The sequence below is a fragment of the Pinus tabuliformis genome, chromosome Q (genome assembly GCF_031772625.1).
Source record: "Pinus tabuliformis cultivar Carrire ecotype Pingquan chromosome Q, CPIR1, whole genome shotgun sequence".
In the NCBI taxonomy this organism is placed as follows: domain Eukaryota; kingdom Viridiplantae; phylum Streptophyta; class Pinopsida; order Pinales; family Pinaceae; genus Pinus; species Pinus tabuliformis.
In genome coordinates this window covers 1,349,923,868-1,350,500,583 of record NC_142296.1, presented here as the reverse complement: position 1 = coordinate 1,350,500,583, position 576,716 = coordinate 1,349,923,868, and the positions used below count along the sequence as shown (strand labels likewise).

The 576,716-nt window shown below is 37.1% G+C and overlaps 4 protein-coding genes across 6 annotated transcripts; 2 read left to right on the top strand and 2 right to left on the bottom strand.

The window, feature by feature from the left end:
* The first annotated feature begins 68,745 nt into the window (after positions 1 to 68,745).
* On the top strand, positions 68,746 to 82,057 carry LOC149224894 (serine/threonine-protein kinase STY13-like). The gene is made up of 6 exons (XM_089386329.1): positions 68,746 to 69,036; positions 70,780 to 70,912; positions 71,300 to 71,495; positions 80,751 to 80,875; positions 80,974 to 81,132; positions 81,330 to 82,057. Exons 1-6 carry the CDS (start codon positions 68,774 to 68,776, stop codon positions 81,639 to 81,641), a joined length of 1,188 nt encoding a protein of 395 aa, XP_089242455.1. The 5' UTR covers positions 68,746 to 68,773; the 3' UTR covers positions 81,642 to 82,057.
* Positions 82,058 to 180,008: 97,951 nt separating this feature from the next.
* Positions 180,009 to 186,256, bottom strand: PAP16 (purple acid phosphatase 16). 3 transcript variants are annotated; one of them, XM_089386327.1, is made up of 5 exons: positions 185,908 to 186,254; positions 182,957 to 183,178; positions 182,035 to 182,317; positions 181,267 to 181,408; positions 180,009 to 180,373 (listed from the first exon to the last, which is right to left on the bottom strand). In XM_089386327.1, the coding sequence occupies exons 1-5, from the start codon at positions 186,170 to 186,172 to the stop codon at positions 180,155 to 180,157; spliced, it is 1,131 nt and encodes a 376-aa protein (XP_089242453.1). In that variant the 5' UTR covers positions 186,173 to 186,254; the 3' UTR covers positions 180,009 to 180,154. The 3 variants fall into 3 exon arrangements, with proteins under 3 accessions (XP_089242453.1, XP_089242452.1, XP_089242454.1); XM_089386326.1 differs by having other exon boundaries at positions 181,267 to 181,441; positions 185,908 to 186,252; XM_089386328.1 differs by lacking the exon at positions 182,957 to 183,178 and having other exon boundaries at positions 181,267 to 181,441; positions 185,908 to 186,256.
* Positions 186,257 to 316,468: 130,212 nt separating this feature from the next.
* Positions 316,469 to 568,117, top strand: LOC149224891 (protein MOR1-like). The gene is made up of 54 exons (XM_089386325.1): positions 316,469 to 317,136; positions 338,814 to 338,919; positions 377,038 to 377,161; positions 378,006 to 378,085; positions 378,283 to 378,460; positions 378,566 to 378,630; positions 400,042 to 400,124; positions 400,342 to 400,424; positions 400,665 to 400,778; positions 400,875 to 400,994; positions 405,824 to 405,926; positions 425,715 to 425,851; positions 426,088 to 426,153; positions 426,253 to 426,370; positions 426,460 to 426,503; positions 466,614 to 466,688; positions 467,294 to 467,401; positions 467,530 to 467,635; positions 507,415 to 507,527; positions 507,639 to 507,726; positions 508,031 to 508,131; positions 508,332 to 508,439; positions 508,608 to 508,713; positions 508,857 to 508,936; positions 509,068 to 509,217; positions 509,336 to 509,408; positions 509,540 to 509,664; positions 509,780 to 509,890; positions 509,984 to 510,133; positions 512,091 to 512,165; positions 512,262 to 512,343; positions 512,450 to 512,580; positions 512,765 to 512,866; positions 512,950 to 513,024; positions 513,120 to 513,215; positions 513,370 to 513,471; positions 513,559 to 513,660; positions 513,908 to 514,090; positions 514,193 to 514,304; positions 537,131 to 537,207; positions 537,307 to 537,386; positions 563,153 to 563,218; positions 563,462 to 563,591; positions 563,927 to 564,049; positions 564,193 to 564,270; positions 564,380 to 564,538; positions 564,674 to 564,832; positions 564,945 to 565,042; positions 565,140 to 565,296; positions 565,588 to 565,707; positions 565,947 to 566,042; positions 566,544 to 566,615; positions 566,717 to 567,014; positions 567,104 to 568,117. Exons 1-54 carry the CDS (start codon positions 316,977 to 316,979, stop codon positions 567,388 to 567,390), a joined length of 6,135 nt encoding a protein of 2,044 aa, XP_089242451.1. The 5' UTR covers positions 316,469 to 316,976; the 3' UTR covers positions 567,391 to 568,117.
* Positions 319,981 to 324,220, bottom strand: LOC149224892 (uncharacterized). The gene is made up of 4 exons (XM_089383689.1): positions 324,095 to 324,220; positions 323,912 to 323,924; positions 320,938 to 321,079; positions 319,981 to 320,809 (listed from the first exon to the last, which is right to left on the bottom strand). The coding sequence occupies exons 1-4, from the start codon at positions 324,218 to 324,220 to the stop codon at positions 320,347 to 320,349; spliced, it is 744 nt and encodes a 247-aa protein (XP_089239815.1). The 3' UTR covers positions 319,981 to 320,346.
* Positions 568,118 to 576,716: the final 8,599 nt, after the last annotated feature.

Below are 576,716 nucleotides of genomic sequence, written 5' to 3'. Positions count from 1 at the left end.
TTATCACCAAAGTATTATGGTCCGTACAAGGTGTTGGAAAAGATTGGTACTATGGCATACAAATTGGAGCTTCCTGCAGCTTCTCGATTGCACCCAGTTTTCCATGTTTCATGTTTAAAGAAGGTTATAGGCGACAAGCTCCCAGTTCAAACAATATTGCCAGAACTTGACGAGGAAGGAAAAATTATATTGGAACCGGAAGCAGTCACAGAAACAAGAACTCGACAGCTACGAAATCGATCAATTTCAGAGTATCTTATCAAGTGGAAGAACTTATCCGCTGAAGATTCCACATGGGAGGATGAGAATTTTATGCAGAAGTATCCAGAACTACTCAAGCGTTGAGGACAACACTTTTTTGAAGGAGAGGGGCATGTTGGGTCCCTATAATACTAGTGATTACCCCATTACTATTGTAGTTATACCCCTTATTTATATTGTTGTGCCCTTATTACCCCCATATTGTTATTTTTGTGCCCCATAGAATCCCTCTATTGTTATTTTTGTGGCTTTATATTATTATTGTTAGGTCGGCTGGATTATATTGTGACTCCTTAGACTCCTATATATAGAAAGGAGGTTTTGTCATTTGTATCATCCAAGAATTGTTCATTTATGTAATGTAAAGGAGGTTGCCCCCTCGAAGAGGCTGAATTCTAAGGCGTTGATCTATCTTTTCTATCTTTTCTTGAGCTGGTTTCATAACACATGCATTACAGTTCATAAACAATCAACCAAAATTGAACCAGAAACATGCCAAGTGGGTAGAGTTTTTGCAGAGCTTTACTTTTGTGATAAAGCACACAAGTGGTAAGTTGAACAAAGTCGTTGATGCTTTAAGCAGGGTAAATTTCATTGTGCAAGAATTAAAATTTGGTGTTGTAGGATTTGAAGAAATGGTTGAAATGTATAAAGATGATGCAGATTTCAAAGATATTTACACAGCAGTACAAAACAAATATTTTATACTGCTGTGTGTTATATTTCATAACTATTATATAAACATATAATAGTTTATACTGCTGTGTAAAGGCAACAAGTTGTGCATTCCCAAATGTTCTATGAGGGAAAACATAATAAAGGAGAAACATAGTGGAGGATTATCTGGTCACTTTGGACAAGACAAAACCTTTTCTCAAGTAAATACTTTTTATTATTGGCCAAAGATGCAGACTGATGTTAAGAGATTTGTTGAGAAGTGTAGGATATGTCAACATGCTAAAGGGAGAAGCCAGAATACAGGATTGTACCAACCATTGCCAATACTAGACCGACCATGGGATGCAGTTAGCATGGATTTTGTTTTGGGGTTACCTAAAACTCAAAGGGGGAATGATTCTATTTATGTTGTGGTAGATAGATTTTCCAAGATGGCACATTTCATTGCATGTAAAAAGACTAGTGATGCAACACATATTGCTAATCTATTTTTTTCAGAAATTGTAAGATTACATGGATTGTCTGTAAGTATTGTGTCTGATAGAGATACAAAGTTTGTAGGGCATTTCTGGAGAACACTTTGGAAGAAACTAGGATCTAACCTCAATTTTAGTTCAACATGCCATCCTCAAACCGATGGACAGACCGAAGTGGTAAATAGAAGCTTGGGAAACATATTGAGAAGTTTGGTGTATCAAAATCCTAAGTAGTGGGATTTAGCACTAGCTCGGGCTAAGTTTGCCTATAATGACACTCCAAACCAAAGTACTAGAATTAGTCCATTTCAAATTGTTTTTGGGATGAATCCAAGATGTGTATATGAGCTCAGAAATTTAGGTAAACATGAGACAAGAAGCACAAAAGATGAAGAGTTTGCAGAGCATATGCAGAGACTACAAGAAGATGTCAAAGGAAGATTGTAGGAAAGCAGTGGCAAATACAAACAGAGAGTAGATATGAAAATAAGAGAGAAATAATTCCAAGTGGGAGATTTAGTGATGGTGTATTTGAGAAAAGAAAGATTTCTTGCTAAGACTTAAAATAAACTAAAAATGAAAAAGATGGGACCATGTAGAATTGTAAGAAAGTTTTCAACTAATGCTTATGAAATTGAATTGCCATAAGGGATTGGAATATCACATATCTTCAATTTTGCGAATTTGTATCCATACAAAGAGATAGAGACAGAGCTACAGGAGGAAACTACAGAAGATGAAGTTCAAACTTTAAACTGGGAAGAACAAATGCCAAAGATAGTTAAGGGAGAGGTGGAAGTTGTTTTGGAGAAAAGAGTATCCAAAAGAACCAAAGGACAGGTTTATTATCAATATCTAGTCAAATGGAAATAACAGCCAGTGGAGGATGCTAGTTGGTTGACAACAACAGAGTTGCAAAAGTATGGAGTAAACCCTGAAATCCTGAGGGATGATTCTTTTCTTCCCCAGGAGTCTGATGCAGGAGCATCTGGACTTAGCCAGCAATGTGATGGTTTGTTCACATGTTGTGGCTAAATGAGAGAATTTCACTGACCTAAGTGGTCAAAAGTCAGTTTTAGTCGAGAGGGTTGTATCTCTCGAAAATGATTTGTACTTCATTATTGTAATAGTTAGGAAAATCTCTTATTTTAGATTAACGGATAAGTTGTTAGCATAGGTGTGTAATAGAGCTTGAAAATAGAGATTTGATTGTTAGATTGATTAAAATAGAGATCGAGTTGTTCTTACAGTTAGAATAGGATTTGATTCATAAAAAGAAGAAAATGTAATGAAGAAGGATTAGCTGAGATGATTGAGGATTCAGTGAGAGGCGAGAGTTGAGTGATAGTTAGGTTTTGAGGTTGGAACAAAGGTTTGTAAAATTGTTGTAATTGAGCGAGAGGGCCAAGACTCTGTAATTATCATTAAATTGAAGAAATTGATTCAGTGTGTGATTGCGTGTCAATTCTAGCGAAGACTCTCATTTATTTCCGTGAATCTGTATTCTGAAACTAGATCAGGTATTTTCCCTGTTTTCACAATTTAATTGTTAATCTCAGTATTTGTGTGTTAATCACGGTCATTAGTATTAAGGACGAGGGTAGAAGAGCACAAAAAGGCTTGATTGTGGTTGAAGGCCTGTACTGCATCCTAACCATCGATCTAAGTTTCAACTACTTACGTCATAGTCAACTACGAGGGTTGAGCTATTTGATCATCTGTGTGTTGGTTGTAGACCCGTGGGCCATAGGATTGGATGGCTTCCGTTATCCAATGGACATCGGGTTTTAAAGTGATTGGAGTTTGTCTAAACCCGGACCCAAATTTTTATAGATCAAGGTTTATAAACCATATCAGCTCTGTGAGGTGGGTAAATGTCGTGCAAGTTCCTTGTGCAATATCACTGTCAACTGTTGGATCACTGTTGAATTGCTGACTGTTGGATTATATCGCATCGCATCATTCATGAGTGAATGAACCTTGGCCAGGAGAAATTTTGATTTTCGATGTCACTGCTGACCGTTAGATCTGGAGAGAAGAGATCAATGGCGTAGAGTGAAGTGTTGTCTTCTAAAAGGGAAGTCAACGCAGGACTGGTTGTTGTTCAATTGTTGTTCAGTTGTTATTCAATTGTTGTTCAGTTTCTCTTTAATTTTGATTCAATTTTTGTTCAGTTGTTGTTCAATTGTTCTTCAGTTGTTGTTCAATTGACCTCCTGCATCAGGATGGAAAATAGAGAAGGAGAGAGGGAGGAAGAGAGAGATGGATATGAATGGGGGCGGAGAGGGGAATAAGAACAAAGACATAGAGAGATAGATGTGGAGAGAGAGAGAGTGGGGGAGAGAGTAGAGGAGGGAGGAGAGAGAGAAGGAGAGGAGAGAGAGAGAGAGAGAGAGAGAGAGAGAGCGAGGGGGGTAAATGGAGATAGATTGGGGGAAGAGAAGGAGGGATGGAGGGAGATAGTGACAGAGTTGGAGGGTGAAGAGAGAGGGGGGGGAGGGGGAGAGAAAAGGGGGAGAGAGGAAGGAAGAGAGAGAGGACCTTAGAGAGAGAAGGAGAGAGGGAGATAGAGAGATGGAGTGGGAGGGGGAGGGGGAGGGAGGAAAGAAGAAAGACATAGAGAGAGAAATGTGGAGAGAGAGAGGGAGTGACAAGGGAGAGATGTAGAGAGAGTGAGGGAGAGAGGAGAGTGGGATGGAAGAGGATAGCGGGAGAGAAGGAGAAGAGAGATATAAAGAAAGGAAGAGAGAGGCGGAGACATAGAGTGATGGGGGAGAGAGGGAGGGATGGAAGAGAGAGAGAGAGACGTGGGAGAGAGGGGAGAGGAGAGAGAGGGGGGGGGAGAGAGAGATGGGGAGAGAGGGAAGGGGGGGAGAGTAGGAGATAGGGAGGGAGATAGATAAAAAGTGTTAAGAAATTTACCACAGAGAGATAAATTATTACTGATATTTACCGATATTTACAGAGAGGAATAATAAAATAACCTGAAAAAATACACATAAATATTATACACATAATATTTATCTAGGAAAACACCAAATCTGGGGAAAACCCCAACCCATTGAGATCTCATTAGCATTGGTCAAAACCCTGGTCAATCTGGCCAAGTGAGCCTTCACCACTCACCTCCAGGCCTACATTACAATGTACTTAAGCGGGTATCAAAAACTAATATAAAATCATATTAAAAGATGTGTGTATCAATATAACTTAACCTCCGACTAATGTTAGACTTTGGATCAAATATATGGATTCAAAGATAGATAGATGGTGTTGTACAATTTATGTGGTCTTGAAAATATGCTTAATCACTTCATGTACTTCCTCCTTGTAGTCATAAGTTGAAATACAAAGTACAACCATGTAGACTAAGTGCTAAGATAGTTGTGTTTTCTTTTACAATATATGTTATTTAAATTATTAGGTATAAATATGCAAGTGATGTTAGTTGAATTTGTAGACTAAGTGCTAAGATAGTTGAGAAATAATATATTTTTCAACTATGGTTTGTATAAAATGTTAATGAGTATGGTGTTATACACAATGGTCAACATATTCATGTATATGCAAAAATGAATTTAACATTAACGAAAAATTTAAGGATGGAAATTTATCTTAAAATATAGAAACTTTAAAATATTTTAATAGTCTTTAGTATGCAAATTGTCAAATGTTTGGTGATGTTTTTTCAAAAATAAACAATTTTCTAAAGATTTTATATAATTATGTAAAATTTTAGCAATTTTAAGTTAAAATAAATTTAACTTATCATATTTGAAGGAAATTGGTGAGTCGTTTTTCGGAAAAAAGTATGGAAAATTATCCCATAGACAAATTTCAACCCTTAAAATTTTCCCATGAATCAACTTTAAAAAGTTGTAATTAACATGAAAAATCATGCTAAAATCACTACACTACTAGAACTCAACTCAATTGCATGTAAATAATAAATAAGTGCAATTTTAATTCACATAGTTTTTGACTAGTTGTACAAGTTAATCGACCATGACTTATATTAGTAGTTTGTGTTAGTAATTTATAGTTATATCGCTTAGAATACATAAAAAAAAAATCTCAAATTTATTAGTATTTAACTTATAAAAAATTGTCATGAATAACTTTTTGATTATATATTAGCCATTTTGTACTATGTATGATATTCTCTAGTTGAAATTTATACTCTATCTCCTCCTAGGTTTGATACAAATTTTCAAACTAATTTAACAATCTAAAAGCAACATCATTTTTTAATACCTTATTTCATATATGCAATGAATTTGCAACTCTAACTATTTAGCATTTCACATGAATAAATCCCATACAAAACCAAAACACTGATATAACATCCAAATGATGAAATTTTCAAACAATGACATGGACTAGAATGTAATGCAAAATACAATATTTACCCCTAAAAGATGGCTCTACTATACTTTTTCATCAATTACTTAACATATGCAAGTTTCTTCCCCACAATTAGAATACTCCTAACGCAAATGAATTGGATATGCAATAAGAAACCTATACTAAATATTATCACTATGAATGTGTATTCCATATGAACTTAGAAGCATCTTAGAAATGAAGGAATTTTTCTTAGTTGAAGGAATATAGGTTAGCCTAATAATCCTAAAGTCATAGAAATCTAAACAAATATCTTTAGGAACTATTTTATGCTAGTTTATTTATCAAGAGAACATTTTACTTAATATGTGAAGGATGCCTATCATATTCACATGATTATTTTATTGATAGAACATTTTATGATAGTTTATTTGTCAAGAGAACATTTAGCTTAATATGTGAAGGATACCTATCATATTCACATGATTATTTTATTGATAGTTCCCCTCAAATTTATCTTAGAGTTGAGCTATATAAACTAGCTCTTTTTCATGTGAGATATGTAGGATTTTAGCCTTCACATCTCTTTGTAGCTCATTTTTCCTTATTTAATGAAATTTTCTGATGGAACTTCTTTAACATAACATTAGAATTATGCTACATGGTGTTGGAAGTATTAGTGATGGATTGAGGAAGCAAGGAAGTCTCCACAACCTCAACAGTGATCTCTTCAAATTCAAGGGAAGCAATATTGAGGTAATCATGTTGTTATTTCAATATGGAAATGGTTATTTTGATTGCAACAAATTATTTTTTGAAAGTTTTGACAACAAATATTATAAATTTCAATAGTTAAAAATAGTGTATCAAATATATTCTCATCTCGTTCTTGATAGAGATCAATTTTTTATCAAATCTATCTTCTTTGACAAGTAGATCAGTGACAATCCAAATTTATTATGAAAATCTGCAATTTTATGTTGAAGATTTGATTTTAAAAAGGTAGTTTTTTCATTGGATTTCATAAGATCAACTTTTTCTAGTTTTATCAGAGGGCTCATCTTGTATAAATTTCTTTAGATAAGCTTATAAATATGGTAATTAAAATGATAGATTTATATATTTTGATTCTTTTATTTAAACTATAGTAAACTGTTGGACAAAATGCCTTAACAACCTCATTATTATCACAATCCTTCGATGGCTTGTATATTCAATACATCTAAAATATGGTATATATCTTAGTATCTCAGTGTTGTTGCTTAGAAAAGCAATGTCATGCTCTTTGATTTATTTGATTTTTTTTGTGAACAAAATCATAGTCTAGTGTACATGGGTTGCACTTTGAACCACTCCACCATCAATTGGTCACCAAACATGTTTCCGATGAAGGGAAGTTGCATCTATTTTCATATTAGATGCAAGGAAGCAAGAAGTATTATTCAACCATATCAATGGAAATATTTCAAAATGTTTTGGTTATAAAAGCCCCACATATTCAATGTAAGGACTTACCTACACATGTTATCCTCAGTTTTTGGCATGAGAGACCTCCAAATGGTGAACTCGACATAAATTGAACATGCACCTCTCCTAAATGATTAGTAAGTACTTGCATATTAGTGAATTCAACCTTCCTTTCTCTACATTCAACACAAAATAAATTTCCAAGGATCAAAGTAGCTATGGCTATCAATGTCCAAACCATTGTTTGAAATGTGCACTAATCATTCCCCTCCCCATAGTCTCTCTCCAAATTGGGCACTAACCATTGTTGCATAAGCCAAGAATATTTGCGTTGTGCAAAAGGGAAACTTGTACAATGAGAACATTGATTTCTCAATGTTTCCATGCCCTCGAAGCTTCCCAAAACCCTTGGAGAGGAATCGTCTATAGCGCCTATAGAGAAAGGCCATGATTTCAGTGATTTTTTACTTTTCTCTATGGTCAGATTACCTCAAGAATTTTATCATCCATCAACTCAATGATTTGCCTCAATCAACTACTTAATAAACACCTCACAAGACTAAATATTTCCTCTGCAAGCTTGGGTAGTTTCCATCCTTCATTAAAGCATGAAAAATATTTATTATTAAATATTTTATATAGATGTAAAATGTTTAATAAAAAAATTTAATCATTAAATTTGAACAAGAAAAGGAAGTGATAATAGGATTTAATAGAAGATCAAAATAGTGTTTTCACTTCAAGGTGGGGCAGCATTATATAAAATAAGATTAATTGTCGATTTTTGACAAGTTCCAATTATATTTTTGAAGCCAAGAGATTCGAAAGAGTCTAGTACAAAACTCTCTCCCTTTGATGAGACTTATAGTGCATTCAAGACAAGCCCATAAAAAATAATTTGTTTGTGTGGAGTGTGTGATCTTTTATTATTGCCTTCTATATTACTTTCATGGTGTGATCCTTCTTTAAATCGCTTGCAAATCTTAAAATAATCTATTATCACCAAATATGTATAAGTTATTCAACTTATTCACTTATTCAAATAAGTTGGATGGCCCTAAGAATTACAAATCTTGGAAATGCCAAATGCAAAACACATTGATATGTAATTATTTTTTGCCTGATATTTAGGATGGTGATACTCCTTCAACTAAGCCCATTGATGTTGCTCAATTAGATAACTCAGAATTAGAAGATGAGAAATCTCTTTACTTTGCATCTATCTTCTATAACTAGGCATTTAATTGTTTGTATTCAAAATTCTATTATTACTTGGTTTACTTGGAATCAATTTCATAAGCTTTATGATGCTCTTGTTGCATCTTAAAGAGTTGATTTACAAATGAAGTTGCTCAAACAAAAATACAAAAGATAGTTAATTGTGATGGTGTATTAGAATATATTTCAACGATAAAAAAACATACAATGATAAATTATTAAGGGTGGCTTTCCTAAACTCGAAGACAAATGTTTTAATCTATATTTTGGTAAATGGCTTTCCTCCATCTTAGAAGCATTTTATCAAAACTTTGTAAATAACTAATAGATCAACAATTACAACTTTTTATAAGTCATTTGGAAAATAAAGACAATTAGGAGAGTATTATCTTTTCACTAGTTCAAATAGTGTTGAAAGCTCTAGAGAAAGAAGTACCATAAATTTTGGATATCATAATTTGTCTTATAATTGAGGCCACGACAAAGGTCGTACGTAAAAAGACGATGTAATTATAAATAAAAAAAATCAAAATAATCAAAATCCTCACAATTATAATGCAAATGTATAAGAGACAAAAATCCAAGTTAAGTGCAAAAGATCTTCGAGGAATGGTCATTATGCATCAGATTGCTTGACAAGTAATAATCAATTGCTAAATTTTAGCACACTAAATGTTAGCATTTGTTTCCATCACAGCTAGCCTGGTGGACATCAATGTTATCCTACCTAAGATCACTCTAGCACATGCATCCATGCTAGTCTGGTTGACATCAATGCCAACACTCTTGCTAACTGTCAGGAAATGCCAACTGCCCAAGTTGTGATCCCCCAGCATGACTATTGACATCAATTCCAACACACTTACTACCACTAGACAAATAGACAATGCCAACTGTCCAACAATCTCCCCCTTTGGCATTGATGGCAACACCTCTTCACTTCTCCAAATTGATGGCCAATCCTCATGCTGCTTCCACACATCTCCTTCCATGAACCACCAATGGATTTATTTCCTCTACTCGGGCCATCACAAATTGATCTAAAATAAGATTCTCTCCCCCTTTGACATCAATGGCAAAGGGCTACAAGTTGCTTCTTCTCCCCCATGCAATCATTGATTGTCAATGACCGAGGGTCTAGCTGTTGTTGTGCATTTTTCTCTACAAACTTCTCTTCAAGGGTTAATAACTACTTCTTCTCTATAAACTGGACTTGTGTGATAAGCTCCCCTTGAACATATGCCTCCTCCTTTTTAATAAACCTCCAATTTTGGACACCTTATGGTTTCCGACTGAATATTTTCTCTGCCAGTGCATCTTTTGTACCAATTAAAATTTATCATGGTATTGTTGTTGAATGTAAATACCACCCATTATTGATGCATTGAGCTTGCTCTTCACTACTTCTATTGTTGTTGAGAATGTTCTCACTTTTCTTGAGCATCTTAACCACTTCTTCTCCCCCTGAGATCATACTACTCCAAATATGGATTGTTGCTTAAATAATACCAATTGCACCAAAAAGGATGATACAAATTGGATATTGTACCAGGAAAAATATAATACTTCCTTTCATAAAGAAATGCCCATTTGCACAAAAAGTTGCTCCATACGAACGCAGACAACCAATTGACATAGTGATACCAATTGAAAACTAAGGGGCAGTAAAAGCTTGTACCTATTATGTTTCAAGAACACAAGACTGCTATGAAAAATCAAATTCACACCTTAAATTAAATAAGTGTATTTCACCCAAGATGCAAACCATTCATTTCCTATGCAATCTTTCTTCCTGAGGCTGACAACTTTTGTCTGCTACTACTTCACAAAGTAGCTACCCTGAGCCAATGCTATATGATCTCCTACATATGCTTCCTTGCATTTGCGTGGGGATAGATCTTGTGGACCTAACTTTTCTGAGAGCTTATTTCCATTCCACACTTCTGCTTTAGCTTATCCTCTTCTTCCACAACATAGAGTATTTTTGTGTACTCCCCCTAAAATCATGTTGGTTGCACTCCTCCTCTCCTTTTCAAAGTTGATAAAAATAAACCAATCTATTCTTGTAATAATCAAGAGAGCACAACCATACCTTCAACAATCAGATGCACATCTCTGTGTATTCCTTCTACCTTCTTGCATATGACTTATTCGACCTCCCTTTAGGTCATTATATCCCTTCACAGAAGAGAAATAGGGGATCTAATCCCCCTGAGAAGATCATCTTCCTTCTTCTTCCAAACCTTCAATGGTCGAGTCATGATAGTATCTTTACTTTCCATATTCTTCTTTTCCCATGTATGGGCTTTCTCTTAGCTACACATGGCTAGAGGAATCTTCTCCTTAAAATCCTCTTTCTTCACCCAAGTCCTATTGCTATTGTTTTTCCTTACATATGGGTCTGCTACAAGAGCAGGAGGATCATTCTCAGGAATAAAAAAAATAAAAAAATTGGGCTTTCTCTTAGCTACGCATGGCTAGAGGAATCTTCTCCTTCAAATCCTATTTCTTCACCCAAGTCCTATTGCTATTGTTTTTCCTTACATATGGGTCTACTACAAGAGCAGGAGGATTTTTTTTTTTTTTTCCTCCCCCTCCTCTTTTCATATTTCTATTTTGATATAGAGCACAGAAGAAAAACTTATATCCCTCTTCTCCACTATTTCTTCTTGTCTTCAAATCCCAAGATGATACATTTGCATGCATATGTTGAGAATCATATTTTTTCTTCCCATATATGTAGCATGTTGCCTCATGCCCAAAGTTACCACAATTGTAGCATTCGATTTGGCTTAAGAATGGGTCATAGGAGTTACTATTCTTGATAGCACTCTTGTCAAGCCTTCTATTACTACCAACATGCCTTCTCCTAGCCTCTTTATGCATTCTTAGGTTGCTACTACCCAACGCATCTTGTTTTCTTCCATGCCATCTACAGTCTATGGCCTTATGCCAAAAATTATTGCAAGAGAAACAATAACCATGAAAATGATTTTGATAGTTGACAATACCTTTTCTTTGAAGGTGTTGTCCTTGAGAGGGAAAGGACCTTTATTGGTTCTTCGTGTGCCTTCCATGGCAAATTGTGCTACTGCCTTACATTATTTCCTATTGTTGCTTGGCTATTTTCTATTGCTCTTCTTGCTTTCGCTTCTTAGCATGTTATTGTTGTCTTTTCTTCACCCACTGTTGATGCTTTCCTTTTAGTTGTTGAAGTTAAACAACTTATTTTCCTTTGTTGTTGTTGGAACCTCAAACTTCCTTTACCTAGGAAGTTGACCCTTCATCCTTCGCAATCTTGGAGCTTACCTTGTCTTTGAAACCCAAACTAGATTTGATGAGAGGGGACCATGCTTAACAAGTGTCTCATTCAAAGACTTTTTTCTCTCCTCAAGCTTCTGATATTGAGACAACTCTCTATTTTCCCTTTCTATGTCATGTCTTACTAGACTACTTCATTTTGCAATCTCTCACAGTAAGCTTCTCCATCATTTAGTTGAATGGTTAAACTCCCATTCAATCTGCTAGCCTCTTCTTGTTGAGCATTTAGATCAACTAATGTTATGCTCATCTTTTCATTCTCAAGCTCGTAAATTTTCAATTTCTCCCTTTGCTTGAGATTTTCCTCTAATAGGAGCTTGACTTCCTTTAAAGTAGAGATCAAATTCTTTCTAAAGTAGATCCTTTCATTCATATACTTCTCTTCGCTATCATAGGTGCTAACTAATTTACCACAAAGATATAAATTCCTCTATGTGTCCATGGAGTCTTCCACAGGTTTGAGGTGTATCCCTTCTTCATTGCTACTAGGGGTACTCATATTTTCTCCTATGGATGAGCACACTTGGGATCCCTATTCTTCTTCAGAGGATCCCTCTTTTTCTATTTCTACTAAAGTAGGTCTATCTTCATTACTACTACTAGATGCATAACTATCTCTATTCTCAAGTGATTCACTTGAACACCTAGATAATGAGTGAACTATTTCTTTACATTTATCACAAAGAAATAGCTTACCTTCTGAGTCACATGGCCTCTCATCTAGGTCTTCTTCTTCACCATCCTTGGAGTGAAGATCAACAGTTTTCTCATAGGAAGAAATATCTTCAATCTTTTGAGCATCTTTCCTTTTTAGATGTCTTCTCCTTTTTCTTCATTTTCTTCTTATCGCCAGTAGCTACATGGTTTGGTTCACTACTTGAGTAGCAAGGTTCTTCGGCCTTCTCTTTAGCCACATTGCAATCTTCCCCATACAAAAATTGTAATCTATCTAGAATTTCCTTTCTTGTCTCATAGTACCTTACTTCCTCAACATCTAGTTTAGACATCCCTTTCATGATGATTTCCTTTACTTCTTCATTCTTCTCACTCTTTTCTCCATTCAATAAGGAGCACCATAAATCAACATCCAAATCCATTAAGTAGGCTTCCATTCTAACCTTCTAGAGTACATTCTCTGATTCATTTAAAAATGGAACTCCTTATTTTGTTAGCCAACCTTGATTAGCCATTATTTCCCTTTGATCCACCTTCAAGCAGTTAAGTTGTTCCTGAAGGAACCTTGCTCTGATACCTATTGTTGGAAACAATGTTAACACTGAGAGGGGGGTTGAATCAGTATTAAGGCTAATTTAAACTTTTATGAAAAAATTCCTTTACTCATTCAAACTTGGCATCCATTAAATGAGAGCAGCCATTAACAAACCATAACAGGAACCATATGAATCAACACAAGCATACACATCATGAGCAGCACACATATAACATAGAGGTTTAACGTGGAAACCCTTCCAGGAGAAAAACCACCAAATCTTGTTTATTTATTAGATGCAATAATAACACCTACTCTATTACATCAATGTTTGTGAGTCACCACTCACGGGAAGCACCAAATCCATTTGATTGTTTGCTAGCATCCACTAGCAAGAAGCACCAACTCCCTCCGTTTGCAAAAACTTGATTAGCTTACCAGAAGCACCAACTTCATGGATTTGTTGCAAGCACCAACTTATAGCTCCTTTGATTTATGCAAGCACTAGCTTGCAAGAGGAACCAACCCCTAAGCGTTCTCAGACACGTAGTAGAGATGGAAGCACCAACTTCTTGCATGTAGGGTCCAACCCACACTCAAAATAAAACTTACTACTCACTATAATTGGAATCCTCTTTTCTTATTTTCAACTCTGCCTTCATTCAACTGGCTCTTTATTCCCTTTAGTATTCAACCCTCTGTTATGCTCAACAACAATCACTCATACACAGAAACATATACTCATATTTGGTCCTCTTCTCTCAGCACCATATACCCTCTCATAGAGCTTTCTACTCTCAGCCCTCTTCTTCAACATAGACACACTTGGCATCTTTTTAGCAGTGCACACCACCACAAATCTCTCCACTTAGCTCACTCTGCATCATATAGTATGCTCTCAACCCTCTTCTATTCCAAAGGCTCCCTTGGCCTCTCATAGTAGCGATGTCACATTCTGGACCTCTTTCATCTACACGGGCACTCTCGACTTCACTCTCTGCAGCACATGCACCCTTGGCCTTCTCTTGGCAGCACTCACACACAAAGCTCTCCACACAACTCTCTCAATAGTACTTCTCTCTCCCACATTTCTCAACTGCAATCTTGGGTTTTGTTTCACTAAAACATAGTGATTGATGTTGTCTCTTCCAACCATCACTCTATCATTCACACTATCAGAGTGTACCTTTGCATGGCTTCTCCATCCTGCTATTGCATCTCATTGCTTGAATTTTGTTGTTGCAGCATTAAATCAAATAATGGGCTTCATTCACTTACCAACTGCGACTATAGTACAATGAATGCAAGGAATGTAAACCTAAGTGTCTTTCAACCTACTGAGAAATAAATCTCAATCACACTATAGACTCAAGGAGCTATTCCATTAAATTCAACTTATACCAACATTATGGCTCTTTAACGCTCAAGACATACTTCTGAATTTCCTCTCAAAGACTAACACGTACCTCAAGCATGGCTCTCCTTCATGTAATCAAATATTTTGTTTTGAGGCTCTATTCTTCATTTAATCCCTTGTAGTGTGCATGAGAGATCAGAGGTGGCTTACTTATGCTTAAGATAGGCCCTTTAAATCATCATATGCAATCATGGTCCATGTTGCCTTGACTCAACAATCTTTGTGGTCGTCATTACTCCAGCGACACCAACCTTACTATGAACATTTACTTAGCTGCTCCAGCCTTTCTTATTCGAACTACGACCATGACCAATTTGGCACACAATGCCCAAGAGTTGTTGACCCATACATTCTTTGAGTGTTTTCCTGACTATGTTATGGAAAATATCCAATTTGGCATAACCACCAAATATGGAAGACTTCTCTCCAAGGTTGTCAACTCATCTATGTCTTTAAACATAATCTCGAGGTGACATTTTCTTTGTCTTTGACCCAGTGGCCTATGGTCACCAAAGCATGCAAAACTTTTGCAAATCCAAGTCCTAGGCACACCTTCCATGGTAGGTCGGGAGGTCGAGAGTCTGCCCACTTTGTTCTCTTATGCACTTGCATTTGTGTCAACCCCAACTTTCCTGTAGGCTCAAATAAAGGAATTTTTCAGGATGTTCCCCTTCCAATTCTACCACATATCCCTCACCTCTGACTAGGATCGACTTCTGACTAAGCCCGACCTTGGTTCAAAATTTGCCTAAGTCCCGAGGAATGAACTTTTCTATCTGCAAACTTCAACTGCTTGTAACTTCTAATCCAGTAGGAATTTTCCAAACTTTAGCATACCATTAGAAAGCTCTTCCATAAAATTATCCATCTATGTCATCTCCATGAGTATCTGAGGTGAGATTTTGAGGCAGAATATCCTCCAAAGCATGGGACTCCCAACAACCATAGTCATTGTTTTATGGATTATCCAATATGCCTACTACTGTGATGATTCTCTATAGAGCACTTCAGAAACCATGGAAATCCCCCTGAGCTTCATAAACCAAACACATCAATGTTAGCATTCGTTTCCATCACAACTAGTCTAGTGGACATCAATGTTTTCCTGCCTAACATCATGCTAGAACATACATCCATTCTAGTCTGGTTGACATCAATGCCAACACTCTTGCTAACTGTCAGATAATTCCAACTGCCCAAGTTATGATCTCCCATCATGATTGTTGATATCAATTCCAACACACTTACTTCCATTAGCTAAATAGACAATGCAAACCATCCAGCACAATTGTGACATGTTCCATGTAGTCTAGATTTAGCTCTGTTGGTGTTAACTGTTCTGCGATGTTTGATGTGTCTAACTATGGTGGAAAGTATGGTTGAAGGTGATCCACATTGAACACTGGGTGCGGGCGAAGGAATGGGGGAATGATGAGCTCAAAAGAAACTTTCCCATAGCCTTGGTAAGGCATGTATCAAAGTGGTTCGAGCTTCGGATGGCATTCTGCAAGGCGTTATTTATGCAAATGAAACCAAACTTTGTCGCCCACCTAAAAATTGTGTGGCACCTAATGTTGATCATGTCGTTGCTCGTACTTGACATTAGAATTATCTAAAATTTCATGCACCTGCTGGTGGATGTGTTGGATGCGTTCCATAAACTAGGTTCCTTTATCGACCTCAGATTGTACATGTGTATATTTTCTCTATGAAGTCGTATAAGGCATGGCAACATCAATCAGAAAAAATGGTTTAAATCCTAAACCCACTTGAAAAGGACTACGACCAGTCGATCTGTGGAGAGCTTTGTTATAATTGTGTTGCACATAAGGAAGGCTCTCATCCCAAGTTCATGGATACTCGGAGTTGTACATGTTTAGTATGTGCACTATTTCCTGTTAATGAACTATGTATGTCCATTAGTCTAGGGATGGAATGTAGTCAACTTACTGAACTTGGTGTCAAATAATGTCCATTGTCTCTGTTAGAAAATTATATATTACAAAGTAATGGAACGCATAAAATATTGCAAAAATATAAACACAGAAGATGTATAAAACAAGAGAGACATAGATATACATGGTTCACCCAATTTGGGCTACATCCACGGAGAAATAACCAGTCCTTCCTTTTATATTATCTAGCAAAATGAATAGATACAACCTACAACATATATGTTGTAATTTGCTCTTTTCTCTCACACAGTCTCCTCTCTCTTTCTCGCTCAGAATACACATATGCATAGATGCAATACAATTCCCTCATATATAGTAAGGGGTTGCCTTCTAGGGAAAATTACCTAAATTAAACATAACTTCTATCATCAGATCATCTGCCTAATGAACGTCTCAGATTAACTATGGAATTACAATATTTTACAAGGAAATTTTACATCTATTTTTAGCTTTGGGGCTCATAAAAATCGTCGTCGCCCCCCCTGGCGGCGTTGCCACCCCATTATGTACTGGGGTCCAATGTGGTGATACCTTTGAATAAAGAAGATAATCAGGCTCCACACCCAAAAATATCGACCAGAATGTACTCAAGAACTTGCTATCCCAATCAGATATAATGTCTGTGGGATCCCAAAATGTACCCATACTCATTTAAGAAGACCTTGGTATTGTCCTCTGTAGTGATACTCTTCTTGTAATCTGCCAATATTGATCGGAATCTGGATTAGGGGCAAGAAATAGCTCAAAAATCAAAGTGTTCAAAATTGATCGATTTGTGAATGACCATGTACGCCTCAGCAATATGATCCCAATGCAACTCCTTTCACTCAAAACAGAGTTCGTATGAGGAAGTTAGAGCTCGCTGACCATTTCACCAAGCAGCAAAAAAAAATGTTAGATCTGAGACTTTTGTGATCCGTATTGTAGATGAAAGTCTTTCGGATTAATCATGGAGAGGGTTCCTCGAACTTTTTCTCACAGTAAGTTTCCCACTAATACTTGACATGGGGACAGCCTTAAGTAGTGCAAAAGTATTCTTCTCCCTATCAGAGAAACTACGGAACAAAAGATAACCTTCCAACAAATTCAACCATTTATCTACAACATTAGCATCTATTTGACCTTTGAATATAGGGATATCGAAGTTCACTTGTACCTTGAAGGGGGTGGCACCTCTGAAGTGACTGTTGGATGAAGATGTGTCACTTATGGGCATCCATCGAAGGATATGAGAAAAGTTGTCCATCATCTCTTGCTCCCTCATCTTTCTTTTCTACTTCCATGGGAGGCCATCGGTGTTAGCAAGGATGGTCTTACAAAGGCTCAATAAGTTAAGGTCCCAACTCCTTATACCCCAACCTCATTGGGGACATGCATAGAAAAACAGAGAAAGAGAAGACCGCTTTGATACCACTAATCCAGAATTATGAAGGAACAAAATGAAATACAGATATAAAGAGAAACGCAGAGATATAGTGAAAACGGAACTTCAATTCATTAATAACAAAGTACTGAAAATTGTTTACATGCATAATGGAAATAGACTAGCTTAGGTGATGGTAGCTTATCTCTAAGAAGCGATGTGGCAGCTACATGCCTTCTAAACTTTGTTACAATGACAGTCAGAGACCTATTTATTATTTAGAAAACCCTAAGCAAACAAAAACCTAACCCTAGGAGATGAAGAGCCAAATGTTTGTCGTCCCCGTTTGGGTAGATTGGTACATCAAATTCTCGAGGGCGTAACTTTGGCATATGATCTTAGTTTGATGTGTATGATACCTCATTAGAAATATATATCTAAGGACTACAAATTTCAACTACAAACCCTTTCCAAAGGATATTGGTTTTTCGTTTTCCAAAAAAACATCATTTAGGGCCTCAAAATGGCTTTGAAAGTTCAGGACCCGAAAAACTGCCAAAAACAGTAGAATCTGAAAGAAACAATGGTGGAGGTCCAAGTGGAATAGGTGGGTGGCCACCAATATCCACTTGGATTATTATCTCAAATTAAATATCAACTACAAGAGCTAAGAGAAACAATGACAGATCCAGAGATGACCACTTGTGTACTCATTGCACTACCGAAAGAATGGGGCAACTTTGTATCAAGCATTTATGCAAATAGGGAAGTTAAACTATTTAGTGACCTATGGGATCTATGCAAAATTGAAGAAATAATATCAAAAGCAAAGGATGATGTTGAATTGAATGAGCCAACACAAGCATTTGTAGCTATGTCGGGAAAGAAAGGAAGGTTTGGAAAATTTGAGCCTCGAAAGAAATTTCAAAAGAAAGTTGACATGTTTAAGATTCAGCGTTATGAATGTAATGAATATGGGCACTACAAGAGGAATTTTCATAAAATAAAGAAGGGAAACAAGCAAATGAAAGAAATGAATGAAACCCATCTAACCGAAGAAGTGGAAGAACCAGATGAAAAGAAAGCAAAGAAAGAAGAAGTGAAATACCTCTACTATTAAATGTCTCTCACATATTGAAGTTCATTTTTAGTTTATAGAAGATAGTAGCCATGGTAAAAAACATTGCAGTTAAAATAGGATGCGTTGTAGCAGTATTGAGATGGCATCATATTATAAGCATAAAAGGATAGTTGAAGTAGCAGTTTGCATGGTTGAAGCAAGTCATCTAGAAATATTGGAAGATAAGAGCTCATCACACCTCATCATCATTAGAATGAAGTATTTGTAGAAAAGGATCATCAAGATCCTCCACAAGAATCTTTGTTGAAAAGGTTCATCACTACTTGAAGAAGCAAATGTTACATAGACAATCTACATTCCACTTAATGTGGGATCCACAGTTTAGAAGGATGAAGGTATGATGATAGGAAGTGCAACATAATGGTTTGATTGAAGTATTTCCCATCTTCAAACAAGGGAAAAGGAAGTTGCTAAAGGAAGTCTAGATGACCATACAAAGAAAGAGGTATGCATACATTTGATAACTTTTTGATAGATAGACAAAGTCATGTCTTCATTTTGTTTCAGAAAAGGATGATTGAAATGCTCTATCTCATGAGCATGTTTGAAGAAAAAGACTCCCTTATGATTGATGCATGAAGGCATAGATATAATATGCCTTGAACTCTTCTACATATTGATAGAATCAACATTATATGACCTCATGAAGAATATGAGGTAGTGGGCAAGAATTGTTCCTTTAAAAAAGGAGCTATGTATAAAAATCCTAAGGAAGCAGTATGTGAAGAAGTTGAAAAGAGAGTCTGTAAGATGCATCTAGATGGATAATCAACATCAGATGTAAAAAATTATTGGTTATGACATATCCATGAAGAACTTACAAAGACCTTGATAAGTATGATCAAGAAGGATAACCTTGGTAATGGAAGCTTTGGAGATGGATTCAGATGATTTGACCAAAGTGTTGAAAATTGCAACAAGAAATGTTGAAAATGGCATCAAGAAAGATTCTAATTTAATTTTTTCCTTGAATTAAATTAGCAATAAAATTGTAATTCCACATCACATGACAACTTGTATTAGTTAACTAAGTTAATTTGACTTAGTTGTCTCAGTTAATTCAATTTGAGGGTCTAATTTGAGTCATGTAGAGTGTCTCCTACATTATAGGATCCCTAGTTAAGTTTATTTTGAGTTGTAATTAACTAATTCAGTTTAACTGAGTTAAAGTCAGTTAAACTAGTTCCAACTATTTGAGGAACTAGTGGGAGGTCTAGAACTATGGTGTTTTCTATAGTGATCAACGAATTAAATGATGATTCACTCATAAATAAATCATGCATGTCAGATCTGAGAGTTACCCAGTTGATATTAGAGTTTAGGGACAGTGTACTATCAGTTGTATAATCATCTAAATTATACATGTGGTGGATGTAGTCAGAGGAACGCCTATGATGGATTGCACAATTCCTTTGAGTAATTTCCCTAATTAATGGGTGTCTAATTCCCAAGGAAACAGTGTAGGGAAATCGGAGCTTGGGCAAGAAGAAAATTGGCTAAGTATTGAACTTGGATTGTCTAGGAAGTTGTGAGATAGATAGAGATAATGCAAAGGTTGCTCGGGCTTGATCAAAGAATTGTAATCTTCTCATATTTTATGAATAATTCATTATACAGATAGCAGGGGTTTTTAGCAGTGGCTTTCCTTAGGAAATAATTGTGTAATGTGTTGATTGAATTATTTCTCTTGTATGCTTCATGATTTCACGATCTTTTAATTGTTTCTGTTAATGAGTAGAGTAGATTCAATTCTATTGTTTTAGTAAATTACAATTATCAGTTTGAATCTATAAGGAATTTCTACATGGTATCAAAGCATAAATCACTCTAGAAGAGGAGAATATGAGTTTGTCTTTTGCAGGTGAAATCAAATTTGCAGTATGATACTTAGAGCTAACAGGATGTCATTTTACAAATTGAGACTCAAATATTCCCTTGAGGGTATTTCAAACTATATTTCTTGGAAGGACAGGATGGAGGCAGTGCTGGAATACAATGAGATTAAGGAATTCATAGACAAATATATTCCTAAGCCTCCAACAACTGATGCTCAAGATCTAGCAGAGTGCAGAAAATGTGTTGCAAAGGTGAGAAGGATTATCCTAGAAGGATTTTGAGATCATATTGTCTCGAACCTCCACGGTAAAGAGACTCCATATGCAATGTGGAAGGCCTTGGACTTGTTTCAAAACAACAATGACCATAGGTAGTTGGCACTAAAGCACAAGCTGAGGAAAATCAAGATGGAAAGGGGCAACACAATACCAAAGTACTTGACCAAGTTCACCCAATGTCGGGATGAGCTTGGAGGTGTTGGTGTTATAGTCATTGAATATGCTATGATCATCTTAGCACTTATAGGACTTCCCAAGAGCTAGCATAGTGTTGTAGCAGCTACAACCACCCTCCAAAATTTTTCCTTGGCCTGTTTTAGAGCCTCCCTACCAACCTTACACAACACTTTGTCTTGCTTCATCAAATACTCAAGCTTCAGTGTTTTCCTTGCACAAAGGCAGCCTGTCGATCATAGTTGATCCATTCTCCTCACATGAAGCTCACCCAGACTTGGTCCAGCTACAGGTTGAGCAGCTTCCCCTTGAAAATTGTGCATTTATGGGGGGAAACCATCCTTCCCTCCAAGAATTGCGCAATCCTCTCTAACAGCTTGTTGGGCTCCAGGATTGGGCAATCCTGCCAGCCAACCCTCCCAGCAGGATTTGCGCAAATTTTCCTAGCAGCAAGCTTTTCAACCCAGGATTTGTGCAAATCTGGGCAGTAGTCAGCTGCTCTTCCCAGAAATTGCACAAATCTTCTGGGCAGCGAGCCCAGCTCCCAGCCATAAATGCGCATTTTTCTCCAGCAGTCGAGTAGTGTCTTGCATGTGCAGCTGAGTTGAATGGTTTCCTCTAGGACTGAGAAAAACAGACTTGCATGCATGGGTTGCTTCTCCTAGGGCATCATGCAAAGGCATCCCTTGTTTCAAGGATCTATGTTTAGCAATTGGAGGTTACATGCAAGGAGAAATTACGAAACCTCCCACCAAGTGTCACTTCCCCTAGATTTGTGGCATGCGCGTCACAACCTCGATGTTATCAAAACTCATCAACCGGATACTGCAGAGCTCATTCCTCACATCAACCTTGTAGCTCTGACATCCCACATCACATCTAGGAGCAGTCGTCACTTTCAACTCAGTTGTTTTTGGGTAAGCCCACTTCCCATGTCTTGTGCTACATTTCTGTCACTTTTTGTGTTTTCACTTGTGGGAGTATTGTTTGCTTGATTTCTTTGAACACTTGCTGTCATTTACATATATAATAGATTTTCATAGCTCTGTTTTAGTTTTCGTTGCTATCTCACTACTATCGCATGAATGAAACTGTTTTGCACAGACGTCCACCCAACTAGCAAACTACCTCACCCACATGCACGTTGATCTGTTTGTTGAATCTTTCATTCATGTTTTTCACACACTATTAATCACGTCTACTATCACTTAGTGTCACCATGTATTCACTGACTTACTTGCTTTCAGTTTCCTATCGGCCAGTCGGGCCAACCTTGGCCTAGGCTCTGCCTTCACCAAGGTTGCATTGCGTAATATGGGAAAGGAAGGCTCGCCTTCCTCTCCAGATTTGTGCATTCCTGCATAGCACTAGCCTCCAGGACTATTTTACGCATTTCTGGAGGACAGTGGCTTCTTGGCCCAAGAAATTGCGCAAATCTGTCCCTAAGACAATAGTCCTTCCGAACTGGAATTGCGCATTACGTAATCCCAACAGTCAGCAGCCAGACTGGACTGTGCATTGTGTAGTTCCAGCAGTCAGTCAGTCTCCCAGCAGCCCATATTGTGCCTTGTGTAGTCTTGGTAGTCGATCTCCCGACCTCCCAGCCGAAATTGCGCAACCTTCATGATCATGCACCCAAGTATGTTACAAGTCAGTTCTCATGTTCATTTTGGTTTTCAACTAACAGATTGCTTGCCATGAGTGTTGCCATGTCTTTAGGTATCCCAGGTGTTCATTTGCCTCTCATCAGTACAAGTACAATGGTTTCCAGGAGAGCATAGACAAAGACACTATTCAGAGCACACTTGGGGATGTAGTCGATCAAGTGTCCATGGACTTGCCTACCCATGAAGACATCAAGTTGTTTGTAGACAAGGACATCAAGATATGACAGCAGCAGCATCACAGCGAGCAACATCATGAACAACAGCTGAAGACAGCATACCAAATGCAATGAATGCAAGAGGAGGGTTGTTGACAACACGGAGACGGAACAAGGTTGCAAGCTCAAGCAGGTCCATTGATGATGAAAGAAACTTTGGAGACCCCGGTTATGAAGTGACGACGTGACATGAAGATTGCGCGAAGGCAAAAGATGGAACAAAGAAGGAGTTTCATGTGTTGAAGTAGCAACTTAGGAAGAACATGAAGTTGCACAGACATACGAATGAGTTGCAACAGGAACAGGAATAGCAGTGGGTGCAACATGCACTCACGGATAAAACTGCACCCGTACAAGTTAAGGATCCATCCCAGTAGCTGACACAGAGTAGACATGGTGAGAAGTTTTGTTGATCACATGCAAAGGATTCAGTAGCATGCATGTCGTTGAGCGCATGCATGCAATCCAACCCATTCAACACACTCACTAAAGCGAAGACAAGAAGCAAGTCCAACTAGGGTTGAACATGTACTTTGGCAAGTTGATGCACATGGCCACCAGCACACACTTGAAGATCAGCACGGACACTATGCATCAGTGTGTTTCCGATTCAACCATACCCAAGAAGACCATGCTCATGTTAGCAAAGAGTTGGATGAAGGGTTTGAACCAATGCACCAGTTGCAACGGAGGCAAGAGTTCGCTTCAACAAGATGTCACTATGAGGTGCATGCACACCATCACGGATGACCAAGCTTGGCATCAGCTCACCACCTTCACCATCACAATTATGTCAAAGAGTTGGTCAAACCACAGCGGATCGAGTGTCAGTGATGTCTTCCTTGGCTTTCTCAAGCCATTTTGTCTCACATGAATACATGTGCATTGTAACGTCGAGTCATGTCAAGTGTAACTCAAGTTTCAATAGTTAGACATAACAGTCATAGAGTAGGTGAAGAGTCATGAGGGTAGTTGAACTGCCACAAAGGCGAATGTCAAGGGTCACCCCACCCTTTGATATAAATAGTCCCTCATAACTCATTGTATACGCTTTTGGTCAGCCAAGATTCTACTAAGATTATTTTCAAGAAGGCTTGGACAGTATTGTAACGTGCCTTGGCTTCTCCACTGCATGGAGCTAGTACATCTCTTTGGAGGAGCAGGCAGATGTGGTAGTAACGTTCCACTATTGGGGCTAGCAGATTTACATGGATGTATTGTATGATTGTGACTTACACTTCTTTATATAATAAGAGCCAGCACATTTTTATGCATATGTTGTTATTGTAGTTGGACTACTATGGTTGCTTTAATGATATGTGTTATTTAACTTACATACTTGTGTCTGAAATGATTCACATGAAATTATATGAACCTTTTTGTTAATGTGTTGCATATGTTGTTAATGTTGTCACCGTCCATGTCGACTACTCTGTTGGACATCAGACAGACCTTTCACTTGAACCTTTCTATAACAACCATCACACTCATCTTAGACTGATCCGTGAGTGTTGTATGTGTTATCTTACCTTGTATGATGTGAATGTCGCATCCGAGTGGACTGCTCCACCGGAAGCTATGCATGTCCTTTGTGTTGTGTGTTCCTATCTGAGTTGGGACTACTCCCTTTCAACCGAGAACTCAACTTCACCTTCTTCCCCTTTTGAAGTGTTGGAACCTCTCATACACCTTCCTTGCCTCACTACATCAGTCACACCCTTACTGCTGACAGATTTATTCTACTTGTCTCTATGTGACACCGCAGTCAAGGCATTACCTTATGACCCACTACTGGGACTCCTACACCAAATGGTCTGAGGTCTAATTGGGACTTCTTACCAAGGATATCCCCTTGACATGTTGGCGGGTCCAGCACCGTCAACATTTCTAGCACTAGAAGGAGGGCCTGATGACAAGTTGTGTCCTCTCATCTAGTTTTGAAGCTTTGCATATCTTTCATGGAGTCTTGCACTCTTCTTCCCCCGAGGTGTTTTTTGAATCGTGAATATGTCTCCATATCGGGGAAGCTTTTCGATCTCTTGTCCACTCACACATATGATGTTGAATGCGAAGTGGCCTAGCCTGAGCACTTATATAAATTTCTTTTCATGATTTATGAGGAAGATGTGTTTTCTTACGAACAAGCAGGTTTGCTGATTTCATACACACTTCGTGAATCTCCATTTCATTGGGTGCTCAGCCTACTAGCTGACACCGTGCACTCATTTGAGCACTTATGTGATCTCATTGAAGACATGTTCTATCATTTTGATCTAGACTATCTTGACCGAAAACTGTTACAGCAATAGAGGGCTCCGCATGAATCCGTTATTGATTTTTGGCAGCGCTTCCGTGACTTGTAGTTTCAAGCTCTGAAGAGCCAGATGAAATTTTCTTATCTTTGGGACCGGTTCGAGTATTGCCTTAAGAAATCTGCCCATCCCAAGAGGAAGCTTGATATCAAGCCTCGCTCAACATTCTTCATTGATGGAACTATGCAATCTCATGTGGGAGCAAGCACTGTCTCAACTGATTGTCCGCCTCCCTCTCATTCAGCAGCTCCACCACTGCCTAGTGATGTTGAGGATCATGCTCACACACCTATTCATCCTTCACACTCTCCCAACATCACTCCACTCGATTTCACGCAGATTTGGTTGTGAGTCCTTTGAGTTCCCATATGCATTCTTTTCTTCCACCTCCGCCTTCACACTCAGGTGTTCCTCTGGATGATGTTGTCTTGTGTCCGTCCATTCCAGACTCTTCACTTGTTGTGAACAAGGAACAACCCACTGATGGAGTTGGTGTTGCACAACCAACAAGCGTTGGCATTCATGAAGAGTATGAGTGGGAGCTTGAACATCAACACTCGGCAAAGGATGACTCCCTTTCGTTCGAGCCCCCTCCGTTCTTTCATAACCTCTTTGGTGAACCTGCCATCCATGATTTTGCATGTGTATCTTCATCCATAGATGCACCCATTGTTGATCACTCGCAAGACTCACCAAATGTTAGTCCAACATTCGAAAACAAAGAGGATAAGTTATTCATTGCAGATCCACTTGATCCTTCATCTATCTATTCCGGAAAAACAAAGGATGAGTTTGTTCACTTTTCAACTACCCCTCTGTGTGATTCATCCAACCATGAGGATGCTGACCAACATCCTGAATTTTCTGATCTTGGTTGTCGTGATCCCTTCAATTCATCATCCAATCACGTTGTTGATTCACTCATTGTTAATCTGTCTAAGCCACTGGTCTACGAAGATCCATCTATCAATGAAGTCGAAACCCCACAGACCGTCGAGGCACTTCAGCACAAGTTGATGGTTATGTCAGGCCCTCGCTGTCTTGAGGTTGGTTTCGCTTCTGATCAGGAAATTTTTCAAACACTCAAGGCTCCTCATCACTCATTTGTATGCACTCAAGATCAATCCAACACTTAGATTTTACTTCCTCCACTCGAACTACACGATCCCATTGCTCATGCATTGGAGGAGTCTTACATTGCAAGCACTCGTGCGCGACGCAAGTTATCTTTGTTTCTTTTGTTTGCTTGCATGTCACAGTCAAGAGTGTGCTTATGCTTCAAAGTTGCACGTAGTGTCACACAGCACCATGATAAGTCTGTGGACTTCCCATCATGCACATGCACTCACTTATGTCCCGTGGGCACTTTGAATCACGAAGTGTGGTTTTCTTCATTGTTATATCTTTCTTGCTTGTTGGTTTGTACAACTGGGTTGCTCACAGACCAAGCCTTCACCAACATGGGTCTACTAATGTGCCAGTGGCTGCATTGGAAGTATCACTTCACGTGATCAGGCCCATGTACCGTTAGTGTAGGAGTAGGAGTAGTGTTTGCTTTCAGTTGTTTGCTTGCATGCTTGTTTTCTTACGTGCTTTGTTTGCTTGCTTGTTTGTTTACTTGCTTCACTTTCAATTTTGCTTATGCTCTTTCTTTTCTTTATTTATTGTTAGTTCGTTCGCTTGTTTTGTTCATAGGCTAGTTTTGCATGAAACCATGTATGACTCTTGAAGCGAGCGGGGTAAAGTACAAGAGGGCTTGTACAACTATCACTACTTGGTTATCTGACATCTTACCTCTGTATGATGAGCTTGTTACTTTTAGTCCATGATACATCGAAGGAAAATACGTACTGTTCGAAGTGAACCTTGGTGTAAACACAACATTTGCATGCTAACTAGTGTCACCTTCTCTAGTCGATTTTTTTTGGGTTAACCCTTGTGAGCTCCGTCAAGTAGAGTAAGGTAAGGGGGAAAATATTAACAGGCACGTCTGAGATACAATTAACTACTTCTCTTCTGGAACAACCTATTATTCTCTCAATAAGTCGGGATCCCTCTTCTGCCTCTGAAATGAATAAGTGCTATGCACAGTGAAAAATGAAAAATGAAAAGTCAAAAATTCAAAATGAAAAATGAATAAGGTAAAAGAAGAGAAAGGCTTCCTGTGTAGGGAGGTGATGCAAGTAACTCCCTCGGGGTACTGACCAGGCTCGCTGGCAATGGAGCCATGCTTTTGTTCCTATGTGACTCCACCGGGGTACTGTCTAGGCCTGCTCACATTGAAGCAACACCAAAGATGAAACTAAGACTCTGATGACTATTCTACTTGTGCACCTATATGCCCCTCAACCCCAATCGAAACAACTGTGTTGCCTTGGCTTGGAATGTGTGTCAATCAACCAAGGGCTTGGTAGATACTACATTTTACAATCAAGTTAGTGTGAAACCAAGATGAGCTGAAAACTAAACAATACTTCCAGAGGTGTTAGACTTGCTTTTGATGAACAAGGTTCATTCAGAGAGCTGTGGTTCTACTAGTGTGTCGACAAGTGTTGTAGCGGCTACAACCACCCTCCAAAAATTTTCTTTAGCCTGTTTTAGAACCTCCCTACCAACCTTACACAGCACTTTGTCTTGCTTCGTCAAGTACTCAAGCTTCAGTGTTTTCCTCACATAAAGGCAACCTGTTGATCACAGTTGATCCATTCTCCTCACAGGTTGCTCACCCAGACTTGGTCCGATTATAGGTTGAGCAGCTTCCCCTTGAAAATTCCACATTTCTAGAGGGAAACCAGCCTTCCCTCTAGGAATTGTGCAATCCTCTCTGACAGCCTGTTGGGCTCCAAGATTGCGCAATCCTGCCAGCCAACCCTCCCAGCAGGATTTGCACAAATTTTCCCAGAAGCACGCTGTTCAACCTAGGATTTGCGCAAATCTAGGAAGCAGTCATCTGCTCTGCCTAGAAATTGCACAAATCTCCTGGGAAGATAGCCCATCTCCCAGCCAAAAATGCACATTTTTCTCCAGCATTCGAGTAGTCTCTTGCATGTGCAGCTGAGTTGAACGGTTTCCTCTGGGACTGAGCAAAACAGACTTACATGCATGGGTTGCTTCTCCCAGGGCATCATGCAAAGGCATCCCTTGTTTTAGGGATATATGTTTAGTAGTTGTAGGCTACATGCAAGGAGAAATTCTGAAACCTCCCACCAAGTGTCGCTTCCCCTAGATTCGTGGTATGCGCGTCACAACCTCGATGTTATCAAAACTCATCAACCAGATGCTACAGATCTCATTCCTCACATCAACCTTGTAGCTTTGATATCCCACATCACATCTAGGAGCAGTCGACACTTTTAACTCAGTTGTTTTGGGGTAAGCCCACTTTCCATGCCTTGTGTTGCATTTCTGATGCAACCTTAGCTGCAAATATCCATAATAGGCATACAAATGCATGTCATATTCATGTCCCAGGAATTTCCATCTCATACTTAGGAAAAAATCTCTTAAATCAAGGTTTAATGTTCTTAATTAAATGCTTAAGCAGAAATGTTTAATTTAGCTATCCAAGTTCTAAACCTTAATAAACCTTTGAGCAGAAACTATACGAACCTTCAATATCTTTGGTTAACTCTTATTACCCGCACATATTAACCATAATATATTTATTTCGCTTTATTTCTATTATAACTCTTGTATATAGAAATTACACATAAACCATTTAACCCTTCATTAATTTACCATTCTACCGATTCACACGAATTTGTACATTTACCAATGCTCAACCTGTGCTTCAAATCTGCACCGTTGATTTCTTCCTTCAGATCCAACGACTATCGCATTGTCTGCTCATCAACTAACCTGGACGATCTCTACCGTTGATCTGCTCCATCTAATCCAACGGCTGTCGCGTCACCTGCTTAACTTTTGTGTGGCCAAATCTCCACCGTAGATCAATCATGCTTGATCCAACGGATATCACGCAATCTCGCGCTCCAACTAGCACAATCGATAAAACTTCGGAAGCACGCGAGAAAAGTTTTTTTGATGTGCTACGTGGAACCTCCACATTTTATCGTGTAGAATTTTGAAATACCACTTACAGCCTTTAGGCCACGCGAGATACCACTTCCACCTTTGGAAAACTACCCACGTGCTCAAATCAAAACCTTTAAGGAAGACACTTAACTAAAGGTTTAGCACTTAATCTCAGTATTAACCCTTAATGCTAACACGTAGTTTACTCTCCACCATTCCTCTTTTTTCGTTGTTATCTGTCGATCTGGTCGATCCTACGGTTTCCATGCTTTGTTGTTTGATACTTTCTATGTCGTTGATCTTCCGTTTGACTCCTTCCTGAGCTTAATTACAGTCCATCATTGGAACTGTTTAACCTCCAATTTTCTATGTACACTATCTCAGTGCTCTGTCCTTCTCGATTTCATTTGCACACACATATCTTATGCAAAAACACTTCGTTTATAAATAATTACAATTTAATCACATATGTACTCTACACAAGTTTGAAATCGAATTTCTATATTCGTAAACAAGTATTTACACAGTTTCTTCTCTCAGGCCTGATTTCCAATATCAGTGGCCTCTATTTCCCTATCTGTCCATAGGCTTACAATCAAACTCTATCTAATCTCTGACTCTCTAACTAACTAACTCTCTTGATGCCTTTTAGGATTACATTTATACAAAAGGTTTTGTAACCCATTTCGGTTCAGATCCTTAATAATTTCAACTAAACCCTAAGAATCCTCTCAATCCCATAAATCATGAACTAATTCCTAATTTAAGATCTACAATTAATTTCCAAATCTATCAATCCCTATGAACTCTCAACTATCCTGATTCTCTCATGTTCCCCTTCATTCGAGAACATTTACAATATGCCTCTCAATACTTAATTAGATCCTACTCTCATAAAATCACTCAAAAACATTAGAATTACATTAATTTGATGCATAGGAAACCAACTTCCTTGAAACACAAGACCCCCTATGTCTACTAAAATATAATGATATTTCTGAGCCGAATGCTCCTGCATCAGACTCCCAAGGTTGAAAACATTCATGATCTCCAGATCATGTGTTCTCATATGTTGATAGAAAAACATCCAGGGTCCCAAACTTTAGTTTGTAGTTGTCTGAATGCTCTGTTCCTTTGTTGTTGTTGTATATTTGTTGTCTTCTGGTTCATCTTCCTCTCTTCAATCAGTTTCAAATTCTGATTGATCACTCTTCCTGTTTTCATTTTCCTCAACCTGGACTATTTCATCATCAACTGCCATAATTCTTCAATCTCCATCTCCAGCACATCCTTGGTCCGATACATACTCTGCCATTGCATCTCACTGCACGTTGTCCATTCATATTTAAATTGTTAATTACTTTCTTCATCTTTTTCTACTTCAGCTTCTGTTATTACTCTTGAGATTGCTCCAAATACTACTGTAGATATTGCTTCCATCCAAACTTCTTGAATATCCTTGAAGATATCTCTCTCTGCAGCATCTAATTTATGCTCCTTGTTTGCAAATTTACTTTCCAATGATTTAATGTTTTCGTTCCATGGGCTAAGTACTATCATGGAATTTTCCTTTTCCTCCTTCATTTGATTTTTCTCCTATGCCAAATATTTTTTTGTCTTTGCAGCAGTATCTTCATCACAACCTGCAATAATACACCAATTATCAGAATTAAAAATATAAGGCCTCACTTCCTTTTCCTTCTCTGGAAACATCTCAATTTGATGTTCTGAGTTTTTCTCTAACTCCTTTATCAGCACATCAGTATGTTGATTTAAATTCTCAAAATAATTCACGAGACTGTCAGCTAGTCTCTCTTCCACACCATCTGCTTCAATGATGTCTTCCTACTCTTGTCCACTGTAGTGAACTTCTTCATTCTCATTCAGCTCTGATTTTACAACTTGAACACTTACTCTTTGGTTTTCTAGCCTTTTCTCTAAAAGACTTATCTCATGCCATAAATTTGCCATCTCACTTGGGATTTCTCCTAAAAGCTCTGTACAATCCTCACTATCTTCTTCTTTGTCACAAGTATAATTTCTTGGTGACACTACTTCTTCATTCTCGATCAGAATAAAATTTTGATCCTCCATCTTTGTGATAGTTTTAGATGTTTGTCCATCACTCTTCCTTTGGCCATTTAAGAAAATCAATTTCTCTTTGTCCTTACCAATAACAAATTTCTTATCATAAGATATAATTGTCTCATCTCTACTGAAGATATTTCCTTCACTAAGCAAGGAATTTATGAACTCCTTCTACTATAATAACTCAACTTGATCTTCATTTGAAAGACAGTCATCATCATACTTTGCTTGGCAACTTTCAGCTTCACTCAAGACAGTTCCATAGGATGGTTTGTCTTCTGCAATACCTGCATTCACACACAACTTATCAATTTTAAAACCACAAGACCTCATGATCTCACTTGATGATTCAATCATCAAGTCCTCCTACTGTTCCAAGTCCTCTACATGACTTAGAAATATTTTGATGGTCTTCTCTTCAATCTCCTCAAGTCCTTCACTTGGTTGCTTGATATCCTTCCCTACTTCTTCTTGCTTTTGGCCATCATCATGAGTCAAACTTCCTCTGCTTTCAGTCCTTGCAATATGCTGAAAAGTAAAACTTTTCCCCAACTGTGTATGGGCATTTACATGAGACCTATCTATCTCATCTTCTTTTAGAACAGAATTTAGATTATGCCTATCTTCTTCCTCCTTTACGACAATATCAACAAATTGTCCTTTTTCACATGTTTCACCTACAAACATACACAAATTATCAGATTTAAAATCATGTGACCTTTTGGCCTCACTTGAAGCTTCAGTCTTCAAGTCTTCCTCCAAATACTCATTTATTCTAAGTAATTCTTCCTTCAGTCGAGCATTCATCATTTGCTCTTTCCTCTTCTGTAGTTTATGCCACCTTATCTTTCTTCTCATAAGAAAACCACACCTCTAGTCTTTCTCATTCCTCTATAACAATTCCATCAGTACTTCAAGATGGACTATTATCTCAGCCTTCTCCCTCTCATATTCTTCATCATTCATCTGTCTCCATATGCCATTTTCTTTGGCATCTTCTTTCTTCACTTTGTGGCTTTTCTCTGAACCTCTACAATGACTATCAGTAGTCATCTTATTCTCCATATCTATGATTTCTTCACCCACTCACTATGAGTTGCACAAGTCTCTGCAATAGCAAGTCCTCCCTGTTGCATGATACCTCACTAAGCTTCTCTCCTCTGAGCTCAGTCTTTTGGCATCTCTCTGGTTCTCTCCTCTGGAACCATATGAGCACTCCATGCTCTAGACTTCAACTCATCTGCACTTTTGAGAACACAACTGTCCTCTTGCATTTCAAACACAAATGAAATACTAGGTTCTGGCCACTCTCTCTCAAAAACCCTTACTAGCTTCCTTCATCACTGCTCTTCAGGCTGTGATCTTCTTGCTGAGATGCTTCACTAATGACTGTTACCTGCAAATCAATGATATTTAAAACAAAGATCATTCCAAACTTTCAAAAGCTTGTTGCTGCCAAATTTATATGGTCACTTTAAAATTCTTTTTCTCAGCTTCCTTCTAAGAACTCTTGTCCTCTCTGTCCAACCTTCAGTCGGATTCTTCAAGTTCACTGCCACTTTTTTCCCATCTTTCATTCACTTTTTTCTTTAGAACACATACAACTTTCCTTGTCTTTCTACTTCTATCAATCTTTACTATGTCTTTAACTTGCAAAACTCAAACCAAAGTTAAATAAAACAATACCTGTATGATTTCACAAGCAGTCTCCATCCACTCTTCATATTTGAGTGAATCTCCATTTTCCTCAAGAAAAAAAACATCGTTGTGATTTCTTTATGCTTCTGCAATCTCTTCTTAGGAGTATCACTTACTCTCATATTATGTCATGCCTTCTACTTATCAGATTCAAATAACCTGATCTCCTCTTTCTTTCACAATCACACTTGCATTCTGCACAATTCTGCTTTAGTTAAAAAGAGCTTTAACCAGCTCTGATACCAAATGATGCAGCCTTAGCCACAAATATCCATAGTATGCATACAAATTCATGTCATATTCATGTCCCAGGAATTTCCATCTCATACTTAGGAAAAACTCTCTTAAATCAAGGTTTAATGTTCTTAATTAAATGCTTAAGTGGAAACATTTGATTTAACTATCCAAGGTCTAAACCTTAATAAACCTTTGAGCGGAAACTATACGACCCTTCAATATCTTTGGTTAACTCTTATTACCCACGCATATTAACCATAATATATTTATTCCGCTTTATTTCTATTATAACTCTTGTATAATAGAAATTACACATAAACCATTTAACCCTTCATTAATTTACCATTCTGTCGATTCACATGACTTTGTACATCTACCAATGCTCAACCTATGCTTCAAATTTGCACCGTTGATTTCTTCCTTCAGATCGAATGGCTATCGCGTCAGCCACTCATAAACTAACCCGGACGATCTCTATCGTTGATATGTTCCATCTGATCCAACGGTTGTCACGTCACTCACTCAACTTTTGTGCGACCAAATCTCCACCATAGATCAATCCTGCTTGATCCAAAAGATATCGCACAATCTCGTGCTCCAACTAGCATGACCGATAAAATTTCAAAAGCACGCGAGCAAAGTTGTTTTGATGTGCTAGGTGGCGCCTCCACGTTTTATAGCATAGAATTTTGAAATACCACTTATAGCCTTTAGGCCGCGCGAGATACCACTTCTGCCTTTGGAAAACTACCCACGTGCTCAAATCAAAACCTTTAAGGAAGACGCTTAACCAAAGATTTAGCGCTTAATCTCAGTATTAACCCTTAATGCTAACACGTAGTTTACTCTCTGCCATTCCTCTTCCATTATTGTTATCCGTCGATCTGGCCGATCTGACGGTTTCCGTGCTTTGTTGTTTGATACTTTCTACATCGTTGATCTTCCGTTTGACTCCTTCCTAAGCTTAATTACAGTCCATCATTGGAACTATTTAACCTCCAATTTTCTATGTACGTTGTCTCGGTGCTCTATCCTTCTTGATTTCATTTGCACACACATCTTATGCAAAAACACTTCATTTATAAATAATTACAATTTAATCACATATGTACTCTACACAGGTTTGAAATCGAATTTCTATATTCATAAACAAGTATTTACACAGTTTCTTCTCTTAGGCCTGATTTCCAATATCAGTGGCCTCTGTTTCCCTATCTGCCTGTAGGCTTACAATCAAACTCTATCTAATCTCTGACTCTCTAACTAACTAACTCTCTCTATGTCGTTTAGGCTTACATTTATACAAAAGGCTCTGTAACCCATTTCGGTTTAGATCCTTAAAAATTTCAATTAAACCCTAAGAATCCTCTCAATCCCATAAATCATGAACTAATTCCTAATTTAAGATCTACAATTAATTTCCAAATCTATCAATCCCTATGAACTCTCAACTATCATGATTCTCTCATGTTACCCTTCATTCGAGAACATTTACAATATGCCTCTCGATACTTAATTAGATCCTACTCTCATAAAATCACTCAAAGACATTAGAATTACATTAATTTAATGCATAGGAAACCAACTTCCTTGAAACACAAGACCCCCTATGTCTACTAAAATGCAATGATATTTCTGAGCCAAATGCTCCTGCATCAATTTCTGTCGCTTTTTGTGTTTTCACTTGTGGGAGTATTGTTTGCTTGATTTCTTTGAATGCTTGCTATCGTTTACATATATACTAGCTTGTCCTAGCTCTGTTTCAATTTTCGTTGCTATATCACTATCGTCGCACGCATGAAATTGTTTTGCACGACATTCGCCTAACCAGCGAACTGCCTCACCCACGTGCATGTTTATCTATTTGTTGAATCTATCATTCATGTTTTGCATGCACTGTTAATCACTTCTATTATCACTTAGTGTCGCCATGTATTCACTAACTTACTTTCTTTCAGTTTCCCGTTGGTGAGTTGGGCCAACCTTGGCCCAGGCTCTGCCTTCACCAAGGCTGCATTGCGCAATCTGGGAAAGAAAGGCTCATCTTCCTCTCCAGATTTGTGCATTCTTACCAATCATTGGGCTCCATGACTATCTTGCGTATTTCTGGAAGACAGTGGCTTCTTGGCCTAAGAAATTGTGCAAATTTGTCCCTAGGCCAGCAGTCCTTCCCAGCTGGAATTGCGCATTGCACAATCCTAGCAGTCAGTAGCAAGATTGGGCTATGCATTGCACAGTTCCAATAGTCAGCCAATATCCCAACAGCCTAGATTGTGCCTTGTGCAGTCTTGGCAGTCGGTCTCCCGACCTCCCGGCCGAAATTGCGCAACCTTCATGATCATGCACCCAGGTATGTTGCAAGTCAGTTCTCATGTTCATTTTGGTTTTTGACTAACAGATTGCTTGCCATGAGTGTTGCCATGTCTTCAGGTATCCCAGGTGTTCATCTACCTCTCAGCAGTATAGGTACAATGGTTTCCAAGAGAGCAGAGACGAAGACACCGTTCAGAGCACACTTAGGGATGCAGTTGATCAAGTGTCCATGGACTTGCCTACCCATGAAGACATCAGGTTGTTCGTAGAAAAGGACATCAAGATATGACAACAGTAGCATCACAACAAGAAACATCATGAACAACAGCTGAAGACAACATACCAAATGCAACGAATGCAAGAGGATGGTTGTTGACAACATGAAGGAGGAACAAGGTTGCAAGCTCAAGCAGGTCCATTGATGATGAAAGCAACTTTGGAGACCCTAGCTATGAAGTGACGGTGCGACATGAAGATCATGTGAAGGTAGAAGATGGGGCAAAGAAGGAGTTTCATGTGTTTAAGCACCAACTCAGGAAGAACATGAAGCTACATAGACAAACGATTGAGTTGTAACGGGAACAGGAACAACAATGGGCGCAACATGCACTCACGAACGAAACTGCGCCCCTACAAGTTAAGGATCCATCCCAGCAACTGACACGAAGTAGACATGGTGAGCAGTGTTGTTGATCGCATGCAAAGGATTCAGCAGCATGCATGTCGTTGAGCACACACATGAAATCCAACCCATTCAACACACTCACCAAGGTGAAGACAAGAAGCAAGTCCAACTAGGGCTGAACATGTACTTCAGCAAGTTGATGCGCATGACCACCAGCACACACTTGAATATCAGCACAAACACCATGCACCAGTGTGTTATCGGTTCAACTGTACCCAAGAAGACCATGCGCATGTTAGCAGACGAGTTGGATGAAAGGGCCGAACCAATGCACCGGTTGCAACAGAGTCAAGAGTTCGCTTAAGCAAGATGTCACCGTGAGGTGCATGCACACCATCGCAGACGACCAAGCTTGGCATTAGCTCACCACCTTCACCATCACAAGCATGTCAAAGAGTTGGTCTCACCACAGTGGACCGAGTGCCAATGATGTCTTGCTTGGTTTGCTCAAGCCATGTTGTCTCACATGAGTAAATACGCATTCTAATGTCGAGTAATGTCAAGTGTAAGTCAAGCGTCAATAGTTGGATGTAACAATCATAGAGTAGGTGAAGAGTCATGAGGGTAGTTAAACTGTCACAAAGGGGAATGTCAAGTTTCACCCCACCCTTTGCTATAAATAGTCCCTCATAACTCATTGTATAGGCTTTTGGTCAACCAAGCTTCTACTATGACTATTTTGAAGAAGCATTGGACAGTATTGTAACGCACCTTAGCTTCTCCACTGCATAGAGCTAATACATCTCTTTGGAGGAGCAGACGGATGTGGTTGTAACATTCCATTGATGGGGCTAGCAGGTTTACATGGATGTATTGTATGATTGTGACTTACACTTCTTTATATAATAAGAGCCAACACATTTTCATGCATATGTTGTTATTGTAGTTGGACTGCTCCGGTTGCTTTAATGATATGTGTTGTTTAACTTACGTACTTGTGTATGAACTGATTCACATGCAATTATATGAATCTTGTTGTTAATGTGTTGCATATGTTTTTAATGTTGTCACTGTCCATGTCAACTGCTTTGTTGGACATCAGACAAACCTTTCACTTGAACCTTTCTATAACAACCGTCACACTCGTCTCAGACTGATCCGTGAGTGTTGTACGTGTTATCTTACCTTGTATGATGTGACTACCGCATCCGAGTGGACTGCTCCACCGAAAGTTGTGCATGTCCTTTGTGTTGTGTGTTCCTAGCCGAGTTGGGATTGCTCCCTTTCAACCTGGAACTCACCTTCACCTTCTTCCCCTTTCAAAGTGTTGGAACCTCTCATACACCTTCCTTGCCTCACTGCATCAGTCACACCCTTGCTGCTAACAGAGTTATTATACTTGTCTCTGTGCGACACCGCGGTCAACGCATTACCTTATGACCCATTGCCGAGACTCCTACACCAAACGGTCTTAGGTATAACTGGCACTTCTTACTGGCGATATCCCCTTGACATGTTGGCAGGTCTAGCACCGTTAACACACAGCTACTAGGATTTATTAAATGGGAGGGAGAAGCCACCAAAGTGGGAGATTTTGTGGTCTGACTTAGTGCAAGAAGAGATTCAGTGGAACACCGGAGATGTGACCTCATCCAAAGAAGTGGAAGAGGATTTTGCATCAGTCAACAAAGAAATGAAATCCAAGGGAAAGAAGTCCCAAGGTGAAGAGGGAAAAAAGAAATACTAGTCCAACATCAAGTGTTTTCACTGTCACGAGTTCAGGCACTATGCCATGAAATGTCCATAGAAGAAAGCAAGCAAGAAGGATCCTATAGTAGCAGCAATGAGTGAAGCTATATCTTCACAATTCAAACCTAATTTTACTCTCATTACATGCATGGCAAGCACAGTAATGGGAAGCATGTGGTATCTCAACAATAGTGCCTCATTCCATATGAATGGGAATAGAGATCTCTTCAATGACTTGGAGTAGAAAGACCTTAAGTGAAACATAGAGTTTGGAGATGATGGGAGGTATAACATGACCAGTATCAGTACAGTTACTTTTTAGAGGAAGTCTAGCTCCCCTCTCAGACTCGTAGATGTGATTTATGTTCTAGGACTAAAGAAGAATCTTGTTTCCATCGAAGTATTGGAAGATCGTGGCTACGATGTGATATTTAGAAAAGGAGAGGTTTTCCTTAGACACATCGCCACGGGATAGGTGAAATAGATCAGTGTGTGATTCAAGAAAATGTATACACTTGAGGTAAAATATGCATGCAAATCTTTGAGAAGCAAGGAAAAGGTTAGAGACTTGTTGGTTGACAGGGAGCATGAATTACCTCTCAACATGCAGCCTCGAAAGCATCCTCAACAAGTTTTGGAGTAACCATAACTGGAGAAGTAGAGAGGAGGCCGAGTGGAGACATCCACTCAAGCAGATACCTCCAATAAGGGGAAATTTCGAGCCAAGTGGGTAGAGGGAGCACATGTAGCCATACCTCCAGGTGAGAGATGGGGCAATGTGAAGTAATAGTCCCAAGAGTGTAGAAATTTTGGCAAAATCCATTGAGGTGTTTTTTTGTCTCATGGATCATTACCTTGTTATAGGGGCCCACATTATTTAGTAGTAGGGGGATCAATGTTAGTCAGATACTGGGGATTTCAAAGCAGTGTTGATAGTAGAGCAGGAGGCTTAGTAGCAGAGTCAGTAGCAACATAGTTTTCCGAGTAGACAGTTGTAGACACAATTGATTCAGTTTATTTTGTTTTTTTTGGATGATTTCCAGTTGTATATGTTACAGTAGCAACAACAACAATGACAATCGTTGCATGAAAAACATTCCAAAGGTACTGGATCAGGATAGATGTGAATCCATTTCTTGTTGAGAGAGAGTGTTGAAATTTGCAACAAGAAATGTTGAAAATGGCATCAAGAATGATTCTAATTTAATTTTTTCCTTGAATTTAATTAGGAATAAAATTGTAACTCCACATCACATGACAACTTGTATTGGTTAACTAAGTTTATTTGACATAGTTGGCTTAGTTAATTCGAGTTGAGGGTCTAAATTGAGTCATGTAGAGTGTCTCCTACATTATAGGAGCCCTGGTTGAGTTTATTTTGTGTTGTAATTAATTTAGTTTAACTGAGCTAAAGTCAGTTAAAATAGTTCCAACTGTTGGAGGAACTAGTGGGAGTTCTATTAGTGTGGTGTTGCCTATTGTGATCAACCATTCAATTGATGATTCACTCATAAATAACTCATGTGCATGTTAGATCTAAGAGTTACCCAGTTGATATTGGAGTTCAGGGATAGTGTACTATCAATTGTATAATCATCTGAATTCTACAGGTGGTGCATGTAGTCAAAGGAAGGCCTATGATAGATTGCACAAATCCTTTGAGGAGTTTCCCTAATTAATAGGGATATAATTCCCAAGCAAATAGATACTTGGGAAAACATAAAATTGGTTAAGTATTGGACTAAGATTTTCTAGGAAGTTGTGAGACAGATAGAGATAGTGCAGACATTGCTCGGACTTGAGCAAAGCAATGTAATCTTCTCATATTTTCTTACTAATGCAATATACATATAGCAGGGATTTTTAGTAGTGGCTTTCCCCGGGAAATCATTGTGTAATGTGTTGATTGAATTTATTCTCTTGTATGCTTCATGATATCATGATCGTTTAATTGTTTCCATTGATGAGTAGAGTAGATTCAAGTTTATTTCTTTAGTAAATTATAATTAACAGTTTGAATCTACAAGGAACTTATACACAAATTCCATCATAAGTTTAATGTTCACTTTAGATTTTTGAAAGAAATCATTTGGTTGGATTGGAACAGGGCTACAAGCAGAAGGTTGTATAAATTCACCTACAACTAGTACACATATATTTGGATGGATGATTCTGAAAGAAAGATAACTTGGAAGAGGTAGCAGTATGAATGATAACCAGATAATGAAAAATAAGGTCACATTCCAATGATAAGAAGGATGACATGACTATTTCTACACTCTTTTGTTTCATTGACGGAAAGTGTTGAGAAAGATGGTGGAAGCCCTACAAAGAAGTTATGGAAGAATATGGAACCATGATGTAGAAGTTGAATTTTTTTCATGACATGATGATGCAGGAAAAGGAGCCCTACAATTAGTTCATAGTACCATGATCTCCACAGAAGAATAGATAGATGTTGTTGGAAACAAGTCCCTATTTAAGATGGATATTGATTGTATTCATTTCATGTAAAGGAATGAGTATATCCTCCCTAGTTGAGAGGGAGATATAGACACATCATTCTTGTCTTCACATCATGAAGAAAGAATGGAGGATTGGGTAAGCATCTGAGATCGATAATTCTTGGGATAGAAGTAGTCTTAGGAACTGATACTCTTTGACGATGAGCTAGGGCATCCAAGACAAGAGTAGTTGAAGAGGATATTCCTTTAGGATGTGTAAATCTAAGAGGGGAGTGATCCTAAAAAGACATACCTTGTGAACATCCAGATGGGGTATGTTCCTTGAGAGATAATGATGAAGGTATCTATAAATTATTGTATCCCCAACATTGTGCTCCAATCTAGTGGAGAGATATAGTTGTTAGTCAAGGCCTTGCTATATGACAATGTTGGTTGATATAATGAGATGCACTGATATAAGCTGAAAGTTTATCTTATGAGATTTCTTTCCATTCTGACTCTTCATACGAGAACCCTTCAGTGTAAGAATTTCCTTGTACCATTTATATTATGAATACCTCCCTGGTTAAGAGGAAGTGTTGAAATATGTAACTGGGTTTGGTCTTCATAATATGTCATGTACTCCTGTATTTTTGTATATTTTGTAAAAAGAAAAGAAAATATTATTATTGTTATTTTATAGCACAGGCTTCACGCTCAAGGTAATTTTTATTTTAGGTCAAAGCACCCATTTTGTGCTTCTATGGTTTGTCATGATTGTCAAGAGTCAAAGAATTCATTATCATATGTATTAGACCCTATTTGCCATTTTGTATCTATTCAAAGAATTTATTTTGAGTCAAAAAGTGTCAAAGTACCCCTCCAAGATCAAGTCGGCCTAACTATGAAAAGTCAACCTTGTTTAGGGCTATTCAAGCTCCTATAAAGAGTATATATGAAGAGTTGTAAAGCCCCTATGGTTTTATTTTTAAACATTGACTATTTTATGCATTGAATTATTATTGGATTGAATGGCTATGGAAGTCATGATGAGACTAATGTGATGATTGTCATATTTTATTTTATTATTAAATTAATAAATACATTGTTTGGGATATTCAGGAAAGGGCACTAGAATTTTAAAATGTTTTATTTCCATCTTGGAAACAGTTTTTGGTAGTTAAATTCAATATGGACCTTCCCTAAAAAACTCCTAAAAAACCCTAGGAGAACATAATTAGAAAAAAAAATGGATTTAGTATTATGGGAGAGAAAGATCATATTAAATCACTTAGTTGGAAAAAGATACTAAGTTAGGGTGGAATAAAGTGTTGCAGGAGAAAAAGGTAGGCTTTAAAGAAAAAGGAAAGAACCTTTTTCGAAAAAGTAAAACAAAAGGCCTAGGCAAAAGGGTTGGCGGGCCCAAAAGCAGAACGTTGCTAAAAAAAAATTGCTAGGAAGAAAGCCTATAAAATAAACCACCAAGGAATCAATTAGGTTGTTGATTCTTGAAGGCAAGAAGATCTTATCTTGGAGGGAGGATGAGAATTTTATACAGAAGCATCTTGGAGGGAAGGATGAAATTGATCGATTTCGTAGTTGCCGAGTTCTTGTTTTTTTTCCTTCCTCATCAAGTTCTGGCAATATTGTTTGAACTGGGAGCTTGTCACCTATAACATTTGTTTAAGCATGAAACATGGAAAACTGGGTGCACTCGGGAAGCTGCAGGAAGCTCCAATTTGTATGCCATAGTACCTATCTTTTGCAACACCTTGTACGAACCATAATAATTTGGTGATAATTTATTATCCTTCTTAGCTTGCTTGAGGGACATTTGTTTATATGGTTGTAGCCATAGGAATACCCAAAAACCTACATCAAAACTTATTTTGCTGCGATGTTGATCTGCCTGTTGTTTCATTCTATTCTGTGCCAACATGAGGTTATCCTTTAAGAGTTGGAGAACTTGTTGTTGATGTTCGATGTGATCTTCCACAGCTTGAACCTTAGAATTTTCTCTTAATTTTGAGTAGTTTTGATGCTTCTGTATAAAATTCTCATCCTCTCAAGCGTTGAGGACAACACTTTTTTGAAGGAGAGGGGCATGTTATGTCCCTATGATACTAGTTATTCCCCCATTACTATTTTCATTGTATCCCTTATTGTTATTGTTGTGCCCCTATTGTTCCCATATTGTTATTATTGTGCCCCATAGAAGCCCACTATTGTTATTTTTATGCCCTTATATTATTATTGTTAGGTCGGCTTTGATTATATTGTGACCCCTTAGACTCCTATATATAGAAAGGAGGTTTTGTCATTTGTATCATCCAAGAATTGTTCATTTGTGTAATGTAAAGGAGGTTGCCCCCTCGAAGAGGCTGATTTCTAAGTCGTTGATCTATCTTTTCTATCTTTTGTGAGCTGGTTTCATAACATTCCTATGGACCTTCTTTTTTTGCTACTCTAGATGGAGCTTCCAACACGTATCTCTTTGATGTCCTCTCTCGTTGCAATGGCTGCAAAAGTTCTTACTTTCCCATGCTTTCCTAACTTTTCTTCTCCATTGATGTGGAGAAGGGTCTTCATGTCTTAGCCTCTTCCTCGTTTTCATTCTTCTCCAACACTTGGCAACAACATGATTATTCAAACCACAAAAGATACATGGTTTTTTATGACATAAGTTTTGCTCATCATTATCAATTTGCTTGTAATCAAAATGAACATTAGAATACCAAGACTTTTTATACCTTGCTTGGTTGTCTCTGGTGTAAGCCTAGTGAGAAGTACTTTCCTTATCTCTTCTTATGCAATTCTCACTATCACGAGAATATTGTGATGTGCTCTCAGCATCCTCTTTCCTCGATGGTTTTGGAAATGGATTGGATTCTTTGTTTGAGGAATCCCTTGCTTCTGCTACCTTTGAACACTCTCCTTCAATGTACCCCAATCCTGCAAATTGAGGTCTTCTTACAACCTCTAATGGTTGAGTAATTCCTTGGCCATTAATACCAAGTCCTCCTCCTTTATACCCCATCTTGGTGAGGAGTTTCATGTTGGTTCTTGAAATAGGTATCTCAATGCTTCCAATAGAAATAGCATCATAAGAAGGAGAAGTTTTGTTTACCTTCATCTTGTCAGTGATGCGTGGTCATCCTCTTTGGCTAGCTCTCCTTTTTTAGTGGAACATTCTCCCATTTGTTCCTCCATATCTTGCTCTAACATGAGCCTCAATTTCCGCTTCTCTTCCTCTGCATCTTGTAGAAGCCTTCTAAGCTCTGCATTCTTTGCTTGAATGCAATGGTTAATCTCTTCCAACTCTTAAAGTCTTGCTCGCTTCAATATTTTACCCATGACGACATTCACAATCCCTGGCAAAATGGTCAAACTTCTCTGATACCACTTGATTCAGAAAGTTTTTGTGAAGACTTTCAAACAAAAATCTTCATTTATAGGACGTTTTACTGACACTTATATTTGCATGTGAAACATGAGCAATACATTCAAAAAAACTTCATAAACCTATCAACAAAAAAAGGAAGAAAATAATCTTGAAGCAATCATAACACAACATGTGATAATAGATTTCATCCAATGTGGACTATGTCTCTGGGCCCTAGGTTAAGAGTGGGGAGGTCGCTTCATTAGTCTCAGCAAAATATAATGGGTATAAAAAATATATTCATCATCACAAGGATAGACCTCTCTTCTTCAGTGGCAATGTCTCTCCTACAAAAAGACATTCTAGTACAAAGAAATCTCACCCATAGAGACTTATCCTTCAACAAGACAAAGAAATTATCTATCATAAAAGTGGCATAAATGGAAACTCTCACATAAGTGGCAATGGGTCCCTTTGAATCCACCAATTAGATTCAAAACATACTCATCATCATCATAGTTGTCACGAAATTATGAGACCAATGGACGTAAGCATGACTACTCTCTAGAAAAGTGTCAACATGACCCTCTTTCATTACTTCACCATCTCGGTTTCCATGCAACAGCTAAAATGATGAATTTCCTACATAGATTTAGATATCGTTGTCCTACTACAACATACAGATATCACTAGAACCTGCAATATACATTCATCCTTTTGCCAAAACAAAAACAAGTAAAGTGGTCAAATGCATCATTATACCTCCCAATTTGACAATGGCCCAAAAATAGGCTCCTCAAATGCCAAAAAAAACTACACCATCACAATCCTTGTGAAAAATCGTGAAATTTGAGTATAAAGTTGACCCCATTCTAAAACTATCAATTTTGGGCCTCCAAGGAATCTAAAAGATTCCTCACAGATTCTTGCATCAAGTTTCCACCTTCAAGGTTCAACACTCAAAGTTGTGCTTCTGTAAAATTGGCTGCTCGTATAAAAAAGCGGACTGTGCCATCACAATCCTTGTGAAATTTTGAGCAATTTGAGTATAAACTTGACCTCATTTCGTCACTGTCAATTATGGGCCTCTAAGGAATCTAAAAGATTCCTCGCATATTCCTTGCGTCACGGTTCAACAAGGATATGGTTACATCATTCATGGTTCCCCCCTTCTTCATGGTTCGACGCGCTCTTCATTATTGTGTGGTTTCTCTTCTCATGTCTCTACCTTCCTCCCCCTATTGAATGACAAAATTCCATTTTAAATGGGTCGTGGAGGGTAGACTAAACAAAGCTTCGCCCAGGTAAGTTGGTTGGCATGGTAAATTTTGGATTGTTGGTTATGGACCAGTCAGCAGTTCCAACCCCTCCTACACCCATTTCATAACAATGTTTCAATTTTTTTTTGTGATTTTGTTTTAAATGGAGTTTCGTTTGGTTTTGGGGTTTTCGGTTCGCAGTTCAAATCTCGCTGACCCTTGTTATATATGTGACCATTGGGTTGGCGGGTCCACCAATGCAATCTCAGGCACAACAAGCTTCTTTAACCAATATAGACACCCCATGCCACGATAACATACCATGGGATTGTTCACATCTTTCAATTCATGGCTTCATCCAATCAATATTGTTTGTAATGTATAAATGTAGTGCATCCTACTCTCAACCAACTGTATCAAAAACATCATAATTTACCAATAAATATTAGTTACAATGGTCAAAATTAATAATTGATGAAAGAATAAAAAGTAGATAAGTATGATATACAAAAAAATTAAAATTTATATATATATATACCTTTCACTTTCATCATTTTACCTTTCCCCAACAAGTGCTCCCCTTTAAATTTTTTGATGGAGTTCACATCCCAAATGCAATCCACACACATATTTTTTGCTAATATAGGAAGATATTGAGTAATGTACACCATGGATTGATATGCCATATATCCCTCCACCATAGAACCCTCAGGACGTTATCTTTGTCTAACCAAAACCTTCAATGATTTCAAGTGCCTCTCCACCATCCACATTTATGTTGTGTCTACAGGTCCACACAATTCAATCTCCTCACTTTGGTGTATGAGGTAGTGTTCTTATGCATTGAAAAATTTCGGAGGTACATACTTTTGCATTTCATACATTAGCTGAGGAATTTCTCCCTTTCAATTCTTTATATCGTCTTTATGTATTTCTTTCAATGACAACCATTTACAAATGATGCAAGAAAATAAGTACATGTTTCAACAAAACTTAATATATTACATTACAAGTAAAACACATGTTATTAAGTTGATTAACAACTAATTGAAAAAACACTCAGCATATAAATCACTACTTACCTCATGTGTTTGCCAATATCATATATAACTTGTTTGACATTGTTGTTGAAGTTACCTAACAGAGATAGAGTTAGAACATACTATATCAATAAAAATGAATCGTTATTTGTTTAATCCAAAGATGTATATATACCAATATAGAAATATATGTACCAAAATAATTACTTTAATGAAGGTATGCCAATCGTGTGTTTTTACCCCACGAAATTCACCTTTCTTTGTTAAGATATTATGCATGTTTAAAGAAAATCTTGTGGGAAATTTAATTCTTCAGATGACCTATTTTATATCATCACTTTTCTTCTTTGTTGATAACCATGGAAGGTTGTTTCTATCTCCATCGCTATTTGATCATATCCCACTCTTCATTGCATGATTAGCTTCCATAATGTCATTACAATTTTTCTGGATATTTTCTTTACCCCTAACATCTATTATCTGCCATAAAGTTTCTACCACATTATTCCCGATATGCATTGTATCAAACAAATAAGTTATTATTAGGTGCTCATACTAGGGAAACCTAATGAATTAAGTAAGATAACTTTCCATTCCTCGTGGAAGTCCATGTCCTTCACGTCGATGATTCCTGTTATATTCCAACTTCCATAAGTGAGGTGTCATTCTTTGTGGTTTTAATCTAATCTCTTCTTTCCCATTGAAAATATGTTTTTCAGTAGCATGATACTTATGGTTCTTAGAGAGGAAGTGCCTATACTCATCAAACACCTCATTTCCTAAACTTGTTGAATGATGAGATTTCATCCTAGGGCTGCACACTGGACATGCAAATTTACCCTTAGTTTGAAGGCCTACAAGAGATGGATTAATGTCAATTATAAATGAAGGGATTATTTAAAATACATGCATGATATGATCTAATTGAAATAATTATATACTATTAAAGTGCAATGGAACATTACATACCACAAAAATGTGTTAGTCTTGGGGCATCATGAATTGTCCATACAAGTATGCCATGGAATTGAAATTGTCTCTTCCTTATTGGTTTACAAATGTCATACATAGTGATTTTAGCCCATAACTTTATTAACTCATCGATAAGAGGCTAAATATATGTATTCATATATTTAACTTAGTACTTACCTAATTGTTTGAAATTACACATAATTGCTACTATGATATAACATATAAGTAAATAAATAAATATAACATATTATAATGCAACAAACAAGACAAATGAAAATGTTACAATATTCAAAAAATTAATGTAAACAAATACCTCGAACAACATTGTCAACATAATGTTCTCCCTCCTTATTGACATCCAAAAAGGAAGGTTATTGTTGATAACAAAAATTAGCCACACTGAGTAGATAGACCTAAGCTTTCCAAATGGATGAACACTGTCGGCTGCCAATGAAAGCCTAACATTACAAGGTTCGTGTTTAAAATGCGACAATTTTTCCTCAATTTCCCTAAATGCATAACCATTTGTAGGCATTTGAAGAAAATCATCTTCACTTCTCATTCACACATGGAAATCCATAAACTTTGTTATGCTTTCACACATGAAAAATCGTTGCAAACGTGGAATTAAGGGACTATGATGAAGAACCTTTTGAGGCACCTTTTTTGTTATTTGATCAATTCTACTACTGTTACATTTTGGGAAATTTGTTTTTGATGCATGTTTTCCATAATATATAATATTATCATTAGGACATGCATCTATAGGTTGATACTCCATTCCATATTCTTTCCTAAAAACACATAAATCTCAATATGCACAAGGTAACTCAACTGGTAATGGTAATAGAAATTCACCTAACAATCTAGTACAACATAAAAAAATCACTTGTTAGTGTAAAAAATATTAATTATAAATATTGCATTCTTATTTTACACATTAATTAACACTTAAAAAAAACAAAAAACAAAAAAAAATCAACCTCTCATGTGATGAAACATATTACATTATACCTTAGGATTTGTGTCATACAAGAGTTTGACAAAGCATTAAAACCTTAAGTTCACCAACAATAATGTAGAAAAGAGAGTATTTTCCCTTGAGCCTTCATAAAGTCATGTTGTTGCTTTCTCTAGCACAGGTATATCATCACAAAAAACATCTTCGTTCTCATCAACACTAAGCACGTCTTGGATCTATTGATTTGTCCCATCATCTAGAACTATCTTGTCATCTTCTTGCATAGGATCATTATATTGAGCTTAAATATTCGCTCCATCTTCCTCAACTTTTAGAACATCATTTCTAACACTAATACTTGGTGAAATATTCAAATCACAGTATCTAGAGGGCCACCTTGACTTTATAATAATTTCAAACAATCATGTGAAATAATTAGTCTGCAGAACAAATATTATAACAATAATTTTTTTTACAAATGTGATTAATATAAAGAAAATATATATAATGATTCATAAATAGCATGAGCTTACCACCGAACAATATCGTTCCCGCCTTCAATGTTCCCTTTCTTCCTACAATGTTTATCAATTGTTTCATATGAAATTCTCCACGGACATCTGCACCTGCAAAAATTGCAAGGGAAATAACATTTCCCATCATCAACCCCTTGCATATTAATTAATCCCCATCTAATGTTTTTTGACATTCTTTTAGCAACCACAAAAAATATTATATAGAACAAAATATTTTTTTTTCGCTCGCAAAAAAGACCTAATTATAATCTTTCATAATTATTCTATTTATAGCAAATATTTTGCAACATCTCTTACATGTGGGATATTTATATATTTATTTATTGTCGCAATTGCGAAGTTAGGTGACTAGTCAAAGTCAAAGATGACGAGTCAAACAAATGGTTAAATTAACCTCGGGGTGCAAAAAACCATCTTTCGCTGCAATTGCGACAACAGATGCATTTCATTGCAAACATGACCCCAAACATAATATGTATAACTTACAACGAACTGCTTTTTCGTCTCAATTGTGAAGCATTAGAAACCATATGTCAAAATTACGATTCACGACAAACATTTCGTCATAATTGTTACAAACACAGGCACCAAAACTTTTTAAAAAACGACATTTTTCTTGACCTTTGCGATAGTATGGGCCATATCGTCGGACTATGTTGTCACAATTTAATCCTATATGTAGTTGTGTTTTCTTTTTCTAATTCATGTTCCCTCTTATCTTTTCCAACTCCTTTAAGTATGTGCCCATGATAATCCACTTTTAAATTAGATTAAAACATCTAAAATAGAATATGAATAGTTTTGATTACTACACATATCTAGTGCTTAGTTTCCATTTCAAATTTTGCACAATGAAATCAAATCTATTTTACCCATAGATGTCCTAATTAGCTAAACAAGTGCAAATGAACTATATGAATAATAATTTCATGTGTACATTTCTATTGTTCAAAATGTATTATTTCCATATGTCGTGCATGTAAATGATACTCTTTTGGTATCAAGGGTGCGAGCATGATCAATTCAACTTTTCTCAACCTATACCAAGAGTGAGTTCATGTTCACTCTGACCCTCCAAGTACATATATTTTCATGGTAGGAAAATTGGTGTAACATGGGAAGGACCTCATTAAATGTGACATTTTTACTCATGGAAGGATGTTTATGGTCACTTAGGAATAAGGATTTTGCATCATTATTATGCAACCTTAGCTATACCTCACGAGTGACCAAATTTGCAACCTATCATCACGACAATATGTAGCCTTTTACGTGAGAAGATGAATTTTCCATCATGTTACATGGAAGGAGATGTTAGTTGGCATGAATTTTCTCTTGATAGTGCATATGTCGCACTCCCTTCTTACAACATTTACCCATATGTAATCTTAATTAAAAATATTTTTCCATGCACGCATTTAGAGACACATATCAAATAACATTTTTCAAAGGAATTATAAATCATATTAACATGTTTACAACATCATATTCAAATTGAAACTAGGTCCCTTAACCCTAACTTGGGTCCATATAAATCAACTTGACTTAGGGTCCATTTCTTATTAATTTTATATTTTTTTGCTAATGGTTTTCACCCATTATATAATAATTTTGATTAAAAAATTATGGTTGTAATCTAATCTAAGTTAACAAAATGATAAAAATAAGAAAAATGTGACTTACAACTAGAATGACTTTAAAAAGTTTCTAGAATAAATCTTGTGTATACTCTGTAAATATGCCATTGTTATTTTTATTTTTACAATTTTGTTAATATTTTTTTTCTCGCATAAATTTATCAAAATTTTCATTTGTCACACTTAATAGACTATCAATTATTTTAAAAAACATATTAATTCAATAATTCAAATGATATATATTTATTATCGAATCAAATTTTAAATCTATACACCCAAACATAATATCTAATAATATCAAATAAATTTCAACATACATAATTAGCATCACATATTAATAAAAAATCATATTAAACATGAAAAAGAAAATATAACTTGAGTAAAAGTATATCCATCACTAAAATCAACCAGCCACATATTTAAAAACACCCTCAAATAATAATAAATATAATAAAATAATCATTATAAATAATATGCACACAAATATTTACATGGCAAGATCCACACCATTATATACCTCAATTATGTCTATGTAACACGATATATCTCTACACCAAATTATTTAACAACAAATATGATCACCCTTAAATTTGTCATTATCCTATCCAACATTGAAATGGATTAAAAAACTTACTAAAATATAGAAATTTGATGTCAGTGAATTTAAACTATAAACGTTTATGTCGATTATTCATTCTTTTAAAAAGTAAGGGCATTTACTTTATGTCTACTCATTCCAAACATCAATCACTTAAAAGTGAGAGGTATATTAATTATGATTTCAAGTTGCATGCATAGTTATCTTTTTATTAGCACAACAAAAGGGTGAGAGAATTGGCATCTCTTGTATTGGGGAAATGCCATGTCATCATGCAAGGTTCTACTCGCATCAAGACTTGCACATGAATAGAGGGTTTTGTTTAGTGGGCTCATAAGAAAAACAAGAAGATGGAGGGGAATTATAATTGATATGAAATCAACAATGTGATTGATCTAATTTTACTAATTTTGTTATAAGATATTTTATTAAAAAATAATTAAAATTTAAAAGATTTATTTTTATATAAAATATAAATTTATTATAGAAATAAAATATTTAAATTAGGTTCAAGGAATAATTTAATTGGTCAATTTCTTGTGTTATGTACTTCGTTAATTGGGAGGTCTTGAAGTCAAATCTCTTCAACGTCCTTGGGGTTAGGCCCGACCAAATAAGCTGGCGGGTAGATCCCTTCAGGTGGATCTGTCTGGATTATTACCCGTGGATGTAGTGACCACTCAGTGACTATGAACCACAGTTGAAAAAAAAACATTCAAATTATTAAGATTTATTTAAAAGTTTATAAACAAAATATGAGATGAATTGGCTTAAAGGAATTCTCTTTGAAATATTAAAGATTTAATTAAAGTTAGCTAAGGGATTATTCCATTTTAAAAACAAGTTTTGCATTTGAAATTATCAGTTTTTCAGTTTTTTTTAATAATTTTTAGAATTTTTTTATTAGAAAATGATAAAAATAATAAAAAAATTATTATCATTTTATTTTATAAAAAAGACATTAGTAATATTATTTTTTTATAATTTTTAAAATAAATGAATTAACATGCTAATGTAGATTTTCAAAACAATAAAAATGCATTTCTTAAAGAAAGATATTAGTAGAGAGCTCCCTACACATAGTACATAGAGCATTACCTAGATAATGGATCAAATCATACATATGTTCCTTTTTTATTTGAACTTTTTGAAATTGAATAAAAAATTGCAAAACAACTTGGTAAATCAAGTGAATTATTTTGCCATGCTTAGCACCTTTAATTCAGGATTTGTTTCCAAATAAAAGTAAACTTTAAAATGAAGAAGTTGTCAAAATGTATGAATGAATAGATGATTTTGTCACATATTATGAATAAAAAGTCACCTAAAATGCACTTTCTGACACATTCTACTAATTCTCGTGCATTGCCTAAAAATCTTTATTCAACACATTCCACAAATTCTCGAGTGCCACCTTTTTTTTTCAAAAGAAAAAAACATTGGTTCTATTAATATATAAAACCAATGCATATGCAGAAATATTCCTTATAGTAGATCAGTAAATGAGCCAGTGTATACAAGAGGCTCGGTATACAAGTCAATTAACCAACAATATTTATATAAGAATAAATCCTTCTTATCTCAAGCATCAAAAATAAAGTTTGTAAATGTAAATACTAAGCATGCATAAAACAAAATTTGTGTTGACTGGAAATAGAAACGGAAATATCACAATAATAGCTAATGAAAAAAGTGTACTAAATGTATCACGGTAGGCATAGCAGGCCCTCATCCTGTGCAATGTTGTTGACCATGAACCTGTAGTGCATGTATCCATAGGGCTCTCGTAAGCTAACCTTTGATAATCTGTCTGCCACAGTGTTAGCTTCTCTGTATATATGAGAGATGGTATATGCAGTGAACGATCCCAATATGTGTATTATCCTCCTTATCCAACCCGATAGCAAGGGAGGTTGAAACTCAGATTGTCCCCTGATTCCATCAACAAGAGATTTGGAATCCCCATAGATATGTAGGCAATGTAAATTCTTATGTTGTGTAAACCACATCATCCCCCATAATTAAATTACCTCCGATCTAGTGTTGGATCCAGTGCCTCCGTTCCAATGCAGATGAAATTGTTTACTTACATCAAGTCGAAGTACTACCCCACATCCACATCTATCCAGTTATGTCGTGCCATCAACAAAGCTAGTTGGGAGGCAGATCAATGAAGGCCTCAGTCTATGGGAAAAATCAACCACGTGAGAAAATTTCTAAGTGATGGCACTCATCCATGTAAATACCTTGTGAACAATCCAGTTGTTGTTGTATTGCTTCCCTTCAAACAATTGATGATTGTGAGCCTTCCAAATTTCCCAGATGATGTAGAGGGGAAGCTCCTTATACTTTTTTGTGACATTAAGCCAATCTTTTATGAAGTCTTCAAAGTTGTTTATCTTCCTATATGGGATTTGGAGTGTAGTAGCAATGTAGTCCCAGATCATAATGGTAATGGGGCAAGTAAAGAAAATGTGAGAGGCAAATTCAGACTCTGCCCTGCAAAAAATGCAAAGACCCGGACCCGAATGTCCTCTTTTCATCAGATTATCCCATGTTAAAATCTTGTTTCTCCATACTAACCATGCAAATAGTATGATTTTGATGGGAACCTGCCATTTCCAGATCTTGGCGAACCATGACACTTCCATTGGGGTGTTAGTTTGTGCCAACATAAATTTGTATGTGTCTGCCACAATAGGCGTGTTTCTTGCAACTCTGCCAGCCCAGTTAATGTTGTCACCGCCTCTGCTATAACACAGACCTACACAGCTCAGTTTCGAAACATATGCCTTCCATTCAAGAGCATAAGAGCCCCCCATATTCAACTCCTTCGCTTCTTTCCAAATCGGGCATCCAGCTTCCCAATGTTTAATTATCTGGTATAAAAAGAAATAACCTCTGTGTTGTATCATTGCCAAAGTGTGTCCACTCAACTGTGCATCAACATTAACTCCCTTAATTGAATCCGAAAAAATAAGAATTTTTTGCCCATTGCCAAATTCCCAAGTCATACCCAAATGCCACCAGTCCATGATTTTAACAAAAGATCTCTAGATCATTGATCCTTTGGTCCTATGCATACCTATGTTCCTATATAAGAATTCCATATCCAGATCCTTCATGTACTTACCCTTGAAGATGTCCTACCAAATCTCACTCCCATTTATTTCCCTCCAAAAATATTTGATTAACAGAGAATATCCAAAGATCCTTTGATCTAGCAAGGCTCAACCACGTTAATTGGGAATAGTTAGTGCACTCCACTTACACAGGTGGTATTTCATAGCAGTTTCATTTCTAGCCCAAAGGAAACGTGAAGTGATTGCCCAAATCCTATTAATAATGGTGGATGGGATGGAATAGAGATGTGCCCATTACACGCTCAATCGTTGTAAGGTAGCTTGCATGAGAATATATCTACCCCCTAAAGAGAGGAAGTGGTTTGTCCAAGTATTCAACTTCCTCTTATATTTGTCGACCAACCACATCCAGTCACTTATACCATATCTGTTGGGTTTGAGCCTAAAACCCAAATAAGAAAAACCAGCCTGCATAGGTGCTATCTGAACACCAAAAATGTTAGCAATATAATCAATATCCAGCTTGTTCCCAACAGAGTAGTATAGGAATGATTTAATGTTGTTGGATATCAGCCCCGAAGCGACACCATACCTGCTAAGTATTTGATGTAGAACGAACCACTGGGTTTTGGAAATAATACCAAAAGTTAAAATGTCATCAACGAAAAACAGATGTGTGATGTTTACCTGTCTTGAGATGTTGAAACCCTGAAAAAGTCCAAGTGATCGTGCCTCCTTGATTCTCAAGCTGAGACCATCCATAACAAGAATAAAGATAAGGGGAGACAATGAACAACCTTGTCTGAGTCCTCTTCCAGCCTAAAAGAAAGGAGTGGGAAAGCTATTAATCAGTACAACATAACAAACTGACGTGATGCAAGCCATGATCCATTCCACATTATGTGTCTGTAGTCCAATATTATGAAGTATAAGACGGGTATAAGACCAATCCACACTATCATATGCCTTATGAAGGTCTACTTTCATCACCACTACCTCCTTTTTCTTCATGTGAATGGCTTCCTGTGCCGAGGCAATTGCATCATGTATCATTCGATCACTTAAAAAGCCAAATTGCTCTCTAGAAATGTGCAGGGACAATATCCTTTTTATACGACCAGCAATCAATTTGGAGATTGTCTTGTAAATAATGTTGCAAAGAGAGATAGGTCGGAAATCCACGAAGTTTGTAGGAGCAGAAGATTTGGGAATTAGGGCTAGAAAAGTGGAATTGATGGCACCAATAATTCTTCCCTATGTCTTGGATTCTTCCACAATGTCCAATATGCTCTGTCCCATGAGATCAAAAAAATGAAGAAAGAAATCCACCGTCCAACCGTTCGGGCCCAAGCATTTATCTTTGGAAAATGATTTTAAGACGATTAAGATTTCCTTCAGAGTGGCGGGTTGGAGAAGTTCCTTGTTTGTACAATCCATGAACATTTGAGGGTATAATTCCAATGCCCATAACTGGTCCTCAAAGTTCACTTCCTCCCTGGCTTTATATAAATTTTCAAAGTAATGAACTGCCTCAACTTGAATATCAATCGTCGAATGTTTAACCTCCCCATTAGCATCTTCAATCTGCCAGATTGTGTTAATTTGTTTCTTGTGGTTGGCATACTTGTGGAAGTATTTGGTGTTGCGGTCTCCATCTCGTAGCCAAATTGCCCTACTTTTAAGCTTCCATGTGACCTCTTGAATATGAAGAATCCTATTTTTCCTGTCATTAAGTATCCTGAGTTGTTCCCAATCAGCCTATGTCGAGGTCTTCTATTCCAAGGATCTTCCAAATGCAGCAATATCCTCAATAGTCTTCCGTAGTTCCCATAACAATTGTTTTTTCTTCGCTTTCTCCCAAGATTTGGTCTTGTTTTTTATTATGTTGAGTTTCTCGACCAGGGCGGGCATCACTGATTCCATCTATGTGCCTTATGTCTTAGCCCATGTAGTTCTCACTAAATCATTATAATCCTTGTCCTCCAACCAAACTCTATTGAACTTAAAAGGAATGCCCCACCTGATGTCCTCTAGCCTCCATTGTAAAATAATAGGTAAGTGATCAGAAATATAAGTCCTATGCACCCAGGATATTATATTCCCTAGATGTTCCGCTACATTCTCATGTACAAGAAATCGATCCAAATGCTTCCCAATATACTCTTCATTCGATCTATGGTTACTCCAGGTGGGCGAAATTGGATAAGGGCAAATATCAATCAAGTGATGATCAACAAAGAGTCCATACAGTCGATCCACAAGAGGGTCATGTCGGCAATCGAGCCTCCATGATTCCTGAGCCAACAAAGTGGCGTTAAGATCCCCTGCCAATATTAGTCCACTAATATTGAGTAGATTGTTGTTTTGAATCCAGTCCCAAAACATAGCGTGATTTCTACAAGGAGCATAAATGTTGAGAAGATGAAAATGATACTGAGAACCTCTAAAAAAACCAAATAACAAAATGCTAGAAATGAGACTGTATGTGTGGAAATCTGCTCTTCATGGATCCCACATGGCAAGAAGTCCCCTGGAAAGTCCAGTGGAATCCACTTCGACAAAGTGCCAAGAAGGGAAAATCTCCAAAAAATAAGAAATAACACGTGATGCAGAGGAGAGAGTTTCCTAAATGAAAATGGTAGAAGGTCTAATATGAAGAATCGTGTGCTAGAGATCTAATTGTTTGGAGCGATCCCCCAACCCCCTCATGTTCAGGGAAAATATTTTCATCATGGGGCATTCTGAGCGGGCATCTATGCTCTAAGGGACCGAGGATAAAAAAATGATAGAATAGGAATGTCAAGTAATCCAACAGAATCATAAAAAAGGTGAGCCTGAGAAGTATATCTTCCTTGGAAGTGCCTATTGCCCTTTTTCTTAGTCTTCCTGACCATGATATTTCTAGCAGAATCAAGACTGATAAAAGGAGACAAGGGTGGGGCTTTCCCTTTATGTATGGTCAAAGCCTTAAGGTTCAGAGTTGGATCAAGGAGAAGGAAATCAATGTCACTATCAACAAAATTGTGCGGGCAAGAGACAAGCTCCTGCTCATCAAGGGGGCATGAAGGAGGAGGAGAGGCTGATTCCAGGGGGCATAGAGGGCAAGATCACCAATGCCGAAGATATATTGGGGCCATCATTAAGGGAAGGAGGACCTAAATGAGACAGAGGGGACACATCCTGGTGGGTTGATTTAGTGTGAGGGTCAACGGAAGCAACAACAAGCACAAAGGGGGTCGAGTGATAATGGGATTCCATAGGTTTCTGAGAAGCTGCTTGTAGCGGAGAATGTGCAGATGAGAGGGGGGGAGATGAAGAAATATGGTGATGTGGAGGAGAAATACGAGGAGGAGAAGTACCTGTAAGAGAATCCCTCGATGAGCAATTATCCCGATTGTGGACCTCCTTGAAGAATGCCATGTGTGACTTCAACCCAGAATAGCGAGGTCTCCTCCTTTCTAGGCACCAGTTCAATAAGTGGCCTGTGCGATGGCGGAAGAGGCATCAGAACTTTATACCCCAGTAGTCAATCCGTTGGTGGAATCGTATCGACCCCCATTCCAAATCAATATTCTCTAGAAGGCCTCCTAAAAATCTTATCTCAACAAGAATCTAGGCAACACGTTTGTCTCGGGCACCCACAACTCCAGGATCTAGATAAATGAAGCACCCGATCGAGTTTCCAATCGCCATCAGAGTATTTTTGGTCCAGAATTCCAGAGGGAGTCTCGAGAGTTTGACCCACACGATATCATTTCTTGGCGTGTCTAATAAGGGGTTGAAGCCAATATACCACCTGTGTAGCTGAAGGAAACTTCTTCCTCTCACCCAGGGAGCCTTTAGAACTTTCTCTGCATCATCCATATGCAGAAAATGGAAACTAAACCAAGCGTTCATCAAAATGCTAACCTTAGGTGTGTACCCCAACATGGTCGACTAGGTCTTTTGCACCCAATATTGGATATCTTTCTCAGAGGGATCTGCAAAAATCCAATGTCCCACAAGCGCTCGCTTCTGCAAGCTTGCCACCCAATCCCATAGTATGTCATACCCGAAGCTCAACAATTTTGTTTCAGCGCTAGACTTAATGGGATAAGCCTCTTTCCTCCTAGTTCTCTTGTTGCGAGGAGAAATGAAAAGATGGGCATGTTGAATAGGGGCGGTATATTGAAAATTGTCTGGAAGGATAACATGAGTGTCACCATTAACATGTAACACGTTGTCCACCACCTTCTGTTGAGAGCCCAACCCCCGAGACTTTTCCGTATCCACCGTGGCTTGAATGAATGCCTCTTGTGCAACCACGTCAGAGTCAAGAAGGGAAAGTACCCCATCCATCTGTACCCCACCAACCACCATACCTACTCCGATAAATCAATAAATGACCAACCAGGTGCACTATGTAAGGAAGATCCAACAGATCTCAATTTGGAGTCAGAGAGAATGTCTCGGGGATGTGGAAAGGAATAAATAAAGAAACATAAAAGGCATACCTGGTCAGAAAAATAAATGAATCAAAAAAAACCTGGATAGAGTGGCGGCATAGAAACTCGGGATCCCAGAGCTTACAACACCATTACAACTCCCCGAAGCAACAAATGTGGCTTCCCATAAACCAAATACCATGATCTAGAGAAGGCATTAAAGCACCTGCGAAAGGTTCATAATTAGCGCAATCCCACTAGAAAAGGGTTGATCAAGGATCTAGGAATATGGGCAATCCCGAAATGGAAATTTTTAGAAGATGTTAGATAATCCTTGAATGATCATAGAGAAAATAGTTAAAACCCCCTCCCTAAAAAAAAAAAGGAGCAGTTAAGTTCAAGAAAAACTGCAGATGACTGAGCACATAGGTCCAACCACACCATGCCCCAACCTTCCACCACAGAAATACGGATACCTTCACTTCAATGGAGAAATGCACTAAAACCAAGTCAGTATAAACATGTATATAATCGCACCAGCTAGCCAATACCAATAAACACCCATGTAATAAGTTTCAACCCCACAATAGTCCCACCATAACCAAGTAGGAAAAATCCGCTTCTTAGAGAACATTAGGTGCAATGAGCACATATTCCACAGATTCTGAACCAACACAAACTACATCACCACCAACAACACCCGCACGACCACCCAACACTACTCCCACCGCCACACCATGGACCACAGATACAGTGGAAACAGGAGCAAGCATCACATACATTCCACTCATGGAAAAAAGGATGTGAACCCATCGGGGGAGCCAAAGAGGGTCCAACCGTAATGAGAGACTGATCTGGGGGAGCAGTAGTCACTGTATGCTCCAGAGATGAGGATGACGACTAGCAAGAGCAAACACACATGGCCACCTCGAAAAAATCAGATAGAAATTAGAAGAGGGCCACCATAATCATCCTAATCGTAAGAACAATCGCGATAAGGATAATGACGAGAATATGCATAATAAACATAAAGTCATCTCCATCAAGCCATGGGAAAGCCATGTGAGAACCCCACGAAGCCAAAAATAGAGAAACTGTTTATAACAAGTATATAAAAAAACCCACACAGAATCAACTTTTCCTTGCAGACCAAAAACAAAAACGGTGTCACTACCCACCAAACCAGGGCAGGAGGCACACCCTAAAAAATACTCTTTGACACACTCTACAAACACTCTAGCTTTAATCTGTCATAGGCATTAACACACAACAATTTGAACCATAAGTGTTTGTTGATAGAGGCAAAGGAGTTGGCCCCTAATGAAAGCTCTAGAGGTCCCTTAGTTCGACAAATTTCATATTGTTAGTCTAGCCATCTCATAACCAAACTAACTTGAAAGTCCACAATCCACACAAAATAACAATGAATGGAAAATGGATGATCATGAGTTTGTAGCTAAAAAATGGAAGCCTCGAAGGAAAAATACCCCTCCTAATGGAAGTTTGATTTCTGCATCATATTAATATGTTGTTTATTCTTTTTTTTTCAAGGAATAACAAAAAAACGTTATAAGTTATATTAGTAAAAGGAGGAAATTACAATTTTTGAGAGCAAATAATCCAAGTGACCCTTAAGATTCAGGTAAGAACAAGTAGGAATGAGCCAAAATCTTGCAAGATTTTCACAAACTATATACCAGTTGAAATTGTTCCACTTAAAGACCTTCCAAGAAACCCCTAGAATACATATGAATTTGCAAAACATTTCTAATTATAATTTTTTTGGGCTACATTTTCACCTTTTCTGGAGAATTCTTCATCTTTCTTTTGACTTGGGTCCAGGCCCCATTTCCTGTTGGTTCCAAAGTACCACCATTCTTGATAGAAACTTGACTTTTGGGTGAAAGAATGGAGTTGGGTTACACTTTTTTGCGAGAGAGGCACATTTGGGTGGAAAAAAAGATGGCTTGATCGAGCCATTTAAGCGCTCAATCAAGCCCTTTTTAAGTGCTCGATCGAAGTGTTTGAGGGCTTAAACAATGTAACCTGAGGTTAGCCAGGAGCTCGATCAAGTCATGTTTTTGAAATTTCCTGCCAATACAACCTAGGTATGGAATTAAAAAAAGTGGCTCGATCGAGCCTTAAAGCTAGATCTAACTATAGGCTAGATCCAACCTTAAAGCTAGATGCAACCTTAAAGCTAAATCGAGATTTAAAGCTAGATCGAGTTATAGGCTAGATCGAGATTTAAAGCTAGATTGAGCCTTTATTTAACCATGGTAAGGGCTCGATCGAGCTATTTGAATTTCAAAATCAAGCGTTCAATCGAATGTTTTAAGTGCTCGATCGAGCCTCTTAAGTCCTAAAATCCATAATTTTAGCACCCCTTCTGCAAAATTTCTTGCAACACCATTTTGTACCCTAGTGGACTTAGGGCTAAATTTGTCCTTAGGTGGCAGAGTTGATCACGTTGGATTCATGAAAGAATCCTCTATCCAATGGCATATGAGTTTGACATTTTTGAATTCATATGATATATATATATATATATATATATTATTATTACAGTGGAATCGGCAACAGGGGAAGCCTCGCAACTCGCGTTACACGGGGTCGATTCTGATCGCTACCTCTATAACCACTAGGAGCTGCGCCCGCCCCTCTATACAACTCCAAGGTAAGTCCGGGGGATTTGAACTCGTGACCTTTAGTATGGAGCCTGCCTTTCTAACGAACTTCACTGCATTGTGATTACCAACTCGCCTACCCCCGTGGGGCTATATTTAATCTAATTTCTCTTAAACATAATTCTTGAAACTTTTTTGAATTGTTTTAAATAGGTTGAATAAAAAATCAATATCATAAAATATACACAACGATTTTTTTTCAAAAAATACCACTATCTTCGTTTATGAGTCCTCTTCAAAAGGGTACTTTTGGTTTTTCAATTTATTTAAATAGTTGAAAAAAACCTTACATGAACACGTGTCTACAAAACACAATCGAAATATTACTTCACCAACTTCGAAATATATATATATATATATATATATATATATATATATATAAATAATAAAATAAAATTTTAATATGAAAAACTTAGCTCTCTCCATGTAGATCATGCTCATATATATATATTTTTTTAAAATACACATTTTAGACTAAGTTATGCTACATGAACACATGTATACCTCTTAAGATGTGTGAAAATTTGCAAGGACAAGCATTTCATTTAATGGAACTTTGACATATTATACTACACTAAATGTTTTTGCAAAAAATATCATTAGGACAACAACATAATTCTTCACAATTTGTCTTTTTACTCCGAATCAAAATTCAGAGTGCTTATATTAATTTTGAGGGCTTCAATTCGATAAAAGAAGAAAAACTTGAAATCCATCGCCACATTTAGCCTAAAAATGTAACCCATTTTCATGCTTTCACATTTTTGTAGTTCACCTTACATTTGAGAGGAGGAAAACACCTCCACTTGATGGGTCGATGAAACCCCTTTCCCTTTAATGTCAAAAATGGGCTCACGCTCTTAAGAGTCCACAACAATATTACTTTTATCCAAAAAAAAATATTTTGTTTATTGTAATCTAATGACCTAATCATTTATATATTTATCATTTTACTTTGAAAATTACATTATTATAAGATATTTTAACTTTTGTGATCTAGGATAGCTTAAATTATTTTACATCAGTCAATCAAACATTTTATTTAAAAATTAATTATAAAAATAAATCTTATTTATGATAAAGATTTATCAAATCTTGAAAAACGAATAGAAAATTATTAATTTATTTGGTATTTTATTTTATATTTAAAAAATGACATTGTTTTTCAATTTTTTTTTATAAATTCATGAATTAAAAAATGAATAATATTACACACCATATAATTTAAAAGAAATTAATTACATTTTTTCATTTTTTTTTTAATATCATAAAGATAACAATTTCTTATAACACTTTAATAGTTTAAAAATTATCCAACTCTATATTAACCCATTAACATATTCAATAACACAAAAACTCTCATAACGCTGCACTGTGGAACCACAAACCAAGCAATAAACTCTTTATCAAAGTGAAATTAACTCACCAACCACAAAATGCTATGTGTTCCTGAATGCAATGATGCCTTAACAGAATCCAAATCTGGAGAAGGGGCCATCAGAGGTTATGGGACACTCTCATGTCAACATCTTTGACAATAGCAAAAGCATTAATACTTCATGAGATTTGATAGGTAGCACTCACCAAACTATGACAACAATGACATGTGGCAATGATGTGTGAACCCACTTACAACACAATCACCTACTTTCTTTGGTGATAGAATGTGTTCATAATTTCACGAGGTTCACTCTAGGAAATAAAATAAAGGTTCGCACACATTTTTATTCACATTATTGCGGGTCCACTTTACCTTATCTTCTCGAATCTCTTACTCGCAATGATTTGAAGGTTGATGGTATGCTCCTCGGTATTGATTTGAAAGTTAATGGCATCTAAGCATTTTTCTTTTAAGTTAGAGTCTATTCATATATTAATATAATATTTTATATCAAATATAATTTTAAATTTTAAATTTTAAATATTATTATTATTTTTTTAATTTATTTATTTATATTTATATATATATATGATTTTTTTTATAAATTTAATTCTTAGAATTCATCATTTAAAGTTATTATTATTTCAATGTTAACTATTTTATTGAAAAGTGATTTTAAAAGTATAAAATATCATTCAAATCACTTCCGGAAAACAATTAATAAAATAATTCAAAATTAAGGTTAACCAGTAAAAATTTCTTTATTTATATTTACATGTTTCTTAATAATTTCTAACATTATCCAAATCAACCTCATGAAAAGTGATGGTAGTGGTTTGAGCCGTTCTCCAAATCACCTTCATGAAAGAAATCCAAAAATTTAGTCAAAACTAAGACTAAATAGTAAAAATCCATTGATTTGTGTTTACATTCGATGTTCGTATAAAGAAATGGCTAACCTGGTTCATTGAATTATCTAATGATAAATAAGGAATTTTATAGTTATAGGTGTATTGCCAAGATGTTTTTTTATTTCCAATTTGAATATTAGTAGATGTTTCCCCACATTCATGCATGATATCTTTATTAAATTTGTTGGTATGGACTTGCATGCTTCACTTAGGCAAATTCAAATTGGGCACCTTCTTGACATGAAATTAGTCAAATACCTTGCAACATTAGTGATAGCCAATTGAGCTAACCTCTTGGACTAAGCAATTACATATAATGGACATGGCATATAGAGATGAGATGGGAAGCTCAAGCAAGTAATCAAATCAATGTTGTTTCGTCAACTGTTATGTTAGCAAGAGGGTCATTATCACTATGGACACCCCCATTAACATAATGATCGTGGCATATTGACGCCTTTTCGTCATCACAATCCAATTCTCATAGCTAACATGAGAAATCGAACAAGGAGGGATGGGGGGATTTTATAGTCTTATAAATGCTTTCAAAACAAGATGTCATTCATGACATATTGATGCTTTTTTGTTGTTGCTAACTAGTGCTTGCAACTATTATGAAATAAATATAGGAAGAGAGATGTGTTTTTATAGTTATAAAGATATTTACAAGGTATGATGTCATTATGGAAGAAGAAACAAGTATCAATATTACAACCAATCAACAATTATGTTAGTATGGGGTTGACTATCATTATATATGTTTCCATTAACATAAAGATTATGAGATATTAGAGTCTTTATGTTATTGCAAACATGTACTCACTACTAATATGGAATAACAAACAGAGAAGGATAAATGATTTATAATCATAAAAGTGATTCCAAAACAACATTCTTAACATATCTTTGTAAACAATTTATTGACATAAAAATCATGAGATATTAAAACCTTAAAGTTGTCACAAACTAATCCTCACCATGAATATGGAATAATAAGTAAAAAAAGATAAATGACTTATAATAATAAAAACATATCCAAAACAACATTCATAACATATCAATGTTAATGTTCCATTCACTTAACAACCATAATTAAATAAAATATTGAATTTTTTTTTTCAAAAACAACATTCATAACATATCACTACAAATATTTTTATTAAAATAAAAATCACGAGATCTTAAAACCTTTATATTATCACAAAAGAATCCTATAACTAATATTTTTTTTTTTTATTTACCAAAAAACAAAAATTCATAATAATAAAAGATTCATAATATATCATTATAAACACTTCCACTAATATAAAGATTATCAAATTATAAGGTGTTCATGATTTTTAAAACATCATTGTAGCCCTCTTATTACATGCATATCATGCTATTAAAGGTTTATATTTTCACAAACCATTTTTCATTTCCCATATGAAATAACAAACATAGAAGGATAGAACATAAAGTGTTTCTAAAATAATATATCATCTCATTACAGAAACACATACTCATTGACATAAAGATCAATATATATTTAGGGTTTTTGTCTTAGTGTGAAGTACAACAATATAAAATAACAAAAAGAATACAATAAAAAAAATATTTCCAAAATAACGTTCATGATATATTATTACGTACACTTATCATAAAATCCTTATATTATGATATATCATTTTTCACTTTTTTATTAACCTTGAATATCCTAAAATCGTTATATTAGGATGGACCAATTTTCACTAATTATTAATGTTATTAAAACTAACATTCATCACACAAGAATAAAAAAATATTTATTATATTAAAAGATATTGAATTAAAATTTAGTTTAAATATATGATTTACATGAAACTAATAAAGAAGTCATTGGAATATGTATTAATGATTATTTACAGCATTTTGATTTTAAAGTTTAAAAAAATGTTAAAATATTTATAATATTTTGCTAACACATTTACTAATATAAACTTAATAAAAAATAAAATTTACAAAACATTAAATGTTTCATTAAAGTACGAAGAATTATTTCTTTTTTTTGGTTTATGAGTTTTTTGACAAACCATTAAGGAAGAGAGATATATCTCTTTTTTGCCTTACCATGAAAGTTTGCCTTCATTTAGCCTTGACGCCAAATTAACCATGGGATCAACCTTGGAGTTGTTTTATCCAAGAATATAGAGACATTTCTTTCGAGGGATAGACTGATACAGCTGATAAATCTGCTCGAAAATTTGTCTTAACTTTGTATTTGAGGGGAAAGATCATGAATATCAATGGTGAATCATATTCAAGGAACCACAAAAAAATCACCTTCTGAATTTCCAGATTCACAATTTGCCTTAAACCTTGATACAAGGCATAGGCTTCAGCAATGTCGTTGGAAATGTGACCTAAACCCCAAGCATACCTATGTTCTTCTTGATTCTTAGGGAAAAAATTACCCCACCCCCCGCCCTCGCCCCCGTCCCTGCCCCATAAGACTCTCAAACTTTATTATTAACAAATATAAAATGATAATCTCCTTGTGGGACGATGGGGTGATTGTCTTACTGGGATGTTATCCCCTCCACGTGGATTCAAATCCTATAGGGGACACCATGAGCCGTCATAGTAAGGTTGGAATGATATACATCCTATTGGAGTCTAGGATCCTGACCCCAATTTCTGGTGGTCTCCAGACATCTCAGTCTTAGGTTGAACTATGAATTTTTGATATATGTAGCTTGTGAATTGTTACATATATATAGGGAAGTTGCTAGTTCCCCATCAACCATTTTATAGCTAAAAAAACAAATATAAATTATCTTAACTCCATATTATTAAATATTTATAAGAATAAAATCCTTAATCACAAATCTTTTCTCAAGTTTTATATTCTAGAAAAAGTTTTATATACGAAAAAAATTATATATCTCAACATTTGATAAATTCATAATTAAAATAAAATGATATTATTTTTTTATAGATATATATATTATATATATAAATAATGTACTTTTAATTAAAAAAATACAATTTTCGTAATCTATGAAACGTTTTTCAGAGTGTGAAACTATGGATAACTCATTAAATTAGTTATAGTTTTTTTATGATTAAGTAGTTGATCCTTTCAATAGTTATATACTTGTCTTAAAAATTAAGTCATATATATCTAAGTATTAATTTTATAAATAAATATGTCTAATTATTATTTTTTCTATTTTATATTTTTTATATATATAAATATATATATATATATTATATATTCTTATCTAATTTAAAACATACTTATATGAAAAGCATAGACTATATTGATGTTAATCATCATCATTATATTTATTTTTTATATAATTTAATTTATCTTTAATCAAAACATTTTAAACAAATTTGTATCCACTTTAACCACAAAACTAAACATAAATAATAATATATCCCTTCAAACTCAATAAAAATAGGAGTCGTTATATATGCATTCAAATTTCATACCTTTGTTTATCAATTAATTGCCTACTTACTTTTTAATAATTTTATAAAAAATGATTACTTTGTCTGATTAGGATTAAAATAGCATATCGCTATTATTCACAACCAAATTTTATAAAAATGATTACTCTGTCTGATTAGGATTAAAATAGCATATCGCTATTATTCACAACCAAACTAACACATTTGACAAATATAAATAATACTAAGCACATTATCAAATAAATATACAATTTATCAGAAGTTTTCAACATACTAAAATACTATTTTAATTTATTTTTTTATTTAATAAAATTTATATATATATAAAAGTTGATCTTGTACTCACTTGATAAAAAAAATGATTTTATTAATAAAATTTATTATTATATTTTAATTTATATTTATTTATATATAAGTTGATTTTGTGCTCGTTTGATATGGAAACGAATTGGCTATTAACAATACATCTACGGTTGACCAGATTATTTCAGAAATTTGAACTTTGAATTTCCTTAATTATTTAAGCCATACCTCAGGTTATACCGACTAAACTGCATCCCAACAACTTTATTTTTATTCTCACTTAATATCATATTTATATTTTAAAAGCAAAGTCAATATTATAAATATGAAACATTTATTCACCTGAATTAAAAAAACACAGGCTCTCAACACAAACATATACAGACTGACAGATGAAAAAAAGTCCAAACAAACCGGCATAGGACCTCTTTGGAAAATGCACATTAACCATTTCTCAAACCGTAAAGCTTAGCACACTGTAGCGTAGGTCGGTGCATGAAATTGAGCATGAGGGAACTTACAACCTACTTTTGACATTGTTGTCGGTGATAGCCACGATCGGTAAAGTTTGAATCGTTAAAGGAGACTTCCTTCTGCTTTCCTAGATGCTTCTTGGGGCTGCTCTAAATTCCATGGCCAGGACTCCATAATCAGAAAATGGAAAGCACATGGCGTTTTGGGAGCTGCCTAGCCTGGGATTTTGAACCGATGTTTTCTATTTTCTACCATTTGCTATTTAGTGGTTCAATCAAAACTTGATGCTGATGACAGGGAAGAATGAAGGACACTCTCAGAGGGATAAAGGACAGTATAAGGATCTCATTGTCTCCCACCAGTCTGTTGTATGTTCCGTGTCAGTTCGTTCTTCTTTAAAAGCCCATTGCATTTCTATGGTGAAATTGGTTCAATGGTCTTTGGTTTTGACTCGGATACTGTTTTTCTTCGGTACTCATCTGCCCAATTTACTTGAATTATTTTTCTGTGGAACCCTTTAAGCCCTTCTTGTTATCTTTCTTCTCAAACATTCACCATATCGCCATATCTTCCTTCTGTAGACCAGCTCTTATGACCTGCTGTCGGTAATTGGTGGAAATACCCATATTCATTTCTCAAAATTGCTTGAGAAACATTCTCTTGGCCATTTACCTCCGTTCTTAACTGTGAAAATATGCTTAAAACGATTGACCCGCATTCAATTATGTTATTGTTCCACATCCATTTCTAAAATTTGCTCAAAACCATTAACTCACATCCCTTTGCTGAAAACTATTGACCGACATCAATTTCGGTCAAAATATGCTTCGCAGCAAGCTTCAGTAAGCCTCTGTATCCAGTTCCAACCTCCCCAACACTGTTTGCAGGCGTTGACCCACATTCATTTTTTGTATTTGTGTAAAAAATGAGTTTGCAACAATATTCTATAAGCCGTTTTCCTACTTTTGTATCGCTAAAATTTGCTGAAAGTAGAAACCATTTGTAAAACACATTCTCGAAGCCAAAAAATGTCTGAAAACATCATCTGAATCTCTTTTTAATATGTCTATATCCACGCAGTAGTAACTAATTGTCAATTTTGAAGAACCAAAACCATTTGAGGCTCGAAAAAACTTCATTTCATTGACGAAATGCATTGCAGTTGGACATGATGCCATATTCAGAAATGGGTTCAGGGGAGGAGAAGAAAATCCCATGGGCAGAGTCACTAAAAGCTACTAGATTTCTTCCAGAGGGCATCAAGGATGGTGACATGTATACTGAGCAGGAAGCTGACCGGAGCCCAACATCGATGACGAGGAGCCCTTCTTATGATTTTGAGTTTGATGACAAATGGTTGATTGATCCAAAGCTTCTCTTTGTAGGGCCAAAGATTGGAGAGGGTGCTCACGCAAAAGTATATGAGGGCAAGTATGTTTTTCTTGTCCCCGAAACCTTTTTTTAAGTCTTCAAAGCCAGAGTCCCTCCTGCTGCTACTAACATAACGGTTATGTTAAATAATGGATTGGTTGCAGGCCGATTAACTTTACCTGTTTGGTCGTTCCTTTTCCCTTCTGTATGGTGTATGCTGTATAGCCTATGTATGTGAGAATATTGAATAGTAACAAGAATAATATCAGTGAGATATGCATTTTGGAATAGTTAGGATGGCTATCAAATATCTATATATGGGGATGGATGCCAACTCCGAATGTTGTGAATTATCCTTTGAGTTACCTTGGTTGGAAAAAAATCTATGTATTTCTTGTTGAATGGCCCGACTTCTTGGATATTGGAATTAACCCTTATATCTGGATTAACGACAGGTCGGATAACCAGCCAGTAACTCCAAAGAACCTAATTCTGGGAGTAGATCCCGCGACCTTCCTTGGTACCATTACCTTTTACAGGGTGTATCAGGTGATTGATTGAGCTAATCCCGACCACCGACCACCCCCTACTCCCCACACACACATATATATATATATATATAATTTCAGCTGATTGAGCTAACCCTGCCTCCTCACACACACACATATTCATATAATTATCCAGACAATCGATGCATACAGGTGTTAGTTGATTTTAGGTTTGCGTATATGAAATTTACTTAAAGTACAGATGAGCTTATATGCCCCTATCCATGTGTGTGTGTATATATACCACGTAGGTCTCCCTGAATCTGAATTTAGTATTTACCCAGTCAGTCGTCTATACGGTTGTTTTAAGTCTGTATTCATGCTTTGTAGCATGCATCAGGCTGAGTATTAGGCTGAGATTTATTTCTCCAAGTACAGATGAGCTCATATATCCTTAGAAATACTAAATGGAAGTGGAGTTTGGATTTAACAACATCCAAAGGTATCTGTTGTTGTCTAGTGTAAAGTGCAGGCCTTGTTATTATGATGACTTAACTTCAAAAATCCGGCAGGTGTGCTTTTCATGATAATGCAGTTGACCAAGTCTTCCCAAGACGAGGGGTGGTGTTAATGAGATAAACACCAGTACTATGCTAACTGTTAATGGTAGTCCCCTTGCTAGGGCTAATGCGGTCTTTGCTGACGAGGCCAAGGGTAACTTTGACAGAGTAGAAACTCCTTAGTTGTGGTTTTGTAGCCAAAGGTCATTGTCTTGTAAAGTTGATGCTATAAGGAGTTCCACTCTCTCTCGTTAAAAGGTCTTGACCAACCCAAAAGAAAGAAAAGAAAAACATACATTCCCACCCACCTTGCAGATTTCCCCTTCAAACCTATCTGTTGAAACGAAGCTACTCCAAATTTCAGAGCCATTGACAAATGTCAGATGATTGGAAGTCTGCACGGTGGATAGGATTACCTGTTATTTTTTGTGTTTTGGCCATAGCTTCAATAACTGTGGAGTCCAGAAATTCAGCCCTTGTAGTGAAGAGATCGTTAGCCAAGATAGCTGAGAGCTCAGTGACTGAGGGAGCTTGCTTTTTATGTTCCACTTTGTATTCAATGTTTTTGGTATTGTATTCTCATTTATATTTCATCATCTTGTGCGAGTGTTGTTTATGAACAAACATCAACTTGTACTCGTTAGGAGAAACAGCTGAAAAATAGGAAGAGCCCACCTGTTTGGTTGCCAATTGAACTCAGTCTACTTGCAATATCGACAGTTCACATTCTTCTAACTTTTACCAAACTTCTGCAGGTACAAAGAAAAGAATGTTGCAATAAAAATCATCCAACTAGGGGATACCCCTGAGGAAAGAGCTAAACAGGAGGGACGGTTTGCAAGAGAGATTACTTTGTTATCACGTGTGCAACATAAGAATTTAGTGAAGGTTGGTTCATTATGTCATTCTTCCAGGGAGTAACTTTTTGAAGTAATTACAAAACAACTTATGAAAAATTGATCTTATCTCATGTTGAGTTATGCTTTTTGTTTCCAAGATATTATATTTGTTGATGGGACATGTGACCATGCAACAGCCTTAGAGTGACTTTAACCCCATCTTTTGGATGTTGACTTCTTATGTGGCATTTTATAGAATGAACCTTTAATTAAAATGTCTTTTGTTATCTAGGATTATTGATGGCCAGGTTCCAAGTTTGGCCTATCTGACATCTCAGTATTGCCTATGTTTTCCCTCTTTCCATTTGTGTTTCTAACTTCAGCAATTCTTTAAGGGAAAGATTTCTGAATAGGTTGGGTACTTCTGGAAAAACAGTTTATTGGAGCCTGCAAAGAGTCAATGATGGTGGTGGTCACTGAACTTCTAGTAGGTGGATCACTGCGGAAATACATGATGAGTTTACGGCCAAAGCGGATAGACATGCGTGTTGCTCTGGCTTTTGCACTGGACATAGCTCAAGTTATGGAGTGCTTACATGGAAATGGAATTATTCACCGTGACCTTAAGCCTGGTATGCTTTTTATAGAGCCTACAAATTTTATTTGTTGAGTATTCTTTTATTGAAGTTGTTAATCATGTAAATACACTAGTCAATGAGTGTTTTTATTGTATTTTGTATGCATTGGGGATCATTTGTCATTTAGAGTTGGACATGCTGAATAAGCTTTCTTTTTGGAGAAATGTATATACTAGAAATGTGAAAGCACATGCAAAAATAAAAAAGTAGAAGATAAGTTGGAAATTGGAGGAATGAAGACAATACCAGAATTTTTGACAAACTGTAGGGTTCAAGGGTGCAACAAGCTTTTTCTTGTAACGAATCAACCTGTTTGTTATGTTAGAAGATATATGAATGGAAAAGTAGAGATTGTGAACCTCTATCGTTAAAGGGGGGCAAAAACTCATACATTGGAGGTGTCCAAATTCAAAGATGGAAGAATACATGATTGATAGTAGGTAGATAACCATGTTACAATTTTGAGTTGTATTTCTAGAGCTCTCACAACCTTTCACCAATATTAATTAATTATTAATAACCCTATTGATATTATTCTTGTGATTATGACTCTATTATTGTTAAGGCATGTGTCAGCGTCCACCAAGGAATCCTGCTATAAGTTTTCAGATCCCAAGCTTGATTTGTCGATGCTACTACCTTATATGATACATGTTTTTGTTTTTGGTGACTAGCGGAATAGGCAACGGCGGTGGTATCATACTCGCGTTACACGGGGTCGAATCCCACCGGCTGCCACTATAACCTCTAGGAGCAACCGCCCAGCCCGCAAGGACGGCGCTTGGTTAAGACGAGACTCGAACTCGTGACCTGCATAGTGGCACGGACGACTTAGCAGATCGTCCGCTGGCCACGAGACCAAACCTCTGCAGGCAATATGATACATATCTTCATCTACCTATCAAGATCTATAATATTTGCATATCTTTCCACATATTGGTATCAAACATGGTAAGTTGGGTAACCTATAAACAAAATCTTAGCATAGATAAAAACCACACTTTCAACAGGATATACAATCTCTTGAGTAGTCATTTTTTTGAGATAATTGTAAGCTATAAGTTTCCAGCAAGATGTTCAGGAGAGATCTGTAAAATCTCAGACCCTAGACCCCATTTTACCCCAGATACAACATTGAGGACACTTTTTATTTGTCATTTTAATTTCATAGACTAGAGGGATATATGTGACAATTGCCAGGCATCTAATTTTGATTAGGCTTAGTCTCTGGATTTTTTCTAGCCACATGAACAACAATTGCATTTAATGGGAAGGGCATTGACCAGGACTGCACTTTACAGGGAGTGCAGAGAAACATAAATAATTTTGTCAATGTCAAACGAGTTTTTCTTCTATCCCCAGCCATGTGCATATTTTGAAAAGAGAAGTATCAGGGAGAGCACCCATAGAGTATGAATGGTTCCTATATGGTGCATCAATATGAACTCTTTTATTTTCACGTTATGTCATTCTGGTATTGTTCCCTTCCTCCACCTTGGCGAGGCTACAGAGGCAGTTTTTTTGTTTCATTTGTTGTGATATTTTATTGCAGGTGAAACTGAAGAGAACTAATGGCATGCCCTTCAACACGTCTTGTAATGAGACATTATGACAATTCTCCACTTTCCTAGGTCAATCAGTGGAGGACATCTAGTCATCGAACTATCCACATCTATAATTCATTGGCCCTATTGATCTTGTAGTCAATGATCTCATTTTGACTCAATAGGACACAAGGTTCTTCTTCATATCTGAAGAGAGCATTTCTGACTAAATTACAAAACATCCACCCTGAATTCTTAATAAAATATTGTCTAGCCCATTAAACTCTATGGGTTACAATTTTGGTTAATGGTAGAAAGAGTCTAGATGCTCTTGCTTGCAAGGATCAATTATCGTAGACAGCATGTATTTACTCCAGACTGTTGTACAGGCAGAGATTGAACTGTATACCAGACAACCCGAAACATATTTTGGCATTCTTCACATCTAGAACAAGTTAACAAACAAGGAGATGTACATGAATCCTATGCACATAGCTATGGTATTGTGGGAGACGAATTGAGAGGACCCAAAACGCATCTCCCCTATTTGAAAAAGAATAAAGGGAAATACTTTAACAACTTTAAACTTTAAATATGCATTGAGACAATTGTGCTCATTAAATATTTAACCTGATCAGAGGGAGTCAATTTGTTTTAAATAAGAAAAAGGTTTATAAAAATATTTCAAATGATAGATCCAATACATTCAGAATGGCGGCATGCATTCTGCCATGTGTAGAGCAGTTCTTTTAATTGAAATGTGCAAATAGTTCCGAATCTCAGATACTTTTAGACTATGCTTTGCATCAAATACAAACTGCTCAGAAGTCAAAGGTATCAACTTAACTGTCATAACCTGTGCATGAATTTCAAAACAAAAAAAATGGGAAAAAAAAAAAATCTCACAAGACATGTAACAGGTTATCCTTGTTCTCTGAGACCTGTGAAGTTGTTATTTCCTAGTGGTAGGTTGGTCCGTTTGAATTGGACCTGTTTCGTCCTAGATGTCCATAGGTGGCTGGTGGCTCAAAACATCTTCCACCAAAGATTCCAGATCATGGATGATCCACCTCTTGATTGCATCACCAGCCTATCAGGACTAAATTTGTGTCCAAGCTTTTAAATGCAGAAGATAGATGATCTAGAGACACTTTCCTCTTTGAGTGTTATCTGTCACTGGGCTAGCATCTCATCTGTTTCCCATAAATCTCAAACTGCCTTAAGGAGTCCAGAATTCTTTCATTTGAAACTGTGGGCGCCTTTCAGTACTGCTGCTGTGAGTTGCATGGCCCCGTTGTTTCATGAAGTTCTAGGGACCCATACTATTCCTGAGTATTAAAACGATTCACAGATTTCCCTCCCACTGGGGAATGGGAAGGGAAGCTACTATTACTTGGACCCTGGTCCTAGATCGTCCTATCCATGTGGATAGAAGCGTCTGCCATTATGTATTGCAGGAAGAAAACCAAGTCAACAATGAAGTTTGAGACAGAAGGGTGGCAAGCAACGTTGATTTCATGGTTATGAGGAACCCCCTTTTAATCTGAGTGGTTGTAATGGAGAAATTCTAACTTGATTGTACTGCTAGTCTTCCAAGGAATGCCTGTCCAAATCTTGTCAGCATGTTTGGGAAGAAATCTGGTGAGGGGCAGAATCTATGAAGGTGTAAAGAGGGTGGATACACATTAAGTCCTCAAATCTATGGGTTTTCAACTTTCCAGTATTCACACATGGAAGAGGAGTTGCCACGGGGTCCCTAGTGGTTAAAAGTTTGTCCAAGGTGAATTTCCAGTTGTTCTCATTCATGAGGTAGGAAGTGTTAGAAAACACGAGTTTATCATCTCTTCTATAAATGACCCTAATGTGTTAGCCAATCTGCTAGCATAAAGGTTCTTCTTTGAAAGACAAACTTACAATCATCAACATCTCTGGAGCTGACATTTTTTTCTGAGGAACGGGTTAAATTTGGTCAGTCTAGACTCTAAAGCTTAGTAATAGTAATGTTTCCTCACAGAGCATTCCCCTTCACCAGAATTTCCAGATGGAAGTCAGATCAACCACCAGCTTTGTGGCTGGTAACCACATGGGATTTGACTGGATTGGAATATATGACCTCTCCATTGACAACACGTCTTTGGTGGATGGTTCAACTGATTGAGACAACCCTTGGCACTAGACTCTAAAGCTGACTTAATCATGTGATGTGGCTGTCAATTTCCCAATAGGGATTTTGAATTTTTCCATTGAGGTTGTCTATGATAAATTTGGAATCACCTTAAAGGATGACTCTCTCAAATCCTTGTTTCAACTTGCCTTCGTTGTTGCAGTTTGGAGCAGCCAATTCTGTTTGATTATTTGTTTTATGACCCAAATTCATTGGTAATTTCCCATTATTTTCCCTTCATGGTCCCTGGAGACATCACCTGCCCTTGCTTCTCAAGATTACCCCTAGAAGAATGACTGTTGGGTAAACTAAGATTGCCTAAATTCTTTTTCATTTAATGGCATTTAATAAATAATTAATTGAATGATGACCTTTTACTCCATTTAAAATTTGATACCTTGTCTTATTTTGCCCATCTCAAATATATATTTTGCACCAAAGTCTCATTCTATAAAAGGAAGTGGTGATTTGAGAACAGGCTTGTAATATTGAAGAATAAATGTATGATTATAAGTAGTTGAAAGTAAACAAAAGTGACTAGTTCTATTTCTGAAATCATGGCAAATGTCCAGTAAAAACAAGTAATGACTCCTGAGTTCTTTCATGTACAGATGGTGCCCACCCTTTGGTCAGGGCCTGTAAAGGTGAACTAATGGCTTTTACTATTTACCTGTTTTCAAGAGAAGACTGTAGCATAGCCAGACCACCTCCCTTGGTTGTCAGGGCACTCCATTTAAAATCTCCTCCTCATTTCATCGCAGTTTTCCCAGCTATGAGTCCAGATGGGCTTCCCACATCCTCATGACAGATATCCTATGCAATACCAACAGAATCAGAAATGCATCTTACATAAATCTTAAAAGGAAATCACAACAAAGTTCATAACAGTTTTACTAATAGAATTTCCATTCGCATAAACTCAATATTTGATCATGTAATTAACTTTTGCAGTGGGATTTATTTGCATGCACAACAATCTCTACAATTGCTCATTATGAATTAATTTCCATGCATGACTAACACAAAAATTCATTCCAATTAGTTTCCATATTGAGATTATTACACTAAAAATTGTCTATGTTGGCCTTCTTTATAAATTGTTCAAGACCAATGGTATTTCTCACATGAAGTAGATGCCATTTTCAGCTTTAGACAAGAATAACAATTTCTATCATTCTTCTGGCATCATTAATGATATCCACAATTCCAATTCCGTAAAATTGTTGTGGCTGTATCTTAATTTACACAAGAGAGGCTGACTTTTGTATTTTTCAGCAAGAACTGTTGGCTGTATCAGGTTTAGCATCTGCATATCTTTATTTAACAGAGAGCCTATTACAACCCCCTGGGACATTACCATAACCACACTGACCTTCACCGATTCAGACACATAATCTTCACACATAACAACAACCATTAAAATTAATTATTGACATATAAAGATTAATTATACATTACTTATCTGCTGAAAAAGTTAAAACACTTGGAGAAAATAGCTCAACAGGAGTGATTTTCTTCCCAGCCACAGGTAACAGTGTGTGTAGGTGCCACCCCCAAGCTAGGCAATGAAGCAACAAAGCCAAATTGACAGTTAGAGCGATCACTCACATTCCCAACCCAGCACATACCATGATTGGGCTCTGCTATCTCAGAAATAGGATATTGACTCCAGGCACCTCAATCAGTGCTGAAACATTTCAGGAACCTCTTCCTTCCAGCTCCTACAAGCCCAGACATGTCCTTCATTTGTGCACAGTCCCTTGGGAATCCAGTGTAGCCAACCATCTCAGTGTGAAAAGGGTTCTAACTCAAATTCTCTTGCTAGGAATCCTGGTAATGGTTTGGCAACAAGTGCAATACTGTCTTCAACTACATGTCTCTCAGTGATACCATGTCCCTCATGGCAGCATGGTATTTCCCCATACATCTCATCTCATAAGTGTACTAGCTAAAGAAATGGAGAAACAATGAGCTCAGTCTCCCCCAATTTACAGGAATGGCTCCCCAATCTAGGAATGGTGAAGAATTGTTCCAAAAATTAGATTCCAACATTTTGTTTGATGACTCTTGCATGCATATGTAAAGTCACCGCAAGCATGCCCAAACAAGGGCAAAAATCTTGTTAATTTTAGATAACAAAGGTATGTTCTATGCTTTAGCACAATTTACTTCAATGTTCCTTCAGCAGCCTAATGACAATTTCCAATTATTTCCAGTACCAATCACATTAATTTAATTACGTTGATAGTAAATGCACATAGAACATAAAAACATGTATAGAAGACAAACCAAGACAAGAGGACACAAGATTTGGTGGATACCAGTGAAAAACCTCAATGTGAGGAAAACCCTTTGATCAAATCTTCTTATTATTATTCAATAGTTCAGCAGAGAGAGAGAGAGTACATAGATCAAATTCACTTGCACAATACACAGTGAAAATAGCCCTTGTCAAAATCAACAGTCAACTGCAGCCCTAACCAGAAAGTCAACGCTGGTAAAATCAGCTACAAAACTTCCTCCAAGCAGCTTGGTCAACAGCGGTCTAATTCGGCCTCCAAGAAGGGTCAAAGTTAACCCAAAACAGTCCACAAAAACTGGGTCAACCTCATTCAAACTTCAGTCAGCCCTGTGGTCAAACAACCCTGTGGTCAATGCAGGTCAAACAGCCTTCATTGCCTCGGTTTTTGTGCCAGAGAATGTGGCCTCAAGAGATTGGAATTCTGTCCAGAATAAAGTAGTCAAAGACAATCAAACAACCCCTTGGTCAACGCAGGTCTGCACTCTGAAATTTTGGCCTGTACTTGTCTCTGAAATTTTCGGCCTCCTGCCACATGTGCAAGAGAGAGAGAGAGAGAGAGAAAAGAACCCACATTGTACGAACCAATCTGATGTGAGGAGAGAGAAGGATGTGTGAGTGAGTGATGTCCAAATGATGAGAAAGGTCATTCCTATTTATACAATTTGTTGAGGGTGAGGACTCAGGAGACATCCATTGGGCTCCTTGAGCCTACATTTGACTGAGGCCGACCTCGACAATTTGTGCATGAGAGAATAAATTCAAAATTCCACTTCTGCTTGTCAGAATGAGATGATATTTATATCAAAATTGGACCTCTTGAAAAGAGGAATCCAATGCAGTAATCATGTCCATCATATGAGCTGTCCCACGGTGGAATTTGGCCTTAGTTGCCAATTTTAACAAATATCTGTCTGAGAAAACAAGTATCAAAAGACAAGGGACTAATCAAGGGATGTTTGAACTTCCACTTGTCAACAAGGTGGAGCATGGGTTAAGTCACTTAACCCCCTTATTTCCCTCTCATTTCCTCATTGCCTTGAGGGGGCTCCTTGGATGTTGTTGACCTTAAGTGCACATCACCTTATTAACATTATTTTATAATTTCAACTTAATTCGAATGGTAATGTACTTAACACACACTTACGATGTTTGCATCACTAGACTGTAACATCTCACATGTTTGTTGTCTTACCATTTCATGACAGACCTTGGCCTTTTCTTGTTTTGCTTCACAAGACTGTGACATCTCACATGTTTGTTGTCTTACCATTCCATGACAGACCTTGGCCTTTTCTTGTGCACTTGAAGTATCAACATTGACATATTTTCAACGTGTGCATATTGAGGGTATTGCAAAGTCAATCTAGAGCATGCCCTGGATCATCAGGTCCACATATTATTACAAACAATTAGTGTGGACCTCTCAAACCATGGTGAGAAAATGGACACCTAAAAAGTATAGAGTTATTTTTAACCCCCAAGTCTAACCAGATCGCGATCAAAATCAATCTAACAATGAGAGATGAAGAGGACAAGGAAATGAATGTGACCAAAGGAGTACTCAAGTTGAACATGGAAATCAATAATTTTGTCATATTTGTAGAGAAAGTGCAATCAACCCTCGACACAACGATGCAAAACCCAACAACTACCAAACAACTAGAAAGTACAATATGTCTAGCAAGGCACAACAAGTCAAAACATGGTTCTATTTGATTTACAGACAAACTAAACATGCTGAATTCTAATGTAGAAATGTAAAGATACAAAAATGTCAGTAAGTTTATTCAAGATGTAGTGTGAATTAAATTATATTGGTGCCAACGAAATTTTTAATTCTATATATGTGTTTGTGTGTGTGTGGAAGGATTTTTTCTTCAAACAGTAGTAAAAAACTTGGATGAGATATGCTATCACATACCCAAGACAGAAATGACAGGGTTTGGCAAAGAGTTAGAACTTCAGTTTATAGGTGCTCTGTGGTGTAAGATTTGTACATGTATCTGCAAAAATGCTCCTAAGTTTTTGAAGCGATTATTAAAGATATGTCGGTTGTTTTTATAATTTTGCATTGAAATAGATATCCCTTAGATGTGTGGGTGGTTCAAAAATTTTGAAAGATAAGATATTAGTTCATTTTTCACTTTCTGAGTCTCATAATGATTAAAGATAAATTTTCCTACTTCCTTATTTTGAGCTCTACTAGTAGCCAGTCTTTAGTTTACATGTTTATTTTTATTAAGTGGCAATCGAGAAATGTATTGATTATGTTGCATTGTAGCTAACATTAAAGCATAATTTAGAGATAGTCCCGACTCTTATATATATATATATATAATCGAATCTGATGATGAGTAACTAGGAGTTGGCGAGAAGGAAAGTAATGTTAACTTTCAACAAGAGTGGGTGGCACTGGAAATGCATTTCATCAAGTATTTTGCCTGATTAGTTCTTCCCTTCCAATAATCTAATTCGTTTTTGTCATGGACATACTTGAAAAGACCTAAATGCTGCAGCCGCCCTTTACAACCACAGGAGTGTTTCCAGGAATTGGACAGATTTTTTCAGGACTTCAAACATATATTTACATGACGCTGCTACACAGACTAGAGATGCACATTTTAGTGATGTTAGAGGCTTTCCCACTTTTCCTATATTGAACCCCTCTGTGTAGCTTTTGCTTCTCTAATGAGAAGATGCTAACCGAAGAATGTGACGTAAACGTCACATTGGGTCTGAGATACCTGCTTGCATCTATGTCTATTGAGAAAGGACGACATTCCAGATTATTCGTATTTGTTTCTATCATATGATGCCTCTGCTTTTGAACTGAGTATTGGACAAAGCTTTTATATCCATTTCGAATATGGAACTTTATTTCTAGTCCCATTGGTTGTTTTATGTTTTCTCAGCTATTTATACTGTTCTCTTTCTATTCTTTCAAATATTTATCCTGGACTTGGACCTGGCCTCATCTGTTGATATACGCTGCATCTATGGGTGGTTAATTCCCAGATAAGGCAGTTAATTCTCTTTGCCACCATTACTGGGCTAGTATGTCTTCTGGGGGGTTTGAACCTGGGTCTGAGCACTGAAAGTGCTTTGATTTAATTGCTTGATCACAATTTGATTGACCTGTTCACTTCGCTATCTTATTTTCTGTATTACAGACATTCTTTTCATATATCCTTTGATATCGTTATTCACATGAAATAGTTGAATGTGTTAAACTTTTCCAGATAACCTTCTCTTGACTGCTGATCAAAAGAAAGTTAAGCTAGCAGATTTTGGATTGGCGAGAGAGGAGACCTTAACTGAAATGATGACTGCAGAAACTGGCACTTACCGTTGGATGGCTCCTGAGGTGCATTGCTATTTCTTGGATTTGTTTTTTGGTTGTAACAAGTTTTTTTTTGCTTTGTGTGTTTTAAACATCCTGAGCATTATTAATTCTCTCTGCAGTTGTACAGTACTGTAACACTAAGACGGGGAGAGAAAAAACATTATGATAACAAGGTAGATGTATACAGTTTTTCAATAGTTTTGTGGGAGCTACTGACCAACCGTATGCCATTTGAAGGCATGTCCAATCTGCAAGCAGCATATGCTGCTGCTTTCAAGGTATTTAATGTTATATATGCATATGATAGGTGCAAAGAAGTTTTTGTCATTACTGAGAGAAGAGTGAGAGGAAGGCCTGGTTCTCTGAGTAGTGCCCTGTCTTCTAGACTATATAATATCCAATGAAAGCTACAGATAATAAGCAATATTAAAGGCAGTTAAAGCAAGCTGACATGAATATTGTTTTCTTTGTCCAGAATGTAAGGCCAAGTGTAGAGAATCTTCCAGAAGAATTGGTTTTCATTTTACAGTGCTGCTGGGCTGAGGATCCAAATCTTCGCCCTAACTTTACTCAGATAGTACGAATGCTTAGCGCATTTCTTATATCTCTTCCAACTCCTCAAACTACACCACCACCACTAATTGTTGCCTCCAAAACTAGCAGCCCTCCAATGGAATCTTCAGGTACAAGTTCTTTGGAGGAGACGAGTCAACAAAATATAAATGCAAAGTTAGAGAACTCATCCCGAGGACTGCTACTATGTTTTGGCAATTGCTTAGGAGCTTGAAATGGCTTTATCTGGAGAAGATACTCTGCATCAAATTTATTAGCAAACCTATGTAACATAAGCACTGCACAGCTCTAGGTGAATCTACATTGTGAGAGCAGCCAATTTCAGAAGTCGTCTGTACATTCAACAGTTCTCCAACACTAGCTTTAGTTGATAATATAAATGTCACTTCTGGTTTAGCTAATGCAAACCATTGTATACTAGAAAGGCATCATGGATTACTACCAAGTCCTTTGTTCAATTAGTGAATTCCTTCGGATAGAGGGGGAATAGATATCAAGAAAAATACAGAGAAATGTAAACATATTGATAGAAATTACTATTGTGGACATGTGATGTATGGCTAATTATTTGTGAGCTTTGCTGTAAATCTAAAAGCATCCGATTTGCCTTGAAGGGGTCTTTCTAACCAATTTTTGAGGGAGTTATTTTCGAGGAGCAACATAACAAGGAGATTAGATGCTGTTTTTTCGGTTCAATTTTAATGGCACATTGTTCAGTTATTAGAGACCAGAAAGATGGTTCTTTTGTCATCTCACTTAGTTGTTACTGTGGTGCACTAGCTGCGATATTTTAGCTGTTGGTGCATCAATAATTGTCTTATACTGGCCCATAAATTACATCAAAGCTTGAATATTCAAACCAGTGTCATAGGGACATTTCTTGCAAAGTTGGTGTGTACCCCTTATGGTTCCTATGTCTTCAGGATGGGGCACTTGGTGAAATGTTTCACTAGGCTTCTCATTTTGCGAAACTAGGCAAAATACACAGCGAAATGTTTTGCCAATGTGTGGACACCTGGGTGACCCTTGTCGCTGAAAATCAAGATGCTTGGGTGTTTCCTACAATTTTTGTCCAGAAAATCCAAAATAAAAAATAAAAAACGATTAAAAAAATGAAAAAACTATGCAAGGAATCCATTGCATGATTAATGAATTTACATGGAATGATTGCTATATATATGTGTGTATTTTTTCTAAATAATAATTTTATATAGAGGAGGCTCTTAAACTAGGGATCCCAAAGCTCCTCCATTGCTTGTGAATTTCTCTGAAGTTTAGTAGGTGTATTCACATGTCCCCCATATGTGTTTCCCCACATGTGCACTCCCATGTCCTGCCAACTTGGTATATCACTGCTATAAACTAATGAAGCTATTTGGATCCCTGTTACCATGTAACCCTACCTATTAGATAATATGCAATGCAGTGTCATAAAATCTATGTAAGTTTCTGGCCCCACCCTCATAAAATCCGTTCAAGTTTGTTTGTGGCCCAACAATTGTTGTTGTTGATATATTTTAATGCCGATATAACGGGTCATGTAAATGTGATATTTTAAAGGCAGGAATTGTACAAATCAGGATTGCTCATTACAACACTCTTGTAATCTACATACAACATAAGCATAAGTTGGCTCAAAATGGTACAACAAGTTGTCCAATTGCATCCTAATTGAAGAGACTTGATAGAATTAATGAGAAAAATGTTAGTATTCCAATGCATTCATCTAAAAAGATAGACATTGCTTTCTTTTCCAATGTAAATAGTGTGAGTTGTAAACTCGTATAGGCATATTTATCCTCCCGGTTGTAATAGTTATTCGTTGTACTTCTTCCATATATATATGTATGAAAGATAGATACTCTTATGCATTTGTAATAGTTATTCGTTGTACTTCTTCCACATATATATGTGTATGAAAGAGAGAGATACTCTTATGCATTTGACGCATTTGCAAATCTAATGAAATCTCTCCCTTGTAGAGAGTTTTTAATTTGCAGTGTTCTTCATTTGTTTGCTTTGGTACTAGAGCATGAGGATATGAGTTTCAACAAATCATTGCCTAGGAGTCATCATTTGGTCTCGAAAGAAAGCCATAACTCATGCAATAGCTGCCTTGAAAGGAAGTTGTTCATACCTCCATGTGAGGAAGTGCCACTACTCATTTCCCATACAAAGAGAACCATACGTTGCAGTTGGAGGAGCTCAAGTGCAAGATGACTAGTAATGTTGTAAAACTCTTAAGATTTTGAGCCAATTTTGGCCTATGATTCACTTCACTCTCTATGATTTCTTTCTCACCCTTTCTGTGGCTAGTGCCATTTATTTCTCTCTCTCTCTTGTTGGTTAGGGCTTTTGGGTCTAAGATTGACTCTGAAAACTATTGAATCCTTGAGACCCAATAAAGACAGTGCTTTGATATTTGAAAGACATTGTAGATTTTGGTATTGAATAAGCTAATGATTTGAAATGTTGAGTTGATAGGTTATTTAGATTTTGATTTTCCAGGAGATTCAATTGACAAAAAGTCCATGACTAAATATACATTCGGTATAGGATCCATAATTGTTTCTTGGGGTAGTAAGAAGCAACCAACTATTTCTTTGTCTTCCATTAAATCCAAATACAAAGCATTATGTAGTGCCTCCTATAAGGAAATTGGCTAAAAGATGTGTTTTTGAAGGCATGGGAGAAAAGAAAAAAGTACCAACAACCATCAAATGTGATAACCAAAGCTCTATCAAAATACAACCTAGTTTATCATACCAAAACCATGCATATTGAAACCCATCATCATTATGTAAGAGAAGACACAGTAAGGAAATTGCATTGATATATTGTAATACAAATGATAATGTGGTAAATATATTTACCAAACCTTTGGAAGAAAAATTGGGTAATTAGAGAATTATTTTTCCCTTAAGGGAGAATGATAGAATTAACAAGAGAAATGTTATTGTTCCAGTGCATTCATTCATCTAGAGAGCCAAATATTGCATTCTTTTCCATTGTAGATAGCTAGTGTGAGTTGTAAACTTGTGTAGGCATCTTTATCCTCCTAGTTGTAATAGTTATCCGATGCACCTCTAGCATTGCTACGTGCGTGTGTGTGCAAGGGTACTCTTATATATTTGATGCAATATGAAGATCTAATAAATTATCTCTCTTAATAGATGGTTTTTAATATGCAATGTTCTTCATTTTTCTATTTACATGTAGATTATTTTGTTGTAGTTTGTACTATTGAATGAAAATCTATGTCCTCAATATGGTGGAGAGTGGCCATTGTTTGATGTGCATCAAATGCATGCAGCTCTACGAAACAAAGTGGAATATCAATTCTAAAACATGTAAGGGGTTGTAGTTTAATTTGGATCAAACCATTATATTATTTTTCATTTAGCTTAATGTTTTCAAAGTGGAAAAATTGGAGGAATCGACTCACATGATAATTTTTATTGGCGAGTCCATGTTTGGCAAATCAGGGTCTAAAATCTTTCTGAAGCACTGTGAGGTATCCAAATATGTTTTTTTGGGGTAAAACTTTGCCACATAAATGCAGCACCCCTTAGTGCTATTCTATGCATAGATACCTTTCCAATGGTGCAGTAATTGCCTCAATCCATATGCAAAAGTTATACCACCCGAAAGTTGACCTTTCTATTTTGATGACCATGATTCGAGATGATGCCATGTCAACCCCCATTATTCATGAAAAAGGGGCTAGCCATGTGATCATGATGAAGATTCTAGAATAATCAATATTGTAACTTTAGTTAAGAGTTGGAGTCATCAAATTTGACTACTAGTAGGCTATTGGGTTGTGTTACAACCAAATCACTAGAAGGAAAAGGGGTTCCAAGCTATTCGAGTGGATTTTGTTCCATGGACGAGTAGAATAGTTGAGAGTGGATAGAGATAGAGCAAACAGATAGTGTTTGTATATTGTAGTAGTCCACGAGCCACATGTCTCTCTTCTTTGTACTTGCATCCATTTCCATTCAGAGAAAGAGAGAGCGAAGTATCCCCACCTTCCAATTGGGTTTTCTTTCATAAGGGTTTCCTAAGTCATATCTTGTGTTATTATGGTTGTAAGTGATTTTGTTTGTGTGTGTACCCTATTTTCAATATTTCATATATTGCATGCACAACACAGTGATTAACAAACTTAGAAATCTAAGGATAAATTAACCTTCATAGTGTATATTTCAATCTTTCATTGTATATTAGTAGATTTGTTGTGACGAATTGTCTAGTGGAATATCTGTGGAAATTTATGGATCATATTAGTATTAGAGCAAGTGTTTAAAGTTGTAGGGAATCTATGCTAGTTTATGCAGAAAGTTGTAAAATTCCAACCACGGCCAACAAATCTATCAATAATTCGTGAGATGCAACAAAGGAGAGGTTCTCAAGGATCGAATAATAGGTCATAGATATCGACTGTAACATGAATCTCTTTATGGCGACCCTAGCAAATAAATTTGGAATCATGGAAGATGGAGGTTCTATCTTAGAAGCCAAGTCAAATTACAGGGAAAATCGAGAGATCATTAAGAATCAAAGTTAGAGGCTTATTTTAGTGTTCACCACATAGAGGAAGAATAGAAAATTTTGTTTGCTCAACTAAAATTAGAGGGCCATTGCTTTGACCTAGTGGGAAAGCCATACATAAATCTTGAGGTTGGAGGGAGAACCTCTAGTGATTGAGTGGGAGGATTTTAGTTCTTATAAAGTCACAGTTTTACCCTAATGGGTATGTAGATGACCAGTGGATTTGAAGGCATTACTTCACGCAAAAATAGGGGCAGAGTGTATAAGAGTACACCACATAATTTAGAAAGATGGCCATAATGTTGTGCATCTCCCTAAAGAACACAAACGTACTCAAGCATATGAGAGGTCTACACATCCATCTATGGAAGCAAGTGATGTTATTCAAACTCAAAACAATGGATGAGACTTATGGACATGCACAATACTTGAAGAGCATATGCCATAAGAAAATGTGATCAAGTGGGTTAAAGCACAGGGAGCACTAGGAAGCTTCCAAGGAGGGGGGAGATGAAAAGACAACAACCACAACACAAAATGCAAAGATACCAACAACTATTGTAACATCGATGGTCATACAAAGGAGAAGTGTTGGAAGTTGCATCTAAATATCAACCCGAAGCACTGTAAGAAAAATGGTAAGAAGGAAAAATTCATGTCCATAAAATTGGGTAATCAGGTGGAAAGTAGCTCAGACGTGGATGAGAACGTTGTCTATACATTTATGTGAAAGAAGTTGAATTTAAGTAACTTTCAACAACAGGGAGACAACGAAATGATCAAACTATTCCATATAAAGATACAAGTCAAGAAGACAAAAGTTGATGCTCTATTCGACTTAGGATCACAAACAAATCTCATAACAATAGATTTGGTCAAGAAACCAAGACAAAAGGTTGATGACCATCCTAGCCCATGTCCATTGGGATGGGTCAACGAGGTAGAGATAAAGAAACAAAATAGTGTATAATCAAATTCATTGTCAGTGTTGAGTTCATTGATGAAGTAGAATTGGTGGTAATCCCACTAGATGTGTATGTTGTGTTTGTGAGTCCCTATATGTATATGCCAAATGTGATCTTCATGGAGAGAGCCAACTAGTGTCGCCTCATCAGTGACGATAAATTTTTCATCATTAACACACACTAGTGCAAGTCAAAGATCTCATTGTGAAGTTCCAACTAGGCCAAAAAGTTGATAAGTTCAAGCAAGAAATATATTATGTAATTTTTAAGAGAAAAACAATCTGTAGAAAAGTCCATGAGAGCTAAGTCATCCTTGGAGTGGTGTACTAAGGAACATAAACAACAATTGGAAGAGTCATTATAGGTGTACAAGGGAAGTGGAGCATGAGATCCAACTATTGCTAGACTCTCTATTGCTAAACATTGGACTATATAGGAAATTCATTATAAAGCCAAGCATGGTGAAGAAGTAGTTGCAACAACCTCTAGAACATGGTGTCATTCAACCAAGTACCTCACCATGTGGTTCACCCATTAAAATTGTGCCTAAGAAGGATGAGACTCGACAAATGTGTATTAATTACAAGGAATTAAATAAAATTACGCGTAAGAATAGGTATCCACTTCCCATGATAGATCATATGTTGGATCAATGGCAACAAGCCAAATACGTCACCTAGTTGGACTTAAAGTCAAGATATTACTAGGTTTGGGTCAAAGAAGAAGATACTTGGAATACCGCATTCAAAACTAGACAAGGTTTGTATGAGTGGTTAGTTATGCCCTTTGGCCTATGTAATGCACCAAATACATTTGTGAGATTAATGAATGGTATGTTGTGCACTTTTATGGATTCATTTGTTATTATTTATTTGGATGATACACTAGTATATAGTGCTACTTGGAAGGAGTGCGTTTGACATTTGATGCAAGTGCTTGACATATTAAAGAATCACTAGCTGTTGGAAAATCTGAAGTGTGAGTTTGCATAATAGCTTTTAGCGCATATGCAATATGTGATAAGTGAATGAGTGCTGAAGATAGATCTTACCAATATAGAGGCCATCATGACGTGGTCTATTTTTAATAATGTTTTTGAGGTTAGCAGCTTCGTTGGGGAAGCACAATATATGAGGAAATTCATATCAATGGAAACACCACTCCATGCCATAAAAATGAGTGGCAAGGTTTTTCAGTGGGGAAAGGGTTAGTAGACGACCTTTGTAGATTTAAATAAGAAAAGTAATCACGCACCGCTTTTGGCATTATTGAACTTGTAGCAACCATTCAAAGTGAAGACAAATGCAAGTGGGTATGTTATGTGAATGGTCTTGATGTAGGGAGGATGATCTGTATGCTACCATTATGAAGTATCTAATGGGGTGGTTTTCAACTACCCTACTTACAACACGGATTTCTATGCCTTGGTGCAAGTTGTGAATAAGTGGAAACACTATTTGATGGGAAGGAGACAGTGATCCACATAGATTATCAACCATTACAACACTGATAGGTCCAAAGTAAGCTACAATAAACCAGACATTACAAGTGGATTGGGTTTTTATAGCAATTTCATCTAGTGATCAAGTACAAGAAAGACAACATAAACAAGTTTGTTGACATGCTTTCAAGACCACCCACATCAAGGATCAGAACTTTGGAAACTCTTACGCACATGGAGCCTTCATCCATGATTCACATAAAGAGGCATATACGAAGGATGATGACTTTAAGGAGGTGTTTTAGTAGTTGCAAAGCTAGAGGCATGTGCATGATGGTGACAACACAATTGACTATCATCTCTATAATGAGTTACTTTACATGTTAGATAAGTTATATGTTATGAAGGTGAGCGTCTGTTGTTGATTAGAGAGGCTTGCACCTCCAAGGTTGCATGGCACTTTGGTGTAGGGGAGAAAATGACCAACTTGCAGAGGTATGTGTTCTAACCCACCATGTAAGAAGAGATAACTAAGTTCATGAGAGGATGCATGCTTTGTTGTACTAGCAATCCTAGTAATAGGAAATAGGGTCTAGACTATCTCTTACTTGTACTTCTCGTTCTTGGGAAAGCATTTCCATGGATCTTGTAGAAGGTTTGTCAACACCCAGAAAGGGACATGACTACCTATTCATGATACTAAGTTGACAGGTTCAACAATATGTGTTCTAATGCCCTATTGAAAGACCATTGATAAATAAGAAACACCACACTTGTTCTTTGGACAAGTCTGGGTGCACTTTGGGATACTAAGGAGCATTGTTTTGGATAGGGACACTATTTCTTAGTGCATTTTGGACTACGTTGCGAGCGAATATAGACTCTTCAGTTGAAGAGGTCTACAACATTTTGTCCATAGATAGATGGGAAAACATAAGTAGTCAACTAGACATTGGTACATATTTTGAGGGGTTATAATGAGAAGTATCTAAAGACTTGGGATGAAAATTTTGGTAGATATGTAACACTCGTATAATAGAGTAGTCCAATCTTCCACCTGGTAAGTTCCCATTTGAAACTTGTTTTGGATATTTGCAACCTTTACCTTTGGAGATTTCCTATGGACAGTAAGAAGGGGTGATGGGTGATCTCGCCGTCGATGCTTTAAGGGAATTTTTTTTTATTGAGAATATTAAGCACCTGGGGAAACCATATAAGTTGAATAGAAAAAATACAGGCATGATCAACACAAAAAAAAGAAGTCATTCAATGTGGGAGATAGAGTATGGTTATAGTTGAACAAGGAGAGGCTACATGGTCTTGGTGATAAAATAAAGGCTCTATGATATGGTTCCATTTGAAATATTAGAGAAGGTGGGAAAACATCTATATAATTAGTATACCCCAATACATGTGCATTTACTTAGTGGTGAATGTAGAAAATTGGAAACTCTATGAGCCTTCCATTTTGGATTGGAGAGATAAATAGGTCCTACATTTTGTAGAGGATTTGGCGCCAGAAGCTCAAGTAGAATTAACACATGAAACAATTTTGTAGAAGAGGTCGAAAACTACAAGACCAGAACATGACCCTTGATAGATTGGGTTGAAATGACAACCCCAAAGCAAAGGCTAAATGGCACTCTAGGGATAAAGTAGAGGAAAAATTTCATCACTTCATTTAGTAAAAAAAAAAGAATTTGGAACCAAAAGTCTCACAAAATAGGGAGGGATATTCCAAATTGGATCATTATATTATTTGTCATCCATCTTGATGCATTTAGAGTGAAAAATTGGAGGAATCAACACACATGATCATTTCTATTGGCGGGTCTTAGTTTGGTGAATTGCTCTGAAACCTTTTGGAAGCAATTTGAGAAATCAAACAAATTTTTTGGCGGTAAAATTTTGTTGCCTAAGTGTAACATTCCTTAGCACTATTCTACACACAGATGCCTTTCTAGGACACAAGAATCACTTCAATTGGAGTTCGTATGCAAAAGTTATGCTACTCAGATGTTGACTTTCATGTTTTGACCACCATGATTCGAAACGATGCCACACTAGTCCTTATTACTCATTAAAAAAGAGTAAACCATGTGATCATGATGATGAAGAATCTAGAAGAATTGATATTGTAACTTTAGTTAAGAGTTGAAGGAGTCAAACTTAACCACTAGTAAGCTATGACATTGTGTTATAACCATGCCATTAATAAGAAAAGAAGTTCCATGTTTTTCGAGTGCATTTTGTTCTATAAATTAACAAAATAACTAAGAGTGGATAGAAAGAAAACAAACATAAAATTTTTGTTAATTTTTACTTATTTGGAAGCCATTTAAACTAACATGACCAACAACTCTAGTACAAACACTTGTTCTTATGTGGGGAGGAAGACCCAGGTAACACCAACACTTGTTCTTATGTGGGGAGGAAGACCCAGGTAACACCAACCCTTATTCGAAGGAGGTGAGGATGAAGCCCAGAGTATGTGTTATATACCAGTCCAAAATTGATCCAACTCTCCACGATTGTGACTATTACGTTAGACATTTATGAGTAAGCAAAAAAACATTTTGTTTTAATGTCGCTTGAGGTAGCGTAAGGTGAGCTACAATATATCAAGGTATTATTAGGTGGGGTGCAATACATCAAATTATTATTCATTCTACGAGGTGGCGTATGTTACTCACCTACGGTTGCGTGGTACCATATATCAAGCTATTATTTTAATATATTATTAGTTGTAGTGCAAACAAATCACGGTATTATTCATTCTACACTTAACAATGTAGAATCAACAAAGAATCCATGCACAAAATCCAAATGATAGATAGTTCGGAAAGTCAGGGATATTTTCATGAATTACTATCACTTTATAATTAGCATATTTATCTATTTATTAATTATTTAGAGAAGGAATTTGCAAAATAAAGCTTAATATATTCATAAATATATTTGGTTGTAATACTAATATAAATCCAGTTTAATCACATATTTACCAAGAGTAAGATTGGAGAGGGATCAAATCTCATTATATGCACACTATTTTTTTTAGAATTCAAAACTAGAAAAAAGATTCACACCAAAAGATTTAATTTCTTTTAGTACTTGACAAAATGTGATTAAGATGAATCTATAATGGTTTTTTTTGTCTCTCTTTAGACCATGTGTAATTTTTCATTATTTAAATTGTATTTTTAAATAATTTATTATCATTATTATTATTATTATGATTATTTTATATAAAAAATGAAATGAATTACACGTTTTTTCTAAAAATTAAATTATTTTATCTTTAATTGCTTTGTCTTTTTGAGCATTGAAATATTTTATTTGTAACTTTAAGAGTGAAAGTGAAATATTTTTACCACATATTTTTCATAATGTATTGTAATATTAATAAGAAATCAAGTGAACACAATGAGAATGTGATCATTGGTTTTTTATAATGCTTTTAATTAAAACTAACTAAATATGTATAATCATTTATGTTTTTATTATAGTTGTCTATAATTTTTTTTTTTAAAGTATTTTTTGTAAGGGGCACATGTCAACTCCAAGTTGAGCACAAATGGAATTACACATCACCTTTATACTGGGTTGTTAAAAGAGCTTCTCGCTCAATACTTTTTTCATTAAAATTTTAAGAATTCAATTAATGTTTAATTTCTTATGAATTGGTTATAAGGTGATTGAGTTTGTTTGGTCATATTTCTCCATTTTTATTATATAATCTTTATATATGTTCAATAACAAATAATATTAATAAACTCAGTTATTATATGGTTTTTTGAGATAGTGTTTATGACTAGCTTAGCCATATAAATCAAATGATTGGTAAATGATGATAGATATCAATCCATGATAAACATCAACATATTTAATTTAGATTTCATTTCACATTGCCCAAATTTAATTAAAAAAAATCACAAAAATTAACTAAATTATAATTTATTTGCAAAAGATTTTTGAAATAAATTGTATAATGGATTTACAATCCATCTCATATTTCAGGTGGACACTCCACCCATCATCAAGACTAGAAAACATAATGATATCAAACAAGTGCTGAGGAGCCTTTAACATAAAATAATTCAAAGTAGCCGTTAAGGATCTAATATTAAATCAATCAAAGTAGTTGTTAAAGAATTAAAATAATAAATTTAAGAAGCCAAAGAATTAAATAAGAACTAGGGTATATATATAAGGAGAATATATATAAGAGGTAATTAAAACAAGAAAAACGGGGAGGAAGGGAAAGTGTACATGGATGAAAGGGACACAGGTGGAGCTAGAAATTTAGGTATGTTAATTTTATATATATATATATATGTGGGATTCCGTATAAATAAAAATGAAGCATAAGGGATTGATAAAAACATTTGGATTGAAATAAAATAAGATAGGATTGAGAGATAAAAAAATAGATAAAAATTAAGGATAAAAATGGATAAAATAGGAAAGAGCCAAAACGAGGAACGAGGGGTGTTTTTTGATCTCAAGAGCTCCCCTAATGATTCAAGAGTTATAAAAAGGGACAAAGGCTAGGACTTTGGATTGATCGAAGAAAATGAGGTGCTTATAATTAAAAGAGTGCTCAACAATGGTAGAATTTGATAACTGGAGATGGTTGGTATAAGCTATATACTCTTTATGGTGAGCTTTGAAGGGACGACCTGTTTGTATGATGTAAGTCTTCCTGCAAGAACAAGGAATTTGGTAAACCCTTGACCTTAGAACGGGGTCAAACTTATCTTTCGCTGATTGGAATATCTACTTTAGAGTTTTATGGGGTTTGAAAACGAATTTTATGTTCCTGTTTAATAAGATCTTAGCAATGAGATTGATGGTTCCTTTTAAGGGAGAGAGACCTAACTCTGAGGAGCAGAGGAAATGGAGTGTTTAGATTTGGAATTAGAGGGAGCCTGAAACACTTTATTGATTTGAGATGATGTATAACCATTGGATTTGAAATCTTGGAACATGTGGGCTTTCTTAGAGGAAAATAATTGGGGAGTAGAGGTTTTGAGGGCTTAAGTGATAAGAGTATTTAGAACAACTGAATTTTGGGGTGGGCGGTGGTGAGAATGGGTGTGAAGATAATGTTCAATATGGGTCTTCTTTCTATAGATTTGATGGGGTAGAGGCCATCAAGGTTTCGAGTAATAAGGACATCTAAGAATGAGAGAGATTTATCATATTCAATTTCCATGGTGAATTGAATGTGAGAGAAAATATTGTTAAGATGGGAGAGAAGGAAATTAAGTGCACACAAATCATGTTGCCAAAAGTGTCATCTACAAATTGGAATCGACACTTTGACTTCTGAATATTAATTATAAAAATAATTAATATATGAGTTAAATAATATTCTTAACCATTGAGATTGACCCCATTTTACCATAGAAATTCTTAACTTGTAAATAACTTCTGTTACACTACCATGGCCCCATACGATGACTCATCAATACCACATTCCCAATATGACACACATTGACATGCCATTTTCTTTAATCAATTAATTTGAGATAAATTCATTAAAAGAGCTTAACTAACTTAGAATAAATATTAATCCTTGATTCGTGATACTACTATGAATATTCCAACAATATTCCATGGAGGTTAAATCTTTACCATCCACCTAATAATTATTGATAATTAAATTAAAATTATGGAAGACTTATTTTGAAATAAACATGCCTATCAACATAATTATATTAATTTCTCATTTCTTTCAACATAATTATATAATTCTCTCATTTCTTTAATCTTATTATCATTTATTTTTATCATTTGGTGAAAGTTAATATAACTATTTTTATTTTTTTCTCATATATCATATTGGTTGTGAAAATTGATTTGTGGTATCATTTGAGTTTTAATACATTATGATCTTTATATTAATGGAAAATTTAAAGATGATGATTTCTTACTAACATTATGGTTGATTGGCTACAAGTACTTGTGTTTAGAAATTTCTCTCTCTTAAATCCTTTTCTAGTCATATAAAAAAAAATCTCTTTTTCCTCTTTTTATAATATTTTATATATAAATATTTTATATTCTTATTCATATAAGATAAGTTCTTCTTTAATATATAAGCAAAATATTAAAAACAAACTAAAATATTCATTAATGGTTTAAAGATAGAAAACAATATATCTTTGAAATTTACAAAAAATGAATTAAAAATTTATGACAAAATCATGTTAACTCGATCTTAGTTATATGTTGAAGCAATACTTCATCGATCATGGCACAAAGTTGACACAAGGTCAAAAGACATTTGAATATTGCAGGTGGTATAGGGAGGTACATGATAACTCAACATGAGAGTTCTATCAAATTTGAGAAGCCGGAGGAAAAAATTGACAGTGTAGCTACAACTTTACCATTTTAGCTTGGAGATTAGCCAACATCTCCTTCTTTTCGGATGCGAGTAGTGACCAGCCAACACATATGCCTAGAGATTCTACCCAATAGTTGTTATGACTAATTGATTTTTTGTTTGCAACACTAGTAGTCTTTTTATTCTTTTCATGTTGATGTATGTCAAGGTCTGGCATAGGAAGTCTAATTTTAATAGTGTATATTTACAAGATTCTCTAGTTAGATGAGGTCTTAACAACCTCAAGACTTTGAATTGTTGAGAAATCAATGCTAGTAGAGTTAGGTTAAATTTCTCTTTCTTGATAATTATTTGTGAATTGTATTGGCTTCTTTTATATCTTTGTTATATTATCTTTCATCAAGCAATTACCAAATTATATCTGTATGAAGATCACAAAAACAAGAGACACAAGATGTAGGCACTCTGCCAGGGAAAAGCCCATATCTAGGAGAAAACCTAGTCAAACTTCTTCCTTCAGTAGTTAAAATGAGATAATCCAAGACTCTTCAACCTAGACACAACCCTCATCCAACCCCCAAGTCAGACCCTCCTTCTAGCAACTTCGACCTTGCAACAACAATACTTTGACCCAAGAAATCCGTAATTTTGACTTTCTAGCAGCGAAATCTTCGATCCAACACTTTCAAAACTTTGACGTTGCCAGCAGTAGAACTTCGATCCAAAAACTAGCTGAGTAACTTTGCATAAGAGAGAGAGAGAGAGAGAGAGCCCAAAACCTTCAACTTGTATTTCTTCCTTCTTCACCTTGAACTTTGCATTTTCTGCACTTCCTTGATGTAGATTGAACTTCTTGATTTGATGTCTCCAAATGAATTTGAACTGCTTGTATATATAGGCTTTAGGTGAGGTCGAATTACCCAAGAAAGGTCTCTTTAAATGGACAATGACTCTAATGACTTTGAATAAATATTAGAAGTTCTCAATGGTTACTTTGACTGAAAACATGATGACCCAAGCTTTAATAAGTCATAATAATAAATATAATAATATATTTTTTTTCAGTCTTTGACTCAAATATAAATATGAAGACCAAACCTAGTTACATTCTTCAACACTCCCTCTTAACTAGGGAGGTATTCATAAATCACACATGTATATACAAGTACAAGGAAGATATCAAAACACAAGAACTACGAAGAAATTCGGCACACAAGGTGCCACGAACTAGATTCCTGACCAGGACAATCTATTCGGGTGGGACTAAGATGGACTAAAGCTTTCAACCTTTCTAGGTACCATTATGCTTACTTTCTAACCATCAACCTAGGGATCTAAGTGCGTAATACAAGGTCAAAGCTCTATGATCAATGCCACCCTCCCTACTTTGGGATCTAGACATCAACACATATGCCAACTAGATGTCCTCCCAAGAACTTTGCATCAAACAAGATGCTTTCTCAAGTCTCTTCCAAACATCTTTCGTTAACGAAATAATTAATATCAACCAAACCAAGCATGCTTCTCAAATACTCACAATTCTTATTAGGAAGAGACTTTGTCAACACATCAACTACCTGTTTGTCAGTCAGAACATATTGTAGCTTCACGATCCCATATTATACCACACTTCTATTATAGTGGTACTTATTGTTGATATTTTTCTTCCTTGCATGGAACACATGATATTCATACATCTTAATGCTGCTTTGATTACTGCAATTTATCATTGTAGGACTTATATTTTTTCAAACAAGTATCACAAACACTTCCTTAACCATACAACCTCCTTTCTCACTTCACAAGAAACCATATACCCAGTTTCAATGCTACTTAAAGCAACATAATCTTGTTTTCTACACACCCATGAAATCACCACAAACCCCAAACTAAAACATCCACCAATAGTGCCTCTTCCATCGATCTCACTCGTGGATATCTCAATATATGCTTAGAAACTATCCAATGGTCATGATGAGGCACCAAATGAAATTGAATAAGAATATTCAAAACAAAACATATATTCGGTCTAGTGTTTACCAAATACATCAGAGAACCCACCAACTTTTGATAGGAGGTAGGATCTATGATACTTGAGTCAGTGATTATTATCTTATTGAGATTAGTGATCATGGGAGTAGTCATGGGCTTGGAGTCCATCATACTGAATTTATGCAACAACTTGATTATATACTTTCCTTTCCCCAAATAAATTTCCCTAGGTTTTTTCCATACTTCCCATCCTAGGTAATAATGCATTAGACCTAGATCCTTCATCTCAAATTCGACTGCCAACACATTCTTGCATTCTTGTATCCTTCGCTTTACACCTATAATAAATTTATCATCCACATATAGTAGAATAATAACTGGCTCATTATCCACAACCTTGATATAGAGATGTGGATCAAAAAAACTTTTGATGAACTCAATTCTTAGAAGGTATGCATTCATTCTTTCATACCATGCCCTATGAGTTTGATTGAAACCATACAGGGCCTTCTTGAGTCTACAAATGTGAGTGTCTTTGCCATCTATTTCAAATCCTTCAGGTTGTTCAATACATACTTCTTCATCGATGGTACCATTCAGAAATGTTGTTTTTACATCCATTTGATGAATATTCCATCCCATTGTGTTAGCCAATGAAACCAAAGATCTTATAGTAGTATATCTCGCAGTAGGTGCAGAGGTTTCTTCATAGTCTGTCTTCCTTTTGAGAGAAATCCATAGCAACGAATCTAGCTTTGTACTTATTTATGCTTCCATCAACAACGTGTTTGATCTTGTAGATCCATTTAGAAGTGACAACCAATTTGTCACTAGGTCTAGGAACAATTTCCCAAACAACATTCTTCATGATGGATTGATATTATTTTTGCATAGCTTTCTTCCATACTTCTTGATGAGCAACTTCCTCAAATGTAGTTGGTTCAACTTCGTTTAGTTTTGTCATGTATGCAGCATATCCAAAATATCTTTTTCGTCTTTTGCTTTTTCTAAAGGTTCCTTTCGCATCTCCATGTCCTTCGGCATCTTCAAGAGTAGCTTTTAACCAATTTGGACTATTCCTTGTGTCCAATATGCTCATAGGTTGAATAGGCTCACTTGGTCCTTTTTCTTTTTCTTCTTGATTTGTATTAAGATTGTCATGGTGCTCTTCTTTTTCAAATAGTGGTATGTCTTCATCATCAAAATCAATAGGAATAGCTTTGGATCTTTTGTAGGCATGATTTTCCTCAAATATAACGTCCCTGCTTACTTCAATGTGTCTTCTTTCTTTGTTGTAGATTCTATATGCCTTTGAAGAAATACTGTAGCCAACAAAAGTCCCTTTAATGCTTGTAGAATCCAACTTCTTTCATTTGTCCTTTGGAACATGGATATAGGCGGGATATCCAAAGATTCAGAGACGATCCACACAAGGCTTCCTTCCTGTGAATGCTTCTTCAGGTGTCATAATATCGAGGATTCTATGAGGACTTCTATTTTGAATATATACAACAGTCATTGCAGTGTCTCCCCATAGAAATTTTGGAATGTCTTGTTCAAAGATCAATGTTCACATACATTCGTCAAGTGTTCTATTCTTCCTTTTTGCAACTCCATTTTGTTCGGGATTGTAGGGAACAATGATCTCCCTCTTAATTCCTACTTCTTTGCCATATGAAATTTTTTTTTTTGAAGTGTATTCTCCACCATTATTAGATATTAAAGTCTTTATTCTTCTTTTGGTTAAGGTCTCTACTTCAAGCCTAAATTCCTTGAACTTTTCAAATACTTCATTCTTTGTTTTGAGTAGATAGAGCCATGTATTTCTGGAGTGATTTTCAATGAAGGTTACATAATAGAGATGAACTCCAAGTGATTTGTCAAACATAGGCCCACATACCTCTTAATGGATAAGGTCCAATATTTCTTTAAACCTTGTTTCACTGCTCGTAAATGGTTTCCTTGTATTCTTTCCTAAGGCACATCCCTTACATATTCCTTCACGATCTTATTTAATATTGGGAATGCCATTTACCATTTACCAGTAGAAGAATTTTTTTTGATCTATGTAATTCTCATTTGACATAATGTAAAATGCCTATATATATAATGAAATTAATAACATTTTCATTATTTTAAAATTTTATAGCATTTTCATAAATGACCTTTTTTAAATATTTAAAAGATAACAAATTTAAATATAATAACATTTTGTTTAAAAAAATAATAATATGAATCTTTTGATTTATATAAATATATCACTTACCAAATAACTTAAATACAAGCCTAAGAAATAATCAACTTATAATTTCACTATATATCTCCTCTAATACAAAAATCATGGTTTGAAAATAGTTACCATGGTAATAACTTATTTAATTATACATGTATATGAATTAAATAAACCTTGTTACATATGACTTAAATAAAATGTTTTAGTGTTGGACCATGCATCATAACCCAAAACACAAAATATTGTAAGATTGTGAAAGAAAATTTGGTCTATTGGAAAGACTAACCACAAATTGTATGGATTTCTGGAAAGCAACTTTGATTTGTACTAATGTAAGTAAAATTGAAACGGTAGCTAGAGAAATGATGGATACAAGAATAGAGAGTCAATTGGTTTGGATGCAAGCAAAGATTTGCCACTAAAATTTAGATGGTTGCTTCCATTTTTTTTGGGGTTTTATTAGCCAAGTTGAAATGCATAATTTCTAAATGCATGGAATTTGGTTGCTTCAGGGATAAGTAGTATCATCCAATAAGGGAGATGTCACAACGATTTGGCAATTGGTGTTTAGTGGATTAGATCATCGAACTCTAAAATTAAAAAGCATGTAATTATGAAAACTTCTCCTCACCTCAACTTAAGATGTTCTTAGCATACCTACAAGATTTGAAGTATCAAGTGGCATTTGAAGATTGATAAAAAAGGTGAAGCAATAAGAACATTTTGGTGAAGCATAACAATAGACCCATAATTCAATGTTCTCTCTTTTACCCATATAATGAACATGAATCATTAACCTACTTTTAGCTCAATTTCTTTTATTTTTTCAAATTCAATTTGAATTAAGGTAAAGATCTCTTATTTAAGAACCATAATTTTTTATTGAACTAAAATCAAATAATAGATATTGGCTATAAGAAATCATGCCATAGAAATAGGTTATAGTGGTAGATATTTTATAGACATCACATGGATAATAATTACCAACTAGAGAGTGCTAACAAGATATCACATTGATACATTGAACTATAGTAATATCCGAGTGAGGAAATTTACTCCCTAGTTTCACAATTGTTTTTATCCATGACACACATTGAACATATGTGCAACAAAAGTCATTCTTGCAAGAGACACCTAGTACGTAGTGATGATGTCATCCTGCCTTCCAAACCAGGTACGAGTAGGACTTAGTGCTCATTGCATTGAGAGTGTAAACGATAGATTCAAAAAAAATTGAAAATATTGTGTTTAAATATTATTTTATTTTAATGTATATTGAACATTAAATTTAAAAATTTCTCAAAAAATTATACATTTATATTTTACTTACCATGAAAAATATATACATTCCCAATATTCTATATTAATGCAATGTCAAATAAGACATTTTTATTTAAAAATTAGAAAATAAGAAAAGAAAAACAATAACATTTTTTTACATGTTTTTATAAATTTCAGGTATAAAATGTAGCTATATTTAATGTTATTTTATATTTGAAATAATGATTCACATAAACAATAAAACCAAAAAGTAACCCAATGATACAGTAAATAACATATTGGAAAGATTGATTATTCATTAATAATATATAGTTATTAAATGATATGGTAAATAACATATTGGAAAGATTGATTATTCATTAATAATATATAGTTATTAGTTAATGGAAACATAATCCATTAACAATAATCCATTAGGGTTATGCGAAGAGGAAGGAAAAAAAAACAGGAAATTTCATGATTACTTCGTAATTAGGGTTATGTCTGTGGATGTAATCGAGCTTGTTTTGGGTTTGTCAAGATACCATACCTGTTCATATGTCGTAGTAGGGATTCTCCTTCGAATATTTGACGAGGGTTTTTCTCCAGAAACACACACTGCATTTTATATGCGGCTCAGTGTATATTGAACCCTCCAGAGATCTCTCTCGTTTCGAATATGGTGGGATTACGTTTCTTTTTGATGGGCATTACATCATCTCGGCCATATTTAAGTTGATTGCAGATTCTCAGAATATTCAGAAATCTGAAGCGCCGTTAATTTTTTGACTGCACCCATGTCCATCGGATTCCCAAATATTCTGAAAATCTGCAATCCACTTAAGCTCACAGTACCATCCCAAGGTGCATATTATTACTTTTATCAAATCTTTTAGGAAAGCAGAGAACATTGCACTCAATCAGAAGAAAAAGGGTGTGGGAGATGGGGTAGTTGGAATGCTTTCTTCTCTTCTTGTTGCAACATTATCTGGCTGTTTAAATGTATTGTTGACCAATTGAATATGGGTTGTAATGACACGTGTGTAGACTCATACAACACGTTACTTAGATTACACCCATTGTTGAGAATGATATAATTGTGCCATGGTTCACAAAAGTTCACTATTATGGAACATGACATGCGATGCAACAATTTTATGATGAATGTGAAATTTTGGGATACTTGGTTGGTGTTATGGGACACTTACCTTGGTGAGCAATCCTTCTATCCCGTTTATGATCTATGAAAGTTTATTAAAGTGCTATTAGAACCAAGCGTGCCTTGAACGAGCAAAGCCTTGAAAGCATGAGCTGCATTTGATAATTTTAGTTTCATTTATGGTTTTACGTAGAAAGTTTATTAAAGTGCTATTAGAACCAAGCGTGCCTTGAACGAGCAAAGCCTTGAAAGCATGAAATGCATTTGATAATTCTAGTTTTATTTATGGTTTTCTGTAGATTCAATAGCATATGGTATTGACTGCAATCTGTTTTCATTTGTGATTTGGATAACAATAGCATTATATATTTCATATTATCAATATAATCAAGTAGATCAAATCATATCATTAAAAGAAATAAATCCAATCCTTAAAGGAAGGTGGCCATGACATGCGAGTTGCATAGAGTTATCTTTGTGCTATACTAGAAGAAGAAAAAATAGTGAAACTTATGAAACTTTGTGTTATATTTCTTGAATATTATAAACTTCAAGAGAGATATAATGGCTTGGACATCACTCATTCGATATAGTGGTGCATTTCAGTTGAAACTAACATCCTTTATTTTCCAGCTTGAGAAAGGCCAAACTTGATGGATTATTAAAGTTATTGAATACTCTAATATTCTTTATTGTTCATAACAGCGTCAAAACGAGGAATGCCACTCTCGTTGTTTACAAGATTCATTAGATAAGATTGAATTTCTTCAACTTGAGTCATAGCTCTAGTGAGATGAATTACAACAAATAAATCAACATTTTGAATTGGTTTTTGTTAAGGAAAAAACATTATTTGAGGTTGATTCCCATTAGTAGCCAACTCTTGAAAAGACTAGTGAAACCACTTTAGGAGTAGATTCACATGAAGATGAAAAACTTACACCTATACTTTCCAAGTCCATCATTAGACCTTTGGAAGAGGTTATTAACAACAATTATAGAACTAGTCTTGAATATGATAAGGATGTGACCATTATATCTCATAATACTCTAACCCAATACAATTTTAGAGTGTTGGGTTCCTTCAGGATGGTTCATCTTCACCTAATCGATAGCCACTTCACATTATCAAATGCCAACACTATGATCGAGTTGGCCACATGAAGGATCAATGTTTTGATCTTCACCCTTGTGAGAATTGTGGAAAACATACTCATCATTCAAACAATTGTTCCAAACATAAGACTCCTGCATGAGCAAAGATTCACCTTATATGGATCACTTCTTGGCAATGGCCTTTAACAGACAAGAACGTATATCAATCGTATCTTGGAATTCATTCTTGAATATTAACATGTCTTCTAATGGACATATCTTCATCTTCTCACCTTGTATCTGTCAAGGGGGGAATTGATGGTCAACCATTGGATTCAAAGTTATATCAAGCAAGCTTGAGCCACTGTCTGAACCAAAGCAAGCTGCCAATGTCAGCTAGAGCCAAAGTCAGAGTTGTAGCCATAGATAAATTCATGTTCCATGAGACTACTTTGGTTGGTGGTATGCCTTAAACCATCGCCAATAGAAGACTTCAACTTTTGCTACCCATATCATTAGTTTGTGGTCATATTTAAACCATCATGAGTGAGCACTCCTATTTCGTAGAAGACATAAACTTCTAGCCAAATTCAAAATTGTTCTAAGAACTACTTCGAGCCAAGTTCTATAGTTGATGGTCAATATTAAACCACCATTGATGAAATACTTCTACTTGAATCACTACCTCATTTGGTTTATGATATTCCTTAAACAGCCATTTTAGTGAGCACATCTAGTCATTCTTTGCCATACACTTTTGTATTTTAGCTCTTTTCTTGGACGAACATACAACCCTTCAGATTAAGAGGGGTGATGTTGGAAATATAATCCTTTGGCGTCATATGAATTTGGCACATTCACTTGAGAGGAAGATGAAAAGCCTCAAGTGAAGACCAACAATCATGAGAAGTCCAAGAGACCTTTTGGAAGATGAAAATGAAGAGTCAGCTAAATTGTAGTAATGTGTATCACATGAATGAGTAAGGTATTCCATGCTTATCTAATTGGTTGTTTATTAGTGTGTGTGCTAGCAATTATTAATATAAAATCTCAATGTCTAAAACATTACAAATATAATTCATTAGTATTATGTCAAAATTGAACATGTTCTTCGAAGACATCTTAAAGCTCACCAATAATATTTAATATGTCAAATTCATTATTTTTAACAAGTACATATTCAATTTAATATCCTTAACTTTCTTCTTAGGCATAATTACACATTTCCATTTAATCTTCCATGTCTATAAACTATTCAAAGTGGTCATTTCTAGATAACCATTTCAATGGTATTCCAAGCTCCTTTTGTCACCCCCCCAGGCCTACGGTAGTCTTTCAACCGTACTTAGTTTGTGTTTCTCAACCAAGTAATTATTATGTTTCCTTTATACCAATGAACACCCATACACATTCATTATCATCAGCAATTATACATGAAGAACACAATTGCATAGTATAAAGGGAGGGGCAACTCCTGAACAATAAGTCTGCCCGAATATATTATATTAATCAACTTTCCAATATTACAAAGCTTTACAAGTATACTTTGGAAACACCAAGTTTCATACTTAGCCAAATTTACAACTTGCCACACCTTCGTGTGCCAACCAAAGTTCCTTGATCGAGCTGGGCGGGCGCGCCCTCGCACGAGTTGCCAACCGACTCCTCAACCGAACCTTGTTTCTTCATGCACGACGAGCGGGCGACCTACTCGAGTCACTCGAGACACCCTCGTTTACTCCTTCCCACAGTGGGCTCACCAAAGTTTCCACCGTTTTGTTTTACATGCCGGGCGGGCGACTCACCCGAGTCTCCACCCGTGCTCCTCGTCCGAACGACAGGCGCTCCTCGCCCACGCCTTCCACCTGATACAACTTCGTGCGATGTTCTTGTGCGGCCTTGCCCAAGGTTGGGTGCATAGAGCCGTGCCACTTCTTTGCTGCGGCTTCACTTCCAACTTCGCACTTTCCCTTGTATCCATGAAGAATTTGTTCGAATGTTCGATTGATGTCCAAATGCCTCCACGCACGGTTGTGCCACCTCTCGGCCGACCTTCGTTTCATGCCAAACCGACGCCCTTCATCACCAATTCGCTTGGTCGGCCCATCGACTAACGCCCAAACAACAATCTTTCCAATGTTGGCTTGTCAACGGTGAACGCCCTCGTCCATCCTTATAAACATATGTAACCGCTCTCCTCATTTTCGCACACACTCATGAGTCTTGCTCGGTTACCTTTGTTAGCTCATGCGCTCTTTTGCGTAGCCAAACCTTCGCACATCGCATCGGTGGAAGAGTTAGAACCGCAGGTCCTTACATCCTCCTCCACCTGAAGTCGTTGTCGTCCTCGACAACATCCACCATCTAGGCAACCATCTTGTTCACCAAGATTTCCATATCCGAATAGTCTTATCCATGATATCAACTCCTCCACATACTGCAAACATCCCTGCAACATATGTAGAACCACATCTCCATCATGTGTCGTCCCTCCTCCGTAGTCTCCATCACGTCATCCCGATTCTGACACACATCTGCACACTGGTACCCCTCATGACTCAAGCTAGATGGGTAGCTAATCCAACCATACGCCCAAACCACAAGAATGCACATCCTTATGCCATCATCAGTCTTTCCCTGACTTCTATTACATCTTGGACTCATAAAGTCTGCTCAAAATCCCATGCTCAGGTCCATGGAAACTCCATCCCATCTGCAACATGTTCGGTCCATGGTCTTGTTGTACAAGGAGTGTACAACCTCCCCATCGGATCAGACAAACATCTCCATGTCACATCAACATCTGCACAACATCTCTGCCTCGACACTCCCATAGAATGTCCATGAGTGACACTTCTATCCATGCTCCTGCATCATGTCCCTGCATAACTCATGCTCCATGTCTCCAACATGATGTCCATGACTCTAGTTGTCCATGATGCCCAACAAAGTGGTCGCATCCCAACATTTGATCATCCGCATCCAAGTCTGCAAATCTGTTATAAAGAAGCCTCATCCAAGGCCCCTTGTTAAGTTGGTGTAGCCCCTCCCAAACAAGGTCCCTACACGAACCCTTCTCTAAGGTTGTCTATAGAGAAAGGAGGGACAGGAAGTTTCCTCCCCGACTCTCATCCACCCATGTATTAGATTGATACCGTGTCCTCAAATATCTATGCACAGCCTCAACCTCCTCACATGTGCACCCAAGCTCACCTAGCTTGTTCTTCATCAACTGAAAGTCATATATACCCATAGCATACCTACAAAAGTCCACTATACCAGCTGGATCTCTATAATCTTCTCCAACCACTGCTTCTGAAGTAGTACTTGGACTCCCTTCATCTGCAACTCCATTGTGAAGATAATCAATAGAAGATGTCTCTGTCAAGTGCTCCATGATTCGTGAGATTGTCCTCTCACTTCCTTCCTTCTTCCTTGCTCTTGCAACGAAGTCAATCAACTTCCCTTCCTTCGTTGTTTGAGTCATACTCCCAAGTCCTCTTTGCTCCACATCCTCATGCTTCACATTCGGATCTTTGGGATACAAAGTCATAGAATTCATCCTTGATCTATACCCCAAGCAACTCCTTCTATTCATCGGAACTAACATAGTTCTTCCTCCAGTTGTGATCAAGAGAATGTCCCAGTCCACCATTGGTATGGCTTGTGCAAGCTTCATGAAATCTTGCCCCAACACCATAGAATGATCATCCATGTCCACGATCCTCAAGTCCAACCTTCCAAACCACGAGCCCACTCTCACCTGAGTGTTCTCCATCACACCAGTAACAACTTTCCTGGTAGAGTTGACTGCTTTGAAAGCACTCCGCTCCCTCTCCATTTCAACTTTCTTCCCAAAATACTTTGTTGCCTTCTTACTCAAGAAGCTATGTGTAGCTCCCGTATCCACCAAAGTTGTAAATCTCTTGCCCTTCACAGTCACCTGCACAAAACTCAACTTCAAGGCATCACCTCCTTCTGTCGGCTTTATCTTGTGTCTCACATTAGCAACCTTCTTCAAAAACTCGGCCTCATAAGTGTCCATTGGCTTGTGCTCCAATTTGACATTCCTCCTAAGGTACTTCACTTCCTTGCTTGGCTCCTCTAAGCAATTCGATCCTGGCTTAGCTTGACTTCCTTCAAGCTTGTCCTCTATCGCATCCTGCTTAAGTGCACCCTAATATTTTCTTATCATTTTATTCTAATAAAAAAATCTGTGGATTGATTTGATCTTTTTACTTCATATGTGGTCAGCTTTGCATCATCTTCTTCCATGAAATGGAAGATGATTAATGCTATTTCAATTGCAGATGTAAATGAATACATTATTGAAATGTCTTATTTGATGGTGAATGTTATTTGAGAATTGTGGATGTAAATGAATACATTATTGAAATGTCTTATTTGATTATTAATGTTATTTGAATTGTAAATGTAAATAAATGAATACAGTATGGAAATGTCTTATTTGTTGTTTATAGGATGACCTTAGTTTAACGTTTTGCATCTGCCGACAGTGATAATAATCTACTCTTGTATTTGTTGTTCGAAGGTTTGGGACTATTTCAGTATTTTTCATAGCTAACATTGGGAATGGGAATGTCATTTACCATTTACCAGTAGAAGAAATTTTTTGATCTATATAATCCTCATTTGACATAATGTAAAATGCATATCTCTCTCTCTCTCTCTATATATATATATAATGAAATTAATAACATTTTCATTATTTTAAAATTTTATAGCATTTTCATAAATGACATTTTTTAAATATTTAAAAGATAACAAATTTAAATATAATAACATTTTGTTTAAAAAAATAATATTTCAAAAAATATAATAATATGAATCTTTTGATTTATATAAATATATCACTTACCAAATAACTTAAATACAAGCCTAAGAAATAATCAACTTATAATTTCACTATATATCTCCTCTAATACAAAAATCATGGTTTGAAAATAGTTACCATGGTAATAACTTATTTAATTATACATGTATATGAATTAAATAAACCTTGTTACATATGACTTAAATAAAATGTTTTAGTGTTGGACCATGCATCATAAACCAAAACACAAAATATTGTAAGATTGCGAAAGAAAATTTGGTCTATTGGAAAGACTAACCACAAATTGTATGGATTTCTGGAAAGCAACTTTGATTTGTACTAATGTAAGTAAAATTAAAAGGGTAGCTAGAGAAATGATGGATACAAGAATAGAGAGTCAATTGGTTTGGATGCAAGCAAAGATTTGCCACTAAAATTTAGATGGTTGCTTCCATTTTTTTTTGGGTTTTATTAGCCAAGTTGAAATGCATAATTTCTAAATGCATGGAATTTGGTTGCTTCAGGGATAAGTAGTATCATCCAATAAGGGAGATGTCACAACGATTTGGCAATTGGTGTTTAGTGGATTAGATCATCGAACTCTAAAATTAAAAAGCATGTAATTATGAAAACTTCTCCTCACCTCAACTTAAGATGTAATATCAAGTGACATTTGAAGATTGATAAAGAAGGTGAAGCAATAAAAACATTTTGGTGAAGCATAATAACAAACCCATAATTCAATGTTCTCTCTTTTACCCATATAATGAATATGAATCATTAACCTACTTTTAGCTCAATTTCTTTTATTTTTTCAAATTCAATTTGAATTAAGGTAAAGATCTCTTATTTACGAACCATAATTTTTGGTTGAACTAAAATCAAATAATAGATATTGGCTATAAGAAATCATGCCATAGAAATAGGTTATAGTGGTAGATATTTTAAATCAAATAATAGATATTGGCTATAAGAAATCATGCCATAGAAATAGGTTATAGTGGTAGATATTTTATAGACATCACATGTATAATAATCACCAACTAGAGAGTGCTAACAAGATATCACATTGATACATTGAACTATGGTAATATTAGAGTGAGGAAGTTTACTCCCTAGTTTCACAATTGTTTTTATGCATGACACACATTGAACATATGTGCAACAAAAGTCATTCTTGCAAGAGACACCTAGTACGTAGTGATGATGTCATCATGCTTTCCAAACCAGGTACGAGTAGGACTTAGTGCTCATTGCATTGAGAGTTTAAATCATAGATTAAAAAAATTGAAAATATTGTGTTTAAATATTATTTTATTTTAATGTATATTGAACATTAAATTTAAAAATTTCCCAAAAAATTATACATTTATATCTTACTTACCATGAGAAATATATACATTCCAATATTAATAAATATATACATTCCAATATTCTATATTAATGCAATGTTAAATAAGACATTTTTATCTGTTAAATAAGACATTTTTATTTAAAAATTAGAAAATAAGAAAAGAAAAACAAATAACATTTTTTTTTACGTGTTTTTATAAATTTCAGGTATAAAATGTAGTTATATTTAATGTTATTTTATATTTGAAATAATGATTCACATAAACAATAAAACCAAAAAGTAACCCAATGATATAGTAAATAACAGATTGATTATTCATTAATAATATATAGTTATTAAATGATATGGTAAATAACATATTGGAAAGATTGATTATTCATTAATAATCTATAGTTATTACTCTGGTTGGAAACATAATCCATTAACAATAATCCATTAGGTTTATGCGAAGAGGAAGGAAAAAAAAAAACAGGAAATTTCATGATTACTTCAGTGTGTGGGATAATAATAATAAAGCAGACGGAGTTGGAAATTTCAAAACAGACTCACTCCACCTTTGTACACAGTTTCACAGAGAGATCTTGACGACTTTATAATTTTTTAAATCATATTTGACAGAAAAATCACCCAGCAAGTCATTTCTTAGTCTGTATGTGAGAAAACTCTCGCTGTTTTTTAAGCTACGGTTCTGGATTGTTTTGAATTCACTTTATGTGCCAAGGCTGCTAATGCCATGGTGCTACAGTGGAATTGCGAGGACATGACTTAGTTATTTAAGCATTTACCAGAGGTAGGTGTGCGTGATGGATTCACCAAGGAATTTGTATGGTCATGATAATATTTTCCCAACAGTAAGTGTGCGTGAGGGATTCAGCAAGGAATTTGTATGGTCATGATAATATTTTCCCATCAAGCCTATGGAGTGAAATACAACATCACTAGAGCTGAAGTATTTGGCTTCAAATTTTTAATCGTCTCGTGTCTGTGGATGTAATCGAGCTTGTTTTGGGTTTGTCAAGATACCATACCTGTTCATATGTCGTAGTAGGGATTCTCCTTCGAATATTCGACGAGGGTTTTTCTCCAGAAACACACACACTGCATTTTATATGCGGCTCCGTGTATATTGAACCCTGCAGAGCTCTCTCGCGTTTCGAATATGGTGGGATTACGCTTTTTTAATGGGCATTACACCATCGATTGCAGATTTTATTTAGGTTGATTGCACCCATTTTTCCCAAATATTCAGAAATCTACAATCGCACCATCAAAAAAAACTCATATCCATCGAATTTCCAACATTTCAATAGATGTCCATCGAATTCCCAAATATTCTAGAAATCTACAATCGACTTAAGCTCACGGCACCATCCCAAGGTTCATATTATTACTTCTATCAAATCTTTTAGAAAAGCAGACAACATTGCACTCAATCAGATGTCCATCGAATTCCCAAATATTCTAGAAATCTACAATCGACTTAAGCTTCTCTTCATCTTGCAACATTATCTGGCTGTTTAAATGTATTTTGACCAATCAGATGTGGGTTGTATTGACAGGGGTGTAGAAATCTACAATCGTTACTTAGGCACCACCCAAGGTTCATATTATTACTTCTATCAACTCTTTTAGAAAAGCAGACAACATTGCACTCAATCAGAAGAAAAAAAGTGTGGGAGATGGGCTAGTTGGAATGTTTTCTTCGCTTCTTGTTGCACCATTATCTGGCTGTTTAAATGTATTGTTGACCAATTGAATATGGGTTGTAATGACACTTGGTGAGCAACAACGTTACTCAGATTACACCCATTTTGAGAATGATATATTGTGCCATGGTTCATAAAAGTTCACTATTATGGAGCATGACATGCGATGCAACAAATTTATGATGAATGTGAAATTTTGGGATACTTGGGAGGTGTTATGGGGACACTTACCTTGGTGAGAAATCCTTCTATCTCGTTTATGATCTCTGAAAGTTTATTAAAGTGCATTAGAACCAAGCGTGCCTTGAACCAGTAAAGCCTTGAAAGCATGAAATGCATTTGATAATTCTAGTTTCATTTATGGTTTTCCGTAGATTTAATAGCATATGGTATTGATTGCAATCTGTTTTCATTTGTGATTTGGAGAACAATAGCATTATATATTTCATATCATCAATATAATCAAGTAGATCAAATCATATCATTAAAAGAAATATATCCAATCCTTAAAAGAAGGTGGCCATGACATGCGAGTTGCATAGAGCTATCTTTGTGCTATACTAGAAGAAGAAAATAGTGAAACTTATGAAACTTTGTGTTATATTTCTTGAATATTATAAACTTCAAGAGAGATATAATGGCTTGGACATCACTCATTCAATATACTAGTGCATTTAAGTTGAAACTAACATCCTTTATTTTCCAGCCTGAGAAAGGCCAAACTTGATGGATTATTAAAGTTATTGAATACTCTAATATTCTTTATTGTTCATAACACTGTCAAAACGAGGAATGCCACTCTCGTTGTTTACAAGATGCATTAGATAAGATTGAATTTCTTCAACTTGAGTCATAGCTCTAGTGAGATGAATTACAACAAATAAATCAACATTTTGAATTGGTTTTTGTTAAGAAAACAACATTATTTGAGGTTGATTCCCATTAGTAGCCAAAACTTGAAAAGACTAGTGAAACCACTTTAGGAGTAGATTGACATGAAGATGAAAAACTTACACCTATACTTTCCAAGTCCATCATTAGACCTTTGGAAGAGGTTATTAACAACAACTATAGAACTAGTCTTGAATATGATAAGGATGTGGCCATTATATCTCATAATACTCTAACCCAATACAATTTCAGAGTGTTGGGTTCATCCAGGATGGTTCATCTTCACCTAATCCATAGCCACTTCACATTATCAAATGCCAACACTATGATCAAGTTTGCCACATGAAGGATCAATGTTTTGATCTTCACCCTTGTGATAATTGTGGAAAACATACTCATCATTCAAACAATTGTTCCAAACATAAGACTCCTGCATGAGCAAAGATTCACTTATATGGATCACTTCTTGGCAATGGCCTTTAACAGACAAGAACATATATCAATCATATCTTGGAATTCATTATTGAATATTAACACGTCTTCTAATGGACATATCTTCATCTTCTCAACTTGTATTTGTCAAGGGGGGAATTGATGGTCAACCACTGGATTCAAAGTTATATCAAGCAAGCTTGAGCCACTGTCTGAACCAAAGCAAGCTGCCAATGTCAGCTAGAGCCAAAGTCAAAGTTGTAGCCAGAGATAAATTCATGTTCCATGAGACTAATTTGGTTGGTGGTATGCCTTAAACCATCGCCAATAGAAGACTTCAACTTTTGCTACCCATATCATTAGTTTGTGGTCATATTTAAACCATCATGAGTGAGCACTCCCATTTCGTAGAAGACATAAACTTCTAGCCAAATTCAAAATTGTTCTAAGAACTACTTCGAGCCAAGTTCTATAGGTGATGGTAAATATTAAACCACCATTGATGAAATACTTCTACTTGAATCACTACCTCATTTGGTTTATGATATTCCTTAAACAACCATTTTAGTGAGCACATCTAGTCATTCTTTGCCATACACTTTTGTATTTTAGCTTTCTTCTTGGACGAACATACAACCCTTCGGATTAAGAGGGGTGATGTTGGAAATATAATCCTTTGGCGTCATATGAATTTGGCACATTCACTTGAGAGGAAGATGAAAAGCCTCAAGTGAAGACCAACAATCATGAGAAGTCCATGATACCTTTTGGAAGATGAAAACAAAGAGTCAGCTAAATTGTAATAATGTGTATCACATGAATGGGTAAGGTATTCCATGCTTATCTAATTGGTTGTTTATTAGTGTGTGTGCTAACAATTATTAATATAAAATCTCAATGTCCAAAACATTACAAATATAATTCATTAGTATTATGTCAAAATTGAACATTTTCTTCGAAGACATCTTAAAGCTCACCAATAATATTTAATATGTCAAATTCATTATTTTTAACAAGTACATATTCAATTTAATATCCTTAACTTTAGGCATAATTACACATTTCCATTTAATCTTCCATGTCTATAAATTATTCAAAGTGGTCATTTCTAGATAACTATTTCAATGGTATTCCAAGCTCCTTTTGTCACGCCCCCAGGCCTACGGTAGTCTTTCAACCGTACTTGGTGAGGTGCGGCACCACCGAACACTTTCTTTTCACCAATACTTATGTTCATGGACTACGCCTAACCATTTGTCCTACTTAGTTTTTGTTTCTCAACCAAGTAATTATTATGTTTCCTTTATACCAATGAACACCCATACACATTCATTATCATCAGCAATTATACATGAAGAACACAATTGCACAGTATAAAGGGAGGGGCAACTCCCTGAACAATGAGTCTGCCCGAATATATTATATTAATCAACTTTCCAATATTACAAAGCTTTACAAGTATACTTTGGAAACACCAAGTTTCATACTTAGCCAAATTTACAACTTGCCACACCTTCGTGTGCCAACCAAAGTTCCTTGCCCGAGCTGGGCGGGCGCGCCCTCACACAAGCTACCAACCGACTCCTCAACCGAACCTTGTTTCTTCATGCACGACGGGCGAGCGACCTACCCGAGTCACCTGAGACACCCTCGTTTATTCCTTCGCACGGCGGGCTCACCAAAGTTTCCACCGTTTTGTTTTACATGCCGGGCGGGCGACTCACCCGAGTCTCCACCCGTGCTCCTCGTCCGAACGACGGGCGCTCCTCGCCCACACCTTCCACTTGATACAATTTCGTGCGATGTTCTTGTGCGGCCTCACCCAAGGTTGGGTGCATAGAGCCGCACCACTTCTTTGTTGCGGCTTCACTTCTAACTTCACACTTTCCCTTGTATCTGTGATGAATGTGTTCGAATGTTTGATTGATGTCCAAATGCCTCCACGCACGGTTGTGCCACCTCTCGGCCGACCTTTGTTTCATGCAAAACCGACGCCCTTCATCACCAATTCGCTTGGTCGGCCCATCGACCAACGCCCAAACAACAATCTTTCCAATGTTGGCTTGTCAACGGTGAACGCCCTCGTCCATCCTTATAAACATATGCAACCGCTCTCCTCATTTTCGGACGCGCTCATGAGTCTTGCTTGGTTAACTTTGTTAGCTCGTGCGCTCTTTTGTGTAGCCAAACCTTCGCACATCGCATCGGTGGACGAGTTAGAACCGCAGGTCCTTACATCCTCCTCCACCTGAAGTCGTTGTCGTCCTCGACAACATCCACCATCCAGGCAACCATCTTGTTCACCAAGATTTCCATATCTGAATAGTCTTATCCATGATATCAACTCCTCCACATACTGCAAACATCCCTGCAACATATGCAGAACCACATCTCCATCATGTGTCATCCCTCCTCCGTAGTCTCCATCACGTCATCCTGATTCTGACACACGTCTGCACACTAGTACCCCTCATGACTCAAGCTAGTTGGGTAGCTAATCCAACCATACACCCAAACCACAAGAATGCACATCCTTATGCCATCATCAGTCTTTCCCTGACTTCTGCTACATCTTGGACTCATTAAGTCTGCTCAAAATCCCATGCTCAGGTCGATGGAACTCCATCCCATCTGCAACATGTTCAGTCCATGGTCTTGTTGTACAAGGAGTGTACAACCTCCCCATTGGATCAAAAAAACATCTCAATGTCACACCAACATCTGCACAACATCTCTGCCTCAACACTCCCATAGAATGTCCATGAGTGACACTTCTATACATGATCCTGCATCATGTCCCTGCATAACTCATGCTCCATGTCTCCAACCTGATGTCCATGAATCTAGTTGTCCATGATGCCCAACCAAGTGGTCTCATCCCAACATCTGATCATCCGCATCCAAGTCTGCAAATCTGTTATAAAGAAGCCTCATCCAAGGCCCCTTGTTAAGTTGGTGTAGCCCCTCCCAAACAAGGTCCCTACACGAACCCTTCTCTAAGGTTGTCTATAGAGAAAGGAGGGCCAGGAAGTTTCCTCCCTAACTCTCATCCACCCATGTATTAGATTGATACTGTGTCCTCAAATATCTATACACAGCCTCAACCTCCTCACATGTGCACCCAAGCTCACCTAGCTTGTTCTTCGTCAACTGAAAGTCATATATAACCATAGCATACCTACAAAAGTCCACTATACCATCCGAATCTCTATAATCTTCTCCAACCACTGCTTCTGAAGTAGTACTTGGACTCCCTTCATCTGCAACTCCATTGTGAAGATCATCAGTAGAAGATGTCTCTGTCAAGTGCTCCATGATTCGTGAGATTGTCCTCTCACTTCCTTCCTTCTTCCTCGCTCTTGCAACGAAGTCAATCAACTTCCCTTCCTTCGTTGTTTGAGTCATACTCCCAAGTCCTCTTTGCTCCACATCCTCATGCTTCACATTCGGATCTTTGGGATACAAAGTCATAGAATTCATCCTCGGTCTATACCCCAAGCAACTCCTTCTATTCATCGGAACCAACATAGTTCTTCCTCCAGTTGTGATCAAGAGAATGTCCCGGTCCACCATTGGTATGGCTTGTGCAAGCTTCATGAAATCTTGCCCCAACACCATAGAATGATCATCCATGTCCACGATCCTCAAGTCCAACCTTCCAAACCACGAGCCCACTCTCACCTGAGTGTTCTCCATCACACCAGTAACAGCTTTCATGGTAGAGTTGACTGCTTTGAAAGCACTCCACTCCCTCTCCATTTCAGCTTTCTTCCCAAAAGACTTTGCTGCCTTCTTACTCAAGAAGCTATGAGTAGCTCCCGTATCCACCAAAGCTGCAAATCTCTTGCCCTTCACGGTCACCTGCACAAAACTCAGCTTCAAGGCATCACCTCCTTCTGTCGGCTTTATCTTGTGTCTCACATCAACAACCTTCTTCAAAAACTCGGCCTCAGAAGTGTCCATTGGCTTGTGCTCCAATTTGACATTCCTCCTAAGGTACTTCACTTCCTTGCTTGGCTCCTCTAAGCAATTCGATCCTGGCTCAGCTTGACTTCCTTCAAGCTTGTCCTCCATCGCATCCTGCTTAAGTGCACCAACCAAGTTCCCATTGACTACCTTCACGGAACTAAGCTTCCAAACATCTTCTGGATTATCTCGGTAGTGAGTTCCCAACCTGTCAATGTAGTCGAGCTCATCCTACTCAATTACAACCTTCTTACCAAGAAGCTTCTTCTTCACCTCATCCTCAAGTTACTTGATTTCGGTCTCCACCATGGCACTTTCCTTCCTCAGCTGGGCTCTTCCATCCAAGAGCTCTTGAAGATCAAGTCCATTCTGTCGGATCTCCTTGTCAAGTTCCCTGAGTTCACCATCCATCGTACTTCCGTATTGGGAATTGAGTTCTTCAAGTTCCTTCCTCAACTTCGAACAACTTTCCCGAATCTTCATATTCTCAGCCTTCATCGAAACCCAGTCAGAACTCCATCTCCTCATCTGTTCCAACACTTTGTACCAGAAGACTTCACCAAGTTCCTGCAAACTGAACCAGTTCTTGTTCCACTTGTACGTGAAACCAACTTCCTTCACCTGCAATTACTTGTCACCAACTTCCAAGTGTATGCACATTTGCACTTCGTCCCGAGCAACCCTGCTCCCGGTCACCAACTCCAACCATGAGCTCTGATACCAACTATCACGCCCCCAGGCCTACGGTAGTCTTTCAACCGTACTTGGAGAGGTGCGGCACCACCGAACACTTTCTTTTCACCAATACTTATGTTCATGGACTACGCCTAACCACTTGTCCTACTTAGTTTGTGTTTCTCAACCAAGTAATTATTATGTTTCCTTTATACCAATAAACACCCATACACATTCATTATCATCGGCAAGTATACATGAAGAACACAATTGCACATTATAAAGGGAGGGGAAACTCCCTAAACAATGAGTCTGCCCAAATATATTATATTAATCAACTTTCCAATATTACAAAGCTTTACAAGTATACTTGGGAAACACCAAGTTTCATACTTAGCCAAATTTACAACTTGCCACACCTTCGTGTGCCAACCAAAGTTCCTTGCCCGAGCTGGGTGGGCGCGCCCTCACACGAGCTGCCAAATGACTCCTCAACCGAATCTTGTTTCTTCGTGCATGATGGGCAGGCGACCTACCCGAGTCACCCGAGACACCCGAGACACCCTCGTTTACTCCTTCGCACGGCGGGCTCACCAAAGTTTCCACCGTTTTGTTTTACACGCTGGGCGGGCGACTCACCCGAGTCTTCACCCGCGCTCCTTGTCCAAACGACGGGCACTCCTCGCCCACGCCTTCCACCTGATACAACTTCGTGCGATGTTCTTGTGCGGCCTCGCCCAAGGTTGGGCGCATAGAGCTGCGCCACTTCTTTGTTGCGGCTTCACTTCCAACTTCGTACTTTCCCTTGTATCCGTGATGAATGCGTTCGAATGTTCGATTGATGTCCAAATGCCTCCACGCACGGTTGTGCCACCTCTTGGCCGAATGCCAAACCGATGCCCTTCATCACCAATTCGCTTGATCGGCCCATCGACCAACACCCGAACAACAATCTTTCCAACGTCGGCTTGTCAAGGGTGAACGCCCTCGTCCATCCTTATAAACATATGCAACCTCTCTCCTCATTTTCGCATGCGCTCATGAGTCTTGCTCGGTTACCTTTGTTAGCTCGTGCGCTCTTTTGCGTAGCCAAACCTTCGCACATCGCATCGGTGGATGAGTTAGAACCGTAGGTCCTTACACCTTTGAAATTGTTTCCACATGTGTTACACTAAAATTTCATCACTTCAAACCTATTTATTGTGTCCCATGTAGAAAAACTTAATAATATTAATTATCTTCTTAATAAAATCACAAACTAATATGTCATTTTCAATTTATATATAATTATGTCTTTTTTTAAGAGACATGCTAATAATACTTAATGACCAAATAGATTAATAATAATAAAAATAATAATAAAACATTGCGCTAAACTTTCATATTTATTATATCATTGAACACATATATCTTCACTTGAAAATGTATCTAAAAAAAATTAATTAGTCAATGGTTGTGCCTTTTGATAAATGTTTACAATCTTTTCATTATAATTATTTTTTGATATGTTAGTTTTCATACAAGTGTTATAAGTCAACGATTGATACTTGGCTCCATCTATTTTATTGATAAGAATATAATAATAACAAATTTCTTGTATTAGACATGCAAGATATATGTTTTCAATATCACTCATAAACAGGTCACTATGGAAGATATGAATATCAGGTTTGCATCTATAGTATAAATAAATTGAGTTCAACTTAACATAAATAATTAAAATTGATTTCTAACTTTAAAACTAAGAATTCGCTAGTTGTGGCTGTTTTGTGGAAAATGTTAGAAAATTATATATTACGGAGCAATGGAACACATAAAATATTGCAGAAATATAAACACAGAAAACGCATAAAACAAGAGAGACACAGATATACGTGGTTCACCCAGTTTGGGCTACATCCACCCCGAACAACCAGTCCTTCCTTTCTATTATCCAGCAAAATGAAGAGACACAACCTATAACAGATTCGCTGTAATATCCTCTGTTTTCTCTCATAGTCTCACCTCTTTGCTTCTCGCTCAGAGAATACACATATATTACACAGACTTAATACAATGCCCTCATACAAAGAGAGGGTTTTCCTTATAAGGCAAAAAACCCTAAACTAAACATAAGTTCTACCGTCGGATCATCCGCCTAATGAACGGCACAGATTGACTAGAAATTACTATACTTTTACAAGGCAATTTACGTCTATTTTTAGCTTCAAGGGCGCTACCCTCGAAACCCCCCGCCAGGGGGGGCTCCCAAAAGGTCGCAGCCGCCCCCCCCCCCCTTGGACCCCCCCTGCAGCGAATATTTTACAGGCGGTGTTGCCGCCCCATTTCGAACTGGGGTCCAATGTGGCAATACCTTTGAATACAGAAGATAATCAGGCTCCACACCCAATAGAAAATTGAGGACTGAGCCCCTCTTGCGAGCCATGCCTCCCAGGCAACACACACATTGTAGGAGGGGTAGTGGCGAAAACAACTCACAGGGCCAACACTGGGCCCGCACATTTACCTGAGACTCAACTAAGTCTTATTTCAATGTTGTTCCTCCAAAGACTTGACAAGTAATTAGGAATATGGAAACCAAGGTGGGTGATGAGAGACAATTTTATTCTAACTCAAAGATATTGGAAGAGATTCCTTGATGGTTTCCTGACCCTAGTCATACCAGGGGATGAAGAAAGCAGTACCTCAACGCAATTTCATGATTGATAGATGAAGACCCTGCTTGGCATGGTGCTAAAGGATAAGTAAGTAGAGAGATACAATGCATTTTCTTCTTTTGAGGATATCAAAAGAATGCTAAGGAATCAATTTATTTTCATGGATAGGCTCGATGAAAGGCTAGCCCATGTTGAAGGGAATCTTCAATGTGACTTTTCTAATCTTACTCCTCCCGGTTCGAGTTCAAAGGACCCATCTCTTGTTTCTTCTTCTGAGTGTTAGTGGTCTACAAGTATGCTAGCATATGTGGTCTCTTCTTATGTTTGTATTGTCTGTTTTTTTTTTTAAGGAACAAGTAGCTTTATATTTATCAAAACTGGAATTAGGCCAGGTCCTTTACATTCAAATATTGCTCTATTTCAAGCCTTTCCCAAAAATGTTCAGAATAGTTCCTATAACTACCCTGTCTGGTCACTACTATTCTTCTTACTACATCCAAGCTATAAATTCACCAAAATACTCCACAAAATTTGACAAAATAATAATACATTACATAAATAATTTAAAAACAACTACATGCTACCCGCCAATTCCTCGGGAGGAATATCTTCCTGGGTCATCTGTTCACCAATTTCCACCATAGTAGTCATTGCTTCCCCACTGTGTTTCCCTTCCTCTTCCCCAAAAATCCGAGCACTTAATGGAGATGCCTCTACGAGCCCGAAAAATTCCTTCAACATGCCGATTGTTGTTGCCTCCACCTTGACTTCCACAATATCTACTTTGAAATTAAAATTAAACAATGTGGTGGTTAGATGGTCCACAGACCTCTACAGAATCTCAACATCCTTCCCTATTCTAGTGAGCTGATTTATCACCACTGATAATTTATTACGGGTTTCCTGAATAATATGGTCCCTGGCTTTCGCAACCAACACCATGATTTCCTCCTTGAGAAAAGCCATATGTTCCTTCGTGAGAGCATCACTCCCGTTTGTCCTAGAGGATGTTATTTTGAGAGCTATATGTCCCTATATGAGAATTACTTTCAAATTCAATTACTACATCATGTTCCTTATATTCTAAACCTAATCCTTATCAACTGCTGTGAATATCCTTTCACATTGAATTCAATCCCCTTGCCTCTGATCATTCTCGGCACAAGCTTCCATCCCTGGTACCGTTGTTCCGTCCGCAATTCAACTTGGAATTGAATGTTGCAGATTGAGTGAGATGTTGACTCTTTGATTGATGTTGTTGTTAATTATTTTAATTCCCATCCCTTCCACGTGTCCCTTATCATGGCTTTAATTCCACATTGTTTCCATTTGGACGTGTTTCGATCCTTATGCTTATCTCGCCACCCAAAAAGGTCCTATCGTGCATCGATTTGAATGAGAAGTGATAGTGGGGTGTCAGTACTTAAACCCCATTTATTCGACTCCTTGGATGTATTCATTCTTTGTATTATCTCGATCATGGAATATGACATAATATAGTTTATGCTTGATCTAACACCAATGTCCCTTGTTCTAATGCAACTCGCCTATTTTCCTGTTTGTCTGTTGATGGATTATTCTCCTTTTTAACATGGTAAAAATCATAGCATTCAAAATTATTGAGAAGCATCCTTATAGCTTAATTATGGTGGAGAGGTTTTCCTCCTTTTGTTGTTTGAGATTGACACACCTTTGGATGATGATCATTGAATCTCTAATTATACATATTTGATGTAGACACTTTGCATGAGCGATCTTTAACTGTTGCCAAAGGACTAAAGCCTAAACTTGATTATTTGAAGCATTTCCCAACCCCCAAGCATACTTTGTCTCCATTTCTCCATCGGGGTTATACAACATCTCTCCCACTCCTGCCTCCCCTGGATTTCCTTTCGAGGCCCCATGAAAGAAGAGTTGGTATCTGTCCAGGGACCGTCGCCAATCTTCAAACTTTTCCCTTGGTATCCTTATAGGAATAAGAGGTTACTAATTTAGGGGACATGAAGTTGATAACATAATCTAAAGGTTTATCTATATTGAGCCACTCTTTTTCCTCACACCTAAGAGTGTTCATATCTGATGCATCATACCCCCTAGATGATATTGATTCGAAGAGAAATTGTGTTTCTTTCATTGCCGTTGATTTTGGGGATCGTCCGATTTTGACATAATCATACAGAACAACATAAATACTTCAGGACTGCCATCCAACATCTCATGATTACTAAATCATCACTACGATTATATGGGTATTGAGATCTCCAATGAACAAACATTTTAGACCAATCAGGGGGGATTCTTTGAATTTGTACAAGCGACTTGTTGTTACTTACTACAAAATGTGTTTTCAATTGTCCAAAGTGTAAATGAGAAGAGAATATTGAAGTCATATTCCAAGCCGCATGAGGACTTGAAATCTAAATCAAACCCTCTCCATTGAAAAGTTCTCTAAACAAGCTTTCCAATGATATGTGGAAGTCCAAAAATGGACTCCTAGATCAAAATATCTGGTCTTATGAAGTTTCAAGGATTGAAGTCTTGGGAAGGCATATTAGAATATCGGAGGTCCAGAGATATCGAAGATTGCATATCGGAGGTCACAGATATCGGCATCGCATTATCGGCGCATCGCAATATCGGAGGTCAGGATGTTGGAGGTCACATTATCGATGGTCGCAACGTCGGAGGTCCAATACATCAGAGAAGGTAGTGTCAGAGCTTGGAGGAGATTGGAACATCCGAAATCAGAGGATCGAAACTTCTGAAAGTGAAAACCTTTAAAAAGTTGCAATATTGATAAAATTTCCGATAGCGTTAAAAACTGTGGGGAGCACCGATAAGGATTAACAAAGGATTTCATCACAAAACTAAAGGTGTATGAGCCCTTTTCTCTCTCCTCTAGCAAAACACGTGGCAACATATGATTGGTTTCGATAAGATATACGTGGCAACATATGATTGGCTTTGATAAAGACACGTGGCAAGATATGATTGGTTCTGATAAAGCTACAATGGCATCTGACATCAACATGATGTGGTGGTACGACAGGACACGTGGCAAACAATTTTGGTGTTTTGAGGGGCATAAGGGGGAAAATTTTGTAACACGTGTCACCACTCAGGAATTTCCACATGGCATGATGACATTATATCGAAGGTCAACATATCGGAGGTTGAGGATGTCGGCACTTTATAATAGTTGGAAATTGAAAAAGTGCTGATAAGGGCGCTATGATATTAGGGCTGACACATGGTCGAGAAGAACTTATAGAACCAAGGGCACTAAGCTCTTAACAAAGAAAAAACAACCCCCGAGCAGGAACAAAAGTCCCTAGCGCCTTAAGGCTAAGCCTCTAGTCGCTGCACCCAATCCCATAAAGGAAAATAGAAAGGGGCTAAACAAAACGGGCCAAGGACATTAGAACTTTGTTTTCGTATTGTATTTATAATAAAAGTCTCGATGAGTAAAAGCTCTGATATAACACTATTTCAATAATACAGGGCACATTGGGTTTTGATAGTGTAATATAGAGAGTTATGAGATGGATGAGTTGGCTACTATGATTCCGCTACACGACTAAGGCCACCACAAGTGACTGCTCCCAACTCTAGAAAGTGGGAAACTCAAGTGGTTAAGGGGAAAGCGATAGATGAACCAACCGAATAACTAAAGAGGAACATTGTGGCAGAGACGTGGCCTGATCAGAGGCCATCACAGGAATGGCCGGGAGATATTTTCCTCAACCATCATTATGTTTTCCTTATTTCTTTTATTCAGTAATTTCTACATTTTAAAGAAAGGAATCAAATCATTTGTAATTATTTGGGAAGCAGACCTTCGCACGTTGAGATAGCTAGTCAATCAGACAGTTGGAGCTCGACAGAGATATTTTGTAACTACTTTCAAAGCTCCCCCTCTCCTTATAAAAAGAGGGAAGAAACACTTAACAGGGGTTCCAGAATTCTGCACCCAAGAGGCCCGAATTCTATGGTTCCACTTTGGTTTAATTTTCTTGTTCATGAGGTCCTTGGGCTAATACAATTGCTAAATGTAATGGATTGGTGATTTGGACTCCATCTTCAAGGATTAATGAAATTGTTTTGTTGATTCCAATCAGAGCAATGCACAATATGTTTCCCCTTTGTTTATCACTTCATGTATGTCTTTCCTCCTCTGAAATAGTGTAATGAAGTTGTTGGTATCACTCTCCTTATGGTTGTATGTTTGCTGCTAAGTAGTAAAAAGTACATGTGTTAACTATAAATTTACTTGTGTTATTTAATAGCCTACAATACCTTTATGTGCACATATTTACTTATTGTTGTTTGGTGAAAAATGTATTCATGAGGCATAGAGTTTGAGACCTTAATTCACGCTCCACTCTTTCTGCATTTTCATCTCCTCACTCTTCCATATTTCTACTGGATATTGTTGCTTAGGATTATGTGTTCTATCCAACCCTCTGCATCAATTCCCCTCCTTTCCTTCCTCTTGTTCATCTATACTACAACAACAATGTTAAGTTGCCTATTGTTGTGTGTCGGCCACCAGAACCAAGACATTTCTCTTTGAGATTAACCATATTTATGCCCTGAGTATTTAGATTTATGTGTTTTCATGAGTTTACATTGATGAAGGATTATTAAAACAAGCCCCTGAATTATCTCTTTTCAAACTACATGACATTTGGAGTGCAACAGAAAGCCCTCCTGATAATATTCAAAAGCACTCCTCTTGGATGCCCTAGGCACTAGTATCCTATCAACCTAGAGGTTGTCTCTAGGAGGCTTCTATATCTTCTGAAGCACTTGTGTGATAGCAGATAGAAAAATCTACAACATCTTTGTGGCACCGTTGTCCCTTGGGTATGACAATTTTTACATTCCCTCTGTTGGGTGAGCAAGGGAAGTGTGGGTTGAAGATTTCTCACCCTGGCAACTCCACTATTTTGTTGATCAGTGGTTGCCATTGATGTCAACCCAAGCAGCACCAAGGGCTACCCCGATCTTGCATGGAAATTTTGACTTGACAACTTACTCTATTATAAGTCAAGGATCTTCTAGATGGATTCTACTCGTCGATATGATTCCATTAATATATGGAACACTATGTAATTCTTCAAGGTTTGAGAGATATTCGTGTTTGAAATTAGTAACCCTAGTTAGTGGGCTAAAACCCTATGGGTTTGTGGCATGGCACTCATAGTTGGTTGTGGCCATTGAATAGTCAATAATTAATAATGTTTTTTTTCTCCTATAATCCCTCCAACGTTCACTTGTTGAGGACTCTCTCAACTCAAGACATTCATATAAATTGTGACCAAATTTCAAATCTTGGTTCGCTATATTTTCGGATATATGATATGAGAAAGTTAGGGTTTTTGCAGGGTCCCGAATTCCATGTCAAACAGGTGATGTTGGAAAAATCATCATAACTTTCTCTCTGAGGATTGGATTCAAATTTCGTAAATAGTGATAGAAAGAGGATGAATTGTAGTTTGTTGGGTATCGTTTTCAGGGCCGAAAGTCACAACAATGACACGTGGCACTTCGTACAAGTTCACTCTACTGAACCAGTCTATAATCAGGTCATCGTGGGAGATTGGGAATAATGTTTTCTTGAAGAATCCAATCTTGATCGAACTTGTGGGGTTGTAAATAGGACTCAGAAGGCTACCACAATACTAAATTTCAGACCCATGAGATCTTAAATTACATAGATACAATAGATTCAATATTGAGCTCCTAGAAGGAAAGAAAACACATGCATTTAAGGATCACTGCAGTAAGGACCACACATCAACAATCAAGGGTAAGTCTCCTACAACAAGGTATGTATGATTAATGTTTACTTTTGAATTTTTAGGATCATCTCTAACATATTTTTTTTCAAGACAACGTAAGTATATACAGGGTCTCGGTTATATATCTATGTCTCTATATGCCACAATTAGTTTTGATACCACATTTAGATGTCCTATTCTTGATACACCAAGTCTACTAAATCTATATGACATTGTAAGTTCATGTTACTTGTCTTGTCATATTTGATAGAATGGTATCTATGTTGTACTTAGAACTTGGTTCATCACAAGTCTAGGGTCTGTCATCAGTTTTTATTGTATATATCTTTAGGTTAGTTTTGGATATAGTCTTGCATAGAGTTCAGGCCTATATCAAGAGTGGAAGTATTTTTCTACTGCTGCAACAAGTCAACAACAAAAGTGACAAGCACACATCAGGCACGCATTGTAATTTTAATTTGTATTTATTCATTATTATGCACTTACATGTGTTTTACAAGCAGAGGTAAGTTGAAGGGTAGTTTGTTTTGTTTTGGGATTCGTTTCCCTTGACAAATTTTTCATTCAGGTAGAAGAAGATTCAAGTACAACATCAGGCAATAATTCAAGAGAAGAAGTATCAAATCAAAGGAAGAATTGCAGCGGGACATCCTTGAAGACATGACAACCATCCAAATATTGTGAAGTATTGTTAAGGCCAAGAGTCATCATTGTAAAAGAGTCATCATTGTAAAGTTGTAAAAGAGTCATTTCAAAAAGAGTCATCATTGTAAATATTGTAAAAGAGCCATTTGTGAAAGAGTCATTTTGCCTAGAGTCAAAGAGGCAGTGTTGGGAGGTATAGGAGTCAATGATGGGGTGATTTCATGGTTGGGTTGCAAGTCATAGAGTGATTGGGTATTTTGTCAAGTACACGAAAATCATTGTACATATTATTGTATCGTGGATTATTTTCCCTTGTTTGGGAATCCACAGTCTTTTCTTATTTCAGTCATTATAGGGTGGTAGGGAGGTGCTAGGTAGGTGTATGAAGTTGCCTACAAGTTGGGGCCTGTGAACACTTCAGGGTGGTAGGGTGGTGCTAGGGCGAGTTGTGGCTCACTAGGGTGTTGGGGCATCCATTTAGTTGATTAGTGAAGAAACTAGGGCGTTGGGGCGTCCTACCAGTTGGATCTGGAAAAGAATTCTTTTCTATAATTCTAGGAAGTTGTTTCTTTGGTTTCAGTTGGGACTGAAGATTAAAGAATTTATTAGAAAAAATTTCGGTGGTTTTTGAGCCGGAGGGGTTTTTCCACATAAAATTCTTGTGGCTGCTGTGTTATTTTATTTACTATTATTACTAAATAAACATTTTGAAGATTAACTAATGCTCTGAAAAGATTTAAAAGTGATAATCGCTAAGGAATATTGATTCAACCCCCTCTCAGTATTTCCAACAATTGGTATCAGAGCTTGGTTCCATCAATAGAAGTGTAACAACTGGAAGGAGATGATGGAGTATACTAAGAATAGAGTTCATTTGTTCAATGTAAATAACTATGCACTTTGGAGTGGAGGAATGTAGGTTCATTTGTTGGCGCAAAGATATGAATTATGGGAAATTGTTGACAAAGGCTTCACACCAACCCAGGATGAACAAGGTAAGAAAAACATGGTATATGTGCAAAGGCTAAAGATCTTATTATCAATGGGCTTATCAAATCTATTTATCTTAAGGTATTGAGTTGAAAAACTGCTAAAGAGGTATGGGACAAGCTTGAAAATATATATGCAGGTGACTCAAAGGTGAATGAAGCAAAGCTTCAAATTTTCAGGGCAAAATTTGAGCAACTCAAAATGAGGGAAGATGAAGATATTCTTGCATACTTTCAACTTGTTGATGAAACAACAAATACATTGGAAGGTTTGGGAGAACCTATTGAAACGCAAATTATTGTCTGAAAGATCCTCAAAACCTTGCCAGCAAGATTTAACCCTAAGGTATCTGTCTTGGAAGATAGATCGAATCTGATCAATCTCAGCATAGATGAATTGCATGGAATTCTTACGGAATATGAAATGAGGATTGAAGAAGAGGATGACACATTTCACTTAGAAACAACATTTTCCGCATCCAAGAAGAATAGTAAGGACAAGCAAACTACAAAAGCAAAAAATTGTAATTGTAAGGATGAGGAAAAGGAAGAAGATGAATAAGAACTCTCAGATAAAGAATTTTCCTACTTCATGTGGAAAATGAGAACATGTACGGGAAAATTCAAAGGTAAAATTCAATTAATATGTTTTGATTATGGTGAGGTTTGGCATTTTGCAGCCAAATGTCCTCACAAAAATGAGGGTGTTACAAAATGGAAGAAAAGTCCTAAGAAGTTCAACAAGAAAGGAAAGAATAAATGGTTTAAGAAAAATTTCTTCTCCAAAGAAGATAGTTCCTCAGCCGAAGAAGATAGTGATAATGAAGAAGAATTTAATGGAAGAGTATTATTTATGGCCAAGCACAATAAAAAAGAGGCACTTGACGAAGAAGAAGAAATGACTGAAGTCGAATCTCAAAACGAAGTAATCAGGGTTATCAAAGAGATCAAGGCTGAAAAGAAGCATGTTAACACTCTTGAAGACGAATTGAAGAGAGAAAGAGAACATGTCCTCAATCTTAAAATCAAGCTTGAAGAATTCAAACAAATTGAAGAATCACTTAGGAAAGAAGTAAAGGAAAGCAACAAGGAGAGAGAAGCATTAGAAGCTGAAATAGTTTCTCTACGAAAGGAAGTAAAAAATGGAAAAACTTTTCAAAACTACGCCAACAGTTCAAAGACTTTGGACGAACTCATCAGCAACCAACGATCATACAACAACAAGACTAGTCTTGGTTACAAAGAAAAATTTGAAAAGAAGTCGAGTCCTTCTATGACAATTAAAGAAGATGGATATGCAAAATCTACCAAGAAGATAGATCTCTCAGCTAAATCAAGAGATCAAGACTTGCAGGAAGAACCTTGGAAGACAATTCCTCGAAGAAGATTTCCTCCTGGGTACCAACCTATCTTTTATGGTCATTGTTATTCATGTGGAAGGTTTGGACATAGATATGCAGAATGTCGCATGTATGTTTGGAATGAATATAATTCCAAGAGATCCTTCAGAAATGGATATTCCAGAACTCAACATAATATCAACAAATTTGATCATTTGAGATATGATGTTGAATGTTACAAATGTAACAATTTTGGACATATGGCTAGGGATTGTGAAGTTCCAAATAGGTACAACTATTATTGGAAAAACCCTAGAAGCAAATTTGCAGGTTCACGGGATAGACACCAAACAAAATCTTCTATGAATAACATCAAATGCTACAAATGTCATAACTACGGACACATAGCTCATAACTGTAGGTAAAATATGGAATCAACCATGAATGAAAATCTTGACGACGAGAATAAGAAGGTTTGGAAAGGAAAACAGGTACAAGTTGAATAAGTACAAGATGAGAAAACAAAGCAAGAAGGCAATAAGGTCCCAATAATTTTCTTTCATGATTTGTAATGGATTGTGAGGAATCAACGACTTCTTTAGTTAATGACTCGAGTCAAGACGGTCCATTTAATGACACACTATTATGAAAAATTCAGTTTATCGACTCCTAGAAATTTGAAGACGAGGAGTCTATGCAATAGTATAAAGTCTAGAATTGACAGACATGTAGTTTGAACAATATGGTAGTTTCATTACATGTTTAGGGGAGAATAATATTTGAAGTATTACACATTTAAGAAAGGAAGCGCTGACAAGAAATCTCTATGTGAAAGTGGATCAAGACAATCTAACGATTATCGAGATATCTCAGTATGATAAAGGAATATTCATATATCAAATCAAGTACATCAAGGAAATGCTCAAGAAATTCCAAATGGAAGATTGCAACCCAGTCCTTACCCCCATGGTAACAAGTTGCAAGTTAAGCTTAGAAGACTCATCAAAGAATGTGGACCAAAGGTTGTATAAATCCACGATTGGTAGTCTCCTATATGTGACAGCCTCCTGACTAGATGTGATGCAGGCAGTTGGACAAGTAGCATGATTCCAAGTAGCACCAAAACAATCTCATATCATTGCAGTCAAAAGAATTCTTTGATATCTTAAGGGCACAACAAAATATGGTCTCTAGTATCCCAAAGGAAATGATTTGGTCATCCAAGCTTATACAGATGCAGATTCGGCAGGAAGTGTTGATGATCGTAAGAGTACTAGTGGAGCAGCATTCTACCTAGGTGGTTGCCTTGTCTCATGGTTAATTAAAAAGCATTCTTCAATCTCATTATCCACAACGGAAGGATAATACATCACGGCAACAACTTGTTGTACTCAAGTTCTCTAGATGAAGCAAACTTGCAAGATCTTCAAGTTAAGTTTGATGAGCTTATTCCCATATTCTGTGATAACACCAGTGCCATTAGTATCTCCAAAAATCATGTGATTCATTCCAAAATAAATCACATTTCGATCAAATATCATTTTGTTAGAGAGAAGATCGTTGAAAAGAATATCAAGCTTGAATATGTTGGCACAAATGAAAAAGTTTTTGACATCTTTACCAAACCATTACCTCATGAAGAATTTGAGTATCTTCGCCAAAATTGTGGGATTCTCCCAAGTTCTCATTAGAATCTCGCTTATCTAACTAAGTAGAAAGGGGGAGTGGAGGTGTGTAGAGGTCTGCAGGATGAAAGTTTGTCATGGGGAGTTACCCTTTGCCATTGATGACAAAGGGGGAGAGAAGGCAGTAGGAAGAGGTGTCATGATCACAGGGGGAGTACTTGTGTTGCCATCAATACCAAAGGGGGATATTGTTGATCAGTGGTTGTCATTGATGTCAACCCAAGCAGGACCAGGGGCTACCATGATCTTGCATGGGAATTTTTACTTGAGAAATTACTCTATTATGATTCAAGGATATTCTAGATGGATTATACATGTTGATATGTTTCTGTTGATATATGGCATGCCACACAATTATTTGTGGTTTGAGAGATATTCATGTTTGAAGTTAATAACCTAAGTCAGTGGGCTAAAACCCTATGGGGTTATGACATGGCAATCATAATTTGTCGTAATCATTGAATAGTCAATAATTAATAATGATTTTTTTTCCCTAAAATCCCTCCAACATTCACTTGTTGAGGACACTCTCAACTCAAGACATTCATATAAATAGTGACCCTCATATCCTCCTCTAGTAGGGATTTTGTGGCTTCAAACAGGTCATCATGGAATTTTCACTATAACTTTTCTTCTGCAAAGCTTCTGAAGATAAAAATAAAACCCATTTGATCCAAAATAATGATGAAACTTGTGACAGAATTTCAGATCACAGTTCGCTATATTTTCGGAGATATGATCTAAGGACGTTAGGGTTTGGCAGGCTCCCGAATTCCACGTCAAACAGGCGACGTTGGGAAAATCGTCATAACTTTCTCTCTGAGAATTGGATTCAAATTTAGTAAATAGTGGTAGAAAGAGGAATAATTGTAGTTTGTTTGGGTATCATTTTTAGGGCCGAAGGTCGCAACAGTGACACATGGAACTTCATACAAGTTCACTCTACGGAACCAATCTATAATCAGGTCATCGTGGGAGATTGGGCATAACTCTGATAATAAATATTTATGAATAAAAAATTCAATGATAAACATAAAAAATTGAATACATTTAACAAGAAGATCAACATTAGGGATTTTGATAATATGGATAATGACAATAATAAATATATTATTCCAATATGTAGCAATAATATTATTGGAAATTATAATAGTGATAATGATGAAATTATTAATATCAATATTAAAGATATTGAAAAATATAGTATTAATAGTCATAATTTTAATAATAATAAGAATTGTGTTGATAATAATCATAATAATAATAATAATAATAATAATAATCTTTCTCTTAAAAATAAGGTAGTCAATCTTTCTAGATTTTCCTTTCCCTCTTCCGTCTATAGTCTTCTTGAAAAGGGATTAAATTTTTCCCTCACGCCTAGAAAAATCCCTGTGGAAGACATTATGTGTGACGTGGAGTTTGGCATTAGGGGCTTACCTAATAATATCAAGGACACAATTAGGCAATATTGCACTGTCGTCCTCAGGAAGGAAAAGTCCCCTAAGCTCAATATTAGCAAGGATGAATTTGAGGCCCTCAAATCCTTGAACCTGAACAAGGACATCATCGTTCTTAAAGCCGACAAAGGTGGAGCTGCTATTATCCTTGACAAAGAGGATTATTGTAGAAAGATGTTGGATCACCTTTGTAATAGTGGCATAAAAATCTTAGTAATAATCCCCTGAAAAAGGATCTCCAGAATAGTCGCTCTAGCTATTAAGTCTAGTAACACTATGGGTTCCTTCTTCCACAAACTTATTGAGAGCAGCCCCATCACTCTGAGGATCTATGGGCTTCCAAAGAACCAAAAGGACGGGCCCCCCATGAGACCCATTGTGAACACCATAGCAGGGCCAACTTACCTCCTAGCTAAGTACTTGGCCTTGAAGCTTAAACCCCTTGTTGGCCTTACAGAGTCTTTCGTCAAAGACTCTTCTTCATTTGTCAATGAGTTAAAGGGCATAAAGTTTGACCCAGGGGAAATTCTTGTTAGTTTCAATGTGGTTTCCCTTTACACTTGCATCCCTATTAAGGAAGCCATCTGAGGTCATAAATCGCCTCACTGACCCTGACACCGTGTGTTTTGTAGAGATTTGTCTTATGTCTACTTTTTTTTGCTTTGAAGGGGATTTCTATGAGCAGACCTACAGGGTTTCCATGGGCTCCCCCTTGTCCCCGGTTGTCGCTAATATTTTTATGGAAGACTTTGAATCCAAAGCTTTGGCTTCAAACCCGTCTCTTGCCCAAGCTATGGAAAATATTTGTGGATGACACTGGTGTCATATGGTCCCATGGCCAAGATGAGTTAAATCATTTTTTCCAGCATCTCAACAATCAATCTTCTTCCATAAAGTTTACTATGGAGCAAGAAGTTGATGGGTGCCTGCCTTTCCTTGATGTTCTCATTTCAAAGAATGATCACATTTCTTTCTCCCACCATGTGTTTCGAAAGAAAACTCATACTGAGCAGTATCTTCATGCCAACTCTCACCATTTCCCTGCTTAGAAGTTGAGTGTTCTCAACACGCTAGCTACTCGTGCACTGAGAATTTTTGACAAAAAGAACCTTGATAAAGAGAAAGCCCATTTTATTAATGTTTTTTCTAATAATGGATATAGTAGGCACTAGGGTCTAAGAGCTTTCCTTAAAGCTAGCAGAGGTCCTAACGTTAAGAAAGACCCTAAAGATCGAATCTCAGGGGTGCATCTCCCTTTCATCCAGGGGACCACTGTTAGGTCCCTATAATACTAGTGATTACCCCATTACTATTGTAGTTGTATCCCTTATTAATATTGTTGTGCCCCTATTGTCCCCATATTGTTATTATTGTGCCCCATAGAATCCCTCTATTGTTATTTTTGTGCCTTTATATTATTATTGTTAGGTCGGCTGGGTTATATTGTGACTCCTTAGACTCCTGTATATAGAAAGGAGGTTTTGTCATTTGAATCATCAAAGAATCATTCACTTGTGTAATGTAAAGGAGGTTTCCCCCTTGAAGAAGATGAATTCTAAGGCGTTGATATATCTTTTCTATCTTTTTGTGAGCTAGTTTCATAACATTTGGTATAAGAGGTTTTGGATTCTAGGGTTTCGCTGCTCCAAATAGGTCATCGTGGAATTTTTACTATAACTTCACACTATATTTGCGGAGATATTATCTGAGGAAGTTGGTCTTTTTGCAAACTCCTGAATTACATTTCTAACAGGTGACCTGGGGAAAATCGTCATAACTTTCTCTTTTAGCATCAGATTGAAATTTCGTAAGAAGGCATAGAAAGAGGACAAATTTTAGTTTCTTTTATATATTTTTCAGAGCCAAAGGTCGAAACAAGGACACGTGGCACGTCGTACAAGTTCGCTCTACTGAACTAGTCTATAATCAAGTCACTGTGGGAGATTTGGCATAACTCTTCCTTGGAGAATCCAATTTGGATCATACTAGTGGCATTGGAAAGAGAAAATAGAGCACTACTGTAGGTCAATATTTTAGAACTGGATGATTCGAAATTACAGAGATACATCAGAGGCAATATCGAGCTCCTACAAAGTGAAAAAAGGTGTATAGATTTTTTTAAATTTTTGCTTAAGCTTGGTTTGAAAAATTATTTTGAAGGAATTCAAAGGGCATAGTAGAGCAATATTATCGGTAACTGATGCCCCGAGGAAAGAAAATGCAAACACCTAATAAGCAACCTGAAAGCTCTAGCATGACTCATGAAGAAGAGGAAGAAATGCTACATGATATATCAAAATTACAAGACCAAGTGCAACAAATGTCACTCTCACAAAAGCTAACAGAAGCTAAGATAAATGGTGTGGAAGCTATGATGAATGGCATGGAATCTAAGATGGATAATTTGAAGATAGATTTGAACACAAATTTGAAGACAGGAATGGTCGATTTGACAAATTTTCTACAAGAAATACTTACTAATGGTGAAAGGGTAGTAAAGGAAACTCATGATGCGAACAAAAGAAATGTTAATCATAATTTCATAGACTCTAATGTTGGATTGAAGACCCACCATATTCCAAAAATCGATATGAGGAAGTTTGATGGCAAGGATCCCGCAACATGGATATTACAGATGGAGCAATTTTTCAATTTCAATAATGTGCAAAACACACAAAATGTACGTATTGCAACTTTATATTTTGAACCAAATCAGTTTGTATGGTATCAATAGCTTTGCTTTCGTAAACAAATTATCACTTGGGCAATTTTTATGGAAGAATTGACAACACATTATGAGGATACAAAAATCAACACTTTTTTTAGCCAATTGATAAGTCTCAAACAAAAGGGTTCAATAATGGAGCACATCGAGGAGTTCCAAAAATTGAACATAAGGGTAAAAAATATTCTAGAGGAGCATAGGATTGATGTTTTCATAGGGACTTTAAAGATAAAATCCAACATGATGTTTGCCTTTGGGAACCTGATTCATTAGAGAAGGCATTCAGGTTAGCAAGAAAAATGGAAAGCAAAATTATGGAAACCAGGAAGCATACCACTCACAACTATAAAGATGGAAGTGTTGTTGCCCCTAGTCTTCCACAACCTATAAGGTTGACACCACAACAATTGGAAGAAAAAAGAGCAAAAGGGATTTGTTACAGTTGTGATCAAAAATACACTAAAGGTCATAAGTGTGCTAAGAAGAAATTATTCTACATAGATTGTGAAGAGGAAGAAGAAAAGGAGCAAGAAAGGTCAAAAGAAGAGGATATGCTCTAGGAACAAAGCCTAGATAAAGAAGAAATGAATCCGACCATATATTGTAATGCATTGGCTGGAATTACCACTCCCCAAAGCATCAAGATAGAAGGACAAATCAAGAAGAAAAAGGTAATAGTGTTGATTGATTCAGGAAGTACCCACAATTTTATTCATTGTAAGGTAGCAAAAGAATTGAATTGCTTCCTATATCCAACACCAGAGTGTCAAGTGATGGTTGCAAATGGAGGAACAATAAATTGCTCTGGAAAGTGCCATACTATCAAGCTATCCATTGGAGAATATGTATTGACTAGCCCAATGCTTTCCATTCCAATGGGAGGTGCTGATGTTGTACTAGGAGTCCAATGGCTACAATCCTTGGGACAATAGCTTTTAATTTTCAAGAACTTTTCATGAAATTTTCTGCGGAAGGAAAGAAAGTTGAATTAAGGGGTATTGCAGGGAAACCGGGAAAATAATCAACACTAACAGTATGACCAAGCTTCTAAAAAAGGAACAAAGAGGTGTAATTGCACAATTATGTTCGCTAGATGTTTCTACATCAAAATCATCTATTTATCCAGATCTACAAAAAGTCTTGGAAAAGCATTCCAAGGTATTTGAGACTCCCAAAGGTCTCCCACCTATTCGTGATCATGATCATGCTATTCATCCGATTCCAGGAAGTGTTCCTTCAAACATCAGGCCATATAGATATCCCTATGCCCAAAAGAGTGAAATTGAACGTATGGTTGCAGAAATGCTAGAGGCTGGTATAATGCAACCTAGTCAAAGTTCTTTCTCTGCTCCAGTAGTATTGGTGCACAAGAAGGATGGATCATGGTGCATGTGTCCGGATTATAGGGAGCTCAACAAGCTCACTATTAAGGATAAGTTTCCCATTCTTGTCATTGATGAATTATTGGATGAATTGCATGGATCAATTTACTTCACCAAGTTGGATCTTTGTTCAGGATATCATCAAATTAGAATGAAGACTGAAGACATTCCGAAAACAGCATTTAGAACTCATGAGGGTCATTATGAATTTTTGGTCATGCCTTTTGGCCTTACTAATGCACCTTCTACATTTCAAGGTTTGATGAATTCCATTTTCAAACCCTTCCTTAGAAAATTTCTGTTAGTATTTTTTGATGTTATACTAATCTATAGCAAGTCTTGGAAGGATCATGTTGAACATGTTGACAAGGTGCTACAACTATTGGAGGAGAAACAATTATATGCAAAAAGATCCAAATGTTTCTTTGGAGTACAAGAGGTGGAATATCTGGGTCATATTGTATCTCATGAAGGAGTTAATGTAGACCCTAGCAAAATTGAAGCGATTAAGGAATGGGAAATCCCCACATCCATAAAGCATCTGCGAGGATTTCTCGGGTTGACAAGGTATTATCGCAAAATTGTTAAGAATTATGGGAGAATAGCAGAACCTCTAACAACATTATTGAAGAAAGATGCATTTTCATGGACTCCAGAAGCAACAAAAGCCTTTGAACATCTTAAAGAGGCAATGTGCCAAGCACCAGTCTTAGCTACACCAGACTTCACAAAAACCTTTATTGTGGAATGTGATGCTTCAAGAAATGGAATTGGTGCCGTTTTAATGCAAGATGAAAGACCCATTGCTTTTGAAAGTCGTCCAATGAAGGGAAAGTTTTTACACAAAGCTATTTATGAGAAGGAAATGGTGGCAATACTACATGCCCTTAAGAAATGGCGACCTTACCTAATGGGAAGACACTTCAAGGTAAAAACGGATCATGATAGCCTTAAATACTTTGTAGAACAAAGATTATCCTCTGAAGAGCAACAAAAGTGGGTTACGAAGATGTTGGGTTATGACTTTGAAATCATCTACAAAAAATGGAAGCAAAATGTGGTGGCTGATGCACTCACAAGAAAGGATGAGGATGTGGAAGCATTGTTGTGCGCCATTTCTATTATCCAACCAGATTGGATAAACGAAGCAAGGGAGGAATGGAAGAATGATGAAGAAGTGTGGGCACTTATTCGAAAGTTACAACAAGATTCCAATACATCTGATACATTTAGCTGGCAAAATGATTTGTTATGGTAGAAAGATCGTTTATACATTTGTAAGAATTCCCAACTCAAGCAAAATATTCTTATGGAATTGCACACTTCTCCCTTAGGAGGGCACTCAGGATTTTTAAAAACTTACCTTAGGGTTAAGAAGGACTTTTTTTTGGGATGGCCTTAAATTGGATATTCAAAAGTTTGTGGCAGAATGTTTGGTTTTCTAAGAAAATAAAGTTGAAACAATTAAGACCCCGGGTCTATTACAACCTTTATCCATTCCAAGCCAACGTTGGGAGGAGGTTCAATGGATTTTATCATAGGTTTACCCAAGTCTGAGGGAAATAGTGTCATCATGGTGGTAGTTGACAGACTTACCAAGTATGCACACTTTTGTGCATTATTACATCCATTTAAAGCCAGTGCAGTTTCTACTGCATTTATGGAAACAATTCAAAAGCTACACAGAAACCCAAAGATTATTGTAAGTGACGGAGATCACATTTTCAATGGAAATTTTTGGACAAAATTATTTTCTTGTCTCGGTACTCAGTTAGCTCATAGCTCATCTTATCATCCTCAATCTGGTGGGCAAACTGAGATAGTAAACAAATGTTTGGAAGGATATCTTCGTTGATTTGTATATGATAAACAGGAACAATGGGTCAAATGGTTGCCTCTGGCTGAATGGTGGTATAACAATTCCTTCCATACATCAACAAAAATGACCCCATTTATGGCACTTTATGGATATCAATCACCATCCATCACATCATATTTAAGAGAAAATTCTAAGGTTCAAGCAGTGGAACATCACATCGAGCATCAACAACAAGTCCTCCAACTCTTAAAGGATAACCTCGTGTTGGCGCAGAATAGAATGAAACAACAGGTAGATCAACATTGCAGCGAAAAAAGTTTTGATGTAGGTGATTGGGTATTCCTACGGCTACCACCATATAAACAAATGTCCCTCAAGCAAGCTAAGAAGGATAATAAATTATCACCAAAGTATTATGGTTCGTACAAGGTGTTGCAAAATATTGGTACTATGGCATACAAATTGGAGCTTCCTACAGCTTCTCGAGTGCACCCAGTTTTCCATGTTTCATGTTTAAAGAAGGTTACAGGAAACAAGCTCCGAGTTCAAACAATATTTCCAGAACTTGACGAGGAAGGAAAAATTATATTGGAACTAGAAGTAGTCATAGAAACAAGAACTCGACAGCTACGAAATTGATCAATTTCGGAGTATCTCATCAAGTGGAAGAACTTATCCGTTGAAGATTCCACATGGGAGGACGAGAATTTTATACAGAAGCATCCAGAACTACTCAAGCTTTGAGGACAACACTTTTTTGAAGGAGAGGGGCATGTTAGGTCCCTATAATACTAGTTATTACCCCATTACTATTGTATTTGTATCCCTTATTAATAATGTTGTACCCCTATTGTCCCCATATTGTTATTATTGTGCCCCATAGAATCCCTCTATTGTTATTTTTGTGCCTTTATATTATTATTGTTAGGTCGGTTGGGTTATATTGTGACTCCTTAGACTCCTATATATAGAAAGGAGGTTTTGTCATTTGAATCATCAAAGAATCATTCATTTGTGTAATGTAAAGGAGGTTGCCCCCTCGAAGAGGCTGAATTCTAAGGCGTTGATCTATCTTTTCTATCTTTTTGTGAGCTGGTTTCATAACAACCACTGACAAGATTGCAAGAATCCTTAAGAAGCATAATGTTCCCTCAACCTTTAGACCCCTTAATACCATTCGTAGCTCCCTAAGATAAGTAAAAGACCCTGTCAACCCCAAGGACATGAAAGGTGTTTATGTCATTCCATGTTCTTGTGTAACCCCATATGTTGGTGAAACTAGGTGCTCTATTTATCAAAGGATTCATGAGCACACAACTGACGTAGAAACACCCAACTAGCTAGCGTGTTGAGAACACCCAACTTCTAGCGTGTTGAGAACACCCAACTTCAGGACATCAGAAGGTTAGAATTTGACTAAGTGTGGGATCAGTGGAATTGATGTGAACACTGATAGAACTTGACTGTGACCACACACTTGGACACTTGGCGACACAATTCGGATCATCCAGAACATATGAAAACATACTTCCCTTAATGCAACAACCTTTGTGACAACTTACGACAAGTGTGGCTCCTACGATAGAGCTTGTGAGGATAATGACAAAACTTGTGTAATAGTGCGTGGAACTTTGGAAATGAGTGTGAAACATATCTATATGATGAGAAAAATGCATTTTCACAAATATTGCCCCTTGAAGCAAACCAAAACTCCCCTTTGCATGACAAGCGATAACTCCCATGCCCGAAGACGACACTTGCTATATAAAGATAAAAACATGAATGACACTTGATATTTGAAAAGGGCGCTTGAAATCATTAAATGAACAATAAGTGACCAAGGAAAAATTGATCACAGGATCCACAATTGGCTCCAAAATTCGAGTGTAGGCCAAAATTTTGGACGACGTTTCCGAGTCTATCCTTTAGCCCTTCTTACTTCGTCTCTTATTGTTTTTCCACCATACGACTGGGTGTTGTGATAGACAACATAACGATTAGGTGCTAAGCCCTTCAAGATCCTACTGGGGGTCTATCGCCTTGTGTTATTTCTTTATGCCCTTGGTTCCTTGGGCTCCATGAACAAACACCAACAATCATTGGAAGCTCCCTAGTATCTGGACTTTCTCAAAATGCAATTATAGAGGAGTTATGAAATATTCGACCTCTGAAATGTACTTCCAGGATGGCATCATGCTCTTTTCATCATCTCCACATGGTGTCTCCATAGCTCTTAGGTGTTAATCCCTTCAGGATCCTTCCGAGGGTTTGTATGCTTGTGTTCTTGCTCTATGCCCTTGGCTCTTTGGGCTCCACGACCAAACACCAACAACGTCAGAATCTCCTTGGTATCGAAACTTTCTCAAAATGAAATTATAGAAGAGTTACGAAATATACGACCTCTAAAATGTACTTCCAGGGTAACAAAATTCTCATGTCATCAACCCCATGTGGCGTCTCCTTAGTGGTGACACATGTTGCCAAGATTTTCCCCATTAGGTCACTCAACAATGATGAATCTAACTTCCATGTGTTGTTCATACATCCATGTCATGCTAATGTCATCTTCCACCTCAACGTCTAAGGGCCAATCAAATGCTACCATGTGTCTTGTACGAGGAGAGAGAAAGGGTCTCTTGATCCTATTTTTGTCAAACGATTTCCTTTGTCAATACATGCTCACTGCAACCCTTGGTGATTTTAAGGGAATTCAATTTGTAAGAAGTTATAACGTTCTGAAACTTCGACACTACTAAGTTCCAAAGTTCTGAAATTCAAGGTTCTGATATTCGTCTTGCTTTTGATATTCTAACCTTCCGACATCCCAAGACTCTGACCCTCTGAAGCTCTGAAATTCAGAGTTCCAATATTTTAACTGCTTCCGATATTCTAACCTTCCGACATCCCGATATTTCGATCCTCCGAAGTTCTGAAGTTCCAAAATTCGATGTTTCAATATTTGGCATACTTCCGATATTCTAACCTTCTTATGTCCTGATATTTCAACCCTCCGAAGATCCAAAGTTCCAAAATTTGAGGTTCCTATATTTGACCTGCTTCCTTGTTTCTAAGATTATGAAATTCAACCTACTCCTAAGGATTTCAAGGTCCTTACTTTGGTTATCAAAAAAATTTGATCCCAAGATCCATTTAGGAACTTCCACATACTGTTGGAAACATTTTTCAAAGCACTTTCCAATGGAGAAGGTACGATGCAGTCCTTGAGTCCATTTGCTACCTGAAACATGGTTGCAAACTCTCTATCTTTATTTTTACCTTGACTCTTCTTCTTGTGCCTAGAATCTGCTACTTCTGACCTCAATGCTAGTCCGTTTGACATAAATGCAAACATACCAACTGCCACCAATCAATCAGACATTGTCAATTGTCCAACAATATCCCCCTTTTGCATTGATGGAAACAACATAAGCTCCCCCTGAAACCAGGAATGGTATTCTTCATTGTTGTTCTTCTCCAATGCACCAGTAATCTTCTCCCCCTTTGGCATCAATGGAAAATTATGCTCTTGAAAACTCCCCCTAAACCACTGTAACCTACTCTTCAATTGATCCCACATGCTGAGTAGCTGCCAACACACATTATAATTGAGTCATTTGGGAGGAGGAGTCACAACCCCTATCTACTGCCTAAGATATTCAAAGGGTTCTCTTGCTAGTGGCTTAGTAAATATGTCTACAAGTTGGTCTTTAGTGGCCACATATTCAAGTCGAACAATGCTAGCTGCAACCTACTCTCTTAAGAAATGGAACTTGATAGGGATGTGCTTGGTCTTTGAGTGCATGATAGGATTCTTAGAGATACTGATGGCACTAGTATTATCACACATGATTGGAATGGGATCAGTCAAATCTACCTTAATGTCCTTCAAGGTCTGCTTCATCCATAGAATTTGTGAGCAACAAGTGGTAGCTGCAATATACTCTGCTTCAACAGTTGATAAATAAATGGAGTCTTGTTTCTTGCTGACCCAGGACACTAAGTAGTTTACAAAAAACAATGTTACACTAGAGGTACTCTTCTTATCATTAATATTTCCTGATCAATCAACATCAGTATAGGCCTTCAACTTAAACTCTCTACTTTTAGCATGCCACAATCCATAATAAGTTGTTCCTTGAAGATACATGAGTGAAAGATTGAAATATGGCCACAAGACCCACTGCTTGCATGATGGCTGGTCTCAAAGATGTGAGATACAAAAAAAATCCTATCATTGATATGTACTTAGTCTGATTTACCAGTGGTGTCTCATATTATTTTCACAATTTGAACCTTGCACGCATAGGAGTGCAATCTTCCAGCTGAAACTTCTTCAGACTTTCTCGTAGGTACTTGGATTGGGATATAAATACCTAATTTTTTGACTAAGAAATTTGAAATCCCAATAAGAATGAAAATTCTCTGATCATGGACATCTCTAACTTTGTTTGCATATAGTTTGATAGTTTATGTCCCAATTGTTCCAAGTCGCTACCAAAGATTATGTCATCCACATACACTACTACAATTAGTAGATGATCATCTTCAGAATTTATGTATAGATTTTTGTCTACAATACCTTTCTTAAAGCCTTGTTGCTGAAGGTATCAATCCACTCTTGCATACCGGGCTTTGGGAGGCTATTTGAGTCCATATAAGGCATTTTCTAGTTTTCACTCAAACCCTTCATTTTCAGGGAGCGTGAATCCTTATGGATGCTCAATATAAACTTCTTGTTCCATATCTCCACTGAGAAATGCCAAATTCACATACATCTGATATACCTTGATTTTTTTATGACTGGAAAAGGAAAGAAACATTCTGATAGCTTCTAGTCTAGCTACTGATGCAAAGGTTTCCTCAAAATCTATCCCCTATATCTGGGCATACCCTTTTCAAACTATCGAGCCTTGTTTCTAATTACTTGACCCTGCTCATTTAGCTTATATTTGAAGGCACATTGTGTACCTATGCCATTTTTCTCTTTGGGTCTTGGAACAAGCTCCCAAGTGTCATTCTTCTCAATTTGGTCAAGTTCTTCATTCATATCTCTCACCCAAAACTTTTCCTCACTTACCTGGCTGATATTTTTAGGCTCAACCTGAGATAATAGAGAAATATTTGCACAACTTGAAATGCCAAAAAATTTCCTCCTACTCTTAACACCAAGTGTTTGATCTCTAAGAATTTGACTCTTATGATGTTCTTTTTGTACATACCTGGAAGGTGTTTTGGGCCTTGGAGTTGTGCTCATTTCCACATCTTCATTATTTGAATCTATTTCATCTTGATTTGAGGGCCTGATGACTGAAGTCTCTTATCCATATGAGTTCATGTTTCCTTTAGAGGAATAAGGTTGTGAAGCTATTTCATCTACTACTACATCAATGCAATCCTCAACCCTCTTTTTCTGTTTGTTGTAACACTTGTATCCTTTACTTCGAGTAGAGTACTCGAGTAATATACCCTCATTAATGTGTGAATCAAAATTTATGAGATTTTTATCATTCCTTTTGATAAATCATTTTCTCCCAAACACCTTGTAGTGTTTAATTGATGCAGGTCTTCCCTTCCACAACTCATAGGTAGTTTTATCACTATTAGGCCTGAGTTGTGTTCTGTTTAATAGGTACATTACTACTTGTGTTGCTTCTCCCCGGAATATGTGAGGTACATCTACTTCATCCATCATAGAACAGTTCATTTCCTGTATTGTTCTGTTCTTTCTCTCAACTACTCCATTTTGTTGTGGAGTTCTAGCCACAAAATACTGCCTCCTCATGCCATGCTATTCAAACTCTCTTGAAGTGTATTCTTCTCCTTTGTTTGATCTTAAGAATTTTATCTTTAGATCTTTCACATTTTCTACTTAAGCTTTAGAATTTTTAAAATGTTTAAATGCTTTTGATTTTTCCTTTAAGAGCATGATCCAAGTGGCCCTAGTAAAATCATCAATAAGCAACATAAAATACCTTTCTCCTCTTGGTATTTTTGCTCTAGTTGGGACACAGATATCTATGTGAATTAGCTCTAGTAGTCTAGATGAAGAGAACTCTTTTGTCTTGAAATGAGTCCTAGTCTGCTTTCCAATTTGACATGACTTGCAGATTCAATTATCAAGCCTTGATAGTATTGGAAAACCTCTCACAACTCCCAGCTTGCTGACTTTTATCAGACTGTTAGAATTAATATGACCAAGTTTCCTATTCCATAACCAGGTTTCACTTGAATTTATCAAATAACAACTTACTCTGGAGTCATCAAACACATACATTATTGTGAGTTCTGATTTCTTTTCCCACCAGCTTTCCATTTTCTTCATTTTGGATCTCACAGTCCTTGGATCAAAAGGTCACATTATTTCTTTTATCCCACATTTGACTTACACTAAGCAAGTTGTGCTTGAGACCTTCTAAATACATCACATTTTGAGCTTTAGTATTTTCATCAAGACTGACTATGCCCTTACCCTTAATTCTTGTTGGGGCATTGTTGCCAAAAGTGACATTGTTCCCTCTGTCCTTTTCTTTTAGCAACAAAAATTTGCTCTTATCCCCAGTCATATGCTTGGAACAACCATTATCCACATACCATCTGTTTTCTTGATTATGTGCTGATAGAGCAAGTCCACATTCCATGCTCTTTCCAAATTTTCATTTCCAATTCTCCTTATCTTTTTGAAAAGTTGGTTGCCAAGTGTTTTGAGACTTAGATGGGTACTCAAACCTGCTTCTGCACTCACTTGCCTTGTGCCCAAAATTATTACATTTGAAACATTCAACATCACTCATTAGGGGAGAGAAGGCATTTTGATTTTTGAGAGGAGAGTTTTGAGATCTAAAATTCTGATACTTATTATATCTGAAATTTTCATCTCTTTCAACTTTGATCCTTCTACAATCAACAACCTTATGTCCAAAGATGTGACATTTATGACAATGACCATAAAATAAATGAGAGTACCTGAAGTTGGAAAGTTCATGAGTTTGTGCATGAAGGTACCTCTGTTGTTTGGCTGATTGATTCATTCTCCACTAGTGTGGTTCCTTGGGGTAGATGGAGTTATTATTCCAGTGATGGGCTCCTCTCTGGCTTGCTACCTTTTTGTCTTCATTGATTCTTTCTTGATACATCTTTGCATAGATCTGAGGTTCCTCAAATCCTGCGGACCTAAAGTTCATCTTTCCCATAGAAGATTCATGTGGTCTAGAGTATCCCAGACCTGTTTTGTTTCCTGAAGACCTTTGACTGTTTAGAATTTGATCTAGATTTCTTTTTCCTTCTGAAAATTTTTCATTTATACCTTTCTTGGTCTTCATTTTCTCAAGATCCGTTCTAAGAGAGACGATCTTTGCCTCGAGACTCTGACAATTCTCTTCCCATTAATGGATCAAATCTTGAAAAAAATCTTCCTTTCGTTTAACTTCTTCTAATTTGACTTTCAAGGACATAATTTCATCTTTGCATGTTTTTGAGATTATTTCCTTCTTTACCTTGAAAAACTCCTGTTTTAAATGCTTGTTCTCTTCTTCTAGTTTCTCACATGTTCCTTGTTTTTCTTCTAGTAGAAAGGCTAAACTATATTTTCTTTTAATGGATTCTTCAAGTTTTTCTTTTTGATAAACAAACTCCTCATTTTCAGAGTTGTACATACCTTCTTCAGCACATTGTAGCTATTCTTTTAGCTAGTTGTTCTTTATCCTTTCCTTCTTTAACTCATCAAGGGAACCACTGAGTTCCCCTTCAAATTCCACTACTCCTACTTCTTCTTCTTCTTCTTCAAAGTTAGTAATATTTTGTTTCTTGGAGTCTCCTCTAAATGCCATGAGTAAATACTTATCTGAATCATACTCTAAAGAGTTTTCACTATCTGACTCTGGTGCTGAGATATCCTCTTTGGAGTAGAACCCCTTTTTCTTATAAAAAATATTCTTCTGATGCTTTTGAGATTTGTTTCTAAATTTTTTATCATCTTGCTTTTATTTCCTTTCTTTGTAAGGAACTTGGATGAAAAATGTCCAACTCTTCCACAATAAAAGAATTTAAATGGAAACTTCCCTTTATATTTTTTTGAGCCACGCTTTAAGTTTCTGGAAAATTGAGTCAACTCCTGATTAGATTCATAGATGGAGAAATATAGATGATCTTTGTGCTCCTTGGCCTTCTTGGACACTTTGAACGCCACCTACTTGGGTTCAAACTTCTCTATTCCTACTCTCATCTCATAGGCTGTGAAAGTACCAAGCAAATGATCCATCTTAAGGTTTTTTAAATTATCCATTTCTTCAATAGCAGAGACTTTGGCCTTAAATATCATGGATCGAGATCTGAAGACCTTTTGAACAATCATATCTTCGTTGACTTCTTCACCAAGTCCTCTAATCATCTTGGTTACTTCATCAACTATGAGGAAGTATTGTGCTATGATTTCTTCTTCACTAATTCTTAAGCTTTCAAACCTCATTCTGAAGGGTTGAAGTTTGGTCTGCTTGACATTGTCATCTCCTTCAGGAATCTAATTGAGCTTCAACCACACATCCTCGACAGACTTACAGTGCATAACCTTTACGAGTTCAGATTGACTAAGGACAAAGAGAATGGAATTCTTGGATTTAGCATTATTTCCATACAATTTTTTACCATCTAGATCAGTGGAGGGGACATCAGGGACATCATAATCTACTAGTACAAAGATCCAAACATCTACTCCTAGAGACATATGATAGGATTCCATCCTAACTTTCCAAAAGGCATAGTTTATCCCATCGAATACTGGTATCTTGCTTAAGTAAGCATATTGACTCTCTTGCCTAGACATAATTCCTTATGGATCTACCTTCTAGTGGTTAGACTGTTCTTGAAGGAACTTGGGTCTGATACCAATTGTTGGAATAAGGAGTTACTGAGAGGGGGGTGAATCAATAATAGTGAGGTTCTTACAAATTTTAAGTATAAGTCTTTGACTCTTTTCACTACGATCAGTTACATGTGAGAGCTTTCATACACAATACAAATGATTAGAAAGATAAGGCATTCACATGTACATATAATCCATCACATGACCAACATACACATATTGACACATGTATTTTTACGTGGAAACCCAAAGGGATAAAACCACCAATATGTTTGTTGTTATGATGTAAATTAAGCACCTACTTAATTACATCAATTTTTTGGTGAATACCCACTCATAGGAGGCACCAACCCCCTTAAGATAGCAATTCAATACTTCCCAGGAGGCACCCACCTCTTATTAATGCAAGCCACCACCTACTCTAGCCACTGTTCTACCTTTCATACAATTTTCAAACTGAAAACAGGGGAATATATATATATATATATATATATATATATATATATATACAAAGAAATATAAATATGATTCACAAAAATATCATACTTCTGCTCTTGGCCCTTTACTATTCCATAGGCTCTCTCGGCCTTATCTAGTAGCACCAGCCCGCTCAGCCCCTTTTTTCTGCAACATAGGCACACACAGTCTCTTTCTGTAGCACAAGCACACTTGACCTCTCCTCAGCAGTGCACTCATGCACAAAGATCTCCACATAACTCACTGGAAGTAATGCTGCTTCCTACACATTTCTCGGCTGCAATCCTAGGTTTTATTTCACTAAAACACAATGATAGATGTTGTCTCTGTTAGCCATCACTCTGCCATTCACACTGCCCGAGTGTACTCCTACACTTGGCACTCCTTCCTGTTGTTGCATCTAATACATAGGCACTACAGCTTCGTTAACCACTGAGAACGGGCTCTGTTCTCTCACCCATTGTTGTTGCATTAAACATGAGGATGGGCACCTAAGTTTTCCCATGTTGAGACATAAATCCTTAGTCAACCTGCACACTCCAACAAGGTTCTTGTTCTTTCTATGAATAAATCTCATGTCCCTAAGGCTTTGATCTCCATTCAATTCAATGAAGTGTGCACGGGAGATCATAGGTAGCTTATTTCAACTCAAGACATACCCAACACTCTTCTCTAAAAATCATGGTCGTTGTCACCCTTGACTCAACGGTCTTGATAATCGCTATTTATTCTAGTGACCAACTCTTCTATGTGCATTTACTCTTAACTTTCGACTAATTCATCCTTCATACACCTCTATGCTGCAATCTCGAAACCCCACATCTGGTAACTTTATTAAGGTGATGTTACAGGATATTACAATATCCCGAGATTCTAAACCAAGCCTTTATCCCCTTTTGTTTCACTTCTTATTGTTTTTCCACCACAAGACTAGGTGTTGTGACTGGTGGCATAACACTAAGGTGCTAAGGCCTTCAGGATCCTGTTGGGGGCCTATATCATTGTGTTCTTCTCTACGCCTTTAGTTCCTTGGGCTCCACCATCAAGCACAAACAATCATTGAAAGCTCCCTCATATCGTAACTTTCTCAAAATGCAATTATAGATGAGTTACAAAATCTTCGACCTCCAAAATGTACTTATAGGATGACATCATGCTCTTGTCATCATCCCCATGTGGCATCTCCATAGCTCTTAGGTGCTAAGCCCTTCAGGATCCTTCCACGGTCTATCTCCTTGTGTTCTTGCTTTACGCCCTTGGTTCTTTGCACTCCACGACCAAACACCAACAACATCGAAAGCTCCCTGGTATCGAAACTTTCTCAAAATGAAATTATAGAAGAGTTACGAAATCTTCGACCTCTGAAATGTACTTCCATGGTGACAAAATTCTCATGTCATCAACCCCACATGGAATCTCCTTAGTGGTGACATGTGTCACTAGGATTTTCCCCATTAGGCCACTCAATAATGTTGAATCTGACTGCCATGTGTCCTCTGTACAACCATGTCATGTTGATATCATCTGCCACCATCAGCTCCTGAGGGCCAATCAACTGTTGCCATGTGTCATGTCCGAGGAGAGAGAAGGGTCCCTCGATCCTTGGTTTTGTAAATGATTTCCTTTGTAAATCCATGCTCCTTGCAACCCTTGAAACTTTTAAAGGAATTCAATTTGTAAGAAGCTACGAGAATCCGAGGTTTCGAAACTCCGATCGTACGAAGTTCTAAAGTTCTGAAATTCGGGGTTCCGATATTTAGCCTGCTTCCGATATTCTAACCTTCTGAAATCCCAAGAATCTGACCCTCCGAAGTTCTCAAGTTTCGAAATTTTGGGTTTTGATATTTGGCCTTCTTCTGATATTCTAGCCTTCCAAAGTCCTGAGATTTTGACCCTCCGAAGTTCCGAAGTTCCGAAATTTGGGTTTCTGATAATTGGCCTACTTTTGATATTCTAACCTTCCGATGTCCCAAGATTATGACCCTCTGAAGTTTCAAAGTTATGTAATTCAGGGTTCTGATATTCAACCTGCTTCCTTCGTTCTGAGGTTCCGAAATTCGACCTACTCCTAAGGAATTCAAGATCCTTACTTCGGATATCAATAAATTTTGATCTTGAGATTAGGAAAAGAGCTCTTAATAACATATGCAAAAGCCAACCAAGTCAGGGACTTCCACATACCACCTGACCATAGATTGGGTTGAACCAAATCTTTCTTTCAGCCAATCACCCCCATGCCATATTCCAAGCATGAATGTGGGACTCAAGACATAAACAACCAGGGCTTCCCAGAGATTAAACCACCTCCACCCTCATTCTCTTGCAATCTCACAAAAATAAGTTAAGATATCACATAAGCAAACTGATACATAAAAAACCAAGGCTTACCGAAGATTAAATCACCTCCTCCCTCAGGCTACCCGATCCCGCTAAAACCTGTCAAGAGATCACTAAGTCCAAAACAATTTTGGATGCCTCAGAATTTCTTCACCATTACCTTGAGGAATTTTCCTATCTATACCCACCTGTTGACAACTTATCATTGATTAAACCAGCTCCACCCCCAACCCTTGGGAATTTTCTTGAGACCACCTCACCCAGTTCCAAAATATTCTGGCAATCCAAAGTTCAACCAAATAACATAACCCCATCACACCATGGATATCCTTAAATAGCAAGGCAAGGCCGAAACCACTGTCACGCCCAGAAAAACCCATGCCAATGATAGCAAGAGAACCAAATACACAAATGCATGTACCATGTATTCACAAACTAGTTAGGAAATCACATGTGCAACCTGTTACCTGGAAGTCTTCCTATTGAAGCTACTTGATCCAACTTTTCCTTGCTTGTCCCTTACTTTCCTTGTCCTCCCTTTTCTTTTGTTTTCTTTCTTGCTTGCTTTCTCCTCTTGGTGCTCTTCTCTCTCTGAAACTAATTCCAAAGCCAAACTAACAAAAATCTAAACGAAAAAAAGATGTGAATTGATCCTCAAAAGCCTTTTTATCATCGAGGCCTCTTTTCTCTTCAATTTCCTCTATTTTTCCTTCAATTTTCCTCATGCAAATTTGCGACCTTTCATATCCCTGTCTCATATTTCCTTTATTTTCATAAATAAATGTGAATTAATGTCTCTTTTCCTTTACCAATTCCTTTGCAAATTTCCTTAGCCATAATAAACCGAAAGTGACACCCACTAGGATGTTTTTTCGAACATTCAACTTGGAATACATGTCCCATGACCTTGGTCTTTATTTTTCCTTTATTAACTTTATTAAATGAACTTTTAACTTGGGGATGTTACAAACCCCTACCCCTAAGGGGAACACCATCCTCGATGTTCTATGAAACCTATGCCCAACAAAACCACTAAAAACGGAAACATAATGCCTATGGAACTTTATAACTTAGCTCAATGCAATATTTACAATGAACAACCTGCTGAAAAGAAAAACCAACATCAAAAACATGATAACATGACAACCATACTGCTTATTTGAGCTTTATAACACAACTCATTGTGGTATTTACAGTAACAACCATACATAAATATGTACATATATTAAAACTCCTTTTCCTGAATCGGAAAATAATGAAGGATACAAAGGCCACATCTGATTAACCATATCTCATGTAGCTCCATCGGGCCCAAAGTGCTTCTACTGCACTTTAACTTGCTCAATTGCTTGGTTCCGAAGCATGAGTTGTTTCTGCAGGAATATGCACTAACGTTCCGGCTATAATTCTCCTTTTGGATCCACCTGCAATATAGACCAATCAATCACATGATCAACATCCTTCACATATCTGTTAAGCAATGAAACATGGAAAACATCACGGACTTTCACTATCAGAGACAATGCAAGTTTGTAGGCCACTGGTCCAATCCTCTCAAGGATCTCGAAAGGTTCGCAATACCAAGGTGTCAAATTATTACATAACCCAATCCTCAAGGAGCTCTTCTTGGGCTTGATGCGCAAGTACACATGCTCCCCAACCTGAAACTCCTTAAACACCCTGTGCTGATCTACATAACTATTTTTCATGTCCTATGATGCCTTTAGATTCTTCTTGATAACCTGCATTTCTTGTTCCATCTTTGCCAACATATTTGGTCCAGTCAACACCCTATTCACTTGATCACTCTACCTGATGGGAGTATTACAACTCCACCCATAAAGTGCCTCAAATAGACTCATCCTCAAGGACTCTTGATACCCATTATTGTAAGAAAACTCTATCAATGGAAGATAATCCTCCCACCTCCCATGTTGGTGCATAACATATATTCTCAACATGTCCTCTAGAATCTTGTTGACCCTCTCTGTTTCTCCATCTATTTGCGGATGATAAGTTGTATTGAAGGCTAACTTTGTACCCAAACTTGCAAATAACTCCTTCCAAAACCTTGAAGTGAACTTGGCATCTTTGTATGACACAATATTCTTAGGAATACCATGCAACCTCAATATCTCCCTGATGAAGACCTAATCTACCTCACTAGCTGAATTAGTAGACTTAACTTGAATTAAGTGAGCCACCTTGGTCAACATGTCAACCACAAACATGATAGAATCATGCTATTTAGATTTCTTCGAAAAACCTTTGATAAAATCCATAGAAATGACCTCTCATTTCCATTCTAGAATTGGAATTGACTGTTGTAAACCACCTGGATGCTTGCACTATGTTTTTAACTATTAACAATCCAAACACCTTTGCGAAAAACTCAACTACATGTTTCTTCATATTCATCCAATAGTAGAAATTATTCACAATTTTTATAGTCTTCTGATATCCATGGTGACCTGAATACGACTTAACATGAAATTTTTGCAAGATAAGCTTCTTGCGCTCACTGTTGTCCGGCACATAGATCATATCCCTAAAATTCAACCAAACCATTTTTCGTGAGATGATAATCCACATCCTAATTAGTTTTACCCTACTGCTCTAACCTATGCTTAAGCTCTTGGTACCTATCATCCTGTTGTCCTGCTTGTAAGATATGATCCTGTAAGTATGTCCCATATGAACTCATAGTTGCTATGTGATTCACTTGCACTCTTCTGCTAAGAGCATCTGCAACGTTGTTCTCCTTACCCTTGATGTACCTGATCTTGAAGTTAAACTCACTAAGCGTGGCCAACCATCTATCTTTCCAAACATTCAGATTATGTTGGTAAAATAAGTATCTCAACCCACTGTGATCACTCATCAACACAAATGTCCTGTCAATAAGATAGTGCCTCCACATCTTCAATGCATGAATGATCACTGCCAACTCAAGATCATGCGTCACATATTTATGTTCATGCTCATTTAGTTTCATTGACTCATAACATACCACCTGTCCCTCCTACCTCATGACTCCACCAAGACCTATCTTGCAAGCATCAGTACACACCATGAACTCTTTATCTGGATCTGTAATCTTTAGAACTAGAGCATTTGTAAGCAACTACTTCAACTGCTCAAAACTAGCTACACATTCCTCTTTCCATTCAAATTTCTTTCATTTTCCCTGCAATGATGTAGTATGATAGACAATCTGTGAGAAGTTCATGTTGAACCTCTTGTAATAACCTGATAACCCCATGAATGATTTGACCTCATCCACATTCCTAGGAGTTTCCCATTCCATGATAGCTCTAATCATTTCCGGGTTCACTGCTACACCTTCTTTGGAAACAACATGCCTCAAGTAATGAACTTTTGTCTCAAAGAAATTGCACTTATTAAGCTTGGCATACAATTGATGCTATCTCAACAAACTTAACACTGATACTAGGTGTTTTTCATGTTCTTCCTCACTCTTAGAATATATCAATATATCATCAATGAATACTATCACAAACTTTTCTAGATAAGGACACAACACAATATTAATCAAACACATGAAAGTAGCTGGAGCATTAGTCAAATGAAAAGGAACCACAATAAACTCATAATTCCCATACCTAGTCCAGAAATTAGTCTTGTAGATGTCATCTTCTTGAATGCGTACCTGATGATATCCTGATCTCAAATCAATCTTCGAGAACACTGCTACTCCCTTCAACTGATCAAACAAATCATCAATCCTCGACAATGGTTACCTATTCTTGATAGTTACCTTGTTCAATTGCATGTAATCAATACATAACCTGAGGGTACCATCCTTCTTCTTCACAAACAACACTGGTGCACCCCAAGGTGACACACTTGACCATATTTATCCCTTGTTAATAATTTCCTTCAACTACAACTTCAGTTCAACTAAATCTGGAGTGCTCATACAGTAAGGTTCCTTTAATGTTGGTGCTACTCTTGGTACCAACTCGATAAAAAATTCCACTTCCTTGTGAGGAGGAAACTTTGAAATCTCTGCTGGAAACACGTCTTAAAACGGTTGCACAACTGGATTCCTCTTCAATACTTCTGCATCCTCAACATCCTTACCTTTATCACTGGAAATATGCACTATAAACAATACACACCCTTTCTTGCAACTGTGTTTTGCCTGCATAGTTGTAACCATTCTTATTGATGTAGGCTTCTTCTTACCCTGCAAGATCCTCTTTTTTCCATCATCATTGAATCACTCAATAGCCTTCTCATAACAATCTACCTTGGTCCTGTGAAGGTACAACCAATCCATACCCAGAAGCATATTATATGATGTCAATGGAAGTATATTTAGATGTGCTAATGTAGGAATACCATTCAATTCAAATGCACAAGCTCTTACCCAGTTATGAACTCTTTTCTTATTACATTTAGCCAACTGCACCAACCAAGACTCTGCATGCACTTCTTTTCTCAAACCACACTTATCCACTAGGTTAGAATTAACATAACTATAATTAGATCCAAGGTCAATCAAAATAGAAAGAACTCGATCACAGAGCTTACCTTCCATCTCAATAATAGATGTCTGGTGATGTGCTTGTTTGTCATCAAATGTTGCATAGATCTGAGGAATGCTTTGTCTAACATCCCCAACTTTCTACACCTCCTCAACATTGTAGATATGAGGCCTACCACCCTGATACAACAGACAATCCCTCCTGCAGTGATTCTTGCCACATATCCAATGCTGCAAAGGCCCATTACCTTTGTTCTACTGCTTTCTAGGCCGAGACCCATGTCCCTTCTCAATTGCATTCAACTTCTTGTAAGGAGCAACATTTTCCTTCTCACCTGCATCTTGAGGTTTTCCCCACTTTGGTGGCCACTTACCTTTAGTATTGTCATTCCCTTTCCAACCCTACTTAGACTTGGTCTTACACGTTGATTTCTCATAATAGTGTTTCAACTTCCCAATGACTTCCTCCAACAACCGAGGCTCATCATACTCAATTCGATCCTTAAATGATAATGGTAGTCCACTGATGAATCTTTGAAATTGTTTATTCTCATCCTTAAGATAAGGCACATACCTCAACAACTCCAGGAACTTAGTCGTGTACTCCTCATCTATCATAGATCCTATCAACTCATAGAACTCCTTGGCCTTTTGGGCATAGTACCTCTAGGACAAGTATTTCTTCCTAAAGAATCTCTTGAATTCATACCAACTCAACTCCTATGCCCTGATGTCTCTGACATGCTTCACATCTTCCCACCAGATGTCTACTTTCCTTTTGAGGATGAAAATAACTAGCATGGCCTTCATGTTCTCTGTATAGTCATGTAGCTTGAAGAACTTCTTCATTCCAAGCAACCATGCCTCTCATCCTTCGGCTTCTTTAAATCTCCATCGAATATAGGTGGCTTGGCTTTCTTGAACTCATCCAGCAAGTATCCCATCTCACTCCTCTTGTAAGGATAATAGCAATGATGACCATGATACCTGTCTGAACTAGAATTAGAATAGAAATTGTAGCCACTACCTCTCCTATCAGGTGTATCCAAGAACCTGCCATATCTGACTTTTTCATCCCTGTCCGAACTGTGCCCACCATGAGACCTGCTACCGTATGCCCCATTAGTCTTGTCCTCCTATCCATAATTGATATGTGGCTATCCTTGTCTCTACAAGTTTGGCAAAATATGAAGGATAACTACATTGACCTCTGCTTGTTTTTCCTGTGCCATTGAAATCCTTTCCTGTGACTGAATTATCATGTCATTATCTCCTTTGAAACTTTTTATTTCTACCTTTAGACTTCCAAAGTTGTATCTTATGTCAAGAGAGTACTCATCTCTATGTTTCTCATCTAATCTATAAGGAGAGTCTCGTGCACTGTAATCCACCATTTTTCTAGTCATCTCTAATTATCTTCTTCCTACAAACATACCATGTCAGATAAACCAAATATAAACTTAATCAACATACCTTAGGGAATTTTAGGGGAGGCTACCTTGTCTACAAAATCAAATAGATTAGCATGATACATGTATATATACATAATCATATCAATATATCTACATCATGCATGATAAAATTAAATACACACAATGACCTCATGCACGAAAACCATAACCATGACATTGCATGCGTAACGACATGCATCTAGTCCATCCAGTCCATTATCTGAACCATGCTCTGATACCAATCTGTAACCACCCATCCTTACTTTACACACTTTAACTGGCCTATCGGGGTAAACATAAGGTAATGGATAATGTAACATGACCCAACCTCCTAAGTATAGTTAAGGAAGCAGTGTCAACAAACTGAAACTTTACTAATCTTCCTCAGGAGCTATAGGACACCGAGAAGCTAAAAAACCACTCTAAGTGCCCAAACCCTGAGATGGATTTATTTTTTAGTGACTTAGACCCACAACCGCATGCATGATAAGGCCTCCATGTGGTTATATGCCTCCAACCTCATGCATAAGCCTACCATGCTATGTTATAGCCCAAAACTACCAGTTCAGAGGGTGTGGTCCCAACTTTTCAGCCACCATTTCAAGCTAGCCTGCGAACCACTGCCAAAAACTCAATGATACTTTCCAAAATGATAAATAACATCAGGACAAAGCCATTCATACAAAACTTGATCAAGTACTTGAACTTACCAAGCCTAACCATGACAGCCATTTTGTCAAACATATGGTGAACATGTAATCTATAGGTCATGAATGCATATCTGAACACAGGTGTCTGAAACTAATCTAAGAATCACCAGGAAGGTCTAATGCCCTCTCATAATAGTTGCAATAACATTTTTTATCTCATGCATTCATTAACCATTCATCAACTAATCAAAACATATCAAGAGTCATAACTAGAATCTGTTATGGAACCATTCTTATAACCAAAATAATAACCATGGTAGAAAAACCATCAAAGACACATAATAACAAGTACAAGTACTCATAAATTACAACAGGAAAAGAGAAATTAACTACATATACAAAAGCCAACCAAGTCAGGGACTCCCATGTACCACCTGACCATAGATTAGGTTAAACCAAATCCTTCTTTTAGCCAATCACCCTCGTGCCATATTCTAAGCATGAATGTGGGACTCAAGACATATACAACCAGGGATTACCGAATATTAAACCACCTCCACCCTCATGCTCTTGTGATCTCGCCCAAACTAGTCAAGAGATCACATAAGTAAACCAATACATAAACAACTAGGTCTTCCAAGAGATTAAACCTCCTCCACCCTGAGGCTACCACAATATCACCAAAAATGGACAAGAGATTACTAAGCCCAAAACAAGCTTGGATGCCCCAGAATTTATTCACCATTACCTTGAGGAATTTTCCTATCTCCACCCACTTGTCAAGGGCTTCTCAAAGACTAAACCACCTCCACCCCCAACCCTTGGGAATTTTCCTGAGACGAACTCACCCGGTTCCAAAATATTTCGGAAATCCAAAGCTCAACCAAATAATAGAATCCCATCACACCATGGTTATCTGAAAATGGCAAGGCAAGATTGAAACTACTATCGCACCCTACAAAACCCATGCCAATGATAATAAGAGAACCAAATACACAAATGCATGTAACACGCATTCACAAACCAAATAGGAAATCACACATGCAACCTGTTAATTGTAATTCTTCCTGTTGAAGCTACTTGATCCAAAATTTCCTTTCTTTTCCATTTCTTTCCTTGTCCTTCCTTTTCTTTCCTTTGCTTTCTTGTTTGATTTCTCCTCTTGGTGCCCTTCTCTCTTTAAAACTAATTCCAAAGCCAAAATGACAAAAATCTAAACCAACAAAAGCTATGAACTGATCCTTAGAAGCCTTTTTATCATTGAGGCCTCTATTTTCTTCAATTTCTCTATTTTTCCTTCGATTTTCTTCTCATGCAAATTTATGACCTTTCATCTCCCTTTCTCCTATTTTCCTTTATTTTCTTTTTCCCAAGGAAAAATAAATTTCCATTAATTTAAAAAATTACATGTAGTAGATGCTCGTGGCATATGCATATCTATTGGCTGAAGCCTTCAAGTAGTAATCAAAATAAGGTATGGCCGAGACCATTCAAAAATAGATAGTGTTGTACATATATTACCATGCAGGGTATACTAATATATCTTGTAACAGAAATAAAATATATACATAAACATCGGCGATAACGTAGCTATAAACTGCTGATAATAAACAAAAATAAATTAGGGCTTGTCCGGCCTAGGATATGCCCTATCAATGTAGGGCCAGTGAAAGTATTGATATAGCTCTTCACCAATCTATTCCTGTATCAACCACAGGCCTCTGGGATGTGTCGTAGCCTCCTTGGATAATTTTTCATCAGGCGAGTTACATTCCCTGTAAATATGTTGATAGGTAACAAAGTTAAATTGTGATTTGTATATATGTATTTCATCCAATATGTTTCTGAGTGAATGTGCATGGCATGTATTAATGTTGTTGAACAAATTTATGATGATATTGGAATCACCGAAAATCTATAATTTATTGCATGAATGAGCGAGTGCAAAATGCAAAAGATTCCTGAGGGTGATTAGTTCATCATAATTGCTGGTTCTCACTCCCAACCCCATTTGTATTTTGCAGTGATGGTGTTTAGTTAGATGGAGATATTTTCCTTTATTTTCGTAAATAAATGCCAAATAATGCCTCTTTTCCTTTGTCAATGCCTTTGCTAATTTCCTTAGCCATAATAAACTGAAACTGACACCCACTAGGATGTTTTTCCCAACAATAAGCTTGGAATACATGTGCCATGACCTTGGTCTTATTTTTCATTTATTAACTTTATTACATGAACTTTTAACCCGACTCCGTTACAATTATCACAAATTTTCCTTCAAGTATTGGAACAATCTCCTAGACATCGTTATTGACAATATACCAACATTCTTCCATCATTGTATCCTTCCATACTTGTTGGGTGGTTTCTTCCTTGAATTTGGAATATTTGGAGTCAATCATCTTAGTCATTAAGGTTGCATAACCATAATACCTCTCAAGTATCTTAGATTCCCTGGAGGTTCCCCGTGGAGTTGCATGTCCTTTTGTATCTTGCAAAGTAGATTTGAGCCCAGTTGGTCTTTTTCTATTTTTTTGGAACAACCATAGGATCCAACAACTCACAATGTCCTTTAGAATTTCTTCATGATCTTCAGGATGACTTGAGGTTGTGGGAGGGCTCGTAACCTCTATTTTGGAACCACTTGCTTATTTTCTTCATCTTCAATGTCCAAGTATTCTTCTCTAGATTTCCAGTAACAGACATCTTCATCAAAAGTCATGTCCTTAATTAATTCAACCTATTTTTCCCTACATTATAGACATAATAGGATTTTGTTGACTCACTATACCCAAAAAATATCCCCTTCCTTTCAGAGTACATGTATGAACATTGCACAAAAAAACATTCTCATATGTTCAATCTGTGGTTTTTCACTGATGAATGATTCTTCAATAGTCTTATCTTCTAGAAGTCAACGATGACTTCTATTAGAATGTAGATGACTATCCCAACTACTTCTCCCCACAAGAACATTGGTACATCTTAATCTTGTATCATTTCCTTCACAGATTGTTCATCAGATCTATTTTTTCTCGCAGCAACTCCATTCTATTGAGGATTATAGGGAACTATTATCTCCCTCTTAATCTCGGCTTCCTTACACAAGACAATGAGTTCTTTGGAGGTGTATTCTCCTCCATTATCTAATCTTAAGTATTGATCTTCTTCTTTGTCATGTTCTCCACTTCAACTTTGAATTCTTAGAACATTTTGAAAACTTCATCTTTTGACCTCATAAGATACATCCATGTCTTATGAAATAACTCATCGATAAAGGATACATAGTATAGAGTGTCTCCAAGAGTTTTCATCGACATAGGACCACACACATTAGAGTGGACTAGGTCCAAGATCTCTTTGGACCTATGTTCACTACTTGGAAAGGGTTTCTTGACATTCTTTCCAAGAGAACATCCCTTACACTCACCTTTATGATTTATTTGCAAATATGGTACACCTAAAACAATTTGCATCAAAGTTGGCAAGCCTCTAAAATGAATATGTGCATATCTTCTATGACATAGCTCACAAGGATTGATATTATTATGCACTAAAGCTTGGGAAGGTTGCCCCAGGAGTTTATACAACCTTCCTTCATGAATTCTAATAACCTTAGAAAAGATTATACTAGAGCCCCTATCCCACTCAAGGAAATTCCCATCAATGAAGGCTACTCTATCTCCTCTATCTTCTAAACATGAAATCAAAAACAAAATATTTTGCAAACCAGGAACATAGAGTATGTTCCTCAAGTGACATTTTCACTTGATTCCAGCTCAATCAATGTTGTCCCAATTCATTTGACTGCATAGTTGTTGTTGTCTCCAATCTCTACCTTTTGAGTCAATATCATTTCCATCAAACATGTAAGATGATCATGATCTCCCGTCATATGTCTTAAAGTTCCATTGTCAATAAATCATATGTTTTTATCATTTGCAAGAGATCCTGCAAGTGTGGAATAACAAAAGTGGTTTTTATCTCCTTCAAATTTGGGTCTCTTGGAATTTTCATCAAATTTTGTCGTGGTAGCATGTTGCTTCCCTCATTTCTTCCTGTCATTGAATCTTTTGGGACAATGTGATTTGTAGTGCCCAAATCTATTTCAATGGAAACATTAAATTTGTGACATACCTTTATTACTTTGAGGCTTAGGTGTTCTATCAAAATCCCTCCATCTTTCTTAGAACGAGTTGCATATTCTTGGGAAAAATCTTCTTCCTTTGATTTTATTTTTCTAGACAAAAGTCTTGATTTTTCTTGAGAACAAGTTGCCCATAATTCTTCCAAACTTGGAGGTTCCTTTTGGCTGCTTATACATGCTACAAACGAATCCCATGAAAATGATAGTCCATTGAGTGTTGAGGTCACAAGTTCTTTGTGAGAAACAAATACATCAATAACTTTTATTTTATCTCTTAATTGAGAAATACTCACAAAGTATGAATGCACTATATCATTCTTTGTCATTTTGATATCACAAAGCTCATTTCTCGAACTCATGATTTGACCAATATTGTTGATGGTATACAAATCATTTAGGGCATCATACATCTTCTTTGAAGTATCAAAATTTGAGATATGTGGAATTAGATGATCCTTGATGGAGTCCACAATGATTCTCATGGAAGTGATGTCATATTTATTTTACTTCTTCTTTCCTGCTTCATCTATAGGTTCAATCACCTTGCTTTGAACAATTTCCAAAAGATATTCCCTTGCGAGAATTAGGTCAATTCTTGTCTTCCAAGCTCTAAAGTTAGTAGCGCCTTCTAACTTGTTCTAGGATCTCATAGTAGAAGCCATGGATGTAAATTTATTGTAGATCTCAAGTTTCTTCAAGGTGAACTCAAAATAGGACTTTTTCAAGAGTGATCTTTGTGCTTTTTCCTTCACCAAAGTTCTGATACCATGTTGATTTTTCTAGTACAATAGATGCAAGTACTTTATTTATGAACTATGATAATTACTTCCAATGATGTAGATGTTATTTAGCGCAACAAGATGATGATTAAATAATTATACTTTATAAATTCAACCATATCGACAATAGAACAATAGAGATCATAATGCACAAAGAGATAACAAGATTTTACCATGGGAAAACTCATTAGGGGGGGGGAACCCAACCAACCTTTTCCTTAAAGAATCAGTGCAATAAGAGATACATCAAATTCAAACTAACCAGCAAGATGAAAATCACAAGATGCCCAACGTTCCAAACCAAACTTCCTAAATCACTTCAAGGATCCTTTCAATGAACTTGTTTTAGGTATGTACTAGGGCCAGATTCCAGCCTCTCTTTTGCCTCATATTTTTGGACCTTCACCATAGAAATTTTAGACCTTAAATCACACGTGTGAGGGAAACAAAAGGATTCACACATGTGAGTAGACTCTCTCTTAAATTCAGCTTTCTCTTCTTCTCCAAATTAGGCTTCTTCTTCTTTGACTTCCTTCGCTATGTTAGATCGAAAATGCACTTGGAGATGTGATGCAAATTATGCTTGGAGTGGAGACAAGTGATCTCTATATCTACAAACTAGAAGGTGGTTGAATAGATGTCTCTTTGGCAAGGTCGACTTCATCACTGGGAGGCTGACTTGGGCATCTTGTGGTGTCTACAATACAAATTTAAATTTTCATTTTCTCGCTCTTGATAAGATCATGAAGAACATGCCTTATAAAAATTTCTTTTGAATATAAAAACAATAAATATTTTATTTTCTTGCATGCATGAAGAACATGCTTCAAATAATTTTTATTTGAAAATATAATTTTTATTTTGTTATTACAAATACAAATGAATATTATGAAGATCAACCATAGATACAAAATTCAACAAAGGTATCACCAAGAAATCATTCTCATACTTGGCAGACAATATGTTCACAAGAGTTTTTGTAGAAATTATTTCCTACTTCTATTGTTTCTTTCCTTTACCCTTATTTTTAATGGATATTGTGATGCATGATGAACGTGCTTAGACAAATGAAGAACTTGATTTCACTCAAGTCCTTTCTTGGCTGTGAATTTGTTCCCTCACTCTTTCCCTTACCTTTGTGGATCCTTTACATTTGGCCTTATTAGATTGTCTTAATACATTTAAGTTATCATCACCACCCTTCTTGTTATCCTTTGACTCCATCCTAGTATCATCTTGGATATATTCATCCCAAAGCATCTCAAATTTAGAAAGGTTCTCGCAAACAAAAATAACTTTCACAAATGGTTCCCGTGAAGCTAGGAATCCATTCAGTGCCATGTTCACTAGCTTTGCACTTGAAACCTTCTTCCCAATTACTACAAGTTGACCATGAATCTATGTGACCTTCATAAGATAACTAACAATTGTGTCCGATTTGGCCATCTATGTGAATCCTAGTTTTTTCTGTAATATCATTTTCTTGTTTATCTATCACTCTAATTGAGACTGACTAGGGCATCGAACATCTCCTTAGTTTTCTTCTTCTCAAAGATATGAGGGATCAAATGATCCCTTATAGCATCCAAGATCATCTACTTGGCCTTCACTTCCTTCTTATTTTGGAATACCAACTTTTGCAGATATATAAGTAGAGTAACAAAATCCTTTGAAATATCCCAAGTATAATTATTTTCTACTCTAAATGTAACCCTCACCTACCATGATATGAAATTTGAGGTACCATCCAATCTGTCATCAAACCTTAGGCTAATTGATGTGCTTTATGAAATCTAATGCACAAAATCGCAAATATGAAAATTAATATGAAATTCTCCAACTACTAATTCTTCTTCATTGTAATTGATTTACTGTTGAAAATCCTTGACAATCTCAATTATAGAAATAAATCTAATCACATACAAAATTTCCAAGCCTAAGTGATTATTGAATATAATCAACACAGAAATAAATTTTAGACCATGACATTAATCACACAATAGATAGAAATTAAATAATAGAAGCATGAAATCAATTTCACGCATACAAAAGTAATAAACCCTTCAAAATCGACATTTAGTTCCTCTGAAAAACTTACAAGGAAACCTCTATGAGTTGCTAGAGAAAACAACATTGCACAATGAACAAAATCACCCTGAATTGAGTAGAACAACATGTTGAGAGAATATGTTGTATTGTATGGCTATACAAACTATACTTATTACTATACATCCTATTGTATGCCTATGCAAATTGTACTTCTAACTGTACGACATTCTTGAAACTGCAAAGAAAATATAGCCTGCTTGTTGCCCAAAAACACTTCTCCTCTCTCTCTCTCTCTCAACTTGTTAAATTGCTCGTACTCAAATGCATGTCAAACTTGTGTCATGACCTATTATTATACTTTTAGCTAAGACTAAAACCCTTATCAATTTTTTAATTTACTCCTAGTCTACACCATGCATGTATGAGATACACCTTTTAGACTCAACGACTAAATATAATATTTTCACTCTTCTCCTAAAGTGAATTACAAAACCGAATAAATTTTTAAAAATATCTTAGAACTACTTCTTACATGTTCACACTAAACTTATACAAATGCTCATGTTTGAGTTATAATTCTCAACAGGGATCACATGAGGTAGAAAAGTGCATTGAATAGTTTAACGACATGAGATTTTAGTGTCAAACATCAATAATATTGAAAGGAAAACACTTATATGGGGCAAGTAACGTTGACTAATTCAAAACAAGGGCATTTATCAAGTTTCTACATATTTGAAGTTCATTGCAAATCATCAAATGCATGCATTAAAATTATTTTTATCATAATCAATTATTGAAATCCAAAATGTACAAAAACATAACAAAGATGCGCATTGTTAATTATGCTTAGAAAAAAAAACTACTAAAAGTAAATGAGTACTTCAATGTTGCTAATTTTCCTTTTACATAATGGGAAAACCTATCATAAATCAATGTTTCTAATTATATTTGTTGGGAGTCTCTTTTTAATAATGGAAATGAAATTATTTCAAATTCAATAAATAGATATATATTTTTGAAAATTCCATTTAGTTGGCCACATAGTACACCAGATGAGCATGAGGAAATTAATGTTGTTGAACAACATGAATCTCAAGATTTTTTTTACTTTTGATGACCAAATACAAGAGATGCATATTGGGTCTAGAAGGTCATATGCATATGTGAAGCCATGGAAATTGCTAGAGGTGCTCGATATAAACTATTAAGGTGCATGATTGTTGTTTTAGTCACTAAAGATCCATATCGTTAGCTATTATAGATTGCAAAAGCTATGAAAGCCAGTAAAGAAAGCAAAGAGGTGATAACAATTGAAGTCCATTGTTATGAAACAAATACATGTCCATTTAATGGTGTACAAGAAAGAGATAAACAAATAAACATAAATAAAGGGTTGAAATATAATTGCCACCACATTGACATATTAAAATAAGAAGATGTAGGCATACTTGTTTATGACTTGCATTGAAAAATGGAGTCCATTCTTCATTCTAGGCTACAAAAATTATCAAGGGGTCATTGTACAAGAGACAATTGAAATATGGGAGTTTCGTCGACATTATCCTAGATCCAAAAGGTTTATGAGATCTAAAATGTTGAGGATATGTCATGAAGACTCAAATGGTTCTCTTATTAATAATAGAGAGGAATATGAGTCATCCACAACTTCATTCAATCATTCATTTAAAGATAATGTATATTTTGATGGTGTCTCTAAATCCATAAATAAGTTTTAATAATTGTCTCAAATCGTGTTGAAGAAGTCAAATATATTCTTAACTCTATCACAAAGGAAATCTCCCAATTCCTCTAGCAAGTCAAATCCAAAGAGCCTACACTCCAATTTAAGAAAAATATAAAGAGGTGTTACAAAATAGGAAAACAAGACCATTAAAATAATGTTTTAAGTCATCATTATAAATATCAGTTCAAAATTCATAACCCCAAAAAATTGATGACACAAGGGGAAAATACTATAAGTTCCTTTATATGTTATCCATAAATAATGATAATCACAACTTCAAGTCCCATTTAATTGTTTAATTTTATTGGATAAATAGTTGACAACCTCTCTCCTTTAGAAATGCATAATTTTGATGGAATTTATGGTCTTACAATTCCACCATGCCTCAATGGGTATTGGAGGTCTCTAGATTGACCCAAAACCTCAAAAAAAGTGAAATTCTTTAGATCAATTAAAACCATGAATTTTGTTTTTCTAGATTCCAACAATAATTTTTAGGAAGAAGATATTTTATTAATCGCCAAAGAAACACCATTCAAGAATCAATCAATCAAAATCATGGTCATTAATAACACATGCATCAACTTATTTCCATGTTTAGAAGGCAACCATGGAATAAGTTCTAAATTTTTTAAAGCCATATATTCTTAACTCTTCTAAAAGAAGGATATAAACATCAAGATATAAAATTTGTTAAATGCAAGCCTCTCATAAGATTTGTGACAAGGTACTAAGATTAATATGTTCCAAATAGTGAAACCACACCCCACCTCAAAAAAATCACACCAAAGGAGATGAAAGAAAGGAGCCCTAAGAGATTATGCTTTGGGTGTAATAATAAATTATTTAAGGGACATAAGTGTCAAAAAACAAGATTTCTTTCCATGGGAAACATTGAGGATGTTGACAAGGATCTTAAACAAGAGTTTGAAAAAAACTTTGAGCCCCCTTCAAATCTTGAAGAAAAAGGTATCCCTATATTGATGCATACCTTCGTAGGTATCAACACCCATAACCTCATAAAAGGATACATTAATAAGAAAATAATCACCCTCATCATCTTAAATGGAACCTATGGACTTCATTAACAAAAAAATGACACACTGATGCAACTACTTTCACTTCTTGGTTACAAACTTCCAAGTAATGCTTGCAAATAAAGGCACTGTAACTTGTGGTTGAAAATGCCACAACATCAAACTTGGAATGGATTTTTTATTGGTGATATAGATGTGGTTTTAATCGTGCATGGCTGAAAAAATTTAAGTGCATTTTCCATGACGTTTGAGGAATTATTTAGGCTCTCTATCATTTAAGGCCTCGAGTATTTTCTCATTCAAGTAATTAATTCATATAAAATGGAGAAGTTTCAAGGAAGATGTTAAATTGAGATATTATCGATATCTATTCCTTGGAAGCTAAACAAGACCTAAGTAGAGTTCCGCCAAAACTAGTAGAGTTTATTCGATAAACATATTATTTGCTAGGAAATTCTTGATGCATTACCCCCAACATAGGGCCATGATCATGCGATTGAGCTTATACAAGGTAGTAACCCTCCCAAAATCACATCTTATTTGCAAATATATTCCAAGGTCCAAGAATTTGATTCTCATCTTCAACATAATATAAACATGGCACAAAGTACTTAAGGAAAATATGTAATGTACTCTATGAAACAATAAAGTGATTAGAACAACTTGATACACAATGAACTTCCACAATTGGACAAGGAGAGAAACCTGATTCTAGTACCTATAGCAATTCTTGACAACTACACTAGTCATCTAAGGAACAAATCTATAGCATACTATGTCACCAAGTGGAAGAAAATACTCCAAAAGAAGCCAAATATGAAGGAAAACACTTCATGCAACAACATCTTTAATTGCAAAGCTTTAAGTAAAATGTGCTACAATGGAAACATTATGATATGTACTTAACCCTTATACATATATTAGAGAAATTTTCAAAGTCGAATTTTGGGTCGGTAAAAAAAAAAAAAAAAATTAATAATAATAATAAATAAATAAATATAAATATAAATAAAAAATGTGCTATCAACATCAACTTTGAAAGAATGAATGAGATTCAAATTGATGATGTCAACCATAAGGGTAAATTATGTTTTGGAAATAAAGAATTAGAGCTTTAATCATATTTTTTATTTATCTACTTATAGATTTACCAAATTTCAGGAGTAGACACTTATTGGATGTGGAATTCAACATCTAACAAGTACCCACTTTACATATTTTTGATAGGCCTATAGTGAGATAAATTGGAAAATATATGAAAAATGTTTTTCTTGCCACCCTGCATACTTGTGATAGATCCATAGTGAGATAAATTCAAAGCACATGAAAGAAACATATTTCTAGAACCACAATAAGATAAATTGGAAATACATGAAAAAATGAGTTTCTTAAACACATATTTTCTTGTATTTACAATTTATCACACTACAAGTCTATCAAAAGTATACATATTAGCAAAAAAACATGTTTTTTCATGTGTTTCCAATTCATCTCACTATGGGTCTATTAAAAGTATGCAAAGTAGATACTCATTGGATGTTGGATTTAATTCTGCATCCAACAAAATCCTACCTTTAAAATTTGAGTAAAAATGTAAAGAGATAAGTAAAAAATGCAAAAAATTTAAAATAGTTTACTTTGTTTCCCTTTGAAAAATTGACATTTTTGCTTTATTATTTTCCTTACAAATTCCATTTGAGACCTCAAAGTTTCTTTAATTTTCTCTTCTCTATATCCTAGCAAGCCCATTTTAGACCTCAAAATTTCTCTAATATTCTCTTCCTCGTTGTCCTAGCATTATGTTGTATTTCCTCTTTTCATTCTTCTCCTTAGAATTACATATTTAAGATTAATAGACCCACTTAAAATTCCCTCTTTAGAATCAAAGAGAACACTGAACATTAACCTAAAAAGATATTATAAGGCTATATAACCCTAATCTTTCTCATATACATAAAGTAGTGAGACATATGGAATTGTCTTATCTCGAGTTGTGTATTTCTTTATTTTATTATAAATTACCCTTAGAAGTTGCATATTAATATTTTCATTCATTATTTTGTGTATCTTTAATGTGCCATTATATTCATGTTTATTATGTTGTGTAATTTTGATATAACATTCCATCTATTAGTTATTATGTTGATAATAATTTGAAATAAATACTGTAAGATTATTTTAATCTTCCTAATGATAATTAAGGTTAAAACAAAAAAATATATATATATTTTTTTACATCCTCAACTGTTTCCCAAACTACTCGATGAAAGTTTTTCCAAAAGCTCATGTCGCTCAAGGGATTTAACCCTTTTTAACTCTTCATAGTTTAATCCATTCACGAGGTCACCTTTATTGAGGTTTTCAATATACAAAATATTGGGATTTCTTTTTACTCTTTTCTATTACATGTTATTTTTTCCAAAAGGTTTTAATGATTTCCCAATATGGTTGATTTTTCATCATTTTCTGGAACAAGTACATTCTTATAGGAAAGTAGTAAGTGGAATTGATGTATCTCCGTATTATTGTAGTTTTTTTTTTTTTTTTTTGTAAGCTTAGGTGGGACCTTTTCATTTTTCGAGATTTTACATGTCCGTTATTCACCCCATTTCCAGGGAGGGTAGCACAAGAATCGAACCCAAGATCTCCGATTCGGTGAGACTTCATTTCCACGGCCATTGCCACTTGAGCTACCCCATGCGGACGCATTATTGTAGTTTTTTGAAAAAACTTAATTTTTTCTTAATCTTTCAAGTTGACATTCACCAATTTTAAACGGTTGATTGATAATATTGGGTTGGTATTGATTTGAAATTTAGTTTTTTTAATTAGAATATTTGTATTCAATACGAGTAAATTATATCATTTAATTTAAGATATTTAATGATATAGAAATATATCAATAATTTATAAAATCACTTTTCAACAAAGAAATAATAAGTGGATGGTATCTATTTTACCAAAATTTTAGTTTTTTAATTAGAATATTTTTATTTAATACTAGTAAATTATATCATCTAATTTAAGATATTTAATGATATAAAAATATATCAATAATTTATGAAATCACTTTTCAACAAAGAAGTCATAAGTGGATGGTATCTATTTTACCAAAATCACTTAAAACGCATACCTAAACCCAACCACAATTACAAGTACTAGTGCACTCACAAGCACATGCATGTGCACAACATGTCACTAGAGAGACTTGAATCTTGGAAGGGGATATACAATGTCTCACTTTAACCAAGAAGTCACCTTACCTTAAATGATATTATCTATCAAGCCACTTTCTAAAATTTATGTGTGATAGTGTTTATCATTTTCTAGTGTTTATTTATTTTTCAATTTCAAGCTACTTCTAATTAGCTTTGATCTAGCTTATTAAATATGTTGACACTTAATCTTTGGGATTACAAAAATCTTATAAATAAAATAATAAAGAAGGTGAAAATACATTGGAATACAAGTTCCAATAGTCTCCTTCTTTTTTATAGATTCATGGTTTTTTAATCTTCTTTTCTTTTTATATATTCATGGTTTACCTAAATGTAAAACATAATTGTTGAAATTAATCAAACTTGACCTAACATGAGATCATAGTTACAAGTCTATTGGCCTAACATGGTATCATAGTTACAAGTGTATTGACCAGTCTAGCTTTTTCCTGCTTTGTAACTCCTCTCCCTGTCTAATGATTGTCCCTCTGCCCACCAACTCCGCGAATTATCTGCCTTAGTAGTCACACACACTTCCTAGTCTATTTTGTTCGCCTAGGTGTGGACTCAAATAAATCTGTGTTGTTGGCATGGTTGAACGTTGTATTGTCTATGCCTTGTAATTCTTTGTAACTCCTCTCCGTGTCAAATGGATGTAAAAATTTCTTTCTTGAATGGAGATTTGAAACAGAATGCTTTTATGTCACAACGAGAAGGATTTTTTGTGAAGGGACATGAACACAAAGTATGCAAGCTTGTCAAATCCTTGCATGGCCTCAAAGAAGCACCTTGAGCCTGGTACGAGAAATTGATTAAGCATCTTCTGAAACTAAATTTCAAACACTATGATCTTAATGATGCAACCTTGTTTATCAAGAAAGTTGGAAAAACAATTGTATATCTTATGTTGTATGTAAATGATATTCTGGTGGCAGGGAACAATGAAAATTACAATGCATCCATAAAGAAAGAATTGAAGAAAGGTTTTGAAATGACAAATTTGGGATATGTTCACTACTGTCTTGGTATTGAAGTAACCCAACATCCGAAGTTTATATTCCTCTCTCGAAAGTACATTGGAGATCTATTGAACAAATTTGGCATGGTTGAGTGCAATCCTTTGACGAGTCCAATGGAATAGAATTTACAGCTTACATCCAAAGAAGGAAATTAATTTGATGCGAAAGTATAGACAATGGGTAGGAAGACTCCACTACCAAACCAAACATTTCATTTGTTGTTGGAATCTTCTCCATGTTTATGCAAAAGCCTTGTGAGGGTCATTGGTCTGTTGCAAAAAGAGTTCTAAGGTACTTGAAGGGAACTCGAGACTTTGGACTCAAGTATACACAGGTGGATGACTTCAACTTGATTGGATACTTTGATTTAGACTTTGATGGAGATAAATAAAATGGAGTATCTACTTCAGATTATGTTGTGAGTCTTGAATCAAGAGTTGTCTTCTGGAGGTCACACAAACATTCAGTTCTAGCAAATTCCATAACTGAGGCTCAATATGTGATAGTTGCAAAAGCAACAATGGAAATTGTGTGGCTCAGGAAAATTATGGAAGATTTGTAGGAGAAACAAGTTTATTCTACTCCTTTTGATTGACAACACTTCTGCAATAAAGTTGGCCAAGAACCCAAAGCTCCATGGTCGAACCAAGCATATCAATACAAAGTATCATCTAATTCGACATCATGTTGAGGCCAAGGCTATTCACCTATGCCATTGTTCCACAAATGAGCAAATTGCAGACATCTTCACCAAAGCACTTCGAAAAGAAAAGTTCGAAAGATTCTGAATGATACTTGGACTCACCAACATCCCTTCATATTAAGGGGGCGAAATGTTGACACCTGATCTTTGGGATTATGAAACTCTTGTAGATATTGTAAATAGAAAAATAGAGAAGACGAAGAGACAATGGAATACGAATTCGAATAGTCTCCCTTCCTTGTATATGTTCATGATTTTCCTTAATGCAAAACATAATTCGAGTTACTCAAACCTGGTCTGACAAAATATGATATATTCTTTTGAAAATTTCTTTTAGATTTATAAATGGTTTGATCGTATAAGATATTCTTCTTCTCACCAACTCTTTATTTAATTGAATGCTTTTCTTCCCATCCAAGAGAGTGATTAAATGTTTTCATTTCCACCAAGTCTTGTTTATTAAATGCAGTACTTCTCTTCCCATTTGAGCCAACTAATCAAACCTAAAATAAATAAGAATTCTTACTAAATCCTTTTATTTCTTCTTTGATTTAACTTATTAAATATGAGACATCATTTCTAATTTTTCTTTTAGATTTATACACGGTTAATCCTACATGATATTCTTCTTCCCACCAAGTCTTTATTAAATTGAATGCTTTGCTTCCCATCCAAGTCAACTAATTAAACCTAAAATGAATAAAAATTATTGCTACTTCCTTTTATTTCTATTTAGATTCACCATTTTTTTATTAAATGAAGCGCTTATCTTTCCATCCACTCCATCAAATTAAATTTTAAAAAGATAAGAATTCATATTGATTCCTTTTACTTTTATTTAGATTAATCAATAATAAAATATAGTTAACACAAAAATTATTAATCCTATGATTCATTTAAAAATACAAGTCACCTTATGAATTATTATAACAAAATATATTACTTTCCCAAGCCCCTCACTTCTTTTTTCTCATAACTTCGACGACCATGTTGAAGTCCCAAAATTAAACCAATTTATGAGTCATGTCATTGCTTGTCCTTCTCTAAGACTTCCCAGGTTACTTACTTTTGCAAGAGGGAGTTTCAAAAGAAAATATTCGTGATGTTGTTCTTCCATCAATAAATAAAAGTAAAAGCTATTTTTATCCCAGAAGTATTTTTGGGGGTGTTACATCTCCCCCCCTTGTGCAGAACACCGTCCCTGGTGTTCTCTTCCTCTTCAAGAAATAATGTGGGATAGGCCTTTCGCATGAATTCCTCCTCTTCCCAAGTAGCCTCTTCTGGGCTAAAGTGCTTCCATTTCACTTTAACCTAGGTGATGGCTCGCTTCCGCAAGTTGGTTTCCCACCGATCGAGAATACGAAGAGGTTCGGCCAGGAACTCTCCTTCCGGTTCGACCTGCGCCATAAAACAATTCTCAGTTATATCTATCAAAAAAAAATGTATACATATATATATATCCAGTCTTTACCCCTTAACCACTTTACCTGAATATTTCCCCAATCAATAATTTGTTGAGGGTTATACACATATTTCTTTAGTAAGGATACATGAAATACAGTGTGGACCCGAATGTGACTAGGTAGCACAAGTTTATAGGCCATCAGTCCAATTCTTTCTAAGACCTGAAAGGGTCCGCAATACCGGGGCGATAATTTGGCACAACCCTGCCACTGCAAAGAACTTTTCCGAGACTTCACCCTCAGGGAGACATGATCCCCTGGTTGAAATTCCCTGTAAGTCCTTTTTTTATCCGCATACATCTTCTGTCTATCTTGAGCTACTCTTAAATTTTGTCGGACTTTCTTAACAGCCTCCTCCATTTCTGCTAGCATGTCAGGACCTAGTGCTAGCTTATTTACTGGGTTATTCCAGTCTATGGGTACTCGACACTTTCTTCCATACAACACCTCGAAAGGGCTCATGCCTAGTGATTTGTGATGTCCGTTGTTATATGCAAATTCCACTAGATGGAGGTAGTCCTCCCACTTGTGTGGCTGTTGCATCACAAACATGCGTAGCATGTCTTCTAACACCTGATTTACTCATTCAGTTTGTCCATCCATTTGAGGATGGTAGGCAGTACTAAACTGGACTTGAGTACCTAGTCCTGCAAAAAGAGTCTTCCAGAAGGTGGATGTGAATTTTACGTCTCTATCCGAAATCACTACCTTGGGTATCCCATGCAAGCGAAATATCTCCTTCATAAATATTTATGTGATTTCCACTATTTTAAAAGTGGATTTCACAGGTATGAAGTGGCCTGTTTTACTCAACTTGTCTACCACAACCATAATAGAATCATGTTGCTTCCTTGTTCGGGGTAAACCACTAATGAAATCCAAGGATATAGTCTCCCATTTCGATTCCGGAATGGGTAATGGTTGTAACAATCCAGCGGGATGTTGATGTTCCATTTTAACTAGTTGAGACTCCAAACATTTGGACAAGTATTCTACAATATCCTTCCTCAATCCGGGCCAAAAATACCCCCTCTTAATGGCTGAAAACATTTTCTGATAGCCTGGGTGACCAACACAAGGTTTCTTATGAAACTCATCCAAAATTAACAGTTTAATCAAGGTCTGATTTGGAATATAAATTATGTTTTTAAAAGTGAGAAGATCATCGGAATTTATTCCAAATTCTGATTTTTCTTCTTTCCTAGGGCTTCTTTTGTTTGTTTCCAAAGGAAAGTATATTCCGGATCCTTATTAGCTGCCTCCTTTATGATTTCAGGAATATTTGATGTTGCTTGGCTCATTCGGATCTTATAGATACAATTCAATTTTCTGCTTAATGTGTCAACCACACAGTTTTCTTTCCCCTTTAAATGTTTCATTTCAAAGTCGAATTTGCAAGAAAGCCGTCCATCTAGCTTGTCTGGCATTTAGGCTAGATTGATTGAAGAAATTGGTAAGGCTGCTATGATCGATTAGCAACAAAAATTTCTTCCCCAAAAGGTAATGCCTTCACATTTTGAGTGCATGTACTACCGCTGTCAATTCAAGGTCATACGCTGAATATTGTTGCTTGTACTCCTTCAACTTTCAAGATTCATAAGCAATCACTTTTCCGGGCCTCCTGTGTCAACACCCCACCAACACCTTCCTTGCTTGCATCCATGCAAACTACGAAGGACTTTTCTAGATCTACTACTTTTAATACTGGTGCGGTAGTAAGCAGATGTTTTAACTTTTCAAATCTTTGCTGACAAGTTGTTGTCCATTGGTAAGCACGTCCCTTTTTCTGCAAATATGTCATTGGAAAAGCGATCTTTGAAAACCCCTCGATGAATCTACGATAATATCTAGTTAATCCAAAGAATGATCTAATATCATCGACATTCTTAAGGGTTGTCCATTCCATGATTGTTTTGATCTTTTATGGGTCTACTGCAATGCCTTCTGCGGATATGACGTGACCCAAACACTAAATTTGATCTTTGAAGAAGTCACACTTGTTGAACTTGGTGTACAACTGGTTTTCCCTTAATGTCTGTAACACTATTCTCAAGTGTTCTTTGTGTTCCCCCTGGTTCTTCGAATATATTAAGATATCATCCATGAAAATCAACACAAACTTATTCAGGTAGGGCTGGAAAATACCATGCATTAGACTCATAAAGGTAGCTAGAGCGTTTGTGAGGCCAAACGGCAATACCACAAACTCATAACGACCATAACGAGTACGAAAAGTCGTTTTGTAAATGTCTTCATCTTTTATTCTTATCTGGTGGTAACGAGATCTTAGATCGATTTTCGAGAATACCTTAGCTCCTTGTCCCTGATCAAATAGATCATCAATACGTGGTAAAGCATACTTATTTTTTATGGTTAGCTTGTTCAATTGTCGATAATCGATGCACAATCTGAGGGTCCCATCCTTTTTCCGTACAAATAATACAGGAGCTCCCCAAGGGGACACACTGGGGCAAATATATTTTTTTATCTAGAAGCTCTTGTAATTTCATTTTGAACTCTGTCAATTCAGGGATGCTTATGTGATAAGGAGCTCTGGATATGGGGGTTGCACCTAGAATTAACTCAATGGTGAAGTCAATATCTCGCTTGGGTGGTAAGCTAGGAATATTTTCCAGAAAGACATCTACAAAATCCTGAATTACAGGAATATTTTCTAGCGAGGTCATTTTATTTTTAGAGTTTGTAAACCCCACCTGCACGATGTAAATTTGACACCCTTTCCTAATGCATTTTTCTAATTGATTGGCAGTAATAGGACGGAGCTTGGTGCAGGTTTTTATTCCTTGTAATTCCCTCTGTTGACCTGATTCTAAAACAAAATTTACAGTGTTCTGTTTACAGTCTACTAGAGACCAACATTTTTCCAACCAGTCCATCTCGATTAGTATGTCATTAGAGCCCAAAGGTAATATATTAACATCAACATAAATAGGCTGCCCATAAATGGTTATGGGACAACGTTCTGTCTTGGCATTAACTTTCCTCTTTGTTCCAGTGGCTAGTTGTACTAGCCAAGGTTTTGAAAATTTTATGCTTACTAATTGACATTTTTCAACCACTTTAGGACTGACATAGCTTAAGCTAGCACATGGGTAAAATAAAACAGAAACAGGTTGCTTAGCAATCATACCTTCACATTCAATCATTGTGGGCTGGAATTCGGCCTGATGATCATCCAAAGCAGCATTAATTCTAGGTATGCTCCTCGCCACTTTGCCAAATGAGAATGCTTCTTGCATGTTTGATAACTGTTCTATTCTAGCTCTTTGTGGACAATTTTTGTAATAATGGGGTTCTCCGCAACGCAGCACTGTAGTGGCAGTTATGATTGCTGATCGTTGGCAGATTTTGTGACCCCTTCAGCTGGCCTATTCTCAGAATATGCAGTTCTAGGTGGATTTCTGGCTAGAAACCTGTTGAAAACCTTTCGCTGTGTATTCTTATGATTAACAAATTTCGGGTGTCTGCTTGGGATTGGGCTTCTACAATTCTTACTTGATCCTCCTTTTGGCCCTTAATTCCTTTGTTTCATTTGCTGATAGCAAATGCAGGCCTTCCTCACAGCATCATCCATTGTCTTAGGGTAGTGAAATTCCAGTTTCTCCTTCATAAAGTTTGGTAAGCTGCGAATAAAACGTTGAATTTTGGCCTTTTCCTCTTGCATGTAAGGCACGTAGCAGAGTAAGGATATGAATCTGGTCACGTATTCATCCATGGTTAAGGTTCCCAATCTTAGCTCATGGAATTATTTCGCTTTCTCATCATAATAGCGTTCAGTTAGATATTTATCCTTGAAATGTTTTTGAAATTCATTCAATGTGACCTGTTCTTCATCAATTTTCCTTATTGTTTTGATTTCTTCCCACCAGAGTCGCTTTCCCTCTCAGTTGATAAACTGCCAATCGTGCCTTCAGTTTTTCAGGATATTCATAAATCTTGAAGTATTTGCCCATATCGATTAACTAGGCTTCCACAGCTTCTTCAGATTCTCCCTCAAAAAGGGAAGGCTTAATTTTCTTAAACTCTCCTTGTAATTCTGTCTATGGTTCTGACTTTTGCTTCTTATTTAGCTGTTGGTCAGATACATTCACTGAGCACCCCTCATCTTCCTCTCTATTTCTTTCGGTAGATTCATTGTTTTCTTCCCTACGCTGAGTGGTCGAGGTCTTTTCTCGATCCTCTACGCTGGGATCTGGATGGCGCTGATTTTGTCAGTTGGACAAACTTCTTAAGATTTTTTCCTGTTCTAAACGCTAGCGTTCATTCTCTGTTCTCAAACTAGTCATTTCCACACGCAACTGCTGCACCATTTCGAGTAATACTACATTGGCTTGCCGGGATTCCTCGCCCAGATGAATCCAAATATCTAGGTTAGCATTCACATGGGTTGACCCGGGTGATTCAAGTGGTCCTGAGTTCTTCTACATGTTGAACTTATTGTCCTTTTTGTTGGTGTGATATTTTTTTTTTGTTATCTGTATTCACACATAAGTATTTTAATTAAAATTCAAGCACACAATTCCTGTACATAGCTACTCCCAAAGGGCCTCAGTGTACGAACTTGACTCTGATACCATTTGTAACATCAAAACTTTACAAAACCGAAATAAACATAGTAAAAAAAAAAAAAAAAAATTATATGCCTCGAATTGTTCCCCATCTAATCACTAATCATTCTGCATACATACAAATATTTCACATGTTTAATGGCATTTAACGCCGAGGGATATGCCACCTGCTTGTTGTACCTATCATTGAATGTGATTAATGGCTATTACCACGGCAGGTCTATGTGCGCATGGCTTTACATGCAGTCGTGTTGTGTTGGCCATTATCCGTGCCTCCACGCAGTGCTTGTACATGCCAAGGGACAGGACTTAGGTGTGCGTCCGCCAGCTATTGTGGATCTCCACCCTCGATCCAATGGCAGGGATGGGTTTGAGATTGCCCTAACCAACTGCCCGCATCGGCGCTGGCCCTCCTCATTGTTTCTGGCATACTCCAACTTCGCACTGTTCTGCAAGGTTTTTGGTTGTGGCGTTTAGCGAAGCTCTGCCAATGGCGCTTCGCGAGGATTAAGGGCAGGAGGGTTTGTCGATCGAACCAAGCAAGGTAACCCTCTCTCAGCTGTCTCAAAAGACTTTACTTGTTCAAAGGTTCACTGCTTGAAAAGAATTGTTTATAATTAGGAAAGAAATTAGGGTTTTGTCTTACTGCTGTACAGAGGTGACTGGAACAATTCCAAGGATGAAGGAAGTCAACAGACCCCCCCGTCTCATCTGCCTTTGGTAAGTTGTTAAACATCAGGTGAATGTTTGAATGGTTGACCTCTATTCATGCTTTTTTTCTAAGGTTTACACTCCTCTGGAATGGCTTTCCGGTTGCTAACACAGAGTTCTCATTTTCCTTTGTAGGGGGTGACTTACCGAAGGCGTGCTTCTATCTCAGGTAAACCCATATCTATATCTTTTGTTATCTAAGTTTCTAGAGATGAACCGCCAATTTTAACCCTACATGCCAGCCTAACCTTACCTTCTGTTGGCTTGCAGGTATGCTATACTCAGGAGGTTTTAGAGTTTGGTCTTTCGGCTTTTAAGTACCCAAACTCTCACATTGTTACCTTTGCATTTCGAGTTGGGGCTAGACTCTGGTCATAGGATTTACGAGATCGTTTTCTTTTTATTTGTAAATGAAGGACTTGCATATCCAGTCACGGTCTCTCGTGACACCTTGTGTTTGTGGGTTATTTTACTGGTCCGGTCCTCATGAACTGTAATCGTAATGAACTTAAACAGACTTTCGAGTGGTTATTTTATGTTAGAGTTAGTATGTAATAGTAATTTTCAAACCCTAAGGGCGATGCCGTTGCTCGGCTAGTTGAGGCTTATCTCAATACCTATTTATTGCATTTCCATTCACAGAAATGATTTATTTATGTTTGTATGAAGGGTGTAAGCAGTTTAAGCGACAAACACCTGTTCTGGCGCGTAATCTTTAAATATGAACAATAGGGTTAGGTTGTAGCAGCTCTACAATGGGGTTTCGTATCTTGCTGCCGGTTTCAGTTTTTTTTTATATACATATATGTTTAGAGATTTCTTGAGGCTATGAATTTCGGTTGACTTGTGGTAGCTATGTTATTTTCTTTCTTTGGGTTTCAATGGCTAAAACATAGAATCTACATATTGCATCACGATTTTCACTTTCGGGTTTCTTCTGAAATTACAATTATGTATGTTTAGCATGTTCAGAGATTTTGTCACAATCCAAGCTTTTCCTAACTCTGCTCCAAGTGATAGTTTATGTTTCATGTTAATTTAATCATGTAATCGCTATCAAAGGGTCTGTCTTCTGTGGACTTTTCAGAAGCGTTCAAAACTGTTACGAAAATAGTTTATGATCGTAATCACTTTCTTGTGCATTCAATGTTAATAGCTACAGTCTAAAATAATGAATTTATTGCACATACATGAATAGTTACTATGAAAAGTTGTAATTACAGTTCAACAATGATACTTTTGATGGCTTCTTCTTCAGTATTCTAATTAACCTGGTAAACAGATAATAATGACTACTATATATAATACTATTTATGATTTGACATTAAGTCTATTATGAAACTTGCTACCTCAGTTTGACCGTTAACCTGTAAAAACAATATTTCTGAAAGGTCTCTCCTCCCAGCCACAAGTTTGGCAATCACGTCCAGACTCTCCCCCGAGCACCTTCAATCTTTTCCATGCTGGATCTAATCCAGTTACAGTCTGTACCAAGGCCTTAGGACTACGATCCAGCCTCCAATTGTACTCTTTGCTGACTGCACTGAGCAAGTTTCTCCCATTGGTTTATTCCACCCAGCTCTAGGAGCCTTTTCTGCTCCTTGCCCCTCTCTATATTACCTCTCTCAGGCAGAGGGTAACTACTTCTTGGCCACTATTCTTTTAAATGAACAAACAGTTTTATTTAAAATATTACCACCTATAATTTAGGTAATTACCACATATGTTTTTTGGCTCTTTCCAATAATATCTTTATCAAATTAAATAACATTTAAAATATCCTTTTAGTAAAAACAAACATAATAATCTTCATGGAACTTTATGCAACTTAGGAGTGTTACACTTTAAATGTCCATGCTTCGCATCTAAAACAAACATAATAATCTTCATGGAACTTTATGCAACTTGGGAGTGTTACACTTTGAATGTCCATGCTTCGCATCTATGATTTAAGATGACAAACAAACATTTAATAAATCATTGCAGGTGGAATTCAACCATCAAATATTGTGGCTATGTAGTTTTCATATTATATTGCGCAATTTGTTTCCAGAATTATACACCTCCTTCCTCTTGTTGGAACCATCTAATACCATGGCTATGCAGTGTTTAGTGTAGGTGGCACAAATTGTTTCCAGCTTTAGATGTATTCTACTTTTTTCTAGAGAGTATGTCCCAGAAATGTTGAAGTGGCTGCTAATGATGCTATATGCTTCATTATTTCATAAATAAGTTCCTAGACGAATATCAACCTGGCTTATGTGAGAATGAGTAATTTTGACATATAAACATCCATTAGCTGATATTTAGACGGAAAAAATGTCAAATTTATTTTTTTTAATTTCATCATTAATATAGAATAGGTGGGTTAGAGTATGTTTTTATAAATTATAAAGTAGAAACTCTTTTTTTAGCATTGTTTTTTTTAGAGTTTGAGTGGGTTTAATGGTTAAGAACATATGTCTTTTATTAAAAGGTCACAGATTAAATCCAAAGGGAATAGAGTATGTATGCCTTCTACTCAAAATCAAAGATGAGTCCATTGTCCCACAAACAAAGGGGTCTTAAACACCAATTTGATGTATGCTAGCCATGACCTTAAAGTTGAAAGGAATTTATTTTTTAATTTACATTCAAAGTGCATATACCAGCATAGATCCATCTTAAATCCTGATCTAACATGAGCCAAGAGTGATCCAATTTCTTCACGTGCAAATTTAAATGTTTTATATAGTTATTCATTTATTTTTATTTTTAGATTTTTTAAAATTTTTATTTTGGCAGACATGAGTAAAATTTCAACTTTGATGACGGACCCAAAAGCGTTACACATAGATCCATTTTAAATACGGATCTAACATGAGCCCAGAGGGATCCAATTTTTTCAAGTGCAAATTTTTTTATGAGCCTACATTATCTAAATGTTTTGCATAGTTTTTAATTTTTTTAATTTTAGATTTTTTATTTTGGTTGAGCAAAATTTCAACTTTGATGACAGACGGACAGCTTACACATCATAATGGGCTGTAGAATCTGTAGAATAAGCCTCTCAGCTCAATAATTGCAATCTGATATAATAAATCCCAAGTTATTACTAGTAATTTCAGTCACAGAAAATGGAGATAACTTTAGCAAGCTTAAATCAGGGATTAAAAAATGCCATTGAGTTTTGGTTGAGTTTATTTTTTTTAATTTGATCATTCATATTCAATTTTCCATTCGAAGTCCTTAGGATTCAACTTTTTTTATAATCAATCAAGTTCCAATACTAATATATTAAAATACTACATAGTTGCAAGCTAATACACTAAACGCCAGATTATTACTAGTAATTTTGGCCACAGAAAATGGAGATAATTTTGTCAAGCAATCCTAAATCAGCAATTAAAAAGAGCCATTGAAATTTTGTTAAGCAAAGCGGGTGAGGTCAAGATCATACTATTAAATTTTCCTCTGCAGATAAAACTTCCTTTATTATTGGAATGACGTGTAAAGCCAACCTTACACAGCTCAGATTCTAACAGAACTACGGATTAACAGCAATAGTTAATCAGTAGTAAACGAACAATTAAACTTTGGAAGCTAATGTAATCTTACTATGTGTTGTCCCATCCTCCATTCTAATCCATGAATTCACTGCAAAAGGTTCTTCAACAAGCTCCAGAATCCTGGCTCCTCTTGGCCAGCTGCCATAACCTCCATAACCAGTATGTCGAGCAAAACAAAGCCACAGACTCTTGTATGGGCAGCACCAGTCCAAACCATGATTATGGCCAACTATAACAGCCTGCAAATACCAGTAGGAATGAGTCACAGTAGAAATGGGTTCTTGACTCAACTGGAAAAAATGGCTATGGAATAAACTCCTTTCGAGCTTCCATTGCCTCATGTTCTTAACAGGTTAGATTTTTTATAACAGAAGTTTAATGTGCAAGAGAGATGCAACCCTCGGAATCCAGCAGAACAGATATTTTGTACTATCCAGTAAGCTAGAATAAGTTTAGTCAAAATATGTTCTAGGAATATTTAAGTGTAGATCTATTCTAAATTCAGATCTATTAAGCACCAAGAACAATCTAAAAAACAATTGAGATGTAAATCTCTTCATACTTAAAATATTTTGAGTTACGATGGATCTACATTGATATATATCAGGCAACTCACCATTAATACTGTGGGTTGATGATTTTAAACAGCCATGCATAGTGTCAACAGAATTGTCTCAGATTCTTCCTCTTCTTATAGTTAATATGATTTCCTATTGATATGATTAATATTATTATGTTTTTAGATTATCTTGAGAGGATGTATGTTGACATCAGCATTATGGACATGGAACAGATGTTATAATCTCTTCAATACTGAGCTGTAGAATGCACCTCACTTCTCTAAATGCAATCATAGTAAAGCAAAGTACAATTTCTTAACAAAAATCACAATGTACTAAGAAGGCACTGCAAAAGCACTACAACGCTAGTGAAAATCATCTAATATTAGCCATGATCGATGTTTTATCAGGGAGAGAGAAAAAAAAAATAAGAGTCCCAAATTACTGAAATTTTTCTTCCTATGCAAAGCAGCCCTACATCAAATTTCTCACATAGCAAAACAAATGACAAAAATAAAATTCCTCAGTATGGAAAGGATGAAACTGACTAGTTTGGATATGTAGATGCATACCTTCACTGAAGTTCTATTTGTCAAGATATCCATAATCCCATATTCAGCTGCTTGCGGAGCAACTGCTTCTAGATTTATGGAGCCCACACAAGGCTGCTTTATTGGGCTGCCAGGAGAAGGGGCAATTTTTCCGTAGGCTTGGCTAGGTATATGCCAAAAAACAATTTCAGGAATCCTGCAATCAATAAAAGTAGCCTTCGACATAATCATGTTGTACATTTCAGCTGAGAATGCAAGCAATTACTCATCAAATTTTGGCAATGCATTTACATGATAATCTATAGTTTTAAGTTGTCAAAGACTATTCAACAGCCAATTAAATCAACTAATTTAATGAGAAATTGGCCGATACAAATGCTGGGCATCCTATCCCTAGAAAATAATTAGAAAGTATTTTGCACAAGCATCAATCATGGGACAGAAAGCATATCATCGTCGCCAAACCAAAGAAGAACCCCCTTAGAAAATGGTTAATCCTACCTCAGCATACCTTTGTCAGCAGAAAATCATTTTATTCATATCTACTGTCAGTCATGCTTGTATTAAGACAACAAACAACACACTTGAAAGCTAAAGAGCTAAATGTGAATTATATACAAGAAAAGCGAACTGATCCACTACTAGTTCTGCAAATACCTCATCATGTTTGAGTTGAGTGAAAGCTAATGTCCTAATTGAGTTGAATAAATCCAAGAGAACACACAAGGTTAAATGGTTTTCTGCCCTTGCAATCAGTAACTAAGCCTACTTATGCATATCTGTTATTACCTTGCACCTGGATTCCTTTGGGCCGATGTTTGTTGAAACCATCTTGCTTGAGTGGCTGAAATTACTTCAGGGTAAGACCCACCACCAGAATCTAAGAAGTAAAGAATGGCTGCCGGCAACTCGGGATGCTTATAAGAGGTAATTTCAAGCACGTAATTTGAGACACTGGGCCAGAGACTTTTAGGCCCATATGACGAGTGAGACAAATTGTGTTGCACATCCATCTGAATTAACTCAGCACGGGTTGTCCCTTGGAAATAGCAATCAGACACTTGCTCACATCCTGAGCAAAAACAATGGAAATTGAAGTCAAAACGCTTTAATTTCTTTCAAACTTCAGGGAACATGTGAATCCCTCCAAAGTCTAGCTAATTCAAAAAGTACACATTAACACCAAAATGAAAGTATAATGCTTTTGGAGGACTCATATCAGAGCCTCATGTTTTGTGCCTCGGAGAAAATTGGGCCAAAACACACTGGATGAAGCTTCAGAATTCAACGGCCAAAAGATTCAGCTGCCTACTTCCAAAATTTGTCATGTGAAAAACAAAACAACGCTAAAAGAGAGTTTGCATGAAACTCCCACGCAGTGTATCAGAGTATGAGGAATATGCATGGCCGTTGTTATAAATCTCTGCTTTATAGCCTATAGTGAAACACGTCTAAAAAATGTTGGTGGGAAAAATGTAGAAGATGAAAGGCAAATCTGATTCAAGAGCTCTAAAGTTCAGATTCTCATTCTAACAAAAGCAGCAAATATTTTCTAAGGCCCTAAAACCTAAGAAAGAGGAACCCGGAAGCTATTTAATGGATCACAAGGGTAACGATTTGATTGCAGATGGATTACCCGAAAATGTAAAAATTATGGAGCGTTTCTATCATTGGAAGCCCAGATGGGAGTAGTCACAAAAACACATATTACCTGTTGCTGTTTGAGAACTCGAGCACTGAACGCTAGGAACTCCCAAGCTTCCAAACCATTCCTCAGGCCATTCAAATGCCATATCATCATGGTTACCAAACAAAGAAGCCCAGGGTATGTTCTTATTCCTAGTGGGTGAAATGGCCATCTTCCAATAATTGCTTGCATTCGGCATCGCCAAATTGTTTGCCGTAATGACATCTCCAAGATAAACCACAAAATCTGCAATAGCCACTTACAGCTAGTATGTCTTTATTCTTTTTCAAAATTAAATCAAATCATATGACTGCCATGAACTCTGATAAACAACCAAAGCTGTTTACATAGATTCAAACATGCTTAAACACTAGATTTTCCTCCTTCGTTAACTAAATAATGTTATATTTAAATACGTCTTAAAAAGTTTGGATTATAGTATCATAGATTCAACCCATAATCTATATAAAAAAGAATCACCCATTTGGAGGAAGGAACCACCAGCAAGTAAAATGACCAGGCTAATTTTTATCAAGATATTTATTCTTGATAGCAATACCACACATGAATTTTATGCAACTCTAAGAGTTATAGAACTTGGTATAAATAGAGATTCATAATTTCATATTTTCAGCCCCTCTCAGGCAAAGAACTAATCACATTAAAAAACAAGAAAGCAATTTTAAAGCAGCGTTTCACAGCTAAACGGTCAAATGATAGTGTTGGCGTTAACAATACAGAGTTTTAGATCAAACCAGTAAGGCTGCCCGTCATGAAAGGATGTGTAATTCAATGGTTGAGCAGCTCACCAGCCGAGGGCAGGTCCTGTAATTGACTCCTAGCTTGTCCAATTTTCAACATGTCAACAAAGCCAAAAAGGTTGGTGATGGTTAAGAGGCATGAGCCAAAGTGTGGCTTAAGGGGGAGTGTTGGAAACATCGATCAACACCTCTAAAATAAATCAATAATGCTGTTCATCATGAAAGGGTATGTAGCTTAGTGGTAGAGCAGCCAACCAGCTAGTGGTAGGTCATGTGTTCAATTACTAACCTGTCCAATTTTTAACATGGTATCGCAGTGGCTAGGGACGAACTGACAGGACGACTGAGCCAAAGTGTGACTTGAGGAACGACATTAGAGATAGAAATCCACACCTTTAGATAGTGCCGGTATAGATGCATGGTATGAAAGGGAAAGTATCTCAGTAAATCAGCACACCAGTTGCAGCTGGGGGCATGTCTTGCGTTCCATTCCCGTTGTTTCATATTTTCAGCATGGCATCAGATCTAAGTAGATTGGTGGTAGCTAAGAGGCTTGAAGTGTGGTTGGAGTGAAGTGTTGGACGCTGCAATCCACACTTTTAGAACCCAGCAAGGATGCGTCATGAAAGGGCATGAAGCTCAGTCGTAGAGCAACCCATCAGGTAATGGCTAGGAAGCTTGAGCTGCAAAGTGCCTAGATTGGTGGTACTGGTAGCTAAGAGGCTCGAGAGGCTTGAGCTAAAGTGTGGTTGGAGTGAAGTTTTGGACGTTGCAATCCACACCTTTAGCACCCAGTAAGGATGCGTCATGAAAGGGTATGAAGATGAACCATATAGCAACCCACCTGGTAATAGCTAGGAAGATTGAGCCCTGAAGTGTGGCTAGACTCTGGAGGGCATTGTTAGAGGTAGCAATTCACACCTTTAGATCAAATCACTGAAACCAGTAAGGATGGCCATGATTGAAGGGCTTGTGACTTAGTGGTAGAGAAGGTCACCTAGCAGGGCTGGGTCTTAGGTTCCATTTCTAAGTTCCTAACAAGTTCAATTCTGATCATAGTGTCAGAGGCAGGTAGGATGGTTATGATGATGGCTACGAGACATGTTACAGGTGTGATCCACATACTTAGATCAAACAGACAAGGATGTACACTATGCAAGGGCATGTACCCAGTACCATTGAGCAGCGCACCAGCTTGTGGCAGGTCCTAGGTTTAATTTCTAGCCTATCTGATTTTCAACATAGGTTGGTAGTGTCTAAGAGGCCTGATCTAGAGTGTAACTGAAGGGATGTGTTGTAGGTAGCAAATTAACAATCCACACCTTTGGATTGAACCAGGAAGGATGCTCGTCATGAAAGGGGATAAAGCTCGATGACAGAGCGTGGGTAGGTGCTATGTTGGATTATGACCAATTTTCAACCTGGTATCAGAGCCTGGTAGATTGGCAGCAGCTAGAAGACCTAACCCAGGGTGTGGTTTTAGGGGGCGGGGAGCTGTTGGAGACAGAATACCCATAGACATATCCGTTGAGGATGCACATCATGAAAGGGCATGTAGTTCAGTGGTTGAGCACCCTACCTGCTATGGGTAGATCCTGGGTTTGATTCCTAGCCTGTCAAATTTTCAGGATATTATGAAAGGGCATGTAGTTCAGTGGTTGAGCACCCTACCTGCTATGGTAGATCCTGGGTTTGATTCCTAGCCTGTCAAATTTTCAGGATATTATGAGAGACCCGAAGGTTGGCAGTGGCTAGGAGACATGAGCCAAAGTGTGGTTTCAGGGGATGTCAAGGTAGAAATCCAGACATTTACATCGAACTGGTAAGGGTGCCCAGTAGGACTGGACTATGAAAATTGAACGCAGTATCCAGTCCATGTATTTTACACCAAGAAATCAATAAATTCATACCTGTTCAAGGTAGAAATTCACACCTTTACGTCGAACTGGTAAGGGTGCCCATTAGGACTGGACTATGAGAGTAGAATGCGGTATCCAGTCCTTGTATTTTACACTATATGGTGGTGCCAAAAATCATTAAATTCGTATTTTTATCGTATCTTCTGATAGAATTGTATTTTTAGAAATGATTTGTCAAGCGTAGAATGTGCTTCATTAAATTTTCTCAGTTACTGATTAATTTGCACAGCTTCCAGAAACCATAAACAAATTTGGAATTTCATCTAAAATTAAAGGGAAACAATATATGAAGCACCTGGATTTTCCGTGTCGAGTACAGTGGAGATTACACGATCAGAGTTCTGGTCTTGCAGGGGACCCCAGTCTGTCCAGGCATTTTCGCCATAGTGCAAGTCTGCAAACACTGCTATTCTGAAGGTGGAATTGGCAGAAGAGAAACTCAAGTATTTGGGAAGCAATCGAGTGGCGTTTCCTGGAATAATTATCAGGCGAAAACTCAGGAAACAAATCAGGAAACCCACGACACCGACACCGACACCCATCCTGACAGCCCAATGCATTCTCCAGAAGGCAATCAACAACAAAATTGCTGGGAGGAAAAGGAGAATATGTACGTCGATTGAAGGTCAAGTCAAGAGTAATCAATTTACCTTAACAGTACGCCTAATTTGCGTGTAAAAGAATTGCCCAGCCAGTAACTGTATTGAATGTATTTACATACGGCACACTCATGTTAGTAGGTCAGGTAAGCTAAGCAACCAGGGTCGTTGAAGCAATTTCGACAGCGTTGGTCTGCAACATTAGTTGTACCAATGATGGCAGAAGGTATCTTTACCAAGAGTGGAATATTCGGATATGTCTGGAGGAGAAGAAAGAAAGAGACTAAAGAGAGCCTATGTGATAGATACGAGGTTAAAGAGAGTCTATGGGACAGATACGAGATTAAAGAAAGAGGTTAAAGAGAGTCTATGGGACAGATACGAGATTAAAGAAAAAGAGTTTATAGGATAGATATTTTTGAAATATGATAGATAAAAGAGATAGTCTGTAATTTTCATGATATGTTTAATATATTTTTTTATTTTTTATTTTTTTAATGAGATTATAATTTTTTAATGGAGTAATTTAACCATGAAATGTCTTTTGGGTTGGAATTTTGGGATGGAAATTTTTAAATGAATTTGTTTTTTTTTTTTTTTTTAAATGAGATTATAAGTTTTTAATGGAGTAATTTAAATATGAAATGTTTTTTGGATGGGAATTTTTAAGTGAATTTGATTTTTTATTTTTTTAAATGAGATTAGAATTTTTTAATGGAGTAATTTATGTATGAAATGTGTTTTGGGTTGGAATTTTGGGATGGAAATTTTTAAAAGATAGTCAATGTCATTTTTTAATTGAGTAGTTTAATTATGAAATGTTTTTTTGGGTTGGAATTTTGGAATGGAAAGTTTTAAAAGATAGTTATTTTTTATTATTTAAAATGTGATTTTTTATATAAATAGAATTAATATTTAAAAAAAATTAGTAGAAATTATATAAGAGAAATTTTCGGCCAACATGTTTGGAATCAATAAGTCTTTTTGGCCAACGGTTTCGAACCAATAAGTCTGGTCAAAAAAATTTGTTATGTGATTTCTATCGAAAGACTTTTCTTAATTCATTATGGATCACAAACCCTGAATTTAGAATTAATATTTTTAATATTTCTATTAATAGAAATATTTATGTTTATGTTGATATGATTTATTTTGAAATAGACTTTGAACTAGGATTTTAATTTCATTGTTAATAATTATTAAGTGGATGGTAGAGATTTAATGTTAATTGAATATTCTAGAGTATTTTTAGTATTAGTCACAAATTAAAGGTTAAGATTTATCTTAAAAGTAGTTAGGTTCTTTCTACCATTTTAATTAATTTGACTAATTAAAAAAATGTCATATCAAAGTTTTTGTTTCTTAGGTGTGTGGTATTGATAAGCCATAGTATTGGCCCATGGTATTGTAACAAAGGGTATTTACAGGTTAAAAATATCCATGGTAAAGTGGAGCTCAATCTCCATGGCCAAGATTTTAATTTTTATTTTAATTTTGATAATAAGAGATGTATCATGAAGTAATTATTCTAATTTTTATTATGGATTGATGCCTATGGGTATTTGTATTCATATAATTTATATGGTTCCCCTAGTGAAATAGAGTTTCCAAACTTTAAATTTACTTATCAATAATTAATAGGTGGGTGGTATGGTTTTAACGTCAACTTGAAATGGTATTTGTTGATTTAACAGATATTTATGTCTATATCTACTATGTTCTAGCCACATTCATCATGCTCTAATGTCCTTTGCCTATACTTATGTACCTCGCGCATGTCTCTCTTATGCCTCTATACCTACTATGCTCTAGTCACCTCTGCCTCTATTACTGCTTAGCTTTGGTGTTGATTCATTGAAACTCAATCTCAATATGTCACTAGTAAAATATTCTTAATAGTAATCACAAATAAAAAGTTGAAGTTCCTCTATGTTTGTCCTTTTAATTAAATTGATTAATTGAAACAATGTCACATGAACTTGTGTCATATGAACGCCAGGGATTTTTGGATATGTGGTATTAGTAAGCCAAAGTATTCGTCCATGATATTATAACAAAGCTTTTGGATATGTGGTATTAGTAAGCCCAAGTATTCATCCATGACATTGTAACAAAGCCAATTTATGGGTTAAGATTATCTATAATAAAGTGGGAGTAAATTTCCAAGGTTAAAAATATTGTTACATGTTTTTTAAAATATACATATATTTAATTCATACATTAATTCTAGCTCTGAAATTGATCAAGTCCCCATTGATAAAGCAACTTTACTATTGAAAAATCATGAATTCAATTCTCTAACCACCCTCGAAATTAAACTATATAATTGAGCCAACGAAAAATATATTCCATGAACACTAATCTAAAAAAAACCACCCAAACCTAAAAATAAACACTTATACATTAATTATGTTTATAATTAATAATAAAAACATTAATAATTTAATTATTTTTTAGGTTTATTTTCAAGTTTCACAATATAACATATATCACCAAATAAATTTTTTGATATCAATTATCTAATTTATATGATTTTTTATATATAAATTAAAAATAAAACATAAAACAATTAAGCCAACAATTAAATAATAAATAAATAAACTTCAATTAAATTTATATTTTATAAATTTCGATTACGACAATCCCTCAATTGACCATAATTCTAATATGGTATAACCAATAAAAATGTTACTATTTGTATTATTAATGCAGAGAATCCATAAAATACCATAGAGAATAATAATGACATGGGTACCCAATAAAAACGTCATTAATAACATAAGTGAATCCATGAGACATCCAACATCATCATTCTTTTGATAATATTAAGATGATGATTATATGACAACGTTAATCGCTTGTAATTATCAAGCGATTAATGAAATTTAAAAATACCTTCTAAACTCACCGAGAAAACCTGTTTTGCCTTCATCCTATGGATTTTTTTTAAAGGTGATTCTAACATCATACCTTAGAACTGCATTTTTTAAATCTTTATTTTATTTTAAATTATATGATTTTATACATTTGAAAAAATATCAATAAAGCAAAACACATAAAAAGTTTAACCTCGTGTTATTTTGGTTATAATATAAATTAATTTTTAATTTATCATAGGGAAGTAATATAAATTAATTTTTAATTGATTAGACAAGCATATTAGATCATTATTGCATTTTTATTATAATATTAGAATTTCTTTTTTAAGGTTTCAATTATATAATTATTTATATATATATATATATATGTGGGATAAAATTTATGGTAATTTAAGAGGTAGTAAAAATAATTATCATGGTTATTCAGGAAAAATTAAGTCATTTAAAATGATTAGTTGGTTGTTTGTAAGGAGGTAATTTTTCTCTTTTAGTGAATATTTATAGGTCTTTTTCTCTTAACTTGTTTCCTTACATCCTATGTATGAAGCACTTTTAAATACTATTCATCATCCACACTACCTCCACTTAAATGATATACCTTTCTAATAACTTGTAACCTTAATCTCCCAATTAAAAAATAAAAATAAGATATCCATATCCATAAGGTCTCTTTGAGTTGGAAACTTGATCTATTGGAACAAGTATCTTCCCATATTCCAGGTATCTCATCCCTTATTCTTTTGCACATTCAATGAGTAGGGTAAAAAATTGTTGAGCTTCTTTCAAACTATGGATGTCTTGAGTCTTCTCCTATAATAGCATCATCCTAGAGCCTCTTGTGTGAATCTCCCTTGAAAGAAGCATGTTGGTAGATAGCACTAAAGGAGTGACCACCGCCAAATGGGGTGACTTTCGAGAGTGAGGAGGGGGCAATTTTCCACTACCCTACCTAGTGAATACGCCAAGGGGCATGGAAACACACCCCTGAGGAGTTTAATGCACACATGCATGATTGAATGCTTCATTTACTTGCTATTATGGAGAGGGGACATCAAATAGTGGAATTCAAGTCAATTTGGTATATGTGGAGTGCGAGCGAGCGAAATATGTATAAGCCATGTAGGCACTCCAATGGGAATTTGCAGAGGTGTTGGATGTGAGCGATGCCAATCAATTCTTGACAGTGCAGGGGAATGTCAAAGAGGATCCATGGAAGGAATGTTTGAAGGTGGGGAGTAGTATTGAATGTATGGGTGGAGTTACGAGATCCAATCTCCAGTTGAATCTCTAGTTGTGGGATAGATAAGGCGATATTCCAGTATGCATGGCCTCTTTTTGGAAAAGGTAATATTATTTGCAGCTCTAGTTTGGGCATTTGATAATTATTTCAGTTTTATTATAGTAGTATCGGCAGGGAATTTGTTCGGGACTTGAGTAAGGTGATTTTTCCATTTTGTGTCTAGTTCTTCCATCTAGATTATCCCTATTCTTGTCTTAGTAGCTCAAAGGAGCAGTCTTGGCTCTGGATTTTTTCAATAGTGGTGATATTGACAAGGAATTAGAGTTGGATTGGCAGTTGGTGTTTTTTTTAGGTCTTAACTTTTTTTATAAGAATCACTCCTATTCTTAGTTTGGTGGCAATTGGTTTCATTTTTTGACCCTATTATCTATCATTGGTCGTTTTTGTTCTTACCAACTTATAGGTTTGAGTACTCCAAGTTCGCCTAGATGTGATATCGAGTAGGTTGGGTAATCAAATTGGGTGAAAGTTTTCCTTTTGTATGGTGGAAAGCGTGACTCTAGGTGCAGAGGGAGTTTAGTCCTGGTAATTCGTGCATCTCCTCCATGAAGTCCTAGACACTAGGTTGGTATTATTTCAAGTATTATGGTTCAGTGACTGGCCGAGAGCAATTCCAAAGATATGGGACTAGGAGGAGTAATGTTATTCGTCAGGAAGGGAAATTTCACCTTGTGCTAGGTAATGTATCTATTTGTCTCTTTGTTGTTTTGGTTCTTGGTCTCCATTTTGGATTGCTAGTATTGAAATCCTGGAGTGTGGAGTGGATCATTTCTAAGGCTATGGGTTGGTGGAAGAAAAGTGTATGGAAGCTGGGTGGACCTGAGACCCCCTTGTCATGATGGTTAGATATTTTATTTATGTTATTGTTTGGTCTCCAAGCTTGTCATCCAGGGGCTTAAATATCCACTAACTTCTAGAAACCCTATGTTTACAATCCCCTTCTCAATTAGACTAGGTTGAGGTTTCAATTTTGAAATTTGATGATTGGGTTAGTCATGTCGTGTTAGCAGGGTGTCGCTTATTATCAAGAGTAGGCCCAATAGGGGCAAACTCACATACACCACTAGATAGAGGATTTTTCCTCTCATTATTGAGAACTCACAACTGGTCACATTCATGAAGATATTTCTCTAGTAGAGGGGGAAGCTTCTACCCATAGGAACCACCTATCTGATACCGAGGTTTTGACAAGAGTGGGTGGACTAGATTCCTAATATTGGGCATACAATGGACAAATTTAATCAATATATGAAAATGGTGGATCTATACCAGCAGTTGAATTTTTTATTGGGGTGGACTATTTCAGATAGATATGAATCGCGTATGGACATTTTGCATCCCCTTAAACACCAACATAAGCACCTTTGGGACCTAGATCGGAGAATGGAGAGGATTGAGAAGCATATTGCCATTCCCCTAACTACATGTGGAGCATCAGAGGATCCAAATGTTGCCATTCTAGTGGAAAGCTTGGATTGAAATCCACTAACTTGATAGTGTTTTGATCATCATTTATTTTATCTTATTTCGAGTTTTCTTTGTATTAGGCCATTTTGGTCAGCATATTAGTTATAGTCTAATTATTGTTGTGTCATTTAGTTCTCAGTGGTCACTCTCCTCCATAAGGAGAGTCCATTTTTGGAGATGATCTAGTCTGCGCAGTGAGAGAATGACTTACTTTTTGTACTTCTTGATGTAAATCCCAATTTTTTAAAATAATATAATTCACCCCATAAAAAATTATTAATTGTATGAAATATTTATATTTTATTTATTATAGATTAGTTTTTATGATTAATTTTTCATAAGTTTGAATAGTTTACTTAACACTCATTATAAGTGATATTTACAATGGTTAACAAGTGGGATTGAAACTAAAAAAAATAATCATATAATATATAATGTTTCTTTTAGGACTTACATCTGGAAATTAGAACTTCTCAAGAAGGTCACATGACTATAGCTCAAGCATGTTATATGAAAAGAATTAAGTTTTAAAGAGAGCTTCATTGAATGAATGGCTGACAAGGCACATATTTACTAATATTTTACAAATAAGTTAGTAAGGTATTGACTACAAGAAAAAATTTCATGGTTACGTAAGCTTTGAAGGGAACTCTAAATGATTAGCCCATAAGGCACAACATTTACCAAGATTTCATAAAATAGAGTAGAAATTTTGTATACATATAACTCTAGAGGAAGTCATGAATGAATGGTTAACAAGGCACATTATTTGGCAAGGGTTTGAAAATGTGGTAGCAAGCTAGATGGCATTCATTATGGTGGGACATTATATGGTTAAGCGAGCCTTTGAGGGAACTTTAAATAAATGATTCATTAGGTATAATAAGTGTTGAAGTTCTCAAAATGAAGTAGGCTCAAGCTAAGTGGGCTTCATTATAGGGAGAAATTCCATGGTTAAGTTCTTGAGCAAGAGTTATACTAGGATCATGGGTGACCTTACCAAAAATTATTATTTATTGAGTACAAATATCAGAGGTGACAATTGGCATTACATAATTTATTTTTCTAGTTTCAATCACTCTTCTCCATCTTTGTGAGCATCACTTGATGTAATGAGTGCTAAGTGGACTATTAAACCTCATGAGAAATCATTAGTAAATTGTGCTCATGAGAGACAAGTGATGGTGAATGACTAGATCTTTAGATTAATTTTGAAATAGTGATTTTTGTTATAATTTGTTGTAATTTGGAGTTTTGGCCATGTAAGAAGAATCATTATCATAAACTTAAACTAGGATTTCTTAGTCTATTTAAATATCCTAGTCTTTTTCATAATTAATCATATGTGACAGGGAATGAGGAGTAGGAAGATGTAGTTATTGGTGACTCTTTAGAAGCATTGAGGAGACTTGATGAGCATGTTCTAAAGAAAAACTTGTATGATATTTGTTGATACTCACATGATATTACAGACTAAAATGTTGCCTTCAATATTTTTTGGATGAGTCCAAGATGGAACTTTGAAAAGCACAACACTATAATGGTGCCTTAAAAAACTTGAAGATGATATTGCCATATTCAGAGAAAAAATGAGATTGAAATAAAAGGGAACTACCTAATATGGATGAAATGTGCATGTGGAAAGAATAATTTAGCATAGAGGGACAAGATCCTTACATAGTAGTGGACTAGATCACTAAATTTTGAAAGAAATGAATCTATTTTTATCCCTTCCAAACAACCAAATGTTCAACCAACATAAAATAAGTGATTTTAAGAAGAAAAAAAATAGAACACATTTTTGAAGCATTCCTTAGAGAGTCTAAAGGTTGAACTGGAGTAGGAGGAGCATGATTTGTTTATCACTGTGATCTCCAAAACCTACATAATCCACAACAAACAACTATTGAAACTTAGGTTCTTCCTAACAATGGTTATACTTCAAGTGATTTCCACTTGAAACAATCACTTCAAAGAAAAATGATTCCCAATTGTGGGGGGGGGACATTAAAGTGAAAAAGCAAGTTAAGTGACAAATAAGAAAAAAATAATGGGCACTTGAATGTGTTTTTCCTTTAAAATGTTGATGGTTTTCATTCATTTAGAGATTTTGAACCTTGTAGAAGTAACCATGATAGATTTGAGAAATTATAAAGTGTGGTACTAAATATAAGAATACATAGGTAAGAGAACGAAAAGTATATTAGGGATCCTTATACTATTGAATGAACTCGATATGAGTATCAAAATGCAAGGAGGAACTATAGTAACATAGACCATCATGAGAAGGCTCTACAGTGGGATGAGTGTGAAATAAAGAGGAAATAAAATGGGGGCTAAAAGCACTAGTGTACTAGGATGGGTGAGCTTCTAGGAAATGCTTAGTTATTGAGTGTAAATCCAAAATATGACAATTGTCATTATGTAATTTATTTTGCTAGTTTCAATCCCACTTCTTTGTCTTTTTGTAAATCACTTAATGCAAGGAGAGATAAGTTAACTATTCAAGATCATGAGAAATTCATCATTTGTAAATGGAGGATATGGGTTTTAGTACATGACTTGAGTATTAGGTTAAGCTTGAAATAGTGACTTAATTTATATTTGGTGGTAATAAATACTTTTAACCATGGAAGAGGAAGTGTCGCCATTTACTTAAGTAGACATGCATAACCTAATTAAATCTCCTATTTACTTTTATATTTGATTATATTGTGAGGAGATTTATTTTTTAGGTTGTGGGTAAATGGTTTCATATGCCTCGTTTTCATAAGAATGACTCAAATTGAAAATTTAGTAAGCACAAAGCTTCTACCACATCCTTTATCATTAAATAGTACCCTTAATCCACTTCTCCTCTAATGATCCTTACAAATAACGCATAACTAGTTTTGCACTTAAATCTCAAACCCATACCAAAAAATTTGCATTATATCCTACTACCCTAATATATCCATGTACTTTAGAGCCTCATCACATTACTACCTTCTAAGAACTATAGTCACATTCTCCAATTGGAATCCCTACAGGCTTCACTCTAAACCAGCCCATCTCTAGCATCATCTTCCTTTGCCTCCTTTTCTTTTACCCAAATATGAATTGACACCACCCTTTTGCCTACTACTTTGCAACACTAACATCTAGTCCCAAATATAATCCCAATGTTCCACTACCACAATAGCTTAATATTCTGTCTCCAAAATTAGTGCTAAACAACGTTAACTAAGGCAATCAAACACAAATAATGAGGTTCCTTCTTTGCTTGCCCACGTATGTATATTATGTCTTCTATAATTGAATATTTACATGATGAAAAACCTACATTTATAATTGTAATTCTGTTCAAAAGAAATGAGGAGTACGAAGATGTAATTATTGATTATTCTTTAGAAGCATTGATGAGACTTTTTTCTAATGAAAAAAATCATATTTTATACTCAAAGTGAGAACAAAAGTTACATTTCAAAGGTGTCAAGAACCATAAAAATATAAAATAGTTCATGAACAAAACATACTCTTGTTGGGGATCCTTACAATATAATTCATTTTACAAATCCATGTATGTGCATGCTAATCACAGTATAAAATATCATAAATAAAATGGAGGATTGTAGTCTTCAACTAACCACTAGTGTAAAAGGAAAATACACCATTTCTTAAAACCAAGCATAAAATATTATGACCATAGTGGCATTAACAAGACTTGAGGAGTCTATGTTAGAGAACACATTATTGAGCTTGTTAATAACTATGTGAGATTGGAGGAAGGAAATACAAATTTCAAAAATAGTTGGATGAGTCCTAGAGAACACTTTGAGAATCACATCATTACGATTGTGCCCTAAAAAATTTCTTGATTTGGATTGGATCATTATATTATTTTGCAATCATATTTATTATTTTAGAGTGGATAAAGTGGAGGAATCATCTCACGGGACCATTTTCACTGGTGGGTCCCAATTTGGCGAATTAGGGTTTGAAACCTTATGGAATCAATTTGAGGCATGAAATGGAATTTTTTAGGAGTATTTTTTTTCTTAAATTCTACACCCCCTATTGTTATTCTACACATATATATCTTTCCAACAATGCAAGAATAAATTCAATAGGATTTTTTATGCAAAATTTATGCCACCTGGAAGTTTTCCTCTTTGTTTTGACCACCATGAGTCGAGACAATGCTACATCGGCCCTCATTATTCATGAAAAAGGGGCTAGCCACCTTATCATGATGAATAATACTCTATAAGAGTACATATTGTAAATCTAGGTAAGAGTTGAAGGAGTTAAACCTAACCACTAGTAGGCTATTGATTGTGTTATAATCGACCCACTAGGAGGAAAAGGGGTTCCATTCTATTCGAGTGCATTTTGTTCCATATATGAGTAGAGTAGTTGAGAGTGGATAGAGAGAGTAAATAGAGAGGGTTTGCATATTAGAACAACCCATGAGCCACATGTTTCACTCCTTTGTACTTGCATCCATTTCTATTTCGAGAAAGAGAGAGCAAAGCAACCTCACCTTTCAGATGGGTTTTCTCACAAAAGGGTTTCTCATGTCATATCTTGTGTTATTTCAGTTTGCGGGTGGTTATTCTATTTGTTCTCTATTTTGTGCATAATTATAATTTTATGCATACATAATAAACAATAGTTAACAAATCTAAAAATTTGAGAAATTAACTCTCACAGTGTAAAGTTCATATTTTCTAATATAATTTAGTAGATTTGTTGTGAGTAAATGCCCAATAGAATATCCATAGTAGTTTACGGATTAGTTCTAGATTATTGTGATGAATTGAGAGAAAGAGTTAGCTAGAAACAAGAAGGATGTAAGCCAATATGGTGACATGTGCCTATGGTAAGAGGAATCCAACACATATGAGATGAGATTCATTCTTAGTGCTAAATTAGATCAATAAAGTTACATGGAAGAAATGAAAATATACTCCTATCCCCCACTCCCCCCAACATATTAAAAAAAAGGAAGCTTAATTAGCATAAATGAAATTCTCTATGGAATGAAAAGGATCATACCTTGGAAGTGCTCCATATAGAGTCTTTAGTATTTGAGGTTGAACTAGAGGAGGACTTGTTTCTCTATATGGGTTCTAAACTCTACATAATGCAACAAACAACAATAAAAGTGTATTTTGTTATTACAATGGTTAGCCTTCAAATTTTCCTGCATAATATAGTTAGTTCCAAAACAATTCAAAAGTATACAAGTACATGCAATAAACTAAATCCAAAATCTAGTTTCAGGGGGAGGGCGGGGGGTAAATGAGATCTTGTAGTACTTAAAAAAAACAAGATTACATCGATTAACTTAGCATGCATTGTGGCAATCTCAAATCCTTCTCGTTTAAGAATTTCTTGGTTAGGTTCTCTTTAGTCTTGCAACATCTCCTTCTTTTCTTATTTATTCTAAAGCATAACAACATTGGTAGTATAGCAGTGTGTAAAAAAGTGCAAAGTGGAAATAACAAGAGAAGAAAATCAATAGCATAAGTCAAATACCACTAATTAAATTTGGTAGAAGGCTAACAAGTAGGCCCTATTATAATAGATTTGGAAACCTAAAATAGTTATTCTCATGCAATGTAGACTAGGCATATGATAGATTTTTGTGTAATGTCTAAAAAATGTGCATTAATGGAAGCATTGTTTGTGTACATGCGCATTACCTAACCTTACCTACACTACATTTCATACTCTTCACGCGATCATTCTATTTTTAGTAGTTATTATTTATAGTATGTCTACTTTTACTAGTTGTTGCCATGTAGTAGTAACTAGGCATTAAATGGGTAGTGGCATGGCTATCTCTTATCCATTAATACACACTTCCTTGTCCCTAGACACCTTATCCAAAAGTGTGCAAGTCCTTCCTCTTTCTATGAATAAACCTTATCCAGAACCCTATCCACATATCCCTTTAGCCTAGGAAACCTTATCCTTTGACTTTGAGTCCTATTCTTGGACTTTTTCTTGAGTTGGGAGTTACATGTATGATTTCTTTCTTCATTTCGCACTTATTGATGACTCATCATATCCTTATTCAACCCTATTATTGTTTGTAGCTCTATTTTAGACCCTACAACTCCATTGTTGACCTAGTTAACTAGAAGTAGGGGAGAGTTGCTTTTCTAATGGTTGTGCATGATAAATGAACCACACTTAGTGCACATTGATCCTCTCTATGAGAGTGTCATTAATTGTACTCAACTTAATCAACTTAACACAAGTGAATTTGAAATATTCTTTTGACTACTTATTCTATTTAAGCATTCTTTCAGTCTCTTATTCTATTTAAGCATTCTTTCATTCTCTTTTCTCTCTTTTTCTTTTATAATTGCTAATATCATTTTTTGTCACAAATAAGTCTTGTAATTTTACTTAAAATGTAACAAACATGTCTTCTCCATTTTTTTATTATTTAACTTTCACATAATCATGAGTGTTATATTTTCCTTACACAATCATGATTATTATGTTTTCCCTGCCCAATACGCAGAGAGAGTTGTACATTCTTTTTTTTAAGACATGCACACTTATTTATATCTGCCCACACAATTTCACTAGAACTTATTACATTAAAACTTATGTTGGAAAAGTCACATGAGTTGACATTTTGGAAAATGTGGAAGAAACCTTTGATAACCTTCAATGTCATTCACAATTTAACATATGTCCCCTAATATATGATGCAGGAGAGTGACATATGGTAAAATACGTCACATCTTTTATTTTAAGAGTGGATGTAAGAGAAGTTCATAAGGAAGCCACCCATTGAAACAAGAAATGAATTACTTGAGACTAAAGTAAAAATTAACACTCATAATGTGTCTTACAAAGAAAGCATGCCCATGCTCATGTGTAAATTAAGTTAAAGTACGTCAGAGTAAGTTAAACGACGACTTAACAATATAGTCCAGCGTTATACATCAATCTGTCTAAATATAGTCCAGCGTTATACATCAATCTGTCTAAATAAATAATGAAGCATTGTTTTCTATGACAAGGACGTGATTGGAATAAATGAGGTCTATATCTATGCGGGGATGTTGCATGGAACTAAAAGCGATGGGACCTAGAGCTGTGGGGGATTTTACCTGTATTATGAGCGTCGATCCCAAGCGTGATGATTCTTCATTAAAGTATTAGAGTTAATGAGTTGACGTCAACCATCAATAAAGATTTAAAGGGGGGAAATCATGGTTAGACATGAGATAATCCATTAGTGATCAAATAGGGACCAAGGTACTAATAAGATCATCTACGGTATGGAAAAAATTATGCAGTTTAACATGGAGGAACTATCTAGTTAGGGATAAATGATAAAATCATTATCTCATATAAGGTAAATTTGTGAATAAGGAAAATGGTCAGCAAGGTATTAAAATTCTTCCAGATCACACTTTTAGAACAAATGTATCATAGTCAATAGGGGTAAACTTGTTGAATAAAAGTTCAGAATATTCACAGTAGTAATCATAATTTGTCAATGTTTCAAATCCTAAAGGGAATCCATCATCAGGCCTATGAATGAATGATAGAAGAGCCAAAGCAAAAGATGAATAAATAGATAATAAATGAACAAATTAAAAGGTCGGCTAAAACTGACAATAAAACTTATTGAAAGGATAAAAAATATGAATTCCCTCTAACCAATATGAGGTGATGTGAGTAATGATGAAGAACTGAGATTTAGGCATGATAAGGGGAAGGTTGATATGGAGAGGTTACACAAGTCTTACCTTTCTGCAATGAAAATACATGTTAACTTGGGAAACAACCTCCACTTATAGGAGCATGGAAGGATAACTTAATTGATCTCAAAGCGATGACAACCAGATGCAAGAGTTTTGATAGGCAAGTGAGTGTACAAAACTCCGTGGCCATGGCAATGGATCAAATGGATTGTAGAAGCTTCCATAAAAGGTAACTTTAATTACTTTCATTTTTCACATTTTTTTAATTTTATTCTTTTGGTGTTGTCACTTTAGAAAGAGAGTGAAATAATGTGACGTGATACAAAGAGGAGGTGTAGTATACCTAGGGGGGATAATATGGGGTACAGAGGGAGGTACCCAAGAGAATAACATAATAATGGGATGGGCCATAGTAATAAATAAGGTGGTTAACCGGTATCATGTAAGGGACCACAAGTAGTTAGCAATAATGTAATAAACCCATGGTATTAGATAGATGGTATTGAGGGAACCATGGTAATGACCCATGGTACTGTATGTATGAGGCCTATATAGAGGCTAGAGACTCCCCATTTAGAGATGTCAAGGAATATTGTATGAACATGCATATGACTTGTGGAGTGTTCTCCTTCCTTAAGGAGTGAATGTATGGTGTTGCCCTACCTTAAGGGTTTGATCAATAAAGAAGCATTTCTAACTATTTCTATCTTGTTATTTCTTGGGTATCTTTGTATTTTCATATATTTTTAGATCAGATCTATAACAAGTGGTATCAGAGCACTTTCTTGGGCAAAGCGGAATTTTTTTTATTTTTTGCAGGAACTTTTTGGGGCGACGAGTTTGCAGATCAGATCTGTACATTCTGGTACAAAATTTGCAAAATCGCATTGCAGATCTGGGTTCTTTGCAAAAATACCCAATTTGAAAAGAAAAAAAGGCCGAATTGGAGTCCGAATGAGGGAGATATCGCTGATTTAAAAATCAGTTGTGTTGCAGACATTTTTCGAGGCGGCGAGTTTGCGGATCAGATTTGTACGTTCTGGTGCAAAATCTACAGAATCTAATTGCAGATCTGGGTTGTTGGTAAAAAAATACCCAATTTGAAAAAAAAATCAGCCGAATTGGAGTCCGGATGAGGGAGATATCGATGATTTAAAAATCAGTTGGGTTGCAGACATTTTTCGGGGGCGGCGAGTTTGCGGAGCAGATCTGTACGTTCTGGTGCAAAATCTATAGAATCTAATTGCAGATCTGGGTTTTTTTTGAAAAAATACCCAAGTTCAAAAAAAAAATCAATCGAATCGGAGTCCGGATGAGGGAGATATCGTTGATTTAAAATCAGCTCTTTTTTCAGAAATTTTTTGTGACGACGGGACAGTTGCAGCGCGAATCAGAAATTCCAGTGCCTAGATTGGGATTTCTATCACATGGGAAGATGTAGAATGGTTGTTCCATTTCCGAAAACAGGTCATAATAGGGATTCTGAGCAATATTGACTAAATTGGAAATAAGGTTATCCACCATTAGCAAAACATTGTTTTCAGAGTTTTGTTAGTGACTTCAATTTGATGATTTATTTAAGATTGTAGGTGTAGAGTTTTCATGTTTAAATCTTGATTTAGAAGTTAGGATGTATTCATTTTGTTTTTAAAGTATGAAACATGGTGAAAGATAAGTTGTCAAGGAACATCAAAATTAGGAATTACATGATTAAACATAAAAGTGTTATCGTGTGTTCACTATTTTAGAAAGTTGGCCTGGCTTCATCCCCTTTGGAAAAATAGTCAATAACCATGACAATTTATTTATGTTCATTGTGTGGGGTAGTTGAATTTCCATAAAATAATTATCCCTTTTGGAAAAAGGGGTAACAATTAATAAAATATGTAATGGAGTGAGGGTCTAGATTAAGGGAAAAAATGGCATTCTCCAAATCGCTTGATGATGTGAATGAAATAACGTAAAATTGAACGAAAGAAATACCCAAGACACAAAAAATTGGGATAGTGTTCATCGTAGATAAATGATGATAACATGCACCATAGTGGAAATCGTTATGGCCATGCTCAACTTCACATGAGTTAAAGATCAATGAAAACTGGTTTTTGTCTTGATGATATAAAGTAGCATCGATGATAATGTAGAGATCATACTAGTAAAAAATACATTAATGCACATCATATTGAAGTTAAAACCCAACTCTCTTAGTTTGGTGATACATTATGGACTAGATAGCCAAATTTAAGCATGAAAAATATGCAATTTAGTAATGTCGCACCTACGTGAAAGAGTGAATGAATTATATGAAGCTTCTTTGATTAGGCAACCTCCTATTTCAATATACCAAATACACAAGATGGAATGATCCTTCATATAAGTCTACTTGATCTATATATAGGGGATAAAGAGGACCACAAGATTTAATAATAAGCTAAGATAATGGTAAATAATGTTGTGATCATGAATGAGGGTCATGGGTAAGGGCTTCCCAAGTTGCATCTTCAATTGGAAATTTCTTCCACTTGATGAGGTGCATTAGAATTGTTTGTGTCTATAGTTGTTTGATCCATGTCTTAGTGATTCACATTATAATGATTTCCCTCTTCATCAAGCTCTAGAAAAATATCCTAAACTAAGATCATTTGATTGACTTGGTAATTCTTTAAACATTTAACATGGACGAAAAAATGTACACATGAAGAAGGATGTAACTCCAATATCTAAACTATATTAGCAATCCTTTACAACACATTATATATACCATATGAATTGAGTGCTAACCCATTTTCCTTCTTTTGGTATTTAAGGGACGTCTATTGTGTAGTTATAGTCTCAAAAATACCCACTCCCCTTTTTCAAAATTCCTTTCAATACAATATTTAAATATTTTTTGTTTCATTATTTCATTATGTTTTTCACTATGACTAAATTGTCATTCAATAGTTGAGGAACCTATTATTGTCGTTGGATGTGATCCTCCACTACTTGAACCTTAGGTTTCACTCTCAAGGATAATGTGATTGAGAGAGAATGGTACCGATAGAATGTCATAATCCTTTGTAACCTTCTAGATACCATGGTAATTGAGTGTTAATTCATTGTTCGTCTTTTGGTGTTTAAGGGAAATCTATTGTGTGGTCACAATGTCAAAATGTCTTTCCCTAAAATATTGATATATTTATTGTTTCATTATTTTTCATGCTATATCCAAGTTGTCATTCAATAGTTAGATAACATGTTATTTGTGTTGGATGTGATCCTCCACTACTTGAACCTTAGGTTTAATTCTCAAGGGTGATGTGATGGAGTGAGGATGACACTCATAGAATGCCATAAACTATGACATTTTGGTTGAAGTATGGAAGGAAGTGTTATATTGCCACTCTATCATAGGTGACTATTTGACCCATTACAATTGATTCTCAATTGCAAAGCAATAGAGATAACCTTCTAGACATTTATTCACAATGTTATTTTTCCCATCAAGTTGGAGATTTTAAGAGAAGTTATGAGCTAGTTGAGTATCCAAACAAGAAAATAAGTCTATTAAACAGTTACTAGTGAAAATTGGTTCTATATCACTTAAAATAATCTTCGAGTTTTTGTGTAGCTTCTTAACTATTTCCATGAATGCTACCAATATTGTACTTCCTTTTAAAGGGAAAGAAACTAAGCAAAAATGGTCATAATTTGTGAGTCAATCCACCACCTCCATGATGACATTTTTCTCTTCATACTTTGATAGAAATATGATAGAATCCATCAAGACCTTTTCCCAATGTTGGTGTGGTATGGATAATGATTCCAAATGACCCAAGATATTGATTATCTCTCCTTTTTACTGTTGGAAAAATGATCACCTCACTATAAACATTTGAACATCGGTTTTAAGGCCTTCCAAAAAATATCTTCTTGATACTACAATAAGTTTGTATAAATCCTAAATGTCCACCTATAAGAGAAATGTTCAGTTAAAAAAGAACTACTTGTTTGAGTTGGGATTTCTTACATAAATATAGATTCTCCTCATACCAGAGTGAATCATTATTCCACACAACATATATGATGCACCACAGTCATGTTGTAGCTTTTAAATGAGTTTTCATGTAGTTTGATCCTACTATCATTATGTCCTTCCTTCTTCCACCCAAACAACTTATAGAATGGAAAGCACAAAGTAAAGCCTTAACATTCTCTTCTTTCCTTGAAAAGTGCATGTACCACTACATTTTCTTTACCTTCTTTTTTTTTTTGTAGATACTTTCAAATTTTTAAGCTCACATATTTTTTACCACTTTTGTTGAACTCTTCTAAAGAGAGTGGATGTTATAAGAATGGCTTAATACTATCATGATTTTTTTTTCCTTAAAATTTCTCCCTATTGTGTAAGGATTCCATTTCTTAATTTCATTTAGTATGTTAACATTCCTTCTCAAAAACGAGGTTGAAAAAATTACTTCATTTAAGTTGGTATATTTCAAAGGAAGAGTGTTTTCCTTCTTCAATTAAAATTGTACCCTTATTGCTTAAAAATTGCACTCTTTTTAATTCAAAATTGCACCAATGCCATACTCCAAGGCATCACAAAAGATTTTTGTGAAGTAAACAATGGTAAAGACAATGGTTTTACACATCAACATCTTAGGTTTATCAAAGGTTTTAGCTACTTCCTAATTCTAGAAACAAATATCATTTTTTAGTTATTTTGTTAGAGTAATAGTTGTTCAATGATAGTTCATAGAAAATTGCAATAATAATAAAATGACATTCATAAATTACTCTAATATTATTCATTATTTTTGGAATTGGCCATTATATCACGCCTTATTTTATCATGAGATACAATGATCACTTAGTATTTCAAATAATGGAAACCTTTAGTATTTCTTAAACCGTGTGCTCAGTCTCACTCTTCTGGGCATATGCATTTTTGTAAGATTGGATGTTAGGAGGAAAGCTTCCCAAAATTGGTTGAATAGAATGATAATTCTCTCAAGTAAGAGTAAGACCTTTGGGAATATTTCCAAATACTTTCAAATAATCATTAACAACTCTTTGACGTTCCAAGGGTATAAATGGGTTTGATGTTTCAACATTTATTGTGGACAATTATTCAATTAGATTTGTCCTTTTTTAATGATTTTTTCATGCTATTGGACTTTATCAGCTTAGATGGGTTCCCTTGTTTATTTGATTCCAATTTCCTCACCTTCAGATAAAAAATCTTATGCATATTTCTTTAACATCGATGGCCACCTTCCCAATGGTTTTAACCATTGGACATCTAAGACCACAACAACAACATATTTGATTTGTAATTATTGGGTTATCCAATATATAACCCTCCATAGTGAGCTTAAGATGATGGTGCTTCTATGAAAAATTTGTGGTGCCTCCATCTAAAATCATAATTGAGATTCATGTGCTAAATATATAAACAAATTGAGATTTTTCATTTATTTTTTGTTAATGAAATTATGTGTACTACCACAACCAATCAACATTATTTCATTTTCTTCCTTGATATATCCTTTCATATTTTTAGGTAGTTCCAACACTAGCCAAAGCATGATGAGATAAGGTTGGAACATTCCTATTAAGTTCTAGGTCTTGAGAAGGTTCTAGCTCTTGTTGTTCTTCTTCTTCCAAATATATCTATAATAATTTATTCTCATAACACTTATAATGCCTATTGTACTTGTTGTCACAATTGAAACATGGTATCTTTTCTCTTCTTTCCTCCTATTGCCGAGGTGTCCACCTTAACATAAGTTGAGTGTTAATGGAAACCATTCCAACCATAACCATATTTTTAAACTCCATTTTCCACACTAAAATATGTATCCAATGATTTAAAATCAAGAGGATGTGGCTTATGATGAATGGTCTCAATTACATTGTCCATTAAGAGATCCAACAATTTGTCATTTGAAAGGTCCTTCACTCAAGGACTCAACTTTTGAAATTATTCAATGTGCTATGTAATTGGACCTATTTTCCCAAGATTTATGAGTTGACTAAAGAATGAGCTACCCAAGTTATCTCCATAATGTGCCAAAAATTGTTCTATAAAAATGGACCAAGAGACAATGGGGTCCTTTTCTCATTCACAAAAGAATTAGCACCACACAAATTGATCAAGTTCTTAATATGGAGATGTAATAGTTACCTTTTGTAGACTTGGTACTTAGTATAGATCAAAGGATTCCTCAAGCTAGAATATCCATGTCATGGGATCACTACTATCAAACTTCCTCATTTTGATATTGGGAATGAAGTACCTCCGTGGTGTTTAATTGAGATCATAATGGGGTGGATTTTGTAGTGATGAATGGTCAATTGTCTAAGACTTAATCCTCTTGTTTTGTAGATGTGTTAGAATGTTATTTGTATGTGATTGAGAACCGGTACTAGCATATTTAAGATGTTAACCTTATTTTCTATTATATTTCATATGCTCACAATTTTCTCCTCTAACTTAGTCATTCTAATTCCACATATTCATTCTCTTCTTGTGTCAAAAATTAAAATTCATAAGCCTTTGGCAAAGTCTCATTTGATTTACTATATTTAGATGTGATGAGATAGGTTTTTGCAATGTCTTATGGGAAAGGAGGTGACAAGGACTATAGCTCTTTGACATAATATTGACTTTCCAATGACAATACTCAGTAAATATTTCACAAACTTGATGATGAAGGATGGACCATATCCTTAGCCATACTAACCCAATTCCTAGATACGCAACAATGATCTTCCTAAGTGTTGTTTTCCTTGTACAATTAAAAAATAGTAGAACTCGGGTGGTTCAACCTTTCAACACTACACCTGCAAAAATTTTCTTGTCCCAATGGAAACCCAAGCGAACTAATCCTCCAACCCTCTTGATTGGAGACTATCTGCATCCAAAGACCAATTTCCCACTTCTCTTGGCACGTTCGTTGTTTCAGTTTCTATATTGTGTGAGTCCTCCTTGCTCCTATGTTTGGTTTTGTTTCTTGTTTGGTGTTTGCTTTCCTCCATTCTATTTCGTGTGGCGCACGCCTCATGATTGCGCCTACTTTGTTCATTATCATCCACTAGATATGGTTGGAATGCATGCCCATTGATGTGCCCAGCTCTACCATGTTGTGCCTTTTCATGTCACTCCCATCTAACATGCATACCATTCCATCACCCAAATCATGCAGCCATGCTCACCTTGGTGCGCACCAGCTTGTGCATGAGTCCACAATAGGAAACCCAAAATTTTGCATTCATGGTACTTTTAGTGATATAAATGTCGCATTTTAGGCCATGAGGGTGTTTCCCACTATGCGCGCCTAGTTAAGTGCACACCCAAATTGGAAGGCCTAATGATAGTCAACCTTAATTAAATTTTAATTAGTTTATAAGCAATTTTATATGTTTTTGTAAAGTTTAACTTTATTTATTTACGATATCATTTTTAAATCTAAAAAATTATATATATAATTGGTTAATTAAATGTAAATTTGACTAATTTTTTATTTAAATTTTCAAATTATTTAAGTGGTCAAATATTTTTTCTCAAAACATTTTACATATACCTCAATGAGTTTTCAAAATAAAAAAATCCCAAAGCCCTGATCTTGATTTAAACAGGAACGCAACAAATTACAGATATAACCATACATACAGAGATGCAACAGAAATAATACTTCATTTCATTAATGTAAAATGCTGAAATATGCTTACAAATAGAAATGGAAATAAACTATCTAGGGTGATGGTAGCTTATCTCTGAGAAGAGATGTGGCAGCTACCTGCCTCTGAACTGCATTACAATGAGGCTCAAGGGCCTTTTTTATTATTGAACAATAAGAGAAAACCCTAAACAACCAAAACCCTAACCCAAGGATATGTAACACCAAGAGTTTATGGGCCCCGTTGGGGTGAGTTGGAAAGCCAACTTCACGGGGTCGCGACTCGGTCATATTATCTCCGTTTGACGCGCATGATAACCCATTGGAAAGATCTCACTGAGGACTACGATGGAAACACAATTTTAGACAAAAAATCGCAAGCGGTAGATTCCCAAAAAAACGTTGTTTAGGGCCTAACAACGGCTCTTGAAGATCTTGAAGATTAGGACCCAAAAACTGCTAAAAATAGTAAACTGTGCTGCAATTAAGGAAACTGAAAAACTGAAAGAAACAATGGTGGTGGTCCAAGTGGAATTGGAAGGTGGCCACCAATATCCACCTGGATCATTCCTCCCCCCTTAGGAAGCAATGGTCCCCATTGCGTTGAGTTCCTCCATGAGATGAGGAAACTTATGCTGAACTTGGTCCCCGGTGAGCCACTTGCCCTGGTGAAGGAATTGGCCTGCTTTGACAACTCGATACAGTTGGATCTGCTGCTAGCGAGTGTGCTTGATATTTGTGTCCATGATCCAATCAGTTGCAGCTTGTTCCATGCAATCTGGATTTAACTCTGTTGGTGTGAGTTGTTTTGCAATGTCGAATGTGTCTAGTAATGGTGGAAAGTATGGCCGAAGGCGGTCCACATTGAACACTGGGTGCGGGCGAAGGAATGGGGGAATGTTGACCTTAAATGCATTTTCTCCCACAGCCTTGGTAATGGTGTAAGGACCATACTAGAGTGGTCTGAGTTTCTGATAGGCTCCGGTAAGGCGTTCCTTTTGCAAATGCAACCAGACTTTGTCGCCCAACTGAAACTTGTGTGGCACCCGATGTTGATCATGTCGCTGGTTGTACTTGGCATTTGATTTCTCCAGAATGTCGTGGACCTGCTGGTGGATATGTTGGATGTGCTCAATGAAGATGTTTGCCTTATATGTTTTAGACTGGACATGAGCCGAATCTCCCTCTGCAAATCGCATGGCCATATCAATGGGACATAGTCGCTGGAATCCCAAGCCCACCTGAAAGGGGTTGTGTCCGGTCAAGCTGTGGAGAGCTCGATTATAGTTGTGCTGAACATAAGGGAAGCTCTCATCCCATGTGCGTGGATGCTTTGAGTTGTACATGCGCAAAATGTGTACGATCATCATGTTGACAACCTCTGTCTGGCCATCAATTTGGGGATGGAAGGTTGTGGACTTAGTGAGTTTGGTGTCCAACATCAACCAGAGACTGGACCAAAATGTACTGAGGAACCTGTTGTCCTGATCTGAGATGATAGACTATGGGATCCCAAAGTGTACCCACACTCATTCAAAGAAGCGTTTAGCAGTGGCTTCTACTATGATATTCTTCTTGCAGGCCGCAATAATGACCATCTTCGAGAACCTGTCGACGACCACAAAAACACAGTCATTTCCATGCTTAGTAGAAGGAAGGCTCGATATGTAACCATGGAGATGGATTCCCAAGGTCGATTAGGGGTTGGCAGCAGGGTATATAGGCCTTTCTTCTTGATGGTTGGTTTTGGCAATGGCGCAGGCAATGCAGGATCTAATGTACTTCCAGATATCATGTAAAAGATTCGGCCAATAGAAATACTTCTGCGGCACTGCCACCGTTTTCTCGACCCCAAAATGCCCAGCAGCCCGACTGTAGTGTGCTTCCCAAATCATCTTGGCACGCTCGCTTGAAGGAACACAAAGGTGACCCAGGTGGCATAACAGGGCATCCTGGAGGTGAAAATCTGGAACATGCTGACCCTCCAAGAGTGTCTGGTATGTGTGGCCGAATTCTGGGTTGCTTTTATAGAAAAGTGGCCAATTTGAAGTCTCGTGCCCACAAGAGTTGAGCACGGTGGTTAACGCTATGATCGGTGGTCGATTGAGGCAATCTGCAACATTATTGGTGTTGCCCTTCTTATACTTGATATTCAAATGCAACTATTGCAGGTATGTGGACCACCTTTCTGCAGCAGCTCCTGAATCTGCCTCTTGATTTCATCATTCTCCAGAACGGAGCACTGATAGATTGGTCCATTGGGCAACGCCGCACCTGGGGTCAGATTGATGGAGTGCTTGACCTGACAGTGCAGAGGAACTCCTGTGGGGGAGGTGAAGAAGTCCTCGTACTCCTCCACGACCTTGTCCATCTGTAGTTGTCGTGCGGAGGGGCCACCAATATCCACCTGGATCAAGCCCCCAACCAAATATCCCATTATTTTATTTAAAATGAATCCTTAATGAGCTCATTAAACTTTGGTGATAAGCCACCACTACAAAAACTATTTAGGGCTATGGAATTTAAATATTAACAACAATTCGTACATAGTTGATCATGTAAATTTTGAAGCTTCTATATTGAAGCATTAAAACATTGGACAATTAGGAAAAATGATTCTTGGGATGCAAACTTGGCATTCTTTTTCACCTATTTTCCCTATCTTTTCCCACCATTTTGAATTTAAAATCCATGCCTTATCACCTTATCAACCATTATAGACTAAAGTATGTTTCCTTTTGTATGTCATCCTTATTATCTAGTTTTGCTTGTAATTTGACATAAAAGCTAACTGCTTTAGGCTATTTTATTAATGAATTGACAGAGGGATGTTTGAGGCTGTGTGGCTTGTTTATATGTTTTTATAAGACAATATATCCCCAATTTTTCCTCGCTAAAGATGGAACAAAGACTCCGCTGACGTTTTTGATACACACTAAGCTTATTTTGGATGCTTTGTTCTTCTATGATTAGCAACAAGGACATATTTGAACAAATACATAGTCATAGTCAGTGCAACCGTTGAAAGGAGACATTTATGGACAAGACAACTAACTTAGTTGAAATAGTTTGGATTTCTAAATGACAAATCATTGTAATTCAGAAAATCTGTTATAGCTTTGGTTCAATTGAGACAATTTGTTATGAAGCAGTTTTTGTATAATCTCAATTTGGATCGCATGAGAATTAAGAGATTCTCATGATGATCCTGATTTTTGAAAATAGGAATGTAATGTAATCTAAAAGTATAAAACGATGTACTCTCTACCTGTGAGGCATGCATATATAGAGATTATAGGAGGGAGTACCAACACTATAATCATGTACTCATGTGATCCTCATTTTCAAAAATAGGAATGTAATGTAATATGAAATTATAAAACGATGTACTCTCTCCCCACGAGGCATGTATAGATAGAGATTAGAGGAGAGAGTACCAACATTATAATCATGTACTACAACTTTAATTAATGCAAATATTTACCATTGGTGGCTCAATATCTCTTTCCTGATTAGCTTGTGTGTTGTGTAATTTCCTAGCCCCTACTAAAGAGGAAGGACCATCCTTAGCAAGGATCATTGGTTAGAGAGGTATTGTAACAGTATATTTATTCTCTCTCAATTATGCTTTATGTGTGATTTATTATTACTGTTGCAGATCTTGTTCCTACAGATCTTGTAACCTCTATCATTGTGTAATAGTATAAGTCCTAGACCAGTCCCTTTTCAAATGTGATGGTTATTTGATTTCTATTATAGTTCCTTGATTTTTTTATTTAATTAAATAAGTGTTTCAACAATTATTGAGTGTTGAGTGGTTTCTGGGAGTGTTGTGTCTTTTTGAATAAGAGTGATAGTGTGACAATGTGTGATTAGGTCAGCAACGTGTATCTCTTTCCTTTAAGAAGTGTGAGCAAGGGTTGGAGTGTAATAAGAAGTGTGATGGAGTGCTAAGAGTGATACTTACAATGATTGGTTTTGAGTTTTGGTTAGCACTAGTTGCTATTTTTTCTTGCATATACTTTGCACAGCAGCCTTGAAACAAAAAGCCTACCTAGATTGACAATTTATGTGTGAATTAGATTGGTTGTTCTGAATTAAAAGGAAAATTGATCTGCCCAACAATGACTACAATATTATAGTAAATATATTCCCCCAAAGTTGTCGAAAGTTACTAGCACAACCATATAAAATAAATAGTTGATGAACATTAATAATCATGTGCCATTTAATTTATTAGACATTAATTTATGTAATGTGATAATTTGTAATTCTAAGACAGAGTGGAGGTAACAAACCTATTGGATAAGTTTTGAAAGGAAAAAATGGTTTGGAAACCCTTGATTTTATCTCTTAGGTTATGTTCTGAATTAAAAGGACAATTGATCCGGCCAACAATGACTACAATATTATAGTAAGTATATTCCCCCCAAGGTTGTCGAAAGTTATGATAACTAAACTAGCACAACCATATAAAATAAATAGTTGATGAACATTAATAGCCATGTGTCATTTAATTTATTAACATTTAATTTATGTAATGTGAGAAATTGTAATTCTAAGACAGAGTAGAGGTAACAAACCTACCGGATAAGTTTTGAAATGGAAAAATGGTTTGGAAACCCTTGATTTTATCTCTTAGGTTATGTTCTGAATTTTAAGGACAATTGATCTGCCCAATAATGACTACAATATTATAGTAAGTATTCCCCCAAAGTTGTTGAAAGTTATGATGACTAAATGAGCACAACCATATAAAATAAATAGTTGATGAACATTAATAGCCATGTGATGTTTAATTTATTAGACATTTAATATATGTAATGTGAGAAATTGTAATTCTAAGAGAGAGTGGAGGTAACAAACCTACCGGATGAGTTTTGAAATGGAAAAATGGTTTAGAAACCCTTGATTTTATCTCTTAGGTTATGTATACGATGAAGAATATTCTTATATTATTAAATCTAGACTATCCATACATTTTTTTATTTTTTAAAGAATGAAAATTCTAGAAGCCCTATTCCAAATAGACCAAGTCTATCGATATAATTATTTCTTTTTTTTTTTGTAGTGGTAATATTCGTTATTGAGACCTTAAACGTTATTTGTGTTATATCCCTCTATATAAAACCAAATTTGGTCCAAGTGGATCATCATCATCATGTTTCTGAATAAGGCCAAATTTAGTCTTAGTGGATGATGATCATGATTATTATTATCATTATAATCATCATTGTTATCATCATCATCATCATCATCATCATCATTATCATCCTCCTCCTCCTCCTCCTCCTCCTCCTCATTGTCCTTGTCATCATATCATCATTTTCATCCTCGTCCTCATCATTGTCATCCTCCTCATTCTCATCATCATCGTCATTGTCAGTGTCATCATTGTTTCCATCATCTTTGTCATCATCTTCATTATAATCAACATTGTCATCTTAACCCTCATTAGCATCATCATTTTCATCCTCATCATCATCATCATCATCATCGACGTCATAATCCTCATCCTCCTTGTCATCTTCGCCATTGTCATCATCCTCATCCACATCATCATCATCATCCTCATTGGCATTATTGTCATTATTGTCATCATCATTGTCATCACCACCACCACCAGTGTCATCGTCCTCACCGCATCATCATCATTATCATCATTTTCATTGTCATCATCATGTCCATCATTAGCATCATTATCATCACCATCACCACCATCATCATTAGCTTCATCACCATGACCATCAACTACATCACCACCACTATCGTCGCCATCATCATCATCATCGATTTGGCAATTGAGGGTAAATGATATTAAGGCCACATTCATAATGAGGATTCAAACTTGACTATATTCGACAAACCTCAAGAGCATAAATACAAAATCTCCCTTTAATTTCATTCATATGTCATGGTAATGTTAGGTTAATATACAAACACCAGCATCGTCAGTTCTATAAAGGGGTAATCACTACAATGGATGTTTCCAGCAAGAATTCAAATCTCTAAGGATGCCTCGTGTATGTTAGCATTTCCATTTGTTTGAAATGATTGTATTTGGGAGTACTTTTAAATATTTTCTTATAGTATACTTGTTTCATGTTTGCCAGTCTTTCTTCATCTAGTGGTGTAATTGTTTCCTTTCTGCTAGCCTTTCATTATAATCATTGTCATCGTGGTCATCATCATCATCATCATTGTTATTGTTGTCGTCGTTATTATCATTGTCATCATTTGTCATCATCATCATCATTGTTGTTGTCGTCGTTATTGTCATTGTCATCAGTAGTCATCATCATCATCATTGTTGTCGTCGTCATTATCGTCATTGTCATCAGTCATCATCATCATCATTACTACAATCATTATAATCATCATCATCATCATTACAACAATCATCATAATTATCATCTCATCATTATCATCACCATTTTCATCATCATTAAAATACTATAATGAAAAAACCACGTAATACTTGCACGTTTTGCTAGCATGACATCAAATGATTCTCTTGAGTTTCACATGCACAATACATGTTGGACTGGTCTTTAATGCAATAGATCAATTATGATAGGGACTTCGCAAAACCCATCATTTCCTTTAGAGAACAAACATCGAATGTTGTTGTATGGCTACATCTAGAATTACCTATTAACATATTAACATGAGTAGGGGCACTGTTTGTCTCATTAAAATGGTTCTTTCTTTATTTATTTTTAACTCATTTGGGTTTCTTCTAAGATTACACTTTCCTGTTTTGTGATGATAGGTTTCCGGATAAGCAAGAGACATGTATGACATCCAACCAGATGGATCTACACGGGGTAAACAGTTCTTGAAACTAAAATATTTCCAGCATTCATGGAGTTTTTTGGGAAATGGGAACCAGTTAATTAAGTTTTTACTATAAATTTTGTAATATCATTGCATCATATTGTCGGTGTTCGCGCAGTGGGATTAAACTCATTACAAGTCCGGTGGTCAATTTGAGTTGTAATTACATTCTTCCCAAATCAATCTATTCCAAGTAGTTGAATTTAATCAATCCATCAATTTCTCACGAATCTAATTCAATGCTTTTATTTACAAATGTTTGTGTCAATGTATTTAACTTGCGCGTATATTTTAATATATTTTGGAAATTGTCAAACAATTTATTGTTAGTGTATTTAATTTGGGTGTAGATTTTAATTTTTGGAAATTTGAAAAATATGAGTGAAGTCAAACCATTTATTATGAAAGTTAAAAAAAACTGAATATCAAATTTTTAAAGTTCGATTTTGAAACCTGTATCTTCGTTACAAAGTAAATTCATATTTCCAGCCTTCATGCCGATGTCATAGAAGATGACGTAACATCTTATCTGGAAGAAACATGGTAATATAAGTACAACAAACTCTTTGAGGCTAAAGGCGAGCGATGGGCGTTGATTCTTTTTTAAAATGAAGAGCAGACTACTCAAGTAATTTAGTGGAGACGTGTTTTCCTCAGTACATTATTAAATCAAGCACCTCCTTGCCTCTTGGCACTCTTGACTCATAATCATAAGACATGTATCAAGAAGAAGCATGCTGCGCCATTTCAAACATAACGGCAGCAAACAAACATTAGGAATGCCATTTCCTTGAATGTTGTTAAGTTCCTATTCTCTGATTTTGCGTTGGTTTACAAGCTGTTTTTTCTCAGTAAGAAAAATACATCTGTTTTTATATTTCAATATAAAAACAATACATATATGTGGTATTGGATATTAAATATCTAACAAGGTCGTTCTTGTATATTACAAGAACAAGTCCATATATTCAGCTAATCTTATCCTCAAACTAAGTTATGAAACTATGAAGCAAGTGTTAGATAATGCAAAAATAAGTCTATATCAACAATGTTCATAATGTTCAATAGTACAATATCTTTCATATGTCTACTTATAGTGTATGCTATGTACAAAGAGAAATAAAATATTTCATCTAGTTGTCATGCATCAAATCAAAAAATATATATATAAGACCCTATAGAGATGATGTTGTTATCCCGCTAATGGTAAAGTCTCAGCTTCCACTCTGTTGGCTCCCATTTTTATTTCAATATGCATCTCGCCTAGTGAGTCCCGTAGTCCCAACTTGGACATGTTGTCCGCGTTTTGATTGTATTCTCTTCCTATATGTTGCATGGTTGAATCTCTAAAGGAGGCCCAAAGATTCTCTATCTGGCAGAGCCATCCATGTAGCATAGGTTGTTGTATTTTGTTGCTGCCCAGTACATGTTCTATGATGATGTGTGAATCTCCAAAAATGTGGATGGTGGGAATGTTCAAAAAGGTAGAGAACCAAAGCAGACCCCATAGGGCCATCGCTTCAGCTTTCATATTCGTACCCCTGCCAGCACCCCAATGGACCCATAATTCTTGTTCTTCTGTGATTTTGACCCAAAAACCACATCCACAAATGCCCCTTTGTGTTGCGTCATCAAAAATACCCGCAGGATAAACAATCTCAAGTCTGGTTCTTCTGCATATCGGATTCTGAGGCCCACTATCTTGAACAATATCAGTATTGTACACCTGCACATCATTTTCCTTATAGTTTTCAAATATGATTTTATTGCGCCTATGCCATGTCTCCCAGAAAAAGGCTAGTGGAATCCACCTCCATGTGGATTTTTGTGTACTCCACCAGTACAAACAGTCGAAGATATTATCATATTGGTTGTATGTAAAACCAATATTATCAGCCAAATAATGCCAGATCTGAACCGATATAGGGCACTTTAAAAAAAAATATGTATATTATCCTCCCCCGCATTCCTGCACAATGAACATATCCCCAGCCCCTGCCAGTTTCTCTTTTGTAGATTTTCCCATGTTAGATTCTTGTTTTTCCAAACAAGCCAAAGAAATAGTATAATCTTAATGGGCATCTTAGTTCTCCAAAATTTAAAAAACCAACATACCTCTGTGTTATGGATCTCCTGGTAGCATAGGTTATTATATACGTCAGCCACTGCTACTTCTCCTCCCTTCATCTTGCTTGCCCATGAAATCTGATCTCCATGCACATCACAACTAACTCCAATTAATTGCATCACAGTCCGGATATGTTCCCATTCATTTTCCATCTGGCCCATCAGTCTTAAATCCCTCGGTCTTTTACATATTGGAACATTACCTTCCCATTCTCGGATGACTTTGTTCCAAAAGAATATACCCCGACTGTTTATATAATGTATTAAGCCCTCCGATATGCTCAAGTCCCTTCTTGAGCCAAGAAATCGGTCCAGTTTGATCTTGGCCTAGTGCCCTGACCCAAGTCTCCAACACAGGTTCTACAGAAAACATTTTTTGATCTTGTTCAGACTGAGCCATATGGTCAATCCCGAAGGAGTCCCAATGGATATGTGGCACATCCAAATAGTGAATGCTTTGTCCTTCATGTATTTATATCTTATAATATTTCCCCATATGTCGACCCCAAATAATCCTCTCCATAATGTCTTCTGCAACAACGCCCATCCAAAACGTCTCAGGTCCAAAATACCCCAGCCACCCAGTCTTTTAGGCAAAGTGATGTACTCTAGTTTAACCAGATGATATTTTTATGTATTTGTCGCACCAGACCATATGTATTGTGCCATAATTCAGTTCAGGTATTTGATAATAGTGTGTGGGAGATAATATAAGTGTGCCCTGTAGACTCCCAGCTGTGTGATCACAGATTGGGTGAGGGTAATACAATGCCCCAGTGAAAGACATTTGAATTATCACCCAATGATTTTCTTATAAAATCTATCTACAAGCCACATCCAGTCATTGATTCTATACCGACTGGGTTTGATATGATAACCCAGGTATTTTATGCCTCCTGTCAATGTATTAGTCTTTACCCCGAAAAGTCTCTGAATGTAAGCAATGTCATCCATATCACATGAGCAATATAATATGATAGACTTTAGAAGATTCATGATAAGGCCCATGGCCTTTCCAAATTTTGTGAAAATATGAAATAATGCAAGCCATTTAAATCTATCTATCATCCCCATAATCAGTACATCATCAACAAAGAAGCTATGTGAAATCTTGATTTGTCGACCCAGGGACAGTGCACCAAAATTATCCTCCATCACAACTTTTTTGATGTGTAAGTTGAGGCCATCCATTGCCAATATGAACAATAGAGGCAAAAGTGAGCATCCCTGTCTAAGTCCTCGCCCTGCCCCAAAAAAACGAGAGGGATAACCATTAATAACAACAACATACTTGACATTCGTTACACATGCCATGATCCACTCAGCACCCCTGGCCTGAATCCCAACTTTATGAAGTACCATCCTCAGATATCCCCAATCAAGGCAGTCATATGCCTTTTGTAAGTCAACCTTCATAACAACAACATTTAATTTTTTAACATGGATCGAATGAATGCATTCCTGTGCAATAGCCACTGCATCATGTATTTGTATGTTTTGTAAAAACCCAAATTTCTCGGGAGAAATGAACTTTGATAGAGTATGCTTGATCCTGGTTGCAATAGTCTTGGAAATAATCTTGTAAATAAGATTACAAAGAGAGATGGGTCGATAATCCGAGAAGGAACTAGAGGAGGCCTTCTTCGAGATGAGAGCAATGTAGGTAGAGTTTATATGAGGATGAATGAAACCCCGTTTTCTTGATTCTTCCACCATGTTAAGAAGATCCTCCTGGAAAATGTCGAAAAAATGGGTGAACAGTTCCACCATCCAACCATCTAGACCGGGGCTCTTGTCACCCTTTAAAGATTTAAGCACCTGTAGAATTTCATCACCCGAGACAGCCATATATAGGGTCGAGTTGGCCTCCTCGTCAAACATATTGGGATATACATCCACCCCCACAACTGATCCTCAACGCAGTCTAACTCCCTACGACGATATGCACGTTCAAAATGTTCAACCATTCTGGTTACATCCTGCTGTGTCTGCACCTGATTCCCTTCAGCATCAAAAATCTCCCGAATATAACTAATATTCCTTCTATGATTGGAAAACCATTGAAATTTTTTTGTGTTTCTATCCCCCTCACGAATCCATATGGCCCTACTCTTTAGGTGCCATGTCAACTCCCTGTTATGTAGTATTTGTTTCCTTTTAAGCTCCAAGTAATGTATTTGTTCCCAAACAACAGTCGATGGGAGATGTGATAACAAAAGCAGCCGGAGGGACTCCAATGCCACTAATATATCATTTAGGTCCTTTTTCTGTTGGGTAATCTTCCTCCACTCCCAAGTTTTCACCACAACCTTAAGGGCACGTAGCTTCTCCAGTATTTGTACCATGGGAGACATGTCCCCATCACGGCCCCGAGTCTAGGTGTCTCTCACCAATGTCTCAAATTCAGGGTCCTCCAACCAAACCCAATTAAACTTAAATGGCATCCCATATCTGAGATCCCCACATCGCCAGTGAAGGATAATGGGGCGATGATCAGAAATGTAATTATTCACAATGTCAGATTGTACAGACCCAAGTCTTTCCACAATTTGTTCATGTAGAAAAAACCGATCCATCCTTTTAGCTACATATCCATCACCCGCCCTACCATTGTCCTAGGTAGGAGAAATCTCTGTGGGGCAAATATCAACTAAATTATGATCAATGATTATATCTTTAATCATCCCCACCATTGCATCAAATTTTTTGGATCTACCCCAAACCTCATTTAGACCAATGATGCAATTCAAGGCCCCCGCCATGACTAAAGTAACCAGCCCCAATACCCCAGATATTATCAGCTTCCTCCAAAATGTGTCCCGTTCCCTATATGGGGCATATATATTCAAAATATGTATTCTCCCCGGAAGGCCTCTGATATGACCAGCTAGAAGAATACCCGCAAAGCATGAAAAAGCCTTCATCCTGACCCATCTTGGATCCCATAGAGCAACCAAACCCCCCGAGAGGCCTGCAGCATCCGTAGCCGCCATATGCCAGTCATGGAGCATCTTCTTGAAGTATTTGATCACCTGCAGAGCCAGATGCATAGTTTCCTGTAGGAGAATTATATATGGGTGCATAGAAAGGAAAAGATCTTTGAGGGCCAAAAATTTATGTGTAGCCCCCAAACCCTGAATATTCATGGAAAGGATGAAATTCATGACAACCCTGGAGCGAGCATCGTTGCTCTAAGGGCCCGAGGAGAGATAGGAGAAGAAATAGTAACGTCAATCAGAGAATGAGGATCAGTTGGACTAAAAGGTATATGTCGAGTACATCCTCTGAAGTGTCTACTATCCCGACTATGCTTCCGTTGGATAGTGATGTTGCCCGTTGAGGAAGGACTAATATGCGGAGACGAAGTTCCAGGTGGCTTATGAATCGTGAGGGTACGTAGGTCCAGGGTCTTCTTTTGAAGAAGGAAATCTAAATCATTGTCCACCGAATTAGTAGGTGAGACCACGGGCGACATAGGTGAAATAGGTCGGGTCTTGTGCATCAGAGATGGTTGTGAGATGGGCGAAGGGGAGGGTGTCGGAATATATGTAATATGTGAAGTGGAGGGAACGTCGTAAGTGGTCAAATGAGTAGGTACAGAGTTCGAAAGTGGTAGGACAGAACAGGTAAGTAGGGGTAACTTTTCCAACAAGGTCTGAGTGGTGTCATCCATAGTAGGAGTACCAGAATCTTCGGAAGTCCAGGGAGATGATGGCACCAAAATAAGGATGGACTCGACACATTTCATAGGACATGTATTAGTGGGTAGGAAAGGTAACGAGTATGATGGTGTACCTGATGTGAGATGTGCGCCAACAGGTTGTTGAGTCACCCCATGATTAGTCATATGGAAGTCTGAAACACCGCTAGTCATCACTTTTGTGCCTGAACAGTTCCGCCCACATGGTATACGACGACCACCTTTCCTGCGTGGACATTGTTCCATAAGGTGTCTAGTGTGATGAAAATGAGGTAGTGAAATGGAACTCCCTAGAAGTCCAGCCTCTGCACCAGGTGGGTGCCTTCCCATTATAGCTCAATATCATTTGGAAACCCTCCATTGTAGTCCTTCTCAATCAATATCCAAGCAATTCTTTTGTCCTAGGTACCCAAGCACTGTGGGTCTACATAAAAAAACTTACCAATCGCGTTGCCAATATCCATGAGAACTTGCCTAGTCCAAAATTCAATTGGCAGACCCGACAATTTAACCCAAATTAGTTTGTTCTTAGGCGTCTCCTTCAGAGAATTGAATCCTACATACCAAGTATGTAATGCCAAGAAACTCTGCCCTTTAATCCATGGAAGTGCCTTGATTTTAATTAAATCCTCCTGGCTAAGGAAGTGAAAACTATACCATCCACCCATCAAGCGTACCACCGAGGGCATATAGCCTAACAGTGACTTCCACTTAGTTTCTACCCAACTCCTCATATCACCCTCGCCCACTTCAGCAAAATGCCATTTTCCAACAAGTGCCCTCTTCTATAAGCTGGTAACTCTATCTATCAGAACGTCATGGCTGAAACAGAGAAAGGGATCCAGGGTGGTGATTTTAATGGAACATTGTTTATGCCGGCCACGTTTATCACCTCCAATGTGGCGTGCACCTTATGAGTCATGGGAAGCATGACCACCATCTGTCAGTTCAATTGGGTCGCCCCCCGAGCACCATGTATGCAGATTAGTAGGACCCCCCACCTGCTCCGTCCCAATGAATGAACGGTAGTTTGATTCCGCCACAAACATGGCCCGGATGAAGGCCTCATGAGCCGATTTGTCGGATGCAAATGGGTCCATCGTGGACATAATGCGGGAGAAGAATGGGATACAGATATGAGAATTTAATTGAATACAGTCATAAATGTGTCAGGGTGGTAGGTCAAGCCATCGGCGGATCCTGCAGTAAATCCCAACAATAATGTATTGGGATCCACAATCTTGGGAGGAATTTCAAATCCTATACAGGATAATACATGCATATCGCCAATCAAGAGACCCCTCCATCAGATCGCGTCCCGAAATGGGAAAGAACAAGAGACAAGCAAATAAAATATAGTAAGCCCAATCCAGAGAATCAGCACGTAATCTTCCACTGCCCAGAATGACAGAAATTAACTAATAGAGGAATAAAGAAGATTGTGATCCCTGTCAATCAATAGCAGTGTTCCCAAAGTCATGAGGTGAAATTTTGAAAAATGTCGGAGAACAGAATATCCAGTTGTCGGAATACCGATGCCACCCAAAGCATCAGAGTGCAATCCAGAGCAAGCAAACATACATGCAGTCGACCAGAGCTGATGTAGGATTACACCAAAATTATCCTTCACAACAACAACAACAATAGCACCCCCAGCAGGTCCAACCCCTGTTACACAATCTGATACCAAAATCCTTGCAAGGTATAGAAATCATGAATGAATTAATTCAGTGCCTCCATAGCATGTAGCAGTTAATCGGCCGAAGACATGAACCCTCCCCCTGATTATATTGTGGGCAGGCAAGAGAAAGGAGAAAGGTGAAGGGTGTATGTGTCCTAATAATGGAAATAAGGATGTAAATGGTGATAAGGAGAATCCACCGAATGTGCAAAATATCTTATTGAGAAAAGGAGAAGTAATCAATGAGGTTGATTCCGAGCATTCTAATAGCAGATTATAAATTGAACCCCCAAAACATAAAATAAGTATACTCCCCACCCATAAGATGGTATATAGTGCAGGGAAAGCGTAATGATGCAATGCATGTGCCACACCGAAAGAGATATATTAAACACATAATACTCAACACCCACCACCAGTAATGATAAGAATTCCTGAAAGAACCCGAAACTCAACCGCGGAATTATGCTAAGTGTAGTTGCACTACAAATATGGCATTTACAATGTGGAGTTACTCCCTACCAAAACTAAAACATGCCCTGAGGCCCCACCTCCCGCTCAGCGTCCCACACAGCATTTCAGAAACCATGCTCCATCCTAACTCCTCAGTTGGGCATGGTTTAATTATTCTGTGTTTTGATGTTTTTAAGCAGGAATTCAATTATATAAAATTTGGTAAAGATTGTAATTTTTTATTATTTGATTTATGAATTTTGAATGTATAAATAGATTCAGTGCCTTGAAAAGTTAATAGGGTATTTGGATTGTGTTGATTAAATTTTGCAATTCCAACAAATTTCTACCAAATGTAGAGCAAATTGACCTAAAAATATGCTTGCGAAATGGAAATAAATTAGACTACACTATGTACAAGTAGAATTGTTGCAACTAAGTTTGATATCAAGAAATATGGGCACACTCTAACTATTCTAGGTTTTAGTTTTTTCTTTGTTTTAATCTAGGAATCTAATTCCTAACAACATTGTAGTTTTTCATTTTTAATTTGCATTTTTGAATGTATAAATGAATTTAGGGCCCTAAAAAATAGGAGACACTCATAATTGTGCAGATTAAACAACTTAAACCTGCAATTCCAACAAATCCCTACGGGATTTTGAACAAAATTGATTGAGAAAAATGACCAAAGTTAGAATATATGAAAAAGAAGTAGCATGGATTATATCTAATCCTAATTAGATTATACAAAATGAGATATATGTGTTAATCCATTGAACTTGCAATGGTTACTCAAGCCAAAAATCAAATTAGTGTAAAATAATTGTTTGTGATTTCAATTCTCACCCTTGTGATAAGGCTCAAAGAGTAGGCAACCCTAGCTTCCTTGTGGGGTCATCGGATTCTCCCATCCTTTCTCTCAAGATAATTTTCACCCCTTATCACTTCTTCCTTTCTCTCAAGACAAGTTTCACCCCTTATCACTTCTTCCTTTCTCTCAAGACAAGTTTCACCCCTTATCACTTCTCAAGACATGTTTCACCCCTTAGGACATGTTTCACCCCCTAGGATAAGGCTATTCTAATCCATGTGCATGTTTCACCCCTTATGGTAAGGCTATTCTAATCCATGTGATAAGGCTCAAAGAGTAGGCAAACATATTCTAAGGCTCTCTTAATTTGAACCTATGACCTTTTACAGGAAAACACATGTTCTTAACCATTAAGCTCACTCAAACCACTAATGCTTGTCCTTTTTTTGTCCAAATATCTCATGACTCAAGGATGCATTGAGCCTCTATGTGACCTAAGTCTATCTAGATCCAAAAATCATAACTGCTTGTACTAAAGAGATGGATAATATTTAAAATGTTTAGAAGTAGAAAAAGACTTGAGGAAAAGTATAGTTTAAGTGTTTTATATTTTGATTTTTTATAGGGCATATTTTGATCGATTTTGATTGAAATCCAAGTTTGAAATTGCATATTTGAGTTTTTGAATCTAAACAATCTAAAATATTTTTGGGAGGGTTGAATCTATTTATGCAACAACAACAAAAAAATCCAATTTAAGTAACAAAAATAAAATAAAATATAAAAATATCTTAGATAAAATAAAATAAAAAAGATAAGGGAAGGGAAGTTTGAATGTAAGTCATGTGGTTTGTTTCTGAAAAAGGTTGTTTACTAGAGTATGCATAAGGAATTGAAAAAGGTTGTTTGCTAGAGTATGCCTAAGTAATTGTCTCAGTCTCATACTAGCATGACACGAGGTTGATTATGGGCACTACCACTATACCTTTGGGGGCCTACAATTATCCTCCTCTTCATAGAGTGGGTCACAATAGGACGATTGAACCTTGGATATCTCTTAGTTTACATGATTTAGCATCACTTAGATCACCAATAGAATTCTTGGACTTAACTTCTATATATTATTCAAATATTATGATTTTTTTGTATAGAAATTGTTTCCGGATTCATCGCATAAGTATTTGTTTTATCGACCTTTCTAACCGACATATGTGGATGAACCACATATTTCATCCACATATGCTGATTCAAAACGTTGATAAAACAAATACTTATGCAATGAATCCAGAAACAATTTCTACAAAGTTTAAATTCTGAAATTATACTCTCCTTTTTAAGAAATAAAGCAGAGATTTATAGCCAAAATAAAATACATTTAAAATAAATGTCATAACATTCCATTGACACTAGGTTCCAAAAATAGTTTCAGTTTTATGAATACATAATCAAAATTATATTTTCAAAATAAAACATATGCTGATACCATATAAATATTATAAAATATTTATTTTTTTCATTAAAAAAAATCCCTAATAAAAATTTATCATCGATTATTCCATAAGTATCAAAAATATCTATTTTTCCAACCACAACAAAAAAATCCATCATAAAATTTTATTACCATTTCCAAGTATCCTTCTCTCTGAGTACAACATATTCTCTAAACCATGGCTAATATGGAGAATCCTTCTCTCTAAATACAACATATTCTCTAAACCATGGCTAAAAGGGAGAAGAATGCATTTTTAAATGCCATAAGTACACTGCCTTTTGTGAAGATTGCATTTTTAAATGCCATACGTACAATGCATTTTGTGTGAGACATGTGCCTATGATTTCCGAAGAAAAATAAAATAAAATTGGTTATATAGTTTTCAAAATTCAAAACTATTACCCGAAACCAGATTAGATATATTGTAGAATAAAAATCTCGTTTTTGCTAATTATATTAGGGGCATAACTGGTGGTAGTTGATAGTGCCTTTGTTGGCTTTTTACATATGCCACTATCCACTATTTTCATTGCTAATTCTCTTTTAGAAAGGTTTTTAACGTTTTCGTTTCGTTCATTGTAGATATGTGGAAAAAAAAAATTGTGAGAGAATGTTTTTATTTTTTTTGATAACATTTTGATATAATCAAAAAGTATGATATAATATTTTTTAGTTTAGATATTTTCTGAATTTATTTTATAATAACTAAAAAATATTATGTTTTTATTATAATGGTTTATAAATATATAAAATTTAAATAACATAAATAAAAAATTAACACACATATATTCAAAAATAATAAATAACAGTAAATTTAAAAATTAAAATTATTTTTTTAATTTATATATGTTTATTTTATATTTTATTGAAATATTACACTTTTACTATAATTATTTATAAATATATAAATTATATAATTTAAATATGTATAGTATAAATAAAAAATTAACATATTCAAAAATAATAAATAATAAATAAAATATTTTATTTTAAATTTTTATATGTTTTTTATATATTTAATTTATATAGTTTATGAAATATTATAATTATAATTTTTATATATAAATATATAAATTGATACAATATATATGGTATAAATAAAAAATTAGCATATTGAAATTGTGAAGATAAAAGTAAACAAGAAAAAAAACTGTGTTTTAAGTAAATTAACAATATGACTTCTCATATCTTTCCAAAACTAACTTAATCTCTATTGGTCTCTCCCTCCTTGTTAAATTTGACATTAATAAACAACCTTAAGTTAGTAAAAAAAACACTTGAAATTTTATATATTTTTAAAAGATTTTGATTTTTTTATTACACATTTTTTTGAATTTCATATAATTTCATAATAAATTTGAAAATAAATTCAATTCATATTTATGTTGGGCGTGTTAAGCTTGAAATGTATGAACCTCTCCCAATAAATTCACCTAACAACCGAATTCAACAAACTTCCAATTTAATCAATTTTATTCGAAAACCCCGGTAACTGAGGTGTCAATGAGATGATAATGGACCCTCTAGATTAAAAACCTGCAAAATCATTATCCTAATGAAATTTATGAATATTTTAAAAACTTATTGACTGGAAAATGGCGGAATGACCTAGTTTTCCTTGTATTCGACCTGTGTTTCCTGTTTTAGTCAAATAACTACTTAATGTGATGCAAGGCGACTTATTTTTAATTTCTCAAACTAGAAATTTAATTTACAAGTTCAATTTTTTCACCAAAAACAAAAAATCGTGCATATAAATTGTATTAATTATAATTTTTAAATAAATTATAATTAGCTCAATCATATCAGGTTAATATACACTAACTGTATCATTAATAAATATGGTTGTGTATTCAGGTAACAAAAAATAATTTCTAAAATATGTCTAAAATCCAGTAAAATCCAGTAACTACATATAGTTAAAAAAATTATATAAACTTAAATAACAAATTAAATGATAAAATTGAAAAATAATTACATATAAAATTAGTATAAATACATTTTATCTCCTTGGAGCAAGATTCTCATTAACAATATAGTATCCATAATTTGCAATGTAATAATATTGTATTAATAATTTTGTTTTGCATGATTTATATGGAATTCACTAAAATCTTATGTTAGTATGTGTAACATCCCTAAAATAACTCATGGTAAATAAATAAATAAAAGTTACATATCAGTTACAAAAACTGATTCTTGATTTGCGTAAAAGCTTAGATAATGGAAGAAGCCTCAGATAGCTTACTCTCCAACGACCGCACCCTTCAATAAAGATATAGCTGATCTCTTGGGTATGGGGACACCGAAAAAAGGACTGCGAGGTTTTAGGGATAGGTGGCAGCAAGAAAACAATTCAGTTAATTGTATTTGTGATCGTCCGGTACCGTGGGATGCGGGAGCATGCAAATTAAAGAAAACCATTGCAGTGTGAGGATAGGAGAATGAGAACCTGGAGAAAAAGGAGAAATTCCAAGAAAGGAAAAGAAAGAACAGAGGGTTAAGTCTGGTGAGGACCAGATAACCCAAGCACGCAGGTGCTAGAGTCTTGTTGAGGGCTGCAGGCCTGCAAGACGGCTCGGGGGGAGAATCCAACGTGACGTGGATCTCAAGGTTGGGAGGATAAGAGCAAGTTTGATTGCAGGTGAACCTCTGGAGTAAGGACGCCTGTAGCAGATTGACCAGGTATGAGCTTTTATAAAGCTAGACAATGGTAACCAGGGTACTGAAAATATATAGACAGAGTACCTGTGTTTCTTTTCATTAGTTAAATGTAAAGAGAAACAACTGTAGTTGTCGGTAAAACAGATTAGTATGTATAGTTTTACAGACATCTGGGAATTAGCATTAAACTGTGAAATACATATGTATCTGTTGTAAGTAGTTCAGGGTATTTAAGTATATATATGACAGTATGAAACCCTAGTGGGACTCTGAAAGAAAGCAGCTGTGAACAAGACAGTTATGAACCGTAGTAGAACCAGCACTCTACAGTTACGGCATGGTGCCTAGTGAGACTAAGATATAGAAACATCGTAGCTACCAAACAGTAGAGATTTCTAATTTAACATTCCAGTGTTGTGAGTATAGATGTCTGTGCAGTAAATAAACCAGAAATAATGGACCCCGGTGTCGAGGGTGCATATGTGTTATAAGATTTACAAACTGAAAGAACAACAGACACAGAGTTGCATATATCTTATAAGTTAAAGCCTGAAGGAAATCAATTATCGGGTTATCCCGTTACATTTCTAGAGGCAACTATAAAAAAAAAAGACCTTACACAGCATAGCCGGAGATCGAGTAAGGTATCGACCCAGGTAAACACAGTCGTGTAACGGCCGTGTACTCTGAAGCGATACATACAGTGTATCAATACCAAATTACTTATAAAAACTGTAATGAAATAAGCAGGAGTACGCATATTGAACTTTTGCTGAACCATTTGCATACAAGTGCACATTAAACCCTATAGTGAGTCAAGAACATATATCTGCATAGTATACCCTGTAGCAGAGTGATGCATCTGCCTGTTCAGTAACCCTATAGGGTATGACGCATTATTAAGCAGAGTAAGAGCATTAACTCAGTATTAATAAACTGAAAACACATTAATCCAAAGGTAAAATCAATAGCATATAAGGCAATGTCCGCCTCTGGAACAGATCGAAAAAGCATAAAATGTGAACAGCATATTCATTAAAGAATAATGGAAATGTCAAACACAGTTATATCATTAACCCCGACGAGTGCAATAAGCATTACATATTGAAGGAATAAGAACCAGCAGGTATTTAAACATCTGCATACCAAAACGGCGGAATAATGAATCTATATTAACCTTCGAAAGATTCAGAGAACAATCTGATAAATATACAGACTTCGACTCAAAATTAGTCCAGGTCCGAGGACCGTAAATCTTAACCAAATGTACATGTAACAAGCGGCTTATAAGCCAAGAGCACTTTCTATCTAAACCCAAGTAAATTAAACGAAATGCAGGTTCAGGCATGAAGTGGCCGACTGCAAATCGAACCTAGGGTTTGGACGAATACAGAACCTGAGACACATAAACAGAGAGCGCCATGAGACACTCCTCTGGCCAAGAGATTGATACTAACTCAATCCTTATGTATAAACCCTTGTTTAATAACGGGAAAATCATCTATCTTCAGGGAGGAAGCATACCTGTGCATGCGTTGAGCCAGCATAACCTTTCCGCAGGCGGTAAGAGGCCATCGAGGAGAACCACCTGCACATTACTATTCTCCCAGTAGTTAGTCATGGACAGTCAATACAAGCGAATGATTTGAAGAAATAGTAAGCAAAGCATTCACCTACATGAGAACCGAACAATAGAACCAGTGGACATGGCAGTATAGGTTGAATCATACCTGAAGCCGCAAGGTAAATCTGATGGGCGTTGCTGAGGAGTGCCGCCGAGCTGGGTGTGAGCTCGGTCTCACCAGTGTTGCAAAAATGAACCAAATCACAAAACCTGGCGGTATATGAATCGACCACCAAACCCTTAAGTGAACCGGAACCCTCCGATGTAGGAAATGCATCTCCACCGTTCATTCAAGCGGGAGAGTCTGGCGCGAAACCCGCAGCGGTCACATGGCTTCACATGGTTCTATGCCACCTGGCACCAAGGTTGGTGAGATGGGTTAAGTCTCCGTCCCTGATTATATAACATAAGGTTTAGTTATATAACAAGCGCATAATCCTATTTACCATGATAGTTAGCCATGAGTAAATTTTTTTTACTTTAGAATATAGTCTCGATGAGATCGTGACAATGTGGTATCAGAGCTAAAGGTTGCAGTACTGGCGCCTTTGGGAATTGGTAAGCAGAAAGGATATTGAGGTACGCCATCAGTAGGCATTAACTCAGGTACGAGTTTAATCATTCACATATTCATTTATGTAGTACACTACTTTTGGCATGATAGGTGTGATTCATGTTTATAACTGCTTTAAGTAGTAAGTAATAAGTTGTTGCATAACTACGTTTATAACGTTAAATTCCTGATGAGGATAAAAGACAATGAAACCTTGTTCACACCTAAGAACAATATTGAGTACTCATTACATTCATGAACAATATTGAACACTCATTGAGGGAAGTGACAATCAACTACCAAGTTTGATTTGCAAATATGGCAATAACAATGATGTATTTAATGAACAAAATTGAAGTTACAATGAACAAAACTTAATGAGCCAATGCATGAATATAAATTAGGGGAACATCCTTGAATAGGATGAAAAATTGTTTTAAAAAGGACATTAGAAGAACCCCTTTAGATATTGAAAACATGCAATGAGTCAAGCAGCGAGACTTGATTCAGTCTGGTCATGGATGCATGAAGACGATTGGTAGTTGAGATTGGTTAGTGTTGTATGACTAACCCATAGAACTTATATGCATTAATTCAATTGGACTAAGATTGTTACAATTCGTAAACAAGAAAAGGTTGATTGATGTCGCATGCATGGAATGTGTGTATGAAGATTTTTACTCTCTCTGTGCTATAGTCCAGTTGTGCATGAGAAGAGTTCTTAATTTTATTCACCATGAGAATGCATGATGAATAGTATATGCTTATGTCTTAATAGATTTAATGATGATTACCCTCTAATTAAGTGAAATCCATTAGCATGGTATGTGTTTATCATTACTTGTTGAGAGATAAAACCCATTGGAGCCTCGATTTAATGATGGTTGAATTCATCTCTACTATGGGAATGATGGATTTTTATGCATGTTGCATTCCAGTGTGAACTTAATTGGAGAGGCATGTTCGGTGGGTAACATTTCTAGGACCCATTCATGGTATAATTACATGTGATAATTTTACATAAATAGATTACCTGTGTTAATACAGTTGTCAGTAAACTCTAACTACCTTCCCCAACTATAGATGCTTCCAAAGGAAAAGGAAGCAAGGAGAAGGAAGAAGACCGTGCTGTAGGGACAGACGGAGATAGGAAAAAGAAATCGCTAAGTCTGGTGATGACCAGATAGAGCAAGTTTTGAGTATCAGAATCTTGCAGAAGACTCTAAGTCTGGGGACGACTAGATAAGCGCTCGATGTGCATGTGAGTATTCCCTTGACCATGCTTAAGGAGTTGGAAATGATAACTATAGTGTATTAATGTTAATGATTTTCGTAATGTCTCCTTGAAGTCATTATTCTAAAAAGGTCACATAGTAGTGTTATGATAGTAGTTGCATCTAGCATCAAGTGGTAACTCTGGTGCATGTGCGACACTTAGGAGATTATGCTTCTAATTGCATAAGTAGAGTAATTGCTTCCGGTAAGGGTGGTTTAACTTGTTAGTTATGCATGTTGATCCAAGGATAAGATAAGTGTATTGCTCACTTTCTTGAAGAACATATATGAATGTTCCATATGATTTCTTAGCAGAGAAAGTATTTGAATGCATGCAATAAAAGAATAGTTCTTTTATAGATTCTCTTGGTAAAGGAAATGTGTTAAGGCATGCAGTTAAGGATTGATTATTTTATATACTTTCTTAATAAAGCAAATAGGTAGTTCCTATTAGGAAGACTCCACGTGAGTCTTGTGTGTGAAATGCTTGTCTTTTGTCTATAAAATCCTTGCTAAATATGGCCAAAGTATCTTCTTGAGAAAAGGGGATGAGGCATATAAATGTCCTGAGGACATAGCAAGGCAGGTGGCCAAGTTTTCTTGAATTAAAATATGCATCTTTATTTGATAAAAGCTTCTTGGAAATGATTATGCATTACATGCATGATAAAAGATAGCTAAGGATGTGCTTCTAGGCACATAGATATTCATTTCTAACTTCTTGAGGAAAGAGTATATTACATATATACATAAATATAGTCTCACCCTAAGAGTATGCATACTTCATGAATGAAGATGCAGGATTTTATGAGAATTTTCTTGAAAATAAAAAAATAGAGGTTCTTTCCTTAAAGACACATTAGAATAGTGTTCATACAAGAACCAAAATCCTTACTTGTTTCATGAAAAGAACTATGTGTATTGAAGTAAGGTAATTGTGTTAGGAGAACACATGTTGCATATTGGTAGCTATTGTGACTTTGGAATGGTAAGTCGGTGTGTACTTAGAGAAAGTGGTCATGCTAGCTTCCTTGAAAATAATAATCTCTTGGAGAGATTGTCTTGTTGGATGAGCTGTGTTGATTGCTTGATTTTGATACATAAAGGATCAGTAAAACCTTGTTTTTGTATCTTGATTTTTATGCCTAAAGATAGATATCTTTAATAATTTCTTGAAAGGGAATCTTGAGAAACCCTCACATCGGAAGATAGAGAAATGAGGATTAAAATGACTTCCTTTAGGAAAGAGGTATGTGGTTTGTTGTATGAAATGCTGGTAGTATTCTAGTGAAAGGAATGTGGGTTGCATACATTAAAGAAAGGCTTATATGATAAGCAATGGTATGCACAAAGATTAGTCATTATGATATAGAGTTATGATCTTTGTATATTAGAGAGATTATGTTTAATTACATTAACAATGCATGACCCAAGCTAGCCATAGTAAACGTAAGATAATACTCCATCAATGATGATTTGAATTGGAACAACAGACTATGGCAAAATTGGGAATGCTGAGAGTATTAACTCAACTGTTGTTGACATTTATACATTAATGAGTATTTGCAAATGCTTTTATACGTGACAATATTGTATGCATGAACATTCTTGGAAATGGAATACGTGTTAACTGATGCATATTTATAACTAACGTTGCTGATGGGATTAAGTAGTGGTAGCTTAACGGCAACAAGAAAACTCATCACATAAATTGCTGCAATGTGAAATGCAATTATAAATGAGAAAGAATGATGTTATATGATATGCATGAATTATGTTATTTGGAAAATTTGCATGCATACAACGTGTGTGATGGATATGTTTCCCATCAACCTTGATGTTGTGGACCCATGATGAGGGATAAGTGTAAATGCATGGTGTACATGCATGTTTATTTTGTAATGATAATGATTATATGGTTCATTGTGTAATTACTTTGAGAAAGAGTAATAAAAGAGAAATTTAACATGCCAGACAGTTGCAGATAGTTGGGTTGATGACAGTTACCTGCCTGGAGGGTTGATGGTACTTGTCTGCCCGGATTGTGAAAGGCTTGAATGCCTTGGGTTGATGATAGTTACCTGCCTGGAGGGTTGATGGTACTTGTCTGCCCGGATTGTGAAAGGCTTGAATGCCTTGGGTTGATGACAGTTACCTGCCTGGAGGGTTGATGGTACTTGTCTGCCTGGATTGTGAAAGGCTTGAATGCCTTGGGTTGATGACAGTTACCTGCCTGGAGGGTTGATGGTACTTGTCTGCCCGGAGTTGGGTTGATGGCAGCTACCTGCCCAGAGGGGTTGATGGTACTTGCCTGCCCAGATATCCTCTCCCTAGAATTCTTGAGCTGGTTGGCCAGTGGAATTCTATGTTAGACCTGGTAAGGTCCCTATCGAAGAAACTGTCTGGATGTGAAAATGACTCTGTTTGGTTATGGAAACCAGTTCCCATGGGTTGGGAATTCTTTAGCCTAATTGGTGCTCATAGCTAAAGAAATGAATGAATCAGCTATATGATATGTTGAAAATAAATTCTATATATAGTTGTGTGAAATATGTTATGCACATTTAACAAGAAATGAGCTTAGTGCTCAATAAGGAGTAATTGGAAATCTTAATTCCTTTATTGTATTATTAATGTTGTGAACATCTTAGTGGGAGCTAAGACAGTTTTTGCTTGATGCAGTGATTGACTGTTTTGATGATTAGAGAGCTAGGTGCTCTTTTGGTACTTCTCGAAGTACTTTGCGGATGTCTTTAGTGAGAATTCGTTCAGTATGCACGTGGAACAGTGATTTATCATTTGATGATTAGTATTAGTGCTCTTTAAGTACTTGTAAAAGTACTGTGATTTAGAAAGCATCTAACATTGCACAATTGATTGCTAGCCAAAAGTATTTCATTTGACTCAAAATATAGTGACTAATGTGATTGAATTGTTAGTCATATATTACAGGAATTACTTACCATGGAAGGTTGAAGAGCTGTCCAACCACTATTAAAATGTTTACATGAAGGTATTCATGATTTTCAAGAGTAGATGGTAAGTAATGGTAAGTTGACACAGAGAATTGTTTATTATGAATGAATAAGGGCCAAGTGGTGGCGATTAGAAGTTGCATATTTTTGGCAATTACAAATGCTTATGACTATTGATACTTATAACTAATGATATTTCTTATGACTATATCATTGCTATCTTGTTTGTCGTCTTTTCTTGGAATGAAATCGTTGATTTCAAAGAGAAAGGATCACATTTTGTGTGGTTTAGATGGTAATACCACGAGTAAAATATCAAGTTCCGACGAAAGATGAACACCGAGGACGGTGTTCCTGTTAAGGGGGGGAGTATGTAACATCCCTAAAATAACTCATGGTAAATAAATAAATAAAAGTTACATATCAGTTACAAAAACTGATTCTTGATTTGCGTAAAAGCTTAGATAATGGAAGAAGCCTCAGATAGCTTACTCTCCAACGACCGCACCCTTCAATAAAGATATAGCTGATCTCTTGGGTATGGGGACACCGAAAAAAGGACTGCGAGGTTTTAGGGATAGGTGGCAGCAAGAAAACAATTCAGTTAATTGTATTTGTGATCGTCTGGTACCGTGGGATGCGGGAGCATGCAAATTAAAGAAAGCCATTGCAGTATGAGGATAGGAGAACGAGAACCTGGAGAAAAAGGAGAAATTCCAAGAAAGGAAAAGAAAGAACAGAGGGTTAAGTCTGGTGAGGACCAGATAACCCAAGCACGCAGGTGCTAGAGTCTTGTTGAGGGTTGCAGGCCTGCAAGACGGCTCGGGGGGAGAATCCAACGTGACGTGGATCTCAAGGTTGGGAGGATAAGAGCAAGTTTGATTGCAGGTGAACCTCTGGAGTAAGGACGCCTGTAGCAGATTGACCAGGTATGAGCTTTTATAAAGCTAGACAATGGTAACCAGGGTACTGAAAATATATAGACAGAGTACCTGTGTTTCTTTTCATTAGTTAAATGTAAAGAGAAACAACTGTAGTTGTCGGTAAAACAGATTAGTATGTATAGTTTTACAGACATCTGGGAATTAGCATTAAACTGTGAAATACATATGTATCTGCTGTAAGTAGTTCAGGGTATTTAAGTATATATATGACAGTATGAAACCCTAGTGGGACTCTGAAAGACAGCAGCTGTGAACAAGACAGTTATGAACCGTAGTAGAACCAGCACTCTACAGTTACGGCATGGTGCCTAGTGGGACCAAGTAATAGAAACATTGTAACTACCAGAACAGTAGAGATTTACAATTAAAATTCCAGTGCTGTGAATATAGATGTCTGTGCAGTAAATAAACAAGAAACAATAGACCCTGGTGTCGAGGGTGCATATGTGTTATAAGATTTACAAACTGAAAGAACAACGGACACAGAGTTGCATATATCTTTATAAGTTAAAGTCTGAAGGAAAACAATTACCGGGGGTTATCTCGTTACATTACTAGCCGCAACCATAAAACCTCACACAGAATAGCCGGAGACCGAGTAATGTATCGACCCAGGGCTAAACACAGTCGTGTAACGGCCGTGTACCCTGAAGCGATACATTCAGTGTATCAATACCAATATTACTTATAAAACCTGTAATGAATCAAACATGAGAACGCATATTGAACTTTTACTGAATCATTTGCATACAAGTGCACATTAAACCCTATAGTGCGTCAAGAACATATATCTGCATAGTATACCCTGTAGCAGAGTGATGCATCTGCCTGTTCAGTAACCCTATAGGGTATGATGCATTATTAAGCAGAGTAAGAGCATTAACTCAGTATTAATAAACTGAAAACACATTAATCCAAAGGTAAAATCAATAGCATATAAGGCAATGTCCGCCTCTGGAACAGATCGAAAAAGCATAAAATGTGAACAGCATATTCATTAAAGAATAATGGAAATGTCAAACACAGTTATATCATTAAACCCGACGAGTGCAATAAGCATTACATATTGAAGGAATAAGAACCAGCAGGTATTTAAACATCTGCATACCAAAACGGCGGAATAATGAATCTATATTAACCTTCGAAAGATTCAGAGAACAATCTGATAAATATACACTTCGACTCAGAAATAGTCCAGGTCCGAGGACCGTAAATATTAACCAAATGTACATGTAACAAACGGCTTACAAGCCAAGAGCAATTTCTATCTAAACCCAAGAAAGTTAATCGAAATGCAGGTTCAGGCATGAAGTGGCCGACTGCAAATCGAACCTAGGGTTTGAACGAATACAGAACCTGAGACACATAGACAGAGAGCGCCATGAGACACTCCTCTGGCCAAGAGATTGATACTAACTCAATCCTTATGTATAAACCCTTGTTTAATAACGGGAAAATCATCTATCTTCAGGGAGGAAGCATACCTGTGCATGCGTTGAGCCAGCATAACCTTTCCGCAGGCGGTAAGAGGCCATCGAGGAGAACCACCTGCACATTACCATTCTCACTGTAGTTAGTCATGGACAGTCAATACAAACGAATGATTCGAAGAAATAGAACGCAATGCATTCACCTACACGAAAACTGAACAATAGACCCAGTGGGCATGGCAGTAAAAGGTTGAATAATACCTGAAGCAGCAAGGTAAATCTGATAGGCGTTGCAGAGGAGGGCCGCCGAGCTGGGTGTGGGCTCGGTCTCACCAGTGTTGCAAAAATGAACCAAATCACAAAACCTGGCGGTATATGAATCGACCACCAAACCCTTAAGTGAACCGGAACCCTCTGATGTAGGAAATGCATCTCCACCGTTCATTCAAGCGGGAGAGTCTGGCGCGAAACCCGCAGCGGTCACATGGCTTCACATGGTTCTATGCCACCTGGCACCAAGGTTGGTGAGATGGGTTAAGTCTCCGTCCTTGATTATATAACATAAGGTTTAGTTATATAACAAGCGCATAATCCTATTTACCATGATAGTTAGCCATGAGTAAATTTTTTTTACTTTAGAATATAGTCTCGATGAGATCATGACAGTATGAGTTTCTAAATTGTGGGAACTTGGGTACCGGTGTCCGGAACGACTAGAGATTTTTCCAAAATGAGATTTCTCTAAAATTTAAAGGAAATGACTAATCAGTAATATTATATAAAAATATAAATTAATTTTTTAATTATATAATTTGTAATAATTAAAATTAATATTGAATCAAAATATTCAAATATTAAAATCAATTTAAATATATAAATAATAAATATATAATTTCTCTTATATGTAAATATATTTTCTGGGTATTTCTCTCCCTTTTATATATATAAAATGTGTTCATTCTTGAGACACGACCAGTCTTTGGAACAATTTGGTCTAAAAATACAAAGGAACAAGTTTGGCATATGTTTCTCTAGTTATTCTTAAGAGAAAAAACAACTCTAATGTTTAAGCATTGTCTCCCACATACAATATGCACACACAATCTTCTGCGATATATATACATAAACGGCAAAAGAAATACTCATCAACATGACATCCCAGAGATCGGCCTTCCTTAACCCATCAAGAGATTGCTCCAATTTCTCAATTAAGGATATGGGTGTTAAGGATATATTTGGCCTTTCTTCCTGGGAATATTTCAACATAGGCTCATGTTTTGTGGGCAGTTCCTTCCCACCAATTCCTTCCCACCACTTGAGAGCAGTTCCGTGTAACAGAACTAAGATCATGAAATCATAATTTCTCTACAGGCTTTGTATTCCTTCCCACCACTTGAGAGCAGTTCCGTGTAACAAAACTAAGATCATGAAATCATATTTCTCTACAGGCTTTGTATTCCACCACTTGAGTCATGAAATCATATTTCTCTAAAGGCTTTGTATTCCTTCCCACCACTTGAGAGCAGTTCCGTGTAACAGAACTAAAATCATGAAATCATATTTCTCTACAGGCTTTGTATTCCACCACTTCAGAGCAGTTCCGTGTAACGGAACTAAAATCATGAAATCATATTTCTCTACGAGCTTTGTATTCCACCACTTGAGAGCAGTTCCGTGTAATAGAGCTAAAATCATGAAATCATATTTCTCTACAGGCTTTGTATTCCTTCCCACCACTTGAGAGCAGTTCCGTGTAATATAAATAAAATCATGAAATCATATTTCTCTACAAGCTTTGTATTCCCCAACCCAGGGAACGTCGGAACACCAATAAAATCAGTCTTTAAAGCTCCCAGAACTTTCCCCAACTTCATGAAATCATATTTCTCTACAGGTTTTGTATTCCACCACTTGAGTCATGAAATCATATTTCTCTACAGGCTTTGTATTCCTTCCCACCACTTGAGAGCAGTTCCGTGTAACAGAACTAAAATCATGAAATCATATTTCTCTACAGACTTTGTATTCCACCACTTGAGAGCAGTTCTGTGTAACAGAACTAAAATCATGAAATCATATTTCTCTACAGGCTTTGTATTCCTTCCCACCACTTGAGAGCAGTTCCGTGTAACAGAACTAAAATCATGAAATCATATTTCTCTATAGGCTTTGTATTCCCCAACCCAGGGAACCCCAGAACTCCAAAAAAACAGTCTTCAAAGCTCCCGGAACTTTCCCCAGCTTCCCTCCAGCTCCCCCTGAAAAAGTAACATTCTCATACATTTCCAAAGCTCCTAAAAACACGAGAACCATTGGAACGAGTTTCCCACCTCTTGAGAGTAGTTCCTTGTAATAGAACTAAAATCATGAAATCATGTTAATAGAATCGTCCGATAAGTCTAGACATAGCTTTTTAAAATAGGAAATTGGATTTTCTGCATTTCAGTAGTAGAAATAACACAAAAGCTTAAGCTTCCTAATATAAAGAAACAAAATCTACCTCAGCCAAAAATTAGCTGTGAGGAATGAAATTCTATAAAAATTTTGAAGGCTATATAAGCTATACTTGAAAAACTAATTATGAATGTAAAGTGCAAGTTTAAAAGAAAAATATAGGAAACATTTAAAAGCACCATGAATAATACTAACCTAGACTTCTAGGACCATAAGTGGTGGCAGATGCAATTATATAATTACACAGTAAGATGTGCATCCGAAGATATCAAAGAACCATTTAAGAACTGGCCTGGGTAGCACAACAAATCTACAAATATGCATGTGTAGCCCCAGCAGATGAGGGTTGTTAAATTTCAAGAAAATAGCTCAAGAAATCAAATGTTGCACAGAGATGCCCTCCATTCTTTAAGATTTCAAATGTTGCAAAGATATATGCAGGAACATTAAATATGGAGCAAAGAGATCTTTAAAAAGGAGAACAAATACATCTGCAAGTCTCGAAGGAGCGACAACAAGCATTCGATTCACCTAAAATATAAAGAAAGAGTTGTTGGCTGATTGCTAACAAATGCAGACACGCTGATAAACAGCTCCGAACATCCTTATGCAGAAGAACTGTTAATGCCATGACATCTCTCCTATGCCCATCAAATGTATCTCTTACACTTTATCACACAATACACGGCATTAACACTGCCAAGTACACTCATACACAAACAACACAACACAACACGCTCTAAATTACATTGTCTGAAAAAGAGGGTGGGCCAGAAGAGTCATCCAGTGAATAAGGCTTACGAAACATGTTTCCATACGCTAAGCAACAGAAAAATAAAGTACGCAGATATAAATAGGCAGATAAGCTATCCATCACCGCACACAAGTAGGTGTTGATAGCATTTGGCACAATTCAATTCGAAATGGTGCGATGAGACATTAAATCAAAACGCCTGCAAAAGAGAATGGAACCATCGGTTAGGGTGGAAAAAGAAATGATAGGTTGATTTAATTTGTTGTTATTGTTTTTCATTTTGAATGGCTTGACTAGATGGGCAAAGTCCGTTATTGCAATACTTACAATGGAGCAAGTGTGGTAGATTATGTAATTTGCTTGCATGGTTCATGTGAGAAAATGGAGGAAGTTTTGATTGGAAATTCGCTCTGGGACTTGAAATCACAAGCCAATTTATTTATGTTTCCCTTGGATTGGAAAGAAACAATTAGAACCAAAAATTCAACATGTCCAACAAAATCTCTCACATGGCAGAATTCTTTTCACCCCAGAAAATTGTAATACCTTCAAAATCACGTTAGAGAGGCTCTTCGAGAAAGAGAAAATTACAATTCACAACCTTTATAGTCATGAATTAACACATTTAATTCAATGCGCACTTGTAAAGTGAAAAAATAAATAAATAAATAAATTAAGAAAAAATTAAGAAGTCTGAAACAAATTGTTTTCCGGTTAATGCTTGGTTTGACAAGGAATGCAAAAAGGCAAGGGGAATGTGGAAAGAGTCAAACAACGATAACATAAAGCTCAAAGCTTACAAGCAGTTATGAAGCAAGAACTAATCTTCCTTAGGAAAAATAATCCCAAGGAAGAGTTGATTTCACGGTTTCAAGGAGGGAAGAACTAATCTTCCTTGGGAAAAATAATCCCAAATTATTTTGGAAGGAGCTCCAACCAAAAAAGATACAAATTTGAAATAACATTACAGGTTCTAAATGGTTTGACTATGCAAGACAACTCTATGAGCAGGTTCCCAAGGTTGACCCTGCCCCCTTGGTCAACACTGATACAGAACTCTTCACGCTACAAGAAGTAGCGATGGGTATTAAGAAATTGGGTGTTGGAAAAGCAAAAGACTTCGCTGAACTCCAAGCAGAATATCTAAAGTGGGGCTCAAAGATTCTTTCACCTCACATTACAAAAATCTTCAACAAGATCATACAACAAGGGCTCCCCACAGATTGGACAATTAGTCTGGCAATACCTCTTTTCAAGAGCGGTGACGTCAATAATCCCTCCAACTATAGGACCATCATGATAAACCCTTTGTTTGCAAAGCTATTTGGAAGCATGCTAGAAAACAAAATTAGCAAGTGGGCAGAAGAAAGATATAAGCGTGCTAAAGGGAAAGCAATTTTTAGACCTCAACATTCCATAGTTGATCATTGTATAACTTTAATGCACATCATTGAAAAAGTTTGGGAGAAAAAGGAAGAAGTCTTTTGTTGCTTTGTTGATTTCAGAAAAGCGTTTGACTCAGTTCCTAAGCATAAGCTTTGGCACAAAATGGAGGAACTTGGGGTTCCTAAACATTTGAGAGCAGTTGTGCATAGGCTGTATGAAGAGGTGAAAGTCAAAATTAAAACTTCAGTAGACATTTCTAAAAGTTTTAGAAGTGATATCGGGGTCAAGCAAGGTTGTACACTATCTCCTACCTTGTTTGGTTTATATATCGACAAGCTTGAGGAGTAGTTAAATGCGCAAGGGGGTGATGGTATCTATTTGGGTAAGTTTGTTATAAGGCTTCTTTTTTATGCAGATGACCTTATTCTGATTTCTAAATCAGCGCTTGGTTTGCAGGAGCACTTACTATCCCTTGAGCATTTTTGTAGAAGTGTGGGGATGCAAGTCAATATCAGCAAAATGAAAGTAGTGGTCTTCTCTAAGAAAAGAAAACATAACCAACATAAGTTCTACTTTGAAGGCAACATTCTAGAAGAAGTTGTGGATTACAAATACCTTGGAATTGACTTCAACAAAAATCTAAGTTAAAATGGTTGTAGAAAGAAAAGAACTTTGGGGGGTTGGAAAGCACTTTATGCTTTTCAAAATAGGTGTAGAGAGGAAAAGTTATGGGACTGGAAAACCACTCAAACTCTTTTTGGGCTTCTCGTGATTCCGGTGATTCTCTATGGTTGTGAACTATGGGCCAGCAGTACATCTGACATTCAGTGGAGACAAACTGAAAAAATTCAGAAGCATTTAATTACAAACAAATTTAAGATTAAAAGTGCAGTTCCTTATGATATCTTGTTAAGTGAAACAGGGACTGCTCCTATTGAAGCAATTTCTACGGTGCGAGTCCTAAGGTATTTAAAAAAAATTGAGCAAATGGAAGAGGGTAGATGGCCTAAGGTTGTCTTTAATGATAGATTGTGCAAAAGCAAAAAAACTTGGATGCAGCAAAATAACAAATGGTTTAGTAAATGGGGTATTTTCTTGAACGTGTGTCCCATAAGCAACAAAGAGATAAAAGCTTTTGTTATGGAAAAATTCTACAAGCATACTTGGGATAAGGAGCTAGGATGAAAAAAAAAATTACTATATTGAAGTGTTTAATCCCACGCATAGTCATCAACCAAAAGCATACATGGAGGTCAATATCTCTTGGAGAGCCAAAATTATTATTTCTCAGTTAAGGACTAATTCTCATCAACTCCGTTGTGAAACAGGGTGCTGGAAAAGGCCAAAGGAAGTGTGGGAGGAAAGAGTATGCATTTTTTGTTCTTCCAAAAAAGTGGAAACAGAAAAACATTTCATTTTAAAATGTGAGGCCTTCAAAGACAAAAGGGAAAGTCATGCAGATATGTTGGAAGCTAGCTCTTGGGATAATCTATTTAGCGAGGGGTTTGTCAAGAAGCTTGGAGCATTTATTTTGAAGCTTCACAGAAATGGGGTCGAATACGTCAAGCATATGAAGCAATCTATCCCATAGGTTATCTTTAGCCTCGTGGACGTTAAAATAATTTCTTTCTTTCTTTCTTTCTTTCCTAAACTCGTAACTTAGACTAACACAACTACAATTACACAGAAAGAAAGAAAATTATTTTAATATTTATGAGGCTGAAGATAGCCTATGGGATATCTACTTGATGTATTCGACGCTTTTTTTATGAAGCTTAACAATAAATGCTCCCAGTTTCTCGACAAATCCTTCGCTAAGTAGATTATCCCGAAAGCTAGGTGCCACATAACTTCCCATGTTTTCTTTGAGGGCCTCACATTCTAAAATGAAATGCTTCTTTGTTTCCACTTTTCCGGAAGAACAAAAAATGCATACTCTTTCCTCCCACACTTCTTTTGGCACTTTTTAGCGTCTTGTTTCACAACGGAGTTGATGAGAATTAGTCCTTAACTCGGAAATAAAAATGTTAGTAATGTGATTGATATATGCAGAAAGCATATAAAAATTACATTAAAATATTACTACTTTTACAGAAATCTTTTTCGAACACGTTTGGAACCAAACCAACTAGTGTGGTTCATCGTTAGGACAAGATGAAGAATTAGACCACGGCCGCAAGATGAAGAATCAGATCATGGCAGTAAGTTAAATAGAGAGACAGATGGCAGCAAGTTAAAGAGAGAGACAAATCATTCCAACTGCTAAATTGAAACAACTACATTTGACTACGTCAGAAATTGGGTAAAGGATTATCAATATAATAATACAATTAATCAAATAAAATATATTTAAGATATTATTTTTAATATATAAATTATGTTTGACTTGGACTAGGGGATAGGAAAAAACTAATAACCAAATAAAATATATAAGATTAAGGATTAATGAGGGGACATAATAAAAATATGATGCAGCCAAACTGCATCTTTTCAAAATTTCCTCATAGACCTATGAGTTATGGCCCATGTGTCCTTCTTTCATGAAGGGAAACTACACCCTTTACATAAATTCCGACTCAAATTTAATTAAATCCCTGTTAATTAAATTATTAGGTCCCCTCCTCGTTATTGGAACTCAAAACAATTAAAAGAAACCCATTCAAACCTTCACTTTGTCATTCCTGTTAAAATAGTTGAATTACTTCATTTACCTTAAATATGACCAAAAATTCAATACCCACGGAATCGAAAAGAAATAACACCACAACACATAACTTTCTCAGGTTCGGAATGGAAATTAATTTGCACACACTTTACCCACGCGATCACCGTCAGATCGCGCCCTTCAGAACAAACAACTTCGATCGCTCCGGACCTCAACTTGATTAAGCTACAATTGATAACTCATCAGTTTTGTTTTTCAAAGATTCCTCCACGCTGGCTTAGCACATGATATCCATCGAATCTGCTTCCTTTGGACGGACAGTCACAATTTACTGGGATGTTAACCCAATTTAATAAAATATCGCGTCTCCACTTATGGTATTGAAGGCACATGAGAAACCACTTCTTCCTACATAAACCGCCTTTCCATTTGGTTTAACGCCCACGCATCTTGACACGCGATGACCGTCAATCTAACAGATCTGTTGATCGGACGGTTCTAAGCTTCTTTGGGTTTTCTCCTGAGTTTAACACAATTTTGTCGGGGTTTCTTCGTTCCGCCTAACTTAACACTTCCACCAAGTTTAGACTAGTTCTAAACTATATTCTCTGAATCGAATACATCCAGGCATAGTATTCACGCGATACAGAGGAATTCATCCTACCATTTAATTAACCAACGAAATCAAATCACAACAATTAGGTCACGCAGAAACATGTTTTTGCACACAATTCTTTCCATTAATAATAGTATTTACATAATATACAGAACATCTCGTGTTCTGATCAACTCCAACACACTGCAACACTCTGCCTACTCTAACACCCTGTCTCACAACTCTGTCTAACCTCTAACTCTCTCTCTTTTTCCTCTCTATGGCTAACCCCTCGAATTATTCAAAAGATCACAATTTATACATAAACGGATTCATGAACCAATTTAGTTCAGATCCAACAATCTCTCACTTTCTCCTAAAGTATCTCTTTAGCTCCACTCTTTTCTCAAACAAATCCTAAATAAAGCTTTTAAATCCCTCAAATCCTCACTCTTCCTAGGATTACTCAACTATCTCTAAAATCTCTTCATTCACGACATATCCTCCACAATTTGAATTTACAACTTAAAATCTCCTCAAACTCAACTAAACTTAGGAAAATAAATAAAATGATTAAGGGAACCCACTCCCTTTAGTAAATGTGAAATAAGACTCATGGGTCTTATAAGCTTGGATGAATGCTCCTACATCAGACTTCCCAGGTTGAAATAATTCATGGACTCCTGTTCATGAGTCACCCAACTGCTCCTGTTGCAAACTTCATCAGATTTCATCTTCCAACTGGATGTCTGTCCTTTTTCAATTGCAGGTGCATTTACTGCCTTCTCCCCTTCTCTTGGATGCCAAACCTTACTTTGTAACTTGCCATCTCTTTCATCATGTTGCTGCTCCATTTTTCTTGTCACTGTTGCTTTAGCCCTTCCAGGATTCCAAATCTTATGTTGTTGCTCTGCTCTCTCCTTGTTGATGCAGATTTCCTTCGTTAATTTCTCTTCTTGACTAACTTCTTCATCCACAATTTCTCAATTTTCTCTTTACACTTTGCAACCTTTCTTAAACACATGGACCTTAGTTGAACTCCACTGTCAACTAACTGTTGCACATTCCCTTTTTCCATAGAAACTATGAAATTTTTGTCCAATTTTACTTCATCTCTATCCTTTACAATCTGTTGGTTGCACTTTACAGCTTCCCCTTCATTGCTATGAAATTCAATCATTTCCTCTATATCATAAAGTTCACTTAATAACTTTTCCAACAAATTAAATCTTCATTCATATTCAATAAGCATGCCATTTACATATGACTCCTCTTTCCTGTATAAAACAAAATTTCCATCACAATTATCATGTTTAGAATTACCATTCTTCCCATTCTCCACAGATAATAATGTCATCATGTCTTTATGTTGTTTTTCTACAAAATTTATGAAATTGTCAGCAAATTTTATTTCAGCACTTTCCTCTATATTACACAGTGTTCCTTGTTCTGTCACAAGACTATCATTCAACAAATTAATAGCTAGAATTTCTTTGAGCATATCATCATGAAGTATCCTCTCATCTTTTGTACTTATACCATTGTAACAAAATGATGTTGGTTCATCATCATATTTAACAGAAACAAAACTCTGTTTTTCTAAATCTTCCTCATGGTTTACAGACTCATAAAAATAGTCAATTTCAAAATTACAAATTTCCTGATCTTATGTATCTGTCAAAATCATCATACATTCTTTCACATTTTCCATAGTAATTCTATCTTGATCCTCTATTGAAGATGCTTCATTCTGGTTACCAACTCTCATTTGCTTGTCTTCAGCTTCTTGAATTATGTCAAATTCCCTGTCAATGCCATTATTCTCAAAATTATTAAATACATGCTCAAAATACTTTTCTAATCCAACCATTTCTTCCAGTAATCTCACTTCTTCATCAACATGCATAAGCACATTGTCCAATTGTTGTTCATTACCTGTCAAACCTGAAAACATACACAACATATTAGTTTCAAAAATACAAGGCTCTTCATTTGAAGCCTCAGTGATCAGATCTTCATGCTTCTTTGAACTATTCTAATAGTTCACTAAGTTATTGAGGAATTTTTCCTCAACATCTCTGATTTATTTTTCATCAAAGAATATTTCTTGGACTACAACTTCTTGACTATGCTTGGCAACTTCATCATAGGTTTGTAGAGTTCCTTTCTGCTCTACACAATTCTCTCCATCACTCAATTTATCCAAGTAAGACAATAATGTCTTTCCCTCTTCTATGACAAGACCTTGATCCTTCAAAGTTTCCCTTGACTTAACCTTTTGAGTTGAGTTCTCTGTGTCAGCTTCTCTTCTCTTCACTTCACAAATATGCAATGCATTTATTTCATTTTCTTTGTCCATTTCCCATTGGGTTTCTATCCATGTTAATATTCCTTCAAACATGATCCAATAAGTCTTAAATAAGAGAAAACATAACCATTCACTTATACCTTTCAATTTTCTCCACCAATTGAAGTCTTGAAATTCTTTATGAATCTCCTTTTGTGTTTTTCTTGTCTCTGCCTCTTTCACTTTTTCATGCACAGGCTCAAATTCATTAGGTGTCATACCTGCAAATTTACATTCACACAAATAATTAATTCCAAAAATATGAGACTCCCTTGTCTGTGAAGATGCTACCAACAACTTTCTCTTATGTTGATTTGTATAGATCATCTCTTCATCACTGTCTCCTTCCCCAAGGAGAGGTTCTTTCTCTGGTTCACAAATGAATTCTATTCTTTCATTCTCATACTGAGGAAATCCTTGTCACAATGTGACATTGGACCATGCTTGACCATGACTAATTTTCAAATCGACAAAATCTTTTTCAAAATGTGACATTGGACCATGGTTAACCATGGTTGATTCTCGTATTGAGACAATATTTGTCACAATGCGACATTCGACCATGGTTCACCATGATCGATATTATAAACCAAAAGGGATAATAAACCCTAGTGTTTAATACTAAAATCCTAAGGTATATAAACCTAAGATAAATATTATAGACCCTAAAATAAAATAAACATGGTTGATCATCGTTGACCATGGTTGACCATCATTGACCAGGTTGACCATCGTTGACCATGCTTGACAATGATTGATATTAGAAACCCTCGGGATAAATACTAAAAACCCAAAGGACTATAAACCTAACTGAATAATATTAAACCCTAAGAATATGAACACTTAGATTAATAACTGAAGGGAATTATATTATAAACCCAAGGTATATAAACCATAAAATAAATATTATAAACCCTAAAATAAACATGGTTGACCATATTTGAATTGCATATTAAGACAATCCTTGTCACAATGTGATGTTGGACCATGGTTGACCATGGTTGATTTCCATATTGAGACAATATTTGTGATAATGCGACGTTCGACCATGGTTGACCATGTTTGATTTTATAATACATGATTGACCATGGCTAACCATGATTGTCCACAGTTGGCCATTGTCGTTGATCATGATGAAAAATATTTTAATAAAGGTTGATCATGGTTGATGAAATTCAACCATGGTTAATTATGGGTGACCATCGTTGACCATGGTTGACCATAAAGACATAGACCATGTTCTAACATATTCAAGGATGATTAATCGTCGTTGATCATGATGAAAAAGATTTTAATAAAGGTTTATCATGGTTGATGAAATTCAACCATGGTTAATTACAGGTGACCATCGTTGACCATGGTTGATCATGGTTGACTATGGTTGACCATAAAGACATAGACCATATTCTACCATATTCAAGCATGATTAATCATCGTTGATCATGGTTCACCATAGAGACATTGATTAACCATTATGACCATGGTTGATGATGGTGGAGCATGCTTGACCATGGAAGATCATCATTGAACATGGTTGAACACGGTTGATCATGGTAGAATATGCTTGACATTGATTGAACATGTTTGACCAAATTCAACCATGGTTGACCATATTCAATTTTATTAATAATTTTTATTAATTAATTAATAATTCATTTAAGATCATTTATTCATAATAATTAATAGTAATACTAATAGCAATGTTAATATATTAATTAATATTAATCTATTAATTTAAACATGGTTAAATTAATGTTCAATGTTATCCAATATTTTGACTTATAAATTATTTATAATTAAATTATAAAAAAATTATTATTAATGATTTTTAAAATTATTAATATTATAATTAATTAAATATTTTATCTTTTAGGTTTTTACGATCTTCATAATTGTGTATATTATCTTCTGGATTCATCGCATTAGGTTTGTTTAGATCGACGTTTCGAACCAACAATGGTGGTTCATCTTCAGGATATGAAAGATTAGTGGAAAACTGGTCTTATTATTCCTTTTAATAAATAGATGTAAGAGATGCATTGCCAATAAATATTAGGGATTATTAATTTATTTATTGAATTTATATTCTATTATTTTAATTATATTTTTGTTTTAATTGTTTTACTTTATATTTTGTCGTTTTAATTAATTGTTTTAATTATAATTTATTATTGAATTTTAATTATAAATATGATTTGTTATTGAATTGTAATTATAAATATGATTATTATTGATTAATTAATTTACTATTGATTTATTAATAATAATTATGAATGTAATTATTGTTAATTTATTAATTTATTATTGGATTATAATTTATTATTGATTTATTAATAAATTAATAAAAATTATAATGTAATTATTGTTACTTTATATTTTGTTGTTTAATTCATAATTTATTATTAAATTGTAATTATAAATATGATTAATGTTTCAATTTATTATTGATTTATTAATAAATTAATAATAATTATGAATGTAATTATTGTTAATATATTAATTTATTATTGGATTATAATTTATTAGGGTTATATTTGTTTTATTTTTTTAATTATGTTCTATTTTAATTGTTTTATTTTATATTTTGTTATTTTAATTAAGTTTCATTTTACTTGTATATTATGATTATTTCATAATAGTTTATGTGATTTGTTTAAAGTTTTTTATCCTTGATTTTATTGGTTTTTTTTGTAAGCTACGGTGGATCTTTTTTTCTATTTATAAAGCAAGTTGTACCATATACAAAATCTGGGTGGCCTCAACTTGCCCAAATGGGAAACCAAGTCTGTTGGCCACCTGAAACTATTATATGCCATCCAGTGGTAAAATTTAACAAGTCTTTCTACCCAAGCTAGATACACTTCACAACTAGAAACATATTTTAAGGTTTGAACATACATATTAAGACAAGAAAAGTAAAGGCTATCCGCTAAAAAGTCTGGCGAAACCTGGAAAGTAAAATACTAGTCCTTGTTATCATCCTTCTCGGAATCCATGATGGTCGGTGCTGCAGCAGAGTCACCCGGCGCCAGAGACAGCTCCATAATTTTGTTCTGGATCCTATCCAACTTACTGTCTTGCATAAAAAGCAGAATTTGCATGTTCTTAGTTATCTTTTTTGAGGTTGGGTATGCCTCGGGCAATTTCCGCCATCTCCCTTGTCACCTGTTCTAGAGCTTTGGCTAGCAGTCGCTTCATGACCCAATATATGTGCAAGGTTTGCTTAAATTGAGACATCCTGCCCCTAGTATTCCCAGGGTCAGGGACGAGTTCCCCCATTCTTCCATTTCCGGTTCAAAGTCTTCCTCCATTATGTTGTCCTCCATCTCCTGAATCAGCTTGTGGATGCCAGCATTTGTTCCTACTTGATATGCTTTGGTCACCTCATTGACCGCCACCTCGATGGGTTTCCTACCCTTTCTGGGCTCTGCGGTCTCCGAGGTGCTAGGTTCTTTTACTGCCTGGCTTGAGCGCCCTCAACCCCCGTGGCCCCTGCCTCTGCCTAGGCGAGCCATCGCGTCGTTATCAAACTCCTGTTTACAGTTATCAACATAAAACATTCAATAAGGAAAATCTTCACCCTTCCATTCCTTCAGCATCTCTTTCGTTCTAAAAATTCCCACCTAGCTTAGCCTGTCCCTGTCGCTCTGGAGTGTCATGGCTCGCTCCCACCACAGTCTGAGGAAATAGGTCGTGCAGTCTAACCTCCATTCCTCGCGAGAATTCCCATCCTTAACTTCCCAGGGCCAACCCTTTATCATAGATTTGCACTCCCTGGTCACGCTTATGCCCTGGCTCCTAATATGCAGCGGTTCTAGGCTATCTCTCTGCCCCTCATCCCTGTCCTTCGGCTTACCCTTTCGCAACCCCTTCCCAAAGTGCTCAAGCTCGCACCCTCACTCGACATACTATAATTCTCAATGGGAATTACAGGAAAGAAACGTGAGGAAACATACCCGGATTCAATATGCTTAGTCAAAGAAGCTGCCCACGTCTGCACTGCCCTGCTCCTGACTTCCCTGTTCCGCGATCTGTTCATTCTCCCAACTCTTACCACCCTCACATATCCCTTCACACCTACATTACGTCCCATCCTTCTACCGCCGCCATTCTCGCCACCCTCTCTCCTCATAATCACCTGCCTAGTGCCACTTCTCTCGATGGGTTGTCCCACGGTCATGCAGGACACCACCACGCCCTGTTGTACAAGCATGTGGGTAGTGGTCGGCGGTCCTGGCCGCCCTCTCCCCCTGTCAGTCATTATGCCTATGCCAGTCCAATTCATCACCCCGATCGGGGGTTAAAATTTGTTTGCATTGGTGCATTTTGAACCCACGACCTACCAAACACAATGTCAACGTCTTACCGTCAGGTCAAAGGAGCAGGACTTATCGTTGATTTTATTGTTAGTTTTACTTCTTGTTAGATCATATTTTATGGATTAAACATTTGGATAATATATTCTATTTTAATTTATATTCTATTATAATTAAAATAATAGAATATAAATTCAATAAATAAATTAATAATCCCTAATATATGTCGGCAATGCATCTCTTACATCTATTTATTAAAAGGAATAATAAGACCAGTTTTCCACTAATCTTTGATATCCTGAAGATGAACCACCATTGTTGGTTCGAAACGTTGATCTAAACAAACCTAATACGATGAATCCGAAAGATAATATACATAATTAAATATTGTTTTGTTATTTATTTGTAAATAAATTGAGATAAATCTTGGTTCTTGATTTGTGAATATTATTATGAATATTTTAGCTTATTTTATGTAGATACAATTTTTACTATCCATTTAATAATTACTAAAAATTGAATTAAGATTGTGAAATATGTATGGATGTAATAATAATTATTATTATTATTTAATATAGTGGTAAAAAATCCTCGAAAAAATTATTCACATGTTAATTTTTCAATTTTATATACATGTAGAGTATATTTATGTTCATTAGAAAATTCAACCATTAATTTTAATATACAAAATGTGTAATCTAGTTGACCCTAGATATAGGGATTTTAGTTAATAAAATGAAAGAGTGTGTCTTAATAACGAGATATGCAATAGGAGTTGTATATATGGATATATATTCCTATCATGACATCCTCATAAATTCAATCTCTCGGAACCGTGGAGTCAGCATAGGGACGTAATATGAAAATAAATCAGTTCACCGCTTCTGTCGCTTCATTCTCTGGTACGTATATGTTACGCATAAAATGCTTTTTAATAGACAAGCATGTGCAATGAAGTTGTTATATACATTGCATGGCTTAAATCATAGCTTAACTTTTTAAATGTTTTCTTATTCTCTATAAAATTGAGTTCTTGTTGACTATATTCTCTACAATTTTTGTAAGAGGGTTTACCTACAAGAGTTTAGTTATGGTAGAAATATTGTTGGTTCATCCAAAAAAAACTAATCCTTTCCACAAATTGAAGCCTAGGTTAAATTTTAACTAAAAGGCCTATTTTCCCACGTTTTTTGGCCTAAAATTTGATTTTACAATTCCTAACATTTTGATACTGTAATATACAACTTTAAACTAGTATTTTAGAATTTAAATTGATGTCTAAATGTTTTTATTAATTCTAAATGTTAAAATCCTAGTAACTTTAACCTGCTATTTAGAATTTAGACTTTTTATTCGAAATGTTAAGTTGCAATCTGAACAACATATTCATCACAAAATTTTATTAGAAAATTTCTAATAAAAAGACTCGTTTTAGTTAACAGGAAAACAACACCATATTTTATTTGAGAAAGATGTTATAGCAAATTACCTTCAGAACATAGTTCGTTAGTAGGTTGGATTTCTTGCTCTCCAATGTAGTGGCCTACACAAGAAATAGTCAACCATTCTCACTAAATTCATTGAAATATATTTAAATTTTAATTCAACCTTAAATGGATTTTAGAGCAGCTACCTATGTTGTACCTTCAAAAAGACATCTATATTGCATTCTGGTTTGATTCCCTGGTCCTTTTCCCTCCGCAATAGTTCAATTATTGCATCTACAGAAGAGAAAGATGGTGAATTATTTGAATTGTAGACATCAAAATCTATAGCATTAGATTTAACAAGATCCGGAAATATAAAAGGCATGCATACCATATCTCGACCCGACTCCTTAGCAACATGCTCAGAAGTCTAAGGTTTCTCTCACGGTTATTTCCCAAATGTGCAAATTATTTTGATTGATATAAGCGGATGTTCTGTGTGGCACGAATTCATCCATGGTATGTCCATTGTAGTTTACTCCACGTATAACCTGCACCCGGACGATATAATTAGGTGATTTCAGAGCATTTTTCGGTTCTTGCTTCTCTGGATCTATTATTGCACTTAAAGAAATGGTCTGCATTTTATGGCCAAGAAAGGAAAGAGAAGTGTAAAATATAAATAAATAAGAGTGACATCTATAACAATTGGGCAACAAATATTAGAGAACATAATATAAACTATAATAGATCTAAATTGGTATAAGTTAAATTCATACGATTCTTGAGTAAGTATGATCTTAATCCATTTTAACATTCTTATTTTTTTATGTTACGAAGACTGTGTTATTTTTTATTATGCTACAAAGGTGGGACCATCACAGGGATTTGAACCAGTGACTTGTCGGACCTATTACAGTGATTTGAGTCGCTGACATATCGCCCACATATATCAGTGTGATCTTAATCAATATTAATTGTGTTAATTTTTTAAATGCTATCTAGGTAAGACCATCATAGGGATTTAAACAAGTGGCATATCAAACCTATCACAAGGATTTGAACCAGTGATGTATCGCCCTTGTGCGCTCATCTTAACTTCACTAGGATTCCAAAAGAGAGGACAAAGGAAAGCATGGAAAATTTGACAATTTGTGGACATGACCTTATATCGTTGATGCTTTTAGAGGACACAATGCATTTTTTCTCAAACATCTAGATGGAACAGAAATGTCTGGTGGACCTGTGAATGGCAGAATGTTGAAGCACTATTTCTCTTAGCAATGGAAGTTTTCTAGCATCAAACCATTGTAAATATCATTTTTTATTATTATTTTGATTGGGTGACATATTGACAGAAGTTGAAGCTCGCAGAGAAGGCCCTAAGCTTCAATTGATATGTTACCATAAGTACTTCAACAAAAGAAATCAGGTGTAAATATTGTTGAAAAGGAACACTCAAGGCTATTGATCAGATGTTCAGGGCACCTCACATGGAGAGTGCCATCCCCAGTTGGAGCCACTATTAGGGTCCTATAATTTATAGGATCTCAAGGTGATTGAGTATTTTATCTCAGAAATCTCATATTGTAAATATTTGTCAATCTGCAAATGATTTCCAAATAAAAGAAAAATAAAATAAAAATGAAAAGAGGGTATAAATAAAAAAATAAAAATAAAAAAAAAAAAAGGGGGAAAAAAACATTGAAAAAAGAATAAAAGATTGAACCCCATAAAAAAAGAACAAAACAAAACAAAAACAAAAATAATATTGAAAGTGTTGCAAATCTAAATGCCACTACTGATAGATAGTTTTCTTATGATTGATAAATAAAGGTTGTGTGCAGCTTGTTTAAAATGTCAGAATGACTAGTTATTTGTTTAATCATACAGTATAATCATGGTTAGACATGTTTAAATTTCCGTAAAATAGGCTAGAGAATAAAGATTTGTCAAACAGTTTAATCTTGGAAAATTAGTAGTTAGGTAGAAAATGATATTGATTCAACTATTTAATCTGAATCAATAGCATAAATAAGTGATAGTATTTAGGTAGTTTTCCATTTTTCATAAAAGAAAATAATATGGGTTTGCTAGTTTAAATGCACCCCCTTTAGAAAAATAAAAATGTTAGCTTAGTTAAAGGGTGGGCAGAGATAGTTGGTTTCATAAATATTTTATGTGCCTTTTACTCTAAGTCTCAACGACATTGTAAAAAGAAAAATGCATGATGGGATAAAGTATTTTTGACATGTTTTATATCACAAATATTATCTTAAGTTTCAAAAGTAATGTCAAAGGCGCATATGGAAAAAAGGTGTTTTGTTGTTTATGGTTAAAGTGGGCCCCAATCAAAACATCAAGATTCTCCACTGATCAAGATCAACGGCATTCATTCATTTTCGCCCCCCCCTCTCTCCATCCTACCTTTACCACCGGGGGGGTCTGAAAAGGCAGTTTTCTCCGCTGGGCCCCATCCATACGTGTCACCTTCCCCTCATTTCGCACCCCCCCCCAATTGATACCGCTTACCGCCTTCTAACCCCTTCGAAAACCGTCTTCCCCTCATCTGCTTCACTGTGTCCCTACCCCTAACACCTCCGCCACTTATGTCATGCCACGTTGCATAGTCATTGCCCAATTAAATACTTTCCCAGCAGAATTACCATTGGGCATTCAATTTGCCTTCCCAGGGAACCGTTCGACTCCAACGGTCCCGTGCCAACCTCCAACAGAAATTTCCATCCTTGCTTAAAAACCTTGAACTGCATTCCTTATCCCTTTTGCTGGTGTAATCTCCATAATTCCCAAGTTCCCTCTGCAAAGCGACCATTTCAAAAGATTTGTTGAAGCAATTAAAATTGTTAGCATTCTGTTACCCCTCCCCCGACTGCTCATAACCTCAAATTTTATTCCCGGTAAGTTTTTCCTTTCATCACTGTTAATTGTTCGCCGATCTAATCATGCCTCCAAAGAGCAAGAACTAGGAAAACCCTGTTAATCCACTAATCCCTCCATCCATAGATTTAGATCATATTCCTTTAGCTTATAGGGATTATAAGATCAATGAAACACATTGCCACTATGAATTTTTAGAACTCTACTGTTGGATGGAAGACAAACATGCTGACAAAACAGATGAAATTGTACTCTGGGAGTCCAGTGTTCCTCATCATATTTTCCCCCTGACCTTCCATGCCCCTGAATTCACCAGGAAATGCCAAAGAGCCATTATGACCCCGTCTAGTGAGATCTTTTTTACAATTACTGCCCAATCCATAAACCAGATGATGCTAGCTCCCCCTGTGGAAAACAATGCCCCATTCTCCTTAGAAGCCCTCACCCAACTCTATCAAAAGCTTTATTTTGCTACCAGGGCCAAGATTTTTGAGGGTCGGCTCCCAATATCTGATGATGAGAGTCGGCTGCTACAAATTATTTTAATTAATTAATTAATTTTTTTAATTAATTAATTTTTATTTTTTATTTTATAAAGATTGATCATTATAATTAAAATTTTATTAATATTTAAATTAATTAATAATAATCTTTTAGTAATTAGTTACTTTTAATATAATATGATAGTTATTATTAATATTACCTATATTATTAATTATTATTATTATTATAAATGATAATAATAATTAGAATTATAATTTAATAATAATTCGAATTAATGATATATAATAATCATAATTAATATTAATCATTATTATAATATTGTAATTATAATAAACTTATTATTATAATATTATTATTATTATTATAATAATAATATTATTATTATAATAATAATATTATTATTATTATAATAGTAATTATTATTTAATTCATAATAATTATTATTATATTACTATTATTATTATTATAATATTTATTATTATTATTATTATTAACAATATTATTATTATTATTATTAATATTAATAATAATAATAATATTATTATTATTATTATTATAGTTATTAATAATATTACTTATAATATGATAGTTATTGCTAAAATCATAGCATTATTAATATTATAGTTATTATTAATGTTACTTATATTATTAATTATTATTATTATTTTTATTAGTATAATAAATAATAATAATAATAATTAGAATTATAATTCAATAATAATTAGAATTAATGATATTAATGTTAAAAATATTAATCTTAGAATATTGTATTAATATTTAATTTTTATAATAAAGTTTGATCATTAATATTTACTATTATATATTATTAATATTAATTGTAATTATTATAATTATTATCATTAATTATTATTATTAATAATAATTAGAAATAATATTAATAATAATTATTATTATAATATTATTATTATATTATTATTATTATTATTATTATTATTATAAAATTAATAAAATGAGTTAGATTTTTCTGATTAGGGGAAGCTAGCTTCCACTAATCTCCATACCATTGTCTTTGTTGAGATTATGCGGGTGCTTGATAATTTCAAGGGCTTCTCTAATCTTTCGTCTATGGTGTTGTTCTTCCTTGGCGATAATCGAGCCGCTCTCCAAGCAAACATGGTGCTTAGTCTTTGAGGAGTGCTCTGCAAGGGCGGAAGTACGAGATCTTTCATTCTTAATATCAGCTCCATGTTCTTTGAGTCTGGTCTGCAGAGAGCGACCTGTTTCACCAATGTAGCTTTTTCCACATGAGCAATCAATTTTATAGACCCCTTTAAGTTGATGTCTATCAATATCATCCTTGACAGATCTCATACCTTGCCTAATAGTTCCAGGAGCAGAGAATTGCGTGCTTATGTTTTTCCTTCTTAGGATTTTCGCAATCTTATCTGTAACCCCATGAATGTAAGGTAGAAAAACCTTACCACTCTCACGTTGATCTTGGGCCTTAGGTTCATGAGATAACATCCTTTTCTCGGCTTTCTGAATTGCTCTTTTAATCTCATTTTCTTTGTAGCCTATACTCTTGAAGGTTGAGATTAAATGCTTCTTTTCTTCATTCAGATGATCGACGTCAGAAATTCGAAGGGCTCTGATAGCAAGAGTGTTAAGAACACCAAATTTTTGCGCTGGATGATGGTGGGAATCAGCATGGAGGTAGTTTTCTGTATGGGTTGATTTCCTGAAAACTTTATGCCCTATGGAGCCATCCTCTTTTCTCATGATGAGAATGTCTAAAAAAGGAATGCTCATGTTTTCTTCAAGCTCCATAGTGAATTTTATTTCAGAAGAGATGGAATTTAAGTGAATAAAAAACTTGTCAAGCTCTGATTTACCATGTGTCCATTTTATATTGGTATCATCGACGAATCGTTTCCACCATGCTGGCTTCAAAGGGTAAGATTCCAGGGCTTTCTTTTCAAAATATTCCATGTATAAGTTGGCCACGATTGGCGAAAGGGGGGATCCCATTGCTACTCCAGAAGTCTGCTCATAATATGTTCCTTGGAAGGTGAAAACTGTTGATCGCAAGCAGATTTCGGCCAATCTTGCAGTCCCAGGATCAGTAACATCTTTTATAACCTGAATGGCTTCTTCAAGAGGAATCTTAGTGAATAAGGACACCACGTCAAAGCTAACAAGGATGTCATCACGTTCTATTCTCTCATTCTTAATAAGATTCACAAAGTCAAGGGAGTCTTTGATGTAAGAATCAGTGTTTCCGACAAGGGGCTTGAGGATTTTAGCAACATACTTAGCGAGCTCATAGGTTGGGGATCCAATGGTATTGACTATTGGTCTAAGAGGGACTCCATCCTTATGGATCTTGGGAAGCCCATAAATCCTTGGGATGCATTCGCAAGAGGGAATTAATTTCTTTTTTAATTTATCATCAAGATTGGATTCCAAAATTGCCTTTTTCACCTCTTTCATAATCTTGGGGATGGGGTTGCTGCTGAGTTTCTTATAACTACCACATTTTAGGTGTTCATTCATTTTGTGAATATAATCTTCTTTATCCAAGATTACAGCTGCTCCTCCCTTATCTGCCTTGAGAACCACAATTTTATCATTGTTACGTAGGGATTTGAAGGCTCTTTGTTCTGCTTTACTCAAATTACTTTTGGGAGCTTTGGCCTTTCTCATAATAAGGGAGCACTCTTGTCTTAATGCTTCCTTATCTTCCAAAGGAAGATTGTTAATCCCATCCTCTATGCTACATATCATTTTCTCAATAGGAAGGTTTTTCGGAGCAACTGCAAATCCCAAGCCTTTTCTGAGTACATTAATGACCTCGGGCTCTACTTCTTGGGAGGACAGATTTATAACTTTTCTTTTTAATTTTGATTCGGAAGTGATGACAGAAGATCTTCCATCGTTCTTTGGATCCTGTCTGCTGTCAATTCTGGTTAAATCAGTGTTCTTTAATCCTTGATTTTTGTTTTCAACTGAGCTGTGCGAATTAGTGTTCTTATTATAATTGTCTAAACCTTGATTCTGGATCACCGCATACCTGTCTTTGCTGCCCACGGAGTTACAGTCGATTATTTGATTCTGCGCAGGTTCCTTGATGTGATTCAAGCTCACAACGACGCCCTGAGTATTCATGCTGCCCATCGAGAGTTCTGGAATCCGGGTTTGAGGATTATTGCTCTGCGTTTGAAACAATGGGTCTGCGTTCCAATTGCCGCTACCCGAATCATGTGTATTGCACTTACCTCTGCCCCAATCAGCGTTCTGAGAGCTGCGTATTAGATTGTGTATCTGCGCAGGAGGATTATTGGACTTTGGAATCCGTGCCTGCGTTTGAAACATTGGGTATGCGTTCTTATTTTCCCAGTTGTCGCTGCCTGAATCCTGTGTATTGCACATCATTTTGCCCCAATCAACGTTCTGAGAGCTGCACATAAGATTGTGTATCTACACAGGAAACATCTCATGTGTATCTTCGTTCTGAGAACTACATATCAGATTATGAATCTGTGCAGGAGGATTAATGATCTGCATTTGAAACATGCCCTTACTTGGTTCCTTACCGTGGACTGTTCTCTGCGTGTTGCCCGAATCATTGTTATTCAAACTGATATTACAATTACCGCTACCCTCAATTGATTCCTTAATGCAGACAGTGTTATGCGTATTACCGTTGCTCAAATCATCTTTATTTGAATTGTTATTACAGTTACCGCTGCACAACAGGTTATGACTGTGCGTAGGTTCACTGATGCCATCAATACCCAGGTTACCTGCGTTCTGGGTGTATCTGTCCGAGACTTTCGATTCTTCTGTGACCAATGATCTTTCAATTGAAATGTCCAGTTTCTCACTTCTATAATGGGATTTGTGCAGTAAATTGGACAAATTCTTGAGTTGTCGCTTTTCAGTAACTTGTCCCTCATTGATGGCTTTCAGAGCGGCCCTTGCATCAATAACAGACCAGAGATTCTCGCTGATGGTGCTGGCTAACTTTAGGTGAGCTGAGAGGGCTGAGCGTCCAAGGTTATCCAAAGAAGCCCTAACCCTTTTAATTTCAGACCTTATTAGAGACATGCTGAGTTGAAAAAACACCTTGCTATTGTATCTGTTATGTAATCTATGATTAATTCGAGCAAATGGGGGAATGATTTTTGCCTTGGAATACATCAGAAAAATGTTAAATTCAGATGATATTCATTTTATGGTGGCAAAAAAGAAGTTGCAATTTCGGATAAAGATACAGGTGGGCCCTTTCATATGCAGCACCAGATCAACAGGAGAAGAGGCAAACAAAATTCTTAAGGAAATGAAATTCAGCCTGAGTTTGACATCGTCTTATGACCCTTGGGGTATCATTTCTAAGCTAAGAGTAGAAACTAAAACTACTCCATATATCCATACCTGAAGGCCTGAGATAGAGAAATATGTGAACCAGTTGGAATGGGCAAAGAATACATTGCAGGAAGCTGAAGAACAACTATTTTCTACATCAAATTTACGAACTCCCACTTCTCAAGAGACAGAGAGAGGAATGATCATCATCAACAACAGGTAGTGAGGCGAAGGAGTTCAGGATCAGTTACAGGAAAAGAGCAAAGATGACTCCTAGGATAGATGCAGAAAAGGAGACAGAAGATCATGCTGCCATTATAATTGGAGAATCGCCACTTTAAAGCAGCAAGTTTGTTACATCTCATACTGGACCTTCAATATCACATGGTAAAAAAGAAACAGATTTATCTTCCCAAGATGTCCAAGGAGAAAAGGAAAAGAGTGTTTTTGATAGGTACTGAGAGATCAAACTTAAGAATGAAATTCTTAAGAGCAACACCTATAATCAGTTATGGAAGAATACTTCCAGTTCACAGATCATATTATTATCAGTTTTTGACACAGACCAGTGAAAATGCAGATGGCCTTCCTTGAGGCCCAAATTCTGCATCCAAAGACACCAGAAGACTACAGGAGCACATAATTTGAATTCAACACCAAAGATATCCATCCCATTGATCAAATGGATATGCATAAATAGACTGGTGAGATGATTTCCTCTACATTAACTAATACTGCCATGTCACTGTCAAAGCTGCAGGTTTCATATGCAAACATTCAGTCCCAGTTGAAAATGGAAAAGGTACCTTCTTTAGCAAAAGACAACAAGATTAAATATTTGGAAGATTTGGTAGTCAAGATAGGATATGATCCTAAATATATAAATGATCCAGTGGAGATCATCAAGAATAAAAATATGGACATTGCAGCATTGAGAAAGTAGTTGAAACCGTCAGCTACAGAGGATCCCTTGACTAAAGATATTGAAGAAAATAAGACACAGAAGGTTGACATGACGAAGCTAATCATAGAGAAGAATATTCAGATCAGGCAGATGGAGGCGGAAATCGAGAAAATGATCAAAGAGAAAGAACAGTGTCAAAGGATGGCCATAGTCCCTTTGGATGCTATACCCATTACTCAGCTCCCAGCTGTAGGAATAGAAACAACAACAACTTCTTCGACTCAAACTACAAGCGTTGAACAGGTGACAAAGACACTGGAAAATATGTCAATCCAGTCAGAAGAAATTAAGACGTTGTAGGGGCATCTCAAAGCTCTGCAAGAACAAAAAACCAAAACTGAAGCTTCTCATATGGCTGAAGTACGAAAATCACAAAGGCTTCTAGAAAGATTATAGAAGGTGGAGAAGGATACATTAGTTGGTCAGACCTTGGCCCAAGCCAAGGAAACTATTTGGATGGGTATTCTGGATTCCATGAACAAGATTTGGCCATGTATCCAAATTATTTTTGAACAGAAAGAACTCATACAAAAGGCCACTGAAACCATTGTTCAAGAAAGGGAAAAGCTCGGAGACATGCCTACAGAAGCCTTCAATATCATCAAATTCCTTTATTCAAAGACTAAATATGAACTTGAAGAATTAGGAATTAGTGACACGACTGCCACCATCTTGGAAGTCAAGAAGGTTTTGACTAAAAGAAATCTCATTGATCAATTGGAGGAAAGGTGTGAAACACTAGAGCTAGGAGTGAACAAGTTTTTCAACCAGATTGAAGATTTAATTCAGAAAGGATTGCCCAGCATATATGTAGTCAACTATGAATAAAGTATTATATTTTGTTCGTGTTCAACTAATAAAAATACAATATTTTTATAATTTCATTAGTAACTTATGAATATAAATAAGTATTCATTGCTTTTCTCTTTTTTTGGGTAGCTAGAATTTTGAACCAACAACCTTCACACAAAAGGTGCCTCAATAGTACACTCTATTACCAACTACTCTATGCCCCATGGGCTCCATTACTTTTGTTATTGCAAACTAATTAAATTGTGTTTTTTTTTTCAAATTTCTAGGACCACCTCATATTCAAAATTAAATTTTTGTTATTATTCTTATTCACATGTGGTAAAATTAACAATGTTTTACATTTCATGCTCTCACTCAAAACGTAAATTTAAATTTACTTTAATCCAACTTGTATTTTTTCCTCGAATGGGGTGAATCTCGAGGTAGAATGCGTGGGGGGGCGGGGGGTTTCCACTATCCCACCTGGCCTATTTACTGGGGAACGTGTCATCATGCCCCTAGGAATGTTAAATTTTACAAAGGACCTGTAGGACCATATTATTAAGTATGGAACTATAGGGAAGATATGTTATCAAGTAGGAAAATGTGGCATGTTAATTGCGTAGAATTTGCGTTGGAGACTCGTGTGAAAGAAGTTGATATCAAGTCACCCCTCCTGGCAATCAACCTGAAAATTTTCCTCACAACTATTTTGAAGGTGAATCACTTGCAGAGTGCATTATGGGCAACAAAGGCAGAGTATGGTGTAGTTTTTGGGAGGTGGTGCAGTCATTTGACTTGTGTAACAACCGTTTTCATCCTAATTGTACCTTACCAGACGAGACTTCAACAACATGTGGTTTTTTTTCCCTTCATACTCCGAAAAGCGTCTAGGCTTTCGTAACTTTCATCTAACTCTCAGAATTATTCTTGGATAGTTATATTTTTTTAACTGGTGGGGATGTCGGTGCTTTTGTCATCTTGGGGCTTGAGGTCGTGTTGTTTCCTGGCTTGGCCCTATGTCTTTGGATGCTCCAACAATATTTTATCTATTATGTGCTTGTTGGTATAAGCTTATGTCCTTGGAGCTGACCCAATTCTCATGGATACAAGACTCAATTTTCCTTCATGTTGTTAAACCTTGATTCCTTGTCATTGTCTCAATGGTGTAGTATTTATTTTCTCCATGGAATTCTAGAAAGCCTTTTTTTTCCTTCAGCTAGTGTTTTGGTGAGAATGGATATCTACGGTCCTCTTCCCCCTCTTTTGTAATGCATTTTCTGAGTTCCCTCCTAAGCAGACCCATTGTTGATGATGATTCTCTGGCTAATACATATATTAGATGGCACCCCTCTTGTACTCTGAAGCTTGCTATTTTTTCCAAACTTTGCTCCAATTTATCAACCCTTCTCTTCTTACCACCATGCCTCGTCAGTGGGTGTAGGTTCGAAAGGGGGATACATATTACAAGGAATGCGCCCACAAGTGGAATACATGCATGCACCACTAGCTGGAGGATTTTTGCATGCACTATCGTGACCTTATGCCAAACCTATCTAGAAAGAAATTGCTCTAGTTAAGGGGGACGCTTCCACGCACATAATTTCCCTCTTAGATATGGAGATCCTTATGGAATGGGTAGATTAGATTCAGAGCACAGGGCACACAAAGGGTTAGTTCAACCAGTATATGCAAATTGTTGACCTTTATTGGTAGATTAAATTCTTACTGGTGCATATGCTTATGGACCAACATGAGCACTGAAAAGAAATTCTTCATTCCTAGTGGATATTGGTGGACACCAAGTTGAAGAGAAACACTACTTTTCATCCAAAAACCTATGGAGAGGCAGAGGTAGTCAATAGCATAATGGTACATTTTCTCTGAGGATACTGCAGTAAGAATCCTAAGCTTTGGGAAAAAAATTGATTCTGATGAGTATAGAGATGAAGATAAAGCCTAAATATTTATTTGAAAAATTGGTGCATCAAATAGTACAAGAATAGTTGGAGAAACACCAAGCCCACTACAAGGCTCAACATGATAAGCATTATATGGATCATCACTTCCAGGTTAGTGATCGAGTTTGGTTGCATATTAGCAAATGTAGGTTAACAGGGGAAGGTAAAAAACTCAATCCATTCCAATATGTCCCATTTACTATTTTGGAGAAGATTGGCACTAATGTTTTTCGCTTACATTTACCACCTTACTTGCAGATATATTCAATTGTAAATGTGGAGAACTATAAACTATATCAGCCACTAATGATCATAGATCAAGATGAGAGTATTCAAGTTCCCTCCATTAATGATTAGATAGCATAACATGACATTACAGCTGCCAATATCTCTTCCATTCTAGGCTCGAGAGCGTTCAATGAAAAATGTAATAAAATTAAATTAAAAATATATATATATATATATTTATAAAATATTTTGATTGTGAAATGAGAGATGGTTTTTGGGCATGTGGTATTGATAAGCCATGGTATTGGTCCATGGTATTGGACAAAGATTATTCAAAACTTAATAGTATCCATGCTAAAGTGGGGATGAATATTCATGGTTAAAAGTCTTGTTATATTGTAAGCATTCAGTTTTTATGTGCTTATTAATGAAATTTAAATATGGTTACAAAATTATTATTTTAACTTATATGGTAAAATGGATCTTAATTTATAGCTATTATTTATATCTTATATATTTTAATGTGATAGGGGGTTTGGATATATCTAAAAGTAATTATAATCCTTTTACTTTTAGATTTGATTAAAAAAATGTTATAAAAATAAATTCAAATAAAATATTTATAAAATATTTTGAGTCTGAAATGAGAGATGGTTTTTTGGCATGTGTTATTGATGAGCCATGGCACTAGCCCATGGTTTTGTAGCAAAATATATTTACAAGTTAATAATATATATGGTAAAGTGGGTGTGAATAAAAATATTGTTACATTGTAAACTTATTGTAAACAAATTTTATTATGTTTATTACCTTTACCTTTTTATGGTCACTACAAGATGTCTCCATACTGAGCTCAATATTAATTTTAACCTTTTATTATTATTTAATTGAGTCCATGTGTAAATATTTACAAATATTTTATGTGTTATAAATTGAACGATGTTTAAGAATGTTTAATCTCTTCCATTATACCTACATGTCTCCCCTATACTAGGTTGTACAGTGTCTCTCGGTGAAATGAAGTAAATTGTGAATATGGTATATAACCAACTCAAAATGAAGTTGGATATGCATGTTATTCATGTCCATGAACATAAGTATGAACATCTATCATCTTTCCTAGGAATGGTAAAAGTATCATATCTTCTAACCACCTCAAAATCAAGTCAAATGCATAACAATAAAGTATTAGGACAAAATGGTTCGAGGTGCTACTTGCCTCTCATCAAGCAAGATAGCCCTTACAATCAGGTTTTTCTAACTATACAATATGCCTCCTTCAGATGTGCTTGATCCTTTGGATATTGGTGGCCACCTGCCTATTTGACTTGGAACCCTTACATTGTTTCTTTTAGTTTTCTTAATTGTAGCATAGTTTACTATTTTTGGTAGTTTGTCCTGAACTTCTAGAGTCGTTTTGAGGCCCTAATGTTTTTTATGGAAAATGAGAAAACTCAAATCATGCGGTAGGGTTTTGCAGTAGAAATTTTTAGCCCTCGGATAGATATTTCTAATGAGATATCGCATGTGTCAAATGGAGATCGTATGCCAAAGCCACGACCCCATGAAGTTGATGTACCAATTTACCTAAACGAGACCCATAGACTTTTGACACTTCATCTCATAGGGTTAGGTTTTTGGATGTGTAGGGTTTTCCATCATTTCAGTACTTTGTTAGTAATGAATTGAAGTTTTGTTTTCGATGTAGCTCTACGTTTATTTTTATATATGTATTTCATTTCGTTCCTTCATAAAACTGGATCAGTGATATTAGAGTGGTCTGCTCTTGGTCTATTTTTTGTGCATGTCCCAAATGAGGTCGAGGTATAAGGAGTTAGGGCTTGAACTGGTTGAACCTTTATAAGACCAGTCTTACCTACCCCGATGACGTCCCATGGCAGAAGAAAAGAAAAATGAGGGAGTAAGAGATCCTTTCAAAATATTGCTCGAAGAAGCCCTCGAACAACAAAGGAACGAGATGATAGACAACTTTTCCCAGATCCTTCGGCAGATGCCCACAAGTGACGCATCTTCATCTATCAGCCACCTTGGAGGTGTCACTCCCTTTATGGTATAAATCAACTTTTACATTCCCATATTTGAAGGTTAGATAGATGCATATGTCGTAGATAAATGGTTAAATCTGTTGAAAGGATATTTTTCATTTCTAGATTTTTCCAATATGGAAAATATTACTTTTTCACTCCTCAAAGCCAATCTCCACGTCAAGTATTGGTGGGAAACTTACTATGAGCATAGGGACGAGAGCGAACCCTCACTATTCTCAGCCACACCCACTTGGAATTCTTTCTGAGATGCCAGTAAGGAACAATATTACCCTGTCGGGAGCTATGAATATAACTACATAAAATGGACCATATTAAGTCGTCGTATTAAGATCAGTCACCATACTAAATGAAATCAATATTATTTATATCTATGTTTAAGAGTATATATTTGTGGTTTTGTCTAACTATTCTACTTTTTGGTTATTTGTTCCCGACAACACAATTGTGAGCGAGATCGTGATATTCATTTGTTTAAAATGCGCTTTTGACTACATAAATGGATTCAACACCTTGAAAACCCCTCCATCACTTAAATTGTGCAAGGTATGCAACTCAAACTTCCAAATTTTAACATATATCTTCCCTAATACAACCAAAATGGGCAGAAAATTATTCCTATTAAATATCCAAAACTTAAACTAACTAAACTATAACTATATTTCTTATTTAAATATTCGAAAATAAATTAGGGAATTGTGACATATAAATTAAATAACTTCGTCTTTTTCTTCTCTTTTCTTTTTTGGAACAATATAGAAATGTGATATTATTTATATTTATGAGTTTAAAAATACATATTAAATAACAAAAAAATTATAATATTATAAAAAAATATATCAAAAAAAAACACCAAAACAAATAAATTGAATCTTTAAATTAAATATCATTAAATTCATTAATACTAATTCCAACATGCAAAAAAATCATTTTCAAAAATATTAAATATCACCCATGAACATTAAAAATTTGTTAATTTTCTAATCTTCACATTAAAATACTAAACAACTTGGCTCACCATATTATGAAGTAAAATGTGAACATGAAATATAAGTAATTCAAATTGAAGTCTCGTATGCATACTATTCATGTCCATGAATCCATATAACCAATTTTAAATGAGAATGGTATATAATAAAGGTTACAATCCTTTATAATATTTCTTTAACATAGGTTGATTTAAAATGTATAGAAAGAGATGCTATAATATTTCTTTAACATAGGTTGATTTAAAATGTATAGAAAAAGATGTTATTTTAAAGGAGTAGTCTTATAGTGTGAAGTTTTCCAGTTTCTAACATATTTTTATTGGAATTTGGCGAAAACATTTGTGGTCAAATCTTCATTTGTGTTGTTTAAATTGATTTTTTTTACTGCATATATGGATTCAACAACTTCAAAAATCCTCGGGACACTTCAATTGTGAAGAGTTTACTTGTCAAACTTGTGATTTCAATGAATCCCTACCGAATTCTAAACAAATTAGATCAAAAAATAAACAAGAAAACTTTCCAAAAAGTCACACTTAAAAAGTACTCGAATTTGAATTAAATGAGTAATTTATATATTTTTTATTATAATTTTTGTTTGTAATTATATTTATAATGATTTTGTATTTACTAATAAATTAAAAGGTTAGTGAATTGAAGGTGTATTTTAATAAAACTATAAAAAATTGTGGAAGTTTACTAAATTTTAAAAAACAATTTTTTTACAAATATATGTGTGTGGGGGATGGGTTGTCTTATGGAAAGTAATCTTAAGTATATTGGAAAATATTGTTACTTTATTATTAATCAAAATTTCGATAGAGTTCTAATTTTAATATTTTAAAATTGTTTAGAAAAAATTATAATGTTAAAATTTTATCTGACATTAATTAGATTTGGAAATTAAAACGAGCTAAGTATCCAATGCAACATGGGTAGCACATAGCCTACCAGATATACTCTCCCTTAAGAAATATTCTTTTATGCACCTTATAATGTCTAAGTAAATGCACTTGAATTATAAATCCCGAAAAAAATATGAACTAAGAAGGGCTATCCACTCTCCTCCCAATAATTCATTCCCTTTTTTTAGCATATCTCTGTGCTCTAGCACTTGGGGTATCTCTAAGGTTATAATCACTTTATTTCTCTTTGAGTTTCAATGTTAGTTTAGTTTCATATCTAATAAAATAGAGAGACAATTCACGTAGAAGTGGTCCCAAGGGGTAAGCATGTCAATATAGATGGGGCTACCTCGGTGGGGAGGATAATAACACCTCCTCCCTACCACCTGAGCTACACCCACTTGACAACTATTTTAATTATTTTAAATGAAATCACTACAACAAAACCCTGTGATTAGCGTCCCTTTTTTCTTCCTTTTTTGCGTCTAGAGCCCATTTTTTGTGTTATTTGTGTCCATTTATCAAATATGGTGCAAATATTGATGCAAAGTTTGCACCGAGTTTTTCACCAAGTCTTACACCAAGTTTAGCACCAAGTATTGTAATAGGTTTTGCATCAGGTTTTACACCAAGTTTTACGCCAAGTTTTATGCCAAGTTTTGTGCCATCCTTTGCACCATGTGTTGCATCAAGTTTGGCACCTAATTTTGTTTTGCCAACTTTTGTATTATTTATTGCATCCACTTTTTGTGCCTACACTTGCATCAACTTTTTCATCATCTCTTGCACCCTCTTTTGCAACATTTTTAAAATCATTTTTTGCATCCATTTTTACATCATTTTTTGCATCCCCTTTGCGTCAAGATTTGCATCAGGTTTTGTGTCTCATATTGCATCTACTTTTGCATCGAATTTTGTTGCATCAACTTTTGCATCATATTTTTCATCCATTGTTGCACCCATGTTTATGTCCACTTTTGCATCTTATTTTTCATCTTCATTTGCTTCTTTTTTTGCATCTATCATTGCATCCACTTTTGTTGTGACACTATTTGTACCATGTTTTGTACTTACTATTGTACCCACATTTTCTTCCAATTTTGCATCCACTTTTGCATAAAAATATTGCATCCACTTTTGTGTTGGGTTTTGCATCTCATTTTGTATATTCTTTTGCATCTACTTCCATTGCATCCATATTTTTCATCCAATTTTGTTTTTGCTATTGCACCCATGTTTGCATCCACTTTTGCATCCCTTATTGCATGTTGTCTTGCATCCAAGTTTGCATCTTTTTTGTGTTTTTTATTACATCCACTTTCTCATCCACTTTTGTTGTGCCATATCTTGTGCCTACCATTGAAACCCACATTTTCTTCCAATTTTGCATCCACATTTGCATCCTCTTTTGTGTCCAAGTTTGCATAAAATAATTTTTATGTTTTTTGCATCCCATTTTGCATCTACTTTTTCATCCACTCCTGATGCGTCCAATTTTGAATCTAATTTTGTGTCCACTATTGCACCCATGTTTGGTCCATGTTTACATCCATTTTTAATCCAAATTTTCCTCCTTTTTGCATCCAAGTTTGTGTCTTTTTTTTTGTTCATTGTTGTATCCCCATTTATTTCACAACAATTCATGCTAATTTTTATGCCTACTATTACACCCATGTTTTATTCCACTTTTTCATCCATGTTTGCATCCTATTTTGTGTCCAAGTTTGCATCAACTATTGCATCTACTTTTTCATCCACTTTTGTGTCAATTTTTCTGTCTTGTTTTGCATCTACTTATGTTGTGTCCACTCTTCATCCAATTTTACGTCTATTGTTGCCCCCATTTTTTTTTTGACTTTTGCATCCATTTTCCAACACATTTTTTTTTGCATTGATGATATTTCTTATGACATTAACAATTATGAACAACTGATGACAATGTCAATAATTATGACGATGATGATAATGAAGATGATGACGATGACATGAATTGTGATTATTATGATAATCAAAATGATGATAAAGATGATGGGGGTTATAATGACAATGATGATGGCGATGCTAATGACCTTGGACAATCTTCCCAATTTTTAAATGTTGTCATGGTCATAATCATAATCATTATCTTTAGAGTCATCTTCCAAGTCATCATCATTTGATCATCATTATCATTATTTTCATCTTGGTCATCATCAACAACAATAATGGCATGAATGATGATTATGATGTTCATGACGAAGTTGACAAAAATGATGATAGAAATTACATTAATTATGATGATGGGGATGATGAAAATTATATTGACGATGATAATGGTAGTGATGATGATGATCATCGATCATCTCTAAAAAATAAAGTTGTCATTTCTCTTGCATATATCATGTGTCCTAACAACCCTTTTTGAGCACTCGTAATATTTTTTGGGTTGATGATATTTCTTATGACACCTATAATTATGAAAAATTGATGACAATGACCATAATCATGATGATGATGATGACGACGACATGAATGGTGATTATGACGATAATGCAATGATGAGATTGATGGTGGTGATGATGATGATAATGAAGATGATGACACTCCCTCTAAACTAGGGAGATATTCATAATGAGACAAAAAAGTACTCTCAAGTTGAAATATTCATATAAGAAGGGATATGGATTGATAAGCATCAACGATGATTTACATCATCATAGCCAACATTGTCAAAATAGAAATGCCTCAACTAACAAGTTATATCTCTCCATTAGATCATAACATAATGTTGGGAGGCATAAATTTGGACACCAGTGCCTCTTTAGGCACTTACCGCACTAGGATGTTCATCAGGCATGTCCTCGCATGATCATTTCCTAATCCACTGTCATAATATTTGACACCAAGAAATTTTGATCCTCATGACTATTCTTATCTTGGATTAATGTACTTGACTTATGGCAGTTAATCCTAGTCAAAGCACAAATTCTCAAAGAATATTGGTCCCAAATGTTTATCTAATCCACCATTCTCCCTACTGGTGTATTTAGTAGGCTTACGATTGTTAGTCTCGGCCATAGTACATGACAAATGGATAATATGGTGTCAATGCTCACTCCCTCTCAACCAGGCAGGAGACATCCACAAGCATAAGAGTTTCTCAAGAATACCCATCATTTTCATAGTGAATAACATCATTAATTTGTTTTCATCACATGATGCCTTTATGATTAAGCATTCATAGATTTGTGGCAAAATATTTCCCCTTTTGTCATTTGTGATGAAAGAAAATAAAAAAGTGAAAGCCAAAATCATTAAAGATACACTATAATGATTTATCTAAGTCTAAACTCTAAGGTTAAAGTGAAAATTTATGTAAATATTATATCTGTGAGTTGTTCAAAACTTAAGAAAACCATATTTCGTAAGTCCTATATATAAGAAAAATAAGGCCCAATGAATGGTAACTCATGTATTCACACCCTCTTTGGAAAACATAGGAATATATACACTCCTAGTCACACTTGATCACATGTTTGTGATGGTTAAATCATGAAGTCCTCTTTTCCCCTTTCATTTTCACTTCATCATTTAAGAACCTAATTGAGGATCTAGGGAATTTTTATTGCCTAAGGGTTTCATGTCTACTCTTGGTTTACTTATGTCACACTACGGTCAATCATGTGACGAATGAAATACTTAAGTTTGTGGAGTTATTAGAGCAGTATATTAAGTTAGTCACCACACAACATGTATTACATGTCATTGATCCACATGTGTGGGTTGGAGACTCATTGCTTGAGAACTTTAATGGATACTACTTTAGGGCCTTGATGGTATATCTTACAAAATATCTTGGTAAACATTGTGATTCATCCTTTCTTTTCCTCGAGACACTTGATAATATTGAAGTCACTCCCAATAATCCATGGAAATGGGGAGTATAAATTACTTGTGCTAGAAATAGAATTGAGAAATAGAGGCTCTCCATTTGTGATATTGGAGTCAAAGACATTAGATACATGGTAGTAGTCCTAGATGTCAATTAACTAAAATTATATTGTCATAATGTGAAAAGAGGTAAACATATTGGTAACCTTGATGTCCTGATCATTCCAAATAATAGCCATTCCACCCAAGTATATCTAATCATCAATCACTACTACTTGGAAATTCCTCCCCCATTTTCTATTATATGAGGTAGAACCTCACTTAATATTTTTATTTCTTATATCAACATTATTGATGGGTGTTTTGCGTACCATTTTTCTTTTAGGAGTATTTATTTTCCTTTACTATTGAGGTCCCTCATGTTCCACAAGACTATTTTCATGGATAATTTACACAGAAAGGAAGTATAATGTGACTAAAAAAACATGTTCCAAGATTTAAGTTATTGGACAATGCCACTTCATGAATCCTATATTTCCTTAACCTAGGACTGAATGGTGAACTTGATAGCCTTAAGGGAAATTAACCAATGCAAATATCAAAAAGAGGTGACTTATGACTTTATCACATACAATTTAATATACTAAAAAAATATTCATAAAAATTTCATCAATCAATGAATCTTTAAAAAAAATATCCGAAACAATTTCATTAAGCAATGAAGCATTATATTATAAATTACAATCTATAAACCTTTTGGGAACTTTTTGCTAAACCATGTTCAAAACCAACATATTTAATATTAATATTTAACAATAATACGGAAAATAACACATTTTCATAAATTAAATAACATGTTATCAATCCTAAAAATTGTCACTAACATAAAACTAAAAAGCATGCAACTAATGGGAGTGACCACTCAAGGCCACCATAAGACAATTAATCTATTAAGACAAGGATTAATGGGGAAAGAAATCTACAAAGGACAAAGGCAAACCTATTTTAACTTTATTGTTTTATTAGGTGCAAGTTGAACATCTCAAGATATAATGAAAAGCAGAATTAATTTTATTGCATTAAGAAAACCCAAGCACATTCTATAACTTAGCAAGGAAGAGATGTATAATACCCATCTCAGCAACACAACGCATGGCATTAAGTTACTTTTTATATATAATTTAAACTTATATTATAAAATCACAAATTTAGCATGAATGGATGTTTAAAATCCATTTTTATAAAAAGAAAATACAATTTTTGTTATAAAAAAAACCAGAAGCCCCGAGGGATAGCTCAAATGGTAGAGTTCTCGTTGCTAGTACTCTCCCGGTCACGGGGTCAAATCTCCTCGACGCCCTCGGGGTTAGGCTTGATATGGCCGACCGGCAGATCCCTTCGGGTGGAGCTGCCCCGCTTCTCTATGTGGACGTAGCGGCCACTCCGGTGCCCGTGAACCACACTTACAAACAAAAAAAAAAAAACAAAAAAAACCAGAAACTAAATATATTTTTTTAGAAAACAAAAAAAAACTAAACTTAAGAATTTTTTTATTTTTTAATTTAAAATATTTTTTTTCGAATTTTTTTAAACACTTCCTTCCATTCTAAGATGGAAAAATAATAAGAGAAGTAAAGACAGGCCAAAAATATTCCTTTCCTTGGTAAGTGTTTCCCACCATTCATTCCACTCACTCGAGTTATTTCATAAAACAAAGATAAGTGTTATTTCACACTCTTTTGGCAAATCCTATTGAGCTTCTCTTGTGATATATCTATTCCTTGATGGAGTCCTTGATATATTGATCAAGTCTTGATTCCTTGGAGATTAATTAGAGCAAACAAAACATGAGTACTCTTAATTCCAAGTTCAATGCCTCTAAAGGTGGACACAAGGCAAGGGAGAGGTTGCTATTGTGGTCATAACTCCAAGTTCATTGTCTTTGATGGTGGACGAGTCAAGGGAGGAGGTTGCGGTCATGGTCGTGGTCGTGGAATTTTCTCTTTTACATTATATTTAGGGAGTTCAAAGCAATTTGAATGGAATCATTGTCGTCACTAGGTATAATGGATTAAGTGTGATAATGGATAAAATGAAGTAATTATTTGTGAGCATTTGTTCTTGAACAAACATTAGGATCCATCTTATTATATAGAAAAGTACATGCATTAAAAACAACTCAATATTTTATGTGACATTCATATTGTATGCGACTTATTTTTCATTAAAAACAATTTACTTTTTCATGTAACATTCTTTTTTTGTTAAAATTTCCTCTATTTCTAATCTAAATTACAATTGTAATTTGAAATAAAGCTTCCAGTAAATATTAATTTACCAATTCTGCATGGAAAGCATAAGAAACATTCACAATATAATATGAAGAACAAATGGGTACCTACTTCATATGGATTAAAAAATGCTTCTACTACTTAATGTGAATTACAAGTGTAATATTAGTTGGATCTCCAATATATCTTAATCCATATTTTCATTACTATTAAATGTTATTATGTCCTACCTCATTTTATCATTAGTATTGTAATAAAAATATGCATTTTTCTATAGAATTAGTACTAACATGTAATATTGATTTTTTTTCCAAAACGCTATAGGTAATGACCACGAAGATGATGATATAGACTATGTTTAAATCACATCATATATTAGAGATGATGATGAGGAGGATGGTGATGGCATTGGTGATGATTATGTGGATGATATTATTAGGATGGTCAGGATGATGATCATGGAAATGATCATGAGGATGAGATTAACTATAATTTTCATGGTGCTAGCTAGCCATCCATTATTTTTTATATTTAGTTGGATGTCTTAATATGGTAATCATACATTTTAATTTTAGTTTATTTGAATAATGATGATGATACTATTGGTACTATCTTGTTACCTTATGAATATGTTGAAAATTGTTTCCAATTTTTTTATGAAGAATTATTGTGTATGATGAGATTCCTATTTTTTTATGGATGTTGTGAATTTACCTTAGCATAATGATATCTATGAAACATTTTTATCTGGTAATCTTACATTGAATTTTAGTTGATTTGATTAAATATGATGATGATATTATCATTTTTATCTTGTTATTTTATGTATATATTGAAAATTATCAACATTATTTTGATGGAGAATTATTATGTATGATGATATTACTATCTTCTGATGGATGTTGTGAATTTACCTTAGAATAATGGTGTTCATGAAATATTTTGATATGATAATCACACATTTGAATCTTAGTTGATTTGATTAAAGATGATGAGGATATTATTAGTATTACATTGTTACTTTATATATGTGTTGAAACATGTCAATGCTTTTTTATGGAGAATGATTATGTATGATGATATTACTATTTTTGGATGTAATGTTGTGAATTTACCTTGGAATAATGGATCTAGGATAAATGTTGATTTAGTAGTAATATATGTATATTGAAAATTGTCAATCATTTTTTGATGGAGAATTGTTATTTATGAGGAGACTGCTATATTTTTTATGAATGTTGTCAATTACACTTAAATTTGTTTACAAATAGTAAGTTATGAATTTGAATTGTGATATATTCTTAAGTGTGTTATACATGAAAATACCTCCTGATCATCTTGGAGGATGATACTATGTTGTTGGTTGAAATACCCCTTTCTCCTAAACTATATAAGCCTATAATACAAGTTATGTACCATGAGGACCACGGTATCCTAGTCTATAACAAGTTGTCCCCTTCATCTAACTTTTGTTACCAAAATTCTCACATTAGAGGAATTTTCAACTCAAAAAATAACCACCTAAGAAAAAATTAAGAAGCTAATAAAATAATGCCATGTAGACAATTTTTTAATATATAATTTTTATTATTCTTTTACCAAAATTACCCAAATAAATGTCACATTTATCAAAATAACTGTATATGTATTTTATATTTAAATTAATATATTAGCATAAGATTTAATAAAATTTAATTAAAAAAGTAAATTTAAATTACCCAAATAAGCGTCACTTTTATAAAAAATAACCATCTACATGTATTTTTTATTGAAATTAATTTATTAACACAAGATTTAAGAAAATTTAAATTCAAAAGGAAGATTTAAAATATAAATTTAAGTTAAATTTAAATTTCAGTTACTCAAATAAATGCAGTTTTATCAAAATAACCATATATTTATATTTTATATTTAAATTAATTTATCAATACAAGATTTAACAAAATTTAAATTAAGAAAGTAAATTTAAAATTTAAATTAAATTTAGGATTTAGGATTTTATATTAAATTTTATTTATTTAACACGCCATGATTTACCCTTCATTAAAAATATTCTCGATATTCTAACTTTTATAGATTAAGATATTAATTTTATTTTTAATATTTAATAAATTTTTGGGTCACTTGGGCACCATTCACAGTTAAATTAGGTAAGTTATATTATTAAAAAAAATTCCACTGCCTAGTCACACCTGTATGTCTTTTAAATTTTAAAAGATTTTGATTGGCTTACACATTATGACATGGAAATTCAATGTTAACATTTTAAAATGAAAATTCCTCTAATGTGAGGAAAAAAGCTTGAGTTAACTAGAATTTGACACTCTTGTTCACTTTGGGAAACTCATATGGTGGAATGTGATCTCTTTAACCTCATCTTTAGATTTTTCCTAAAAAATAAAAGCATACAAAAGTGGGAAGAGCCATAAAGCATGGGGAAGCTTTTTCCTAAGCACAAAAGCATCTAAAAAGTGGAAAATGCCATTTTTATATGAGGAAACATTATTCACCCAAAAGCTTTTGCCAAAATTGAACTAATGAAGAATTTGGGAAATCTTCATAGCCTTCACTTTCCTATATATTGGAGGCTTGGCCATTGAGGAAATGATGGGAATTCGTGTATTGTCACGTTGCTGAGATCTATCTTGAGAGGGATGGTTTTGGAGCTAGGAGTTGGGGGAGGTGTTGTTGCAACTGCATCTGATGGTTGTAACTTTCCTCCAACTCCTTTATTAATATAGATTAGTTGTTCTTCCTTCCATATGCTACTATTCATTCTGTACTTATCCTATTTAACTAATGAATGTATGGGATTTTGGTTTATATTTATTTATTCAATAATATTTATATGTTTATGATAGTTTCAATGATCAAGATATTTTGTAAAGTTTTCTTTGTTCTCTATCTTGTGTGTAGGACCAAGATTTGGAGTTATCTAGGAGTGCTTCCCAGCTACACCAAAAACTCCAACAAGACCTGCATGCAAGGACTCACATGAATTCATTCTTCTTTTCTTAATCTATACTCTACATCTTGAACTACTAAGAATCCTGAGCCTTCGAACAAACTTTCTCTTAATCAGTCTATCTTAGGTTTCTGGGATAAACTGAGAGGGTTTTAGGTTCATCTAACTGTGCATTAAATCCTACAAAAAAATGATATTTATAAAATGCAATATATTTCACTATGCAATAAAATTAGTAAAATGGAATTAAAAGTAAAACTCTAAACAAGACGCCAAAAGAGGATGTAACCATCGATGCAAAATTGGGAGTAGAATTGGATGTTAAACTAGCCATCAAAACAAGATGCAAACAATGAGACAAAAAGGGTTTTAATATAGAATTAAAAAAGGGTGCAAAACTAGACACAAAGAAGGGAACAAAATAGGGCATATAAAAAGATACCAAGTTGGGCGCAAACAAGGATGCAAAAACGGACACCAAAATGAGGATGCAAAGAATGGTGTAAAATTAGGATCGAAAATTGGGTGCACAAAGGATGTAAGAAAAGACACAAAACAAGAAGCAAAATGGGATTAAAAAAGGGTGAAACTAAGGATGCCAAATAAGATGCATAACTAGATGAAAATTCAAACTAAAATCTAGGTGCAAAATGAGATGCAAATGTGGACACAAAATGTGGCAGAAAAAAAGATGCAAATTTGGATGCCAAAAAGGATGCAAATTAGACACCAAAAAGGATGCAAAATTGGACATAAAAAAATGGTGAGAAATTGGACACAAAAGTAGAAAAAAATGGTGCGAAAATGGGCATAAAAATGGATCAAATTTGGATGCAACATTGGATGCAAATTGAGGTGCAACAAATGATTCAAAACTTGGTGCAAAAACAAATGCAAAAGTAGATGAAAAAATGGCTCAAAATTGAATGTAGCATTAGACACAAAATGGGATTCAAAGGTGGACGCAACACATGGTCCAACATAGGGTGGAAATTTAGATTCTCAAAAGGATGCAAAATTGGATGTAAGAAATGTTGTTAAAAATGATGCTGAATTGGATACAACAAATGATGCAAAATTAGGTGTGAAATAGGATGCAAAAAAGGGAGACAAATGAAACAAAAAAGTGGATGAAAAAAATGGTGCAAAAATGGATGAAAAATTTGGCACTAAATCGGATTCAACATATGGTGCAAAATTAGATGCAAAAAATGGTGTAAAAAAAGGTAGAAAAATAGATGTAAAAATAAGTACAAGATTAGAAGCAAAAAATGGCATAAGACTAGATGCAAAAACTGGCACAAACTCGATGTAGAAAAAGGCACTAAATTAGATGCAAAAGATGGTGTAAAACTCGATGCAAATTATGACACAAAAATAGAAGAAAAGAATGGCACAATACAGGAAGCAAAAAATGATGCAAAAATAGATGAAAAAAATGACACAAAACTAGAAGCAAAATCTATTGTAAAACCAAATGCAAATCTTGGTGCAAAATATGATGCAAAAAATGATGCAGAATTTGGCATAAAAAAACGATGCAAAATTTGGCACCAAAAAGGACGCTTTAAAAACTGTACAATAGAGCCAGATTTAGCGCCAAGCTGCTCATCCCAATGGAGAGAAAAATACACTAAAATTTGGTGCTAAATCTGGCATAAATTGCCTGTTTTGTTGTAGTGAATTGATATTATTTCATTATTTTAAAAATATTTAATAGCTTTTTATTAGTTATTAATTTGATTTAAAATTCTAAACTTCATTTACCTTAAAAATTAAAAACTCTCACCATATTAAATGAAATTTGTGTGTGTGTGTGTGTGTGTGTTTAAGAGTATATATTTGTGGAAAATTAGTGAAGGAGACCCACCTGTTATGACAAAAATCTAGTGAGAGGAAGAAAATCGAATTCCTAAGGTCAAAAGTTACCAGTTAAGCAGCTCAAAACTACGTTTAAGTTGTTATCTTCAGAATATCAAATGAAATGGCCACACCAATAATTGAGTGGGAAGGGCTTTGGTTGTAGGCCAACACAACCCTCTCAATTGCAAAGTAGGGGACCAATGGCCAAAAAATCCAAATTGAAGAAATGGAAAGGAAATAGAGATAGTTTATCTATCCAACTTTGTATATCATTGGATCACCCTGTGTGATCCTGACCATCCAAATAATTAACCACATGGAATTCATGTGAGGTGGCGGTGTGAACCAATGTTACAAGACCATGTTGCATGGTCATGTGATCCACACCACACTATGAAAAAAATCGTATGATTCGTCCAATTAAATGGTTGATCCATGAATTCTATCAAAACAAGGACTAAGGGTTGAGGATGGTACATCACATTTAACCAAGATAATATTGAAAGCAAAGGTTGAGGGGTGATTTACCATGATAACAACATGCCATATAGGTATGTGGAAAAATTATAATACTAACAATTTACCCAAAAGGTGTAAAGAGACATCGATAGGGTTGCTAAATTGAATTTTATTTACTTTGGTTTCAAATAATAATTGTCATATTAAATTTAGTATTTTAGTGGTTTTTTTTTTTGCTAATTATATGCATTGTGGAACAACCAACCGAAAAGGCATGCATGCAACATAGCAAAAAATATATTTTGAAATTTCCAAAGTCTACATTTTATTTTTTTATTTTTAAACGTTTCAATAAATCTTTACACAGGAAAGCATAACGCCTTTGTCATATCTCTAGCCAAAAAATTCAAAATATTATCTTAGCACACAGTTAAATGTTCATGTAGAAATACACAATGGTATAGTCATATTTATACAAATTTGTGAGGAATATGCCACAAGAAGCAACAAAACAATGTTTTATATTCGTTGTTAAGAGAATTTAGATGTCAAAAATAGCCAGCCACTCGCAAATAAAAAAACATAGCCAGAAATATACTTTTGTTCCTTACCAGTACTCAATGAATTATCTTAATAACTCACTGCCATAGAAGAAGTTTACAACAGTAGTTCAGATCAAAAAGTTAAATATTTAAGCTAATAAGTAACCTTTTAGCAATTTTCTACCTCTTGAGTGTTAAACCAGAACTGAAAATATTTAAGGCAATGAATGGCCCAATGAAGAATCTTCACTCTAAAATAGCCTCATCCAAGTGCTCGCTCATCCAAAAAATCAAATTTGGTGCCATATAGCCATATGCTTCTTATGTACATTGTCTTCTCACTCATTTCCCGTGATTATAAGTTTAGCTGACATGTTTTATTAATTTCATTGCTTAACTAAGAAAATCTAACCAATCTCTAACTATGCATGAAGCTTCACCTTCTAGGCCTTGTCTCTGCAATTCATGCAGTGCTCCCAAGGCTCCCTCTCTTTTTTTTGCATTCTCTAGAGTTCGTGTCTTGCTTAGATTTTCTAGCAAACACATCATTGCAAACTCCTCTAGAGATGCTTCAATCTATATCATAACTGGAGCATACAAAGAAAATATGCATTGATCTCATTAAGTAAACTTTATTTACAAGAGTGGAGATGTAGGATGGGGTTGATTGTAGGAGAAGAGTGCTTATAGTAAAATAAATGTATAATAAGAAAATGCTTGAGCAAGAATGGTGGAGTTTATCTAGACAATGGTGATGTTGTAAAACAATAAAGATGAAGACAGTAGAGGGAATAAGCTGAGGAAATGAGATCCAAAATGAAGGCTCCAGTCATATAACACCCCAGCTGCTGTAAATATTTGTTATTACGATTATTTACTTTCACTGCATGAGACTACAGTAAATGAAGGCTTAAAGGAAAATCCTAGTGAAAACATTAAATGTTTTTAATGTTTCTTTTTAAGTGCTCCTATTATTTTGATTTATGTGAATCTTGGAATTCATGGGACTGACCCAAAAATGAAATTCCAACCTTCGAACAGTTAGAAACATCTATCTCTCTCATTTCCCTAGAGATAAAAGAATATGTCAGTGGGAAAATCAAGGTTCTGCTTCTTTCTGGGAAACCAAGAAGGGAAGCGTGAGAGCTACCTTGAGAGAAAGAAAGAGGGAAGTTTGTGAACCTCAATAGGATGTTGGGAAGGTGGAACATGATGTTGCCTAAGGAGTGGATTCTTGAGTTGGACTAGAGCCAGTGGAGAACTATGACACAGACAGAAGTCTGCAAGTTCTAGGTTGGACTATGGGGGTATAGATGCCTATGAACTGACATTAATTGGTTATTGTAATCTATTGTTCTAGAGTTGAGAAGATCGGGGGGAGAAGTGGACGTAATTTCCACTCTCAAAGGTTGGGTGGAGAGGTCTTCCAGTTGAATTCCTAGATAGTTGCATATCAAATAAGTAACTCTTTTTCCAGAACTGTAATGAATATTTTAGAAGAAATGTGTGAAGTTTGCTAGATGATTGTGAAATTTTATGTTAAAGACAGTACACTACTGGTTGAAAGATATTTTCTTTGTAACTTGTATGAATTTGGCTAGAAATTGAGGCTGTAATGGTAATAGTGATATTATGGAAAGAACTGAAAATGGAAGTATGTTAGTCTGGCTTAAAGCCTTGCCTACAGGAAGTGGTAGTAAAATGTATTGTCTTTTTCAAGTATTGGCTTATGTGTGGTGTGCTGTTATTATGCATATCCCTTTCCATGAATGAATATGGAAAAACTAAATTAGGAACGAAAGTTAGGAGCCAAACTACAGTGGTTGTAAATGAAAACATATAGATATATAATTAAATAAACATACAATTGTAACAACCTTATAACTTATCAAAACTGAAGATTATAAACCATCAGGTGAGGGTCGATTTAGCTACAGGATTGTTGAAGGAGAAAGACTAAGGTACTCAGTACTGGATGCAGGATAGTTAGTTCTAGCTACATGGCTAGAACAGTCCAAACCAGTCAGTCATGGGTTAGCCAGTGGGTCGAGACAAGTTGACGGCTAGAATGAGTCGGCCCTGTGAGCCCTGACCAAAATGCAACAAATAATAATAATAATAATAATAAAAATGAATGAATGGTTCGAGTAAGGAGTCGATTTACAGAAAGCGCATCATTACATGATTAATCTTACTGACAAAGAATTTGAGTTACTATCCCATTACCCAAAAGAAATTTATTGCATAACTATTGATAGGAAGTAAGTTACTGCAAGAAAAATAAATAATATGTCGCATGCATACATAGTGAAAGGTTGCACTGTAGGTTTAGTCCCAAGCAAGCTAGTGGAAGCACAACGACCTAAGATCCGTCCTAATTTGCAACCTTTGGATCATACACCAAACCATAAAGGAGGTTTATGTTACCATACACAAAATTACCGAGCGATGGGGGAACATTAGTTGATCAACTCCTAAATTAGATATATATATATATATATAGCAGATACATTGAACCCTAGCGATGGGTAGCTAGTAGCGTTGAGGCCCTGCGGGAAACCACTATAAACACTTAATAACAATACAATTACAAATAGTAAGACCATAATGACAACCTAGGGCTCCATCACGAGCGGAATCCCTTCTTAAACAAGAAAAGTATGAACTCTTTCAAGACAAACAAAACCCTATCCATAGTTCCAGGTTGGTCATGCAAAAAAATTGTAAAATAAAATAGAGAGAGAAACTTTCTTGAAAAACCTAGATATGCCATGAAGAATATAACCTCGGCAAGTCCAGGACTCCAAACCCTCACCTACAACCAAGGAGGAGGAAAGGTTATTGTTGGAAAGGATAAGCTCAAAATAAGGAAAATATTAGTTTAACATAGGTGTTTGGGGTTCAAAGTTTACTTGGGTAGGATACACAACAACGCTGTGAGAGCCTTTGCCGACTTTTTTTCCTCAAATCAACTTGGTGAATAGTCTTTACTGCTGCACTTTCCTCTTTATGCATCAGAACCTTGTTAACACAAAAGAGAGAATGAGAGGAATTACTTGTGCTAAAGCCGAAGGACAAAAGGAAAACAATCAACCATTGTAAACACAGTTGTAAAAAAAAGAATCTCACCTGAGTCGTGGTTGTCGTTGATTTCCAGCGAGGGTTGGGGTTATTTTTGTCTCCCTGTTGCAGAGCCTTGTCTAAAGGACTCCTGGTACGAAAGATTGGGTTGGATGGCAAAGGGGCTAGGGAACAGTTACCATAGCCACTACCAGCGAAGTGTACACCGTTGGATAAAAATCCATTGAATCTCTGGCAGAGAGTCTAGCACTTGGCATCATTCACCCCATACACCTCATGGCTTGAGCTCGATAGTTGTAGGTTAAGGATTGTTTCACGAACCTTCCTTCTAGTGACACAATCCTAATGTGGTTCATGTATGATAAAAATATCTCTGCCTCGATTAAGTTAAGACAAGTCGACTGTGTAACTGAGGTGGCACGGTGATAAATTTAATAACATATAATACCCATGTGATTGCCAACAAATCAGCAATATACAAATATTTAAAGTCTCCACTATGTGGAAGTCAATAACAAATAAACCATTGTAAACAACTGTGTGGTAAGGTTAATGAGATATTTATTTATTTTATTTTATTTTTACTGTATCGGGCTAGATGCATAAACATGTTACGAGAATACAGTACACTTAAAGTTGAGGTCTACATACTCCACTTCATTCTATTCTTCAAACATTTCAGAGACAACTCTATTTTTAAAATTAAGCAAACATATCATTACACAATTAGAGCTCCACGTGAAATTTTCTTGTCCAAAATGTACTTTAAAAACAAAAAAATAGGTAAAAACAATTTCATTACCATTATTCAATCAAACTCTGCAACTATGAAACAGACTGTCCTCTTTTAAAGTTAATTTTGACTAATGAATATAGTTTAGCTAACCTTTTCTAGATGATTGTCGAAATGAAGAAGACAAGTTTAGTTAAAAACTTTGGAAATCATGCTCAACAAAGGCATAATTCAGTTACCAATTGTGTTAAATTTAATTTAAGATATAAGTCAAAGCACAAAACTTTCAGAAGCGCATTTAACATATATATATATATATATATATATATATATATGGTTTGGCATAAAGAAAACACATAAGTTAACAAAACATGTAAAAGATACATCCCAGCGTCATACCTCTGTGAAATAATTGCAGATTCAATGCGTCCTCAACATCTTTTTGTATCTTGTGGATAACCGTGTTTTGTACATTAAGCAACTCTTCCTCAACGGCTTTTTGTATCTCGTTGATAAATCTTTGGCCATCATCATTGTATGTGCAATCCTTTGCTATCTTGCACCTATAATGAAGCATTTATTTAGATGCTTTGCCTTTTACACCTATAATGAAGCATCTATTTAGATGCTTTTCCATTTACACCTATACTGAAGCATTTATTTAGTTGAATATTTATGTTTAATGCAGACCTAATGGTACAAAAACCAAAACCCCAAGTAGTGGAGGATACACAGTTCACATAGGGGATGATATTGAAGGTTGAGAATTATCGGTCCTGAGGCAAATAATCATTGTATACTCCTCAAACTGACTATTTCAAGAGGCTCGAGGTTAATGATGGTGATGTTGTAGCTCACAAGAAGGTTGTCTCTAGGATTTTGAAGGCGAAAATGCTACCCATCCATCCAAAATTCAAATGCCCAAGGGCAAAAGGAAAAATTTAAACGTGGAATGCTTTGAACTTCTGTTAATGAATGTAGGTTCATGCAAAATCCCAATTACACATGTTTTCATGAAAGACAATGCCATTAATAATAGTGGAATGAGATACTCATATAGGTACCCTCTCCGAGATTCGAAACATCAATGTCATATAAAAATACTTCTAGGAACTATTCAGCAGAGAAGGTGTAGAGTCGAGAGATCAGTGAGTTGTGGCATAGAAGATCGGGTCACTTGCACCATGGAGCTTTGAAGATCATGCAAAAAATTCTATAAGACTTCCCAAGGGTACACTAGAGCATAAAGACACATGCAAAGGGTCTATATTGGGGAAGTACACCAACGCTACCTTTCATGATAAGGATAGTCGAGCACAAGCGATCCTTGAAAGAGTTCACTTAGATGTGTGTGGACCGTTTTTGATAGACTCCATGTCGAAGCACGGGTATTATGTAATATTTGTAGATGATTTTTCTCGTAAGAGCTATATTTTCTTCATGCAGAAGAAAGATCATACATTGTTAGAGTCATAGGTCTGTCCGCCCTAGATTTGAATGTAATGTCGGCCTACCCATGGTCCGCGGAGCATGGGATTGTATAAATAAAGCGAGGCTCTAAGTTGTAAAGACATCTAGTAGAGGATAAGCATGAAGGGTCTTAGAGAATAAGTAAAAGTGTGAAGTGTGTCTTGGGTCGTAGAGTAGGAAAAGGCTTTGCAACTGAGTGCGCAGAGGCCTAGTAGAGTCCGCAGCTGAGTGCGCGGACCCCTGCAGCTGAGTGCATAGGGTAGAGTTGAGTTTGTAACTAGAGAAGAGATTAATAAAGAAAGGTTTTGTTACCACTTCTGTGTATCTGTTCTGAGTTATTACATGTTTGATATCATTTGTGAATATATTGTTTCTTTACTGCGCGCACTTGTATGAATTGTGAATATTGTTAAGTATAACTAAGAGCATAAAGATAAGCTAAGTTAATCAACTAATATTAGATTACTAGTAAGGACTTGGGTAATAACATTGTTCGACCCCCGAGTAGGAATGCGCGAAGGCAGCATCTCAGGCTGCGAAGTATGGGTAAGTGCGCGTAGCGACATGCGCATAGGGTCGAACCGTGAACCACTTGAACTCATTGGACATCTCTAAGGTGCGGAAACCTGGTTCTAACACCCTCTCATACTACTTCGGGTGAGACCTCAGTCTGCGCTTCGCGGACTGTTGCCAAAAGGGCCAGTAGTACCGGGATTTTTTTGGCTAAATCACCTCCGAACCTGGGTCAGGCCCCAACAAGAAAACAAATGGTTCCGTTGTCAGGACTGGGATCTGCATAAGGGTTGTCTGATGTCGTGTCACTGGAATCTGAAAAAGAAAGAAATTGAAAAGTGGCTGGACAAAAAGATTCACGAGTTCATGACACAGGAAAATAGGAATCCGCGAGTATCGAAGGAACAGTGGTTAGAACGCTACGTGTATACAGAAATCCACGAAATTTTCTTTGCATCCTTCCACTCTGAGTTGTACGAGTGGATCGCGAAGCTAGCATATGGTCAGGGAAGGTGTAGGCTCGACAAACCGATTGTGTGGAATCCAGAGTTTGTGTGCAGACTAGAAGTGTCGGAAGATAGAATCACGCGCTGTGGACCATTGGCTCGATCGAATTATAGGGGGGTTATCACCGAGTTCGTAATAGATACGTTAATCAGCTACAGCGAGGCCGAACGACGCTTCCTCAAAGGACCGCGACGTAAGTACATTAAATCTTTGAATACTTGGATTAAAATGCTACTGTGTGAAAAGCGGGTTGTGCGAATAAATTGATGTTTGGGGCCACACGAAGTGGGAAAGTCTACAGAAACAAAAGTAGCAAAGAATTAGAGACTAGTCCCTTGATTTCACCTCCACGAGAAAGCGAGGAAGAGCTTGCGAAAGTTTCACCAAGAAGCGCGATTAGTCTGATAAGGCAGTGAATCCCGCGCATACTACCCCCACCTACATCGCCACCGGTTTCATAATCATCACCTCCAACTCCGCCCACACCACCTCCGCCACCACCACAGTTCAATATGGCGAACGCAATAAAGTTGCTGGTATTCAAAGGAGTAGGGAACGAAGATCCGGACCAATTTTGATTTGTGGTAAAGGCTGTATGGGAAGCGCAAGGGGTCACAGATGACAACACAAAGAAGGCAACACTGGTAAGCGCGTTTCAGGACCACACACTGACGTGGTAAATTAAGCACTCTAATGAGAATCCAAACACAGGGATCACAGATATCCAAGCTGAGCTGAATAGGGAATTTAGCAGGCCAAAATCAGAGACATAGTCAATTATCGGGTTTAAGGAAATCGTGATGCTTCCAAGCGAGACCCCCTGGGAGCTGGATCAGATACTGAAGGGAATGATTCATGAAGCCAACATGACCTGGATAGATGGGCAGCACCGCGCATGGTTTGTAGCGTCACTAACGCCTCATCTAAGAATGGCGCTGTCGCAGCAGAAGTTATCCACCCAGGCCGAAGCTTTGGAGATTGCAATGAGACTAAACGAGACCCCAATACAAGATCCTGGCCTAGGAGTCCAACAAATCCACGCGCAACTGAAAATTTTATGTTTGTAAATGCAGAGTTTTAAACAGGACATGACAACTCGCCTAGAGGTGTGCGAGGAGGTATGGTGCATAAAATGCAAGGGACCTAGACATGATAAGGATCATTGTCTAGTCTTCGTGAATTACTTGGTGGGAGGAGGGCCAATGTCATTAAGACCAGAGGCACAACCAGGACTGAGCGCGGTGCCTGCGTTATGGTGCGCGATTTGTCAGATGGGAGGAAAACATGCTAGGGATAATTGTCATCTATTACAGAGGTATATGCAGACGTCCCAACAATTGTTCTGTAATTCCTACAGGTCAGTAAGTCATGATGAGCGCACCTACAAACGCTATGAACTAATGATGGATCGGACCCCTACCTACAGGGTGCAGACTAAAACACGAGCCCTCGATCAAAATGTAGGGATGGCGCGCACTAGATTTCAGGGGTGCGGATGAGGTCGAGGTGGAATGGGACCAGGAGGGGGTCGCGGACAATTGATTTGTTACAATTGCAGAGGACCAGGGCATTATGCTCACGATTTTACAAATACGACGAGAGCATCATGTGTATATTGTACCCAATTGATCATGAGACGGAGGAATGCCCTACATTGATAGCGAGGTTGCGCGATAAAGGAATACTCCAGCCTCCCCCGACTCAGAACCTACAAATGATGAGATCTGAGTTGCGCAAAGAGGACCCGAATGTAAACATCATGCTTCGCAGTGGTATCACAACAGGAGATGACAAAGGTAAGTAGCCTAAAGAAAGTGCGTTGGTTCACAAGGCTCCTACAAAGGAACCTGAATTTGATTTGGAGCACGCGAAGGAGACATTCATGGAAGCTAAGAAGAGCTTCACGGAGGCCTCCACTTCAGGTAGTAAGGATCAACTAGAACCAAAGATGGATCCTTCAATGTTCACTACCTTTCTGGAGACATGCATGAAGCTGCTGCATGACAACAAAGTGGTGAAGGGACTGCAGGAACTTATCACTAAGTGCATTGGGTCAGGAGAACCTCGCATAGTTCGGAAGCTTGGAAAGCACACATCGCGAACACGAAGGGAAATGAGATTGACTGCGCAAATTGAAAAGTATGGAATGGATCAAGTAATTCTGGATCTAGGATCGGACGCGAATGTAATGCTAAAGCATACATTGGAGCGCATGGGCAGGCCCACGTTGCAATGGTCTCCTATTCAATTGCGAATGGCAAACCAACAAAATATCCTACCCATGGGAAGATTGCAGGGAGTAACGGTGGATATTGAAGGTGCGAGCACGCTTGCAGATTTCGAAGTGATAGAGATTATTGATGACAAAAATCCCTATCCCGCGCTATTGGGAATAGATTGGGCCACTGATATGAATGGGGTGATAAATCTTAAGAAGCGCAAGATGATTTTTGAGAAAAAGTCACTACGCGTAGTGGTACCACTAGACCCTTCGGAGGGAGCGCGCTACACAAAACCAGTGCATGACGATGATAGTGATGACAATATCGACTATATCTACAAGATAACCGCACAAAAGCAGGATTGGGTAAATCCAACAGCAGATGGTAGGATTTCATCGGAGCGCAGAAGCTCCTGCACGTCAAATTCGGATGAGGAAATAGAACGATGGCAGAATCGGTTACACAAGGTAACCACGCTAAACTGCAACATGATCATAAGGTCACTCTGATGTGTAGCAACAGAGGCGAGGGATCTACCTATGTATGATGGGTTGACTGAGGTGGATGACTTCCTAAACAAATTTGAAAGCGAAGTGCCAGAACAGCAGCGGTTTGATGCTCTGAAATGGGCACTGTGCGCTACGTCCACAAGGTGGTGGGATACGCATAAGCAGAGTTTCGGGGACTGGCGTAAATGTAGAAAGATGAAGCGCCTACAATTTGGGAAGCCTAAGATGCGGATATGATGAACGAAACAACCTGCATGCCAACCTTTCCAGATGGGTACAAGTGTATGGTACGCAACACGCATGAACGCACACCGCTCTCATGATAGAAAATAGGAACAATAAGTAGAAGCAGGCAAGACAAATGCGCGAATGACGAGACATGATAAGACCTAGCGCGCCAAAAATTATACAAGGGGAAGCCTTTGACAAGGTGTGCGAAGTGATGAACAGGGTCCACCATGTGAGACACACCGACTAGGACCTGTGCGTACCAGCGGTTGTATGGGATTATAGGACCATGTGCAAAACTCTGACCGCGCAAGAACTTCCGAAGTAGAAGTATGAAGTAGGGGCTATAATCCCTGCGGAGCATTCGAAGTCGATTCCATGCATAGTAACATCCGTAGATACGACGGTCCACAAAGCTTAGAACGAAGAAATCACACAGTTACAAGAAACAAAACATATAGGACTTGAGGAAGAAATCTGACGGGGAAAATTTAGACTCCGCGAACTTGAAAAAGATCGGCTACGGCTAAGGGAGAAAAGCGCTTTGATGGACACGGAGGTCAAGAAGCTGGAAGATGAAATGAAAAAACATTTCTCGTCGAAAAACCAAGGATGGTGAGGCAAGGTGCATACGATCGTACTAACAAGTTGGAGGACTATTGCCGTGAACTAATTATTCTGTTGTCGTGGCTTGGACCGCATATCATCAAACAAACGGACCAGGGTAGAACGTTGTAAGTAGTAAAGTGCGCGATGTCGATCACCACAATGGAAGATGGGGATTCTCTGCGAACCATGGTGGAGGACGGGATGGAGCCCCACACGAGTGGTGCAACCACCTGACTAGTCGTAGGAAGAATAGTCTTAGTGCTCCAGGCAATTGGAAGGGAGGGTGGGACTATAAAATATTCCGCCTGGGAGCTGCGCGATATTAGAGATGCATGTAGAATCATAACGTCACAAGGTTCACGACCGCACACGGAGGGCTGCGCTGCCGCCTGGGTTGGATGGGAAGTGACCGTTGAGGACACTATTCATGATGGGATGTGCAATTTGAGGCCAAATGGAGTGGGCGGCGGGCATTTAAGACACGATTTATGGGCCATATTTGGAAAAATCTGCCGCTAAGAAAGCATTAATGGCCCGAAATTGGGGGGAACTGTCGAATTCGAATTCAAAAGGCGCTATAAAACACAAAGAGTTGGCCAGCGAACAATACTTGGTCATTTGAGAGTTGAGTGTCTAAGCAGAGAACTGAGCATTGAGAGCCAAGCGATAATTGAGCCCTTAAGTTCGTGAGTGATAGAATACAACCTAGATATGATGACGACCACTAAGGATGGCTTGGGAAATGAAAAGGTAACTGTCGGCGAGGCCGCACAGACCCAAATGGTGGATGATGTTCCATAAGGCACCGGGGTTGTGACAGAAATCCCCAAATCACCACGAACACCGAGGCCCAAGAAGGATAAATAGGCAATGGGTCCAGTACGCGTGTCCCTGAGGAATCTGCAACATAGCAAGCTATCCATGGAAGATAAAGGGAAAGTAGTCACAATAGAAATAGATGAGGAAGAAGAAGACTTGCAGGTCCTGATCACCGCAAAAGAAGAAAAAGAAGACATGGAGGAGGATATCCAACCGTTACGCTCTGCAACAAAACTACCTGCATATGTTCCTCCACGGAAAGGGAAGACTAAAGTGCCAAAGGATTTGGACGAAACCAAGAGTCTGCTCCAGACCCCGCTCCTCCCATTGGCATCGTGTTTGAAGGCACGTACCTGGGCACTGACCGTGAGAAGTTCCCTCATCTAGGGACTGCGAATCTGATGAAGCAGAACACTGTGGGGGTGGTGACAACGCTCAAGCCGCGGAAGTGGTTGTGCAGTGTGGAAAAGGTCAGATTACTGAACTTACTTTGGGTACCACATTTCCACAATGCAACAATCACCATTTTCGTCATCAGGAAATTGCTCTACCTGGTGCATGATGGGTACCTGTGGCTGGATGAGCCTATCCCCATCACGACCGATCTAGTTCACTGCATCTCTCGGCTTCCCTACAAAGGAAACTACCCCGCGACCATAGTCGAAGGAAAGGGTAGTGATTTGGCCCTTACAGAAGCCATGAAGACAAAATATAAGCTGGAGAAGAAGAAGAGGGACTACGTTATCTCCAGCATCAAGGACAAAGGGGTCTGCGTAGCCACCCAAATCTTGGCCGGCAAAGTTATGAGGAAGTTTCGCGCTGATGAGGTACCAGCGCCAATGATCGCATTGGCTGAGTAGTGTGCGGAGGGGGTCTAGTTCAACTGGTTCGAATTCCTCTATGAAGAATTTTTGAAGAACTGTCGCAAAGCCCAGGAGCAGGGGAAAACCTTCCATTATTCATGGTTGCTGTTATCCATATTACTCGTAGCAGGAGAACTTCCGGAGGACAATCAATTCCCGAACATTGACAAAGAATTACTGGAGGCCGCGAAGTATGCTTCGCTTTGGGCCACAAAGGACGCAAAACGGATCCACGACACCAAAATCTTCTGGGTGCTCATGGACATGAACATCCGGATGTGGATCAACCAGAATCTGCGCCTGTCACCCAGGGTGTACAATAGTATGCAGAGTTTTGTAGACTTCAAAGCTGATATGCACAAAATTTATATCAAGGCGCAAAAGGGTTCGACGAAGCAATGGACGAAGCTACCTTTGGTAAGCACTGACGACGCGATTTTTATTGTCTTAGAGACATGGCCTCCCGAATGGTGCACCCCAGATCTAGTAGAACTAGAGAAGGCGGCAGCACAGAAGAAAAAGGACGATGCGAAGCTGCGCGTCACACAATTGGCAGAGAAAAGGCGAAAGGAAAAAGTAGCAGCTGAGGTAAGGGCAGCGCGAGAAGCGACACAGAAATTTGCAGAGCAGAAGAAGGTCGCAGAAGCAGCAGCAACAATAGAGGCAGCAACAACACAGGTAGACGAGGGCCAAGCAACGTCCTCGCAAGGGTAGGAGGCAAAGGAAATAGAAACAACAGAAGGGAGCGTGGACCTAGGGGCCGCATCCACACAGTTAAAGCGCCCACGCATCGCAGAGAGAGAAGGACCAAGGAAAAAGGTCAAGGCCTCGAAGTTGGCCATTGACCTGATCACCTTAACCGAAGGTGATCTCCATGACATCGGCGAGACGGTCTGCGATGTCACCAATGAAGCACTTCAGGAGTTTATGTAGGAGCACCAAACTGTGTTGGGGGCCCTCAAGGTGCAGCTGTAGGAGTTACAGGTGCGACCCCCTCAGGTGGTACCCTTTCTACCCACCTCGCAGCAAGATCCTCGGCAGCAGAGCAGATACTGCACGCACGGATGGACAATACGATAGTGTTGCCGGAAGGGGCCATAGTTGCAGCGAATGTGACCGATAGATTTTCGGTTAACATGTTGAAAGGCCTTGGCCTTAATTTGGTTGCCCTTCTGCGAGAGACGATGTATCAATTATAGGATGGGATAACGGCAAAGCTGCGCGCTAGGGAGAGCCGCGCGATCCAGATTCTTAGCGAACAAAAGATAAATATGGAGCAGCTCAGCTTGCAGCGCGGTGAATTAGTGTCGTAAAATCAACACTTGGAGCAGATGGTAGATGACGCTTGCTAATGCATCCCGGAGCTGGCCATCCCAGCCGATCTATCAGTAGAGGTGCGGCTCCACAAATTAGAAACTGGAGTCCACGAGGCCAGGGAAGAGACGACAAAGGTTCAGCTGGTGTTGAATCTTTAGATCACCGAGCTGCGGTTGAAGGCACAGCCTTCCACTCCCCCAGAAATCAGAGAACATCGCATTAGCGTTATCGCAGTAGGGTTGGAAGAAATTGGAGGTGCAGTGCACGACTGTACCAGCATGTTGGAACAGGCACTTAAGGTCCTCATGACTTTGCAGGAGGACCCTAACATCCAACGCTTGGAGACAGAGGCGCGTGAACTCCAACAACAGTACAACAGTGTCAGAGGAACTGCACAGATAGTAGTCCTCACTCAGCGGCTTGCGAGGATGCAGCAAGCCAAGGCATTAAAGGAGCAGGTGGATGCGGTGCGCCATAAGGAAGCAGTTCTCAAAGCACGCATTCAGCCATGGATTGACGAGGCCTTCACGATCACAGTGAATATTGAAGGAAATCTCGCGCACATACAGGGGATGCATGCGCAGATGCAGGGAAGCACGCCGAACACAGAGGTCTCAGAAGAATGGATGTAGCAGGTTCAACAAGCAACAGCTCAGTGCGTTGCAAACATTAGTACCGTTCGAGAACAGTTGGAGGGACTCCGTGCCAAGATCGCCACGTCGACAGAGTGACTCGAGGGCGAGTCACGATGTTTGTGTTGGGGGCCTGTTGGGCATGGAATCCCCCACGGCATGTTTTGGGGCTCAAAGCCCAAGTTTTGAGTTGATATTGTTGTAAAGCTCCGCGAATTGTGGGCGCGAAATGTATGTTAGAGTCATAAGGTTGTCCACCCTAGTTTTGAATGTAATGTCAGCCTACCCATGGTCCGCAGACCATGGGATTGTATAAATAGAGCGAGGCTCTAAGTTGTAAATACATCTAGTAGAGGATAAGCATGAAGGGTCTTAGAGATCAAGTAAAAGTGCGAAGTGTGACTTGGGTCGTAGAGTAGGAAAAGGCTTTGCAGCTGAGTGCACAGAGGCCTAGTAGAGTTTGCAGCTGAATGCGCGGACCCCTGTAGTTGAGTGCGCAGGGTAAAGTTGAGTCTGTAATCGGAGAAGAGATTAATAAAGAAAGGTTTTTTTACCACTTCTCTGTATCTATTCTGAGTTATTAGATGTTTGATATCATTTGCGAATATATTGTTTCTTTACTGTGCACACTTGTATGAATTGTGAATATTGTTAAGTGTAACTAAGAGCATACAGATAAGCTAAGTTAATCAACTAATATTAGATTACTAGTAATGACTTGGGTAATAACATTGTTCGGCCCCCGAGTAGAGTTGCGCGAAGGCAGCGTCTCAGGTTGCGAAGTACAGGTAAGTGCGCGTAGCGACGTGCGCGTAGGGTCAAACCACAGACCACTTGAACCATCAGACATCTCCAGGGTGTGGAAACCTGGTTCTAGCACCCTCCCATACTACTTCGGGTGAGACCTCAGTCCGCGCTCCACAGACTGTTGCCGAAAGGGCCAGTAGTACCAGGATTTGTTTGGCGAAATCACCTCCGAACCTGGGTTAGGCCCCAACACGCCAACAGTTTTCCCCAACAATAAATTACACAAAAAAAATCTTTTTCACAACATTGCATAAGAAAAAAATATTTTCTTGACAACACAACAAATGGAAAAGAGTGTCCTCTAGTGAAATGTCACCCAAATTTTGTCACTTGTTATTTTCCTTTACAAGCCATCTTTGGTCATATTTTTATAATCTATCCTTTCTTTCGCCAAAAAAATATCTTTTCCAATGAAATAATGTTAAAAATCCTTTCTTCTAGTGGCTTATCATTGGAAACAAAATTTCTTCTTGTGATATGGTTATAATGTATGCTTTTTTTGACAATTGAAAGATCATCTTCCAACTGTGAAATGGCATGACAATTTTATTTTTTTTCTAGTGATATTAGGAATCTTCCTCTCCAATTCCATATCATTGGTGAAAGACTTTTCAATGACACGGCAATGGGGAAAAAATGATTAATTAGCATGTCTTTTGAGTTCACACCAAGGCACTTTGGTAAAATTGATTAATTAGCATGCCTTTTGAGTTCACACCAAATGAAAAAGTGGTTATAAAATGGTATTTGACTTTATTTTACATGCATCTTGCAAAAGGTTAGTACCATTCGTTGACCTTGAAAAGGCATAACACTCAATTATCGACTATCAACCAATCTTTGATGGAAATGTTAGCATTCTCTATATGGCTATACCTATGACTAATCTCCATTCCATATGTATGAGAAACTCTTCATACCCCTATATAATTTTTATTAAGCAAAATGATTACCTAATTCCATTGCCCACACTTTTCAACAGTCATATAATTTGGGGGTTAGGGTTGGTGTGTGGGGGGTTGGGGGCGGGGGGGAGAAGGTGGGGCAAGGAAGGTATATGAACCCACCTCACAATTCACCAAGTCCTCAAATCTCGCGATATTTGAATTTAAGGGCAAGGGATTGGATAACCATGGTGTTTAACCAAACCCTTAACTTATTCAACATGGAATTGTTTTCGACAAGGGTTTGGAAAACCATTAGTGTTTTAGTATGAAACACTTGCTTCGCTCTTGTCATCCCTCATTACCACACCTCTTGCACTTAGTGCCACTAGATTCATGAAAAAATATCCAATGGAATTTTACACTAGTCCCACAAGAATAAACCAAGTGTCCAACGATACTATAATGCATTATCATATGCAAATGTGTCAACAATCACTTTTAGTTGAATTTCTTTAGCCTTAATGTTCCTATCCCATCAATTTCTCTCGAACTTGGACTTTAAAGACATAGCTAACCAAAAAGTATGCCTAATATTATAGAAATGTGCAAAACGAAAAGCTTTATACGAAATAATCCTTGGGCAAAAAAAAAATTAAAATAATAATAATAATAATAAAACTATCTAACCATTTTTTTTTTTTATTGACCATAATAATATGTCATGTTGTTGAGATGGGTGAAGGGTGAACTATAAGGAAAAACATGGCTACTTATTACAAAAATACTAACAAGGCCACTATTCTTGAGGTAGCCTTTGGCAATGAGGAGGAAGAAACAATTCTCAGTATCCCAATTAAAATTTTTTGATGACATTCAATGAGTCATTGACAAAGATATAAGTTACAAATGGATTAATATCTACTAGATATTTTAGTCAGAAACATTCCCACCCTCGACTCTAGATGATCTAGACTTTGGTTTCTACCAGATCATTAAACAATCATGGGTATACAAGTGGCAAAACACCCACTAATTTTCCCATACCTAGAGGCCATCTCCTAGATTATAAGACACACAAATGTATAAAAGTGGGTGATTAAAGGTGCCAAGGGAGAGCCATCATCTTCTTTGAGCCCCTTTTGTATTTATGCGTATTATAACATATTGGCCTAAGATCAACCTAGATGAAGATTCACTCAAGTCATTTAATATAGATCCTAAAGACTTGACGAAAAAATGTTATTCCAGAGTAACTTCAAATTTAGGCCTTTAGGGGAATACCACACGAATCTACTAAGAACCCCATATCAACTTGTGGTAGTCATGCTTTATGGGCTATATGCAAAACTAGATGCTAAGAATTTTGAAGAAGCTTGGGTCCCCATCAAACACACTATCACCAGTACAAGGTGTAGGTTTAACTAGGGAGACATGTTATTAACAACTTTGGAAGACAAGACAAAAAAGGCACAAGAAGAGGCCCCAAGGGAACAACCCCAATTCCACATGTCCTCTTATTTATTGATGTTATGTGTGATTTTCATTCCTTCCCAAGGATGGGATGGCAGTGGTCTCCTACAAAGTCTCCCATTTACATTTACTACAAAGATATATGGGAGAACAAATGCCATAGTAAAATGTGTTGTATCTTTCTAATTCCCCTTTATGAATTATTTTTTAACTCCCTACCACCTTGCATGTTAAAGAGGGCCATGAAAGTTGTTAGAATTGTTCGAGATTGGTATGAATAGGAGAATGGAACATATGGCAGAATATATGATACCATGAAGCCACTCCACCTAATACCTAGATTTGTGGCATACAAATTAGTGCTTCAAGAGATTGCCTACCAAGTGGTGAATGGGGTTGGAGGAGCCTTATCATGAACAAAAAACTTTCACTACCTCTAATTCCATTTTAATTAGGCTCATGTGGATTCAATGAGATGAAAGAAGGGTAGGCAGATGGTGACATCATGTCAGTATTCCATTTTGGAAACTTGTGATACCACAAATATGGCCCCCTGCTAGTTGTAAGGAATCTTTGTTAGTATTGTAAGTATTTATGGGAATATCAGTTTGTGTTATAGCTCTGATACCACTTGTTATAGATCTGACCCAAAAATATAAGATAATAGAGATAAACCGAAGAATAAGAAGATATAAATATAGAAATGCTTCACTTTATTAATCAAAACCCTTAAGGTAGGGCAACACCATACATTCACTCCTCAAGGAAGGAGAACACTCCACAAGCCATATGCATGTTCATACAATATTCCTTGACATCTCTCAATGTGGAGTCTCTAGCCTCTATATAGGCCCCATACATACAATACCATGGGTCATTACCATGGCTCCCTCAATACCATCTATCTAATACCATGGGCCCATTACATTATTACTAACTACTTGTGGTCCCTTACATGATACGGGTTAACCACCTTATTTATTACTATGGCTCATCCCATTATTACATTATTCCCTTGGGTACCTCCCTTTGTACCCCATATTATCCCCCCTAGGTATATAACATTCCACCCCCCTTAACATGTTTCGTACCCGAAACATGGGAAGAACACAAATAATAAGATCTACTCAAAAGAGTAGTCCACTAGTACCATGCACGTGCATTTAGCAATCCAAGAGAAAGGTGAACCCTCGATCTCGTTGGTGCCTCGCTCGCTTGAGATGGAAGTTGACCTTGGCAGCTCTTCTGTGTTGATGTGTAGTAGGTGGGTCTTTGCTCCTCTCTATCTGTCATTTGGGGGTTGTTGTCCTTGTGGCTAATTAGTTGCCATCTTGTTGGTTGTTTTCTTGCGGGGTGATGTGGGTGATGATATGTTGAAGTTTTAACCTACGGTGTCTTTTTCTTTAATTCACTCTTTACTGGAGCCTGACTGTTATCTGGTGCATGTTGTGGTGCTTGCTGTGGTGTCTTATCTTTCAATATTACTTCAACCACTGAGCCCTCATCTGATGTATCAACACCTGTAACCTTTTCTGCTTCAGCCTCTGTTTGTGTTTGATTTTCGATCATCACTGGCTCATCATCTGATATGTCAGTCCCTGGAACATCTTCTGCTTCAGCCTCCATGTACTCTACCTGTTTATTGATGGAAATATCTTGTAATGTAATTTTCTTCTTTTTATACCAGAGCTTCAAGAATTTCTTCTGCACATTAATATTGATAGTACCCACAGATTCCATCCAAGGATATCCCAAAACAACATCCATATTATCCATCTCTGAAGTATAAAAATCACCATGCAACACATACTTATCCATAGAAATCTTCAAATCCTTATACACTTGAACATCCTCATCATCCACTTGTGTGTTTTCAATGTGTTTTGCTAGAACTTGCAATTTTTTTGCCAAATTAACATTGATAAAATTATGCTTGCAACTAGAATTTATAGAAGCAATGATCTTTTCCTTCTGAATCAATCCATGAACCTGCAATAAGGAGATACCAGCACAAAATAACCCTTTAGGTTTCTTGGTTTCCTTCTTTCCTGTAAAAATAAAATATTTGCTAGGTTGTGTGTCTGTTTGTGTGAGCTTAGTAAGAGGACCCACCAGATTAGATTTATGGTCAAAGTGGTCACAAATAGATTTTGCAAACATCTGCCAAGTAGTTGTCCTTGGATGGCATTTTTGATGACACTGCCACCATTGTCATCTTTCATGGTCCAAGTACGTGATTCCCACACTCAGCTGAGTCGCATCATCCATGATGTAATTCAATCTGAAATATTTCTCCATTTGTGCTAGCCATCTGGCTGGATGAGAGCCATCAAATTTATACACGTTCCTCTGATCTAGGCCCGCCATCACAAAAAAATTTGGCGAAAATTTGAAATGGCCACAATTCCATCAATATTGCTCAGAATCCCTATTATGACCTATTTTTGGAAATGGAGCAACCATTCTGCATCTGCCCATGTGATAGAAATCTTGATCCAGGCACTGGAATTTCAGATATGCACTGCAACTCTCTCACCGTCACCAAAATTTCTTAAAAAAGAGCTAATTTTAAATTAGCGATATCTCCCTCATCCAGACTCTGATTCGACTGTTTTTTTTTTTTGAAATTGGTTAATTTTTCTCAAACAATCTAGATTTGCAATTAGATTTTGTATATCTTGCACCAGGACGTCCAGATCTGCGCCGCAAACTCGCTGCCCCGAAAAATTGTCTGCAACACCACTGATTTTTAGATCAGCAATATCTCCTTCATCCGGACTCCGATTCGACTGGATTTTTTTTTAAATCGGGTATTTTTTCACAAAGAATCCAGATCTGTAATTATATTTTGTAGATTTTGCCCCAAAATGTACAGATCTGATCTGCAAACTCGCTGCCCTAAAAATAATAATAAATAAATAAAAATTCTCCACTTTTGCCCAAGAAAGTGCTCTGATACCACTTGTTATAGCTCTGATACCACTTGTTATAGATCTGACCCAAAAATATAAGATAATAGAGATAAACCCAAGAATAAGAAGATATGAATATAGAAATGCTTCACTTTATTAATCAAAACCCTTGAGGTAGGGCAACACCATACATTCACTCCTTAAGGAAGGAGAACACTCCACAAGCCATATGCCTGTTCATACAATATTCCTTGACACCTCTTAATGTGGAGTCTCTAGCCTCTATATAGGCCTCATATATACAATACCATGGGTCATTACCATGGTTCCCTCAATACCATCTATCTAATACAGTGGGCCCATTACATTATTACTAACTACTTGTGGTCCCTTACATGATACGGGTTAACCACCTTATTTATTACTATGGCCCATCCCATTATTACATTATTCCCTTGGGTACCTCCCTTTGTACCCGATATTACCCCCCCTAGGTATATAACAGTTTGAAACCTAAATTGATGAAGAATATCTCAGGAGAGCCATGAATTATGTTGAATTATTATTTCAGATAAACTTGTAGTCGAATGAGAAGCAAAAAGGAGCATTAGAGGCAACAACAAAAAAAGCAAAGAAATAAACGATAGATTCAAGGCATACAATAAAACTCCAAGAAAGAAAACAGAAGCCTAATAAGAAGCAATGAGGAGAAAATTAAAAGAAAATGAAGGAAGAGGAAGAGATTAGGAAGAAAATATAAGAAGTAGAGGGTAAGAAGAAGGAAGAAAAAGAAATTAGAAGGAAACAAGAAGAAGAATCCAAGGAAAAATAAGAAGAAGTAGCTAGAAAAAAATAGAGTAGCAAAAGGTGCAAACATAAACTTAGGCCAATAAAACATACGATAAAATCCAAGAGGGTGATAAGATGGATACAAACATACCTCTAACATCATCTACAACCATCACATGTGGACATATCCGACTCAAAGAGATAGGAACCACTCCCACGAGAGCTCACAAAGTAGTTAATATAAGCTCTTTTAAATATGACAGATACCTAGGCATGATTGTCGGACAAAATATTAAGATATTTCCCATACCTATCCAAATATCCCATGTTTGTGACCATGAAGAAATCTCTAGTGCATAACACCTAGAAAGACCCAATGGAAATTGCTTTCGCTGGAATAACCTTCATGTAAGAAACAAAGTAAGATGTTAAAAAGAATTTGGAAGAGATAGAAAGTCAAAAAGCTAGGCTTGCAGCTCTTGAGCAACAAAGTACAATGCTCATAATAGAAACTAAAATTTTTAACGCAGAAAATTCAAATCTATCTTAATACCAAGCATGTGTTATTGAAGTCCACAAAGGTTTTAGAACCATGGTTAAATAGATATACCCTTGTTTCCTTCAACTTCAAAGAATAACAACAAAGCTATTGCCATTGTGGGAAGAAGCCAATGCGAAGGGCATACAATTGAAAGGTGTACATACAACGGTCAACTAGTTGAAATAATGCCCTCAAGAAATCACAAAACTCCCTGTAGTAATACCAAGGATGAGCGAGAATGAGAATATGTTAAATTATTTAGCTATAACAAAGCTTTAAGGATTCATTATAAGCTTGAAAAGGATGCAACAATCTATCAACCTATGTAAAAATCATTATGATTAGCCAATCAGTTGATAAATAAGAACTAGTTTCCATCCATAAGCAACCTTACGTAGCCCAAGCCATTCAAAGAAGTCCTCTCGAAGCTAAAAGAACCTGTGAAATCTATAAAAATATCATTTAATATTTTCACCTAGAAAATCACCAAGGAAGTGCTAAAGCAACATGTGCAAAGCTAACCAGGAAACAAATTGTGTTCAACTACTTCTTAGTCACATTAGACATAGATGTGAATATTTTGGCTCAGAATGCTACTAATTACTAAACTAAATTAGAAACTCTATCATTAAATAGAATTAAAATGATTTCCTCCTATCACCAAATTTGGGTTTCCTAATTTGAGTGATAAATGTGGTATCACCATAATGGACGCAATAATTTTGCAAGCAAAAAAATAGATTCTACAATTGATTTTATTTATTTTTTGTATTTTGTGTTGCTAATGTAGAATAGGACAAAATAAGGGAACTGAACAAATGTAACTACCCTTTGGGAAGCCAAGAAGTTCCAATAGGTAGTTGGAAATTATAACTATAAATATTGAAGAGTTCCAAGAAAGAAGGGGTTTTTAATAAGTTAAAGGTTTTAGAGATTTTGAAAAGAATGTTATGAGTTTTCTAATATCATAAGCCCTCGAGGGCATTTTGGAGGAGATTAATTTTGGTGTTTGTTGTGGTTTTTGTGAACCACTTTGTAGTTATGTACAAATGTTTTCATTGCTATGAGATTCTACTTTATTTTTAGTTGACTTTTCTTTTATAAGTTTGTATGATCTTGTTGTTTATTACCTTTTCTAACAAAATATATATGAGAGGATGAATAAATGGTTCTAACTAATTTTCCGTTACAAATTATTCTGCATATTACGTCACTTTCAATTTTACTAATTTATGCTTTTCTAGAAGAAACAAATATCTTTCATATGTGCGAGCAGTTAGTGGACATTTATTATTCGTTTATTGCAATTAGTTTCTCCTAGCTAGGATAGGTTAAAAGATTCTACATTTTTTGCATTTAGAATAGAAGCATTTTAGATTGCATCTTCATTTTAATCACATAAAAATGGCAATTGGGCCAGAATTCAAATGGGTCTCTCATATCAAATGGTGTGAGATGTAATTGAGATCTCATACCAAAGAACACCCCTATATGTTGTAGGGTATTCCATCCATGTTATCAGGTTCTTAGGACTTATAGGAAACCAAAGGGATTTTGTGAATATTTGTGGAAAAATTGTTACTCCCTTAACTTCACTACTAAAAAATAATGTTTTTATATGAAGCACGGTAGTTAAGTAGTCTTTCTCAACTTTAAAGGATTCTATATGCACTACTCCAATATTAGCAAAGCTATATTTCACTAAGATTTGCCTTAAAATGTGATGCATCAAGTAGAGGTCTTTGAGCATTTTTTATGGAAGAAGGGCACCCCTTGTTGTTCACCATTGAGAAATCTTGTGATCACAAATTGGGAAAATCCACATATGAGAAAGAAATGATGGCTATGCTTTATATAGTTTAAACTTGGTGCCCATATCTCACAAGGAGGCATTTCTCTATCAAGATCGACCATCATAATTTGAAGTATCTTCTAGAGCAAAGGTTAGAATCACTAAAGCAACATAAGTGGGTCACTAAGATGTTGGGGTATGCTTATGAGATCATATATAAGAAGGGTAAAGCAAATGTAGTGGTTGATGTTTTATGTATGAAATTTGAGGAGTATGGATCCTTATTTTCCTTATCCTTACCTATTGTAGGTCAACTTGAGGAAACCCATTGAAAATGGCGAGAAAATGACAATATACTTTGACTCATCTAACAACTCTAGGATGATCCCAACCCTCCTAAATGGCGTATAGGGCATCAATATATAGGAAGGTAAAAAGGGAAATTTGTTTTAATAAAGAATTATGCCTTTAAACAAAGGATCTTAGAGAATTTGCATTCATCACCTACAATGGGTCAAGGTTGGCTTTCGTAAAACCTATGAAAGATCTTCACACTCATTTTTTTAGGAAGGTATGAAAACAAACATCTGGAATGTTTTCACAAATTATGACACTTTCTAAAGAAACAATGGTGAGATAATGAAGATTCCATAGGCATTGCAATCACTACTGATCACAACACATATATGGAATTATACATCTAGATTTTATAGTGGGGTTGCCATAACAAATTATTCATCATGGTGTAGTCAACCATATTTTTAGATATGTTATTTTTTGTGCCTTATTTCACCCATTTACTCCCTCATCAATTGCTTGAGTCTTCATCGAACAAATATTTAAGTTACATGGCATGCACACTTCTATTGTCTTGGATTAGGACCTCGCATTCACCAAACAAAAATTATAGGAGTTGTTTAAACTTTAGGGTACTTGGAAGCCCCAAGGGTTAGCTCAATTGATTGAGTTCCTGTTGTTAAGTCCTCGCTGATTAGGAGGTCATAAGGTCAATTCTCCTCTATGCGCTTGGGGTTAGGCCCAGCTAGTTTGCCCGATAAGATTTGATTCCCTTCGAGGTTGATCTGCCCAAAGTTTCTCGTGGATGTAGCAACCACCTAGTTTTCATGAACCACCAAAAAAAATGAAACTACTTGGCTAAATATGAACATTGTATATCATATTAGAACAAATGGTCAAATACAAGTGGTCAACATGTTCGTAGAAACTTGTTCGTGATGCTTCACCTTTGAAAAGCCACAAAAATGGGCACAATGGCTTCCTCTTGCAGAACGATGGTACAACACCACTTATGATTGAACTACCAAAATGACACCATATAAAGTTGTCCATGGCCAAAAATTGTTGTCAATCACATCCTATTTACAAAGCACATCCAAGGTTCATGTAATGGATAACACACTTCACACTAGAGTGTTACACGTCATTTTGTCACATTAGGCAAATGACCATTGGTTTGGATCTTTCACTATCCATAAATGTGTTCCAAATCATTCCCTTGCAAGGCTAGAATCCAAAGTATCACAAAGAGAATGAAATTCCCAGATCCCATGGCTCAAATTCCTATTTTCGGCTTCATGCGCAGTTCCCTAGTCAATTTCTGCGCATACGCAAAAGAGTCCATTAGAAATTGTGCATAAGTTGTGCTCTATCTTACACTGTGGCCTGCACACATGACTTAACACATGTAAAAATAAAAAGTAAATTATAGAAGCATTGTTAGTCGAATATTTCCCAACTAACAAGCTTTGAAAGGATTCTTATTCAACCCTGACCCCTCCCATCACGGAGCTACCTCCCTCTCTTTGTGCCGTTAGTGGATCTCATCCCTTGGGAAATGGATCCCAAACTTCCCCCTCTTGGCCTATAAAGCTAAAACAGGCCTGAGGATTGGGGGGATTGTTGGAAGTAGGCTTATGCTGCAAAAATAAGGCTAGGAGGCTATTCATCCAAGGAGAGGGTTGGAGATTGTGAGAAGAGACTTGTAACATCAAGGATTTGAGGTTGTAAGTTTATTCTCCATTTTATTAATATTAAAGCAATTGTTCTTTCCCAATTATGTCTTCTTTGATATCATTTGTGGGATTCCTTGATCACCCACATAGGTTATGATTGCATATTGATCAATTTATGATATATGATTGAGTTAATTAGTTCATTTATCTTTTATGCTATATACTAGATGCTTTGATTTTGTGTATGTTTTTGTCTATGCAGATCTCCTTTAGGACATCATGGAGAAGTTGTGGGAAGCGTTGGAATGATCTATAAAGCATTGAGGAGAAGTGGATGGTTGAAAGATCTAAAAGGGACTTCATCGGGAATTTTGATTAAACGGTAAATGACCTCTCTCATATTGTTTCTTTCAGTCAATCGTAAGCTAGGGAGAGGTAGCAGTTCTTTATTGTTTGTTAATAGATTTCTCTGAAGTCTATGGATATCACTCTTGTCTGCAAGAGGGATTAGTCTACCTAACATAGAGAAGTCATTCTTTGCACAATTAAGGGCAATTTGGTTAGGGCTCAAAATAGAAGGAAACAACAAGCTAAATTTCATCACTCAATTTGTTCTTTCATGGAAGGAGATAAAGTGTTTCTTCAATTTGAACCTTATAAACAAAAATCATTTAAAGATAAAATTCACTAGAAATAAGAAGAAAAGTTCTATGGACCTTATAAGACCATCTAGCACATTGAACACGTGGCTTACAAGTTGTGTCTTTTACCCCACTCTAAGATTCATCTTGTCTATTGTGTGTCTTTCCTAAAGAAGGTAGTGTGATGTAATTGCAAGGTGCAAACTAAGCTACCAAAACTTGATGAATAAGGCTCCACTTGGCTCTAGTGGGAAGTAGTATTTGATACCAAAGAGCATTAATTGTGCTAGTGTGCATTTCAAGAAGTATTGATATAGCAGAAAGACATGCAACCATAAGATGCCTCGCAGGAATTGAAAATGACTGTTCGACTATTTCCTCCCCTGTAGCCTTGATGAAAACACTACTCTTAAAGGGGGAGGACATGTCAGGGTCCTACCCTATCCCACCTACTTTAGGCTACCTAGGAGTTAATCAATTAATGTATGCGACAATATTCCTCGAATAAAACCCATTAGCTAGCAATGGATAGTTATTTAATGTAAAATACCATTTTTATTAAATAAGGTCCATTAAGTTGTTGGTACTCATTAATGATGAGACCCTAAGTAGTTAGGGTTTTGCAATTTAGAAACTTTAAAGACCTGGGAGAATAAGGAATGTGTTGTTGAGTAATGTTGTACTTCGTGCTTCCTTGAATGCAAGGCTACCCCACCTTAAGAGGAAAATGAACATTGCTCTCTTTATTTTGATAAATCATAAGTACAAAGGTATATTATGTATATTTCATCTTATTGTCTTGTGTATTTATTTTTGCATCTATAATCTTTCTATACCTTATATTTTGTTTCAAGTTCAATGGTCAAGGAACACTACATCACAATTTCTCCTTAAATTTAGATCTAGTAATATGTTAAATGGCATTAATATTTTGTACGGTAACTTTCTCTTACATTCCCCAATGATTTTGCCAAAGCTCTCTCAAGTTACAAGTGACTTTGAGTAGACTTTGAAGCAATATTAAGAAACGTCTTAACTTTCATGTTAATTATAATGTGACTCTCATATTAATTAATGCCCACACAAATTTTCAACTCTCCCTACTAAAATGTTACCCAGTGAAGGTCATTGTGTTAGTTTTCATACTCATAATTATAAATAGGTTAAAAGTGAATCCTTTGTAAAATAAATTCCCCTTTAATAACTATGTAGTTAAAAATATATTGGGTTCTAGCTCAAGTGGTTGGGAGCACAATTTATTCTCCTTTGCACCCAAGTTCAATACTTGCAAAGAGACATGTTGGTTTTGTTGTGATAAGGCTAGAAAGGTAAACAACCCCATTACGAAAGACATTACAGCCCTTGCGAAGTCATGAGTTACCTATTAGACATTGACTTATATGTTGTTGACACTAGCCTAAGAATTATAATAATAACCACCAACTTTAAACTTAAACTCACCCAAATAATCCTAACCAAATACCAATTCCCCAAAAAACAAATTATTTAGTTAAAAAATTATATTCATTAGAAATATTTATAAAAAATAAGCCCATTCATCATTGCATAATGATAAAATAAAAATAAGCCCATTCATCATTCCATAATGATAAAGTGAAAATCACCATTGACCAAATTCTATAAATAACCAATATTAATAAAAATTAATTATATAAGCATTAGAATGTCAATGATAAGAAAATAAATAAAAATGAGTCATTATTATCCTCTCTATAGGTTTGTTTGGTAGTTAAAGTTATGCTTACTTTTAAAGACAACCCGAGTGTAAACTCAAATTTCGCAGGGGCCACACTAGCCAACTATAGGTTAAAGGTCTTATCACGATTATTATAATGCCTTTTGTATAATGATTGTTAAGAAAATAAATTATCATTTTATTCCGGTCAAGCTCTCTATTTTATTAGCATGTAATACCATGGTTGGAAATAGCTCTCTTTTGTTTTGTCTTTGGTGTGATTTTTTCCCTGCGTTGTGTTTATGGCTAGCTTTTGCTTTGTGACGTCACGAAACATGTCATGTGGAGTTCATATGTATATTTTATTTAGTGATTGGATGTTAGAGTAATTATATTTGATAATAAAAAAGATTTTATATTTGGAGTCGTGAAAAGGGGTTTAGTATAAGACTAGTTTTCACAAATAAACGAATATAATATTATATTAAAAATTTATATAAAAAAATAAGAGTCAATTTTATTTTAAATAGTATAAAAATAAATTAAATAATATATATATAACGAGTTTGATATGTGAATGAGCAGTAAGGATAATAATATTATTTTTAATTATTTAAATTAAATTAAATTTATGATTTTATGTATGTGTATGTGATTGAGGACATATATTTTAAAGGTTTTTGGAATGCAAGCGTTAGGGTTTTTCTGTAGATATTATTTTTTTATCGACATTGTTCATGAGTCTATTGCAAGTTTCAAAATATGGTTGTGATTTGGGAATGCGGTTTTTCTTTTTCTTTGTGATAATGGAAGGATTCTAATACTGATAATGATTATAGAGAAAAGGCAGTGATCATACAACTATGCATTTAAATTTCGGACAGACACACTCAAGTATGGAGTTGTGCTGGTTATTTACCACAAGAAACTATGTGATATTGGATCCATGGATCTCCCTTTCAGCAGGTCCCACATAGATCACAATGTTATCAAATATATCGCAAGTAGGGAAAAACCATGGACAAAGGTTTTCTTTCATGCAATCGGGAAGTGGATGGGATTAAGTTGGTCTTGAGGTTAATGATGGTTGTAAACAATGCCATGATGGACTTTCAGACCATGATTCTCCTGCATACATATGTTGGTATTTCAGATCTAGTGTTAGATCAACTTCACAAAGGGGATCCACCCTCCTATGGGTCTCCTTTCTATATTTTATCTCCAGATCTAGACAAAAGACATATAGAGAAAGAAAAATACCAAAATTTCCTTAAAAAAATAATGGGAAGACATCTATACTTTGGATTCAGGGCTTAGATCTAGTGGAATACCTGAAGCAAAGCATTTAAAATGACTTGGGAATACCAACAACTCTTCAAGTTTTGTTATATGAAGGAAATATGCTCGAGGATTCTATTCAACTGAAAGATTATGGTGTGGCAAAGGATTCCACCATAATATTACGTCTGAGGTTGCAGGGTGGAGCTACAAGTTTTAGAAATCCTATTATAGGTTCTAGAACCCTAATGGATAAGTCTCCTTCAAGGATGCGATGAAAGGGAAGGCTTCCATTCATGAAATTTATAACCAAAACATGTCAAGACCCTACATTGTCGAACAAATGAAACAAGCTCCAACCATGGAAGTTAAAACATAGAAGTAAATTCGTTTTTCTCAAATCTTCAATCTATGGCTATAAATGTAGGTTTAATAGGTTTTGGTCGAGATCTGAAGATTTACACCAATGAGTATTCTCCTCTTGGACACATAATTGTAACATCTTCTTATGTTCCAAAGGATTCTTCATAGTTGAATTTAAAACACAAAAAGATATGGAAAAATTCCTAAATAATGGGCCTTAGTTTTAGGGTAGAGCGGGGCTCTTTATCACCCCATGGTTCCTAAATTTCAATCCCACAAGTATGGTGTTCACAACAATGTTGGTTTGGGTGAGATTACCAATATCTCCCTCTTCCCTTTTGGCACCATCAAGTTCTAGAAGACACCAAAAACATTTGAAGGAAAATTTAAAAAGGTGGATCATGATAGAACATAGAAAGGTATCTTCCCTTTCGCCAGAATCCATGTAGAGACAGACCTCATCAAAGGTTTATTGGATCACATCCATATGATTGGACCCAAGTTTTTAGATTATGAGAACACGACATTTAGATGTCGAATGTGTGACATCTGCAGAACACTTTCCCGTAGGCAAAAAAAGCTCTTGAAAAGGAAAAGAGAAGAAATTTCATAAGCCAAAGGGATGGTAAGTATATGATCCTTACCTTTTTGAAGAAGAAGAAGAGGAGAATGTGGAGGAAAATCAAAGAAGGAACCTCACGAACAACAAGGCAATCAAGTAGATGAAGGGAGCGTGGATGCAATAAGAACTATGACCCATATCTAGAATGGTATTGAAGTGGTAGAGATCAAAGCAACTAAACAACAGAAAGAGGAAACCCTTAACAAACAAGCAGTGGAGTTGCAAAGAGAATTCATGTATCTGAGAGTTTTGACTCTAACAAAGAAGCCCCTATGCAGGGAGCTGAGAATGAATTAGCTAGGGTAGCAGTTGGACCCTCCTAAGATGTTTCGCAAAAGGTTCAAAAGAAGAAAGGAAAAAAGGGGAAGTTAAGTGATTATTATCACACTTAACCCCCAACAAACTTTATGTAATTTTTTAGTTTTCTTTATATTGCTTATTAGTTGAAAAACTGACATGACTGAATGTCTAATAACATTTGCATAATGCAATTTTGTTCCTTGGCTTCAAGTTGAATAAAATTATGATTTTTTGTTCGAAAAAAAGTGTATGTAATTGAGAGAATATTTTGAAAAAAATTAAATCTATCTTAAATTCGGATTCATCAAGCATCAAGTAAGATCAAATTTCTAAATGTATAAAATCTGTTGCCATTTAATTCCATCTTATATATTTAAAAAAAATTACATTAAAACAAATGGGTTGAAAATGAATCTAAACCGTTTTAGTTTTTTCTTTTTTGTTAAATTTAATATAATTTTAACAAAATTTTTAAGTATGGATAAAATTTTATTGTAACTTAAGACTTAGTTTTTTCTTTTTTGTTAAATTTAATATAAGTTTAACAAAAATTTGAAGTATGGATAAAGTTTTATTATAACTTTAAGACTTATACATGATTGAATAATCGCAATTTCAAATTCATTTAGATCATTAAAAAAAAACCAAATTAATGTTATTTTTCGTGTGCTAGATCTTTAAAACATATTCATAAGTTTTGAGTAGATACTCCACCAATCATAAAGCTCAAACATTTATAGAAATCTACACTATTATATTGAATTGTGAAAGTTTATCTTCTAAAATTCAATCATTGTTTTGGATGGATGAGAATTCTATTTTTCTCTTTTATTAGATTTTTGTAATAGAATTTAAAAGAAAAAAGTTAAACATTTAAAGTTTTCCTTATTTTCCAATTTGTTAATATTAGAATTTCATTACACTATCTGTAATTTTGAACAAATATAATTATTATTTTTAATGTAAAAATAAATTCAGTGTACTAAAATTCCTTTAATAAAATTAAATTATACAATGTTAATATTTATATTTACAATTTTATTTATTAAGGTATTTTTTAACCAATTTTAAACAAAACAAAACACTAATTTTCTTTATTATTATTTTATATTATAAAAAATGATTAAAAAACATTTAAATTAGATTATATTATTTTTAAATATTAACTTTATCTTTTAAAATACATTTAATTTTTAATGTATAATAAATGAAATTTAACTTTATATCTATGTTAAAATATTCACATTTAAAAAAAATAATCATAAAGATATCTACTCTCAAATACATTAATATTATGATAAAATTTCACATCAATTACACAAATATTACAATAAAATGATCTAATGAATCATGATTTAGTAATGAAAATCATAACATTTTAACTTAAGAATAAAATTGTTTATGTTTTTCCACAAGAAAAATATGTAATTTCTATTATTTTAATAAGATTCAAAATTACATTTTGTAGATGCACACTTAGTGCATTGCTTACTCATACCCAATTTTGGATCATGAGATTGATAATGAGTCTTAATAAAGACTAAATCAAACCATACCAATTTGATCAATTTTAGTGTTAGCTAATAGACATTAACATCAACAACAAAAAAAAACAACATTGTAAAAAACAATTATAATGGGACTAAATTGACCCTGTTTCGAGATAGTCTCAACATAAACCCAACATATATAAGACCCGATCCCACCCCATATGATAACATAACATACACAAATTGTGATAAAGTTTGAATAACATCATGTTTTGTATATACATATACACTTTATGTTGATGCAAAAAGAAACAAAACTGGTCCATATCTAATCTTGGTCCATATCTAATCCTGATTTGGAAATTCTGTTAGCCAAACCATTTTGATCCCTGTAAATATGAGAATACACAAAAAATAAGAAGGAGAATAAGCCTTTGAGTTTCCATAAATATTCTAAGATAGGACTTAAGATGAGATTCCTGCACACTTAATCATGTTAAACCAATTTGCCACTAACATAAAGTCTTTATAAACTTGAAGCTAAATGCGCCCTTTTTCATTTACAAATACCATTAAATTTTTACATGCTAGAAGTTCAGCCTCATTATTTGTACCCAAGCCAAAACCCATTTTAGCATGAAAAGAATGAGTGTTAAACAAAAAGAGGACATAACCACCACCACTCTTGTTAGCCGATTCATTGGAAGTGCCATCAAAAAAAGCCCATGGCTTCGAGGGGTCCATGTATTCATTCACAAAAAATCTAGTAGGGCAGTGCCTTTTTCTTGTGGGAAATGGGTTAGAATTGCTAGAGCGTTAATGACTATTTGCTCAGGCATAGACACTGTATCCTGAAAATGATTTTATTGTGAGCTAGCCATACACCCTAGAAGATGATGAGTGGAAGGGCTTTATACAAGCGAGTTGTAGGGTTTGAGTGTCACACCTTTTAGACAACTTCTAGATCTTCCCAAACCCATCTGTGATTGGACCTTGTCATTGTTGTATCCACGTCGCAGACCTGCTTGAAGAAAGGGCATAACATAAATAGGTGTTTGACGCTTTCTTTTGCTTTTGCTCCCTTATAAAGGGAGCACAATCCCAAACCAATGGAGAAGCACTTTTGAATAGTATCCCAAGTGGGTACTTTCTATTGAATGAGACACCACATACACATTCTAGCTTTTAAAAGAAATTTGGATTTCCATAGAGCTCTCCATCATCACTTTAGTTAAACATGAACTACTTCTACACTCAAAATTAAAAATGTTTATGTTATATTTTTAGAATTATAATTTGTTAGGTTATATATATATATATATATATATATATATACATGATTTTTTAAATCATGAACATTTTATATAGATTAAGTGTGAGCTATGGAAATGTAGATAGTTATAGCAAACTATTAGAGTTTTCCTTGCATCATGAAGTTGGAGCCCATTACTACATTATTTCTTCTTTGTTTAGCTTAGTGCTAAAGCTTTTAACGGTGCTACATGGATAGAGATAAGATTATTGTTCACAAATGCTAGGAAATGTGTAATGACCCACCTATAGCTATAAATAAAATACAAGTATTAGCATACATACGAGACCTCCATACGATAGCTACATATGCATGGACCCGTATGTAACGCACTATATATATGATAAACCCTCAAACGAACATAAAATGTTAGTTTTAATGTTAAATTTTAATTTGTAAATTAAAATTTATGAAATTAATAAAATCAATTAATTAAAATTATAAATTAAATAAATTCATTAAAATAATAAATAAACTTTATCAAATCAAATTTAGATATTCGAATAAAATCACCAAATCAAATCAGATTTTGTTTTATAAAATTAACACGTATCAAAATTAGGACACGGAGATGGAGGGAGGCGGTGAACGGAGACTTAAAAGAAGGAAGGTTATCTTGAGAGAAAGGGGGGAAAGAATGATCAAGGGGCGGTTGGAGGAAGTACAGTTGAGAGGAGGAAAATTTGTAACACGAAGTTATCAACAGTAAGGACTGAGCCTTGTTTGTTCTGAAGTTTTTGGGCACGGGGGAACAGATTGCAGCAATTGAGAAGCATTCTGGACTGAGTACCTAGGTTGTACTTAGTTTGGCTGGGAGGTTATGGTCTTTTGGTAACGGGAGCGAGAGCTGGAGCAATTCTGAAGCCTCTTCATCCGCAGGAACCCAGGTAGGTACTTCTCATCAAATCAATTAATTTGATATATGAATTTTGGTATAATTTTAAAGCAGGTTCATGAAGATTTCATATTCTGTTTAGAGTAAATAGATGTTTAAATTATTTAGAGCATTAGAAAATGTGACACAACTGCTTTTGACTGAACATATCTAACAAAAAATTGATTTTTTTTCTCCCTTAATCAGGAATGATTTCATGGAGATAAGCCTTTTAAACCTATTAAACTCATGAATGAATGATATTTTAACGTCCATGATACTAAAAATAGTCTATGGGACCACCAACCTCCTTGCTTTTCACCTTTTGCAATTCATTCCTTTCTTACTCAAATTGATGATGAGTTGACCCAACCTTCTAACAATCCCCTCATTGGAAAGACAATGTCAAGGAACCGATGTTAACATATTGCAATAACTATCTCTGATGTCTTTGAAAGCATCACATTCCAAAACGAAATGTTTTTCCGATTCCACATATGACAATGAGAGGATGGAAGCATATTATTAATGGTCTAGAACTTATGATCAAAAGTTTAGGATTATGTTAAAATTGAGATAGCTCCTTACTTGGTACAAATATTTTTTTTATTAAATTTCAATCAATTACAACTTTAGATAGTTTTACACTACTTAATTTTTAGTGTGAGGAATTATACTATAATTTATATGACATTTACAAATGTTGGCTTTAAAGTTTTTAATATATAATATATACTATTTGTAGTAGTTTAATTGTTAAGCGTATTTTTTTGTTTATTTTCCTTTTCGGTAAAATTTCTAGATAATTTTGATTGAAATTCGGCAAATATTTCTTGTAATATTAAATTTTAGTGATGTAATTTGCAGAAATTGAGTGCTCTAGGATATGTTTTATACACTCAAAACCACATTTTAAACAATATAAATTCACCATCTTACAAAAAATTGTATCACCAAATTCCAACGAAAAAGGTAAAAATGTCTAATAATTAGACTACTCTTACAATTTGATTAATCTTGTAATGAGTTTTCTTTTAATTATTAGAATTTATTGATAACATAAAATTTATATTAGATGAATTTATTACTAGTTGAGATTACTTGGGTAAGGTTTGGATTTAAATCTAGTTTATTGTTGCTATAAACCCCCTCTAGTTATAGGTTCAAATCCAACTTACTACCACTGTAAATTGAAGGCCAATATCAATAGCCTGTAAGCTAGTACGTAGTAGGAAACTTATGGTTTTGTAAGGGCTGAAATGTTTGAAGACACACTCATAATGGGAAGACAAGGTCGCAATAATATGAGGCATCTACTCATTTAACCTTATCACAATAAGTCAAATGCTTCATCGAGAATTTCAATCCAAACCCAGAGAATACAAAACTTACTTCTCAACCATTATAGTGATTGCCTTTTAATATAATCCTAATTAATTTTGCAATGATATGAATTAATCCAAAAAATAAAAAAACTAAAATTATAACTAAAATTTATATTAAATATTTATCAAAATTATTTAAAAAATCATTTTTAAAATTATATTACTCTTTAAAAATATATATAGCAATTTTAAACTTTATCTTCAAAATATTTTCTCTTTTAAACATTTAAACATAAGATACAAATGTATGCATATATAATCTTATAGTTAAATAAAATATTTATAAAAAAATATTCAAATAAATATATATATATATATATATATATATATATATATATATATATATATATATATATATATATTCTTAAAGTTGATATTTTATATTTATTATTGGTATTTTTTAAATTACGCTGAGCATGTATTACTGAATAAAAATGAAACTTTATAGAATTATGTTTATTAGTTTGCCATTGGGGAACTAGATTAATTGCATAGCAATAAGTTTGAAGCCATGAACAAAATAAACCTAATATCTTATAATTCTGATCTAGGTAGTAGAGTTTGTATTTGTCTAAATCATTATAAAATAAGACATAACTAAAAATAGTAGCAAAGCAGTCTACAAAGTGATCTGGAACTCAAAAATCCTATAATAGAGACCATAATTAATCGATGAGAGAATCCAACTAGGTGGCTTCGAGAGTCTATTCTTCATCCTCACTATGGTGGAGGTCTAGATTGATAAGTTTATTGGCCAACATTGCAACTTTGTTATCCAATTTGTTGACCTATTTCTGCAGAGCATCTACGTAGGGGAGCATTTCCTCTTAGGCTTCACTTTGCTCTACTAAGACTTTGCCCATTATAGTCTTTATTTGCTAATGTAAATCAATTGTTTGTATGTATTGGGTTTGTCTAAGTGTGTGTTTGTTGTGTCTAGAATCCATTGCCTAATATTCTCCTCCGCCTTTATGTCTCATGGGAACTTGCATTCTACTCATGCCTCTCTTTACGCTAAATTCCATATCTTGTAAAGCAAACCAAGAGGTACATTCCCAATATTGACAAGCAAATGCCTCCACATTGGCTTGGAATTTAGTGTGAGGAGGGTCCTTTCTCCTAATAGGACTGTGACGAGGCATAATTGCAATAGGAGAAATTGAAGGGAAGGTGACAAAGGAAAGGTATGTAGGGAAGAGGGAGACCAATGCCAATGAATACACCTATCAAAATCGCAATAGAACAGGTAACATGAGATGAGTGAGGTCAAGGACCAATCCTAGGATAAGCGTAGGTTAGTTAAGAGGAATCGAGCCAAGAAAGAAATGAGCTGGAGGAAGAGGAGGACGAGAGGTTTGAGAGAGAAAAGAGGATAAGAAAAACCACCCTAAAAAACAGTGAGACAAGTGGAAACCATGAAAAATCTAGTGAGAAAAGAGGAAACTTACCCAAATTATACAACATGGGAGGTAACCAACAAAGAGTGCAAGTCTTTTGCACATTCCAAGCTATGAATATATCATTGTCTGCATCCTCAATGCCACAATACAACCACCTTTGGTAAAATGATATTCGAACACAATTAAAATCATCACAAAATATATGACAAATTTGGTAAAACTAACCTTAATAACTCCCAACAACTATGTAACACACATGAACTCATATCTCACCATTGTATTTATTTCTTCAAAATTTTCTATTAACATAAAATATTACATTTTCTTATTAAAACTCATATCTCGCCATTGTATTTACTTCTTCAATTTTTTTTATTAACCTAAAATATTACATTTTTTTATTATTCATCAATTAATTAGATATACATTTATTTTAAATGTATATATAACGATATTTAAATAATTGATAAATTCACAAAATATCTATATTATATTGGTTGTAAAGCACATTATTATTCTTGGTCGAAAACGTTATAGTTGTTTCTCTAAAGTAACACTCAAATCTCCCACTACATGGCTTTTGTTTATTTTTTTCTTTCCCTTCAATTTCAAGCAAGACAACACGAATCTTCCAAAATGTTCCAAACACTTGTTTGAAGACCCACTCCATACCCACATATAAAAAGTAAAAGAAAAGAACGAAAATAAAATTTGCCTTGCTTTCAAAAGAAATAACTCGAGAAAACCAAATTTACAAGGACCCAATGGTGGTCCCAAGCAAATCAAAGAGCGGAACATATTGCCCAGCGTCTCTCCGGGCAGCTCCCGTGTGCCTCACCCAATCTCGGGCAGCGGACACAGCTAACCAGTAGGCACACCACTTCGTGCTTTGCGGTGTACTGCTCGCCCGTGTCACTTTATAGATTGATGACGTGTCAGACTAATATTGGAGGCTTTTCATTGCAACCGGACGTAGTCGGTAATATTTTTCCGTTCTCCAGATTGGGATTAATTAAAGCGAGATATCTCTGTCCGCTGGCCTCAGGTATCTCTCTCTTCTCCGTATCACGGCTGCAGGTAAATATTGTTCACTTTTTTTCTAATCGGACGGGTAGGAGCCTCCTTCGAGCCTGGCCCACATTTCTCACTGTTCGATACGGGAGCCACGGTCAGATCGTTAAGTCACGAGGTCCTTAGTATTAAACTCTGCGATTCTGGTTCAGTGTCTCTGTGAAGGACTCAAATATCGTTCCGAGCTCGGACCTTCTGCTCCGATTGCCATTTCGTTCTTCAATCTGCGGTGGATCTGCGGTTTAAAGTCGGATCCGACGGAACAGGCATTTTCGCTAGTAATTCCGGACACTGAATTTTTTCGGAGCCGAAATTAGTTGTCTTTTGCGCAATTCGGAGCGAATACCATAGGGTTTGATGTGCATTGTTGCAGATCGGAATTGAATCCTTGAAATTGTGTTTAGCGGGCTTTCTGAGCAAATTTTGATGTCTTGGAGATTAAATTAGAGGTCGGAGCGTAGGATTTGTGCTGTCCTTTGTAAAGATCCGGCTAAAGCAATGTCCGAGGACGAGAAATTACTGAAGGAAGCGAAGAAGCTACCATGGGAAGACCGGCTTTCTCACAAGAACTGGAAGGTTCGAAATGATGCCAATATTGACCTTGCGTCTCTCTTGGAAACCATTAAAGATCCAAAAGATCCCCGCCTTAGAGAATTCGGTACGTTTCTGGGCAAATCCAACCATCCTCAATGTCAATTTAATTGTCCTTGATGGCGTGATAATCGAATCTTGTGTTCAGCCTTTCACTACATTCGTCTGTACTGGAAAATGCAAATGTAGCACGAAATTATGTAAGATGTGGGCTATTTCTCACTCTGTTCAATGAAGATATATCATATATGCATTAGCTGCTTCTTTAAATCCCTGTAATGAAGAGTAAATCGAATCTCATTTTTCACTCGTCCACTATCATCTCCCGCAGTAGCAGAAAATGCAAATGAGGAACGGAATTATGCACAGCTGACGGCCATTTCTTAATTCGTTAAATTTTATATGCATTGGCTGCTCTCTTTAAATCTCTGCAGTGGTTGTCGATCGAGTTTTGCTTTCTCTCTTCCACTATATCCGCCGTAGTGGAAAATGCAAATGACCTTGGAATTGTGTAGCGGACGGCCTCTCGTCACTTTTAAGATGATTTTTATATGCATAAGCTGCTTCTTTAAGTATCTGCGGTGCAGTGTCAAGTGAATCTTGTTTTCACTCTTCCATTACATCCTGCAGTAGTGTAAAAAGGCTATGGGGTATGAAATGATGTAAAGCTACGGGCCACTTCTCAGTGTTTGTTTTAAAACAATATTCATTTACTGTTTCTTTTTCTTGGATTCTCTCTCGCATCTTATTAAAAAACTCGAACTAATATATTTATTTAGCTGATTGCCTACTCTATATATATTACTTTTTCTGTACATTAATCCATCTGAGAATATCTGTTGTAATTTAATTATAGATGTAGAGACCATGAATAGTGTGTCAAATATTGTATTTGATAATGTTAAGGCAAACAGTAGCAGTAAACCAGCTTGCAAGTCTTCTTACGTTGATTTTGCTTTCGCTCTCGCTGATGGAGCGCTAAATCAGTAGTTAGGTTACTTTCAAGCAAACCTAATGGGGGGAGAGAAGATCAGCAGTAGACTATTAGACATTTTGAGCACAAAGACAACCCACGCAATCAAGCACCGCGGCCTTGTAATTTATCAATTTATTTTGTCAACTTACTTGAAGAGACCCCTTAACCCTTATACGGATTGTGAAACATTAACATAAACTCGACCATCCAATGACATACGACGATAGCTTTCAGTTTCTTTCATCTCTCATGGCGAATATCTATATCTAATCTTGAAAGATGATTATCCCATGCTAGGATTGATAGAATTAGAATTATTAAGAGAGCTCCCTCGGAGTAAGCATTGAGTTGCATTTTTTTGGTTGATCTTGGACTGGGCATTGCATCAAATTCATAAGTGACTTGATTCACAATTTTAGTCATCATGTCAGATCGAGGATGGCAGGTAGAGTTAATTGAAGCTGTGTCTATGTTACAGATCGAAAAGATACATGGAAACATAGAAACATAATGGGAGGGAGGCCATTATCATTCATTTTATTTAATAGGTTCTGGAAAGGTCTTGAAAGTTTTCAACATTTTCCACATTTTTTGCCTGAAAGGTTCAATGATTTATTTCAATCAAAAGCTCACAAGCAGAGGCAACCTGTGCAATGGGACAACTTCTTTGAAGAAAATTAAAGTTTTGGATGCATCTTCGTGTTTATTACAAACCATAGAATGCATGATCATAGTAAAATGCAACAGACATGGATGCACAACTTTAGTCATCATGTCAGATCAAGGATGGCAGGCAGAGCTAATTGAAGCTGTGTCTATGTTATAGATCGAAAAGATACATGGAAACATAGAAACATAATGGGAGGGAGGCCATTATCATTCATTTTATTTAATAGGTTCTGGAAAGGTCTTGAAAGGTTTTCAACATTTTCCACATTTTTTGCCTGAAAGGTTCAATAATTTATTTCCATCAAAAGCTCACAAGCAGAGGCAACCTGTACAATGGGACAATTTCTTCGAAGAAAATTAAAGTTTTGGATGCATCTTCGTGTTTATTACAAACCATATCATGCATGATCATAGTAAAATGCAACAGATATAGATGCACAACTTTAGTCATCATGTCAGATCGAGGATGGCAGGTAGAGCTAATTGAAGCTGTTTCTCTGTTATAGATTGAAAAGATACATGGAAACATAGAAGCATAATGGGGGGGAGGCCATTATCATTCATTTTATTTAATAAGTTCTGGAAAGGTCTTGAAAGGTTTTCAACATTTTCCACATTTTTTGCCTGAAACGTTCAATGATTTATTTCCATCAAAAGCTCACAAGCAGAGGCAACCTGTGCAATGGGACAACTTCTTTGAAGAAAATTAAAGTTTTGGATGCATCTTCGTGTTTATTACAAACCATAGAATGCATGATCATAGTAAAATGCAACAGATATAGATGCACAACTTTAGTCATCATGTCAGATCGAGGATGGCAGGTAGAGCTAATTGAAGCTGTGTCTATGTTATAGATCGAAAAGATACATGGAAACATAATGGGAGAGAGGCCATTATCATTCATTTTATTCAATAGGTTCTGGAAATATCTTGAAAGGTTTTCAACATTTTCCACATTTTTTGCCTGAAAGGTTCAATGATTTATTTCCATCAAAAGCTCATAAGCAGAGGCAACCTGTGCAATGGGACAACTTCTTTGAAGAAAATTAAAGTTTTGGACGCATCTTCGTGTTTATTACAAACCATAGAATGCATGATCATAGCAAAATTTAACAGATGTAGTATTGTTACCTCTTTAAATTCCAGGTAAACCCAACCCAAAATCCATGCTTATGTGATCTGAACTTGTGATGATCCATATAGTTCTTGTAAGGATTAGTATTTATCAGTGTTGATAATATCGGTATCGGGAAAATATCGGCGAGGGTCCAGAAAATATCTTATCGGCAATATCGGCGAAAATATCGGCAAAATATCGGCAAATATCGGCAAGCATAAAAAATGCATAATATATTCATTTTTTTCAGATTTTTAAACATATAAAGCAATAACAACATGAAATAAACACATTGGCACATAAATATGAAGAAAACACTGATATATATGATGTCAAATAGAAATGATATATCAAAGGCGATACCAAATCGTGCTAATCCCTGATAATTGTCCATTCAAGGACTCAAATGTGGAGAACCAATACAAAATAACATCACATATAATAATAAAAGTATCTCATCATCATGAGTTACATGTAGCATAACAAATAAAACTAGCAGCTATCTATCTAGTATCTACTGCCCTCTCCCCCTTTTACGGGAAAAAATGATGGGCTGTTTGCCAGGCCTGCCCCTAGTAGTAGAAGGCCCTGACACTGCCTCTGCACCTAATGTCAAATAATGAGTGCTAGGCATGGAGCTATGCTCTCCTATATCTATAGCAGATGGTGTTGATGCTGATGCTCCCGCAGTGTCCTCCTCCTCCTGCTCCTCTTGCTCCTCCTCTAAGTGTTGCTGCTCCTCTGACTCCGAGTCCTCCTCTTGCTGCCCCTGCTCTAATGGATCATCTGCCACTGGCTCTAACCATGAAGGTGACTCCTCCAATATGGGCTCCTGAGACTCCACCCTCCACGGAGACAATACATCAATATTGTCTAAGGAAATGGCATATGGATCCACTGGTGATTCTATTTGCCTCACTCGAAGTCGGATGTTGTAATGCACATACACCAAATCGTTGAGGCGTGCGAACTCCAACCTGTAAGAGTGTCAAAAAAAGTAATGAGTCTTGACTCTTGACTCTTGACACTTGAAGGTCATAAATTAAAAATTAAAAATTACAATAAGTGTAATTGCTCAACTGAAGGCTTGAGTTCAAAGTTATACCTGTTGCGCTTTTTGGCGTGTATTTTCTCAAATACACTCCAATTGCGCTCACACCCTGAAGAGCTACATGTTTGACTCAAGATTCGTATAGCCAATTTTTGCAAATTTGGTGCCCTTGCACCATAGCTTCGCCACCAAAGATCTACAACAAAATAATGAAATAAAAAATTCAAAAACTTAAAAGTTAAAAGTTAAAACATAATTAAATTCAAATTTCTAATTTCTAATGAGTGATGACTTGTCACTTACGTGGCATGAAGAGGGCCCTTTCCTTAATGGCATCATCAAAGCCAAATAGGCCAACACAATCCTGATAACACTGTACCTCGCGCTTGATTTTGCTACGAAGCTCAGAATCAGGTACCATCCTCTGAATACAGGAATGGAGCCCTTCCATCACCTCGCCATCAAAATCAAAGTTGCATTTGTATGCAAATGCAGGGTTGAGGAAGAGTGCTGCTGCATGAATGGGTCGATGAAGCATCCCTGTCCACCGACTATCGATCACATCCCATAACATCATCTGCCTATTAAGGCCAGCAGAACCCTTGTCTGCATAATAGGAACGAATGGCCTCCTTGGCCCTATCCATGCCCTCATACAAATAAGGCATTGCAGGCTTCTCTCCATCCACCAATCTAAGAACCTTTACTATAGGTTCGCTAACTGCACATGCTTCTTGTACTCCACGCCAAAATGTCTCAGAGTACACCATTTTTGCAATGGCTCTCCCATCAGGTCTCCTGCTGTATCTACAATTACGCCAATCATCAGACACAAACATTTGCTTCAACTCGAACTGACATCGAAGCAAAGACTGAAGAGTAATAAAGGTTGTGGCAAAACGTGTGATGGCAGGACGCCGCAACTCCTTGTTTCTAGTGAACCTCCTCATAAGGCTAAAAACAAAAGCATGGTTATAAATAAACTTGGGGATGCTCCTAGCCATATCAACTGCCTCCTTGATGAAGGAGAGTTTCCCCATATCCTCAAGCAACAAATCAAGACAATGCGCTGCACATGGAGTCCAGAACAATGTGGGATGCCTCTCCATAAGCATTCTGTCGGCAGACACATAATTAGCTGCATTGTCTGTTATGACTTGCACCACATTCTGCACACCAATCTCCTGAATGAACCCATCTAACAACTCACATATCGTTGTTGCATCTTTGATATGTTCTGATGCATCCAACGATTTAATAAACATGGTACCTTTAGGACAATGTACCAAGAAATTTAGAAGGGTCCTACCCTTCCTATCTGTCCAACCATCAGACATCACTGTGCATCCAGTGACTTCCCATGTCTTTTTCAACTCCGCCAATCTAGAGTTGATGTCCTGTTTTTCTGCTTGAAGAATTGGCCCCCGCAACTCCTCATATGTGGCACTTTTGTACCCTGGGCCCACAACAGCAATAGCATCACACATTGGTTGCCAAAATGGATTGGTTTTTGTGATGCTGAGAGGTAAGTCGCTCCAAAAAATACACCTCCCCATGACTCTATCTGCTTCTTGCTTCTCCTTTTTTTTAACAAGCGATTTTATGCCAGGTTGTGCTCCAGCTTCTGTTCGTGGAACAAAAAATGATGACCTCGCATTCACACTAGCAGTAGCGCTAGCATGTGATGGTGTGCCAGTTGTGGAGCCCCTCCCACTAGGGCCAGTAGGGCCACTACCCTCAACATCAAAATCAGGAGAAGATATCCCGAAAGATCTACCTGCACGTTCAGCTTTGTTTCTTTCCGCCTCTTCCTTCTTTCTGTCCTTTTCTTCAATTGCCTCAAGAGCTTTTCGTATAAGCTCTGGACTAGAAACTTCACAAATGCCAACATCATGTCCAGTGAGTCTAGCAAGATGGTATTTCAGTCGTGTAACCCCACCTGTCATCTTGGTCCCACACAATTTGCATGCAAGATATGCACGATTTGTCCCACCATCAGGGATCCCATACTCCCAAAATGGGTCCAAGTTTTTTGGCATATTTGTATTTTGTAGTGGGCTAACTCAAAAGGAAACCTACAGCACCAAAAAAAAATTGGAATTAGTAACTTAATAAGTAATACGAAATTACAAATAAGTTAATAACCACATCATTTTACAAAACAACATCCTTATCTCTTAGATCAGTGGAGGAAAGAAATTTTATTTCTGAGATTTTGCAATTTGTGATTGATCATTGATCATTGACCTCTCTGATTTAAACTCTGCTGCATAATTTTATTTCTGATACAGCCAATGGTGAATGGTTTTTAACTTTTTATTATCTATAATTCAAATTTCAGAGACAGCTCCCAGCCTAGATTAAATAAATTTTAAAAAATGTAATATATAACCCTTGTTTTTTTAATATATAAAATTCTTAAGAAAATGACAGTTAATTTGTTTTTATTATTTTCAAGCTCTGGAATTTAAATGTTTGATTCTTATGCTGTGGGGGAGTCGAGGCAGAACTTTCAGAACATTCTAATATCTATGCTTCCTTTATAAATATGCTGTAGTTCGTCTCTCATTATTATTTTAACTTGAGATATTAATCACAGGTTCTGAAAATTATTGGAAAATTAGAGAATTGTATTTGCTGGACTAACTCTGTGATTGCAGGCAGACAAGATGGAAAACAAGGCTCAAATGAAAGAAAAACCTGTGTTTACAGGTGAAGGTAAAAATTTGGGACTGTAGGTGCATTTGAGATATCTCTGTGTTATATTGAGACAAGAGTAGACAACAGATAATAACTCCCAACTGGAATAATAGAAGAACTGTTTAAATTTTTTTCACAATTGAAAGTTATTGTATAGGAGTCTACAAAAGTGTCTAGAAGCCCTCCAACGACAAGCACTAGCCATCCTCTTGAAGTCGGCCTCCAAACAACGAGAAGAACTCATGTCGGCTCACCTCAAATATTTAATAGACACCCCTATTTGAAAAAGTTCAGGTCGGCTTATTTATGGGACAAACCACTATATATACGTGGGCAGGGTCTCTGCATTTACACCGTCAAAAATTCAGATATACGGTTATACCTATGAGATTTTCGGATGGATGTAACAGTGATAAGTTTGGAGTCTGGACCTTTATTACAGAGAAGTAATTCGGATCTCTGTTTTGGGTGGATAGATACATTCAAGATCTCTGTTTTGGGTGGATAGATACCTGTTCTCGGCAGCCAAACCCTCCTTCGCAGCGACCGGTTCCGTCTCCAGCGATCACAAAAACGAAATGACGTGACTCTAAAAACTCATAAACCGTTTTATACAGGCCGCCGGCGATATTTGCCATCGTCTCGCGATATTTTAGAAAATATCGCCGATATATCGGAATTCTCGCGAGAAATTAAAAACAGGCAAATATCGCGATTTTTCGGGGGCGATATTTCGGCTCGCCGAAAATATCGCGATATTTGCGAATATCGCCGATATTTCGGCGATATTATCAACACTGGTATTTATAGATATTTTGCTGTTTCTAACTGGAATCCAGGCAAACATGAGATATTTACCCACCTCTTTAGTCATTCTTAGTAGAAAATAAAGCTTCTTTGAACATTTGAGGGTTTTGTCTCCCCCAAAATGTCCATAAAAGCAATAGCATGTGCTTCGTGGATACTCACTTCCTCATGGCACCTTAAGAAATGTGCAATTGCTTTCCATGAAATATGTATGTTTTATGCACAATATTGTTTATGTAGGCACTCCTGCCTGCGGTAACCAGGTCTTTGCTAGAGCAAAAAATTTCTTCAAAGTACGGGTTATCCTTATAAGCAATAAGCATCCTTGAAGTGCTCAAACATAAAATCCTTATTGGTGATAGTTATTAACAAAATCCTCTGTAGATGCAATGTATCTGCTGCCATATCAGTTTTGCCTGCCTTGTGCTTGATAACAAAACTAAATATTTGCAAATGATTGAGCAATTTATCATGACAAGCATTGAATGTCTTGTGTTACTTCGAGCTTGGTGATTTTCATATAGCATCAACTACCTAGACAACAAATATTGTCAATAGGGAGCTTGGAGAGCAGAGAAGAGGCCTGGATTTGGTTTGAGCTTGCTTGTGAGTTGGAGATTGATTTCATTGAGTGCTGGGATTGTTCTTGTGAGAACAAGCATTGTAATTTCATCTTGATTTTCCAGATTAATACAATATAGTAGTGGGGTTTTGCGCTGTGGCTTTCCCCGGATATTTATTGTGTTATGTGCCCTTGATGTTCTTCCTTTTGTCAATTATTGTTTGCTCTATCTTTATGGGCTTCCGCTGTAAAGAATAGAAGTAGATTCTTGTCTCTTGCTTTAGCAAATTGCATTAGCTTGTGAATCTATATGATTGTCTACATGGTATCAGAGCTGAGAACGTTATATTAGAGGAGATTTCGAAGTTTTGGGCTGTGAGTATGCAAAGCAGATCTGAAAATTTTTGTGCAACATTTTCAGAAACAAATAGCAGGTCTGGATTCCTTGCGAAAAAATACCCAAATTCAAAAAAACATCGACCAAATTGGAGTTCGGATGAGGGAGATATCGTTGATTTAAAATAAGCTATTTTTCCAGAAAATTTTGTGACGACAGGATAGATGAAACAGATTGGTGTGCTAGCCAAGAACCTGTATGCACTTGAGGTACAAGATGCATGCCAAGCCTTGAGGAGCAAGGCAAAGATTAGAGATTTGGTGGTTGAGAGGGAGAGTAAATTACCTCTCAACATGCAGCCCCAGAAGAAGCCTCTGAAGCAGCTTCAGGAAGTTGTGGAGCAGCTACAACTAGAGAAGTTAAGAGGAGACCGAGTGGAGAGATCCACTCAGGCAGTCTTAGACAATTATGGAGCAACCACAGTCAGAGAAGCCGAGAGGAGACCGAGTGGAGGCATCTAGTCATGCAGAGACCTCTAGTAGGGGGAAATTTCAAGCCAAACGGGCAGAGGGATCACATGCAGCCATACCTCTAGGTCCATTTAGTGGTTTTATCTCATGGATCGTACCTTGCTATAGAAGCCCAAAGTACATAGTAGTGGGAGGAATCAGTGGGATTGATGCAGTGAGAGATCAGAGTGATAGAGGCTAGAGCAGTCAGATATTGAAGAGTGTAGAGAGGGTTGACAACAGTGCAGAAAAGTGGAGTCAACAAAAGCGCAAAGTTTTCAGTCGACAGAGGCAATAGTAGTCAGAGAATTTGATGACAAAGGCATCATTTTGATTTAGGTTGGATGATTTTTTGTTTTTGGAGTTGCTATAGCAACAACACTAGAGAGAAGTGTTGCATGCAGAACATTCCAAAGGTTCAGGATTAGGATCGAGTTGAATTCCTTTCTTGTTGAGAGAGAGTGTTGAAAATAGCAACAATAAATGATAAAAATAGAATCTAGAAATTCTAGTTTAATTTGTCCTTGAATTAAATTGAGAATTAAAATCAAATTCTATTCTCATAGCAATTTGTAATAGTTAACTAGAGTGAGTTGACTTAGTTAACTTAGAAATTTCGAGTTTGAAGTCTTTCTGAAGTCATGTATATGTTCTCCCTATATTATAGTGGTCCAAAATGAGTTAAATATGAGTTGTAATTAGTTAACTCAGTTTATTGAGTTAAGTCCAGTTAAATTAGTTCCAAATTGTTTGAGGAACTAATAGTGAGTTAACACTCAGTTGATGCATTAGTGCACTCAACTAGTGCTACTCCAGTGAATTGAAGATTCCCTCGTTGGAAACTCATGCATGTCGATTTTGAGAAAGACCCAGTTGAGACTAGAGTGCAGGGACAGTGTACTATTTGTTGTATAATTCGCTGAGTTGTATAGATGGTGCATGCAATCAAGAACTGAACCTAGAAGGGATTGCGCAATTATGGATGAGGAATTTCCCTTTAAATACGGGCTAATTATCTCGGGAATTGTGCAAAGAATTAGAAGCTTGGAGGAACACTCAGTTGATGCATTAGTGCACTCAACTAGTGCTACTCCAATGAATTGAAGATTCCCTCATTGGAAACTCATGCATGTCGATTTTGAGAAAGACCTAGTTGAGACTAGAGTGCAGGGACATTGTACTATTTGTTGTATAATTCGCTGAGTTGTATAGATGGTGCATGCAATCAGGAACTGAACTTAGAAGGGATTGCGCAATTATGGATGAGGAATTTCCCTTTAAATACGGGCTAATTATCTCGAGAATTGTGCAAAGAATTAGAAGCTTGGAGGCTTGGAAATTTGGCTAACTATTGGTCAAAGGAAGTCATCAGGCGGAGGATAGTAAATGCTTGTGCAGGTTAAGCTCAAGGTTGAGCAGAGCATATTGTATTTATCCAAATTCTTTGACCAAGGGCACAAGGAAATAGGGAGCTTGGAGAGCAGAGAAGAGGCTTGGATTTGGCTTGAGCTTGCTTGTGAGCTAGAGATTGATTTTACTGAGTGTTGGAATTGTTCTTGTGAGAATAAGCATTGTAATTTCATCTTGATTTTCTTGATTAATACAATAGAGTAGTGGGGTTTTGAGTTGTGGCTTTCCCCAGATATTTATTGTGTTATGTGCCCTTTATGTTTTTCATTTTGTCGATTATTGTTTGCTCGATCTTTATGGGCTTCTGCTGTAAAGAGTAGAAGTAGATTCTTGTCTCTTGCTTTAGCAAATTGCATTAGCTTGTGAATTTACATGATTTTCTACAGTCCTCCACCCAATCACTGAGATCTCACTCTCATCGTGTCTTTGTGCTCCAGAAGTCTTTTGTGTCTTCTCCCTTAGCTTAGCCTTTCTTTTATAAGTTTGAGTTATTGATTGAATCGAGAACCCTAATCTCCAAAGTGATTGATGGTTGAGATTAGATCTCAACATCACTTGAGATTGATGGTTGAGATCCATCTAATTCATTAATGCAAAAACTTTTGCATATCATTAGATTAACTCACTTTATCTCATAAAAGTAAATTACCCTAATCACTAAAGCAATTGCTAAGGTTAAGGGTCTATTAGGCAACGTACACATGCCTAGACACTTAGGCTTGCGCAGAAGTATTTGCCCAAGCTACAAACCTAAACACTCCCTCTTAGCAAGAGAGATACTTCATGAGGAGCCACATGGAGTTGGCTGTCCCTCTGGTCTTGGCACAAAGTCCCATGCATCATTCTTACTATGACTTTCCACCAAACCACTTGGTTTGCTTCCTTGTCAAGGACTCTACTCCCCAATGCCATGAAATTTGGAAACTTCTTCGGAGATTTTCTCTCTTTGAATGTGCTCTTAGGAGCTTCCACATGCTCCTGAGCATCCCTCAATGTCTTCTCAAACCACCTGGGTCTCCCGACAGAACTGGAAGGAGTTAATGACTCATTCCCACTTAAAGGTTGAATCCTTGAATTGGAAGCCTTTGCATGTTGCTCTACCTTTGGAGCAATGTTACTTGGGAGCGGGAGCGGGAGCGACCATTTTCTGAAGCTCCCAGTTTGGGAGCGAATCCGGGAGCGATTTTTTAAAAATATATATATATATATATATATTTTATATTTTTTAATTTTTGATACATATATGTCAACAAAAACATGTAGAATGATGAATTAGATATAAAAAACATAGATTGATCATTGAACCATATCACATCAATCATCTAGAAATTATAATCTTCATCAACCATGTCCACAAGTTAGTAAAATACATATTACAACTGCAACATATTGAGTCTTGTGAATCATGATTCATCAAATTCAATCTTAAAGTTTCAATTTCAAGCTTTCAAAATTGAAAATTCAATATATAACATTTATCATCATTGATCACCAAAGTTGTACTTGTAAGCTAAGTTTAACCATTACAAGAAGTAATATCTTAGATATTTCTAAGTCCTAACTTCTAACTGTTAACATGAAATGAAATGTTATAAAATGAAACATGAATAATGAAATGAAATGAAACAACTTTAGTCTTTCATGAAGCATCATATTCATAATTCACAATCATTACCAATGAGTTATAATTGCCAACTTTAAACTTCAAATTTTCATTGTCACAGTCATATATTGTTTACAAAAAATATCATTATGACATGAAAGAGTCAAGAGTCAAGAGTCAAGGACTCAAGACTCAACAGTTATGAAAACTAATAGAAACTAGAAAAGACAAGTAAATTGTAAATCTACATGTGGCCCTTGCCACGATATTCTCCAGGAGTATAAGCAGGTCGTGGTGGTCTTCTAGGAGTCTCCTGCACAGACCGACGACTAGAACTAGAAGGCACATGCCCTCCACGTGAGGGTGTAGATGGAGGTGGCGACAGCAAAGGAACAAGACTCGGACCTCGAGCACTGCTACTGGATGGTGGAGGTGGAGGTGGCATGGCTGCTGTAGCTGCAGCTGCTTCATCTTCATCCCTTATAAGTTCCTCTTCCAGTTCTTCAAGATGCACTATATCATCCTCCAAATTGTCATCCTCTGGGTGATTGTCCCAAATTTTATATGTGGGATCCTCATAAGCCCGATCACAGTAATAACTTAACAACCTCAAGTTGTAGTGCACATAAACCAAGATTTCTGCTCGGTTTTCATCGAGTCTGTTTCTTTTCACATTGTGTTTGAAGCTGTAGGTGCTCCAACACCTCTCTGCAGAAGAAGTATTCACAACTTGTGATAGAACTTTTTTTGCCAATTTTGGCAAAAGTCCATGGCCGCCATATGTTTCCCACCATGTGAGAGCATCAAATCTGTCTCTGTCTTCCATTGCATGGAAGATACCAAACAAACCAGTGCCACTGAAGTATTTGCCTATTTCAAGGTGCACAGCTGCACATTCCTCCCTGTCAGGTATCAACTTTTCTAATGCTTGCAAATATCCACTAGTTACCTCTGCATCTAAATGGGGTTTGGTCCTAATCCCACCCCCTGGTGCAGGTTGGCCCAACCAAGATGTAGAGTAGTATTTTGGCGTAAGGATATACGCCAAGCAATGTAGTGGAAGATTAAGTCTATTCCACCGTTCACACACACAATCATGAATCAGTTTGTACAAGTCGGGATCTCTGTTATGAACAATATCTTTTATTTGCCCCAACATGGTATCCATCTGCTCATACACCTTGCCAATCACTGGTTTGTCTGTATCTGCAAACCGAATCATGTGATAAATGGGCTTGGTGAAATCCAATACTTGCCTCACACTTGTCCAAAGCTGACCATCAAGAGCAGCCTCCTCCACCAGTTCAAAACCTCGCCTGTCAGCTGCATTTGTAGCCCTTTCCTTTAAGACCTGCCAATGTGGACTTGATACCATGCTAGCCAATGACTCTCTAACCTTCAAAAGGCGCCTGAAGGTGAGGTAATAGCTACCAAATCTAGTCTTCGCAATCTTCAACAACTCCAATCTCGAGTGACTGCAGAAAAGGCCATGGGTATTGCTATGATTTGTAATAAATTTTATCATTTGTTTGCCTTTCTTGTACAAATCGCCAATCCATTTGTATTGTGCATTTTTGTTCTTGACAACATCATGCATCAGAAGGTTCAATGTGTGAACCAAACATCCAAACCAAAATATGTTGGGGTATTTATCCTCAATAATTGCTCCCGCTGCCTTACAATTAGGAGCATTATCAGTGATGACTTGGATGACATTGTATGGCCCAATACGGTCAATTGTTTCAAGTAATGCTTCTGCAATGTTGATGGCGGTCCTGAACTTGTCTGAGTAATCATGTGCAGTTAGAAAGATGGCACCACTGACAGACATAGCAAGAACACTTATCAATGGCTTTCCTTTTATATTTGTCCATCCATCAGATACAATGGACACCCCATGGTCAGTCCAAGAACTTGTCATTCTATTCAAAGAATGTGATATTTTTGCTTTTTCATGATCAAGTCCAATGGTTCTTGCCTTGTCATACCCAGGGCTCTTGTATCCTTTAGGGGCATCATTTATGGCAGAAACCATTTCGTGCCAATAAGGTGAGCGAAGAACATTGAATGGTATCCCACATGCATAGAGAAACCTGTAAACCTTTGAATCCACATCATTCCTACACCCTTCATCAAGGAAATCTGATATGGTTCTACGCCTTAAACCTGATGACCCTGTGCCTCCATATCCACTGCCTTGGGAGGATGCTAAAGGAGTTCTTTGTGCTTGTGATTGTGAGCTTGGTTCAAAGAAACCCCTTGATTTTTTTGATTTGTATTGGGCTTCCTCCTCTTCCCTTATGTATTTGGCTCTATCCGCTGCTGACACCGCTGGACAAGTTTTGATTCCTATTTGTTTGTCTCCATCCCATGGCCTTTTCCCGCAGAGGTGTTTTCTGGCACGGGTGTATGAACCTGTGTAATCATTGTTGCAATGGGGGCAATGAAATTTAGTGGTTCCACCCCCTCTCCCTGCTTCAGGCCTGTTAACATATTTCCACAATGGGGTTTGGTCTTGTTTAGTTTTTTGAGAGTCATGTTCACCCTCCTCCAGCTCCTCCTCACCGGGGTTTTCATCAAATCCACTTTCTCCAGCTTCTTCATCCCCCTCTTCATTTTGGCCCCTCCGTTTCCTACTCTCCAGCACCATAATAACCATAAAAGGGACCAAGAAGATGAAAATGCCAAGAAATATAGCCAGGTCCATGATGCTTGATATTTGTAGGCTTTTGAATTTGCAAATTAATTTAATTTATTTAGATTAATTAATTTAATTTAGATTCATGATTTTTTTACTAAATATAGTTAATAAACTAAATTAAACTAACTAAATTACTACCTAACTAAATTAAACTAACTAAACTAACTAAATTACTAAGTTACTTACCTCTTTGCAGGCTTGCTCCTTGCTCCTCGGCACTTGCTCCTCGTTTCTCCTCGCTCCTTTGCTCTTGCTCTCATTCAAGTGATAATGAAATTTTTGTTTGCCCCATTGAGTTTTTAAAACACACACACACACATATATATATATATATTTATTTTTTATTTTTTATTTTTTATTTTTTATTTTTTATTTTTATTTTTTTAATTTTTTAATTTTTTTAATTTTTTTTTTAATTAATTAATTAATTTATTTATTTTTTTTCGTTTCGTTTCGCGTCCGCGGCTTTTTTCCCGCCCGGATCACTCCCTGCGTCGGTCGAATCGCTCCTGGAGCGAAAATTTAACGCTCGGGAGCGATCGCTCCCAAGCTGTAATTTTCGCTCTGAGAGCGACGCTCCCGAAATTGGCAGGGAGCGCAATTTTTTTTTATCGGGAGCGCGCTCCCGAAATCGGTCCCATTCGGGAGCCCGCTCCCGCCCGGAGTGCGGATTGGGAGTGGGACCGGGGTGGGGAGCGCTCCCCCGCAACTCTGCTTTGGAGCCTCTTGCTCCTCGTCGTCTATCATTGCAAGTAGCAACTCATGAGACTTCTTGAATGCCAATTTTTCCTGGAACCTAACATCCCTACACGCAAGTGTTTTCCTCTGTGCTGAAGATCCTGTAAGCCTTTAAGGTCTCACTATACCCAACAAAAATCCCCTTTTGTCTTGAAGGCTCTAGCTTCATCATCTTCTCTACAGGAACAAGGATGTATATTGGACAGCCAAAGATGCACAAGTGCCCAATCTCGGGCTTCACCCTTGTGAATGCCTCTTCAGGAGTCTTGTCCCCCAATATTCTGTGAGGATTCGTGTTTTGCACATACATTATTTTGTTACACGCCTTTGCCCAAAGGAACATAGGCAACTCCTGGTCATGTAGCATAGCTTTAGTAGAATTGATGATGGATTAATTCTTCTCTTCGCAACCCCATTTTGTTGAGGCTTTTAGAAGACTGTCATCTCCCTCTTAATTCTTGCATCCTTGCAAAAATCCTTGAATTTGTTGGAGGTGTATTTTCCCCCATTGTTTAACCTTAAGACCTTTATCTTCTTTCTTGTTTGGTTCTCCACTTGAGCCTTGAACTCTTGAAACCAATTGAAGGCCTCATCAGTGGTCTTCATGGAGAATATCTAGGTTTTCTTGGAATAGTCATTATTATAACATAATATTGTGCTCCCTGTATTGATGCCACTGGCATTGGCCCACATTCAACTGAGTGAATAAGATTCAAGATCCCCTTGGACCTACTCTCGCTGCTTGGAAAAGCAGCCTTGGCATTCTTGCCAAGTGCACACCCTCTGCACATGCACTATTGCTCAATGCTAAAATTTGGAAGACCAGTGACAATCTCCCTCAGAATCAACAATGCCCCGTAGTGGAATTGTTCCATCCTCTTGTGCCATATTGTGCATAGGTTATCACTATCATGTACCAATGCCTGAATAGGTTTTCTCGTCAACCTATTCAAGTTGCTCTCTCTAACCTCAATTGCCGTTGTTGTGGTTGGGATAGACTCCTCCGGACGAATGGGCACCTATCCATCCTTGAACATGACCTCATATCCTTTGTCCTTGATCACGGGGATTGAGAGCAAGTTTTTCTTCTATCCTAGTACAAATAACATATTCTTGGCTTCCAACATCCCTCTTGACTCTAGTTGGAACTTAATGGTTCCAACCCCCCTTCACTGCATACTTGGCATCATTACCAAGTTGCACATGTAAATCTGAGTCTCTCTTTGTTAGATCTCTAAATAGCTCTTGTTCCTTTGTCATATGACGTGATGCACCACTATCTAAGTACCAAGCACTCCTTGTGATGGTGCTGGTAGATAGACATGAGACAAATGAGAATTCCTTCTTGAACTTTGCTGCAAACTAATCAAAATGAAACTTTGCTGATGCTACTATCTACTACAACTTCCATTTCCCCATCTTCTGAGGACATTGTGATGCATAATGTCCACTCATGTGGCAAATGAAGCACTTGAGCTTGCTCAAGTCCTTCTTTCCTTGCTGAGATTTCCCTCTCATTATTAGCTTTGGAACCCTTCCCTTTTTCCATTTTGGCCATATTGACCGGCGCTAGGTTCTCCTCTCCATCTCCCTCCTTGCTAGCTTTAGAATCCTCTTGAGTCTCTTCCTGGATGCAATCATCCCAAAGCCTCTACCAATTGGAAAACTTCTCTCGGGTGCATATTCCCTTGACAAATGGTTCCCATGACTTGGGAAAACTATTCAATGCCACATTCATGAGCTCTACCTCCACTTTCTCTACGATGGCTGCAAGCTAATCCCATGTCTGGGTGATCCTCATGAAGTAATTGGTAACATTATTCGATCTTGACTTTTGGATGGATTTGAGCTTGTTTCTTAAGATGATTTTCTTGTTCATGTTGTCACTTTGGAACAAGTCCATTAGAGCTTTGAACACCTCCCTAACTATCTTCTTTGCTGCCAAATGAAGGGTCAAGTTATCCTTCACGACATCCATGATGACATGCTGAACTCTAATGTCCTTTTGGTGGGTTGTCAATTGTGTTGGATTTGTTGGCGATTAGATCTCATTATCCACAATCTCCCAAGGGTGAGTTGCAAGGTCACCCTTGCCTTCTAGGCCAAGAATTTGGACAATTTGTCCAATCGGTCCACAAATCTCAAATTGGTTGCTGCCATCTTTAGATTTGATATTTACGCCTTGTGATAAGTCCTTCTAGCACCCACAAGAATAAAAATGCTAGTTTATAGATTTGCTAGGATCTTTGTCGTGGATTTGTGCTTCCACAAGATTCAAGACTCAAGATAATGCATAGCATGGTAATATACATTGACACTAGACTTAGAAAACACACTAAAGGCCTAGTTATTAAGGCGCACTCTAGCTTTGGAGGATGTGAGTGAAAAACTCAATTAATTATTTATTGCTAAAAAACAAAAATATTTAATTAAGTAAAAAAGCCACTCTAGAGCAAATTCCTTAATAGCCAGGTCCCAAGGATCTATGTCTTTTACATAAATTCATCATGTTAGTGACATTTTTTACAACTCCCCCATGGGGGTACAAAATTTGCATAGAGAAAGAAGGGAGAGAAGAGAGAAGAGGAAGGGGCAAAATTGCCATGCATGACTTCTGAACTTGAAAAATTTGACTTGTGCCTCGTCCAACTTTGGTCTTCTTCATTTATTTGCTAGGTACATCTAGTGGGTAACAATATCTAACTTTTATTGTTTCAATTATTGCTCTTTTAATTTTCCCTAAACTTGATCTTTACGCTAGGACTAGCCTTCAAATGCCTTCCCATCCCTTGTTTTCCATAGAAACCAAACAAAAAATCCTAGAGAAGACCTTACGCCTACATTAGAAGTTTCTGAAATCCAGGGGGATTAAACTTTCTAACATTGTATATTAAATAGAAGCTATATATTCCTTGAAGAAACTCCAAAGGTATCACACTTGCTTGTTACTTTTAATAATGGTGAAGGATGCATCTAGCATCTTCTTCCTACTCGAGACATCCACTGCACTTTCATGGTTTGAATAGTCCTCTTTTCTTTAGGTGCCACATGAGAAAGGTTTTTGTCTTGAACGTCTCGCTAAGGAGGGATACCATTTTCTTGATGGGGAGTTTTTGAAGCTCTTATTCTTCTATGATGTATTGAATATAGCCATCTCCCATTGTATGTATTCCTTTTCCTTCAGGTTTCATTGCTCAATAAAGGATGACTTTCCCTTCCTTGGCTTAAATACATTTTTTGAGTATCTCTTTGGATAGTGTTTTTCTCTCTTCTTCTCGAAGTTGAATGTGCGATTCTTTGATTTCTTCATTGAGATAGATTTCAGGCAATTAATGGTTTCATCAAGGGGATACTTGCTGGTGATGCATCACCTTAATCCACATGCACTGTACCTTTCTTTCTATGATTGGATTCAAAGTGTGAATACTCGTAAGTGATATGAGTAGTTGTCCATTGAAATTTTTGTCAACCTGCCATGGATGGTTCATGTCTAGGCTCTCAATCATTGGGTGTGGACGATGTAGAGAGTTCATTATCATTTGTTCAAAATTGGCTTGCTTTTGGGTTGACAATTCATCCCTTTCTCTAACATATGTTTTAAATGATAAAGAGAATCCAAAATTCTCTTTAGAGATAGTGCTCCCGTAACCATTTCTAGGAACTCTTGTCTAGTTGTACCTCTTGGACATGATCATTAGGTGCATTCTCCTTTATGGTTTTGAGGTTTGGGATCGAGTTTACTTCAGATTGACCCCTCTCCTTAGACACATCATCTGGTGCAAGCAAATCTTCCCCATAACCCATTGTTCAGGCAAAGTTTAGGCCCCAACCTTTTTGTGTTGAGGTCATCTTCTGAATGGCCTCAATTCTCCAAATTCCAAAATTTTGGGGACTTGACTATTGGGAGGGACCAATATTCCTATATTTCACTTTGTTCTTTAGAGGTCATTGTCTTAGATGCACCCTTAGGCCATGCGTGGTGTTGGTTCTTAGAGGTCTCTCATTTACTTTAGCTCGTGATCATCTCACCTTGTTCACTCATAGATCTAATTTTGATCTAACCTTCAAATTAGCCTTTGGAACGACAACCTCCTGCCTCTCCTCAATCACTGTAGAAGAATCCTATTAACTAAAAAATCTCACATCCTCTTCAAACCTCACATCTCTGCTCACCATAGTCTTTCGCTGTGATTGAATGTAGCTCCTATAACTTGTGGAAGTCTCATCGTAACCAACAACATAAGATGTTATTGCAACACCTTGAATCTCGACTTGTGAATTTGAAAGAAGATATCTCTGGATCAACAACCTGCAGAATCCCATCATCACTCAAGGCAACATCATAGGCCAAAATCTCTAGACACCACATCATAGTTGTTTAGGACATCTTGCAAAAATAATCAAATCTCCATACAAGACCAAGACAAGTGGGTGAAGATAGACAATTGCACAAATCCCATCCATCTTGAAACATTGAGGTCACGGTACCAACAACAACCCATGTAAGTCTAGCAACATCCTATAATCATGGGTATCTGTTAAAATTGGCAACTAGGGCCAAACTCCACATAGGTCATCTTATTTATGACAACTGATATTTTTCTTGGATTTCTCTCTCTGAGAGGTGTAGGATTGATCTAAAGATCATCCGATTGCGACATGTACAAATGAAGTTATGAATTTATTTTGATTATGGACAAATTGTCAAGGTCGGCCAGCAAACTTATGTAGGCTTAGAAGCCCAACTGTCACGTCTATTCAACCTCAACATTTGCTATAAATTCATGATGCCTGAGCCTCATTTGGACGTCACTCATTCACTCAGATCTCTCTCTCCTAATCTGATTGGGTACGCATTTTCTGGGCATCTTTCTCTCTCACACGTGCGAAGGAAGGAAGACGATTTTCTGTTTTAGGCGTTGACCAGTTTGACCGAATTTTAGAGGCTGTTTTCTTGGGCTGTGTTGACCAGTGTTGACCTTCCTTGGCTGCGGATTTGGTTGAGGAATTTCTGTCCTAGCAGGCCGCAGATCTGGGCACAAGAACTGAGACAATCTGACCTCTGTTTTGACCAGCATTGACTGTACTAGGGCTGGCCGCAGGGTTGACCAGTTTTGACTGGACTTTTCAGACTGTTTTGGGCTGATTAGATTTGCTGGTGGAGGCCGAAGTTGACTGGGTTTGACCGAGCTGAATTGAAGAAGGAATATGCCCTGTTGACCAGCGTTGACTTTTCTGGTTAGGGCTCTCTTGCTGCTGTCATAAATTATCAGATTTGTAAATTGTACTATCTCTCTCTCTCTCTCTGCTGAACTATTGAAGAATATAAGAAGAATTGATCAAGGGTTTCCCCATATTGGGGTTTGTCCCTAGCTGGTGCCACATCTCGTGTCCTCTTGTCTTGGCTTGTCTTCTACTGTTAATGTTTATGTTCTATCTGCATTTTACTATCATGTTGATGTGATTGCTAATCTGAATATTGATACTAGGCTAATAAAGAAATTGAAGTAAAATTGCTCTAAAGCATAGAACATACCATTGTTGCCTAAAATTAACAGTTTCTTTCCCATGCACCTCGGAACCTTGAACAATTCAAGCAACAAACTCAACATTGTCAATTTCCTCATCTTGAGAGAATCATTTCCCTCTTCATGGGAGAATCAAGAACCATATCCTGTTACCCCTTAACACTCCCATTAGCTGCAAGTATGGAATCAATCATTGGTTCCATCATAGCTTTGAACTTGTTTCCATGGCATCCGGCCATGCAACCTTTGTCTACTCAAAGTTATAAAGCTCATCGAATGTCATGATTCCATAATACTTTGGAACTTGTTCCAAGTTATCTGGCCATGCAACCTTTGTCTTCTCAAAGTTAGAAGGCTCATCCAATGCTTTGCTGGAATGTACAAGGCCTCTATCTTTCATATCTCTTGCCAAAGTCCTTGGATTAGCTTGACTACAATCATTGATAGGGAAATTGTGTCCCTCAAATGCAATTCTATACTGATGAATTGTCAAACAAGACAATGAAAAGAATGATTTTCCTTCAATCCAAGAAAAAATAGAACATGATTCAACTCAAGAACATCACTTGATGGCATCTAGAAGGAAACAGAACCCAATCTTCTCACAGGATATGTAGCATCATCACCCAACTCCACATTCAAACCTCCTTGCTCTTCAATTTTGCTAAAGAGTCTCCTATCATAAATCATATGTCTTGATACCCTGTTGTCCGCATACCATCCAACACCTGACATAGTGGTAAAAGATAAACAAAAGACCATGGAGAGAGTGATGTCAAAAAGGGATGATCCATCATCTTCTCTTGCTACAGTACCTGCCACAACTTGTTTGCCCTTTCCCTTCTTCTTCTTGGGATACCAGCCAGCATAATTTTCCATCTGGTGATTGCTGAACATTTCACCTTATTCAGGTCTCTTTTTATTGGACTTGAATCTTCCTGTTTACACTTCATGTTAAATTATTGATGCTATTAAATTACTGATTTAGCATGTTTATTTTCTGTATGGCTGGAAGCTGACTTTGGTGATGTTGCAGGTTTGTTTTTCAGAAAAACAGTAGCAGATTCAAATGCACCAGTGCAAGAGAAAGCACTTGATGCATTGATTGCGTACTTGAGAGCAGCTGATGCAGACGCTGGGAGGTATGAAGTTTGTCTATTCAAATTAAGCACTTATATATCCATATGATTTTGTCAAAATTCTTAGAACTGGGCAATCAATGCAAATTCTAAAATTTCACCTCAACTTTGAGGTTTCCTGAATCGTATTCCCTTGGAACTTTCAGCCTACAGGCTGATCTGAAATGTTAAACTACAGCAGTGATATTTCACTTTTTCTTCAACCCAGTTGCACTCGGCAGCCAAAGAGAATAACAGATCTGATTTCTCCTATTACAGCAAAATATAACAACAGCAATTCATCTCCTTTATCTTCAAGAGGTGCTAAATTACATACCTAATTCAGTTAAATGTTATGTCAAATCAGCATAAACAGGTGTTAGAATCTACCCAATCAAGAAGATAATATGATCAGAAAATCAAATCTGCAAGTACACAATATTTGGACACCTGGAAACTTCATACATATGTAAGAGAAGAATATATTCCACAACTTTATCACAAAGCTCGTACAAGTCAAGCTCTCCAAACCTTAGCTAGGGAAACCATAAAAAAAACCCTATCCACCAACTCCTAGGAATCACTCTCAATCAAAGATGGTCACTCTGTCAAAGATTCTCAACAAGCTAGCATCATAGTTTTAAAAACTGGAACCGTTAACCAGCCCGGTCCACCTATCAAACTGGTTTTTGCACTGGAACCAGAAAAAACGGACTAGTCACATCTCAATGAACCGGTATTTAAAAAAATACATGAAATAAGTAATTTTTAATGAAAAAAAGTATTTTTAAGATTTAAAACCATTACTCCAAACCAATTAGAGACAAAACATGCAAAGTTTGTCCATCTATATACCATTTAAGGGTGAGTAGTGTAATGCATATCAAGTTTCAACACCAAAATACATGATGAATGAGGCTCTAAATGGCCTCTAGAGTCCAATAACAATGGTACAAGCTACTGGGCCGTTGGCCTACTCCAAGTCTGCAATGTACATATCGGTGATCAACATGATCACTTATCAAACTCATCATCACTACTAGAGATGGGATCATCAACATGACTTGCATAAACATCATCTGACTCAAATTCTTGAGGACTCCTCAGGCTCCTCTGCAACCTCAGTTGTAGCGGCAACAACGAAACTAAACTTAACAAAAACACGAGTTGGTCGAGTTGCATGACTAGTGCTTCCCATTGGTTGTTTGCCTTTGCTTAATTCAACTACTGGTTCTGGTTCCACTGGCACTTACTAGATCAACCCCCCTAACTCCTTTAATTAATATCTAGATCAGGATCAAACTTAGCTGGTTGGAAATATTGAGAGGGGGTGAATTAATATTTCTTATCAATTAGTATTTTTAATCTTTCATGGCATTAATTATTTTTAACATTTCATCAACCTAAACAGTAAACAACACCATTCAACAATGCACAATAATAAAGACAATAAACACAGAGTTTTAGGTGGAAAACCCCCGCCGGGTCAAAAACCACCAAACGCTTCTTAATATTTGTCTTTCAAAAATAATTACATCAAGTTTTTCAGCTCCAACTGAAAGAGGTTCCAACACCCTGATTTACAGGCTATAACCTGTAGGACACTCCAATGTAAATTGGGATGCTCTAACACCCTAGATCTTAAGCTCCAACCTGACTGATGCTGCAACACCATGTGTACCAACTGCAACTCGATGGATGCTCCAATGCCCTGTGCAGGCTCCAACCTGCCCTAGCACCACCCTGCCGCCCTGAAGTGTTCTCAACTTCTCAGGCTCCGATCTGAAGGAGACTCCACTCTCCTACCTTGCACCACCCTACCACCCTGAACAACCGGCGGACCATGTTTCACAATTTTCAGACTGGATCCCCCTGCACCCAAAATCAATCAATATGTATATCACTGTCAACTCTTGGCAGCCTCACTGCTCAACTCTGCTCGAACTAACCACTGCGCATTCGTACCTCAAACCCAATCCTGCCTCTGCTCAATCACAAGCCAAATCTGACCACCCTGTAATCTATAACATCTCACTGCTATAACTAAAGATCATCATCAAAGTCACTAGCTGCCAATTATCACTGTTCAATAACCATCCACTGTCATATAGGTACTGTACTACGTCAGTCAAGTACTCACTAGGAAATTGTCATGTACAAGGAACATTATTAAGTACCAAAAGACAATGTCAAATACTAAGTGCACTCTCATGTAGAATACTGTCATGTATATCTAAGGCACACTGTCATAATGGTTCTATCAACAAGGTTTCTTTTATTGTCACGTACAAGGAACATTATTAAGTGCCAAAAGACAATGTCAAATACTAAGTGCACTCTCATGTAGAATACTGTCATGTATATCTAGGGCACACTGTCATAATGGTTCTATGAACAAGGTTTCTTTTATTCTTTCAATAAGATTACTGCCAAAATCAGTTAACTTCAGATTCACTTAATGATATCAAAAGTATGTATCAAAATCACACTACCATATATAATAAGTCACTGTCTTGACTCTTATGACATGGATGTCCTCATTGTAGAAGCTGTCATGTCAAGTAGGTCACTGTAGTCAAGTATCACACTACAAGAGTAAATTCGCGGTCTCACTATCTAGCCATACAAAGGTTAGTATCTTCAAGTTACTGTCACTGCCAACAAAGTATAACAATTGTCATCGATCAAGTCCAGTTATCACATCATACATCACATCAAGGATCACTTGTTAACACTACTGCCATTATTAGTCTGGAAAACTCTGCTATCAAGGATAACACATTGTCACCATTCTTGTCTTCACACTAAGTATAGATGACTTTAACATTAACCTTAACTACTCAATCTTCACTTATAACGTCCTTGATTTGATTGCTACAATGTTTCACATGTACATTCAAACCTAGTCAACTGTCCGTATGCCAATTTCCTTAACAATCCATTGTCACAATTCTGCCAGGGTCACAATCACATCTCCAAGTTATTCACATATTACTGTATAAAAGTTATGTCTACAGGTATGTTGTCAAGGTAAGGTCACTGTCAGAAGATACCTCTGAGCCAAAACACAACAAAATCAATCATTGGCTTTATGCATGTATCAATGACTGGCCTAAGAGATCAAAGGAACAATTTTGCTTTTGACTATTGTATTCAAATTTCAAACTATTGCTGAAGTAGATATGTTACTTCCAGATCCGAGTCTATAAAGGTGTTGGGTAGTAGAGATAAGAATTTTCACATTAGGCTGCAAGAATTTCTGTGGCAAGGTCAGTGCGCTAAAGAGGGCCTAATAGGTGAGCCTTTTAAATGTAGAGGACCCACAAATATTCCTCAAATGATTGTATGGAACCTCAGATCTTCACAAAAGCACAGTTTATAAAAAGGAGAATTCTGAACTTGTTCACTGAATCAGAATTTTGTCAATATATCAATCTGATCTGGGTTTTCCTGAGCCAAAAGCTTCAGATCAGGCTGCAGACATTTTGCTCCATTTTCCTTTCAGAATGTTCTAGAAATAATCATAGAGGCTTTAGGCATAAGGCCGCAGAAGTGAATAAATTCCGAGACAAACTTAGTGCCTTAATGGAGGGCCAAGGCTTGTAAAGGAAACCTCAGAACTTCGGTCTTCTTTGAAGCCACTTCAACTTCAGAAAATTGTTTTAGATGTATTTGAAATAATGCCCTAAGAGGGCTGAGGATCCTGTTGCTGCAATAGGCTGCCAAACGAATCCCTTAAACAAGACCAAAACAATAGAATGACCAAACCCTTCTTTAGATTTCCTTGCTGTCCACAGGGAAAGGTATTTCAGAGATAGATAATCATTAAGTTAGTTTTAATATTTGGAGAGAGATCCCAATCTTTTATAGATTTTGAGAGGGCTTCTTTAGGGTAGCCGTTGGAGGGCTTGTTGGAGGGAAATCCTCCTTTTTTTTTTTTAATTTGAATTTAATTTAAATTAAAACCAAGGATAGGATAGTTTTGGAGTTAAAATTTAGTGGCTTTAATGCTTGAATTAAATTAGGAAACCCTTGTATTGGAGTTAGGTTTTGACTTTGAAAATAATTTGTCTTTTAGGCCTAAAGATCTCTAGTTTGTAATTTATAATTTTAAAATATATTTATAGAATCCCCCAAATAGATTCTTTGCCAACAATAAGATTACTTTAATCCTTTTGAGAGAAGCCTTGTTGGACTTTGAGGTCTTGATGGCATCCAATGCAGCGCAAAACAGTTTGAAAATAACCAGTCAAATCTGGTCAGCAAAAGTCAATGCAACAACTTGAATTAGGGCAGTCAGCACTGGTCAACACAGGGGTCAAACTGCCTTGATATCTGTGCCCAAAACAGCGGTCTGCCCAAACAAAAGTCTCTCTCACAAAACCGAAGTCAAATAGGGTCAATGCTGGTCAAAGTCAGCCTCCTGAAATTTCGGCCTCTTGAAATTTTTGTCTCCTGAAATTTCGGTCAAATCTGGTCAACGCAGCAGCTAGAAAAGACAGTCTTCCTTTCACACGTGTGAAGAGAGAGAGGCCCAGAAAACCATACCCAATCAAGATGAGAGAGAGAAAGATGAATGAGATGCGATGCCAAAATGAGGAGGCACCTTGTATTTATATGCAACGTTGAAGGTTGGAGGAGGCTAATTTGATGGCTGGCCGACCTTGACAATTTGTCCATAATCAAAATAAATTTATAACTTCATTTGTACATGTCAGAATGGGATGATCTTTAGATCAATCGTACACCTCTCAAAAAGAGGAATCCAAGAAAAATATCAGCTGCCTCATAAGAGCTGTCCAAAGTGATGTTTGGCCCTAGTTGCCAAATTTAACACTCTCACCTGCTAAATTGTCTGACAATTTGTACCATCCTTGTCACTGCACTACTCTGCTGAACCATGAAGAAAGAAGAAATGATCGAGAATGTATCATACCATTCTCCACTGACTCGAAGATAGTCTCCAACAACAGAGTGTGTCATACCACTCTTAACTGACTCGTAGTCAGTTTTCATTGATCCCAGATCAATATCAACATCCTAGCATAAGGAGTACAGTAGTACACGATGCGTCCATCGGTAGTACTATGGTCCCTATTGTCATTTCCCTACTCATTGGCCAGATGAGAGGTACTTCCCATGAATCCTGGATTGCATTGGTAGGATGTGCTGACAGGAGAAGGTGAACCATTCATCTTGCTCATATGCATAAGGGAGGGTGAACCACTCAGCCTATGCATATGCCACCATGGGGTATCACAGGGGAAGGTGAACCAGTCACCCTGTACACAGTGCACCACTAGGGAAGGGTGAGTCACCTTATGGTCGCTCATTGCTTCAAGAAGTACCCCAAGCCCCTCGGAGCTCCCAGAGCTCAACATCCATCTCATATGGGACCCTCATAAGAGGGTCTCTCCACGACTACAAGTCGTTCACGGAAGGTCAAGAATTTGACCTTTCCTAGGGGCTGCGTAAGAATATCGGTGACCTGATCATCAGTCCCAATGTGTTGGAGCCTTATTGCTCCTCGTTGTACCATATCCTGGATATAGTGGAATCTGATATCAATATGCTTGGAGCGGTCATGAAACACGGGATTCTCTGAAAGACAAATCCCACTCCGATTGTTGCAGAAGATCACGGTGGTATCCAACACGTCCAAACAACTCACTAAAGAGCTTCCTCAACCAAACAACTTCACAGGAGGCCAAACTAGCAGCAATATATTCAGCCTCAGCAGTGCTCAAGGCAACCGACTTCTGCTTCCTGCTCCTCCATGATATCGAAGCGGAACCTAGAGAGAAGAAACATCCATATGTGCTTTTACGATCCACCATAGTGCTAGCCCAGTCTGCATTAGAGTAACCATGGATGGAGCCTCACATTCCCGATAGTGTATCTCAGTCCATAAGTGATTGTGCCCCAAAGATATCTCAAGAGATTCTTGGCAACAATCCAATGTATATGATGAGGCTTGACCATAAACTGACTCAGTGTGTTCACTGCAAAACATATGTCTGGATGGGAGTTCACCAAAAACATCAGGGCCCTTACGAGTTGACGATACTCAGAAAGATTTTGCAAATCGGGCCTGGCAACACTTCTGCATAACTTCTTGAAGTTAAGTTCCATCGGAGTAGTCACAGACTTGCAGTACACCATCCTTAATCTTTCAAGTAGCTTCACAACATATTTTCCTTGAGAAAGGAAAATCTCCCCTGGCTTTTGCTAGACCTCAAACCCTAGGAAGTAATGCATCAGTCCATAAGTGATTGTGCCCCAAAGATATCTCAAGAGATTCTTGGCAACAATCCAATGTATATGATGAGGCTTGACCATAAACTGACTCAGTGTGTTCACTGCAAAACATATGTCTGGATGGGAGTTCACCAAAAACATCAGGGCCCTTACGAGTTGACGATACTCAGAAAGATTTTGCAAATCGGGCCTGGCAACACTTCTGCATAACTTCTTGAAGTTAAGTTCCATCGGAGTAGTCACAGACTTGCAGTACACCATCCTTAATCTTTCAAGTAGCTTCACAACATATTTTCCTTGAGAAAGGAAAATCTCCCCTGGCTTTTGCTAGACCTCAAACCCTAGGAAGTAATGCATCAGTCCTAGGTCCTTCATATCAAATTCGGAAGCCAACTCTCTCTTACATTGATGAATAAGAGGGTCTGCAACTGTCAGAAAGAGATCATTCGCATAGAGTACCAAGATGAGAGGTTTACCATTCTCAACCTTAAAGTAAAGGTTCAGATCAATTTCACTTCTTGTAAATCTAAGCTTCATCAGATAGCTATCTATCCTCTCATACCAAGCCTGGGGTGCTTGCTTCAACACATAGAGGGCTTTCTTCAACCTGCATACATGTGTCTGACAATATTGAACTTCAAACCCCTCAGGTTGTTCCACATAGCCTTCCTCCTTAAGTGAACCATGAAAGAAGGCAATCTTGACACCCATCTAGTGTAGATTCCATCCTCCTGAGGCAACAAGGGCTATAGTTGAACGGATGGTGGTGTAGCAGGCAACTAGTGCAAATATCTCATCATAATCTACACTTTCCTTTTGAGAGAAGCCTCGAGCAACAAATCTGGCCTTGAACTTTTTAGCAATTCCATCAGCTCCATGCTTGATCTTGAAGAGCCATTAAGAGGTGACAACGAATTTGTCCTTGGCTCTAGGGACCAAATCCCATACATCATTCTTCACAAGTGACTCATACTCTTCGTTCATTGCATCCTTCCAAACTTGGTGTTTGGCAGCTTCTTCGAATGTGCAAGGCTCAGATTGAACAATGGTGCTCATAGCAGTTAAGTACCCTTGGTACCTATTCGGTTTCTTCCTTTCACGAAATGTCCCCCTCAGTGCAACATGTCTCTCGGCATCTTCGAGAGTTTCCCTCAGCCATGAGGGTCTCCTCGATTCTTCAACATCGGGCATTGACTCATCCCGCGAATCTCCCTATTTTCCCGCATCTGCTTCTTTGTCCTTCCTTGGAATAGGAAGGTTGCTAATCTTCCTTAGGGCAACAACCTCATCGAAGGTGTCATGATGACTCAACTCTACTGCTCTTTGACCAGGCACATAGATTCTATATGCCTTAGAAGTTTCATTGTAGCCCACAAAAGTTCCTTTTTTCCTAGATGCCTCCAATTTACTTCTCTTTTCTTTCGGCACATGAAAGTATACGGGACTACCGAAAATTCTAAAATGAGAAACATCGAGTTTCTTACTGGTGAAAACTTCTTCGAGAGTTTTGGAGTCCAATGTTTGACGAGGGTATCTATTCTGAACGCACATAACAATGTTGGCAGCTTCTCCCCATAGGAACTTTGGAAGTCCTAAATCATGAAGCATGGCACGAGTGGCTTGTATAATGGAAAGATTCTTCCTTTCAGCAACACCATTTTGCCCAGGAGTATCTGCAGTAGTAGTCTCCCTCTTAATGCCAACTTCCCTGCAATAGTCATTGAATTCATTTGACTCATACTTGGTTCAATTATCGGTACTCAATATCTTGATCTTCTTCCCTGTTTGATTTTCCACCAAGGCTTTGAAGGTAGGGAACCATGAGAATATTTCGTCCTTCTTCTTCAAGAAGTATATCCAAGTTTTGTGAGAGAAGTCATCCACAAAGACTGGAAGCTACGGTGATCTTCCAAGGAAAGGATCACCGCCAGGGTAGGTCAGAGCAAATTGAAGAGACCAGGTATGTATGCAGTCTGAAGTTATGGAAAAGAAATCTTGGATTCATAGTTTGGGTTTTGTAGACTTGGTGGTCCATGGCAAGGCCATCCAAGCATTGGTGGACACAAGGGCCACACATAACTTCATGACGACACGACTAGCAAAAGAAATTGGGCTGATGGTTATCCCATCGGATGTGGAGGTCAAGGCAGTGAACTCAAGAGCTAGAGTGGTGGGTTTGGCACACGAAGTGCCGGTGCAAATCAAAGACTGGCAGGGTCGGTTGGACTTCACGGTGATGGAGATGAATGACTTTGACATGATATTGGGGCAGGATTTCTTGAAGGGCAATAGAGCAGTTATTGTCCCCTTTTGCAATGAGGTTATGTTGATTGGAGGATCACAGACTTGGACTTTGCCTACTCATAAGAAAAGGAAGGAAGTCAAGGTGCAACATGTTTTTGCACTGAGTTTGGAGAAGGCTATGCGGGAGTCAGACGTGGAGACATATGTGATAGTTATCAGAGAAGTCGATAGCAATGATGGAGTGGGGACGCCTGTTCCAGCTGAGATTTCCAAGGTGCTGGCCAAGTATGCAGATTTGATGCCCGATGAGCTACCAAAGAAGCTTCCACCAAGGTGTGCGGTGGACCATAGCATCGAGCTAGAGCTAGGGAAACAACCTCCGGCTAAAGCTCCTTATCGGTTGTCAGGACTTGAGTTGGAGGAGTTGAAACGACAGTTAAAGGAGTTAACTGATGCAGGTTTCATCAGACCTTCAAGGTCCCCCTATGGAGCTCTAGTGTTGTTCCAGCGGAAGAAAGATACGAATGAGCTACGGATGTGTTGTGATTATCGTGCTTTCAACAAGCAAACGATAAAGAACAGGGACCCTTTGCCATTAGTTGCAGATTGCTTCGATAAGCTTGTGAAAGCCCGAGTGTTTTCCAAGCTCGATTTGAGGCATGGGTACTATCAGGTGTGGATAGTGGGAGGAGATGAGAGGAAGACTGCGATCATAACAAGGTATGGAAGTTTTGAATTCCTTGTTATGCCATTTGGGTTGTGCAATGCTCCTCCCACATTTTGCACTTTGATGAATGATGTACTACGCCCATATTTGGATTCGTTCGTAGTAGTATACTTGGACGACATCGTGGTGTATAGTGATAACATGGAGGATCATAAGAAACACTTGGCTTTGGTGTTTGAGGCACTGAAGAAGAGTTAGCGGTACTTAAAGAAGTCAAAGTGTGTGTTTGCCTAGACCGAGATTCCATTCCTTGGACACATTGTGGGTCAAGGGTACATACGGATGGAGCCGAACAGGGTGAAGGCGATCGAGGATTGGGTTGAACCAAAGAATGTCCATGATATGAGGGTGTTTTTGGGCATGACCAACTACCAACGGAAGTTTGTGGATGGGTATTCCAAAGTAACATCATCACTGACAGACCTTCTGAAGAAGGACAAGCGATGGAGTTGGATGGAGAAATGTCAGATGGCATTTGATGATTTGAAGAAGAGGATGGTTTCAGCACCAATACTGAAGTTGTCGGACTTTGAGCGACCGTTTGAGGTACACACAAATGCTTTAGATTTTGCCATAGGAGGGTTCTTATGCAGGATGTGCATCCAGTGGCGTATGAGAGTCGGAAGTTGCAGGATAGAGAACGGAGGTATCCGGTTCATGAGAAAGAGATGACTACGATCATCCACTGTTTGTAGGTATGGAGGCATTACCTGATTGGGAAGCCTTTTGTTGTCAATACCGACAACGTTACCGCAAGTTATTTTGCATCACAACCAAAGCTGTCAGCGAAGCAGGCTCATTGGCAGGACTTCTTGGCAGAGTTCAACATGACTATTGAGTATTGTCTGAGTAGACTCAATGCGGTTGCAGATGCCCTTAGCAGGAAGGGACAGCTAGCAGTGTTGGAGGGGGAGGAAGACCGGGGAACACGAAGTAGGAGTCGAGTACAGATGATAGAAGAGATGTATAATAAGCTCAAGGAAAGCATTGAGACTGATACTCAAGCGTAGAATATAGTGAAGCAGATAAAGGAGGGGAAGACACGAAAGTTTTTTTCTCCAAGATGGACTCTTGTTCTTTGGGAACCGACTCTATGTTCCAAAGTCATCTGGGCTTAGGAGGCACCTTTTGAAGGAATGCCACGATTCTCCATGGGCTGGCCACCCAGGGCAGCGTCGTTCTTTGGCATTATTGGAGAGAGGATTCTTTTGGGAAAAGATGAGGGAGGATGTGGAGGAGTATGTACATACGTGCATCATTTGTTAGCAAGACAAATCAGATACTTAGAGGCAGGGAGCATTGTTGCAGCCTTTACTGATTCCGGAGAGGCCATGGATGAGTGTCTCAATGGAATTCATCACTCAGTTATCGCAGGTACAGGGGTATAATGGGATCATGGTCGTGGGTGATCGTTTTTCCAAGTATGCTGTTTTTGTTCCAACAAAGATACCTTCTGGATCCGAGAAGACTGTAGAGTTGTTTTTTAAGAACATAGTGAAGTATTGGGGGATGCCATTGAGCATTGTGTCGGACTGAGATCCGCGATTTACAGGCATGTTTTAGACCACATTGTTCAAGCTAGTTGGGACAGAATTGCTGATGAGTTTGAGTTACCATCTGCAGACAGATGGGCAGACTGAGTGAATCAACACATTGCTGGAGAACTACTTGAGACATTATGTGACGGCTGATAAGAAGAATTGGCCTGAACTCTTGGATGTAGCTCAGTTCAACTACAACATGCAGAAGAGTTCTACGATAGGGTATAGTCCATTTGAGTTGGTGAATGGGCAGTTGCTAGTCGCTCTGCATACCGTAGTGACAGGAGGTTTCTTGAGGAGTCCTCATGCAAAGAAGTTCATGAAGGCTTGGGATGAGACTTTGGAGTTAGCACGGTTGTGCTTGCACGAAGCTGCAAGGAGGATGAAGAAATGGGCAGATAAGGACAGGTGGGATGCACACTTTAGTGTGGGAGATATGGTTTTTCTCAGGATCACCGGAGATTAGTTTCAGCCACCTAAGGGGACTGCAAGATCTTTGACGAGGAGGTATGAAGGGCCATTTTGAGTGAAGAAGCGAGTGGGGGAGGTTGCCTATGAGTTGGAGCTTCCGTGCCACATGCATATGAGACATCCTGTTTTCCATATTAGTCAGTTGAAGAAGTGTCGACTTGATGCAGAACATCCAGACAGAGTAGAGCCACCGAGGGGGCCAACTATGATTGTTGACAAACCGAATCTTGTGTTGGAGAAGATTTTGGATCTTCGAACGACAAGACTTGGGAGCAACATGAGATGGGAATTTCTCATTAGATGGAAGGATGCACTAGATGAAGATAGCTGGGAAACGGAGGACTCACTGTGGAGATGGAAGCGAAAGATTGCGAAGTATGACAGAAGGTTACGAAGGATAGCCGGATTGTCGAGGACAACAATGACCTTAGGTGGGGGAGAATGTAACGCCCACAAGGCATTGGTGCGTTTGGGTGAAATGAGCGCGCCCACCGGGTGCGTTTAACTGAAGAAATGCGATGTCGGCGATGGGCGTTGTTGACCACTACGTGTCAACTACCCATAGCAGTACACCCCCTTTTTCCGCAAAAGGGACAACACTGAATCGACGTGTCTGTGCCATTCGATTGTCATCATCTGCCCGATTATGTTATGTTGTTAACCTAGTCTACATGTGTAAATTGTAAATATTCTTAGCAGATCTGAGTCATGTATGTAAATTGCCTAGGCAAACCTAATTTTCTAGTGATAATCTATGTTCCGGAAGGGTTTTTGTCTCACCGATCCATGATCGGCAGAGTTTTCCTTCAGCCTAACCCCAAAGCCGGAATGGATTTTGTCGTTAGAATCTTAGGGGAATCCTAGTGTACTTCGTCGAGTCTATGTAAATGATCTGCTAGTTTATAGTTGTGTCGCAGAACTGGGTGGTCTATGAGGGTTTGTGAAATGGGTGTTCCCCCTTGAGATGTAAAATTGTAAAAGTTGTGATGTAAAGTGTCTTGAGGGTTAGAAAATGTTTTAATCCCCTCATAAGTCCTAAGTCCTAAGTCCTAAGTCCTAGGTGATTTTTCCAAAGGGCTAAGTTTGAGGATCCAAAATAAAAAATGAAAATAATAAAAAATATAAATAATAAAAAATAATAAAATTAAAAAAAAAAAATTTTAAAAAATAAAAAATAAAAATAATAAAAAATTTGAAAATTAAAAAATTTAAAAACAAATAAAAATTTGAAAAATTAAATAAAACAATAAAATAATAGTAAGTCAAAGTTTTGAGAAAATAAATGCAAAGTTTTAATATTTTAATATATTAAAATGCATTTAAAATTTCGACGGATGAGTTTAAAAGGGATTTTGATCCTCATTGACGATCGAGATTAGTTTGACATGGATCACTCAAACTAGTCGTTGGGAATTTTTTCTTTAAATAGGGTGTTAGGGGTCATTTGAGATGAGGTTGAAAATCTTGTCGATGTTACTCTTCTGGAAATGCTGTAAAATGTTTTATTTTTTTGCATAATTTTATTTTCAGCCATTGATAATAGATTGATGAAGATTGATCTAGGCACAGGTATCTTGTCTGATATCTGGGGTTTGAATGATAGTTTAGATTCTGAAATATAATGGTAGGTATCTCCATTTGATCTGGATCAATGTTACACGAAGCGCCCCCCTCAGTTCCAAGCTCCGAAGCGTGTCCCGTACGGAAGCACCTAGGAAGCTTGGCCGGAAGCGCGCTTCCAAAATTCGGAAGCGCCGCTTCCGAATTTTTTGCCGCTTCTTGGAAATTCGGAAGCGTGGTACGGAAGCGCTGAAGCGCGCTTCGTATGGCGCTTCGGGCATCGGAAGTATGGCGCTTCGGAGGAGGAAGCGTACGCTTCCAGAAAAGCGTTTTTTTTTTTCAATTTTTTTTTTAGGTGAGTTTGCTTGTTGGGGGTAGGTTCACCTTGGGTTAGGGTGACGAATGAAGGCAAAAAAAATATAAATATAGCAGATGCTCCTTCATGGTAATGTTAAATTCTTAAAGTAAAAGTGACATTCTCCTTTATTTTTCATTTTCATCCTTTTACTTAAATTTTTAACATTACCATGAAATGACTCAGGATGTTTGAGAGTGGTTCCAGCCTCATTGGACTTCATATGGAGAAAATAGAATTTCATATCCTATTCAAAATTCAACAGACTTAACAGTTTTCAGGAATTCAGGATCAATGGGATTGTGGCATTTCATTAGATTATATCAAGTATGAAGGTATGCGATTAGCATTTAATCAAGAGCACCAAGCCCTATATGTACCCTAGTGTTGGTGGTGTTAATTGTTGAACTCCTTTGTCACGCAGCACGCCCTTAGCAAAAAATTACCTTTCAATCAAGTCAAAATTATCGATCAAGCATGTTAAGCTTTTTCTACCATATTTTAAGTCTTGAATTAGGTAGTTTGATCAAAATTGGGCAATGTTGACTAATATCCCTAGACAATCGAGGTAGAGGCAAAGGCTAGACAAGAGGAGAAGAATCTAGATTCTGGATGGTTGATGCATCTAAATGGTTGATGCTCGAATAATTAATCATTAATGTACAATGGATGTTATATCTATCTTGATTTATGCAAAAATATGCATGTTTTCATGTCTTCTACAACTAATTTGGTATTTGGGATGTTTGTTTTGAGTATAAATGCAAATATATATATATATATAGATATAGCAGATGCTTCGCTTCCTAGATTTTTGGAAAATGACGCTTCCTCGTCCCCACTTCCAAAAAACGTCTCCGCTTCGTGCAACATTGATCTGGATTTCACTATTGTTTTCTCCCTCTATGCTAATGGTTGATTTTACGCTGTGCAGGAAATCTTAGTTTTGAGTTTACCAAGCGCTCGGGGAAGTTCTCAGCTGAACCAACCAACTCCCGGATTGCGTTTTCTGAAAGAGCCCAGCCAGTTTTAATCCCGGGCTTATCATTTGAATTTTTCTTATGAATGCAAGAAGGGTTTTTTGAAGTATCTCACATTAAGTTTAAAATTCGGGAAATATTACTGTGGATTATTGACAAATCTGGCTGCTTAGAGCCGTTAATCTGTAAATAACTGTAATTATTTCGCTGATTTAGGGTTTTTTCAGTTTTCTTTCTTGCACATTTTATTTCTGGTTTTTCGTTTTTTTTGGGCATATTGCAGGTACAAATTTTGAAATTTTTTTAGGGTTTTCCATGAGGCAATCTGATCAGGGTTTTGCATCAGGGAAATCTGAAGCGGATTGTTTTAAAATTTTTAACTCTTCTAAAATTTTTTGAGGGTTTTCAGGTTGTCTGTCTGTTGCTGCTTGTTGTTGTCGGGTTTTCATTGCTATTACAGAGAAATTTTTTCAATTAAAAAAAAAAGAAACGCAACAAACATTGCAAGGGAATTGTTGCACCTCTTCCTTTCTCTGCATATCCTCCCTCCAGCTTCCTCCTCCATCCACGAGACTACTCCAAGTCTATCCATGCAAACGATCTCCTCAATCCTTGCCATCATTCATCAACCTGTACGCAGTCCTTTCCCAAACTGCTATCCATGCATCTCTAGCTCCACACTCCACTCTCCTGCTGTTTCATTCCACGCTTTACCAACAAATCCCTTCCTCATCTTGCATGGAACCGTGTTCCATTTGCCCTGCGTGAAACCCTCGCTGCCATAACATCTGAAAACAATCCCTGCATGCTGCTATCCTTACCGCATCCCCTCGGCCATTCGAACTTCACTTCTGCTCCTGCGTTTTCCGCCATTGAACACCCTCCAATCTACATCAAATCCCTGCATCTACGGATCCCTCTCCCACGCGAGCTGCCTGGTCGCCCTCCTTGCTTATCCGCGTATCTGCACATGTATTACGAACAACAAACAAAATACGCACAGGTTTCTCATTTCATAGTTTAGGGTAGAGCATTGTTTAAAGTTTCTTTTTTGAAATTAATCATTTCGATTTTTTTTTTAGGCTTAGGAATAATATATTTAGATTTTAGAATTAAAAGTTTGGATTAGGTGATACGTATGGTAAGTTTACATTAGATTTTGATTTTTATGCTAAATTAGATTTAAAACCATTGTGATATATGCATTGTGCTAGTTTATTTTTTTTTGAATTAGATTTTAAATTTCATTATTGTATATATTAGATGTTAGTTCTTTTTTGTTTAGACTTATTAAATCTTAGTCTTAGTTTTAGTTTTAGATTTAGATTTAAATTTAGATTTAATTTTTAAAGCTTGATTTTAATAATAAAAAAAATCATAAAATATAAAAATATAAAAAAAAACAATTTTGGGTTTGGTTTATTTTTTTTATTTTTATTTTTTATTTCATTTATGAAAAATAAAAAAATTTCATAAAAAACAAAAAACAAAAATAGTTAAAAAATAAAAAAATCATAATTTTTTTTAATTTTTTAGATTTGAATGGGTTGATATTTTGTTTTTAGGATTTAATTTTAATAATTTTGAGTTTCATTTAGTTTAGTTTAGTTTAATTTTGTTTTATTTATATAAAAATATAAAAATTAAAAAATATTTTGAAAAAGCTTATCAAAAAATTGAAAATTTCATATTTGGTGTCTTTATGTTCCATTTCTCTATAGTTAAACGCACTTAATGTTTATTTTGAAGTTAGCTATGTGAAAGTGGTAACTGGTCAACATTTAAATTTTATGATCATTTAAAACATTTGATTTTCTTGAAGTTTAATTGCTGTAATATTCTTAAGGCATTGTGCATTTATTGATTATCTCACATTTGGCAAAATTCATTTTTGCTTGGGATTTAAATGATTGTTTTACGTGGTTTATATTTCTGTAACATTTAATAAATAATCATTTAATCATTAGCTCCATAAGGCACTGGTACATTATTTCTTAAATCAATCAAGTGCTAAGTCGCCTTGCTGTGTCTCCCAACCCAACTGGTCCATAGTTGGTCTTCATTTATCCCATAGGGTCTACCCCCCTTAGCCTTAGGAGACGGCTTAAATGGAGAGATCGGGGATCAGGGTGATAGCCCTCGGTCTGAGTGTTGTCGTGACAATCTGTGCGACAACAGGGGCACGACGGGCGGGCGACGAGTTGGTTGGGAAAACCAGCGAGTTGAACGTGCGCTCGGGCGAGGGCGACGAGCTGGCTAGGCGAGCGGGCAAGTAGACACACGAAGTCGTTTCATAAAAATGGCTAGGTGTTGGGTGGGCTCGCGAGTTTATACGGGTGGTCGGTCCCATGTGCAGGCGCCCTACCCTGAGCCGTTGTATTAAAAAGTTGGAAATGGCAAAAGGTTAGGCCAGCTTGGCCATCGGCCGAAGCCCCCACCTTGGCAAGTGACCATATAAACATACGAAGGCCAACATTGGCAAAGGCATCGAAGGAAGAGCCATCTCCCAAGTCTAAATGGCGAGTTCGTAGGTGGAGGCGAGCTACCTTGGGCGAGCTGAGATGAGCCCGCACGATGGGCGGACATTTTGAACGCAGAACATCAGAGTCGGGCGGCGGTAAAACTCGGACTGCAGGTAGACTTGGTGGGCGAGACCGCAAGTCGCACCGCTGGGTGCAAGGCCAAACATGGTGAGCTGGGCAACACGGGAGTTGGAACCTGTGGGCAGGGTGACCTTGGGCGAGGGTGCTTGCTGAACAAAGTGACAGTCGGTGCAGTTGTGGAGGTCAAAACGGTGTGCGGTTAGGTTGCACAAACCGCAGGCAGGTGCGCCCTTGCTGAATGGGCTGCATTTGCAACTGCATTGAGTCTACCTGGACGGTACTCAATAGTCATGTCGAACTATGCCAAGAAGTCCTGCCAACGAGCCTGCTTCGCTGACAGCTTTGGTTGTGATGCAAAATAACTTGCTGCAACGTTGTCAGTCTTGACAACAAAAGGCTTCCCAATCAAGTAATGCCTCCATACCTGCAAACAGTGGATGATCGCAGTCATCTCCTTCTCATGAACCGGATACCTCCGTTCTCTATCCTGCAACTTCCGACTCTCATACGCCACCGGATGCCCATCCTGCATAAGAACCCCTCCTATGGCAAAATCTGAAGCATCTGTGTGTACCTCAAACGGTCGCTCGAAGTCCGACAACTTCAGTATCGGTGCTGAAACCATCCTCTTCTTCAAATCATCAAATGCCATCTGACATTTCTCCGTCTAACTCCATCGCTTGTCCTTCTTCAGAAGGTCTGTCAGTGATGATGTTACTTTGGAATACCCAGCCACAAACTTCCGTTGGTAGTTGTTCATGCCCAAAAACACCCTCATATCATGGACATTCTTTGGTTCAACCCAATCCTCGTTTGCCTTCACCCTGTTCGGCTCCATCCGTATGTACCCTTGACCCACAATGTGTCCAAGGAACAGAATCTCGGTCTGGGCAAACGCACAGTTTGACTTCTTTAAGAACAACCGACTCTTCTTCAGTGCCTCAAACACCAAAGCCAAGTGTTTCTTATGATCCTCCATGTTATCACTGTACACTACGATGTCGTCCAAGTATACTACTACGAATGAATACAAGTATGGACGTAATACATTATTCATCAAAGTGCAAAATGTAAGAGGAGCATTACACAACCTGAATGGCATAACAAGGAATTCAAAACTTCCATACCTTGTTACGATCGCGGTCTTCCTCTCATCTCTTCCCGCTATCCGCACCTGATAGTACCCATGCCTCAAATCGAGCTTGGAAAACACTCGGGCTTTCGCAAGCTTATCGAAGCAAGCTGCAGCTAATGGCAAAGGATACCTGTTCTTTATCGTTTGCTTGTTGAGAGCATGATAATCATAGCACATCTGTAGCTCATTTGTATCTTTCTTCCGCTGGAACAATACTGGAGCTCCATAGGGGGAAGGTCTAATGAAACTTGCATCAGTTAACTCCTTTAATTGCCGTTTCAACTTCAACTCAGGTCCTAACAACTGATAAGGAGCTTTAGCCGGAGGTTGTTTCCCTAGCTCTAGCTCGATGCTATGGTCCACCGCACGCCTTGGTGGAAGCTTCTTTGGTAGCTCATCGGGCATCAAATTTGCATTGATAGATTGCAATGTAAGGATGTGAGTTGTAAATCTTGTAATGGCAAGCCTAACAAGCTCCTTGCCCCCAATGTCGTTCCTCATTAGGATGAGTACTCGTGAGTGGTTGTAGATGTATTTTGTGTTACACTTGTCATGCTCTACAATGTTCTTTACCCGCTCCACTTTGCCTATGTTATCAAGCATGAGGTCTATGGAATGTGCAACACATGGGGTCCATAATATGGTCCATATTTGGACTATAGCATCTTTCTGACAAGAACATAGTTTGAGGCATTATTTGTGATGACTTGCACAACATTATGCTCCTCCACTATCTTATGATCTCATGCAAAAGCTCAAATAGAAGGTTTGCATCCTTCACCCTATGCATTAAATGATTTAAAAAACATGGCTTTTTGAGGGCAAGAAACATGGAAATTGATGATAGTGCGATTCTTTCCATCAGTCCATCTATTTGACTGTAGAAAATCCACAAAATTCTGCAACTGCTAATATGAACAATATGAAACTAATTTATTTTCATATAGACATAATCTACTAATTTTACCACAGAATAGGAACATAAATAAATACGCAATCTCACAATTCAACAACACAATTTTTCTATGGAACCCAACTGGGAAAACCATTTGCTTGATTGAGAATCTTATTGAAGAAGAATGAGCAATAGATCTCTTATAATAAAATATTGTTTCAATAAGGAATACAACAATCTTCCTTCTTGAACTAAGCTTGAAATCCCTATAAGATCCCTTATCCTTGTGCCTTCTTGCCTTGCCTGGATGAGCTTCGAAATCCTTGCACAAAGCCTAGGAAATAAGCCCCTATTTCCTAGTGCATTCCTAAGGCAATTATTCCTTCTTCAATACTCACACAAGCTCCTCTTGCTCGTTCTTTCCTTCACAATCTCACAAGCTCATAAAATCGTGCTAAAGAATGAATACAATTGTGCCTTCATTCCTCCTTATAAGCTTTTTTTGAATGGCTAAGTCTGGCAAATTATATTTTAGGAATTGATTTTGTGATTGAAGAATTAATTGAGTTGAACTAACTCATGCAACTCGTCTCATCTCAATTCTAGAACATGAGATTCAATCACTCGTCCTTTTCCCAATTAAACTCGCACTAGAAGGCAAGAAATTCGTTCTTCCACTTCAAGGCATTAGTTAACTGCTTCATAACTCGTCCTAACTTTTAGGAACTCATCCTAAATTATAGGAACTTTTCCTAATTTGTTGGGACTTATCCTAAATCTTAGTAATTCGTCCTAACTTATAGGAATTAGCTCGTAAATTATAGGAATTGATTTCTAACTTATAGGAAGTCGAGCATGCTAAGGAAGAATGGTTGAGGACTCTTTGCTTAAGGCACAAATCAAGGAACCTTTCTTGCTACTATTTTCAACATTGACATGATGGAACAACCTATTTTGATCCATGACTCCCTATGCTTAGTCAAATATTCATCAATCGAAAAAAATCTCTTTTTGCAAAGGACTTCCCCTCGAGTCATGCATACTAGGGCCTTTGAAGCTCTTTCCTGTAAATATAATAGAGTCCTACATAGCTTGGTAATCAGGTGAGTAGGCAACATTAAAGAGGATATCTGCATGAAATCACCATCTGACAATGTATTGAAAAGTAACTTCTTTGAATTTCTTTTTCCAATGGTTATCTAAAGTGGTTAGATTTAGACTTAGTTGGGAGGAGGTGACATTAGAAGAGGCAACAATGAGGGAAGGTGTGAATAACTATTTATGTTCATTCTCTTTTTACCTTCAAATTGTTGGTCTTGATTGTAAGATCCAAGAGCAGGAGGAACATAATGGAAGAGGTCATGGACATTGGTGGAAGGGATAGAAAAAGCGTCTTGAATCTCAAAATATTCACACCCACCTATTCTCATGCCTTGTACAAGTTCCTTCTTCCTTTCCATTGTTTTTCTTTATATCCTTATTCTGCTCAAACTTCTCAAACCTCTCAAGGTTTTTTGCCCTAATAGGCCCAATTAGTTCATTTGGTGCTTTACATGGCTTTATTTGGTCTCTTATCCCAACCAAGTGTTGTTTTGAGTTGTGAATACACCGCCCACTCACAGATTTTTGGCAATATTTGTAGACCATATTGTGATCAATCATATCACAATGAGCCCATGTAGTGTCCTTGGCTTTTGGCGGTATGGTGGCCAATGAAATATTTGAAATTTTTAAAGGAAATACATCTGCAAATTAAAAAAAATTGTAGCTAAGTAAAATGGAAAGCCTAAGATAAATTTGGAAGAAAAAAGTGAGGCAAATTTAGTCGACAAACAGACTGAAAACTGTAACTTGAAAGAACAAAAAAAAATTAAATACGTGGAAAGCAATGAAATATGGATCTTTTCAAGTGAAAGGCCTCACTCTGAAACGAAAACTAGCGGTCCTAGCCTCCTCCTGAAGATGCCAACTCCACTAGACAACTCCAATGTAGCTCCAAGATGACAAACACAACCCAAACTCTCTGCTGTTATGTTGTTCCTACAAAAACTCAACACCCTGCAAGCTCACAATGAAGCTCACAAAAACTCCGAATGAGATGTGTGAAGCAAATGGGAGGGGAGATATAGTTTTATAGGCTTGGAGGGGTTGTTTTTGGAGGGAAACAACCCCTAATTTCCAAACAAAACCACACAACCACCCAAACCCCCCTTGCGTGGGTCCATGGCTGTGCACGTGCGAGTGGTTAAAGGCTTAGTCGTGTTATGATGGGACTTGCAGATTCATACTGTTTCATGTTGGTTTGGTACCAAATTGGGGTCTCCCTCAGCCCAAACCACAGCCATTGGCTGGGTTGACCTTCGAGCCTAATGAATTGACTTGTTTGATTGATTACTGGTTCAACCTGGTCGGGTTTTAAAACGATTGCTAGCATACACATTGACAAGTTCTCCTTGGCACATACTCCAAGCTTGCACACACAATCTCTCAACAATAGCACTACTAGTTTCCTTAGGGTTCACAACCCTTGGCCATCAAACAGGTACATGGCAAGTGCTATGTTCCAAGTTTACATGTCCAAACTAGGAATTGAACGTTTACATTGACACAAGCACCATGACCTCATTGGAACATCACGAATACCATAACCAAGTGTTTTTGCAAGCAAGGCATCACAATGAGCTCAAGACTCATAAAGCTAGTCTCTGCATGATCTTTCCTTATCTTGCATGTACCACCCAAGAACAAGACTACAAAATTATTCAAGGCACCAATGCTTCTTCATGTCTTCTACTAGGGTAGAAACATAACACCACAACAAGAGCCACATGAAAAATCATTATCACCTCTAACGTTGTGTTCTTCTCTAGGGTTTACATGCATAACATAAACTCTAGCGTCCTACAAGAGAAAACCCTAGCATCTCATAGTAGTAATCTCTCCATGAACATCCAAGCCGTCTCTCTTTCTTCTTGTCTTCACCTAAGCTTTCCTCATAAACCCTAGCATCCTTCTCCCTACAATGTTTATAAGAAAATAAAGAGAGAATATAATACAATGATCATATATGTTTACGAGAGCTCTCTCCTCTATTTATATATACAATAGGTGAATTAGGTTAAACATAAAACAATAACTTGTCTCCATACAAGTAACTGACAAAGCAACTCCTCATGGAGTGCTTTACAATACAAGGATATACAAGTCTCATACCAGAGTTTATCCAACCCTTAAAATGAAACATTCTCCAAGCATGATACTCCTTGGTCTCATTGCTGCTCCCCCAAGATTGGATTGGTAGCTTGGCAGATTGGAGCTCAGATATTGGCCAACCTAGAGAGCAGATTGGAGCTCAGGTATTGGCCAGGTATTGAGCAGTTCTTGTGACTGCTAGCTTGGCAGATTGGAGCTCAAATATTGGCCAGCCTAGTGAGCAGATTGGATTAGCCTGTGTACATGCAGTAGAAGTAACTTGCAGCAGTGTTAGGTGGCAGCCCTCCAGGAGTCTCTATGGGTTGTCCTTTGAAGGACTCAGGGGCAACTAGTGAGTAGTACGAGAGCGAAGGACTGACAGGACAAGATACGACATAGAAGCTGCAACAAAGTTTGTCATTGTATCTTGTATACCATAAATTGTTGTATTATTCAGATTGGTTTAATATAACGAAGATTGGGTTGTACATTATTGTACAATATTTGTTAAAAATTGTGTATACTTGTGCATATGTGATTTACTACTTTATATTTTCCGTTGTGCAAAGTAGTTCTTGTTGAGATTCTTGGTTTGGTAGCGTCAAATATTTTAAGATTCTAACCTAGACCCAAGATCATGGAAATTCAACATGGTATCGGAGCGTGTCCGAGTTACTTTGGAAGTCAGCGAATTAGAGTTGGTCACATTGTAGGTGACAATGTCGAAGTTGCAGGTTGGTATGTGGTATGAGGACAGGTTGGAGGGGTTGTCCAACTATAATCCATGGAAGGAAAGGATCAAGTTGGTCTTGCAAGTCAATAGGATCTGGGAGTTCGTCGAGAAAGCCATTAAGAAGCCAACTGACCCAAAGGAGATGGAAGTGTACGAGGATTTGGATATGAGGGCGAGATTGATCATCTTAGATGGTGTCAAGGATGCCCTAATACCTCATTTGTTCAAGAAGAACACCGCACATGAGATGTGGATGGCTCTTCAGAACTTGTTCCAAAATAAGAACGAGAACTGAGTATTGGTATTGGAGGATAAGTTGAAGTCCACCAAGATGAGAAAAGGTGAAGGGGTGACTTCATATCCAATGAGATTGTCTCAGGTTAGAGATGAGCTTGTTGCTGTCGGTGTGACTATTTCAGATTCAGATATGGTGAGAATTGCTTTGAAAGGGTTCATCGAGGAATGGAAGCCCTTCATCAAAGGGATTGTTGCAAGAGAGAAATTGCCAAACTGGAATAAGCTATGGGACGACTTCGTTCATGAAGAGTTGCGAGACGAGGATCTTCATCCAAAGAAGAATATTTTCGATAATGACGTGGCACTTGCAGCACGAATGAAGGGTAAGTAGAAGAAGGAATTGAGTAAAGTCAAGTGTTTCAACTGTGGTGAGTTGGGTCATTTTTCATCGAGATGTCCGATGAAGAAGATTGGATATAACGAGAAGAAGAGAGGAAAGCAGGTTGCCAGTTTTGCCACTTCTATTGAGATAGATGATCTTACCAGGAGATTGGAGGATGAGGACTTTGCCAAGATCTATCATTTCTCGCAGGGTACTATCGATGAGGATGGATGGTACATGGACAATGGTGCAACGAAACATATGACAGGGTCACAGGAGGTTTTTGAGACTCTACCTGAATGGGACTCGAAGTTGCACACGGTGTTGGGCAACAAGAGTTAGAAGGAGATCTGAGTATCTGGAGTTGTGCAATTCAGGATGGAGACAAGATGAGTGATGCGGGTCTAGGATGTACTGTTTGTATCAGGACTCAGATATAGTGTGATATCTGTCTCAATGATCGAGAAGAAGTGGCTTGAGGTCTTGTTCCAGGATGGGAAGGAAAGACTCAGGCCTAGAGGCTCTAGCTTCGCTGGTATCATGCTTGGAGTTAGAGAGCATGGTCTATATAAGCTGACAGGCAAGCCTATGGATCATGAGAAGTAGGTGTAGGTTCTAGAGGTGCAGGTGCAGGCTTCAGAGGAGAAGGTATAGGTTCTCGAGAAGTTCTAGGTTCCAGAGACTTAGAAGGTGTCGAGTTTGAGAGGGAGCATGCAGGTTCAGAGGGAGATTTTGCAGCCCAAGAGGAGCGCGTGGTCTGTGGGGAACAAGAGTGCTCCAACAATTGCCAAGAAGGAATCATGGAAGGATTGGAAAGCGATACAGGAAAAGAAGAAGAAGCAAGGTGCTTCCAGCAGTGACAGTGACACTTCCGAGAGACGCGTAGTTCATAGAACAATGATTGCTGCAATTGTGAGCGCCAAGAGTTGGGCAAGTGTTGCGAGTAGTGATGATGATGATGAGTTATGTCCTAGTCTTGAAAGTACCTCTGTCGCTAAGAGCAATGTTTTAAAACTCCGACTCGGGTTCGGAATTGGCTAAGGGTCGACATTGAGTTGGTTCGACTTGGCCCTTGGTCGATTTGATTTCAATGACTCGATCGTTGTAAAAAATACATTAAATAGTTATTTTTTGATGAAAAACCTAATTTTAAAAATTTTCATTGATGTTTCCAAACACAAAGCATTAGAATATAGAGAGAAGACAACATATGATCAAAGTAGGCTCATGAATATATCCATTATATCAAAATGGCACCCGATTCACCGTCCAATACATACATGATATAGACATCAAAACAAAAACACAACCAAGGAGGCTCTAGATGGCCTCGACAATAAAAGTAAATTGTAAAACATCACTAGTCACTAGTACTACTGGCTATTGCTAGAGAAGCCAACATCATTTGGCTCAGACTCTAAATCAGAGTCAGACAGGGAAACGCATGGCTCCTCCTCCTCATCACCATCTCCAACTGCAACTGTAGAAGTAGTTGCAGTAGCAAGCGTAGCAATTGCACGTTGAGATAAACAAGATATGCGCTTCTGTCATGGTTGAGTAGAGGAAGTGTCTGCATCAGGAGGACTTGGGGATGGGCCTAGTACAAGTGGATCTGCATTCAATTAAACATTAGGTTCAACTAATGCCTCCGTCTGTAAATACAAATCAATACTAATATCCTCATCAGAATCAAACTCTGCTGGATGACTCTCCACTACCCAATTTGATGTTGGATCAATATCTTCCAACATAATGGGATCTGTATTAGGTCATTTGTTCAACAATTGGTCGCGTCTTAGCCAGAGGTTGTATTGGACATAGACTAGATCATTTAACCGTTTTTGTTCCAAACGGTTTCTCTTCTTTGCGTGAATCCTCTCAAAGACAGACCAATTGCGCTCACACCTAGTAGCATTGCAAGTTTGACTCAAAATACAGATTGCAAAATTTTGCAATTGAGGACAATGGCTACCAAATACCTCCCACCATTGTGCTGCAAAAAATATAGTTGTGTAATGAGTTAGCTCAACAAATTATATCCAACTTTCAAATTATAAACAATTTAACGAAATAAGAATTTGAAAATTGAAATTGTTTGTTTACTTGGCTCATTGGCTTCCCTTGCAATCCTTGTTAGGTTCTTACCAAAGGTACCTGTGGATATGCTGAAACAAGTGACCTACCGGTGTATCTATAGCTGATCGCTCTCCTTAGGGACCATGCTGTCAATGCAGTCAATCAATCGATCTCTAACCTTCCCAGTCAAAGCTTCTGCCTCCATATCTTTATAATGATACGTTGGGTTCAGAAAAAACCCAGCTGCATGTATAGGGCGATGGAGTTGATTGTTCCATCTTTGATCAATGATTTCCCAAATGGGCCCATACTTAGCCACTCTATCCTGCCTTTATTTTATCCTTTGCTTGGTCCATAGCCTCATAAATGAATATTCCCTTTATTTGCTCCTTTGCTTGATCCATAGCCTCATAAATGAAGCCCATAGCCAATCTTTCCCCATCCACCAACCGCAACATCTTAACCAGTGGCTCAACAACCTTCACAATCTCTGCTGCCCTTTCCAAAATATTTCTTCATTAACTTTCATTCTCACATCTTTGCCATCTTGTTTGTGAGACCATTAACATTCATTCTAAGTTGCACGAAACGGGGAAACGGGGAAGCGACACGAAACGCGGAAGCGAAACGAAACGCGACCTCCCCGAATTTTGGAAACGGGGAAATGCGAATATATATAATAATATATATATATATATATATATATATATAAAAACATTTAAAAATTATTAATATATATATGTGCAAGACTGCAATCATAAAGCATTAATGATACATTTACTTAAACATTTTAACATTAAGATTAAATTTACATCACAATGATCACATTTACTCATGAGTCATCACATAATGAAAATAAAAATATAGGAACTGGAAAATCCAAAATCAGCCTTTATTTATATTAGTATATGAGGCTGCAAGTACAATAAAGACTATAAGGCTGCAAGAACTATAGAGACAAGTCACAAAAGACTAATCCTCATCATAACAATCCTCATCAAAAATAGAAGCAGCAGAATGCTCAACAGTGGATGGTGGTGCTGAAGAAGATGATGCACCAATTCCACTTCCAGAATCCTCCTCAATATTCAGGGCAGCAAGAGAGAGATCCAAATCAGGATTTTCTGCATCCACATCCCATTCTTTAGAAGGACCACTGTTGTATTCTGGACCCCTACGAGATGCAAGGCGAAGGTTGGAGTGCACATAAACAAGATCCTCTGCTTTCTGTGAGCCCAACCTATTGCGCTTCACAGAATGAATAAAACCATAAGTGCTCCAATTCCTTTCTGCTGATGAAGAGCTTGCCACTTGTGAAAGAATACGAATGGCAAGGCTTTGCAAATGTACACCATTTGCTCCATGACAAATCCACCACCTAACTGGATTCATGGTGCTTCTCTCCTCCAAAGCTGATATATCTGCATAATCATCTATTCCTGCAGCAAAACTGGCAAATTCCTCCTTTACCTCCCTATGTAGGTGAGAAGGAAACATTCTCGTTAGTGCTTTTTTCACCCCAGTAGCCACCTCTCTATCCTTATGGGGTGCCTTCCTCTTCCCATTGCTTTTAGCAATAAGCTCCTCATCATAAAATTTGGGGTTCAAAGCATGTGCTAAAGTGTGCAATGGTGTATTGAAATTGTTCCACCGGTCAACAATGATTTTCTTGATCAAACCAGCAAAATGATCATCAACAAACAGAAGTTGCGGAGACTCCTGCGAAATGATTTCCATAGTTTTCTCAACCATGGAATCCATGCCATCATATACCTCTCCCAAGAAAGGTTGGTCAGTGTCAGCACTCCGGAGAAGCTCAAATGCAGGGGTTGTGAACTTTAGCAAGAAATCTACCTTGCTCCACCAATCCTCATCAAGGCACAATCTACGCACCATAGATCCCCGCTCTGAATCTGCTTGTCTCCACTCAATCCACAGTTGACTCACCACCATAGAAACTAATGCATGCTTAACCTCAACAAGGCGGCGCAACATCACGAAGTTTGAGGCATATCTTGTCTCAGCAACTTTTAACAACTCCAATTTGGAGTACTCTCGAAATATGGCCTGAGACTGGTGGTGGTTGGTGATGAATTTGATAATCTCCCTTGCATCCCCTGTGACTTCCTTTATCCAGGAAACTTTGTTGTCGATCTCCTCTAAGATCAGATTCAGATTATGGACAATGCATGGTGTCCAAAATATGTTGTCATACCTCCCCTCAATAATCAAACCTGCAGCTTTGCAAACTGGTGCATTATCCGTGATAACTTGCACCACCCTGTTAGCCCCTATTTGTTCAATAGCTTTTATAATAATATCAGCAATGAACTGTGCATCTTTCACCTCTCCTGAGCAGTCTTCTGCCTTGATAAACATTGCTCCTTTGGGGGAAGTGGCAATGATATTTATCAATGGTCTGCGCCTCATATCTGTCCAACCATCTGAGACTATGGTAACCCCAGAGCTACTCCAGGAAGAACGAATTGGAGCTAAAACGTCCTCCACAAGTTCCTTCTCATTTTTGAGAAGCTGGGTTCTGACTTTCTCATAGTTGGGCCCCTTGTACCCTTGAGGAGCTTTGTTAACTGCCCTCAACATATCTTGCCAGTAAGGAGAGCGAACAACATTGAATGGGATACCACATGCATAAATGCACCTGGCAACTCTGGAATCAGCTTCTTCTCTTGCTTGCACATTCACCAATCTAGCAATTCTGCTATCCTGAACTGATTGGGATGCCCCTGAGCCTCTGGTATGTTTGGGTGCTGCTTGTTCATGTTCTTGACTGTGACCCAGACCACCTCTCCTCTTTCTTGCTTCAACTACAATCCTTGGCTCAACGTTAGATGTAGCCTGAGTATGCTCATCATGCCTCCTCTTAGTACCATCCGCCTCATCTTGCTCTCTTTGATATGCCCTCCTTACCAACGGATCTGCTGTTTTTGTGCAACCCACAATCCCCTGTCCTCCTCCATGCAACAGATGCGCCTTCACTCTTGGGTAGGAGCCCTTGTACGTAATATTGCAAAGAGTGCATCGCCATTCCCATGAGCCACCACCTCCACATTTTTGAAGCTTCACCACATGCCTCCAAAGAGGATAATATTCAGCCCTTGGGTTGGCCCTAAGGTTTGAAGTTGCAGCTGCACTTTGGCTGGAAGCCATTGCTGCAAAAATAAATTAAAAAAACAAATCTGTAAATAATAAATTTATAAAAACGTTTTTCATATTTTTGGCTGTATAAACCCTAGAAAAATTAAAGAAATAGTAAGGAAAAAACTAAGAAATAAATGTGGCTTACCCAAATGAATTATCTGTGGCTGAATCTACCCTAAAATGCCAGAAAAGAGGAGAAATATGGCTGTAGCTGAGCCAAATCTGCTGCAAAAATAAATTTAAAAAACAAATCTATAAATAAAAAACGTTTTTCAGCAATTTAGCTGCATAAACCCTAGAAAATTTGAAGAAATAGTAAGAAAAAACTAACAAAATGAATGTGGCTTACCCAAATTAATTTTCTGTGGTTGAAACTACCCGGAAATGCCAGAAAAGAGAAGATAAATATGGCTGTAGCTGAGTCAAATCTGCTGCTACAGAAATCTCTTGCTGAAATCTCCTTCTCTTGCTGCTGAAATCTCTTTCTCCCGCTGCTAAAATCTACTTTGCTCAATGCTCAAAACACCAGCTACTGAAACAACTGCCAATCTCCAAGAGAAACTCCTTGCTGAATAGTGTGATGAGAGAATGAGAGGCACAGCTCTTTTATAACTTTAGAAACGCTTTCTAGAAGTGATTAGAAACCCTAAGCTAAACCCTAAACTAATTAGGAATTTTTTTTTTTTAAAAACAAGTGCTTTTTTACAGGAAACGGGGCCCGTACGGCGTGGAAACGAGTTTCCGTCCGTACGGGCGCGTTTCCATCTCGGGAAACGCGCCCGTACGGACGGAAACTCGTTTCCACGCCGTACGGTACGGGGAAACCCGTTTCCGTTTCGTTTCCGTACGGAAACGGACCCCTGCCCAGCGTTTCCTGCTACTTAGCATTCATTCCATTCATCACTGGAAAACACCCTTTGCAAGTTTTTATGTTGGGAAAGCATAGATTGCAATGTAAAAAAATGAGTTGCAAATCTGGTGATGGCAGGGCTAATAATATCCCTACCCCCTGTGTGTTTCCTCATCAGGCTCAAAATCCATGAGTGATTGTAGATATATTTTGTTATGCTTTTGGCATGCTCTACAATGTTTTTGACCCAATCTATTTTACCAATATCCTCAAGCATGAGGTCTATTCAATGTGCAGCACATGGGGTCGAAAAGATGGTTTTGTGTTTTTCCTCTAACATTTTACTAGCAAGAACATAGTTAGAGGCATTATCTGTGATGATTTGAACAACATTAGCCACCCCCACCTTTTCAACAACCTCATCCAAAAGCTGAAACAACAAGTGTCCCTATCAGATGCATCAACTGATTTTAGAAACGTGGTTCCCTATGGGCAGAAGAAAAGAAAGTTTATGATGGTACGGTTCCTTTAATTAGTCCATCCATTTGACATGATGGTACATCTTGTTTTTGCCCATGAACTTTTGAAATCTTTCAAATATTTATCAATGGACAAAACTTCTTTTTGCAAAAGATATCCCCTTAACTCATGCATAGTAAGGGCCATTGAAGCCCTTTCCAGCAACAAATATGGCATCAAACATAGGTTCATAATATGGTGAACGAGAAGCATTGAAGGGGATATCAACATCTTACCACCATCTAGCTATGTAACCACAGGCAATCTATCTCAATTCTTTCTTCCAATGGTCATCTAAAGTGAGTTGCATTTGACCTCTATTAGCTTGAGGATCATGTGCACTATCAAAGGGAGAGGAGGGTGTGAAATAAATTTTGATATCACCCTTCTTTTTCATTTTACCCTTACCCTTTTCTTGAATAGACTCCAAAGAGGGAGGAACATAGCGAAAGGGGTTGGATGCATCAGTGCAAGGGGCAGATGAAGAACCCTCATAATCAAAATTGGGGTTGACAACCATCATGTGTCTTATACTCCTCTTCCTCCCAATTTCAACCTCTATTTCTTTTTTCCTAGTTTTTCTTCCTCAAACTTCTCAAATTTATTTAGCAACTCCTTCATAATCTCCCCAATTTGTTCTGATGGTGCTTCACATGGAGTAATTTGGCGTCTAACACCAGCCATGTGTTGTTTCAGCCTATGAAAGCTCCCTCCACCTCCCTTAACTTTTCTATGACAAAATTTGCAATGCACTTGATTATCAATCATCTTAGCATATGCCCAAGCAACATCTTTTATTCTAGGAGCCAATTTTTGATATTTGGGCTTGGAAATGAAAGGAAAAAAATCTGAAAATGAAAACAAAAAAAATGCTTCAATGCTGTTTTCTTTTACAAACATTACTCTTTTCAATTTCCAGATTTGCAAAAAAAAAGATAGATTTTAGAAGTGAAAAAAAACTCTCTAGGCTCTAGCCTCCTCAACGCTGCTCCAACAAACCAACTCCTCAATGCTGATCCAATTGCTACCCAAGAAGCTCCTCACTGCTGCTCCAATGATTGCCCAAGACTCCTCACTACTGCTCCAAAAACCAACTCCACAAACTCTTCACAAACTCTTCACAAATTCTCACACAAATGCAATGTGATAGCTGTGAGGAAATGTGAGGGGGTTGGGTTGCTTTTATAGGCTTGGGAGAGGTAGATGGCCTTCAAGAAAACCTAAAACCAAAATATAATTATGTTTGGGGGCCAAATTTCCCTCCAAAAAAAGTCGCTGGGCGTCTTTGACCGGTTCGACTAGTTTAATATGAACTCAGCCGAGCCATCTGGTTTGTTACCGAACCGATTGAATTGGTGACTGGCTCGGTCGGTTTAGTAACAAATTGGCCACCAGACTATTTTTTTCTGCTGAGTCGGACCGGCCAAGGGTATGGCTTGATTGGCTCGGCTGATTTTAAAAACACTAGGAGGGAGTGTTGATTTTTGAATAGCTTGGGAGGTATTCCAAGCCCTAGGGTTCGGGGTTTGGAGGGCAAAGCACCACAAGAGTCACTTGTGGGCTTGGAACCCAAGGTTGGGGTTTTGCACCCATCGGGATTTGGGCCAAAACCATGATGAATTTGAGCATGGAAATTTTTTGAGGTGATAGAGCTTGGCGTGGCGATTCCAACGCTTCGAGGATCACCCAAATCAGAGCTCTAAATGAAGATATGAATTTTTGAAGTTAATTGTTGGGTTGACACTATATGAGTTAAGGTCAACTTAAGTTTAGTAAGCCTCCTTGACAGCTGGACAACCCATGAAGGACGTTGGAAGAAGCCCTCTTTATGTGTATAAATAAGAGGTGAGTGGAGGTCATTTAAGCCATCCATTTGTGCAACATAAGGTCAACGTACAAGATCAAAAGGAAGCTCGTAGAGGAGAGGGAATACCTATGTTGAGGGACGCAACAAGGAGGACAGGACAACGATGGTTTGGAGGGCCGAGGTACGTTGTTGGAGGGCCGCAATAATAAGGGATTGTTTTGGGCAAGAAAACACAGGAGAATCCTCCTAAAACAGGCCGAGTAAGGGACCTTTCTGTGGTGATTAGGTTGCAAGCCTGTAGGTGCTGTTTTGAGGGTCAAACAACCCTATACATGGAGCTGCAGGTGCCTCCTCAAACAACGAGGTCACTTAACTTGTGGGGGGGGGGAGGTTGCATAATTTAAGGTGTGTTTTGGGCATGATTGTTGGGTTGCTGTAGGTTATAGTGGGAGCCCTAACCAGTGACTAGAACATTGCCCATGAACGACAATGCAAAATTATGTATTCTTCTCCATTAGTGACTTGTGTTGGGTCATTGCTTTGACCAGTTTTGGATGAGTTTGACTAGTAGCCTATGGGAGCCAATTCAGAGGCTTGAGTTGGTGATCGAGAGCCTTCATAGGAGCAGATCTTGCAGTGATTGAATTGGGTACCATTGATTTGTTGGAGGGTAGTGCGTTGGCTACGCCAAGTAGCCCTAGACTAGCAGTCTTAAAGTGATGAAGAAGAGCTGAAGGTTGGGTGAAGTTTGGTGCCTAAAGTGCAGCACTTTGATGGAAAAAAGTGATTGCTAGCTTGGAAGATTGGAGCTCAGGTATTGGCCAGCCTAGAGAGCAGATTGGATCAACCCGTGTACATGCAATAGAAGTGACTTGCAGTAGTGTTAGGTGGCAACCCTCCTGAAGTCTCTATGTGTTGTCCTTTGAAGGACTAAGGGGCAGCTAGTGAGCAGTATGGGAGCGAAGGACCAACAGGACAAGATACGACATAGAAGCTGCAATGAAGATTGTCATTGTATCTTGTATACCATAGACTGTTGTATTATTCATATTGGTTTAATATAACGAAGATTGGGTTGTACATTATTGTACAATATTTGTTAAAAATTGTGAATACTTGTACCTATGTGGTTTACTGCTTTATATTTTCCGTTGTGCAAAGTAGTTCTTGTTGAGATTCTTGGTTTGGTAGTGTCAGAGATTTTAAGACTTTAACCTAGACCCAAGATCATGGAAATTCAACACACTACCGGTCAGAAATAAATCATCAACATATAATACTAAAATTAAAGGCACCTTGGGTTGTCTTGAAGTAAAGATTTGAATCAACATTACTTCTAGTAAAACCAAGTTTCATCAAGAAGTTATCAATGTGGGCATACCAAGCTCTTGGAGCTTGCTTCAAACCATAGAGGGATTTCTTCAGTCTACACACGTGAGTTTTCCGGTCATGTACTTCAAAGCCTTGTGGTTGCTCCACAAATATGCTCCTTGTGGTTGAGGAAGCCATGCAACAAAGCAGTCTTCACATCCATTTGGTGAAGAGACCATCCTTGGCTTGCAGCTAGAGCCACAATGGATCTAATGGTTGTATAACTTGCAACCGGTGCAAAGATCTCATCATAGTCTATTCTCTCTTTCTAAGAGAAACCTCTGGCTGCAAATCTAGGTTTATATTTTGTAATACTGCCATCAACTCCATGTTTAATTTTATACAACCATTTATATGACACAACAGATTTACCTTGGGGTCTTGGAACCACTTCATATACATTATTATGAATGATGGACTCATATTATTCAACCATTGTATCTTTCCACTCTTGAGCCTTCATAACCTCTTCAAAAGTGCAAGGTTCGACTTGAATAATGTTGCTCATGGCTACAACATATTCTTGGAAGCGACATGGTTTCTTGCTTTCTCTGAAGGTTCCTTTTGGGAGCAACATGTTTATCAACATCTTGAAGGGTGTCACGAAGCCATAAAAGTCTCCTTTTAGCAGGAGGATCACACAGAGGAGGATCCAAAGGATGCATGGGCTCCATGGATTCATCAGCAGGAGCAGTTTCAGGCTCAGAATTTTATTGTATCTCAAAATCATGATCTTGACTATCATTATTAGTAGGAGGAAGAGGAGTGTCTCTTGCCTTTCCAAGAGCTGCATCTTTATCAAATGTTACATCTTTGCTAAACTCTATATTTCTTTGTCCTGGTACATATATTCTGTAAGCTTTAGAGTTCTCCCAATAACTAACAAAAGTACCTTTCTTACTTGAAGCTTCCAACTTGTTCCTCTTCTCTTTTGGGACATGGAAGTAGACAGGGCAACCAAAGATCCTCAGGTGCCCAACTTCAGGCTTTTCGCCAGTGAAGACTTCTTCAGGAGTCTTGTTGTTTAGAGCATGGTGAGGAGATCTATTTTGAACATAGACAACTATGTTCACAACTTCTCCCCATGGAAACTTTGGCAGTTTCTGATCATGCAACATAGCTTTGACTGCTTCCATGATAGTTCTATTCTTTTTCTTGGCTACACCATTTTGTTTAGGGTTATATGGAACGATGGTCTCTCTTTTGATTTCAGCGTCTTTGTAGAAGTTAAAGAAATCATTGGAAGTGAACTCTCCTCCATTGTTAGATCTGAAGATTTTGATCCGCTTTCCAATTTGTTTTTCTACTCGAGCTTTGTAATTTTTAAATGTGTTAAATGCTTGACTATTATTTTTCAGAAAATAAATCCATGTGTTGCTATAAAAATCATCCATAAAGATTATATAATACAAGTAACAACCAAGAGAAGTTATAAGCATTGGTCCACACAAATCAAAATGTACAAGATGCAATACTTGATTGGTTTTGCTTTTGCTTGAAGGGAATGCTCCCTTCACTTGCTTCCCACTAGCGCACCCTTGACAAACTCCATCATGATAAGATCTAATCATTGACATTTCGGAAACTATCTTTCTCACATCAGGTAATGCTTTATAGTGCAAATGAGTGAACCTGTGCCAAAGTTCACTCTGATGATTGATGTCATGGATCAATGCACGAATAGGTCTTCCGCTGAATTTATACAAACCTTCACATCTTGATCCCAGAGTGAAGGCATTTCTCATGCCGGATCTCATCAGCCAAGTGAGAACTTTACCATTTATAAAAACAACGTTCATTACTTTATCTTCTAAAGTAGAAATAGAAACATTATTCTTCTTCAGACTAGGTACATACAAACTTCTTGAAGAGATAAGGTTTTACCATGATCCAGATGGAAGGAAACAGAACCAGATCACTTTATAGGATATGTAGAGTTGCCTCCAAGAATGATTTTCAAATCGATCTACCTCTCAACCAGATTAGAGAGCACTTCTTTATAGCTAGTAAAGTGCCTTGAGGCACCACTATCAACCAACCAGTTGTCACAATCTGCAGGAGAAGAACTAGAAAGAGCAGAAAGAAGAAATTATTCTGATTTTGTTTCAACTACATTGTTATCATACATTGGGTTCCTTGAAGGATGAAAACTTTCTTTATGAGAAGGGGCTTCTCATCTTGTTATATAATCAGATTTGATGGAGCGATTGTTGAAGTTGGACCTTTGTGCCCCTTTATTTTCTGGACAATCATAGACATAGTGGCCATTCTTATGGCAATTGTAGCATTTGATTTTTGACAAGTCTCTGATCCATGTAGAGGAATTGATGGGAGTAGGCCTCTTCGAATAGTGATGACCTCTTCTTTTCTTCTTATTTCCTTGGACAACAAAGGCAGTAGGTTCCCCCTCTTCATGCCTGGGAATTCCTCCTCTGGAAATTATTTTGTTCTCTTCTTGACTGCACTTTCCCAGGAGCTCATCAAATGTAGGAAACTTGTCAGTATTACTGATGGTAGTAATAAAAGTTTCTCATGAGGAAGGAAGACCTCCAAGCGTAATCAACATCAACTCTTTATCAGAAATAACTTCACCAGACAACTGACCTTTGATTTTTGATATCCTCATGAAGTATGCTTGAATGGTTTCTCCTCTATTCATCTCAACATTCTTGAGCTAATTCTTCAGAGCAAGAATTGGACTCAAGTTGTTCACTTGGTACATTCCAATCAGCTTTTCATACATTTCTATGGCCTTCTTCAAATTGGAGACATAAGTGATGAGGTGGTCTCCAAGATAATCAAGGATAATCCTTTTTAGCCTTGACTTCTCCTTTCTTGTATCTGGACTTGATAGCAACATTGGAGTTTTCAGTTGGTTCCGCTCCTTCAACATACTCAAGATCATCATGTTCCTCAAGAGTAATATCCAATTTGACCTTCCAAGGTAAGGAGTTTGAAGCATCAACCAACTTCTCTTCATTCATAAAGTAAGAGGAAGACATTTTTGATCTGCTCAAAAAATTTCGGCAGCAAATAGAAAGGGATACCAAGAGATATTTCAGCAGTAAATGAGATATTTCAACAACAAAAGAGAAGAAATATTTCAGCAGAAAGAGAGTTGCAAATCGAGTAGACAACAAGATATATTTCAGCAGAAAGAGGGCTGTAAATAGAGTGGACAACCTGATATATTTCAGTAGAAAGTGGGCTACAAATGGAGTGGACAACAAGAGATATTTTAGCAGAAAGTGAGTTGCAAAATGCCCTTGTCTTCTTCAGCGTGCCATCACCAAAACTCTGATAACGTGTTGAAATTCTGGAGTTCTATGCTGCAACAATTACTTATTCCAAAACTTCTTTCTTTTGCAATATTAGTTAAACAATCGTAGATAGAATATGCAACATATGCACCATATGCAAAATAGAAGACAACCAAGAACACATGGAGACACAGAGAGTTTAGGTCCAATGACCAGGGAAAAATCCACAACGGGAAAACCCAACCAGATTCTTCTTCTATTAGAAATCAAATGTTCAGCAGAGTTACAAAAGACAATGAGAGGAAGGAGAAGTTCACCAAAATCTGAAGAAGATCTTTAATAACTGTAGTTGATTCAAACACTGAATTACTTTGGCTCATCAAGATCTGCTCTTACTCTTCAAGACTCTCTCTTTCTCTCTCTCACTCTCACAATTCTTCTCTAGTCCCGCTAACTCTCTCTTTCTCTAGTTCGTACTCTCCTTTCACAATGCACAAGTGAGTAATAGAGAGGAAGAGAGGCACAAATATATAGGAAGAACAAGGAGGTTGAATTCATGAAGGAGTAACTCGCATGCCTCAAGGAGTTACATATGCCAAAATAGGAGTGTAACTTATGCTATAAATGAGGTACACTTGCATTAGTAACTCACGTCATCAGGAGGGAGTACGCATGCCTTGGTAACTTATACCATCAAGAGGGAGTACACATGCCTTAGAAATTCGAGCCATTAAGGAGAAGTGTAACATATGCATTAAAGAGGTGTAAGAGGAATCTTTTTATGACGAGTCATTAAAGTGTGTAAGAGAGTAAGAGGTGCGTAAGAGCATTAAAGAGAGAGGAAGAGAGAGTAACATATCATTGAATGAGAGAGAGTTCGATTTGCCATCAAGGGGAGAGAGAGATGTGAAGTGGCATGATTGAGTGCCAAGTAGGAGAGGGTATCAATTTCATTTTAATAATAATATTATAGTATCATAAGGATAATAATAATATTAAATATATATATTGATGATTAAATTAAAAATTAAACAATTGAGATTGATTAAGGATAAGTTAAGTGATTTTCCATCATATATATATGATTACCAATTGAAACAAGGTGACTTACTAATTTTGGAAAGTCATGGTTGCAATGATAGACATGAATTTCTATTTTTAGAAAGTCATTCTAGAATAGTCAGAAATGAAATTTTATTCAAGGAAATTCATGCCTTAGCTTCCAATTTTTAACATGGTTCTATATGGATAAGTCATGAGATAATACCTGGGCTGGTTCTTTTCTGGTAACATATTACATTGGATAATGGCATGAAGCTAAAATCAGAGGATTTCCTTGAATTTTTATCTCAACAATCATGGCCAAAATTGGATTCAAGACAACCATTGTGTCACAGGAGGACTATGATAATATACGTGTTATCAATAAGCACATAGGACCTTAATATCAGCAATTTAGCAAATAATGGCTCTTTTTTTATTATAATTTGCTGCGGTCATCGTTCCTGTTTTTTTCGGTTTTATCTTCAGCCTCCTTGGTATGATATCTAGAGGATTTGAGTGCATCATTTAAGTTGATTATTATGTGTCAATGTTGTATTGTTTAATTTTGTAAAGTTATTCAAATGCTTGCAATCTGATATAATTTGTTCTTTTAGTTAAATTTTAAATGCAATTGTTATCTTGATCCAACATAGTTTGTTTACTTGCACAGATAATTCTGTAAAATGTTGGTTCGTTGTAACTATAATCAATTTGGATTACAAATTTGTATTTTTGTTTTCCAGGTTTGCAAAAGAAATATGTGATGCCGTTGTAGCAAAGTGTCTTACAGGTCGTCCAAAGACAATAGAAAAGGCACAAACTGTGTTTTTGCTTTGGGTAGAGCTGGAGGCTTCAGAAGTATTCTTGGTAAGTTGGTACAAGCCTGCGTTTTTTGCAGGTGTATGACAGTGATTTGTAAATAACGACAAACTTCTATTCTTTTGACTGCTATTGTACTTTCAATGTAATAGATACCCTTAAAAGCACTTTGCGATCTGGTGGTTGGTCTCTATTTATGAGATGGATTTTCAGTTAGGCCAGTTGTCTAGGGTTGCTATTAGTGTTGCAGCTTTTCTTTCCTGCTACATATAATGACCATAATCATTCTTCTAATGGTTATATCTCTTCTAGAATGGTCCCATTGATACAGTACACAGACAGTGATCTAGTTTTATGATTTATCTATCTCAGGCTACCTATATTCTATATATGGATACATCTAGCACACAATCTGAAATTATTGTTTGTGTAATAGTCAAAGGTTTCAATTCTAGAAGAGTGGAGCATTTTCGTTAGAAATTCTTATCTCAAATGATGTTTAGATTTGAAGCATGCAGTTCGGTGCTTAAATTAATGAATAAGCAGCCAGTGGTTTTGGGCATTAGGGGTGTTGTCGAAATAGTTTTAGGAAAACTCATGACAAATTCTAGAGGTATTACTGAGGGAAATGTCCTTGGAATGCCATCTTCTTTCAAGCAGCAATATCTGTTAGTACGTTCTTGACTTTATAGTCCTTTATCTTGCAACCGCAAGACATTGTCATTGAAGCACCACTGAACTTATTAAATTTTAAGGGATGTTTGAAATGATTGTTAATGTGCCTGTCCAATTATCTTGTAGATTGCATATGGTGTCTGAAATTCTGAATGCAATAAAAAGATATAGTCATTGATTTTGGATCTAATGTTGCAGAAACTTGTATCTCTTTCAGGAAACAATGGAAAAGGCTGTAAAAAATAAGGTTGCAAAGGCAGTGGTACCTGCTATTGATGTCATGTTTCAGGCTGTCAGGTATTGCCCTTCAATTTTTACAATATCGAATTTGAAATCCCTAGTAACATGACTTGGTTTGTAAACCCGACTCGTTTTAACATTTTTGAAGCTTGATATCATCATAGAAATAGTATTTCTAGATGATTTTTCCCCTGGGTTGGGCATCCAGCGTCTGGAAATGACTGGTGATGATGTTGACTTGATTGTCTTTCCAGTGAATTTGGGACAAAAGTTGTTCCCCCAAAGAAAATTTTGAAGATGCTTTCTGAACTTTTTGATCACCAAGATCAGAATGTGCGGGCATCTGCTAAAGGGCTGACAATAGAGCTATGCCGGTGGATTGGAAAAGATCCAATCAAGTCAATCTTATTTGAGAAAATGCGAGATACTGTTGTAAGTATCCCACACAGATGATATAAAAAGTTTTGTGTAGTGCTAATTTGTGGACTAAGACCTCTAATGTAATTGCACTTATTTCAACTTTCTTTTTCTACCCAGAAAAAAGAATTGGATGCAGAGCTGGTTAATGTGGTTGGTGTTCCCAAACCTACCCGTAAAATCAGGTATTTTTTTAATGGAAATGTGTTAGTATATTTTAGTGTGTTATTGAACAATAAAAATCTGTGACTTATTATTCTACATTTGGTAGATCTTGTAAAATTTTATCAAAATAATTATTTGGTACATACTTGTCCCTGTTCTTAAAATAGAGAATACTCATTGATATATTACCGAATGCATGTATCCAGTCATGACTTACATGTAGTGCATTCATATGCTTGTTAATGAATTTAAGGGCATCACTCATCCTTGATGGAATTGTTCACCTTTGGATGTTATAATGCCGGACTTCATAAAATTGCACTTGTGGATTTGCTTTATTGGTCCACCAAATCTCATAAATGATCTTTTGGGGCTCATAACCATTTATTTGAAATGGTATGATGAACTCCACATGTTGGACATGCAAGTTAGAGACAAACTCTGTTGAAAAGAATAAATACTTAATAATTCATTGGTTAGCTAATTAGTCTTAGTAGTTTCGTAAAAGTGGAGAGAATTCATAGATTGCTTGAATTAATTGGTGGTCTGAAAATGATCACTTTGTTATATTTTGCCTTAAAGTGATTTTTGTATTTTAGTGAATTTTTTGGTAAATAAAGTGGGTATTCTGTTAATTGGAGAGTAGAATACATATGTTAAAAAATGGAGGGAATTTTGGCTTTCTCTTCCCATTTACAAAAGTTTGCTTTAAGGCCTTTGTATCATCTTAAGCTACAAAGCTTCGTCAAAATTGGCAGATTTTGTAGAATCATCCCCTGGGATTTGATTTAACATCAATATAGAGAAATATTATTTTGGAGCTTCGAGTTTCCTTTATCAGACTTAAAATTAAAGGACACAAATGCTAAAAATTTAAAGCAAACCAAGGACTGGTTCTGCATATTGTGAGTGATGAGGATTCATGTTTCCTTCAGGTTATCCTAGTCTCTAGCAGCCTCTTTTTCACTCTATTTTCCATTTACTCTTGAGCCCCATCTTTCTTAGTATCATATTGATGGGATTGCAAAAACGTATTAGTTGGATTTCTAGTCTAAGGATTTTTGACCTTCTTTAGTACATCCTCTGCAACTTGGTAATAACAACTTTAGGTCCATTATATCCGTCAAGTCCTTAACTTACAAACTTAATTGGATAGCCACTTTATACACCGATCTCCTACCCATTGTATGCTCATGATCTCTTGAGAAAAGATGCACCCTTCACCAATCTATGGACTTAAGCTTGAGCACAGTCGCCCCTCTTGCAACCCTTCCTTTGCTTAAACATTGAATTTCGTTTGATTTCCAAAGTGTTCCCAAGTTTCATATTCTTCCTTTTGCATATGTGGTTGACCTTCTCCACTTTGACCATTCCTGCTTTGACATTTACCATTCGTCCTATAATGCATCTTCATTTTAACTTTGTTTGCATTGGTAATCGTTACAACTCCATAGACTAATGACATTGACAATAAAAACCATAGATGATAGTAATTCTGGGGTTCAGTGAAGGAAATACTCAAGTGGTTGTTGTCAACCTCACTAGGTCCCATTACCATTTTGGTCATCCTCTACAATCAATTGCTGAATCCCTTGATGTTACTCTTACCTTTTATGTTGTCATTTCTTATCAATAGCAAGTCTTTTATTGAATTATACATGTGGTTAAAAAGGTACAATTATGTGACAATGATGTAATTGTCATGTTACTTTTGTGGGTTGTGAATTATATCATGATGTTATCCCCCTTTTTTCTTCCATGGAATGCATTTCTTGGGGAAACCCACTGGGTAATTCCTCTAATTCCGAGGATGCTACCCAGGGTAAATTGGAGTCCTTAAGGCCCAATGCTCGGTCAACAGTCAACAATTGGCTCATGAAGGGTGCAAGCATGTCATATAGTGGGATTTGCACCTTGGTGGGGGAGGAGAATAACTTTCCTCTCAACCACTCAAGCTACACCCAATTGACATGTCATATGGTCATCCTTATGAAGATGTATGCCATTATTAAGATCTTGTGTGGAACTCTAAATTAGTTGAGTGAATGGTTGTGTTCTCTTATTTCAAAGAGAGTTATCATCATGAGAGGAAATTTTGTCCAACCTTCATCTAGGAGACTATGTGTCATACCTCCATTTTCTCGAATCAATTGTTGAATAATTTGACGTTGCTTCCTAGATCACGTCCCAAGAGTCTCTTACCTTCATGAGTTTTTGTCATTTTGTATTTTTGTAAGTTTTTTCATGACTTATAGATGTGGTGAGAATTTATAATTCTGTGACAATAGTGTAATTACCCTTTAGTGCTTTATGAGATAAGTCATGAGCCTTGAGGTCATCCTTATGAAGACATATGTGATTGGAAAGTCCTTGCTTGCAAGTCCTAACTAGTTATGTGAATGGTTATGTTTCCCAACTTTTGTTTTGTTTGTTTAAGGGGTCCTTTCATTTTAAACCAACTGCCTACTACAACTTATAATTCTCAACTCAAACTTGGCTTACAGGTAGGCTGTTTGTTAATTTTGGAGTGATTTATCATTATGAATGGAAGCATCATCATTGCATACTATGTGTCATGCCTCCATCTTTGTTGGTTGTGTTTCTATGCAAATATGACTATGCATAAAATAAGAGCTTCATCACATTTTCGATTTCTGGTTTTCATGTGCATGTTTGTTGTCAATGTTCTCTCTCCTATTTGATCTAAGTCATGAACACACATTAATTCTTTCTAAAAATTTGTTTCATTGTCATTATTGTAGACTTGGAAGTTGGGGTTGGATGCACATTAAACATTTGGGATCGATGTTGGATTTGGAGCCTAGTTTGGTTGGTTGTAACTTGGCCAAGGCAAAGCATGCTAAATGTGAAGATGCATCTTTGGTCTTTTTTTTTTTTAAATTGAAATTGGGAAATATTATATATATCAAAGAGGGTGTAGGGTAGCTAAACAACAAGCATACATGAGGCACTATGAAATATTGAGAACCGGCCAAAACTGGTAAAAAACCGAACCAAAAAATCGGTCAACCAAAAGCACATGAAATATTCATATTTTAATGAAAACATACATATTCATGTGCATCATTATGAATCCAAACCATTTATACACAAATAAGCAAAAGTTCTCATTTATATAGCATGTAAGGGTGCACATAACCAAAATAGCACTGAGTGCAATCCATTTCTATGCCGAAAATACATCAACAAATAAGCTCTAGATGGCCTCTAGCATCCAAAAAAAATCATGCTACAACAAATATCTACATACCATCAAAATCATTGCCTATATTGGGATCTTCGTCATCAATATCACTCTCTGAGCATTAAAATAAGATTGAAAAAACGTAGCATGTCAAATCAAGATTTTGTTTAAGTAATGGATACTTTTTTAGTAGGGTTATGATGGAGGAGTTCAACAACCAATGCCATTAACATCAAGGTACATAGAGGACTTGGTTCTCTTGACTGAATACTAGTTCCATCCCTCGTACATGACAAAATCCAATGGAAACATTGCAACCCCCCATTCCTGAAATCCCGGAAAACTGTTAAGTCTGGTGGATTTTTAGTGAGATCTAAAATTCTACTTTCTCCATATGAAATCCAATGAGGTCAAAACTACTCTCGCACATCCTGAGTCAATTCATGGTAATGTTAAAAATTTAAGTAAAAGGATCACTTTTACTTTAAGAATTTGATATGATCATGAATTAAATAGAATTAGATGGGAAATATGGTCAAATACTAAGCTTCCCTAGTCATAAATCATTGTTTTTTTGAAAAAAAATTGCATTCAAGGGGACTTTGGTATCATTGTACGAAACCTGCCCGTTTGGCACCGAATTGACTGGTTCAATGAAAAAAGGCCAATTCGGTTTTGAACTGGCCAAAAATGGTCTCGTTCGCTAGTTCAAACTAGTTTTGCCCTCCAATCGATTGGACTGGCAAACTAGCCAAAAACAATTTGGTTCACTAATTCAAACTAGTGTTTCTCTCCCATTGATTAGACCGGCTTGTTTTGACCACTCCCGTCCGTTTCTGATAACATTGTTATAGAGTATCATACAAATTGGCAACTCATGAGTCACAAAAGATAGTTTGCATAATGTCTACAATTATTATAGCCTAGTCGTTCTTGTAAGTATAGTACTTAAAATAAACATCTAATAATTTAATTACTTTGTAAAACATGAAGATTAATGAAATACATGGAGGCTATTAGCTTCCTCTTGACCAACATTTGAAGGAAGAGAATTTCATTGTTCGATGCCCATGCCATCTTTCATCTAATAGATTATCTCCTCTTTTCAGATATACATAAACAAAGTTGATTTAAAGCCTATGGTTTGAGGTTGTGGAGTGTGAATTGTTATCTAGGTTGATGACCATGTTGTTAAGCACGCTACACTTTGCTTCCAAAACATATATTTTCTTCTTTTGTTGGATTGAAAGATTCATAATTGTCGCATTTTGTGTGGCACATTGATGTTCTTTTTCGTGGCCTTAGAGGTCACTAAGAAAAGAGAGGTTCTATTACATTGGATAGTCTCTTCACTCCTTTGAAGAGTTCTCTGACTCTCCTCAGCATCCTTGGAATCTGTGATTTCTACACCAAAACAAAGATAGTAGATGGGTTTGACTCTAGTTGAAGAGACTACAAGATCTGTTGTAAATTTCACCTCAGAACTGCGTCATTGTCCCACCTTGCCACTGTGAAACCAAAAGGGAGAATTCAATAGATAGGATAGTGGTTAATTCTCACATGCGAATGAGATGGGGTCACATCCTTGCATATCCCCACCCGCACTTGAAGACTGATATGAGAGAAGCTAGCGTGTTTTAATAAGTGGAAATTGGCTTGAGTTCATAAACCATAGTTGCTCAAGGGATTAAATGATGAAATCACCCCAGTGTTTCCTCAAGATCCCTTGATTGAGAGTGGTGGCTTCGTTAGCTAATGAGTTGGCTTGAGAGTTAAAATCTCTCAGAACTTGAAAGTAGGAGACCTAGTTTAGACTATTAACCCCGTTGTTTCGAGTAATGATCAATGTGAGCTTATTATATGACATTCATAGCCATCAATTTGATAATGACATTTGAATCTCGAATGGTGATCAAGGATTTTCTGTTGGATTAGTTTGTGAGGAGGTGACCTTGGAGAAGAGCATAGCCCTTGAATTGATTGTTTGTGGTTATTCGAAGGCCCCAAGTGAAAGTTATTTATGTTTTCCTTCGGGATATAATATGATTCCCCCCACACCTATTACCCCTCTGTTTTGGTCAATTCTCCGTCACAGGGTTTTTTGTTTTTTACCTTAAAGTTAGAAATATGCTGAATTTCAATGAGCATGATGAAGTTTGTTATTTTTATTTTTATTTTATAGAAACCTCTTTTTTCTTCCCACGTGTTATGCACAACCAACTCACAAAAAGAATGATCAACAACTTAAAAATTATCCTCTTCGAGGGGGAAACCTCCTTTACATTACATAAATGAACAATTCTTGGATGATACAAATGACAAGACCTCCTTTTGTATATATAGGAGTCTAAGGGGTCACAAAATAATTAGAAGCCCACATAACAATAATAATGTAAGGGCACAATAATAACAATAGTGGGCTTCTATGGGGTACAACGATAACAATATGGGGGTACATGGGCACAACAATAACAATAAGGGGGATACACTAGTATTATAGGGACCTAACATGCCCCTCTCATTTAAAAAAACGTTGTCCTCAATGATTGAGTAACTCTGGATGCTTTTCTATAAAATTCTCATCCTCCCATGTGGAATCTTCAGTGGGTAATTTCTTCCACTTAATGAGATACTCTAAAATTGATCGATTCCGTAGCTGTCGGGTTCTTGTTTCTGTGATTGCTTCAGGTTCAAATATGATTTTTCCTTCTTCGTCAAGTTCTGGAAACATTGTTTGAATTGGAAGCTTGTCACCGATAACCTTCTTTAAGCATGAAACATGGAAAACTAGGTGTACTCGGGAAGATGTAGGCAACTCCAATTTGTATGCCATAGTACCAATCTTTTGCAATATCTTGTAAGGACTGTAGTACTTGGGTGATAATTTATTATCCTTCTTAGCTTGCTTGAGAGACATTTGTTAGTATGGTTGTAGCCGTAAAAATGCCCAGTCACATACATCAAAACTTCTTTTACTGCGACGCTGATCTACCTGTTGTTTCATTCTATTATGCGCCAGAGTGAGGTTATCCTTTAAGAGTTGGAGAACTTGTTGGTGATGCTCGATGTGATCTTCCACTGCTTGAACTTTAGAATTTTCTCTTAAAGATGATGTGATGGATGGTGGATGAAATCCATAAAGTGCCATAAATGGGGTCATTTTCACTGCATTATGGAAGGAAGTGTTATACCACCATTCAGCTAGAGGTAACCACTTGACCCATTGTATTTTTCTATCATATACAAAGCAACGAAGATATCCTTCCAAACATTTATTCACTATCCCAGTTTGGCCATCAGATTGAGGATGATAAGATGAGATATGAGCTAATTGAATACCAAGACAAGAAAATAATTGTCCAAAAATTTCCAGTGAAAATGGGATCTCTGTCACTTACTATAATCTTTGGATTTCCATGAAGCTTTTGAATTGTTTCCATAAATGCAGTAACAATTGTACTAGCTTTAAAAGGATGAGATAATGCACAAAAGTGTGCATACTTGGTAAGTCTATCAACTACCACCATGATGACACTCTTTCCTTCAGACTTGGGTAAACTTGTGATAAAATCCATTGAGACCTTCTCCCAACGTTGACTTGGAATGGATAAAGGTTGTAATAGACCCAGGGTCTTAATTGTCTCAACTTTATTTTGTTGGCAAACCAAACATTCTGCCACAAACTTTTGAATATCAAATTTAAGGCTAGCCCAAAAAAATTCCTTCTTGACCATATGGTAAGTTTTTAAAAACCCCGAGTGCCCTCCTACGGGAGAGGTGTGCAATTCCAAAAGAACCTTTTGTTTGAGTTGGGAATTCTCACAAAGATATAAGTGATCTTTGTACCATAATGATGTTAGAGGTGCTGATATTCTCCCATAATTCTTAACAAACTTGCGATAATACCCTGTCAACCTGTGAAATCGTCGAAGATGCTTTATGGTTGTGGGGATTTTCGTTTCCTTAATGGCTTTAATTTTGTTAGGGTCTACCTTAACACCCTCATGAGATACAATATGACCCAAATATTCCACCTCTTGTACTCCAACGAAACATTTGGTGGTTTTTGCATATAATTGTTTTCCCTCCAATAGTTTGAGCACCCTGTCAACATGTTGAACATGATCCTTCCAAGACTTGTTGTAGATTAGTATATCACACAAATTTTCAAAGGAAGGGTTTGAAAATGGAATTCATCAAATATTGAAATGTGGAAGGTGCATAGTAAGGCCAAAAGGCATGATCAAAAATTAATAATGACCCTCATGAGTTCTAAATGTTGTTTTTGGAATGTCTTCAGTTTTCTTTCTAATTTGGTGATATCCTGAACGAAGATCCAGCTTGGTGAAGTAAATTGCCCCATGTAATTCATCCAACAATTCATCAATGACAGGAATGGGAAATTTATCTTTAATAGTGAGCTTGTTGAACTCCCTGTTATCTGGACACATAAGCCATGATCCATCCTTCTTGTGCACCAATACTACTAGAGCAGAGAAAAAACTTTGACTAGGTTGAATTATACTAGCTTCTAGCATTTCTGCAATGACACATTCAATTTCACTCTTTTGGGCATAAGGATATCTGTAAGGCTTGATGTTTGGAGGAACACTTACTGGAATCAAGTGAATCACATGATCATAATCATGAATAGGTGGGAGGCCTTTGGGAGTCTCAAACACCTTGGAATGATTGTCCAAGACTTTTTGGAGATATGGAGAAATAGATGATTTCGATGTTCGAACCCCTAGTGAGCATAATTGTGCAATTATGCCCTGTTGTTCTTTCTTCAACAATTTTTTCAAGCCATTAGAGTTGATTATCTTTCCTGGTTTGCTTGCGATACCCCTTAATTCAACTTCCTTTCATTCCCAAAAAATTTTTAGAAAAGTTCTTGAAAATTGAAAGTTATTGTCCCCAAAGATTGTGACCATTGGACTCCTAGTACAACATCAACACCACCCATTGGAATGGAAAAGTATTGGACTATTCAGTACATATTCCCCCATGGTTAGCTTGATATTATGACACTTTCTAGAGCAATTTATAGTTCCTCCATTTGCAACCATCACTTGACACTCTGGTGCTGGATATAGGGAGCAATTCAATTCCTTGGCTACCTTACAATGAATAAAATTATGGGTATTACCCGAATCAATCAACACTATTACCTTTTTATTCTTGATATATCCTTCTATCTTGAGAGTTTGAGGAGTGGTAATTCCTGCCATTGCATTACAAGATATGGTTGGATTCATTTCTTCTTTCTCTGGGGTTGGTTCCTAGTGTATATCCTCCTCTTTTTGATGTTTCTAGTTCCTTTTCTTCCTCCTCTTCACAATTTAAGTAGAATAATTTATTCTCATCAAATTTATGACTCTAGTGTATTTGCTATCACAACTGTAACAAAGTTGTTTTTCTCTTTTTTCCTCCAATTGTTGTGGTGTCAAGCTTGTAGGTTGTGGAAGACTAACACTTCCATCTTTATAGTTGTGAGTGGTAGACTTCCTTGTTGCCATTATTTTGCTCTCAACTTTTCTTGCCACCCTGAATGCCTTATCCAATAAATCAGGTTCCCAAATGCGAAACCTCGTGTTGGATGTTATCCTAAGTTGCACGAAACGGGGAAACGGAAACGAGTTTCCGAAACGGGAAGCGAAACGAAACGCGACCTCCCCAAATTTTGGAAACGGGGAAACGCGAATATATATAATAATATATATATATATATATATATATATATTAAAAATATTTAAAAGTTATTATTATATATATGTGCAATCATAAAGCATGAATGATGTGATGAGAGAATGAGCCAAGCTGCTCTTTTATAACTTTAGAATAGGTTTCTAGAACTACCTGGAAACCCTAAAAAAATTTAAAAACAAATTAAAAAAAAAAAAAAATTTAAAAAACAAGTGTTTTTTTTTGGGGAAACGTGGCAAGTACGGCCTGGAAACGCGTTTCCGGCCGTACGCCGTACGGCCGGAAACGCGTTTCCAGGCCGTACGGTACGGGGAAACGAGTTTCGTTTCGTTTCCCCTGGGGAAACGGACCCCCTGCCCACGTTTCCTGCAACTTAGATGTTATCTTTTAAAGTCCCTATGAAGACATCAATCCTATGCTCCTCTGGAATATCGGTTACCCTAATATTCAATTTTTGTAAGTTTTCAATGTGCTCCGCCATTGAACCCTTTTGTTTGAGATTTATCAATTGGCTAAAGAAGATGTTGCTCTTTGTATCTTCATAATGTGCTACCATTTCCTTAGTAAAATTATAAAAAAAGACACATTTTTCTTGCTTTTAGGAGCTTGATCTTGAAAGGGTTGTAACTTTATAATTTCAGATCCCTTGTTATGAAACTAGCTCACAAAAAGATAGAAGAGATAGTTGAATGCCTTAGAATTCAGCCTCTTCGAGGGGGCAACCTCCTTTACATTACACAAAAGAACAATTCGTGGATGATTCAAATGACAAAACCTCCTTCCTATATATAGGAGTCTAAGGGGTCACAATATAACCAAACCGACTCAACAATAATAATATAAAGGCACAAAAATAACAATAGAGTGATTCTACGGGGCACAGTAATAACAATATGGGGACAATAGGGGCACAACAATATTAATAAGGGATACAACTACAATATTAATGGGGGCATCACTAGTATTATAGGGACCTAACATGCCCCTCTTTCAAAAAAGTGTTGTCCTCAACGCTTGAGTAGTTCTGGATGCTTTTGTATAAAATTCTCGTCCTCCCATGTGCAATCTTCAGCGGAAAAGTTCTTCCACTTGATGAGATACTCTGAAATGGATCGATTTCGTAGTTGTCGAGTTCTTGTTTCTATGACTGCTTCCGGTTCCAATATAATTTTTCCTTCTTGTCAAGTTCTGGCAATATTGTTTGAACTGGGAGCTTGTCGCCTATAACCTTCTTTAAACATGAAACATGGAAAACTGGGTGCACTTGAGAAGCTGCAGGGAGCTCCAATTTGTATGCCATAGTACCAATCTTTTGCAACACCATGTACTGACCATAATACATTGGTGACAATTTGTTATCCTTCTTAACTTGCTTGAGGGACATTTGTTTATATGGTTGTAGCCGTAGGAATACCCAATCACCTACAACAAAAATTCTTTCACTGCGATGTTGATCTGCCTGTTGTTTCATTCTATTTTGCGCCAAGACGAGGTTATCCTTTAAGAGTTGGAGAACTTGTTATTGATGCTTGATGTGATGTTCCACTGCTTGAACCTGAGAATTTTCTCTTAAATATGATGTGATGGATGGTGGCTGATATCCATAAAGTGCCATAAATGGGGTCATTTTTGTTGCAGTATGGAAGGAAGTGTTATACCACCATTCAGCCAGAGGCAACCATTTGGCCCATTGTGTCTGCTTATCAGATACAAAGCAACAAAGATATCCTTCCAAACATTTGTTTACTATCTCCATTTGCCCATTAGATTGCGGATGATAAGATGAGCTACGAGCTAATTGAGTACCAAGACAAGAAAATAATTCTGTCCAAAAATTTACTATAAAAATGGGATCTTTGTCACTTACAATAATCTTTGGGTTTCCATGTAGCTTTGAATTGTTTCCATAAATGCCGTAGAAACTGTACTGGCTTTAAATGGATGTGATAATGCACAAAAGTGTGCATACTTGGTAAGTCTTTCAACTACCACTATGATGACACTCTTTCCCTCAGACTTGGGTAAACCTGTGATAAAATCCATTGAAGCCTACTCCCAACGTTGGCTTGGAATGGATAAAGGTTGTAATAGACCTGGTGTCTTAATTGTTTCAGCGTTATTTTGTTGGCATACCAAACATTCTGCCACAAACTTTTGAATATCAGATTTAAGGCCATCCCAAAAAAATTCCTTCTTAACCTTGTGGTAAGTTTTTAAAAATCCTGAGTGCCCTCCTAAGGGAGAAGCGTGCAATTCCAGAAGAATCTTTTGTTTGAGTTGGGAATTCTTACAGAGGTATAAGCGATCTTTGTACCATAACGAATCATTTTTCCAGCTAAATGTATCAGATGTATTGGAATCTTGTTGTAACTTTCGAATAAGTTCCCAAAATTCTTCGTCATTCTTCCATTCCTCCCTTGCTTCGTTTATCCGATTTGGTTGGATAATAGAAATGGTGCACAACAATGCTTCCACATCCTCATCCTTTCTTGAGAGTGCATCTGCCACAACATTTTGCTTCCCTTTTTTGTATATGATTTCAAAGTCATAACCCAACATCTTTGTGACCCATTTTTGTTGTTCTTTAGAGGATAATCTTTGTTCTAAAAAGTATTTAAGGCTATCATGATCTGTTTTTACCTTGAAGTGTCTTCCCATTAGGTAGGGTCGCCATTTCTTAAGTGCATGTAGTATTGCCAACATTTCCTTCTCATAAATAGCTTTGTGTAAATACTTTCCTTTGATTGGACGACTTTCGAAAGCAATGGGTCTTTCATCTTGCATTAAAACAACACCAATTCCATTTCCAGAAGCATCACATTCCACAATAAAGGTTTTTGTGAAGTCTGGTGTAGCTAAGACCGGTGCTTGCCACATTGCCTCTTTAAGATATTCAAAGACCTTTGTTGCTTCTGGAGTCCATGAAAATGCATCTTTTTTTAACAATGTTGTTAGAGGTGTTGCTATTTTCCCATAATTCTTAACAAATTTGCGATAATACCTTGTCAACCCGAGAAATCCTTGCAAATGCTTTATGGATGTGGGGATTTCCCATTCCTTAATGGCTTTAATTTTGCTAGGGTCTACCTTAACTCCTTCATGAGATACAATATGACCTAGATAGTCCACCTCTTGTACTCCAAAGAAACATTTGGATCTTTTTGCATATAATTGTTTCTCCTCCAATAGTTGTAACACCCTGTCAACGTGTTCAACATGATCCTTCCAAGACTTGCTATAGATTAGTATATCATCAAAAAATACTAACACAAATTTTCTAAGGAAGGGTTTGAAAATGGAATTCATCAAACCTTGAAATGTAGAAGGTGCATTGGTAAGGCCAAAAGGCATGACCAAAAACTCATAGTGACCCTCATGGGTTCTAAATGTTGTTTTCGAAATGTGTTGAGTCTTCATTCTAATTTGATGATATCCTGAACGGAGATCTAACTTGGTGAAGTAAATTGATCCATGCAATTCATCCAATAATTCATCAATGACAAGAATGAGAAACTTATCTTTAATAGTGAGCTTGTTGAGCTCCTTATAATCCAGACACATGCGCCATGATCCATCCTTCTTGTGCACCAATATTACTGGAGCAGAGAAAGAACTTTAACTAGGTTGAATTATACCAGCCTCAAGCATTTCTGCAACCATACGTTCAATTTCACTCTTTTGGGCATCGAGATATTTGTACGGCCTGATGTTTGGAGGAACACTTCCTGGAATCAAATGAATAACATGATCATGATCACGAATAGGTGGGAGACCTTTGAGAGTCTCAAATACCTTGGAATGATTGTCCAAGACTTTTTGGAGATCTGGAGAAATAGATGATTTCGATGTGGAAACATCTAGCGAACATAATTGTGCAATTACACCTGGTTGTTCCTTTTTTAGAAGTTTTGTCATACCGTTAGAGCTTATTATCTTTCCCGGTTTCCCTGAAATACCCCTTAATTCAACTTCCTTTCCTTCCGCATAAAATTTCATGAAAAGTTCTTGAAAGTTAAAAGCTATTGTACCCAAGGATTGTAGCCATTGGACTCCTAGTACAACATCAACACCTCCCATTGGAATGGAAAGCATTGGGCTTTTCAATACATATTCTCCCATGGATAGCTTGATATTATGGCACTTTCCAGAGCAATTTATCGTTCCTCCATTTGCAACCATCACTTGACACTTTGGTGCTGGAGATAGGAAGCAATTCAATTCTTTTGCTATCTTACAATGAATAAAATTGTGGGTACTTCCTGAATCAATCAACACTATTACCTTTTTTTTTATTCGTCCTTCTATCTTGATGGTTTAAGGAGTGGTAATTCCAGCCAATGCATTACAAGATATGGTCGGGTTCATTTCTTCTTTATCTAGGCTTTGTTCCTGGAGTATATCCTCTTATTTTGACCTTTATTGCTCATTTTCTTCTTCCTCTTCACAATATATGTAGAATAATTTCTTCTTAGCACACTTATGACCTTTAGTGTATTTGCTATCACAACTGTAACAAAGCCCTTTTTCTCTTTTTTCTTCCAATTGTTGTGGTGTCAACCTTATAGGTTGTGGAAGGGTAGGGGCAACAACACTTCCATCTTTATAGTTGTGAGTGGTATGTTTCTTGGTTGCCATAATTTTGCTTTCCATTTTTCTTGCTAACCTGAATGCCTTCTCTAATGAATCAGGTTCCCAAAGGCGAACATGATGTTGGATATTATCCTTTAAAGTCCCTATGAACACATTAATCCTATGCTCTTTTGGAATATTTTTTACCCTTATGTTCAATTTTTGGAACTCCTTAATGTGCTCCATTATGGAACCCTTTTGTTTGAGACTTATCAATTGGCTAAAAATAGTGTTGCTTTTTGTATCCTCATAATGTGTTGTCAATTCTTCTGTAAAAATTGCCCAAGTGATAATTTGTTTACGAGAGCAAAGCCATTGATACCATACATTTTGTGTGTTTTGCACATTATTGAGATCGAAAAATTGCTCCATCTGTAATATCCATGTTGCGGGATCCTTGCCATAAAACTTCCTCATATCGATTTTTGGAATATGGTGGGTCTTCGATCCAACATTAGAGTCTATGGAATCATGATTAACATTTCTTTTGTTCTCATCATGAGTTTCCTTTACTACCCTTTCACCATTAGTGAGTATTTCTTGTAGAAAATTTGTCAGATTTGTCTTCAAATCTGCCATGCCTGTCTTCAAATCTGTCTTCAAATCTATCTTCAAATCATCCATCTTAGCTTCCACGTCATTCATCTTAGCTTCTACATCTTTCTTTAAACCATCCATCTTAGATTCTGTTACCTTTTGTGCGAGTGACATTTGTTGCACTTGGTCTCGTAATTTTGATATATCATGTTGCATTTCTTCCTCTTCTTCATAAGTCATGCTAGAGCTTTCAGGTTGCTTACTAGGTGTTTGCATTTTCTTTCCTCGGGGCATCAGTTACCGATAATAATGCTCTACTATGCCCTTTGAATTCCTTCAAAATAATTTTTCAAACCAAGCTTAAGCAAAAATTTAAAAAAATCTACACACCTTTTTTCACTTTGTAGGAGCTCGATATTGCCTCTGATGTATCTCTGTAATTTCGGATCATCTAGTTCTGAAATTGCGACCTACAATAGCCCTCTGTGTCCTCTTTCCAATGCCACCAGTCTGATTGAATTTAGATTCTCCAAGGCAGAGTTATGCACAATCTCCCAAGATGACCTGATTATAGACCTTTTTAGAAGAGCGAACTTGTAGGAAGTGCCACATGTCATTGTTTCGACCTTAGGATCTAAAAAATATACACAGGAAACTACAATCCGTCCTCTTTCTGTAACTTCTTACCAAATTTCAATCTGATGCTCAAAACAAAAGTTATGACTATTTTCCCCAAGTCACCTGTTTGGAATGTAATTCGGGAGTCTGCAAAAATGCCAACTTCCTCAGACCATATCTCCGCAAATATAGCACGAAGAGCTCTGAAATTTGGACTTGCAGTTTAGAACGATTTTGGCCCAAACGGGTTTTTTTTAGCGTTTGAAACGTCGCAGGAAAAAAGTTATAGCGCAAATGCCACGATGACCTGTTTGGAGCAGCGAAATCCTAGAATTCAAAGCTCTGATACCAAATGTTATGAAACCAACACACAAAAAGATAGAAGAGATAGTTGAACGCCTTAGAATTCAGCCTCTTCGAGGGGGCAACCTCATTTACATTACACAAAAGAACAATTCTTGGATGATTCAAATGACAAAACCTCCTTTCTATATATAGGAGTCTAAGGGGTCACAGTGTAACCAAGCCAACCTAACAATAATAATATAAAGGCACAAAAATAACAATATAGGGATTCTATGGGGCACAGTAATAACAATATGGGGACAATAAGGGCACAACAATATTAATAAGGGATACAACTACAATATTAATGGGGGCATCACTAGTATTATAGGACCTAACATCCCCAAGCTCTGAAATTTCTTCCTGTGGTAGCTCTCTGAGTCTTCTTTCCAACACCACAAGTCTGATCACGATTGGATTCTTCAAGAAATAGTTATTCCAAATCTCCCATGATGGCTTGATTATGGACTTGTTCAGTAGAGCAAAGTTGTATGGGATGCCATGTGTCCTTTTTCAACCTTTGGCCCTGAAATTGATACACGAAAAACTATAGTCTGTTCACTTTCAAACACTTTTTACGTAATTCAAATCCGATGCCTGAAACGAAAGTTATGACAATTTTCCCTAGGTCACCTATTTGAGACAGAATTCTGGAGCCTACAAAAACCCTAACTTCCTCAGATCATATCTCCGAAAATATAATGAACCAAGCTTTGAAATTTTTACACAAAGTTCACTAAGATTTCCTCTGCACGTGGTAAAAATTTCAGCTTTTGAAGCCAAGTAAAAAAAAAGTTATAGCAAAAATGCCAAGATGGCCTATTTGAAGAAGAAAAACCCTAGAATCCAAAGCTTTGATATCAAATTTTATGCAACCAGCTCACAAAAAGATAGATCAACGACTTAAAAATTATCCTCTTCAAGGGGGAAACCTCCTTTACATTACATAAATGAACAATTCTTGGATGAAACAAATTACAAGACCTCCTTTGTATATAGAGGAGTCTAAGGGGTCACAATATAATTAGAGCCTACATAACAGTAATAATGTAAGGACACAATAATAACAATAGTGGGCTTCTATGGTGCACAACAATAAACACGGGCACAACAATAACAATAAGGGGGATACACTAGTATTATAGGGACCTAACACCACACATTGCTTACATTCTTCATCATTCACTTGACTATGCCTAAAACATTGAAATTCTTGCTGTTGAAAGACCCGCAGAACCTCATTGATATGCTCTACTGAACAACTTATGTGACTATGCTTAACATGATCGTGCTTGAATCAACCATGTTTACGTTGTGTTTCTCATGCACACATGTTGAAGTTGGGCATAAGTTAATTATTATTTGTATGAATCATATTTACTATTTTTATTTTATATATATAAGTTTTTTTAGAGGTGATTCACAGGTGGCTGCTACATCCATGGAAAATCTGGGTTGGTCAACTCCGAAGGGAATCTTTTAAAGCCCTTCGGCCATACTAGCAGGGTTTAACCCTAACGACGTCAAGGAGAATTGACCTTGTGACCTCCCGATCGGCGAGGTACTTAACAACGGGGACTCGACCAGTTGAGCTAACCCTTGCGGCTATATATATATATATATAGTTATATATATTGTTGACATATTTATATTTATAGAGAACTTAATGGAAAATGTTATATATTTTTAATTTTGATCTCAGTAGTGACTTTTATCTAATTTTTTTGGCCTAGCATTTTTTTTGGAATTCCGATGTTGTCAAATTCAAACATGTTTACGATATAGGTGACTTTGGATCAATGAATGTCTGTTGGACTCATGAGAATAACCCTAGTATAAAGGCAAGACATTCAATTACTTTAACCAAGAGTAAATGCACAAGACTCTTGGTTAATGTAATTGAATGTCTTGCCCAAACATTCATTGCAAAACTCATGAAGTATTAAGGTGTACAACGATGATCTTTTGGTTATTTATTTTGATTTATTGGATGCCTTTCTAGATATAATGATGGTGATTTTCACATGCATAGGAGAAAGTCTAAATGAGACATTGGGTGATAGTTTGGTGTTAGGAATTTTTGTCATTGATTGCAAGTTTCCAAAAGTAATCACAACCTGGTCTTCTTGAAGATGAAGTTGTGTGAGAGAATGTATTGGTAAATTTGAGTAATAAACAATTCTTAATCTTAGCAATATACTTCTTCAAATTAAACCTCAATTCACACATGGACAAGGAGAGTGGCAAATAGGTGGTTTCCTCTTTGGAGGAGGAGATTTTCAAAGACAAAGTAGGGGTTGAGAGGGAAGCAACTCAATTTGTCCAATTCCATAGAAGGTGTCTTGAAAGCATTATTGTGGAGGAGGTTGGAGAACATACCCAAGTAAACATAGAAGGGAGTCACGAACAAGGAACACGAAGACACTTTCAAAGAGAAAGCAATATGTTAAGAATTGTTGAAAAGCAAAAGCTACCAACCTCTAGTTGTATTGGAAAATGAGAACCTTTTTAGGCATCGTGTAATGTCCCCTATGGATTAATTGCCCAAGGATGGACGAAATAGCCTATCCAACCCCATAGGCTATAATTTTTGATAAAGGGGAAAACCCAATTATACAATGTTTGGGACAACATTGGGTAAACTTTGGGGTAGCTGAGGCAAAAAGTCCAAATTGGGGGTTGCACTTGCAATCCCTCACATTCGGGAGAACCCCATAGGGAATCTATAAATACAAGAGGATTAGAACAATTTGGAAAAAGTCGAAGTTGGGATTGAATTGATAAGGGTCCAGAAATTGAAAAAGTCGTTAAAGTCGGGAGGTTTTTGAAAAAGTCAGCAAAAAGTCGGCAAAATTAAAAAAAAGACGAAAATATTCATTTAAAAAAATAAATAAAAAGTCGTGAAAAAAACTACCTCACTCGCTTCATATTTGTAATTTTTGGCAAGATTGAGTGTCTACATCATTTTAGAAATGTAAGATAAGCAATCAAGTTCCTTTTGTATTATCCTCAAGTGCTCAAACTGACATGCTTCCTTTAGTGTATCCTCCCTCTGAAGGCATCGAGTTGATATATTTTCCACTCTTCCTTCTAATCTCAGCCCAGAAGAGCACTAAACTCACCCTCTTGATATGTCGGACCTTATAGTTGATGTTTTATTTTGGTAAGAGTTTGTTGTCTCTGCATCATTCAGAAATGTAAGATCAACCACAAGTTTCTTTGTTTCATCATCAAGCGTTCAGAACATGTTTCTTTCAGTGTACCCTCTCCATAAAGGCATCAAATCAATTCATTTAGGTTTTCACAGCTGCAAGCATTCTTCAGTTCTCCTCCAGGATGATTTAGAAGGATGATTGGAGAATATCTACAAATTTGAAAACCTAAATGAATTGATTCGATACTTTTATGGAGGGGATATACTGACAGAAGCTCCAGTTTGAGTACTTGAGGATAAAACAGGATAAACTTGTTGCTAGTGTTACATTTTTGAAATAATGCAGAGACAGCAAAATCTTATCGAAATTAAACACCAACTCCATTGACTGACGTAACAGTGGGACAAATTTATTCCTTTTTTGTCAGCATGCTTCTTTTAATATCTGATGATTGTTAATGAGATTGCTCAAAACATTGGAAACTATTCAAAATGTTATGGAGAATACTTACAACTATGAAAACCGAAATTAATTGAATCACATCTGGGACAATATTTCATTGTACCAGTCTCTGGACACATCATCCTTGAGGCTGTCTTGGCCATGTCTTCTAAATAATCATTACATTGGTTGGCATTGCCTACAAATTTCTACCAAAATGTTTATCATAGCATGAAGCTTGCAATTGCACTTTCATACTTCTGTTCTTTAGACACAAGTAGGAAGCTATTTTACAGGTTCTTTAGATCTCAATTTGTCTTGATTTGTTTGGTATCCTTTAGCATGTACATCAGGACATTTCTGCTAGTCTGCAGTTTTGTTGGTGTTTTTCTCTTGTTCTTTTGATTTTCAGTATCTTTCTGGTGATATCTTGTTAGGAGTTAACTGGCGATATCTTGTTAGGAGTTATCTTCTCATCATTGTGTGCTGTAATATTCCTAATGGAAATATTAAGTGATTACAACAGTGAAATCATAAACATGCAATAGAAAATGTACACACATGCAGAAATATCAGATTACACCAGAAATAACACCCAAAACGCGGAACCATTTTATTAGATTGATCAAATGGGGTACAATGAATAGGAACAAAAGAACTTGGGCTTGCTACAACAAGCAAAGCCAAATCTAGGTGATGATCAAGCTTCCCAAGTGCTAGATGAGCTCCCCATCATGTTTTGCACTGGCCCAGTGATTTCTGTTACTGCTGCTGCATGAATAATATGATTTCTGCTTTCCCCAGTTCTCAAAAAATTCTGTAATTTTCGCTGGTGTATTTCCCCCTTATGGCCACCAAAACCCAGAAAGCTTTAGGCCCCAGTCCAATTCTCCAGAAAACCCACAATTGTGTGCGTTGGCCCAACTCGTCCTCCTGTGTGTATTGATGGAAGTGGAGTGCTCTCCTAAAATCTCCAAGAACCCCCCCTGAAATTCCCTTGCAATTCCTCCTCAAAATCCCTGTCCTTCTAGCTCTTCTTTCACACAAAATTACCCACCAAAACCCTGGTGGAATTCCCAGGCAATGATGGCCTGCGCAGGCCCCAGATATGCTCCAATTCAAGCTGGGAAATTCCTCCACACTCAGCCCTGGAAAATCCTTCAATCCACCAGCAAATTTGCAGCGCAATCTTCCCTAAAAATCCCAAAAATTCGCTTGCCCTATAGCTGCCTCCTCAAGGAATGCGTGTTCCCTTTCCACTGCCCAGTCTGCTCACAAGATGGGTCGAATTCTCTAGCAAATGGCTCTGGAATAAATCTGCAATGAAGAAATCAAACTCCCTTAGAGTGGCACTCGAAGTCCACCGAAGATGGCGGTGAGATGTCGAATACATCAATGGGAGAGCATCGTCTCCCTACAGTGCCCTACCCAGTGGCCTGCCGGTGTCACCTCCTCTGACAAGCTCTTGCCAAAGTGTGCTAGTCATCCTGCAAAGCCATGCACAATCGACATCCCAAAACAACTTGTGGAGTCTTCTTGCTTCCTTGTCAATCCAATCTGTCACTAATGCTGATGGAGATCTGAAAGTATGTGGATGCTTAGTCACCGAAATAGTCACATCACCAATACCCTTACTAGCCAAATCCATGAGGTGGTGGGGGAATCCACTTGTATCCCAACATCTGTCATCCCGTGTCTCAAGTACAAGGTAGGAAGCCCCACCTGGATCCCAATGCCAACCTGGGCCTCCAATATCCTCAATGTCTGGGTGCTCCTGCTAGGCTTCACTTCCGACTACGACCATCTCCATAAATCTAGTCCACTCCACCGAGTACCATCTCAAAATCTCTTGCCATCCAACCCCAAGGGTCAGATATAATGCACGTCTACCAGCATGCGTAACAACCTCATCATGTGAATGCCTCATGTTGCCTCATCTCACTATCTTGGTCAACACATGAGATCTGACTAGGTAACTCTGCCTCTCCCTCTCTAATGTGCATAGGTAACCTAACAGTGCTATCAGCCCCACCTATGTATGCTTTAAGGGGGTTGCCTTGATGCTCCAATGTGTACTCCTAGCTATACCATTAGGGAATCCAACCGTTCCCCAATGCGAGTCAACTTGGCTGCTGATTGGGCACAAACTGCTCTCATGCCATCCAACTCCTCGTTCTATTGTAGAATGGTCTCTCAGACTGTCGTGGCCTTCTTTTTCAATGCTAGTAGGCCGGCTTGGAGTTGATGAAATTGCCGTGGGCAGCTAATAATTGTAAACTCGGCCACAACTCTGGGTACCTCTATGCCTACCGACACCTCCTCAATGGATATGCCTCGTGGCACCTCATCAATCAGCTGGGGGCTGCTATCACCTCATATGCCTCCAAATGATGGTCCTCATCTTCTATTTATGCTTGCTTCCCTCTTCCTCTCTTCGTGGGCCCCATGCTCCACTAGTATGCTTCCCTCTCATTCCTTCTCTCTTCACAAGTGCGCTTTTCCTAAGTGAGTGCGAATTCCCTTTATGTGTCGCCCCCACAACCCACCAAAAATTTGATTTTCTCCTTCTTAGTCAAAATACCAAAAATTGTTGCTAATTTCAAAATTGTCAAAAAGTGTAATATATCCTAAGTGGCTTAGGAAATTGGGGATATTACATGGGCTGAAACAATTTAAATAATTTTTGATCCTTACATTATTTTACTATTAAATATTGCTTTCCTTCATATTTGATGTTACTATATCAAGACACTAATATCGGCTCAAGTCAACTTTTGTTTTGTTTCTTATGCCAGATCAGAGCAACAGAAGGAGTTGGAGATAGAAATTGCAGCAGAAGAGGCTGCTCCTGGGCCAGTTGTTGAAGCTGTAGACTCTGGTAAGTTCAGAAATATTGTCACATTTTTTCCCTCAAGATATACCTTACCTTAACATGCATCTATGTTCTTTCCAGTTGGTGGCCATGATCTTGTATTTTTTCCCTTTATATTCAACGCATTATTAGGGATTCTTTTTTAAACTGACACTAGCAACGAGCCCTATTTTAATAGCCAAATAAAGTGTTACTTATGATTGTGTTCATCTATTTGTTTTAGGTCCACAAATTGATGAGTATGATTTAATTGACCCTGTCGACATATTATCTCCATTGGAAAAGTCCGGCTTTTGGGAAGGAGTGGTATGTCTTCCCAATATCTGTGAAGATCCTACAGATTATCGGAGGAATTGCTGGTTCCTGTTTTCTTTATGTTTAAACATTTTCATATATATGGATAATGTTGTAGCCGAGAAAGTTATATATCTTAGAGCAGCTTTCAGCCTATGGCTGATAACATGGTTTTTTTATTGTATTTGATAGTCTAGACATTGTGAATAATAACAAGTTAATCTGGTTAATAACTTTTGTTGAATTTTATAGAAAGCTGCAAAATGGTCTGAAAGGCGGGATGCAGTTGCAGAACTCAGTAAACTTGCATCTGCAAAAAAAATTGCTTCTGGGGACTTTACCGAAGTCTGTAGAACTTTGAAGAAGGTATAATTTATATGTTTTAGTCTAATCTTGAGAATTCAGATGTCTCTATAGCCTAGGATCAGAGGATGATCACTAATGGTTTTCTTTCTTAAACAGCTTATAACAGATGTCAACTTAGCCGTAGGGGTGGAGGCTGTCCAAGCAACTGGAAATCTGGCAAGAGGCCTACGAAAAGATTTCAGTGGGGGCTCACGTGTACTTCTACCTATTTTACTGGTAAGCATTGCTTCTTGTTTATAGAGTCGTGTGTCCAGTTTATGATGTATACAGCAGACTAATCATCAGCATTGTGTATGCATGGCTGGTATCATGCCTTAATCATGTTGCCAATTTTGCAGTGGGTTGCACATTTACTTCTTGTGATCTACTTTTGAGCTATTCATCTTTCTTTTAGATATTCTCTAGGCTACATATGTAGTTTTCTTAGCTTTTTAGATAGACATTTAGTTCTTTGTCTTTCCTACTTTCATTATCAATCTAGTTGTGGCTTTTCCACTCTGATGCACTATTTACACTGAATGTGGTTTTTTAGTCCCATTGACCTACTTTTTTGGTTGTTTATTGGACATTAATAGAATTATTTTATCTATGTTCTCATTGTTGAAATGTGTAACTAGGTTTGGTCTTCATAATGTCTATTGTAATCATGATTTTATGTATTTGATGAAAAGAGAAAAATAAATTTATTATTTTCATTCTTGATGCATGGGTTTCATGCTCAAGTTAAATTTATTTATAGGTCAAGCACCCATTGAGTGCTTCTAGTTTGTCATAGAATTATGAAGTCAAAAGAGTCATTGTCATACATGTAAGGCCCCTTTAGGCATCTTGTATGATGTAAAAGAAATTTATTTGAGTCATAAAAGACCCTCCAAGACCTTATCAACAAGCTGCAACAGGTCGATCTACATTAAAGGTCAAGTCAGCCTCATGGAGGCAATTAGTACCCCTAGAAAGCCTGTATATAAGAGACATTCGACCTCATTTGGAGCACACATACATGACAGACGAAGAAGCAAGAAAACAAGTTCAATCTTAAAAGGAAGAAGTCCCAAGGCAAGCGAAGTTCAAGAGTGAAGCTAGAGTAGAAATTTTTGGGTCTCTCTCTCTCTCTATCTCTTAAGTGCAACGGAATTCTGAAGCTGCTAGGTAAAAGTTCTGGAAAATTGCTGGAAGTCAAAACTGCTGGAGGATGAAGTTGTTGGAAAGTTGTTAGAGGTCGAAGTTGTGGGAAAGTTGTTGGAGGACGAAGTTGCTAGAAAGTTGTTGAAGTCGAAGCTGCTGGGTTCGAAGTTGTTGCTGGAAGGTCAAAGTTTGCTATTGTAAGCTGTGTAAGGAAAGCTCATCAAGAAGGAAGGTCAACTTGGTCTTGGAGGGGTCTTTGTCAAGGGTCTTAGGTCTTTGAATTTGTCATTTGAAGATTCTATAAGAAGAGAAGAATTCTTGTGGGTTTTTCCCTCAAGATAAGAGGTTTTCGCCTATTTTGTGTGCTCTTGTCTCTTTGATATTCATTGTTTGGTCGCTGTTTGATGATAGAGAACACAATAAAAATCAAGTGAAAGAAGAAGTTAATAACAAGTACCTCTAGTTAACTTAAAAGAACATTGAAAGCAATTATCAAAGTAAGAGAAATCATTTAAATAAGCTGCTCGTAGATTTCTCAACATCGTATTAGAGCTAAGGTGACAAGTCAAGAAGACGCAACTTGAAGATCACATTATTGAAAAAAAAGGGGATACATAAGGGCCGAGCACAAGGAAATCATTAAAGAGGACTAAGAAACACCAAGGAGGAGTACTCATCTCAATCATCTCATGGAGAAGAAGACCTCAAGGACCTTACCTCCACTCAAAGAAAGAAGGACTACACATTTGAAGCATCTTGAAGTGTCCATATTCTACATTTTTACCTCCAATGGAAGCAAGAAGAGGCATTGCCATCATCATTAAAGAAATCAAGGTGATCTCCCTCACATTGAAGCAAAGATCACATCTCAAACATCCTTGAAGAAGATCATCAAGAAAGCAATATCATCAAGGAGGCATCAAGTTGAAGATATCATCATCTAGAAGCATCTTCACTTGACAAGTAAGTATTTTATATTTATGTCTGAATCTACTATAAAAATGACTTCATTTTGCAAGGAAAGCAACAAACTGGTTGGGTCATCAAATTTCCTTGCATGGAAGAAGAGGATAGATGTGATCCTCATATAAAATGAAGTTATTGAATATATAAAGGGTTCAATCTCCAAACCATATCAAGAGCAAGCTCAAGCATTATCGAAGGGGGAAATAAGGGCTGAAAGAATCCTCATACAATCAATCAAGGATTCCCTCATCCCTTATGTAGCAAAATTGGAGAAATCGAAAGATATCTATGAAAAGTTGGTAGAATTGTTTTCTGTAAGCACTGCAGGAGAAGTTATATCATTAAGAACCGAATTATACAAAATGAAGGTATCAAAGGAAGAAGGGATAGCCTCATATCTTATGAGGGTGTCACAAATAAGAGGTCAACTTCAAGAATTAAGAGAAATAATGTCCGATAAAGAAATGACCATCGTTGTGCTCAATGCACTACCTGATGGATGGGGCAAGTTTGTATCAAGTATCTATGGAAAGAAGGAAGCCACTCCATTCAGTGAACTTTGGTCATTATGTAAAATAGAAGAAACCAGGTTGAAGGCAAAAAACGATGCTAGATCAAATGAACAAGTTCAAGAATATGCTGCCACGGCGAGGAGAAAAGGAATGTTTGGAAAGTTTGATCCTCGGAAAAAGAAGATCGATATGACAAAGATACAATGCTATGAGTGTAATGAATATGGGCACTTTAAAAGCCCATGTTACCAAAGAAGTGGATGGAACAGAAAAGAAGAAATCAAAGGAGAAAGTGAAAAATCTCTACTATGATTGAGGTAATCTCCTTCACTTAGTTCTTTTTAGTTATAGCAAATTATAGGAAGCATCACAAGATGCCTTGCCATGCGCAACACTTCATGGAGTTGAGGGATGGCCTCATTGTCAGGCCCCCATACATGCACCATTATTGGATGCATGCTCTTCATATTCCTTTGGGCTAGGTTAGAGTAAGCTCACATAGACTTCAGGTGGAAACTGAGTATCGACCTAGGCATATTGTACTTCCAGTTGTGCCATTTCATGGAAGTTGAGACAGAGGAGCACTCATATTCTGATGTCTCATCTATTATGAGATCTGTGGGTGATTATATTGTCTATTTTGTGACTCACAGACCATCTCCAATTTCTTCCACTATTTTTTTTATTGTGTTCCCATCTGCTAGGGTACCAAGAGACAAGCAATTAGTAGCCATGCTCTCGATTCCATATGAGTGGGGCCTTGGGGAGCCATCTCTACTTCCCAGTGACCCCAACAACATTGCCATTAGAGAGGGCATACCATCAATTAGATGATTGAAGGCCTCAGCATTGGGTTGCCTCTTCCAAGTAGCAGTGCTTCATGCAGCACAGATGTTCGGCCACTGCATCCTCTTGACACAATTATATTCGGAGTTTCCTCCATTGGCCTCTGATGTTAGTGGAGTCAGCTCTAATGGATTCTAATGTGTGGACACTCTTTGTATTCTAGATTATGGTTCCGTTTTTCTTCCATATTAGCTTTCCACTCGCATTTTTTTTGTGTTTAGATCTTAGCTTAGATCAATGCTGCATCTTGCTTTACAAAGGAGCTTCTTATGTGCTCCTGCTTTGTTGAACTCAGCAATTTCCCACAGTAATCCTGCAGTTATTTCCTTCAGTACTTCCAGTAAGGCTATTTCAATTTTTGATATCAAATTGTTTGTACTGATTTGTTTTCCATCTATTAGGAGTTACATTTTTCATGACCATCCTTTAGGATGCATTATCTTTTCCAATCCCACTTTTTAAACCATGCCTTTGAAAATGTAGTGTTTTCAGTTGCACTACTAACATGTATTCAATTGTGGTTTCAAAGTTTACTCCATCGTGATGTCTAGAATTTTGTATGGGTTAGAGATTGGAGGTTGGAGCCAATCAAAGAAACATGAATAATAGTGCCATTGCTCACCATATTGGTGTTGCCCTATCATTACCAGAAATGAAATGCAGATAAGGAAAAGTCGGTGAAGAGAGGGCTAGAAAAACACTAGATTAGTCTGAGAAGGGGAAGCCAGTTACAATTTTAACAGAACCTAACCCTTCCGAACGATTCGTTTTGTTTGGGAAAGTAAAAGCCCATAGTTGCCTTAACATCTCCTGACTGTAAGACATGCCACTGAAACATAGAAGAAGGCTCTGCAACAATCAGTCCTGATTGCTTTTGTTGGGAGGCTAAGCTTAACTGATGTTTGTTGTATGTTGTATAAGCCTAAGTCAATGCCTGAAACGAGTTCTTGAAGTGAGTTTCTTCTTGTGATGACTTGTATATTGCCAGTGATTAGACCTGAACAATGGCATCAACTAGTCAGTGAAATCTAACACCAGGTCCTGGTCTACATATAAGATGTTTTGGAAAAATATGCTTTTATGCGTAGGTGTAAGAAGTTCACCACTGTATTAGGTGAAATATATTTCTGCCCTGGCATGATTAATCGATTCTTGCTTCAACTTGAAAGGAGCCTTTCTTTGAACAAAATTGTATATCTTCATTTGCAGATAAAATTCACTCTATTACACAATGCAAAGAGAGAGCGAAATTAACAATCATTATGGAGAAGGGATCCAATAGTAAAGTGAAATTTTATGAATAGCAATTTTTGAAATAGCACTGAAAATTTGAAATCCATCCTTATCATGTATATGGGTGAATATTGACATCTATCAAAAGCCTACTTGACCTATCTATCCATTATGGCATTGTCATGAAACGACTAGTACAAGGATTTAAAAGAAATAATAGAGTTGTTGACCCCACATGGAGTATGTTTATAGCATTTCTCATGATGGCATCAAAGCTTAGAACCGTGATTAATATTGTGTCATGAAATATTGCAGAAATTTTAATTGCTGGTACATAATACCTGATATTCTTGTGGATTACAGGAGAAATTGAAAGAGAAGAAAGCAGTCATGTCAGATGCTCTAACACAAACACTTCAGGCTATGCATAAGTCTGGTTGTGTTTCTCTTGCTGATGTGATTGAAGGTTTGTCCTTTCATCACTTGGAACTACATTTGTTATTTATATTGTAAATACAAGTTTGAAGTCCTTATAATTGATTTTATCACAGTAATAAAAAGCCGTTAAATTGACTTTATTTTTCAAAATGGACTATGAATGGCTCATACTATTAAGTTTGTAGATTCCTTAATCTTCCGTCACCTTGACAAGTTTAATTTCGTCTAATAGTAAGATTATTATTTTTGACAGGGTTGATGATAGTAAGTTTCTGTATATGCCTCTTTTTTGGATGACTGTGGGTACTCTGCATCATATCACATGCATGTAAAATTAAAGTCTTACTCATGATTGGTTCCAGTTTCAGACTATGCTTTCTGATGTTATGGCAATTGATTTACTTTTGCCTGACCAAATTGGTAAGATCTTTTTCTATTGAGCATTAAACCCTAAGCTGCCTAATGAGTCAGGGTGGGATCAGGTGTGGGTGTGGTAGGGGACCCAATTTTAGGAAATGTGGATCTGGCAGTATACATGTTTTGAATATATATATATATATATAGTAACAAAAGTTCAAAGAAGTGGAACTTAAATTTACCTAAAGGACAATAAGAATGTCTTTCAGATTGAGCACCGAGATCACAAACTCTCACCTCTTTTAATGAGAATACCACTAGCAGAGAATTTTACAACCAACACATCAAAAATACATTTCCTAAATGAAGATATCGAAAGATGAGATAATTTTATTAATGTCCACAATGACCGAAAAGGTAGGTCAATGGCAGTCCAAAGCACAATCCAATAGTGATATTGTATGAGTGTCAAGGCAGCTTCTTTAAGTTAAAAGACAAAATATAGAGTAAAAGAACCTAAAGCACTATACGAGAGAAGTGACAAAAAGCATAGCCCTAAATAATTGCTAAAAGCAAATAATATAAAGAACAAAGAACTGCTAAAAAGTGCTTTGCATCTAATCTTCTTGAGCACACTCATGGAAACAAATATAATCCAATGCCATACTCCGAAGAGTCAAAATCACCTAGAAGGGAAGATTCATGGAAATTTTGTTGTGGAAGCTATGTTGCAATGACAAGGTATGATAGACATGCTCCCAACATTCCTAATCACACTTACAATTCTAGAAAATGTGGTAAAAAGTTTCCATGCCCTCATAGTACAAGAAAGTCTTACTCATGATTGGTTTCAGTTTCAGAATATGCTTTCTGGTGTTCTGGAAATTTATTTACTTTTGCCTGACCAAATTGGTAAGATCTTTTTCTATTGAGTGTTAAACCCTAAGTTACCTAGTGAGTCGGGGTGGGATCAGGTGTGGGTGTGGCAGGGGACCCAACTTTTAGGAATTGTGGATGTGGCAGTATACATGTTTTGAATATATATATATATATATATACAAGAGTTCAAAGAAATGGAACTTAAATATACCTAAAGGACAATAAGAAGGTCTTTCAGATTGAGCATCGAGATCACAAACTCTCACCTCTTCTAATGAGAATGCCACTAGCAGTGAATATTACTACCAACATTCCTAATCACACTTACAATTCTAGGAAATGTGGCAAAAGGTTTCCATGCCCTCATAGTGCAAGAACTAATCATTAGTGAATTCTGTTCTAGACAATCATTCCTTTGAGGGCATTTTTGATAGATTAATAGCCATGCAAAGTCCCTTAGCCTATAGGAAAGTCCGAAGGTCTACACTTTTCAAAGGTGATTGACTCATTTAGCTTCCTCATCTGTAAGGTCTCATCTCCTATTGAGGGTTTCTTGGGAAGGATAGGCTGAGCAAAGACCCTGATATAATCTGTGAGGCCTGTCAACCTAAACAGTTTTATCAAAATACGACATTCAATCTCACTAAACGGGACTTTGTGTGCAACTATTCAGTTTTTACGTTTTATCAGTTGGGATACAATTCTAAATTTCCCAAATGGCAAGCCATTTAGAGCTCAAAAATCTGTGCTGAAGAAAGAGGTGAGGCCAAAACCTTCTATTCCTTCATGTCATCTGATAGGTCTCTCCAGCAGAAGAGACCCTTCAAAACCACCGTTGAGTTCTGCACCTTACAAGACCATATTGAATTAGCCTCTATATCAATAGCTCTTCAATGTCGAAAGCACTGCCAGGAGAGACATGATATGGCACTCTTCTCCAAGCTTCCCATATTCTTTTAAAAACATGAGAACCAACAATTTCAAAGTCATTTGCTGCACTGATCACATCACAGAACAGAAATGGCCCTCAAATTCCAACTCTCTGCTCCTTTGGAGAATTCTAGTGTTAAATTTTCCTTAATCATAGCAACCTAGCAATTTATGAACCTAGCAGATTACGTAAATCTACTGAATAAAAATCATAGCTATGATTTTAACATAAACAAAATAATCATTGGAAGCAAAATTAGACACTAATCTCACAATGACATGCACACGAGGATTTATGCTCTTCAAATCAGTCCTTCATTTAAATAACTCAGAACTTACAAGTGCTCCCTTCCTAGGATAATGTCCCATTGAGGAAAATACCGTAAAATGGAACTGATCTAGCTGATCAAACCCGCTGCAGATCTTGCTGGCTGATATGGATCTCCCTTGCTGCCCCTTGCACCTTCCTCAAACTTGGCACACTTGAGTGGAAGTCTTTCACCACTCAATCACTATGATCTCACTCCCATCGTGTCTTGTGCACTTGATATCTTGTGTCTTCTCTCTTAGCATAACATTTCTTTTATAAGTTTTAGTAATTAACTGAATACACAACCCAAATCTCCAAAGTAATTGATGGATGAGATTTGATCTCAATGTCACTTGAGATCGAGGGTTGAGATTCATCTAATTCACTAGTGCAAAAAACCTTTGCATGTCATTAGATTAACTCACGCTATCTTATATAGATAAATTATTTTAATCACTAAAGCAATTGCTAAGGTTAAGGGTCTGTTGGGCGACCTTTGCATGCTTAGACACTTAGGCTTGTGTAGAAGTACTTGCCCGAGCTACAAACATCAACACTCCCTCTCAGCGAGAGAAGTATTTCTTGGAGAGCCACCTAGAACTAGCTATCCCTATGGTACTGACACAGTTTCCCATGCATCATCCTCTACCATGGCTTTCTTCCAAACCTCTTGGCCTGCTGCCTCTTCAAGGACTCTACTTGTTAGTACCATGAATTTTGGAGACTTCTTCAGAGGCTTGCTCTCCTTGAATGTGCTCCAAGGAGCCTCCACATGCTCCTGATAAGATAAGATAAGATAATTTTGTTAATGTCCAACGAATGACCAGAAAAGTAGATCAATGGGACTAGAGGATACATTCAATGAGAGTACAATGTGGGAGTGCAAATGCCACTCCTAGAAACACTAAATCTAATACAAAAACTATATATATGCAAAATGAAGTAATGAAAAATACAAGCAGTAGGACATCCTCATGAGCATGAACATGTATAAAACCATATCAATGGCTTGCTCAATCCTGGGGGGAAGGAAGGAGCGAGGAATACTCCTAACATCCGAGGCCAAAAGAAACAAGCTCTGGATAAGTCTCTGGCTGCTACACTGCGGTTGGGAAGGAATCTATCCAGGGGTGCCCTGCGCTGGTTCTGCCTAGAATTGATCCCTTTGGTGCTCTGGACATACCTAGACTGATGTGCTATTCGGCAGCTTCGAACCTGCCTCAAGGATATCAATCGGCCTCCTCTAGTGTGGGGGGGGGGGGTATTGGTCGGCCTCTTGAGCATCCCTCAATGTCTCCTCAAATCCACTGAATCTCTTGACAAAACTGGAAGGAGGTACTGACTCCCCCCACTTGAAGGTTGATTCCTTGAACTAGAAGCCTCTACATGTTGCTCTACCTTCGAAGTTTCCTGCTTACAATTTACTTCCTCTACGCTGGTATAAAGATCATGTAAGCCTTTGAAGTCTCACTATATCCAACAAAAATTACCTTCTATCTTGAAGGCTTCAGCTTCTGTAACACACTCCCTTATCGAATACGATAACCAAAGGTGGTTACTAAACTAACCCGACTCCTATTGTGCAGTTATGGAGATGCGGTATAAATATTTTTTAAAATCTCATTCTTGAATAGTGTTTCGAAGATTCACCAACAGCTAATAATTATTACAGCAAGAGTGTTGAGATCAAGAGGTGTCATAATCTAGTTGGTGCCATAATTTAGCTCAATTTCTCTTTCAATCACACACACCCCACTATTCCATAATTTTTTACCTGTTAGCTTAGGTGCATGATGAAGGGGATGACAAGATACAGACCAAAAGGAATCAGTGTATGACATTGGTCTTGTGTCTCGTCATCCTCTATTGAATGTTTCAGTATTCACATTGATACTGGAGCAGTGTGACAATTTGAAGACCATTCTTGGCTTTACATTCATTGGGGTGATTTATTTCTTGGATAATAAGGTATTGTGTTGCCCCCTACAGCTATGGGTAGAGCCATCTAGCATTGTGAAGGGGCTGGAATGTTGGCTATTTCATAATCCTGGGCTGAGTTACTAATTTGCTTTGAATTTGTGTAGTATTTTACCTCTTCCCAAGATTATTGGGCACTTGAGAGACTATATGCACTCTCCAGTGATTTCCTAATTGACTAATTGATAGTCTGAATCAGTTCCCACACATGTTCTGTCAATCTATCCACACAACAGTTGAATTGAAGTGCTAGGATCATGGGACTGTCAGCACAGTGTGAAATTCATGCACATGATTGATCGCTGGCCCAAGCATCTATAATTTGTGAAAGCAATGCTAACTGATAGCAGCTTGTTGTGGTAAGCTTTGAGTCACAGGTAACTCAAAGCTTACGCAGATCATGGACCAATCGGGTGTTAAGCCACGGATCAAGTGTCGGTAATACCGAGATGAGAATGAACCATCGGATCACTTCATGTCTAGAACATATCGTGACTGTTGGATTGTAAGTTACAAAAGTACATAGTAAAGAAACACACTTTACCTAACTCTACATTAGAGCAAGTTATACTTAATTATTTCCTATGTGTTGGAATATCCTAACATAGACTGGCACATATCGTCAGAATACTATTCAGTCTCAGCTTGGTCCTTATATATATACAACTTTTAGATTATGAAGACCAAGAGAAGACAGACCAGTGTATCATTTGAGCTGTAGAAACCCTTGAGTGTGAATATAAAAAAATTAGATTATTTAGCGATCTCGATCAGGCATATTGATATTACCTATACTGTAGATAGCCACTCTATCATAGATCCTTAGGAGTAGCAACCTACTCTGGCTAGCATTCTTGCTACCAGATCAACATCAAATGCAGTAACGTCCCCAAGACAAGCGACTATCTAAATCATTTGTAAGGTTTCCCCATTTCACATTTATTATAATCTGAATTGAAGAAAAGACCAGAACAAATGCGTGTCTATCTACTGAAGAGTTAAATATAAGTAACTAAAAATAAACATTCCTCATTACGTCTTCTGTTATCAAAATGTTTGCGCCATTTACATCTTTATGAATGACATTCTGTTCATGAAGCTAAACCAAGCCTTCCAATACCTGAATTATTCAGTGATTCACTGCAGGCTGTTAGAACAAGATTGACAATATTGGAAGGTTTCAAGAATTCAATTCCTCTGCGAGGGTTTTGTCTAGCACTGCTTCTGGTGCTACAGGAACGTAAACCTTCTTTCATCCTCTGTAGCCAGTTGCCATTGATCTAAGACATTGTTCAGGTACAAGGATTCGCATTTAAAATACTTTTGACACCTTTAATAGTTGGAGTTTCTATCAAAAACTCAGGTAGCAACCTTAATGCATACTACAGTCTTCAGTTAACTCCTGAGAATACTGTAGCTTCAGTAAACATTTCAGTGAGCCATACATACCAGGGACATAACCACTACTTGAATTTGTTTTAGGATATTTCCTGTTGTAATTTCATCTCTGTGTTTGGTTGCAGGGCAGTCAGTTAAGATGATAGGATTTATTCTAGGGAATAACTGAAGCAACATACATTTAAATACACCAAACTTAAGGCTAGTTGCCATGATGCATTCATATATTAACCGTATTTAGCAATGTCAGATAATTAATTGAGTACACCTGCCATTCACTGTGTGATGAACTCGAAAAGTACTTACCTCAAATGAGGATGGACAACTGAGCCAGAGACAGTAGCTGACCTCCCAACCATATATGCGCTGTAATCAGTTTCCTGTGCAGCTCTCACCCCCAAGCCAGATTCCAGGGCTGGAGAGGACTGCTCCAGGGGCCAAAATGATTCTACCAGTTGGACTAGGAATCCCAAAAATGCTGCACAGAAAATAGAGCTCATCTCTCTTGCGTATGCACTCCTGCACCACCTTTAGATAGAGTGTTGTTCTGAACAGCGCTTGAACCCCCTGCTCCCCTCCCAGTGAGTGCTTCCTTCCGAAAGATATCACGACCAATATTCCTTGCGGAAATTATAACCCAGGTGTGTTAATATGGGTCATCGAAGTCTCTGTTCTCTTCCATAACAATCCATCTTCTTGCTGCCTTCTCCTCAGCTGTTCGATCTCTGTTTTGGGTGGTTATTTTTTTTCCTGCCCTCAAGTTCCAGATGTTTATTTGTTGACCTAGTCATCCCTGGTTGGCAATACAGGTTCAGCTTTATAAGTTTGCAGCAAAGTTTGAGAAGGTCTTCTCATTTTTCCCTTGTTTATCCTCTAGCACCATCACAAGAAGTGGTTGGTACTTGTATAGTGATGCATCATGCCGTATGGCAGAGGAACAAGAGTTATTCAACAATCTAACAGGGAGTTACGCAAATTTGTCTATGGAGCTTGGTAATGCTGCCAAGTATGTGGCCAAGGGGGTTGGAACCATTAAGTTTCAGCGAGAGTCAGGAGGGATGTTGCAAGCCAAGGGCATGCTGTTTATACTAGGATTGAAGAAGAACTTTCTCTCAGATTTAGTGATCGAAGATAGAGGATATGTGGTCATGATCAGAATGTGCAGGTGCTCATTCGTCCAGAGTCTAGCCCATGGACAATAGTGGTTATTGATGTTAGAGAGAGCAAGTTATACAAGTTGATAGGCAAACTTGTTTAGGCATTGGTACATGACAGTGAGAACCTGTGTGAGCTATGGCACGGGAGGATGGAATACTTTCACTATTGGTGTCGTCGATTTTGAGGGAGATTGTCGCTTGTCTTCCAAAGCTCAATATTGAGTAGCAGGGTGTGTGTAGAGCGTGGGCAGCTGGAAAGAATGCCAAGGCTATTTTTTGAGTAGTGAGAATAGGTCCAAGGGGATCTTGGATCTCATTCACTAAGATATATGTGGGGCAATGTTGGTATGATCCAGATTGGATTATTATATTATTTATCATCCATCTTGATGCTTTTAGAGTGGAAAATGTGGAGGAATCGACTTATCCGACCATTTTTATTGGTGAATCCCAGTTTGACAAATTAGGGTTTGGAACCTTCTAGAAGCCATATGAGGCATCAAACAACCTATTATGGGGAATTTTTTTTGCCACTTGAGCGCCACATCTTTTCAAGTTATGCTACATACATATGCCCTTCCAATGATGCAAGTATCGCCTCAATCAGAGACTGTATGTAAAAGTTATGCCACTCAGAAGTTGACCTCCCCGTTTTGACCACCATAATTTAAGAGTATGGCACGTAAGCCCCCATTATTCATGTAAAAGGGGCTAGCCATGTTATTATGGTGAAAAAGTCTCTAGAAGAGTCCATATTGTAACTCTAGTTAAGAGTTGAAGGAGTTAAACTTAACCAATAGTAGGCTATCGGGTTGTCTTATAATTCCGCCACTAGGAGGAAAAGGGGTTCCATTCTATTGGAGTGTATTTTGTTTTATAGATGAGCAAAGTAGCTGAGAGTGGATAGGGAGAGAACAAACAAAGAGGATTTGTGCACTCTAGCAGCCCATTGGCCACAGGTCTCATTTCTTTGTACTTGCATCCATTTTCCATTAAGAGAAAGAGAGTAGAGCAACCTCACCTTCTAGCGAGGATTTCTCTCGACATGGTTTTCCAGGTTTTGTTTTATGTTAATTTTTGGTTTGTGAGTTTTATTTTGTTGTTCTCTATTTTTTGCATAATTATAATTACATACATATGTAATAAACAGTAGTCAGCAGATCCAGAAATCTAAGGATAAATAAAGCTTCACATTGTAGAGTTTAGATTTTCTAATATATTTTAGTAGATTTGTTGCTATGAATTGTCCAATGGAATATTCACTACAATTTACGAATCTTGTTGGTATTAAAGCAGGTTTCTTTGGGTATATTGTGGGGAGTTGCAGGGGATCCATATTCTTTAAGATGAAAGTCACAAAACCCCAGTCATGGTTGGTGAATCTATGAATAACCGTCAAGATCTTGCAAAGGAGAGGACTGCATCGCTGGAAGCACAAGTCACAAATATAAACTATAATGTCAACCTCGTCATGGTGGCCCTGACCAATAAGTTTAGGCTATTCAAACAAGATGGAAGTTCTAACGCAGAGGTCCGATTGGAGGGGAAATCAATAGACTAGGAAGGACTAGAGAGGGTATCTAGGAAAGAACTCGAAAATGATCAACCTAGTTCGAGTGTCATGAACCATTCATAGTCCCTAATCAAAATGGAAGTGAAGGTGAGATTGACGCTCAAAAGCTAAATCACTTTTTGCAACAATTAGAAGTTTATTTTAATGTTCATTCTATGGAGGAAGAAGAAAATATTTCATTTGCTTAAATGAAATTAGAGGGCCATACCCTAACCTGGTGGGGAAGCCACATAAAGACCTTGAGATTGGAGGGAGATCCTCTAGTGACTATGTGGGAGGATTCCAGAACCCCCCATAAAGTCACAGTTTTAGCGTATTGGGTATGTAGAGGATGAGTGGATCCAATGGCATTACTTCGAGTAGAAGTTGGGGCATAGTGTATATGAGTACAAAACAAGTTGGCCAACATGTTGTCAAGGTCACCCATATCAAAGATCGCAGCTACGGGAACACTTATGCAAGTGGAGCCAGTCACCCATGATACATACAAAAAATCATATTCAAAGGATTAAGACTTAAGGAGGTGTTTCAGTAGTTGCAGAGCCAGAGTCGTGCACGATGGTGACAACACAGTTGACTACCATCTCCAGGATGGGTTAATTTGTAGGTTGGATAAGTTATGTGTTCCCAAAGGTGAGCAATTGCAGTTGATTAGAGATATTCACACCTCCGAGGTTGCATGACACTTTGGTGTAGGGAAGACAGTGGCCAACTTGCAAAGGTATGCATATTGGCCCAAAATGCAAGAACATGTAGATAGGTTCATAAGAGGATGCATGTTTTATTGTACCAACAAGCCTATTAACAAGAAATAGGGTCTATATCATCCCTTGCCAGTACCCACTTGTCCTTGGAAAGCATTCCTATGGACTTTGTGGGAGGTTTACCAATAACCAACAAGAAGGGGATGTTTTATTGTATCAACAAATGTGTGTTCTCATGCCAAGTAAAAAGACCATCAATGGGCAAGAAGAAACAAACTTGTCCTTTAGACAGGTCTGGGTGCACCTTTGGATACCAAGGAGCATCATTTCAGACAGGGACACAAGATTTCTTAGTGCATTTTGGGCTACATTGTGGGAGAACTAGAAGATGGACACGAAGTTGAAGAGGTCTTCAACATTCCATCTATAGATAGATGGGAAAACAAAGTAGTCAACAATACTTTGATGCACATTTTGAGGGGTTACAATCACAAGCATTCGAAGACTTGGGATGAATATTTGGTATACATACAACAATCTTATAACCATAGTTTTAAAAAACAGAACTGGGTTTTAAACCTGCCACCTATCTAATTGGGCTTTAGATTAGAACTAGATGGAATCAAATTCAATGAATCGGATTTGAAAAAAATACATAAAATAATTATTTTTTAATGAAAAGTTTATTTTCAAGGTTTAAATCCATGATTCTAAACCATTAGAGACAAAATATGCAAAGTTTTCTCATCTATATACCTTATAAGCGTGAATATATCAAAATGACATAGAATGCAATACATATCGACAACAAAATACATAATCAATGAGGCTGTAATTGGCCCTTAGCGTCCAAAATCAATGCTACAGGTTATTGGGCCACTGGCCTACTACAAATCACTGATCAACATGATCACTCATCAAACTCATCACTGATTCACCACTATTAGAAATGGGATCATCAACAAGAGCTACATAAACATCATCTAGCTCAAAGTCCTCAAAATTGGATTCCTCAACCTTATAATATAGTAAAAATTGAAAAAGCTTAACATGCGTAACCAATGATTTTGGTTTGAGTGAAGGGTTCATCTCCTCAACCTTGTAATATGGTAGAAAAATCTTATCATTCCTAACCAATTATTTTGCTTTGAGTGAATGGTACATTTTTGTTAAGGACATAGTAAAGGAGTTCAACAACTAATATCACCAACGTCAAGGAATTTCAACAATCAGTACCACCAACATCATGGTACATAAAGGGCTTCATGCTCTTGATCAAATGCTAATCCATACCCTCACACAACATAATAAAATGGAAACATTGCAATCTCCGAAATCTTGAAAACTGTTAAGTCTACTGGATTTTGAGTGAGACCTAAAATTCTAGTTTCTCCATATGAAGTCCAATGAGGTTGGAGCCACTTTCAAATAACTTGAAACAACTAATGATAGTGTTAAAAATTTAAGTAAAAGTAAGGATGAAAATGAAAGATAAAGGAAATGTCACTTTTATTTTAAAAATTTAACATTTATCATTGATTGTCAACATTATTGGGTTGAGATAGGTTTTTTGTTTACGTTTAGGGTTTAGGAGGGGGAGGGTTGGTTTAATGGCCATTTGGAACTATTTTGGGAGGTAAACAACCCTTGGTTTCGTCCAAAACCTCTTGAAAAATCATCATCGGGGGTCTCGGAACTCCCCCTTGCATGTGAATCTAATCGGGCCGGTAGGATTGGTACTGGCCAATTAGGGATGGTTTGTACTGGTTAGGTACCAAATCTGCCAGTTTGGTGTCTAACAAGTACAAACTGACCGTCCAACCATGTTTTCCTATTGGTTTGTTACCTGTGCGTATCTGATTGGCCAGTTTTTAAAACACTGCTTATAACAGAGTAGTTCACACTTACACTAGTAAGTCTCTATTTGAAACTTGATTTGGATATTTTCCACGTCCACCTTTTGATATTGCATATGGACAACAAGGAGCGAGGGAGGATCTTACAAGGGATGCCTTAAGGGTAGAAAAAATTGTTGAGAAGATTAGGCAAATCCATATACAGGTATAGGAGACATTGTAGAAGTCAAGGGAAGAATACAAGGTGAGGCATGATCAACACAAAATAGAGAAGTCCTTCAAGTTGGGATATAGAATATGATTACAATTGAACAAGGAGAGGCTACAAGGTCCTAGTACGAAATTTAGGGCTTTGTAATAGGTCCCTTTGAGATATTGGAAAATGTGGGAGATAATGCCTGTAGACTCAGTTTACCACCATACATGTGCATTTACTCAATGGTGAATGTAGAGAAGAGGAACATGCCCTACCTTCTATAGAGGATTTGGCACCACATGCTAAAGCAGAGTTATCGGATGATACAATTTTGTAGAAGAGTTCCAAAACTACAAGACAAGAGCAGCATGACCTTTGGCAAGTGTTGAAAGGACAACTTCCAAGCAAGGCTAAATGGTACAACCAAGAAAAGGTGGAGGAAAAATTTCGTCACCTCATTTTGTAGAAACTTTTGGGGACCAAAGCCTCCCAAAATGGGGAGGTGTGATCTGAATTGGATCATTGTATTATTTTTCATCCATCTTTATGATTTTAGAGTGGAAAAAGGGGAGGAATCAACTCACAAGACCATTTTTATTGGTGGGTCCTAGTTTGGCAAGTTGGGGTCTGAGGCCTTCTAGAAGTAGTTTGAGGCATCAAACAATGTTTTTTTACTTTTTCACATTGTTCGACAGACATATACCTTTCCAACGGTGCAATAATTGCTTCAATCAGAGTCGTATGTAAAAGTTACACGTCTCAGAAGTTGACCTTCTTGTTTTGACTATCATGATTCTAGAGGTTGCCATGTAAGCCCCCATTATTTGTGGAAAAGGGGCCTGCCACATGATCATGATGAATTTGTCAAAGACTCCATATTGTAACTCTAGTTAAGAGTTGAAGTGTCGAACTTAACCACTAGTAGGCTATCATGTTGTGTTATAATTAGGCCACTAGGAGGAAAAGAGGTTCCATTCTATTAGAATGCATTTTGTTCCATAGATAAAAAGAGTAGCCAAGAGCAGATAGGGTGAAGGTAAACATAGAGGATTTGTGCACTATAGCAACACACGGGCCACAAGTCTCACTTCTTTGTACTTGCTGGGTGTTTTTCCCAAAAGGGTTCCTCAAGTTATATCTTGTGTTAATTTGTGGTTTGAGAGTTTTGTTTCATTGTTCTCTATTTTCTGCATAATTATAATTGCATACATATTACATACACAACTAATAGTAATTAACAAATGCATAAACCTAAGGAGAAATAAACTCTCATAATGTAGATTTCATATTTTTAATATATTTTGGTAGATATGTTGTGACAAATTGTCTAGTGGAATATCCACGACAGTTTAAGGATCACAGTGGCATGAATACAGGGAGCAGAGCATTGTCATGTTTATTGATGATTATTCTAGGAAAACTTGAATCTTGTTTATGAATACCAAGGGTGAAGTCTTTGGTTGGTTTTGAGAGTTCAAGGTCCAGGTGGAAAACCAAACAAGCAAGAAGATCAAGGCGTTGAGGTTAGATAATGCAGGATAGTACACCTCACATAACTTGGAAGATTTTTGCAAAAGCAAAGATCGAGAGGGGTAATCTCGTACAACTCTTAGCAAAATGGGGCTGGAGAGAGAATTTGTCTTTCATCAATTATGCCAAGTCCATGCTACATGACCAGGAGTTGCTTATGTTTCTTTGGGCAAAGACAACTAACACCACAGTTTATGTGTAGAGTATGAGTCCTCATAGGATATTGGGGGACAATACACCTGAGTAGGAATTCACAGGGGTGAAGCCAGAGATAAGACACTTGAGGATCTCTAGTTGTCCAGTATACATCCATGTTCCTTTGGAGAAGAGGATGAAGCTGGAGCTTTTAGGATAAAAGGACATATTTGTTGGGTACAATGACACTTCAAAGGTTTACAGGATCATCATACCAACATAGTAGAAGACTATTATGAGCATGGTTGTTAAGTTCAAGGATAATTCGACATCTAGGAAGTCTCACAAATTGCCACTAGCTATAATATAGGACGAGGAGTAGGAGGCTTTGAAGGTAGAGCAACATGTAGAGGTTCCTAATGTAGTGAGTCAACCTATAGGTAAAGAGTTAGTAGCTCCTTCTAGTTTTGTCAACATATCCAATTTGTTTTGGCAGACATTGGGGGATTTTCAGGGGCATGTGGAGACTCCTAAGAGCACATTCGAGAAGAGTGAGCCTCTAAAGAACTTTTCAAACCACATGGCCCCGATCAATAACTTCTAGAGCACCGCAGAGTCCACTGCCAAGTCCACCGATATCTACATCTAGAGGGGCAAAGGAAATCAATAGTATTAGACTTTAGTTATTTGGTTCATTTCATTGTATATGACATTATGACTCATGATATGAGATACATTATTATATTTTTTGTTGATATTTTGAGGCTGAGTTGGGAGTCATGAGTCAGGACTTACTATTCAGGACATGATTCACTGTTATGTGTGATGTGGCACTAGAAATGATATTAAACATCTTATATATTAGTTATTTTATCATATTTATGTGTCAATGTATTTATTTTATGTTGTAGATGCTTTAGATATTAAAAAAATTGAAAAAAAATGAATATTTTTGTATGTTACGATTTTTTCCCAATTTTTACGATTTTTTCCCCGCATCGATTTAATCCCGATAACGATTAATGCAACATTGGTGGGAAGCACCTAATTTTCCCTTAATCTTAGCAGTTACTTTAATAATTAAAGTAATAAACTTTTATAAGATAAAGTGAGTTAATCTAATGAAGTGCAAAGGTTATTTGCACTAGTGAATTAGATGAATCTCAACTATTGATCTCAAGTGATATTGAGATCTACTCTCAACTGTCAATCAGTTTGGATATTGAGATTGTGGATTTAGTCAATAAGTTAAACTTATAAAAGGAAGTCTAGGCTAAGGGAGAAGACATAATACACACATCTTGAGCACAAGACATAGTGAGGGTGAGATCTCAATGATTGGGTGAAGGACTTCCATTCAAGTGTGCAATGTTCAAGGAAGAGTGCAAGGGGAAGCAAGGGAAGGATCCAGATCAACCAACAAATCGAAGGACATATTAATGGATTGATTAGTTGGATGAAGTTCCAGATTTATTGTTGTATGTATTTTCCTTAGAGTACCATTATCCCAGGAAGGGAGCCCTTGTAAGTTCTAAAGTTATTTGAATTAAGAATTGATTTGAAGGTCGAAAAATATTATGTGTGCATGTGATTGAGATTGGTGTAATTTTACTTTCACTATTATATTTGTTAAAATCCTAGTTGTCTTTGATTTAGTAGATTTGCATAATAATTAATTTTACTACAAGGAATTTGCTAGTAAGTAATTAGCCAGTTTGTTCAGGTTTGGAGAATTTAATAGGTATACGTCTAATTTCCATTCAATCTCCAAGTATGTGATGTAAAGATGAAGTCTAGGGGGAGAGCTCCTCAATCCTCAAATTCTCAACAACCATTACAATGGAGAGGAATATCCTCTATATAGAGGGAGTCTCTTCTCTCATACTATAAAAATATCACTATTTGCGAACTAACTCCATGACAACTCAAAATTAATATAATACTGCAATAATTAGATCATTGTTCAATCCAGGGTTGACCATGTCACAATATGTGGACACAAGCATCCTCAAGAGAAGTCACCCTCCAAAAATAGGAAATGGAGTACTACTGAGAATAGGCATGATAATGTGGTCAACATGTAAGATGTCCTCTTAAAATTCACCCTTCAAGGATGGATGCATGCAAACTATAATCAACTAATGTTAAACTTAGGAGGATGTGCTCAATGGTCTTGTTACCCACCACCAATGGGTGACCCCTATAGGAGAAATTTTCTCCTAGATTTGTCTTCAGCTGACAGCCAACAACACCTTGTAGACACCAGATAGCTCGATGTGCCCCCATTCTCCGCCACCTGAGTCAGCGATTATGTGGCCTCACCCATCTGTTATGATCGTATGTTTGAAGGTGGGCCTTCCAACCTAGAAGGTATGGATTTTCATTATGTAATTGGGTGTTTATGCCTGGTTTTCTTGGACACATTTCGAAATGGATTAGTGGGGGGATTCAACGGAAAGAGTGGGCTTGGTTTGTACTCTTGTTTCCTTGTCATATCTTGGTGGTTAATCTTGTACCCTAATCCTGTGGGATTTCCTTTATTAGCTACTGGCTTTAAGAGTCGCACTACATGGGAAACCCTGATTTTGATTGCATGTTCTCGCTTCCTGACACCATATATCTCTCTCCCCTCCACTCATTATAACCCCATTTCACACTTTTCCCATCAGGGTCCACATTTGTCCATTGGGTCCACAAGGAGTTAGTCTCCCCCTCACCTTGCCCACTCCTTGGGTCGGGCCTGGAACAATGCCTTAGAGGTTGATGCCGCTAAAAGAAAGTTAAAAGCATAATTTGGCCACTTACAACAGGGAATGTACCACAGAATGCAAAAGATGGCCAGGACATAAGAATTTAGCACATGGGAAAAAGCCAAACATGAGCTTTACCCCATATCAATATGGCCATCACCCTAGTTCCTAGGGCCCCTATCAGTGACCCCCTGCATCATTAAGGAACCCATGGTTGTCCCAACCCTTGGTGGACGATGAAATGCCCATTCTTAAGGGGGTAATCACTACTTTATCTTACACATCATGTTCTCTTCCCCTAGAGCCTTGAGTAGTTAAAAGAAAGAAAAATCAATAAAAGGAAAAAGGTGTATGAAGAAGGGAGGAGAAATAAGGACCAGGATAACTCATGTACCATTATTGCTCCCTCCTACACCTATACACCCAATGTGTGGGCTTCCCTCATTATAGCTACTACCCTTTTACCATGGCATGTGGCTTGGAGCCTTTCCCTGTTGCCCTATTCCGTTCCATCATCATTTCACATGACACCTGCCATTTGACAGATGTACCATGGACTTGTTACTCCCATAGAGGCTAAAATCACTTAATAGGGTCCTTTATTAACCTCTCTTGTTGAGGAAGGAAACACCTGTACCCTCTAAAGTCCATTTGGAAGGGCATGCCACTAATGAAGTGTCCACTTTTTCCCTTGGTTAGCAAGCTTATTGACTCAATTGCACTAATGGATTGTTGTACTAGAAGGTGAGGAGACGCATTGGATTTTAAAAAAGAATGCAGGTATACTCCATTTGAACTTGGTCTCCCTATATGGGGTCTAAGCCCCCCCAGAGGGCCATAATGGCACTTGTAGGGTGAGCAATGAGAGCCATGGGCATCCACTACAATAGAGCATTGATTTTCACGCCATGGGCTTCTTCAGCACCACATATTTCTTGCTCGTGCCTCAGTTATATAGATATGGTCATGCTCTTGGATCACGTTGCCCAAGCGGCCACATACTTGCACCTGACACTTGGCAGTTGATCTAGGGCCCAGATGGTGTGTTGTCTCATTTGAAGAGACATGGAAGGGCATGTGTCATCATTATAGCCCTTATTGTTGGAGCATTGACATGTTTGATCCAGTTGGAGATCCATGAGACCATCGATTGTGCCCCACAACCACTTAGGTGCACCACATATGTTTTGCTTGAAAACCAAGGGGCCACCCCCTTGGTCATCATTTGGAGAACCCTCCTCTTCATCATGGCACTTTGAGGACTCATCTAGGCCTTCCAGTAGCCCTTTGTGCCAATATTTTATCATTTCAGACTCATTAGGAAGGCTTATTTGGTGGGCTTGTCACCAAAGATTAGACATTTTGCACATTAAAATAATATTAGGGACATTCTTAGGCTAATTTGAACTCTTTGAGGCTCATATAAATAAAAGTAAGCCTCATTTGTAATATATTGTCATCACTTGACTTCGAGATCTCTTCTTGAGAATATTGCATTTGTTCTTGGATGTCTATTGGAGCTCCTTTGATATATTTCGATATTTTTGGGAGTTGAATTTTGTTCTCTCTTGGAGTCGCTATCTTGACATTGGATTCGATATATCTCTTGCTATTTGTAAGTACTTCTTTGTTGAAAAATCTTTATGTAATCATTTCTAATGTGTGGAAATTATGCATCTAGATTTTATTTTTGTGCCCTAATTGTTGAATATCATTGTTGAAGATTGTTAGATTGCAAATTTGTGCATGTTACTCATTGAATGGCATGTGGATGAATGTTCCTAGTGGAGTAGAACTCATTTTGTTCCATGAATCCATTGATCTTGGGTGGGTAAATGCTAAAGAGTGATTGCTAGGGCACCCCATTTTAGCCCCCTTGAAGACAGATTTCAGCGGAATATCAAATCACATAAACTCCATAGCCCAAGAATAATGCACTAATCCAAGCAAAATTGGCGATCACCCTCTTTACCCTTTTCTTTTCCTCCTAAATTCTTGCCCTAACCCTAGAAAACTAGCTAGGGCCTTGTATGAATTGCATTAGAGGGATGAGATTGGAAAACTAATTGGATAAATTACTGCATTGTTACCTTATCTAGTGACCCTAAAATTTTGAGGCAATTCTCATAGCTAGTTTGAGAGAAATCTCAAGCCATAGCTCTGACATCGACACTACCCTTAAACCTCTTTAGTTAGCGACATTCCAAAGGTCACTTTCTCTTGAAATTTCAAAGGAAGTTAAGCATTCTTTTGACCTTTCCCATCCTTGCCCTAGGAATCTCATTGAAGATCATTCCTCATGTAATCATTGCAGACCCTAGGCCTTGCTTGGATTTCATTAGGTCTCTCTTGTGGTCCCAATCCTTTACATGGTAGTTATCTTACAAAACTATTAGAGAGGTCTTGCCTCCTTAGGAAGCCTTTGTTCTAGGAGTATCATTACATTTGAATAACCTTTTCTCTTAGGTCTAGGTTTCCTCATTAAGCCTTTCTTGGAGAGCCACTAGCTTCTCTTTGAAGCAATTGAGTCATTATTTGAGCCTCTCCTTCGAATGGGCTTTGGGAATCACATTATACCTGGCTATTGATCCTATCATTTAAGTGATTTCCCTTGTACCAAGACTCCTCCCATCAGTGAAAGTTCATAAAGAGCAGGGGACACTGACTGAGGTGACAATGGGTCTTTTCCCCATTGTTGTCATCTGGTCTAGTAGTTGTCCCTTAGGTACCTCTCCTGGGAACCTTGCTAGATTGTATGGCAATAGGTCCACCTAGAAGAGCTCACAAAAAATGCGCTCCATGATAGTTGAAATATCCATGCAATAAAGATGAGAGAACAGTTAGGAGAGGTGTGCCCTAAAAAACTATGCCATGTAACTGGCTCAACCACCCAACAATAGTAAAATATCTCAATGCGAAGTGCACCCTAGAGAGGGGAGCCAAGGTGGTTAGAACTCATCAGTATCCATGCCAAAACCATATGTTATTTCCAAATGCCATCAACAAGTCCCACCAAAACATGTGCATGAGAGAGAGTGCACCCTAGGAGAATGTGCCAACCTCTCCAATAATAAAATAATCTTGAATGCCCTAGACATTGTGCCCAAGAAAGGAACACTCCATAATAAAGCCTCAAATAACCTAGGGCACACCACCAAAGGACTATGTTATGATAATACCTTAGGAAATGGCTTGACCAGGAAAGATGTATGTAGCATCCCCACCTCCTCCCCCTGCCACTTTAATTCAAACTTGTGAAAAAGTACAGCAATGAGGGTACTAACATCATTAGACACATTGCATGTAAATGATGTCTAACAAAATGTTACAATATTGAGTTATATCATCTAAGGAAATCCCACCAATGCATAGTGAACTACCACAACACATTCATCATCTTAACCACATTAACATCATATGAGAAGGGGACAATAGAAATGTTAGCCCATCCAATCATCAAGTATGACCCCACAACACATCAACACAAGAGGACATTGTAGACCACCCCTCCTAGTGACACAAATAATACAACATAACATCAAAACACCTAGTCACTAGTAAACGCCAACAACAACAAGCAACATTCTAAGAAGAAAATGAGTAAAAAAATAAAAAACAACAACTTAATGAGATAGTTTTCTCCAAGATACCAACAAATATGTGACCAAGGGGTGATCAACAAGGCAAGCACACACAGCAAGCACAATTATCCAATCAAGGAGAAGTGAGACTCCCCCAACCAATGACCTCCATCAAATGATCCAATGCCATGGAGAGAGAGGGGCTTCACGAGGATGAAAACCAATGTGATGAATAACACAAAGAGTTACCTCATACAATATGGGGTGTAACACTGAGGATAAGCCACAGTAACAAAGAATTTGCCAGTAATAAAATGCCATAGCAATAATGCAGCTACAAATTCCATATGCAGTATGCATGGAATTCAAGTAGTATTCAAAGTTTTTCTTGATTACTTTTCAACACTATGACATCTGGGATTGTTATGTGAATAAATTTGTAAGTTTGTCTTCCCTAAATTTTCAATCTATTTTTTTTTGCAGATGTGAAATTGGCAAGCAAGAATAAAGTTCCGACAGTTCGTTCGTTGACATTAAATTGGGTCACATTTTGCATTGAATCAAGCAATAAAGCTACTGTCTTAAAGATTCATAAAGATTATGTTCCAATTTGCATGGAGGTAAGTGTAATTTTAGTGGCTGGCATCTTGTATAACACCGACATAATTTATGATTTAATTTTTAGTCCAAAATCTTGATTTCTTTTGGTTTAGTTAGGATTTTGGTAGTAGAACTGGATGATTGAGAGATATTCTATTCTCTGCATTGTGCTCGATTATAATTTACTTTGTGATGTTACTTTATGGCCTAACTAAAAACAAATATGACAATTTTTGCTGGCTTAATCTGTTCTCAGTGTCTAAATGATGGCACACCAGAAGTAAGAGATGCAGCATTTTCATCGTTGGCAGCTATTGCTAAGGTAGAACTTATGTCGATGGAGATTTCTTTTCTAGCATTTGTTTTGTGCTATTATGTTGCTTATGATCTTGTTTCCATTGGTTGTTTATTCTTGTATCAGTTAGTTGGTATGAAACCTCTTGAGAGATCCTTGGAGAAACTTGATGATATTAGAAGGAAAAAACTCAATGAAATGATTGGGACCACTGGCAATTCTCAGACACCTAGTGCAACATCAGGTAACTCTAATTTTCCAAATTAAGGAATCTGAAATACATTTCTAATTTATTTTGTTGTTTTCCAATTGATCTGTGCTCGTGCTTGACAGGTACATTACGATTATCACAAAATGGATCTGGTTCACCTTCTGAGGTCAGTAGTAATGGATAATTCTACTTAGTTTTAACATATGGTTTGTTTGTGAGACTTAATGTCGAATGTAGTTGATTCTTTTCTGTCTTTGATCATTTTTCTTTTCCCCTTGTCTCTTATGTATAAATTGTTTTTGCTCTGATTGCTTTTGTTTTGACTCTTTTGGGAATGCTCAGCTGATATGCACATATCCACGACATAATTTAAGATTGAAAATGAACATTTTCATAACTTACCTCATGCACCTGTAGGTAGTTGAGGGTAGCCAATTGGAGGATTTTCGATTTTTATGCAAATGTATGCTCAAGTGGATATTTAATTCTGATTAGCCAATAAAACAGTGCGAAACACGCATGTAAAAGAATATCGAATGAATTGATCAATCATGGGCAAGCTGAAGCTCAATAATAATACAGAGATATTTACAATAATAGAAACATCAAGTTTCTATGTAGAATATGGAAACAATCAGTTTCATCTAAGAAACTGCTAAAAGAATAAAAATAGCAACAGCCAAAAGAATGAGCATTAAATACTAAATAGGAATATTCTAATAGCCAAGTCTAAAATTGTAGCAAAATTTTCCAGAGCATTTCCAATGGGCCACAAATGTTTTTTCTTTCCAAAATTCTTGCAGCAAAAAAGGAATTCTTACCCCTGCTGTCATTGAAGATGCAGTTACAGCAGCATTGAATCCAATGCTCCATTTCTTGGAGAAAGCTATGCTTGATTCCAGTGCCATGGTCCACTGTTAATATTCTTTTCATGACTGTCCTTCAAGTCAAAATTTGGAATGAAATAATCTCTCCTCACCTGTTATAAACCAGGATAATACTGGGCGAGGGTGAATCAATATTATACAATTTCTGACACGTTTTAAGATATTTAAGTTATTAATAATAAACCTCACAACAATGCTATAAATGGAACAGAGGACACATAGATTAGCAGACATATTTTTACTTGAAAACACATATGGGAGAACCTCAAAATTATGTCTGAATATTGCTGTTGGCTCCAACCTATTGTTACATTCAATCTGCTGGCACCAACCAGGAGATACCCATCCCATGAAAATTAGAGGCACCAGCCTCAAGGAGACACTGATCCCCTGATATTTATAGGCATTGTTGTTGCCGCCTAACACACACACCCAAGTTAGTGAGAAAAGCCCTTAACCCCACAAGGTGTGGTTGGTGGAAAAACTAAGAGAAGGGGTTTTCACCTATTCCCAACTCTCTCCGTTTAAACTCTCTCTTAGGTAAGCTAAGGGTAGTGGCTCCTAACGAAAAGTTAGGTGAAAAAAATGATATGAGGTTTCTAGGAGATACTAATGTCAATAGGATTACTTTAAGATTATGAACAAGTTTCAACAAGTTTGATGAGCAATACAAGAAATGAAATGAAAAATATTCTCAATAACCATCAACACTTGTTGAAATCAGTCCCTTCAAGATTGCTTCAAAATAATAAACACTTGCTCAAAAATAAAATGTTTCAAAATGAAACACCAAGTAATCCTGCAAAACAAATGAATGTTAGAAAAAGATGATATCAATTTGCAAGATATATAATTGCTCTTAAAGAAATGCTTTAAGCAAAGATTCTATCATTCATGATTCAAAGATGTTAAATAGCAAATGACTTGCAAAATCAAATGAACCAAAGCTTTACTTTGCCCAAAAAGATATTGCATTTGCTCAATTAGACACTTCAATGGATGTTCATCATAACAAGTATATAAATAAATTGCAAGTAAAATACTTTGAAAGTAAAGTGAGTTAAAATGATATGCACTTAACTAAGGTTAGATGCAATTATCTTGGTAGGTTTTAGACTAAATGCCTATTCTAAATGAGAGATCTTCTTTTCAAACTCTTGCCAAAGGGTAAAAATTGGGGTGACTGTAAGGAAGAGGGGTTGATGACTCACTAGTAGTTGTTAACGATACCCTTCCTCTCAGCTTTACAAGCCATGTGTGCCTTCGTTCCTACAAGGGGACAAACCACCTTCATAACTGCAGGGTCACACACCTTTACCTTGCTTTGTACTAGTTGGAAGAATTTTCCAAGAAAATCTTTGCCCTATGATGTCTATCAACCAAGCTTATGCTTGGAGGTAAATTGAATTAGAGATGCAAGCTATGCTAATATGCCTAAATGGAATGCATGTAAGTTCTCCCAAAGAAATATTAGTTTGCAATGCTTCAAAATAAGGAAAGAGTGCTCAACATAAATTGCAAATATAACTTCAATTGGAGAAATAAATGGAAATTAGCTTACAAGTGTTGCATGTGCAATTGATTGCAAGTGAATTAAAATGATGCAAGTAAGTTGCTTGAAAATAAAACTTGTTTCAAGTAGACAATGATGATATAATGCTTCAATACTCAAGATAATAATGTAGCACAAAAATGGAACATGTACTCAAGTGATCATGAGACAATTTGCCAAGCTAAATAGAAAGAAATTAATAAACTAAGTTAGAGCTTGCTAGAAATGTAAAGTGCTTGAATGTGAATAATGTATTGCTTAAAGTAAAGTGTTAACTTGTAGGTCAAAGCAACATGAAATAGAGGATGCAAAGCTTAAGTGAAATTGTAGCAAACTTATCTAAATAAACAAAATGTGATGATGAGGCTGTGTAAATTTCCATTAAGCATGCAAAACAAAATGTGATGATGAGGTTGTGTAAATTTCCAATTAGGCATGCAAATAAAATGAAAACTAAGAGAATGCAAAAGTCAATCCACCCACATATTTCTCTCCCAAAATGGAGAGAAGGGATGCCATGGGTGAAACCCAAGCTCTCACAAGAAAATTATATATTTTATTAACTTGCTACAAAGATGAGAAACCTTCAAGGAGGATCTTTACAACATGTGATGCTTTTGAGCACTAGATCTCCTTCTTGAAAATCAAAATTAATAACTAAAGAAGTACAACAAAAGGGCTCTCAAATCTGAAAATGCTAAAGGCCTTTTTGCATTTGAAAATCAACCTTCAAGATAGATGAATGCTTGTGCAAGAGAAGAGAGGCTAGTCCTCTTTTGTCCACGGCCTTGTAAAAAAATCAGTCTTCCAAACAATGCTAAGGTCCTGCAAACAAATGATAAGTAGTTTCAAGCCTTTGCCTCTTCAATCCAGTCAACAAAAGGATGAGCCAATCCTCAGCTAAAATCTGACACTTCTTTGCAAAACCAACACTCAAGATTAGTGGAAAATATAGAGAAATGTTAGCAAATAATATCTACAAATATTCTACAAAATTAGAGCAAGACTCCTCTCCTTGCCTAATCTTCAACATGCTCTTCAATAGCAAAATAAGATCGATATTAGCTCAAGAATTTTGAGATAAATGATTTTAAATGAATTTTGACTTGAAATACAAGCTAAGACCAAAGATCCTTGCAAGCACAAAATCGAAAGATGAGGCTTTGGGAAACAACAAATGCAGTTTCTCTTGTGAGTTTGCTCAAGATTGGGATGATTCCTCTAAGAATTTCCCCTCACGCTTGAGGCCTAATTCAAAATATGTTTCGACACAACTTCAAATACGCATTAAATCCATATGGGTTTAGAAAAATTTTGACAAGGAAATTTTAAATATTTATTGGAAAATCAACTAAAACATTCCCTATCTAGAGCAAGTTTAAAAAACCAAATGCCAATGTAAGATAGCTTGTGCAAGAGAAAAAGGCTAGTCCTCTTTTGCCCACGACCTTGTCAAAAAACCAGTGTTCCAAACAATGCCAAGGTCTTGCAAACAAATGGTAAGAAGTTTCAAGCCTTTGCCTCTTCAATCCTGTGAACAAAAGGGTGAGCCAATCCTCAACTAAAATCTGATTTTTCTCTGCAAAACCAACCCTCAAGATTAGTGGGAAATATAGAGAAATGTTAGCAAATAGTATCTACAGATATTCTACAAAATTAGAGCAAGACTCCTCTCCTTGCCTAATCTTCAACATGCTCTTTAATAGCAAAATAAAATCAATATTAGCACAATAATTTTGACTTGAAATACAAGCTAAGGCCAAGGATCCCTGCAAGCACAAAATCGAAAGATGAGGTTTTGGGAAACAACAAATGTAGGTTCTCCTGTGAGTTTGCTCAAAATTGGGATGATTCCTCCAAGAATTTCCCCTCACACTTGAGGCCTAATCCAAAATATGTTTCTACACAACTTCAAATACACATTAGATCCATACGAGTTTAGAAAAATTTTGAGAATGAAATATTAAAGATTTATTGCAAAATCAACTAAAACATTCCTTATCTAGAGCAAGATTAAAAAACTAAATGCCAATGTCAATAATGGAAATAATAGACACAATAGCACAAGTAGAAAAATGAAGCACAATCTCTACATTAACAAATCTCTAGAAGAATAATGGAAATAATAGACACAATAGCACAAGTAGAAAAATGAAGCACAATGATCAAGATATTACCATGCTCAAGAAGAACAACACCTCATAAGTGAATCCCAAAGTCTTTTATTGCAATAGAATGTAAGTGTACACAAGAGCAAAGCTTCCCCAAGCACAATAACTCGTATCCAACATACAAAGTGAGAGCCCAATGAGTCTCTGTATACAAATTTGGGAGGAAATCTCAATGTTAAAGCCAAATGACAAGTGGAGAAGTGACAATCTCAAGGCAATAAACGAATTTTGCAAGTGGCATCAAAACTGTCCAAGTGTAACCAACTATTGTAGGTGACTGCCAACAAATTTTCGCATCTAATCCCTTTTCCCATGTGTGAAATTTGTTTTCCTTACTTGGCCTGCCAAGTGTGATGTGTCTTATGCCATTAATAGTACCTGAGGACTCCACTATAGTGGATTGATGTTTTGCCTGGTTATTGTTGACTACTGAATGGATTCTACAATTGCCTCTGGTATTTGATGATGGTTTTTTTCCTTCTCGTTGCATTGCAGTTGACGAAGCCTCTAGATAATCACGTTGAAAATGAGGTCCTCCACATCCCCAACAATTAACTTGGGATGATTCCCTTGAGTCATACTGTGAGTTTCTTGAAAAGGAGCTTCGTCCTCTTGTGTTGTTACCTCTTGTGATTCTTCCTCTATTATTAGTTCCTCGAGAATTCCATTGACTTACATTAAATTTTTACGATTTTGCTAATATAGCATTTGCTGCCATGGAAGCTCTTGCTCTTACTCCTTTTGGAGTAAATCTATTACTATAAGGAGGTGGTCTCGAACTACTCCTCCTAAGGAAGTTCTAGGGAGTCTTCCCTAGAAATCCTGGTTGTGGGAGTCTGATCGGCCTGCTATCTCTTTTGATCGCTAAATGCTCCTCTACATAGCAAGCACATTCAATTGCCTTTGCGGCTGATGATGGTCTCCACATTCTAACCATGGCTTTGATTTGAGGGTTCAATCCATACACGAAACGCTCAACTTGGCATTCATCAATATCCAAATAAGGAACATATTTTATGAGTTCCATAAACTATATTTCATATTCTTCCACCATTTTGTTAACTTGGATTAATGTGTGGAGACTACGACCTACTACTCTTGAAAGTAGGGTGGCAAGTACTTTGCGTGAAATTTTTCTTCGAACAATGCTGTTTTTCTAGATTTCCCCACTCAATCAAGGCACTTTCTCTTAGCTGAAATATAGCGATCTTTGTCTTGGACGTAGAAGAATATTTTCTTAGTGCAAAACACATTGTCATCCCTTCTAGCTATGCCTCTTCACGCTCTCTGGCTCGTCCTCTTGAAAAATCTTGAAGCTTAATCTTTTGTAACTCCCTAGGAGTATCCTCCTGCGGTTGTCTATAATCTAACTCTTTGCACCCTTCTAGATTTCCTCCCTCAAGGTGAGGTCGCTCTTCCTTGGTATTGGTTGTTGGCGGTCCTTTTTGGTGTTTCCAAGATTGCTTCTAATGAGTGCATTATAATGGTTAGTTCAGGCATTGAAATAGTTGGTGTTGGTGGTAGCAATGGTGGTGGCAACGCTGCTAGTTGGTGTCGTCGTTGATATGTCTTTACTGTCACAACTTTCTCCTGGTCACGCAATAAGGTTATGAGTATCTGAGGTACAATTTAGATTAGTAATACAATTTCATAAATTCAAGCTCACATACGGTTATAGGTTTGATGTTATTATTACTTGCAAGCAGGTGTTACTAATATCAAGGTCAAGGAGGGTGGTATCATTACCTTCTTGTACTAAATTGGAGGGTAACCTGTCTTGATACGTAACAATGTGTAACACCACTTAGGGTTGTTTATTATTGGTTTTAGCTCAATGTTTTCAATATTTAGCAAATGTTGTTCGATAATCTATCTTTAATAATGTCCCCATGTTACAACTAACCATAAGATTCCAACATGACTTCCTCCTTAAGATGTTTAGTCATATTGTGTGATTTCCACCCCTCTTAGTAGTAGGGATGGAATTGGACAGCGAAATTGCCCTTCACGAGTCAAGTTAGCCGTCAAATACAGTTACATCTCTTCAATATACACATCATTGATCTTCATTGAAATGTTTTAAACTTTTGATAAATTGGTCTAAACCATCAAAATATGGATCAATTGGAATTTAAATTCCAACCCGACAAGTCATATTGTCATGGGAAAGATTTATTATTATTATTATTATTATTTCAACTTATTAGAAATAGTGAAGCAATCAAAAATAAATTCATATTTTTTTTAAACTGTGCACAATTAATTCTATTTTTATATTAAAAATATCTCTAGGAAACATTGCCATATTAAACGAAAAAAAGAAGAAATAGTGAAATCAAAGTTTTTTTGGAAGAGTTAAAAGAGAGTCCACATTAACAAATGAATGGGAGATAGAAGTGAGGCCCATAAGATACGATGGGTGAAGTAGGAAAAGGTCTCACGTTAATGAAGACTTGGAAAATCACTGTAATGAATTGGAGATAGAGAAATTAAGCATCAAGGAAATAAACTTATTGACTTGACATCTCCTTTGGCAGTGGTTCATTAGCGTAGTAATGGTGGAAGTTACTCAATTAAGGTGGAGTAAGTTTGTATTAGTTTTGAGGTTTATTATGGTGGATCATATATATATATATATATATTATTTTTTAGTGGCTGATCTTAACTTCATTGAAACGCCATAGAATGTTGTTCTTTCATGAAATAATTTGTATCAATCTGATATATATTCTGTTGTTAGATACTTGTTACATTGCTTATACATTGTCACTACATGCTCTACTTATTTTTATGCCATGTGTAGAGCAATGTGTAAGGCAAAATTTTACTAAAAACATGCCAATCAAATTTAACTTAAATTTAACTAGAATTTAACAATTAAATGTAGAAAAATATTTGGAAATCCATTTGAAGGCATTTCTGGTCTGTTATTGCTCCCACTCCTGCTACCAAACCAACCATCATCTTCCCTTTTGTGTAATCTTCGACCTCCTTATATCACCATTTCTTCCACCACCATCTCAGTGTTCTGATTTATAAAAATGATTTGTCAGGTTCTCTGTCAGTCACAGGTGGAGCAATTCCTATCTACCAAAGTGCCCTTTCATTTTTTTAGAGGCAATTACCTTTATAAGGTTATGAATGATGGTCTTGTTGACCCTGTCGCTTACACCTACCTACTAGTTAGTGAGAAAAGTCTTCAACCCCACAAGGTGTGGTTGGTGGCAAGGAACTCAGAGAAGTGGTTGTCAAATTAATCCTGACTATCTCCGTTTGAGCTATCTCCTAGGTTAGCTAGGGGGGTGGTCCCTAATGAAAAGTTAAGTTAAAATGTGTGAGTTTCTAGGAGAATTGTTAGAGTTAAATAGATTATTTCTTTAAGATCTATAAGCAAAAATTGATATAAACAATAACCATCAATACATAAGATAAGTATGAAATACATAAACAACCAGTGCCTTCAAAGTATTTGCTCTTTAAGAAATGAAATCGTATTTGCTTAAAATGAAGTGAAATGATTTCAAATGGAAAACCAAAGTAACCTTGAAAATTAAAACAATAAATTGTTAGCACAAGATATTATAAATGCTTTTAAGATGAATAAGTCTACAAATCAAAGCATGGAAACTATCTTTCTCAAAAAGATATAATTAGAAATCTACTTGTGAGAATGAGATGATAAAAAGAACTCAAATGTTAGACCAAGATGACAACACGCAATTAAGTTTGCAACCCCAAAATAATAGTACCTGAAAGTGAAATCAACCATTCATGACAATATGCAATTAAACAAAAAATAAGGCAATTTCCAAGTACAAGAAAATTAAACTTGTTGCAAAATTAAAAGAGATTACAATGTTTGCATCCAAAGTGCCTCTTGAAATAAGATTTGCATGTGAGACTTTAAACTATCAAGATAGCAAAAAATTTAAGAACTATACAAAATAAAGCAAATGTGATGGAATGTTGTTCTTGGTTTATTTTATTAATTAGTGCTAAGACAAAGTTACAATTGAACTCTAGTCCTCAAACCTCATTCTTGCCCAAATATTTGGATCTCACAATGAGGAGTCAATAGAGGTAGAGGGTCCTTAAAAAGTTTATTCAATTAACTTAAGTTGGAGGTAAGTTTTAGTGATGCTTGGAGCATGTAAATAAATTAACCAAACAATGAGAATTAACTTCTACCTGAAATGTACTTGCTTGATATGAAATAAAATGTTACTTTATAGAGAAAATTTGTCCAAATACGTGATGCATGTAAGATGTGTTTAATGGTGAAGCATAAGTAAACTTGGAACTATGTTCAAGCCAAATAAGATCAAGTAAAAAGTGTTTGCATGCAAAAAATTTGAATTTGTTATGGATTTAAAACATGTAGTAAATTAAATTAAAGTGCATGCAAAATGAGTGTGATGCATGTTGTGTTAATTTCTCAATTAGATGATATGTATGCAAAATGAGTGTGATGCATGTTGTGTTAATTTCTCAATTAGATGATATGCATGCAAAATGAAATAAACCAACAAAGTCAAACCGCCAAGCCTCTCCAAAAGGTGGAGAGATAGAGATACCAATGGGTAAAACCCACATTTCCAAAATCAGAAAATTTATTAGTTGTTACAAGAAGGAAAAGACAATGAAATCTTCTCTAAAATCCAAGGAAAGTCTTAACAAATTGGCATCAAACCATAGACCTTTCTTCGCTATAAATTTCTACAATTTGAGGCTCACAAAGGCTTAGCAAAATGTAGGTTTTTTTTTTAAGAAGAGAAGATAAGCCTCCTCTATGGCTACGACTAAGAGAGAGAAAGAAATGGTCAAAATGAACTCGGCCTCCTTCAAGAAGAACACGGCCTTATCCAAGATGAATTCGGCCTAAAAGGTGGAAGTAATCATTAAATCTGAGCCCCAAGATCCTGCATGTAAACTTGTAAGTAATTTTTCGATGATGAATCCTGCAAGTAGCTGCAAGAGAATAGGTTAGAAAAAAATCTACAACAACAAATGTTAGCTCAAGATAGCTACAAAGTATGTTACAAAAATAATCTACAAGAGGCTAGGCCAAAGAGTATGAGAAATCTCTCATCTTAGACTAGCCATGACTTAGCTCTTTGAAATAGCCAGATATTGATAAATGAAGTACAATACGTAATTTTTTTTTTTTTTCCAAGTTTGATATTTTGATGCAAGAAAGAAAAGTTTTAAGAAACTTGAAGGAATTCCTGCAAGACACAAATAAGATATAGATGAGACTTTGGAGTTCAACACAGCGGGTTCTCCTTGAATATTTTTCAAGAACGGGTTGATTGCTCTGAGAATTTCGCCTCACGCTTGAAAAGCTTGACCAAATAATGATTCATCAACAAAAACTCACCACAAATCATTAAATCGACATGAAATTAAATAAGTGCAGTGGAAAGAATTCCTAAAGGTACATCTATTATTCACTACAAAAATTATTTCCTAAAGCAAATAATTAATTCTTATGCTAATATGAGATAGTTGCATACTAACATAACTTGAAACAAACATGAAAGATAAAATGACATGAGGAAATAAATAGAAGCATAACAACAAGTCAAGAATTTACCACACATGCAAGGAGACAAACGTTATCATGCTTTACCTCAAAAACTGTTGTATTATATTGCAAGTAGTGAATACAATCTCATAGAGTCTACTCAAGCACAATAGCTTGTATTACATGATACAATATGAGTGCACACGACCTTATTATATAGAGATTTGGGAGCAAATCCCAAGGAAGAATGCATGTGAGCATTGAACTTGGAGAAAATCCCGAGGAAGGATAAGTCAAGTTTGATGTGGAGAAGATAGAGACATCAGGGAAAAATCGAATTCCATATGTGCACATTAAGGGAAATTGAATTCTGTATATGGCATAGTAAACTCATCTATGAGTGAATCCAAGTAATGAGATAACTCCAGTCAAAACAAATCAAACTCGAACAAAGTGCCACCACTTCAGATGATGATCCCAAAGATGCTCTACGCAGATCCCTAGGAACTACGTGATTTCCTAAAGTGAAACTCGTAATCCTCCATGTGAAGTGCTAAGTGTAGAAGCAACTTGAGCTAACAAGTGAGATAAGGCCCCACGAAATTCTCAGTGTAAATATTCCATGGAATATTCGTTGAGTACATGAGTTCCTCTAATAAATTCGATTTTCCACATGTGTCGCTGCTGCTTTATCTCTGGGAAATTCAATTTTATGAAATAATGGTATATTTATGATATAGTGTGCTCAATTATCTTCCACATGTTTGTTGACTCAACTCTTTGATTTAGGATAATTTCCAAGTCATTTCCACGTCATTCTGTTACATGGAATAATTTATTTATTTCTATTTTATTTAATTCTAGCATAATTAAAAACCACAATTTCCATTAAACTTAGGAAATGTGGGTTCTGAGGGTCCAAAACACATTATTAGCCCCTCAAAGTGTGTCATAGTAGAAAGTTGAAGGTGAGAGGTGTAATTTTTATTACTCATATCCCATACAACTTCTCTAGACTACTCTTATTACAATTTTATTTGCAATTTTTGACCTGCGGGAAATCTAAAATTTTTAAAAATGACTACTTAGACCTAACCAAATTCCACGAATTTTTTTGTGTGATCTAGTATGGTAATATACATCGACTCTAGACACTAATATGTGTTAGGGGCTCAACCTTCAAACTGTCAACTTGGCTTTGGGGTAAAAAGTGAGTGAAAAAACCCAAAAAATTACCTGTCTTTGAAAAAGAAGGGATAATTAACCAGATAAAAAAAACACTCCAAGGTGTACTCGTTTGTTGATCGAGTCCCAACATCCTAGCTCTGTTACAGACTCAAAACTCATCATTACTAGTATCACTTATTACAATTCCCCGTAGGGTGTGGAATTTTGGTACAAGAAAGATGATGAGAAGATAGAAGTAGAGTTAAAAAAACTCTGTTGGCTGATGATATCTGATAGTACAAGTGTCCTCTGGATCATCCTTGGGCATGGAGTCTTTCATATAATCATCAGGTGTCATCTTAGTGGTCAACAGGTCTTAAGTTCAATGATAATTTAATTCGTGAGACAACATAGTTTTCTTTTTAGTATTTCAATTTCTTTAATACTTTAATTGAAGTTACACTTTTATTCTAATTTATTAATTTAATTCATATCTTAAAATTAATTAATTAAAGTTGTTTGGGAGAATTAATAAATTTTAAGATATGATAATGTCATACTTCCTTTACAACATATTTATTTAGTTTCTTTTTAGTTAATAAAATATATATAGTTTCTTTTAGTTATTATAACTAATAATATATATTTATAATTTCCTTTTATTTTTTATAATCCATTGTATTTATTTTATCATGGAATAATGTATTAATTATATGTTATGATGGTGGTATACATATCAAGTACCCTACTCGATATATTCATTATATTATGGTGAGTTAGGTATTTAATTCAAAAATCAATTCATTACGCTATGCTTAGTCTTTTATTTTTTATTTTTTTATTAGCTAGTATGTATACTAGTGCAGTACATGTGATGCATGCATATGTAGCTATCATATGCGTGCCTTGTATGCATGCTAATATCCCTATGCACCCTTTAATTGGAAATGGGTCATTACACTCCATCTTCAAAGCAATGGACATAATTGCTCTAATAGATATATATTTGGAAATGGGCGTGAATGTCTCCTCATAGTCTACTCCCTCCTTCTGGGAGAACCTTCTCGCCGTGAACCCTGCTTTATACTTCTTGATACTGCCATCAACTACATGTTTGATCTTATAGATCCATTGAGAAGTGACCACAAACTTTCCTTCCGGTCTTGGCATGATGTCCCAAACATCATTGCTGATGATGGAGCTATACTCCTATCATGGAATCTCTCCAGACCTTCTCATCTATAGCCTCCTCAAAAGTGGAAGTCTCAGACCCGCTGACGTTGCTCGTCAGTGCCAAATAATCAGAGTATCTAGTTAGTAGTCTGCTTTGCCTAAAAGTGCTTCTAGGAGCCTGCACAGGCTCCTTAGTATCCTTCAATGTTTTCTTGGCCCATCTCGACCTCCTCATGATAGAGCTTAAAGGAATATCCAGTACATCCTCTGAATTTGTTGGTTGTGTCGCTGTTGGTGCTGTTGGTCCCCTCTTAGTGTGAAATTTCCACGATTGCAATAAACTGGAATTGAATCTTCTATCTACTGGAGATTATTTGTCTTTTGAATTATTAATTCAGAAAATAATGATTAAATCACTATTGCAATCTTCACAAATAAAATTCGTTGCGGAAGATAAAATATGGAACTGAGAAATAATGCAGACACAAAAATATGACCAAATGTCCCTGGAAAAACTACAAAGGGAAAATCAGTGCAGCAGTTGAAGGTTTTATTATTATCTTCAACAAATTCAAGAGTACAATAATTTGCTTGCCAATCTAGAAAACATTTGGCAATCTTCTACTGGCAAAATAATCTAGAAGACACCCTTGTCTCCCTCTACAACTGATCTGGCCTCTCCTAGCCACTCACACCCCTGTTTGGAATTCACACTTCCTTTAGGAATGTGCAGATCTGGTTGAAGGAAAATTGTATAGCCCTGGAATCACCTCTAGGAAAATCGTCTAGCTTCCTTCTGCCTCTGAAACCCACTCGCTCTGCCTCTGGGACACTGATCCGACATCTAGCAACTAAAACATGGCTCCTCTGGCAACTCACACTGGGTAAATTGGCTAACTGGCACTATTGTATTCTCCCTCCTCTGCAGATGAATTCAACCTCCTCTTTCCTGTCTCCCAGACACTGGAAAATGTCGAGGATAATTCCTTAGGATTCCTGTTGTCAAATATTTGTTGATCCCTCACTTTGATGCTTCCCCAACTTCAACTGTGCCCTTGCTGAATACCTACAACTGGATTGTCGATTTGCTTAACTCATACACTGTGTCTTCTCCAATCCCTTCGACCCGCTCTTATAATCTCTTGTTGGAGTCTCAACGACCATAGGTACATATCAACTGCTGGCTAAGATCAATTTGACTTCATCAATAGAAATCTCTAGAGAAAAATCGAACTTCCTTAATTAATTCCCTTTAATTAACCAATTTTCCTAAGTTAGACTTAAGAAATTTTTAATTATTGACTAATTAATTTAATTAAGGTGTCTCCAAGTCTTTTCTTGCGAAACCTTTTCTAGGTTTTGGAGATCTCGTGTTTCTTAGCCTCTTAGACATAATTTAAGACTAGAAGACCTGTCTACTACTACCATATCCAAAAATTAACACTTAGCCATAGGAGCCTGTCACTCTTGCTTCTCTTCCATTGCTGGCTCCCTCTCATGAGATTTCCTAAGGTTCCCGCCCTCATCAAATTTGATATCTCGACTCAAGATCACCTTTCTTGTCATGGAATGTAGACTTAGTAGTCCTTTGAGACCTTGTTGTAGCCAACAGACACACCCCTCTCAGATAAGGGCTCCAGCTTAGTCCTCTTCTCTGTAGGAACAAAAACACAAACTAGACTACCAAATATGCGCAAATGAATCACATTCGACACGACTCTTAAAATAAGCTCCTCAAGTGTGTTGTCTAATACCTTGTGAGGACTCCTATTCTGCATGTACACAGTTGTATTGCAAGCCTCCGCCCTATTTTTCCTCTCGACAACCCTTTTTTGCTGAGGGTTGTAAGGTACTGTGAGTTCCGTCTTAATTCATGCGTCCCTACAAAAATCTTTGAACTTGTTGAAGGTATAATTGCGCCTATTATTTGATCTCAACATGTTAATCTTCTTCCTTGTCTAGTTTTCCACTAGAGCCTTGAACTCTTGAAACCGATCAAAGACCTCATCCTTGGACCATAGGAAGAAGATCCAAGTCTTCCTAGAATAATTATCATGAACGTTGCAAAGTATAAGGACCCTGTGATCGATGTTATAGGCATAGGACCACAAATATCATAATGCACCAAGTCTAACATGCCCTTTGCCTGGCCTCACTGTAAGGACACACAACCTTGGCTTGCTTGTCAAGCACACACCCTTTGCACACTCCATTTTGCTCAACCCAGATCTTTGGAAAACTAGTAACCATCCTCTACACCATAGCAAGAGCTATGTAGTGTAGGGGCCCCATCCTCTTATGCCACATCTAACTCTGGCTATAACTCATGAATGAGAGCCCTCACCAGCTATCCTCTTAACATATAGAGATCCTTCTCCCATCAACCAATCACACACTTCTTGCTGCAATCGGCCCTCTTCGACTCAAGAACCAATTAACCTCCTGTAAAGTTGACCTCCAATCCTCGATCTTCCTTGGCCAAAACTGAACAGAGAATTTTCTCCAACCTCGGTACATATAATACCTTGTTCACCTTCATGATACCACCTGAACCCATCTGGAAATCAATAGTGCCAGTGCCCTCGACTGCATCCTTGGCCTTGTCACCAAGCTCCACATTTACATCTCTGGGCCCTCTGGTCATGCTGGTGAAGAAATCCCAATATCCCGTCATATGCTGAGATGCTTGATTGTCCACGAACTAGACATCTCTCGTGACGATTCTAGAAAGGCAAGATACTAAGGTGAAGTTCTTCTCAAACTTCTTTGCCATCTCCATCTGCGCAGTAGCTGCTATAACAGTCTTACCCTTTCCCTTTTTTTGTTAGGACACTGACTGGCAAAATGCTCGAACTCATGACAAGCAAAATATTTTACTTTTCTCATGTCCTTTTCCTTGTTCTGTGAAGATGCTGCTCCATCTTGCTTCAACTTGGCCTTTGCTTTGCCCTTTTTTGCTTGTGCATAAAGAGAAATCTCATCTTTCTCTTCTTCACCCTTTCATTGCCATTCAGTTAATGAGTTTTCCCAGATTTCCTTCTGGGTGAAGTCATCCCATAACTGACTCCCAATCAAGAAGTTGTTGACGAGCAAGAAATCCATCCAATAAAGTGGGCCGTTGCCTTACACACCTCTTAGAGTAACTTTGACCAGCTCTGGATCATGCACAATTTCCCCAACAATTGCAAGCTCATCATGAGCTCGTTGGACCCTCTTGAGATGAGATGTCACGGTCTCAGATCTGTTCATTTCAATACTGTTTAACTTTTTTTACAACACCATTTTTCTGTTCTTGTTTGCACTCTAATAAAAATTGGTTAGAGCTACCCACTTCTGTTTTCCGATGTCCTTCCCCTGATATGAGGAATTATATGGTCCCTCACACCATCCAAAATTATGCATCTTGCTTTCATATCATCGGTCCTATGCTTTGCTGCAAGATTCAGATTTGAAGGAACCTGCACGTCTTTTCTCACTAAATCCCATAGACCATTCATCCTCAAAATCCTAGTAATTCACTCCTTCCAGCGGCTGAAATTTGATACCCCATCCAACTTGTCTTCGTATCCTAAACTGCTTATTGATGCCATCTCCACAAATCTGCTGTGACCATAAAACCCAATTGCAAAATTTTAAGAAATAATTATGTTGTTGCAGAAAGGAAAACTCGTTGCTACAAACCCTCGTGATCTCAAATCTCCCTTTCGGAGTCTTTTAGATATCTCTGATACCATGTTAAATTTTTAATACCAACCAGATTTATTTTCTCATGGCAATTTAATTTATCCCTAACAAATTATTTATTTACCCAAATAATTATTGAATCATTGAAAAATAAAATCATTGGTATTTTTAACTTCTAGAATTAAATATATGCAATGGAAATAAACAAAGAGATCAATCACACATTGCAGAATAAAATCACCCACAACAATTGTCTGTCATTTTATTATTTGGAAAATTTGGGTTTTTCAACCTACAAAGATACGAGGAAAAATACAAAACCCTAGAACCTCTAACATGGCTCCCTTAGAATTAATTCGGGCAAAGGTTACTCGGCTTGAAGGAAATCAACCTTTAGATGAATACAGCGTGGAGAACTCAGCGCAAATACTCTGCCAACAACTCGACCCACGCCCTCCTTGCGTGCCACTGATGCGTAGTAGGGAGAACTCGATCCTCTAGCAATTCCACCTCCTCTAGATAAATTCAATCTCCCTTCGACAACTCAACCCAAGGCTTGCTCACACAACTTGTGCTCTTCGTGTGTCTTCACCTCCTCTCTGGGCTTCCTTTATAATCTTCATTGAGTTCGAATCCCTAAACCAAATCTCCCTTCTAGAACCATCCTAGGGATCAACGGCTGAGATTATTTCTAAGTCACTTAAATAATTTAATTATTTATCCTTTAAAATAACTCAATAGTCCACAATAATTAATTTACTTTAATCATTGTACTTTTCCTAAGTTAGACTTAGGAAAGAAGACATAAATCACTAGAAGAGGCAAATAATGTCTTCCACATGCAAAGACACCAACGCTGTTAATTTTCAAGTGTTCTATGCTTAGTACAATCACCTATTCCAATTCTTCTTCAATCAACAATCAATTTATCCAATATAATTCAATCTTCTAGCAACAATAAGCAATTGTAAACAGAACAGTAAACTAATGTATAATAGAGGACAACCAAGAACAATAGAGACACAAAATTTGGTCAAAAACCAGGGGAAAAACCCCACTAGGGGGAAAACTCTTTACAAATTCTTCTTCTATTAGATTGTCATCAAATGTTAAGTAGAGAGATACAATATCCATGTGCATCAACAACGAGTCAAAGGTAAAAGCCTTGACTAGATAAATTTAACCATCCAATATCCAATCAAAGATGAGCCCAAAAAGTCAACTATGGTCAAAACTCAAATTTGCAAATTTTGGTCAAAGTCAACGGTAGCAGTACCCTAACCAGTCCTAGTCAATGCTCAAATCATCCTCCAAAAGGCTTGGCCAAATAGTCAAAAAATTCGGCCTTCTTTCCTTGGTCAAACCCTGTTAAAGCAGCGTTCAAAAATTCGGTCAAAGGAGAGATAAAGCTTGTGGTCAACCTTCAATAGATCTGCAGTCAAACTCGGATAAAGTCTGTGGTCAAAATATGTCAACTTGCCCAGAAAAGTTTGGTCTCTTGTCCAATCAATTGGCCTTCCAAAATAGAGATAATTCCAAGTCAAAGATAGTCAAAGGCTAGTTAACGTTGTCCCAATAGAAATTCAACACACCAATCAGAAAAATCTTTCTTCCCTTAGCATGTGTGAGCTCGGACCTCCTATTTCAGAGCTACGAACCAATCAAGTCAAGAGAGAGAAGATGATGTGATGGATGTGATGTCTCTAAATGATGTGATATGATGTGTATTTATATGAGGTTAATGAGGTGGCTTTTCTTTATCCAGGCTGACTTGAACTTTTGTGCACATGTGGGTTTCATATTAAAAATAATATTTTTCCTTGACCAAATTAAATTCTTCCAAGGGCTAGTAGGGTCTTCTTTGGATGAGGAAGGCTTCCCAATAGAGGGAATTTCTCCCTGCGCTGCCAAATTTCAACAAAGCCTATGTAGAAGGCCTTCTAAAGTTACCACTCACATCAACAGGAGGGGCCGACCATTGCTGCGTAACCTACCAAGTCACACTCCACAGCAGTTGTTGCATCCAATAAGAGCTTGCCACTTGTTTCAATGGTGTCTTGTACCCGCCATGTGTCACTTGCCAAATATTTGTTTGGGTGGCCCAAAATGCCAAATCAACATGCCACGTGTCATGTGCTGAGGCTGCCATCTCATCAAGCTTGCCTCCTGTCATCCATGTCGACTTGCTATGTGATATTGGTGCCACATCGTACTGGCATAGGAGTTCCTATACCCTAGTTTAACTATGTTACCTTAATCCCATCCCGATATGCATCAAACCTAATTAATCACGAATGGATTAAGAACCATGATTAAGGCGGGCAAAGGTCGTAGTAAATCACGATTTCTTAGTTATAATTTTTTTATCCTTTTTTTTTAATTTTCATGTAGGGGCTTGTGTTGTGTGCCCTTTTACTGATCCCCAACCTGTCGTGCTTATCTATACTTACCCCAAGCTACAATACACCATATTGGTCCTCGCCTTTTGGGCAAGTCTACAATGCCATGCCCTCCAACGATGTGAGCCCTTCTACTAGTCCCTAGCTTATTAGCTTATCTATATCGGCTCGCGCTCCATGCACACAAGATCAACCTCATACTGGTCCTCGATTTGCTAGGCTAGTCACTACTGGCCCAAGTTCAAATCTACCATAACTTTGACCAAGCTGAAACCTTTCTTGATTTGCTTCACTGCAAATGTGTTTTTGTCCTCATTTCTTTGGAGTTAGAAGAAATGCCATATACCTTTGGAAAGGTCTCGGAATATGCTATTCAACCATGCACCTTTTATTCTCGTTTGTGTTAGAGTTAGCTCGCACTGGTGCTTCTACATAGGTTATATGTCTTAACATGTAGAAGTGGTCACAACAAAAGATTAAGTCAAAACCGTTTATATCAAAGGGGCAAGATCTAATCTTGACCATCAATTTCTTTGGAGATCTAGGGTTAGGATCATAAAGAGATAAAAGCAATTTGGGGAAAAGAGTGTTGTGAGTAAAAATAGATATAAAATAATATAAATAATGTAAAACAATAATGATAATAAATAATAATTAATTAGTAACTAGTTAATGAAAAAGTATGTCCCTAAAGGACATAACCGTTGTGAAGAGATACCTGCCTAGGGTATATAAGTAGGCCCTCACCCTCATTGTATCATCTCATATAGCAATTCTTTTATAATATTTAATTTACATTACTTGTCCTGCAATGAATGTCTTTGTCTTCAAAGTATTCTGAAGATTACCGCTGCATATACGAACTTTGTTCGTTACATTGGTATCAGAGCCAAGTTGGTTGATCCTGGCCTTTGGCCATCAATCCTTCGTCAACCTTCTTGTTGTCACAACTGAAGCGTTTCATTACACAAGTTGGAGTTTCTCCATTTTCGTCAATTGGCCCTTGGCCATTAAGAAAAAAAGCTATATATATAATAGAAAAGGAAGAAAAGTGGAACTTAAAAAAAAATTATTAAAAGAAAATAAATAAATAAAACAAAACAACACAAAAAATGAACTTACCGACAAAGTAGCTGTCGTCGGTTGCAGTCGCCTAGCCCACCTGTTCCACCCTCCATAGCTTCCAATTGACTTATCAACCATGCAACCGATAATGCTAAATATTGAGCCACCAACTTACGTGGTTGCCCCACACACTCCCAACCCCACTCCTCACAGATCCGCGACTGTACCTAGCTAACCTGTTGCTTGCGCTGTTAGACCCCACGATTGTTGGGACTCCCTCTAGGCCAACACTCAACTAACCTCTTCCACACCACGACTGAACACAACCCACGGTCAACCGTTGACCATCACCTGAGAGCCCCTGCAAACCTATCTGTTACTGCCAACAAGTCTTCCACCCTCTCGATGCTGAAACCACTCACCATGGCCACGATTTTCATCCTCCCCGCAGCCGCTACCACCTCCGACCCATCTTGTCCACGCTGCTGCCAGAACCGCTCTGTCTATTAAGTCGTTGCCCTGATTGTTGCCTGTGCACAACCATCCAGCCCGATAAACCGACTTTCCCCACATCATTGCAATTGCCATTTTGTACCGATTCACCACTTTTTTTTCGACAATCCATAATTATTTCGACGTTGTAGTAGATTGTGACCCATAACAAGAGTCATGTCTCATCCAAATTTTCTAGGAGAAAAAAATATTATTATAATAAAAAAAAGGAGTGAAAGATTGGCGTGGAGTATTATTACGATCAAGGAAAAAATAAGGCTTATTGAAGAATTGCTTAAGGAATATTATAAGGTATTATAATTAGAAAAAAGGGGACTATTTTTATAAAAAATTTATACATATAAAGTGAAGCCACTTTTTTCTAGAATCCAAGGTATTATAAGTTTCAACAATTTTATTCCAAAAAAAATTATTATAAGCTTTAAAAGTGGATTACTTTTAAAGTTTAAGGTGACTAAAAATAATCACAATCACAAGTTCAACAAAAGTATTTAATATTTGAGGTGAATAATGGAGCCTAATTCAAAAATAATGGAAGGCCGATTTTCCTGCAAGGGTATTTTAATTACACATCACGAGTTAATTACATCAAAAGGGACCATCTAAGGGAAAAAAGTTAATATCGCTATTAGTACAAGCGACGACAAAAATTACATAAATATTAATCTAGTGAATCAACTATTAATTTCAGATGCCAATATAGGCGAAACAACAAATATTTTTGGAAAAAAATATGAAATTAATGATTTACAAGTAACAATAGATCATTGTGAGTACATATATCAATTTTGTGTTGTAAAAATGTATGGCGGAGAGTTTGACATAATTCTTGGTTAACCTTGGTTTAAAGGCTTGAGTATGTTCATGTTAAACATAGATTTTTATTTTTAATGTTTTCTTATAAGGGAAAGATTATCACATTTTGAGACATGACAATGAAGTCAAAGTCGATAATGTCCTCTTCAGATGACTTTAAAGATATTACGAAAGTAATACCTCAAAAAAATAAAAACACGATACTGGAGAAGCAAAAAGAGCTTGAGGAGGTCATATCCAATAAAAACGAAGAGAATTCTCATTTAAAAGATCATATCCAAAAACTACTTATACAAGTCAAAAAAGTGTAAAACTAAAAAGAACAAGTTAGAACAAAAAAATGAAGGTTTCAACAAGAAGTTCAAGGAAAGTTTGTCAAAGAAAGAAGAGGAAAATTTACGCTTAAAGAACCTTAATAAAAAAATATTAGAACAAATCAAGTGTTTAAAAGATGAGAAGTTTGGATACCAAAATAAAGTTGACTCAGAAAATGAGGAACTCTTACGTCTCAAAGGCCATAATCAAAGTCTACTCACTCAAATTAAGAAACTTAAGGATGATAAGAAAGATCATTAAAAACCAAATTAGAAGAACTTATCATGAGAGAAGTGTCCAAGTCTTTATTCCAAGTTGAAGAAAGAGGAATGAATACCGATCGAGTGAATATCACAACTCAAGAAGATGATAAGTCAGTTGAACAAAAAACACACTCAATTGTTGCAATTTAGACAACAAAAATTCGAAGTGAAGAGTTTGTAACCAACTCAACAACAACAATACCTAAAGTAAATCGGGAAATCACCATAAACAAATTAGGGCAAGATCAAACTGCAAGAGCTCCTTATCGACATCTAAATCACAACTAAGTATCTCATATTCAATTATTTTATTATATTTAATATACATTACTTGTCCTACAATGGATGTCTTTGTTTTCGTAGTATTTTGAAGATTTCTGCTACGTATACGAACCTTGTTTATTACAGAGAGACATATTGAACATACAAGAGAACAAATGAGGGTTTGAGGGTGAAAGGGAGAAATAAAGAAGGATAATTGATCTGCAGAGGCCAAGAGAATGCAGATCAGATTGAGGTTGAGTTTTCTAGCAGTGCACGATTCCCAAAGCAAATGTACCATACTGTACTTATTATGTACACTTCGTACAAACGACCATACAATTGCATGCTGTGTATAGAGGTAGTCAAACCTAATCACTAGTAGGCTATCAGGCTATGTTATAACCAGGCCACTAGGAGGAAAAGGGATTTCATTATTTTGAGTGCATTTGTTCCATAGCTAAGCAAAAATAACAAAGAGGGATAGGAGGTAGAACACACAGAGAGGATTTATGCATTGTAGCAGTGCATGGGCCACAGGTCATACTTCTTTGTACTCACAGCCATATCTCCATTTAGAGAAAGGGAGCAGAGTGGCCTCACCTTCCAATTGGGTTTTTCTCCTGAAAGGGTTTCCCAGAGCATATCTTTTGTCAAATGTGTATGTGAGCTTTTATTTTGTTGTTCTCTATTTTCTACATAATTTTTATTCGCATGTATGCACTATTAACAGTAAATCTACAGATTCAGAAATCTAATATAATTGTATGCAAGTGATGTTGTTCAAGCCCAAATCAGTGGACGAGGCTTGTATACAGGGACAATACCTAGAAAACATAGGCTTGAAGAGAGCGTCATTCAAGTGGATCAAAGCAGAAGGAGCAACAAGATTCTTCTAAGGAGGGGAAGAAGAAGCAAAAAGGGGGAAAAGATAAAAGGACGACAACCACAACACATCAGTTCAAAGATCCCAACGACCACTGCAACTATTGCAAAATTGACGACCATATAAAGGAGAAGTGTTAGAAATTGCATCCAAAGCTAAACCCGAAGAACAAGAAGAAAGACAATAAGAAGAAGAATCGCATGGCCAGTAATTCAAGCAACCAAGTTGAAAGCAGCTTAGACGTCGATGAGAAGATCGTTTGTACGTCAGTGCAGAAGGAGGTGAACTTGAGTAGCCTTCAACGACAGGAAGAGAAAGAAATGACCAAACTCTTTCATATAAATATACAAGGTTAAGAAGACAAAGATTGATGTTATGTTTGACTCAGGATCACAAGGGAATCTCATTGTAGCAGAGTTGGTCAAGAAGTTTGGGCCGGAACTTCGTTATCATCCATAACCATATCTACTGGGATGGGTAAATAAGGATGCAGAGCTGAAGGTAACAAAACAGTGCAAAATTAGATTTGCCATTAGTATTGATTTAATTGATAAAGTAGAACTAGATGTGGTTCCCCTTGATGTATGTGGAGTCGTGTTTGGGAGTCCCTACATGTACATGTGGGATGCAATATTCATGCAGAGAGCTAATCAATATCTACTCGTCAAGGATGGAAAATCGTTTATCATCAACGTGCACAAAGGCAAGTTGGAAATTTCTCTGCTAAGTGCCAACCAAGCCAAGAAATTGAGTAGTTCCATCAAGAAGTATGTTTTATTGTTTTTAAGAGAAAATTAGTTTGTAGAAGAGTCAGTAAGGGGCAAGGCATCCCTGGAGGGGTGTACTAAGAAACAAAAACAGAAACAGAAACTAGAAGACTTGCTACATGCTTACAAGGATGTGTTCCGAGAGCCTAAAGGGTTACCAACTAAGAGAGAAGTGGAGCACGAGATCCAACTATTGTCAGACTCCCCATTGTCAAACATTGGGTTGTACAGGTAGTTTGGTATAGAAGCGAGTGAAGTGAAGAAACAATTGCAGCAATTGCTGCCACAAGGTGTCATTCGACCAACTACATCACCATGTGAGTCACCCATCAAGATTGTGCCAAAGAAAGATGGGACTTGGTAGATGTGTATAGATTACAAGATGTTGAATGAAATCACATTCAAGAACAAGTACCCCCTGCCTAGGATAGATGATCTATTGGATAAGTTGCAGCAAGAAAAATACTTCACAAAGTTGGACTTAAAGTCTATATATTACAAGGTTTGAGTCAAAGAAGAAGATACCTAGAAGACTGCCTTCAAAACCAGGCAAGGTTTGTATGAGTAGTTAGTCATGCCATTTGGCCTATGCAATGCACCAATTACGTTTATGAAATTAATCAGTGATGTATTGCGCCCTTTTATAGATTCATTTGTTATTGTCTATTTGGATGATACACTGGTATATGGTGCTACCTGGGAAGAACACATCTCATATTTGATGCAGGTGCGGGAGACATGAAAGAAGCACCATCTACTAGCAAATCTCAAGAAGTGTGAGTTTGCACAACTGCCTTTGGTGTATTTGGGGTATGTGATAAGTGGAGGAGAGTTGAAGATAGATCCTACCAAGATGGAGGCTATCATGAAATGGTCGTTGCCTACTAATGTTTTTGAGATAAGGATTTTCATTGGGGAAACACAGTACCTGAGGAAATTCATAGCCTCATTTTCGGAGGCCGCAACACCACTCCACGCCATAACAACAAGTAGTAAGAGTTTCCAGTGGGGAAAGGGTTAACAGAGGGATTTCAAGGAGCTAAAGAAGAAGACCAGTCAAGGACCAGTTCTGACATTACCAAACTTGCAACGACCCTTTGAAGTCGAGGCATGCGAGTGGATATGTTATAGGAGCGGTCTTGATGTAGTGAGGAAGGCTTGTATGCTACCATTCTAAAGTACTTCATGGGGCAGTTCTTGACTACCCTACCTACGACAAGGAGCTCTATGCCCTAGTGCAAGTTGTGAAGAAGTGGGAGCACTATCTGATGGGAAAAGAGACAGTAATCCACACAGATCACCAGCCACTACAGTACTTGCAGGCCTAGAGTAGGATACAACAGACCAAGATTTACAAGTGGATGGGGTTTCTACAACAATTTCATTTGGTGATCAAGTACAAGAAGGGCAACACAAACAAGTTGGTCGACATGCTTTCAAGGCCACCCACACCAAAGATTACAACTTTGGGAACTCTTATGCACATGGAGCCATTCACCCATGATGCATATAGAGAGGCATATTCAGGGAATGAGGACTTCAAGGGGGTGTTTTAGCAGTTGCAGAGTCAGAGTCATGTGCACGATGCTGACAACACTGTTGACTACCATCTCCAAGATGGGTCACTCTACAGGCTGAATAAGCTATGTATTCCTAAATGCGCGTGATTGCAACTGATCAAAGAGGCTCACACCTCCACGGTTGTAGGGCACTTTGGTATAAGGAAGACTGTGGCCAACTTGCAAAGGTATGTGTATTGGCCCAAGATGCAAGAGAAGGTAGTTAGGTTCATGAGAGGATGCATGCTTTGTTGGACCAACAAGCTTAGCAATAAGAAACAATGTTTTTATCATCCCTTACCTATACCCACTCGTCCTTGGGAAAGCATTTCCATGGACTTTTTACCATGCTAAGTGAAATACAACCAGGAAGGGACATGACTACCTGTTTGTGGTAGTTGACAAGTTTAGCAAGATGTGTGTCTGGTGCCCTATAAAAAGACCATTAGTGGGTAATAAGCAACAAACTTGTTCTTTGGACAGGTCTGGTGCACTTTGGAATACCAAGGAGCATCATTTTAGACAAGGATATGAAAGTTCTCAGTGCATTCTGAACTACATTGTGGGATGTGGGAGAAGATAGACATGAAGTTGAAGAGATCTACAACACTCCATCCACAAACAGATGGAGAAACAGAAGTAGTCAATAGGACTTTGGTGTAGCTTTTGAGGGGATGCAACCAGAAGCATGCAGAGACCTATGATGAAAATCTAGTATATATACAACATTCTTACGATCGAACAGTCCACACTTGTACATGAAAGTCCCCATTGGAAATTTGTTTTGGAAAGTTGTCGCCTTCACCTTTGGACATTGCATATGGCAACAAGAAGTGAGGGAAGATCTTACAGGAGATGCCTTGAGGGAAAAAAAGTTTGTAGAAAGGATCAGGTATATCCATATACAGGTACAAGAGACACTGTAGAAGTCACCGGAGAAATATAAGGTTGGGCATGATCAACACAAAACAAAGAAATCGTTCAAGGTGGGAGACAAAGTATGGCTACAGTTGGTGATCAAGTACAAGAAGGGTAGCACAAACAAGTTGGTCGACATGCTTTGAAGGCCACCCACGCCAAAGATCACAACTTTGGGAACTCTTATGCACATGGAGCCATTGACCCATGATGCATATAGAGAGGCATATTCAGAGGATGAGGACTTCAAGGAGGTGTTTCAGCAGTTGTAGAGTTAGAGTCATGTGCACGATGTCGACAACACTGTTGACTTCCATCTCCAAGATGGGTGGATGGGGTTTCTACCAATGTTGCGAAAATCGTTATCGGGATTAATTCGGCGAGAAGGAAAAATAAAATAAAAATCGTAAAAATCGGGAAAAATTCGTAAAATACAAAAATATTCATTTTTTTTTTCAATTTTTTAATATCTAAAACATCTACAACATAAAATAAATACATTGACACATAAATATGATAAAAGAACTAATATATAAGATGTGTAATATCATTTCTAGTGTTACATCACACATAACAGTGAATCATGTCCTAAATAGTCAGTGCTGACTCTTGAGTCCCAACTCAGCCTCAAAATATCAACAAAAAATATAATAATGTATCTCATATCATGAGTCATAATGTCATATACAATGAAATGAATCAAATAACTAATACTATTGATTTCCTCTGCCCCTCTTTCGGGAAAATGCAATAGCTTTCCCTCTAGATGTAGATGCCGGTGGAGTTGGCAGTGGACTTTGTTGTGCTCTAGAAGCTGAAGAACTAGGAGCTATAGGGGGTAGACCACGTCCTCTACTAGTGACCAGGGTAGCCTGGGTAGGTTGTGTCACCTCCTCCTCCTGTTGCTCCTCCTCCTCCTCAAGAAAAAAAAAAAATTCAAGATTTTTTCAAAATGAAAAAATTACTGAATTAATCACGCGATATTATCGGGAAAATGAAAAAATCGTGATTTTTCTACGTTATCGCGATAAAATCACGGTTTTCGCAACACTGGTTTCTACAACAATTTCATTTGGTGATCAAGTACAAGAAGGGCAACACAAACAAGTTGGTCGACATGCTTTCAAGGCCTCCCACACCAAATATCACAACTTTGGGAACTCTTATGCACATGGAGCCATTTACCCATGATGCATATAGAGAGGCATATTCAAAGGATGAGGACTTCAAGGAGATGTTTCAACAGTTCCAGAGTCAAAGTCATGTGCACGATGCCAACAACACTGTTGACTACCATCTCCAAGATGGGTTGCTTTGTAGGATGGATAAGCTATGTGTTCTTAAATGCAAGCCATTGCAACTGATCAAAGAGGCTCAGACCTCCAAGGTTGTAGGGCACTTTGGTGTAGGGAAGACTGTGGCCAACTTGCAGAGGTATGTGTATTGGCCCAAGATGCAAGAGCAGGTAGTTAGGTTCATAAGAGGATGCATGCTTTGTTGGACCAACAAGCTTAGCAATAAGAAACGTCTATATCCTCCCTTACCCATACCCACTCGCCCTTAGGAAAGCATTTACATGGACTTTTTACCATGCTAAGTGAAATACAACCAAGAAGGGACATGACTACTTGTTCGTGGTAGTTGACAAGTTTAGCAAGATGTGTTTTTTGGTGCCCTGTAAAAAGACCATCAGTGGGAAAGAAGCAACAAACTTGTTCTTTAGACAGGTCTAGGTGCACTTTGGGATACCAAGGAGCATCATTTTAGACAGGGATACGAAATTTCTCAGTGCATTTTGGACTACATTGTGGGAGAATATGGACACGAAGTTGAAGAGATCTACAACATTCCATCCACAGACAGATGGAGAGACAAAAGTAGTCAATAGGACTTTGGTGCAGCTTCTGAAGGGATACAACCAGAAGCATACGAAGACCTAGGATGAAAATCTAGTATATATACAACATTCTTAAGATCGAGCAGTCCACACTTGTACAGGAAAGTCCCCATTTGAAATTTGTTTTGGAAAGTTGTTGCCCTCACCTTTGGACATTGCATATGGCAGCAAGGAGGAGTGAGGGAAGATCTTACAAGAGATGCCTTGAGGGAAAAAAGGTTTGTAGAAAGGATTAGGCATATCCATATACAAGTACAAGAGACACTTTAGAAGACATAGGAGAAATATAACGCTGGGCATGATCAACACAGACCAAAGAAATTGTTCAAAGTGGGAGACAAAGTATGGCTACAGTTGAACTAGGATAGACTATAGGTGACTGGTAAGAAAATCAAGGCTCTGAGGTATGGCCACTTTGAGATACTAGAAAAGGTGGGTGATAATGTCTATCGACTCAATATACAGCAATATATGCGCATTTATTCAGTTGTGAATGTAGAGAATTTGAAACTCTATGAGGCTTCCATGTTAGATCAGGAAGAGGAACATGTCCTACCTTATATGGAGGATTTGGCACTAGATGCTCAGGCAGAATTGGCAAGAGATAAATTTTGCTCAAGAGGTCCCGAACTACAAGACATGGGCAACATGACCTTTGGCAAATTGGGTTGAAAGGACAACTTCTAGGCAAACCTAACCACTAGTAGGCTATCAGGCTATGTTACAATCGAGCTACTAGGAGGAAAAGAGATTCCATTCTTTTAAGTGCATTTGTTCCATAGTTGAGTAAAAATAGCCAAGATGGATGGGAGGTAGAGCACACAGAGAGGATTTGTGCACTGTAGCAGCCCACGGGCCACAAACCATACTTCTTTGTACTCGTAACCAGATTTCCATTCTGAGAAACAGAGCGGAGCGACCTCACCTTCCAGTTGCTTTTTTTCTCCGGAAAGGGTTTCCTAGAGCATATCTCATGTCAAATGTGTGTGTGAGAGCTTTTATTTTGTTGTTCTCTATTTTCTACATAATTTTCATTCGGATGGATGCACTATTAACAGTAAATATATAGATCTAGAAATCTAATAAAATTGTAATAGTGTAGAACTTTAGATTTTAAATATAATTATATCAAATCTATTGAGACAAATTGTTTAGTGGAATATCCATGGCAATTTATGGATCATGTTGAGTAGGTACAAGTTACGAATTTAAGCATAGGTACAGGTACAGATTGTACATGAGGTACAAGTATAGGTGTTCAAATTTCAGAGCAGGATGATGAGCGAGAGGCTTGCTTACAGGGTCCTCCTTCTACTTCTAGGAGGAGGAGACCTAAATGGGCAGAGTAGACCATTAGAGATGTTGAGGAGTATGTGGAGGCTCTTAGGAGGACCATCACTGAGAGCAAGCCACCACAAAGATTTTCGAGTTACATGGCACTCATGAGTGACCTCATTGATTTCGAACCTTCTAGCTTCAGGGAGGCTGTAGACCAACAAGTATGGCGGGATGCCATGGTGGAAGAGTATTCTTCCATCATGAAGAATGATGTGTGGGAGGTACTGCCACATCCAAAAGGAAAACCAATGATGAGCTCAAAATGGATCTACAAGATCAACCATTCTACAGATGGCAACATTAAAAAGTTCAAAGCTAGGTTTGGCGAGAGGGTTCTCCCAGAAGGAGGGAGTTGACTACGAGGAGACATTTGCTCTTGTTGCCAGGTACACTTATATCAGGGCTGTTCTATTTGTTGCTTCAGAGATGGGGTGGAGTATACATCATATGGATGTAAAGATAACTTTCCTCAATGGTGTTGAAGAAGAAGTGTATATAGAGTAGACAGAGGGCTTTGAGGTTCATAACAAGAAGCCACTTGTATGTAGACTGAAAAAAGCACTATACAGACTCAAGCAAACTCCTTGAGCTTGTTATTCGAGGATTGACAACTACTTGCTAGGATTGGGCTTTACGAAGAGGGAGGTAGGGTCTAACCTGTATTTCATTCAGGTTGAGGGCAAACCACTCATTCTTGTGTTATGCGTGGATGCTCTATTTCTTATAGGTTTCGAGAGGCTCATAAGTAGGTGCAAGGAAGATCTTGCTTTGATGTTCGAGATGAAGGACTTGGGACTGATGCATTATTTCTTGGGGTTAGAAGTGCAGCAAAGGGAAGGTCATATTTTCCTAGGACAGGGAAAACATGTAGTAGAGATCCTGAAGAGGTTCACGATGGAGGGTTGCAGAGCTATGTCTACACCAATGGAGACCAACTAGAAAAAGGTTGATGCTTCTAGTTTTGAGTTGGTGGATCTCACATTATATCATCAATTGATAGGTTCTTTGATGTATCTGGTCAACACTAGGGCAAATATTTGTTTTGTTGTGAACACTCTCAGTCAATTCATGGTTGAGCCTAGGAGAGTGCATTGGATAGTAATGAAACATGTGCTCAGATACATACGGGCACTGTAGAGGATGGATTGAATTATGTTAGGGGAGATGGATTTAGGTTGATGGGCTATACAGATGTGAGCTGGGCAGGTAGTGCAGTGGATAGGAAAAGCACTTCAGGGTGTTGATTAAGCATAGGTTCAAGAGTTGTTTCTTGGTTCAGCAGGAAGCAAAAATCTGTGGCATTGGGTTTTGCAGAGACTAAGTACATGGCAACCAACTTGTCGGCATGTGAAGCCATGTAGCTTCGGAAGGTGCTTATTAGCCCACACTCATACACTATGATAATCATAGGTGCATAAAACTCTTAGAGAATCCAGTGTTCAATGACAGATCAAAGCACATTGAGATTAGAAATCACTTCATCAACGACTATGTTTAGAAGGGAGCTATTAAGATCTAACATATTCCAACAGATGAACAAGTGGCAGACATCTTGACGAAGGCTTTGATGAAAGGCAAGTTTGTATTCTTTAGAGATAAGTTAGGGGTGGTGTAGAACACCTTCCTCTCTAAGAGGGAGTGATAGAGTTAGCTTAGACAGGTGGTTCTGCATAGGCTATGCATTTTAGCATGTAGAAGTGGTCCAACGCTTTTCACACAACTTTTTTTTATAAATTGACTAAAAGTGATTTATGTGACCTAAACAAAAGATTAATTCAAAACTGTTGATCTCAAGAGGGAAAGATTTAATCTTGATTGTCAATTTCTTCAGAGATCTAGGGTTAGGGTCATGAAGAGATAAAAGCAAGTGGGGAAAAGAGAGACATATTGAACATTCAAGAGAACAGATGAGGGTTTGTGGCTGAAAAGGAGAAAAGAGAAGGAAAATCGAATTGCGGAGGCTGAGAGATTACATAGCAAATTAAGGTCAAGTTTTCTAGCAGTGCACACATTTCAAAGCAACTACACCACACTGTATGGATTTCGTACAAGCTGTACAACCATGAGAACGATTGTACAATTACACGCTAGGAAAATATTAATCTCAAATACGAGGATGGATAGAGTTGGAAGATTGTTGGGCTGAAATGACAAATCAAAGCACATTGAGATTAAAAATCACTTCATTAGAGACTATGTTCAGAAGGGAGCTATTAAGCTCTAACATATTCCTGTAGATGAGCAAGTGGCAGACATCCTGACAAAGGCTTTGATGAAAGGCAAGCTTGTATTCTTTAGAGATAAGCTGGGTGTAGGAATTTACAGGGTAAGTTCCTCAGAAAGAACACCAAAAGGACACCGCTCACAACCAGATCTCAAATCAATACACCAGTATTTTTGACGTGGTTAAAACCCTCAAAGAGGGAAACAGTCCACGGCCTGTCCCAACGTGGGTACTACAGGCAATTTATTAATCAAAGAATGAAAATTTACATAAGCTTCTCTCATGCACGGATTACCCGAACAATGACCCTCCATGCGCTTTAAATAGAACTCATGGACCAATCGGGTGTCAAGCCACGGATCAAGTGTCGGTAATACCGAGGTGAGAGTGAACCGTCGGATCACTACATATCGTGACCGTCGGATTGTAAGTTACAAAATGTACAACGGTAAAGAAACACACTTTACCTAACTCTATACCTAACTCTATACTAGACCAAGTTGAACTTAACTATTTCCTATGTGTCGGAATATCCTAACATCCCCCCTTAAGAACAACTTGGGATAGGATTGAAGGATTTACAAATATGACACAATAGGAGAAGGAAGGAGGCACTAGAGCCTATCCCCCCTTAGTGACAACTTCCTGAACTCCAAGCATATATCGAAGTTTAGTGAACTTCGCCTCTGTGAGAGCCTTTGTGAAGATGTCTGCAACCTGATCATCTGTTGAACAATATTGCACTTCAAGAACATGGTCATGAATGAGCTTTCTGATGAAGTGCATGTGTAGTTCAATGTGTTTGCTGCGCTGATGCTGGACTGGATCTTTGCATAGCTGAATGGCACTTTGATTATCACACCAAAGTGTGGTTGGATGCTGCTGCTCAAAGCCAAACTCTGATAGGATCTGACGAAGCCACAAGGCTTCCTTACTAGCTTCCACGGCACCACGGTACTCTGCTTCTGCTGACGAAAGAGAAATGGCAGCCTATTTCTTACAAGCCCATGTAATAGGTCCTGAACCAAGAGTGAAGACATAACCGGCAGTAGACTTCCGATCATCAGGGTCACCAGCCCAATCAGAATCAGTGAAACCAACTAATAGAGGAGCTGCTTTGGCACTGTAATGAATCCCAAACTGTACTGTACCTCGAACATAACGAAGTATTCTTTTGGCTGCTTTCCAATGACTTTCACGGGGGTTTTGCATAAAACGAGCAACAAGGCCAACAGCAAAGGAAAGATTAGGACGAGTATGGGTTAAATACAAGAGTTTTCCTACAAGTTGACGGTATAAGGTAGCATCAACTTCAGGAGAAGTACAAGAGACTGAAAGTTTGACTCCGGACTGAAAGGGAGAAGGGGCTGGCTTATAGTCTTCCATGTGAAAATGACGAAGAATATCACAAGCATAATTGGACTGGGAAAGGGAAATACCCTCCTTGGATTGCAAGACTTGAAGACCGAGAAAATAGTGTAAGTGTCCTAAGTCTGTCATTTCAAATTTCTTTTTAAGGCTGGACTTCACATGGTTGATAAGGTTGGGATCACTACCAGTAAGAATAAGATCATCAACATAAAGAACAAGGATGATAAGAGAGTTGCGCACTTTCTTGGTGTAGACAGCATTGTCAGAATGACACCTAGAAAAACCAGATTCTAAAAGAAAGCTATCCATTTTGGCATACCAAGCCCGAGGAGCTTGCTTGAGACCATAAAGGGATTTCTTAAGTCGACAAACAAGGCTGGAGTCTGTTTGTATGAAGCCAATGGGTTGTTCCATATAGATTTCTTCCTGCAAGTCCCCATGCAAGAAGGCAGATTTAACATCCATCTGATGGACTTCCCATTTTAAAGAGGCAGCAAGGGAAAGAACAAGGCAGATAGAGTTCATTTTGGCAACAGGGGAGAAGGTTTCAGTGTAGTCAATGCCTTCAACCTGTGAAAAGCCCTTAGCAACAAGACGAGCTTTATGTTTATCAACTTTCCCATCTGGTCCATACTTGGTTCTGTAAACCCATTTACATCTAACAAGTTTGCGTCCCTTTGGTAGAGGAACAAGATCCCATGTATCATTTGTCATCAATGAATGATATTCTTCATTCATAGCTGCTTCCCAATGTGGATGGCCTGAAGCTTCTGCAAAAGTGTCAGGATCATGATTTACTGGAGCTTGAGCCAGTAAAGAAGAGGCTCTTTCAAACTGAGAACGTGTACGTCGCTGATTTGTAGGATCACCGGCAAGATCACCTGCTGCATCCCGAGTAGCACGGACCCATCTTGGAAGTTGAGGATCCTGAGAAGGTGGGGGAGGATTATCATCCTCACTTTCATCATCTGAAGAAGAAATGTTTTCAAAAGTAGAAGAGATAGGAAGAGGTGGCACATCCGCCGGACTAGGCTCGCAGGCCGATTTATTTTCATCAAATTTTACATCTCTTCTAATGATAACATTTTTGGACTTAAATGGAATAAGTCTATAACCTTTTACATCTTCAGAATATCCAACAAAAGTACATTTCTCACTCTTAGGTTCTAAAGCTTTATGCTTTTCATCTGGAATATGGGCCCATGCTTCACTTCCAAAAACACGAAAGTGACTTACATCTGGTTTAATGGAACTCCAAGCTTCTTCTGGAGTGATATTCTGTAGAACCTTAGTAGGAGTGCGATTGATTATATAATTTGCACAATTAATTGCTTCGGCCCAAAAACTAAGACTGAGTCCTTTAGATTGCAGCATACAATTAGCCATTTCCTTTAAGGTGCGATTTTTCCTTTCAGCTACACCATTTTGTTGTGGAGTGTATGGAACAGTATGTTGCATTTGAATTCCATTTTCGGTGCAAAAGTTGATGAATGTGTTTTTAACATATTCTCCACCATTATCAGTTCTTAGCTTAAGAATTTGATGTCCAGATTGTTTTTCAACAAAGGCTTTGAAGGCCAAAAATGTGTTAAATACTTCGCTCTTGAGTTTTAAGAAGTATACCCAAGTGCGTCTGGAGAAATCATCAATGAAAGTTAAGAAATACTTGCAGCCAGAGAATGAAGCAACAGGAAGTGGACCACATAAATCACTGTGCACAAGCTGTAAAGGGGCTGAGGCATGCCAAGAGGCACGTTTGTCAAAACTGTCCCGATGATGTTTTCCGAGTACACATCCGGAACAAACACCATCTCTGCAAGATACCATAGGAAGACCTGTCACCATATTTTCTTTACATAGATGCTGAAGGGAGCGATAGTTTAAGTGACCAAATCGCTCATGCCAAAGTTTGCTCACTTCATCATTATGAGCAACAAATACTGAGGGAAGATTTGATGACCCAAAGTTGTGAAACTTATAAAACCTTGTGGAATCATCAGCAATACCAGTAGCTAAAACCTGTTTAGGATCTCTTAGATCCTTGATTACAACATCATGAGGTGAAAATTCAACAATTTTACCTTCACCTGAATGAGTTATCTGATATACAGATAGAAGGTTGCAGGATAAGGTTGGAACACATAATACATCATTACACTGACCATTGTCTAGATGAACAGTTCCAGTCCCTACAACATTGAGAGATCTATCATCACCAACATATATATTTTTGGTGTTACAATCGTTTAAAAAAGAAAACATGGCTTGGTTTTTGGCCATGTGATAAGAGGCTCCAGAATCAATGAGCCACTCATAAGGAGAGGAAGAAGATACATTTAATGCATAACCAGACTGAGATGATTGACAACGACATGCAGAAAGTGCCATTCCGGAAGTTGAAGTTGAAGTATGCTCCACATGGATGTTATGTTTCTTCATTGCGGCTTCCAAGGCTTCCATCTTCTTAAAGCATTTAGATTCTAAGTGGCCATCTCGATTACAAAAGTTACAATGTCTATCATTCTTCTTCCATTTGTTTTTATTGGTCTTATCATTTTGCTGAAATGATCTTTCATTTTGAGGCTGAGGACCATTCTTTTTAGGATATGACTTCTTAGGATTCTTTGAATTTGGTTGCTGCTGGGCGGCTAAGGCTTTCGTGGAAGAGTTTCCAAGATTAAGAAGACCAAGGTGTAAGAGTTTTTCTTGTTCTCTTATTAAGGAATCACAAAAGGAGTCAAAGGAAGGGGCCTTGTAGTCTTTTCCTTGACAAATGAAAGCTTCCCTTGTAGAATGGAAAGTGGAAACAAATACAGAGTAGGCTGGTCCCAACTTAGTAAGGATGGAATAAATAAGGTTACCATCTTCTTTCTTAACTTTAACACCTTCCAAGAGATATCTAAGGGTCTTGAATTTGGACAAGAAATCTTCAATGCAAGAAAAATTATTAGGATCCAAAGTAAGCAACTCATTTTCAAGTTGATGGGCTCTAATTTCATTTTTAATCCCAAAAACTTTAGCGAGTTTTTCCAATGCTTCATGAGGAGTCTCAAGTTCTGCAATATGGAATCTAAGATCAGGAGAAATAGACATCCCTATCAAACCACGTGCTTGATCTTGTCTATTTTCCCATTTTGCAGCCTTGTCTTCATCTTTTGGTTTCTTCTCTTGGTCTGTGGCTATTCTGAAGAGACCTTTACTTCTAAGTAAATCTTCCATGTAGGCTACCCATTGGAAGTAGTTAGTGCTGTTAAGAATGACTTGGCATGGACTTTCCATTTTTTAAAAAAAACTGAAGCTGAAGATGCTGAAAGTAAGTGTTCCAATGGATAGATCTCGAAAAAATAGGCGGTTTTAAAAAAAACGGCTCTGAAAAAGGCTTCCGGATGAAGAAGTTATGGCTTTTTGAAAAAAAAAATTGTTGAAGTTGCCGGCAAAGTGCGCGAATGTGCGGGAATGAAAAAATCCGCCCCCACAAAATGGAGACTTGAACCCAAGACCTCTACTCTCTTAAAATAGCTTTGAACCAATTGATCTATACAAAAAATTTGAAAGAGAGAGAGAGGGGGGGGGGCCTTGGTTTGCGTGCTTGCCTTGAGAAAGCTCTTTTTCCCTACAAAACACAAAACACAAAACCCAACACGAATATGCAAAGAAAAACGAACCTTGCGGCTCGAAATTAGCTTTAGCCAAAAAACTAGATATATTTTTTTTTTTTTTTAAATCTCAAAGTTAGCTTTAGCTGAAAAACTAAATATTTTTCTCAATGTTTCTGATTTTCTGAGATCACGCTAAGGTGCAGGGAAAAGAGCATATGCATGAGAAAAATCCTTCCTTTCTGTTTCTGATTTGCCCAGATCGCACAGAGTCGCAGGGCAAAGAGCATACGCAGAAATGAAAGGTATAGATCCGGTTAAAAAAAAGGCTAAATAAACCGAAACCGAAATAAGCAGAGAGAAAATAACAGTAAACTGCAAAAACACTGTATACCTCCCGATCTGAAAAATGACGCAGCTAGGGCTACCGGAAACCTTTTCGCGTGAAACGAAAGGGATTCCTCACTGGAACAGATGCTCCGAACGCAAAAAAGCAGTCCTCTCGGCCCGAAAACAGTCAGAAACAGCAGATCTAGGAAACGACAGCCGCATGCAGTTCTACCGGCTTCAGATTTGGATCACCAACGGACGCGGCCCTCAAATAGCTCTGATACCATGTAGGAATTTACAGGGTAAGTTCCTCAGAAAGAACACCAAAAGGACACTGCTCACAACCAGATCTCAAATCAATACACCAGTATTTTTGACGTGGTTAAAACCCTCAAAGAGGGAAACAGTCCACGGCCTGTCCCAACGTGGGTACTACAGGCAATTTATTAATCAAAGAATGAAAATTTACATAAGCTTCTCTCATGCACGGATTACCCGAACAATGACCCTCCATGCGCTTTAAATAGAACTCATGGACCAATCGGGTGTCAAGCCACGGATCAAGTGTCGGTAATACCGAGGTGAGAGTGAACTGTCGGATCACTACATATCGTGACCGTCGGATTGTAAGTTACAAAATGTACAACGGTAAAGAAACGCACTTTACCTAACTCTATATCTAACTCTATACTAGACCAAGTTGAACTTAACTATTTCCTATGTGTCGGAATATCCTAACACTGGGGGTGGTGCAGAACACCTTCCTCGCTAAGAGGGAGTGTTAGAGTTAGCTCAGACAGGTGGTTCTGCATAGGCTATGCATCTTAGCATGTAGAAGTGGTCCAACGCTTTTCTCACAACTTTTTTTTATAAATTGACTAAAAGTGACTTAAGTGACCTAAACAAAAGATTAATTCAAAACCGTTGATCTCAAGAGGGCAAGATTTAATCTTGACTACCAATTTCTTCGGAGATCTAGGGTTAGGGTCATGAAGAGATAAAAGCAAGTTGGGGGGAAAGAGAGACATATTGAACATACAATTGAACAGATGAGGGTTTGTGGCTGAAAAGGAGAAAAGAGAAGGAAAATCAAATTGCATAGGCTGAGATATTGCAGATCAAATTGAGGTCAAGTTTTCTAGCAGTGCACACATTTCAAAGCAACTGCACCACACTTTGGATTTCGTACAATCTGTACAGCTGTACAAACGATTGTACAGTTACGCGCTGGGAAAATGTTAATCTCAAATACGAGGTTGGTGGGATGAAATTTGGGCATTTTTCTCAAGAATTTAAGAGCTGTACCGGGTTCATTTATTGCTGTAATTATTTTCCTGATTTCTCGAAGAGCTAAAATAATAAACATCTGTTTGATGGTTTTTCCCCATTGGAGTTTTCCGAGATAAAAGCTATGTCATTTATTGTGTGTGGTTTACTATTTTACCTCTGCATATGTTTTTAGTGTGTTGCTATTCATAACAATTGGATTTGTGAAAATATTTAAATTTGGGCATAAATTTTATTGGAACATCAACCAGATCTGAAACCTATGAGAAACTTACAATTTGGACTAGGGAACTAGAGAAGAATGGCCTTCAAAGATAGGTTATCCAAACTGCAATTCATGCTTGACTTGAAGCTATTTATTATTTATGACAACATGAACAACACTATTGACATCAATGACAACACACACTCAACAATCTGCCAACACACTCAATGTGACCAAAAGAAACTGAACATCCATTTTTCAGTTTTCGTATAGCTATTCCTTTATCATTTAGAAACCTGCAAATTAGTGTGGCGTCTCTTTTTCTTTTTTTTCACATAGGAAAATCTGGACAGATCAACCCCAAAGGGAATCAAATCCCACCGGCCAGACTATCAGGGTCTAACCCCAAGGGTGTCGAGGAGAATTGACTCTGTGAAGTCCCAATTGGCGAGGCACTTAACAACAGGGACTCGACCGATTGAGCTAACCCTCGGGGCTTAGTGTGGCATCTCTTATCCTCAAGATAATTGAATTAAGTTCTTACAATTTCAGCTAAATGATCAGCTCAATATCTGCCTCTAACACATAACTGCTTTGCAAAATCCCAAGGAGCAGTTTAAATTGGTTCTCCCCCTGCTGCAGGAAGCTTCTCAAAGTTAACACATCATTAGAATAGTCTACCAAATTAGTATTTAGGATACACCTATAGGTCTTAGAATCCAAAGGGGAGGGGTTTAGGGTAGACCATTCCCATTGTGGACTTGATTTGTTTAGGCTCTGTTTCTGAAATAACATGAAATTAAATCTTTCAAACTTTTACTTTGAAAGGTAATGTGTAGAAAATCACACAATATCACTAATAGTTCACTTAGTGAATTTTCCCAGCACTTAGCATACACTGACTTATAACTCCAATAAAACTTCAAAGTAAATGCAGGCAACTTTAAATTTATAACGTTGATTTTATGAGCATAAATACCGTGCTAAGTAATTTGCAGTAGAAAATAACAACAGTAGGCAAATACGAATAAATTGTAGCAGTACAACTCAGTCATAAATACAACTACTTATCTCATTGATTTCTGCTGCCCTTTCCTCAATAAATGTGCCATATTTGCCCTCGATTTTTGTGGCCAACTTGCTCAGAAATTTGTACTGCATAAAGGTACTGTACAGCCCAGGTTACAGCCTGTCTCTTCCTCAATTTGTGTGCAAAAATTATCCCTGTTGCTGTCCAATCTAGATATTCAGGCTTGACATCAAGCTAGATATTGTTTATGACAACACAAACATCACTGTTGACATCAATGACAACATGCTCTGCATCATGCCTCCTGACTTTGACATCAATGACAACATACACTCAACATGACCACAATAAACTGAATTTCCATTTTTCAGTTTTCGTTTCTCTATTCCTTGAGCATTTAAAAACCTGCAAATTAGTGTGGCATCTCTTATCCTCGGGATAATTGAATTAAGTTCTTACGAATTCAGCTAAATGATCAGTTCATTATCTGCCTTTAACACATAGCTGCTCTGCAAATCCCAAGGAGCTGTTTAAATTGGTTGTCCCCCTGCCACAGGAAACTTCTTAACACATCATTAGAATAGTCTACCAAATTAGTATTTAAGATTTACCTATAGGTCTTAGGATCTAAAGGGAAGGGTCTAGGGTAGACCATTCCCACTGTTGACTAGATTTGTTCTGGCTTTGTTCCTGAAATAACATGAAATTGAATCTTTCAAACTTTGACTTTTAAAGGTAATGAGCCTCCAACCGCCATGCTCATTCCAAGGTGCATTGAGAAACTTATTTAGACTAGCTTTAATTTTTTCTGCTCCAACTATTTTACTGTCTGTGACCTGAAATATCAAACTGAGATTTTCATGGTTACATTTCTCTCTGGTTTCGGATATCAGCCTAGATTTCCAGAAAGCTTTATTTTTTCTCCCACCTATTTCCTATGGAGTGATTCTGTGTATATATGCAACTTCTGCTCACCGATTTCTATTGCTTGATGTCAATGTATTTCAAGGTCTGCCTTGATTTGATCATGCAAAACCTTGTACATAGTATTCTTATTGATGATGATGTGTCCATGCAGGGAGATGGGAATGACATTGTTAAAAGGTCGGCTGCAAGTATGCTCAGTGGAAAGAAGCCTATTTCTCAAACACCTGTGAGTTCTATAATTCTTTATATTGCCTTTCTACCATCCATCTTGTTGAATTCCTAGTTTTCTTTATTCTTAGTGGTTTGGAGATATATTTCTTGAGCTGCATAGCTAGAAAGGGCATCATCTAAAATCACACTCGTTTGTTTAGATGTCTACTTTTTACCTTTATAAAGTTGCTAGAAGTAGCATTTCAGGTTTGTGTGAAGCCTGAGTGAAATACAAAATTGGACTAGTACTTTGAATAGGCCCATTAATATAACAACACTTGATGCCACAGTCTAAGGTGATCTGAACCATTCATCCATTTTAATTACTCTCCTTTTAGTTAACCTTAATGAAAATATTAGAGTCTTCAAAATGTGTCCATCATAGAAATGTTTGACTGTGGAATTTGAGTTCTTTATCAATTGTAAAATGTTTAGATCCCAAGATATAACCCAGAAATTTCATGGAACCGTCTTAACTGTATGATTATGCAACCATAGGCCTTTATGGACTTTGCATATTTTTTCAAATCCTGTACTTATATTTTCTTGGGGATTCTCAAGTAGATTGCTTGTAATTGATGGCTATGCATTCTTGGTTGCATCTTGATTCTTACTTAACAGCAAACTGCAAAAAAGATGGTGTCAATCCGCCAAGGCACAGCGAAGAAGGCTGAGGAAACTAAACATGGCAAGGCTGCTGCTGCCATTGAAGCTGTCGAAGATGTTGAGGTCAGTGTTTTTCTTTCTTTACTTGATTTTTTCTTTTCATCTCTTGAACATTATCTTAGCGATTTCCTCTGGATTGTGGCTGTTTTGTTAATACATAATTGTATCTGTTTCCCAACAAATAATTGTAGCCAGGAGAAATGAGCTTGGAAGAGATTGAAGGAAGAATAGGGTCGTTATTTCAAGAAGATGTGCTTGCAAATTTGAAGAGTGCAGTTTGGAAGGAGCGCCTTGAAGGTTAGATTGTACCATTTCTAATTGGTAGAAACCATCTTTACTGGTATAACTATTTGGGTTAGATCAGTATAATGGCATACTGAAGGATTCTTATATGTAAACAATGTTCTCATGCTAATAAATTCTTACATGGACTCATGTTTCATATAAAATTGTAGGTGATCTTTCCTTGTTAGAATATAAGTAGAAGCATTGTTAGTATTTTGAGACAATTTTTTTGAGTTTATGAAGTTTACTGTTTTAACTTTTAAGTAAATAAGATACTAATGGATATATATTTGGCCAGCAGCATGTTTCTTCCCTTTAAACCAGCTGGAATTCACACTATCCTCATTTGCCAAGTCTAGGCAATGCAATAAAAGAATATTGGTCATAGGAACACCAACTTGGTCTCCACGTGACCAGTATGGACCCCACTATGATCCTTCATATTCACAAAATATTCCAAACTCAAAACATTACCTTAGGACATTTTATTTGTCTCATGATGACTCTGCATGTGATGGGTTGTGACCTGCAAAGAACATTTAACAAGATGAGTAAGACATAAAAAAAAAAAACCTTAATATATATTATAAGGAAAACTGCATTTAGTACAAGAATGAATATGCATTTACAAAGCATTAGGATAAATATGCATCCTGAGGGCCAGCCTACAACATGAAGTTGGGCTGCCCTAATACATGGTTCACCTTTAATCTACAGGGCTGTTTTTCTCCTAGTGGGACAAGGCTAACTCTGAGAGGATTCCCTGGGGTTGCAGGAAGTGCCATCTTTTATTTTGTAGAGGTAGTTCTCTTTCATCTTTGAATGATATTATTTGATTGGCAAACACCACTTGAAAAGTGGGTTTGTCTTGAAACAGAAATAGAGACGAAATAATACTAGAGGTAAACCTCCACTTAAGAATTGACAAGATCATATGCATGATCTATGTTAAGTCTTTCACAGAGCTGCCTGAGAGAAGGACAAGGAAGGTATCTCACTGGTGGCTCAGGAGGCCTTCTTCACCCTCGACCTAAGCTGCGCAAGAAGACCGCTCTGGCTATGGCTAAAGATGACTGCTCTGTGGCTATGGCTAGAGATGACCTGGATCCTGTCCTCCGAGGGTTGCTCCTGGATCTATGGTTTTAAGGCAGAACAGGGCAGCTTATGGCAAAGCACCTCTGAGGTATTCAGAGGCCAGCATTAAGGACTGATACTTGTAACAGCAGATCAATCTGAGTTTGGCCCACGTTGAGAGCTTAAATGCCTTACCTCATCAGTCATTAAAGACAAAGAGAGGCTTCATCTTCATCAGCAAGATAAAGGAATCAGTACAAGGAAGACATGCTCAGGTACACCACGTGGAAGATTGAACTAGAGATGACCCTAGCTTCGTCTTTCATGTGGGAGAGAAAACTAGCCCAAACACTTCAACTTCCTTCGTGGTCTTCTTCGTCCTCTTCTTCGACCTCTTCTTCGCATAGAATGAGAGATGAGTGAGTGATCCTTTGGAGGACAAGTTCCTCTCTTTATATAGGCCTCTTAAAGGGGTAGATGTGGCTCTTCAATTAGGCCAACTTGACAGCTTCTAGGCCGACTTGATCTTGGAGGGCATTTCGACACTTTAAATACAAAAATATTTTTTCTTTACAAGATACAATGTGCCCATTGCGATCTTCAATATATGACAATGACTCTTAGACCTAGGGAAAACCCTAGAAGCACTCAATGGGTGCTTGACCTATAAAATAAAAGAACTTGAGCATGAAGCCCATGCTCCAATAATAATAATTTCTTTTCATTTTATAATTTACAAGAATGCATTTCATAATTATGAAGACCAAACCTAGTTACACATTTTTCAACACGACAGAGGTGTGTAATTGGCTAAGATGATGGGAGTGGATGATTGTGGGCTGCTACTGATGACAATGTGTGTATATTGTAGAACAAAATTTGAGAAAGGAACTGATGTGATCGCTGAGTGTATGCCTATAAATTGTTGCTAGGGTTTGATATATATTCTAGAGTGTCTACAGAGAATTAATTATTAATGTATGCTAAGGTTTGCATCATGGTTGGTTGTCCAGGGTTTATAGCGCTACTGACCAAACAATGTATTTTGTTGCTGCTAGGGTTTATTTGTGTAATGCGCAGTTGAGTAGCATTAAGAATGAGTGTATACTACTGGTCTGTGATCTTGGTGCTTGAGTTCGTCAAATGAAATGGTATATCAAATATGCTAGGGCTTGATGCTATCGGGAAAATTTGATCATTATAATCTGTAAAAGTGTATGCTGCTATAGGGTTTGATGTTATTGTTGATCAATGTATTGTTAAGATGTTGCTAGGGTTTTGTCAGTGAGGAGTATTGTACGGTTTGGTATGTTGTGATGATAAGTGTATTGGTAAGGCCAATGTATACTGTTGTTGTCATGGCCAAGTGTTTGTTGTTGCTACTATAACAAGGATATGTATGTATGATGATGTTGCTGATTTGATGAGCTAGGGTTGATAGTGTATATGAATTGAACAAAAATGTTGTGGCAATGGACTTGACAATGTTACTTATGCTGCTAGGGTTTGAGCAGAGAAAGTTGATGACCTTGTGACAATATTGTAGACCAACAAAAACAACAATTTATTTTGATATTTGATATTGAGCACAGGTTGATCCAGTTTGAAAATTGTGAAACATGGTCCACTATGGTGAATTAAAGGTTGGAGTCTTCAGGGCAAGTGGTGGCTTGTTGAGTAGGGTGGCAAAGTGGTGCAAGGCAAAGAGCGGAGTCTCCTTCAGGTTGGAGCTTGAGAATATTACAGGGCGACAGGGTGGTGTTAGGGCAGGTTGGATCCTGTGTAGGGTGTTGAAGTAGGCTTTCAGTCAGAGTTGATAAAGCCAGGGCATTGGAGCGACTTTCTAGTGTGAGTTGGTAAACCAAGGGATTGGAGCGTCCTTCAAGTTGGCGCTGGTAAACTAGGGCATTGGAGCGTCCTTTTAGTTGGAGTTGATAAATCAGGGGTTTGGAGCCTCCTTCCAGTTGTAGCTGGAGAATATTAGAAGTTCGAGCTTCCTATTGATGTAATATTTAAAGACCTATGTAGAAGAGAAAACCAGTGCACAAGAATGTAATTGTGTGTAGGTTTGTATTTGTATGTGAAGTAAGTAATTTTGTATTATGATAAGATCTGAATGGTGTACAATACCTTTGTGGTGGTTTGCCTATATAAGTAGTCACTGGCCATGAAGGATGAATAGTCATGTCTTTTGACTATTTACCTCTTCATAGTTAATAACCTTTTTTAATAATTACTTAATTAATTATTATTTTAATATTATTTGTTTTATGAATATTTTATTCATAACATTGCCACCCCCTTTAGAGATGCTTTGTCCTCAAAGCATAACCAGAAGGGTTTCCTCTAGTTGAACATGTTGCTATGGAGTGGCATCTTTACGTTGACTAGTGCAGTCCTCACGAGTATTTGTACCTTCCTTGAAGTTGGGAGTGTTAACACCATATAATTTATAATGTCATCCTTGCCAGTTAAACTCCATGAATTGTTCTTCAAGGTTTGTAGTATAGCTTCCTAGTTGTATTAACCATTCTGCACTTAGAACTACATCCATTTCCTTGAGTGGTAGGGCAAATAGATCTGTTTATAGCTCTATGTCTTGTACTTGGATTGAAACCTTATGGCATTCCACTATTTCTTTGAGCTTTTGCCCAATAGCGACATACATGGTCAGGTCCTTGATTGGGCATATACAAAGATCAAGTTGTTTAGCAAGATCAATGTTTATACAATTGTGAGTACTACTAGAATCTACAAGTATATTGCCATTTATGCCTCTTATGAGTCCTTGAAGCTCTAGGGTTTAAGGGCATAATCTCTTCATCATGTTTGTTGGTGGTGTAGTAAGCTTAATGCGACTTGGAGACTGATTTCTCTTCTTTCGACGATGTGGTCGAATGTATTTTTTAGCTGCTTGTTGTTCTTGATCTTTTGGAGAGTTGTTATTTTCATCATGGTTTTTCCATTCACATGAAATTGTAGCTAGTGATGGTTGCTTAGAATTTGAATCTTCATTGTGTGTGACAACCTTTTCTTCATCACGTTCTTGTACTTCAACTTGCTTCCCATCTACTAGTTTATAGTAGCGTAAAGATGCGGCTTCACATTTATGTCCTAGTCTCCAGTTTTCTCCACATTTGTGACGATTTTTTTTTCTTACTCATTACTTGAAGTGTCTGATTCCTCCCGACTTCATAAGTATTTAACTTCTTGTTAAGGCATCTGTGTCCTGAATTCCATTTGTCTCCACAATACCTACATTTGTTTGTTTCTTTTTTTCGTGAGTATTGTTGTTGGCCTTCATCTTCCTTGAATGATGACATTCTGAACTTATGTTTTTGCTCAATAATTACTATTGCATGTCTGGCTTCTTCAATAGTTTTTGGCTTGTACAACTTCAATTTTTGCTCAGATATATTAAATCCACATCTATACAGCTTTAGCAGTTCTTCATCAGAAAATCCTCTTTGTCTTACAACTAATACTTCCCATTCCTGGGTGTATTCGCTTACAAAGCCTTTTTTCTTGAGATGAACAAATTTTTTGTAAATATCATCTTCTTCTTCGCCATGAAACCTTTTTAGTAGCGCATCCACAAAATTTTTCCAAAGGAATGAACGAGCTTCACATTTGTTGGACCACCATAGGAACCAATCATATGCTTCAGCTTCTAAGTTGTTGGATGTAGTCGTGATCTTCTCTCGCTCAACTATTGGTGGGTTTGACTCAAAAATGGCCTCCATTTTATTAACCCACACAATAGCGCCTCTATTATCTTTACCATCGTACTTAGGTAATTCTCTTTTAATTCGTTGGTAGTTTTTTTCTGGAAATTTTGTATAGTATTGACTTCCTTGGAAGTGTATTTGCGGAATTTCATGATTTAGAAAATCTTCGCCTTCTGGAGTATTAGGACTTTGTGTTGGTTCTTGAGTAATTAAGGGATTAAAAACTGGGTTAAATCCTCCCATTAACTAGGCCTATATGCCTAGCAACATTCTCTCAATGTTATTTATTTTTTTAACATCGTTGGCCATTCCTTCTTGAGTTGCAAGTAGCTTATTTTTACCCTCTCCTAATTCTTCATGCTTCTTTTAGAGATTATTGAGGCATCTTCGTACTTTATTGTGGCGTTGTCGTACTTTAATATAACTTATTATAATAATTAATTTAACAAGTTATATCATAATAAATATTATATACTCCAAATATTATATAACTATTACCGCGTTGGCTAACCTACCCGATACGTTGAGTGTTGAAAGTCGTAGCTCTTGACAAGGAACATAATGAAGCAATCGGTGGATCGGGAGCGTGATATGACTGAGTGGAGCGGAGTATGGGCTAGGTAGTCACGTCAGTCGAGTCAAAAGGCGATGTTAAGGATACAAAGGAGTCAAATAGCGAACAGTGGTTACATTGTTGGGATTCAATGTAGCGGAAACAGGGCACAACACCGAACACGTGGGAGGGTTGAACAAGGTTGGACGAAAGAAGGGCAAGGGTGATCAACAAGGTATCGATGGCAGTAGAGCACGAGTCGTACAACGCTGGGGCACACAAGAGGCAACCGTCGAGGGAGAGAAAACAACACAAGGCCAACGGAAAAATATGACTGTCGGGAAACAAAACGACACAGTGGTTGTAGACTGGGATCAAGCACAGTGGACAATGTCGATTGTGGGTTGAATATTGATGGAACACGAGCGGCAAAAACAAGAATGAACAACACCAGAACAATGTGGTTGCAATCAGGTAATCGATGGCTCTGATACCACTATAGAAGAGGAAACCAGTGCACAAGAATGTAATTGTGTGTAGGTTTGTATTTGTATGTGAAGTAATTAATTTTGTATTATTGATAAAATCTGAATGGTGTACAATACCTTTGTGGTGGTTTGCCTATATAGGTAGTGACTGGCCATGAAGGATGAATAGTCATGTCTTTTGACTATTTACCTTTTCATAATTAATAACCTTTTTTAATAATTACTTAATTAATTATTATATTAATATTATTTATTTTATTAATATTTTTATTCATAACAAGTACAACCTATATTAAGAAGTATTCGGTGGTTTTTCTCCTGGAAGGGTTTCCACCTAAAAATCTCGTGTACTATCTTGGATGTTGTGCTTTGTTGAATGGTGTTGCTAATTTATGTTTTGATCTAATGCTAATGATAATTAATGCTCTCTGAAGTTAAAATTGACTAACTGATGTGAAACACTGACCCCCTCTTAGTGTTTCCAGTAAAGGCTTGCTGGTTGATAATCAGTAAGCAATGGTTGTGCCTTATAGGGCTGATAAATCCGCTGGATACTATGTTGATTGACAACTTCTGAGACGTGGAGGCACCCAAGGCTAGTGAGCTGATAACGCCTGGTGGTAGTTCCATGGGGTTGGGCTGAGAACACAGGTGGAAGTTCCACTAAGAAGCTGTTGGAGAGTGTATTGGAGAGTGTACTCTTATTACTTCAGAGGTGACTCAATTGATAAAACCTCCTTAACATTAACTATATATCTCTCTACATATCTGAATTGAGACTCCCTGTGTCTAAATCTCTAGGGATGTTGGGATGTTGTAATATAAGTCCCTTTGTATAAAAGAAAGTGTTCCCTGCTTGATGTGAAATTGTTGAGTAGTTGGTGGGTGAAGGCAGGGTAGCCTTGAGACACCCTGTTTCAGCTGATGATATTGATTTAATCTCTTGAGTAGATGATGGTTGTATGCTAGTGATGTGGTTCATTGTGTTTATTTTAATCAATGAATGAATTGAATTGAATTACATGAGCAGAATGTAGCTCAATAAGTAATACAGAGATATTTATAGTAATAGAAACATCAAGTTTCTATTAGGAAATAGAAACAACCAGTTTCATCTAAGAAACTGCTAAAAATGATAAAAATAGCAACAGCTAATAAGAATGAGCATTAAACACTAAATAGTATTATTCTAATACCCTCCCTTAATGTTCAATCTATTTACAACACCAATAGACCCTCTGAATTTTACAAACTTATCAGGACCAAGAGGCTTGGTGAAGATGTCTGTGGGCTGCTCCGTTGTGGGAACATATCGCAACTGAACAGATCCGTCTTCAACAAGCTGGCCAATGTAGTGGCAATGGGTTTCCACATGCTTTGTTCGTTCATGAAAGACTAGATTCTTGGCAAGTTTGAGCACTCCCTGATTATCACAAAACAAGGGAGTAGGACCTATCTGGGAAACATGCATATCCACAAGCATACGTCGAAGCCAAACTGCCTCACAAGATGCCTTAACTGCTCCCCGATACTCTGCTTCTGTTGAGGAGAGAGCCACTGCCTGCTGCTTCTTACTAGTCCAGGTGACAGCACCGGATCCTAGACTAAACACATACCCAGCGGTAGATTTTCGGTCATCAACCGAACCGGCCCAGTCAGAATCTGTGTAACCACTGAGTATAGTATTGGAACTTCGAGTGTATAGAAGTCCATAATCAGGAGTGCCACGCACATATCGTAGCACATGCTTTGCTGCTATCCAATGATCAGCCTTAGGAGCTGACATGAAGCGGGAAATGTAGCTCACTGCAAAACTGATGTCAATTCTAGTGGCAGTAAGGTAGATGAGGCTGCCCACTAATTACCTGAATAAAGTTTCATCCACAAGGGGGGAGGATGACTGAGCTGAAAGTTTGAGCCCTGGTTCCATAGGAGTCGTGGCCGGTTTGCAATCCTGCATTCTGAACCTGTCCACAAGATTTTTTGCATATTTGGATTGAGAGAGAAAGATGTTGTTCTCAGTTCGCCAGACTTCAACCCCCAGACAGTAATGAAGAAGTCCCAAGTCTGTCATATCAAAGGTGCTGCATAAGTCTTGTTTGATCCCAGGGATCAAATGTGCAGAGCTGCCAATAATGATAAGGTCATCCACATAGAAAACCACAAACAAAATATCATCACCAGTATGCTTGATATACAGGTTTGCATCAGATGGGCTCCGCTGAAAGCCATGATCTGTCAGATACTGATCAATTTTCATGTACCAAGCCCGAGGAGCTTGTTTCAAACCATAGAGTGCTTTAACTAATCTACACACTTTCTGTTCTTGACCAGCAACCTTGAATCCTGGAGGTTGGGTCATGTAGACTTCTTCCTGTAAGTCACCATTTAGGAAAGCACTCTTTACATCCATCTGATGAACTTTCCAACTGAACTGAGCTGCTAGGGCAAGGACAAGCCGGATGGTACTCATCTTGGCTATAGGAGCAAAGGTCTCTTCATAGTCGATGCCTTTCTTCTGTGAGAACCCTCGAGCAACAAGATGAGCTTTATACTTGTCTAGGGTTCCATTAGCTTTGTATTTCACTTTATACACCCATTTGTAGCTGATGGGCTTTTTTCCTGTAGGAAGATCAGAAAGGGTCCACATTTGGTTCTTCTGAAGACTCTGGAATTCAGCTTCCATAGCCTGTTCCCACTCAGATGTACCTTTAGCCTCTGAATAGGTTTGAGGCTCAAAAATAGCCATAAGAGCAAAATTTACTGTAGACTGTTGTTTGCTCTTATGTCTAGAAGTTCTACCTTCAAGGAGCTCATTATCCCAAAGATCACCAATGGTTTTAGCCCACCATTTAGGCCGAAGAGTAGAGGAACCAATATCAGGAGGAGGTGGAGAAGGCTCAAGAACAATAGGAGTAGCAAGAGGAGGGTTATTTTCCGGAGGAAGCTCAGGTAGTGTATTATCAAATACTAATGTTGCATCATCCCTCCCATCAAGTGGAGCTACCGGAAGAAGAACACTGTGAGGCTGATCCTTAGAACACTACTCAGAAGGAGAAGACTGAAAGAATCCTCTGTCTTCATCAAATACTACATCCCGACTAAAGCTAAGACGACCAGTGGCTATATCTATCAGCGTATAGGCCTTGTGATGATCACTGTACCCTGTCATCATGAGTTTTTGGCTTTTGGATTCCAACTTAGAGCGCTTAGCAGCTGGAATCCAAACATATGCAACTGAGCCAAATACTTTGAGGTGACTGATCTTTAGGCTTATGGCTAGACCAAACCTCTTCGAGAGTCTTCCCCTTAACAGTCTGAGTAGGTGATCGATTAAGAAGATAGGCAGCAGTGAATACTGCTTCAGCCCAGAATTTGTTCGGAACACTCCTGTGTTGTAACATGGAATGAGCCATTTCAACAACCGTACGGTTGCGGCATTCGACAACACTATTCTGCTGAGGAGTGTAGGGTGTAGTTAACTGGCGTTTGATGCCGTGAGTATCACAGAAGTTGGAAAAAGCAGAAGAACAAAATTCCCCCCCTGTTATCTGTCCTAAGAGTCATGATATTACAGCCAGACTCTTTTTCAACTAAGGTTTTAAACTTCTGAAAGGTACTAAATGCATCAGATTTATATTTTAGAAAATACACCCACATCTTTCTACTGAAATCATCTACAATAAGCAAAAAATATTTGCAACCAGTAATAGAAGATGTATTCATAGGACCACAAATATCAGCATGAATTAACTGGAGTACCTTAGATGCGCGCCAAGATTCTCCATCCTTGAATGAAGACCGATGTTGCTTGCCAGCTTGACAGGCACCGCATACTCCCAACTGCTGAGTCTGAATATCAGGTAACCCTGACACAAGTCCCTCCCGAGAGAGCTGAGAGAGATACTGCATGTTTAGATGCCCATATCGCTGATGCCACAGAGTGCTGATGGGAGAAACACGAGCTGCTAGAGCCACTTCTGGAGAATCACCAGTGTCAAGAAGCCTGTATAGACCATGATCCTCTAGGCCAACAGCAACCGTAAGACTAGTCTCCCTGTCGATAATAGAGCACTTGTGCGCACTGAACACTACATCAAGCTGAGGAGAGTTCCTCATAATCTGGCTGACAGACAGCAGATTAATTTCCATACCAGGAACATAGTACACATTTAGGAAGATGAGTGTGCGCCCACCAGACTGGATCTGAACTGTACCTCTGCCAACCATTGTGTACTTTTCACCTCCGCCAAATACCATGGAATCACTGAAAGGTGAGAAATCAATAAACCAGTCATGCCTGTGAGAGAAATGGCGTGATGCACCGCAGTCAATGTACCAGGGAGAAGACGGGACATGATCTGAAGACCTTTCAGCCATAAAGGCGTAAAAGGCAGATTCTGTCTGCTCGAAATGTTCTGCAACATTTGCTGTCTGATGGGGCCCTCCCCGTTTCTTCTGTTGAGAAGCAATCCTCTGTCGGCAATCTTTCTTCATGTGGCCGAACTTGTGGCAATAATTACACTGCACACTTTTCTTCCTAGCAGGATCAAAAGGCTGAGAAGAACCTTTTTGCTGAAAGGACTGATATTTGGCAGCAAAAGCATTTTCTGAGGAGGTTGATGAAGCTCCACTACCAAACTGCTGTTTTCAACGATCCTGCTGCAGGAGTTTGGTGCATAACTCTGGAAACTTCAGATCAACATTTGTGGTGGTAATGTTGAGTGTTTCTATGAAGTGTTCATAAGATTTCGGTAGACGTTTCAGAGTGACGACTACCATATCTTCTTCCTCCATGGTCCGACCAATGGCTTCAAGCTGATCTCGAATGTCTTTAATCCTGTTAAGATGTTCCTGTAAAGACATATCTTCATCCATCATGATGGAGAACAACTGATTCTTGAGAAAGAAAGCTCTGCTCTTGTCGGATGTCTCGTGCAATTCCTTCAAATGTTGCCAGATTTCGGCAGCTGTCTTGCTGGAAGGAATCTGCAGTAACTGATCATCAGTCACAAAGAGTTTGAGAAGCATAACAACCTCTCAATTTCAATCATCAAACTTATCTTGATCGGTACTAGTTGTACCAGGACGGAGCTCTTTGTTCAGAACGAGTTGGTCAAGACGCTTATATTCAAAAATGGTCAACATTCTTTGTTTCCAGATGTTATAATTGGTGCCATTAAAGCGCTGACTGCCTTCCAACATCAGATTGGTTAGCGAGGCTATCTACACGTTTCCCAAGATACTAAAAACAACAAAGGACTCTGACTCGGCTTTCAATGCAGATGCCAACTGACTCAAAAAATCGAGGCACAGAAAACGATGCACCCAAAAAATTCTGATCACTGCCAAGTTGAGGTATCACAAAACCCACATCAAATCTGTATTTGGAAAAAAATTTCGACAAACAAAAAAAAAATACTTGGGCCAAAAAAAAATCTTTGTATTGAGATAACGTTGGTCTGTTCCGCGTGCCCACTACGCCTGTCTCAACGTGTACAACAGGAATTGATCTTTCCGCACTGCAAAACTAAGTTCAATGGAGAGAATACGCACGCAGCCACGATCCAAACCCTCAGCTCGATCGCTGTTACCAAAAAGTCATGTCCAGTCAGCACCAGTCAGAACAAAAGCCGCAGCAGCGCAATACTAATCGCGATTGCTTAGGTGTAAATGATGCGGGGAAATCCAGACTGCTGTAAAATTTGATGATTCCCGACTGGAACCACGATAAAAAAAATTCACGCGAAAGATACATGCAGATTTTTCAATGCAGCAAATGGAAAATCAAGAAAGGGTTGATAAGATTAAAGCCGTAGTTCTATGCTCTGAGCAATCAGATATGGATATCATTCGTGCTCTTCACCACCGGATCCCCATCGATGACCAAAGAAATTGTGACACCACGCGGAGGGAAACTGCGTCGGCGACAGTGACACACACTGGATTTCTAATCGCAAAAGGGCAAAACTCCGACCTTCGCAAGGAACTATAGCGCAAAGAAAGATGTCTCACGGACTTACTCTCAACACTTTGATAATTCCGTGTGCAATGTCTGTCACAGGAGGTAACGAACTGGGTAATGATAAAACCCCAAGTAGAGCCCGTCCTCAAATCAACAGGTGCCATCGTCCCGAGGCCAACGTTGTGGATATGAGGTAGCGTACTCACTGCGAATTTTTCAAAACTCGCCTGAGATTCTCCGAGTTCAAAGTCGCAGAATTTTCAAAAAACCACCAATTCAAATTTGGAACCATGATTGTTCCAAACAGCAGTTCTACAGGCCCTAAAAAATTTGAACATCGAACCTCTAGGACGACACCAGAAACCCTCACGAGACCACAGGAGGGCAACTCAAATAGCGAGAAAGCAAATTTCGAAAAGAAGCATGGAATTTTTCAAACAAATGAAAAATTATTTCGAAAAAATAAACCTCGCTCTGATACCATAATCAATGAATGAATTGAATTGATTTACATGAGCAGAATGTAGCTCAATAAGCTGTGTCGCACGGGTACCCGCACCCGGGGGCGGGGTTCTCGAACCTGTCCCGGGTTCCCGCACCCAAGTATCGGATTCGGGTACGGGTTCTTCCCAGAAGAACCGAGTTCTTCAAAAAAAAAATTGGGTTCTTTTCCTTTAACGGGTTCTTGGGTTCTTGGGTTCTTCGGGTTTTTCAGGTTGGGTTCTTTGGGTTCTTCGGGTTCTTTGGGTTCTTCATAAAAAAAACTATATTAAAAATTTAATTTTCAAATAAACTTTTTTTATTGAAATTTAAAAAATAACTTATAACAAAGGTAAAACTTATAACAAAACCTAAAAAACCCTAAATCAATTCTTGTAAATCAATTTGGAATGAAACATTCTTCCACGGTCCTTACCATCAAAACCTGTGTTGCACGGGTACTCGCACACGGTTTTTTAAGTTTTTTACAAGTCTTGTTTTTTAAGAATTCTTGTAAATCAATTTGGAATGAAACATTCATTCCCGAGCCAAATAACCATCAAATTATAAACTCTAAATGCACACATACAGGTTCAGACATTTTCGGTCAAATAGAAAGTAGGATTGAGACCAGCCATAAGCTGTAATCAGCTGATGCTGTTAAATGGCGAAGGGCTATTTTGGACAATGGCTAAATTAAGTATCAAAATCTGCCAATTTCTCACAGCATTCTGATAACATCATGTTAAGATTAAAACTAGGAAAATATGCCTAAATCATATATGGTCTCTAAAGACTTGTACACCAAGTAATCTCTAAAAACTGCGAAGATGTTTTATGTTTAGATAATTAATATTCAGGCAGAGCTTCGCACTCAAAGACAAACTATCCCTCAAGCCATCAGATGGCTGCTGTGCATTTTATTGGGAAACAAAGACTGATAAGCGTGTTTTGTGGAAGGGTAAGGTTGCCACTGTTTTTGGGATTGCTTTACCACAGAGCACACCATGCATGGGGCAGGTGGATGATTAGACATCAAGAAAATTCTAGACCACTATCAGGTTGAGAAGAATCTCCTATGAAAAAATTGTGTTTTTATATGGGAGAGACTAAACATTCAAAGCAAAGTTACAAGCTCAAGCTCCAGCCAGAATGAGCAATTTCAATAAGGAGAGAAGTTGTCTTGAAATTAGAGCAGGAGGCAGAAATGCTAACACTCCTTGGCTGTGTAGGAGGAAGGGTCTGTACGACCACAGCCTGATTCATTGATAGGCATCCTTGCAAATGAACCTAAGCTGCATAGTTATTTTAAAGCCTGTGTGTGACAAAATCTGTCCCAAGTTTCACCAAAATAGCTGAGTCTAGCATTTATCCTAGTATGTATTTTGAATTTTCAGTTTTAGTAGTAGCCTTGAGCTCTCTCACATAGCTGTCACAGTGTCATGGTTACACGGAAAAGATTCAAAAGAACAGTTTTTTGGTGATAAATTTTGAAATTTCAATGTCAATGTTGAATGTTCAATGATGTGCATGTTTAAATGATTATCATTAAAGTTTTCTTGTTTAAAGTTGAAAAAATATACAAATTCAAATTTCATATATATTATTAATTATAGATTTATAATTTATAAAATATAATTATTAAAATTTAATATTATTATATTACCCGACGAACCCACGCACCCTGTTTCCAAAAATGCCGTCCCCGTCCCCGTCCCCGCACCCACGTTTCCTGGCAACATAGTCAATAAGTAATACAGAGATATTTACAGTAATAGAAACATCAAGTTTCTATTAGGAAATAGAAACAACCAGTTTCTATTAGGAAATAGAAACAACCAGTTTCATCTAAGAAACTGCTAAAAATGATAAAAATAGCAACAGCTAATAAGAATGAGCATTAAACACTAAATAGTATTATTCTAATATATTTGATTTTGATAGCCGGTGGGTGGAGGTGAGGCAACCTCGAGACACCTTGTTTCAGCTGATAATATTGGTTTAAGAATCCTCTGAAAGCATTCTACCTCAAAGCTTTGGAATCTGGCTTAGGGGTGACAACTGCAAGAAAGACTTGGCTGTAGCTTGTCTATGGTTGGGTGGAGAGTTAAAGTCTCGATCTCAGTTGTTGAGCACATTTTAGTAAGTATTTTGTGCATTGATTGTTATGGATATATTTAATGTGTTGGGCTTAATGTTTGTGATGATATTGGTTCAAAGTGCTGGTTAATGCTTGTGATATAATGAGGAATGTGAATTCCTATACAATGCTAAGGTTTTGTGCAATGAATGAGGAATCTCAAGGTTTTGTAAAGATTAAGGAATGGTTCATTTCCCGTGGAGATTTCTGAGCTTGAAAATTAACCTAGGATTCCCTGAGCATGAAGAGATGGAAATCTTTGTTAATGATTAATTAATTGCATTGAAATGTTTGAATATTTGGCCACTGTGTGGATGAACAGTTTAGGTTAATAATAAGGAATGTGATTTTTGTATAGAACTGCTCGTTGAATATTTTCTTAGGAATGGTTTATTTTTGTATCCATCTCGAGCCAATAAATTGGTCTAAATGACCTATGTATGAAGAGATAGATCAATCTTTGTTAGTCAAATGAATACCTGCATCTAAAACATCTTGGCTATCGGATCAGTAATTACGCGTAGGCTCAAAAGAGAGAGCCTTGAATCTATATAAATATATATAAGTATATGAACGTCTAGTTCAATTGTGCATTCATAGGCTAAGTTTGGGCTGAAGTAGTACAAGTTTAGGAGGGATAGCCTGGAAGGGCCTGCATATACCTTTGTATAACTATAGATCATGCGTAGGAGGCCTGGGCGAAGGCACTTATACATGTATCAAGAGTTACTAAGTGTGGGGCTGGAATCCTTAAATCCAAAGCGTTGGACTTCAGAAGGAAATGGCTTAACCCTCTTCAATCATGTGACCAGACGCGGTGATCAGATGCTTGAGTAGGAGAAATTTGGGTTGTTGAAGGGTAAGGACTTAGGGCTATTGGATGAACCCAGGACTTTTTCCCCAGAGGTTTGGTACCCTAAAGGCTTCGAAGGGAGGCCAAGGTAGAACTCTCGGGATCAAATTTTCTGGATGATGTGGCAGTGGGGCCATTGTCAACGCTCAAAGAAAGACTATGGAAAATACCACATTTCCCATACTATCATAATTATGTGATTTGCAAGAGGCCTAGAGCCTTAAGTGGGCCCCATAATCATGTGGCACATGACGTGGAGTGCATGATGAAGGATGATGTCACACCAATGTTTATGACCGATGATGTCACCGCTGACCCTGGACCTCGGAGATTTTGGACAGAGGGCATGGTAGAACTCTGGGGATTTTATTCCTAGGGTGACTTGGCACATGGGGCCCGTTTGGTAGGTACAACTATCGCGTGGCGTAATGCTTTAACATATAAGTCAAGAGGGTGGCAAAGCTTTATCATAAGGCATATATCACCATGTTGCCCTATAAGGTCGTCCCCTATAGTTGCAACGAGGGGCTGCGCTAGAATCTGCTGGGATTTTATTCCCGGGGTGACTTGGCCAGAGAGGGCCCACACCTGTGTGCATTGAATATACATTATATATTATGTTGTAGTTTGGGCTTGGTGAGCCATTGTGAGGGGTTATTTCATGACTTGGTATGAGCAGGTTGGCAGCGACCACGTGGTGTGGCATGGTGCATGACTTGAAAAAGCATGTGGCAGGCTAGAGTGACATGGCACTATTTGTTGGGCTAGTCCTCAAATGGCCATATCTTTCTATCCAGGAGTCAGATTGAAGCAAATTTCATATCGCTGGAAAGGTTTCGACGAGACGAATGCAACAATATTATCCATTTTTAAGTTTTGAAATAGTTGTAAAAGATCAAAAAAAAATTAGACCCCACTTCCATAAATGGACTTTGGAGATCGGGTCAACACAGTTATTGCCTCCTTCTACCCTTAGTTGAGGCTAGGGATAGTAGGGGGTATGTTACAGAGTGGTATCAAAGATTCCTGGTACAACACTTGGACTGGATGGGCTCTATCGCAGAAGAAATGAGGACAAAGGTTCAACACTGGACCTTTGGAGATCAAGTAAGGCCTTAAAGCCTTGAGATAAATGTTAGAAATCTGATTTGTCTTGTGGATTGATTATGTATGTGGCAAATGAGCGTGATTGTGTCATGTGCATATAGCATGGTACTAATGCTTGGATATGATTTTTATTGTGATGGAGATGCTAACCTTGGATGTGATGTTCCACCTAGCCTTACATCAACAAAGTCCCAATAACACACCAAGGTGATGATCTATATCGTGCACTTGGGTATGTTTAAAACTAATTGTTATGTGTGTGTATGACAGCACGTGAAGGTCAAAGAGCGCATGAATAACAAAGGAGGGTACAATATAGAACTAAAGGACCAAGAAATGAACAATAGGATGGTACAATATAGATCTGACTAGTCACAACATGGGCAAGGAGAAAGATCAGTTGAACAAGGAGGGGCGGATTCTCCTGACTTAATAGATATACCCTAAGGAGCTTAAGGGCAGAGATAAGGAGTTGCAAGGCTGACAACAAGAGGCTTGTCAGGGACGACGAAAGGCTTCTCAAAGCACAAGAGAGGCAGGCAGAAGTGAATGTAGTCCTATTGCAGAGCCTTTTAGACATGCAAAGGCAAAGGCAATGTGAGTTGGGAGCTAGTCATAGGGGTAGGTAGAGACCCCTAGAACAAGAAGAAAGAACAAATTGAGCAGATGGGAGAAAATCCATAAAAAGGATAGAGAATGCCAAGTGAAGATACAGTGAAAGGAGGTACACTGCTAGACACTGCAAAAAAGAGGACTAGCACCCTTGAGTTGCAACTTGAAGACACTCACATAAGGCATTATCATCATCATCATCATGATAGAAGGAGGGAAAAAGAATATGTACTAGAGGAATTTAAGAAAGCTAAGCCTCCTACATTTGATGGTGAGGTAAAGGAAGCAGAAGATGCAAAAGCATGGCCGCTGGGGATGAAAAATTTCTTCAAAGTTCATAACTACTCAGAATATGAAAGCAAGGGTGGAAACCTTCAGCCTGAGAGGCAAGGCTGATATTTGGTGGGAGGATCTAAAGAATGTACAAGGCATAAGAGAAGGGTAGCTGTGATGGAAGGAATTTGAGGAACACTTCAAGGACAAATACTTGTTGAAAAGATATTTTGACAACAAGGCAAAGGAATTCTATGAGCTCAAAATGGGGCATGTTACCGCAAAATCTAGACAGCGTTGGAGAAGGAAACCCCACAAGACTAAAAGCTAGACTAGGAGATAACAATGGGACAATGGCCCACTGTCACCACAGCCAAGGTCCCCTGCTTTTTATGGACTTTAACCAATGGGAGGAATCCCGATAGGGTTATGATCACCTATGAGAGTTATTCTAGGGTTTAAGGTGCAAGGTGATGGATGAAGACCCCTCAAGGAATGCTTAAAGTTATGATATAAAGCTTCAAAAGGTACTTCGCTTCCTATGAGAGACTTAGAAATAGATTGCACAAGATCTGGGGTTTTGTGAATTTTATGGATAAGGTACTCCCAAGATCAGGGAAACAAGGAGATAGGGCTTCTTATGATATACTTCACCAAGTACCAAGCTTATACAACCCTCAAAGGAGTCCCCAAGTTGAGGAAGACTAACTAGGGTTTCCCTCTTAGGGCAAGAAATTTTATGGACAAAATCTAAGTGGATGCCCACCAAACGTGGAGGTCAGGTGGCTAAGACCCTTGGCTTGATGTTTAGGCTCTCGGATTCCCGAAAAACCTATCCCAAGGCAATTCGCTCTAAGCCCTAGTTAGACATCCTACGTTAAGAGGAACAAAATTTTTTAAGAGAAGATTTATGGAGAAGAAATGAGGTTGACCACCAAGGACTTGGATTAGTGCCTTGTCCTTGGGGCATATGGAATCTTAGGAGGCTTAAGATGAGCTAAATCATCACTAAGGAGGCCTGAAATTGATGCCCTAGGTACCAATTCCCAATGTTTGCCCACTTCAAATGATAATGGAGTTTGATGGAGAGTTTAAGGATTTTCCTCCACTAGGAACATTGATTACATGTTATACAATGAATAACATATGCAATACTTAACTAGAAAGCTTTTCAAAATTGATTTTCAACAATTAGGGCACAATTTAGCATATTCTAGAAGCAACAATTTCATACATTAAACAATTTTAGGAAAAAAAAATCATCAACATTAAGCACTTACAAGATAACATGCAATATATCCATCTATTATCCAAGAAATAGCTCCAAAGACAAGATCGAATTAGCTTCCAAACATTGAAATGCATCCAAAAGATCTCTAATAGCCAAGAAGGAACAAGTGCGAAATTCCAAGTGTGATGATGATGAGAGACTCAAATGAGGTCTCTTCTATTTATACATGTCTAATGAATGCTCGTTTAGCCTAAAATCCCCTCTTAGTTGTCAAATGATGGGAAAAACTAATTGAGGTTACAAGCCAACCTCATAGCCAATGTAAAAACATAAGAAAACACCCACAAGAAGGCTGAAATGATGATGCCATCCATACGTGGGCCTCTTGGAGGCATGCATTGAGCTCTCTTGGTGCCAAGCTGGGTGGAGAGGGCTCCAAAAATCATCCTCTAGGGGTTGGCCCTTAGATCTCTATGCAAATCATTGCATGGACCCCAGTTTTGTGTTTGGGGCACAAATGGGTCTCATGGGTCTCCTGGTGATAGAATAAGTTGGTTTTGCTCCAATGTTGAGGGCTTTGAGAATAGTGCTAGCCCTCCCATGTCTCAAAGGGTGAGATAAACCTTATCTAGGCCTCGGATCAACTGCCAAACCTTGTGTACACTACTAAGCCGGTTGGGGCATGCTAGTCCAAGTGCATCATCTCGTGAATAATATGTGGGCAAAGCACAAACTATTGGGGTGTTGTAGGTGCCCATGGAATGGAATGATGGTTTGCAAGTGATAGGAGTCCTATGGCTCTCAACACTTCACCTGTAGGGTGTCAGATGCTCCTCTAGTGGACTTAGTTTGCAGTTAAGTTGCCCAAACCATAATAAAAACTACCTATCAATCACACATAATGTCCAATGCTGCATCTTCACCATTAGGTACAATTAATCATTAGTGCATCTAAGTGAACCAAGCTTGTTAGTCAAGCGCAAATTGAGTCTTCATATGGGGCCTCTCTTCTGAATTTGGGGTTTTGCACTCATAATAGTGTTACCTCCCTAGGTAGGAGTGGCTAATAAACAATCCTATTAGGTGTTCCCAACCCCTAAGGGAAAAAACATGCCCCCGATACATCCTTTAATTAATAGGTGGCACGTGAATAATGATGGAATGGAGTAGGGATGCATGGGTCTCAAGGCAAAATGCCATGGGTACAAGGATAACGATAATGAGGAAGTCCACATATCAGGTATACAGATGTGAGGAGGGAGAAATTGTGGTTGCATGAGTTATCCCAGCCTTTGTTTTTCCACCTCTCTTTAATTGTCTTGTGCTTTTTCTTAATTTTTCTTTGTATTATTGCCCAAAGATCTACGAAATGAGAGCATGTTGTGTAGGCTATAAAGCAATTGCTACCCCCTTAAAGGTGGGGCAATTCATCGCTCACTAGGGGTTGGGACGTGCATGGGTTCCTTCTATGATGTATCGGGCACTCATGGGCCCTAGGAACTAGGGTGATGTCCATAATGATAAAGGATAGGGCACATGCTTGGATTTTGCCCACATGCTATTGTTAGGATATTTCGACACATAAGAAATAGTTAAGTATAACTTGGTCTAGTGTAGAGTTAAGTAAAGTGTGTTTCTTTACTATGTACTTTTGTAACTTACAATCTGACGGTCACAATATGTTCTAGACATGAAGTGATCCGACAGTTCATTCTCTCCCCGGTATTACCGACACTTGATCCGTGGCTTAACACCCAATTGGTCCACGATCTCTATCTAAAGAGCATGGAGGGTCATTTGTAGGGTGACCATTCATGAGAGAAGCTTATGTAAATTTTCCTTCTTTTATTAATAAATTGCTTGAAGTGGCCGCGTTGGCTCAGGCCGTGCATTGTTTCCCTCTTTGAGGGTTTTAGCCACGTCAAGAATGCTGGTGTATTGATCTGTGATCTATTTGTGAGCGATGTCCTTTGGTGTTCTATCTGAGGAACTTACCCTGTAAATTCCTACATGGTATCAGAGTTATTTGAGGGCTGCATCTATTGGTGATCCAAATCCGAAGCTGGTACAATTGCACCCAACTGTCGTTTCCTAGATCTATTGTTCCTGACTGCTTTCGGGCCGAGAGGACTGTTCTATTGTGTTAGGAACATTTGTTTCAGTGAGGAACCCTTTTCGTTTCATTCAAAAAGGTTTTTGGTAGCCCTACGTCATTTTTAAGATCTTGAGGTATACAGTCTTTATTTGTAGTTTTAGTTATTCATCTCTCTGTTTATTTCAGTTTATTTAGCTCTCTGTTTTTTATTACTGGATCTATACCTTTCATTTCTGCATATGCTCTTTGTCCCGTGACTCTATGTGATCTGAGCAAATCAAAAACAGAAAGGAAGGATTTTTCTCATGCATATGCTCTTTTCCGCCGCGCCTTAGTGTGATCTCGGAAAATCAGAAACATAGAGGAAAATATATAGTTTTCGGTGAAAACTAACTTCAAGCCATAAGGTTTGGTTTTTTTTTGCATGTCCATGTTGGGTTGTGTGGTTTTTTGTTTTGTAGGCAAAAAGAGTTTTTTCAAGTAAGCACGCACTCCAAAGCTTCAGTGACTAAAAAAAAAACCCGTTCTTCTTTTCCAAAAATTACTAACCTTTTAAACTAGCTCACTTGGTCCAAAGTTACTTTATGAGAATAGAGGTCTTGAGTTCAAGTCTTTCTTTTTGTTGATTTACTTTTTCAAAAACACATGTAACTTATGTTTTAAAGTTATTTTGTGTAAAAGTGTTCTCACCCATTATAAAAAGTGAGTCACTTATAATTCTAAAGTCTCTTTATCTTTTATTTAAGTTACAATTTAGTGGGTAGCTCATAAAGTACCATTGTAAAAGTGACTTTCACTTATTTATAAAAGTGGATCACATATTTTTTTTTTAAGTGAGCTAATTAGATTAAATTTGAAAAGGGGGAAATTTTTTTTTAAATATAACATTATCATTCACTTCCGCACATTCACGCACTTCGTCGACATCTTCAACAACTTTCCTTCAAAAGGCCATAACTTTTTCATTCGGAAGCCGTTTTCGGAGCCGTTTTTTTTAATCGGCCTAATTTTTTGAGATCTTTCCATTGGAACACTTAGTTCAGCATCTACAGCTTCAGTTTCTGTTAAAATGGAAAGTCCATGCCAAGTTACTGTTGACAGGACCAACTACTTCCAATGGTGGTCCTACATTATGGATTTACTTAGAAGTAAAGGTCTTTATAGAAGAGCCTTAGGCCAAGAAACTAAACCTAAAGATGAAGATAAGGCAGCTAAATAGGAAAATAGGCAAAATCAAGCACGTGGGTTGATAGGGATGTCTATTTCTCCAAACCTTAGATTTCATATTGCAGAACTTAATACCCCTAATGAAGCAATGAAACAACTCACTAAAGTTTTTGGAATTAAAAATCAAATTAGAGCCCATCAACTCGAAAATGAGTTGCTTACATTGGACCCAAATAATTTTTCTTCCATTGAAGATTTTTTGTCCAAGTTCAAGACCCTTAGACTTCTCTTCGAAGGTGTTAAGGTTAAGAAAGAAGATGGTAGCCTTATCTATTCCATTCTTACTAAGTTAGGACCAGCCTACTCTGGGTTTGTTTCCACCTTCCATTCTATTAGAGAAGCATTTATTTCTCAAGGACAAGACTACGAGTCCCCTTCTTTTGATGTCTTTTGTGATTCTTTAATAAGGGAACAAGAAAAACTCTTACATCTTGGTCTTCTTAATCTTGGAAACTCTTCTAAGAAAGCCTTAGCTACCCAGCGGCAACCAAATTCAAAGAATCCTAAAAGGCAGTATCCTAAAAAGAATGGTACTAAACCAAACAAGGGTCTTACGCAATTTCAGTCTCAAAATGAAAAATCAACTCAACAAAATGATAAGGCAAATGAAAACAAAGGGAAGAAGACTGATAGACATTGCAACTTTTGTAATCGAGATGGCCACTTCGAATCCAAATGCTTTAAGAAGATGGAAGCCTTGGAAGCAGCAATGAAGAAGCATAACATCCATTTGGAGCACTCTTCAACTTCAACTTCATCTTCAGGAATAACACTTTCTGCATGTGGTTGTCAAGCATCTCGGTCTGGTTATGCACTAAATGTATCTTCTTCTTCTCATTCTCATGAGTGGCTCATTGATTTTGGAGCTTCTTATGACATGGCCAAAAACAAAGCCATGTTTTCTTCTTTAAATGATTGTAACACCAAAAATATATGTTGGTGATGATAGATCTCTTAGTGTTGTAGGGACTGAACTGTTCATCTAGACAATGGTCAATTTAATGATGTATTATGTGTTCCAACCTTATCCTGCAACCTTCTATCTGTATATCAGATAACTCATTTAGGTGAAGGTAAACCGTTGAATTTTCACCTCACGATGTTGTAATTAAGGACTTAAGAGATCCTAGACAGATTTTAGCTACTGCCATTGTTGATGATTCTACAAGGTTGTATAAGTTTAACAACTTTGGGTCATCAACTCTTCCCTCGGTATTTGTTGCTCATAATGATGAAGTGAGCAAACTTTGGCATGAGCGATTTTGTCACTTAAAGTATCGCTCTCTTCAAAATCTATGTAAAGAAAATATGGTGACAGGTCTTCCTATGGTATCTTGCAGAGATGGTGTTTGTTCTGGATTTGTACTCGGAAAATATCATCGGGATAGTTTTGAAAAACGTGCCTCTTGGCATGCCTCAACCCCTTTACAACTTGTGCAGAGTGAATTATGTGGTCCACTTCCAATTGTTTCATTCTCTGGCTATAAGTATTTCTTAACTTTCATTGATGATTTCTCCAGACGCACTTGGGTATACTTCTTAAAACTCAAGAGTGAAGTATTTAACATGTTCTTGGCCTTTAAGGCTTTTGTTGAAAAACAACCTGGACATCAAATTCTTAAGCTAAGATCTGATAATGGTGGAGAATATGTTAACAAAATATTCATCAACTTTTGCACTGAACATGGAATCCAAATGCAACATATTGTTCCATATACTCCACAACAAAATGGTGTAGCTAAAAGGAAGAATCACACCTTAAAGGAAATGGCTAATTGTATGCTTCAATCTAAAGGACTTAGTCTTGATTTTTGGGCATAAGCAATTAACTGTGCAAATTACATAGTAAATCACACTCCTACTAAGGTTTTAAAGAATATCACTCCAGAAGAAGCATGGAGCTCAATTAAACCAAATGTAAGTCACTTTCGTGTTTTTGGAAGTGAAGCATGGGCCCATATTTCAGATGAGAAACATAAAGCTTTAGAACCTGAGAGTGAAAAATGTATTTTTGTTGGATATTTTGAAGATGTCAAAGGATATAGACTTATTACACTTAAGTCCAAAAATGTTATCATTAGAAGAGATGTAAAGTTTGCTGAAAATATATCGGCCTACGAGCCTAGTTCGGCGGATGTGCCACCTCTCTCTATCCTTTCTACTTCTAAAAACATTTCTTCTTCAAATGATGACAATGAGGATGACAATCCTCCCCCACCTTCTTAGGATCCTCCTTCAGCTCAGCTTCCAAAATGGGTCCATGCTACTCGGGATGCAACAGGTGCTCTTGCAGGTGATCCTACAAATCACCGACGTACACGTTCTCAGTTTGATAGAGCCTCTTCTTTACTGGCTCAAGCTTCAGCGAATCATGATCCTGACACCCTTGCAGAAGCTTCAAGCCATTCATATTGGGATGCAGCTATGAATGAAGAATATCGTTCATTATTGGCAAATGATACATGGGATCTTGTTCCTCTTCCAAAGGGACGAAAACTTGTTAGATGCAAATGGATTTACAAAACCAAGTTTGGACCAGATGGAAAAGTTGATAAACATAAAGCTCGTCTTGTTGCTAAGGGTTTTTCACAAGTTGAAGGCATTGACTATACTGAAACCTTCTCCTCTGTTGCCAAAATGAACTTTATCCGCCTTGTTCTTTCCCTTGGCTCCTCTTTCAAGTGGGAAGTCCATCAGATGGATGTTAAATATGCTTTCTTACATGGGGACTTGTATGAAGAAATCTATATGGAACAACCTCCTGGCTGTATACAAACAGACTCTAGCCTTGTATGTCAGCTTAAGAAATCCCTTTATGGTCTCAAGCAAGCCCCTTGAGCTTGGTATGCCAAAATGGATAGCTTTCTTTTAGATACTGGCTTTTCTAGGTGTCATTCTGACAATACTGTCTACACCAAGAAAGTTGGTAAGTCTCTTATCATTCTTGTTCTATATGTTGATGATCTTATCCTTACTGGTAGTGATCCCAACCTTATACACCATGTGAAGTCCATCCTTAAAACTAAGTTTGAAATGACAGACTTAGGACACTTGCATTATTTCCTGGTCTTCAAGTCTTGCAATCCAAGGGAGGTATTTCCCTTTCCCATTCCAAGTATGCCTATGATCTTCTACGCCACTTTCACATGGAAGACTCTAAGCCAGCCCCTTCTCCCCGATTGTAAGCCAGCTCCTTCTCCCTTTCAGTCTGGAGCCAAACTTTTAGTCACTTGTACTTCCCCTGAAGTTGATGCTACCTTATACCGTCATCTTGTAGGAAAACTTTTGTATCTGACCCATACCCCTCTTGACCTTTCCTTTGCTATTGGCCTTATTGCTCGGTTTATGCAAAACCCACATGAAAGTCATTGGAAAGTAGCTAAAAGAATACTTTGTTATGTTCGAGGTACAATTCAGTTTGGGATTCATTACAGTGTAGAAGCATCTCCTCTATTGGTTGGTTTCACTGATTCTGATTGGGCTAGTGATCCTGATGATTGGAAGTCTACTATAGGTTATGTCTTCACTCTTGGTTCTGGACCTATTACATGGGCTTGCAATAAACAAAATGCCATTTCTCTTTCTTCAGCAGAAGCAGAGTATCGTGGCGCTGTAAAAGCTAGTAAGGAAGCCCTATGGCTTCGTCAGATCCTGTCAGAGTTTGGCTCTCAGCAGCAACATCCGACTACACTTTGGTGTAATAATCAAAGTGCCATTCAACTATGCAAAGATCCAGTCCAACATCAGCGCAACAAACACATTGAACTACACATGCACTTCATCAGAGAGCTCATTCATGACCATGTTCTTGAAGTGCAATATTGTTCAACCAATGATCAAGTTGCAGACATCTTTACAAAGGCTCTCACAAAGGCTAAGTTTACTAAACTTCGATTTATGGTTGGAGTTCATGAAGTTGTCACTAAGGGGGGATAGGTTGTAATGCCTCCTTCCTTCTCCTTTTGTGTCATATTTGTACATCCTTCAATCCTATCCCAAGTTGTTCTTAAGGGGGGATGTTAGGATATTCCGACACATAGGAAATAGTTAAGTATAACTTGGTCTAGTTTAGAGTTAGGTAAAGTTTGTTTCTTTACTATGTACTTTTGTAACTTACAATCCGACGATCACGATATGTTCTAGACATGAAGTGATCTGACAGTTCATTCTTTACTCGGTATTACCGACACTTGATCTGTGGCTTAACACCCGATTGGTCCATGATCTCTATTTAAAGAGCATGGGGGGACATTTGTAGGGTGACCGTTCATGAGAGAAGCTTATGTAAATTTTCCTTCTTTTATTAGTAAATTGCTTGAAGTGGCCGCGTTGGCTCAGGCCATGGAATGTTTCCCTCTTTGAGGGTTTTAACCACGTCAAGAACACTGGTGTATTGATCTGTGATCTGTTTGTGAGCGGTGTCCTTTGGTGTTCTATCTGAGGAACTTACCCTGTAAATTCCTACAGCTATATTAAATGTCCCGACCATCTTTTGCATTTTATGATTTTCCTTTTCATTTGTTTCTTGCTTGTAGCCATGATATGCTTTTAACTTTCTTTTAGCTACATCAACCTCTGGGGCAATGTTTCGAGGCTCGACCCAGTGTAATGACCATCTCGAATTACGGATAAACCATGATTATTAGCATACATACAAGGCATGCATATGATAGCTACATATGCATACATTGCATATATTGTACCAGTATACATACTAACTAATTATGAAAAATGTCTAAGTATAGGGTAATGAATCAATTATGGAAGTACTAAGTAAATACTTAACTCATTAGAATATAATGAATGTTTTGAGTGGGGGTACTTAATGTAGGTATCGCCATCATAATATATAACTAGAATATATCATACAAATAAAAGGTAAATACAATGGATTATATAAAATGAAAGGTAAATACAATAGATTATACAAAATAAACTGGAATATAATATATATTGTATAAAAAGGGAATCATAATATCTATATTAATTTGTTATACAAACCAAAAGAAATTAATATATATATATATATATATATATATATATATTAATATTAACTAAAAAGAAACCATATTATAGGCATTATATAATCAAAAGAAAATATAATACAAAAGTTTAAGGGGAAATATAACTCAAACAGGATATCTAAAGTAAAGACTTAGTTGTCAACAAAAGGCGGTGACCCCAAATCAATTAACCCAATTATTTTAAATACATTTCATGAGTCATTCAATATATACAACTTATACATAAATAAGACAGGGGGACTAAAAGTCAAAAAGGATATTGCAAGTGGCAAGTAGTGGATAAGGGTCGAGATGACTATATGCATGGGCGATGGAGAGACGAGGGCAGTGAAGTGAGAAAGGACCTAGTGCAGATATAAATAGCGGAAGGGGGTTCTTAGAAAAGAGGGAAATTTTCTGAGTCTTTCCAGGGAAGCGAAGACAAAGGAGGTTACACAGAGGAGCAATAGACAGAGGGACAGAGTGAATCTGTGCAGAGAAATTTGATATTTGAGTAATTGTTTTGGATTTGGGGAACGGATAGATTGATTCCTAGATAGTATGGGAGGAATAGTCGGTTTGGTAGTGGGAGCGAGAGCAACAACAAACCATAAATACCTTCAAACAGATAACTAGGTATTCTTCTGCATCCCAATTATTTGAATGTATGAGTAAATTGAAAATTTGAGTATTTGTGTTATGCTCTTAACCTGCGAGAAGATGCCAGAATACCAAATATACGAAGAAACATAACCCAGAACACAGAACGAAATGAGAAATAACAGCGTGTATTTTATTATTCAGAGATGAAAGCAATGTTCACTTGCCTCTTCGAGGGGGCAACCTCCAATACAGCAGGGCTCGATTACAAAATAAGACACGATGCTCCTCAATGGGGAGTCTTTATCCTTTATATAGGATTCATACATGCAATACCATGGGTCAGTACCATGGTTCTCTTAATACCATCTATCTAATACCATGGCCCATTTGCAACTAATTGTGGTCATTTTCTTTAAATGCAGGTCAACCGCTTATAACTATTAATATGGGCTTTATTGACTCTTTAACTAACTATAACTATGACTCGACCTTATTACATAAATAAGGGGGTTAGGGTTAGACCCTAACATGCCCCCCCCATAAAAATAGCCTTGTCCTCAAGGCTGAAGCTGCGAAAACTACTAAATAGTGGCTGGTTCCCAGGTCGCATCGTCTAGAGAGGTGTCTTTCCACTTGACGAGGACTTCCTTGATCGTGCGGCCGCGCAGATGTCATTCTCGCTTGTCAAGGACCTGTTCCGGTTGGAGCTAGATTGAACCTTCTTCATCCAATTCAGGTAGACTGGTTTGAATTCTACAATTGTTCCCCACCACTTTCTTGAGGCATGATACATGGAAGACGGGATGGATTTTTGCAGTGGGTGGCAAGGCTAGCTTGTAGGCTACTTCGCCAATGCGTTGAAGTATTTGATAAGGCCTATAGAATTTTGGAGATAATTTCTGACGACCCTTGTCTTTGAGTGATGTTTGCTTGTATGGTTGCAGCCTCAAGAATACCTGATCCCCTTCTTGAAATGTGCACTTCGAACGATGTTGGTTTGCCTGTTGCTTCATGCGATTTTGAGCTTGATGGAGATTATCTTTGAGACGAGCTAGCATGGTTGCACGGTTCTGTAGGAGTTGATCCACTGCTTGCACCTTAGAGCATCCAGGGATATAAGAAATAGGTGACGGGGGGAGTTGACCATAAACTGCTTCATATGGAATCATCTTGATGGCAGCGTGATAGTTAGTATTATACCACCATTCAGCTAAAGGTAACCACTGTACCCATTGATGTTGCTTTTCTAAAGTAAAGCACTTGAGGTAGGTCTCCAGACTTTTGTTGACGGCTTCAGTTTGACCATTTGTTCGGGGATGATAGGAAGTACTTAGTTGTAGTTGGGTGCCTTGTAGCTTGAAAAGTTCCTGCCAAAAGTTATTGGTGAAGATCGGGTCACGATCAGACACAATGGGAGTGGGCATGCCATGCAATTTGAAGATCTGGTCCATGAAAGATTGAGCCACCAAAGTGGGTGTAAAAGGGTGGGGTAGGGGGCAAAAATGAGCATACTCAGAAATTATGTTCACAACCACCATGATGACTGACTTGTTGCCTGACTTCGGAAGACCAGTGATGAAATCCATAGAAACATCTGTCCAGATTGAGGCAGGGATGGGCAATGGTTGTAAAGTGCCTGGGGACTTGACTATTTCTCCTTTGTGGCGCTAACACACATCACATTCAGTTACAAAAGTAAGAATGTCCATTTTCATGCCTGTCCAAAAGAAGGAACGATGAGTGTGAGTATAATTCTTCTGACAACTTGCATGACCTGCAGTGGGAGATGAGTGCAACTTTGCCAAAATGTGCATTTTGAGGGTGGAAGTTGGTGATATCACTACTAGGTCCTTGTAGTGAAGAATTTCATCCTTCCAAGAGTAGCCCGCTACGGAGTTAGGATATGCTTGTAAGTTATTAATGATTTGGGAGAGCAAAGGATGTGAAAACCATTCCTTGTGAGCTTCTTCAATCCAATCTAGAATGGGCAGAGAGATTGCTAGCAGGGTGTTGTCCTCCTCAAATTGGCGTGATGAAGCATCCGCTACGACATTTTCGCGCCCTTTCTTGTAAATTATCTCAAAATCATATCCCAGCATTTTAGCTAGCCATTTATTTTGTTGTGGCAAGGATAGCCGTTGCTCCAAAAAATATTTAAGGCTTTGATGGTCTATGTGTTTGGAAACGCCGCCGCAATAAGTATGATCGCCAGGTATCCACTGTATGTAAGATGGCCATCATCTCCTTCTCATAGGTAGATTGTCCCAGATGTTTCCCACTAGTAAGTTAGTTGTTGGCTAGTGAAGGCCAAGGGTCGACCTTCCTGCATTAAGACAGCCCCAATACCCTTACCTAAAGCATCACATTCAATCACAAAAGATTTGGTGAAGTCGGGTAGTGCTAATACGGCAGTGGAACACATGGCCTGTTTGAGAGCTATAAACACCTGTTGTGCTTCATTAGTCCAGAGGAATGAATTTTTCTTGAGAAGGTGAGTGAGGGGTCTAGCAATGCGACCATAATTGCTAACAAATTTGCAATAGTAACCAATGAGACCCAAGAATCCTCTCAAACTCTTCAAGGTCTTTGGTTAGGGCCAATCCTACATTGCCTAGATCTTTTTGGGATCCACCCTAACACCTTCATGCCCCACAATGTGGCCTAAATACTCGACTTCTTTCATGCCAAAAGAGCACTTGGACAATTTGACAAATAATTTATGCTTCCGGAGCAGTTGCAAGAGCAGGTCTACATGCTGAAGATGTTTTTCCCAGGTGAGGCTATAGATGAGAATGTCATCAAAGAAAACAAGGACAAATTTTCTGAGATATGGTTTGAGCAAGTGATTCATGAGGCTTTGAAAAGTGGATGGGGCATTACAGAGACCAAATGGCATGACTAGGAATTCATAGTGGCCTTCATCAGTTCGGAAAGCAGTCTTTGGAATGTCTACTTCTTTCATGCGTATTTGGTGATAGCCCGAGCGAAGATCTAGCTTAGTAAAGAATTGAGCCCCATTTAGTTCATCCAGCAAATCATCAACAACCGGGATGGGGAATTTATCTTTGACCGTCAGCTTGTTGAGGGCCCTGAAGTCTGGACACATGCGCCATTCCCCATCTTTCTTGAGCACCATGACCACAGGCGATGAATAAGGACTGATGCTAGGACGAATGACACCGGCTTCTAGGAGTTCCTTGATGATTTTTTCAATTTCATTCTTTTGGGCGAAAGGGTATCTATATGGGCGCACATTCGGTGGTTGTGCCCCTAGGACCAAAGTAATGCTATGATCATGTTCCCCTCTAGAGGGTGGAAGCTCATGAGGTTTGTCAAAGACCTGCGGATGGTTGTTTAAGACTTGTTGCATCTCAAGATGAATATGAAGAGTAGTGGGCTCGAAGGCCTAGATGGCATTAAATTGGGCGATAACTCCATGGTGGCCCTTTTTTAACAACTTTTCCATCCGATGCAAGCTAATGATAGAAGGAGTACCTGCCTGGAGTCCGCGGAGGGTATGTGTGTGGTCATTCTACTTAAAGCTCATATATAACTCCTGGAAATCCATTGTGATTGGGCCGAGTGTGTGGAGCCATTCAGCGCCCAAGACAATGTCGCACGGTAATCTCCCATGTGAAGTTTGATATTTTCACAGCGGCCTTCACATTTCATTGTCCCCCCATCAGCAATCTAGACTTGGAAATTAGAGACTGCTCTGACAAAACAATGCACAGCTTCTGCGACTCTTTGATGGATAAAGTTATGCGTGCTGCCACTATCAATCAATACTACTACAGGGCGATGTTTAATAAAACCTCTGATTTTGAGAGTTTGGGGAGAAGAAATGCCTGCCAAAGCATGGAGTGAGATAACTGGTTCTTCTGGTGTAGCTGGGAGCTCATTGTCCTGTTGGTTGTCCTCATCTTCCTCCTCTGGTCCCTCAAAGGGTGGGGCTTCCTCAAATGAACTGTGATCAGTAGCATCAATTTGAAAGAATTTGGGTTCCTTGCATTTATGCCCCAGGGAGTATTTGTCATCACAATAGTAACACAATCCTTGCTTTCTTCTTTCAGCCATTTCTGCGGGTGACACCTTTTGAACCTTAAGTGTTTGGGTAGTGCCCTGAGCCTGGGTGGGGTGTCCCTTGGCTATGAAATTTGGACGAGGCGACTGGGCCGCTAAAGCACGTTCCACTTCGATAGCCTTTGTGCAAGCTTCCATCCATGTGGGTGGGTGGTGCATCCGAACATGGGCTTGGATGGCGTCTTTGAGACCACTTATAAAACATTCCAAGTAGAATTCATCTGCCAGACCTGATGTGCAAAAGGCTAATGCCTTAAAGGCTGTAATATAGTCATTTACTGTGCCCGTCTGTCTAAGCTTAGTAAGACAACCCAAAAAATTCGATTCCCATTCAAAGCGATCACAAATGGATTTTGCGAACGTCTGCCAAGTAATTGTCCTTGGATAGCATTTTTGATGCCACTGCCACCATTGCCATCTTTCTTGGTCCAAGTAAAGGCCTCCCACACGTAGCTTAGTCTCATCATCTCTGATGTGATTCAGAGTGAAATATTGGTCCATTTGTGATAGCCATATTGCCGGATTAGAGCCATCAAATTTGTACATGTCCAGCTTGGGTGGTCGAGGGTGGGAATGTTGGTGATTTCCATGGAAGTGAAGATGATGGCTAGATTCTCCTTCATGGTCTTCATTAAAACCATATGTCTCCGATTGTAACTCCGACTTGCCCTTTGTGAATGTGCCGTGTAATGTTTGGATCTGCCTCGTTAATTCCTCCAAGCATTTTTCAAGGGACCCCATCTTCTCATTAGCCATAGCTTGAGCTCTGGTTTCTACCATACACAAATCTGGGTCACTTGTCGTCACTGTGAAAAAATTTGGGACCACCCGAAAATTGAAGCTGACAAGTGAATGATACCACCTCGCTCAGCTCGTCGTCCTGATTCTTATGGGCTAAGTCTCTTATAAGCGTCTCGGGAGGGCCTCAGACTTTTTTTTATTCACTCCGAAAGGAGTTTTACTCCCCGCTTATCAATACTGCAGTATTCAATTTCCAAAAAAGTTAATCCTACCCAATGCCCTGCGAGATTGCCCCAGGGTATAGTAGCCACAAGCCTCCGTGCACAAATGGTCAGATCTGTTTGCGAAACCCTCAACTACAGAATGTGAGTAGGACTATGGCAGCGACAAAAACCCAGCTGCTAGATCTGAATGGTATTGTGGCAGTGGACCCTGAACAGGTGGGTCTGATTGTTGCGGCGGCGATAGAACCCAACCTGCTAGATCTGATCTGGCAAAGAAGATGATGGGCGATCGTCAGAGAGACGAGGAAACTATGGGCGCAAGGAGTGTCAAGTACTACAAATCGCAATATACATAAGGGTTCAACAGTAGTACTCGGCCCAATCTTCTAGGGCACTAACTAAGGAGGATCAACCGTACCCTTAGCCGTACTACCCGACTACCCTATCGTACGCGCAAGTAATCTCCCCGAGTGCTATTCTTGGTGTATTGTAGCAGCAAGATGGCCGACAGTTTATCTGCGGCGAGGTTTTAGGTGCCTAGGGGGCTTCCGATATACCCAGAGGGTACGTGGAAGACAGTCCGTGCGTGGTTCTGTCTAATGCGCTACTACTCGAAGGGGTACCCACAAGGCTTACAAGGGAGTCCAACAAGCGTGACCACCTCTTGTATTTCCTGCATGCATGCCTCCCCAAATTAGCAGGTTTATGCACTCAACAGCAGATCTCGTGGTTTAAAGACATCGAAACACGTCTCTAGCCAAAAAAAAAAATCTGTTAAAATTGGAGATACCACCGGCCTTGGAAAGTGCTTTGATACCACTTGTTATGCTCTTGACCTGCGAGAAGATACCAAAATACCAAAGATATGAAAAAACATAACCGAGAACACAGAACAAAATGAGAAATAACATGTATTTTATTATTCAGAGATGAAAGCAATGTTCACTTGCCTCTTCGAGGGGGCAACCTCCAATAGAGCAGGGCTCGATTACAAAATAAGACATGACGCTCCTCAATGGGGAGTTTCTATCCTTTATATAGGATTCATACATGCAATACCATGGGTCAGTACCATGGTTCTCTTAATACCATCTATCTAATACCATGGCCCATTTGCAACTAACCGTGGTCCCTTTCTTTAAATGTGGGTCACTTACAATTATTAATATGGACTTTATTGACTCTTTAACTAACTATAACTATGACTCGGCCCTATTACATAAATAAGAGGGTTAGGGTTGGACCCTAACAATTTGTTATGGAATGTTTTGGTTTAGTTTTAAAATTTAGGGCACAATTCTAGATTCTGGTTAATTTGTTAAAATGGGTCTCACACCCAGAGATGTGGACAAGGGGAGGGGGTGTGCTAGTGCCCTATGGACCCAGAGAAGGGAAATGGTGGAATAAGGCTTGTAATGTGTGGAGGGGAGTGAAAAGTAAGGAACGGGAAAACGAGACCATGCTACCAAAATCGAGGTTTCCCAATTAGTGCCCTTCCTAAGGACATAGGCCAATAGGGGAGATCTTGTGGGACCAGGATTGAAGATTAACCCCCCATTTAAGGTGAGGGAACAAAACCACAGTCAAAGGCCTTCCTTTTTCCAAGTCACCCAATAGTCCATGCACAAGATACCCAAATGAAAAACAAGCATAAGCACCCGACTGCACAATAAAAAACATACCTTTTGGGTTGCATTGCCCACCTTCTAACACATGCTCTTGAAAAATGGGCTATGAAACATACAACTGATGCAGGGAGCAGAGGTAAAGTGGCACATCACATCGACTACCGTGCGGTTTTCAAGGGTTGTTGGTTGCCGGTTGGAAGAAGATGAATAGGAGAACTTTTCCTAGAGGTACCCACTTTTGTTGGGTAACATCTAGCTCCAACTGGGACATGAACTCACCATAGAGTGCATGATCCATGTACTTGAGTAGGGAGGTCATAAGAACTCCAACAATCTCCTAGGATGCAGACTTGTATGCTGCACATCACAAGACAACTATTGGAAGCATGTGGATTGGGCATACTTTATCGCCCATGTTTTTCATCAAGTAATAAATCCATACATAAAAGTAAATCTATTCTAAGATGAAAATCTGATCTAAATGTAGTATAATCTAGCATGAGAACAAGATATGATGATGTTAGTTATGCAAAATCAATATGCAATGCATCCTACACTACTATGTAAAACCTGTAGTGTCACATGTCTAGGAAAGGGATGATGAGGTTAGCTTTGACTGGTGAGGGCCAAAGTTCACCATCAAGATTAGCTATATAATAATATCCAACACCAACCTTCCCATGGATCTTGACAGGAACAAGGTGATCACCCACTAAAACCACCTCTCTAACTTGGGGCTCCTTCTTAGTTTTAGGGACACATTACTTCTTAGGTTTTGGTGGTTTTGAGGAAGGTCTTTTAAGTTTTTAGGAGACATTTCTTGAGGAGGGGAAAGATCAATGGGCTCAGATGGCTTACCTAGGTGTCTTGTCTTAGGTTGTTGATTGGGATATGGAAAGGGATCTAAATCCTCAACATGAATGGGGAGTTGGGGTTCCCTATATAAGATGAATGGGGTTCCATCAGGTTGGGGAATGGTAGCATATGATAGGTTCATTTGCAATTGGCCACCTATAGATGTGCCCCACTTTCTAGATAACAACATGCCCCACACATTGGGAATATCAATCACAACAACATCCATTAACACAAATATATCTTTGTTTCGAGCTAGGGTAACCTTGAGATCTTTAATAAGCCCATACACAACGATGGATCTAGATTCAAAACCACAAACATTCTTGTACGGTCTAGTAATTTCTAACTCTAATTGATTTATAACCTTTAATGGCATAATGTTTGTAGTGGCTCCAGAATCCAACATGCAGTTATGGAGGAGAAGCTTGTTTATAGCTAATGTCAACAAGAATAGCTCATGCCTAGGATTAGTTTTGAACATACAGATATTTTGGAGCATAATAGGATCATCATCATCAAGCCCCAAGGTTTTCTTGACCTGCCTTCTTTGGGCGGGAAGCTTCACAATCTCTTTTATGGTTACTTGCATGGTCATTTTTCCCACAACACTACCAGAATCAATGTCTAACGCAACCTCTTTGACCTTAGATTTATGCTTTGGCTCACTTTGGGTAGCCTTTTCCTGGGAAGGTGTAGAGCCTTGGCTGTGCAAATTTTAACCAAACAATATAAAGCTCTAATTTCACAGACAAAAGTTGGAATTTAAAGGAAATTTAAATTGCAAGAGAATACTTGGAAATCAGTTGAAGGCGTTATGGAGTGTTGTTGTTCCCGTTGTTGCAATTACCAAACCGCCCTTTTTTATCCCAGCCTATCTGGGGTCTACCTATATGGTCCCCAGATACAGAAGACAAGTCTTCTGGCCCCCGTGCCCAAAACCGCAAAAACAATCAAGCTCAATGTCTGTGACTCTGTTAGAACTTCCTGCTCTATCTCTCTCAAACTCAAAAGAATTTCCCATAGTAAAAAAATAATGGTCCCCCTTTCTTCAGCCCTCCTTCGATCCCTTATATGTATAAATCTGCTGCCTTCCAACCACCTTGTTGTTGGCTTCGTCCTCCCTTCCACTGACTCATGCTTCCTTTTGCTGCCGCCTCCATACCTTCTAGACCCTTCCTTATTTTTTGGCTAGAGGCGGTTATATTCTCTTTTCAAATGAAGCGTTGAATGGTTCCTTTATAGATTTAGGAATTTATATTTCTATTTTAATTAATTTGTTTTATTTTTTTTAAATAATTGCTTTATTTTAACATATAAATGAATTATTTTATTTATTTAAATTTAATTTAATTATCATTTAAATAAATTTAATTTATATTTTAGTGTCTTATATATATGTGTGTGTGTGTGTGTGTTTTATTAAAGGATATAGGTATATAAGAGTGGTACACATATCATGAACCTACTTGATATATTTATTATATTCTGGTGAGTTAAGAATTTATTTCGATAATCTATTCGTCAACCAAAACTTAGAAATTTTCCATATTAGCTTGTATGTACATTGTATACTAGTGGAATACATGTGGATCATGCATATGTAGCTATCATATGCATGCCTTGTATGCTTGCTAATATTCTTATGTTTCTTACAATTTGATGGGTCATTACAGAAGGGGCCTTCCTTTGAACTAGCTTGGGCTTGTTTGTCATTTTTCTTCGAAAATTGCATCCCCTTGAACCTTCCACTATTCTCAGCTGCTAAAACTTCCACTTTTGGCTCATCTTGACACTTGACCTGGTCTAATCATGGATGAATGTATATGTTAGCCAATAGTATATTAAATGGATTATATTGATCAACATTAGTCATTTGCTCAGCCTCCTCCTCGCTTTCGCTTTCTTCTTGATAAAATTGTTCTTCCTCATAATCTTCACTAGGATGGTCACCTTGTCTCACCATGTTGGTCGAGGAAAGGGTGTTTGGAACATTTTGTTGAACATGTTTTCCTTCATCAGTCTTCTTTGGGAAAGATTTCTCTTTGTTGAATTGATTCTTTTGAAGATAACCATCCCTCCTTTCTTTCTTGAGGGCTACTAGCTTATTCATGGCAACTTTTTGACTAGTAGACATCTCATTGACTTTCTTTGCTAAGGTTTTGACCACCTCCATGCTAGAATCACCTCCAATCTTTGCAGATGGAAGCTTGACCCTTGGATGATTGAAGAGGTCAATATGAGATAGATTGATATTTCGTTCTATCTTGATAACAATTTTCTTTGCCTCTTCCAAGGTGGCTAGTCCTTTATCTCCCAACACACATGTGAAATGCCCACTGACACCTTGGATAAATTTTTCTAGAACAATGTCATCGGATGGTTTCAATCTATCATGAATTTGTCCAAAATTCTTGTCAAATCTTTGAATGTAATCTTTCATAGTTTCATTCTCCATCTTATCGGTTTGGAGAAATTTCCCCAAAGCCATACCTCCATTAAGATGGTTGAAAACATCTTCAAATTGATCAAAGCTAGTGATGCTTCCTTGAGACAAGCGAGCATACCAATCCCTAACGTTTCCTTCAAATGTTAAAGCAAATAACATCATAACAACATCCTCTTCATCTTCATCAATATTCTTAGGGCAAATGACCCAGATGAAATTATCAACATACTTCTCAGCACTCATAACGCCACTTCGATCAAACTTGGGCAATCACTCATGGTGTTTATCAGTCAAGGGATGTGGAGCACCAGGGAATGCATCAAAGTTTAATGGTTTGAATGAAGCAAGATGCCATTTCTTAGCCCTAGGGTTGTTGTTATTAGTATTATTATTGCTAGGGCCAGCATGGGCATTAGTATTAGTATTTTATCCATATCTTTAAATATATTTTGTGGAAGCTCTAGTTCTTGGAGCTATGGTGCCTTTAAAGGATTCATATTCCAGTAATTTAGGAGTCGCCAAAAGAGTATATATTTTGTCGTTAAAAGAACCACCTCTTCAAATGATTCAATCACGGGAAGGCAGGCTTGCTTCTTCCTCGACAATGACACCAGAAATGTTACCACAAAATCTAGCAGTCCTTGGTAAAGGAAACCCTACAAGAATAAAAGCTAGACTAGGTGCTAACAATGGGACAATGGCCTATTGTCACCACAGCGAATGTCCCCTGCTCTTTACGGACTTTCACGGATGGGAGGAGTCTTGGTAGGGTTGTGATCAACTATGAGAGGTATTCTAGGGTTTAAGGTGCAAGGTGATGGATGAAGACCTCTTATAGAATGCTTAAAGTTATGATATAAAGCTTCACAAGGTACTTTGCTTCCTATGAGAGACTTAGAAATAGATTGTACAAGACCTAGGATAAGCACTTAGGGCCATTGGATGACCCTAGGACATTTTCCCCCATGGTTTCGAAGGGAGAGAAAGGTAGAACTCCTAGGATCAAATCCTCGGGATGATGTGGCAATGGGGCCTTTCAATGCTCGAAGAAAGTCCATGGCAATGGGGCCTTTCAATGCTCGAAGAAAGACCATGGCAATGGGGCCTTTCAATGTTCGGAGAAAGACTATGGAAAATGCCACATTTCCCATGCAACAAGAATTATGCGATTTGCAAGAGGCCTAGAGCCTTTAGTGGGCCCCACAGTTACATGACATAGCGTGCATGATGAATGATGATGTCACCCTGACATTTATAATCGATGACATCACCCCGACCCCGAACCTCGGAGATTTTGGATGAAGGGCATGGTAGAACTCCTGGGATTTTATTCTCGGGGTGACTTGATGCGTGGGGCCCATTTAGCGGGTACAAGTGCCGCGTAGCCTAATGCTTTTATGTATAATTCAAGGGGGTGGCCAAGCTTTATTGTAAGGCGTATATCACCACATAGCCCTGCAAGGTCATCCCTGGTAGTTGCAACGAGGAGCTACGCTAGAACCCACTAGGATTTTATTCCCAGGGTGACATGGCCATAGAGGGCTTGCACCCGCGTGCATTGAATATACATTATATATTATGTTATAGTTTGGCCTTGGTGAGCCTAGAGGAGTTAATTCGTGACCTGGCATGAGTTGGTCAACAGCTACCACGTGGTGTGACATGGTGCATGACTTGGACTACCACATGGTAGGCTAGAGTGACGTGGCAATATCTGATAGGCTAGTCCTCAAATGACCATATCTTTTGATCTGGGAGTCAGATTGAAGCAAATTTCATATCATATGAAAGGTCTCGACAAGACAAACGCAATGATGTTATCCATTTTAAGTTTTGAAGCAGCATACACGTTTCCAGATGTATGCCTTCCATATTACTACAAGTTTACTGCTGTTTTTAATTGTCAATTTATGGGCCAGTAGCAGTGATTGTTCATACAGAAAAAGAGCACTTAGAGTTGTTTTTGAAAGTGTACAATGCTGTTCCAGTCAATACATTCTCCTTGAAGGAGGTTTCCTTGTCATCTTCAAAGTTTATCAGAAGCAGAATTAGAACAGAAATGGTTTACCTCAAAACTACCATGGATGGTCTATCCCCTTTCAAATACTCTTTACATGCACCAGGCCAACTCCTGCCAACTAAACATGCATTGAATAGAACCTACCTAGCATGGATTGATACATTCATGATTTCAAATCAATTGTAACTCTTTTCATGGGAGTCAATCACAATATGATTTTAACTTGTTTTAAAGTTTTATCAATTAGATATTTTATTATTTTATATTAGATCCAAGGAATATTTTACTTTCAGTGTCCATTATTTCTTGAATTAATTTCTACTTGAATATTCATGAAAATTCTTTGATTATCTCTCCAGCAATGAACTCTTTAAAGGAGACAGTGGAAGGTTTAAGTGATCTTGATAAGCACGCTGAAATATTGGTCCGTTTAGTATGTGCACTTCCTGGCTGGAGTGAAAAGAATGTGCAGGTAAGAATATACATTTACAGATTGTGTGTGCTCATGTTTTGAAAAGAAATGGTGTGATTTCGAGAAATGCACAGATAAGTGAGTTTCATGATTTAAAATTGTAAATTGCAGGTTCAACAGAAGGTACTTGAGGTTGTTACACATATTGCTTCAACTGCTTCAAAGTTTCCAAAGAGATGTGTTGTTTTATGTATTTTAGGTACGCCTTGCATACAACATGCTACTGTTAACAGCATTTGCTAGCTCCTGACAGGGTTAAAAATCAGTAGTTAACGATGGATATAATTTCTTTGGTTTTAACTGCAACATAATTCCCAGGAGAAGCTCATTAGTTTTTCCTCTGAACAACTACCTTATGGTTCCAAGCATTAAAATGTCAGTGAACTGTAACATTTTTCACTTTAAGTTCCTCTCTTGGAGTTAACCGAAGAATGAAATTCCAACTTTTGCTCAAATAACCAAATTGGATTGTGTAAACTAAGACAAGTGCTTTTTGAATTCAGGTGTGGCTGAGAAAGTTGCTGATATCAAAACTCGCATGCAAGCAATGAAGTGCCTTACTGCTTTTTGTGAAGCTGTTGGTCCTAATTTTATCTTTGATAGAGTATGGCACTATTTCCTGTTTCTCCTTTCAATTGAATACTTTTATAGAGGCTACATAACTTTCCACATAGACACTTCATGCTAGGGAAACTATACCTGCTTGACGTTAGAGCGCTGCTCTTTGAATATGAAATTGTTAGATATAACTACTTTGCAGTTTTGATAAAGATGTCACGTAACATGACGACACATGAATTGCAGCTCTTTAAAATTATGAAAGAGCACAAGAATCCCAAGGTCCTTAGTGAAGGTATATTATGGATGGTCACTGCGGTTGAAGATTTTGGAACTTCTCACATAAAGTTAAAGGTGATATCTCAGCTATACCATTTTATAAAACTTTTCTTTATTCTTTCCATATTCTACTTCCACTGGATTAGAATACTCCATTTAAAGTTTTAACACAGTTAAACAGGCAAAGCTTCTTTGCCCTCGTTTTTTCTTGGTGCTGATCTCTGTGATTGTCATGATTGCCAGGATCTAATAGATTTCTGTAAAGATATTGGATTGCAATCGAGTGCTGCAGCCACAAGAAACTCAACAACCAAGCTTATTGGCATATTGCATAAGTTTGTTGGTCCTGGTACATCTCTATTATCCATATTATAATATGAAAACAGCTGATTTTGATTATAGGATAAGTTTTTAGATTCCTATCATTCATGATTTGGATTCTATGATTTACTGCTGTAAGGTTTATATCAATAAACTGTTATCAATTTGCAGATATTAAGGCATATTTTGGTGATGTCAAGCCTGCAATCCTGAGTGCAATTGATGCTGAATTTGAGAAAAATCCTTATGAGGTGAGGATAGCATTGGGTAACTAATAGGATGTTGTAGGTAACATCTTCATGTGCAATGCTTATCGTAGTATCTGGTTTTATAAGCAGACTACAGTTATCAAGGTGTAACTTATAATATTACTTTTAAGCAGGGACCAGCTGCAGCTCCAAAGAAGACCATCAAAGAACTGGATTCTGCTTTAGTACCTTGTGGATCTGGTGCTGATGGCTTACCACGAGAAGACATAAGTGGAAAGATCTCACCAGTGTTAATTAAAAACTTGAGCAGTCCTAATTGGAAGGTATAGAGCTGCCTTGTGCTTATAAAATTATGAAGGCATTCAGACATCTTGTTCTATTGCAACTTCTACACCAAATTAATGCCAAAAAGAATAGTTAATTGTTTTGTGGTAATTGCAGCTTCGTTTGGAATCAATTGAGGGTGTCAACAAACTACTAGAAACATATAACCGGATTCAGCCTACTGGAACTGGTAGTTCTATGGATCTAATTTCCATTATGTATTTAATTTTTATTTAAGTTATGCTTATGGTATGTATTTCTAATTTTTAAACAATTTTTCTGACTTCCTTATGGTATTTACTATTTTGATTTGCTGAACAGGGGAATTGTTTGTTGCTCTGAGAGCTCGTTTGTTTGACTCGAATAAAAACTTGGTGATTAGCACATTAACTGCTATTGGAAATATTGCAACCGCAATGGGTCCTGCGGTGGAGAAAAGCAGCAAGGTTTTTGGTTTCTAATTTCTAGTTGGATTATTATAGCTGAAATGATGATGGGCAACTTCTTTTCCAGTCAAATATATTTTAGCCATTTTTAATTCTTTCTTATGGCTATGTTCAGGGTATACTTTCAGATGTTCTAAAATGCCTTACTGATAACAAAAAGCATATGAGGGAAAGTGTGACTAAGGCATTGGACTCATGGGTTGCTGTCGTACAACTTGATAAGATGGTATTCTATTTAAAATAACAGGCTATCTTCCAGAGTCCAGACATAAGTATATCCATGTGAATGTATAATAAATATTGACATGCTGTGTGGCAGGTCCCATATATAGTTTCATCCTTGGGAGATGTCAAGCTTGGCACAGATGGTCGTAAAGACCTGTTTGACTGGGTCACTAGACAGCTTACAAAACTTAATGATCAACCTGATGTTGTACAACTTTTGAAACCAACATCCTCTGCTCTACAGGTATGACATGTTATAGGTGTTCATATTTTTCTCTTCATTTTCTTTAAAATATTTCAATGATAACGACAATGGGTCATTTCATACTAGTGATGGTATTATTTATATTATAAAAATAAAACACACACCTTTCTTTCTAGGACTAGTTTCCTAGCTGTTTATAGCTCTTTATGGCATGATTCTTAGATATTAAATCTTTCCTTGTTGATGATAGCTTTAGATGTCAGAGCTGCTTTTGCACTCCCACTTTGTACTACACAGATTGTGTTATTTTAATCCTATTGACCTTACTTCTGTGATCATTTGTTGGACTTCAATAAAAATATCTTTTCTTAAAAAGATTTATTCCAGGACATTTTTCAAGTTTGTTTCCTTGACAGGCTTTAATACAATTTTTCCGCTGTAAAAGGAAGAACAAAATCAAACAAATTGGTCCCTGGGTAATCTAATTTAAACAGACATCAGTATTTGATATCACTGTTTGAGAGTTCAACTGAAGATGGCCATGGAAAAGTAGGTCAATGGGACAGTTGAGTACAATATACAAAATACAAGCAGAAGAGCGCATCCCATAAAAAGCTAGACACAAAATGCAAAACTCTGATCTAAGATAAGATCTGAAGACTGAATACTGATATTGGGGAGCAGATCTGGGAGAAAAATTGAACTAGAACCTGAAATATAAAGACTATATGCATATCAGGATCTGCTAGAGCTCATTCCCCTAACATCTAAGGACGCAGGAGGAATCTCTGAATAAACGTTTTTCTGGAGGATGCATTGGAAGAGGATCTGTACTACTGGAGTGCTATGACCTAGAAGAGGCAACTAAACTGCCACCTGTGCTCTAGATCTCCAACTCCTTGATGAATTTTGCATTTATGACAACTGGGTTTGTTGTAATTTGCTCTGGTATGAACTGGGTCGTGCTTCAATTTTCCATATCCTGCCCTGAGTTGCCACATCATCATTTCTCTGTCCATGTCATAATGCCCCTGTGCTAGTTCTCTAATGCGCTGAGGATTCTGAGACTTGGATTTTCTTCCTCTTCTTCTGTAAGCCACTTTTGACGTAAGGCATGCCCAAGGGCCAAAACTATCCAATACTAACCCTGTTCTACAACATGGAAACTAGCTGCAACTTACCACATGTAACTGCCTTCACTGTTTGGAAAAATTTTACGTGGCATGTCATCATCTCATGAAGCTGAACAATATGACACCAAAATGATTTTTTGACTTTGACCGCTTGCATTGGGAAATGTGAACTGCCTTGGGAAATGTGAAAAGTGGTCCGTATGAGATTGCCATGAATGAGTATTGTCTGAGGGATACTGCATCAAAGCCAAGGCCAGGTATAGACTCAATATCCACACTTAATCTTGCATTAAAACATAGGCGCATCTTTATGCAGGCTGGACTGGCCCATACAACAGTGATACCCCCTACAATTGCAGGGTCCCCTAAAACATGAGTTCTCAAGTAAGCCCATCCAAGGCCTTCTGACCCAAAACAAGGTCTAGGACAGCTAATATAGGGCCTTACATGGTTACAAGAGTTTTGACTTGTGACATTGGGCTTACAGTGTTGGTGAAATATACTGCAAGACTCTGTATGTACCCCTTCTGACATGAGGGGTAAAATGTGGTATAGTAATTTCATACATGTTTCTTTCTTTAATAAGTACCTCGTGTTATACAGATTGAAGATTTCTAAGTATATTTGGACTTGAGTAGACATTAAGGATTTACCATTAAATGGACAATAGACTAGTGTTTTCAGTCTCACTTTTTGATTTATCTGATGTAAGACCAATAATGAAGCTTCCTGCTTATTTTCTATTTCTGCCTTCTCAATATTTGGACATCAATAAATCCTCCTGGAATGCTTTCTAAGGTAGTGAGCTCTTTCTTTTCCACTTCAAGCTAATGATGTTCGAGGTCTACTTTTGATGGTTACAGGATAAGTCTGTGGAGGTTCGAAAAGCCGCAGAAGCTTGTCTGGCTGAAATTACCCGAGTTTGTGGACAAGAATTGGTATTTCAGTTTTCCCTGATATTTCCTATAGTAATAACTGATGGTCACAGGTTTTTAGTAGGAAACTAATCACAGTCAAGTGGTGTTGAATACTAGATAACAAAGGCCGTGAAAGAATTGCAAGGTCCTGCCTTAACTGCTGTTCTTGAACGCCAGAGGCCAGCAAGTGTGCTTCAAGGTATCCACTATTTTTTTGTTGCTATTTTGCACTTGCAAAATCTGTAACGGCCTTAACAATTCATTGCTTTGGCTTGAATTAATTTTTAGATTTGCCTTTTACATAGAACATTCCGAGCCAGCAAAAGCAGTGGCTATAGGTGCTGGAGCAAGATTGGCAACGAAGAATTCAAAAACAATTGCAAATGGTGCTGGAGACCGTTCATCTTCACGATCTATTCATAGACTAACACCTTCAGTAAGTTCATCATTGAAGGGAAGTTCTGCTGTCACAGACAATTTTCTCTTTTACGGTCACTTTTCCTTCTGTCAATGTTTTTAATTGGAAATTTTCTTTGAAGATAGTTGTTCTGTCTGAGATTTTGTTTCATACTTTATTAAGCTTATTTTTCCCTTGTCTCCTTGTATGAATTCACCCACAGAGAGCTATTCCAGGCAAGGTATCAAAACAAGCTATAGCCATCACTGCTCAGGACTATGCAGTTCAAGGCCAAGCTTTGTTCAACCTCAAAGATACCAATAAGGTTAGCATTCAGAAAATGTGTTTCTCTTCATATTCCTACCAGTACAAGTGCCTTTTTGGTCCTGAAAACTGTAATTCTGACAGGAAGACCGGGAAAGACCTATTTCACGGAAATATAAATTTGAAGAGCTGCGTCTCGAGCAGATTCAAGAGCTAGAGGTCTATTTCTGTCTATACCTGCAGATCATACACGTAACCTTTAGATTTTATACTATGGATTCATCTTAGCAGACTGTTATGACATTTCTTTGCAGAATGATCTCATGAAGCATTTTCGGGAAGATGTACATCGTCGCTTATTGAGTTCAGACTTCAAGAAGCATGTTGATGGTCTGGACTTGTTGCAGAAGGTTTGTTTTCAGCATTATTACTGTGCACAATAACATCTCGGTTTGAAATGATGGAAATCAGCAGGATGTAAAGTGTGACATTATTTGTTTTTTTATTTATTTACATTGATTTCATTTTGTAAAATAAGTGGGTAGTATTTTCATTATTTTCCAGGCAATACCTTCGCATATCAAGGAGATGACAGAAATAGTAGATATACTTTTACGATGGACTGTCTTGCGTTTCTGTGAGTCAAATACAACATGCTTGTTAAAGGTATGGACTTCTATTATATCTAATCTTTTGTATTTTTGGAAACTGTTAAGTTGTTTGTAACCAATGGATGCTTTTTTTGAAGTTCAGGTTCTTGAGTTTCTTCCTGAGTTTGTGGATGCTTTGAAGAATGAGGGCTATACTTTAACTGAATATGAGGCTAACATTTTGCTTCCATGCTTAATAGAGAAGGTGTATTTCTTTCTTTCTTTTCTTTTCTTTGATTCATCACAAAATACTGTCATCTTCGCAAAAAAATCATGGAATAAGACTATTGGCAACAAGGCCAAAATTTTCTGATTAATAAAATCATTATTCTGTATCTTTATGCAGTCAGTGCACAACATTGAGAAAGTGCATGAAAAGATGAGGGAGTTAATAAAACTTTCCAGCCAAAATTTTCTGATTCTTAAAATCATTATTCTGTATCTTTATGCAGTCAGGGCACAACATTGAAAAAGTGCGTGAAAAGATGAGGGAGTTAATAAAACTTATCAGTGTTATATATCCACCTTCAAAACTTTTTACTTATATGTTGGAAGGACTGCGTTCAAAGAACAACCGGTCAAGAATTGAGTCTGTAGATCATATTGGATTTATGATTGAGCACTATGGAATTGAGGTTTGTTGTTTTTTAGCTTTCAAATACAAGTATTATATAATATAATAGAAAAAAGGTGTATATATCTTAGATTCTAATGTTTTTATATCTATCCAAGAGCAGATAGCTGGACCATCAAAGGCTCTACAGACTGTTGCTGGGTTGACATCAGAACGTGATGGTGAACTTAGAAAAGCTGCATTAAATACATTGGCGACTGCATACAAGATACTTGGTGATTTTCAACTGTTTTCTAATGCTACATTTAGTATATTTTGTTATAAAGTGTTGAACATCCCTTAAGGATTAAAAAATTCTCCATTTTTATAATTATATATCTTTATAGGTCAACCAAATAATATTAGATTCAAGTGGCTTTATACACCATTTTTTTAAACCATCACCTGCCTGTAAATGAAGAACTTCTGCCATTTTCATATTGTTTTACAATTCTTTTTCATTATAGAAAGTTTACCAAGTCATCTGGTGGTTTCTCAGGCCAAATTAATCAGTCTCTATTCAGCACAAAACTCGTTTTGGCTGAAGGGTCTATTTTGACTCATGTCGTGGCAATAACTCGACAGACAGCTTAAGAATATATATAAATACAAGAAATACACAATTTCCAGAAAAAAATACAGTAATTTTGCATTGAAATTAGATTAGATATGAAAGATTACATAGCTTCTAACATTTGTTTTTCAAATCAAACCAGGTCAACCTCGCTTTGATGTCCAGTCTGGAACAGATAGATTTGATCAGATCTGGCCAGGTCTGCACCAAACTGACCCATTTTGGTGGTCAGGTTGGGTCTAACCAGATGTTCAGGGTGTTGAATTTTGTAGCTATGGTCGGTCTTCATAATTAATATTTTATCCCTTGAAATACATAATGAAAAATATAAGACATGTTCTTCATGTCATTTTATTGTTAGCCCTTGAAATGATTAATATAAGACATGTTCTTCATGTCGGTTTCAAAAGAGAAAATTTTGAATTTTGAATTTTGAATTTTTGGCTCCAAACTTGTCAAGTCGACCCTCCTTCAAGTCAAGTCTGCCCCAGTGAAGAGACACCCATTCAAGCCAGGCAGAACACTATATATAAGGCATTCGACCTCCTCCACAAGGCACAATTCGATCACTCACACAGCAAAGTATTCTCTGGGCATCCAAGTGAAGGAGAAGAAGAAGGATGAACACATCTCAAGCATATTCTCTATCTCTCTTTGACTTCGCACGTGAAAGTTTCTGGGCACATTATGGGCAGCAGGTAAAACTTCTGGACATCATATTCTAGGCAGAAGGGCCAAGTTAATGGGCAGTTTCTGGGAGGCCGAAATTTTGCCTAGGCAAATCAGACAGGGCCGAGTTTGTTGGGCTTGACAGAGGGCAGTTTGACCATCATACTGGCTAGTAGAATTAGCTGTATCTCTTATTGAACTGAAGAATTTCTCTAAGGAAAAGGTTGTTGGGTTTTTCCTCCAAGTGGGTTTTCCCAGGGTAAATCTTGTGTTGTCTTTGTGCATTGTGATTTCTACTGTCCTTGTGCATTTATGGTTGAATTTTGAAGTGTAATTGCTTAATGATAAACTGGAAGTGCTAAAAGAATATCTACATCATTAGAAGTAATTATCAGTTTTCAGAAATTAGTGCTTGTATCTATTGCACTTGAAAAATCAACATGGTATCAGAGATTTGGTGAAGGAAAGGACATTGAGATCACTCTTGAAGAACCTTTGATAAAGGAAAGGGCTTTGAAGATCACTCTTGAAGAGACCTACATCTACAATCTGATTGTTTGTCTATATCCATGGGTTCCTCTATGAAGTCAAAAAACATGAAGGAGCTTCAAATTTCAAGGCATGGAAGACAAGGATTGACCTCATCTTTGCAAAGAATGATGTCCTGGATATTGTGAAGAGCAAGGTTACTAAACCTTCAAATGAAGGGAAAGCAAAGTATGTGAAGGATGACATCTTAGCCAAAAGTATTATTATAGATTCTATTAGAGATCATTTGATTCCATATATCGCAAATCTTGACCTTCAAAGATGTAACACCTACCTGTAGGTAATAATAGCAGAAAACTATACCCACATGTGATCTTGAATTTACAAGATTGTATTTACTAATTTAAATTGTACCTCAGATACTCATAACCTTATTGTGTGACCAAGAAAAGACTGTGATGGTAAAGTCATGTCAACAACGGCACCAACTAGCAGCGTCGCCACCACCAGCACTGTCATCAACACCAACTACTTCGGCACCTGAACTAACCATTTTAATGCGCTCATTAGAAGCAAAACACTAAAAGGGTTGTCGACAACCAATACCAAGAAAGAGTAACCTCACCTTAAGGGAAGAAATTCAAAGGGGTCCAAAGGGTTAGATTTTAGACAACCGCAGGAGGATATTTCTAGGGAGCTACAAAAGATTAAGCTTCTAGAATTTTCAGAATGACGAGTCGAAGAGCGTGTTGAGGCATGATTGGAAGGAATGACAAGGTGTTTTGCAATAAGAGAGTATTCTTCTACCTCCAAGACAAAGATCACTATATTTCAGCTAAGATAAAGTGCTTTGATTTGGTGGGGAAATATAGAAAAACAATTGCATATCATATCGGACAATGTTCCCTAGGAATTGTTCGAAGAAAAATTCCGCGCAAAGTACTTGCCACCCTATTTCCAAGAGCAACAAAGCAGAGCCTTCCACATGTTAATCCAAGGTAAGAAAACAGTGGAAGAATATGAAATGAGGTTTATGGAACTTGTAAAATATGTTCCCTATCTAGACACTGATAAACATCAAGCTAAACATTTCGTGTATGGATTAAACCCTAGAATCAGGGTCATGGTTAGAATGTGGAGGCCATCATTAGTACCTGAGGCAGTTGAATGTGCCTGCTATGCAAAGAAGCATCTAGGAATCAAAAGGGATGTCAAGCCAACAAGACCCCCACAGCCACGGTTTCTAGGGAAGACTCCTCAGAACTTCTTCAGGGGGAGTAGTTCGAGACCAACTCCTTATAGTAATAGATTTACCCCAAGAGTAGTAGGAGCAAGAGCTCCCATGACAGTGAATGTTATATCTGCAGAATCATCAAGATCTAACGTAAGTCAATAGAACTCTCAAGGAACTAATAATAAAGGAAGAAACACAAGAAGAAGCAGAATAAGAGGATGGAGCTCCCTTTCTAGAAACTCACAGTATGACGCAAGGGGATCACCCCAAGTTAATTATTAGGGATTTGGAGGACTTCATTTTCAGCGTGATTACCCAGAAGCTTCGTCAAGTGTGATACATAGGGAAGGAAAAGAACCATCATTAAATACCAAAGGCAATCATAGAATCCATGCAGTAGTCAACAACAACCAGGCAAAACATCAATCCACTGTAGTGGAGTCCTCAGGTACTATTAACAACATAAAACTCAAAATCTTATTTGATATTGGTGCTACTGATAGTTTCATTTCTTCATATGCATTAGATAAATGTGGGTTGGCAACACACAAGCAAAACAATTTTAGACATGTAGAAATGGATTCAAGGGAACTTCAACCCATAGAGTCGAGTGTTGAGGAATGCAAATTTGATCTATGGGTCTTTTCAACTAAGTTAAAAGTATATGTCACAGCCCTAGGAACTTATGATCTCATCAAAGGGATTGATTGGTTAGAATTGCATCGAGCTTGGGTGGATTGTTATGATAAAAGAATTCTCTGCATAAATGATGAAGGAGGGACAATCCAAATCCAAGGTATTCAGAGGAAGGTATCTTTTTGCTTCATCTCAGCGATGCAAATGAAGCATTGCCTAAGAAAACATTGTCAGGTATATGCAGTTAAGGAAGTAAGAAAGGAAAAAGGATTGTCGCTAGAGTAATATCTAGTGTTATCTGAATTTCTGGATGTTTTTCCAAAGGAACTACCAAGATTACATCCTTAAAGGGAGCTTGATCTCGCAATAGAATTGAAACCTGGTACAGAATCAATCTCTAAAATACCCTACAGAATGACAACTTTGGAACTTCAAGAGTTACAAATCCCGCTGAAGGAACTACTGGATATAGGACACATCCGACCCGGTATTTCACCTTGGGGAGCACATGTAATTTTCGTCAAGAAGAAGGATGGTTCCTTGCTTATATGCATAGACTATCGAGACTTAAATCGAGCTACAGTAAAGAATAGATATCCAATGCCCTGAATTGATGACCTGTTTGACCAAATGAAAGGGGCTTTTGTCTTTTCAAAAATCGATCTATGGTCAGGTTATCATCAATTAAGAATTAAGGATAGTGATATTTCTAAGACTGCATTCTGAACACACTTCGGGCATTACGAGTTCACGATGGTACCATTTGGATTGACCAATGCACCAACAATGTTCATGAATCTTATGAATAGTGTTTTCCGCAAGTACCTCAACCACTTTGTACAAGTCTTCTTAGATGATATTCTCATCTACTCCAAAAATGAGAAGGAGCATGAAGAACATTTGTGGATAGTATTATCTTGCCTCAAGGAGCATCAGTTATATGGAAAGTTATCCAAGTGTTCCTTCTTTCAGAAAAAGATTCATTACCTAGGTCATATTATATCTGATGAAGGGATCTTAGTAGATCCTAAGAAGGTAAAAGCAATCAATGAGTGGTCAATACCGAAGAATCTGCATGAAATGCAAAGTTTTATGGGTTTAGTACGATACTATTGAACGTTTGTAGAAGAGTTCTCAAAAATTGCAAAGCCTATCACAACCCTCTAGCGTAAAGGAGTTAGGTATGAGTGGACCGAGGAATGTCATATTGCATTCTTTGAGCTTAAAAGATTGTGTTTAAGAATCTAGGGCATTAAGAAATTACAGTGATTCTTCTTATAGAGATAATAATTTGTGAAGTATTTATACAGTTTATCTTAGCTTGATGTTTCCTTCTTATGTTAGTGTGTATATGTTAGCTTCATCAAACTATTATCAACACAAAAGAGATAAGAACACAAAGTATTTGGCTATCTGCCAGGGCCAAAACCTCGCCCTCTTGGAGAGGAAAACCCATGCAAAATTCTGCTTATAGAGATCCCAATTGATGAATACCAAAACCATGACCCTTGACACAATCTGCCTCTCCAATACCAAGACATCAATCTCGTTCCTTGAGTACTGTTGAGATCGTCATGATTCTTGCACCACTGAAGCCATTACTGCATCATCATCTGTGCTACCATGCTATTGTCATCACACTACTGCTACATCTTCACTTGTTCTTCTTCTTGCGTGGATCATCATTGATATACATTCACATCAGTCCTCTCAGAACAATGATGTCACTGAGATATCAAAATCATGATCCCTTGCTCTATCCATGCTAGAGATAAGGTTTTGTGTACATCACAAAGATCCTTCTTTATCATTCATATGTTATGACTGTGATTAGTAATCACCAATATATCATCATGTGTTGTGTCTATCTTGAATGACAATGTCATTACTAAGGGTATGCCGAGAAGGTAGATCCTTGTGATCTTTTTATCTTAAGACTGAGACAATCATAGTTATGTCGAGAACGAAGACTTACTTCTTGAAACCCTTATCATTGTTGTTTATTGAGATTGTAACAGAGATCCGAGTTTATTGCTTGTCACAATCATGCCGAGATTGTCATACTCTTTCACTGTCCTGAATCTGAGACTTGATTATCCTTGTTAATATTGCGGCTCATCTAGACTATGGTACTATCCGAGAGAATAGAGACGATGAGACTATCCATCCATATGAAGTCCTCTCATTCATTCGAGATCTAGTCTTGATTGTACCTTTCATTCACAAAAATGGCGAGAAGGAGATCTCTGCTCCATCCATCGAAGATCTGCACCTTATATTCATAGGTATGTCGAGAATGTATCTAGACCAGAACTCAAATCAATGTTGCATCCTCATCCGAATTCATTCCTGCTCCATGCATCCGAGATCATGATTGCACCTAATACCCAACCGAGGTGCAGTCAAACCCCAATGCGGATCTGCTCCTTCATGCAAATTTTCAGAGGAATGTGAGAACTCCTTGTGTTGTTTGCGCTAACCCTAGACGTGTATTTATAGTGTTGAGCCACCTATATTGAGCCGACTTGAGTGTGAGAACAGATGTGTCTATTGCCCAAGCCAACATGACTTCTATTTATTTATGTAATTCGATATTGAAGCTGACTTGATGAGTTTTGTATCGTTTTGCTTGCAGACTTCTTGAGCATGCCAATGGAGGATTGTCTTTGGTCTTGGAGGGTTGATTTTTCATAAATACATTTTACATAGGCTCTTAAGAGCTTCTCCACACATGACATGAGCTTAATAATAAAATCCTAAAGACATCAAGAAGAAGTCTTTGACCTAATGACACCTCTTGCTCATGAAACCCATGTAGCAAGATATACAAAAATAATTTATTATCTTTATTACATTATTTACAAATATCATGTCATCATGAAGACCAAACCTAGTTACACTTTCTTCAACAGATTGTTGACCAGTTGATGCAGGAGCATTCAGCCTAAGGAAAATCATTGTAAATAGTAGACATAGGGGGGTCATGCATTTTAAGAAATAGTTTTCCTAAGTATCAAGTTAAGGCAATATTTGGGCTTTTAAGTGTGATTTAATTAGATAGTGGGAGAATATGTAAATGCTCTCAAAATAAATAAATGAGAACATGAGTGGTAGAAGTCAAATCCAACTCTCTAAGAGCAAGAGAGAATTTTTAGGCATTAAGTGGAGAATAGATGTGGACCATTGAGCAAAACAGGGGGCTTTTCTGTTTTAAAAAAGAGGAAAAGATGGAATGGATAAAGTCTCAAGGAGACTTATCTGCCACATATATATGCATGCAGAGAGCTTTAGGGCTTTTGTTAGAGGGGTGATCGGATCCTCCAATGATCCAATCCAATGCATTCTTATAAGTAGTGAACCTGCGCATTCAATAGGGGGAGGCCACCAATAGTAGAAATCTGGCCTGTGTATGTGTGAGTGAGACCGATGAGTCTCCAATGTAATCTTTGTTTTTACATTAATAGATGCAGAGTTATTTCTTGACTGTGTCAGAATATTGAAGTATTTCATAAATGATTTACTATGAATTCGTAGGCTCTGCAGGTTGCAGGCAGAATTTTGAAGGACGCAGAGGGACAGAGTGACTCAGAAGAACCACAATGGATTTCGAATCCAAGTGAAGAAATAGAGGAAGCTCTAGAGGAATGGCGTAGCGAGGATGTGCTTAAGAATTAAGTTTAGAGAAGCTGAACAGTGGAAGGCGAAGTTTTGAAGAACAAGCCGAGGAAGAGGAGCACGATTCAGAAGAATCGAAAGGGATCATCGAGTCCAATTGGAGATCATAGTGACGCAGCAGAAGCAATGAAGGATTAGAACCTTCAGAAGAACCAAATCACCGAAGAATTGAAGAAACTGCAAAAAATTCCTAAGTAAAAGGATTGAATAGAGGAGCGAAGATTAATGCTTAGGAACCGTTAGATCTGGGAAGATCAACGACTGAGATCGTATCAACCAAAAATATCGCATCACATCAATACAAGTGGAAGGGAACAGGCCTATGGAATTGTCGAACTTCGATAGAGCGATATAACCGGACCCAAAGGTCATAACAGTGGATTTAAATCCCTATCGAGTCCGAAGATATGATCGCATTGGAGGGAGGAGAAGAGCGATAGCCGATAAGCGAAGTCAGAGGTGTTGGCAATCGAAGGTAAAAGGTATCGGCGTTCGGAGAAGGCAGAGGTCGGAGCAACGTTGTGGAGCGATAAAGACACAAAACCGAAGGAGGTTATAGTGGCATGTTTATAACCTTTGAGATCTGTTATATGTGTTGTAGAGGGGCGTTTCTATGTATTGGCGTAAAGTGTGGGCTGAGTCTGCCAAGACTAAAACATATATAATATGTTCTGATAGTCGGAGGTCGAAGTTGGAGAAGGGGGGTGGTGCATATGTGTTAAGACTGTGGAAGTCCCGATCGCGATAGCGATTGCGATGAGGTTTTAGCCTCGGTTCTGTGCAGAACTCGTAAACAGGAGGAAAAGGCATTTTGTGTAATAATCCTTTGTGTAAGGATTATGAAAGGAAATAAAAGCGCGATAGTGAATTTCGTGCAATATAGCATATATTAACAAGGTTTAGAAGGGGAAGGTTATATATGCGTGGATAAAGGGATTTAAAAGGCTCCGAAGGGTTTTCTCAGTCCCGAGAGGAAGTATTGGCGGGGTGATTGAAGTTCCGTTATAAAGGAATTGTATAAGAGGGCCACTTGACCATTTATGGTCTGAAGATTTGACTCCATTAAAGAGTCAAATACTTGGGACAGTTGTGGATGCATTATTGTGTTAAATGCATATTGTGGGTATGTGCAGGTGTTACCCTGGCATCAGTTTGACTAAGGATGGTTATATGCCTGGGACCCCTGCATCACCAGTACACCAATCTTGCAAGTACCTAAGATGGACAAAGAATTTACTGTATATATTGATACATCCAAGCAAGGATTAGGTGCAGTATTAATGCAAGATAGAGGAGTAATAGCATATGCCTCCAGGAAGTTAAAGCCTCATGAAGAACTCTATGCCACACATGATTTAGAGTTGGTCGTGTTGACCACTGAAGTGTACCTAAAAATTTTGAAGACTCAATGCCTGAGGATGTATCAGAGGCTTCATGTACCGTTAGAGTTCACTATATCATTAGGGTTTTTCAACTCTATATCTTCTTCTCATCTTCTTCTATTGTACTCAGATTCCACAAGTCCTACGGGGATGATGTAAAGTGATGCTAGTATGATGAGTCAAGCCATGAAACAGGCCTAGGAAACTTGGAACCTTGTCATCAAGTGAGTTTACTCTAAGAGGTTCTTTTTACTTGGTTAATTATTAGGTGCTTACGGAGACTTAATAATTAATTGAGTTTTTTCCTCCAATCATAACCCCAAAGCTAGAGTGCGGCTTGATGGCGAGGCCTTGGGTGAGTCCTAGTGTCTAGAGTTATTGTATATTACCATGCTAGATCACTCATAAAATTTTGTGGAATTTGATTAGGTTTAGGGGTCAATTTTTTAATTTTTTTAATTTCCCACAGGGCGGAAATTTGAATAAAATCTAAATGTAAAATGTAATAAGTGATGTATAAAAAAGTTGTATAAGGTATATGTACTCAAACTTACACCTCTCACCCTCAACATTCTATTATGACACACTTTGATGGTTAAAAAATAAGTTCTAGGCCCTCAAAACCCACTTTTCCTAAGTTTAATGCAAAATTTGGCAATAAATTAGCCCACAAATAAATTCAATGGAGAAAAATAATTAACTCCATGTGACAAAATGACATGGAAATGACTTCGAAATTATCAAGTCAAAGGAATGAGTCAAAGTACAAGTCGAAGATGATTTGGCACCTTACATCATCAATGCATTGACCACATGAGGAAATCGAATTTCTGGCAATTAATTAAGGAGCAAGTGACTTGGCAAAATCGAATTTGTGTGAGTTGATGTGCATATGGGGAATATTTGATTGAGATCGGATGGAGATTTTCGTGGAGGCTTGTCTCCACTTTAGCCCCACCTCCTCTACACTTGGCACATCATCAAGGATCACGAGTTCCTCAAGGAAGGCCCACGCAATCCTCAAGGAGATCAACTCATAGCACATTGGAGGCATCTATTTGATGTGGCATCTTTTAGCTTGGTTGTTCGGAGTTAACTCCCTCTCATTTCACACGTGGCATTTCCTTGCTTTCCACTTGGATTTTCGAGTTGCTTGAGGGAGAATTTGATGGCCACATATGGAATTCGATTTATTGGAGGCACCACACAAGACTTTGTAGCTATTGAGTGGTTACAATTAGAAGCATCTAAAGACTTGGGATGAAAATATGGTATATATACAACACTCTTATAATAGAGCAATCCACACTTCCACTAGTAAGTCCCCATTTGAACTTATTTTGGATATTTCCACCTTCACCAATGGATATTGCATATGGCCGCAGAAAGTGACGGAGGATCTTACAGGGTATGTGTTGGCATTATGACACTGGTTTGACACTATGCCACATGTATTGTCCTTGATGGCAACTCACTCAGATGACAGATCCCAGTTCAGGCTCTCAGAATGAAGGAAAAAGAGATATACGTAGGTTCCTCTTAACCAAGTCGCGTATACTCACGGGTTATCCGATCAAAAGGCACGTATACTTATGCACGCACTTTCATGCAAGGAAAAGCGCGTACATGTGGGAAAACTTATTTGTTGGTCCATGGTATTTAGTCCTTAGTATTTGGACCTATGGTTTTGGACCATGGTATCTCGTCCGATGTGTTGAACCCAGGTATTGATTCTCTATGGTTTTGGACCATGGTATTGAGTAAGGCCTAAGACTATAAAAGGGAAGAGATCATTAGGTAAAGGGGTTCACTCAAGCATTGAATATCTTATGAAGTGCAAGATCTGGAATATTGGTCATTGGGTTATGGTGCATAGCTGGATCTGAATCAAGGAGGAACCTGAGCGCAAGAAGAAGGACAAGTTCTATTGATGGGTCAAGATCTTAAGGCTTGAAGAGAAGTATCTTTGTGTGATTTGATCCGTTATATTTGGCGCATGACTTGATCTATAAATCTGATGATTTGGGTATTACTAATGTCTGAATAACTGAAAAGGGTAAGATTATCTTTTATAGATCTGTATGCAGGTTCAGCGAAGCAAAGGCGCGTATACACACTGGTTCGGTAATTTAAAATAGCGTATACGCAGGTTGGCCTTAATACAGTAGCGTATGCACGCAGGTTCTACATATTGAAGTAGCGTACGTCTCATGAAATATGTTTTAGCTACTTCTGTTTATTGCTGCAGTGTTCTAGGTTCAAGATTGGTTTCTGGTTACTGTTACTGTATTCTGGTTACAACTTTCAGAGAAGTAATTATTTGATTCAGTTTTGATTGGAGCAAAGGAGATTGATTGATGCAGATGTATTTGATGTTTGATTATTGTTATTGATGGATCCAGTTTGAAAATTTATGAAACATGGTCCCTGGAAGAAAAGAGAAGGTTGTAGCCTTCTATAGGTCAGCACCTACGTACTAGTACATCAGCTAGTACAAGAGCTAAGGGGGTTGTAGCTCCCTTCCAGGAGAAGCTGGAAAATGAGAAAAGGTTGTAGTCTTCTGCAGGTAGAAGCCTGCGTACTGGTATAAGACCACCAGTACAGAAAAATTGTAAAAAGAAGTTTCTAATTGAAAGAAGATAGAGACGAATTGCAGCAGGTGGTTTTCACCCACATTGGGTTTCCACCTTATATCTTGTGTTCTTGTGTGTGACTTTCTGTTCTGTTTTACTATTCTTGGTTACTGTTTATATGGTTCTGACACATAGATTAATGATCAACATTTGAGAATAAATTAAATTATAAGTCTGCAAGCTATACGCGAGTTTCCTTAACTGTAGTTGTGTATATATGCCGTTTTCACTAACTAAAGTAGCGTATGCAAATCTGATTATGAAATGAAAAATAAATGACTTGATAATACTGATTCACCCCCCCTCTCAGTATTATTTCCAACAATTGGAATCAAAGCAGAGTCCTTCAGAAGAAGCTTGATCGCTTGAAGGAAGATCTATCATCATGAGCAACTACGAAAAAGAGGCATCGATCAGGCCACCAATCTTTGATGGGAGCAACTTCGTCTATTGGAAGGTAAGAATCACAACCTATCTTCAATCTCTTGGTACAGAAGTTTGGGATATCGTGGAAGCAGGATACACATTTCCATCAGCAACTCCTATAGATACGGCTGGTAAGAAGCAGTATGAAACAAATGCAAAGGCTGTCAATACTCTATTAGGGAGTTTATCTCAATCAGAATTTGTCAAGGTTATGCAGCTCAAAACCGCAAAAGAAATATGGGACAAGATCATTTTGAGCTATGAAGGAGACGATCAGGTAAAACGTGCAAAACTACAAACTCTCAGAATTCAATATGAAAATCTCAGAATGTACAATGATGAAAGTGTGGCTAATTATTTCTTACGTATAGATGAGATTGTTAATCGTATGAAAAACTTGGGTGAAGAGATAAAAGAAGTTACTTTGGTTGAAAAGGTTCTAAGATCTTTGTCTTCTAAGTTTGAATCAAAAGTCTCTGCCATAGAAGAAAAACAGGATCTACAGAGTATTACCATGTCACAGCTGCACGGAATCCTAACTGCTTTCGAAATGAGAAAAGGGGGACCATCAGACAGGAGAGAAGCCGCATTCAAAGCTTCAGGAAAAGGAGATTACAATGAGTCAGGACATATCTCAGAAGGAGAGGAAGAATCAAACTTTGTCAAGAACCTTCAACAGGGTTCTGGTAGATTCAGAGGTAAGCTACCTTTCAAATGATTTGCTTGTGGAAGAGTCGTTCACTATGCAGCCAAGTGTCCTCATAAAGATAAGCTTGATAAAGGTAAGGAAGCAGTTAGATGGAACAGAAAACAGAAGAACTATTATACACATGAAGACAGTGATGGATTTTCAATTAGTGATGAAGATGAACAATGTAATGATTATAGACTTTTGATGGCTTTTGAAGATGATGATTTTTTGGATGCTATAGATGAAAATGATCTCTATGAAGAAATTTCTAAACTTAAAATCTGTTTAGAAGAAAAGAGTATGATCATAGATACTCTGACATTCCAACTTGCTGAAAGGGAAAAACACAATGAAAAGTTAGAATGTGAAATTGTGGGAATTAGAAAAGATATTGAGAAAACAAAAGCTCTTAATCTTAGATTTGCTAAAGGATCTGAAACTTTAGATGAGATTATCAAAGTGTAGCCTTCTCCACTAATCAAGACAGGTCTTGGATATACTGAAGAAGCATCTCAAGCACAAAAGCCATCCACCTCCAAAAGTTATCTTGATGTAGCAAGGAGAAGTGAACAAGTTGACAACCGACAGCAAAGGCATAAAGCAGATCACCAAGTAAATCAGGGTCACTCTACCTCAAGGATGAACAGAAGCTACAACCAACCACAGGTAAATCATTCTCAATTTGCCTCAAGAATGAATGTCTATGGAAACTATAATCACTGGGACGGAAGGTTTGATAATCACAGGAATTTCTTCAATGGCCAATGTTTCTCTTGTCATAACTTTAGATACAAAGCAGCTCAATGTGTTTCCTACAAGACCATCATGACCAGAGAAGCACGAAATCAAAGGAGTGTGACTGGAATCATGAAAAGAACCTACAATAACTTTTCTGCTCTTGAAAATGAAATAGAATGTTCTATTTGTAACAACTTTGGTCATGAAGATTCTGAATGCAGGAGTAGATTTCAGCAAACAACTCAGAAGGAGCAAGATTCATTGAGTCACAAAACATGGAAAAAGAAAGAACCGCAACCAGAAAGATGTGGTATAACCTTATATGCGGAAGGACAGGAAAATCAGTGGTACATCGATAGTGGATGCTCGAAACATATGACAGGTGATAAAGAAAAACTTCAGCCATATAGTGCCTTAGAAAAGGAAAGGAAAGTCTCATTTGGAAATGACAACCCTGCACTCATAAAGGGTAAAGGTTCTGTTTTTCTGAAAGAAAAGGTCAAAGCTGGAAATGTTATGTGTGTTGATGGCTTAAAGCATAATCTATTGAGTGTCAGTCAAATGTGTGATCAAGGAAATGAGGTAATATTTCGATCAAATTGATGTATTGTTCGTGAGCTTGATACAGGAGAAACAGTGATCAAAGGCATAAGAACTCCAAATAATTTATACATATTCAAGGGAGGACAACAACAATGCTATCTAAGCAAGAATGATGAACACTGGCTATGACACGGAAGATTGGGGCATCTAAGCTTCTCTCAGATAAGGAAAGCATGTAAATATTAGGCGGTTCATGATCTCCCTGACATCAAAATTCCAGACAATACAATATGCAAATCATGTTAGTTGGGTAAGCAAACCAGAACTAATTTCCCTGAGAAGGAAGGATCAGCTAGTAAGCCACTTGAACTTGTCCATACTGATGTATGTGGTCCATCCAGGAAAAGGTCACCTCGAGGAGAAGAATACTTCATATTGTTCATTGACGACTTTTCTAGGATGTGTTGGATAGGACTTTTGAAGCATAAAGACGAAGCTTTCGAAAAGTTCAAAGCCTTGGTTGAAAACGAATCAGATCGCAGAATCAAATGCCTTAGGTCTGATCGAGGAGGAGAATTTACCTCGGATGAATTTTTTGATTTTTGTGAAGAACATGGAATAAGAAGGGAATTCTCTACTGCAAGGACTCCTCAGCAAAATGGAGTAGTAGAAAGGATGAACAGAACGGTTCAACAAATGGCTCGTGCTATGCTTGATGAGTCTGGAACTCCTGCAACCTTTTGGGGTGAAGCTGCATTTGTTGCTGTTACTATTCTCAATAAGACAAACGTCCGGGTGAACAGCACTCAAACTCCTCATGAACTTTGGTATGGTAAGACTCCTACAGTAAAATACTTCAAAATTTTTGGAAGCAAATGTTACATTAAAAGGACTGATGAAAACCTTGGCAAGTTTGAACCTAGAGCAGATGAAGGCATTCTTCTTGGTTACTCTCCCCAAAGCAAAGGATGTAAGTGTTACAATAAATGACTTAGAAAAATTGTTGAAAGTATTGATGTAGTGGTTGATGAAGAAGGAAACATTCCAAGGCACGTAAAATCCGAAGATTTCGAAGATGATGAGGACTATCATTCAACATCAAATTAGACTAATGATGAAGAAGAAACCTATGAGGCACCAGAAGAACAGATAAGGGTAGAATAAAAGACTCCATCCAGGTATGTCCAGAAGAATCATCCAAAAACTCAAATTTTGGGGCAGAAAGAGGCAGGTGTACAAACAAGAAGAACTATTTCAGAAGCTTCAAGCTATCTAGCATTGCTCTCCTCCACTGAACCACGAAATGTAAGTGAAGCATGCAAAGATGAATGCTGGGTCAAGGCCATGAATGAAGAACTTGAGCAGATTGAAAAGAATAACACTTGGGAGTTAGTTCCTAGACCAAATGATAAGAATGTCATAGGGACAAAATGGATATTCAAAAACAAGTTGAATGAGAATGGAGATGTTATTAGAAACAAGGCCAGACTTGTTTGCAAAGGGTATGCTCAACAAGAAGGTATAGACTTTGAAGAAACTTTTGCACCAGTTGCTAGACTTGATGCCATAAGAATGTTCCTTGCTCTTTCTAGCTTTTAGGAGTTCAAAGTATATCAAATGGATGTGAAATCTGCCTTTCTAAATGGAGACTTAGAAGAAGAAGTGTACATTGAGCAACCAGATGGATTCATCCTTGGGAATGATCCAAAACTTGTATGCAGACTCAAAAAGGCTCTCTATGGCCTTAAACAGGCTCCAAGGGCTTGGTATTATCGTTTGGATAAGTACCTCCATCAACAAGGTTTTTCAAAAGGATCAACAGATAGCAATCTATATATAAAAATTGATAATGATAAATTGCTAATACTTGTTGTGTATGTTGATGATATCATCTTTGGTAGCAATGAAGAAGCCATGAGTCAAAACTTCGCTTTGGTGATGCAGAAAGAATTTGAAATGTCCTTACTTGGTGAGCTCACATATTTTCTTGGTTTACAAGTCCAACAAAACAAAGACGGTATCTTTCTATCACAAACCAAGTACCTCAAGCAGATCTTGAAGAAATATGGGATGGAGGATTCGAAACCGGTATGTACCCCTATGGTAACAGGATGCAGCCTCAGCGCAAATGATGAATCAGCAGCAGTGCATCAACCAACCTATAGATCAATGATTGGAAGTCTGCTCTATCTAACAGGTACCCGACTAGACATCATGCATGCAGTTGGAATAGTCGGAAGATTTCAGGCAAATCCAAAGGAAACTCATCTTCAGGCAGTCAAAAGAATTTTCAAGTATCTTCAAGGAACTCAAAATTATGGCTTATGGTATCCTAGAGATACAGATCTCACACTTCATGCATATACAGATGCAGATTGGGTAGGAAGCATGGATGACAGAAAAAGCACTAGTGGTGGTGCATTCTTTATGGGTTCCAGATTAGTATCTTGGTTCAGCAAGAAACAAAGTTCAATTGCATTATCTACAGCTGAAGCAGAATATGTGGCTGCTGCATCTTGCTACACACAACTCCTTTGGATGATGCAAACATTGCAAGACATTCAAATCACTTGTACTCCACCTATCTCCATTTTTTGTGATAATACAAGTGCAATCAGTATTTCAAAGAATCCAGTCATGCATTTGAAGACCAAGCACATACCTATCAAATATCATTTTCTCTGAGAACAAGTGCTTGAACAAAAGGTCAAATTGGAGTATGTTCCCTCCAAGGAACAGGTTGCTGATATATTCACCAAACCACTGCCCAGGGAGACATTTGAATATCTCAGACAGAAGCTGGGAGTAGTCGATGCATCATCTTGCTGTTGAAATTATCTGTTTCAGAGAACAGTGGTTGTACGCGAGTTTCATGAAGTGTATCCGCGTACATACGCAGGTGTCTATGGACACAGTCGCGTATATTATGGTTTGAAGACAAACAGTGGGGCCAGACTCAGGATGAAAAGAGTCTGATATGGGTCTGACAGAGACCATCTGGCACAGGTTCAGGGGGAGCATATACTTCTAATAATGCATTGTTGGCATTATTTTAGAAGATCTTGGTTCAATTTCACAGTTGTTTTTTTGTTCAGGTGGAACAGGTGCAGAGGGAGATCATGGTTGTCGGTCTGAATGATGATTGACAGATGCTGCTTAGTTGTTGATGACTATCATAGTCTTGTCTTAGATATTTAGTCTCTATTTCTTTTATTATCAAGGTCATGTAACGGCCTATGTTGGTTTCCCCACTATGCCTGGGATGGATGATGTAATGTTCTTGTTTTATCATGTGTAAACTTTTGGTGTATCCCCACTTGGTTGGGTGGATGAGTCAATATTGGTATATCCCCACTTGGTTGGGAGATGGATGTATGAATAGAGTCTTTGGTGATAGGAAGGTCATTTATGATATATAGAGTCATGTTCTTTCTTGTAGAACATCTTTTTGCAGACCTTGCCTACAGTCAGGGGGAGCATGTACATCTCAGCAGAGCAGGGATTTCAGCATGTACTCAGGGGGAGCATCACCCTTTGCCCTTGATGACAAGGGGGGGAATGACTTTGAGTGACTTGGGGTTGCCATCAAGTCCAAAGGGGGAGATTGTTGGCGTTATGACACTGGTTTGACGCTATGACACAGGTGTTGTCCTTGATGGCAACTCACTCAGATGACAGATCTTAGTTTAGACTCTCAGAATGAAGGAAAAAGAGATATACGCAGGTTCCTCTTAACCAAGTCGCGTATACTCGCGGGTTATCCGATCAAAAGGCGCGTATATGTATGCACGCACTTTCATGCAAGGAAAAGCACGTACATGTGGGAAAACTTATTTGTTGGTCCATAGTATTTAGTCCTTGGTATTTGGACCTATGGTTTTGGACCATCGTATCTCGTCCGATGTGTTGAACCCAGGTATTGGGTCCATGGTATTGATTCTCTATGGTTTTGGACCATGGTATTAAGTAAGGCCTAAGACTATAAAAGGGAAGAGATCATTAGGTAAAGGGATTCACTCAAGCATTGAATATCTTATGAAGTGCAAGATCTGGAATACTGGTCATTGGGTTATGGTGCATAGCTGGATCTGAATCAAGGAGGAACCTGAGCGCAAGAAGAAGGACAAGTTCTATTGATGGGTCAAGATCTTAAGGCTTGATGAGAAGTATCTTTGTGTGATTTGATCCGTTATATTTGACGCATGACTTGATCTATAAATCTGATGATCTGGGTATTACTAATGTCTGAATAACTGAAAAGGGTAAGATTATCTTTTATAGATCTGTACGCAGGTTCAGCGAAGCAAAGGCGCGTATACACGCTGGTTCGATAATTTAAAATAGCATATACCCAGGTTGGCCTTAATACAGTAGCATATGCACGCAGGTTCTACATATTGAAGTAGCGTACATCTCATGAAATATGTTTTAGCTACTTCTGTTTATTGCTGCAGTGTTTTGGGTTCAGGATTGGTTTCTGGTTACTGTTACTGTATTCTGGTTACAGCGTTCAGAAAAGTAATTGTTTGACTCAATTTTGATTGGAGCAAAGGAGATTGATTGATGCAGATGTATTTGATGTTTGATTATTGTTATTGATGGATCCAGTCTGAAAAATTATGAAACGTGGTCCCTGGAAGAAAAGAGAAGGTTGTAGCCTTCTGTAGGTGAGCACCTACGTACTAGTACATCAGCTAGTACAAGAGCTAAGGGGGTTGTAGCTCCCTTCCAGGAGAAACTGGAAAACGAGAGAAGGTTTTAGCCTTCTGCAGGTAGAAGCCTGCGTACTGGTATAACACTACACCAGTACAAAAACATTGTAAAATGAAGTTTCTAATTGAAAGAAGATAGAGACGAATTGCAGCAGGTGGTTTTCACCCACATTGGGTTTCCACCTTATATCTTGTGTTCTTGTGTGTGAATCTCTGTTTTGTTTTTCTATTCCTAGTTACTGTTTATATGGTTCTAACACACAGATTAATGATCAACATCTGAGAATAAATTAACTCATAAGTCTGCAAGCTATACGTGAGTTTCCTTAACTGCAGTTGCATATATACGTTGTTTTCACTAACTGAAGTAGCGTATGCAAATCTGATTATGAAATGAAAAATAATTGACTTGATAATACTGATTCACCCCCCCTCTCAGTATTATTTCCAACAGTATGCCTTTAGGGTAAAAAAAATTGTTGAGAATATCAAGCAGATCCATATAAAAGTACATGAGACACTGCGAAAGTCATAGGAAAAATGTAAGGCCAAGCATGATCTGCACAGAACAGAGATGTCCTTCAAGGTGGAAGACAGAGTATGGTTACAGTTGAACAAGGAGAGGCTACAGGGTCCTAGTAAGAAAATCAAGACACTACGATATGGTCCCTTTGAGATACTAGAAAAGGTGGGAGATAATGCCTATAAAGTAAGTCTACCTCCATACATGTGCTTTTACTTGGTGATGAATGTAAAGAATCTAAAACTTAATGCGCCTTCCACAGTAGATTAGGAAGAGGAACAGGTGCTACCTTCTGTAGAGGATTTGGCACTAGATGCTCGGACATAGTACCCAAAGGATATAGTTTTGCAAAAGAGGTCTAAAACTACAAAACCAGGGCAGCATGATCTTTCACAGATTGGGTTGAAAGAACAACTTCCATGCAAAGCTTAATGGTACACCCAAGAGAAGGTGGACAAAAAATTTCCTCACCCCATTCAGTGGAAGCTTTTGGGGACCAAACGCCTAACAAAATGGGGAGGTGTGATCCAAATTATATCATTATATTATTTGTCATCCATCTTGATGTTGTCAAAGTGAAAAAGTAGAAGAATCAACTCACAACACCATTTTTATCAGTGGGTCCCAATTTGGAAAATTAGGGTCTAAAACCTTTCATAAGAAATTTGAGGCATTAAATGGCATTTTTTGGGGGTAAAAATTTTCCTTTTATGCCTTTTTATCCTCCAATGGTGTAAGAATCACCTCAATCAAAGTTCGTAACAAATTTTATGCCACTCTAAAGTTGACCTTCCTCTTTTGACCACCATAATTCAATAGGATTCCACATCAGCCCCCATTATTTATGGGAAAGGGTGTAGCCATGTGATCATGATGAAGAAGACTCTAGAAGAGTCCATATTGTAACTCTAGCTAAGAGTTGAAGGAGTCAAACTTAACCACTAGTAGGCTATCGAGTTATGTTATGGCTAGGCCACTAAGAAGAAAAGGGGTTCCATTCTATTCGAGTGCATTTTGTTCCATAGATGAGCAGAGTAGCTGAGAGTGGATAGGGAAAGAGAACAGAGAGGTTTTGTACATTGTAGTAACCGACAAGCCACAAGCTTCACTCCTTTGTACTTGCATTCATTTCCATCGAGAGAAAAAGAGCAAAGTCGCCTCACCTTCTAATTGGGTTTTCTCCCGAAAGGGTTTTGCATTATGTTGCACAAAATGCCTCTTTCGATAGCATATCGGTACTAGAAACATACTGAAATGTCAAAACAACCCTGAAACATTGTTAGTAATAAACATTGTACAATATGGTCCGCAACATTTTGGAGCCATTTTGACCAAAAACTACAGCATTTTAGTGAGTTAAGTAGGTGTTCGGGCCCGCTCAAGCAGCCAAGAAGGGCGTGGATCCCTTTTGTGGTCCAAAAAATACTTAGTTAAACATTTTTTGTAAGGTTCATTTCTCTGATAAACTAATTTCATTTAAAAAATAAAAACTTTGTGAAGCGCAGTATGCTAGGATTGCAGAAAGTTGAGGATCTTGTATATGGACATTTGACCTAAGCCTTGTGTCTCATAGGGATGAAGAATATACAAGTGGACCTCATAAAGATTGAGATGTGGAAGCAAAATGTCCAAACTTAGAGTCATGTCTTGCTGCTCTTGATATTAGTGGTGATGTGAGTGGAACTGGAAGTACCAGTAGAGTTGCCTCTTTTGTTGAACAAGCATCTTGTTCCATTTTTGTTAATGGGGATGAGGATTGTAATGATTACTAATATGTAGTCAATAGTTGTCCTTAGCTCATATTTTATTTCAATTTTAGCACATATAGCCCCATGATGTACAACCTCATCTATAAAGGCTAATTTTGGATTTTTGCATCAGGTAATCATCTGTGAGAGTTAATATAGACTTGGTTTTCTTTCTAGAATGTCATTTATGTATCTTGTTCTTTCTTTTCTTGCAAATGTGTTATTAACATATTTGTGTGTGTGTGTGTAACATTTCGGGAAATGTTTCTATTTTCCGAGGGTCACATTTCCAGCTGTACCCGTTTCGGAAACTTCTAGATGTTTTGGCATTTTGTGCAACTTAGGTTTCCCAAGTTATACATTGTGTTAATTTGTGGTTTGTGAGTTTTATTTTGTTGTTCTCTATTTTCTACATATTTTATCTATTGCATGCATAAGCATAACACAGTAATTAACGAATCCAAAAATCTAAGGAGAAATTAACCCTCATAGTGTAGATTTTGGATTATAAGCATAATTTTATCAGATTTGTTGTGATAAACTATCTAGTGGAATATCAACGACAGCTTATGGATGAGGAACTTTGCTTGGAACCATCACTTGATTTCTAGCAACATCGGTGGATGACCTTGGATGGATTATTTAGACCTCTTATTGCTTTATTTAATATTTGTCACCATTGGTCATTATTCATCACTCAGTCACCTAACAGAGGAGAAACTAGCTCAAATAGACAAGAAAAAATGAATGAAACCCCACAAAAAATTTCTTTTAAAGGCATATTGGCCCAATCCAATTTGACATGTAATTCAAAATTGTTGATCTGATTGAAAGTCTTGATTTTGACTTAGTTTTCCAAGTCAAACTTGGTCAACCTGAGTTTTAGTTGGGATGGATTGGATTGGCTTTCTGGAAAGCTCATCTGATTTGAAGTCGTGATTCCCAATTTAAATTGTGATTCCTATTGTTTTGGTACATCCAATGTAAGTACATAGTGTTGAGAAAAATGGTACCAAGGAAGTGTTTCCTAGGTATTTATCCTTTGGCCTAAGAAAACACCTTAATAACCTTTTTGTCATGTGACATTATGAGTTTTATGAAGGTCATGGAGTAAAGTCGCTTAACGAGGTGGTACGTGTGCTAGGTACTTTTTAATAAAGTCACTTCATGTTTTAAATGTGACTTTAGGGAGAAAAAGTACAAAGTGTCTTTTATTATTAAAGTCACTCTATAATTTAATGTTGACTTTATGAGAGAAAAAATGCACAAGGTACAAGACTTTAATTGGTGACTAAGGGACTCATTAATGAGAGGCACCACATGTAAAAAGAGGTCAAGAGAGGGAATGATCTCCACCATTGATCTAATGAGCTGAGATTTAATCTCAGTCATTAGATCTCGAGGGTTAGGGTTCTCTTCATTTAGAGAAAACAAAAAGGGAAAAGGCAAGGGATTCTCTCATTCATTCTTCGCTCAAGCTTTTGGAGAGGAGAAGGAGAGTCAAGGAGGAGAGGAGAGGTTGCCATAGCCATTGATTTGCAGGAGGAAAAGCAACTCTAAACCCAATCTACAGAAACCAAAAAGTACACAAGCTAGATAATAGTACTCAAAAGTAATACATATAGAAAGGAAATGCAATGTCAAACTTAAAATGGGGATGTCAAGTAACATTAGAGCTGGAACTAGAATGAGAAGAGGACTCCCCTGCAAATTCATTGATCATGATGGGGATGATACACTGTTTGATAATCTCATCTTAATAGAACCTGGGACTGATGGGACCAAGATGTTTGATCCTGAGTGGATGCTAACCATCTGCTGCAACTCTTCTAAGAGTCGAGGCCATTGGGAAAGATCAAGTGGTTCTGAGTTCTCGATACTGTGAGTGTGGACTCGCTCTTTAACATAATGTTTCTTTTACTTGTGCCAATATTAAATTTGATAGATTATTGATATATAAGTACCCAGAATTAAATAAGAAATCTTGTCTATCCATATAATCTATGATTGTACAGATAATTACCAGAACTCTTTTACCTATCCTGCTGCCATATTTGTCTTTGTCAATCCGTGGGGTTACCAGTCTCTAATTCTCATATTAATACTATTTTTTAATTGGTTGGCAAAACACCTCTCTCCATTACTTTTTAAATTTTATTATCTTTCTTTTTCCTAACGGCTCTTGTTGAAATCTCTTTCATTTAATGAGATATTCCTCTACTTCAGACCTAGCTTTTTAGAAGCTGAGTTACCTTCTTTTCATGTGCTTTTGTTATTAGATTTTAGTGTAGCTACATATTCGGAAGGGTCTTGTGACTGCAATCCATCTCCTAATCCTTCCATTTGACCAAGTCTTACTGCTTGTATTTGGTTCCTCTTAATTTTTCAGGTGAGGACATTTGGAGATTTGTTGGGAAGTTGGCAGATGCTCAAAAAAGTATGCTTGATGACAAGTTCAAGTGGAAGGTATGTTCAACTTACCCTCAAAAAATCTGAGTTTTCAATCTGTATTTTTTTAATGTCTTTATATTCATAGATTCTAGGTAACAATTTTGTGTTTATTAGGCTCGTGAAATGGACAAGAAAAATGAAGGAAAGCCTGGTGAGGCAAGAGCAGCATCAAGGCGTGCAGTCAGAGATAATGGGTATTTTTCTGTATTTTAATAATCAGTATTTGTTGAATTGATACTTTTATTGTTGATGCTTGTTCAAATTCTCTTTCTTTCCTTCATTCTTTTTGAAAATGGATTTCTTATTATCTGATACTAATAAAACTACAAAGCTCACATCAGATTAGCCTCCAGCTGATGTTGACAAACAGCCACCATTTTATACAGATTAATGATAGAGACTGTGCATGCCAATAGCAATAAATATCATAATGTCTAACATTAAATTCATGGCATCTGCATACTAAGTAATAAAGAAAATATCATCACTGGCCATAGTAAATGCCTTGAAATAGAGAACCAAATGAAACAATAAAAGCTTCATGCCAAAGTAAAGGCTCATGGCACAACAATCATTCACTGAGTAGCCAGTGGTGGATGGAAACTGTAGCCATCGTACCTACTAGCCACCCTAACCATCTTTCTCTGATATGTCAATTTATGAGACATCCCAGTCATCACCTAGTCATGTTTCTTTTTCTAGTGTATTTCCCACTACCTAGACATGCGGCAACCATGGCAGTGAAACAATATGTACTTGCACAGAATATACCAGGTCACCACAAGAGGCCTCATCCAAGTTTCTACAACAGGATCAGTCATACAACGTAGGCTTAAGACTTCCCAACTGTTTGATAGTGTGAGGCTTATCACCAACTTTTTCTTGAGTTATAATGTCAGGCAATCTACTGTGTAACACTATTTTGAGTTTAAGTTTTCGATTTTGATTCCCTCCTTAAGAGACTTGCTTATTTTGATTCTTTTGGGCTTTATCATGCTTCTTTGTATCTCTTGTAAAGTCAGTTTTTCTCCAGCTCTTTATTTGCTTTTTCTTTGGAGATGCTTTAGCACTCCCATTGCAGATTTTATCATTATATTTTTTACAATATTATGGCCATCTTTGACCACTTGTTGACATTCATAATTAGTGTAGTGTTTCCATCAGTTTAGTGCCATGTGAGCAGGATGACCCCGACAATGAGCAAATCATGCCCATAATATTCACCAACGTAGTTCAACAATGCTATGTGATGGGAAAAGTTTACATGCACAAAATAAATAACTGCTACATTTCAGTTATAACCCAAAACCATGTCATGTGAAATCATCATAATTCTAATTTTTTTTCTAAACAAGAACATGATTTTGGACCAGAAAATGAAAGTAAAGCCTTTCAACCATTAAATTAGTTACAGTTGAAGAAATATTTCTGGCCCGCACTGCCACCATCTATGTTACCAAACCCTCAGATTCTGTACTGGAATGCTTTCCAATATGAAAACTGGTAAACAAAGCCCTGTTAATATTACCGAAGTGTTTTCCAAAATGGGTTACATGCCCAAAATTATGCTGTCCACATTTCCTTGTAACAATAAAATAATTTCAGGTTTTTGTGGGCCCAAATCTTTTGGAAGCCTCTCAAACATAAAAGTTCAAAACTAAATGAAAACAACAGAATCTTAAATGATGCATTTTAGATTTCAAAGAAAAAAAGAGAATCAGCTTATAAAAGGATGGCTTCCTTGTGTGTGTGATGTCGTTTCCCTTTTTTAAATGAAAATGTAGGTGCCATTTTGGAAAGATATACCTGTTTCAGAAAATAAAACTGTTTCCATTTTGATTCCCTCCATAAGATCCTTGCTTATTTCTATTCTTTTGGGTTTTCTCAAGCTTCTTTGTATCTCTTGTAAAAACTTTTCTTCAGCTCTTTATTTGCTTTTTCTTTGGAGATGCTTTAGCACTCCCATTGCATATTTTATCATTATAATTTTTTGCAATATTATGGCCATCTTTGGCCACTTGTTGACATTTGTATTTAGTGTAGTGTTTCCATCAGTTTGATGCCTGAGCAGGATGACCCCGACAATTAGCAAATCATGCCCATAATATTCACCAACGTAGTTCAACACTTCCATGTGATGAGAAAAGTTTACATGCAAGAAATAAATAATTGCTTCATTACACCTCATTGAGTCCATTTACCTAATGTATTTACCCTAGGTAACAGTAAAAACATGATAATTACATTTACTTCATCAATTACATAAGTGAAAATTGATTTCCAAAGGTGAAAATCAAAACTGGAGCAAAACAGTGAAAAAATCAGGGAATTTTGCCCTATGCGCAGCGCCAACTTCAAGCTGATTTTTGAAGGGGTTGCTGATGTCCAAATTGAGCTCAGGATAGCTCATTGGAAAGCTTATACTGTCTACTTTCCATAAATGCCCTTGTTTCCCAAAAATGATAAGATTTGACCCTCTAAAAGGTCAATCTCCCAAGACTGCTTCTGTGCGCAGCACCTAGCTGAAAAAGAGGGCAGAAAGGTGAATTTTGAGGTTTTTTTGGCCATTTCTCCCTGTCCAATGGTCCAAATTTGGTGTGCCAATAGTCAAAAGTGTATGTTCTTGGCCTTCTGAATCCAATGGTAGTCTTGGTTTTCCATTTGGAGGCCTCAAGAAGATGCACAGCGCCCTCACCTCCAATGTTGCGCAAAAGACCCAAAAATGTCAAAAGTGCCCAAATCTTGTCAAAATTGGTGCATAAACTGTTGATGAAGTGTGCTAGGCATGGAAAGAGGCCTCAGCAAGGATATCCAACTTTCCTTTCTCCTCTTGCACCTTTAGGGTTTCAAGCTTTGACTTCATTTTCTTGAGCTTGGACCTTGCTATTTGGCTTCTTTGGCAATAGTACTTTGCCATCCTCCTCTGTATGTCATTTTCCCTTTTAGCCTTGTCTAGGAGCTTTTCAAGATGGTTGTTCACCCTCTCAAGCCAATGCTCCCTATTTTCATTGATCATTATGGCCATTTGCTCATTTAGGGTAAGCTCATTGGCTAGTTCAGCTTCTTTCTGTTTTTCTAGTTCCAATGCTCTTTTTAGGCCTCTGGTCCTTGGCCTTTTTCTTGGCACTTGTTCTTCCAACTCATCATCATATTCTCCATATGCTTCATCAAGTAAGGCCTTAGCCTTTTCTGCCTCTCTTTGTGCTTTTATGAATTTCACTTCATCAATGAAGTGCTTTGTCTTCAGCTGCTTATTCTCCTGCTTGTAGAAGTTAATGACAAATCTGGCCTTGTCAAGATTAGTTTGGAGTTCTCTAATCTTGGCATCCTTCCCCTTGAGGACTATGCTAATGTCCTCATAGTCATCCTACTCACTTAGATCAACAAGCTCAAAATCTTGTTTTGTCTCATGGAGGTCCTCCTCCTGCTACTAGATTTCTACCTCTGTCATCTTTTCTTTACCTTTGTGTACCTGCTTTGTTGATGAAGAAGGCAAGGCCCCTCCCACAATCTATGGGGCAAACACCTGCCTATGGCCTCTCTGATAAGTATGTGCCAATGTGCTCAAATCTGCCCTCTTAGGCTTGATGACCTCAGCTCTGCCAGGTAACCCTGCATGATCATGAAATGGTGATGATGGTGGTGAAATAGGCTGAGATGATGGAGGGATAGATGTAGTGGGCTGAGATGGAGGGGGTATGTCTTCATCATGATGATCAGTGGGATGAGATGAAGATGGCATATCTTGAGCATGTGGAGGTTTTGGAGCAGTGAAAATATGATTGGCAATGAAAGTGTCCCATGCAATGTTCAGCTAGTTAAGGTGATGGAGGACAATGATCTTGATTAGAGAGTGATGGAAAAGACTGTTCATTTGCTGCTCATACCTTTTTCCCTGAACTGTGTATGCCATTTTCTCAATGCTCCTAAACAAATAATAAGGGATATTGAGCATTCTGACTCTTGTGAAGTGCATGAGCAATCTGATATGGTATGAATAAAGTCTGGAAAATTTGCCTTCACAAGTACAGTACTTCACGATGCTTCTCATCATGGGAGCATATGTACCAAGAAGGTAGATGAAAGGGAAGAATCCCTTTCTCTCATTTCTATATCGAGGCTTCAAATATGGCTCATAATACTGATGATCTAGGTTTTGAGCTTTAAACCACCTTTCACCCACATTAGGTATTCCAGTAGCAACAGCAATAATGTCTGAGGATATGGTGAAGGTTACCCCAACAAGGGTCACTTGATTGTCTTCAAGATTTGAAATGAACACTCTAGTCAAAACAGGATGGCTTTGGACTCTTTGTACCATCACACAAAAATCAAAACATCCCAAATGCTTGAAGGAAGTGACTGTCATAGGTGAGGCCATTAACTCTCTGGTGTTGGTAGGTTCAAACCTCAAGATTCTTCCTCCTTTGTGTGGTTTTCTTTCTTCTTGGTCTTCTTCCTCTAAAAAATCTTTGTTTTCTTCCTCCATTATGTGTTTTCTTTCCTCTTGCTTGAAACCCTAGGGATTAGGAAATAGGAGTGGGAATGGGGTAGGAAAAATTTAGGGAGTGGAGGAAGGGATTAGGGAATTTAGGGAAGTGATAGGGGAGTGAAATGTGTATGGGATTTAGGATTTGATATTTAATTACAGGTATGTAGTATGGCTGCCTAGGGATTTTGTTGCCTAGGAATGGTGCTTTGGGGTTTGCTCAAGCAATGATAGGAGGCAAATGGAGTTGGGTTAGATGCTAGGAAGGCCTTTATACATGAGTGAAATTGATCATTAGCTTTAAAAACCCACTTTCTAATGTTTCTCTTCTCCTTTTGAAATGGTTGCTAATTTCCTTTCTGACTTTCTTCTTTGCAGGTGGATGATGCTAGAGTGTTGGCACTCTTCACATTTGATTTTGCTTTGGATGGAGTTGGCACATATTTTTCTTAGTTGACAGCTCAGGAATAGTAACTTATTACATATAATGAACATAAAATTACATAAATTGGAAAAAATATTACATCTCTATTTTTTGAAATAAAATTACAATCTGAAATAGAACTGATACTTGAAATAAAAATTAGAACTTGGGCAAGCATAGCCACATATTTGCAAATCCTCTTTAAATGAAAAAGGGATATTATTTTGTTCACTCTCATACTTTTTGCTGGCCTTATGCAGTGAAATGGTGTTTTATTGGACTTTGGAGAATGAAAACTAGTGACCTGATGGGACCTTGAATGATCAGACTCCATGTGGACTTGACTGACACAAAACATGATGAAATGAGCTTTTATGATCAATGTATGCTCAATAAGACCAATGTTTTAAAACTCCAACTCTGACACCGACTCAGCCGGGTCAACTCCAACTTCGACTCCGACTTGGTATCAACTCGGCCGGCTCGATTTCAATGACTCGGTCGTTGTAAAAAATACATTAAATATTTAATTTTTTTATAAAAAAACATAATTTTAAAGATTTTCATTCATGTTTCCAAACACATAGCATTAGAATATAGATAGAAGACAACATATGATCAAAGCAGGCTCATGTATATATCCATTATATCAAAATGGCACCCAGTGCATTGTCCAATACATACATGATGATGATGTAGAGAACCGATATCAAAACAAAAACACATAACAAATGATGCAAGATATTTTGATTATTAGAACATGGAAAATTCAATCCAAAAATTTGCACAGTAAGGATGAAATTGCTTTTTTTTAGTTAAGCAGTATCAGTCTGTTCGTCCACTTCAAGTGGCTTTATTAAATTACCCTTAATCTCCATGTTCTATTTTGGATGTCCGGTTAATCCTTGAATTCTGTTTTGGAGGAAAAGGAAGATGCATAGAGAAAAACATTTCTATGCATGGGACATAAACTGTGCCTATTGCATGATGCATCAAAGGAGTGGATGGCACATTATTCTATAAAACTTAGGCATTGCTGATGATATTTCATGGATCAGAACAACTATTGTAGAAGGTGTGGTGACAAGAAGGAGAAAATGAACAAATTATTGGATTTATAATTATATTAATTTGTACTTCATCGAACGGAGAGATTCTTCTATTACTGTAATTATGTTTGTCTCTAAATTTCCTTTAGGCTTGAAATTGACACATTTGTGTCAATACTTTTCAAAAGAGGATATGTGAAAGGTCGTGGTCTTTGTGAGGTTAGTGGGATTTGGTGATGTGCTATATGCAGCTAGTCAACTCACACTTCTGCAACAAATATTACAACTAACACACACTTCTGCATCAAATATTGATGTTCGAGTTGTGTTTTAGAAACTATACATTTTGCAAGGTGAAACCCAGTTTTCTATGGGATTCAATTTCCGATTCTGTAGGCTCCTAGTCTATCATTTGCGATTCAAATAGCCAATAATCAGAAAGTTCGTTTGCATGTTAAAATGTCACAGTGAATTCAGTTTTCGAAAGAACATTGAATCTTTTGACTAATGATACTTAAGTTATTCCAGGCAATTCATCCGTAGCCTGGGCCTCTTTTTCTAACTCGGCTGGGTTAATGTTGGCTCGGTATTAACCCGGCCGGCCGAACCGAATCCAAGGCCAAGTCAATTTTTTTTGGCCTGGCTCGGACCAACTCGGCCGAGTCGGTTCCGAGTCGACCAGTTTTGAAAACAGTGAGTAAGACACAAGAAGGTGGGCCAACAAATATTGATTTTTTGGGAGAGTAGGGCTTTTGACATAGGGCTACCATCAGTGAGTAAATTTTTGAATGAGGACCTAGGTGGAATGACAAAAATTTCAGAATGGGACCCTAATATGATATAAAAGAGGAGTTTTGATCATTGATGGCAGTATGCAAACACTGACTCTAACACCACCAACTCATCCTCAGAAGCACTTAGCTTCCTCAAATTGGTGATCATAGGTGTAGACATCGACCTACAATCCTCCTTCCTAAATTTCCTCAAAATCTAGATGGAGGACTTGCCTTGCCCTAGTAAAATCTCTCTTGGTTGTTGCCACACCTCCAATCCCAAGAAGTAATGCATAAAACCAATGTCCTTCATCTCAAACTCCAAAGCAAGGTCCTCCTTGCACATCCCAATGAGCCTCTCTGATCTTGTCAATAAGAGATCATTAACATAGAGGACCAAGATGAGATGCTCGCCCTCAACAAGTACATAGTACAAGTTTGAGTCCACCTCACTCTTGTTGAAGCCCAATCGAAGTAGGTACCCATCAATCTTGGAGTACCATGTGCAAGGCGCTTGCTTGAGTCCTTATAAAGCCTTCTTTAGTCTGCATACATGAGACTCCCACACATGCACCTCAAAGCCCTAAGGTTACTCAATATACACCTCTTCCTCAATCACGCCATTGAGGAAGGTGATCTTCACATCCATCTGATGTATCCTCCACTCCATCTCTGAAGCAATAGAAATGACCGCCCTCATAGATGCATATTTGAGGATAGGTGCAAATGTCTCCTCATAGTCTATTGTAAAGCCTTAAATTTAAAACTTTTAACATGATATAACCATTCAGAATATCAGAATTTATCAATTTGATGTTGAGTACTTACCTATGGTTTTTGTGGTTGAAGATGCTTCTAATTTGCTCCAGTTCCTGCTCTCGTTACCAAAAGACCAAAAACCTCCTAGCTAAATTGGGTACAATCTCGGTACCCAGCTCCAAAATACTTCAAATTCGAAGTAATTTAGCCCCTGTGCCCAAAAGTTTCAAGAACAATTGCTCAAATCTCCAACTCTCAGTTTTCGTCTCTCAGTTCAGATCTCCAATTCTCAATTTCAAACTCTCAGCTCAATAATTCAATCTTCAGTTCTGTGTTTCCCACTGTTCTTTTTCCCAATTCTCAATTTCAGTCTCTCAGTTTAGATCTCCAATTCTCAATTTTAGTCTCTCAATTTAGATCTCCAATTCTCAATTTCAATCTCTTAGTTTAGATCTCCAATTCTCAATTTCAATCTCTCAGCTCAGCAATTCAATCTTCAGTTCCGCGTTTTCCTCTATTCTTTTTCTCCTTTTCTCGATCTCTCTGCGTACATGGATAAATAAGTTTTCTTAGGCGATTGTCGTCTCATCCACTGCTCTCACCAGATTTTTATTTGCTTAGTCATATAGTTACATGTAACCTCCACGTGTTTATTCCTATAAGTGAATATATACATAGAAGGTATTTGTCATGACAAATACATAACATTAACTTTACATTTTTAATTATATTATTTAAATACAATGAATAGTTATACCAAGGGATAGTATTAAGTGTTTGTTATATTGAATAATTATTTTTAACTTTCAATATTTTAATTATAATATTTAAATTAAAATGAATATTTATACATATTTACATTAACAGGATTGGAAGTGTAAATTTTATTAAATAACCTTATAATTACGAAAATCTTTTAATATATATATTTTGAGAGTGTCGAATTTTAGGCAATATTTCCCTTCTTAATGATTTTAGGAACTTAACCCTTTATCCTTCGTTTAAACATCTTTCGTAATTATTTAATAAGTATACTAGTGTAAGACATGCGATGTATGCATATTTAGCTATCATATGCATATATCATATGTTTACTAATACCTTTTTGCTTATAAATCCAAAATGGGCCATTACATTACTTCCTCCCTTCAGAAAACTTCGTCCCAAAATTAGGGTTTATATAATATATTAGTAATTGTTTTAGTGATTAGTGTGATTATGTAAGGATTACACCTCAAGGTTGAATTTCTGTTTGAATATTTATAGGTTTATAAATTTAATAGTTATACCATGTCCCAACTAAGCTCTTAAGTTATTCTAGAATCATCCTATCCTTCATATTCTCTTCCACTTCCATCCTATCCGTTCTCTACTGGAGTATGCCATGGTGTCAGCTATACTAATCTAATTATTCATAGACCCTAAGGATGACAGCATCGACTATATCAACCTGACTTCCTAGTAGGCATCCGGCAGTCATCATCACACGTCACGCTCACAGAGTTTTCCCATGACTCCAGGTTTTGGAAGATAAACGGTGGGTAATACCTCCACCCCTCCTAGTGGGACCAGGGTCAACACCCTATCATGGAATCTCATTGAGGAGGGCCCATGAGGCCTGAAAGAGTTCGAACCCAAGCTCTGATACCAGTTTGTAAAGCCTTAAATTTAAAAATTTAACAAGATATAACCATTTAGAATATCAGAATTTATCAATTTGATGTTGAGTACCTATGTGGGGTTTTGGTGGTTGAAGATGCTTCTTATTTGCTCCAATTCCCGCTCCCGTTACTAAAAGATCAAAAACCTCCTAGCCAAATTGGGTACAATCTCTGTACCCAGCTCCAAAATACTTCAAATTCAAAGTAATTTGGCCCCCGTGCCCAAAAGTTTCAAGAACATTTGCTCAAATCTCCAATTCTCAATTTCAGTCTCTTAGTTCAGATCTCCGATTCTCAATTTCAATCTTGTAGCTCAGCAATTCAATCTTCAATTCCGCATTTCCCTCTGTTCTTTTTCCCCTTTTCTCGATCTCTTTGTGTACATGGATAAATAAGTTTTCTTAGGCGGTTGTCGTCTCATCCACTACCCTCTCGAGATTTTTATTTGCTTAGTCATATAGTTACGAGTAACCTCCAAGTGTTTATTTGTATAAGTGAATATATACATAGAAGATAGTTGTTATGTTAAATACATAACATTAACTTTTACATTTTTAATTATATTATTTAAATACAATGAATAGTTATACCAAGGCATATTATTAAGTGTTTGTTATATTAAATAATTATTTTTAACTTTTAATATTTTAATTATAATATTTTAATTAAAATGAATATTTATACATATTTACATTAACAGGATTGGAAGTGTAAATTTTATTAAATAACTTTATAACTACAAAAATCTTTTAATATATATATTTTGAGAGTGTCGAATTTTAGGCAATATTTCTCATAATGATTTTAGGTACTTAATCCCTTTATCCTTCGTTTAAACATCTTTCGTAATTATTTAATAAGTATACTAGCATAAGACATGCGATGTATGCATATGTAGTTATCATATGCATATATTATATATTTACTAATACATTTTTGCTTATAAATCCAAAATGGGTCATTACATTACTTCCTCCCTTCAAAAAACTTCGTCCCGAAGTTAGGGTTTATATCATATATTAGTAATTGTTTTAGTGATTAGTGTGATTATGTAAGGACTACACCTCAAGATTGAATTTATGTTTGAATATTTATAGGTTTATAAATTTATTAGTTATGCCCTATCCCAACTAGGCTCTCAAGCTATTCTAGAATCATCTTATCCGCCATATTCTCTTCCGCTGCCATCCTATCCATCCACTACTAGAGTATGTCATGGCGTCAGCTATACTGATCTAACTATTCATAGACCCTAAGGATGACAGCGTCGACTATATTGACCTGACTTCCCAGTAGGCATCCAACAGTCATCATCACACGTCCAGGGGAGCATGACTCGCACAATCCTCCCATGACTCCAAATTTTGGAGGATAAACAGTGGGTAATACCTCCACCCCTCCTAGTGGGACCAGGGTCAACACCCTATCATGGAATCTCATTAAGTAGGGCCTATGAGGTCCGAAAGAATTTGAACCCAAGCTATGATGCCAGTTTGTAAAGCCTTAAATTTAAAATTTTTAACAGGATATAACCATTCAGAATAACAGAATTTATCAATTTGATGTTGAGTACCTACCTAGGGTTTTTGTGGTTGAAGATGCTTCTGATTTGCTCCAGTTCCCGCTCCCATTACCAAAGGACCAAAAACCTCGCAGCCAAACTGAGTACAATCTCAGTACCCAGCTCCAAAATACTTCAAATTCGAAGTAATTTGGCCCCCGTGCCCAAAGGTTTCAAGAACAATTGCTCAGATCTCCAATTCTTAATTTTAGTCTCTCAGTTCATATCTCCAATTCTCAATTTCAATCTCTCAACTCAACAATTCAATCTTCAGTTCCGCATTTCCCTCTGTTCTTTTTCCCCTTTTCTCAATCTCTCTTTGTACATGGATAAATAAGTTTTCTTAGGTAGCCGCCATCTCATCCACCACCCTTCCCAGATTTTTATTTGCTTACTCATATAGTTATGTGTAACCTCCAACTGTTTATTCATATAAGTGAATATATACATAGAAGATAGTTGTCATGTTAACTACATAATATTAACTTTTACATTTTTAATTATATTATTTAAATACAATGAATAGTATATGTTTAGTCAATTTAGTGTTATCTAAATTGCTAGTATTTATTGTCAACCCGGGGCTCGTAAGCTGATGAAGTGAGGGTGTACTATATGTACTTAAGTAACCTCTTAGAGTTTTTCTTATCGTTGGGGGGTGTTGTTGTGGTTAATTATGTTCCTAAGATGGAGTGAGAATTTATAAACAAGTGAATGATGGTGTGTGTGTAGAGTGAATTCTAAATGAGTGGAAGTGTGTGTGGAGTGGTCTCTAACTAATTGCTTGAAAGGAAATGCTTGGAAAGAATAAATGAATTGAAATGACTTGAAATAAACTTGAAAGCAAATGACCACTACCAATGGCACTAGACACCGTTCAAGTTGCTGCTAATAAAAGAAAAGAGAATCACTTTTAAAACCCAAGAATAAAGATTATCTCTCTCTAACTCGATGCTTCAAAGCACATGTACTGTGTAAAGCACGGAAAGAAAGTAGCTTAAGTGGAATTTATAAAAGTGAGAAAAATATGCTTGAAAGACTAATGATAATAATTTGCTATTTCTAATTCTCTACTTCAGCCATATGTACTATGGAAAGCATGATTAGAAAGTAGTGAGGAAATAGTCTAGGAAGCACTTTAAAATCAAAAACTTTTACTCTAAAGACTAGTGGTAATGATTTACTCTTTCTAACTCGATGCTTCAAAGCACATGTACTGTGTAAAGCACGGAAAGAAAGTAGCTTAAGAACAGTCCAAAAAGTACCCAAACAAGCTGCAAGTTAGTGATATTTTGATCTTAAAAGATAATAATTTGTGATGAAGATCATTCATGTATGTTAACAGCTCTTTGAGAAATAAGATTAAAAACTAACTATAAAGACAAAGGCAGCACTTGAATTGTCAACTTCAAATACCATTAGCTGTAAAGCAAACACAACACATATAAAAATAAATCCCGGGCTAAAAGAAACCTGCAAAGAAATAACACTGATCAGCTGAAAATAAAGGAAAACAAGTAAATGAAACTATACATGCTTAAGGAAATAAATAAGAGAATAATGAAATGCTGCACATAAAATACTTTACAAAGGCTGAGACGAGCAGGGGCCCTCTGTTCATTCAGCCACAAGAAAACTCAGAGATCTGGAAACTTCAAAACGGTGCTATGTCTATTCCTCCATTTGCAAAAAGTATACAAAACAGAGTGCTGGAATAGCACTAGAAAACAGAGTTCACAAAGCTCTTAAATTCCACACAAGTTCAGAAAATTACAACTAATCCAAAGTTCTTTGAGCGTACGCAGACGCATCAATTTATAGGAGTTTCTAAGATAGCCTACTCGTACAGCTAGTTAACAGAAAAACAATAAAACAGTATGCGTATTAAAGGTCCTTTGACACATCACGGCTGCGTGGACGAGTTTAGTGGTTCTGTCGACATGGATAATAAATCCTATGTTGGATTACGTCCCCTGCCATCTGTAGAACATGGACAAATCACCATTTAAGGTGACGTGACCAAACAGCTTTCAAACACCGTTTAAACCACCTTGAGTTGACCGTGGCTTAACCAGCTTTGACCATGGGTAAAAATGACGTGGATGGCTGGAACAAAGGGACAGGAACCTCGAGCACGCTGATACCTGAGTGCCCATGTGGCTCGTCTAGCAAACCGACACGTGGATCATAGTGTTTAACAAAAAGGCTGCAGGATCTTCAGATAGCTGCGGGATTCCTGCAAGTAAGTCAAAAACTAAACAAATAGTCATCCATTAGCAAAACTTGCTTGATCATGCTTATTGACACTGAATGTAATGATCTGAGAGGTTTTATGGTGAAAATGAGGCAAAAGTGAAGGAAAGATAAGGAAAAGTTGAGGAAAATGGTAGACAAATAGGTGTAGAATAGAGGTTCTACATACCCCCACTCCGAGGGTATTGCATGTCCTCATGCAATGAAAACACAATTCAGTCCATCTGCTGGGATGCCTCAGCTAGGACATCCAACCTCCTTCTCTTCCTTTGTGTAGAAACATTAACCTTTGGCCTCTTGAACATGCATCTGAATTTCAAGTTAATTAAGGCTCTGTTCAGCCTTCTGCATCTCTTCTTGAGTCTGTTGTGTTTCTTCTGCCACATGCTCATGTGAAGATAGGTATTATCTTGGATTGCCTTGGCAATATCAGCTTGCTGCTTCATTTCTTCATTTCTCTGTTTAATGTGACGGTTCAGCACTTCAAGTTCATAGATTTCTTGTTTAAGTAAATCTATTTGCTGCTCATGAGGTATGACATTACTTGGGCCAGCAGTGTTTTGCTCCAATGTCTCATAATAGTTGTACACCTCTTGTTGAACTGGGTCAACAATTGGTGACCTCCTTGGACTATATTCATGCTCAATTTCAGTTTCAAACTCCGGCTGAAATGGACTGTCTTCTCTTGGAGGAGTAGCTGCCTCATGTGATGGACTATCCTCAAGGTCTGCTTTTGTAGCACCCTTCTCAGGTGTGCCAAGATCAACGAAGAGTGTCCTTGTGGCTTTCCTTTTATTCTGCAATCTACTACTCCTTCTTACCGTGGCAGCACTCTGTGTTTCTTTTTGTGCCTTTTCCCTTGGTTTTTGAACTTTTACTTTCTCGGAGAGGGCAGTTTTCTCATGGAGTTTAGCTACCCTTTGTGCTAAAGGCTGGTTATCTCTTTCTTCACCACTAGAATGCTCTGGGGTCTGGTCAGTTTCTCGGATTATGGATTTCCCCTTATCTTGTTTTTGTTTCTTTTTGTCCTCTCTTTTCTTTTTGGCAGCTTCCTTGGCAAGTTCAGCGAGGGTTTCTGAGATGACCTCTTGAGCACTGTCTTCAGTGGGTTCAATCTCAGGTTCAGGATGATGGACTTCTATTTCTGCCACAGTTTGTTCTTCTAAGATATCAGTCTCAGAGATACTTTCTTTTCTCTTCCTTCTGCTTTTTCTAGGTATAGAAGACTCTCCAGGCTCTGCAAAATGATTCCTTACAAGGAATTTTTCCCATGTGTCTTGTTTTTCTTTTAACTGTTCTTCTATCAATAATTTTACAAGACCATGGTGACAGAGGTAAGCTTCTACATTTCGTGGATTTCGTTGAGCCATGGAACACATTTTCCTAAGGCTTTGAAATAGGAAATAAGGAAGGTTTATATCATGTTCTCCTTGAAACTGCAGCATAATTTTACCATGATAGACATACAACACTCCAAATCTCCCTTCACAGGTGAAAAACTTTTGTACTAATAACAATAGAATTTTCCATTCTTCTTTAACATGGGAAATTGGAATTCCTTTGGTGAAAACACTTGTGTCCATACCTGGGTTTTTAAAAATCCGCTTCCATTGTTGATCCTGGACTGCTCGGTTTTTGAACCAACGTTCACCGGTTTGTGGAAGAGAGGTAGCCCTTGCTATGCTTCCTTCGCTGACTGTAATTGTTAAATCACCCACAATTGCCTGACTGTCTTTATCCTTAAATGATCTTGCAAAGGCTTTGGTTACTTCCTTATGGTAGCCCTTAAACTTTCTGATACATTGTAACCAATTGGCTTTTTGTAGTGCCTCCTCAACCTGAGGATATGCCTCCAAGAATTTCGAACCTTCGGGTTCAGCCCTCAAAAGCTTTCCCATCGACTCTTCAGCTCTTGTTTAAACACAAATTTGATGGTGACCTTACACAGTAACTCCGTAACTTCACACAGTAACTCCTCGGTTCCTGTTCAGACTTTGTGGAACAGAGGGTATACGGTGCATTAACAGCCTCAGACACCGGGAATTCACGGCTTGAATTTAGAGTTAAGCGGTGGAATTAGCGTGGACACAGTGAAAACGGTGACTAACAGTTGTAATACGACTATATCACAGGTTTACGGGCTATACGGCAGAGGGAAAACAGAGGATGGTTTATGGAGGTAATCGTAGTGAGTGAAAACGAAATAAGGGAGATGATGGCGAGGAATAGGGTGTTATGAGCATAGAGGGTTTTGAAATAATGAACGGAACGGCTACATTCTTTAATCTCGGCTGTGGAGTGACACATGGCTGTGGAACGAGAACTGAGAGACGTAATGCGGTAGGTTACGTCATTAGGGTACAAGACCTTAATGACCGAAACAGCCACATGTAATTTCAAAAATCGTGGTTATTATGAGCTGGTAGACGTGGAGGATTCGGAGATTTGTGGTCGCATGGGAAAAAGAAAATGGGTAATCATTACGTTTAGTGGCCAACAAGACATAACCCAGAAAATTCCGCATAATGAAATAACCATAGGTTTAGAGTTTTGAACATACCTCGGATCACTTTTGATTTGATTTGGCTTCTGATGATTTGCTACTAACCTTTTGTTAACTTTATTGCTAGCACATGACCTTTTCTCCTTGTCTTTGATGATTTTGAACTGTAAATATTTTCTTCAGACAAACTGTGTTTCTTGTGCAGGTACAGAAGGCTGCAGGAAAGCTAATCGGCTGCAGGATTGTCAAATGGCTGCAGAAACTGTAATGAAGTCTTCTAGCTGCATAAAATACTTTAGTTGCCAAAAAAAAAACTTTATTAATGAAGTGAAATGGAATGAAGGAATGAATGAGTGAGTGGAAAGCAGTGAGGTGAAGTGAAGATGGTAAGATGGAAGAAAATGGTGAGATGAAATAAATGAAATGGAAATGAAAGAGAGAGAGATTTTTTTTTTTTTTTTGGAAAACATTAGGTGTCAGGTGACCCTGATTTTCACCTTATGTTTTCTGCATGAGACTGCCAATCAGAGATTGGTTTTCAGGCTCATACATTTATTCATTTTTCCCTTTTTTTTCTTTTTTTTCTTTTTTTTTTTTTTTTTTTTGGAATTGAAAGAAACAGAGATTAGGCTGATGGAGGAGAAGAATTCTTCTCCACCAGCCTCATTTCAGAATCGCCTTGGAATAACTTAACAAACTCCTCTTTTGAGAGTGGCTTGTGGTAGACTTTTAACCGGTGGCCATTCACAATAAAGGGAGTTTGAAGTTCATCAATAGTCTTCACTCTAACTGCTCCATTATTAAAGACTTCATCAATCTCATATGGCCCAAGCCAATGAGTTTGAAATTTTCCTTTGAAGTCCTTAAATTTTGAATCAAACAAGAGTGTCCAATCACCCTTTTGAAACTTCTTCTCTTTGATATGTCGATCATGCCATTTGCTTCTTTGGTGCTGAACTAGATCGGTTCTTAGAATTGCATCTTGTCTCATTTCATCTAGTTCATTTAATTGGTCCATTCTGTGCTTCTGGGCTTCTGATAAGCTCATCCCCAATTGAACTGCTGTCTTGAAGGTCTTGATTTGGAACTCAATGGGGAACAGGACTTCCTTCCCATAAACAAGTTCATAGGGAGAATGTCCTGTAGTGTTCCTCCATGTAGTTCTATAGGCCCATAAGGCTTCAGGAAGCCTTTCTGCCCAATCTCTTCTATGAAGATGAACAGTCTTTGTGATGATGCTTTCAAGAACTTTATTTGTAGATTCTACTTGACCATTCGCTTGCGGATGGTATGGAGTAGATGTTCTATGCTTAATCTTATATTCCTCCATCAGCTTTTCCACCATCCTTGATGTGAACTGGCTTCCCTGATCTGTTACAATTTCTCTTGGGACACCAAAACGAGTGAAAATATCCTTGAAAAGAAATTGAACAACTGAATTTTCAGTAGCAGAAGTTAATGCTATAGCTTCTACCCACTTGGTAACATAATCAGTACAAACCAGTATATATCTATTTTGCTTGGATGGCGGATTAATTGGTCCAACAAAATCTAGAGCCCATTTCTCGAAAGGTTCGATGCATACCTGTGGCTGTAGTGGCATTTCATTTGAAAGAGTTGGTCTCCCAGTTCTTTGACAACTGTCACACCTTTTAACATATTGCTTTGCATCCTTAAAGAGAGAAGGCCAATAATATCCTGATGAAAGGATTTTATAGGCAGTCCTCTTATCAGAAAAATGTCCGCCACAAGGTTCGTCATGACATGCCTTAAGGATGTCAGGCATCTCATCCTCTCGTACACATCTTCTGATCATCAAATCTGGCCCTGTTCTGAACAATTCATTAGAAATCCAAGAATAAAGTGAACTATCCTGAATGATTTTCCTTTTCTCATTAGGAAATAAATGTAAAGGTAATTTTCCAGTAACTAAATAATTAGCAATATCAGCATACCAAGGGGTTTTGGTAGTTACTGCAAACAAATACTCATCTGGAAATTTATCCTCTACCGGAGAGTCCTCATTAGTGTTTTGGATTCTAGACAAGAAGTCAGCTACTGTGTTCTGTTTACTTGGTCGATCTAACACAGTTATGTTGAATTCTTGTAAAAGCAAAAGCCATCTTGTAACTCTACCATTAGTGACTGGTTTGTTCATGAGGTATCTAATGGCAGAGTGATCAGTGTGGACAAAGGTTTCATAGCCGGTTATATAGTGTCTAAACTTGTTTATAGCATGAACAACGGCTAGAAACTCCTTTTCAGTAACAGTATAATTTAACTCAGTAGGAGTCAAATTCTTACTCGTGTAATAAATGGCATAAGGGATCAAATCCTTTTGTCCCAAAACAGCTCCTAAAGCTGTATCTGAAGCATCAGTAGAAATGTGGAAAGGGAGTTTCCAATTTGGACCCCTTAAAATGGGTGCTTCAGATATTCTAGTCTTTAAAGCTTCAAAGGCAGATTGACATTCAGGATCCCACTTAAATTCACAATCTTTAGTGAGTAATTTGAAAAGAGGGGATGCTATCTTAGTGAAGTTTTCAATAAATCTTCTGTAATAACCAGTAAACCCAAGAAAACTTCTAACATCTCTTTGGCAATTTGGAACAGGTAACTTAGAGATGACTTCTACTTTAGATCTATCAACTTTGATTCCATCTCCTAAAATATGATGTCCTAAAACAATCCCTTCAGTAAACATCATAAAACACTTTTCATGACTTAAAGAAAGATTTGTTTCCTTACATCTTACCAGTACTTTTTCCAAATTTGCCAAAGCTTCTTCAAATGTATTACCATAGACTGTGAAATCGTCCATGTATACCTCTACACAATCATGAATCAGATCTGAGAAGATTCCTAGTACAGCCCTTTGAAATGTAGCAGGTGCATTGCACAAACCAAAAGGGAGTACTCGATAGGCAAAAGTCCCCCAAGGACAAGTAAAGGTGGTTTTGTCTTGATCTTCAGGTGCTACCTGAATCTGATTGTAACCACTAAAACCATCCAAGAATGAGAAATACTTTTTACCTGCTAAAGTGTCTAATACCTGATCAATAAAAGGTAGAGGAAAATGATCCTTTAAGGTTGCCTTGTTCAATTCTCGATAGTTTATGCAAACTCTCCATTTACCATTCTTTTTGGGCACTATAACCAAGGGAGAAACCCATTGGCTATCTGAAATGGGGTAAATGAAGTTTACCTTGAGCAATTTCTGAAGTTCTTCTTTCACAATTTCCCTAAGATTTGGATTCATCCGTCTTTGTGGCTGCCTGATAGGTCTGCTGTTTTCTTCAATGTAAATATGATGAATACAAGTCTTAGGGTCGATTCCTTTCATGTCAGTATATTCCCATGCAAAGGCAGTGGAATGTTTTTGCAACAGTTTAGTTAATTCTTCTTGTTGTAGTCTTTCCAAGTTCTTGTTAATATTTAATGTTTTTCCTGGAAAGACTTCAACTGTAGAACTACCAAACTCTTCCATTGAGAAGAGAGACATCTGTCTAGAGGAAAGATATTCAATATCTGCATCTAACTGGAATTGTGAAGAGTCATATTCTAAAGGTGCCTCAAAATTTTCTAATGTATTTAGAATTTGACTGTCCTCACTGATTTCAGAGATGGTTAGAACAGGTTGAAGAGTATCCTCATCATCAATCCACTCATCTTCTCCTATTTCTGTTATTGCCTTTGCGGGAGGATACAAGTTGAATTTCTTGGTAGAATTACCATCTGATATATACATGTCTCCCGACCTACAACTTATGAAAGCATCAGCTGTGGCCAGCTAAGGTCTTCCTAGAATAAGAGGATGTCCTCCTAGATTGTTCTTGGGAGTTAAAATCATAAAATCAACTGGATATTCCCAAGAGTCTAGTGAGACTGGAATGTCTTCCAATACACCATCAGGTTTAATAATTGATCTGTCTGCAAGTTGCAGCAAAGTAGGTGTAAAGAGAAGGTTAGGAAGTTTTAACTGATCCATGGTCTGTCTACTCATAATGTTGATAGCGGCTCCTAAGTCAATCAAGGTATTTGGGATTTCAACCCCATTAATGTGAGTTTTAACAATAGGGCTACCGGGATCTACATATTTTTGCATGGTAATTTTACCCATCATAATGTCTGCAATTTTTCCAACTAGATGTATCCTTTTTGTGTCTCTGGTTCTTTTTATTGTTTTTTTCAAACTCATCTCCTTTATTGTCTTTGCTAGAATGGGAATCTCCTTAATGGCTGTTAACAAGGGGATCTTGATACAGACATTTTTCAATTCATCTAGAAAGCTATAGTCAGGCAACCAAATCTGCTTCTCCACTCCTTTATCAATTTGCAATCTTTCAGGAAAAGGAGGAATAGCTGAAGATGTGGGTTGCTCTACTAAGGGAGTTGATTCTTTTTCTTTTTCTTTAATGCTTGGGTTTTGAAGGGATACTTCAGAACCCTTATTGGCTTTGAGAGATTCTTCCTCAGAAATGCTTGGTTGTTGAGCACTTGTAGAAGGTTGGTCTAGGATTCTACCTGATCTGAGTTGGACCTCATTGAGAGGGACAACCATATAGGTAGGGAATGGTTGACCTTCCATAAGTGGTTGACCTTCCATCACATAAGCATTTTGAGGATTTCTATTATTGGGGTTTGGTTGAGGTTGAGAGGGAAGTTGATTTGGCCTCTGCTGAGATTGTAACAAGAGTTGAGAATTTTGATTTTGTGGAGGAGGTTGTTGTTGTTGAGGGAATGGTAATGACAATTGTTGACCTTGATTTGGAAGTTGGGGAGCTTGCTGATTCTGAAAGGATTGAGGATATTGATAGAATTGGGCAAATCTCCCATAAGGATTTTGCATTTGCATGCTTTGCAACCATGCTTGGAAAGGATTTTGTGGTTGTGACCAAGGATTCCAATTTGGTGGGGGTTGGAAATTCATAGAGTTATTAAACCCTTGATTTTGCTGCCCCTGCCAAGGTTTCCTTGCAACAAAACAAAGGGATTCAAGCGTACTTGGATCTTCTTGAAAGACTGCTTTGAGGCCAGGGATTGAAGGACATTCCTTGGTCTCATGGGTTTCTGAGCAAATTACACAGGTTTCCACAACTTGTGCTTCCAAGGGACATTCCCTTAAAGCATGCTTCTTTCTACACTTCGGGCAAAAGATAGTCATAGCCTCGGCTTCTGCTTTTTGTTTATTTTGAATCTTAAGGGTATCAATTTGTTCACTGAGACTCCCTAAGATGTCAGTTTTAAATTCATCTAGCATATTACCGATTTCAGCCCTACTCACTGATCCTGTTGCAGATTTATTTGCCCTAAGGAGAGAAGGATCTCTAGGCCCTTTTTGAGTTTTTGATTTGCCCCTTGAGAGATGGATACAAAGTTCTGCTATATCATTGAGAGAAAGTTGAGAAATATCCCCCTTTCCCATCATGTTTAAGATATCTATCCATTCATCCCTAATGGCTTTTAATAAGAGGGCTTTTAAGGTCTCTTCATCCAAGGTACTCATTTTTGCTCTTTTTAAATTATATTGAAATCTCTCAAGTAAATCTTCTAAGCTCTCATCTTCTTTTTGCACCATTTTAAAAACCTCACCCTTATGATCAGTAAGCATACAATAGTCCAAATACCTATCCAAAAAGGTTTGTTTCATTTCATCCCAGGTCCTAATGGATTGAGTAACTAACCCCATGAACCATTTCAAAGCTTGATCTTTTAATGTTGATGGGAACAGTTTGAGCTTCTGAGTATCATCCAGATAGTCATAAGTTCGACACACAACTTCAAATTCAAACAAGAATGTTTCAGGGTCCTCAGTTCTTAATCCATGAAAATTTGGGAGGACGGATGGTGATATGTTTTTCATGGTGGCTCGGGAGTCCTCATCAACAATGGGAAACCCAAATGAATTATCCCCATCTCTATTTCCTCCAATGGGACCTCTACCTCCTCCATTGTTATTATTATTTCCTCCTCCTCCTCTACCTCTACCTCTACCGCCTCCTTCTTCCTCTGCCATGATGATTCTCCTAGGGATTTCAAAATCTTCTGGTTCTTCTACAAAGGGTGAATGAGAAGAGATTTCTCCTTCCTCTTCAGGTGAGTCTATTTCCTCAATTACAATTGGTTTTCTGGTAGGAGAAAGAGAAGAGTCTCTTCCTAGTTCAAACTCAATAGAAGGTGTAGGAGAGTCAACTCTTGGCTCTTGAATTTCAGGACTAGGAGTTTCGGTTGGAGATAAGGGAGGTGTCTCTTGTCTATCTCTTGAAGCAGATGGACTTGTAAAAATTGAACTTCGAGCTCTAGCTAAAAACCTTCCCCTAGAATCTCTAGCTCTATGCATGTCATTTTTATTTTATCTTCAAGTCAAGTTAAATAGTTCTTTTTCTGATCTTCCAGTTCACTCTAGGTGCAAGAAGAGAGCATACTCAAGAAACTATTAGATCAATAACTTTCTCCTTTCTGATCCTCCAGATCACTTCAAAGTGCAAGAGGAGAGCATACTTAGATAGGTCATTAACTTCTTTTCTTGAAGTTTTTTTTTTATATTTTTTTTTCTTCTAAGAATATGGCTACTTAATTTCACTTCCCCGGCAACGGCGCCAAAATGTTTAGTCAATTTAGCGTTATCTAAATTGCTAGTATTTATTGTCAACCCGGGGCTCGTAAGCTGATGAAGTGAGGGTGTACTATATGTACTTAAGTAACCTCTTAGAGTTTTTCTTATCGTTGGGGGGTGTTGTTGTGGTTAATTATGTTCCTAAGATGGAGTGAGAATTTATAAACAAGTGAATGATGGTGTGTGTGTAGAGTGAATTCTAAATGAGTGGAAGTGTGTGTGGAGTGGTCTCTAACTAATTGCTTGAAAGGAAATGCTTGGAAAGAATAAATGAATTGAAATGACTTGAAATAAACTTGAAAGCAAATGACCACTACCAATGGCACTAGACACCGTTCAAGTTGCTGCTAATAAAAGAAAAGAGAATCACTTTTAAAACCCAAGAATAAAGATTATCTCTCTCTAACTCGATGCTTCAAAGCACATGTACTGTGTAAAGCACGGAAAGAAAGTAGCTTAAGTGGAATTTATAAAAGTGAGAAAAATATGCTTGAAAGACTAATGATAATAATTTGCTATTTCTAATTCTCTACTTCAGCCATATGTACTATGGAAAGCATGATTAGAAAGTAGTGAGGAAATAGTCTAGGAAGCACTTTAAAATCAAAAACTTTTACTCTAAAGACTAGTGGTAATGATTTACTCTTTCTAACTCGATGCTTCAAAGCACATGTACTGTGTAAAGCACGGAAAGAAAGTAGCTTAAGAACAGTCCAAAAAGTACCCAAACAAGCTGCAAGTTAGTGATATTTTGATCTTAAAAGATAATAATTTGTGATGAAGATCATTCATGTATGTTAACAGCTCTTTGAGAAATAAGATTAAAAACTAACTATAAAGACAAAGGCAGCACTTGAATTGTCAACTTCAAATACCATTAGCTGTAAAGCAAACACAACACATATAAAAATAAATCCCGGGCTAAAAGAAACCTGCAAAGAAATAACACTGATCAGCTGAAAATAAAGGAAAACAAGTAAATGAAACTATACATGCTTAAGGAAATAAATAAGAGAATAATGAAATGCTGCACATAAAATACTTTACAAAGGCTGAGACGAGCAGGGGCCCTCTGTTCATTCAGCCACAAGAAAACTCAGAGATCTGGAAACTTCAAAACGGTGCTATGTCTATTCCTCCATTTGCAAAAAGTATACAAAACAGAGTGCTGGAATAGCACTAGAAAACAGAGTTCACAAAGCTCTTAAATTCCACACAAGTTCAGAAAATTACAACTAATCCAAAGTTCTTTGAGCGTACGCAGACGCATCAATTTATAGGAGTTTCTAAGATAGCCTACTCGTACAGCTAGTTAACAGAAAAACAATAAAACAGTATGCGTATTAAAGGTCCTTTGACACATCACGGCTGCGTGGACGAGTTTAGTGGTTCTGTCGACATGGATAATAAATCCTATGTTGGATTACGTCCCCTGCCATCTGTAGAACATGGACAAATCACCATTTAAGGTGACGTGACCAAACAGCTTTCAAACACCGTTTAAACCACCTTGAGTTGACCGTGGCTTAACCAGCTTTGACCATGGGTAAAAATGACGTGGATGGCTGGAACAAAGGGACAGGAACCTCGAGCACGCTGATACCTGAGTGCCCATGTGGCTCGTCTAGCAAACCGACACGTGGATCATAGTGTTTAACAAAAAGGCTGCAGGATCTTCAGATAGCTGCGGGATTCCTGCAAGTAAGTCAAAAACTAAACAAATAGTCATCCATTAGCAAAACTTGCTTGATCATGCTTATTGACACTGAATGTAATGATCTGAGAGGTTTTATGGTGAAAATGAGGCAAAAGTGAAGGAAAGATAAGGAAAAGTTGAGGAAAATGGTAGACAAATAGGTGTAGAATAGAGGTTCTACAGTATACCAAGGTATATTATTAAGTGTTTGTTATATTAAATAGTTATTTTTAACTTTTAATATTTTAATTATAATATTTAAATTAAAATGAATATTTATACATATTTACATTAATAGGATTGGAAGTGTAAATTTTATTAAATAACTTTATAATTACGAAAATCTTTTAATATATATATTTGGAGAGTGTCGAATTTTAGGCAATATTTCCCTTCTTAATGATTTTAGGTACTTAATCCCTTTATCTTTCGTTTAAACATCTTTTGTAATTATTTAATAAGTATACTAGCATAAGACATGTGATTTATGCATATGTAGCTATCATATGCATATATCATATGTTTACTAATACCTTTTTGCTTATAAATCCAAAATGGGTCATTACATCTACTCCCTCCTTTTGGGAGAACCCTTTCGCAATGAACCTCGCTTTGTACTTCTTGACATTGCCATTTGTTGCATGCTTGATCTTAAACATTTCTTAGCAATTTTCTAAGAATGTGGATCATAGATTGTTTTGCATGGTAGGTTGTCAAAGCTTTGCCAAAACTAAAAGGCCCAGCTAGTTTATGTTAGAACTTAGAAATCTCATGGAACACTAGGATGCCTGACAGTGCTGTTAGGGAACATCTTATTATCCACAAAAAGAAACTTCAAAACTCTATTAAATCCTTTTTGCAGTGATAAGTAGAGGCACATTACTTATAAATAAGAAAAGAAGGGTGCATCACACAGGTCAAAAATAATTCTTTCAGGATCACATGCAGCTGTAGTGTATGTCCACTTGTGAAGAGTTATTGGGATTTCAAGATTCCGTGCTTAATGCAAATCCATTAGTTCCACCTCAACCCTGAGGTTTCCCAGATCTATTTCCTGTTAACTTTCAGCCTTGGGGCTGACTCTGAAATATTGATTACAGCACTATATATTTCACTACTAGTGAGAGGAGGTGTTGAAATTTCAAGAATTTGTGTTTAATACAAATTCAGAAATTTCACCTCAACCTTGAGGATTCCCAGAGTTATACCTGTGAACTTTCAGCCTTAGAGCTGAAGCTGAAATATAAATTGCACCCGTATATATTTCAGTATTTTCCACCCAAATACACAAGGCAGCCCAAGAAAATAAACACCAAACATGTCAAGCTCCAAGGTATGCACATGACACATTTCAAGCTGTGAGATATGCATATCCTCCAAGTAAGGGCCGCAAATTGAGCACTTCACAGGAAGGGTCCAAAGGTATCCAAATTTCCAATTCTACCTCGTAAGCCACGTGCTCCACTACACCTCCATGAACACCAGTCAACGCAAGTGTCCTCAAGTAAGCACAAGGCTCCATGCAGGCAACCAAGTGCCCCCATGCTATCTAGGCCTCAATGCTCTCTTCTTAAATGCTCAAAACTCCTCCAAGTGGGTCGTCCTCCCAAGCAACCAACCAAATCCTCCATGTGCACATTGCCATGAAGAATGTCACCAAGCCACATTGATCTCCAACATCCCAAGGAAGTGTGCCACATAAGCATCAAGTCAAAACATAGTAATTCATGAGTAAGCTATCTCCAATGTATTCGTCCATCATGGTGCAACTAAGGGTAGTCAAAACACCATGCAACCTACATCACATAAAGCACCCTCAACCATGGTGTAAACACCTTTCAAGTTTCAATTAACCCCAAAAGCTAACAAGAGGAACCTGAGGGTGAAATCTTTTAACAGCGTCTAAAATGTACAAACTTCAAATGGAAATGACTGCAAGTGTTCCAAATCTGTAGAGATTAAAAGCTGTGCCTTATCATGGCTGTGTGGCTTATGTAATGGAATCAATCAAAACTAGGGATATATGATACCAAGATTTATCAACCTGTTGTCAACCTGGCAATGCCTTTGTAACAGATATAATTATGTTTTTGGTTTTGATGGTGTCATATACATTTTAGTCTGGGCATTTAAATTTTAAATAGTATTTTAGTTAATATCTATCTTTAATTTACAGGTTGGAGACGGCTGAACAAAGCGGTGATGTTATTCTGAGGCCTACTTCTTCTCCAAGTTTGCCAAGGTTGATAATTTGAAATGAGTATATTCAAATGAATTTAAAGGAAATGCTATTGAAATTTGCAACATAAAATGCTGTGTTGTTCATAGCATTGGAATTTCTGGCACTTGTAACTTGAAAGTGATAATGTCTCCCTTCTGATTTTCGGAAATTATAGAGTTGCATATTCTTATTGGTTTCTGTCTTTTCTCTCAATTAAACTGTTTAGCAGATGACATTCCTCTTGTCTTATGTTCTTCCCTACAGAATTCGCATCAACCATGGACATTTTGAGGCTTTTGCGGATCAACATGTCAGTGTCTCTGCTGCATTACCAGTGGGTCCATCCAATTGGAATGAAGCAGTTGATGTTATTGACTATGGATCACCGGATCAGGTTGTTTGTGGCATTGCATGATGCGCTGATTTCTCACTTAAAGAGCATATATCCCAAGCTTTTATAAAAGTGCCTCCATTTATAGGGCCTTCTTCATCTCAAGATTGGAGCTTTATGATGTTCTCGAGGAAGCAAAGCAATGTTATTATTTTTTACATTGATATCATTCTTTTTCTTCTGATGATTAATAATTATTCATATAGTGCTGTATTCTTTCTCCATTAAATATATTCTATCACTTGATGAATCACATTCTAATGGAACTTATGATGGAGAGGACTCGGATTTTCTGTTTAAGACACTTATCTGAGTTTGGTATCTCTGCCATCATGTAGGCTGTTGAAGGCATGAAGCATGTTTGTTATGAGCTAAGTCAAGCTAATAATGACCATGAAAGCACGGCTATGGATAATCTTGTAAATGATGCAGACCGTCTCGTGTCATGCTTGACAACAAAGGTTTGTGGATTTATAAAATTTTATATGGTAGATTAATCAGCTTCACCACTCAGAATTCTGGCTGTTGTTGTTCATATCAAAATAAGCATACTGACATGCTGCAGGTACGTTATAATTGATTGATTTTTGTACTGTAACTTCAGGTGGATAAGACATTCAACTTAGTCCTTTCTGGGGCATCTTCAAGGTCATGTAAATATGTCTTAAACACATTAATGCAGGTAAAATGCTTTACTGTTAAATTCTTTCTACCTGCAATTTGATTTGTTTCTTTTCTTGTTTGGGGTGGCTATTTTCTCCATTGTTCAATATCTTACTTTACATATGCAGACATTCCAAATAAAGAAGGTTTCCCATAGGGTGAAAACAGACACTTTGCAGAATCTTATCACAGAGCTTCTCCTATGGCTTCTGGATGAAAGGGTTCCATTAGTGGATGATGGTAGCCAGTTATTGAAAGCGCTAAATGTGTTGATGCTAAAGATCTTGGTGAGAGTTCTATAGTCTTTAGTTTTCTATTAGCGTAACTATATCGTGTTACATTGCAAACATTCTATTTTGTTCAAATCAAACTCTAGAAACCATGGAATGTGTGCAATAATGTTTTCATTTTTTGTTGTGCAGGAGAATGCAGACAGGACTTCTGCATTTGTAGTTCTAATTCGCCTCCTGCAGCCACTAGACCCATCTAGGTGGCCATCACCAGCATCAAGGGATGTTGATGCAATTAGAAGCCTCAAGTTCTCTGACCTTGTTGTTAAGTGTCTCATCAAGTTGACAAAGGTAATATATGGTATAAACGGTATGTTCTTTGCAGTTTGAACCATTAATTTTCAAGTTTTTAGAAGGCATTTGATGTGTACAAATAGGTTGATTTCATGTACATCACTTACAGGTTCTTCAAAATACCATATTTGAGGTTGATCTTGACCAGCTACTTGAAAGCATACACCAGTATCTAGAAGAACTGGGCATGGAAGAAATTCGCAGGAGGTAATATATATGTATTATGTGTAATTAACATTATAACCTCTTTTTTATTTACCTAGTCAAAGAAAAAAATGTTGCTGAGTTTATCACATTTTCACAGAGCTGGGGCAGATGATAAACCATTGCGTATGGTTAAAACTGTATTGCATGAATTAGTTAAACTACGTGGAACTGCAATCAAAGGCCATCTCTCGATGGTTCCAATAGATATGGAACCACAGCCTATAATTCTTGCATACATTGAACTTAATCTCCAGGTAGTGTATTTCATTTGAGCCTTTCATTAATCAAATTGTTTCACTATGATTGATGGTTTTGAGTCTTGACTATATTCTAATTATATTGAGTGAATACTCAATATTTATTACGAAAGCAAGCTTGGGCTGAGGACAGAATGTAAGCTATAGTTTTGGAAGGAAACTCAATTGGGATTTCATATAATGGCATGCCATGTATAGAGAATATCATGCAAAGCTTATTCATATCTTTGATGAAAGGGAATGTTGTGATCTTATTGTTAATGTTACCCTTCTATTTGCATACTACAGACTTTGGCAGCAGCTAGAATGTTGAATCCTGCTGGAGCTGTTGGTCATTCTAACTGGGGAGATTCAACTGCAAATGGTCCAAATCCTGCTACGACGCATTCTGTAGATGCACAGTTGAAGGTGGACGAAATGACCTAGTTCATCACTCATTTTAGAGAGTAATGCATCCTGAATAATTAGTGTATGGACTATATTGTTTTGGTAGAAGCAATAAAATGAACGATCCAATCTTATATCAATCATGTATAGCTTCAGTAGAAGCATTAAAAGAGTTCATTGATTCCAGTTTTTCTTATGTGCAATAATTGATTGGCATGTGCCTGACATACATGATTTACATAATGCATCCTGCCTTTCAGCAAGAGCTAGCTGCAATTTTCAAAAAAATTGGAGACAAACAAACTTGCTCAGTTGGCTTATATGAACTCCATCGCATTACTCAGATGTATCCCCAGGTAAGTCTGTACCATTGATTCTTCACATTGCCTAGCCAATTTTAGTGGTGTCTGTTTACATCATAAGATTATTTACATGAAGGATTTATGACTTTGTTGAACTAGTTAACCCAAAATTTTGTGCTATTATCATTAAAGAATAGTCGTGTATTGAATTTTCACATGGAAATTCCTTGAAAATAAATGCCGAGATTGGCAGTACAGCATGCCTTCTTATCGCACAGAAAAAAATTGGCATTTGATATCCATTAGATGAAAGTTCTCTCCATGAATTTACTAATATAAAATCAACGTTCAGAAGATAGCACTATGCCTGTATTATTATGAACGTAAAGCATACTATTGCCTTGCTGTAAACCTACAACCATACTAAAAAATTCCTAATGAAATTTTTCATTTAATATGTTTAATATTAATAGTTGAAACTGATATCAGACAACAACGAGACTGTTGTGATACATTTTCCCAGTTACTAATGCTCTCCATGGCCTACTTTTGCAGGTAGATATTTTCTCACAGCTCCAAAATGCAAGTGAAGCATTTCGGACATATATCAGAGATGGTTTAGCACAGGTATCATAGTCCTGACCACCGTTCATTTTAACAGTTTTCTATATTCCTAAATATGTAATGGCAATTTAAGCTTATTTTTATCAATTTGTCTGCATATGCAGATTGAGAAAAATTCTGCTGCTGGCAGAACACCCTCTAGTGTGCCTATATCAACACCACCTCCTGTGTCTTCTCCAAGCTATACTTCTCCAAAACTTGCCCCCCCTTCTCCTCTTAATGAGAGGTTGCAGATGGTCAGGGTGGATCAAAATAGTGCTAACTTAACCTCTTGTCAGGAGGATGTAGACAGAAGTGTCAGTGGAGTTACTCATGCTGGAGCTTTCAATCAGCATGATTCAAGGAAACTTTCTCACATACGATTCCTAGCTGGTCAATATCAAAGCAACAGTATCCCAGAAGGTAAAATATGTTTGATTTTTTTACTTAATTTTTACTTTGCATAATTATTGTTTGTAATAGGAACTTATCAAGCATGTTCTACTGTTAAGGTGAAAAAACATCAATTCATTCTGCTCCACACGGCACATTGGATGCAATTAGAGAAAGAATGAAAAGTATACAGGCTGCTACTACCGGAAACTCTAGGAGTGGATCACCGACTTCATATTCAAATGGATCACTGCCTATGGCATTTTCTCAAGCCAATGTATCTCAAGCAACTGATCTTCCTAACATAGAGGTATCACTACAATCTGCGGATGTTCCTCCCAAGGACGAAAGAACGTTATCTGTTCTTCAAGCCCGAATGGAAAGGCTGAAAAGTGGTATTATTTAGTTTCTGTCAATGTAATTTGTAGCACTATATCTTACTTTGGAGTTTAAAGTAAGATATCTCAGCCTGTTATTTCTTTATTGGAAACCGGTCTGTTTGTATTACTTATAAAGAGACCTGATCATAATGGGAATCCCAGGCAGTTAGCAACTTGAAGCCATGGTCCTCATGGTGAAGGTAATTGGGTTGAACCATCAATAAGCGACATCATGCGCTGCTCTACAGAATATGCATGGTAGTCGGCCTAGAGATATTAAGCTGATTGCGCTTCTAAAGTACTTTCTTTCTAAAGTTGGGGAGGCTTTGAAGATCATATGTAAGCATACTGTTCTCCACAGGTCAAAGGCAACCCTTTTTTTGTCAGCCGATTGAGTGCATATCTATTGCTATGCCAGGAAACCTCTATTGGTTTGTTTATGAAATCCTGCTTCTAGGCCTTTTTCATAATTCCCAGTTGTAATATGCTCAAGTTACAGATAACCGTTCAAAGCATTAATTCAGCTCTTTTGAATGATGTCATTATCCTGCGGTTACTCCCTGTTTGTGAGAGGGAAATTAGATGAAATTCAATGTAAAAGGCTATGCAAGTAATATTCTTTATTCAAGGAAAACTATCTCTGACATGATTTTATCTCTATTCTTGTACATTATCTATTTGACCTAAATTCTTTTGTCCAAGAAGAAATTATTCTTCGAGGCATTTCTCATTATAAAACTGTGTTTGAAGCTAGCAAGATGGAAACTTCTTTTTTTCCTGTAATTGTGCCACTGTGCATCTTCAACGTGAATGATCTGAGATGTTAGCAAAAGGCACACATGTGCCTCTGAAGACCTGGTTCAGGGTTTTAGCATTACCAAGAACAAATAGCAATTATATGTCACACAAAGATCAATGCATTACTTGGCAACATTTCCTAACTAACCAGACTATATTATGAGCATGAGATTATTTCATTGTTTATTATAGTAATAATGGTACGTTTACAATGAACCTGTCTCTTAATTCATGCATTCATTTTTTTTTGTAACAATGAAAAACAAAGCATTTGAGTTTCCAAAGCATTTGAGTTTCCATTGATTGATGTGGTTAAATATAAATATAAAAACCTTCCTCCCAATTATAAAAGGTATATACACGATCATGTCAATGATCAATCTTGTCAGTTAAGGTCATTGTATTAATTAATAGATTATTTTTATTGTAACCCTCTCCTCCCACATTTACCCAAGTTAACGGGTCCATCGGGATAAACATATGACGAAGAGTTACTATGATATATTCAACTCCCTAAGTGCAGTTAAGGAAGTGGAACCAACGAGACAAGATCAATCTGACCTTACTCAGGAGTGTTGCGGAACCTTCAGGAGCCAACCCCTAAGACAACTTAATTTTTTGATGAACTAGACCCTTAGTCATTCCCATGTGACTGAGACCCTTCAATGGCTCCCACAACAAGGCATCCATGTGACTGCAGCCTTATTGTATTTTGTCCAATGTTTTTATTTTATACAAGACATGAAACAAGTTATAGTCTTATTATGGCAGTATATACATATAATTTTGGGATTATTTTAGATGAAGTGAAAGAGGAACCACTCATTGCATCCAATAATGCCAAGCTATAAAGGAAGCCAAATGTTTGTGTCTTCTGAAGTAAAGTCGTTAATTCTTAAGACAATGATGGGAAATATAATAACATAAATTTTAGATTAACAATAGAGAGAGAGAACCATTCAAAATTGTATGTATTCCAAATGATGCAAATCATTTGCATAGTATTAAATGAAAGTCACTGTGGATCTCATATTCATTCCTCAACATCTAATGGTTGAATTACTAAGTCATAACAATTTAACCTTATAACATGATTTCATTGTAAAATATATTTACCATTATTAAATATCCATTTTATCGCTTTATCTTGATGTTATGCTAAACATTGTCACTTGTTCCAAAACATAAGCAACAGATTTTGACCATGCAAGTTGTGCACATTGTCTACATTGCACCTTTGAGTAGTGCTTCGCAATTAGGAACAAAGCAAGGTTCGCAATTTCCCATTATGATGTATCATCAATGGACCATTGCACCTCTATTTGAAGTTGCCACGACATGGGGTAACATTGACTACATACCCAATATCCAGTGTGATTGTTCACAAGTCTTCAACCATTTGATCTGTAAAATCTCACTGGTCACATTGAAGGCAATGAGAGCAGAAAAATGGATTGCCTACCATTAACACAGAGTCTAGTTTGACCATGCACCCCTGTATGCTTTGGTAGCCCAACAATTTGATACCGAAAATCTAGTGCTTCTAAGCCAACTTGACCAGTAAAGAGCCCAACTTGTACATTACACCTTTACTTGAATATTCACTCCTTTCATACTTATTTGTAATTTCATCAACAAAATTAAACTCTTGTGGAAAATATCTTACTCTGCTTCATCATAAAAACAATTTTGCCTTCACCCTTCATGAGGATTTTCTTGTACTCCCCCTTTTTAGCAAGGCGATTTTCTGATGAGTTTTCTTTGAAAACAAACTTGCTCCTATTCGTTTTTGTTTTACATATAATAATGTTTGAATAATCATCTTTTGGCAAGTGATGTAGTTAGGGTTTTTTTTCCTTGTGTTCTTCTTGTTAAATTAGAACTAATATCAATTTGCCTTAGAGTATTTCTAGTCTCATCCTCATTGCTCTGCACACAATAACATACGATCACTATCCCTCAATCTACATTTGTTTACCATGCCACTTTGTTGATATTTTAGAATTAAAACAATCACAATAACATACGATCACTATCCCTCAATCTACATTTGTTTACCATGCCACTTTGTTGATATTTTAGAATTAAAACAATCACCATCAATAAAAAAAATTTATCATTTCCAAATTGTTTTTCCTATCAATCCTCCAATAATAACTAACTATATGGTCTCTTAAATGTAATACCAATTTATTACAACGTGATATTGAAGGTTTCAATAAAATTCTCAAAAGACAGAGGTGGTATCTTCAAAGTAGTCAAAACAAAAGCTACTTTAAAATCTACTTCCTTAACTATTGCTAAGTACCCATAGAGGTTTTTCAATTCAATAAGTGTTTTGATTTAAATTACCCTCATTTTTCATTGAAAACAATGACTTTTAAGGTTAAAGGCCTACCCTTATTGGAAGTCCAATGCTTCTTAATTTTAAAATAAAATTCTTCTTATTGGCATTTATCATCAACATCTCTTTGGTTATTTCTAGTGACCACCCCTAATAATTTTCTATATTAGAAGATGTAATCCTTCATTGCTTCCAAACATCGAAGTTGTGACCGTTGAACTTCTAATTGGAATCCATTAATATGTTGAAAAGACCACTTGCTTCTTTTAACAAAAAAACACCCATATTATGTTATGATAAAATATCATTGTGGAATTTTGTCGAAGGAACTTAGCTCAAGTGTATGGCACATGTTTCATGTCTCCAACTATGTGGGTTCAAGTTGTTTTTTCCACGACACTGGAGTCTAGGATAGAATCTTAAATCACTAACGTTACCAATCCAAGTATCACAACAAGACTACTTTGCATAGCAGAACAATATACAAGAATAAATCTACTAGTGCATAAAATATATACAAGTTTTTACAATTTTATACAGCAACCCATCTTCATTATATTAATTAAACTAATAATACAACAATCTAGGGCTCTCGTACCAGGGATAATGGCCCTCATACACACACTGATACAAGACAACAACTAGGGCTTAGTGTCTATCATGATGACCACCAATCTACCCTGAACAAGACAACCTTGATCTACTTGTTGATGTGGCACCCCTTAGACCTTTCAGTTCACGTGTTCTGAACACATTTGCCCAGTCCTTCGGCTCCTGATCTGCAGCAACTCCAATCTGCCTCTAAAATGAATCGGCTCCATTAGACCGTTGAACTCGGCTCCACCTGCTCTCTTGTTGATCGTTTGTCCTTCAATGCATCAACACATCGAGACTCTTGTCGAGTTGTTCACAACTTCGTTTGTGAACAACTCTCAACTTCCCATTGCTGCTCCTTAGCTCTTTTAGGTCTTTCTTCCCACTTGTGCTTTCCAGTGTTGCCCCATGAAGACACACTTAGGACCGGAGGGCTTCCCACGATCACTGTCGATTGTCCTCCAACAATGAACTTAGGGCATGGAGGATTGCCCAACTTTTGTTGTAGATGTCCTTCTCCACAAGGCAAGTTTAGGGCTACAAACTGCTCCTGGCTTATCAGACCTATGAGCTCATCTTCTGCCAATTCTAACAATCCCTTAGTCATTCAAGAGATTTGTTCCTTAGGGCTTGAAGCAAGCCTCTACAATCTTCCACAAGTTGTTCTTTAGGCTACTCCAATTCTACCACTTCTAGCATGCTTTAAGGTCCTCCTTAGGTCACTACACTTAGGGCCAACTTGGTCCAATCTCACGTTGCCCTCCAACAGTCCACGAGTGTCCAATACAAATCAAACCAACAATCAACAATACATATCTCTCTGTTGTAGCATCTGCTCATTGGTTAGGGCATCTAATCATTATGATTACCCTTCCTCTTAGCTGCTAACATTCCTCCAAAATTGTCCTCTTTTAGGCCCTCCAACCTGCACTTCTCCTCCTTGAAGACATCCACAATCTACTGTTCCAATACCCTTGAATTTGAGCAAATTTTCCCTTCAAAACCTCTTGGAATCTGAGTTGACCTCACTAAGGAACTCGGCCCTATTTAGGGCATTTATCCCACCTACAAGCCTCCTCCTTGTTGTGCTCTAATTGGAGACAATTGTGGCCATGTTTAGGGAGCCTAGTAGACTACACGGCCTCCCTAAACAGACCCTCTTTCCCACCTGTGTTCTCATAGAAGTGCTCGGCCTACAATAGAGAGATAACTACTAGTTATTTATGCCCATAAATGGACTTAACTCACTCGGCCTAGTCTCCTCTTCAATGTTTCCATCACCTGCGACCCACAGCCCTTAAAACAAACCAAAAACCATCCCAAATAGTCTCGGGCTCCTCCTTTTCTTGGTTGCGACTACTTTAGGGAACTCAGTGTTCTTATTTTAGTCTTCCCATGAGGAAAATATGCCCTTGTTGGATGATTGAATGAGGCTCTTCCCCATCCTTATTTATATCTTCTCTTGTGGCAATGTCTAGCTCTCTTCTAGGGCTCTCCTAAAGCTTAGCCAACCTTAAAATTTTGCCACAAGCCCATACACATAACTAAAAAAATTAATATCTTCACTTTGACACATCATTTTCATGTGCTTCAAATTGTTCCTTGCTCCTCTAAGGATGCCCTTCAATCTCCATGTGCCAAATCATCAATCCTCATCACGGTTTCACACGCACATGCTTGGGTGCAAAGCCCACAAGCTTGGGTTCAAAGCCCACAAACATATTTGTGTACACATTCTTCCAAAACCCATTAGCCTAGGGTTTGGAGTACCTCTCAAGCTACAAATCTCAACACTCCCTCTTAGCGAGGGAGCTGCTTCCAACACTAGGAAGTCTCCATCATCATCATCTAGCGACACTAGCCCATCTGGTGTCCATCACTTCAGCATACTCTATAGAATGAACCTTGCAATCTCGGTAGTGCCTCTGCCTCATCTCATCTGAACCTATAGACCTTAATACTTCCATAAGGTTGATCCCTCTGAAGCTAGACTCCCTCTAAGTCTACATGATCTCCACTAGCTCAACCTGATCTCGTGTCTTATAAGGTCAGTCTGAGCTGCAGTCGAACACAGGCCATCATCACCGTGACCCAATCCTACAAGCACTCATCCTCATAGATCAAACACAACACTTGCACATCCCTCCAATCTCGGATATGCAACATTACAATCCAATGAGGAAACTAGCCTGCCAACATCCAGTTCATCACATGAAGCAATCTCGATCAAACCAATCTCGTCCATGCCAAAACAATCTTGGAGCTAACCCAAAAATCCAAGGCAAATCATAGGAATTCCATGATTAGCAACCTTCGCTACAACAAACTGTTTTTCACCATGCTCATCACCAATCCACTAGAACTCTCAACGAATCTTGCTGCCAAGCCAATCACGACCACATCTTCATGTCTTCAGTTGAACCCTCTACTCCATGATCTAGACAATCCCAAATCCCTCTAAGCTACTTCATTATGTGCACTCTGATTCACTGGGCCTTTAAAGTATGTTATGAATAAAAAAATCATAAAAATAGTAATTAAATAAATAATATCAAAATAATAATAACATTAATTAATTAATTACTTCATTAATTATGAAGAGGCAAAGGTCAAACAATGTGACCATGCACCTTCATGGTCAGTCAATGCCTATATAGGCACAACACCACGAAAGCTTGTAATCACCATTCAGTTTTTATTCAATAATACAATTACTATTCACTCTTATATATAGAATCTACAAACAATTATCTTGCATACTGGTGTTCTTTCTTCTAACAGTGGTATCAAAGTCGGTTGATTCTTCGCCTGCAACCTCATTGTTTTGTTGCTACTCATTCACGTTCTTCCTTCTACTATCATTCATTTGCGTACATTTTGCTACGCCGTTCATTGTGATTCCACGACCCCCCAACGACCTTTCTACGACTGTGTTTTCCACTACCCATTATGTTTCTGCACGCGACCAAGCTCCCTCTCCGCGGTTGAAACCTGACCTCCTCATCCCCATTTCCTCTAGCATCCCAATGCTCTGCCCTCGTCTCAACCGTTGCCTGTGTATCAACCGTCCCTGTCCGCATTGTTTTTGGTTTCTCATCACTATTCTCGTGCCACCATTTCCTACATTCATCAATCATGTTCCCTATCTCTCTTCACTCTCGTCCCGTCTAGTCATCCACTTTCATTCACCAATCAATTCAATACGAGTCACCATCTGATTCGACGGCCCTATTGACCACCACCATTCTCCATGCCTTATTGACCTTCGAAACTTCAACATTTTCGTTCGTTTGTATTTAATCCGTACAAATCATATATATAATTATATTAAATAGTCATAAGTTCTATTATTAATTTGTTATATAATTTATAAATAATAAAATATTTAATAAATATTGTTATGAATAAAATATATAAAATAATACAATAATGTAAATAACAATTATAATGATTAATGATTAATTAGACTAATAATTAGTAGTGAAGAGGCATGTCTCTAAAGACATGACCGTTTGTGAAGCGATTCCTGCCTATGTATATAAGCAGGCTCACCTTATTGTAATCATCTCATCAATTCTTTTATATAATATTCAATATACAATTACTTGTCCTACAATGGATGTCTTTGTCTTCGAAGTATTCTGAAGATTATTGTTGTGTATACGAACATTGTTCGTTACATTGGTATTATAGTGTATACGAACTTTGTTCATTACATTGGTATCAGAGTTGTTTGATCCTCTGTCCGCTCAACTGCTGCACAGAGCTAGTCTGGTTCGGCTTTTGGCCATCAACCTTGTGTCAATGTTGTTGTCGTGTAATTGAAGTGTTTCGCTATACAAGTGTTTAAAAATTCTCCATCTTGTCCTTCTTGTCCTTTGTTAGGATGCCCATAAACTTTCTTCTTGAGAGAATATGAATTGATGCCTTGAGGAGGAGGTTGAGCTACCTTTATATAGTGGTATGTTTGGGTTGAAGGGTTGTGACTCTACCTAGGCCGACTTGACTTGGAGGGAGGCCAACTTGACAACCTTGGAGCCAAAAAATCAAATTTTCCTCTTTTAAAAGTCGAATGGGACTTGACTCAAAATACAATTTTCTTTTGACTAAAGCATTTAAAATATGATTTACAATAATCAATATAAATACATCAAGGACCAAATATACATTATGATGATCGACCATAGTTACAAAATTCAACAACGTGGTCTGCGATCATTTGATGGAAAAATTTGTCTTTTGGAGCATAAGGATGAGATTGTGCTTACAAGCATAAGGAGTTAATGTTTGGCAAGTTTTTCTAAATGAATACAAGGTAACAACCTCTACTCCAATAGTTTTGGTTGGAAAAAACTATATGAAACTAATTCAAAGGCTATGTGTGCCATTCTAGGAGGGTTGAGAGGATCAGAATGTGTCAAGGTTATGCATTGTGAATCAACAAAGGAAATTTGTGACAAGCTCAAGAATGTGTATGAAGGAAATAAAAAGGTTAAAGGGGTCAAGCTTTAAAATTATAGAGGATAGTTTGAACATCTTAAGATGAAGGAATGTGAAGACATTGCAACGTAATTTCTCTAAGTTGATGAGATCATGAATACTATGAGAGGATTGGGAGAGAAGATCGCATATATAGTCCTCGTTCAAAAGATACCAAGATCTCTCCCGATGAGATTTGATTATAAAATATTAGCTTTAGAAGAAAGACAAGATCTAACTACATTGAGTATGGATGAGCTACATGGAATTCTTACAGCATATGAAATGAGGATAGAATAGGAAAATCCATCTAAAAGGGAAGCAGCTTTCAAGGTCTCCAATAAGACAAGGAAGAACAAGCAAAAGTCAAAAACAAGCTCTAATTATAGTGATGATTCAGATGATGAAGAAGAAGCCAACTTTGTGAGAAAGTTGAAAAGAGGAACTGGCAAATATAAAGGTAAGCTTCCTTTCAAATGTTTTAAATGTGGTAGAATTGGTCATTATTCTTATAAATGTTCGTTTGCAAAGGGGTCGGATAGTGATGAAGAATAAATTTATAAGAAAGAAAAGAAATATCAAAAAAGAAACAAAGGAAAGAACAAGGGAAAATTATTCAAGAAGAAAAGTCTGTATTCAAGAGAAGATAGTAGCTCATCTGATGAAGATGATGATAGTGACCATGATTCTAATAGATTGCTCTTCATGGCATTAGATACTCATAATGAAACTCCTGAAAACTATGAAGGAAATCATGAAGAAGAAGAAGGAGAAGTGGATCTTGAGGTGGAATTGATTAGTGCCTTAAGTGATCTTAGAAGAATAAGGAAGAAAAATCTCATACTCAAGGAAGAGGTAAAGAAACTAAAATAATGTTTAAAAAGTCCCAACAGGAACTCTGAAGAAACCAAGCAAACTATCATAAATCTAAAAGTACAATTAGAAGAAGCCAAAGTGATTGAAGAAACACTCAAGAGACAGTTGGAAGAGAAGGAGAGAATAATTGAGAATCTAGAATTTGAGATAGTCTCCTTGAGGAAGGAACTATGAAAGAAGGATATCTAGCAGAACTTTGAAAATAGTACCAAAATACTAGATGAAATCATCAGCAACCAGAAACCATTCAATGACAAGATT

Excerpts from the sequence above, each read along its gene's own strand:
- LOC149224894 (XM_089386329.1), top strand. The coding sequence starts at position 68,774 with ATGATGCCATATTCAGAAATGGGTTCAGGGGAGGAGAAGAAAATCCCA. Across the intron at positions 69,037-70,779 it reads GCAAAAGTATATGAGGGCAA|GTACAAAGAAAAGAATGTTG; the intron begins GTATGTTTTTCT and ends AAACTTCTGCAG. Across the intron at positions 80,876-80,973 it reads ACCGTTGGATGGCTCCTGAG|TTGTACAGTACTGTAACACT; the intron begins GTGCATTGCTAT and ends TTCTCTCTGCAG.
- PAP16 (XM_089386326.1), bottom strand. The coding sequence starts at position 186,172 with ATGCATTGGGCTGTCAGGATGGGTGTCGGTGTCGGTGTCGTGGGTTTC. Across the intron at positions 183,179-185,907 it reads ACTCGACACGGAAAATCCAG|ATTTTGTGGTTTATCTTGGA; the intron begins GTGCTTCATATA and ends TGGCTATTGCAG. Across the intron at positions 182,318-182,956 it reads GAGTTCTCAAACAGCAACAG|GATGTGAGCAAGTGTCTGAT; the intron begins GTAATATGTGTT and ends GTTTTTGCTCAG.
- LOC149224891 (XM_089386325.1), top strand. The coding sequence starts at position 316,977 with ATGTCCGAGGACGAGAAATTACTGAAGGAAGCGAAGAAGCTACCATGG. Across the intron at positions 338,920-377,037 it reads GCTGATGCAGACGCTGGGAG|GTTTGCAAAAGAAATATGTG; the intron begins GTATGAAGTTTG and ends TTTGTTTTCCAG. Across the intron at positions 400,779-400,874 it reads TCTGTAGAACTTTGAAGAAG|CTTATAACAGATGTCAACTT; the intron begins GTATAATTTATA and ends TTTCTTAAACAG.
- LOC149224892 (XM_089383689.1), bottom strand. The coding sequence starts at position 324,220 with ATGGCAAATATCGCCGGCGGCCTGTATAAAACGGTTTATGAGTTTTTA. Across the intron at positions 320,810-320,937 it reads CACGCCAAAAAGCGCAACAG|GTTGGAGTTCGCACGCCTCA; the intron begins GTATAACTTTGA and ends ACACTCTTACAG.